We start from the raw sequence: 576,716 nt of genomic DNA on the forward strand, positions 1-576,716 counted from the left end.
AGTGAATTTTATTGTAAAAAGCACACTATGCAAGTTTGGGTTCCTCATTTTTCCTTCCTTCAGCACTGCAGCATGTTTAGCACTGCAAGTGCCAGAACATTTCCAAGGTATAAATTCAAGCATCTAATAAAGAGCAGTAAACAGTCAAAGTGAAGGAAAAAAAAAATGTTGGTATAACCAGTGGCAAGTACCCAGGAACTTGTGGTTTATAATGCACATTCATAATCTTTGTTGATTTTGCAGCAGTGGTAGAGATACAGGTGGTTTGGCCAAGTATCTGCTAGTTATTCAAATAGCTACAGGAATGAAAACAGAGCCAAGGGGCAAAACATTAAAAAAAATTATTTTCTTAATAATTGCATTTGTAAGGTTAACTCATGCTGAAGGGGGACTGTGGAAACAGGAGGAGAAAAGTTCTGACTTTGCATCTAGACTAACTGAAAGTCAGATTGGTCCTGATCCTCAGTCAGGGAGAGGGACAAAACTCTGAAGTCTTAACACCCTGAACTGCTGTCTGGAAGGACAGGCTTTTATTGCCTCTCTGATCTTGCTACCAATGTGTTTCTACCAATGACTGAAGTTAGTTCTATTGCAGGTCAGCTCTATGTATGCTTCAATGGAAAAAAACCAAACAGTAAAAATGCTTACTGTGGAGTTATTAATGATTCTGTAAATGAACAAACCACCTCTCTCTACCACTGCCTTCCCTCACTTTATCCCATTTTTAACTGTAAGTCTCATCTCTTTTCTCCTGCAAGTTAAATCCAGTCAAATGCACAGTTGTGGCACTTGGCAGAGATGATCACAGCCCCCTCACATGCCTTGTCTCTACCTGGTGCCTCCACAGCCTGAGACTGATGGGATTTTCCTCAGAACATCAGCTTTCCTTTTTCTTGCTGTAGGTAAGGCAGCAACACTAATTTCTGCTGCTTCCAGGCCTCAGGTCAGTGCAGGAGGAGAATGAATGTATTCTGCTAGCCCGACTTTTGTAACAGTCTGGATCACACTATTCTGCATAAACAGAAAAGCTTAGATGAATTTTATGTCAGATATACTTACTCAAGAAGCCTCACAGTCTACTGTAATTCATGAGCCAAAATGAAAAAAATGCAAGGAAGGAAAGGAATCTGTTTGGCTTGATTTGTTGCCCACGTGCAAGCATCTGGTGTGATACAAAATGCCCTCAGGTACCTCTCCAAGTATCCAGCAGCTGGTCCAGAATGTCTTTGATCTCCAGTAGGGTCTCACCCACATCTGGAAGCCCCATGTGTAGGTCTCAGAAACCCTGGGACTCATCCACCAGGAGACAAAAGGAGACAAGTGGGGGATGAGTTTCAAAATGTTCTTTCAAGTCAGATTTTTAACCTAAGAACACCTTAGGATATCTCAGACCACAACAGATGCCTGCGTGGGCAACTGAATCAAATTCAGTTGGTTTGGGGAAATTAAAAAAAATATCTGGTAATATTCTAATAGATGTCCTCAAAGAGCCATGAAAGGTGAAAGGACAGGAACTTTTGTAATGCAATAGCAAGTTAAAAGGATGGCATTAAAAAGAAAAAAAGGAAAAAAGTATTTATTTTCAGTTTGGAAGATTCCTTTGAGGGGGAAATAAAACGGATGTAGGACCATGTGTTTTCAAGACAGGCAGAAGTGGCAGTGATATAGTATGCAGCCACTAATATACTTGCAAAGAACTAAAAAGAGGTAGAACTGATCATAAATGTAAATAATATGATACACAATTGGTAATAATATCCAACTATATTTCAACAACAGCAGAGCCTTAAAAGTATGAAAGCAAACACCAGGCCCACATCTCTCTGAGGTAAAAAAAGGGGAAAATTTTAGTCCAGCTACATTTATCAGCTTAGTCCTCATAAATGTTGTGAATTATCTGTTTACCACCGTAAGATTAGAATCAAACCTTAAATTTTATTTTGTTGTGTAGGTCATATCAGAAGATCATAAAAATACTTTAAAATATTTAAGTGAGTTCAGTGCATACAGATCTACTGCAGGTATTTAGGAATGCTTCTGTGCTTGGTGGTTCAAGCTGGTATGATCACAGGAAGAATTATATTCAGCTTTCTTTATAAAGTTACTAGCAATTAGACTCATAGATACAGGGTTTCTTTTTAAATTTTAGCCTGAAATTACATTAGTAAATAAGGCAATATTCCTTAGGATATAATTGATTGTTTTTCCAGATTACAAGAGGAACATACCTCATCACAATAAAGGATAAGCTTTTCAAAACCAACTGAAAAACCTCAGAACTCTCCTAAAAGCTTACATGCTTCAGAAAAAAAAATGCTATTGTATCTAGCTTTAACATGGGTAAGAGGAAAGGGATCTCATCTCCTCATGCCAGAAAAATGCAATTCAGAAAATTGCAAAAACTGCATAGCAACCTATCTGGGAAATCCTACCAATGTGTCCAATCTGTGCTTTGTGTCCATTTCTCATGGCAATCTTTTATCTGGGAACAAAGCCACAATTGCTGAAAGAGCTCTGCTTGTATAAAGTAACAGCGTGTCCAATAGGCAACAAAGGCTGGCTCAGTTCTCAGAACAAATAACCTGGCTGGCTCCAGATGAGCTTGCTCAAGGAACAGCAACAACACTTCCCTCCCACACAGAGCTGGGTGCCAGCACAGCCCAGACACCACCTGGATACCCAAGGAAACCTGTCCAGAACCAGGGGATGTGCCCAGCTCTGGGATAAACAAATCAGAGGTTGTCATATGGGAGTTCACCTTTGAAGAGCTGACGTTCTAAGTTCTTCACACAGGACTGGCCAGAGCAGTGGTTTTGCTTACCTTGATGATGACATCCAGCATCCAATATTTCAACTACTACTTACTGTGATAAGATGATAAATAAGGGACAGTAAAGTTATAGTTATTATTATTTTTAGGTGGTCAGATACTGAAAAGGATGGTGTATCTTGTTGGTACCCAGAGAGAATATAGGCATCACATATGAAGAGAACAGAATATATGACAGAATATTAGTGGCAATTGCCACTAATAAGGAATTATGTCACTCTACCTTATTTTTAAAAACAGACTTAAGCACATCAACAATCAGACAATGAATTTATTTGCAGGATACATTTATCATACATAGAAAACAATACTTATTGTTTGGTTAATTAAATAGAGAAAAAAGCAAAACAAAACCACAATACATTATTCAGTGTTCCATATATTTGTTAGCTGACATTTTCAAAATGAAGCTTTCTTTTTTTCCTGTCTTTTAAAAAACCCATGATCATGAACAATGCATAGTGGGAACAAAGGGTCTAGAAATCTAACATTCCACAGCTGTGAGTCAGTGTGAAAAATAAGGCCATGTAGAAGGAAAAAAAAATCCCACAGTGAATTTCTAAACAATACATATTCCATTGACAGGCTTCAGATAAGATCAACTGAGTATATGAAATCTAAAAACAAAGCAATGTAAGGAAAAGATGAATTTAAAATATTAACAAACAACTTGGAAATAGATTTTCCAAATAGGCTTGGAAATAGCCTCCAAACCTTCAACCAGAATCAATGAAGATCAATTATACTATGATGCTACAAAAACCATCCCAGGATGAACATCCAGAGGTGAGAAATACCCAAGTCCATTTTACAAAATATGCTTCAACTACTCATGCTACTTATCAGCACATATTTATTGAAGGAATGACAAAGTGTTAAGAAAAAAAGTTTGACCACCAGTCACTGAATGATTCAGTGAAGGGCTGGAAAACCTATCTTCCTGCTCTGAAATGTTAATTACAAGTTCTTTTCAGGTTTCATGACAATGTAAATGGAATGAAAGGAATTGCAGTGTCATATCCTGCTCTTTGTTCCTGTCCTTTCACACCAGGTCAGCAGTGTGAAAGTTTCATACAGCTGCCATGAACTCAGTCCTTCACTGCCCTTAAACGCTGCCATCTGCTCTTCACATGATGGAGTGGATGAGCCCAAGGACCAGAAGTCACAGAGCTGCTGTTTTGGGGCAGTCCCCAGTGCAATGTTCCCAAATGCTGCATTGTGCAGGGTGTGTATCCCAGGTAACTCAGTCACATTAAATAACTAATTAGTAGAACACGTCACATGAAGTTCAGGATCAAGAGGGTATAAAATATTTGCCAATATTGGGTCTTACTTGTGTCAAGTTTCAAGATTCCTTCCTCACAAAATTACAAGAACAAAGCTGAGGCAAGACTGCTTGTGGAAATTGGTCTGAATGCAGGTGTACAGAAAGCATATTTTACAAGTAACTACTAATATCTAGAGTTTAACTCACATATTTTAAAAACAGTTAAATACAGACAAGGCTATATAAACCTTTATAAGCCTTCTTCATCTGTCATTAGTGATATCCAGATCTGTATGAAAGCTCTGAATTTGTAAGACAAACGTAATTTATTTAAAAAATATTCCTACAGGTCACCCTTTGACATCATGTAAAATGTATGGGAAGCTAGGGGAATGCTGGGATTGCTCATGTGCTAAACTGAACAAAACATATCCTTATTAAAAGAAAGCTGAAACATCCTGACTGCCATGGAGAGTTCTGTCCTGAAAACTTTATTTCTTCACTATGCTCTGCAGAGCCTTGTTCATCCCAGTTCTCCAGAACAGCACAAACAGCAGCAGTAAAGAGTGAAGGCTGACCTTTTTTAGTTGCCCTGAAAAAGCTGTGTTTACCATGCTTGTAGCTGAGGCTTCACAGAAATAAAAAACATGCTTTAAACATCAGCTGAACAAAACTCATGCAGCTGTGGTTACATCATGAACCCACCACTTGTCTTCTGTTAATAAAGAAGTTAAGAATTGCTTTTGGGAAAAAAACACAAGTTTCTCTTTTTAAATCCAGAGAAAACCATAGAGAGAATTCACAGAGAGGTGGAAAAAGAAAAACAAAAGCCTACATTGCAAGATATGGAGGATTGCTGTAAGCTATCCCTAAAAAAGCACTAATCCATCCTATGGCTATGTATGTATCTCTTATACAAATGTATGTATGTACACATATCCACAAATAGAATATATTTCTACATATCCACAAATGTAGAATTATCACATTAACTGTTAACATGGTTGTCACAAAAACTAATAACATGATCGTTTCATTCTAAATAAAAAGGATGAGTTAACACATTTTCCACTGTGGCTCATAATTTGGGATGACTAATCTGCAAGTTTGCCTATACTTTTTCTACTGAAGCCTCTTTCATTTAATTTGTACAGAAGCAAGCTGCTTTTAAATTCCCAAGTTAGCAAAGAGCATGTAACGTCCCCCATGCTAAGGAGTTTTCCATTTTCATGTCATATCATGCACTATCAGAAAATGCTATGTAAATATTTGCTGATATAAAAAACAACTTCATTTAAAAAAAGTAGAACAATGATTATAATTATGGAATTCTTCTGGAAATTTTCAAACAAAAGCTAAGTATAACATTTCTGAATATTAGACATTACTTTTTCCATCTGATACAGATTTAAAATGCATAGTATATACATAAATAATAGCAGCCATCCAATCTTTAAGAGTGCTGTTTTATAGTCCAGTCAATATGCCCTAAAATTATATTGCTGGATTCTGTATTAAAGATTCTGAGGGGCTAATCAGAATAAAATGTAGAAGGATTTAATTTAAAGACTTCCTATTTTTACAAAAACAAAACACACATCAGAAATGCTGATGTAAAAATCCAACACACAAAAATCACTCTGTACTTTTGTGTTTTCTCTTGCTAAATAAATGGCCAAAACCCAAGGAAAAATTGTCCCAGTAAGTGTAAATATGGCACATGCTTATCAGAATGTAATCCATATGTCAGGATTATAGAGAATGAAATGGACCCACTGAACAACTTCTTCTTAAGAGAGTAGTCCAACCTGACTATTACCTTTGTCTACACTAATCTAAGATGTGCTGGGTCACCATTCATACTCAAGTTTGCCTAAAGTCTTGATCTAAAGAACCTGTACATGCCTCATTCAACCCTTACTCAGTCAAATTTTAGCATGTGGAGAAATGGACTCATGAATTATTTTTAAGCACTTCTAGTCCTCTCTCTTCCATACAAGGTATCTAGGGTCTTTACAGTGCACTAGTGGGTCTGTTTTGCTAAAGCCATGTCTTCTCCACCCTCTTCTTCCTTATGAGGTCAGACACAGACTTAAGTTCTACTCAGTAGAACTGTGGCTTTCACTGACTGTGTAAAGTACACTGGCTTTAGCTTCATTTGATAAAACTTCATGTTTAGCTTCATTTGATAAAACTTCATACTAAACTTCATTTAGTAGCACACTAAATAACCAGGAACAGCCAGCAAGCCTCACTATAGCAGATGAAATTTGTGCATGTCAATTCCGAAGCTTTGGGTTTTCCCAAATCTGTTGCCTACATTTCCATGAGAGGCACTATACTAAAGGATTGTTCCAAGCCATTGTAGTCAACATGAATAAATAAATATCAAACTTGACATGTTTTGAAAGTAAATATCCTGTCTTACTAAACTACCTTAAAACTTCTAAATCCAAAATAATTTTTTGCACTGTAGATTGGATGATACAGAGGAAAGTGTTAAAGAGCCACTGAAAGGAAGAGCTCAGATCAGTAAACAGCCACTGAGGTGAGAGGGCAGTCTGGAACAGTCTCAGAGCCAGGCCTTGTGCAAGGACCAGGCTGCTCCTGTCCTCCTGCCCACTGAGGGATGGCAGAGTGGCCCATCTGCTACTCTGAAACCTCTCTGTGTTTCCAGGAGTGATGACAAGTTAGACTTACAGGGTGTAGTTTGCTTTTCCTTTCTTGCACTTTGTTTTACTTTTAGTGGTCCCCAAAGGGGCCAGCTCACATTGGACTGAAGGATTCACCCTCTCCTACCAGGATCAAACCCAATTTGCCTGGGTTGAAATGACTGAAAAGGAGAGGCACAGGCCAGCCACCCCACAGAGGTGAACTTCAAGGGTCCACCCAGCCTGTGGCAGCACTGGAAGGGGATGTAAACTAGCCAACAACAAATAAATAAACATGGTTTCTCATTACTGCTTGCATCATTGTAGGAAAGGAGTGCATCTGAAGTGTGAAAGCTACTGTGCAAAAGTACACATCAGTGGGCAAATGCAAACATAACAGAGCTATGAATTTGTGCAGCAACACCAGGAACTGGGCTCAGCCCCCCTTTGAAATTACCCAGGCTTTCACCTCAAGTGCCAGAAGAATCTATTTTACCTGGTCCTGGATGTTTCAGTGCTCCCTGCAAGCCAGGATCTGTGAGCTTAGGTTCCACTTCAGTTCCTGGTAGAAAGGTCATTTCTGTAAAGGAACTCTGAGCTGCAGCAGCTCCTATGGGGAACACTGTATGTATGAGGCAGAACTTGCAGGGTATTTTTCTAAAATTTTCTATTTCAAATATTTAGGCTCCCAAACCAGAGCATTTTTGTTTAGATATCAGCCTATATTGAGGCAAGGCTCTGACTGAACCTGGTTTAGATAAACTAGGCAATATATCACAGGAGGAAAAGACATGAAATATATAATCCTTTTGGGTACAAAACATTGTAAACCTAAAGAACTTCAAAGCACATCAGACATACTTCAGTCAGTAAAACACTGACTGTCCTTTCACTATTGATTTAAGAACAAGGATATGGTCTGTATTCATCTCAGAAAGCAAAGCCAAATGTTTAAATAGTTCAAGTCACGATCATATTCTTCCTCTAAATAATTCATATCTAAGACAAGCTAAATATCATTGTTAGCTATCTTTGAACAGAATGAATCCTAGCAAAGGAAAATTACACTTTGAAATATAGAAAACCATCAGTGAGTTACTGTACATATTGCATGCATAGCATTAGAAGATAGACACCATAAAAACAATAGGTTTCACTTTCAACTGTTAACAGGTAGAATACAGTATTATTTTCTGAGTAAAACACCACAAACATTACATATCACTTAGGAAAACTCTGCACAGCATACTTCAGCACTCAGGAACTAAATTTCGGTTATCTTGTAGCTATTGCTGACAAATATTGCCTTTAAAAAAACTTCAGCTGTGTCTGATAACATACAACTGAAAGTGTAAGCAACACAAACATGTGGGCTTTGTTATCCTCCCACATGCTTCATTTTTAGCAGACATTGGCACTCCTCATCTACATCCTGAGGACAACATTCCTCCAGTCATTTTGGCCAGGTGGAAAGGAAAGCCATTAACCCAAATGGCTGCTCTCTCCCCATTAATACATGGTAAGCATTTACCTAGCTTTTCCCCATTTTGAGACCAGACTTTAGGGCTTCTTAAAATCCAGTTTGGTAGAATACCAGACTAAAAAAAACCAAAACAAGTCACTGAAGACTATGCTGATTGAGAAATTATCAGAGCCCACACAGACAATTATTTAAATTATAAAATAAAACTGGTTTTTTATCCCACTTTACAAATGTTTGAGGCAAAATAATTCCCTTATTTTGAAATCTGAATTAATGAAGTCTGATTTTTTCCTATGAAATCTTAAATGAAATTTCTCCAGAATGAATACAGTGCTTAAAGAGTAAATAAAAAGGCCCCTACTTTTTCCTACTACATTTCCCATGACCACAGGCATGGTGCTATAAAGTTTTAAATTAAAACAGCAACCACAGTTGAAAGTTGTTCTTTCAGTGTCATATTAAGGGAATTATTTCAATCTCAGTACTGGACACATTTTAAAATGTAATGTATTCATTATTTCTGTGTACTTTGAGAACTGATGGAAAAATATCCGATGTTCTATCGCGCCGTCACCATCCAAAGTCCCAGTGCAACATTGGCAGCCAAAAGAGCACTCCCAGCAAGCAAAATCAAAAAGCCAACAAGCTCTCTGTTTTGTTTTTCTACAATTAGGGAGCTCAGTGTGGCTTCCAGGAAAGAATTTAATATCCACTGACCATCCAAAGCGAAGCAGGGTACAGCGTTGATAACTGCCAGTGCTCCTGATAGTGAGATGAGGTACCTGGTTGAATGTAGTTAAGGTTCATTGCAAGTATCTCAGAAAATGTTAAAAAAAAGTAATAGAAAATAAAGATATATGTATTGTATTTCTAGTATGCAGAGAGAGACATACAAAGATTATTTTTCTAGCTACCATTCTGTTTCACAGAAATCATGTGAGTAAAATCAGCTTTATGCCATAACATACCCACTCAGGGAACTGCCTTTACAGATTTTTATTTTTTAAGAGCTAAGTTTGGATACTTAAACCTGCACTCCTCACAATTTGAGTGAAAGCAGGAGACAGCAAAACCACCATCTTCTTTGCTTGCTTTGTGTGGTTTTGGAGGAAGGTTATAGCTCTGACACCATGTCTGATCTAAGAAGGTATTCTAGACCCAAGTATGAAATCATGATTAGGAATATTTTCCAAAACACACCCTAGTAAATGACTAGAATATCATCAGAAATCTGACCTATCTCTCCTACTTACCTGTTAGCCAGAAAAGCTGAGTGGATTTATGTACATGTGTATGCATGTGGGACTGAGGCACGGGCAGGTAAATTTGACTGCTGGTTAAAGGCTTGCTAACTGCAGTACCTACCTCCATCCTGAATGGCCTGGCAAGAACACACAGTCAGAAAGCAGCTGGGGCAGAGTGAACCTTGATGTGCTCTCAGAAAACAGGAGCTTATGTGGTACCTTTCCTCTGCTTCTATGGACTTGTTATTAAACTGAACTACACAGTTTAGTTATTCTATGGCCATGCGTAAACATTTCAGTTCCTATGGCCAAGGATTCCTAGATTACCCACATTCAAGTCTACTATCTATAAGTATGTGTATATATATAACCTTGTTCATTAATAAGCAAGAGCTGATTGAATTATCCTATTCAACAGCTATTCTATTTTCTTTTGAAGAAAAAAAAAAAAAAACAAAAACAAAACTGCCATATCCTCTTATTTAGTTCAGTATAATGACACAAAAATAATAAAACTCTGATATTGCAAAGCTAGCAAGCACACAGCTTTTTTCCTGACTTAAATTCAGGCTTACTTTGGCTTTCTTGTCACATCTGTTAAGGCTCACCCTCAAGAGTTAAAAAAAGCACTGACCAAAAATATGCTCTTAATCACAAGAAAGTGAGAGATTTCATTTTTAGCTTGGCACATGGACAATAATCAATGCAGAGATGGGATAAAGATGTCAAATCTCTACAGAAATATTTTAGGGCATCCTGTCTAAAATGACATCCAACTGAAGTTTTGTAGGTCACTAAATTCTGAACAGTTCCCTTCTTACCTTAAAAGAACAAACGTACTTCAAAGGATACTTGCAAAATGTCTCTATCACCACAGGCAGATCGATACTTAGAAAGTTTTGTCGTGGTACAAAACTGCTGAGACTTACTGAAATGAAAATACACAAAGCATGAAAAGTCATTCCAGGGTTATAACATTATGAATTTTAGATTACAATTTAGCAGAAAAATCACATGTAAAATGACCCTCTTCCAGGACAAATAATCAATCTCAATAAGGGTTTGATTGGGTTTTTTTGTTTTTACAGGAGTGCAGCTATTATATTTTTCTTAAACATGGCCACTGTCACAGTAAAGTCACTACACAAAGCACTATTAGCATTTCAGTAAAACTAGATCTAAAATACATATTTTCAGAGGCATCTTTAGTCATAAAGACTCCACTGTATGATTCCAGTATTTTTCAAAGAAAAGAGATTATAGTTACTAGACTTTTTCAACATATGCAGTCCACATGCATACAGTGGGTGCACACAGTGGGTGTATTTTTTGGCCAGAAAAAAATTTCTCTGGCAGTACCTGCAGAAGATCCCCCTAACCTGAAGCTGATCTCATGGTGTACAGGAGAGGGGGAGATGGGGAGCAGAATTCTGGAGTCCCTCTGAGAAAGCAAAGGCTACGAGAGGATTCACAGCTGCATCACAGTGTGCCAGTTAGCTGATGCCTCAGGTTTTAGCTTTTTTATTTTTCAGATTCTGTACTGCTTCAGTGTGTAGTTCTGAGCTTCACATTTGGGGATGGTAAGCTCTCTTCACAGAGCAGGCAGACAAAACAATTCCTTCTCTAGCTGGGGACCAAGGACAACAGACCCAAATCTCAGGCCCAAGAGCATAAACAGTGGAATGAAGAGAGAAAATCAAGCAGTATAGGACTTCATAATCTAAAGCTATAATTGGACAATTAACTCCAATATGCCAATGAACCAGAACTTACAAAAGTGGGAGACCTTGTGACCAGTCATCCATTTTGTGACCATTTTAGGTTCATCTTGGGTGTAGCCCTGGCTGGCCTCTTGTACTGCCTGAGGTGTATCCACTGAGGCCTTTTAATAAATCCCTACTTTATTCTTTAACTCTGTCTAGCCTCTGTTCTAGATCAGCCTTCACAGGGCATCATAGCCAGTACATAAATAGCTTCTCTTCTGTGTTCAGATGATAAGTGACTTCAAGATATAGCTTGGTGCAACTCAAAAACCTGGAGGTGGGACTTGGCATCCTTAAAAATAGTGACTGGAAAATTGCAGTGTCAAGGACCACATGATCTTGAATACTTTATTACGGTACAAACTGTTCTTTGAAGGTGTACATGAACCTTCGGTAGACTGCATGTCCAGTGTTTCTGAGAGATTCTTCAAGGCAAGTGCAGTAGTTTGAGACCTGCCAGAAGGCACTATGTTAGTACAGGGATGTTCCACCCATTCTGGGTCTGCCAGCACCAGGGACCATTTGAGAACCATTCTGTGATAGCTGCAAGAAAAATGCCTTTCCTACTAAAAGGAAGGCACAGCAGGCTCGTATCCCCAGAAGGAAGAGGCTAGAGTAAATTAGTGCAGAATTAGAAAACCACCTTGAGAATAAACTTGCAGAGAATCACCAATACTCTCTGTCTTTAAAGAATGACTTTAGATGTGAGTTGCTAGCCACAATGGCCTGAATTTTCCCTACCTATGTGGAGAATAGTTATAACCATAAGAAATACATACCTCACAGAGATATTGAAAGGCAAGAGTTCAAATCCCACTCAGTACAAACACCCCTTGGGAAAGGAACTTCCAAGGGCAGTTTAACCCACCCTTGGAGAAATTTTAACCATAGGCTAAGAGAACACTAGGAACATAACATACCAAAAGTAGTGCTAAGTATGTCTTCCTTAAGAGTGAGATCAGATTTCTTCAGGTTCACTAAAGAATTCAAGGACACAGTAACAAAGACAGGGGAAAGCAGTTCTAAAGTCACATAAGGCAGAGAATTATTGTCCATTCAGCCGTATAAAGACATTTTCTTCTGTTAATAGATGCTCTTCTGAGAAGTCCAGCCAACAAACACACCATGGGTTGGAAAGATATGGACAGCAAGGAGACCCAAAAAAAGAATGGGCTTGGTGTGGCAGCAAGCAGAGAGCTATTCAGTATCCAAACTGCCAGTGTGCTTGGAAGTCATGTTTTTGCTTAAAGTTTAAGACTGACCTTTGACTTAGGGGAACTGAGACAAAATAAGTCTGTTGGATGACAGAGTGAAGACCACAACAGACAGAAATCCTGGACACCACCCAGCTCAGAAAGTCAAGTCAATCACAGAATCATAGAATGGTTAGGGTAGGAAGGGACCTTAAACATCATTCTGTTCCAACCTCCCTGGCACCAGCAGGAACATCTACTAGACCAGGTTGCTCAAAACCCCATCCAGCCTTGCCTTGAACACTACCAGGGATGGGCCAGCCACCATTTCTATAGGCAACATGTTTCAGTGCCTCACCATGTTTAGCGAAGAATTTCTTCGTTGTATCTAATCTCTTTCTAGAGGAAAGCCTGTATGATAAGCCACTGATTATCAGAGATACAACTGGGAAGTTCTTCGAAACATTCTATGTGTTTTTCAAGCAGTTTTTAGTATCAAGGCATTACAGTAAAAAAATAGTTGAACCACAAAAAAGCCCCAAAGATACAATTTTTTTTCTCTTATACCTATTCTACATATAGAATTACTCAACTAAATGCAATATTTGATTAAAATACTCTTTTAGTCTTATTTTAAAAATTACATTGCTTAACTAAGCAGACACTACAGCCTTCTGCAGCTTGATACAGGGGATTGCCCCAGTGCAGGTGCAGGACCTTGAACTTGGTCTTATTGAACCCCATAAGGGTTCAAGTTTGTTCAGGTCCCATTGGATGGCTTCCCATCCTTCAGGTGTGCCAACTGCACCACTTAGCTTGGCATTGTCTGCAGACTTGTAGAAGGTATACTTGATCCTGCAGCGGGGAGGCCGTGTCCCAGCCCTTGGGTGGGGCTGCCCTATGGGATGTGCTCCCCTGCTTGGGAGGGCAGCTTCCCAGGAGCACCCTGAGTGCCATCCCCACACATGCCCACCCTGGCTGCCTGCTCATTCCAGGGCCATGAGGTCACACAGCCTCATGGTGCTCCACCAGCTCTCCATGAGCACCCTGAGTGCCATCCCCACACGGCCCTGCCCTGGTTGCATGAGACCATGAGGTCACAGAACTCCATGGCACTGCACTGGCCATAAGAACCAACTGCTCAGCCCCCATCCCCAACTGCAGCAGCAGCAGTGTGGTGGAAGAGGGACCATGGCCTTTGTCCAGCGTCTTTTCCTCTCCCTTCTCGTTCTCTTGATGGTCTTGCATTCTCTGGCTGCCAACTATGCTCCACAGAAATCACAGGAAGCAGGTAAGCTGCCAGCACTGGTCTAGCCTTTCATGGGCTAGGGGGGTCTTCTCGCCAGTGCTTTAGTGAAGGTTTCCTCTGTGTGAGCACTCTCCTGTTGAGAGAGTCCCAAGGGTTCATCTCTCCTCCAGGGGTGTTGCACATTGTGCTTGAAGAGTGTTGAACTGCCAGCTCAGAGGTCCCCAGGTCCTCTGCAGCTCTGGCAATCCACTGACATCTGGCTCCCACGTTGTTACCTGACCCCCATCCAGTGCTTCTGTACACAAGAGCAGAAGATCCCAACACACAATGGAAACACTTCTCTGTGCTTGCTTCTAGCTGATTCTCTAGCAGATTCTCTGGCAGCTTGGAAGAAAGATGGTTTGGAGCCCTTGGGCGAGCTTGGAGCATGTAAGTTCTCAATGTCCCTTCCTTTGAAAGAATAATTATCACTAATGTGTCAATAGCTTACTAATGAGCAATTTTCTTTAAGATGTTGAGGCTGATGGCTCACAGAAATCTCCAGCCACCAAGCATATGCATAATCCCACAGGTAAGTTACCTAAAAGAAAGTACATTTACCTTTTAATCTTCCTTCCATGTCAAATGCAACTCATTCATCCCAAGGCCAATGCCAGCCTCTGGCATGGCCAGGTAGTTGCAGTCCTATGGTCAGCACAGGATGGCTGTGTGGCAGCAGGCTCTTTCCCCAGTGCCTGCTCTTGGATGTAGACATCAGAAACTAAGGACATCAGAAACTAAGCTGAGAGTGTGTTAGGTTCAAGACATCTGGATCCCACTGCAGAGAAAATGCAAAACAGGACTCTTGCACAAATATAGCTTCCCCTGCAGCTCCATCCCAGAGCTTGCCCTGAGTACCTAGATGACCAAAGCTACCAAAGTAGCCCCAGACAGGATCCCCCTTATGAGCTGAGGTCCACATTAGTGTTCTGATTCATATATTGGGCAAGGAAGCTAGAGGGAGCCTCCCCATCCTCCTACATCCTCCATGCCTGTGCCATGCTGAGGCTTTACCTGTATCTGCTTTTTGGTAGTACTACCAAAGTCTGGAGAAAAAAAAGAGAATGTGAAAGCTGGTGAATCTCCTCAAGCAGACCAAAAGCATTCAGGTACTGAGCAGTCCTGCTGGGGTCCCTTTTGGGGAAACACATCCTGAAACCTGGGAGTGGCTGCAAGGGGTGCACATGCTGGGGAAAAGGCAGACAGGGAGAGCAAAGCTCAAGTGTTTCCTGTGAAGGCCTGACTCCATCCCCTTGGGGCGTGGGAGCTGGCCCAGAGAGGGAGAATTGCATGTGGAACTTCCTTATGAGTTTTTGCCGAAGAAGTGACTGGCCAAGCAGCAGTGCTCCCCACTCCTGATCATTTGAGCTCTGTTCAGAGGGACAACCATCCCCAAAGGGTGGGAGTATGCCTCCAGGACCAGCACTGGGGGGAAAAGAGAACATTCTGGTGATATCAAACATGCTGCAAGTTCACGAGTGGTAAACAGGCAGCAGACAGGCTAACACTTTGAATTGCTCTGCAGAAAAGGCTGGAGAAACAACCAAACAAGCTCCTAATGCCCACGAGCACATGGAAAGCATTTTCTGTCGTGGAATAGGCTGTATAGTAGGCATAGTGATAGTCGTGCTTGCTGTGACAGCTGGGGTACTGATGTGCTCTCTCGCACTCTGCTGGTGTGGGAGAAAACGGTGAGTCATCAATCCCCTCACAGCTCCTGCTTCCCTCAAAGGCAGCTCACAGCCACAAAGTGCTTCTAGTCAGGCTGCTGTGCAGGATCAAGTTAGTGGTTGGTTGAAAAACTCTGCTGAGGCTTTTGCAGCTGTCAGCAGCTTTAACTGGCCTCTTATTTTCTGGTCTTCTCTTGGGGAGCCTACTTGGACTGGAGCCAGTGTTTGCTCAAATTGAGCCTGCCTGGATAAGAGCAGCTCGCATGAGCGACAGGCAGAGGCAAAACAAAGTCAGGATGAGAAAGAGTGGGGGTAATATTGCTCTAGAAAGCAAGAGATGCATTGGCACCTCCTGCTAACCAGTGAACCTGCCTGGAGGAGCCCTCTGCTTGGTGATGCCTCTGCCAAGGTGTGCCAGCAGCTTCACTCACAGCAGTGAGCCCTGCTAGGTCTGGGCCCTGCTGTGGAGGAGAGTCCCTGTGTCTCACCCACAGCTTAGCCACCTCCTCTCTCCACAGGCAACTCTCTGCTGGAGACCAGCAGGAACGCGCCCACCTGATCACACACTCAGACAGCCAGACCAGTTCACCTGAACCTGCCCTGCCAATGCAGTAGCCCTGAGAAACTCACACATCTAATCCCGGAGCTGTCCCAGTTCCCCTGGCCTCCTTGGCTGCCCTCAAGCAGCTGTGGGAACTGCCCAGCGCTAGCCACAACAGAAACAGCCCCCTCCATCCCCAAACCTGCTGGCCCCGCCCTCTGGACAAAGCTGAAGGTGGGCCTGCCAGGGTAGGGGTTGGGCTGACAGAAACACAACCAACAGCTTCAGGGATTGGCTTTTTGTCTCAATAAAAGGGACAGTCTTCACACAAGTATTTGTATAGTATCAGAATATCCAGAGTTGGAAGGGACTCACAAAGATCATCAAGTCTAACTTCTGGCCCTGCACAAGACATCCCCAGGAGACACACCATGTGCCTGAGAGCATTGTCCAAATGCTGCTTGAACTCGACATGTCAAGCTTGGTGTTTTGACAGTCTCTGTCAAGACTGCTTCCCTGGGGAGCCTGTTCCACTGCCTGACCACCTTCTGGGTGAAGAACCTTCTCCTGATATCTGACCTAAACCTCCCCTGGCACAGTTTCAGGCCATTTCTTGGGGTCCTGTCACTGGTCACCAAGAGAAGAGATCAATGCCTGCCTCTCCACTTCCCCTCATGAATTGGTAGACCATGATGAAGTTTCCTCCAGGCTGAGGAAGTGATCTCAGCTGCTCCTCAAATAGTTTCCATTCTAGACTCTTCCCCTTTTCGTAGCCCTCCTCTGGATGCACTCTAATGCCTTTATATCTTTCTTACATTGTGGCGCCCAAAACTGCCCCCAGCACCTGAGGTGAGGCTGCCCCAGTGCAGAGCAGTGGGACAATCCCCTCCCTTGCCCAGCTGGCAATGCTGTCCCTGATGGCCCCAGGACACAGGTGGCCCTTCTGGCTGCCAGGACACTGCTGGCTCATGTTCAGCTTGCCACTCACCAAGACACCCAGATGTCTTCCTGCAGGGCTGCTCTCCAGCCTTGCATTACCCAGTTTGTCTGTATGCACAGGTCAAGTGATACCCAAAGCAAACAACTTGACAAGTTGAAGGCTGGTATCAGAACATCTGATCAAAACTCCTGTTCATGAGCCAAAATAGCAAAATGGCTGAGACAGCCAGTGTATTCAAAGGTTTCAAAAGACACACACTACAAAACACTGTAGTTTTAAAGCCTGACTGCCTCCTGACAAACACCTAATGACCACTACCATCCTGAACCTGAAATTATGCCTACATTGAGAATGGATCATTGCTCTATTTCCCTCTCTGTTACAATAAAGTGTTGTCACTGACAGCCACTAGAAATGGATCCAAGTTCCAAATCTTGCTGCTGAAGCAAGCTCCAAACACAGAGAAACTCTTCAGGAAGTTGCTGGACTGACCGTTAGAGACTGTAATATTAAGCAATGAATTTTGTGGCTGTAATGGATCAAACCTAATGATAGTGGGCAAATCTGTCCTCTGAAGAGTAACAAAAGAATTACAGAAATTATGTTCTACAGGCTTGTCTTCAAAGACACTGCTGAGAAGAGGTGAACAGTGTGAATGAGCCTGGGTGAGAGAAAACAGTCAATGTTTTCCCACTCTAATTAAACAATTCTTTGACCTGGAAATAACATTTCTTTTGTTGGCTCATGCTAGATGGTGTTGGCAAATATTGAGAAGAATTCACAACAGACACAATTTTAATTGGAAGTGACTTGGAGACTAGGTTGACCAAAGAGCTTTTCAAAACTTCTTCATTGGGGAAAGGGCATGTATGCCATGTAGGAGACAGACAGCATGGCGTGAGATACTTCCGTGTGGTCTCCTGAAGAACTGTATCTGTAATCCTTTAAACCTGGGTTAAAAGCAATGAAGGACCATCCTCAGATAGAAGGGTAAACAAGCATGGAAATACTGAGAGAGCAGGCTGTACCAGAAAGACCTTCACCATGGATTGTTGTTGCTCATAAACATGTCCAAAGCCAGGAAGTGCCTTTTTTATTTTAAAAGACTTGGATACAACAGAAGTAGGAGACTGGCCAAGCTTGAGGAAATGATCTCTAGGTAAGTTCCTTCTTCTTGTGAAGAAAATCTTACAGTTTTGGTCTGTGATGGATAAGAGTAACATTCAGGGATATGATGTTTCCTCACATAGTGTGAATTCCTAGTATAAATCTTAGTCACCAGATTCTTCCCAACCAACAAGGGCCAGAGAAGGAAGCAAAAATGTTGCACTATTAGAAATTACATGAGAGAATAAAACCCCTCATAAATAATAAAGAAGAAACACTGCAAATTTGCATGGCAGTACTGACAGGGCTCTCCATTTCAACCTTACATAGCAACAGTGCAACAGAGGAAGGGACTTTAGAGCATAACTGCCCTGCAATAGGAAGAGTTTAAAAGACTTAATACCATGTGTATTGAACTGGCAGTATGAATTTATATTGGATAACATTAGATACTTTTTACAGAAAGAATGCTAATTAAAAGCATTAATATGTCTGTCCCAAACAACATGCACTCCTAATCATCCTTCTGTTTTAGTTTTGGCCAAATCTCCATCCCTGTAAGTTCATTTAGGATTATAATTCTTTAAAATTTTGCTATTTTTGAATACTGGAAACAAGTGGTATCTATCGCCTCTATAACAACAAAAATATTTTTGCTAGGATATTTAAATTTGAGGCAACAGAAAAATTTAATAGAAATAAACTTAAGACTATTTCTTCTAAGTAGCTAATACAGATATAATTTTTAAAAAAATCTATGTCATCTGGAAGTTACCTTCAAATGAAAATATGAAATAATTACTGCTTTTCCATAAATCAGGACTACCATGACATCAATACAAGCCTAATCAGAAAATAATGCCTGCATAATTTTAGAATGTTATTCAAACATTGCTTCAGTGACATTTCTAGAGAAAGTATAGTCATAGTACACACTAGTACTACAACTCCCATATTATGTTGTATGTTAAATATAGCACCACTCTAAAAAGTAATGTTTCCTGCAGGCAGAAAGATCACACTACAGAATAAGGCATTTCATTAAAACATATACCTATTTCAAAGCTCACACAGTACAGGAAGAAATTATTTTCTTTTTTTTTTAACTGTAAAAAACAGTTACCACATTTTGATCAGTCACATTTGGGGAAAAAAGAAATCAAAAACCCACACCAAACCTGTTGGCCCCAGCCATCCCTGCACAGTGCAATGCTAAGCCTGAAATATTTAGAAGTTGTTTCACTGGAATGAAACTCTGCAATGGCACAGCAGACTGCTTGTTACCCAAGCCAGCATCCCATCATTTTGGTCTAGTGTTTTTCAAAAGGGAACATAAGAGCATAGATTACATTTGCAGCAAAGCTGGTAATAAAATTAAACTTCTAGCTTTCAAATTAATACATTAAGTACACAATTCCAAGGGTAAATCACTTTAAAATTCTACTCCTACATGTGTATGCAAACAGCATTTTTACAAATAACTTCTTAACGAAGAACTACCCCTTTAAATGCAATAACATTCTTTTCTGACTTCTGAAAGCCTGGCAGGTTCAATTCTTATGCAGAATTACTACAGTGGGAAACACCAATGAAAACTCCATTGCTCCAATGTATTGAAAAGGGAACAACATCAATTGATCTTCAGTACCAATAGTTTGTATTGTTAAAGACCAAGAAAAGGAATTCTGAATAATTATAAAACTCTATTCTTAAAATATGTTGCTGCATTTGAAATAAATATCATCAGATACAGTAGTGTGTGTTGGTAACACACAAGTGAAAAATTGTGTGTTTTTCTTCCTTTTCCTCTTAAATGGCATAAGGACAGAAGTAACAAATGAAGAGATTATATTTTGGGCTTAAATTAGAGTATATTATAAAAAAAAAAGTTGAAATAAGTAACTACTCACAGAGTAACAAATTACCAGTATGGAAAAATAAAGACTGATAGATTAATTAAAAATATGGTATCCAAGAATGTTATTGGATTTACCCCAGCAGATTTCATCACTGTTTCTAAAACTCTTTTGTACCTAATTCCATTGCTTATTCAGAAAAGTACAATGCCTTCCTAAGGAGATATTCCAAGGTAGTACTTCTAAACTCACCTCAAGAGTTTCAGCTGTCTGTGAGGAACAGATACCTTCCTCACAGGAAGGGACAGTAATTTAACACTTCAAATTTCTTAAAGCCCATCTGCAGCTAATTTTCACCATGCCACTCAAGCTATCAAGTCGGATGTTGATGAATTTGTTCATTCTTTCCATACTCACTTCAGGAGCAAAATAACTTTTTATTTATATAAGATGCTCAAAGGAGAGTCACAGTGAACTTCAAAGAAAGGAACTAAAATTTTATATGTTACTTAATTTAGGGCAGTCAAATGACAAAATAAATCAGGAAAAAACTATGTTGTGATAACACTTGTGGCTCAGTAGTCATGGGAATCTGTCACAGATACTTGGATATTAGGTGTGATTTAAGCAGTCATGCTAATATTCCAGGCAAGGTGTTGGAGCAAGGTGCCCTAGAGATTTTACAATAGCATTTTGAAACATTTATGTGCCAGGAAAATGAATGCACCTGGTTCCTATGACTAACCTGAATAAGATCTGTTCCAGAAATAGCCCTTTCATAGTTTTCTGAAAAAACAACCATCTCATATCACATATGGTTTCTATTACCTTCATAACTCATTGCACTGTGAACATTTTATTTTAGGTCTGAGTAGTCCATGTCTCTCCATTGGCTGTAACAAGAAATGGATTCTGCTTTAAACAAGTTAACTGAGAAGCACTCTTAAGACCTTGTTTAAGCAGGCAGGCAAAGGAAACTATATTAGAGATTGCTTTTGCTAAACTTCCAATAAATGATACCAACCTGTGTACTGAAGATGCAAAGGGTGTCCTACATAGAGCATGTCAATATGGGGTGGATGCTTTACCCTGATGAGCCTTGTTTGGTTCTCCAAAGAAGGAGTCACACAAAAGCTTGGGACAAAGTCCTTATGGCAGTCCATGTTGGTTCGACAAACTTTGCTGGCTTCAATAACTTTTCGTGCTGGCAGACAGGCATACTGCAAAGAGCATTCAAAATCATCATGGAAGGTAAAGGTAAGCTACTTTCCAGCACATCAAATTAAAAGGAACAAAAGATTCCTTTTTAAGCAAAGAAATGCCTCACTGATATAAGCCCCACTGATATAAGCCCACGAAGAGCTAAAATCTGATTTTTCCCCCTAGATTTTTGTTGTGAAATCCTGACAAATCTCTACCTGATGCATATTCAACCTGTAATTCCATATTTTGTAGTGTGGAAGACAGGGTATGTACATATGCCAAAATAAAAGCAAACTTTTTCTAGCAAAGTACACATATGCACAACAAAACATCACAGCATCTAAACATAGGTCAGTGATTTCTAATGGACAGAGCCTGTACCAACATCCTAGTGACTTACCTGTTCAAGATGAAGTTTTAGCAAATAAACCAACAAACCTATCTGGTGTGTGGTAGCTAAGAAATCATTCTCAACTAAGATGAACACAGGACTCAATGCACTGCTGTGCCCCAACCCCTGCCTGTAACACTCTTTCACTCTCTGACAGACCACATCTTTCTTGCTCCCCATGGGCCAAAGACAGTACAGCAGAAGGGAACAGGAAATTAGTTTTCCCCTTCATGTCTCTTGGAAAAATCTCAGTGACACTTTTCCTTTTGTTCTAAAAATAGAAGCAAGGAATCATAATCTACTTTTTGCCTTAGGAGGAAAAGCAAAAGTAATTTCTACCTTCTCAGCCTGATCACTGCACTCCCCATAACACATGAGTGTCAGACCCTCACCATTAACCTTGATACAAATTCCTTCTACTCTAATGAGGGAGAAGACACACTTTCAAAAACTGCTGCATAGCACTGCAAAGACCATTAAAAAAATGTTCAAAAATCAAAGCCACTCTAAAGACACCTGAAAGTCACAAGGTCTCAAGCTTCCTGATGCTTTTATTTCTTCCTTGTTCATAAGTAGCAACTACAAGCTTAAAAATGCCCAGGCTCAATGGGATAGTGATTTATCAAATCTTGCTGACAATGCCATATTTCGAATGAACCACTGGAACGTGTTCAGCTCTTAGTGGTTAAATACCCTGGAGTGGGAAATTTACCACTGCAGAAACTGTAAACACAGCAGATTTGGAAAAAATTTATTTTCATTTCTTCAGGTATTTATCACTAGAGTCAGAACAATAACAAACTGGTATGTGTAGAAAAGTTTACACAGTTGATTCGTGTGTTCTTCTGCTTGTAAAGAACCAACAGAAATATTCCATCACTGTCAGTATGGAAAACATATTTTAAAAAACATTGATGTATTTTCATAGAATCATAGAATGGCTTGGCTTGGAGGGGACCTTAAAGATATCCCATTCCAACCCCAGTCATGGGCAGGGACCTTCCCCTGGACCAGGTTACTCAGAGCTCCATCCAACCTGGCCCTGAACATTTCCAGGGATGGGGCATCCTCAGCTCCTCTGGGCAACCTGTGCCAGTGGCTCAGCACCCTCACAGTAAAGAATTTCTTCCTAATATCTAATCTAAACCTGCCCTCTTTCAGTTTAAAGCCATTCCCCCTTGTCTATCACTATATGCCCCTGTGAAAAATCTCTCCTCAGCTTTGTTGTAGGCACAACATTTTTAGGCACTGGAATGCTGCTAAACCCTTTTATAAGGGAGTAAGGCAAAATCCTACTGAGAAACTTTGTTTCTATGTGACAAGAAAATCAACATAGTGAAAAAAAATTAAAGTATGGGCCCTTATTTTAAGAAACTGGGCAATCTCTAGGACCTTCTCCTGCATGTTTTTATTTAAATTTAGGGAGCAGCACTGCTGGCTTCAGACAAAATAACTGAACAGACAGTCCAGGGCTTTGCTTTCCCTGTAGTGCTGATACTTTTAAAAGGCTGAAACACTAAAATAAGCAATTTCAACTTCTTCTCAAAAGTTGTTTTTTCTCACCAGTATGGTGCATCCAGAATACTGAAAATGACTGAGGTGTCTTTCTGCCTTAAGGAATGAGGTGTCTAAGATTTTTTATGATTCTTCCAGAGACTTCCTGTTTGATTATGGGAAAAATTGTAACTAGCATTTTGTAGTTTTTTGAGCTGTAATTGGGAAAATTGTATACATGCACACCTTTATTACAAACTGTAGATATTCTTAAACACTTGAGTATGCTGTATAGATGTGGGCAAATATTATTAAGTTAATATAAAAAAAAAATTAGATTTACCAAAGAGAATCAGCATTTTAAGTAACTTACCAGCTGGCTGTCCAACTTATTGCTGTATGAAAAGCAAATGTCTGTGAGGCTGTTGTTACTACAACATTCTACTGTGCCATCAAGTCTTCTGTAAACTAAAGAACAGAGGCATAGAGCAAATAATCAATATTATTTGCTGAAAAAATTAGTCTCTGAATGAAGTAAAACTATTATTCCTATTATTAATTGTCCTGCAGCCTTCAAGAATTACACTAATTCACAGTCTAGCTGAGGCTCAATCACAACTACAAATAAAGCTTCACCACCACATGTGAATGTCCCATGATTTCAGTCACGTGCCATACTGATTTTTTCACCTTTATAAATCTCCTTGAGATACTGGAGATCTACCACTGCATTATTTTGAGTATTACAAGTTGCCAAACACTTCTATATCCATTGCCCCTAACTTGCACCAATATTTGGCTTAGAAATTTGTTAGCTACTACTGTACTGATTTCACTGGCTGGCTATGGAAATGGCCAGGACTCAAAACATACTTTTTACATCACGAAAGCCTTCCAAGCCTTGAAGGCTGCAACAGTGAACAAATGATGTTTTAAACCTTGATTTAACTAGTCTGGTAAAAACCTTTGTATATATGCTCTTGAAATGAATTAGCCTAACTTGCTGTCCAACTTAAAAACACACACAGATGCAGAAGAATGGTCAGGGTAAGGATCTGTATCACAGCAAGTGCAGTCCCTTCCCAGGCAGATCGAGCCTGTGATACTGGCTGCTGATTTATCACTGCACAACCTGCAATCCACTGACATGGAGCTTTTTGCCTGGGGCTTACAGGTGCAAGCACTGTACCGTACAAACCTTTTTTCAAGTACCCTGAGGCTAAGAAACCACATATATTTTTGAATAGCAAATGACCATGAAATTAGTATTCTTATAAACTACATTGAAACCACGTTTTTTTTAATTTCAAAAAGTTCCTTAGGGCATTGTTTTCTCTCTAGCTTCAATACTCAGATAGTTCACTCTCCATTTGTTTTATAGTCAACTCGATGGAGTCCATTTGCTATATACATTTTTATCAATACTCTGTATTTATGTCAAGTTGTGAACTGTCAAGTTTTTGATAAATGACAGCTGCTCAAGACCAAACAGAGTTCATTTAATTTCAGAGGAATAGTTCTCACTGCTGGAGGCTTATGACTCTGAAAATGCAGACAGACTGGTCTGATTAGAAGGCAGAATGGGGACAATGGGCTGCTAACACAATACAGCAACCAGGCTTGGAAGCAATATTGAATCTCCAGCACTAAGCCTCTAGTGTTCCAATCTAAATAGGACCAGTTCATCTGCAAAATATGCAGTTTTATTACCCATGACTCCAAAACTGCACTTCAGAGAACAGCACAATCTGAGGATATATATACCTACAACATCTGAAAATTGGTTCTTGCCATCCCTGCCCAGCTGAAAGTGTGGGCCAAAGTTGCACTCCTCTTCAGAGGCATAATCCAAAGTGTCAGAGACCTCTAAAAGCAGGTTCTTACCCATACTCCACTAGTTTCCAGTTTAAATATTTATCTCAGTATCAGCTATATGATCACTTTCTTTGTATAATTAAAAAAAAACACCCAACTTTTTCAGTGTCACAGAAATTCTGTAGTGCATCAAGACTACAAGACCATGGACAGTCGAGTTGCCTGACCTCCTGTTTATTTCCAGGATGATGGAAAAATGCAGTGACAATTTTAAAGCTCTGACTAACATCCCACAGGCTTTGCTCAGCAGCAGCCCCTTACCTCTGGAATTCAGTTTCCATGAGTGCTTGCATGAAAGAAACTTTAGAGGGCTTCAGGGCATGTCACAAGATGCTCAGCTAATTTAACTTGACTGCTCTTTTTTGTTGTACTGAATTTTTGTTTATTGTTCTAGTTCAGTTCTTTTTTTCTTTTTTTTCAGTTTCTTGGGAATAAGCCTTAGAGTAACAAGCACTCTAAAGTATAAAAGGAAACAGAAGGAAGTAGACTGACTTCCAGAAGCAGTATGGGCAATCCAGACAAAACTGAGTTTCTGGGCAATGACACAAAACCCTATAGGGAGACACATCTGAAGAAATGGCCATAATAAAGAACATCATAGGGTTAAATCATATAATTTGCAATGTCATGCTGATCAAAGCTGTGAGGTAACGTGAAATTTACATCTGCAAAAGATCACTGAGTTGATCCATTTTACAGAACTTAAAATAGAGGAGATAATTGTACTACTGCTAAGAACCAAGTTCTGTAATATCCTGAAGAAGCAAATATTATTATTCAGATCATACAGGATATTTGTACAAGATGACTGAAAGAGAAGAGAAATTGCTATGTGTAGCCCTCTCTCACTTTCAGATTTCACAAAATAGCATGGCACATTGGTAATTGCTTAAGACAGGACAGCAGATTTGACTTACAAGAAATCTGACCCCAACAACAAATTCCAAATCCAAAAATCTTTAACACATGATTAAATTAAAATATTAATTAATTAACATACAAAACAATGAGGAGAGCACCTTAAGTCATACCTCTAGCTGGAAAGCTTAATTGCTGTAGGGTGGCTGCACTTACACAGTAGCCGACCTGTGACTTCTCTGAAATGTCTCCCAGACAGGAATTCCAGTCTTCCACATTATAGACTGGGCAGTCTTGTAGGTTAGTGACAAGGTCTCCCACAAAAAGACCTCTTGGTCCATTGGCAGGAGAATCCTGAGAACAGTGAAGTCAGTCATTTTACAATAGGAGGATAAACAAGGATTAGTTTACAGTTCACTGAATACTATGAAATCTTTAGGTTAAGACACTAAAAAAGGGGAGGGGAAGGAAAGGGAAGTCTTTAGGCGTCCTGGACACATCTTAAAATTTGAGTAATTATTTTCATGTAGGTCAAAATGGTAAGAAAACTCACAACATATTAAGTTCAAGTAACTTAATACCCTAAACTTTTCAAGAAAGCAGGTGTACCTATATTTTCAAAGGTAATAAAGCATTATAAATGTCACTTTCTCCTGAGTTTTATCAATTGACTTTTAGGTCCAAGAAAGATTGAATCCTTTCAGCTCTGCTGTTCAACTGTGCTGTATTTGATTAAATCAGAAAAAAATCATTCCTTTCCAGAATCCCAGAAATCTATCTCTACTTTGCTTCCAGCTGACCAAACAAGGAAATCAGCTCAAAATAATCTTTAACATTGAAAAAAGATAGCAGTAACTGAATGATAACACAATTTCCAGTAGATTTGCTTTGTGCCAACACAGAAAAACAGTTAAAACCAGAAATAAACCCGCAAACTCATCTCAAATGTCTCAGCAGTTTTATAGTATGCTAATTAGTCTATTATTATTCACACCATGTTCCTTTATTTACTAATACTAAGATACATGAGACTGAAAGGAAAACTTTAAGCAAGAAGTTCACTATATTAGATTCTGCAAAGAGCTGCACTGACCAATACTGATTGTGATAATCAGAGATACAGGTACATTTCAGATCACAAAGCATACAATATGGGAACAGCAAATATCCTTCTTACCTCTGCTACCTCAGTGACAAGTGCCCCAACACCCGTGTAATAGAAAGGGAAAAGAATGGCTGGCAGCAGAAACAACACCATGAAACTGGCAACACCAAGAACAAAATTATGCCATACCCCTAAAAAGAAGGCAAAAAAAGTTTCTAAATAAACACTAATAACAAAAAGCTGGTTTCTAAATGATCCTACAGCTGCCTTATAATTAACTGTCCAGAAATTATTACCTCAAGAATAAATGAAAAGTTAATTTGTGAACATAGGCATAAAAGAAGAGTACATAGATTACAAACTTTAGCTTCTATAAATGCCCCTTTGTAAGGGAGTTTTAGAGAAAACTCTTAAGCCCCTGAGAATTATACTATCAAAAAAGACAGGAGAGCAGTAAGTCCATTTCTAAGGTGTCATTCCACCAGATTAAGATTTCATGTGCCACTACTTTTTTAAGTATGAGAGGGTACTGTACCCAGAAGAGAAACTGGGCTTCTGAATCAATTATTAAAATACAGTTTCTATCTACAGAGTTGTCTTAAATCATAAATATTAAAAAGACAGTGGAACGAAATACATTACGTGTTACTTTCTACCACAATAAACTGTTGAAATTAAGGATTTCAATAAATAGGCTTATTTTTGAATAAATACTGTTTGTCCTAGAGAGCAAGATGTCTGAAATTTACTTGCAATTCAGTATTTATGATGGTAACCTACATTATTTCAATTAAAATTATTACATGCATATGTGCCAAATGAATTTAGGAAATTATTTGAAAAAAATAGCTTCTTCTACAAGAAAATATGGACCTAAAATCCCATCAAGAAACCAAATAGCAGCACTTCCTGACACGTTGTTTTGGGGAACATATTTGCAATTGCCATCTTTATAGTATGTGGTTCTCCATAAGAAGCAATAAGCCACTATTATAAGACACAGCTGGTGTTCATCATCAAAGCTTTGTGGCTTTCCACATTCAGCACTACACAAATTTTCTCATTAGTTTGTGTTCTCGGACAAACAGTTTTGTATGAACAATGCAGGAAAGCTTTTCAGTGTTGAAGAGTCTTTATTTCCTTCTTCCCTCATCCTCTTGTGAGGAGTTTGATTCAATTCTGTACTCACAGTGCAGTTACAGCACAGAAATTCAATTCAATATATTCACAAATGTATTAAACCTATCTTTCCTGCAGTGTATATTACACAGAAATCATAGCATATGGCAGACTTATGTTCCCTGTCTATCTCCACATCTCACCTCACCTTCTTTCACACTTACATTGCTGCAGAAATGAGAAACATTTTTGGAGTCCTTGAACTAAGGTGCCATTTCCACTGGTACATGCTTCTTAATTTTTTCTATCGTTTTAATTGTATCTCATGGAAAGGCACTCAGATAGAGGAAATATTTTTGTAATCCATTCTCCTTATCTCACATACACACATTTATTTGCAACAAATCCAGAAGTAGTGAGCAAATATTTTAACTTTATTGTTTTAACCTTTTTATCTTAAAAATATTTTTTCAGCTTAACAGCTTGACAAAAGACAAAAAATGTAAAATGGAAACAAAATTCTTTTCAACAGTGTGGTACCTACAAAGAGTAAACTGAAAATATCCCAACCCTTAAAATAATAATAAGAGGTGATGGAACTGCTAGAGAGTGACAAGGAATATTTTCAAACAGTTAGGAAAAAAGGGCCTTGCTACCAAAATTGACACCATTTGCTGTGTGCAATACAGAAAGGTTTATAAACTCATCCCAGGTGATCCACAGAAAAATAAACATGCTCTAAATCAGAATACCTGAAGAGGCACACTGCTCAGTCTACCTTCAACTTCATCTTGCTAAAACAGCCTCATCCTTGGACACCTAATTCCTTACATCTGAGAAAAGACACTTTACACAACCCTAAAACACCTTAAAATAATTTATTAACTATTATTTAATTAAAAAAAGAAAACCAAAAACATTTAAGTCCTGTTAAAGACAAGATGAAATGTATTAAAAATTATCTCAGAAACTAATACAAATATTTGAACTAATTACAAGAAGGTGCTGCGCAGAATCCCTTTTCATCTATCTAGTAGGCATGGAATTATGCTATAAATATCACAAGTCTTACAAGAACACTCATTTCCTATTCTTGAACATATGATGCCATCTGCTGTACAAAAAATATATCTTTAATCTCCAGACTATAGCTGGACTACAAAAAGAATATTTGGTATTGGCCTCTAGTCTAGCTCTGTTACTTAGCTGCTATACAAAAATATCAGCATATCTCCCTAAATTCAAATTTCTGAACACCAGGAATAGGTTCATTCAACTGTTCTGACAAATAAAAGAAATTGGTTGTTTACTGAATATTGTGTTTTATCATTATCAAACATCCTAGTTCTGAAGCATATCTACCATGGACTGTGAAAAAATGCATTTTTTTCTTATACCTAACTGAAAGCAAGCCATTCATGCTGACCAGTCTTGCAACATATTTGCTCCTGCCTTGTATTCCCCTATTTCAAGTTTCCTGAGAAACATGAGAAATTATTACAGGTGTTTACTTGTCATCAAAACATGCAAACAATTATTTTCTATTACAGCTTAGAATTCTATTTTTCTAGCTAATGTTTCAGGAATCCATGTAGGCAAACCATTTTGAAATTCAGTATGCCTTTTTTTTCAGTTCTGTTCCCAGTAGATGGAAATGGAAACAGATTAATTTGAGAAACAGGGCTTCCTAAAAGTTAGCCTATTGTACATGAATGATTTTTGTTCATTCAGGTATTTGGAATACAGATATATTTACTAACCCAATATTTGTAATTATTTACTTGATTCATGAAAGCCTGAAAACATGCATGCTAAAGGCTTCTGTATGTCCACCCTCTATATGATGTTTTAGATACAATATCAAGAAACAACGTTAATAACTAAACATTACAACAGGCTGGCTGTTAGCCTGCAACAGAAAAAACAGCAGTATCAAGAACTGAACCGAGATGGTAACTTTTCTATCTCTATTTCAGTTCTTTGGGAGCCACCTTGTCTCTAGAAATAATCACACAAGTGGTTCAGGCAGAATGACACAGTCTCAGTTTGACTTTTCACAGCAATGAGGCTCTACTTCCCAGTAGCCAAAGACTTCAGAAAACATCAATTCAAAAACATCTGGAGGTTATCTGGAGCCATAAGCTACGACCCTCTTTGGATGTTTGTGTTTTAACCTTTATTTCCTCCTGATTACAACATCAAAACACAGTGACCTGTACACAACTCACAGGTCAGTGAAAATTACAATACCTTTGAAAAATAGATTGTTCCTACTGCAGAAAACTGTAGTGAATTGTTCAAGGATGTTGACCTGTGTTGACAGGAAGTCATTTTTCTCATAGCACCATTCTGGCTCAGTATTTCCCAGCTTGTGTGCTCCAAAGTTTTGCTACTTAGGCCATACAATGTGCAGAAACATCCCAAACAAGAAACAAACAAAAAAGACAGAGGAAATTCTGCACCTAGTGCAAGAGCTCTTTCTAATGAGAGGAACATCAGAAACCACAGTTTTCCCCTAACCACACAACTGGAATTTCTTATGCACAACTATTCTGAATTGCATCTAGAATATAATTAAGTTCTTCAAGATGGGAATTTTGCACTCATTTAAGATCCTAGAAACTGACATCTCTAGCCCAGAAAGTAGCTCAATAAGGACAATGATCAAATGATTCTCTGAGATGCCAACACAGGTCCAGAACAGAAGGATCACTGTTAGGTAGAGAGAAGCTTTGGTACTTATTCATTCTAGACCTTAAATACTCAATCAAAGATTCACAATGAGGCCTTGGAATGGTGCTAAGCAAAGATTTAATAAAAAACCACAAACTATTACCTGCACAAAATATCCTTAACTGCTGAACAGGAGATATCAACTGCAAGTGAGTTGTGAAGAGGTCAACAAATGCTCCAGGATAGACAATGAAGATAAAAATTCCAAATCCATTAAATCGTACTTGTTCTCTTAAAAAGAAGAAAAGAAAAGTGAAGTGGTGTAACTGCAAACAAACAAATAGAAAACGGAGATTCTACAAAGCACACAGTTTTTGACATCAAGAATGACAAAATTTTAATTATAAAACTAATGTATTTTTTATACTATCAGTAATTCAAAGATAATTAAACTAAAGGGTCTTTTCTGCAGTAGTTGCCATTTCTAAGCAGTATACATTTTTAAGTTTGTTAAAAACATAAAGGGCAAATTCAACTTCTTTTCTGTCTCCTGTTAACAGTAACACATAAAATACTTCCTAAAAACCTGCCTAACTTCCATGTTAACATATATTTCAACATTTGGGGTAATTGTTCTGTTAAGTAAAAAATGGCAGCCCATAGGAAACAGTTTCAAACCTATCTACGGAAAAATATTTGCAAGAATCAATTGCTTTACTTTTAAAGACATACTTCCACAGTTCTGGAATTTTTAATTTTGTTTCTCCTAAACGGACCTTAGAGTACATCGTAAACCAACAAAATGAGTGAAATGTCATCTGAAAAAATGAAAACAAGTCAAGAGGTTAAAAGGACAAATGCTAATGCCCTTCCAAACCTTAACACTCCACGATTCCATTTAAATATATTAGTAGCTTACACTATTATATAGATAATATTTTTCCCAAGGGTTTTGCAATTACTTTTAAATGGAATTTTTGGAACAAACACATTAAGGTTTTTTGAAGTTAGAAATTGTACAAGAGACTTAAGAGAGGCATGGCAAAATCATGTTCCAAGACAAACCAGGCACAGATCAGCTAATCCCATATCTTTACTTAGACAATATACTGGGTCTAATCTTTTCCTTATTTTCATTTATCTATCTAATGTCTATATACACAAAAAGAAGACAATTATACAAAACTATTCAGAACTAAGTCTCAGACTAATACTGTGGAGTTAACTCATGCCATGCTACCAATTAATAATAGGCAGTTTAATGCTTGTTCAGAATTTCATGACTTGGGTAGAAGACACACAAGAAGGAAGAAAAAGACTTGTCTGGTACGAGCCTTGACTAAGCTAAGGCTCAAATATTTAAGCTCTTATAGTTCACAGCTAATGTCTTCTAGAACTGAAAAAAGTTCTAGAAAGCATTACATGAACTAAAAGGTGCTACACTGGCAAAAGTGTATTAGATTTCAGGAAGGCTAAGTGACTTGCCAGAATAGTAAAATTTGCCCACAGCGCAGCTTTTTAGTGAAGTTGAAACCCTGAGAATTTACAATAACAGCACTATAGACCCAACCTGTGCCAGAAGGAAAATGAAAAAGTCAAGCAGAAAACAGCAGTAGCAACATTGATTGCCAATGTACATTGGACCAACTAATTTCTCCTCTGGAAATAGCTGGAAAAAAATTTTTTGATGAAAATATAACACAAAATTGAATATTCAAAGCCTTTGCTTTAGACCTTGAATAAAGATATCACACGATTAAGATACAAGAATTATTCTTCCTTTCTGCTTGAAAAGATTCTGTGGTAACTCCTAGCTTCTCTGCAGTCTGCCAGCAACATGCACTAGAAAGAAAATTTTGTTGCTTCTTGCTGTGATGGGATAAGCAAAAGGTTCAACCTCCACAGAAAATTCCCTTTGAATATTTGAGGGAAGAAAGCTGACAGACAAGCAGAGCGTATGAAACAGAGGTTCTCAAACCACCCCTTTGAGTGAGAACCTTTGGGGTTATAAAAAAGGTAATATATGGATTAAAATGCAGTCATGACTCCCTACACTCAGGAAAATCAGAGAAACAACTTAGGGCTTTATGCTCAAAGAAGAGATAATGCTGCTGCCCAGGAGAAATGTGGAGGACACCTGATCATCAGCCCAGTAATCACTGCTTAACCTTCTTATGCTAAAGTGGCATTTAACAGTAATAACTAACCAGTCAAATAATTTTTGTGAAGTAATCATCATAGTTAAGGACATTAAAAATATAATTTTTGATCAAAGCTAATGAATCATTGAGGTTAACAGGGAAAAATCACATTTACATTTGACCAAGTTATTGCTTCAACCTGTTCATATCATATTTCATGAGCTATGTTTAAACAAATCAATTAAAAATCTATTTTAAAGTATCACTGTGCAATAGCACGAGTTCAAGTGCCACAAGCACAGAAATTAAATTGCTGTGTAAAAAACAGGGCCACTTTAAAAAAAACTGTTTTAAACCTGATGCTATATTTGCACAGCAGCAGTCCCATCTCATGATCTGTATAACAGACACTGTATTAAAACTCTATCCCTAATTTGTACACCCGAACTTCAAATCTAAGGAAGCTCTGAATTACAGACTAAACAGACTCTCTAGATAAAACAAAGCAGAGCTAACAACATTCACGGCTAGGTAACTGCTCTGCAATATTTGGCTTTGTTGTCAGAGTAGCAGAAAAGCAAAACAGAAATTACCGAATAGCTGCCACCCCATGGCCGACTTCATGTATCACACCGCTGATGAGGATTGCAGAGAAGAAATAGGTCAGCTGGCTGATGGGCAAATTGACACCAGGCACCTGTTGATGTGGGCATGACAACAAAACAAAACACAGGAGGAAAACAAGAGGTACAAAACCAAATTCATTCTGCTCCTAAATTTGCTGCTCTCACTCACTTCTTCACATCCATGGCAGACCAGGGGCTGTCCTCAATACAGAATGATCAGTTTGCACCTCTTTTACCAACTTATTCAGTGTATTTTAAAGTATATTAAATATATATTATTTTGTAGAACATTAAAAAGCTCTCCAGGCACAAAAGCCCTCTCCCTGCCCTATATATTCCCCACAGCTCTGACCAAACAAATCCTACTCTATATTAAGCTCGAGAAGTTTATAAAAATGTACAGAGACTTCCATTCAAATGAAACAGGCTTGGCACTGTGTGCATTAGTTTACAATTTACTGCCACCACTCACATAGCTATAGAAAAGATCCACCTTTCAAAAGGAAATAATAAAAATTGTAAGGCACTCCAAAAAGTATGAACATGAAAAATCCAAAAATGAGTTGACAACTGAACAGTCAGTCTCTTCCTTTTCTCTTCCTACAAAAATCACAAAATTATTTCAGTTTACAGCATCAAAAAAAAAAAAAAAGTAATTTTCATCTATTCTTCAGGTTTTGGTAGTCTACATGGCAATTTAACCTTAAAAAAAGCCCACCTTGAAATGAGTATACTATTTTAATTTACCTAAGACATAATATGCAGGCCCCTCATATTCTTCCCATTGCTGTGGATTCCCACCACTCCCAGGTCCTTCACTGTGCTTGCCATGAGATACCAGTTGTTTCCAGACAAGCTTCAAAGTGGTCACTAGTCAAAGCATGAGGAACCATCCCCTCCTTCCTCCTGATGGATCTTCATCCTGCTCAGTTCCATCACCCTCAGCTGCTGGGCTGCAGTGGGATTGCTCTGGGACATTTCTCCTGTCAGATCTACAGCTTTTTCTACTTAAGACAGGCTGCACTCCAGTATGCTCACTAACAACTGATGTGAACACAACATGAATTGCAATCCAGCCTCACAAAAGAGATGCTGTGGGCAAAAACTTCTGGCCTGTCTACAGAACTCTGTAAAACCCAGCATCACGGAAAACAAAATGCTGCACATCCAACTAGGTAGGTTGGATTCTACCTTTGTTCAGTCCTGCACTTGCTTCACTTATATGCATTTACCTACTCGTGTAGCAGAATTCTACAAGAGTTGGTTGAGACAATCTAGCTGAATTAAATCCTTCAAAAGGATTCATTAATGTTAATCACCTCACAAATTCTGTTCAGTGTGATGGTGACCAAGGAATTTACCTTAACTGGCTCAGCTGTGGTACTCACAGTATGAAAGACAGCCACACTTCATTTCTGAAACATCATTGCTTGCATTACAGCATCAGCTGGTGGCACTAATGCATCACTTCAGCGGTGTTGCCTTTGCAGTGGGAGGACAGATGGCAGCAGCAAGAGCTGCCATCTCAATTCCACCATGACTACAGCCTGCTAGAACACAGCACCAGATGCTTTCAGACTTTACGTCAAAGGAGCTATTTTAAGATTCACCTAAAACAGAAGTTACCTCTCATGAAGGGCTCTGCAATCAATAGCAGTATTTTGTTAAAAAGCATGCTGTCTTGTATTTTATGACCTTCTTGAAATGCTTTTAGTATAAGAAGATCTTTTGCTAGTAACTAATCTGCCTCTTTCCTACTTTTGTCAGTAGGTAACCAACACAGGAGGGGGCAGCTGAAGAGAAACAGCCCAGTTATCTATAGACAGGTATTTTAAATCAAGTACAAGACTGAACAAAACAGGAAATGTAAAAAAATCTTAATAAAATATAAGTAGAACTGTTTCTCCCTCTCTCCACACCCAGAGGGTAAAGGCTAAACAGCTTTAAGCCACAGGGTAAAATTAAGTTTACAAAGAAAAAGTGGGATTTTGTTGGGTTTTTTAAAACTAATTTGCTCTCTTCCAGGCAGCAAAATCCAAGTAAACGATTTTAATGGGAAGGTCCTCCTAAGTCATTCTTCACCTCTTTGCAACCACATAAAGCTCATTTTGGTGTCAATTTACACTAGCACATTCTCCTTAAAAAGAATACTGAAACTTGCTAAAGGCAGAATTATACAACCATGACCATCCAAAAATGAAAGAATGAGGTACGAAAGGAAGAGAAGAACTCAACTTAGGAGAAGTAACCTTATCCCCACATATGACATTACTTTATCCCTATCTATTAAACTGTTTTCAGAGCCAGTCAATCCTTGGTATGAATGCAATGATATTGCCAGGATGCAGTCACTGAGGAAACAAGTCCACATTGAAATTGTGAACATTATCCTACATTTCTACTTTCACTGTTCCAGTTCACACCAGATCAATTCCAAAGGCTCATCTTTACTTTGTTTGTGTCTGTGTTATTTTCTCCAAAGAGCAATATATTGTTAATGATCACTTTACTCTGGTGTCACAAAGGTGGACAGATCCATACAATGACCTCAGAAAATGAAGATGTAAAGGAACTCCAGAAATGTTAGGACAGATCCTGTTGGAATGTAAATTACAAAATTTTCTGTCTCATGTTCAGCTCATGCCCTCCCAGATGCACAGACTGCCCACTCCTGTCTGCCCCTGAAGGTAATTCAGGAGCAGGCTCTGGACAGGGGACAGCAGTGGCAGGGACAGTGGTTCCCCCTCAGGTCTCACTGCCTGCTTTTTCCAGCACACTGAACTCTGTATATTCACTCTGCCTGTGGGAAACAGACCCAGCATCCAAGGGCACTGTGTTTATGGCACAGGCTAAATCAGGCTTCATGCACTCATGCCAGCCTAGCTGCATGCAGTCAGTTTAGTGCTTACAGGAAGGTCTATTGTGTCTGCACACAATTCTCAACATGTGTCACTTGAAGAGCTGAGTACTTCAATAGAGTAACATGGCTGGACACCTCTGCTCTAAGCCATGTAGCAGAAGGCAGAGCAACCCCATAACACTTTCTGAATTTCTAGAAAATGACCATACATTTTGGCCACATTGCACTCCTGGTATAAAAAAGGTGACTAGGAATCCTTCCAGGTTAAAGCTGTTGCAAGGCAATGTCAGTTCTTCCATTACTACCTTGTGAAGAGATTAAAAAGACAGTATTTGTAATCTCCCCTAGCCTGTGAAATACATTCCATTCTAAAACCATACAATATATTGTCCAGCACCACAAATGCATAGAACAATTAAATATATCATTGGACTTTGATACTGCCAGAAACAGCCCTTGAAATGTCACATAGTAAATTAAGTCATAAGTCCTTGAAGAATCAAAAAATACCTCCTTGCTAACAATTTTTTGCTTCTACTATCACACCAAGTTTTTTGCCCTTCTTTCCTTTTCCACTGCTGTTTTCTATTGTATTAAAAGAAACAGAACTTGTCTCCTCTTGTCAATTATGTATGAGCTCTGCAAACTGTAAGGCCACCAGAGCCTACTGCACAGCTTACAGGAAACGAGTTCTTAACTCAGTTTTATATGCTTAGTACTATAATTTTATTCTTAGTACTATAATTTAGGGCTTTTCAAAATGATTATCCAATTCCCACTCCTGAGGTTTTTTAACATAAACTCTTCCACATGTTGGCCTTCATTTTCCCTTTTTCTATACCCACTCTCCCATTTTTAAGGCTGGTAAAAAACCAGCACATTTTCATGCAGATGAACATCAGGAGTTGGGTTATTCTTGCATAGGAATATTTTAGCATCCCATACCCCATTAAGAAGCTGCTTTAGATCTGTACACAGTTCTCAAACAAAGACCTGAGGAGGGAACACTCACCACAACTTGCAGCATTCGATCATTCTGGGCTTTTGGAGCCTCGGTGAGCATCTGGGTCAGTGTTTGCAGCAGGGTCTTTCCAAGCAGAATAACAGAGCCAAACATGGCAACTATTCCAAACACCATTCCTACACTGAACCTACACAGAGAAGCAAAGAGTTCAGCAGTGCACAGCCAAGAGAAAAAGGGTGTCATCTCTGGCTGTGTAAATCTCTGCTTTACAGCACAAGTTACTGCACAAAACACAGGGCAAAACTTACCTGATGCTACCACAATTCATCAACAATCCAGTACGAAAATGCTAAAGGAAACTAACAACGATAATATACACTAATAACACTTATAACTTATATTCTCCTTGTTTAATAAATGTTTTACATCCAAATTATATCCTGATCAATTTTCAAATACTTTTATTCAGTTACCCAATACAGGCAACTTGCCTGCAGCTATGAATATATAAGTTTGTAAGAATATAGAAACTTAACTAACAATGCATAATTGGCCATGTTGCACAACAGCATCACATATTTAGAGACCTGGATCAAATTATGGGGCAGCTTATGTACTTATTTATATATAAGCTTCTGCAGTATATTTTGCATCATTCTAACAAACAATAAAACAGGCTAAAGAACAATAAATGAGACTGAACCTTTTTTAAAGAACAATGAGACTGAACCTTTATTAAAGAGCAACTAAAAAGTACAACCGCAAGACCACATTAACATCAGTTTCTTAAGCTACATTGTTCTTCTCACCAATTTTTCATTAAAATCAATGTTGAAAATAATTTCAATTCATGTCACTCGACCTAGTGACAAATTTTTATTCAGCATTAATATTATTATTCTTATTTTACACTGTCCTATAGCTGAAGGATGTGATAACTCTTTTTTCTAACAAAAAACCACTTCCATGATGCAAATCCAGCACATACACCTCACTACCAATCCTTCCTCCTCTCATAACAGCTCAACTGTTCTCTTATCAGCCTTAATGAAGCTCACTGGGAATTAGTAGACTTATTTTAAGCAACATGTACTTGTAATGTTAATTAAAGAGACTAGTGGAAACATTATACTGTAATAAATTATACACATTAAAAATTGTAATTGATATAGAGCTATTTCAGACTGATTATTACAAAATCATTACATACTAGAGAAACCAATCTGAAGCAGACCTCTCTTCTATTACTATCTCACTGAGGGTAGCAATACAGGAAATGAAAAGAAATTCAAACCTTACTTATTTTATATTTTCAGAGCAGATACAAAGTAATGCTAGGAACTGCAACTGAAAATAGTTTTCTGAACCAATCCAAGAGCACCCATATTAGACCACCCTACTTATCTACCCATTCCCAGCACTCTGCAACCTTTGCATGGAAAGGTGTAGGCAGCTAAAAGACAGAACGTAAGTAAGGTGCTCCTGAGCAGGTATCATTGCAGAATGTCTGAGCAATGATTAACTACAGGTACAGAGCTGGCTCTGAATACTTTGTAAACTGTAGTGATTGGGAGAGCTAAGTCTACAGCATTGGGAATGATCTAGGATCTGAGCAGCTGCTTTCAGACCTACTTCTGTAGTGCAGTATTGCATGTAATAGCTGTACTCTTCAGAACTATGCATACTTCAAACCACACATAAAAATAGTTTAAGTGTTGTGGTGTGTTTTATGCTTGATCAGTTTTCCCCCCATTGCTCTCTCAGAAGGTCCTGCCCTGTTACCAGTTTGTGTCAATCCCCAAACCCCTCCCCAGTTGTCTTGGTTATCTTTCTTGTTCCCCACCCCTGGCAGCCTGCCTGTCACTCGACACCCCTGCCTCTTTTTCTAGAGAGTTCGGGCCAGGGTGTCGAGTGATTGGGTTAGGGGCCAGGGTCCCTCCCGCAACTGTGTTTGATGGGTTCTCCGATCATGCCAATCCTTAATGTATCCCTCTCTGATTTGCTATCTTTCACCCCTCCCACCCTCTGTAAAACCGAGGCTTTCCCTGCCTCGGGGCCCTCAGCTCCTTCTACCTGAACCTGCACGTTTCCCTACCAATAAAACCACCCTCCCTGAAGAAACTGAGGGTCGCCTCTTCATTTCATCCTGCGACTTCAGAGCTCTCTACTGCAGCCACACGTCCGCAAGGCTTGACATCGCCTTGGGCACAAGGCCCTGACTTCGGGTTGGGGAAGTGCCTTACTGGCTGGAGGTTGGCTGGACACTTATCTAGCCTGGGCGTTTCACTTTCCACTGGCCACTGCTCCATTTAAGGATTTCTAGTTTTATAGAATCTCAATATGCAACCTGTATTACATTTATGTGTATTTTAGCAGAGGATAAATACTTATACTGGCACAGTACAATTAGAGCAACCACTCCAATTGGTTTAATCATTAGCCTATTAAAATATCCATGTCCACCCACTGCCCTTCTAATGCTGAAAGGCACCAACATGGTTCAATTGTTGACTCTGACAGAAGAAAAAGGAGGCTGAATTGGTACCATAAGTAGAGAAATTTGGGTTTCCATCTCCCCCAGTTGTAGAACTGGCGGTTGAAGAGCGCGGTTTGCCAGCGCAGGTGGAAGGGAGAGACGCTCAGGCCGTACGTCAGCAGCCAGTCCTCGTAGGACGCCTTCAGAGAGTTGGAGGACTGCAAAACAACAGAAAACCAGTTTGACCAGAACATTCTAGGAAGATTTTGTAACGTGACCAAGCAGTAAATGTGATCTGTTTATATAAAAGCAGATACGCAATTTCAAGTAGATGTCCTACATCTTATTTACATTTTGACATATAGGTAGGTGTGACATATAATGTGAAACAGTTATGTCACATGTAATATCATAAAAGTTATGTCACTGTTTTGATGTTATTTCCAACAACTGTAGGTTTGTGAGAGAGGCTGGCTGGGTATCCAAAGTTATCTGACAAACAAGGTCTTGCATCATCACCTTTCCTAGTCTTAAATCCCTTTCAGTAGTTCTACTTTCTGGTTAGAAGGATAGAGACTGTTGATGGTATTCTTTTGACAACCAATTATATTCCAATAAACATTTTAGAAACTACAATAATGAAAAATGCTTCTTTTGTCTCCAGCTGAAAAAAACTTTCTAAAACAGATGAGATATGGCTTGGTATTGCAGATACCTGCTAGTAAGGATAAAAGTAAGGTCTGTTTTTCAAAGTCAAATACTAAAGAGGGTCTGGAATATCTGATCAGGCTAACAAAAAACCACAAGGAATTTTAAATTATCAACCTATATTGCAATAGCAGTTTCACTATGGTAACTTCCCACCATTTCAAGATACTTCTAATAGTTCCAAAGATTTCTCTTGATGAGAGATGTAACCTATAAATATGACCTATGAATACTTATCTGCAGCATTATCTTGAATTATAGACCAACAGACATGGTTTTTGCAATTGCTAACTTTACTTTATGGTGACTGCATTCTCAATAGGCTTTAGTCACCTGCTTCGTGGAAGCTTGTGTCAGAAACCCAGATGAAGGAAAGATTTCCTTGGAGGAACTCAGAGCTCAGGAAAAGCACAGGTGAGCTTTGAGCATTCTGACATTGGGCAACTCCCAAGGCAGGAGTGTCTGACACAACCCAGACAAGGCTTTGGAGCTGTCTGAACTGGAGCACTGTTCCCAAGGATCCCCACAAGCAGCAGCACCTACTGAAGACATCCAAGTGTGTAGCTCACAATAGGCTTCCTTCTCTTCCCTGACAAGGAACTCCACAAGTTTCTGGCTCTTGTCCATGGTCCTTTGAACAAATTTAGAACTTGTCAATTCCTTGCATTCCTCCTGCCCTGCACCACAGTGGTGCTGGGGGTTGAGGATCTCATACTGCACAATTGTATTAACAGCTTTTCTCATTTTGTCAAATTAATTAAATCTTGACCACTAAATGTTTATTTCAAATAACAAATTTCCTCAGCTGTGAGACCCATTTACTTGAGCCATTGTTCACATATCACCTATTACACCATTTATCCTTTCTGCCTATATATTTCTGAGTCATTTCATTCTTCTTCACCCTACTGATTTCAGACACATTTTTTGTTCTGTCAGCTGAGGACACCAACAGAAATTTTCACTGTAATGCACTCCCATCAACACCACTCACTCCTTATGGCACCATTAAGTTTAGTGTCCACAATCATATCAGCTTTTGCTAATTTTAACAGAAGAGATCACAAAGATGATTAGACTTGTACACAATTAGTGATACATAAGCCAAAGAAAGAAAGCAAAAGACCTCCTCACATAATCTACCAGATAATTAAGAACAAAAATACATACATCATTAAGAACCCCTGATATGAGAAACTGTCTTTTGTGAAATACAAAACAAAGTCCTATTCATTCACACAGTCAAAAAAAACTCAGAACGACCCAAATACATTTTTCTAATAAAGTTAATCAGATACATTGATTTGACGCTTGAAAATGTGTTCTTTCTATCTCATGCAAACCCCACTTTTTTCCCCAGAATTGCCACAAATTCATCCCTTAGAATTCATTCCAACAACATCACAGCTCCACTGTCCTAGCAAGACATAAATAAGTATGAAGTTTTCCATGAGGAATATGGAATCACTGACCATACAGATGTGAAATGTGGAAAAGAAAGGTACCAAAAATTTTTCCTTTTGTATTTTCCTCATATGTTGTGTAAAGGTTATTCATGATCACTAAATGGCTGCAAACTTTTGCAAAATATGTTAAAAATCTCTTTGCAAAGTTTTGCTCCTTCTGTCCTGATCTCAGTGGGATCACCACATTAAACACACACCCTCATGCCCTGGCATGCTTCATTTCAAGCTGCTTCCATACAGGCCTTGGCCCTGCTTCTTTGAGATCTAAGAGATCTTTGTTAGATTAGTTTTACTATAAAAGCAGCACTTATTTATTTATGCAGCCTTTAAAATGCTGGACACCTGCTAAACACTCCAGGAGCTCCACAGCAAGCAGCAGTCCTTAACATTCTTCTCTGCTGGCAAAATCTGTTCAAGAGCTCTGAATCATTTTAGCTTCCTGACCTTAAAAGCTGAGAGCCAACCTCGACTGAACGTGTCTAATGCATCCTTTATTTCCCACAGCAGAATGATCACTCATTCCTGATCCTTCAGGCAAAATGGAATGTGATGACTTAGGATGCTGGGGAGAAGGAATTCAGGGGTCTGAGTGATTCCCTCTTACAGAAGCCAGGCTTCAATGAAAACGTTGGTGGCAGTGGTACAATGTGGAGCAACAAGGGGGACTTAACATTCAAAATTCCAGCTTGATTTGGCATAGCTTTAAGTTTCCTGACACAAATGTACCTTTTAGTTCTAGCAATATTATAAAATGTGGATTTAGCTGTGCAAAAATACATTTATACACAGTTACACTTTCTATACTGTAGTCTAGGAGTGAAACTGCCAAAATTAAATATTTAAAATCTGAACAAAACCAGTAATGGAACAAACTGAGCAAAAAATATTGCACATTGAACAGGTTTACAGAATAAACATTAACTGCAAGTTACAGCACACATCCTTCTCTTGCCAAAAATATCAACAGGATCACACATGGAAAAGTGCTCCCACCTTGTTTTTCACTCATGCTCTGTACATCCTCTTGGTGTAATTACACTGAAAGCAATTTGAGATTTAAACAGTACAATTAATTAAACAGTACAATGTTGCTGTGATTGCTAGCAGCCTTGGGTTGTGACTGTGGTGGAGATTTACAGTACAAGCAGAAAAACAAGCAACCTGAGCTTCCTAATGATATAAATCTGGTTATTTAATCCAAATTCTATTTCAACTGTGGTACTCACAGTGAAACCTACAACAGAGATGTACAACAGGAAATCTACCAGTAAGTTCACTGAAACTCAATAGCTCCCACATAATTCCTGAGGATTAATAACCTTGGTCAACTTTTAGTTAAAAGATCAGAATTAAAATTTAACTCCTGGATTCTCAGGCTTGCTATAGAATTCTAGGCATCCCCCCCTTCTTTTTCAACATAAATCAGGCTTCAATATGCTTCAGTGCAGAGTTTCTTTTTTTCTTTCCCTTACTGCAGCAAGAAATGCAGTGGCTCTCTTTATTTACAGAAGTAATTTTATTGATTTTATGGTCTAATAAATGAATTTATGGTCTAATGCAGAAAGAGATCTTCAGAATCTCAGATGCAAATGCTCTCAACACCATGGCACACCAGGTCTACTACCTGAGGTCAGTTCTTGCTTCACAGCCCAGGAGCCTTCATCAGACACGAAGCTGCTGCCAAAAGAGAAGCAGCAGCCTCCTGGCTGACCTTCAGTCAGACCACGTTCTTCTGGTACCTGGCTAACCTCATGTTTTTCAAAACAATGCTGTTTTGTTTTTGGTTTTTTTTTTTTTTTTAATACTTAATATAGACTTGCTGCAAGAAAATTTGAGAAGTCTTCAGGTAAATGACTGCATTTGTTATTGTCATTATGTACAGACTATATTTTGCAATTACCAGCTTTCATCACTAACAGAGCTACATTTGCTCTCCAATTAGCTGCAGGGGGAGACACTTCTCCAAGTTTTCTAAGCACCTGAATTTTCTTGTATTTCTTCCTATATTTTACAGGAGTGACAAAATGCACATTTTGTACTTTCGTATCACTAAGCTTTATCCGCCTTGGCAGAACCAGATGCAGCTCCTGGACTGTAAAATTAAGAATTACAGATCAAACCTCTCATTTCATTTTCCCTCATATTTAACCAGCACACAGCCTACTTTGTATGCATTCTTTGCAATTTCGGTCATGTCTTAAAAATCATCTGAATCTGTCAAAAAAAATAACCCAAAACAATGCCACGCCACTTAATGAAACTTGAGCCATGCACAGATGCATCCCAGATTTAACAAATGATGTCTTGGTGTATTTTCTTCTTAAAACTTCCCCTCTAAATCAGAAGGAAAAGGATGAGTCTCCTAATACTCTCCAAGGAGCAAACTTTATTTCTTTAAAAAAGTATTTGTATAGAGTTCTGTCTCAAATTTCTCCAGTAAAACTAAAGACATTCAAAAGAAATAAATATGCATTGCTTTTTACATTTTTTAGGAAAATCATCATTATAAGGCACATAATCTACACCGCAAACTTACAAGGTTGTATGTTAGGTTTAGTTAATAATAAACTCGAGACACCACGTTAAACTGCCACGGAGCCGCTTAAGCAGTCTATTAAAAGCTGTTCTCCCTAACTTTTCGCGGTCCCGGTCCTTTAGCACAGACCGGAGCCCGTGCACTCTCCCGGGCGGCGTTTGGAGCGCAGCCCCGGGGGAACGGAGCTGGGGCTGCGCGGCCCGCGGGGCGGGAGGGGCTCCGGGGGCCGGAATCACCTCAGAGCCCGCGGGGCGCAGCGGGCCCGGCCCGGGCGCGGCCGCTCCGCCAGCCCGGGCTCGGCAGCGGGGCCCCGGGCGGCCCGGCGCGGGGGGAACGGGGCTGCCGCTGCCTCCTCCCGGCCCCGTCCGGCTCTGCGCCCTCGGCCCTCACCTTGAGCAGCGTGTCCGCCAGGTACACGGCGCACCAGCCGCCCAGCACGGTCACCACCACCGGCACCGGGATCATCGCGGGCCGCGCCGCGCCTCAGCGCGGCAGCCCCGGAACCCAACCGGCCCGGAACCTTTCTCCCATCGGCTCTGCTGCCCGGGCGGACACTTCCGGGAGGCGCGTAGAGCGAGGGCAGGTGGCGGCATGACGTCACGGGCCGGGGCGCGGGGCAGCGCTCGGGGCGTTAGGGCGGGGCGCGTGCGCAGTGGGGCGGGAGGACCAAGGGGCGGGGCGGGGCTGGGCTGAGGAGGGCGCCGCGGGGCTGAGGGCGGTTCCCTCTCCTCTGGCTAAATTTCCCTCCTCTGCCTCTTCAAGTGGTTCTTTGGAAGGGCTCCACTGGCAGCGGTCAGGAGGTTCCGCGGAAGAATAAAAGTCGTTCGTGGTGGCAAGATGAAAGCTCATTGTAGAAGCGCTTCAGTAACGAGAGAGTAACGGCGTTCGCTTTAAGCGTTGACGTTCTGTCAGAAATTAGCACCGACCTGGTTGCACAACAAAATCCTTCTGTGCGGCTGCCTGGGAGCACGACTTTTAAGCAGATGCTTCCTGGGCCCCGAGTTTCCTTCCCAGGCCGCGTTCAGCGCTAATTCTCGGGCCGTGTGCCTGTGTTGGGTCGGGCTGACACGGAGCTCGTTTTCCTTCACGGCTTTGCATCGGTGCCTGCGGAGGTGTTGGTGCCACTCTTGGGTGTGCACGGCATCAGCGCTGTCCCTGCGACATTCTCTCTGTCAGGGCAAGGTCCTGGGAGAGGATACTACTGGGACAGCTGACCCAAATTAACCAAAGGGATGTTCCATACTGTGTGGCATTAGATAAAAATACTAAGCAAAGGAGGAGGATGAGGAGGCATTTGTTATTTACAGTGTTTGACTTCCACAGCAAGTGAGAGAAAACAGCCCTGGGCAGCCTCTCAGCATTGGCATTTGTGGGCACAGAGCAGGAGCTGATGCCAGTAGTGCATGCTGGCTTTCACTTGTTCTGTTTGCTCAATTCCTTTGTCTTTCATCTCAGTTCAGGGCTTATCTGCCTCTTACATTTAGATTTTCCATCATTCTAACAACCCCACTTTCTGATGGAAGCCATCCATGTTGACTGATGCCTTTTAAGAAGGTTGGAAAGAACTTCATTTGGATGTAAAAGCTGAAGAATTACTGGAAGTGTATCCAGCCCTGCATGCAACCGAATTTGAGTTTAGGCACTCTCATCGATGACTTTGGGATGTCCCCAGCATCTAAAAGGACTTACAAACAGTAACAGCATATTGAGATCTGGTAATGATTTTCTTCTGCAGTGGTTCTCAGTCTAACAAATTTTATCAAATCATTGATAAATTATGCAAATATGGTTTATTCCACACCTTATTGGTTGAAAACTGAAGTTGTTCCATAGACCAACATGAATTTAATGTAAATATACAGACTATAAACCAGTGGTGGTCTTCAGAAGCAATGGAGTGGAGTTGTATTCAAACAGTTGTGAACACAAGTACTTTTTCCTAGTGTCATATCCTCACTGAAATAAAGCAAACTAAAATGGACACGTTTAAATAAACCAGTTGGTGACCAGGTTTTTGTAACATCATTGTATTTTTGCTTCTACATTCAGTTAGCATACCATAAAAATACAGACTTGAATTTTATTAAGTTTTCATAGAAATTGGAAGTGCAACTAAAAAATGAATGAAAATAAGATACACAGTCTATATTTTACTGCTGGGAAATTTTATCTCAAGAAAACAAACAAAAATAAGAATTTTCTAAAATGCAGAAGATGGATGAACAGTTCCATGAGTTCTGAGCGAACTGCCAGCCCCAGTTCTGACTTGGGTAAGTTGAGCAGGTGTTTTGCCCAAGGCAGAGAGGCAAAGTTTATCCTTGTTCCCATGGAGTTAAATTGTTGTGGACTGTGATGTGTTACACGGAGTGGTTGCATTTCAAAGCAAAGGTATTCAGGATTAAAGATTTCCACTTTAGAATGGTTCAGGAGGTAGCACAGATCCTGATACGCATTCTCCCCCTGCTTGGTGTTGTTTAGAGCTGGTATTCAGCTGAAGCAGTGGCCAGAGCAGAGTGCCCTGCAGTCACCATGCGAGTGCACGGTGTCCCCACGCTGTTCCAGAGCCCTTCAGCTGTCACAGTGTCAGGAGTCACAGCTGAGGAGTGCTCAGGGGAGGGCATGGCTGCACCTCAACAGGGCAAGTATCAAACAATGTTAGAAAAGGTTAAACATCAGTCATCATACAAGACTATCTAAGTTCATGCAAAAAGCTTAGACAGGAAAAAAATTTCTCTCATAAACAATACTACTGATTAAGTATAATTTATCAAATAAATACCTAATAGAATCTGTTAATAATACAGTAATTAAGATATTCAAGTTCAATTAGTGATTTAATATCATAGGCATCTTTTTCTGATATGGTAAATACATTTATCTCGAGATTAATTAACAATATGTCTAATAATTAATATCTTCAACTTTGATCTGTTATTGAAGTAGATATGTGATTATTCAGATATTACCATAGAAGACCTATTGCATAATAAAAAGTAAAACTAGCTTGAACAGCACTATCAAAAACTCTTAAGTTAGAGGGGTTTGCAGGGCTTCGGGGAAATTATACCCAATTGCAGTTCATCACAAGCTCAGACCTAAAATCAGCTAAAATGTTGATTTTGTCGAGGAGAGGTTGTGAATTTTACCAGTTTGAAGATCCTACAATCAGAACATGAATTGATTGGATAAGTGTTTGAGCCTCAGGGAAAGAAAAAGGAGTTTTAGATATATTCTGAATAGTCTTCATCTCTAGATTGTTGTGCATAGAGATGAGCTAAGGACAGGAAAGGACTGCTGGGATGAAATGTGGTTCTGCAAGTGTTTATGTGCCACTGTAACTTAAAGGGAAGGGGTGCTTTCACAGAGTACAGGAATGTTTCCAGGATGAGCCTCCAAACCTACCTGAGAATTTAAAGTACAGACTAGAATGCATGAAAGAAGAAATCTGAGGGAAAAGATGAAATAGATGGTCCATTTAGCACTTCTGCAGGTTAGGAGATTGCTTCTGGAGGAAATAAAGAGATCAGAATAAAGAAGAAATCTGAGACACAGGAGGGAGACATACAGAGACTGGCACATTACAGACACATGTATAGCCTTGGTTGTGAAAGTATGAAGGAAAAATATGTTTTCATTACCTTACTAATAATATTGTATTAAAAAAATCTCAAGATGGGGAGAAACTCAGATAGTGGGAATTATGGAGATAGGTTATATATGTGATATTTTAAACTGAAATCCAAACAAGAAAATAAAAAATACCCTTTCATCTTTGCTCTGTTTAAATCAGATAATATCAGAATGTTACACTATTTTATTGGTTTGGGTGTTTTTTATGTTCCAATTACAGTATAAAACAGTCTTGCTTTATTTAAATAGAAATGAGGTCAAAATACTCTGTTTAAGGTTCAAGATTTGTTTGCAGTATTTAACCTGGTTACCAAAAATACTTGCAGGAAAGGTGGGATTTTGATTCTTAAAACAAATGAAATTTGTTCTTAAATCACTATTCACATAAAACATAGGTAAAGCACAAGTGTTCCTAGAAATATGCCTTTACTAGATTATTTTTTGCATAATAATCTGGATAGTTGCACATGCTTTTTCACCAGTTGTTTCACAGTGTTGATCTATGGCAAAACAAATTATAGGTTTTTCTTACTTGCTGTCAGTTTGCAGCATTTACCCCTCTGTGTTAACTCTGTTAGGTAAATCTCAGCTCGAGTTCCATCTAAGAGAGGGTCCCCCAAAGCTGTTGCATTCCAAGGACAAATAAGCATCAATGAAAAGCAAAAGAAATGGAGGAACTTGAGAGATGTGGCTTGAATATTATTCTAGAATACAGTTCCATAAAAAAATTAGCTTCAGGCTTATGCTACCATTTTTAGATTATAGTCATGCTTGCATCCTCTTTAAAAATTTAGAAGTTATACATGAGGAAAATCTACTGGAGAGCAGCTATTCAGCATTAGCTCTTATGTTGGGAGCCCTTTACAACTTTAAAAATCTACCCATGAAAGTGAGTTTACCTAAATGATAGGAAATCAAGGGCTTAGTTGGTGAAGGAGGAGATCATAAAAGAGCATAATAGAAAAAAATTGTTTCAAGGTTTGAGAGATTTTTTTTTGCTTTAAATTACCTGCAAAGTCCCAATGGACACAATCCCCTATTTACTGCAGAATGTAAAATAAATTGAATCGTTTCAGTCTAACAGGTATTGTTTCATGCCTACTGTAACCTGGAATAAATGCACATGATAGCATTAGACCTATCAACTTTGAACTTCAAAACCTGCAGGGAAGCCTTAAACCCTAAGGAAGGGAAAAGGAAAGAAGTGCCCTTAGCATAAGGAAGTCAAAGTGTGTCGGGTTCGGCTGTCTTGTCTCTGCCCCGACACAGGTAGGGTGGTTCTTGGGTGGCACGCGTTTCAAAGGACGAGTCTGGACTCTTCAGCTTTTCGGTCTTCAGATTGTTTATTGTTTCTTATCTACAAAATTTTCTGTCTGCCCAACAGAGGTCTGATCTGCAAGGCAGCCACAGGCACTCTGACCACCCACGAGGCGGTCATGTCTTTTTATACTAAAATCTACGTACATGATATTTACCTTTATTTTCCAATACTTTTCACCCATGTTAGCAAGTGCACCTTCACCATAAACCAATCCCCAAGTGCCAACATCACCACAGGAGATGGAAGACAAGGAGAAGAAAGAAGGACGAGACACGCCCTGATCCCTCCATCTTGTCTCCATAACCCCCCTGTAGCAAAAACCTTAAAGTTTATATTTCACCCTCTAAATGTGTCCCTTTTACACCCTTCACTCTAAAGTGATTCTCATGTCCTCAAACTGCTGTCACTTCTGTGGATGGATCAAAATCAAGCCACCAAACACTCTTGGCAACATTCCAGGATTTCCGAGACCCCCAAGGGTTCTCCTGGCATCTCTGGACATCGGGAACGATGTGCTGAGTTCCCACAAAAGTGAGGTAACAGTTTGAGACAAAGTAGTCTGTAGTTCATAATTTCATAGACTGTTAAAGACTGAAACATTTCTCTTTATAGAAGCATAGATTGGGTTGGGCTGGGTTGGGAGGGGTCTTAAAACCATCTAGTTCCAGTCCACCACCATGGGCAGGCACACCTCCCCCTACACCAGGTTGCTCAGGGCCCCATTCAGTCTGGATTCATCTGTGCATATGTGATACTTGGCTGTTCTGAACAATAGGAATGTCTAGCACAGGATGAACCAGTGAGGATATCCCCAGAACTGTTCGCTTGGACTCACAGATGGCTGAAGCAGCTCCTGAATTGCTTCATCATGCAGCACAGCACTCAGTTAAACCAGCACTGGCTTTGTTCTGCCTCAAGGACAGAGGGGAGCAGCTTTGTGATTACATAGCACTGCACACAGTGGATAAACTAATTTTAACTGGTGTCCCAGTACTACAAATCCACTCTGCCCCTTGTCAGCCAGAGCACCTGTGAACCTATCCATGACAAAACTGTGGGTTTGCCTTACACAGACCACTTTGTGTTAGGAGCCTAAGCTAAGAGCATTTCCTTTCTTACTAATAAAAACAAATAGTTTGAGAGTTGGCTGCAATAAAACAGGGAACATCTTCATGGACACTCTAGTCAGAGTATAGTCAGTACCTTATCAGTAGCTGGTTGGCACAGGAAATAGAGCAGCCTGTGGTTCTCAAAAGTAATTTCCAAGACAAATGATTTTCAAGCATCACATTTAGCTCCAGATCTTGAGAACTGAGCTGTACTTTAAAGAGCTTGTGTTAGGCAGCCAGAGGAGATGGAGTGCAACAGCCTAACATAGTTTTTTTCCAGGCTTTTTTTAATCCTTGTATAGAAGATACTTCCTGTCCACAACTCTAATTCACATGGGTGTAAAGTAAGATGTGAAGATTTAAAAAACTACTTTGTGTAATTTCCTAAGAGAAACACTTTTTGATCCTAGAGGTCTGATACTGTGTTTGAAAACATCATTGCCCAGTGGAGCAGCTGGAGGACTTGTCTTTCTGTGCCAACACTGAATTCTTTTGGCAATTTCTCTCTGAACATTGCAATATTTGTATGGCAGGAGGCCACAGATAATTGAAAAATGTTTCTGTAGTAAATTTGAGTCAATAAAAATAAGGTTAAAGACAGATCATGTTTGACTACTTCATAGATAGGTATGACTAGTAGATTTATTAATATCTTCCCCATGGAAAGCAGTCATTCTTAATGGCTCTAGTTTTTCAGAACCTTGGAGGTGTGACAAGGTAAGGATTTTTTCCTTATGACTCTTGAGAACTAAGCTTAGTGTCCTGATATTGATTCAAACTTTAAAAATCTTCACACCCATGATTTAACTATTTTCATCTTTTATTTTCTGTCCAACAGGTACAAACCAAAGATAGCAACTGATAAATCACATATAATTCAGCAGGCTGGTGCAGTTGTACTTGAGTTTGGTAACTTTTTATCTAAAGGCATTAATTTATTTATACTGTCCTTGAAATTCTGTTTCCTCCAGCCCATTTCCTCATCTTGTTCTGGGTGCATCTTTCTACCAGACAGATTTTTAATGTCTCAAACATGTATTTCTTTCCTCTCAATATACCATTCAGATGAGAAATCAGAATTTAATCATTGTTCTCTTTGTTAGATTTCAGATGATTGCGCTCACAGAGGGACCATAGCCGCAATTTTTTGTCATGCTTTATCACGACAGATAAATAAGGTACTTTCTGTGGTGCAGAGTTCCCAAGTCCTCTGGTACATCTGTACCTAGTTCTCATATATATCTCTGTACTGAGTCAACAGCAAAATTCCCTGCTGCAGTCAGGTAAGGTCTTAATCTGACAAGATCTAATAGTGCACAACTGATATGATCAGCTGATGGGGATGGGCATCATCAAATACTTGTGTGATGGCATTGAAAAAGATAGTACATGCTTACTTGAATTATCCTGATTTGTGAAAACAATTAGTAGTCTCTCTGTTGAAAGTTTCAACAGTGATTTAGTCAGTTCCTGTTTTGTCAAAATCGCTTGCTGAGAACAGTATCTGATGGTGCAGTGTCATGTTTTTTGTTTCTTTTCCAAATAATTCTGAATCATTACAGTAGACAGGATGTTTACAAAAATCAGCATGTAATTTAAATTTCATATTCAAAATCTGACATTAGCCGTGCTCTTTCTTATGCTACCAGCTTTGCCAGATATACTGGTTAAAATTTAACCAGGAGAAAAGTGGGAAAAAAAATTGTTGCTTGTACATCATCATCATCATCATCATCATCATCATCATCATCATCATCATAATCATCATCTTTTGGTTACTGAAAACATTTGGATAACTAGAAATTTTACACAGTACCAAGCAACAGAGAATATGGCTTTTGGGTAATAGTGGTCAAAGCTACAATGTTCTAGAATTTGTATGGGTTGTATTCATAAGTCAGTTTTCAGAACTTAATACAAATTGGTAGATGATGCTAACAACACTATTAATGATGCTGTAACTCTGGAATTCAGAGCAAGGTCACTGCGAGCCTTTAATGAGACCATCTCCTTAATACAAGACTAATTATTTCTCTACAGAACAGTCTGTGATAATAATCATCATGCTTTTCTATGGAAAAGAAAGAGAGTATGCAGGAGTTGAATTAATATTTAGTTGCCCAGAAATGCCACAGAAACAAAATCAGCTAATTTAGGTATGTTTTGTATTGAATTCTTGCCTACTAGATAACAGCAAACATTTTTGCATGCTATTTTATGTCATTCATTATTTAAATAAATTGCTGTTATTGTTGTTGGCATAACTATACAAGTAGAAACTCAAGAGCAAGTGCTTGATTTTTTTTTCTTGATATTAAGAAATAGAGATTGGGCAAAATAGGAAGACATATACAACCAGTAGATGATACTTCCTCAAACAATATTTTTTCTGAGAAAATCACTGAGGTTTGATACTTTTTCTGCAATCAAGGATTCAAAGTTGCTTTCTGTTAAAATCAAGCATAGGAATTGTTTGTGATGCCTGGTAAAATTGATAGCTCCACATATTTTAAATTTCTGTAGTTCTGTCTGACTGCGTGTGACTGGGTACCATTGCTAAAAGTCTCTGCCTTCCATCAAGTCTATGTGCCAAGTCCTTATTACATGGATGCATCTTTACTAAGGAGAAAGAGCCCAAAAATACAAATAAAACCTGAGTGACTTACAAAAATGGATGGTGAATCTGGGTGTTTTTTTCAGGATCCTCTGCATAAGTCCTCTGATAAATCTGTCTCATAGCAGGTTTCTTATTTTTACCTCTTGACCAGTAATTTTGGTGTGTTGACTGAGGAGAATAGTTATACTAGTTACACTGCAACTTTAGTTTGTGTATTCTTCATAAAAAATTCAAATGAAGATAAAGATGGGAATTAATTAGCCAAATACATGATATCATGGGCCCACTATTCTTCCCTGATAATAAACTGTAATTTATGGAGCTAAAATTAAGACAGAGAAGCAAAGTTTTGCATTTCTAAAGATCTGTAATATTTTGTTACTATATGGTAAAACTCCCATAAGCAAAACTCCAGAAATGTATTTTTTAACTTTTTACTTTGAGGAAGTCTTATTTCAAGTGAGCTGAGGTTGGGACTTCTTATGTATGGACTTGCATTTTCAACTGTATTACACTGTTTGCATTACACTAAGACATTGTGGACTACAATAGAAAAATAAGTTCTTTTGGCATGCTCAGGAAGTTTATCTATGCTCATGAGGTTTCTCAAAAAGCAAAACATTTACGTAAATGTATTAAGTAGTGACAGCTTTAAAAAACAGTTCTGACATTATGCAGTGAAATATCTCAGTGGAGAAGTAAGACACATACACATTTCTGTTAACCATCAACTTCACTTTCAAAACTAGTAAGTTGTGCCAGGAAGCATATTAATTAGACAAGCTTCTAGCAATGCCACAAAAGTCTATTTTTAACTATATTGGGATTTTACACTTCAAATAAATGCATTTCTACTATATGTTTTGGATTTCTCTACACAAGACATAATAATTTTATGCCATGTGTGTCAATGTACAGGGCCCTAACTTGCCAGACACTGAATCCATCATGTGAAATGCACATATGCCTCCTTATTTACTTGCTAATTCATCTGCTGCATACATTTACCAGATGAATCTGCAAGTCACGGGGTCGTGCATCCCAGAGGGTATTCAAAGACAATGATATGCTGCAAAATAATGCTGACTATTTTTCCCTTCAAAATCTACTCAGATCTGCATTTCCTGATATTTAGTGATAAGATTTAAGTTTACTCCTTTTATCATCACAATTTAATACAGTTCAGGTGTAGTGATAGTTACTGGGTGTTGGGTAGGTGACAGACTCTTTTCTTGTTTACATGTCACTAAAACTACTGAATTACTTGTCACCGCTATGAAAATTTGTTGAGGGGAACAGTGTTGAGCTGATATTTCTTAGGCATATTTGCAAGATGAAGAGATTATAAAATTTAAACAATGGCCTACCTTTGCTTAATTAATGACACATGGAAGAAAGAACCATGTCTGCAAGACCTACTTTGTAATATTACTATTGTAATATAAATTGAAATAAGTTAATGTACAGGACCATGTTACAAAAATACATTGCCTCTTCCATTGCCTTCTGGTACTTTTGTTGTAAATATGAACCTTCAGAAGGGGGTATGTAAAGTCACTTACCTGAGTCTGGCTTTGTTTTAATGTGGTCTCAATCACCTGGAAGGCAGGGCCTTTGACTGACTGCAGACTGCTCTGTTCTAGCCAAGGAACAGCTTTGTGAGCCCTCTTGGGAACTCCTCCATGTTTCAAGTGCAGTAGTCCTCTCCTGCCTCAAAATCTTTGGCAACAGGCATAATCAGCCTATCTGAGGAATGGAGGTGTCCTTGGAACGAGCTGATGGCTGTGTGTACATCCATCAGTCCTGACCTACACAAATGCATGTCCTGGTTGTGTGCCTGTTTCTGTGTCATCCATCTTCTTGTGGCTGCTTGGGAAGGGGGTGGCTGTAGGTAGTCAGCAATCTCCCAGAGCAAGTCATCAGCTTTATCAGCTTCCAGATGACAACATTTTTGGGAAAGAGGGCAGTGGAGAGTGAGTCACAGGCTTAATGAAGCAGCCTGCTTGGTCACCTTCCTATTTCAGATACTTGAAATTAAAAGGGTCATTGGTCAAGTGAGTTAAACTCAAGGGAGATCCTTGACAGTTATTGCCCATAATGACACTGCTCTTGTCACCATTACTGTTGTGGGTCCAGTGGGGATCAGGTACAGCAGAGGAGTGAGGAAGAGGGAAATTCATTCTTGTGAAGATGCACAAATGACCAGGAATTTGCACTTCTGCAAGTGGAAACCTGAGGATATGCCCCACACATGACTTGTTGTGAGACCTCCATCAGTAGCCCTCACTAAGACAATACTCCAGCCAGCATGAGCATAGTTATGAAATGTTTTACTTCCTACATGAGCTATAACAACTCTCTCTTTCTCTCTCTCTCTCACACACACACTCCTCCTTTGGCTTTTCTTCATCCCCATGCCTGCAGGCTCAGCAGCTGGTCACTATGGCCTCGCAGGCTCAGGAGCCCTCCCTGGTGCCTCCCTGGTGAGCAGGGCTGTCCTGCACGGGGGGAAGGCTCTGCTGACACCCCAGGGCAGCTGCTGGATGAGTTTGCCCCCAAAGCAGCAGCAATATGGTCATGTTGGTGTGTCATTCATTCACCTCCCCTAGATAGCTCCTCTGAGGTGATTTCTTCATAATTACGTCTCCAGAATTATTTCCTTCTGTGTTGTGGCATAGGGAGGCACACACTGCCCCAAATGCCATGGGAGGAGTTCTGTGTTACCTGCTACCACTGTGTGCCTGGCACTTGGGAAAAGCCAGGAATGACAGGGAGAGGGAGGGCAGAAAAAGGACCTAAAGGTGTGTTCCTTCAACACCTCCTGCTTGACAGTTGAGCCCTGCTTTTACCATGGTCAAGTGTCACAGGGGACCAAGTTACAGGGTGAATCAAACTCTATATTTAGGAAGAACAACTGGAAGCTATGACAGGAATTCCCTTTTACACTTCGCTTCTCTGCTGAGTCCCACTCCAGCCTGGAGCAGCACTCAGTGCCGTCCAGGCTGAAAGCATCGGAGCTATTTCAGACACATTTAAAGGGTCACATTCAATACCTCAGCTGGTAGAAGAAGGTACCTCTTTCAGCATCAAAAGGAGGTGTGCCTACTCCCTTGACGGTTTGGAACTTTTTTTATATAAGTAAATAAGTTAGGTACTCTTGAAGGGGTCAATTAAAATCTTGAAAGACCCTCATGAAAACTCTTTAGGAATTGCTGTGAGTTTACTACAATAGTTGTGGTTTTCTGCCTATTTTAATGTCTCATGCAGTGTATCAGAGTATTCAGAGCAGATCGCTATTACTTCATAGTCTGTGGGGATCTAAAAATTTAAAATAAAAATCACTTCAATACCTCATGACTCATAAGAAGTGTGTATAAGTTTGAATATTGTAGTACATAGGCAGAAGGCTATTGTTTCCTGTATGTTTATTATAGTTAGTAAAATATTACATTATGGTTTTGATGTAAGAGAGGTTTCTTTCACTAAGTTTAACAGGCAGCTGTAACGAAGATTATTGTGTATGTATTACGGAAAATGTGACCACATTTGCCTAGAGCTTGTAGTAAGTTTTTGTGTAACAGGCTGAAAGCTGCAGAGTAGGGGTTTCTCTTCTTTCATTGTACTGCTTAGGTCTCACAGTTGTGTAGTTCCTGTCAAAGTCTTTTAATAAGATAATACACTGCAGTTCTGTCTCCGAAATGCCCGTTGTGCTTGATGCTGTGCATGCAGTGGGGGGAGAGGACAGCTTCCAGCTGGGGCACAGGGGAGGGCTCTTGCTGTTGTCTGTGTGCTACTGTACATCTCTTGTGTGCATTACAAAAGATGGCATTATGATATCTCATCGTATTTAAAGCAAATTGAATAAATCAGCTTATTATTTTGCTGCAGCTCTGTCAGAAATTATTTTTAGCCAAGAGACAGAAGATAGGTTCCTTTGTTTTGCAAAGTTTTGCTTCAGAACACTCATTTATTCCCCTGCAGTAGTCCTATATTTCACAAGTAGTCCTGCTCGTGAGTACTTTCACTGCAAATCAAGGGAATTTGCAAGGGAAGGTTGCCATAAACCAGCTCCAAATTGAACTAATGCTGCCACTGCTTTCTAAGTTTGGCTCAGCATGCAGCCCATAAAAGGTAAAAGGTAAGGTGTGGGGAGGCCAAAAAGACACCAGGGAATACAGGCTGCGTGTCTGCATTTCTCTGCCTGCCAGAGATGTGAAATCCTGCTGTGGAAATGAGGGTGAAGTGGGATTTTTTCAAGTTTGCAGAGCTGATTGGAATACCAGAAATAACTTAATACAATCAGTGCAGCACTCTTGACTCTCTCTCTGAGACACGTGGTGAAAGAACAAAGGAATTGATAAAAATTAACTTATCACTTCTGTAATGGATGCTTCTGTAATCTAAGGTTTATTTTCCTGTGATTGATGGTCAATATTGCTCTGTAAGGAAATTCAGGGAAGGGAGGGAAGGGGAAAGAGCCAGAGATCTATTTTTACTCAGTAGTGTGCTGTTGTCCTGATTTCTCTGGCGGTAATGAGGACAGCACGGTCTGCTAGGAAAATCACCTCCTCCAAAAGCAGTCCTACACAATTGTATCATGCATCCCTCTTTAGGAACCGGTGTCTGATTGCAGTAATTTCCAGCACTGACTGCTTGTGAACCCAGAGCACCTCGCTGAGGAGCACTAGTGCTGGGCTTGTTTCAGAGCCGAGGTTCAGGTTAAATCCTTGCCATTTATCTCTAAGTGGCCCAAGAGGTGTGTGTGGGTGTTTTTGCAATGCACAGGCATGCAAAATGAGGTACATCTTGGCAAGAATTTCTTTGTGACAGTGTTTGGGAAATAGATCCACTGTGCTTCAAAATGTTTAATGTTATTTAAACATTTTTAAATGTGCTTTTGTTTCCATTTTTCATTCTGATTAGAAAGATGAGAATTTGATTAAAAAATAATTAAACATTTTGTATTATGATTCCTATCTTCCCAGTCAGTTGGGGGATTGTTTTGTGTTTATTTTGGAATACAGTCACTAATCAATGGAACAGTTATTTATAGCCGTAATAAAGAGTTTCAAAAATAAAGGAGATAGAGTGTAGTAAATCCTTTTGTGTTTTTGAAATATGTTTGAATTTTGTCATGAATGTCAGTGGCTGAGATTGCATCCCCTCAAATAAATTCTGAAGTTTTAAAACTCCTTCTCATTTGAAGATTGTATATATAAAACCACAATATAAAACTCATTAAAAGAATGCTGGTTTTATTTTGCACAGTGGGATTTTTTCTGATTCATTAATTTAGTGGAAGCGATTTAAACCCAAACAATTTATGAACATGATTGACCTCTGACTGAATGCTGTGTTGGTTTGGACACCACTTTTTGCAGCTGAGAGTGTGACCAGAGGGAGACCTCTAATGGCAGGTCATTTGTATTTTTAATTCTGCTCAGCATCGTACACAGATTTAAAACTGATGTGAGAATATGCAGGAGGAAATCTTCTAGTCAGTCCCAGCAAAGCAATTTCAGGCTCATATTGCTGATAATCCAATTTGAAGCCAACCTACAACTCATCTGGTTTTTTTGGGGACTGCCTCATATGGCAGTTATACTCTGAGGTACCCAAGTCATCACAAACTTTTAATTTCTCAGTGTATTTCTGCTGTTCTCTCCTAAGTCATTTATTTCTGTTCTCATTACTTCCCTTCCTATCTAAGATTAAATACAGTATCAAAAATGTGCTGTAGTTCAGTGGTGATCAGTGACTTTTCTGGTGAATTAATTTCTCAGCCTTTAGAATTACTGCCTTACTTTATATTGTAAAAGTTAAATAACAAGACTGATGAAACTCTAGTCCAGTTAAAATGTAACTTCTCAGTGAACGAATGAAAGGCTGAGATGGTGTTTCAAATAATCTAATAAAATTTCTTCCTTTTTACTTTGGTGTATTTCCCTTTGCTATTGTATATTAATAGTGTATCAGTCTGTATTTCTCCACCTGCATAAAATTATATGGAAAAATATGTTCTTTTTGATCTTATTGCTAAAGAAAATTGATGAATCTATATGATCTAAAACTTTGAAGGGAGGCTACTTTGTGCTCTAGCAATTGTCAAGAAGAACTTTTCTGCTTGACCATCTTGATAACTTTCAGTCCACAGGCATTAAAGATTTGCAAGGATTGAGTCAGAAAATGGTTATGTCTGCATTTATCAATATTTTCTAACAAGTTATGTTTTATTTGAGAGAAGGCTTAAACTGAAAGTTCTAATGATTCCCACATACATACTGTGACTGGGCTAATCATACACTGTTTATCCTCAAAAGCTTCCTTTAATTCTTACTCATTTTACAGTGCTGTTAAGGTTTGAGAGATTCCTTATCTCTACTCATTATTGTTTTTAATGTGAAAGAGATAGCTTCATTTGTGGCTATGAAAGATTAATTGGTGAAGCTCAGGTGTTCTGTCTCCTCCTGATATCAGAAGGAATAACTAAGCAGCTTGGAAACTGAGATGGAAACAGGACCTGGGCAGATGAAATGGATGCCTGTCAAGAGGCAGCGTGGGTTAAGTTCTAGCTTATCTTCCACAGCTATCAGAATGTCAGAGCCTGTAACACTTTCCAATTTTGCTTGCAGGGATAAGCCTCTGTCGTAAAAATGTCAAAACAACCAGCATCACATGTCAAAGCCATTCAGGTAAGAGATAGCATTTATGTTTTTAATATAATAAAATAATAAATCTCATTCTCCATTGCTTGGCAGACTGCATTTTTACTCAGACAGAGCACCATAAGAATGCTAGCTGGGGTTATTCTGTTCAAGTGAAAAGTTTAGTAGATATGAAAGCACTGAAAAAGTGTGACCTGGAGATCATCTTTTGATCTGAGCTGATAGAAAAACTGGATCAGATAGGTCCATTAATCACTTGTTTGCATGGTCTTTGCAGTGTTAGATTATGCTTTTGGAGGATCATCTAAGCAAAATATGGTAATGCATCTGCATAACTGTTAAGTAAAAATAATTCCTGCAACCATTAGATTTTCCACAAACCCAATATAATGCTGGGAGAATTATAGGCTAAAAAGATAGCATGGGTGTTGTGAAATTTTTCATGTCTGCTTTCTTAAGGAGAAAAAGCCTCAAGTTCAAATAATTGTTTAAGAAGCATTTTATTTAGGAGCCAAAGGAAAATGAGAGAAACACAGATCTTTTAATTTGAAACATTCTTGTCTGCCACATAACCTCTTCAATGATATATTGAAGGATGATGGAGTTTGTTGTTGCATACTTGTTGCTTATAAGGATAGAGTTGATTGTTGCATACTTATAAAAGAAACAGCTGAAGAATTATCCCAACATCATCATGAAGTAGGGTCATGAAGAACATGTTTAGTTCATGTTATCAATGGTTCTTGATAACATGAGGCCAAAATATCTTCTGAACTGAAGAATCTTACAGAAATATCATGTATTTTGTAAAATGCACTTCCAATGAAATTTTGCTATGAGTTCAAGTTGCCTTACCTAAGAAAGACAAAATGGAATTTCTGAAGTCTTCTTTGTTCTCTGTTTTCTTGAGATAATACTAATGGATTGAAGCATCAAGATTAATTAGCCAGGGGCTAGGCAGGATCCTGAAGATGCAAGGCACTGTGAAAATGCAGATTCTCTTTATCATCATTGTCATCCTCAATTCTACTGAAATAGGCATGCAAAATACCGTACACTAATTCTGTTGAAATTAGAAAAAAAATTTGCCATTTTGCCAGACTTTTCATTTCACTGAGTTCAAATTTAAATCCCTCTTTTACAGTGACTATAGAAATGTTTGTAGGATTAATGGAAAAATATGGATCTTTAATAGCTGAAAAGTATTTACATTTTCCATTTAAACTCAATAGGTACACACAAACATTTCTAAGGAATTAATTGGTTTAAAATTTTTTCTTAGAGATGTAATGATAGGCTGCATTTTATTTCTAGGATGGCTTCCAACTCCTAAATATAAACAATGCTCCTCAGTTGTTCATTTAAAAAATGCATTAAATTTAACCACTAAGTGTAATATTTTAGGAAACTTTAATTTTTGCAAAGGTAATTTGAATAATGAGAAAAATTGCAGCAAAAATTTAAAATATATCTATTAAGCATTGGGTCAAAGGTGGTTCTAGTAGGGAGACTTGCACCTGAATTGATTCTTGTTACACTTTGAGCAGTCTAAGAACTATGACTCAAAGTGTCACATTACTTTTATACATTGTGATTCATATCTTATGATCCTTTGCTATTGTGTGCTGGTATAATAGGACTGACGTGCCCTGGGGAATGTACATCAAGCTGCAGCAATGGGAAAGTAATGGCACCTCACTAACTGAAGTGTTTCATGGTGTTCTGTCTCTGAAATGGCTTTTTTCTGACTGTACTAGGTACAGACAAAAATGTTCACTTCCCAATATCTGATAAATACAGATGTGTGAGAGTTAAAGGCAGCAACTGGTTCCCAAGAGTAGTTTGGGGCAATAGAGGACCAAAGGATGTTAATTTCTGGAAACAACTGCTGACCTCCACTTCTCACTGCGTTGAAGGCTGTGAACAGCTCTGACTAAAACTTATTCTCTCTTGAAACACTCTTGGCTTTGCCAAGAGGTAGGGGTGAGGAGGTTTCTAGGTTTTTTTTTCTTGTTTGTTTGTTTCTGCATTTCGTTCTGTTTTCTCTCCAGCCTTTCTTTCTTTCTTTCTTTCTTTTTCTTTCTTTCTTTCTTTCTTTCTTTCTTTCTTTCTTTCTTTCTTTCTTTCTTTCTTTCTTTCTTTCTTTCTTTCTTTCTTTCTTTCTTTCTTTCTTTCTTTCTTTCTTTCTTTCTTTCTTTCTTTCTTTCTTTCTTTCTTTCTTTCTTTCTTTCTTTCTTTCTTTCTTTCTTTCTTTCTTTCTTTCTTTCTTTCTTTCTTTCTTTCTTTCTCTCTTTCTTTCTCTCTTTCTTTCTCTCTTTTTTTCTCTCTTTCTTTCTTTCTCTCTTTCTCTCTTTCTTTCTCTCTTTCTTTCTTTCTTTCTTTCTTTCTCTCTTTCTCTCTTTCTCTCTTTCTCTCTTTCTCTCTCTTTCTTTCTCTCTTTCTTTCTTTTCTTTCTTTTCTTTCTTTCTTTCTTTCTTTCTCTTTCTTTCTTTTCCTTCTTTTCTTTCTTTTCTTTCTTTCTTTCTTTTCCTTCCTTCCTTCCTTCCTTCCTTCCTTCCTTCCTTCCTTCCTTCCTTCCTTCCTTCCTTCCTTCCTTCCTTCCTTCCTTCCTTCCTTCCTTCCTTCCTTTTTAAAATTAAATACATTCATACAAAAATTTCTTTCCAGATTACTCAGTCATCCATCTGGACAGCCAGGAATGGCTGTGATGTTGTGAAGGACTTATCCATAACAGTCCTCAACTCATGCACAGCTGCATCAGCTGTATCCTAACCTTAATACCTTCTCTCTAATAAACAGAAAGAAGAATACACACACAAAAAATCTCAAAGTACCAGTTCCATTGAGTCAAACCAGCAATATATTAGTATGTCATTTGTACAGGTGTTTTTCCTTTGGTCTGTTTAGAAGGAGCCTGGTAGAGTACATTGGTGCACACACCTACCCAGTCATTGCAAAAACTGCATGGCACTAAATCTGGTATGCCTTTCAAACAAAGGAGGAGGCAAACTCAGTTGTTTTCATAATTAGTATGGTTAAACATAACAATCACACCTAGAAAGTCTGTCTAAAGCAGTTAAAATTTAGGATTTCCAGAGTCTAGAACAGAAAATTTCCTATTTAGCATTTTACTGGATGGAGATACTCTAGGGTCATATCTCCATCTCAACTCACAGGTGACAAAAGTCTTGAAACATATTTTTAAAACAAAATTATCTTTTTCTTAAACAACAGAAGTGGTTAGGCAAGATAGCACAAGTCCTTGCAGAGCTATGCTGGTGTACAGAATTTGGCACACACATTACACAGCTGCTCATCTGCGAGACAGCACCAGCTCTGGATTAAGAGATTTACAGCTCAGGACTTTGGTACCTATGGTCAGGAATTATTTGGAAATGTCATATTTTCATTTCATACTGGAAATATTTAATTTACAGTATGTATTATCAGATCCAAACTGTTTTTAACTATGTCTTAAAGGATGTACATTTTACTAAGTTATTTTGTCATGACTGCGTACTTCTTGCTTGAGCTCTGACATGAATGTCCCTACTGCAGACAAAAAAGTACAAACTGCTTTAGTGTGACACAGATTACTGGGAAGGTGCTGAAGCAGACCAAAGAGTGTTTTATTGAATTTAATTAGCAACCTGGGACTTTTGCTTTCTGAACCACTTTTAGTCACAGTTGGTCTGTCAATCACAGTGGGAAATGCAAGGGCTGTAGTGTTCTGTGGGAGGCTGGCTTCTGCTTTGGCTGCCTCCAAGGGGAAGGAATGTCCAAGTTCAGTGCAGCACAAGGAGAGATATCCCTTAAAATTTCAACTCTTCAAACTTGTATGACCATGCTAGCTGTAGTTTGCAGAGAAGTTTCCCATTCTAAAAATCAAAGCTGTCTGTCTAAAAATCAAAGATACCAGAGCTTGGCAGGGAAATTACTTAAAACTAGAAATGGCAAAGCTGGGGTTTTTCCACCCATAAATAAAAAAGAGAGTTATGAACTGTGAGGCTGAAAATGCTCTGTCCCCTGGGAACTTAAAGAATGCAGGTGGAAAGTTTCACAATATCTAAACTAATGCCCAGTGGAAGACCTTTATGAAACAAATACCTGGTTGTCTGTGACCCTGCAGATATTTGGCAGCCCCACTGAATTGACAGTGTCATCTTGCATGAATAAGATAATGGGAAACAGGTATGAAGAATACAGGGAAAAGCATTCATTTCTTGGCAGATGGATTTTTAATTTGCTTGTGATTTGATTACAGCTGTCAGAACAGTTGTTGCTACTGAAAACCATGAGCTATTTTCCTGTGGTTGCCCCTGTGGGTCATGATGTGCAAGACCATAACTTGAGCAGAAGGATGGGATTATTTGTCTTCATTTAGTGCAGATCAGTCAGGTGGTAAAGGACAAGAACAGAGCTCTCTGTTGGAAGGTTCTCTGCTTCTGCTCCCTAACATTATTGATTCAACCCCTGGCTTTACCAGTGGGAGTCGTGGTATTTTGATGACATTTCCTAGGAGCAGCTTCTCTTCTGAGATCACGAGATAAGAATAAGTATAAATTGTGCATTTAGTTGATCATGCCATTTGACTTTTAAAACAATCTTGGCTGGGTCACATTGGGAAATGGATACTTTTCAGCTGCTCTTTCCTAAGCAGTGTTTTGTGCTATTCTATTCCCCAAAATCTTTACTTTTAAGATATCTATTATCAGCCCCAATTATGTTATGGCTACTGGCTTTCTGCCCCAGATAAAAGATGAGATTGATGCAGTTGTGTGGGTATCATTCTGGAGGGAGTTTGCAGAAGCCAGGGGCCAGTGGTCTTCCCAGTGTTGGAGCTGGTTCAGGTATTTGCAGTTCATAGCAACTGTGGGTAAATTTTGTTGGTAAAATCATATTTTAAATACTTATGGCTTAAGATGACTCAGGGCAGGCTTCCCTTCTAAGGTACCTGTGATTAAGTGAGGTGAAAACTGGTGTCATTAGAGAATGGAGAGTGGTCCAGTCATTGGGTATTATTGAAGGATTTGCATGATTTACACATTTAAACATTGCTTTTGGCACTCACTTTCTGTTTGACCTTGACCAAACTGAAGCAGACCTAGGTGCCTAAAGACACTTTAGTGTCCAGTACTCATTTGTTTTAAAGTCCAATGAAATCAGAAAGCATTAGTCTAAAATGCAGAAATTCAAAAGCTTTCTAGTTTGTTTTTTCACTTTCTCTCTTTCAAATGGAGATGAAAGCACTTCTCTTTCCACAGGAGTGGTGTGATGATGCATACATTGAAGGCATAAGTGCTTGGAAAGCATGATAATATCTATATGCTTGTCCCACTCCTTTCGACTTTTGCCATTTACCAACTGTATCTTCATTTATCAGTCACTTTTAAATGCATCAAATTTCCTTCTCACAGGCTAATATTAACATCCCAATGGGAGCATTTCGACCTGGTGCAGGCCACCCTCATATAAGAAAAGAAGTTACACCTGAAGAAGTGGAGGAGGTAAGCAAAAAAGTTTTTTTATTTGTTTTTTTCGGTGGAGAATCCCTGCCATAAAATGGAAAATGCCTTTAAAGTGATCTTATAGCTCCACATGCCAATCTTAGGTACCACAGCTGGACATGCACTGATCATTCATGGAAATAAATGGCCACTTACTAACACTTCATGTATAAATAGTGTTGCTTTTGGTGCCAAGGCATCTGTAGGAATATAAACAGTTTTAAAGGTGTGTAGCTCTGCTTCCCCAGCGGGATCATATCTGCTGTCAGGAGAGAGAGCCAGGATTTCACCAGCAGTATTTGTCTAGATGGGAGCTGATGAGATACAGCAGGAAAACTTATAGTAAGGCTTTGGAAGACTTTGCTGCTATCTGTCACCCTGTGGTGTGATTTATTGTTACAGCTTAACAATATTGGAACAGGTTTTCAAACACAATGCTTTTTCGAAGGTTTATCAACAAGAAGAAATTGAATGTGAAGACACTTGCAAGTTAAAACAGGAATTCCAAACCCATTTACCAGCCCAGGGCTGAAAATACTCCATTTTAGACTGAATTCTTTATTTTCATGCTTGTATTTTACAGGAAGTGTTTAACACTGAGTTTTGAATATACAATCCAATTTATACCTTAACTAACATTGATCACAAAGGTTACGATTAAACACAGATATCATATTTCTGATTCATATTAAATCATCTTAATTACCATTAACTTCAGTAATAAATGAGACCCTAACACCCACAGTGGAAGAAAAGGTAGTGGTAGATATTCCAAGCAGGATAAAAAAGATGGGTGCTCCTGGTTTCCTGGCCAGTTTCCTTAGTTTGGATTCCCAATCCCTACATGAGAACTCATCCTGCTGGGCCAGAGCTCCCACTGCTCCTCACAGCCAAGGGCAGGACAGGCTGTGTAAGAGCCAATTCTTCCTTTCCTGTCTCAGTCAGATTTTTTTTCTGAATTTTGCCATGTTTTTGATATAAACAATGCTCTGTTTACAGAGAACTTTCCTGAAATAATCAAACCTAGGCTGACTTGGCTCTTCAGAAGATTCAGAAAACAAACATACAAAATGACCTTGGATAGATATTGTGGCTTTCTTTCTTGGAAAGGAATCAAAGCATATTCTCTCTGCAGTAATTAAACTGGTGAAGGAGTGGATGTTATTAAGCAGGAACTAATATCGCATGTGTGAGTTCTAGTAGTGTTTGAGAAATAAAATAAATGACTGGTGCTGATAATTACATTTGTTTGGGTAATTGAATTTTGCTTTGTTTCTCAGCTGCATGAATGCTCTATAAGAGACAGACATTATGGAAGATCTTGGCCCAGGTTTTATGGGCAATACTCAACCAAACCAGTGGGATTAAACACTACAGAAAAAGATCTTGTTATAGGAATAGAATAAAAATGCTACCAGTGAACTTGTCATTTCAATTTTCTCATCTTGTTCAGTTTTGCCATACAGCTCATGATTTTTCAGAGCAGTTTTAGACAAATGCAACTTTTGTTAACAGTGCATAATCACTGCTAACAGTGCATTTTCCACTGTATTTTAAAGCCTTGACATAGGAGATGAGGGGAACATGGATCTTACTCAAAGGGGTGGTGGAGTCACATAGGAATGTATATTTTTGAAGGTCAGTGGAGCAGACATGTTAACGTGAAAAGAAATGGAGGGTGGGAATTACAGAAAATAACTCTTCTTCAGTCAGAGCATTGCCATGCTTGTATTTTTTAACCCTTAGTGTATAAGTGACTCTTCAGGCTTCCTTCCATTCAACTGAAGGCTTTAGTCTGATCTCAGCTGTGTGTTGCACATGGAGTGAGGGATACAGGGAGCAGTGAGGTCATAAACAGCAAACACCTGAGGCTGGAAGAGAAAGCTGACAACAATTTATGGAGCACAAAGTCTCCAAAATGTGGGCAAAGCTCGCACCACTTATTCTACAAGAGGAATGGTATTGCACATGACTTGAAATGGTATTTTTTACATAGTTTCTGCTATGTACTAATAAGTACTGCAGGGTTCAGGAAGTGCTTGTTTCTCCTGATTATTCAGATTATCTAGGAAAACTGTAAAAGGAAACAATACAAGCTCATGACATCTTTGACTACTGATACAATTTTCCTTCCAAACAGCTTTTGTAGCAATTTACTTATTCTCTTGCTGTGCTTTGCTACTGTTTCAGGATGTTAGATCATTAAACCAGATATCAGGCAGTACATACAGTTCCTGGGGATGAATTACTGGCTGGGATTTGAAGTCATCTAGCAAAAAATACTCAAATATTATTAGTATTATCTTGGATTAATTGTTAATGTATTGGCTAAAATGTGAGAAACGATAATACAAGTGTACCAAGCCAAGAAATGTAATTATCAATTCCATTTTCTTATATCTGGTGATCTTAGGAAAGTCCTTAAAGACCAGATAGGAAGAAAATGACAGTTTTCTACAATGCCTTGTTTGTTTGCTACTTGACATTGAAGTATTCTTCCTGATTAACATGTAGTCCGTTAGTCAACAGAGAAAAAAAAGAGGTTTACTGGCCAATAATATTTGACAAGTAATGTTGGAATTTAAAAATTAAGTTAAATACTAAGAATTGACTGTTCACAGTTAATGCACCTTTTCAAAAAGGGTGGCTAATAAATCTAAATAATGATTGAACTCTAAAAAGCCCATCACAAGAGGACATTCACAGAGTAATCAAAAATGAAAAAAAAAATCATAATGAAATTTTTTGTAGTAAAATATAAATTAATCTCTATGTGTACTTCATTCCTTCTTTATGCCAGCTTTATAAAATACCCAACAGGCTGGAACAACAGTAAACTCATGTCTGGAAATCTACTCCTTCAAAATATTACCCAGTCTAGAGTAGAAATGGTCTTAAATACCTGCTCTGCTCACCTAGAAGCAAGTGCAGCTGAGGAAGTACCAAGGGCTGAAATACTGTGGTCCATGGGAAATGAGCTGAGTTGCTCACTATTTTATAATTGCTGTGTTTTTACAGTGTCAGCAAAATAGCCATGCAGCACTACCCTAATTCAAATATAAAGTGATAAAAAACCCTTCTGGTCTTGCACCTGAGGTTATGAAAAGTTAAATTTCAGCTCATGTTGATCTTGCATGGAGCTTTTGGAGTCCATAACCTGCTATCATAGCACTTCTCCAGAGCTGCAGAAGTGCATGATGATCTTCCTCTCCAAGTGTCTGCCAACTGTGAAACTCTCAAAGGAATTAGATGATAAAAATGGTTCTTCTACTTTTTTGTCATCTAAAATATGAAGGATTTAGAGTTGCCTTTATTTCTACAGTCAGTTACTTTCCAGTAATTGACTGGCATTGTAAAGTCTTACCCATTCTAATCCTCATTCCTCTACACTGAGCATCTTCTATTCTTTTCAGAATGGTTTTAGACATTTTAGACAACAAACAACCAACAAAATAACTTATCTCTTCATGATCCCACCCCTTTTTCCACTGGGATTGCCTTTAGTATAAAAATATCATTTCCTGTTTTTCAAATAACTGATCTATGCTCATGTTCAAGAGATTCTATTGCAGCAGGAAGGTCACTGGTGTCCCTTTTGCAGAATGCTCCTGCTTCAACAGAGGAGGAGAAAGAGAAGAAACTGCTCCCAGGAGCTAAGAAACTTCCAGGTCCTGCTGTCAACTTGTCAGAGATTCAGAACATAAAGAGTGAGCTGAAATATGTCCCCAAAGTTGAACAGTAGCTGGAAGAAGCAGGTGAGTAGAAGAGAAGTTCTCTGCCTGGCTCTGGGAGAAGCAGGCTGATCCAGAAAGCTCTCTAAGTAAAAAGATGGCTTTTCAATTACTCAGTGGACCTGGAGTCGCACCCCATAAGTCAAAGAAAAAGTATTAGAACTCATAACTGGGATTTGCTGTTATTTCAAACATAGATCATGTTGGAGACTATATCCAATGGTATATGGCACCCACCAACCAGCCTGAAGTAGTCTGTTCAGCATACTAAGAATTCAGTGCATTTGGAATATCAAGGCCATTTTAAAAATAACATATTGCTTCATATGCATAAGTTCCAGTTTTGAACTTGTATTTTTACAATATAACTACAAATGAATGCTTTACAATGCAAATAAATTTACTGCAGTGATGGACAAGTAGGTCAGTATTTTTGAAAAGCTCCTTTGGAACATTAGATATTTGATATTAATTTATTTATGTAATTCAAAATTGACATACTAATGGTTCCATGGATTTGATCACACAAACATAGCCAATGCTATTTGTGGCACTCCAGGACTTGCTGTAGTCCAGCACAGGAAGGACATGGACCTGTTGGAGTGAATCCAGGGGAGGGGCACAAAGGTGAAGGGAGGGCAGGAGCATCTCTGTGAAAGACAGAGAGAGTGAGGTTGTTCTGCCTGGAGAAGAGGAGGCTCTGGGCAGATCTCACTGTGGCCTTTCAGTACTCAGAGAAGGTTTAGAGAAAAGAGGGGGACAGAATTTCTAGTAGGTCTTCTTGTCATAGGACAATGAGTAATGGTTTTAAACTTGAGGGCGTTGGATTCAGACTAGATATAAGGAAGAAGTTTTTTGCTATGAGGGTGATGAAACATTGGACCAGATTGCCCAGAGAGGTGGTAAATGCCCCATCCCCATAAACACTGAAGATCAGGCAGGATGAGGCTCTGAGCAACCTGGTCTAGTGAAGATGACTCTACTTATTGCAGAGGGGTTGGACTAGATAACCTTTAAAGATCCCTTCCAGCCCAAACCACTCTATGATTCTATGATCATTTTATTTAAAAGGAAATATTCAGTGCCAAGTGAATATTTCCAAAAGGAAATATTCAGCATTTCATGCCAACTTCAGAAAAATTTATATCTGATTTAAACAAGACCCATAGGCCTTGGTTGCTCCACATTCTGAACCTTATAGAAATTAATGATAACTTCTGTCCATGAAATTATCCTCTGATTTCTTTGAAAAGCCTGAGTCAGTAAAGATGTGTCAGGCACTTATAATGAAAACTCAGATGTACAGAGAAGTTTTAATTCCAAAAAATCCCCACTCTGGCTACAGTAAGAAAAAGATAGTTGTGTCACATAATACTCACCTGCATTGCTAGTTGTGCATACTGACTGATAAATCCTCTTTATCCTGAAGAGAGGCAGAGGAGTTGAGCAGGAGAAAATCATCTGGAATTTACTGCACAGAAACATAAATGAAAAACAGAGGAAAACAGAAAGCAATGCAAAGGGGTTCTGGGAATGCAGAACTGCTAAGAACCAGGAATCTTAAAAGAAATTGTGTATAATTTGAGTGCATTGCCCCAGTGCACTCTGCATCATTAACATCATTATTTTTATGTACAGCATAAATATGCCATTTGGAAGGAAAGAGTGTTGAGTTTTTTCTTGCTTTTACCCTGCTGTGTCATAATGTTCCTGATATTTTAAACATGCAACAGAGTCTTTCTCTTCAGGAAACTTGGGGGCGTGGGGGAAACATTTTGTAAAATGTAACATTTTAGTAATTTCAGTAAAGCACTGCCCAGAGAAATATGAATTTTTAATGTGAGGGTTTAAAGAGGTTTTTTCCTATAAGAGATATTCCAACATAAATTTAGCCCCATATTTATTCTCAGATGATTGCTATTTTTAACATTTAAAAGTTTTTTAGTAATTACCTTACTGAGAATCTGACAGAAACATTTAGGGCAGGCTCAGATGTTCATTCTAAAGTGTTCTACAGAAACATCAGCAAAGTAAAGGGCATCTTGAAAGCAGTGAGGTTATTAAGAAGTAATTTCTGTCTCTGTCCTTCTTTTGATGTATTGGTTATCAGGTTCTGACAGGGATGCAGATTTCTGGATTTTGGGTAGTGCAGTCACAGATCATATCTGAAAACTCAGTGTTCACAGGAGTTGCAGGTACAGGACTCACTGGATCCTGTGAGTTTTGATGTTGTGCAGAACTAAACATGTGCCTGAATTCCACATAAAATTGAGATGTAAATTAATCAGGTGCTGCCACAGCCAACAGCCTTGAGTGATTCTAAATGTAAGGACTGTCCCCTGTAAAAGGAAATTCATCAGATCCAGTGCTTAAGTTGTGGCCTGCAGCCTTGTATAAAATGTGGTATTGTCAGAGAGCTGTTTTATGATTGATTGTGCAAATCCAGAGAAGATTATCTTAGTCTGCAGGAAATTCACAGTCACATATACCTGATACTTTGCTCCATCTACAAGAAGGGGTTAGAGATCATCCTTTGGATGTGATGATCTCAAAAGAATGGTGAGCTGACTGGTCAATAGAATATGCCTGTGCAGAGTGTGTACTGATAGATGAGGGTGTTCTTTGGTTGTCACAGTTTGGAAATTAATTCTCTCTTACATCAGTACTATAATCTTCTCAGATATTCACTACTGAGGGATTTCCCTTTGATATTATTTTTTTCTTTCTTGTGGTAGTCTGTAGGAAACTCTGTTTCTACTTGAAACAGTTAGAATAACTCTAAATATTTGGGATAATTTCCATCATTCTGTGATCCTATAGTATGATACAATAAAAAAAATCACAAGTACACTTTAACATGCCACAGATATCAAAGATTTTAGAACCACAGGAAGTATTTCCAACTTTACCTCCTGTATTGTCATATTTCATGGTTAGTTTCAATAAATTGTAAGCTAACAATTAATTTTGTATTAATTTTGATCCATGTTTTCTTGCTCAGTTTAGCATGCAAACCCAGCAGCAAAAATAAGAAACCTACAAAGCATTAGGCTGGTTCATTATTTGCAAACCCATTCCTACATAATTTTCACTTTAGAGTAACTTCTGTTAAATGTCTTTGGTCTTGCTCTTCACCAAATTAGGAAACATGAATAGACTTGCTATGATCATAGTAGTGACTACAACAGTTTGTGGGAGGAATGTAATTAGGGAGATGTCATGAAGCTGGATCCACTGAAGGTCATCAAGTGCTCCTCAGTTAAGATATTACTGCAGTCATCCCTTATGGGGATCTGGTGTATCATCTATAATTAGCTAATTAGCATAATCTGTCATAAAGATTTTTTTTCTTCCATACCTGTAGATGATGTGTTACATGCAGCTAGTTTTAATATACAATGTGAGTTATGATTCATTTCCCTTTTATCCATCTACAGTTTTTTTTCTGCTCTCTTCACACCTGGACATTTCTACATGCACAGGAGTGAAGCATGTGCAAAATAAAATAGTAGCAAAATATTATACACTAAAAATACATGCCCTGTTGAATAAGTAATGGTAGGAAGCATTTAGTTTGTGACAAATGGAGCCTGCTGTGGCTGAGATTTATTGCCAATTGTTGTGATATCTCATGTGATAACTAGTATGGTGATTGTACTTGAAAATGGGACTGAGCACAAACTGGCATTTCCCCTGAGAATATAGATAATGGCAGCCAGTTAACTTCTGCAGTTCATGTTCATTCTTCATCCTGCATCCCTTCACCTTTTGTATCCTGAAGTGTGGAGGGCTGTGTAAGAAATCTTTTTATGGTGAAGGGCCATGGAGTCTAAATGCTGGACTTTGGTTTCAGAGGACCTACACCTTCAGCTAAAGGGGTCTAGTCCTTTCTTCTTGAAGGAAGCGTTCTTAGTGGAAGAACTTCTCAAAAGGCAAAAAGGGAAATTTACTATCTTAAAGTTACAAAACAGTCTGTCATGGGCATGGGGCAGCACTCCCAGCACTGTATTCTGGTTGTGTTTGGAGAAGGGGATTGTCAGGATCCCCAACACAATGTTGATGAGATGGTTTCTCACCATCTGATGCAGTACTTGCAGACAAATTGTCTTTACCTGGAGCTCTCCTGGGGAGGGTGGTTTGATTGCAGAAGGTAGTTCTGTTGTCAGGTTACAGAAGCAAGGGAGCTCTACTTTGAAGGCTGAAGAACTAGCAAAAGCTTCCTAGTGCACTTAGCCTTTGCACTATGCAGAGAATTTTGCCCCACATAAAATGAGAAATCTTGTCAGCAGAGCAGCCTCTGAGATTGGCATCACTTGGGGAAAAAAGAGAGGGGGAAAAACCCTAAGTCCCTCAGGGAATAAAGGTCTTATATCCATATACACAAGATGTTCCTTGGTGTTGCTATTAATTATTTACATAAAATAAATTGTCAATCACCCCAGGGTAAAAATGCACATTATAACTTTGCTCACTAAAGATTTAATTCGAGTTTCCTGCTATATATTTGTTCTAAAGCTGCCCCTCAGTTAGCAGCAGCCATTTACCTCTCCCGGTGTCCCTGCTCTTACACACAATTTAGTGTTTGCATCTTGTCCCTGTGCTCATGTGGATCAAAGGTGTACAGTTAAACTGCAGTACAGTTACAAGCAAGGTTTTTGCTTTTTTCTCCAGAAACACAACAGTGATTTGCTAGTAGAGGAACTCTGACCTGCTGTGAGCTCTTGAAAGAGCACTGCAGTTTTAGGAATATGTGTTCATTTAATTGAATCCCAGCAGCCAAAGCTTCTGTGAGAAAAGGGAATCCTGCATCCAGAGGATGCCAAGGTAGGTCAGGAGATAAGATCTCCTGGAGTGGGAACTATGGGATGAAGAAGGAAGATGTGCATCAAGAATTTCTGCAGGACCCTCCTGCCAAAGTGAGAGGGGTCATGGGGAGATCTCCTCGATGTGCACAAGTACCTAAAGGCAGGGTGCAAAGAGGACAGAGCCAGGCTCTTCTTGGTGGTGCTGAATTGCAGAAAGAAAAACACTCCAGAACTTTGTGAAAGTTGTAAAGCCGGTATGTTTAATACAGCGCTGGACGCATCTGGGGATCGCTCCCCTTAAAAGATGTGTAACCCTAAGAACTCCCGATCCTTTTTGATCTCCCTTACTAATCCATATGCATGGCATTTCACAATAGGTTCATACATATTCATTTTACTGATTCTTGCATTACCCTTGCAGCCAGTTATCCTTGCAGACAGTTACCCTTGCAGCTAGTGTTTTATCAGAAAGTACAGAACAAACTCCTGGGTCACCTGCCCTGCCTCCTGCAGCCTCTCTGTCTGTTTCAAAGTTCAAGGGGCCTCCCTCTTATCTCTGTCCTCTGGCTGAAGTAGTTTCTTTGAGCATAGGTTTTTTGTAAGAACAGGCAGTCAGACCAAACAGCTATGTTTGCAAACTACAGACTTAGTTCAAAGAGGTACATTTTACCTAAATCTGAAATGGATTTCTTCTCTGGAAAATTTCCACTCTGTCTCAGTGCCCAGTAACTGGGCATCCCCCAACATACTCACTGTGTGGCCTGTGTTAATTTCAAAGTGCTTCTTGTCTTCTTCTATCTATGGTTTTCCACCATCCTGCTGTTTTTGATTAAAACTCCCAGACCAGCAGCACTTGAGGGTTTCATGGCCAGCCATCAATTTTGTCAGGTCCCTTCTTCTTGTAAAATTGTCCTAAGCAACTAGGTAGCTGAAGGCTTGTAGGATTTTTTAATAGCATATTTAAAGTTCTTTTGGTTTGCCTTCCAGGTTTTTTGAGTGTACTTAAGATGTGCTTTCAGACTTTAATACAGAAGAGCTAGAAATTTCTTTTCAAAGAGAAAAATTGAATGTCCAGGACATCATTTAGTATCAGAGGAACCTCTGTAATCCTGTTACCTCCTTGAGCAAAAAAAAAAAAAAAAAACAACCCTGAACATTATTCATGTTTTTGTTTCCCAGAGTTTCTGTGATCAGAACAAAAAATTTGGTTGTCATGGTTCAACCCCAGCCAGCCACCAGGTACCACACAGGAACTCACTCACTCCCCCACCAATGCTGGGGGGAAGAGAATTGGAAGGGTAAAAGTGAGAAAACTTGTGGGTTGAGCTAAAAACAGATTAATAGGTAAAGCAAGAGTCATGCAAGCAAGCAAAGCAAAGCAAGGAATTCATTCACAGCTTCCCAAGGGCAGGCAGGAACTCAGCCATCTCCTGGAGAGCAGGGCCCCATTGCACACATCAGTGACTTGGGAAGACAAACACCAGCACTCCAAACATATCCTCCTCCTCCTTCTTTCCCCCACTATAGACTGATCATGATGCCATACTGGAATATCCCTTTGGACAATTGGGATCACCTGTCCCTGCTGTGTCTCCTCCCAACCTCCCACACACCCCCAGCCCCTCACCAGCATGGCAGTAGGAAAAGCAGAAAAGGCCTTGGCTCTGTGTAAGCCCTGCTCAGCAATAACAAAAACCATCTCTGTATTATCAGCCCTGTGTTCAGCATAAATCCAAAATTTAGCCTCATACCAGCCACTGTGAAGAGAATTAATTCCACCCCAGCCAAACCAGCCCAGTTTCCTCCAGTGTGGTTTGCAGCTGTCTGTCCTGGATTGAGTCTCTAGCCCAGCACACATCAGTCCTTTGCAAGTCAAGGAGAGATTTCCTTCTCATTCTCTAGCTGAACTGTGAAAGAGGAGGGGAGAACAGGCTGGAGAGAGTCTGCTTTTAGAGGCCTAAGAAAGCTTGAAGGTGTGTGTTAGGAGGTTAATTTTGCCAAGTAAAGAACAGGGCATATTCTTATATACCACAAATGCTTCTACATAAACTACTTAGGAAAAGATTCTGCTTTGTGGTTTTGGAAACTGACTAATAACTTCAAAACAAACACTGAAGAACCAGAAAACATTTTGCTTCAAAGCAAACTACAAGAATAGATGCTTGTGTTTTTTCAAAACAAAAAAATATGAAAAAAAATAGAGACTTTTATTTCCAAACTGTATATTCAAGCAGAGGTTTTTAAAATTATTATTACTGGAAGACACAAGCACAAAGCAATGACTTGAAGAAGTCTGTCCTAATTTTTAGAAGATGAGCATGTTATTTACTGCTCTATCCACACCATACACAAGAGAGTTTGCAGACATGGAGATGAACAGGCCTCTACACAGAGACAGGAGAAATGTCTTCATTGAGCCTCTCCCTTTGAAACATTAATGCACTTAAAGTAACAAAATACTTCCAATGCTAGCAATGTGGACCCACAAATCTCTGCTCTGTTCTCAAGTGAGAACCATTTCTGGAAGACAGGTCAAAGAGTTTTGTTTGAAAGCTGAAAATTTTCATAGGTCACTGCTATTTAATAACTGCTTCCCTGTAGTCATTCTGTTGATTACTTAGTCCTGAACACTTTTATGAAATAACCCCTCTCTTTCCATTGGTCCTGTTCATGAAAGATTTTCATAAAAAATAAACTTTACACTCAGTTGTCTGATTGAGATGCAGTTTCTGGGGTGACACCCCTCAAAGGAAGCTCAGAAAGGCAGGAGGTCTCATGAGATATTAGATATTGAGGGATCAGTGAAATGTGAAGAGGGAATACAGTAAAGAGTCTTTTTTTGGCTTATCTCTGCTAGATGTGTTAAGACTTAGCCCATGAACTACAGCATCTAACAACAGGTACTACTGGAATGTACTTCCCTTGGAAATCTCAGAACAGGATATCAGGGATCCCTAAAACTTCAGTTATTTGCTCTGTGAACACGTCCAAGTATTTAGATGAAGGTCCTGTGACTTGAAAGGCACCTATCCCAAGTCACATTCATATAAATCCATGCAGAACTAGTTGTAACCAGGGAACTGTGGACATTAGAAACTAGAGAGCAGGAACAAGATCCTACTGATCACTGCTAGAGAGGTATGAGTGAGATGAGAGCAATGCTGTTTGTCTCTGCCTGGGAACTGTCCTGCCAGTGTTAGGTATGCCTGGAGCAATCAGACACTAATGACAGAAATCATCTGAAACGCAAAATAATAAGCAATTCCAGTCATTCCCACCTTATACAGTTCAAAATGTGTTCAGCACAAGGTTTTCAAGTGCTACATCAGACTGAAAAGGCTAACTGCTTTGGAATACATGAAGTGTGACTTCCCACATTAGTAACAGCTCAGATAGTTTTATCAAATCTACATAAATTGTCGCCAATTAAGTTGACAGTATGATCTGAAATATCTCAGCTCTGATGTGATAATCAAACGAATTTTCTTCTAAATTTAGTGCCTCATCATTTTGTTTTATAGATTTTATTCATTTCATTTGATAGAAGACTACCTAATTATGTTCTCACAGCCTTGTGCTTAAAAACCACATAAATTACTGCATTACTGTACTTTGTCATCTCTTGCAGAACTGGTTCGATGTGGCATGAGCCTTGTCACCCCTGTCCAGGAGCAGGCCATCTACAAGTGTCCCAAGCCCTGCTTTGTACTCAGGACTATGCCTGCTTCAGCCACCAAATTGCTCCTGGTGTGCCTTCTTTTAAAAAAATGTAGCTTCTTTAGTGCCAAGGCTACCTCTGTTTCACACTTGTTTGCAAATTTCTTCAGAGAATAAAATTTTGTAGTGTTTGAGCTCACTGTGTGTAGGTAGAACATAGGATGTTCTACCTATGACACTGATCCCAAGATCCATTGCCCCACTGTCAACACTACAGAGGAAATGCTAGGCTTCCAGCGTAGTTGGGTTTTGCTGACCCTATCTGCTGCTGGTTTAATCTCCTAATTTCCCTTTGATTTGCCAAAGGAGTCTCAAATACACTGTATTTCCATGTGAAAAAAGGACACAGCATAAATGAGCATTTCCCTGCAGAAATATGTATTAGTTTGTATTAGTATCTCAGTGTTGGTCATAATTTATTTTTCAAATTTGATTTGCTATGGGTTTTAGCTAGCTGAAGGGCTGAAGGGAGACTCAGCTGAACTAATCTTTACTTCAACTTGGGAACAAGTATAATGCCTGGTTTTCTGTCCTGCTTTTTACAGTAGGTCATAACAGTAGGGCTGTATTTGCTTCTGACTGCAATTGACTGAGGTTCATGCACAGACATGGGTTCCATCAAAGCAGAATAAAACCCTCAGTCTTGCTCTTCAGAACTCACTCCCCCACCTTGGTAAAGTTGATGTAGCATTGCTTTTAATTTAATAATTCAGCTATTCAATGGATAAAAGAAATAAATTGAGTCCTTCAGCTTTTAGCTCTCCTGGTTCTTTGTTCTCATTTATTGCCTTGGAGCACACCTTGTCTTAAAATTGCTGTTCCTCCTACGTGAATGTGCAGAGCCTTTGAGGGCAGAGCAAAGCAATCTCAGAGCAGCGATGGCAGTGGCCGGGGATGCACTCGGGGAGGGAGGCACTGGCCGGGACTGCCCCGCTCCCAGCGATGAGCCCGGAGCGCCAGGAACGGGGCTGGGACAAAGGGACAGAACGGGGCTGGGGCAAAGGGACAGCAATGGCTTTTACTGAGGAAACATCAAAGAACAAAAAGCTGCCCCCAAAGCCAAACTGCTCCTGTTCTGAGAGAAGGATGATGACAATAACTGGATATTGCTGTTTCAAAGCTTTGAAACGTGCTGCCTTTGTATAGAAGATGAAACCAACATTAAGGATGTACTGAAATGGAAGAAAATGCATATGCAAAGACTTGAAACCAAATATTTGAGCTAAAATAGAGAAAAGAACACCTTCAGTTTTTCTGTGTTTACAAATCACACTGCTCTTTTGTGCAGTATCCTTCCCAAAGATCATTAGAGATGGGATACAGTATGTCCTCTGCTAAAATTAATGAAGGATCTCAGACCTCCATTAAATACTTAATGAAGGATCTCAAACCTTTTAATTTTGAATTTCTCAATTTCCTTGGTTTTGTGGTTTTGTGTGAAAATATTTGAATTGATCTGTCTCTACAGGCTTTGAATAGAAGCATTTATTTTTGAAAAATATGTAATATTTCTCTCTTTTAGTTCTCAAAAAAAGAAGAGCTCTCTCTGTGAAGACGAGGCATACTTTCAGTTTTTCAGTCCATTTTGCTGAAAGTAAAGTGAGTCCAGATGGGTATATCACACATGTACCCTTTTTTTAGTTTAAGCCCTTAATTAAAACAGTAATGGAGAGTGTAGTAGTGCATCTCTTTCTGCTTTTAATATGCTTCTAAATTTTTTATTCTGGAACCGAATCAATATGCTATCATATATGTGAATAATTACTCTAGGGCAAATTAATTCTGCAGCTAAGTGTTGTCTGTCTCCAGTTACTACAGTTTAACACATTAGCAGACAACACCTGAGCCACTGCTGAGCTTGTGAATGCTCCAAGGTCTGTCACAAACCATGTTTGTGTTCTGCCTTACATGTGTAGAGAACAATGGCCAAACCTGTGCTAATCCTGGCCACAGAACACCACAGCTCACTTGACAAGCAGTCATGGGCCATGTCCAAGTGTGAAGTTATCTGCAGTTGGGTTGAAATTAAGAACACCTAAGGCAGGATGACAAATAAGTGATCAGCTTCAATGCCTTGCTTTAACAGACACCATAGAGGTGAGTAGAGGCTGGCTCTCAGGGAAGCTTGTGCTGACCTGCAGCTAAAAGCCTCATTTTTGAGCTAAGATTGACCATCCTTCAGCAAAGTCAAGTCCTTGGGGCTCCATCTCCAGTGAGATTTTTGGCATCTTAACCATTTTCATCAAGGCAGGCCCATGGTATGAAAGTCATGTGCAATGGCAGAAGAATACTTTCAGCCAATGGAACATTTGTTCACATCCCTCAGCAGTGTCTGGAATTTTATGAGCAGCACAGGGACCAGATCCATGTTGGGCAGAATGAAGCAGGCAGCTCCAGATGGCACCCAGGATGGCAGAACACACCTTGCACTGCTGTTCTGACCTGCCTCAGGGAGGCACTTCATCTCTGTGTCCCCCAGTGCTCTCTTTGCCAGGGAGGTGATCCCCTGCAGGATCTACCAGGGGGAACAGCTGCCTCAGCTCCAGCTTCTGGAAACACCTACCTGCTCACTGGCTCCCTCACTAAAGAGGGGAGCTGAGTGGCTCAGACCCTGAAAGCAGGCAGGCAGGAGTGGAGAGCAGCTGGCCCACGTTGTGGCACCGCCTTCTGCCTCAGTTGCTGCATCCCAAGGGACGAATGAAGACAGAATTGTCTTCCCCTGCCAGGGTGCTCTCGCGTTGCTCAGGGATAAGTCCTGGCTCCTCCCAACAGGAAATTGGCTGTAAAGAGATGTACAAGGTTACAGAGAGAGGAAAATGGGGGCAGAGAGAGTCCTGTCTCACCCATAGTCCTCAGTGCCTCTGATCACACAGGTCCCTTCAGAAATGTTCTGCCCTGTAGAAACCCACACTTCTGCCATCTTGAGAAGATGGTTTTGCATGTGCTGTTATGAACCCTTAAGACACTTCTGCAAGCAGCATGGTGAAGCTTGTGTGGAAAGCTGTTTAGACATAGCTAACAGAGAAAAATGGAAAACAATTAGACTTTTTCCCCTGGAGATTCAGCAATGTTCTCAGTAAAGCCAGGAGACATTTCCCATCACCCTGAATAAACAGTGTGAACTGTCTCCTCCAGATATGCTCCAAATTTTTAAAAAAGCAAGTAGAAAAATTTGCAAACATGCAAAAGAAGAGATGTGCTGATGGCCCTTCTGCCTTGGCTCAGTGGTTATCACACATGCACAGCCAGGAAGCATGAATAAACCAGGTCAGGTCTTTCTTTGCCTCAAAAGGATTAAAACCCACAGTTCTTGCTTTCCTGGAGACTGCAGGCTAGCTTGGCAGGGAGCCCCTTCTAGACTTCAAGCTAAAGCTCACCTTCTGTGCAGAAATGAATTAATCTGTAGATAAGTCAGCCTGATGGCAGCTTAGCAATGAGGAGCTCAGCTGGCACTGAGGAAACTTGCTTCCATGTGCCTTAGCCTGTGGATTGCTGTGGACCATGTCTAAAGGCTAATCTGTGTAGCAACAGTCTCCTCAAGCTATGATTTGAAAGAAACCAGGGTGGCTGCTGCTGTGTTTTTGTACAGTCTGATGGAATTGTGTAGGTGCTGAGGAGGACAGCCTCTGTGGAAACCCACCAAGCTTCTGGGTGCTGCTCAGGTTTACATGTCTCCCTGGCACTCAGATGAGCAGGGTTATTTAAACTCAAGTCATTTTAGATGGACATGAGGACAGTTTGAGGTTATGGTGTAGCTGGTTCATGGTTTTGAGGACCACAATTTTGGATTTAAGTACCTGCATCCCATTTGCACCTGAGGCATTCAGATTGCTGGGACTGTCCTTTAGTGGTAAGGAGCTCAACCCCAAGGTCACTCAGAGGGAACTGTGCTCATAAATCACTTAAGTGCATGTCAAAATCACACTCCAAATTTGAATCTTCAAATTGCATATTGCTCACTGCAGAGAGTGAGTGGGGCTCTGTGTCTCTGCAGTCAGACCCAGCAGCTGTGCTGGTACAGCTGTGTGAGTGCTCCAGCAGGAGCTGCTGCTCACCTTCTGAGAGGAGCCTTTCTGCAGAGCTGAGCTAAAGAAATATTTTCCACAGAAACTGTAGATCATGGCCATGCAAATTCAAAACCAAAATATAATTGGTCTCTGGTGCCTGTGTTTTAACAGCAGGTGATTCCTCTCAGCTTTTTCTTCTATTTCTCTGTGGAAACATATTCTTTTCCTTTTCAATTTGTTTAGTCAAAAAATAATTTTCTATTTTGAAACATGGTGCTGTGAGAAAGTTTAGTTCTCCCATATGTCTTCCAGTCAATTCTAATAACTCATTTCTAAATGCTCACTTGTCACAAATTGTAAATCAAGTATTAACACGACAGGCAACATGTTGTAACACTTTCATTTATGTTTTGAAGAAACCTGTCTATTCCTTGGAAAAAGATGGGCTTACCTTTGAAACCCTAATAAATGACAAAATTCTATAAACACAACATATATATATATACTGGTTATACATATATATATACACTGGTTATTGATATGAAAACATGTACTGTAGATTTATGTATTAAAACTGCCCCACTACCTGCAGTAGCTTTGAAGAAGTGAGATAATGTGAAGAATTGAGCATATCCTGTACAGACCAGATGTCAGAATACACAGTTTTCTGATGCAGTCAGTAACATGCCAAGTTAAATTAACAGCCTGTATAAGATGTCTTGGCTTCATGCTTTTCCATCTCTGAGGCAATCCTCTGGGTTAGGTGCAAGACGGCTGTCAAATTTCCCAAGCTGATTAAGAACTCTCACTTTTCCATGGCAAAGGAGCCATAAAACCTAGAATGAGACTTAGATATGCAGAAGAGGCTGCAGAGAATGTGGGTTATGTAAAAACTAGGTTGGGTTTTGAGTTGGCAACCATTTTCTTACCGCCCTTTCCTTTTTCCTCCCATTTGCTATATTTTTCAATATATTTTGCTTCATACAAAGTGCTAAGAATTTCAGGAAAAGTATTTGCAAAGTGCCCAGAGACCACTAAGTCTCAATTTAAATATATTGAAAATGAAACCTGAGCCAACTTCTGTCTCATCTGTGAGTGTATTTGCAGGGATGTGACCATTGTCTCAGGCCCACTCTTTTCATTGCACGTGCCAGAGTTATGTTGAAAGAAAACAGGTGGATGATTAGTACCACAATTAATCATAGTTCAGTCATGCTGTGATATTATCTGTAGGCATATCAGACATATACTATATTTATATGGAACAACACTCACACATTATGAATTCTGTGAGAAGAAGCCATATGACCAGGAGAAAGTAGCATTTTTAGAAACTGTAACTAGCACAGAGAGTCAAATGTGGGTTATTTGCAGTACAGACTGGGTAAGGTGGCAGAAGAGGCAGAATTCATGATGAATAAATTGGGTATTGCTGCTCAAATAGAGATAGCTGAGATTTCTTTTGTCTTTCTTGGAGAGGAGCCTCTTCTCAGTGTCTTCAAGATCACAGAGTTTGCTGCTAATGCATTGAGAGCAAAGAGATCGGACTGAGAGAGCTTAGGGACAGGGATTGCCTCAGGTTTGGCAGCACTTGGCTGCCCCATGCTGCCCATCCCTGTTCCTGCAGTGCAGCTGTACTGAGGAGCCACCTGGCTCCACACCAGCCTCACAGTCCGGTAACTTCCCCTGCCTCCAGAGCCCAGCAGGGACCACTAAATGTCACTTCAGCTGACTGGGATCTCTGGGCACATCTTCTCTTTCAGCAGCAGAGCAGCACTCAACACTGGGTGTTACTCTCACAGAGCTTCAACCTGACCAAGTGCCCACAAGATCCCTGCAAAGTCCTGAAAGAGCTGAAGTTACAGCAGAGCTGTGTTCCTTTCCTGAGGCTTCCAAACAAATACATCCTGGCAAAGCCCTCACTAGTGCTCACCTCTAGGAAGCTTCTGAAGTGGATTCTCTTTGTAACTTTAATTGCAGTTTAGTTTTAAAGTGGGAGCACATCAGGCAGCAGCAGGGGAGCAGCTGCAGGATGATCCCTCCTCCCCAGGGTGGCAGGTCAAGGGGCAGCAGCCCTCTGTTCAAAAAGGGTCTGTAGAGGTTACACTGCTGCATTTTTTCCCTTTAACTGCAATAGCAGAAGCAGGTAGGTTGTGCTGCTGCTCTTCTGTGTTTCCCTGGCTACCACACAAATGTGGTTGTTTTACTTTCCCCAGCCTCTTCTCAGTGGTAATGTAAAGGAACAGTGTGTCCTTCAGCTGCTTCAGCAATCTGAAGTGCTAAGAATGCAAAAGACTCTTTTCTGACAGTCTTTTGTTCTTCTTGTGCTTCTGGGTTTGCCATTAATAAAGACTATTTTTTTCCCAAGCATTAATTTTCAAATGAATTGTGGTTTTGTCAACTCTACTGATATAATGATTTAGTACAGAACATTGCCCAAAGGGTTAATGGTGAATCTAGTTTATTTACACTGTTGATTGTTGGTAGGATGCGGTTTGGGAATTCTTTTTTGGTGGGGGAAAAAACCAGGGGAAATAACTGTTACAGTGAGATAAATCCCAGTCAAAACATACTGGTAAATACTGCATCGTGGCAGTAACTCTTCAGGGAAACTAGAGGGCAAGCTTCTAAAGTACTTAGAGCTCTGTAAACCTGCAATTAGGTATCTCCTCAGCTTCCCAAAGAAAAGCTAAGTGCCTCACTCGTAGGGGCTGGCATGTTTAATCAGCTAAATGCTTTCAAAATACTGCCCTGGGAGGGCTCAGGAAGTCTGCTGCATAAAAATAATAGTCATTGCTCTGTGTCAGCAGTCAAGCAGCTCCTATTGTAAGTCTGCTGATTATTACACCCAATATAACTAAGCTGTCTTTTGCCTATCCCTCCATTTGTCTCAAATTTCCGTGCCATGAATTGTGTCACATTGTGCACAAGAAATCACTGTGGGCCAAATAGAGTTTTATTATTATTGTTATCATTATTGTTGTATGTGTGAGTTCTGCTTAGCATCCACATGGGGCTTGGCCTCTGACCCATTCATAAAAATAATTTTTAATTTCCTATGGGTCAGTCTGGTGGAAACAGCATATACAGCTAATTTTTAGAGCTTGTAGCTGTCAAAATGAATCTTGAAGGGCAGCATTAAAGTGTTTGGCATCACACACCTGAATGAAGGTGCAGCTCAATGCAGCAGGAGGCTGAGATGAGGCAGAGGCAGTTTGGGAATGCCAAGTTTGTGTTATACTGCAGATTTAGGCCCTGCCCTCAGCTGAACCACAAGGGAGCAGGAATATCTGGGGTTAAACCATACTATTTACAGTTTAAAAAATTTCAATATTTCTCCTCTGATTTGGGAAGCTATGTCCAGCAGCTTCTGGATGTTAGGACTGTTGAGCAGGGATTGGGGTTTTGAGTCTCTCAGACCTGAAACTGCTGACCCTTGGAAGCCTCCAAAGTCAAAGAGCAGAACGAGCCTCCTGGGCAGCTGCTGGGATAAAAACCTGGCCAGAGCAGTCATGCTCAGTATTCCACGTTGCATCAGGAGAATTGCTGAAAGCAAAATCTTTCCATAAAAAGTTATATTTTCAAATCACAAAACTTTCCCAGTGGAGAAATGTTCCATCAGAAAAATGTTGGACCATTTTGACTCTTGGCATACTCTAAGGTACAAAATCTCATTGCATTTAAATAAATTTCAGCAGCCTCAGCCCATGCCAGCTCTCAAGCAACCTCGGCTTTTTCTCCAGTAATTATCCAACCTGATAATTCTCTTGTCATTTCACCCTTTTGCTTCACTGAAGGAAGAAAGGGCGTGTTTGAAGCACACCAAGATGCTGTTTGCTTCTATTTCCATTACCCTGGAACTTGAAATTCATAAAAAGTCATGATTTAAATATATATAATTTTAATCCCAAAGTAAGCATACACAGACAACTCCAAAAATCAATTACCTTCAGGATACACATGATTAGACTTTGTTTTATAAAACTTTTTTTTTAACATAGTCATTTCTAAAATCAACATAAAATGTGCCTATTTTTCAGGCATACACATAAGACAACAGTCTGCCTTGCCAAAGTTTGAGCACGTGGCTTTTGAAAGTCTAACCAGTCAACACCCAGTGCTTAGACCTTTCTTCTCAACCATTAAAGTTGTATGAAAATGGAAAGCATTTGCAATAAAAAATGAGTGGCAGAGCTAGGATCCTGGAGAATATGTGAATTCTTATGGATAATGAAATAAAAATCTTTGGACAATATTAAAGTCTGATAGGAAGTGAAAAATCAAGCAGTATGGAAGCTAAGTGTGTTTGTGTTTGTCATTGTACAGTATGTTAATTCACATGCAGTCTGCCTTATATTGTGTTGCCTGAATTTTATGATTCATAACAATTTTCCTCATACCATCTCATAGCTACAAAATTATGTGTGGTTGCAAAACAAGCACAGCAATGCTGAATCATCCTTTCTACATGCCAGTAAGCCTCTGAAGTAGCCTATCTCATTTTAAGTATAGGGGAAAAAAAGCTTGGTATTGATCTCTTAATATTTGTATATTAATAATCACTATTAGGCTTCATGTTTAGTCTTAACTGATTAACTGATGCTTATGTGAGTCATTTATCAACTCAATATTATTTTAATATGTGCCTTTTATTATTATTAAGTTCCTAAATTTTTCGTAAAGAAGAAAAAGCCACAAAAGTCAGCTGTCAACAAAGACCAATGGTACCTTTGAAATGCCATTAGTGAGGGACTCCATAGGAATCAGCAGCATGCCAAATATTTCACTTTCCACAGTCTTTGTCCCTGCAGCTCTAACATCTCCAGCACAAAAAAAAAAAAAAAAGAAAAATTCTTAACCTTTTGCTTACCATTTTTTAATTAAAAAAAATGCAAACAATATTTAAAGCCTTCTCTGTATATGAAAACCATGCAGACAAGAAGCAGTGCTGCTTAGCACTGGGTGCGTGTCTCTGGAGAAAATGCCAGCTTGTCAGGAGTTTGAAGTGGCAGCCAGCATGACAATAGCAAAAGACATGAGCATTCAGGTGTGAAATCATAGAACCTTTCCAGCAGCAGCATTTTGCTCTGTGATAGGTTGCATTTGGATTTGTTGAGAATGTTTCATACACAATTTTGGGTAAAGTTTTAATATTTGATTGGAGAGCCAGCACAAAATAAGTCCAAGGCCAATGCCTCCTCCAGAATATTTTTTGTGCAAAAGAACTTGAAAATCATTGTTCATAATTTAATTATGTAACACAGTTGCACCTTTTAGAGTTCATATGGCATAAGGCAGAACAATCTTGAGGGTGATAGCCCACCCCTAGAATGCTTTTATTGGACTCTCTGAGGGATTACAATAAAAATGCCAAAAGGATTCACATGAAGTCTTCACCCTACCATAAAAATATCAGTAAAAATAACATCATCTTTCTCCAAATTTCAGCCTCCCCAAATCAAATATTTTTCTAGCAAAACAAAACCCAGGTAGCCTGAATTTTCCAACAAAAGCGCAGAATATCTGGGTGTTGTCACCTCATTGCAAAAGTCTCCCATACCTTTTTGGTGATTTCTCACGAGCATCTCCTCACAGCACTGACTCCTTCTTCTCAGTACAGACAAAAACTTCAGCCCTCTTCACAACACAGCCAACAAACACCAACTCTCTCCTCACCCACCTAACCCACTCTTTTGTAGCACTCATCTTCTTACTGGACACAGCTGTGGTTTATTAAGGGCAGGCCTGTTCCTAATCTTTGGTGATTAGCACAGCTGCAACTCCTCAGGTGTGAGACTACCTTCTGCACTATCTTTATTTTCCTACAATCTATCCCTCCACATCTGGGGATTTTCCATTTCCTGAGAATGAATCCAAATTTTTAACCTAAATCAGGCCCTTTTGTCAAGAAGCTTTGATTTGTTAGCTTTCCAGCTCTCTGTCCACCCCAAGCCACATTTCTAAGAGCTTGCAACAGCTGTTCAGCAGCTCCAGCGCTGGGTGCTGTGGGTCTGGTGCAGACACAGGCATTAACATCATGATGAAGCTTTCCACTCCAGGCTGCTGGAGGGTTTACAAGGCTGGGAGGTTCCTGCCCAAGCGTGCCCGTGTGTGCCAGGCATGGCTGGGGCTGCTGGGTCTGAGCTGAGCCTGGCCTGGGCTCTGCTGGGCGAGGATCCTGCGGCACTGAGCGAGAGGGGCTGCCACGAGAGGGACAGCTAAGGCTGGGGAGCTGCAAAAGGGCTCTGGGCAGGGCTGGGGAGCTGCAAAATGGCTCTGGGCCAGGCCTTGGGAGCTGCAAAATGGCTCTGGGCCAGGGTTAGGAGCTGCAAAATGGTGTGAGAAACAACTGCTCACTTTGAAAACTTAAAAAGGTTTATTAAACCTTGACAAAAGTACAACAAAAGGACTCTATAAAGAAAAAAATTGCAGTGCTGGGAACTGCCCTTGTAGATACCACATGGCCAGTTCGCTTTCAAGATGGATGCTCAGTCTTTTATACCCCTGGGGGTTGCATCAGCCAGCCCTGGCCACTCCCAAAGTCTGTCAGTCTTTGCCATTTGTCTGTGGAAACTGCTTTCTTGTAACTGGATTGGAAATCAGGTGTTGCCATGCTGCACCCCCTAGGCACCAAGCTTTTCCATTCCCACCTGCCCCATGCAAGGGACACATGTGCAGGCCTTATTTTACCTGTCCTAGACAGCCCAGGCTGTCTGATGGCAACAATACAGGGAGGAAAGGGGACTATGGGGAGAACAGAGGGCATCTAAGCTACAATAACCTAACTGTACATCACTAAAGATTTTCTTAATATTCACACAATAGTTATCTTTTAATTGTGAGAGCCAATCATCTCATTATCCATCTATAACAATGGCTTTGGACAGGGCTTGGGAGCTGCAAAATGGCTTTGGTCCCCTGATCATGCTGTCCTACGTGGGATGGGAGAGGGTTTGGCTTTTGGGAGCTGTAGTGCTTCTGGTGGGTTCCCTCACCATCCAGCCCGAAGGCTGTGGCCCCACACTCACCAGGCACTTCTGAAGCAATGCAGTGTGAGAAATAGCTACTCACTTTTTGTAATTTTAGAAAGGTTTATTAAACCTTATCAAAAATACGACAGAAGACGGAATAGAGAAAATGTTACGGCACAGGGAGCAAAGGGTGTTCCCCACTATGTGATCTCCCTCCCACACAATGGAGGTTTTGCCTTTTAACCCTTTAACCTCTCCCAAAGTTCTGTCTATAGATCCCTTCTTCACTGTCCAGTGGTGGAGATCTCTTCCTCAGATCCTGGCTGGAGGTCAGATGTCACCACAGTGACAAGCCAGCCCTCCCAAGTGTCCCAACCCTGGCTGTCCCTTGATAACAATGCAAGGAGGTAAAACATAACTATAAACATATGAAACTTTTCTTAACCTATATACACGATATTTGTCTGTAAATTGTGAGAGTCAATCACGGCGTTACTCATCTCTCACAGCAGGAATCCCGTGGTGTAGCTGTGTAACAATCTGACAGCGCTTGATCTGGTTACAGAGCCCTGTACCAGTGATGTGTTCCTGCCCTTACTCCGGCTGCAGACACCTCTGAGGTATTTCCCCGCACCATCTCTGGGGTGGGCTGCCAAGTGCTGCCTGCAGGGAGCCTCTGCAGAAAGAGCACTCAGCACCATGGACATTTTCTCCTAGCTGGAAACTTTGTTTTCAGAGATATTCCCTGGCTGGAAAACCCCAGTCAGGCAATTAACTCTCAGAGGGTGCATTTCATATTGCATCACTGTTCTCAGTACAAGAAAGATGTCCCATTGTTTTAAATGTCACAGCTTTTCTTTTAATATTTTTATTGTTTATTTTGAGGGGGTTTTTTGTTTGATTGTTTTTCTGTACCAAATATTTTACTAGTCATTAATTTATTTTTATTAATACTTTGTCTGGTCCCTTCTGTATAGATCTTTGCCTTGTAGACATCACAATTACCATTGGCTCCTAGCAACCTCTTCTCTTTTTGATGCTACTCCACCACCCAGGTGCATTGCTACTGGCTATTTTCCACCCTGTGCCTGCAAGCAGCTGGGTGGTTTTGGTTATCATTGGAGAAATCAATAGGATTTGTTGCACCTCAAAGGAGGAAATAAACACTTTGCAGGATCAGCCATTTGGCTTCCTTACTGATGAATTTGTTACAATGATAATTACTGAAGTTTCACTGTCTGCTGTTATGGGGAATGAAAATGAAATACAATTAAACTGTCCAAGAAATCCCTCTCTAATCTCACTGACATAAACTTTTTGCTACTTAAGCTCTTTAAGTCATTTGGCTTTGTTAACAGACAACTTGGGTATACTTGCTAATATGGTCAGGATGACACTGACAACAGTGACCAAGCTGTTGAGTGGTACTTACACTGGAAATCAAATGCTTTTTAATGCAGAGATTGTATAGATGAATGAGAAGCACTTAACATAAACTCAGAGAACAGTTTCCCCTATATTGATAAATAATTGCAAAGAATAATAATTATAGGCACACACCTGCATGGACTTGGCAGAGCTTACTGAAGTGCTAGAAAGGAAAAGCTGGTTGGTTTTTTTCCTTCAGAAGACACTAATTTAAAAGGTAGAAAGTGCTGCTGCATAGTTCTCATTAACAGAGGTAAAAAAAGCCACTGCAGCTCCTTATCAACAACTTTAATCACAGCATATGCTATATACTGCTTAATCTTTGTTAGCCATTATGAATTACAAATCACCTCATACAGTCCCAAAGCAACTGAAGATGGGTCTGCAGAATCTTTTTATAGAGGTCACACTTTAAGTTGTGAGAATTTGTAGTAAAAATGTTAATGAAAAGCAGAAAATTGAATTAAAACTTGAATTTATCGTGAGGTAAGCATTTGTTACAGCCACTGTGCTTTAAACCTGTACAGGATAGAGAGAAAATGTAAAGGATAGCTCCAGAAAAAGTCATTGCAGAAGTAGTAATAATACCAATAACAGAGAGTATACTAGAATTTCTATAGGGTTTTCTTTGTAATAACATTTCAAACTGCTCTGCATAATCAGTCCTTTAAAATTCAATCTCTTATTTAATCACTCAGATATTATAAACTTCAAGATATGTTTTACCAGCTTTAAGAAACTGTTGGTTTTTTATCTTTCTAGACAATGTATTTGCATCAGCATTTGTAATGAATCCATTAGCTAAAAAAACCCCCTATGCTCATTAAGGTTCTGTTTCATGTAAATGAGAACTGGCAGCCCAGCATAATGTTTTAGGCAGCTTTCTGACCTCAGCCAAGAAATGCCCAAACAAAAGTAAAATTATGACTGGTAAGGCTAAAGAGATGTGGAGGTTCAGAACACATTTCCATGCTCTAGAGTCTGTAGTGTTTGTAGCCCATTACAAATCCCAAAACTCTTAGTACGAGTCAAGAGGTAGGGATATTTTTTTCTTTTTCTGTGATATGAAAATGCTGAGGGGTTTTTTTCACTTTTGGAACTGCTACTTATTGCAAGATCTTGGGCCACATACCTGTGGATCATTGGCATCTGGGTTCCACTTAGAAAAAAAAAAGGCAATATAATAAATGACAGGTATCATGTCTTTATGGACATTAGGTCTTTTGGAGAGCAAATATTTAGAATTCAAGTTGATCTGAAAGACTTCTATTTGACAGCTGTCATTTCAGAACCACTGAATGAAATTGTCTCTTTTGCGAGTTCCTTTGGTGCCAAAGCTTTGTGTCAGTGCAGGTAACAAGAAATTTTGATAACAGTATAACACAAGGAGTGTGCTATACTGACTTTCCCTGTGTAATAAAAGGGTTTATTGTGTCTGGCTGGACCTGCTGTTACACAGCACTTGGCTGCAGCTCCTTTGTGTGTGCACTACCGAGCTGCAAACAGTGGAAGGGTCAAAACTGTCCTTCACTCCCCAGGCCACTCTGTCTGAACTGAGATGTAAATTAGAGAAAGAACATATGCATGTCAAAAGGAGCATATGGCTTTCAATAGTCTTCATAGTGAAGATAGCAATGTTTGTTATTTAAAAGATTATTTTTGTGTTTTGGTAGAAAATAATTTTTGCCTAGTGTTCTTTGTCAGACAAATTGAAAGGATAAAAATTCTGACCTTTCTCTATTTTTGTTTTGAAGCCCTGCATGTATGTGTATGTGCAACCTACATTTCAATTTATTGACTGTAGGTAAAGGGCAAAAAAAAGAAAAAGGAGTTAAAAATAATTTTTTTAAGAGGCATAAATGTTTCTCTTTCCAGTATTTCACAGGGACAATGCCCAGAAAATATAAATGAGAGAAAATATATTTTAAAAGACATATGATATATGCTCAGCTACATGTGAGTTGCTCTCATTATCCTGACAGAAATATAACAAATGTGCTGAAATAATTTTTAAAAAAACCATTCAGGTAATTAAAATAGTTTAATTTAAAATAGGATCTTTCATTTAGTCAACCAGATATCGTTGGAAAGGAGTCAAGGGATGAACTCCCTCCCCTTTGCAACTTAAAACATCTCTCTGGCATCCCATCACAGTATTAATATGTTAACCTGGAGCACATTTGACTTCCTACTGCTTCCTCTGGCATCTGTGTGGACAGTGATCTTGATATGACATAAATATTAAAGGAGTTGCATGGGAGAAGCTGACTGCAGCAAGGGCTGCCCATCAAAGGGAAGTGAGGGGAGAGGAATTAAAGCAGATCCCCTGGCACTCCAGGTTACTGTCTCCAAAAGGTCAAGGCTTTTACCAGATGTGCAGGAGAATTAGAGAGTCTAAGGAGATAGTCTGGCTTTATTTCACCTTGACAATTCACTAGAGCAATGAAAAGAGACATGTCCCTGGATTTACCTTTTGCCCAGGTTTTTCCTTCTGTAGAGCAGTGTGTTTGTAATTCTAGGCTAATTCTGCTCCAGACTCACAGACGTTCACGACCTCTGTCCCCTTCTTACCTTACTGTAACTGATACCCTTTTCATTCCCAGTGTGCTGTCTGCTGGGAATGGCCAGATGTCTTTTAAATGACATAATGGGAACAAAACTCTTCCCTAGGACTCCTAATTCCATAAGAAGTCATTACCTTCATTTCCCACTTGCACTTTTGGAGGGGCATTTTTTAACCCTTTTTATCAATTTTTCCAAATAGTGCAGAATTTTCCCCAAGCAGCCATACCTGTTGTCTGTGTGCAATCCACATGGTATGTAATAAACACTTTCAGTAGTTTGGAATCTTTAGAGTGTGGATGACTTAAATCATGACCCACAGCCTGGCTAAACAGTATTGTGAAGACAAGGGCCAGTTCTCCAACTGTGAACTCTCTGTCTGCTCCCAAATAGAGCTCTCCTTGCTGCCTCTTTTTGAGGGTTGCACTTATGGCTGAGGTAGTGGTGAGTAAGAGATCTATAAATGGGTTCTGGTGAGGAGTAAACATCATGTGGTCGTTCACTTTGGAAGCTTGTTGAGTGGGAGGTATTTACTGAACCTTGGTGCACTTGCTGTAATCACTGATCTTCTTCGAAGTGCTAATGTCTCTTTCATCCTGTGGAAAGTTACTTCTTATAAAATAGGATGCCTTAACAGGATTTTGGGGTTAAATATATAGGGCTGGGAGCTATTGAAATAAAAAAAAATATTCAGTGCTCAAGTGATTCATGTATGGTCTTTAATTATATAATATTAGCACTAAATGTGGTCATTTAATTGCATATATGGAGATACAGCCAAAATCTGAATAGATTTCATATTTCTTGTTCTTTCAGCTAGCATGCTCTCTAAGAACAGAAAACACTGACAACTGGAACTACTAGCGATTTTTTAAGAGTAAATATTTTGTGTTCTTGCTGTTAACTCGTTGGGTGTTTTCAGATAATAAAAGCAAGATGCAGCATTAAAACTGTAATTTTGAGAAAGGAAAATGAAATAGTGAGATTTTTGCAATTAATTTCTTTATTTTTATTTATTTTTGAAGCTGCATCTGTATTGAACAGCACATACATTAAATAGTTTCTTATATAAAAATAGCTACTGCTTTTTTCTGTGGTCAGAAACCTCAGGGATCTAGTCTTTTTTATTCCAGAAAACAACATTGGCATCCAACCGACTGCAATCATAGCCTTGCAGATTCTCAGTAAGGGAATGGAGAAGGTCTTGAGGGCTGAAAACTCCTCTAATTCCATGATTCAAAGTGTTCCTGAGCATGTACTTATGTCCACCCTTAATCAGGACAACATTTAAGCATTTGCTCTCAAGTATATTCTTTTTTTAAATGGGTGAGGGTTGTTCAGGGTGAGGTTGATTGGAGCAGCGAGGGAGTCTGGTGATAACCTACAGCAGCTGAAAGAATCACCAGAGAACATAACTGTGAGCATTGCTAATGTACCATAAGCAACCTATTTTTGAGTTTACAGGCTCCCATGGATCTCTGGAGGAGTTTGTGCTCTAAAAATAACGTGCCTTTGGGAGCTGGGACAGGGAGAATTGCAGCTGGCCAGTGGGAGGTCTGAGTGGATTAGAGCATCACAGGGAGATAATAGAGAGTCCACTGACTGCAAAGGGAGCTCAGGCAGTAATTATAAGCAACCAGAGAGCAGAGAGTATACCTGAGAGAAAGATGATACAGTTACCAGGTGTTAAAATAGCACCACTTGCAAGCAGCATGCTTTAGACAAAATTTTAGAAAAGTGGGCTTGATTTTCCTCAACACCTGAGCCCTGTGGAAATATTTATCATCATGGCACTTTGGTTTTTGCTTCTTTTAGATGACAAGTGGCAGCATTCCTGGGATCTCTAGTTTTTGGGTTTTATTGCTCCTCCTGCTAACTAGCTACTCTTGTAGGCACATGGTCTCCTAGAAGGCTGGGTTTCCTTTGGTTGGAGCTGCTGTGTCCCAGTTGGGACTGGAAGAACTGGACTCAGCAGGTCTTTTGGGGGTCCACTGCCTAGTGAGAGACCTGTGCCATGGAAGGAGGGAAGCAGAGAGGTGCTTGCTTGGCTGGATGGGATACAGTGCCAGTTTGGACCTTTCAGTCCTGAAATCATGAAGGTGTTAAGGGATATTGATTTCAATGGGAGAAGAAGGTCAAAGGTGTGGGAGCTATGAGGAAACAAAGAAAGGACAAAGAAGTGTTTGAAAAAATGGAGCATGTGACCAAAAGTAATCCCATCAACTAGATTACTTGTTTTATCAGCAACACAGTAATACAGTTTATAGCACCTTGCTGTTTTAGTTTGTAAACCCACTCAGTGATGGCTCCACAGCCAGGCAGGGGAAAGAGGGACCTTGCACATGGCCCATGAATCCACCTTGGCCCTCCTGAGCAGAGGACAGCTTCCCCTGGGACAAGCAAAGCCTCTGACAGACTTACAGACTGCCTGACCCCCAAGACCCCCTCAGGAAAACATCCAGTCCAATGCCCTGCTCAGCCATTGCTCAGGGCCAGGTCCAGTCAGGGTTTGAGTATTTCCAAGAATGGAGATTCCACAACCTTCCTGGGCAACCTGGACTAGTGTTTGACCACCCTGATGGTAAAAGTTTTATTTCCTGTCTAGATGAAATTCCCTGTATTCCAATTTGTGCCTGTTGTCTCCTTTCCTGTCGCTCAGCACAGTGAGGAAAGTCTGTCTCCATCCTTTTTGTACCCAAAGGCTTTGTACCCACCTTCTTTGTATTACCATGATCCTTGGGGGCTTGATGTGCCCAGCACAGGGTGGCTGTCATTAGGAACTCAGGAAATAAGGACAGATTAAACTACTTAAAGAAGATAAGCATGTAGCTCCCATGCAAGGCAGAGGTATCCCTCAGGGTGACACCTGCAGAAAACACAGCCTAAAATCTAAAATGCTGAATATGCTAGAAAGGTACAAAAAAAATATGATGCAATCCTAAACCCCAGAATGCTAAATTACAGCTGTCCATCGTGCCAAAATCTGCCCACAATGTGTTTGGAGGCAGAACCTGTCACTGGCCTCTTTCAGCAGAAGGATCAGAAAACACTTGTGATGCTGAGGACCACACTGTGCTCAGATTTGCCTGCTGTGCCCTGCACACTCTTTCTCCTGATCCCAGGCCTGAGCCCTTGAGTTCAGTCATAGCCAGCAATATTTTATTCACATACCACTTGAAAACAGCCACTCTGTGATACTCAGGAACAGGCACAGAAGAGTTTGAAAGAGAAAGGAGGATAATCCTGAATGCTGAAGCACATGGAGAGTGTGTGTAGGCAGGAGGTAATTATATAGGACAGGATTACTTGTGTGTGTGTATCCCAGGGAGCCATCAAATACAGCCCTAAAGGTGGGTTTTGTTTTTGAGAGCAGAAAGAGAAATACCTTAAATTACCTGACTGGAAGGAAATTTCAGCTGAAACAGAGCAGTGCATTGCCCTGCTGAGCCCAGCTATGAGAAGGCCATGTCATTTGATTGCTAATGGCCACAGAGTGTTGGTAGCACTACATAACATCTGGTGTTATGGCCATTTCACTGAGGGCAATGACTCCCTCTCACTTTCTTTCTAGACAAGTTAATTAATATTTGACTTCTTTATTTAAAGGTTGCCATCACTTTCAAGCAGTCTGTGTAAGCCATGCAAGGTTTCTCTTAATAGCACCTCTCTTCTCCAGGGAAGAGTTTTTTCTGAAAGCAAAGAAATCCTAGCCTTGTCCCTCCACTGTTTGCTCAAATGTGCACAGCCTGTCCAGGGGCACAGCAAAAACTCCCTTCATGTAACTCATCATGAGATATAGAAGGTTGTCATTCTTTATTCTGTCCTGTGACTCTTTCTCTGTTTTCTAAGCATTTATTAAAGGGTCATGAGTTCAATAAAATTTACCAAAGGTAGACATATTCCTCCACCTCAAATACTTATATCTTAGCTGATTAAACATGTATGCTGAGAAAGTTAGTGTCTTGACCTTTTGAGGGTTTTCAATGCTGAGCCATCTAGAACCACTGATATCAATAGAAAGCATGGCATTTTTTAACTTCAAAGAGAGCAGAAATAGGCCCTATGCTGGGCTTCAAATTAGCTGTGCAGGAATGAGTCTGTAGATGGGTCAAGGGAAATTGCTCATCACTCCCCAGACAGAAGCTGAGCACCCCCTCAACCTTGCTTTAGATATATACATAAATAATTAAGTGGGATTTATGAAAAGAACACAGAAGATATTTTGCTACTATTTCTAGAATACTGTCCTTAGTGCTGGTCAGTCAGGAGAATTAAAGCAGAAATAGGGAGAAGTGGAGCTGTGACAAAAGTAGTTACAGGAAGATATACACGACCAAAAGAAGAGAGGCTGAAAACTGCCCAGGACTATTCAGTTTGGATGGAATCTCACCAGTGAAGACTCTAATGGGTAGAACAGAAAAGGCAAGAGAAGAGGGTAACCAAAGCAGTTAAAAAAATTAAAATGCACAGACATATATATGTATATATCAGTAAGTAGTATTTAATGGTAAAATTAAATACCATTGTTATTTTTATGAATTGATGCATCCCTACTCCCTGCAGCACAGCCACACTGCTGAGCCACATGGCAGGATTTGCCTCCTGTGCCTGCTGGAGCCAAGGCAGAGCTTTCCTGGGGCTGAGCCCCACTCAGGGTCTGTGCAGGGCTGGACCTGCCTGCCCCCAGGCTCTGCTGGATGGGATGGGATGGGATGGGATGGGATGGGATGGGATGGCATGGGATGGGATGGGATGGGATGGGATGGGATGGGATGGGATGGGATGGGATGGGATGGGATGGCATGGGATGGGATGGGATGGGATGGCATGGGATGGCAGTGGGGTGGGGCAGAGACCCAGCACCCTGTGCCAAGGGCAAAACTCAAGGCTTTAAAGGCCTGAAGTTTTGACACAATCATAAAGTTTCATCAGACAGAGATCTGGACTGTAGGTGGGAAAAGCTAGTGGATCACAAAGATCTGTATTCCCTGAGCTTGGCTGTAAACCAGTGCTGTCAGAGAAAGAAAAACTGCAGGTGTGGAGAGTGTCCTCCCCCTCACAGCTTTTCTGCATGATCTGAAAATACCTGTGAGTGCACTGATAATAATTAATTTCTGGTCTTGTATTTGTTGCACAGGTCTGACAAGTGAAACTGAATGGATTCCAATGAATGGAGAAAATTTCAAATATTTTATATATTTGTATGAAGACTATGAACTTCCCAACTCTTCAATACCCCACAAGAAGCATCTTCTTTGTACATTTATATCAATGCTTTCTCATTGTCCATTTTGTTTAACGTAGGAAAGTAGTGCTGAAATAAAACAGAACAAAGCAACCAGCAATGAAAATGTGTATGTAAAGCAATGATTTTGACCTGAGAATGGGGAGTAGTATAATTTGAAGTTTGAGCAAAAATAGAAAAAACTTAAAATAATTACATCATTATTTTCAATTAATTTGGTTTCTGTCTTTTTGAAAAATGTCAATGTGTACAAAAGAGTTTTTGAATTAATTCACAAAGTGCAGAATAAATGAGGGATATAACATCTTATGTTCTGCTGTGAGTTCCTAGTTATAGAGGAGGAATCATGTATCATGTGTAATAAAGGAAATTAAAATATTAAAAGCAATGGTCTTTCTGGTGAGTTGAGCTAAATTCTTCTTTTGTTGTAGAGACAAAGTATTTCTTTTCCTCCGGAATCCAGAATGCACTGCTGTTCTGATACTTATGCATCACCTTTATACAATGAATATACAAGATGTGAGGTAGCTGACAGAAGACCTGCAGCCTTTATTCAAATAAAGAGTCATCCAGCCTTGATGGAACATGTCCATGAATACAGCTTGAAGGATCATTATCTTCAAAAGCTCAAATCAAAAGGGGACACTGGAATATGGATGCTGGGCTAAAGTAATGTATGATCACAGCACCTCTTACATAGAGTGATTAATCCTTGATGCTTGCATTATATCAACTGTACATAAAGGAACACTGATGCATATTCCATTTTTGGAAATGAGATCTTATTGTAAGAGAAATTTAATACACTCTGTCTCCATGGTCTCTTTTATGTTACTTACTGTAAAGGGATATGAGGAGCTGTTTTTAATAATATTCTTGTAATGTTGATTGAAACTATTCTACATACTCTGAAACTCTCTGCCTGGCTCTTGTTTATTCAAATAAAATAAAGATAATTATTCTGGTTAGAAAACAGATTTCAAGTTGAATATTACTTACAACGACATCCATCTAATTCTTGTTTGCTCCATCAGATAATACCAGAGCTAACTGAAATGATTTTTGAATTTTAAGTTTCCATATATTTGCATTACTTTGTACAGGAAATTAGAAAGGAGCTGTGCTCTCTGCAGCTCAATTAAAATGACATTATTGTACTTTTTGCTTTGAATATGCAATATCAACATTGCTTACTGTCCTGCTTCATCCTTATATGCTCTGATTTGCCTTAATGCATTTCTTGGAGGTGAACATCCCTGAAGGACAGGTTGAAATGGAAATGTCAAGAGATGGAATGTATCAGGGGCAGCTTTCATTTACATCACAATGAGATTAACATGTCTGTTCAATCAAAAATGAACAGTTTTCCCCAACACTGCATTATCAGTCACTGATATTGGACTGCATTTTTCCTACCAGTCTGGAAATGATAAAAAGGAGAAAACACATTGATCCAAAAGCATGCTGAAGGTGAGATGAGTCAGGGCCTTGGCTTTTGTTTTCTTTACTCACTTAAAAATACTAATTTCAGAGAACTAGGGAAAGGTAAAGCCTCCTCCTTTATAGTTAGGAAACTTCACGGTGAAAATTCCAGGGGATGGAGGGAGTTGGGGCCACATCCCAGTCTTCATACCTGATTGTGTAGGTGAAAGAAAGAAAACCTATCCCTGACAGAGGAGTGTGGTTCTTTTGCCAGATTTCAAATCCTTGCTTCCAAATAGAGGGGTACCACCAGAGGCCACTGAAACATCTTCAGAGTGGGGAGGGACCAGTCAGAGGCAAAGAATACTTTTTCTGAGCTTTGTCTTTATTTTAAATGAAAACTTTTACACTCTCTTGAGACTGATAACTAGTGGGGAGTGGGGATCAGTGAGAACCCTGAGTTAAGTCTAAGGACTACAAGAAATCCTTAATAGAACATGAAATTAGTACTAGGAAAAAAGGAGGCTGTGAAGATTCTCTGTCTCAGCTAGCAACAGTTTACAGCTGGCCTGAACCATCTTGTGCTAGTGAGGTTATTTTTCACCTAAACCTTATTAAAATTCTGACTGTGGGGTGCACACAGGCCAGTGAAAGATGTCCCAGGCAGCTCTGCAGCCTAGTACTTCTGGCATGGGAAATTCCATCCCCCAGATGTTAGAATCTGGCACAAGGTTAGGGAAGGGCTGAGGTCTTACAATGAAGAATGAGCACACATAATAACAGATCATGCTAAAATCATGCCCTTTCCTGTGGTCACAAGGGAGTCTTTGTGGGTGTGAGCCAAACTCACTGGCAGTGTCAGTGTGTGAACACCTCCCTAATGACCACCCCAGAGAGTGGAGCCACAGGAATGGCTGCACCCAAGCAAACACTTAACAAGCTCCCCTCCATCCCTGTCCCTGACCCTTTCATCAGGGGACCCATGACACAAAGCAAAATACCTGGATTTCAGGGTCATCTCTGTGCCCTGGTGTCCTTGTGGTGCTGGTGTGAGAGTGAATCAAAGGGACAGTTCTGCCCTGTGTCACCAAGCACTGGGCATGAAAGGTGTGGGAGAGTTTCCTTTGTTGACTCCCTACCCAGAGCTCTGCCTTGAATTCTTTTTTCCTCCTAATGCCAAAAAGGAGATTTTGTTAATCTAAGAGAAATTGCTCAACGATGTTGTGGCAACATGTTCTGTTAGAAAAAACAGAAATAGGTGTCATGCAGTGCCCACAGCAAAGGGTTTAGTCTAATGAGACAGCAAGACCCCAACACATCTGGAAAGAGATCTTTAATCACTGGCTAGTGAACAAAACCACACTTTAATGATTTTTCTGGTTATCTGCACAGAAAAATCCAAACACATTTAGCTTAGAGGTAAAGATAGAGGTAAAATAATAATTACTGTTACTTGAAAATTTTGGGGAGTTTGAATGTATCTCCATTGGTTACTCTGGTTTAATCACTTTCAGTTAAAAGATTATATTGCTTCTGCATTTCTGAGGCAAATAGTTTTATTTGTCTTAAAACTCTGGATGCTTGGATTTATGCATTAATTTGAATTATAGAACTAAACTGGCAGTTTTATCTTTTCTGTGGTGGTGTAAGCTAGTAGTAAAAGCAAGCAGTTAAAAAAAACAAAAACAAACCAGTACCTCCCCACTGTACTGCTTTACATATTGTGTCAGTAAAACATCTGTAGTTACATGCAACTGTGTTTATGGATGTGAGTTCTCCAAATCAGATTCTGGAGGCACAGTTCACTGGGTTCAATGGCATCTCACCAGGACTGTGCTCAGTGTACTCACAAGGATGATGAAGAAGGTCCTTTTATTTATCCCTTGTTTTATGCAGTCTGTAAATTATTTATGTGAAGGCATTAAAAAATCTGGCACTTTGACCATTTTTTATTATAAAAAATTGATGTTGAGAGAAGAGAATCACGGAAGAGGATCCAAGAAAAACAGTTGGATCTTTTCTTTAGCTTCAGGGGCAAAATATTGAAACAATTTTCTTTTGCCCTTGTGACTAAGTCCCAGTTTCTCTAATGTGTGCATATTTAATTTGAGTGAGTTTTTGCAGATTAAGTAATGCACTTGGAAAAAAGATCCTAATTTTGGTATATGGGCTGCCTAGTACTACTGGTGCATAAATAATTACAAAGAAAACTTCCCCTAAAGCCAGTTTTTCAGTCCTCAAAAATACTGCAGCCCCAAGATAAAATATTCTGTAGAGACAAAAAAATGGAGGGTTGGATATAAGATCAGTTAAACCTGGTAAAATCCAGTTTTCCTGTGTCTTTGGAAGAAGTTAAAAGCCATTTATAAAATAAGCCCACCTATCCATATGTTCTATTTACTTCCCACTATATTACTTTGCAGTATTCTATGAGGTGGCTGCTTTCAAAGGCATCCTGCAGAACTGCAGAAGACTGGTGACTGACTGCAAGTGCAAGTGAAGTTAGAGTTGGGGGTTTCTTAAACACTGGTGGATGGTAAATCTTGTCTGGTAACTAATTAAATTTGATTCTCTGTCTGGATGTCATACTGTGAAATGGGATTTAATCCTTCACTGTCTCTTTAGTGAAACTGGAATTGAATTTGTCTTTCTTACAGATGCTGCATCCACAGTGAATGTTTTTTACAGGTACTGCAATAGTTTCTGTTGAGAATGATCTTCATCGGATACAGTGGTACTTAACTTCCATCTAATACTTTCCTAGCTGAGCAATTGCAGGGTTTTAGTGGTCCATAACACATCTCCCAACAGGAGACTGACAATCCAAGCCCTGGATCTTCTATCCTTCGCACATAGCTGTCGACCCTGTGAGGCAAGTTTGGGCACAAGGGGCAGGATTCACACATTTTTTGGGCATGAGGAGGATCCAAATGAGTAGATGTCATGGGTTGACACTGGCCAGCTGCCAGGCACCCACCAAAGCAACTCACTCACTCTGCTCTGCAGCTGGACAGAGGAGGGAAAATATAATGAAGGGTTCATGAGTTGAGGTAAGGGCTGGGAGAGATCACTCATCAAATACTACCAAGGGCAAAACAGGCTCAACTTAGAGATATGAAGAGAATTTATTGTTAACAAAATCAAGAGTGGGATAATGAGAAGTAAAGTAAAAGCACCTTCTCCCCACCCCTCCTTCCTTTCAGCTCCACCTCCTACTCCAGCTGGGCAGGGAGACAGGGAATGGGGGCTGTGATCTGTTCATCTCCTGTGGCTTCTCCCTCTGCTCAGGGAGAGGAGTCATTCCCCTGCTGCGCCCTGGGGTCCCTCCCATGGCAGACAGCTCTCCATGAACTTCTCCAGCATGAATCCATCTCATGGACACCAATCTGCCTCAAACTGCTGTGGTGTGGGTCACTCTTCCACGGGGTGCAGCCCTCCAAGGACAGGCTCCTCCAGCATGGGAGCAGGGTCCTTCTCTCCACAGGTCTCCCACAGGGTCACAGCTCCTCTCAGGCATCCTCCTGCTCTGGTGTGGGGCTCCCCCATGGGCTGCAGGTGGATCTCTGCATCCCCTTGGATCCCCACGGGCTGCAGGGGCACAGCTGCTTCACCATGGGCTGCACCATGGGCTGCAGGGGAATCTCTGCTCAGCACTCAGAGCCCCTCCTGCCCCTCCTTCTTCACTGACCTTGGTGTCTGCACAGTTGCTACTCTCACATGTTCTCACCCTGCTCTTCTCTGGCCAAAAATTGCAACTGTTCCACAGCTTTTGTTTTGATTTCTTAAATACGTTATCACAGAGATGTTACCACCATCTCTAATTGGCCCAGCCTTGGCCAGCAGCCCATCCATCTTTGGACTCACCAGGGATTGGCTCTGCCAGACAGAGTGGAAGCTTCCAGCAGCTTCTCACAGCCATTTCTGTGGCCTTCCTGCTACCAGGAAAGACAGGCTAATGCAAACCCAATACAGATTACTCACCGAGTGCAGGAGGATAGTGCAAGAGGCATGAACCCATAGAAAATGAGAAAATGAGATGGGGAAGGTGGGGCTAAGAGGCATAAGACAGCCTAGGTTAGGTTTCTGCTTTGGAAACGAGGCAGGGAGAAGATTTACTTCAGGTAAGGCAGATTAAATATCCTTATAAGGCAGATGAAATGTTCTTATAAACATCTGGGAGAAGTCTCATGATCACTGGCCTTTTTTCTCATGGGGGCCTTCAGCTTTCCAGTTGTCTGCTAGAAATACACTCCAGCAGAGAGGAAAGAGTCCAGGAGGTTCCTGGAGTGTGTGGAAGTTTGCCTGACACAGCTGGTGAGTGAGCTGCCCTGGGGAGGTGCCCTGGTGGACCTGTTGTTTGTGCACAGAGGACTCGTGGGGGATGTGATGGTCGGAGGGTGTCTCAGGCAAAGCCATCATGAGACAATACAAGTTTTTGACTCTTGGAGACATAAGGAGGTGGGTCAGCAGAACTGCCACCTTCGACTTTGAGAGGACAGCTGGTCACAACTGGTATTCCCTAGGGCTCAGCTATGGAGCCAGTCCTGTTCAGCAGAATTTGCTGATGACATCGAGCTGGGTGGGAGTGCTGATTTGCTGGAGGGCAGAAAGGCTCTGCAGAGAGATGTGGACTGGTTGGATTGATGGGCTGAGGCCAGTTGTATGAGGTTCAGTAAGGGGAACTGCCAGGTTCTTCACCTGGGTCACAAGAACCCAAAGCAACACTCCAGACTTGGAGAAAAATGGATGGAAAGCTGTGTGGTGTAACAGGGTCAGCCTGGGGGTGTTGGTCAACAGCGGCTGAAAATGAACCAGCATGCATCCAGGGGGCCAAGAAGGCCAAAGGCACCTGGCCTGTGTCAGCAATAGTGTGGCAGCAGGACCAGGGCAGGGATTGTCCCCCTGTGCTCGGCACTGGTGAGGCCACACCTCAAATCCTGTGTCCAGTTTTGGGCCCCTCACTACAGGAAGGGCATTGAGGGGTTGGAGTGAGTCCAGAGAAGGGCAGTGGACACTGTTTAGTGGTGAACTTAGCAGTACTGGGTTAAAGATTGCACTTAGTGATCCTGTCTTTTCCAAATTAAACAATTCTATGACTCTGATTCTGAAATCCCTGCTGCCATACCACTTCTTTCTTCCCAAATTTTTGAACAGATAGTGTGGCAGGCTCACCCGAGCAGGTCCATCAGGTTGGTGAAAGATATGTACTGGACTGAACCATGAGAGAAAAATGCTTAGAGGAGGCCAAAGACTTGAGGACAATTCTTAAGGCCCTTTGGATCATTATTGTTACTGAACTTAGGAAAACCATCTTTCTCCTTGCTTCCCCCCAAGAGGGCTTGTGTGTGCTGAGGTGCTGAGGTGGAGACAATGGAGGAAACATCAAGGTTTGAATGAATAGGGCTCTGTTCTCAGTGCTGCTGGTTGCTGACAAGCCTGGCCCTGACCTGATGAATTACAATGACCTCTAGAATTACAAGGGTCGGGGGAGTATCCAGATTTGTGCTTTCCTACAGAAACTACGTAACAAGCACAAATTCTTAAATGTGTTATTGCACAGACAGGTAGCAATGCACACAAACACAAAATCAAATAAAACAAATAAGCTCCTCTGCCCTGTGAAGCACAGAGTGTTCTCCTCCTCCCTCTTTCCATGACAGACACGTGTCCCTGGAGCTGGGGTATGGTTTACCAGCCCTCTGGCCTTCACAGCGTTCTCGGCACTTGTTGTACGCTCCCTGCATGCACATCCATATGCTCATCCTCTGTTTTTATTGCTGAAGGTTATCGAGGGCAAATGAAGGCCTCCAATGCCACTTTCTATGGCCAATTTAGAGCTCACAGATAATCTCCTGTGAGGTCACCCACCTCTTCTAAATGTCATGCACGCATGTGATCTGAAGGCCTTCACAGTCTGTCCTCATGCCTGAATGACATCCCAGTGACTCAGCCACTAACACCTCTGAATGAGGCCAACCCCTTAATTCCCTGCTATGGCTGTTTCTCCAATAAAATGTTACTGAGCATCCTCACACTAAGAGCAAACAGGTGGGGCAGTGTGAGGGGTAAGAGCTCTGCAGAGACTAGGAAAATGACACTGGACGGCACCACATACTTGAGAAAATTCATTTGACTTCAAATTCATATAGTCATGACTCAAATGGGGCATGTGGGCTCTTCCCTTGCCTTTGAGAGGAGAGGAACGTGCTCTGCCTATGCCACACATCCATCCAGGCAGCTGAAATCAGTTGTCCTGACCTAAACCCAAAGGCCAGGTCAGCTGCAGGGGTAGGTGAAGCTCTGCTGCTGTGCACCATGGATTTTCACCACCCTCCACCTGGAAAAGAGCCCCAGCAGATCAGGAGTTCTGGAGGAGCCTGATTCAGAAGGACATGAGGTGGGACCACAGCCTCCAAAACCCCTCCCTGCTGGGGTGGAGGCAGGCCAGGAAGGCTCCTCTCCTTCCCTCCTGTTCCCTTCAGCAAGACCCAGGCTCTGCTGGCTCTGCTAGCCTCTCCTGGGATTGCACCCATCTAACCTGCTTGGCTGAGGCTCCCTGCCCTGCTGTCCTTCAGGGAGCTCCTCACACCTGTGGGGGAAAAGCCCAGTGCCCAGGATTTCTAGTCCTTTCCCACAAAGCTGGGGCTCATCTCATCCTTCTGTGAGCTTCTTTAGTGTGGCTGTGATTCCCTCTGTGAGGTCATTCTGTCCTGCTGGAGCAGAGGTGAACCAGCACATGGGGAAGTGATTTTGCATTGCAGGATTTCAGGAAACACAATGTATGTCAATGTGGAGACACAATTCCTCCAGAATTTGTCTCGTTGTATCCCAGCAGTCCCACTGGTGTTGCACTGTCTGGCAAACCTTTACCAAGAGCAGCTGCCAGTTCTTCAAGGGGGTCTCTGTGCTGCACCTCTTTCAACTTGGAATGGTACAGCACGAATCAGAAGCACATGGATGTTGTAAGTCTTGCTTGTTAGTTTTTTTGGCTTAGTGATATTTTGCACACCTTGTTCCTTCTCAAGAAAAGAGAGAAGAAAGTGACATCCAGAAATGCAAATTACTAATATCCAGAACAAGAAATATTTCTTCTCGACCAATCTAAAAAGGAAAATTACCTGTTTTATTCATCTTTATGACATGTAGGAGAAATAACAAGAAAAAACTAGCTCTCAAACATCAGTGATGGTGGAGTTCATTTCCACACTACTGCATTCAGTTGTCAAAAATACATTTTTATGGATCTATCTCAGCAGAAGTTCTCAAGTCATGGCATGTCTGGGAAGCAGCTTTATAAGGAGCAGTGATGTTGGGCACTGGCCTTCCAATGGCTCTTCCTGTGAAGAGAGGCAGTGCTTTCAGGCAGACACTTTGCATGCCCTTTGTCCTGAACATTTTCAGCTTACTGACTTGCTTAGTAAATTTTGCAAACAGCGCTTATGATGTCTCCCAAGCATCACACACCAGCATGCATCCCAGGCTTTCTCCTATTTAAAGCTTTTGTTTTTCAGTAAAGCACCTCTATTTAGAAAATCACTTGTGTGAATCACCAAAGCCTGAGGACTTTGTGACTGAACACTTATTAGAAGCAGAAGATCCTTAAGTGCAGCCCTCAGAGGGGTTCAAAATGCCATCTAATCCATCTCCTTGCCTCCAGGCAGATTTGTAAGGAATATGTTTTTTACAGCACACGTTAGAGATGATGCCATGCACGATGGCAACCTCACAACCTCCCTAGGCAACTTGTCCTAGCCCTTTGTTATCTTTACTTTTAGAAATTCTTACCTGATTTAAAGCTGTTATTCTTGGCCTGCATATATATATATATATATATATATATATATATATCAGTGATATTGCATGTTATGCCTCTTATGTTGTATGCAGGAAACATACAACACTCAGTAGATCAATCAAATTGGAAAATGATGACAACCATATCAATTTCCCTCTCTCCCTCTCAGAGGTGAGAAAGCAAACCCTGTATTTCCCAAGACATGACTGAACTACATGCAAGGGGGGACCTTGGTCTCTTGTGATTTTTCTAGGTCAGGTGACAAAAATAATGAGTCTTAAAGGAAAGGGAGCTGGTTCTTGCTGAACCCAAGCAAGAAGGCTCTCACTCAGAAGAGCTAGTGCTTGCCAGTCCTGGGAGGCTCCCCCTTCTCTAATGCCACTAGAGAACAGACCAAAGCCAAAACAAAGAAAAAAAGAAAGAGGATAGATGACTAAAGTTTAAAAGTCAAACCCCAAACCACTTCACCATGCAGAAGGAGTAGCTCAGAAGACATTTTTTTATCTTCACAAGCAAGGAGCCCAAACGAGTGTGCAGTGATTGGTGTAATTAGAAATTATGCTGAAAAGAGTCAAGGCACAAAGTTGGATTATACCTTCCCCAGTGATTCTCCTGGTTTGAATTTTTGGTCATGATGAAATGAAAGGTAGGTATAAGAAATACTGATAGAGATAATTTCATGTCTGAATAGTCTTAGGAAGTTGAGCCCAGTAGCTGAGTTGAAGCTTTGCTGGAGCTACAGCTTCCCCTTACAGCTATAGTTGTGTAGGGGATGTAGAAGGACTAAAGTTGTTTTAGAAAACTGGAACCCCTTTTTATTCCTAATACAAATTTTCAACACTAATAACAATCACAAGAAAATCCTTTTCTCTTCCCTCCATCCACATTTTTTAAATGAGGAAGTAATTCTAATTTCCTGGCATACCATTAGCACCCAACACATCAAACCCACCCAAAAGGATAAGCAGAATGAAAATGTCTATTTTCATCACTGAACACATAAGCTTTTAAAAATAACATGCTGAGGTGGGCCAAGGGGAGAAGAACTTTACCCCCCATCCCTGCACATTCATCCCATAGTGATACCTGCTTTTATGGCAGTGCAGGCTGCCACAGGAAGCCAAGGTTAAATAGTTGAAGGTTGAATAGCCTGGCTCCCCTTGGAGATAGCATTTGTGACCTTTGGAAGACTGTCCAAACCAGAAGCTGGTAAATATTTGTTTCTAAGAGAAACCCAAACAATTAAGAGCAAAAGGATTTATTGACTGCAGTGCCTTACAGTAGTGGCCTCATGGGAGGGCAGCTTCCAGCACCTTCTGATTGTTTCAGTGCCCCTTGCACTGTCCTGAGCAAATCCAACAGTTTGGTGTCACCTTGATAACAGAATCACAGCATTCTAGTAAGTAGGAAGGACACTGTCATGAGGAGCAGTGCCCATTAGGATTGTTTAGCTGCCTGATGGGACCTTGGCTTCTAACTGCTCTTTGTGCCTTTGAAAGTGACCTGAATACTTTTGTTTCTGATACTTAGCTATGCCTATTTATCCTCTTGTTTGTCTTTTCAGTTGAGAATATCAGTACATGGGAAACCACAAATAGCCTATAGGAACTGAGGTTCTCTGCAATGCTTTTTTTTTTGTGGACTTATGGCAATGTGTTGCAATTCCAGAAGCTGTAGAAATGCAGTATTTTCTCCAATAACTCTTTTCTGAAAACAAGAGGAAGAACAGGAGAATGCCTGATCTGACTAGCATGGGGAAAAAAAGCAACCTTTTTTATTAATTATTTTTATTAATCATTTAATTAAACATTTCCAGAAGTTGAAGCAGTAGGAAACAATACTGCTTCTGGAGTAACCCAGGTGAGATCAGTGGGGACACCCACATAACACTGGTGCCTGAGGACTCTGCTCCCTAAAGCATCAGTGAAGGCTGCAGAATGGGAACATCCTAGCAGAGATTATTGCTGCCCTTCCCCACCCTTGCTCACTTCATACAAGCCACTGACAATCTCTACACTGTGAGAGTTAACCCATAAAAATAAAGTGCTTTGGTAGAAACTCACCAGACGCTCTTCTCTAGGAGAAAGGGGCTCAGTTGTAAAGGGTCTGATCTTTAAAATGATCTTTATTCTAACAGGACCATTGGGACTTGATTATACCCTGCATATCAGGTGAGGAAGACAGCATATAAGGTTGAAAAATTAAGCTGAGACAGCCTGCCAAGCTTCTGTGTGCTAAGAAAGTTATGTTTCTGCTTGTTCCAGAGTTGATGGCAAAATTTCTATTGGCTTTGAAGGAACCAAAACCAATCTCTATTTCCATATAACTCTGGAAACTTTGGACTGAAAAACACTTATTCAACCACAAGGTTCATTTGAAGAAAATTGCAAAATATAGCTCCCTGCAGAAGATCTGTTAGACTCTAAAAGCAATTTTATATCATCAAAGGCAAATAACCTGCTTGGGGAAAAAGAGACGTATGACTTGTATGGTGACTGCTTCCATATTCTGTTTATTCTTTCAACTTACAGCCTCTAAACCACGGGCAGGAGTAGCAGAAATATCAGGGTGTGCAATTTGTTTGCACAGGCTGTTTATTTTACATGTACAGCTGGTGTGTGTCAAAAGTGAGTGGATATGGCTATTTCAAGGTAGGTCCTGAATTTGAGTGTTTTCTTCTCAGAAAGTGCAATCTTCAAACCCTGGAAATTGTGTTGTGGTGCTGCTGTTGGGAAGTATGGGAGAATTTACAATCCATCTTTTTAAGAAGTTTTGACTTTGCTGCTGTAATGAAGTGCTATACCAGCAGTGCACAGTATCTGCCTGTATAATGATGGGCTGAAAGTCTGCATCCAGTCTAATTTGTGAAGATAATATTTTGACTTTTCTTTTGGTGCTTTTTGTTTTTGTTTCGTTTTGTTTTCGCTTGGTTATTCTGTCAGGGCTGTAGGCATATTCATATGTTACTATGAGCTAAATGAAGGTGCAGGCAGAGAGATTATCTACTGCTCTACAAATATAAACCTAATCACCTTTTGAAATCAGTTTTCTTCTGACCACATTTGTCATTTTCATGGTGCAAATTTGGGAAATTTTCTTTGTGGTAACCTGCTTGTTGGACCATGGTTCAGCAAAGAGGAAGACTGGCAGAGGATGAAGGTAGGGAAGCCAGAGTTACAGCCTTTCAATATGGTCAAGCTGGCCTAAATCACTGCATTGCTGTCCTTGAATGACCTCCAGAAAATACTAATTATGTCAGTACTTGTAATTTAAAAACAATTGAGGCATATACATTTATTTTTATTCTCTTCCTCCTTTCAATGCTATGATATGGAATGGACACGATTGTGTGGTAGTTCCATTTAACCACATTTCTCACTGAACCTCAGCTCTCATTAGCATCCTCCCCTTGGACGTGGCTCTGTTGGGATCAGAGGAGGTTCCTTGACACCACTGCTGCTTTCTTAAATGAAGGAGGAAGGTGCAACTGTACTGGATTTTTGTGTGTGAGGACTAAGAATTTTCTGGCATCCCGCTGAACTGTGTTCCCCACCCTCACCCCCAAGGCCACTCTCTCTTTACTGCAGGAGGGGTTTTGCCAGCCCACCCCAGCCCACACCTCTGGCTGACCCGCATTCCTGGGGCGGGTGTGTGCCTGCCCGGGGGCACTGCTGCAGTCCTGATTTACAGTGCCAGACATTCTGCTGAGATTCTGCCCAGAGATACCCCCGTGGTTCTGCTGAGAGATGCCCCCTGCCCTGAAGAGATGGGCCACCTGGTTTCCTTTCTTGGGTGTGACAGAGGAACTAACACAGAGCAATGATTTTCCCACTTCAGGCAAAATGCAAAGGTCCCCTGGAAACTCTGCTGTTGTACCAGGGAGATGCTGCTGCACTGGTGCACGCTGCTGGGGCTCAGGGCAGGAGTGGTCATTCCTTTCAAGAGTCACTTATGTCAATCCTTATCCTAGACAGATGAGACCAAAATAAACTTGCTGAATATAGAACAGCCTTTCAAGCTGTTTTGGGCATACTGTGTGTTTTTTCTGTGCAGGCAAGACATACTATGTGGGGGTTTTTTTGCACTTCCATGGTGGAGTCAGTATTTGCATTGTTCCTGTTGTAAGAACTCCAAATTAAAATTAATAAAAGTGAGCTCATAGTACATTAGTTCTTGGAGAGGGCCTTGGAGATGGGGGTTTTGGCTCACTGCTGTCCACAGTTTATGTGCATGCCCAGCTGGAATCCAGATCATACCAGGGAAAGAGGGGAGATGACTGAAATCCTGCATGGTCTGCAGGGACTCTGGCCTGGGGAAGAAAATTTGGCATACACAATTTCTGTAAGTACCCTTGGAATTTCTTTCAGGAGTGGAATTTAGAGATGATGTCTGGTGTGGAGGGAGTTGTCTCTCTCCCTTTTTGGTGAGCAGGGCCACCAGTACCTTATGGCACTACGGATTGGCTCTGAGATCAGCCTGACAGGTGAGCAGAGAGGCTTGCTAGTCACACATCAGTCAGTAACTCATGAAGATCAGGGGGTAAATGACACACATCCCATCAATGCCTTTGTCACACTCCAGTATGGCTTTATTCAGTCAGGAGTCATTGAGGAAAAAAAGTTCCCCAGACACCTGGGGGTTTATCATCCATCCTTCATCCTTTGGCATGTGCAATTAATTCTAGCTGCACTTCACCCATGGGTGCTCTCCCACTCTCAAACCTGAGAGCTTATGAATAAATGAAAAAGGATCAGCAAGTGCAGGTGCAATCCTTTCAGTCCCAAGGATAAGCCTTACATTCCAGGAGGTATCTATAAGACTGACAGGACATGGAGGGACCAAGTCCAGCTCTCTGAGTGATGTGGTGGTGCTGCTGACAGTGATCACAGCAGTGCTGACAATACTGTACTGACTCTAGGAACAATTTCAGTGATCAGCTGACATCAGGATCTCATTGTGCCATGCAGTAAGAGCAGCTGATTGCACTGTAACCTTTACTTAGCTCACCAACAGTCCATGTCTTGGAGAACATTTGCATGAATGTGAATTAGGAAATCAAAGAGGATGGTAGAGCTGAATCCTAACAGCTTATGTGAAAAGCACCTTGGTTTCAGAGACATGCAGGTTTTCTTCAACACTGCAGCTTTACTTCATCTCTGTGGTGTCCCAATACAGGGAAATGTCAGTTTTCTCCTCTGTGATCTCAGAGCACTGGTTGTGTGCTCTTAGATGTGCCTTACATCCCTATCCCTATAAAAATTCATCCTCCTTCTAATTACAAATAAGTGCATTCAAAGATGATTGAACTGTGGGAGGCCAGTCCCCATGTCCTTATGCTTTCCTCAGACCTGAGGTGTGTTTCCCAGTCGTAGGGGTTTGTGCTGGATGCATCTATCACCATGGAATCAGGCCAGGGTGGGCTGGGCAGTGTGCAGGGAGCTGCTGGCTCTGTCCAGCCAGGGCAAAGGGAGAGCCCAGCTCTCCTGCCAGGAGTGCTCACACAGCCCGAGCTGCAGCTGTTGTCATTGCATGTACCCAAGCAGATAAGGGCTGGGAACACAGTTCAACCAGCCCCAAGGTCTTTGGGGGGCAGGAATGCCACAAGGGGGTCAGAAATGTTCCTTTTATAGCAGGGGGGCTTCCATACGTGCAGAAAGGACCCACGAGCAGAGCAGCTTCAGCTAGGGCTGTGCATACCCATGCTGTGCAAGGTCAGCAGCCAGAGGTGTCTGTGAGCACCCTTGAGCTGGATGCAGAGGGAAGATGCCCCTGGGCAGGGGTTGCAGATCCCTCTCTGCCCCAACAACAGCCCAGGCAGCACTGCTTGCCCAGGGGTGAAAGCCAGGGCTCAATGCAGACATCTCTGGTGCCACCTGGCCATGACAGGAGCAGATGAACCCCAAGCAGCCCTCCACCCTCAGCTGTGAGATGCTGTGAGAGCTATTAGTGCATCTGCTCTGAAATGGGCTCATTAAAATACACATTCTCCTTCATTATCCTGTGTCTGCAGTGCCTGACTCATCCCACTGCAGTTGCTCTGGAATGGGAACCCAAGTTTAAAATTTTCCAACTTTTTTTTTATTCACCAGGGAAGCTCATGTCTAACCCACTGAGATGGCAGTGGAAACTGGAACAGCTTCTGTCTTCATGGGAGGCAAACAAAACCTGAAAAAATAGGGAGAGGAAATAAATGAGGCACTGTCTGATTGAAAGTCTGGTATTTTATGTTGCCTTTCACAATTTGACACAGGATGCTTTCTTGCACAGGTGTAGCTATGCTGGAGTGACCCAGCTGGGACAAGGCCACTCCCAGCCCAGGTGTGCCAGTGGTATTCCCTCCTTTCCTCCTCTTGTTCCAGAGCACAGAGCAGTGCCACACAGCCACGGCTCAGCAGCCATGGTCCTGCAGCAAGCTCTGCTGGGATCCCTGATTCCTGACCCTACCAAACCTCTCTTCTCCCCACGCGCAGGCAGAGCCTTGCACTCAAAGCTCTTGCTGTCCCCAGACACAGTCCCCTCTGGGGTGGCACAGGCATGGATACAGGGTGCTGAGGGCTTGCAGAACTTCCCTGCCAGGCTGGGGGAGGCACTGCCTTGTGCTGCTCCCCAGCTCACAGGGACAGTGTCCTGTGGGCACCTCTGGGACAGTGCTCAAAGCCACAGCAGCCCCAGCCTCCCCCTGCCCCAGTGCAAACCTCACAGCTAAGCCCACCTCATGCAAGCTGGGAACCTTCTCTTTTGCTTTTATACCAGACATGATCTCACCAGACATTGCTTTTAGCTGCAAGAAAATTCCTCCCTCTTACTGTTTTGCTCTTAAGAACTGCTTTCCTGGGCTAAACATCCTTTGCTTTAAATAGATGTGCTGACCCAAATACTACTGTGAATGATTATTCAAGGATGAAGAACAGACTGTAGTCCAAAGATTTTTACAAGACAACTTAAATCAATATGATCTTTCTGATTAGCACTTCTAGGAAACCTGTATGGCTATACTCATTACTTGGCTCATTTTTCTGTTATTTATCAAGCATCTGAGATATTTACTCTGTTGTCCTCTGGACTGCATTGATTTCTTTTGGAACAAAATGTAGCCTGGTAATCCTCTCCTGTGGAATTTTATAACAAATATTTTACAGCAAGCCACTTGTTAGTAATGAGCCTTGTATCACTTGTACAACTCCTTTTATAATCTTTACCCTTAAAAAATAATTGGCAACATTTAGAATAATAATTCAATAGTTTATTAACCAATGGCCTACTTGCAATATTAAACTGAACATGGCATTGCAACTTGGGCCATTTTTCAATTTTGTATAGCAAAAAACCTCTGCATGTGTGGAAGCCAGCATTTTTCACAGCACACATCTGAATATTTTTTTATTTCAGGCTGCCTACTGTAATAGAGCAATCACTTCAACAGAAAATATGCTGAAAGCCTGAAATCTAAATCTAATTTAGAGTCTAAATGATGCACATGATTAAAAATGTATTATCTATTCCCAACAAATCAGCATCATTGAAACACTAATATTTCCCTAATTTTAAGCACCATCTAGTGAGTCAAACATTAGATCTGATCTTCCAAATTATGCCCAAGGAAAATAAGATCCTGGTTTCACTGCATCCCACTTAGTGCTAGGTCTGGTGCTGAGATTTGTAAGTCAGCTGTTTAGTCACCATCTGTTCTCTCACTAATGGACATTAAATATTCTTCCAAAGGTGCTGCAGACCTGAGCTTCTGCAGAAGATAATTTGTTTGTTGACAAAGGAGGGTCTTGGCTGAGCAGACTCCCTAGTTAGACAAGGCTAACTGCCTGGAAGTGAAGCAGGGAAAAACCTCATTTTGATAATGATATTTTTTTTTATCACTCCAGAGCAAGGGACTGGAAAGGATGTGGTTTTATTTCAATTATAAGCCAAAGGAAAAAAAATCTCCAGGCAAATAAACAGCTTTATAAGGATCATGATTGTTACTACTTCCATTAGCTGGCTTGCCATGAAGATGAAGTAGGTCTGAGAGAGAATAGCACAGCAAGTCTGCATACAATTATGGGACCTGCTTACCTGGCACTGGTGTTAAATCAGCTCCAGCTGCTGACCTGTATAAACAGCCACCCAAGGATGGCATTCATTTGGAAAGGAAGTGATGCACCCCTGGTTGGGTTAGCATGGAGTCACTCTGGGCACAGGCAGGGATGTTCAGACTGAGCCTTGTTTGGCCTCTGCAATTACAGAGCTTGTGGCTGGAGCTGTGCTGGTACTTTACACATTCCAGCCAAAGTGCTGCAAGACCAGGCAGTGCCCTGCTGGGGGTGAGGAAAAGGCACTTGCCTTGGACTGGAGTGCATCACCTGGGAGGCAGGAGTGTCATATGGGGCTCAGAAATATTCCTTGGCTGCTGCTGGCAGTACCCTCAGTTGGCCAAGCCATACATTTAACCTATTTCTGGTCAAATCTGGATCTAGGGGAGGCGGATTGATTTATGTGTCCTCAGTCCCCAGGCACTCCATGGTACCAGCACATGTGGCACCTCAGCAGTGCCCTGGGGCTGGTGGCCTGGCCCCACAGCAGAGCAGCCCTGCTCTGTGCCCAGGATCCCTCTGGTGCTGCATCCCAGGCACCCAGCCAGCCATGCTCACCCCTGCTGGGCTACATCTGCCTGGGAGGGAGGCTGACAGCCTGGCCTGGGCCACAGAGGCCTCTCTGCTGTTCTGTTTCTGGGTTCTCCCCATTTCTGCCTGTGCATCACTTCTGGCTCTGTCAGAGCAGTTATGGCAGCACAGGCTAAGGGCTGGTGGAGGACAAGGACTGCTGCCTCTCACCTCAGGCTCCCAGGGAAATTGTGATGTGCAGTGCCCACCTGCTAGTTCAAAACAGGGGAGGTTTATCTGCACCTCATGTTAGAGAAATCTGATACCTGCTGGGGTTTAACAGGGGAAAGCAGCATCTCTAGGAGTTGGGAGCATTTAAGGCCTGGTCCCTCATCACCGACTCATGACTTCTGAGGGGTGACAGAGGTACCTGGCCTTTGTTCTCTACTTCTAAAACAGGAGGAGTATCAAAACTGAAGCTTGGAATCACCTGCACAGCCTCACTAACACCTGAAATACCTTAGAGTTGTCCCAACTTGGACATTGGCAAAACTGCTGGGAAAAAGAAGCAAACATCCCTTTTCTCCCTCATCCCTACTGCCCATACATGTTGTGTTGCTAGCAAAGGGCAAGGTCTTTTAGCAAGATCCTGATTTGTGGCCTATAATGTCATGATGGGAAGTGGATTCAAGTAGGAAACCAATTTTCAGAGCTATACAGCAACAACAACAAAAAAAGATTTTGGAGTTCTTCCCCACAAACAGAGCAGAGCATGTGTACATATCAGTCTGTTTAGCAAGACAGTTTAAGCTCACTGGAACAGTCACACAGCATGCACAGTCCATATCAGGATCCAGTCAGCTCCAAACACTGCCCAGCTACAGGGGTAAGCCAGAATTTAATGACATCACAAAATAAACATTTAAAAAATACAGTAAAAAGGCTTTACCTTGGGTTTAAGCAAAAAGTGAAATTTTCCAGTCCTGTGGGATCCTTCACTGCTTCCAAGTCTGCTGGCTCACAGTGCAGCAAAATGATCAGGCATTTATCAACCCTGGCAAGGTCTGCAAGTCCTGAGGGTGTTTGATTTGGAAAGAAAGGTGTCTGGAGGAAATTCCTTAACATCTTCACCCAGAGTTACGCAGGGAAAAAAAAGAAGAAATAAAAGCAAGCTTTAAGAGGTCAGAATGCGTAGCCTGCCCAGAGCTGCTATTCCTGGTAGAAATTAGACCCTGAAGTGCCCAGGTGAAAATCAGGGATAATCCCTGTATAAGTGCTTCTAATTGGGACAAACTGAGAGTGAGAAAGTTGAGCAAGACAGCACTGGCCCACCCCTGGGGGCTCCGGGTCTGTTCCCAGCTGGTAACTGAGAGCACAATTATGCAAATCCTCCTCCATAAACAGAATTGGGTTTATTATGGCCGAACTGGGGGAATCTATTTTTGTTACCACTCTGTGTGAATGTGTTACCCTTGTGATTTCCAGCCAGGTCATTCCAAGTCAGCTGCTTTGGCCGTGGCTGTCGCTGGAAGCTCCTCTGGCCCCATTTCTCACCCGCCCGGGGTGGCTCCCAGGCGAGGGGGACGAGGGGATGAGCCTGTGGCTATTCTGGTAGCTGTGAGCCACGGAGGTGTCACGTGAAGCAAAGAGCCAGAAATGCATGTCAAATCCAACCAGTGACTAATCACGGTATTTTGGTTGTCTTAGTGGCTGCCGGGGAAAGATTTATGGGCTCAGAAAATGTTCCCGTAATAATCCCTGGGTGCTGATTTGATCTTCAGCTGAGGCTTCCCAGGGCCGTGCGGAAAGGGGAGGAAAGGGGACGGAAAGGGGGCTGCTGTCCCGGGCTGGTGACGTCTAAACCGATCGGAGTTCAAAATACAAACAAGAGGAGCAAAGTCGGCGCTCTCTTCTCATCTGTGTGTGCTCAGAGCCACGCGCTGGCAGCCAGAGAGGATCCCTGGGATCTGCCCGTGGAGCAGGAAGGGTTGGGGGTGACAGCTGAGCAGACATGGAGGGCCATTGATTGGGACCGTCATCGAGCTCCCTCATCTGTCACCTGATGGCCAGCCAAGCAAGTGCTGGGCACAACTGCGGACCCTTCATCCTTGTGCAGCTTCTGGAGGCAAGAAAAGTAAGCATCCTACAGCTGATACACATTCAGCTATTTTCTCTATAAAGGAATGGATTGAATTCACTACAAATCTACTAACTGTCCCCCTATGCCAGGCAAGAGACTGACTTGGTTTTTCTTGGGTTGGATTGGGCTTTTCTCTAACAGCTGGAGGTCTGCTGGCATTCAAGCAATGGCTGTTGAGTGAGGCAGCTGTCTCAATATCTAATTGCATTTTAGCTCTAATAGCTCAAGGGAAAAGCATTGCATTGTCTGCCATGAGCTACTTCCTGTCCTACTGCAAAGCACACTGCACCGCCGTGCTCGCCCAATACCAGAGCCTGAGATCAGAGGGCTTTCTCTGTGACATTTTGCTGAAAGTGAAAGAAAATGAGTTTCCTGCACACAAGTCCTTGTTGGCATGCTCTAGCGACTACTTCCGAGCCATGTTCAAAAGTTATACCCAAGAGTCTAAAGCCAGTGTCATTCACCTACAAGTTGTCTCACCCACTGGGCTCCAGCACATCCTGGATTTCATTTACACATCCTTGCTGCCCCTTTCCTTTGAAAGCCTGGAGGATACCTTGGAAGCTGCAAGCTACTTGCAAGTGACTGATGCTATCGGCCTGTGCAATCAGTACTTAGTTAAAAATCTTGCCTTGGAAAACTGCTGCTACTCTGCCAACGTGGCCAGGAAGTTCTACCTGCCAGATGCCCTAGCAGCTGCAGAAAAATACATTATCCAAAATGTCTGGAAGCTGCTGGACTTGGATTTGTCAGGACTTCTCGAGCTGAACTTCAGGTCTTTGCTAGCAGTGATTCAATCACCAGATCTCCCCATGGTGGAAGAATGCCGCCTGTTGAATCTTGTCCTGCTGTGGTTGAAGCAGAATAAATCCAGGCTGGATCAGGCAAGCAGCCTTTTAGAGCACATAAGATATGGTCTCATCCCAGTGGAAGAGCTGAGAAAAACCTACACACAGTCAGAAGTGTTGCTCTCAGCAGGTATTAAGTGCATGATCATAAAAGCAATAAATTATCACACATCTGTATACAAACAGCCTGTCCTGCAGGATAAGTCCACCACGCTGAGGAACCAGAAAACTCGGATCATTCTACTGGGGGGAAGCACAGCAAGTGAGGGGCTCGTCAGCGATGTGGTGGCCTTTGATGTTTACAACCACAAATGGAGAACCCTCACACAGCTGCAGGACAGGGTGCAGAACCACAGCGTGTGCGTGGTGGGGAACTTCCTCTATGTCCTGGGTGGGGAAATACAAACTGGTACCCTGGGTGATGCTAAAATTGGAAAGACCTTATTGGTTACAAACAAGGTCCATCGGTACGATCCAAGATTTAACACATGGACCCAAATCACGGGCATGCTGGAAAAGAGATGCCAGTTTTCCTGCTGTGTCCTAGGAAAGAATATCTTTGCCATTGGTGGAAGGGGTGAGGACGGATCGCTGCATTCATCTGTGGAAGCCTATGACATCAGCAGGGATAGATGGACCAAGGCCAGGGAATTGCCATGCAGGATACATGGTCATGCCAGTGCTGTTTGCAAGGACACCATATACATCTCTGGGGGCAAGTACTCGGCCCCAGCCAGCACCAGCAATGACGTTTATTCTCTGAGCTCACTTGAAGGGCAGTGGGTGAAATGTGCCCCAATGAGCATTGCTCGGTTTGGGCATCAGATGGCAACAATCAGGGGATCCATATTCACCTTTCTGGGATTATATGAACCTTTCTCTGAAATAGAAAGGTATGACCCGGATCAAAACCAATGGACTCGGTTGAAACCCCTGGTCTACGATCGATTCTCCTACGGCCTGGCTGTGGTAGAGGAAACAGCTCTTCTCATTGGGGGAAAGAAGTGGCAAAACTCCCTGGAGGTCTCCACACAAGACGTGGTTGGCTATGACATTGACAACGATGGCTGGGAAGAGATCTGCAAGGCCCCTCTGCCCTGGTGTGGGCTGCAGTGTGCCGTGCTCCAGCTCTCCGAGGTGGCCGAGGAGCAGGACAGTGACAGCCACCAGAAGAAGCTGCCCAGCTGCTGAGCTCCCATGCTGAGGAATGGCCATCCCAGGAGATGAGCGAGCAGGGCGGTCCAGGAGAAGAAAACTGCAGTGGCTCTGAATGTGAGAGTGGAAGTTTTGCTTGGATAAGCCAAATGCTTGGTGGAAACAGGCAAGAAAATCTGGTGCCAGCACAGGAAACACATCTAGGATTTATAAAGAAGCTGGAAGCTGATCTCACTGAGCAAGGATGTAGCAAGTAGCTTGCTTAGAGGTGATGAGTGAGAATTGTAATCCTTGACTTTTGGATAATACCTAGATAGCAATTAATAGGTGTTGCAAGTGGGATTTTTCAAACATTAAAAAATATAATCCGTCTTTTCTGTTTTCTTAATCAAAGGTAATTTTCCCAGCTGGTAAGTGCTATTGGGTTTTTATGCTATGGCTAAGCAAAAAGAAAGAGAGCTGTATAAAGACTAGAAAATTGATGCCTACAAGGATTAGTAGCAAGTATTGCCAAGGAAAAGGTATTATTTGATATGCTACTTACTAGGCAAGAATGCCTTAGCTAACCAGCATGAAATTACTGGACAGAGGCATGGACTTTTCACTGCGTAGACTCAGCTACAGCTGAAAGTTAAAAGCTGTTTGTTTGATAGAAGCCATTTCTCTCTCAGTGGCCTTTGTTGTAGAACACCTTCCAGATGTTTATTTTGTGTTATTTTAAAGATGCACACTACTGCTGATGTACATTTCTTTTGTGTCCAAGCCCTGTGTTAGCTCAGATGGCCAGAGTGGGTATCCTTATCCTTAGCCTCCAAGAAGCTTCTTACAGGAGTAACAGGATGTCACTGATGCCTTGGCATTTACCTTGGTGCCATACACTGTTTTATCTCACCTGCTCATAAGGGTAAAATGCTTCCTTGCTGTTGAACTGCTGCATTACAGAACCCTGCAGTCAAAAAAGGTTTACTTTCATCAAAGAGTACAAAGGGGAGGGAGGTAACTGAAGGTTTTCACAAGTCTTTACTCAGTGTCTGTCTCTTAACAAATCAGCAATAGTGTCACTCCCTTTTGGCCACACTGGCAGTGTTTGAAGTCACACTGGGGCATTTTAAGATACACGGATATGTGAAATGCAGACAAAATGGTCAGATGCCACAGAATCAATCTGGTATGGAGTAAAGTGAATCTTGAGCCATAAATGTTCATTTAAAAGCTAAATTTATTGTACTTCATTTTACAGTGTTCCCTTTCTAGGCTGAGAGTTAATACAATAAAAATATATATATAGAAGAACATTTAATAGTCTTAAAAGAAGGCAGCACAATGGAGAGGACACATGTTCTTTGTCACCAGACTAGCTTAAAAAACTGTAATGTTTAATTTTCACCTTTAAAGCAATCAAGCTAACTTTACTAATGTAAAGTGCAGGCAGAATGGCTGTTGCATAGCAACAGATCTAAGTCTTCTGAACTGCCTTGGTTTTGACAAGGAATCAACTACACAATGTGCATATACATCCATCAGATATAAAGAGTTTTTCATATGAATATATTTACTTTTGGTCCAGTAAAACAATAGCAAGAGAATCTAAATGCTTGGAACAATAGCACAATCCATTTCAAGTCAAGCATTTTTTAAGAGAAATTTACAAAAACCTCACAAATTTAATATACAAGTCAGTACCCATGCAGTAAATAAATGTCCAGTTTATACAAACAATAGTCTTCTAATAGTACAAATCTTACACTGGATCCAGAATTCTATACAAATGTTAATACATGATTTGTCATCCAGACAACTTGAATATAGGATTACTGAAAATGGGCTACAGAAAGGCCACTCTTCTGTACAGTTGTGCAAAATCTGCAGAACATTTGCAATCCAAATGCAATAACAAGGTAGAAAATGAGGGGTAGAAAGAGGAAAAGAAAGAAAAAGGGGAGCAAGAGAGAAAAAGGGGAGAGAGAGAAAAGGAGAGAAAGAGAGAAGGAGAGAAAGAAAAAGAAAGAAAGAAAAAGAAAGAAAGAAAAGAAAGAAAAGAAAGAAAAGAAAGAAAGAAAGAAAGAAAGAAAGAAAGAAAGAAAGAAAGAAAGAAAGAAAGAAAGAAAGAAAGAAAGAAAGAAAGAAAGAAAGAAAGAAAGAAAGAAAGAAAGAAAGAAAGAAAATCTGTCCATTCTTTCCTTCATCCCTTCATGGATATAACTGCCAGGAGATATCAGAGTTCATAAAGTTTAAAGTACATTCACTGAGCTGTACAGGCAATAGTCTCAAGTTGGTTAAGAGTACAACTCATTAAAGTATAAAGGAGGCTTTTCCTTTCCACTTGAGCATTATTAAATCATGAGTCCTAACTTACGCAGCAAAATACTGAAGAGCAGCAGAAATATTTTGTCATGCTCTTAACATTTTTCAAAACCAAGTTCATAAAAAGTAAACATATGATTAAAGAGTTCCCTCCCACTTTTATTTCAGGCATGTGCCTAACTCTGAGGAGCTATTTCCCCTCATATTCACTGGGTTGTCTTCAGCAGATAACAAATCTCATGGAAGTTTAAAACATTTTAATTGGCTTGTGAACTCAGCAGAACCCAGAGACATCCCTTCCCCTTCAAAGCAAACCAGAGGCTTTTTTACTCCTTGGTTATTTTTCAGGTTCCATGCTCACTCAATTCTGCTCTCATCACACATTATCCCTGCATACAATACAGCCAAATTTCACAGCTCAGAAAACACATAGGAAACTACTTGAAAAATAAAAATCCTATTCACTCCTTTTCTATTGTGGGAATCTTCAAAGCATCTCAGATTTGAAGCATTTCATTGGAAACCTTTTCCACTGCTGCTGTTCTGGGCTAAAGAAATGCTGCTACCAATGATGTTGAAAGTCTGTATTTTCTCTTTTGCAAAATCTGCACATTATACTGATACTTTCAGTGCAAAAGCTTCATCAATCACAGTACCATGACTTTTTTTTTTTTTGTAAATTAACCTAATGTGATTAAGAGACAACACACAATTTGGTCTTAATTATAATACAAACCAGCATCCCTTTGCACTGGTGGTAAACCTAAGCAATAGGCTTTAATAAAAGCACAAGGAAATGAGACCTAACCTTTTGACACTTAAACTCACATTAGTAATTTTTTTGTCCGCTGATTTTCACCCTTTTATGTGTTTGACAAAACTGAAACACAACAGCTGCATTACACCTTTTCCCTGTTATTTAAGAAAACTCCTACAGTTTCTCATGAAATATAAAAATTGGTTTTCTCCCACCACCAAAACAGTACCTGCACTCCAAAAATGCAATGCAATACTGGAATTATATAATATAAAATATCATTGTAAAACTGACCTTTGATAACAAAAGCTTTATAGCATGTGGAACTTCCTGCATGAAGGCCACAGTCTTCCAAAAATGCTTTTAAATCCTTTTCTTCAATAGCTAAAGATCATGTTTTTTTAATTCACAGAAGATAAACACAAGCAGAGCATTGGTAGCATATAAAATATACAAATCCTCATTAAAGAAGTGGTATTGTTGACCATTGAAGGTTTCACACAGCTGAGTAACATTAAAATATAATTTACTAGAGCTCTCACATATTGATATAAAAACTACTTTATGCACTTGAGTAAAGGGCTGGGGTGTAGCAAATGGACAAAAAGAGAGCCTTTCATACATGTGTTTCTATGTAAGAGTGAGTGTGTGCTAAGGAGCCTATAAGTGCTTCAACCTCAGAGGAGCTATTAACAGAGTCCCTCCGGGGGCTGCTTTCATAGATGTTCATGAAGAGATCAAGGTACATTTGTTTCCATTCTTGAAAGTCTCTAGACGTCAAGGCTGGATTATCCAGAACTTTATCTATAATGGCTACTTCTCCTTCCCTGGCCTGTGAGAGAAAAGGAACAAGCAAAGAGTTAATGCAAGTGACTGACAAAATCAATCATGTGGGTGCAAGCAGAGGATGGAGGGTACAACTCGAGCCTCGGTGCCCCTGAAAGCACAGGGACTATCTGATCTCTGAGCACTCACACACAGGAGCCTTTCTACAGGGTGTCCCACATTCCCCTGTGGGACTTGGGCTTCCCTTGCCTTGTCCAGAACCCTCAGTACAAGTTCCTATTCCCCCACCTGCCCCCGTGTTCAGCCCCAGACAAAGCAAGCCCCCCCCCCGTTTGCTGGTAGCTGCTTGCATTTCTCAGGACGGGTTTCACACAGCAAAGTGCCATCTGTTTGCTCTTGATCAGATCAGAAATTCTGTGTGGGTGTGTGGGATGCAGACACAGGCACAGCACAGCTACATCTCCTTACAGGCTTGTCTTGGGGCACCTGAGCTCTGCACTGCAAAGGTTTGTGCAAGGAGTCCCAGGGAATGAGAGCTCATCTTCACTACAGATCTACTGCATGCCACGGGCTGCTGGCTGCAACCTCTTCTACCACTGATGTGGCAGAGAGAAGGCAGAAAAGGGGAAAATACAACATTGTTGCTGGTGCCTCATGATGCCCCATGGAGGCAGGGGAAGTGACTGTACCTTAAACCCTCTCTGGTGACTGTTCGTGGAGCTGAGTGTCACAGCAAGCCTCAGATGTACCCACAGCCACTCACAGTTGTTGCAAGTGGAGGAAGCTGGATACCACAGCCAGAATCCTTGGAAACACAGCTAACACACACCTGTGGTTTCCAGCACTGCTCCTCAGCACAGGAATGGCAGGGCCACCAGCAATCCTCCCTCCAACCTCCCTGCAAGATGGGTTTCACACTCCTCATGGCTAACTCACATCTTCCACATCCATACTATGAGTATGATAAATCCTTCTGGGCAGCATGGCAAGGGGAAATATCAAGCTGTGTATGATGGGACAGGTCAGAAGGGTCAGAGACAACTTCTATAAGCAGTGCTTTCATTGCTGTGCAAACAACAGCAAATTAACACTACCTGCTAGAATACTCATTTCCAGAAAGAGAGGGCAAGCTGAGAGCAAGCTGTGGAAAAGAAACCATGGGAACTCCTGATCACCAGCTTGAGCTGCCATAACTTATTTCTCATAGATTGTGGCTGGTCCCATACCTCTGCACTACCAGCCAGGCAGCCCATACTCTATGACAGGAGAATGATTTTGTGTTATCACAGGACAGAGAGCACAGGAGTCTTTCATTAATGACTTAGGACATCAGGAGCCAGAAGCAGTTTGGAGGACTGTCTCTGGATATTCAAGGACATCAGTGTCAACAGGCCAGTGCAATTGGCTGCATTCAGGAAGGAAAAATCAAAGGTACTGATAGAAAGAAAGAATAACTGATTGGGTAATAGCAGCAGCTACTGCTTGATACAATTGCCAAGAGTATGGCAGAGTTGGAGCTCTGGGATGTAATGCAGCCAGTCACAAGTTATCATGATGTCACTGCAAACCAAGCATGTGTCACTACTCTGCTGCTCTGTGCAGAAAACAACAATTACCTGTCTTTGCTCCTTGCTGCCATTGCATTTCCCATTATTGGTCTCACGTACGTAAGAATGATTTACACCAATCACAGTCCAAACAAGAGTGCTGACAGGCTTAGAAAATATGGCTCATGGACAGAGAATGAAAACATTGGGTTTGCTTGGTCCAAAGGAAAGAAGTTCCAGAGAAGCACAAACACAGGCACCGCTGGATCAAGAGGCTGTGCTGTGTTTCGGACTTCCCTGAAGGAAAGCAGTTTCATTTGCAGGAAGCCACTGGTATAAAGTATCTGAGGTATCAAAAACCACTAACAAAGAGACAATTCAGCATGGCAGCAGGCTGCTGATGCTGAACCACAGCTGTGGTGTGGGACCCCGCCGTGGGACAAACCCACAGCCACGGCATGAACCTCCTGCCACCCCGACGTGTGTGAGAGCACTGAGATTTTGTTTCAGTTTCTCATGCTTGGAGAAGTCATGGACAGCTGTGAATGTTGCCCTGTTTTGCCAGCCTTCAATTCTGCAAAGACTTGCATACCAAGATAATAATGCAAGTTGCCTTCAAGGAGATGATACAGTACAGAAAGTTAAGCACATGTAGGATTTCTTTTCAGGATGGGAGCCCCACAGCATGAAAATAATATTGTCTAAATGCTTCTCTAGGTGATAGAAAACTAAATTAATTAATGTTTATAAAGCCCTCTTTGATGAAAGCTGTTACAAAATGCACCGTACAATTATCTGGTGGCTTAAAATGTGGTAATTTAATATAGTTAACAGGGTCCCTGAGGAAATCCAGCATATTGTTTGCTGAAATTTCTATCAGGGCATAACTGAAACTGCTGTAACAAACAAAGGAAGCTGACAAGGAGGCTAAAAGAGCTGTAGTACATTTAAAATTACCAGATAAATTTTCAAATCTATCATTATCACTACTTATTTAATCAATCTTACTGATTAAATACAATGATCCCATCAGTTTACACAGAAAGCAAGCACACAATTTCCTCCTGGACAAGCTCATCAATTAGAAAACAGACAAGTGTTGCAAGAGATACTGTTCCCTTCTAAAGGCTGGCTTTGTCTAACTTTAGACTTTGGCAATTACAAAGTGAATGTGTTTTGGTAAATCAAAATGTTCAGGGACAAAAAAGGGATTAAGGTTTCCTCCAATAATTTGGTGTGTCAACTTCTGTTAAACTAGCTAGAGGAGGAGCAGCTGACTGAAATTAAATGCAAGAAAATAAAGAAATCAAAACTGATCCCCTCACTTTGACTGCTCTCCCAGGCACATTTTTCCTCTTCTTTTCAAGCAGTGCTTCCCCATGTCTCCCTTGTTTGCACACTGGGCTCAGCCTGGACTCCAGCTGCACACAATAATCTCTGATTACAATGCAGCCCAATCCAACCCTCGGGCAGGATTTTTCCTCCCTGCTTTATCTCACCTTTAAAGTGCTTTTCAGAATTCGCAGCTGGTGCAGTTTTTCATTGACTACTGGATCGCTACATCTCTTTATAAAAGATTTCTTATACTCCAGCTTAGTGGAAATCCGGTGCTCTCCTAAAGGAGACAGGCTGGCCTGCTCCAAGGCTCTGTACAAATCTTGCAAGGAGTCTGCTGTTTTTTCCTCTATAGTTTCAACTGTAATGAGACAAAGGGGAAAACAAAAAAAGGAGGAAAAAATAGAGAAAGCAACAATGTATCATTAATGTGATTACATGAAGACCTATCAAAAACCTTTGCCAAATGTTTAACAGGTTTAACTAGACCATAAAGAGAATATTTTACACCTCCTAAGATCCAGAAAAGAGCACTGCCACTGCTCCTTCTTGCTATTGCCTTCACAAGAAAGGGAGAAAAACTTTCAAGAATGTAAAAACTTGATATGCAGAGAAAGAGGGAAAAAAGAGAAATATAGTGCAAGTTGCAGTAATGTTAGAGTGACTTACTACCAGAAATTAGATTTCTGGTACTGCAGTTACTTAGTTCTGGTGACTTCCTTGTTACAAGCAGAGGAAGCCCCTGCTAAGAATCCCATCAGGGATCACATCTCAGACTGGAGTGCTGATAACAGCACTCAAGAATATGTGATGGTGGCCCTGGAAAGACATGCCCTAAGAAAGCCCACTTATTTTTGTCTCTTATGTTTGATACTCAGTGGTGTTGTTCAGTAGTCAGTAATGCTGCCACTTATGCTGATCTGTTACTTTACTATTACCTCGTGGTTCAGCAGCAAACTAGAGACTAAATATAAGAGCACAACCATGACCTAGCAGCAAGGCAAACCAAAACAGAACTGTTTGCATTATAGTTTGGTTTAAAAAACCCCCAATATTTATTATGTACTATAACAAAATACAGAAATATGAGAAGTATTTATTTATTACAGGTTTAAAATATTTGTTCTAATTAGTACTGAAAGCATTTAAAAAGAAAACAAAAAAGAAAAGAAAGGTTTTGTTCCTTTAAAAACAAAACCAAGCAAAAGCTGGGCATGAAGTGTTTCTCTGGTATGAGCATTTGAAATGCTTCATTTAGAAAACATCAAACCACTTCAACCTTTCACACAATGTTTCCCCCAGAGGAAACTCTTTGGTGACTCTGTACAAGCTTTGCAAGCACCAGTGCAGCCAGGATTAGCAGGGTGGGGATCAGGACTAGCCAGGGCAGCCCTTGGGACAGTGTTGGCTGTGTCCCTTAGCTCTGTCCCTGCTGCCCCTTGCACACTGACACAGGTTCATGCAGCACCCAGGATCGCCCCCAGGCACCCCAGGCTCTCACAGTGGTGGGTGCCTGTGGCCTCAAGAGGCTTTCCTAGAAGCTCTTGCAGGAAGGCTCTTGGTGCCAAGCATTAGCTTCACCCTGTGACTGACCCTGCTCCAAGACAGGGATTCCCAGAGGCTGGAAGTTTACCACATCCAGAAGCACCCTTCAGTAAAGAACCCCAGTGTCCTCAGGGGATTAGAGGGTTTGTTATCAGTCACCAAGAGAGAAGCAGTTTGTGTTTGGAAGTGACATTTTTAGTCCATCAAGAGCTACCAAAGGCCACAACCCATTTGAGCCCATACTATGCAGGAGGGCAACAACTCTCCTCAGGCTCAGGCAAGAACTCCAGAAACCCAAATCTCCTCACCCCATCACAAGAAGTGTTTGCATTTGTACAGATCTTTATACAATCCAAGAATTTTGCAATCAGCAACTAATCTTGCTTCATCTCTCATCAGTTTGGTCTTTTAGAGGGCAAATGTTTTTAAAGCACACATTTTAATATTTTTTTTTTAAGAGATACAGAAGTGAAGAAGGGTTGGAGACTTTTTATCAATGGAACTATATTGAGTGTGCACAGAGCTCCCTAAATCATCCCAGACTGTGCTACCCTGCTTGGTGAGCTGTGTTCATCACTGTCCATGGTGGCCAGAACTGAAATTAGACAGAAATGAGATGCTTTTCTCTTTCTTGTAATTTTCTTTCTTATTAAAACTAATTAAACTATATAAAACTTATTAAAACTAGATCCAATGGGCTAAAGGGCAAAACATTCAGTAGCTGAATAATTATAAAGTGGTTAAAATCTTTTGTGGTCTTGATTTTTATGCTTTCTTAAGAAGTCTATGCAGCAATGAGGTCAGAAGTTTGAGATCTCTCTCTATCAGTTCCTATTGCTGAATGCTGATGTTTACCAGTCTGACAGCTGTGGAAAGGGAGTGATTTGCTAAAGGGCAAAGGGAAAACTCCCTCCTGGTCTGACACAGGAGGATTTGACACCTGTTTCTCTCTCTCTCTCCTCATCTCTTGCTATGCAAAGCAAAAGAGATCTTTCCTCAGGTGTCTCTTCCCCAGCAGCACTGCCAAGGCTGTACCTCGAGGGGATTAGGACAGGGACAGCCAGCATTTTGATTCCACACCATCTAAATTCACTTTGCTAGAGTGATCTAGAGCCTGGATTGGCAACCAGCCACCACACCAGGCTTGCCATCAAAAACCCATGGCTTCCTAAAACAGAGCAACTCCCCACCACCAAGGCACAATACAGCATTTGAGTTCAGCCCTAAGGTTCAATACTGAATGCAAGAGCCTTTAATGAACCTGGATGGTAACATAAACACCCTGTGGTTATAAACCCTGTGCCAGGGAGGCTTGTCCTGCCCTCCCTCCCCACACTGCTGGCCTGGCATCTGCATGGCTGGTGCTCCTCAGGGTTCATCCCCTGGGACAGGCTCCATGTGGGCTCAGAGGGAGCATGGACACAGGATTTCTGCCTTCCCCTGAATGGGAACAGCTCTGAGACTGCTCAGGGAGGGCACAGGACTGTGGGGGCAGGACACAGGCTGGGCTGGGCAGCAGAACTCTGGCAGGAGGTCTCTGGAAGGCATCAGAGCATCACCTCCACAGGCTGGGGCTGCCTCCCCCACACTCTGTCACTGACTTGGTGATGTCACTGCGAGCAGCACGTCAAAAAGGGGACAGGATTTCCTAAAGAGGAAAGAGGAGGGGAGAAAAACAAGTCCCTTAAATGCCTTGCTGCTGCTGAGGCTGTGAGAGCTCTAAAGAGGGCAAGATGCCTTGTTCACCCATGGTGGGGGAGAGGGCAGTGGGTGGCATGAAAACACATCCCAAGCCCTTAATATTTTCCAGAGAAATGCTGAAGGTGGTGCTGCTGCTCTCAATGGCTCTCAGTAGGCGGGAATGAGATTACACACACAGCTCCCCTCCCTCAGCCTTCTGCTAGAGCCTTTGATTGATTTCCTGTAGGTGTTGGTGAAACCCTTGGCACCACAAAGCATCTGAGGTATTCTGTTAGATATAGAGCTGAGCTTAAAACATATTTTCTTTTTTAAAATTGGTGGATTTGCATGCAAGTCATGCTTTTACAGCATGGCTGTCTTGTTAAGGAAGAATAAGACCTCTGGTAATGTTTTGTTTGAGTAGAAAATGTGGTCTAATAGGATTTGCAGGTGACCTCAGACCAGCAGCCAACACAACAGTTGTTTTTCACACTCATTCAGCTGCTGAGTAGGGGGTTGCATCTTTCCTGTTTCTCTGAGTGCACTGCCAGGTCACAGTTTCCACATACTGCTGAAAAGCAGGGTGTCTTCTCTGAAGCTGTAATTTTGTCCCCTGCCCCACAGAAGCCTGAACAACTCTGTAACTCAGGAGCAGAAATAAAGAAGCAAAACTGCAGCACATGGGATCTAAATCTGGTAAGAACCCTGTCTTCCAAATGCAAGAATATACAGGTACTGAATTTTGTAACAAAGAAGCTCCTGCTGTCTTCAAGTGAATGCAAAGCTATTTGCTTCAGTTCTGGAGACAATGAATACATTTGTCTAGTAAACATCGTGTTTACCATTATTTTTCAGTATTATGCTTTCTACAGGAAAAGTTTCTGAAGTTTTTGTACTTTGCCCTCAGTCCTTAGAATGCAGTAAATATTTGTAACTACTTTTACATTTTCTCAGGAGAGAAAGATGAAGATTATAGCTGAGTAGGTAAAACTCCAGCAGGTGTTTGGCTTCTTGGCATTCAGGAAAGAACTGGTGGGATTTCTCATACTGTATTGCCACTTGCTGTTGAAAAGAGCATGCACCAAGCTCTGTGATGTACTAAAGTGTAATCACCTCCTGGCTCTGTTTGGCAATTCATCTTTCCATTATTTCCCTCTTATAAACCAAGATCATAAGGTACTTCTGTGAAAAGTGAGCAGAGAGAAAGTTACCATTGGTATTTACATGGATCAAGAGATGATTGGTCTGTGTAAACTGATGATTCAGGAAGATGGTACTGAATTAGAACCCTGCAGAAGGTCACTGCAGCCCAGCTGGCTAACACACTGCTCTCTGGACACAGAGAATCTCTAGGCACACATTTCTCATAAATCTGCTCTAAATATATGGAATTATCTCCAGCAGTTTTCAGTGGAGGTCCTTGCATTTCTGTGATTCACTTTTCTGCTAAAGCTCAAGCTGCCAAAATCTTGCATGGTTTTTGTCTTTCAGTGAGGTACCAGAGGAGCCCATGATTTCATGTGGGGCTGAGTGAACAGAAGTGCCTATGTAAGGACAGTTAATAAATTTTCTCACCTACCCTGCCAACAAGGTCATGTTTTTCAAGGATCAAAGCTCTTCATTGGGGCCCCTCTGGTCTTTGCCAGTGCCTCCAGACACCACCCAGGCACAACCCAATTGCCTTTAGACTTCTCATCCTGACTGGTGGACCCCACTGCCATCCTGATGGAATTCTCCATTTCCCACTCTCCTCTTTTCTGTTTGCTGCCTTTTCTGCTCAGTGACGCACTTTCCTTGGCTGTGCAACTCCTCTCACACACGCCCACTCCTCTCCTTGCAGTCAGCCCTGCATTTGAGCACAAGTGCCATCCTCTGCAAATCCCCAGAAAGCCAAGCTGCTGTGAAGTCTGTGACAGGGAGAGAACAAGGCACGGTCAGACTGAAATCTCCAGGCTCCACTGAAATTTAAACTCCCATTTTCACTCCTTTTGGTGAGCTCACTCCCTCTGGCAGAGGAACCAGCTAACCTCAGCTTTCTCAGGATATTAAGGAGGCAATTTTGTTAGAATACATCACTAACTACATTATTAAACAGCTGCCATGTTACTTTCTCCCTCCAAATCCCAAAGATTTGATTCCAATTTGAGAGCTACACCTTTTTCTTTATCTTTTGTGCAGGGGAGGCATTTACCTCAAGTGTCCCAGAGACTCTCTGCGAGTGACAGTAAATGCAGCAAATACTGCCCCAAAACAGGAAGCATCCCAGGTCTCTGGGAAATGGTCTCAAGTTAGATAAAACAGCCTTGGATGCACAAACCTCTGGGTGTTTTTTTTTTTTCCTTTTTTTTTCCTTTGGCTTCTTGACCCTGATGTGTCTATGTTGGGAACAGACACTCTGGTCTGCCACAAGCTAACTAATAACTGATACAATCCCATCAGCAAGAAAGCACTTGTAATCCTCCTGTGCCACAGCAGCTTCTCTGCCATGTCTAACAACAGGGACCATCAAACCTGCCTGGGCCTGCAATGGTTTCCCTGACAGGCAGGCAGAGCAGCACACAGAGCCCTGCAGAGCCCTTGGGAAGGGGCAGCTCCTGCAGCAGCTCTGCAGCCCCAGCTGTGCCAACAGGCAGACAAGGGCTGTGGCCACAGCGTGCAACAGCCTGGCTGGGCTTGTAAACCCCAGGGACACTTAGCCAAGAGACTGAAGGGATCTCCCTAGGTACTAGATACAAGGTGAAAAAGAAGAAGGATGAAAGCAGAGTGGATGTGGATTTTAGCAGTGTTGCAGCAGAGGGGAGAAATGAAATCTTCCAAAGAAGCAGTTGGTTCCTCAGTGCAAAGCCTAAACCCATCCTTGCTGCTGGTCAGGGTAATCATTAAGAATCCAAACTGCCCAAGAGTGAGACATACCCAAATGCTTCTAATACAAAGATTCAGTAATTAATAATTTTTAGCACTATTCAGATGGCTGGCTGGCAGACTAAGCTATGTATTTCCTCCCCCCACCTACAAGCTCCAAGGAACAGAGTGGTGAAATCAATGTAAGGCTTAAAGGACATGGTGTCTGCACAGCTGTGGCTGTGCATGATGTCACTCCTGCACAGGTATGGGGGGAGCCACAATGACAGGCAAAGTCAGCTCCTGCTAGGAAAATGTTACAGGTCACATCCCTAATTACTGAGAAAAGGAAGAAGCAACACAGTTTTTAAGCCTGGCATGGTACAGCAGGCAGGAGGTGCAACAAAATGCAGATCTGCATGGAAACAGCAGCTAGTCATCTGCTCTAGGTAAAATAGAGCAATTTCCCTGTTAAAGTACAAAGATACCTATGATCTGTCCTATGCTACTTTAAAATCAAGGCCTGACTGGATACGTGATTACACCTGTAAATACACACACATATATTTTTTTATATATATGTCTATACACACACACACACACACATGAGCATATTAATGTTTTCTACAACTGAAGAAAAGTTTAAGCAAGCTGAGTTAAAGCTAAATTAAAAGCAAAACAGGTTCTTCTTGAGCAGTACCCAGTCTTTGCAACCCTTCTCTCTGGTATTGCTTCCCCTTCCCTGCCTTCTTCTGATTCATGTAATCCTCTGTCCTTTCTGCCCCTGTGTTTGTAAAAATGCAGGATTTTTCCAGAAGTCTTGAATCAAGGAAGGGAGGAGCATTGTTTAGAAACAAGCTTTGATCCATGTGTTTGGTGAAATTTTAGTAGCTGGAGGATCATTAAATTTTTTATTTATTGTATTTATTATTTTGTATTTATTCAATACAGGTATTAAATCTGGATTTTATACCATCATTTCCTCTAAAGTGGAAGTATTTTTGGTTACAGGGATAGTTGTACACTGTTTCTATTCTCTCCTGTTACATAAACCTGCAGGCAATAGAAGACACTCCCTAGGGAGGGTGCTCACTGAAAGCACCAACACAACAGAGTCCTGCACTTGCTGGAGTTTTACACCCTATGGTACCAGTCTGCTTCTCCTCTCACATGCATGAGCATAAATTGGGTTTCTTGAAATACAGCGAGCTGTGCAAGCAAGTGGAAAACTCATCTCCCAAATGACAGATATCTGAAGGTATTTCAGGCATTTTCCACTACAGCCAAGTTCAATACCAGAATCAGGCAGGTACCACCTTTTAAAAGATCCAGCTCTAGCCTCTGTCAGGCCTGACAGATGCCTAGCCTCTGCTGTGGCACCAAAGGTCTAATTCTTATTGTGAACTACTAATGGCACTAGCAGTTTTCCTTTTGGGTCCGTAGATCCCTGAGAATCTCTTTTCCACTGGAGTCACCTTTCTGGGGACATCTGAAGGACAAGGCATGGCCCCCCAGGCCTCCTGTGCCCTGCTGGCTGCAGTGTGAGCTGGCAGGCTGGAGCACGTTCACATGTGCAGCCTCCACCTTCATAGGACACTTGGGCTGCTCTTGCTCTGAGTCCCACACCCACCACAGCCACATCTCTTCAGCCTTCCACACAACTGGAATTGCTTACTAAACACAGCTGGCATGAAACTGAGCATAAGGAAAAACCCCTGGTGTCTCTCCCTGCAGATCTGCATTGTGGAGCTGACAGTGACATTCAGCCATTTCTGACATGCACTGAGCAGTGAAGTACAGGTGCCAGCTAAGGGGTCACTGTGTTAGTGAGAAGGGGACACAGAGAGGGAATAATAAACTTTTTCTGCTCATGCTGCCTCTTGACAGCTCCTGCACACCTCAAATCAGCATCTGTAGCTCCCTCTTTGCTCACAGTCCTGCTGTTTCATGAAGTTTTATTGGTGGGCATAAGAATGAAGTCACTCCAAAGCTTCCCAAAGTAATGGAATTCTCATCAGTGGCAGAACTTTTCTGCAGTAGGGTTATAGCTGCCTCCTTTCTTGGTTTTGGATATGGTACTCATTAAGCTGCCTATGAAGTTTGGATATGGTACTTTACTCATTAAGCTGCCTATGAAGGCACCAGTTTAACCTTAATCTGCTGATTTCAGTGACTCTCTGGGAGAATTTTGCACAATGAAATAGGATATCCTGACATTTTTCTGTGCCACACACTGATATAAGTGCTGTTTAATTTTACCACAAGCTATCAATGCTGAAGTGCAATAAACGCACCAATCCCACTTCGATGGCACACTTCCCCTTGGGCCCTGCAGCTCAAAAACAATAGAAAATTTATATTTATGAGGAAAGCCAGGAGCTGGAGCAAACTGGGCAAAATTGCTAGACATTGAGGATTCTGTAGCTTTGGAACAGGATGAGGAGTTCCCTACAAATAATAATTCACAAGGAATATATAGAAGCAATTACTCCTTGAGGAAAATACTGGTATTACAAACCTAACCTAAGGTTGCAGCACTCAAAGTTGTGAAAGGTTAAGTGACAAACGATACGGACCCAGCAACATTACTCACCAGTCAGAATCAAGCCACAGTCACGCTCGTACAACAGCAGTGCCTGGCAAGGCTTATGGCATTGATACCTGAAAGCAAGCCTGAACAGATGGGGGACACGTTCCTGGTGAGCAACACCCACCCTGAACATGAACTCTGCTTCAGGCTACACCCCAAGTTGCTTCTTTGTATGGAAATGTAGCACCGAGATGGGAGTTTTCCAAAATGCATCACTAAGGAACTGCAATTCTACCTTCAACATGGGAGAAACATTAGTGTGGGTAGGGGCCAGGCTAATTGAATGTCTGCCTCAGTTACCTCTGTAACCCACTGTGGTCTGCTGGGGAAGCACCTCCTGAGGCATTTCTGAAAGGAACCTGAAATACTCCCCAAAATGTTATCCCAGAAGATGTCATATTTATTCAAATATTCAGATTTATTAATGGATTTATAACTGCACATTATGATAGCTGCACTGATTAGATTCCAACCTAATTAAGCTGCACCCTGAGTTACATCTTAATTATGCAGGGCACAACACTGCCAAATATCAGGCACCCCCCATCAGCTGCTGAATGCCCATCACACCCCCATGGTCTGTAAGCACCACACAGAGTTCAAGGTACCTTTCAGGACAAAAGCTATTGCTGTGACGAGAGAGATGCAGTAATTCCATGTGGCTCTTCTACACACCACTCATGTCACCAGATGTCAAAATGAACTTGTGAACATGCATGAACCTCGGCATAAAGTGCTCTCAAAACTGGCATGAGAGTGGTCACAGCAGAAAGGTCCATTTCCCACCCATTGGGCAGAATGTGTTTGCCACAAAAGGAACAAGAGAAAGGAACTGAACGTCAGCCCTGACAGACGATGGTTATGCAAAAGCAAGACAGAAAATTTGCTGGCTTATTTCCTTTATTAAGCCCAAAATAACACCTTTAAAAAATCCTGACTTCATGAATAAATCAAATGCCTTCATTAAAGAAACATTTACTGCCATTTTCTATACTTTATTTTAAGGCATACAGAAAAATATTTAACAAATGTGTATGCAATTAAATGCCAGGGACTGCTAATTACAGCCCTTCTGAATGCCTCTGCAAAACAAAGATACTCAATACAATATGTTAGAAAGGGTGGGGAAAAGAAAGAGAGGAAGCTGAAGACAATCTAATAGGCATTAGTGCAGATATATGCTGGCCTTTGGCTACAAGCAGCAAATAAGCCATCAGTGTTACCCCAAATTGCAGCCAAAGGACATTTTAGAGTCACATCCTTGCTTCCGCTTCTCTAATTCATTTCCAAAACATTTCACCTCTAACTAATTATGGAATTTAATGACAGAATGTAAAGGACTGGCTGAGGTTGCAGGCCATTCCAACAAGACTTTAATCACATATCCTTCAGGTTGCAGAATCTTTATGTACTTAGCAGTGATTTATCATTCCTGGCAGAGGCAGGTACTTCAAAGGCAACCTTATATAAAAAATAAATTCTGCCTTTGCCAAGCATTGGAAAGAGCACTAAATTAAATTTTAAAATCAATTCCTACAGACAAACTTAGAGAGTTTGTCTATCTGGCCAACAGGCAAAAATTTATGACAGTACAGTTTTGTAATCAATAATAGCAATACAGTGCATGTTTCTGATTAGAAAAAATTAAAGATGCCAAAACAACATTGCTAAATATTTAGGCTGTTTTGTGACAGTCCCATTGAGCAGAAATATAAAACATGCATTTTGATGAATTTCCAACTAATTGTCATACTATACTTTTTATTTTTCAAAAAAAGAATATTAAAACTATTATAAGCTTTGTCACCTGCTGTAAGGCAGAATGATGTCATTTTATTCACTGCACATTTCCTGTTTGTGAGGCAAAAAAGCATAATTTACTTCTTTATAAAAGGGAAATATATATATAACTATATATATATATCATTTTATTGGTATTAACATAATGCAATACCATACATTGAGCAAACAGAAAGAAAACATTTCAAAATACATTTTTTAAAAGTATCTCCCCGTAAGATAGTATGAAATATCAAGTAATTAGCATTAACATTATTACAATACACCCTTAGCCAAATATATCAAGGAAAATCCACATTCTAATCACAGAGATAGAGGCAAACATCAACCCATAGGGGACTCAGAACATAATGATAAATACAATATCTGAATCTACTTTGAGTGACATCCAGACAAATACTGGCCCCAAAACAGCCCTCCGGAGTCTGGGTGTTACACAGAGAATACTTTGTGCCTGCTTGGCCAGGCAGCATCACTCACATGTTTTAGTCCTAGAAGATAAAGAGGAACCAAAGATTTAACTGCAGAGTCTAATAAATCTCAGCGTGAGGTATCTTCTCCGTCACCGTCCGAACGAGTGCCAGTGTACCCTCTGGGAATTCAGTACAAACCACTGGATAAATGGAAGTCACTGAAAGGTCTGTACATACCTCCACTTGACAGAATACACTTAGTTTAGCATGACACAGTAAGGAAACTTCCTTCACTAATGTGAAGCACGCTTAAATGACACGACTCTGTCTGGTTGGCCTGAATGGGTTCACTGGAGTTCAGTACAAGCAATGGGAAATTACAGTTACCATGGCTGAATCCCTCTTTAATTCCTCGAGGTGTGCAGAACAAAACTGAGTGACATCAAAGCCCTTCCCCTGTCAAGACCCTCTTCCCCTTCCGTTCTCCCGTGCGGGGGGCAGTATTTTCTGCAAATGTGCTCCATGTAGACTGGATCTGACTTTGTGCCTAGTCCCACTGTGGAAAGGGTGCATTCTTCAAAAGACTGGCCATGCCCTTTGACACCTTCCTGGAGGCCTCATATTCAGGCATGTGGTTGTCTATGCTTTAACAGGTCTGTTCTCTGTTATAAACATCAAAGTTATTCAAGAAGAACTGACTTTCTGAACGGAGGCCATTAGGTTGCTTGCAAGAGGCTGAAGTTGAGTCTCCGTCGTGCCAATTCTCTAATGATAAGTTTATCAACCTTTGAGTCCAATCGGTTCAGTGCCAAGAGATGTGGTTCCCATTTGACATGGAGAGGTGCTATCAACTCTCGCAGTGTATTAGCCTAATATGATAAAGCAGTGATACAATATGTTGAAAGATCGGTGATGCGCCATTATTTCCATATCATATTAGTAAATTAGAAATACTATCATGCAAACAAGAGCAAATAGCAAATCTGGCATACAGTAGCAGCACTACAGAGCCTTTCTAATCTGCATGCAGCGATGCTCGTGAGGACAGAGACATGGCACTGTTCTGCTATTATGCCTCACTCCATTAAAATATCCATCCCTGATGCAAAAGAGGTATTTAGGGCAGAAAGTTATATATTCTCTTTTTGTAGATATGTTTTTTTAAAAAGAACAGAACAAAGACCAATTAAAAAAACCCCGAACAACCCACAAATAAAACAAGAGAACAATACACATCCTAACCAACTTAGTTGGTTTTTCTCCATGTTGAAGACACATTAGCTCATTTGGAAGCACTGGGAATGGGTCACATGAATGAGGAGAATGGAAGCAAAGAATGTGCCCCAAATCCACCAAACGTGCTACAAACACAGAAAAATATCCTGGTGGCAACTTATGCGAGAACTAGAAAAAGAGGTGGCACAACACAATCTGGCTCCTTTCGTTCTCCTAGCTGACAGTCCAGCGTTGTGCAATGTTGGGTGAAGGATAAGATACAGAGCTAGGAGATCGTGTGATTTTGCAACCACACTGACATTACACACTTCCATAAGCTAGGGCTTGAGAACTCGAGAATCTTTGTGGACCTGTGTTAGCAAAGAAAAGAGAAAGAGAGAGGTGGAATAAACAGCATACAGCTAAATTGTTTACTTAGAGTTTCTGTGTGGATATGCAGTCTCTGCACAGGCAGTTTCAAAAGCCTGGCTGCTCTCAGTGCATTCCCTGTTCTATTGCTTACTACACTAAATTCTAATAAAAAATGAAACTCCATGGATCTTAACATCCATTGTCATTTTGAATCCCAGATATGCAAAGCTGGGGGATGTTTTGTTAAAAAAAAACACTTTGGGAAAGAGTTCAACTGTGCATAATGTAAAGATGTACAAACTCATTCCAATTAACTGGTGGGATTTGTTTAACCCCTGTTAAAGAGATTATATTTTTTCCAAAAGACAGGATGGAAAGGAAGGAAAACATCAAGCACTGCCATTTTTATTCTTGAGCATATCACAAAAGGTCTGGAAAGCAGACAAGAAGTATTTTCTCAGGGACAGAAAACACAAGGTAGAAAGAATCCCAGATGGAAACATTGGTGACATTTACTCCACACATGGCAGCAATTGGAAAATGAGTTTCAGAGAGGCAGAGGGTGAGCAATGCTACACAGAACTCAAACCCAGTTCAGCCTCTTCTCTATTACTGAGATTTCCTGGGACTCTGTGCGTCAACAAGGAGAGGAGGAAGAAGAAGTGTGAGGAAAACAGTTTATATAACTAAATTCTAAGTATAGCAGTCAAGAGAAACTTTTACATAACCTATTGTTTAAAATAAAAACCCCATTAGATTCCACAACCAAAATGAAAAAAACCCCAACCCAACCCCCAAAACCAAACCCCAACCCCCTGACAAACAAAAGGCGAAACCAGCACATTTCAGGACTCATGGGGTTGAGGAAAGGGAGACTTTGTAGAGCACAAGAGGGAATGTTTTTCAGATTTCATCCTGTTCTATTCTATGAACAGTTGTAGCATTGAAAATAAGAATCTTGGATTTATTTGGAAAAAGGCACTAAGTGAAAGAGGATACTGCTGCCTCATAGGTATCACTTCTGCAGCTTCAGGAGATGCTGTCATCTTATGGCTGTTGTTCATACAACTTAATCACTAAGAATTCAGAAAGTTTGTTTCAAAGGTCAGGCTTTGGCAAAAGAAACTGCCCTTTTTGTGAGACAAGGTGGCTGTGAAATAAAGGAGGGTTACTGAAGTTAAGGCAAGGGCATTATGTAGCAGATGTCCATACCAGCTCTTGCTCATGCCCAGCTGAGCCTGGCTGGGACACATCCTCTATCTGTGGAAGAACTGTGCTACCTTCAACACATGGTGGGACAGGACTTGTGTTATGTACATAAAATTCAACTAAATTTTGCACTAGAAAACTATTTCTGAAAAAAACCTGCTAGTAAGACACATTTTTGTAAAGACTATTCCGTAATATTGCTAAGGTTTTATTATTAATAAACTATATAAATTTTCAAACACTGGTAATTTTTCTCTATTACTGAAAAATCCCAGTTTGGATTAGTCACTGTGCATGAACAGCCTTTCATTAACCTCTTAAGGTAAGTGGTAGCATATACTTTCCTGTTTATCTTAATGTGAATATAATTCTTAGGCACTAGGGGGCTTTTCTAAATAGATTTTCAATATCACTTATGGATAGGAACTAAGCATTTAGAAAATCTGCTTTTTAGTAGTAAAAATTATTTTTCCTTATCCTTACAAACCCCACATTTTTTTTCTGTATTGGTAACATTAGCAAAATTATTTATGTAAAAAATCTCCAGCATGTGGTTCTGTTTCTAGATAAGGGTTTTAAAATTTGTTTTAAAGGAGAACAAATACAAATAACAAAGAACGAGTAACGTGCTTTTGGACAGATACTTATTGACACTACAACTTATGAAACTCATGAGACTTGCAAACATTTTGAAAAATAAACCAATTGCCATTCACATACAAAAATGAATGTGACCCTGTGAATACAGCAAAGTGAACTTACTGCATTTATCAACAAATTATGTCTGCATTATGAGTTTTATGGCAAATGACTTTCCCAGAGTGGTTACAGACACAAAACTGTCTGCTGTAAATCTCTGTCCATTTATTCAGCTTTAGGTCATGTAGGATGTGAGGAATTTTATATCTGAGCAAACCTGCAGCAGTAAGGAGGTACTTTATCCATCTAAAGTGGTGAGACAGAACACACCTGGGCTGGGATCACCCCACCAAGCAGGAGCAAAGGGATGCTCTGCATGCCTTTCCAGGCCAAGTGTCAAAAGCCAATAAAAATGGCTCTCACACAAGAAGTCCTATGCAAGGAAAGGGGCACAGAAAGTGATACAACTCTTTCTCTTTGAGACTGATCTATAAATAAATGTTTAAGGAACACCAGCAGTCACTAATGAGAAAGTATAAAGTTAGGGTTTTTACTTTGATGTGTTTTTTCATAACAAAAAGCATAAGATTTTACCACTGCCACTTGAGAGTACACTTTTTTATCAATCTTCACATTATATATTTTGCCTAAACAGACTACAAGATACCTGGTTATTAAACGGTATTTTTATGACAACTTCTCTTTTCAAAGATAGGTTAGGTTGAAGAATAGCAGGTTAATTAACTTTTTAAATTCATACTGAAGTTTTAGAAAATTTCAGACTTCCCATCTATGGTGACCATCAGTAAACCTGTAGCTGCCTTTTGAAGATCTACCTTTTCCTTAGTTTTTATCCTATTTTGTGTACCTATTTCTACATCTGTCTACATATTCAGGAGAGAAGAACTTAGACTGGAAGCCATTATGCATTTTCCCCTAAAGATAAATCCTTTGCATGAGTGATCAGGCTCCCATCAAGAATGAATGTAAAGAACAGCAGGGAAGAGAAAACCTCTCCACGTGCCACAAACTGTGACCTGGTTGCCTCTGCTGGATGTGCAGTGGCAGACACATCTTCCTCCTTACTAGGGAAATGGCTCAAGGCCCTTTGACAGAGTCCTGGGGAAGAACCCTGGCAGATCTGCAAACTGCCTGCTGCTCACTGGTGGGAAGCTCCCACCACCTCCAGGTGTCAGACAGATGCCATGCAGAGATGAAAAGGAGCTGCTAGAGCCTGGCAGTGAGACTGCCTGAGGAAGGAGGGATTTGGTGACACACCTGGTGCAGATCCCCAACCCTGTACTCCAAAGCAGTGCCTGCCTACATCATCCTATGGGAATCCAGTTAGGTATGGAAGCAATAGAAGGAGTCACTCTGCAGTAAAGAGCACTAAATCAAACAATTCTAATACAGGAGTATGCTATCTGCAAAAAGCAAGTTTCAGCTTTTCCAACACCACAATATATGCTTTAGTGTGCCCCATGTCCTCACTGAGGAACACCAAGAGCACAAATGCTCCATGGGAAAGCACCACAGTGAGGGACAACAGCCCTCCAGTGCCTGCTCCTCTGCAGGTGCTGCACTGGGTCCCATGAGAACAAGGCAGTGGAAATTACAGGGCTCTGATCAGCAGGCATTTTTCCTCCCACTTAGCAAAGTATCTCTAAATTGCAAATGTAACCCAGCTCTCCTATGCACTTCAGGTACTACAGCTACTGCTAAATAACCTTCTGTCTCTCCAGTACTAAAGAACTAAATAAACTAAAATGTAGCACATTAAATTGCCAAATCACTAACTCTTACTATATTATTATAGTGTATTATATTATATTATTTCTAATTCTGCCCCTGTTTTGTCCCTCCATATTAGATATCTCATGGTTATTCCTATGCTGTTCAGATATCTCTCTAATATCTGCAAAACTCTCTCCTTCAGCTCATTACCAGGGTCTTACTGGAGTGACAGTGCACAGCTTCAAGACTGAGCAGTCTGAGTGTCATGTCAGAAAATAAGGTTATTTTTCCAGAGCAGTTCATTTTGTTACCATTGCAAAGCACTACAAAGAGCTGCTCCCAGGAAAGGAAGCCCTCTAATTTGGGACATAACCAGTGAGACACAGCTGAATAACCATTTTCAGGAAAAAAAAGAAAGACCAGCTGGCTGAAATTCTCAATGTTTTATATAGATTTAGAAGGTATAGGATGTAATCACAACTTTAGCATCCCACTGGGCAGTTTATGAATTCTGATAATGATATTAAAATTTCTGTATATTGGCACTCTAATTGCTGGATTACACAGAGTCTTAAGTTACATAAGCTTATAGGACAAGCCTCACCTAGGAGAAGTCTATGTTTCATCCCAAAGACAAGCACATAAGGCATATATCTAATGGTGAAATTCCTTTCAATACAATTCTTAGTACTATTGTAAGCTAAAATCAGCCAGGCTATGACTGCAATGGCATATAAAACTCAATTTAATCTACCAAACCTGCTGCATTGTTTATTCTGGGAACTACTTGAAAAGCCATGTCCTTGTTTCCTGATAATAAAGCAGGAACTGCAGTTCCAGTCTATCACCCCATGGAAGAGTTAATATACAACACAAAAATGGGAGCTCTGTTTCCCAAGTAGTGCATTGGACATCAACCCTGAAAAAAAAGCAATGCACTAATTTTTTGCATTGTTATCAATGATTTTTTTTTTAATAAGGAGTACTTAAGCAGAATTGGTCTTATTATTGTGACAAATTATTTTGTGTATTACTTTATTAATTACTTTTTCAAGAAGTGTATTTCTGGAATTTTTTTACATTAACTTACTCAGGGCTTTGAAAACGGACAGAAACATACTGAGTTAATTACCGCATAACAAATTTAAATTTACACAAATAAATTTTTAACTTCAACCAGTAGAAGCCCCTTTGGTTCAGAGAAGACTTTAACAGATAACAATTACGTTATCAAGTTACATGATTGCTTTTTCTGGTGGTGCTTTCCATACTGATAACAAAAACACCAAGACACAGACAAAATCCCTGGTGTGACTAAATAACACCCAGGCAGACTGTCATGTTCCCACTGCCAGGCTACACCCAGGGCAGGGCATGGAGATGCTGCCCATGCCACAGCTGCTGACAGCTCAAGCACCTTGCCATGCTGGCTGGGACCCCTTCTCTGACTGGTCAATGAAAGAGGCACAGAGCACCTGAACACTGTAAGCTACTGGCAGCATGCTGTGTGGTGAAGGTAAAACAGACTGAGAAAAAAGCATTATCTTCTTTGTGCCACATTCAGCTGAGGTCTTGCAGCAGCTTTTGCCAAAACCTCCAATGGGAATGGTGTCAAAACCTACTCTGGAAAAACTGGGGGAGCAGATTATCATTATTGTTATACCAACATTGATCAGGTTGAGATACTGTAATTTAATTTGGAGCTCACTGGAGGGGCACACACACAAAACATGGACTCTACTATTACTGTCCTGGCAAGGCCAACAAGTGAATTGTTGGCACCACTCCTGGCTGGTTGTGCTGTGTTTAACAAAGGTGCTCCCTTCTCCTCTCCTCATGTTCTAGCACGTGTTTCCTCTGTCAATCCAACCTGCCTTGACTGTTCCCAGGCAAGAATTATCGTTCTGCTCCAACTCTATTTTTGACTCAGTCAGGTGTCTTTCAGGTTTGAGGAGGACCATATTTAGTAACAAAAATGCTATCAGACCTGAAGCCCTCCCTCCTATCAACAACCTGAAATATACTGCATAAAATTAGCATATAAAGAAACTGCTTTTAGAAGTCTTGCTTTTAATTACTTTAGTTCCCATAAAATAAGACAGGAATCACCTTTCTTTTTCTAAACCAATGACTGAACTACTTTCTTGGCTATCTATGGTGTCTTGAAAGCCCATCAGACCAACACAGAAATGGCCTCCTTGTTTGCCTGGGGGAAATTCCTTACCTATTTGAAAGTATAAAATGAAGAATTACTGATTAAATGTTTCACACTTGCTGGATGCTGAAGGCTTGTACTTTCATCTGGTAAATTTAATTTATTTTTTATGAGAATAATTTTCTCTATATAGAAAGCTTGCACTGAAAGGTTTTATGCAAGGTACTCTTCTGATAAGCCAAACATTGCTATGTTATTTGTTAAGAATCACTTGCATATTTTTAATGTGTAAGAGCTGTTTTCAGAGGGGATACAAATTTTTCATGAAAAGTGTATCTTAAACCTTTCATATTCCAAACAATCCTATCACTAGTGTAATAAAAGAACATCAGGGTTGCACAGGGATTTTATACACTAAGGACTCCTGTTATAGGAGTCAAGTGCTGAAAACATCAGAATCTCCTGACTGTATTTTAACTTTAAAGATAGCAATAAATAGCAAATTTTAAATTATTTGAAATCCCTGAACATGCTAGACTGGATGAGGTATAGCATGGATAGTACCTCCTGAGGCCTGCTAAGACAATATTTCAGTATGTCCTTTAGGAGGGGAAAAACCAGCAAGCTGATCAAGGGAGTATTTTGTCATATCACCTAATGTATTCAAGCTCCTGGTTAAATACTCTTTCTGAAAACCACAAGGCTGCCATTCATGAAAATGGATGGCAAAAGGGATTTGTCAGACTGGCCAGGAACCCAGACAAAGCTGAAGGATGCCACGCCAGGGTTTCATGGCCATGATGCCCAGCCATGAAGGAGTCCCTAGCCCTCCTTCCCAGCCTTTTCTGAAATACAGAAAGGCTGTATTTCACCCACCAGAGACCCTCTTGGTGAGAGGACATGGTGCACCCAGTGGTTTTCAAAGAAAGATCCTGATAAAGTTCTTGGTGAACTGGTGATAACCAGTAAGAAGGTACATCTGCACTCCCATCAATTCCTACTCTTCCACCAACTCCTCCACCAACTCAGGAAGTTTTACCCTCAATGACCTCTGACAGAGGTATAAAGACACAGGTATGAAAATTGCTTCTCTTTGGCCTCTTCCTTCCTAATTCATCCCCAAGCATCTCCAAAACTGCCCATCAAACACTGTTTGGTGAGGTGTAGCTGCCACACTTCTGTATGATGGCACTGTTCCATAGAAAAGATTAATCCTGCACTGAACATATACAGCACCAATATATGACTCAGGCTCCAGTTCACCTGACTCCTTCCCAGTATGGAAGGGCAGAGCCTGGGGGAGACCTGCTGTCCCCCTGGAGGGATGGAGCAGTGCACAGGGCCCACCAGGTACCAATCTCCCCATTCCTAAGGTACATCAAGCTCCTCTACTGGCAAAAACACCAGAGCTGTATTGGAGCTGGGCACTTCTCAAAGCCTTCTGAGTTGTCAGAAGTGGTGTTCTTTTTCAGGAGAATGAAAACAGGATCTCTGCAGCTTTCAACTGAAAATGAGAGTGCCATCATCTCAGAATGTGCCCTATTACTTGCTAGCTTCTGATACCTCATCCAGGTCTTTTGATCACAACAAGGGAAAAATACTTGTAGTTTACTCAAAGTTAACAATATCCAGGGAAAGAGAAGTCTTATTAAAGTGAGGGCAGCTGTTCCCCAAAGGGCTGCCCCAGCTCTGGGAGCAGCTGGGCACAGGGGAATGGCTGGTGTGAGATGGCGGCTGATCAGGCTGAGGCAAGGAAGAGGAGTTGAAGAAAGGCAGGGGCTGGGTGGGAGGGAGCACCCACTACAGTGACACCACTGACACCTGACCCTGGCAGTGCTGTAGCAATCATCTGGGAGGTGGGGACACATTTCAAATACAACCAGTTTTACAAGAAACCTCTTGATCTGGGTAATGATGTATAGGGCCCAGCCTGCTCTCCTGGCAGCCTCCAGCAGTGCCAGTGCCCAGAGCTGCTGTGTGCTCAGCCCCTGGTCCTGCCAACAGCAGCAGAAAGGGCATCAAGAGACTCGAGGAGAAAATCCCTTACTGTCACCACAACTGGTGATTGCTGTATGCAAGGGAATCCAAACACACCAGAACACCCTGAGATGCTGGGGAAGGGTTACCTGTAAAAACAGCCACCTTTTGAAAATGGCAGGTAAGAGTGCCCTTCCCTCAGGGGATGGTAAGCCAAAGGATGCTTGTAAGGAGGCATTTCTGTTGTCCAGACCAGTCATATGCATGGGCAAGGGTCCCCTGGACAAGCTGTACCAAGACCCAGAGTGTTATGCAGGGATGTATTCCCAGCAATTTGCAACACACTCTGGCTTTGGTTTGCTTAAGTGCTTTTCACCAAAATATCACAACTAAACAAAGAAAATATTATCATCTCTACAGTCTGAAAAACACTGACTATCATGTAGCTGAGCTCTGTTCTTACCCCATAACAGCAACTTCCCTCCTATGCACTTCTCAAGCTGCTCAGCTATTGTCCTCTGCTATTCTCTTCAGAAGCTACATTGTCTTTTTTACTTTCTTCTCCTCTGCAGTCTTGTACATGAATAAGCACCACACATCTTTTTTCATGCATTACCAACATCAAAACCAAACTTTTTTCTTTTTTCCCTATCAGGCAGAAACATCTTATACCAAACAGCTTCCTTTAGTTCTCTTCTTGGATTGCACTTGTTAAAAATGTCAAATCAGCTTCTACAAAAGCAGAGAAGTAGGGAGGTTTGGCTTCTACCTACATATAAATACAGGAAGTAGTGTAGATAAAGCAGAAACAACAACAACAACAAAAAAAGAGACTAATTTGTGACACCTCACCTCAAAAAGCAGTACTGAAAAAGGCAGAGAAGGGCTGACAGGATTATTGTTCTGCAAAAGGATTTTCCTGCAAGGAATGCATGGTCTAGGGCTAATCAAGACTTCTCTCCTATAAACAAGGGGGATGGAACAGAAGCCTGTTATCTAAGGACATAAAGGCAGAAAAAAGGCTGGTAATTACCTCTTCAAGTAACAGAAACATCTGAAAGGTTGTGTGCTAGGTTTAAAACTAACTAGAAGAGATGCTTGTCTCTCTAGCCTGGAGTTAAAATGTGCAACTCCTTATTGCCACATAACAGAGCTCAAAGTACACCTGATTTCAAAATCAATAAAACTATTGTGTGGAAGAATGATCTATCAAGGGTTACAAGAAAGATATCTTTAACTCTCCCTAGAAATATGTTTTTAGGCATGGTTCAAGGCATGGGGAGCTCACCTCTCTTTGGTACAAGCACTTGTTCTTGCAGGTGATTTTTTAAAATTCAAATAACTCAGAGTCTGATATCTGATATAGAACTAGACAAACCAATGTTTCAGACAATTTTTGCTAAGCTCACATCTGCTGTGCAGAATGGATGTGTTAGATTGCAAGAATAAACAGTAAAAATAAAAGGCTCAGTGAATTTTTAATTTTGTAGGGATTTGTTTTTCAGAATAATGTAGACATCCCTCTTAAAGAACTTATGTATCTAGTGTCAGTAAATGCAATAATTTTCCACTGTAACGTCAGGACTTGCCATCAGTGCATCGGGCAACTCCAAGGAGTTACAGAGTAACCAAAAAAGTTCAGTGTATATTGTATGACAGATCTATTCAAAACCTCCATGGAAAAATAAGAATATTTAGGTTTCCTATGAAAAAGAGAAGATAGGAGCAGGCAAGAATTGCTCTGTTCTGGTTCTGTATCTGGTAACATAACAGCTGGTGATGAAAAATGTTGGTGACCCACAATTTACACACTTCTTTGTGAACTATAAAATACAGCAAGAGCGCACTCAGCTCAAGCTGAAGATGTTTAAAACAAGCCCTTAGAAGGTGTGTGCAGAAACCTTGGGGGGATTTCAGAACTGGAAATCCACAGTTAGAAGTCTAAGTGCAGAGAACAACCTCCCCTGCTCAACCTGGAACTGACACAACCATTGGCCTTGGAAGGAGCTAGAGATGTTAGTAAAACCCAGGAGGACCAGAGATGAAGATTTGGCTGTATACTTTTGGTCAACACTGCTAAAGATAAGCAACATCAGACTAGAGAAATGCAAAACATACAAGGACAAAATAAAGAAACAGCCTCATGAATTTGTCTTTTAAAAAATTTACTCTATTTCCATACAGCACAACTGAGAAAGTCATCTGAAGAAAAAGTCTCAGCTAGAATTTTCAGAAGACAAGAGCTAAGGGGCCAAAAATAATTGTTGTCCCAACTAATTATGGACATTAATATTACAGGGTTTTCAACTTAATAATGAGGTTATGCCAGAGGTTTTTTTATTTATTCAACTAAATAATGAGGTTACGTCCCCTTGGAAGACAACTTGCACTGAGAAGTATTTCAATGCATTGGCGTTATCAATGCACAGAACACGGCCCCAGCATAAAATCCATCCAGGTGGCTCACCTTGGCTCAAAATTCTAAGCTGCATAAATCTTTAAAAAAAAGGCTAAAGAAGCATAGGTGCATTTACAGTAGGTTATGCTGTAAGAAAAGTGTGACACTGTAGAAACAAAATACTTTTAAAACAGTTTTTTTTAACTAGGAAAAGATTTATAATACCATCATCCTCATTTGGGGCACAGAGAATTAGAGGCTGATGGGATTTTCATTTCAAAAACCAATCACAACTTAATTAAACTCATTACATAGCTTACCTCACCATTACAGATTTAAGCCCTATTTCTAGTCTACTTTTTGCTTCCATCTCACCCCACTCAATTCTGCAACCTCCTCCCCAGCTACACCCTGATGTTTCCAATTCCGAAGTACTACAGATCAGACTGCACAAACTGTTTCTTTTCTTTTTCAAGAAAAGGGGTAAATTAAGCCTCCACCACCTTGGGGGTGTGTGCTTTCCTTTGTTCTTTGGGTTACTCTCAGCAACCTCCTACTCCCCATCATTTCAAGGAGCAGTGGTACTGAAAAATGCACACAGCCTTCTGACAGCCTTTGCAGCAAAGCCAAATCCATGTAGGATATAAAATCTCACTCCTCCATGTCTGTTTTCCTCCAAGTAGAAACTACAGGTGCCATGGGTACTGGCTGCTCATGGCCATCCACCATGCCCTCATCCTTCCACATTCAACCTCCACTAAATTTCAGGAATAATGAAATCCATAAAGATCCAAGTTCTAGTCTCAAAACTGAAGAATCTAATTTTTACTTCAAGAGATTTTTATACTTCCCTATAAATCCCATAGTCTTATTTAGCCACAACATACACAAGCTTAGGAAAATTGTCTTTTGGGATGGGATAGGCCAAGAAGAAGGTGGCTGACATAGTTCTGAGTTGCATCAACTGTAAAAGCCATTTCCAAACTGTGAGTACTCAAGGCAATAATTTTTTAACTTTAAGAAAACACTCACACTTCCTTCCACCTTCTAACAATAGTTCAGAAATAATTGTACCAAAACTTTCAGCCAAGAGTAAACAAGTATTAAACAAATATTCCTAGGAAAGCTAACACACATCTTTTTTTTTCTCTTATTTTACTAATGAAGACATTTTACAGATATTTTACAAATTGTGCAAGGCTTTCATAAAATGAATTTTCTCAACTTCTTACAGTTTGCATAGATACAAGGATAACCTGTTTATGCTTAAGATTCATGATAGCCACTATAAGATATCCTTATCTGCTGGCACAATTTGTGAACTCAAGGTTAAAACACAAAGTGAGCAGAGAACTTGGAAACTATTGATTTATTAATCCATAATGCAGTAGTGTCTAAAGTGCACTTGTGTTTGTTGGGTCTTTTTTATTAATTTTATTTTTATTCCACAGTCTCAAAATTTCATAAATCCTGTTAAATTTTCAGTGTCTTGGTATAAAAAAATTTTTGTATGGTTAAATTAGTCTAGTCCATTAATAAGTATTTCTAGCCCCTAAAATAATCACATGAAACTGTTGAGGATACATTAAGAAACAGGACATTAAATACCTACATCATACAGTGACAATGGAGAAGGTAAGCAGAACAATGTAAAAAAATTAGTAATTCAGTCTTGGATAGTTTTACTTTGAAGTATAAAATTTAAATGGAATTTTCCCCAGGCTCTTTACACAGTCAGAAGTAAGTAACTAAAACTTCTCTCTTCTGTCTTCTAAAGAAACAGAAACCAGCAACTCCAGTTGTCTTTAAAGCCATTACAATAAAGTTAGAAATATAAATGTTTTGCTGTAAAATTATGTACATATACTTAGCTTAATGAAAAAAAACAAGAAGAAAATGTCTTGAGAATAATTTTTCTTTTTTAACTAGAAGTTTAAAATAAATGGCAGGACATATTCTAGCAGGGAGGAAAGAACAAGAACTCTCAGAATAATCAGTTTCAAGCCTTTTATAGATTTAGTATGATTTTTAGATTGGCTTTCAAGTGTGCACATTAGTACGGCAAAAAAATCTCACTTTAATGGCAAGTGTAGAAGCTATTGAAATACTGTTATGTGAATTCTAAACCAGATTTTACTACTTTTACTACAGGAAAACACTCTCTAATTGTGTCTCATAGTCACCATCTCTCAAGTATTCCTTGAAGACCACTTTGCACATGTAGGAAGCCCCTCTAGCAGGGGATTCTGGCATTGCCAAGCCCCTGGGTACCACGGCAGGAGCTGTTCCTGGAGCCTCCCCAAGCCATCCGTCCTCACTCAAAATCTGGAACTAAAAGCACAAGGATCCCCAGCTGAGTTTCCTTACTCTCATTAGCAGTGCTGGGTAAAGAGATGAGAGTAAACTTCCTGCCCTTGCCACTGCCTGATCTCTGTCCATTCCTGAATTTAAAACCAGGAGAAATCTTCTAAGTGAGGCTCCCTTAATTTTGCTTCCTCCTTGAGGCTTGTAAATCATCTCATGATTAAATGAACGTTTCAAAAACTGGTTGAAAGATGGTTTAAATTGAAGTTTTTTGGCAGCCTCTCTCCCCTCTCTCTGATGGTGATAACAACTCAAATACTTTTAAAGAAATCAGTGGTGATATTTTATATTCCAAAAGCCTGAAGTTTATCCCTCTGGAATCCAGAAGAGAAGAGATAATGAGCTGGTATTATTTTGTGCCAGCAGTACTCAAAAAGTGAAGCCAGAAAGCAAAAAATCTTGCTTAAAATGCAGTAATTTTCTTCATGTAAATACAGTAAGATCCTGCACAGCACTTTTTTCATGTTTTGTTCATAAAATCATGGTATCTAACAGTCCCACACTAGTACAAGGACGCTGGACTGTTAACTATCCAACAGATTTCAAAATTTGCAAATTTGAGGCACAAAAGGAGACAAAAAATATTTTTTGAACTTCTTGTTTTTGAACTACATGTTTTAAAAATAAAAATAAAGGTAGGAACCTATTTTAATAGTAATGAATAAAAACTGCAAAATTGCCTGATTACAGGGCTTTTGTTTTTTTTGGTTTGTTTGTTAATACTGTGTTATCACATTTGTTTCAAAAGAACTGGAAATATTGAATTAATTCTTAATTCTTAACAGAAGATCTTACAAATTGAACACACATGGCTACCATAAACTCTGAGCATTAAACACTTTTGAGGGATGGATGGAATCCCAAGTACAAGAAGGAGCCTTCTGCTCCCCACTCATCACCAGGTAATTTCTTCCTTGGCTATTTAGATGCAGAAGGTCAGTGACACAGGGAACCATATTTTCCTTCTAGAAGTTCAGCTCTCAGAAGTAAACAATATTAGCCACCCAATACCTAAACCTTCCCTATCCAAGGTGTCCTCTGGTAGCAAAGTCAAGCCCAGATGGAGGAGACACCAGAGGTTCACTGTTAAAGGGAGGAGCTGCCCTATGTGGGGTTCCCCTGAGGCTGCTCTGCGTCCAGAAACTGCCCCAGATGGCACTAAGAGCCTGAACAGTGCAAGAGAATAAACTTATTAAAATCCACAGGCACCAAAGTGTGAGGAAACATCTCCTAGACTGCTGGACAACAGTCTCAGAGCTGGTATGATCTGGAGGGATGAAATCCTTTGCCAAGTTTTATATAACAATATGCTAAATGCTGTGCTAACAGACACAGAGCCTGGCAAACACCAGGTTTTGTTTTTGGGTTTTTTTTTTGTGGCTTTTTTTTTTGTTTTGTTTTTGGTTTTGTTTTTTTTACCTAGTCAGACTATTAGTTTTACAAAATGTCATATATATTTGTTGGTTGGTTTTAGCCCAATTAATTTGACATTTTAATTCAGCTGAGGCTTTTATTAACATGAGCTAGTTAATGTGGATAGGTAAGAGGCCCAGAAAAAAATCAGAACAACTACAATTAGAAAAACAAGCATTAAGCAGAAAACCATCTGGGACACTGTACAGCCCCAAGTGAAATATGAAGTACAGTATGGTTGCCAAACAGATGCTTATTACAGTACAGAGCATAAAACAGCCAGGGCAGAGCAAGCTCCCTGGTCTCAGCCAGATGTGCTGCACCCAGCTTGGACACTGCCATGGCAGAAGGGATGGGAGTCAGCCTGGAAAACCCAGGGAAGCTCAGCAAGAGCAGTCAGAGGCCTAGCAAACACTAACTATGGGAAAAGCCAAACTAACCTTCACAACAACCTTTCAGCTTGGAAGAAGAGCTGCTGTAATGGAGCAGTCTGTTTTCTGTGCCATAAGGGAATGGAAATGCTGGGCTTAAATTGCAGAGGGAACAACTCAATACCCATTAGCAGGAAAAAATAAAATTATTCCTTCCCAAAACAGCAAAGAGGAAAAGCACTGTCTGGAGGGAATGAAGAATGCCCACCACCAGGGGTGTTTAAGATTTGGAAGGTATGGCAGCTCCAGCTCTAGATGGCAGAGCTACAATGGATAATCTTCCAAATAATTTCCAGCTCCCTGGCTCTGAGACACCCACATCACACTTACAGCTTCACCAGGGTCTATGCAGGGACCAAGATTTAAACCTGTATACACTGCCCTCCTGCACTGGAAAGGTTTGGGAAACCAGTAAGGAGATTAAGAGGCCAAAAAATAAGCATCTAGTGCCATTTTAGCTGTCCAGGGGTATCCAAGAAGTTGCATAGGGGTGGCAGGTTAGAGACAAGATCTGTGACCCTCTGGAGCAGCAGCTAGTGACTGCAAGGAAAGGCAGCCAGGAGGCCAAGCTAGCATGATAGGACAATTCACAAAAAATCACAATTCACAAAAAATCGTCCTACAACATTGATTGCATAGACCTCCATGAAAATATTCATCTTAAATCCAAAAATTCTGAGGACTTCTTTTTAAAAAATAACTTAAAATCAACTGCTTCATAACAAATGTGGCTTTTCTAAAGTCCTCTGTCCAACAAAAAAAATGTTGGCAGGATGCTGACTGTTTGCACTGAAGTCTTTAATAGCCTATCCCGCTTCCCATGATGAACATTAATTAAACAACAATGCATCTTTACATGGTGACCCTCCAGACATTCAGCATGGTAGTAGTTTAATAAAACCATGTCCCTCTCATGTCCTTCCAAGCACTACTGACTCAAGTTCATCCTTGTTTCAATGATTGCCTTGAAAGAACATGAGAGGCACACACAACAGATGGTACCACCTGGAGATGCAATGAATACATTCTGGTAAGATTTTAGTACTCCTCTGTTCCCCCTAGTCCCCCTATGCCATCATCTTCTGACTTAATTGCCATTTATTATAGAAAGGGTTTCATCTTTTTTTAGCTTTGAAAATTTAAAACTATATATTTCAAAAGAACATTCTTATGTAAATGATAGGTAGCTAACTTTTTTATTGTAGATTTCTGTTTCCTTTGCATTTAGAAACCTTCAGATTAGGCCAAATCCCTCCTGTATCTCAAAGAGGAACTATGCCAATTCTGCAAAAATCCCAGTGAGAAATGGCTTTGTCATGGAAAAATTGCAATTAAATTGCAGTAGTCAAATCTAAGAATGTCTTTATAACAATTTTCAGTAGGTTTCAGTGAGAAGTTTCATATAAATGATTTTAAAAATGCATGCTTTTCATGCTTGAAACCAAAAGGAATGTAAGTTTAAATCTTAGGACAGGAAAACCCTCTTTTCACTGGAAAATTATGGGTTAATGAAAAAATAAAGTTGGATTTTCCTTTTCATCCACAAAATAATTTCAAAAAAATCTAAGTATCTTCACTTAGAAAATTTGACTATAGCTTCAGAATTGAAAGATTGGAAGCACATTAACAATTGAGGGAGTGGAAGCAGCAAGCACAAAAAAGGCATTTTTAATACTGCTACCAAAACTTTTCAGGGCAACAAACTGGGATGAAACAGCATTGGGGTAAATAGAGAGCCCTAGAGGACTTGGACTGTCCTCCCTCTGCTGCTTGTGAAGTGTTTTACCATTTATGAGTTTTACCTTTCCCAAGGAGAGCATCTCTGCAGCCAGACCCAGAGAGGGCAGCAGCAGAGACAGAGATTGCTGACACCATGAAGTGGAAAAATTAAAGTAAAACAGACTGGTTACACAACATCTGGCAAGAGAATGAATGCAGAAGATAAAAAAGGCCCACCAGAAATATATTCTTTCATGTACAGATTCCTTGTTTCACCACCCAACCCAAAGGGGTCTCTGCTAGGGAGCAGCATAGCTCCATTGACAGTCTCTAACTTAGTAACTTAGAATTGAGGAAACCAAGCAGGAAAGCAATTTGGAAGAATGGCCATGTAAAAAATTCTCTTGTGAACTTCTTTTGCATATAAAAAGACAATTTAATCCATATATTCCAGGCAAAAGCAGATGACCTTTATTGACAATGACACCCAAAGCTATTAAAACCAAAAGAAAAGTAGGAATTCATCTCTCCTTTGTATTTTTAGCAGCATGGGCAATGGAAATCAAATAAAATTTTAAACGTGGCAACAAAATATTTGTGGGCAAAATGCATCTCTATGTATAAACACTAACAAGCATAACATTAAAACTATTATTATTTTTGTTGACAGCCCATATTGCTTTCTGAACTGCTACTCAGTAAATGATTCAATACTTGGCTTTCAAACACTGCAGGCAATTTTTTCCCCTTGAACTGAAATTTAAAATCAGAATATAGAGGTTTTGTATCCCATCATTTTTGTTTAGAATACAAACTCACTTCTGCAGTGGAGTTGCTTTTGCATATGAGAATTAAAAAAGCATTATTTTTTAAATTTTAAATTTTAATTAAAGAACATGCTCAGAAATTAACATATCTACTCCAAGTTGTTTATCTAGGGTAGTCATATTTTTGAACATAATTAAGCAGCACTTTAAGATAAGCTCAATCTCAGTTAACAGCAGAAACAGTGCCTTGGAGGCAATGGGACAAGTAGACAAGGCATAAAACACTGATGATCCTCAGCCCACAGGAGTGCAAATGCCCAGTCAGGTGCCACAGGAAGGCTCAAATGGGAATTAGGAATGAAAAATTAGATCACAAAAACAAAGCTCAGAAAAAGCAGACATTTCATTAACCTACCCCAGTGTCTGAGCATGCATGGGCTGTGTTGCCCAGGAGGATGTCAAGCAAAAAAACCCCCAACCTCCAGCTTGGCAAATGCTCTTGGTTGCACAGGACTGATAGTGGATACAGTAAGTTAGAGTAACACCCTCAGTGTCCCAGAAGGTGCTGCACTTTGTGCTATTCACAGTTTCATATGGAATACTTCTAATATGAAACATTACCTCAATTTCTCATAGCTCTGTTTATTTAAGACCCTCCTGGGCATTAATTCCAGAGGGGAAGATACAGTACTTTAATGCTTCCTCCCTTGCCTCTCAGTGAGGATAAAATTAGGTGGTCAGACAACAGGACACCACTAATGATGTCCTCTCTAAAATGGAAAGAGGCTGTCAGAAAAGCAAACTGCCCTATTAAATTCAGCCACACATCCTCATCAACTCCAGTGTGTGCAATCCAGGCTTCATGTGTTATTCATCTTGACTCCCACATTTCACTGTTGCCTAAAACCTGCCAAAGTGAAGACACTCTACCTAAAATGCAGAGAAGCAAAGCCTAGAAGTGTACACAGGGCACCATTTCATAACATAGTGTTTCATTAGCAAACATTGATCCTTCTGAGACATACCATTTGCACCATGCACTACAGCCTCCTCATTACAAAGAGGGAAGCCTCCCTAGACCTGTATTTTAGAATTTGAAATACCTGACCTTATTCAGAGTATATTTTTCACTGGCAATAACTCATTCTTGAAAGGAAATGCTGCCTAGGATGTCCCATGGATACACCTTCTTGGGCACAGTGCATGATACTTGCTGCCACTCATGGGAGTCCTTAGCTCCTCTGTCCTATTTTGTGAAAGCACTGCCACCTTGAATTTAATTTCTGCAACTGGGAAGTTGCAACATGGGAGAAATTGTTCTTAGTTTCCCTTATTCTCTGGCTGGTTTGTAGTTTTTTACTAGGAAAAAAAAAGAAGAAAACTCTCAGGCTTGGTACCTCAGCACAGTCATTTGGTACCTCTTTCAGTGAGCAGCCCTCCCTGACATAAAGGAGAGCTTTCCTGAAACCCTTCACAGGGACTGGACATCTCTCAGAGCTGCAAAATGGCAACATTAGCTCCTGCTCTGGCCTTTGACAGTGTTTTCAGAAGTTCAGGGTCAAAAGGCAGATTTCAGAGACTGGAGCATGAGGCTATTGTGTTCCACTGGGGCAGCATTCACAAGACTGTGCGGGACCAAGCATGGGATGCCAGGAGATGTTGCAAACCTGCACAAGAGCTTATGGCGATGAAGCAAAATGCCAGGGATCATCTGTGAGTTTCCCCAGCCTTCAGAAACACTGTGAAATCTTTCAAAAGTGACAGAAGTCACAGGAGGGAGATTGTAGCATCTTGTAAACACTCTGGAGGGTGAAACCAGTGCAGCAGCAAACAAGCAGCTCTCAGCCATTAATTGCCCCAGAAGGGCAGCCAGTAATTTGTCAGAATTTATGTAAGACTTTGTTACAGTTGCCCATGCTATACAGAAGGTATTATCTGAAATTACGATGATGGGGTAGCAGCAAAAAAGTCCTTAAACACATGTCAGGAAAAACAATAGCATTAAGAGTGCAGAAAAAGGACTGAAAACTTGCAGCACAAAGAGGCAAGAAACAACACAGAAGGAAATGGGGAAATTTAACACTGCAAAGACAATCTAAGTGATTTCTTCCTGCTACAAATCCCTTTTCAGACTCAAACACAGGCATCAGTGCTTTTCTGTCCATGTTCCCTGAATAAATTTGTATGGAGCCAGCACAGTGGAAAACTCCCTTGCACACTGCTGCAGGTCCCAGGTGTGAGCTCCCTGCAAAGTGTGCCAGTATTACCCCAGCCAGTCCTGCAGCACCTGGAGGCAGCAGCAGAGCCCCTGTCCCAGCACTCTCTGGGCAGATGACAGCACCTGAGACTCCCCCAGACACAGCTGTTCTCCAAAGACTTTTTCAGGGAGTATGCAAAAAAGATGCAGGTTTTTCTGCACCTAAGTTGACTTAGTTGGCTTGCAGGATCAACAGCTAGCTACACCCTGCAGAGAGCTAGTTATGTACTTCTTTTAGATGTGAAACCCTAGCAATGCACAAACCAGAAAAGTCTTTGAATATGAAGGAACCACCACCAAAGATAATTTAAAAAAATATAGAAAAAACTGAAACAAGCTTTCCTGGGACAAAACCTGGACGTAGTCTCTCTAGAAGTGTTCTTTGCATTAAGCAGCAGAATCTGTCAAAACACAGAGTGTAGACAGAGGTGGAGCCAGAGGGGAAGAGGGTGACAGTGTCATGATACACTGCTGTCTCCTTCTGTTACCTGCCACTAGCAGAAAACACACCTGAAAAGGCCCAACTTTTCCTTCACAACTGAATCACAGACATGCAAACACTGTGCCACAGCCTCCAACCTGCTCTCTGTGTTCAGGCTGCCTCTGAACAGCACAGCAAGGGGAATGCTTGGTGCTGCAGGTCTGAACGTGGTTTGCCACTTACATAATCAGGAGCAAACACATGGAAAAGCCCAAATATCCCACAAGAGAATCCTCTTTGATTACAAAGCAAGAGACCATTACAAGATGGTGTCAATATGGAACATCTAAATGATTTACACAAAAGTCATTTGGGAAATAAAACAATCCATTAAGGATTAGCAGTGCAATGTTAATGTGACGTAACAGAACAAAAATAAGCACCTGAACACACAACAAAGTTAGGTCCTGACAGATAAACACAGGAAAGGACAACCCATATTTTCAATTTGCCATATATATCTAGGCATTATAAAAGAGTTGATACAAAGAAATATTTGCAGGGTCAGTAAAGTCTTGAAGTATCTATTTAAGACATAAAGTGGCGACTGTCTGAGAGAAGGTGTTTAATTGTTGCAAATCAGTGTAACTTTAGTACAAAATCAACAGAAATATGTTAAATTATAGCAGCTAGGGACAGCATCTGAAAAAAGTGTGGAGCTCCTAGTTTGTGGTGCAGTTATTTGAAAACAATTCTGCAAGAGAAGTTGGAAGAAACAGGACTGCATTTTACTATTTAATATAAATTCAAGTGGTTCTAAAAGTGAGAATGTAACAACAGAAAGCTGAGAAAACAAACTTTTGGCAATGACATCTGACAACAGCAAAGGAGCTGCATTCTTGTCTAGCACAAAAAGCAATAGGAATGATTAAGCTTTAAAACACACACAAGTACACACAAGAACACACATCATCATCCAAGAGCCCAGAACTCTGTCAGGATCACAAACGTGTAAGGCAAATAAATATATTTAAAAGATTCTGATACCACATGAGGGAACATTCAACGTGAGGTCAAAACATTTCTGAAAGAGAGAGGAATTCCTTTCTCCAGCCAGTTGCAATGTTTCATTTTCCCAGAGCAATGGAAGTGAAGGAGGCAGTGAGGTAGCACACACAAGGTAGTGACTTAGCAGATGTAAGCAAACCTCTCAACTCAGAAACTGGATTTTGCACTTAGGAACACCACTTGCAGGAAATCCTCCTGCCTTTTACTGGTAAGGGCACTGGAAAAAGTCAGTGTTGCAAACAGAACACTGCAGTCATAGCAACAAGCAATTCAACACTTAAACTTTTCAACAGACAAGACAGTATTTTACTTCTGGTTTTATAATTTCAAGGTCAACAACTCATCATGAGCACTTTACCTGTCTAGCTGGTCATCAGTGTCTCAAATATAATCTCCTGTTAAAGCCTCAACCAAGGAAACCTCCTCAATCAAATAAAAAATATAAGCACGTGTATACAGGGAGACCACTTCAAAAATTACACCTTTGTTCTCCTTTTCTGGAAATTAGTGTAGAAGGATGGAGAAAAGCCCCAGTCCATTAAATCAAGCACTAGCCTTTTACTAGTAATTAGCATGTTATAAAATGCTACAACCAGGTACACAAAGGCATTGAAATTGAGATTTAAAACACCTAAAAAAGCCCTTAGACCTTGCAATGGTATCTGTAAGTAGTGCACAAACAGCACAGCAAAGCCAGTGGAAAGTCTCCTTGACCCTTTCCATTTTCAGTAAGGACTTTAAAAATCTTTTTTTATGTTTCTATCAGTAAAATCACATTTGAAAACCAAATCTGAAGGCTAAAAATAGGACAAAATGTGCTGAATGGTTGATGAAATTTAACCCTGTTAATTAGACAGTTTCATTTCACAGTCAGTAAAAATCTAATACTACCCTAATAAATGTATCAGTTTTTTGCAAAGTGGTCATGCATGAACACAATTGAAATAGTGCCTTTTTCAACTTTTAATGGCATCAAATTTAATATCTGCAAAAGAAACCATTGTTTTCTCAAAGCAGCAGAAGAAAGTAAAGAATTGGAGATGTTTAGAAGGTAATGCGTAAAGCATAAGCACCATGGAAAACTTTTGATCTCTCCCAAGTACACCAAATAACATCCACATGAATTTTAATGCTCAACAAAGGTGCTAACTTTAATGAATCAACTTAGGTAGATAGTTAATCATACAAAGCCTTCATTACCCTTTCCTCTCTCTTAACCATTTTTGTACTTCTTTACTGCAGTGAAAAAGCTGAATTTGAAGGAACAGTTAGCAGAGACCCTTGGAGAGCTTCAAGGACTATCCTGCCTTCTTTTCCTCTTCAGATAACTTAATTGCAGTGCAACCTCACAAATCATGAGTGTAGGCTTCAACAACTGACCCTACAAGCTGGGTGGGGACTCAACGTTGCTAGCAGCACATGCTGAGAAGCTCCACAAATGACAGTGAAGGACAGAGCATGAAACAGACACAAAAATGTGTTTACATGTTCAGGAGGGGCAGGGACCTGCTCTAATCCCTGGTTATTTGGATTATGTTTGATAAATAGCACTAATATCTATGGAGTTTATGTGCCAGGTGACTGGGACAGTTACTCAGCATTATGATTTTTTTTTTAAGCCTCGCTGGTCACAGTTGTTCTCTACTTTTTTTTTTGTTTGAAATGCTTTTTTAATTTCTTTCCTTATAAATTGCAATGAGAGGAACTGGGAAAAATACCTTCTCTTTTTAAACTTCTTACAGATTTTGGGATGTCTCGTGACCTGCCTGCCTGGATACTGCACAATCACAGCCTGACTCCGCACTCCCGGATTTACCAAGAGGTTTTTACAGCTCACATGGGGTTGGCTGGAAATCTTACCAAGTATATCCCTTAAACACATGTGTGTCATTGGAGGAGGATACTGTGCAAGTGTAAACATGAAGAAAAGCATGGAAGCAAAATCCATTTAAGCTAAGGATTACTAGAAGAAGGTGACTGGTGACCAGCCTACAGGGAAATGTCTGGTGTTTGAGAGGTCATGCAGCACTCTGGTTATTAGGCCTCATACATAAGGCAGACCAAAGAGGTGTGCAACAAGAGGGACCTGGTAAAACATGGGGGATGTTGAAAGACTGTTGGGGATATTTGATAGGAAAAAGGAAATACAACCTCTACATTACACAAACAGGACACTTGAAAAGCCACAGAAATGTCCCATACTTACTTTTATCTTCCTGGTTTTCTTCTGCTGCTTTGCCTTCCTCCTCCTCCTCCACCTCCTTCTGCTGTGCTTCTTCGTGCTGGTCGGCAGCACCGACCGAGAGGCTCTGGCAGCAGTGGTTGAAGCCGCTATCCCGAGGCAGGGTGAAGCTTCGGGGCTTTCCCCCGTTCCCGTTCAGTGCTTGCATCCGCTCACCCTCCACCAGGGGGAAGGGGCCGTAGTGATCTTGCAGGTGGCACTTCTGGGTGGGCAAGGTGGACTGCCGCCGGTGCTCGGGGGACACCACGGCCACCTCGGAGAACACCGAGTCCTCCAGGGGCAGCGTCTGCAGGTAGTGCAGTCCCGAGCTGGTGAGCGGCGTCTCGATGAGGTCCTGCCAGGAGCGCCGCTGGCTCGCCGTCTTGCGCACCGGGGACTCGGTGGCGCTGCCGGCCACCTCCGGGCGGAACTCCTCGTGCGACGACTGCGACTGGGACGTCTCCGTGGACGACAGGCGGCTGTGCTTGGGCTCCACGTAGGGGCTTGTGCAGCTCATCTGCAACATCAGCAAGGAGCAGCCTTCAGATCAATGCACTCCGAGAGCTGCTGCTAATAATAACCTGCTACTTCTCATTCTCAGCCATGGCACCCAGTTCATTAATAAGTCACAAATGTACCTAATTAATCTGTCCTGATCCTAATTTTAATGCATATCCGTGTCTGTATGTCATGCCTGTAGGTCAAATACTGATAGTTATTCATAGTAAGTATCTTTACTATGTCACTTAATCCATAAAATAAGCCATGAAAATTTGCAGAAAACTTTGCAAATTATGGCACTATGGAAGACATAGAAGAGCTGTACCTGATTAATTCAAAACCTTAAAAATGCTATCCAAATGCCTGTTATCCTATTTTGCCTTTCTTTGGAATCATGCTTGCAGTACTTCAGTACTGTCATTCAAAGGTCTATAATTTTGTAAGATAAAACTACTGCCTTCAAATTAAACATCATGAATGCTCTTTCCCCTGTATTTCCCCACTGTTCATTCCAAAAACCATATCCAAATAAGGTGCATTAGTTAACACTAAGTATGCAGAGATGAAAGTTAGAATTTTCAGTGGAGACTAAGTTATAAGTCTATAATATAGTTTTATGTCAACAACTGCTTCAAGAAAAAAAAAATCCCCCTTTTTTTTGATTTAAATTTCTCTATAAGAGAAACCTACTTTTTCACAATAAGAGAACACCTGGTATTGCTGTTTGCAATACAAGACAGAACATTTTTATGCTGGCATTTCTCTGGAAATTCAAGTGTAATTTGTTACTGTAATGCTTCACAGCACGACTGCTGGAGCCTTAGAGAAGAGTCTGTGTTGTTTCTGAGGTAATAACATTTTCTCAGAAAGTTGATAAGAGGGTGGTGAGGGATTGCATGGATGAGTAGCTGTCCATCATGAATGAAAAAGAAGAAAGACTTCTGTAACTTAATCTATTTAGTACAGCAAGTGGGATTATAAATCCCTGTTCTCTGCAAACCGGTGGAAACAGCAACAATGGCCATTGAAGTCTGCAATGCGTGTTGCTTAACCAATGCCTTCAGTCAAGCATTGACTAAAAAAGCCTCATGGTCGAGCTCCATCCTGGGGGCATGACTGTGCTCCTGGGCAGCAGGGCAGGCCGAGGTGGCCCTTTGGGCACACATTCTAGGGACAGCTGCAGGTGACTCACCGAGGGTGGCCGTGGGTAGGTGTCGTACGGGGGCGGGGGGCTGTCCTGCTTCGGCGTCGATGGAGTGTCAGCCTCCTCCTTGTCACTCTCGCTCCAGTAATCTGCAGGTCACACAGGAATCAGGTCAAAAACTGCCAGCACATTTTGATGCTTTTTCACAAAAGCAACATGAAATTCCTCCTTTGGTATTGTTGGCAGTGAAATATCAGAATGCTGATGTTGTCAGGTGTTAGCTTCTGCAACTTGGAATTGTCTTAATCTAAAGAGGGAAAATTCTAAACATTATGGGGTATAATAAACCTAATGTCCCATTACAGAGCTATTGGACAACAATGTGAAAATGAGCCACAAATTTAACTCTTGTGCACACCTTAGAAATGCAACAGGCATACAGAATACTCTTAATACATGTATCAGACAATCAAATATTTATACAGCCACAAAAATAATTACAATTGGACACTTATTGGCTGAAAAATACTGAAATATTTTTGAGCAGAAATTATTAAAAACATAGCTTTGCTAAAGTCTTGTTGACTGCAAATAACATCAACAAATGTATTTAACCAACTGGAAAATCAAACAGGTAGGAGTTATTGCACCCATGAATAATCAGTGCTATTTTTCTACCCATTTTCTCCATTATATTCTACCAGTTAGACACGTTTTTCAATTCAATTTCTAATAACAAACAGTGGTATTTAAGGCAAGACAGAATAACTTTATGTCATATATCTGCTTCATAAAACAGCTGCTGCCCTGTTGTCCATGCAAGAACATAAAGGTGATACAGTAAGGAAAAATATGACAATGACACTTAAGAACAGAATTCAAAAAGAAGGATGAGAAAGTATAAAGGACATAGATTTAGTGGGTTAAGTTTAAAGCTTAATTAAAATATTTCATTTTTTCAGGAAATCAAGTCTTGGACAAGCTTATTTCAAAGGGGAAGAATATACTACATGGGAATTTATTATGTTACAAATATTTTTTTGAAGTAGAACAGCATCTAACTAAAAGGACACTGAATCTTAATATTTCCTGCAAAAAAACCCTAGTTAACTGCTGACTCAGTTCAAGACAGACAACTCTTAACATTTTTGCACATTGTAAGACTTATGCAAACATTTTGGTTGTCACTTTGTTTCTGACTGTATCACCTTCCAGTATTTGGGTAAATCATTGTATGACAGGACACTATAGCTCAGACTGCTCACAGATTAACCACAGGCAATTTTCACTTCACCTCAAGTGTTCAACAAAGTGCATCATTACTACTCTCTCTTTGATAGATAAGGAGAAAAAGACTGATTGCTGCTTCACAAATTATCTAAACTAAAAATCCGAGCTGGCTCCACATGTAATTTTGTCTTTAATGATTTTTTCTTACGATTACTGTATTGTATGATCAGTGATCTACCATATTTAATCTTACTCAAGACTTAAAGCATAAACTTACCTTTAAATGACATCACCTTGAACAGGAGTCCCTATAGCTTTGTATTTTTTTAGATTTCAGTATTGGTGGGGACAGCCTTATTTATCTATTCAATTTTTCCACACAATAGCAATTCTGTTTTTACTCCAAGCCTTTTCATTTGCTTCCTGCAAGCTTACAGCTGAGACATTCTCTTTAAACAGTATAATAAATAAGTTGCATAAATAAAGCTTTTATGACTACAAAATAAAAAAAAAATCCTAACAGTTATGTCTCTAGACATCTGCAAATAATTATTTTCTGGTGAATGAAAGACTAAATCAGTGAAAACTCTTTTTCTAAATAAATCCTACTTTTAAGAAAACTTGTTTCCAGCAACTTAAAACAGCTGAAAATATTGGCAGGTAGGCATGTTTGTTCCTATTGCAGCAAAGCATAATGGTGTGCTGTGTGGTGAGAGACCTGTCAGAGCTGCATTGCTCTGTGACATTTCTGCAGACTTGGAGCTCAGCTGTTTATTCTGAAAGCAAAATTTAGCAGTCTCAGTGCAGGTTCCAATTTTGGCTAAAAATACGAAGGTGTTCTTGCTGTCAAATCCACATACAAGAGAACACTGCAGGATGACGCTTTTGCACACCTTATCTCAGACAGGGAATTCTGTTGGCAGCCTATAGCTTGTCTTGAAAATTTCTGCAGTAACAGGGGTCAATTTTCAGATAAAATGTACGAAAATGGCCTCCCACCAATTTTTATAAATGCTCTGCTTTTGGCAACTGACTCATTAGAGTCCATCTAAAACATGTATGATGCTATGAAACAGTTGCTGTATCTCTCTCTGTAGATTTGTCCAATTCAGTGATGGACAAGCTCTATGCATCAGGCATATCTTGAAAGTTTTCTCAATGACTAACAGACTGAATATATTATATATAAACCAACACTGATCTGCCATTTCCTGAATAAATATACTCTATTTATATAAACTAGGGATTTTTTCCCTCTGATTTATGTGACTGGAAAGCATATAACATCTCCAACCAAGGAAGTCCCTTGATGTATTGCTAATGTGCATTGTATTTCATATGAAAAGTTGAAGGTATTTTTATAAAACTGTTCTGTACAGAATGTAACATTTTATTCAGCAGTACACCCACAATTCGATGATTCGTGCATCTCTGAAGCTCTTGAAATATATTTATGAACTTTACATTCAGAACCATTCAACTCTTAATTGAGACAGATTTGACAACTCCTGTTGAATTGTTTCAGAGGCATTATAAAGCTTTGCTGCAAAGGGCTGAACGGCACAGAAAGAAAAGAGCTTTTGTCAAATCAAATATGCAGATGACAATTGGTACAGTCACTGAATATAGAAAATTCCAGCTTCACAGTTTCTATAATTGCAAAAATGCTTGAAGTGATAGAGAGGTTTTACTTTGCTAACTTTGCTAATTAGGGGCACTATTGAGGCTGTGTAACAGCCCTTGTGCTGGGAGCCAAGGAAAATCACCAGAGGCATTAGAACACTGTAGGGCAGCGAGGGGACAATGTGATACTGCCTCCCACACTAAACACAACTAAGCCACACAAAGAGGGTACAGTTCTACCTACCTGCCTGCAACAAATCAACATGAGTGAATAGTGTTAGAGTGGTAATAAAGAACTCTGTCAGTGCCTAGGATATAATTTGCATAGTCAGTGGGGATTCACTGATTATCTTCAATAGGGAGACATTTTAATAATAAGCTACATGAGGCCTGAATGCACATCATCTCATGTCTATCTGGATCATCTGCTATTTTATTACTCAGTGATTTCTTAGTAGCAAAAATATTTCTCCACGTCCATCTGGATTTTGAAAGGTGCATCATGTGTAATTGTGCACTTGGACAGCATTAGCATAACATACACCTTTTCACTTACTGTCCCACATGGCATTGTAATTCTAGTGCCAACCTGCTGTCAATAGAAATTGTAATTTGGCTTTGAATGCCAAAACAGAGGATTTCCTCAAAGACTCTGAGATTCAGAGTTTGTTCACAGCCTCTTCAAGCAGTGACAACAGATGGTACACAGGCTCTTTCTAACAGGTTACTGTAGTGCTGCTTAGGAAATATGGTTCCCAAACTGATTTCCAGGTCTGGTAAGGCACTGAGAACATGACTGAAGAACAGTGAGCATGGTGCTGCTACCCTGGGCTGTGGGAATACAGAGGGCCTGGTGGCAAAAATGACATGAGTTTTTTGGCTCAAAATCCAAAATCTTTCTGATGAAGGCTTAAGAACCACAGAATTAAAAACTGAGGTTTTGACTGAGTGGGAAGCAGGCAGACAGACATCTGGATAAACTCTGGATCATCACTACCACTGCAATTTTCTGGTGCTTGCTGCTGGGTACATATGTTAAAAAGAGCATGAATTCAAAAGCTATCTGCTTGCCAAAGCAGATACTTAGATAGGAACCCTTCTGTGGATCCATGTCACTGGCAATTCTAAGAAACAGCCTCCACAACACAATTGGACTGACTCTTTCTTTTTTCTGTCTGCAATTACAATTTCTACTGCAACAGTTCAAAGAAAGTCAACACATTATTTTATATATGCTGGTTTTTTGACCCAATAAATATTAGGCATAAAAAATAAACATGTAAAATGTTGTAAGCCAACAACTCCAAGTGAAATACCAACAGGGCTGTAGCAACACACTGCAATACAGTAAAACCAGTAGGAATCACAAAATTTAAGTGGCCTTAAAATTAAAGTGCTCAGAGTAAATCCAATTATCTCAACAGGCTTTAGAAAAATGGTTTTGTTCCCAAGACCAATTTCATGCACTCCTGCCCTCTGTGAATTCAAACACAAATGCAATGTTTCAAATACTTTTTTTAGCCTCCAGATTCTTAAGTTTCTTCTGATAAGGGAGACAGATTCCTTGGTACCATATAGTGGAGCTTACTGGCAGTATATCTGCTCTTTTAGCTATCTTTTGCAGCCTTCTCAGAAATAATCTCAGAAGTGTCTGCAGATCAGAGGCTGAAGGAATTAGTCAGAACTCCTGTCAGAGAAGGAATTCTCTAAAGCAATAACAGCAATACCCATATGTGATTTGCTTTCGGATGACGAGAATGAGGCTTGATACACAGCAGGGAAAAGAGAACAGATGAACTTGTGATAAGAGCTGACAGAAGAAAACAAAATAACAACATATTACCTTGCTCTTGTTTGATCCTCTCTCTTTCTGCATAGCCAGCAGCAAGCATGTTAATTCTGTTGAGCCATCTGAAATAATATTAAAAAAAACAGTGATACCCATCCAGCCTATTAATTTTTGCATGCATTTCTAGCAAAAACAAACCAAGAAGCATCTGAAGGAGATTAAGGACAATGTTATTTTTCATATCAGACAGCTGTTCTCTTTGATACTTTTACTCAGGGAGTCTCCAAAGATCTATGATTTTGCTGTTGAACAAACTGTTTTCACAGCAAGGATTTTATTTCAAATGGAAAACCATGTATGATGTCAAACATCTGTAAAATAAAGGATTTAGAGATAATCAAAGAGTTGTTAAGTCTGCAGCTCACAGATATGCCATCACACAAATACTCCTGCTGTTCTGATTTCTTAAGAACAAATACCACTTTTCAGAGATTTAAGCAATATTTTAAGGCCTGAATTGGCAACTTAGCAGAGGAACAGAGCAGAAAATTGCAGTAAAAAGAAAAGGGTCACTCCCAAACAGACATTGTGGTTTAATCATGCCATTATGTTTTAGAGCTTACCCACAGTGCCATGCACAAAGAGAAGGAGGCATATTAGAATTCACTTTTGTGTTTGTGTCAGAGAAATGCAGGGAGAAAGATAGTTGCTTCAATGCAATTCACATCTAAGGCTTTAATCCCAATTTAGCCTTGAAAAAGTGCTTCCATAAATTGCACAAATTAAAAAAGACAACCCCAAACAAAACTATACAAAAAAACCCAGCACCCAAACACACAAAAAAACAACCAAAAAACCCAATCAAAAAGCAAATGAGCTATTGCTGCTCTCTTCTAATAGGGCTGTCATTGCCAAGCATACACTGAACTGTCTGTAGCAGGGCAGTTTCAACCTGTGCTCTTCCCCCATGGGGCTCTCAGTGTATTCATCAGCCAAATGCTTACACTGAATCAGGTCCTTCATCAACGAGGCTTTAAACCACCATGGCAATCTCCTGTGTTGTCCAGTCCATGGTAAACCTGGAATTACTTGCTCCAGTCATCCCATAGTCAGAATTTGACAGGCCTGGTTTGCCAACCTACTGGCTTGCAATTTAACTGCTAGGGTATACAGAAAGACAACTCCAGTCAGGTTTGGGTTTTCTTCAGGAAAGGGAAACCCCCATGTCAGAAACCTGTGCCTGATGGGTTTTGTTTGCATACTGCATGCACAGAAACAGGATGTTTGTCTCAGCAGAGGACATACCTTCGTAATGTCTCCTGCATGCCTGCCTTCGAGACACTGCAGTGCAGAGCAAGCATCAAATCATTAAATACAGTTACTTTCCTAGAAATTAACTCCTGTCATCATGGAGTCAGAGAACTAGAGAATGCTTCAGGCTGGAAGGATCTTAACAATCTTCTAGTTACAAACCCCCCTGGCATGGGGGAAGGGACACTTTCCACTGACTGCCACTGTGTTTGGTCAAACAGTGACTACATTTTTGATCTGTAAACCATATTAATAATCCATAAATCATTGTACATTGGGAAGAAAGCTAGGGACTTGCTCCTAAAGTGATTGCAGAATATTTCATGTTACCACACAATCAAAATTTCTGCCAGAAGAATAGGGGAGCTGAAGAGGCACTTAGAATTTGAGTTGTAATTGTTAGGAAGTGCCATACAGTTGTAAAAACAAGCAGCATACAGGAAGAGAAATCCAACAAATCTCATCTCAGACAAAGATGTTACACCTTCAAAGCCAAAAAAAAAGCCATATTTTAGGCTCACATTTTTGATATGTGAAGACCTCCTTTGGGGAATAAAGCTCAGCTGCCAGCTGAGCCAGCTCTGACAGCTCAAATCAGAGGCACAGAGTCAGGGACCTCACCCAAAGCACTCCAGCCCCGTGCTGCAGAGGGAACACAAAGGCTGAGACTGTGCCCTAAGGATAAAGCAGCATAAGATGACAAGCATGTGCTCTGTCAAATGGCATGGCAGACAGTGGGGATGGTGCTTTGCTTGCCTCTCACCTCTTCAGGATTTCACATTCCCAGTTCAACCCCCGGTTTACCACCCTCACCTGTACTGCCAGCAGGGAACAGCCACCTATCATCCCCACTGGCTAGGGGTGCTGACCACAAAGCATTAGACAATAGAGCTATAAAGGTTCTCCTGTCCTTCATTCGGTCCTAAACATGAGATAGCATTTCCTGGTAAGTTTGCTTATTATTGAGGTAACCAATTAAATTAATGAACACTCAACTGTCAGTCAATTGATGCTGCTACAGAGATGACAGATGACTGTTTGCAGAAAAGCATTATTTCCTGAAAAATAAAATCTAATGAGAGCCCAGCAAATGTGTAGCATTCTCTCACTCTTGAGAGAGACACCAGACTGACTTCACCTTTAATGAATTTCTGCAGGTCATGATCTGTGTTGAGGTGTGCACTATGACCTGCAGTGCCTGTGGGGTGAACCAGAAGGTGGCTGTAACCCCTGATGTGGTTGTACACTGTGAACAACTACAGCTTTTGAGCAGTTTGCCAGTCTGGAAACTATAGGAATGGTATTGACTTCTTCTGCATAGTTTCTGATATGTAGCTGCTGAAGCTTCTTCAGATAGGGTTAGGGAATTAGTATTATTTTAATAAAGCATGGCCAGGGTTCTGGTTTGTTCAAGTCAGACTTGTATGAGAAATCCAACACACTGGACTTGTATCAAAGAGGAAACACACTGATCTCCTGTAGAATGGAAGAGGAGTAATGCATGCCTGGGTTACAATGCACTGGGGACAAAAGTTCCAATCATACAGCTACACAAATGTTTCTTTATATGCATATTAATAGGTACAAAGCCCTAGGCCCTGGAAGGATTTCTATCTTTCTTCCCTTCAGTGTGTGTGTCCTGGTAGGCACTGTAACCTTTGGAGGGCAAGAGGCCAAGAACATATTGCTTCTTTACAGCAAATGCAGCTTCAATTTTCTTGTGAGAATTCTAAGGTCTGTTTTCTAGGTATGACAATAAATACAGTGTCACTGGTAACTGCAGCAGTCATTCAGGTTTCCTTTTTTTTTTCTTTATAAGAACAGCACATTCATTTCTTGTCAGTATTTAATTAAAACAGTTTTATGACACATAGAACCGGATTAAAACCCCCTGACTCTCCGCAGACCTGCAATTTCTGTAAGGAAGGATGCATAGTACTCTCCCTCTCGCAGACTAGTAAGAAACAATTCTCTATCTTATCTCACATTCAGGTAGATGCAATACTTTTAGTCAAAGCAGGGTGCTGTATGGGAATTTGGATACCTTAGAGTATCTATGAATACCTGAATGCAGTTTAACCAGAGTGAAGAGAATAACAATGAATTTCCAAGCAACATGTTTCCATGACTATACATTTACACTAGAAAAAAGTACTATGCATCTATAAAGGATATTCTGTCCTCTTCTCACAGAGGAAAAAGCATGCTAACAGGTAAAAAGAACATTTTGCTGGTGTGACCATATGGACTAAAGGGACTTCAGATGCCACAGCAACAAAATTCAGTGATTATAGCTCTCCAGACTCCTTACCGGCACCATGGTGTGGCACAGTCATAAAAGTAGTAAGAAAATTGGAATAGTGACAGAAATACCTGAGATTAAAATACTCATTTTATGTGAGTAGATACACACAAACAAAAACTTCATAGCTTTTAGGCAAACATTTTTTTAATATAAACAACTGAATCATTTTATACAAGAGATGAAGGAATTGAACCATTTTGAACTTTCAGTAATTCTATATATTAGCAGTTTTCTACTGTCATTTCTTCTGCTTCAAGTATAAACAAAACTGAAATGACTGCCTGATACACAACTAGAATTTATGTCAGAAATTTGACAAAAAAAGAACATAAAATGATCAAAAGAGAACTAATTTAACTTCATAATTTCATTCCGTATTTTACTTCATCTAGGCTTCAAAATACTTTTAGACAGGAAGCATTTTATTATCCCTGCATCTGAAAGACTATTTTTCAGTAAATTTTTTCCCATCTATTGAGTTAACTGAATATTTGTGAAAGTGAAATAATTTTTCTTAAACATTAAACAAAGAGAAAAAATAAAATTCTTTGGTGAGACTCTGATGGCAACTCAAATGTAAGAATTTCAAGTAATTCCACAGACCCTGACAGAGTTTGAATTTACATGTTTATAACTCAGATTGAAACTTTGTCAAGCTCATTCTAAAGGAATTAATATGCACTAGTTTCAAAATATGGTAAAAAGACTATTTGTGGTGAGAAAATAAAAATATTTTAATTCCTGGGTTTTACACTGTGCAATATATTTTTAAAATACTGCTCCACATTTGCTGCTGTTTTCTGATTACTGAAAAAATATATAAATTTCTATCCTCAAAAAGAAGGTGCCTTGTCATACTGAGTGAAGACCTGCTGACAGAAATGATTCAGCTACTGCTGTGGTTCAGCATATGTTGAATACAGACCAAACCATTATTCTGTTTGCTGCACAACAAACTGCTTTTTGAGTGACTGGCTGGACAGAATTATCAAGGAAATGCAAGCTTAAAATTTCCCAAACCAATAAAAAGGTTTTACGTTTCCTAACTGTGAAGAGACTTTTGAAGTGAGCCTCAGTCATGCACAAACTTCTGAAAAAATGTTGACAGATATTTCTAAAGGAAAGCAGGCACAGGGTAGTATCAGCATGCCTTTCCACCCAAATATTATCAGCAATGAACTGGCAGTATCCTGAAGGTGCTCTGCCAGGTAGTTGAATCTAGTACACACAGAAGAGTGTGTACTAGATGATGATTATAGATGTGTACTAGAACCATGATTATAGAACTTGCTAAGTTTTACTGATTCAGTTTTATCTCCTTTTTCCTCTGTTTTGAAAACAGCTCTGGTCAGTGAGGATATCAACAGACATTATCTAAGATAGAACAATTCTCAGGTTGCAATAATAGATTTTTGTTTGTGTTGTCTGTCATTTGATGAAAATGGCATATTATTTTGAACTAATTTCAGTTGATATTGTGAAAATAAATGAAATAAACCCCCTAATATTTGAATAAACATGGGATTCACGTTCTAATTTACCATTCAAATGAATTAAGAGGAATTGTGTTTATTTTGTGCTGAAGTCTCAATCATTTTTCTGAAAAATTGCACAAGTGGCCAAGAAGATACAATACAATTTAGGAGTCAAAGAACTAAAGACTTAAGTCATTGTTCTTTTTGAAATGCTGAAATTTTCCCTATCAAATCCAAAACAACCAAAGTTTCACTTCAAAATTCATCAAAGTAGAGAGAATCTGCAAAATTCATTGTAACTTCCACTCCTTTTTCAAGACTGGCATAAAAAACCAGCAACTGCTTTAAATCTTTCTCCAACTTCTTACTCCCTTCAGGACAAGAAACAGAAGGACTCCCAGAGGAAGCCTCATGTGTTTGGGAGTATGAAAGGAAGCAAAGTTGGAGATACCTCACCTTTGCAGGTGCCACACAACCAAAACCAGAAACCTGGAATTCTGAAATTGTGTTTGGATGTTGTTTCACACACTGTATTTATTTCTTTTTAGAAACATAGAAGCATGTTTCTAAAGATTTCAAACCTTTGTGTCAAAAAAGAGGTAATATTTTTGAATCAAATAATTAACATATGAAGCCAGTCAGAAACAACATTTCCCTGCACCTATTTTCTCAGCAATTAAACTTATCTTTTTATACTAACAAGTAATTTATTATACCTGTGTTATTAGTAGCTTCAAGAAAATTCACATTTAAGGAGTGGGTCCTTGAACTTTGCTAGATTTCCTTACCTGTTCATATCATCTAGATGTTCAGCAGCAAAATAAAAACTTTTGATCTTAGGATGGCAGGCTTTGAATGCACTGTAGAGGAAAAACACAATTAAAGAAATGTAATGGCACAACTCTTTTTTTTTTTTTTTTTTCTGAAATGTAAGATCACATGGTCACCAAGGAATGAGATGAGTTCATATTTCTGCATGCCCCCAAACAGTATATGAACATACAACTTTTAGGATTGTGCCAGGTTTCACCAAGTGAAGTGCTCTTCAACTACCCTTCTAAATAATCCTTGATTCATATGTGCATAAATAATTGTTCAACCATCACCTGCAGTGTACTGTTAAGGATCATCAGTTAAGGATAGAATTTTATGTTTTGGGTAATTTTGCTGATATACATATAGCTGTCAATTTTTTCTGAACAGAAAACTGACTGAACAATTAATTCAATACAACAGTAAAATTCTCAGTCCTTGTGATTTCTCACATCCCAATGACTTTGACATTACCTTTAGCTCTAATGACTGCATTTCAAGCAGGAAATTGTGATGTGCTGATTGACTTCTGAAAAGCTGCCACAAATCAACAGTGTCTTCATGAGGTCATCCTAAGCAATGGGCAATTACATCTCATCTTTCCTTTCCACCAAAGTAATCAACATGACTGGGCTGAGAGAATTACTGCATTTCATACATAATATGAAATAAATTACTAGAAAGAGTCTTTTAACTATGCTGGATAAAGATTTATGGTGAAGAACCTGAAGACCCAGCAAATGCATTTGAAATAATGAATAATTTATAGTAGAGAAGAATCATTTTGAGAACAATCTGAAGGTGTCTCTTTAACAACAAAAAATGTAACAGTCCTAAAGAAAATAAGGAAAACTGCAAGCATGATACATGATGAGCATCATCACCATTTTTCTGAGACATAATGGATTTTATACATATACACATACACACATATATATAATGTAATATAATAATTATCACGCTCTAATCAATTGTGTCTCAGAAAACTGGTAATGACATTCTTTATGGTTATCATGCTTGCAATTTTCAGTATACATGTATGTGTGCACACAGATGCACACATATCTGTGTTTTAGAAATCAGGCAAATGAAATTGGTAACAGGAAAGTTACTGCTAGAGAAGGTAACATAACATTGAGACTAAACAGATTCCTCTAACACATGACAGCAAACAGTGTTATGCAAGTCAAAGCAGATGTACAGTGACATCTGCTCAGTTTAGAAAGACATCATCAAGTCACTGAGACCTAAAACTGGACTTCTTAAAACTGTTACAGCATCTGTCATCTGGATTCTTAGAGGGTTTTTCCCTTTATGTGCCACCCAAGCAAAGAATCTTAATAGCCACATTTTATGTGCTGCTATTCAACAGACATTAAATCAAGTAAAATCAAACCATAACAATTTTAGCAGGGTGCAATTCTGAAAAATGAGTTGACTTTATGCTGCTGCACCAACAAAAAAGAAACAATGAAGGACTTTAGCCACGTGGCCCAAGGACACAGGACAACAGACTTAAGCTAATGTATCTTTTTTTTTTCTTCACAGCTTTTATCTTCTGCCCTTTGAGACCACCTTGAAGTGTAGAGCTCATCCTAAAGAGAGATATAGATCAACTGATACAAGGTTGGCGCTTTCTGTAGAACTGCAGGTAGTACAAACCATACCATTTTGCATTTGAAAATTATGTTTTGGATGAATTTCAGCAATTCCAGTCTCGTTTAAAAATGTACAAATTATTAGAAGGCAAGGCAAAAAAATTTTGAACAATAATGACTCTAAAAATATCCCTGTGGGAGCATGCACCTGTCACATTGCTACACATGCTTGAACTTATCTAAATAATAAATGGATTTGTGCAATAGCACAAATCTGGACAGCAGCATAAACAGGTGAGAAGAAATTTTCTTTGAGACCTTTAGGTCCTATAAGAAAAATACAACAAATCACTGTCATCCTCTTTTTTTTACTCTGCCCCAGGACTGAAATAATGTCTCAGCAAACTTTGAGATGATGCTAATGGATTTGGAGTTACATTAAATATTGATGCCTGGCCATGAACTTGGGGATTTTCTTATTTGGATGGTCTCTGTATTATGCTTAAAGCTGTTTCTTGAGTATAAAGAACACAAAGACTCTCCAACCCTCAACAAATAAATAAAAAAAAAATAGCAACCCCAAACAGAAAGGGAAAAAAGGAAAGTAGAACTAGGAAAATACAGGGACAGAAGTGGCCAAGCAGCCTTCTTGCTCATAATTAATTTTGGTCTAGTCAAGCACTGTGGTTCACAATGAAGTGAAAAAATAACCTTCTTTGGGCAAGATGGCACTCCAAACAGAAAAAAATAATTTGCTTTTTTCATATGAGTTTATTATGTGATACAACCTCCTGACAATTGCAAAAAATTCCATTATCGCCCTGTTTTAAAGGAAAACCTTGTCTTTTGTTTGCACTTCATTTATTGTATAATTGCATTATTTTTAAGCATGCTTACTATTTCTTGCGGCATTCACTGGCTCTGTCAATTTTAAATTCAGGTAGACTGATGAATCCTTCTGCTTTTTCATCCTGCAAAGATAGTTCCAGATATTACTGTAGCTAAAGTAAAATGAAAAAAGAAACCCAGCCTGTTGAAAACTTGCAAATATTTTCACTTGCCTGCTTTTTCCAAAAGGAATACTAATGTCTGCTCTGCTCTGGCAAACCTCCCACAGAAGTCACTGAGAGTTCTGCTGAAGTACCAAGACAGACCCCTTCATGAAAAATACCATTTTAAATACCCAGTTTTGTGAACAATTTCACAGCTGAACCAACATTTGAAAATATACAAAATGACCAAATGTATTCAGTCAATTAGTTACTGTAATTAGTTAATTTTTGGAGAAAATGGACTAATTAGTAAGGAGAAATGCAGCCTAGAGAAGAAACAGAGAAAAAAACCAATTTCAATGGGTGCTGTTTATCATTTTTATGTATCACAGCTAAGAGGCATGATATCTCTTCAGCTACTTTTATCTCTCTACAACATTCAGCATATATCTGACCTTCCTCTCCTCTCCACTGAAGATTCTACAGAGTTTATTTTATCAGCTATGCAATCTCCCTTGACTTTTCACAGTTTGAAAGCATTATTTATATTAAGCTACTCTTACATCAATAATACAGACTTGGTTATTTAATTGCTCATAACTTTGCATGCAAAATTAACACAGAATCATAGAAATGAAGCTGGAAAGCACACAAATGTATGTGAAGCATATAAAACTGGAGCTGGAGTCATTAGGTGGAAGGTACAGGATTGTAACTGGTTCTGCACTAGCGGGTATTTTAAAATAAAAAAGACATGGTTTAGAATAATCTTGCTATTTCTTTTTTGAATGATTGCCTAGAGAAACAGAGATTTGGCAAGAGCAGTTTTGCTTGTCTGTCCACCTGTCACTGATGCAACCCCTACCAGCCTTTGACTCTACTGATGATGACAGACACTGTGCTGAGGGAGCTGAGGGCTCAAAAATAACCAAAACTCAGAAAACCTCAGGGAAACTTGGGATGGGGTGGGAGATGGAGGTGCTGGGAGCACTGCACTCCACATGGGAAGGATGGCACAGCTCAGAGCTGCTCCTTGGACCCAGTGCTGACCACTCACTGCACTTGTAGCCATCAATTACTGCCCTGATGAAAACCTTGTAGTAGCCAGTGGAGAGGAGGGAGTTAGGGTTACTGATCTGAAGCTGGGATCAAGGCACAAATGGACTGAGTCTGAGAAAACAGGCTTTGGAACAGCTTGCTCTCTCTTTACTCAGAGAGAAGTTGGGGATTACTTTGAAAAAGTTATGTACAAATGCTTGCTGTGATTAAAAGAACAAGTCCAGGACAGAGTGCATACAGATGTTAACAATGGTTTTATCTCAGCATATTTACTAATGAGTCTAATAGGATTAAAAATCAAGGTATCATAACACTGGCAAAAAGTTTTGCAGCTAAAGCTGATATAATAAATGTGTACCAATGCAGAAAATGTTGCATAATCAAAGCTGTACACAATTCAGCTGGGATGCTCCTGTGCTTTTAAGTTCAGCATTTATGAGCACTGAAATCATATCAAAAGCTACAAAGAAGAAACAACAGGAGAACAGAACTGAGAAAACAGAACTATCTTCCTTAATTGCCTAGCCGAGAAACAAGGAACACCAGGCAGCACAACATTAAAGTTTACACTTCCATGACTAAGCTTGAATGACAGGATTAAGTAATTACCTTTTTGCTTTCAAGGGTTTGAGGATAAATTTATTCTAAACTCGTGTCATGAGGACACAGAAAACTGTGTTATTTCTCCATGTAGTAAGAGGTGTATTGGAAGGAACAGCTATCTCAAAACCTTCATGGTAATTTTGTTAGACAGTTAATATTAATTTCAGTATGATTATTTGGGTGAATAAAGTTATTAACATATATAAGCACTGAAAGCATTGTTTTCACACTAAATCCTGACTACAGCACTATACAAAGTATTCATTGAGACCATGAGTATAGGTGTTTACCTCTTCATTGATATACCAATATAGAGATGTGTCCTTCAGGACAAACCAGTACTTTTTCCATTTCTGGGAGAAATAACTCTTGGCATCTTTCTTTTTCCAAAGCCAGCCTTCACAGTCCCCTCGACCAAGATCTTTACATGAGATCCGTCTTTTGCTTTTACCAGGAATGGGAGCTGAAAATGACAATAAGGTGATGTGAAAGCATTTGATTTGTCCACTAAATCAACAAGATACCTATGCAGAAAGCACTATATATCTGTTTAAGAAAATGATTAAAAATTTCAACCTTGAATTGCCATGAAAAATTATTACAAGCATTCCATTTTGACCACAAAGCTTATGCACACCACCATAATTTAAAGGCCAAAGCAAACCAAAACAAACCATGTTCAGCATCTCAGAGCTCATATCCTATGGATAAGACAAAAAAAAAAAAAAGAAAAAAAAGCAACACAGAAAGAGAAGACAGAAGACACTATAGAGAAAAGAAAGGCAAGATATTTAAAAATAGGAAAAATGCTTATTTGTAATTTTCAACATATTTCACATTAGAATAAAGCACACAACATATAAATTCATGTACTTCCCACTTGGTTACCAAATACAACTATTTAAGTACTTCACAGGTGTTCACAAACCTCTCTTTGCAGCTCTTTTTGAAACTCAACAGTTCCTAAGGCCTTTGTACTTCAAAATCAAAGGAGGAAAATTTACTATGATATAAATTACCTGAGAGCGTAGGTAATGAGCAAGTGCTGCAGTGAGGCATTACCTGAACACAGCTGGAAAAACCAACCCTGGCCCCAAAGAGGCTAGAGTCTAAGTATTCAAAAAAAAAAAAAGATAAAAGCAGATACATGAAGGTAGAGGAACATTAGGTAACTATGAGACATCAGAAATGGACTAATACATTCTCAACATGATCAACTGAACTGAACATTTTACTGGAGCTAACAAGTTAGAGTTCCTCAGATACTGCAATACCATACAATTAATCTTGGCAAATCCCTTCCTACCCATATATGAAAACAAATTTATTTTTTACCTTTGTTCTTCTTTTTACTTTTCTGCTGTAGAGAAGACTGCTGAAATGTCTACAAGAAAATCAAAATGGAAGAAGTGAAAATGCAATGTTTATATTCAACCACAGACTTACAATAAAAGAAATGTTACATTAAGTCATATCAGGTAACACCAACCAAGAGACTTCTAGGCCTAAGAAAAAAGGTGATTTTAGTTCACCTGCATAAGGTTGTAAAGCAAAAGCACACTGTCAAACATCTCAAAGCAGATCTCCAGTTAGGTTGCCAAACCAACTGTAGTTTCTGCCCAAAATGGTTCCTCTCCTCTTGTTCTGTTAATAAAGAAGGAATATCTCTCTTTGTTTAGTACAGTAATGAAACTACACAGCCCATGTATTTCTAATGTATACACTAAATAAAGTATTCTTGACATCTATATGTAAATATACAAAATAACACACTGCCTAATGCAGGTGTGGAAGTATTCATGCAATGGTCATTAGACCATCAGACAATTTTCTCAGAACCAGGGCTAGTATTCTGAAAGACATCAGTAAATTCTGCTTAATCACAACTGGGGAAAAGCCTCCCATATAAAAAGTCTGAACTAGAACTTTATTTTTTCCACCAGGTTTTTAAGTGGAAGTATTTCCCTCCAGCTGATCCACTTGCACAAACTAACCCACTCCCTTGACAATGAGACAGGATGGAAATTGCTCCTTTATTTAAGATCTTAGCTTATTAGTAAGATCAATAGGTATTAACACATTTTATAACCATTTCTGTTTAAATACTTTGACTCAGATAAACACAATCCCCAGTGAACTAAAAAACGAATAAATCTGTAATGAATCAGCAAAACTTTAAAGATGTGATTTGACTTGTTTTGAACTTCAGTTTTCTAGAAAGGCAGACAAATGTTATCAGTGTTAAAACTAAAAAAAGGTTACCATTAGAGTGTCTGCTTATTAAAACTTTCTATTTCAGCTTGCCAGGAATCAATACAGAAATCAATACTTCTGTGCCACTTGGTAAAAATAAATCTAAGCAAAAGCACTGACAGTTCTGCAATTCCAAATCCTGTTCCTAGTAGTAAGACAAACCCTCTCCCCTAGTTTACGAGACTAGGTTCAATTCAAAGAGCAGCTTTGGTTTTGCACCTGGCACTCAGTGCTGTGGCTTAATTGATGTGATATGGTTTGGTCAAATGTTTGTGATATTGGAGTTCTTTTCCAACCTTAATGACTCTATTCTAATAATGTCTCTCCTCCCTGCTTCCCACACCCCTGAGCTCACATGCAGCAGACTCAGCTTCAAAGGGATCTCTTTCCTCACAGCTGAAGATTTTCATGCAGCAAAAACTAACCTGCCCATGGGGAATAATTACTAGCAAGACAATAATTAAGTGTAATTAAAAAATTTAACTGACTTGCTAGATGTGCTGATCCCTCAGAGACCATATCTGACAGAACCTACTCCCCTATATTGCTACCTCCGTGGGTCAAAGTAGGCCTCCACTGGGAATTAAAAAGAGGATCCCACTTGTTCTCATTTCCTGGCTCTTGTCCTTTTTCTTCTGCTACTGGTACCAATTCAATCAGCACCAGCTCTCAACAAACCAAGACAGCAAAACCCATCCCACTTACATCACACAAAGTATTTCAACCTGCAAAGGACCAGAAGAGATCTTAATGACCCAGGAATAACAGAGTGGCTGAGCAGAAGTGTGTAAGTAACTCCCTCTGAAAATCTTACTTAATTCAAAGTGGATGAAAAAATTCACACACATCCAAATCCAAAACTTTAGCACTTCTCAGTTCACAACTCAGACAATTTCATTCTGCTGTTTGACTTTTCTGTACTATTATTTTCATAGTGTCAAAACAGAAAAGGAAAATCTCTGCTCCATTTTCTCACAAGTAATTCTGAGAGCAGGTGAGAACATATGAAAAGCCTTCTCTTTAGATGTTTTGTCTGTAAATTGAACCTGCAAACCTCAGTTCACACCTCTTAACTTCTGAGTCAGTTTTTGGGAAGAAAGGGTAATGAAGGAGTATCAGTTTTTGACAGGAAGAAAGCATGTAATTTACATGTCTAACCATTTTTCCATACATTATGTTATATTGCAAAATAGAAAGGTTTTATTAAATTCAGCTATTATTCTAAATTAGCTCATTGAATTAAATCATAATTAAGGGCAAATTCTACAACTGAAAGAAGTTCCTGGGAACTATTTCAACTGCAGTGATTTTAACTAACACTATATTATTTTACATAGACTTCAGACTTCAAGTTAGTTGACCCTTTACAAAAAACAGCACCATCTTTTTTCTTAATTCAGAAAATGTATATGTAATATAAAATATATAATTGGAGAACAACAACAACAGCAAAAAAGTGAGGCTGAAATATAAAAATGCTTCTTTTGGTGCTTTTTTTGGAACTCATTGAATGCAATCTACAGCCTCTTACCAGTTGTAAGACAATGCTTAGTGCTGTTTTCCCAGTGGTGTCAGGAGGTCATGTCCTTCCTCCTGACCAGAGCAAGGCTTGCTTTGAGGCCAACACTGGATCCTGTTCTGGGTCATCTCTAGCCTAGATAAACTATCTCCAAAGAGGTACATTCCACAGCTTCTTTAGCAACCTGTTCTAATGCTGGCCACCATAATGTTTCCCCTTTTACAGTTTAATTCTGTGATGTGGCAAATACAGATATAATGTAACTACTACTTCTAAATTCCATGAACCCTAAACACATGGATTTACACCAAGAAATTCAGCTGTACTAATGCAAACTTGCTGTAAGACACAGTTTAATCACTCGACCACAAAGCCAGATTCAATGTATGTTGACTGCATTTTGATTCTGATACACCTTGAGCTTTGATTAACTGCTTTCATAAACATTTTGTCCCAGTTTCCAAGAATCCATCTCTTCTACTAATTCTGAGAGCAAGCATGAAATGAAATAGAAAGCAGCATTCCATATTGAAGAAAGTCATTATTAACTCAAAATAATGAGTAAAATGGAAACAAGAGGGACACTGAAAAGATTAAATAGACGAATACCTTAAGACAAGTGGAAATTGGCACTCCTGAAGAAAATTTGAAACTCTTTAATAATATTCTGAATTATATGCTTTCAAGTCATCCAAAACACAACTAGAAAAGCTTTCCATTACCCAAAAGCAAGGTGTCCCTTGATGTTTAACATTCATCAAAACCCCTTTGAATACACTGAGACTCACTGACTTTTTTAGACACCATGATTTTCTCTCCTGTCATATGTGATCTTTGAGCTTGTTCTATTTAATAAAGCCCTTGGACAAGTGCATCTCTAAGGAGAATATCAAAGAAATATTTAATGTATATATAAGCCTCCTTTCCTATTAGCAGCCTCAAAGGACATGTATTTTAAGAGGAATAAAATATCATTTATAAAAGTGTTTTTTCTTTTTCTGGTTTAGTGTTTTGGTTTTTGTGGGGTTTTTGGGTGAGGAGTTTTGGTTGTTTTTTTGTCTGTTTGGTTTTTCTTACCAATGTTCTAGCATGCCTCTAGCCCTACCTTTCTGAGATCTTAGCTGCAAATTCCAAGAGCCAATGGAGATTTAATTCCGCAGGGAGGATCCATAACAGCCCCACTCTTCCTGCAACTGTTCATTACCAGACTTGCTGTGTGGGTTGTATTTACTCTAACAGACTTCAAAATGATTGACAGAGTTCCAAAAGGCCAGCAGACTGCACACCTGTAAAGAGCAACCTGCCCCAGGGCAAAGCCTTTCTGGATTACAGCACAGCAATGCAGCTGCACTGGAAAAAACTTGCAGGTGGAGGCTCATACCAACCAAAGAGATCACCACTGGCCTGTAACTGTAGTTGTTTTTTAGCAAGAAAATAATCCCATACAGGTGCTCTAATCAATACTCTTTGCATGCACACAATAACATATCAGCATCTTGGTACGTGTAACACATTTTCAAGAAATGAGACTATCATGTTTCTGTCTCATTCTCAGAGTTATTCAGGTTTCTCTTCTGGGAGAAAGTATTTATTATTGGTTAGTCCTGTGACTGCTCTGTATTTGCTCAGAAGGGAAACAAGATGGAAAGTTAGTCATCAATGTTCAGAAGCCTGAAAATGTAACTTATTTAGTAGTAATTTCATAGCTCTCTATTTGGAAAAATGTATTTAAATAAAAGTGTGAAATTATTTAAGTTTCAATGAATTTATTTGCTTCATGCCAAATAGGAAACTTAATAAAATGGTCTTTCAGTACTAATATTAAATTGGAATGAAACTGCTATCAGAAGAGGAGACTGTTTGATATAACTGTTATGATGAAAGTTAGAAAACTTATATTCCAGTTGATAGCTCAAATAAAAGCAGAAAACAGACTGGTTATCAAAATGATAAATTTGAGAAGATTAGTTATTTTGATAAACTTCAAGAGTCTGAGGAAGATGTCTGAAGATTTGAGGTTTAGGTGTTCCTTAGACTTCTCTAACACCTAACATAAATTACAAAGGTGTGACCAACAGAACATTACATCCCTGTCCAAAAAATAAATATATTATAATAGTTATATGAACTTCTTCATGGTTATAGAATGTGTAGGTCTACCAAAAAAAGAGCACAACTGATGATTCTCTGAATAGAGACTGACCATAGCAACTAGTACTATATTGGACAGCACCTACAATTCTCATTCAAGGGCTTTTTTGTTTCTCCACTATTCTTCTGAGATTTTTTACTCACTCATTTAAAAAAAGCTGGAAGAGAGAACCAGGTTATGGAAAAAATAATATCCAGTCCTTCTACCCAAATCTGGGCTCAGTCTGATTGAAAGGGAAAATAGCACATATCTATAGCTTTATTTAGAGCTCGGGTCAAATCCAATTTTTCTCAAGCTGCAAGTTTAGACACCAAGTAACAGTTTACAGGCAGGCACTTCCCCTCTGTCACTGTAAGATAGTTTTCTCTAGTTTCAGCAGGATAGCTTGCAACACATCTGATTACTGGAACTTTCTGCTACAGATGGAAAAGCCAGTATCTGGGAAAAAAATGAAAGCTGGTTCTGCCAATCATATCATTGATCTCTCACTTTGAGAGATCGTTCTCAATGCTTTGAGAACATTGGCAATGTTCTATTTTCACTGTTTTGATATACCACATACACATTTCTCTGCATTTGGTGTGTTGTGATCCAAAATTTCAGAGCTAAAAGAAGACTGAAAAGGGGGAAAATGCAAACCTATTTAGATACAACACCACGCTTTATATCAGTATTAACACCTCATGCTTAAGGGTACTCACAACCCAGGATTTTGCCAAAATCTTTTCTGTTTACCACCTTGTTTAGTCTCCATTAAGAGCCTATAGTACACAGTACTAATTATCTTAATGGATATTTGTGGAAAATAAAGTTTTCAAGGGCTTTTACAAAGATATGATGAGGGAAGACCTCTGTCAGATTAGAAAGTTTGAACCCTCCTGCCAATCAGCAGCAGATATTCCTTCTTGCATTTTGTTAATGACCACAAAAAGAAAGAAACAGCATATATGTGCCTCAAGAGTTTTTACTGCATAAAAAACATAGGCTGATATCTTTAAGCTGCCAACTTTTTATGTGCCTCTGAGGTGAGCAATGGCTATATGAGCTGTGCAGGATGGTCTCCTTATCACATAATCTACAAGGGTTGATAACATCAAAGATGTCTATTCTTTTCATACAACTGCTCCTATGTCTGCTTATCCAAGACAAATAGGCTAGCTAAGGGCAGAACTATGATTGCCTGAAATGTGATAGCAAGTACAGCTTTTCTTATTCATTCTCCCATTTCCAAATGTTTCCTTATCATTTTGGGGGGGGCAGGGGGTGCTCTGTGGCAAATACTACAGTAGCTGGATACAACTCAGCAGTTGCAGAAGATAGTGCAAGTATTTTGTCAGAAGTTGTTAGCATAATGAATGCAAAAATAAAATGATTTTTTAAATCTTCAGGCTATTTGGAAAAATAATATACAGTAGTGCTGCTTTCCACCACTAGGGAAAGACTCTCCTTCTTAGCCATTAAGCCACAGGACTCTTTAACTGAAATACCAAAGCAGTAAAACTCCTGGACAACATAAACTTTAAATGAGAGTTCTCATATTCCCCCAGTCTTTCTGACTGACATAACAAGGACTGCAGCAGTGTCACAGCTGCCTGAAGCAAATGAGAATAAACAGTTAAACTGGACAAGTGCTGCTCATTAGGATAATTTATTCTGTGATCATTCTTCTGCTCTACATCTACTTTGAAACATGCAATTTTGGTACCTCCCACACTACTTTTTATTGACAGTAAGAAATCTAGGAGGGAAAGGGAGGATTCAAAAACTCTATTTATCCTTTAATGGCAAAAGTCCAAGATGCATCAGTTGCTCCATCACTGTGTGTTTCAAGTGCATCCATTTAAGAAGGAAAATAGAAACTAAAATATCACCTGTCACAGAACAGTATTTAACCCTTTATTTGGATTTCTACTCCCATCAGTTCCCTGTTTAACCTCTTACTGAAGAGAATGGACCAGTCAGAAAAACCACAAAACAACTGAGGCAAGAAATCAGCCCTGGAAATCATTTTATCCAGCCTTGTTGCTCAAAGCAGACTCCAGCAGAGAAGGCTGTTCAGGGCTGTGGCCAGTTGTGTTTTTAGTATCTCCAAGATGAAGACTCCACAAACTCCATGGGCAACCTGCTACAGTTAAACCATTTTCACAGTAAAAGTAACTTTTTCTTATGTTTATATGGAATTTCCTGTATTTTAATTTTTATCTACTGCCTTTGGTACTTTCATGGTGCATCTGAGACAAATCACCCCAAAGACCCCATGGATACTTGTGCCTTGCTGCTACGCCCCTCCACTAGATACCAAACTTTGCAATTTCCTCCAGGAAAAATCTTGGTGTGCTTAGAAAATTTCTGTGTTATTCACAGGGAAGGCAGGTTTTCCTTGTATGCTTATCTAAACATTAAAACAGCAAGACGATCCAAACAGATTTAAGAAACTTATTCTTGATCTATTATTGGATTCGAGACGTGGTCTGTGGCACAACATGGACCTTTTCAGAAGAAAAAAAACTGCTGTAAAACAGAAGTCACCCCTGGGGCATTAACAACATCTTCCACCAAGCCCACGGTCTTTGCAGAGGAAAAATCATTAGCCTAGAATAAAAGTCTCATGCCCCTTACAACACCTTGGTGCTTGCTTATGGTGACAAGCACCTACACCTCTTTCTGCAGGAGGAGGGAGCAACACTTCTGATTGTACCCCTCAGCATGATCTCTTTCATGCTCTGTCTGACAGTGTGACAGAAAAAGTGCAGAGGATGTAGGTGGTCTGAGAAAACAGATTTCTGCTTTAAGGAAGATACACTATTGCAAGTTATTCTCTGTTAGCACTTGGACATAATATCCTTTGGGGAAAGAAACAGAAAACTCCTTCAAAAGAGGGGAAGTTTTCAGGGGGAAAAGAAGGAAAGAATTTCTGTACATCAGGAATTACATATTCTGTTAAAATTCATACCAAACACTCCCATTGCCCTTATGAATTAAGGCAGAAAAAGAACAGTTCATTGCAGGATAAAGGTCTCATTACTTGCTGGAATTCAGTAAGGTTTCCTCTAAGCATAAGATGAAGCAGAACTTTGCAGAAGGTGGGGAAAGATAACATTAGGTCTTCTTAATTCTGAGCTGGCCATGGTGATTTTATGGGTACAAACCAGCTGACAAGAAGTTTTACACATCACTCTAAAGCCAGAATTCTGTTGTGTTGGAAATGCTATCTACTTGGGTTTATCTGAAAGCAAAGGGATATACTTGAGAAGTGGACAAAAAGCAGTTATTGCTTTATGAAAAATACCAGGCTGCTTTTTCCTGCACAGCACAGTAGCAGAGATGGATTGGCTGACTCAGGGATCAGGCGCTAAGCAACAAGCACTTCTCTCCAGTAAAACAGAAACACCCAATAAAACAGCTTCAGCTCAGGAGCTGCAGTGCTGCAAAGAGCCATCTTCCTCCCAAGTGGAACCATACAATCTCCCATATTGTGTGTTAGCAGCGGGCTCAAGGGGCCACCACTGTGTAAGTGGGGCAGAGGAATGGGGCAGAGACTCCTGTGGAGTCAAAAGCACTACTTGAAAAAAATCCCTTCTTCAGAAACAATGGAGCTCTTTGTCAAAGCATTTTGATGCTTTGACATAAAATGGCACTTTGAAACAGGCACATGTGCTCCATTAATTCAAACAACATTTCCACCACTCAGTACAAGTTTTTTAGAATGCCAAATTTCTTGACACATGCCAGCCAGTGTCCTTGGTTAAATGCTTTCAGAGTCCTGCTATCTCCCTTTCCCTTGTGCAGAAAGGAAAACAGAGAAGAGCCAGTAGAGAAGTCAGGCCCTGGATCAAAGTTCTCCTGGATGTGACAATCCCCAGCATATTGCAGTGGTAACTCATGCTGAGTCCCCTCTGTGCAATACCTGACATAAACTTCTCTGCTACAATGTACCACACTTCATCTCTTCTTTATCAAAGGGGAATAACTGAGGGACTAAATCACTTATTCTACATTTATAAGAAATAAAACGGTGCTACTGTGATTGTTAGCTTACTCATGTTCAAACAATGCTAATACCTACAAAAGCAATGGTTCTCTATCAGGTAACAGAAGCAGGATAAAATCAGGAATGATTCTATGAAATAGGTAACAGAAAAAAAAACCAGAATGGGGATGTGAAAGGAAATTAGAAAATGCTTTGAGATGAGAGACTTATTAATATATGGATCTACATCTCTAGATCATATAAAATTACACTTTCAGACCATTATATTCTATGCAGTAAGGAATAAATCTAGACTGGCAGAGCTGGACTGATGACCTTTACAGTAACTCTCTCATTTTTAAAGATTTCCCCAGCTTCACCATGGAAAGAAATTATGACAGGCCATTTTTTTCCCCTCATGGTCACAATGCAAAAGAAGTTAATAGAGAAAGTTTAAACAAAAATTTCCCACAGAAGACTCCCACTGTGCTTCATGATGGCCCATAAACAAATCTTACCTCATCTCTAGAGGATTTTGCTTTGCTGCAATAAGTAACTCTGGATTTTAGTAATGATCAGAGAGTATATAGAATTAGATGTAAAATCTCCCATATTCAATACCTTCAAATTTCATTTGGGCAACCACTTCCCCAATAAGAGCAAATTAATGGTATTACCCATTTCTTTCAAAGAGAAACAATGCAGATGTGAAAATATTCTCTAATCTGTGACAGGAATAATATAACTCAAGAACAATGCAGATATTATTCCATATAATTAAAAGAACTTAGCACTCCCTCCCAAGGAGACTAAGTATTACTGTTTCACAAAATATATGCTTAAACAGAACTCAAATATAAAAGCCGCATATGCACATCTACTCTCTTCAGTCTTGAGTTCAAAGGACTGAGAGTCTGGAACTGGGAAAACAGATGTGAGATTACCAAGGCACATCCCCGAGATGATTTTAGCTAAGGAGCAATGAAAGAACAGAAACTATCCCTTAAATCTGAGCAAGCTGCTATCCTCTCAGCTATTGCCAAAACACCTGTTTTGCTGTTCATCTCCAACTTTCCTGCCATGGGGCAGACAAGCAGTGCTGCAGGTTGGCCAAGAGTTCATTCAGTCTCCATCTCAGGAGGTGTTTCACATCCAGCTGGGCAAAACCCTGAGAAGCCTCATCTGACCTCAGAGCTTGCCCTGCTTTGAGCCAAAGACCAAGCACAGAACCTCTTGAGGTTGCTCCCAGACTGAATTATCCTATTATCCTATGCAGTTTATGCTGGTTTCTGAGGCATCTGGGTTTTGTTTTTCTGTAGCAAATTCATTAGATGCCTTGCTCTTGCTGGCATCTTTCCTCCCTTCTGTCCAACATTTTACTTGGAATTATGACAACTGGCTACCCATTCACCCAGTTTATCACCTTTTACTGGTACCATCATTAGTAACAGCAATTCATACCCTATTTCAATGTGGAATTTAGTACAGATCTGAATAGGATTAAGTGAAAGAGATTAACTGTAATAGCAGAGGACTAGACCCAGAGGCCTCTCTATTACTCTCTGTTGATTGCACTAGACTAAAAATAATATAAGGCCAACTTCCATTAGCAAGGAATTGACATGCTGTTCCTCTCTTGCTTTTTCTCTCAGATATTGTAGATTTATTTTGAACCAAATTTTTACTAAACTCTGATGGAATAGCAAAAATTACCTTTGACCACAGCAATTTTATGCCTATGGCAGTCATTTTCTAACTGTCACAAGAAAGGCATAGTTTTCTTATTGATTAACTGTTTTAGTGTATTGTTTGTTTTATATGCTATACAGGTAATTTATGACCTAGATGAAGTTTCTACACAGATTTTAACAACATGAACACTATTTTTATCACTTATTTTGTGTCTGTTACATTTGTGAAGTGCTGCATTCAAATAAAAGGATACATACAGTATTGTTTAGATGGTTTCTTTTGTGGTCTAGAAGATGGCCAAGTCCTGGAACCACTATTCCAACTTTCAGAATGTGAGTGAGACATGCTGCTCTCCTGTCTGAATCAAACATACAAACCCACAAGTATCCAACAGAAAGAAACCCCACATGTGTAGGCATTCAAAGCTGCCCATGGCCAATGTGGCTGGAGGACATTATGGTGTTTCAGACTCATAAAGGCAATAGGTAAAAATTTCCTATTATGTTTCTTTTCCTTATCCTACTTTTCCCTTAATTTTTTCAGCATTGTTCTTTCTAAATGTCTCTCAGAGCAAAGGGCTGTCTATACCTGAGCCATAGACTAGGCAGATGAGAAATGGATAGAAGCTTATGATGTGTTCATAGCACAACTGCATTTGCTTCTCTGCCTTGCATTATATGAAACATTTTACTAACAATTTTGCCTCTGAATAGACTTTGAGGCTTTTAAAATAACTCCAAATCAGATTATTCTATAACTTCATAAGCCTCCTCAGCTCATTTTCTACTGCAATGCAGCAAGTTCCTTCCATTTCCACACACGTGGACCTAGCTACCACCACAGCCTTATTTCCTCTTTACATGCTCACTGATGGAAAAGGGAGCAAGGAGCTGAAGTCCTAGAACAAGGCAAACAACCCCCTAAGGCTACAAAAACTCAGCTGAGATGTGACCAGTATAACCTAGAGAAGAAAGATGTAAATGTCTTAAATGCTCCAGTCACCTGCAGAGAGGGACATCCAGGTGCTTAGCTCTTACCAGCCAAGCTCTGCTGGAGCTTCATGAACATCGAGTACTTGAGGAGAAACCCAGGCACCACAGCAGCTCAGAGTCTTGGACTTTGCCACTGAGACACCCAGGAGTCTCCTCCCCGTCCAGTCTGAGACAGCTGTCTTTGAACACTCTAGACATCAGGAGAAATTACAGTTTGTTCACTTGTGACATTTTAACAGCCTATGTGCTACTTTTAGTAAAGACTTGCATTTTTCTGCCTTTAGAGTAGAAGCACAGTAGAGTGTGCACAATTATATTTCAGCTGTAAAGGGCTAATTTGCAACAAAGTAGTGAAGAAATAATTTTTAAAATAATTTCTTACTGTGGTAATTAGACACTGAAATTTTTCAAGACTATTTCTAAAACTGTTCATTATGTTTCTTTCATTTCTGGACATTACTTGAAATCCAGTGGACTTTCTTAGCTGGGAATATAAAATGCCAATGGTTTTTAACTGGAACACAACTATAATTTTTTTACATTACATAATGCTTACATTTTCAAAAGAGAGTTTAAGATTTCCTTTGCAGATAATTAAAGCACATAAGTCTGTAATCTATCTGCAAGTTTCAGTATTATTTTAATACATATATTTAAATGGAGATGAAAGACCACAGCAAAGAAGTAACACTAATTCAAATATTAACAAAATTTATGGAGATTCTATTGGAAAATATTTTTTACTATGTACTTAGGTTAAATTGAACTTTGATACCAACTGCTATATTTTTATTCTATAACAACTACATGTCTAACTATAGACTACTGTGAAAACAGGGAGGAGAAAAAGAAAAAGGGAGGCTTGTTATTTAAATACTGCCATAGTTGGACTCCAGACATTTTTAAGAAGAAAATTTTTAAGAAAAAACCAACTCCATCTGTTGTAATGGTACAATGACATTCAAAATTTCAGACACCTACTTAAAATCTGTGCAACTGATTTTTAATTTGTTCTCTACAAATTTTTAGTTTATTTACAAATATCCATAACAAAAAAATTAACTGAACAGAAATTCTTTAAATACTGTGATGTTTACAATTGTAGGAAACTGCTAGTTTTTCAGTGGGGTAGTTTTGTTAGGGCTGCTTTTTTACTAAATCATTCTGCACTACTTAATGTTTTTTAGATAGCATTTTTATAAAGAAGATTCCTTTGCAATAGGTTGATGGGTAGCTTGCACATAAGTTTATTAGGAAACTATATGCACATGTTCTGCACTTTTTAAAATGCTAGTTATTGGGTACTGTGATTAAAGGTTTTATAAACACATGCATATTTTATTCAAGAATTTTCATCAAAAACAATGTAGTTTAAGTATTTTCCCTTTTTACTTCCTTTCAGCCTTTCTGCAGAAAGGAACAGAAGTAAGGGAAAATCAACCACTTCAGTTAGATCTGAAGTTTTCAAAATCATGAGATTTTGGCGAATTCTTCTCTGTACTGATAACACCTAGACACATACATTTTGAATTCAACTTTTAGAAAGCATTTTCCTGTATTTTTTCTGGAGGTGTTTGTAGGAGGCAAGAAACACCTGGAAATACACATGATTTAAGTAGAAGTTGTTTTGGCTAAAAGTTACTGTCTCCTTTCCAATTCATATTATTAGCTAAAAATTGACTTTTGCAATAGGTCCATAAACAAATCTTCTTCACTTGAAGTATTCTCAACAAGATCACTGTTGCAGCCAGCTGACCCAGGCTGATGCTGCCCCACAGCTCTGCTGAGAAAACCCAAGGAGCTGACCTGGCACAGCCACCTGGGGAGTTCTGGAGGGAGGAACAGCTCAAAATGAGCCCGGCTCACACCCTTGGTCCTTGCTGCCTCACTGGCAGAGTAGGAAGGAGAGAGCCTGGCTCTCCATGGGTGCTCACTGCAGCAAGTATTGCTGTTAATTATGTGATTAAGAGTTATCAGGCTGCATTTTAACCACAGGGATGGTTATATTATGCTAAAGAGGAAAAAAAAAAAGAAGTTTACCAAAGTTGGACCAACTTAATGCAATTTGCAGCACAACTCCAGCTGATAGCTTTTATTTCACTTCTCCCTTATTAAAAGTAGAACTGGAACATTAAAGTGCATGTGTACATATCTGCACATGTAAAGTTAACAAAATCCCAAAGGTACAAAACCTTGATTTATCTGCTCAACCCATTACTGAGTGACCTGTTTCAGATACATGAACTTCCAAGTGGCCAGTTTTGCTACTAAACTTACCTTCTTTTCAAATGCAAATAAAATAACTAAGAAAACTCCACTATTAATTAAACAAATTTAAATAGTCTGGTTATTACAGCATAGTGAGAAACTATTATTTTTCTGTCAATTTTCCCACAACTAGCGAGTCACTATGTATTGGTAAGAACACATGGAACAACTGAGCATACACTGGAAAATGCAGAGATAATGGGATGCAGGAAGGGAGAAGAAACAAGGTCAATAATATAAGTTTATCTGTGTAGGTTACAGCCTATTGTATACAGCAGGGAGTTATGCAAGAAAAAAGCAATCTCACTATCACAAACAATAGCCTGTAAGCTTTTCTTCACATTGCAATGCTGCTTCTAGGCTAAGGGAAAGTTGTATTGATCCAGTTAGCAGCAAATTATTATTAACCTGACACTGAACTTCTTTGACCTATGACTCTATCTCCCTCCTAAATAACAACATTATTTTCCTTCAACAAAAACAAAGCACAACACACCAAGAAAATTCCTTTACAGAAAACATAATGAACCTGAGAAACTACAATAATATATCAGAGTTTTCATCTCTTGTGCCCCAAAAGTTCAAGACAAAATGTGCTGTTCTCTACCTACAGAAATAGATCACATTGAACACCTGCTTGCACATCAGATTAGCAACAGCTCAAACAGTTTGCCTCAGCTTAATAAAAACATTAACACTCTGTGTTGGTTTCTTTTACAATACTGAGGAAGAAAAATAGAATGCAAGAACAACAACTTGTCTAGAAATCAACAAAACACCAAAAACAATTTCTAGGATGGGAAAAAAAACCAAAGCAGTGCAGAAAATATATATATGAGGATTCAGAAACACCAGAAGAGGATACAAGAGATGTTTAGTTCACAGACACAACACAAATTAGTTTTTGTTTTGCTATGGTATCAGCTATGACATTGGTTATGTTCAGTGGACACAAGCAAACCCTGTTCACTTTTCAAGGCTGCAACTGAAATGTACCCTTGACCAGGCAGTTTTGATTGCATTGACAGGTCAGTAATACAATAAAAACTTTTGAAACCAGTAATTTTATGCAAGTTTAGTATCCTGACAGTCAGAAAAATGCTAGGCTGTCACAATCTTGTGATCACTTTAGAATATAACAATTTGAATCTGCTGGCATTTTACAGAATAGCTTTTAGCAAATAACAACCAGGCACTTCTACATTACCATGGTAATTTTTTTAACACCATCTACTTTGTTTACAGCACAAAAAATAATACCATTTCTGCTGTGGTAATTTAATTCAGCAGTGTATTTTTTATCAAAGAAGAAGATTTTTCTTTTCTATAGAGCTATACATAAAAGCAGCAGAAGGAGCTGAAGTCAGCATAATTGTAAAAGCTGCTTTTCTGCAGGAAAGCTTTACAGTAAAAAGGTAATCAACCTGCTCACGTCAATGGCTGCAAAATTCAAAAGGAAAGAGGCCTGGAATTGTCAAAGAATTCATCATTAACCAGTGGGATGCATTTTGGTACAAAATTATTTAACATTTGTATCAATGGAGTCAAAAGAATGAAAACATCATTGAATAAAGGTAACACAGAATCAAAGACCAGAGAATGACACAAAATCTTACTGCTGAGTGAGCAGCATGGCTTTTGCTCCAGGGAATTCAGTAAAAGGGAAAATAGAAAAAAAAAGAAGAAGAAATGAAACATGCATGCTTTCTATTTCACAGAATACACATATTAAAAATATAATTTCAGAACAAGGAGACCCCACACCAGACCCCAGATTCCTGGAGCTTCAATACTCCTCTGTTATGGACTTGAGAATCATGGGGGCCCAGTTAGAGAGTCCAGAGTCCTTATTCTCACATATTTCATACTTAGGACTGCTTCAGAGACATGGATTATTCAGCAAGCATATCCAGGAAGTTACATGTTTCAACATGACCAACCATATACAATTTACTGTATTTAAGAACAAAGAATGCAAGATAAAAGCTTTTAGATTGGGAATATCCATCTTGTCTATAAGTGATTTGAAATAATAACATTACAGAAAAAATAAAACTAAAATGAAGTAACAAACATACTCTCATTCCAAGGCTATGGATAAAATCAGTAATCAGTGCTTTGAGCATTTAAATAGAGAAGTAGTGAACAGCAATGGTTATGTAACCTTTCCAAGCAGCTTCTGGAAATTTATGTGCTGTGCTGGCATACATACTTTAGGAAGGATGCTTAAGAAAGATAGTTTAGGATTAGAGATGAAGATTTGAAAGAATTTTGAGAATGAGGAAAGGATGTGAAAACAATTTTTGAAGAAAAACCTAAGAAGCTCATTATAACTCTTGCAAGCAAGAGGAGTCTACAAAATTATTTGATTATAACCTGTAAAATCCTATACTGAGAGATAAATTTGGTAACAAAAGATGTTTAAATACAGAGAATAATGGATAATGGTACATTTAAAACTATGGGTAAATACAGAGAATAATGGATAATGGTACATTTAAAACTATGGGTGGACATAGATGCCAGGTAAGCACAAGCTAACAGATGAATACTCTTAAAAACAAGAGCAATGAGGGATTTGAGCTACTTCACAAGCCTCGTGGAGTGTTCTTTAGCACTGGGACCTTATGCAAACAATTGAGGCACTAAAGGTTGAAATTTAACTAAAGCCACGTGGTAGAGGCTGCTCTTTACTTTAGGAAAATCTACTGGCTTGTGGTATACACAGCACAGAGTCATAGTATTCTCTCTTCCCCTGATATTCTAGCATGATGAAAACATTGACTTCTGAAAAAACCCAGACCAAACAGAAAAAACCCCTCCATCTCTTTCACTACTATCAGGGTAGCTCTTTTACACTCAATTCATGTGTATCCAGAGGCTTCCATTTACAAATAACCTGAAATCTTTGGGAACAACTAGGTAGCTGCTGATTGTAAAAAGAAAATTGCAATAGGACAGCCACTCTTTTAGTGATCTTTAGGATGCAATTTGAACATAAAGTATGTTTTCATTGTCTGATTCGGTATCTACAGCTTAATAAAATTTTACTGCAAACAGATAGGAGTTCCTTGTGTGTTATCTGTACTTCCCCCATTCTTTGTGTGCTCACTGCACTGTTTATTTAAGATGGAAGAAAAGTTCTGCCCAATTTATTACAAAACCTTTGACTCTGCTATGTGGCAAAAGAAATATGCACCAGAATACTTGGGTGTCATTACCACTAAATAGAACTCTGGAACTGCATGATAGCAGCCAGCTTCCAGAGGCAGCATCAACAATATTCAGCTGCAGAGCACTGTAAATGCTTTGTGAAGGGCTCCTTTCCATTTCCCATTTCTTGGACAAATCAATAGTCCAAGATTCCTTTTTTTGTTTGCTTCGAGCATTTTGCTCCATAACCAAATCAATAGTCTAAGATTCCTTTTTCTGTTTACTTCAAGCATTTTCCTCCATAACCAGTTAAAAGATCAATACTGATTTGTATTCCAAGAATGGATAACCTTTATTTATTTTTATAAAGGAATAAGCTCCAACTAAACTTTCAAACAGATGCTGAAGATTTAATGGCATTACAGAGAGAGATGGCAATGGCAATGAGGCAGAAGAAGGATTAGCTGATACTGGTGGAATTTGGGGTGGTAACATTTCAAGTATTTTGTGGATGGATATCCAAAGTAAATGAAAAATGCTTGTTGTCAATTCTATGCTTGCTGTTGCTCATTAACTTCCAAACCAGAGCTTTGAGAATCCACCAGTTCCTGTGTACATCATTTATTTTTGTACAGAATTTGGAAACTAGACTTACTATGTTATAGAGGGAACCAAAGGAAAAAAAAAAAGATGGTACCTTAAAATAAAAGATTTTGTTACTACATAGTGTCAGGAATTTAACATATACTGAGAAACAAATGTCACTGAGAGATGAGTATTCTCTCGATACATGGAAAGAGCTATGGGGTGAATGTCTTATCACATCTAAAATATGTTGTGATCTTCTAACTCCATTTTTTGGACACACTTAAAAATGAGCAAGTTACTGCAATTTTCCTTTTGCATCCTACCCAGCAGAACTGCTACCTTCACATTTATACCTGCATTCCTGAGGGCTGTATGTTAAAAACAGTTACATGCATTAGAGCTCCTCTTACCTCAAAGGAAAACAAAAACCTCCCACAAGTTTTCCTGCCATTATCAGGCCTTCCAAGTACCTGTAGTAAAGGGGTTGTCTGACAACACTTAGCATATTGCAGTGATGGAGATGCTGGGAAGAAGGTATCTAGCCAGTCAGGAAACTGCTGCTGCTTCCTTTTCCATCAGCAGCAGGTCAGTCAAGGCAGAGATACCACACTGCATTTCAAAAGTGCCATTTTCTAATACAGGAAATAAAATAATGCTGTCCATCCTTCATCTTAACAGCAAAATCAAGAATTCTAAAATATTTCTTTGAGACTTAGTTATTGTCTGAAGAACATAAATCAGTGCAACAGCAGCAGTCCAGAGAAGGTTTAAAGATTAAACCAAGAAGATTAAACCAAGACTGTCTCTTACCACAAGAACAGAGCAATGACTTTTGTTAATGTTATTTTTACTCACATGGTACAGAGCAGTTTCTGGTCCAGGTGTGCCCATGACTTCTTGCCTCAATGACTCCATTTGTAAACTAGGCAACAGCGAGTAATGACTTGGACTACTACTCTTGTCTCCCTTCTTTTTGGACTTCTTCCCAGTATCCTTTTTGCTATTCCTTTGAAACATGTAATCTTCTTGACCTATTTTCTCATTGCTCATATAGCGAAGCAATGAATTTTCTGTTGAAAGGAAAGTAATGCAAAACATCATTGTGAACTTTTACATGCATGTAAATCCTGCTTCCAGAACATGCAATATTCTTGCTAAGATCTACTGCCAATTTTAACTCTTTGGGACTATTTAATTAACACAACCCATATGCTTATTTGGTTCAGATATAATAAGAAAGCAAACTTCTGGTAGGGAAAATTCACGACTCCTAAAGTTTTCCGGTATGTTTTAAATAAAGGGAACAAAATTTAAAAGAAGATGCACGCCAATAAATTTTGTCTTGGAGTTTTAAAAAAATGAGCAATGACGGACCTATGATAATTTTTGGAGTTTTGCTACTTTTTAAATCAGGAGTCATAATTAATACAGAAGTCAGTGGCACCACACATTTTACAGTAATTTGCTCTGAATGTTCATTGGGGATCATTCACCATATCATACATACTTTCCCTGAATACTCTTCCAGCATGTACCAATTTGTAGCTGACCCAGAAGCAATGTCTGTCAATTTAGGAAACCTCATCCAATTTCTTTTTCACAAAATTGTCCGTCTTTCCCTGCACTAATGTGAACTTCTAGTACCCACAACCTCCTATGGCAAGATGTTTTCCAGCTTGAACATGAACTGCACCAGCTCATTTTCTTTTTATCCAGCATCTGACAGAGATATTTGAGCTCTTTGCTCTTGTTTCAGATTAAACACTGACAAAGCTATTTCCTTACTTCACTCCACACAAGCTTTCATAAACCTTTATTATGTCCTGCTCCCAAACTGATAATGGCTAGCCTGTGTAACTGGCCCCAGTTCAGAAGTCAATTCAGGCATCTGATTAATTTTTGTTGTCTCCTAAACTTTCTTGAATTCAATTGTATTTGTCTTAAGAGATTAAGAGACTGGAATTGCACATACATAGCATGACAACTGACACGGCAGCATAAGAATGCTACTAAATTTGGTCTTGTATTCTTTTCCTAATAATTCCTAAGTGCTTCCTTTTTTGATCCCTAGTGAATATTTAGTTAATATTTTTACAGAAATAGCTATCATTGCTGTAACATCTTGTTCCTGGCTGATAAGAGCAATCTCAGAGGTCATAATTTTGTACATGGAGTTATGTATCCAAGCCTCCCAACCCAGAAGAACTTATCCTCTTGATTTTCAGGTAAATCCCATTCTGCTCTAGAATGTTTTCCAGCCAACTTCCTCAATCCTAAAATACTCTGCAAAAAATTAAGCATATATAAAAAAGAAAATACCAAAACAGGTTCACAAACATATATAGCTAAGCAAGCAGCAAAATGATGTTGAAAATATATAGCTTAAAGCAAGATAAAACCTTGCCTTGTATAAGATGTGTGTTCAGATTACTTACCTCTCCTAGTATCTCTTTTTATTTTATTGGGGTCTTCATAATCTCCCACCCAGTTATATTCTACTGGCATAGAAATAGGCCTCAGCTTCCCTGGAAACAGAGGAAAAAATTGAGATCATGCACCATAAGGCAGCATTAAACCAACATTCTTTAGAAGAAAGAACAAATTATGTGCTAAGCTGCAATTCTACAGGGTTGCTTACGAAAGAGGATCCAGCGTTGCATCTGAACAAGAGGTTAAGACAGGAGTTCTGTTCTCTTTAACAGAAAAGAAGAGCTAAGTATTTAATGGATTTTTTTTTAAGTTTAGAAAATAAATCCAGTGCCCTACAAAGTCATCAGTGGAATGACGTCTGATACTGAAAACACATTCAAATTACTTCAGCTTTCACTAAGCAGTATCTATTTCTTATTCTGGAAGCCCCTGGCACACACATGGGAGAACTGTTTTAAAGCACATGGGAATTGTTGGTAACAGAAACTTGTGCATATCACTGAAGTACCTTCACAAATAGCATATTTGCTGGTGGGCTTACAAGATCCATCAGTGACTGAGAAAGGAAATAGAAAACCTCTATATGTCATGTCTTTTGTACCATTTCATCCACAGAAAGCAAAGTACATTATTATTGCTAAATTCACTTTGACTTCAGACAGTAATAAAAAGAATAGCTGAAGATTATTCTGTCTTTTAAATTTTGACTGGAAGCTGCTGAATTGATTTTCAAAAATGCTGTAAACTATGATTTCTGTTTAGGGATTTCACATATATAGCTGGAAATCAGTAAAGTAAGTGTGCTAAGGAACTTAGTGGGGCCACTTAGAATGATCTTAGAATGGTCTGAATTCTTTAGCAAGTTAAACGGTGTATTGAAACAAAGTGTATGTAAATAATATATTGAAACAAAACAGAGAAGCATAACACATGGCATATTATGTGACAGACTGAAAACAAAATGTTTTCAGTCAAGATCAGCCCTTGCTCTTTTAAAATCAATCTACCAGTCACAAATCCAAAAAGCAAGTAAACAGTTTGAATTTAAAAATAGCAAAGCTTAAAGTAAAAATTTCAAAAGTCCTGTAAATTATTTTAGTAGAAAATTCCTACATTAAAGTTTTAGTCCACATTTTGAGGTTAAATTCATGATACACTGAAAAAAAGATACATGTTTATAATGAAAACAAATATTCCCTGCTGAAGTACTGTGTCCATGGAAAACACACCAACACCATTCAGCCAGCATAATGATAAAAGTTTTTATCATCTTAAAAAAAAATATTGACAAAAAAAGTTGTACATTCTGTTCAGACCACAGGATCAGGTCACAAATACTTCACTACTCAGGAAAATTATCATTTTCTCTTATCATTAATTTTACTATTTAGGGACACATATTTAAGTCTGATTGAAGCTGGTGAGATTTAGTGCACAGAGCAATTTCCTGAGCGGGGATGCATTTGGCTCATGTTTACTTGATCAGAAACAGCTCTCAACAGTTTCTTTTTCTAGAAATAAAACCTTCTTTTCTTTGTGAGGCTAAACACATCGTATCTTATTAATATTAACAGCACACTTAATAAAATAGAAAAGCTACAAAGTTGATTGTTTAAATCTGACTGTTATCAAAAGTAACAACAAATTTTCTGCAAAACCTTCAACTGTTCAAAGTACCTGCTTTTGTATCTGGCATTAAAACTACAATGATCAAATTTGTTTCTTTCCTTAAACTCAAGTTTCATTTGTTTGTTTCCTCTCCTAACAACCTTGGTTTTACACCCCTATGGATTCCCGAATCTCTTTTCCATTGAAAGGACACTTAGGAAAATTTTCATCTTGCATGTGAACAAAAGCTTTCCAAGGCCAATTAGCAGCAACTATGGAAGACCTCAAAGCCAGTAAGAGCAAGAAAGAGAAATTTCTTTGTTAACATTGTCAAAAAATGTCAAAAGATTCCAGTAAAGAAATTACAAATGGCCTTATTAACCTCTCATGAAGGAGAACTGAGAAAATTTTTGTAAAAAAGTTGACACATCACAAAATTATGGTAAGTACATGTTGAAAATAATTATTTCTCTAGGCCTGGGAACTCTCTCTGACCTTCTTTAATGGGTGACCATAAACCAGAAAAGTCTTATTGTCATTTTCCAGATTTCTGTGAAACCCTAAGGCCATGCCTACCCACAAACCTCATGCTAACAAATGCATGTGGGAAACTTTAGAATTTAATGCTGAAATGGTAATATTTTTAGAAAATACACTTAAATGAAAATGGACTTCACAATTCATTAAAAATGGACTTGAATTCATTAAAAAAGTGAGATCAAAAGTGAAAGACTGTAAAACAAATGTGTTAAATAATGACTGATTTTCAGTGGAGTCTTTGATCCATGTCTTTATGACCCTTTCTGCTAACAGAAAAAAAAAGGCAGAAAAAGCTATCCTGTAACAAAATAATAGATTCAGCAGTCCTTGAAGAAGAAATGTGTTCTTCCCTCTCAACCACCAGTATTAAAATTTAATGTCTGGAACAGTGAGTACATCTCTGTTAATGAAACTGACTGCAACCACCAATTGTAATATTTGAAATACTGGAGTAATAAAATTGATATATCCATTTTCAAAACTTAGCAGTTATTTTGCACAGAATGGTCATGGTTAGAAAACACTTGAAAACACTTTGAAATCAAAAGGATACTGAAGATTTTTCAGCAGGATGGTGTACTTGTGTAGAAAGAGTGCATTTTGTGAAAATGCAACCTTTCATGTTGTGCAAGCATATAGCTCCAGGTCCTGAGGATACTTTACACTGCTCAAGTTCAATTTATATCAAGGTTCCCAGGTGATTCTGGGGCTTGCCTGCATGATGTACTAAATCTATGCTTCCTCATAATTTACATCTATTTTCTTCACAAAGGGATATGATGACACGATTGTTACAATAACTAACATACAGCTTGTGCTCACTTTTAAAGCTGAAGTAACACAGTGGGTAGGTTGAAAAAATGTTCAAGTGTGTGCTCAGCTAATACTATAGCAGTCAAAATAACTTTTTTAAACATGAGATATCCTATTCATTTTCTTCCACAGCCTACCAACTCTATGTCTGTACAATTTTATACTTGGCAACAGAAAACCAGAAAACCAGTCCAAAGCTAAACGAGTTACCACACTAGGTAGAGTTCCAACAGTTTCAAGGGTAAAATAAGCTGGAGTACATGGGTTTGAGCATCAGAACTCTCACCAGAAATTGTTCCTGAATTCTCATCCTAAATAAGCCAAAATACAAGATGTGGATGCAGCACAAATACACATGTGTGCTCACATGCAAAATTCCTTTTTTATCAACCTATGATCTCAAATAATGAGGAACTGCTATATGTAGAAAGCCATCACTTGCAATATAGGAAGTTACAGGAGGTTAATACAATATTACCAAAAAAAGACTACTGTCATCAGTCATACTTCAATTCTGGTACTAAAGAATTATAGTTTTGGAGAGCAGTGCAGCATGAAAGCAGCAAGTCACCTCTTGGTAAATCTGAAGGGGTTTGATTGTTGTTATACCTAAGAAAAATTTTCCAAAGCTGAATTCCAAACTTATTCAAATCTTGCCCTTCCAATGAGAGAAAATCCATTCTGAATTTTTAGTTAAAAAATATGAGCTTCTGGTATATGTTTTTTCAATAAAATCATACTGAAACATAGTCTGGAAAACTAAGCTGATAGCAAAAATATATATACAGAAATCCCATCAATTTTAAACTGGACTTACCTATCATAGTAAATATTTTTCTTTCCTAAAACAGAATAAGCTCTTTAGCTGAAATTAGACTAAAGTAGTATTTAATTCTCAGCAAAATCAATGGCCACCAGAAGTATTTTCATGGTTAAAAACAAAAGCAGATGCATGAAAATCCTAAAATCAACAAATGGTGATTATCTTTATGAGATCAATGCTGTACCATATGTTGGTGTGCTCTCTCTCCTTCCAGGACCACTTGTTCTTCCTTTCTCATACTCATAGCAGTACAAAACTGCATCTTCCTCAACCACGTTGAAGCGTTTCCGATATTCTTGGTCCAGAAATGAGTTTGGAGATTCAGATCCTGTATGAACCGGTTTGCCCACTATATGTCTGCCAACATCGTCACAGGGGAGATTTCCCTTTTCATCCCTTCAGTTAAAAAGAAAAGTTTTTAATATATTGAGATAAGACACTGATTTTTTTATACTGTGAATATTGCAATAAACATGGGCCTATGCCGATATTTTATATGCTGAAACAGATGAAATCCACCCCACATCAGGAGCACACAGCATATATGCATTTATATGCATTTATATGCCAGCTACCTCACACTTTTCTGCTTGTTCAGTTCTTTACTGATTTATCCATCTCATGGATTTCTCTTGAAAATTATTATAGAAATAAAATTGATGCGCAATTACTCTTTTCATTTTTCTTGTTTTTTTCTGGAATCTACCTAGCACTTTGTGATTTAGGCCAGAGGAGAAATGTTGGCCTTACATTTCTGGCCTTACATTGGATACTTTTAAGACATGTCTACGTACTAAGCATCAGCAAACTCAGTCTGGTTCCTCACACTTTATCCCAGATCAAGATGAAACAGGCACAGAGGATGTACAGACACCTGACATAGTTTTGCACAGTCATTTCAGGTCTAGAAGTTGTATAGGCACATCCATGCAGTTTCACATACAGTGTGCAGCACCTGCTTATCAGCTGCTACCCCAGGACAGCGCTCACTTTGCACTTTGTGTCAGATGCCCCCAATCTTTTTGCTTTCCTCACCTCTGCCCCACTCTTTGAAAATGGAAACTAGTCAAAGGCATCAAACAAGAGAGCAAGCAGTGCTGGGTTAGGAGTCCTTTCTTACACTAGATTAACCAGGACTTATCTAGTAAATGTGCTGCTACAACTGCCTGGAGATGGCTGCAAAAGACCTGATCAGACAGCCATTTCTGTGCAGCACAATAAAGGTGGTCAAGAGAGAAGTAGGTATTCAAGAGGTAATCAAGAGACAAGCTGGGCCGTATGCTCTTGTTGGAATCCTTCAGCCCCTGTGAACTTCCATGTGAGTTCCAAGCTGGCCAGCATGCTGACCCCTACTTCACCTGGCACCTTGAGACTCCATCTGACGACCAAGCAAAGCCTCCTGATGGCACCCAGGCAGCCATGAAGTATGAGAACAGGCCATCCTGCCTCAGTGTGACAGTGCAGCATCACAAACCCCCACTGATCACTACACTCACTTTGGCCAAGCTGCTTTCCCAGAGCAGGCATGGTGTTGGCTTAGGGAAGGAGGCTGGTGCAGCCCCAAAAGGGCTGTGGGCTCTCCTCCAGTCAAAAAGAGCCTTTCTGTGCTGACAGAGCTGGGCACCCCAGCAGGTAACAGGATGGACACTGACATAAACCAGCCAGATGCTAATAGATGCTGCAACCACCATCAGGGGCTGGCCCAAGGAAGGCAGTGCAGCCTGACCTAGAGGGATCTTTACTGTAAGCATGGAGTTAATACAGAGCCATCAGGCAAACACCCTTTGCCACAGCCCTCTAGAGGTGAGGGCTCCAGTTCCCATCCCCAAAGGTGCTTGATAAATATGAGCAGGCACTAACACACAACCAGCACTCCTAAGCAACCAGCACATGGCAAGTGTTGGTCCCTTTTTCTCATGCCATCCATGAGAGGATATGTCAGCAGCTGTACTGTCTGTGGGTACCATCACCAAGCCTTTGGGTTTTACAATTTACATCAAAACATCAAGTTTTTTCCTCTATTCCAGTAACAAAAGGAGGCTTGATTGTTTGCTTTTCTTCCTTGGGAATGGCAAAAACAAACTGAGAAACAGATGTTGAGCAGTTTGATAATACCCAAAATACACACGATTTAATATAGTTAATCATGGGCAAAAAACCTAATGAAATGTCCAAACAAATTATTCCAAAACACTGCAACCTATGAGACAGGTGAAATCAAGAATAGTCCATTTGGATTAAGCTGATGAAAAAATTCAAATGTACCAAGCCTAATCTCTCTACAAGATTACAGCTTGTACTAATACGTATTATAAGATTTAATCTGAATTGGTCCAAACTACTGCATTATCATCATGATTTAAGAGATGTTATTAAAAATAATCAAAATTCATTTAGAAGTTCTCAATTTCTACAGCAGCACTTTAAAACTGAAGAGTAGTGAATGTTTAGCAAAAAAAATTTAAAAATGAGGATGCACTTCTTATCAAATAAAAATATTGTGATGGTAAACATAATCAGTTTCAAGAGCACTAGGTTTTTACCATGACTACTGCATTCAAAGAGAAACACGCCTAACACTACTCTTTGGTTGAGTTTTTATTCCCCCCAGCTTTTTTATATTAATGGATTAGAATTAAATACTTGGTTCTTTTCTGAAAATTTTCTGAAAACCATGTCCTTAAAATATTTATGTGAGGATAACAAAGAATTGTTATCAGGGAGGTAAAATATGTATTCAACTACTGTGCACAATTCAAGTGTCATGACTAAGAATGTTCTCATTTAATTAAAAAAAAAAGTTATAACAAACTAGAAAATGTGTTAGTTCATCTGGTTATACATGTCACATTTGAAATATTTTTTTTTTCTCTGTGAAACAGAAACCAAGCCAGGTACAGATGAGGCAAGGATAAGGAAGGAACATGGGACACAGCTTAAGGCTTCACAAAAGGCTTCTGACATCCTCCTGAAGTCAAAATCACACTTGTGCCCTGCAAGGTTTTCCATATATCTGATGAGTAAGAATTTATCATAGAATCTCAACTTCTCCTCCCCAGTAGGCAATTAAACTTGCCATATACCTCACTCTTGGACAAGGCCCTGGAAGTCCTGTCAGTATCAGGTCATACATCTCATTAACTGGCTAGAGGAGTTGCTGGTAAGAAAGTGTAAGAAAAACTCAGCTACAAGACACTCAGGTGCAAGAAAGAAGATGCTGCCCTTATAACCTTTCCAAGAAAGGTAACTAAAAGAAAAGCAAGAATTAATTTAAAAACACATTAACTGGACATATGATAACCTATGTCTAAGATTATGGAAGCTTTAAGAATTCTGATTCCTCTTAAATACAATCCTAAAACTCTGGGCAGCTACTTTTTGCACTATTTGTAGGCCATAATTCTCTCAGAGTTTCAGGAATTCGGGAATCTGTGTACATTATGGATTTATACTGAATCATTTGTGGCTGTGTAAAGGTAGGCTAATGAATCTGCAAGGAGGATCTGCTGCTCTTTTGGCTCAGCAAGTCCAGAGACCTGGGAGAGATGAAAATGCCTGTTCCAGGTGGCAGGTCAGAGTATCAGCTGTACTGACAGGGAACAGCAAGGTCACTGCACAGTCTGGCTGAGTGGCCACACTAAAACACAAACCTGAAATTTCTCAAATATCGGAGAAAGAAAACGCTATGGCAGGATTGAACAATGCTGTTGCTGGAATTGAAAAGTTTCTTTCATTTAACTGACTCCCTTGCTGCATTATGATTATTGGGCAAGGGGTTACAGATTCAGGGTTACAGGTGACTTTTGCTCTTCTGAATGAGAATGAGACTGTTGCAGCCAATTGATGACCCCATATATGAGAAAATAGAGTACTGGACCTTCTTTTCTGAAGGCTACTTTTTGCAGACAAGATACTGATTCAACATATTCTGTGTCTTAATAACCAGTCTACCTGCAAAATACAGTATTAATACAGTATTAGCTACAGGGAAGACTAATAAATAGGTATGAACAGAATGGTCAGTTACTTCACAAACATTTTTTTACCAAATTGTACTGTAAAATGGTCTTTTTTACCTTGGAACATAAGGTTCTGTTGGAGGAGGAGGTATGTAGAGATCCTGAAGGGCAGAGCTGTCTCTTTTTGTAGGTGTGCTGATAGTGCTGGATGGAGTAGCAACACTGCTTGTAGGGCTTCTAGGAATAAGAGGCTGGTTCAAAAGAGAGAGAGAAATAATCAGGATTATCCTTATATATTACACATTTTTATTTGTAAAAGCCAAAACCAGATATAGTTCAGAAAGCTAAAGAAATAGCAGTTCTAACATTCTGTGTGATTCTCAACTGACTAAAAGCCCACTCATGCTAAGAGGACAGATCTACAATGGACATGTATTGTGCTTATAAAATTCACTCCTCTGATTGCATCTTTTTCCCTTTTGCACAGAAAGTTTATTACCAATGCCCATAAAATCATTGATCACATGAGCCACTGGTGAAGCCTTAACAAGTAAATAACAAACAGAATGCAGTTAATTCCTTAAATAAACTAACATTGTAAAGAAAAAGTCTAGTGTTTACAGCAAAAGGTGCATAAGTAGGCATTAAATTGAATGTCAAGTCCTTCCATCTGCTCTACAGCTTAAGAATTAACTGTAAAAGCTTCAGCTTATGCCTGCAGATGCTGTTAAATCAGGTGCTGCATCCTCAGAGCACACACGCTATGAGAGAATCAACTGGAGATTATTATTATTATTATTGTTATTATTCATTCCCCTGGGTACACTCCTCACAAAATAACACTTACTCACAGGTAAATAAACTGTACCCTCCTTGCAAAATAATAATGAATTCTAGCTATCATTCCAGTCCAGATAGGATCCTTCTCTTAATCACATTTTTTCACAAGATTTTCTAAGTCTCTAAACAGATGCAGAAAAATCAAATGAGACAAAAACTTTGTTTTAGTCTACTTAATAACACATCTGTCTATAAACAAAAGCCTTGTGTGGCTTGGTTTTTGTAATAGCTAAACTCAGGCAGAAGAAAAAGGAAGAGCAGAACAGCAAGTACAAGAGTATCTTCATACACCCGAAAAAGAATCCAATATTAAAACATACTGAGTTCCGCTTTGAAAGAGTTTTTTCTCCTCCATCTTTTTGGAAGTTTACTCCTTGAAGAAAGAAGTGCTGGGATTGAAGAGAGTTCACTATACCTAAAATTTCTGACCTTAGTAACTACTTAAAGACACAAACATTTCACATTGTATTGATGGCAGAGAAGCTCTAAATGTGGACTGAATGAGGGCATAGAAAGATCCTTCTCCCAGCACTGTTACCAATACAGAGCAAAAGGGTGCTCCTGTGCAGAATAATAAATTCTCCTTTTCTAGATATTAATCTTGACACTGTAGCAAAAAACCCAAAAAGTTTAAAGCAGGATCATTGCCAGAATGTTGGCCTTTCATCAGCTGGTGATAAGAGATACAAACCTATGCCTATCAAGCCAAGGCCCCACCACTGTGCCACTTTTTTACAATCTGTATGCAGGAACAACAAATATCACTTAGGAAACCTCATCCTTTAGCCAGTTTACTGCCTTGTTTTGGAACAGAGCTGTGTTAGGTGCTATGTAGCCCTAACAAAATAAAATATATGCTTAAAATTTGCTTGTTAAAACTTTGCAAGTCCACCTTTAGAGCAACAGCTATAAACTGACACAAGCTTTCTGGGTTTGAATGTTCAAAATTTGTCTCCTATAAACAGTGATACTGCTTAACTCTTCTGTTGCTTATTAGAGTTAATGTGAGTATCCTACAGCCAGGCCAAAGAAAGACTGCCAGTACTTACAGGAAGAAAGGGAGAAAGACACACACAAAAACCAGACAGGTAAAAGACTTTACAACCACTAAAAACAAGACAAATCTACAAAAATAAGAATAAAATTGGTGGCAAGAACAGGTCAAAAACCCCAAAACAAGCCAAAACATCCTAAACATCCAAACATCCTCCCTCTCTCTTTCAGAGAAACAAAAATCTTATCCTTTACATTTTCATCTGTGACACTGTAGCCATTGATGTTTTTGAACCACTAATACAACAGTGTTTGCTACCTTTCTGATACCCTGCACTTCTGTAACAAGAACACTTCGTGGCTTGCTGAGTGGCCTGCTGAATTATTTTTCATTGTAAGCCAAGAGGATTTTGTGACCTAGATCCTGTTTACACTTGTTAAGCCCAAGCTGTTTGCTCATGGCTCATACCAGCAGAAGCACTGAGAGGAAGACAAACTGTGCAGATGGGTTTGCTCTTCTCCATTTAGAGGAAGAAGTCAAAGCCTTTACTTTACCTGTGTGAAAAGGGAGGTAAGAGGAGAGGGGGACTTGGAGACCAGAATTGTGGCAGTCAACATGAGCTTATGGTTTATCTTACATAGGGAAAATAATGGTCAAGCATGAAAGCGTTCTGGACTTACAGGAGTGATGTGCCTCTGGTGATCCTGACAAGCTGCTGTAGGGCTGGAGGACACAGGGAAAGAATTTCCCTTGTGTTACAGCCTAGAAAACCTGTCTGCAACTACATAAATTCTAAATATATTGCCCTAACTTGTGGAAAAATAAAAAAAAAAAAAAAGCATAAGTCTGAGGAATCTGTTTGGTATAACAAACAGCCCTGACATACAAGTCAGTTTGTCCTCCAGGCAAATTGCTGGTTGATCCTGGAAATCAGCTTGGGTTTAGACATCTTTAACAAATGTGTATTTTGGTTTATCTTTTAGCACAGGAAGGTGGTTGAAACAGGGAGTGCAATAGGAAGAAATGGTATTCAGTCTAACCCAGAAAGCCACGAGCTATCCAACTTACTGAAGGCCAGTGGTTCCCTGTCAGAAGTGAAGACACAGTGTAACTGTGGACACTGAATGACTGTGGTACCTCACAGGACAGCAAAGGAAATTCACTGTTCAGGGCACCTAGAGCTTCCAAGGGGACAGAAATCATAATCCAATCCAATCCACGTGGAGGTAAAATCCTGTAGGATTGTCCCAAAACATACTAGGAAGTCTCACTTATTTTCCATATTGCTTTTGCATTGCCAAACTCAACTCTCTGCTGATTTCCAAAGAAACAAAACTTGTCCAACTAGAAAAAAAGGGAAATCCTAATTTAAAAATAGGTGACCTCTTTAAAAAAAAATTCCCAGTATTTATCATGACTACATCAGCAAATCAGTAGGTTAGTAAGAATTTTTACATGGTAAAAACATTTAAATGGTCTCTCCTGGTAGTAGCTCAACACACTGAGAGCCTTGCTGTAACTACCACCTTGTGCTGTAGAGGTTCAGCTTTCATTTTTATGTACAGAATGAAAAAGTCTTCAGACCCCTCTGGTTGAAAAGAAAGCCTTCAGAACATGGCCTAGATGTATGGTACATCTACATTTTGCATAGAAATTTAGAGACCTCAACTGTTCAAATCAATCTGGTCACATGCAAGCAACCAGCTCTTGCAGCTCTCTGCTTCAAGGGCAGCCACCCAGAGGGCCACATGCAGGCACCTTGGACACAAAACCACTCCAAGGCAACTTCAGTCAAGTATTTCTCAACTGGATGCCTTGGAGATCAGTGGCATGAATGATTTAATTCTCTTCCAAGGAGCAGAGATTCTCAGGCTGCAGTTCCTTCTGGCAGGCTGGCCAGGGCAAGTGGGATTGCTGAAACAGCAATAAAACTAAAACATTTTCAGGTCTAAAGAGTTGAATACTTTGCCCATGGGAAAAGCCTGACAGAGAAAGTTTGGAAGTTAAATATTAAAACTGGAACAACCTAGAAAACATCCCACACATGACCCTGCATCAATCTTAATCCACAATGACAGACACAAAATCTATAATTCAATATATTTTGGAGTACTATTTCTCAAACATTTTGAATGCACCACCCTCCCTCAGGTTCATTAGTCTTTACAGAGCCTTTCTTAAACTGTTGCTTGGCTGCAGAACAGGAAAGCAACCATCTTTACTCACAGCAGCAGGGAAAAAGGAAATCCCTGGCAGCACTGACTGGCAGCAAACAAGTCCCCTCCCTTCAGTAGCTGTTCTGTCCCTGCTTGGCTCTGCCCTGTGGTCCCCACCTCCCTCTTGATAACAGGAGCCATTGCTGCTTTTTGCACTCCCAGTTCTGAAGAAACTGAGAGGGTGTCCCAGTGAGTCAGCATATTCTTTGATTTTTCCATCTAAGCAATGAATGTAATCAATATTTAATATATACTATCTAAAATTATTTTAAATGTTTTTTAAAACTCTTTGAACATTTCATTAACACCCTTGGAAGCTGCAATATAAGTCTGAGAAACATTGCTCCAAAAAAAGACATACAATTTTTCAAAATATAAGCACAGCTAATACAAAATTTTAAGTATCTTTATACAGTATTTGCATCAATAAGCAGATTTTACTACCAATATGTTTTTCATATTGAATCAAAATTACAACAATATATTGAACAAAATGTTTCCAATAAAATAAACTTTTTATAATAACAATCATGACATGAAATAATGAGATACTGTAACTAATTCAGACAGAGTTCATTTTAACAGTGCTACAAAGAATGCCCAGTTCCCATGCAGTTAGAAGACAACTAAGTAATTTAAAAGCAAACAAGTGAGTGTTTTATTCAAATTTAATAATTAAAAAGGGTAGGATCATTAGTTCTAGTCAAAAATGATGAAAACAGTATAGCATTGTGTCTAGATGAATGAAGGAGGCAATATAATCAAATAAGAAAATATACTGAATAAAAATAATAAAAGCATCATTTTCTTTCAAACAAAGGACTTCTTATTGTTGCCTTTGCTTCTTAGGAAAATGAAAAGCTCAATGTGTAACAGTGGAAATATGATGCACATCTAATCCAAAACAAACTCTGTTAGAAAAACTACAGATACTGTAGTGCTGGTGCTTTTAAAACAGTACAATTTAATCAAATACAAAACAGTACAGCAAACTATAAAGATACACAAAAGGTGACATTTCAAAAGGCTGGGTGAAGGAGGGCTCGGAAGGTTTTCTTCCAAGTCAACACAGCAGATGTGGCTGGCAGCTGGACCTGCCCCATCCTCAGTGCCATGAGGAAGAGCCTTGTCCCTGACACCAGCAGGTGCATTCCAAATTAACAGAAGCGTGGCACAGGTTGCTCTAGCACTCCTTTTCTGTATTGAAAAAGAACTGGATGAACAGTTTTCCGCACTGTAATAAAGTCCATTTTCTTCTGAGTAATTAAAAAAGCAGAAGACAAAGGAGGGCTTTGCAGCTAGGTTCTTGCTAGTGTGCTGCCAGCGACTTACACCAAATTTCATATGCTCTGAGAATCTTCTCTATTGAGCTTTCCACCTTTATTTCAACAGCACTTGAAGGAGCCTTCCTTTGAAACCTCCCCAGAACAACACAAAGTGGAAAGGAGAAATAAAATAGACAATCTAGAGTAGAGGAAATTTATTTCAGTTAGGTTTTGAACCAGACAAAAATTTAGAGAGTTCAAAGATAAAATCACCTCTATGTCAAACAAGGAAAATAAAAAAAAAAGGGTTAAAGTTAATTGGTTTGTTCACCATATTTAGTAGCAGTCAGAAATACAAGTACTGCAAACCTGCAATATTGTTCTAGGTTCTCACACAATGGATCAGCCTATCAAAAAAAGTAACTGAAAGGCAAATTTAGTAAGGTTTGTCTTGCAGGCATAACACCTTAATATTTATGGTACAATACCATATTAATAAATACTTTCAATTTTGTGAAAGGCAACCACTAAATTCCCCAAGGCTACAGCTGTCTAATTCAACTGTTGAAAAAGCAGTAACAAAAAACACAGGCTGAGAAATCCCTTGACTTCACAAATTTGGACTTGATTCTAAAATGCATCATGGGAGAACCTTGATTATCAGTAAGAGGTTGGATACTGATGGATATTAAAACAGACAATCAACTCACTGAAAACACAAAAAAATAAACCTCAATCAACCAAACAGCACTTTCTTTAATCAGGACACAAGGGGGGGAAAAAAAGGAGTTTTTATATTTCTCTACTGATTGACCTTAGAGCTGGAATTAGTGTGCTTGTAAATACAAACTCATTATGTAATGGTGCATGGTATAGCCAAAGGCTAATTGTATTATTTTACTGCACATCAAACTATTCAGTTTCAGGATGGCTACACCAGATGCATAATTCTTCCTCTTCTTTCTTTCTCTCCCCTAACCTTTCATATTTATTCTAAGGATAAGAATATTTATAAAAAGAATAAATATAAGTGTTTCTGCTAAAAAGAAAAAAAACAACCTCACCAAGAATTAAGAATTAATCAATAATTATGTAGCCTGAATTTAACTCCTAGTTCATGGCAAGACTGCAATGCAAAGGCAGAGCTGTTCAAAGTAAACAGCTGAAAATTCTAAGAAGCATTTATGCCAATTAAAAAACAGTTAACATCTGAATGATCTAGAGGCATTTTCCACACTTGGATTCTGTGAATGTCTGGTTGGCATATGGCTAACCCAGATCGCTAACAGGGGGCAGAAAGCTCTTAAACATTTCATTATCAGTTTATAGTTTAATTCCTAGGACACCCTGTCACCCACACACAAACCAGCTCGATGCACTGGTGGTACCTGCACACTGCCTGAGCTGGGACACTCACTGAGCACTTTCCCAGCTCACAGGGATATTTATTATCTCTCCATTAAGTCTAGTTTGTCATACAGCTGCAAAAAGGCAGACTTCATGTTCTTAAACACAACTGCAGACTGAACAAGCTGAATGTCACTTACCAATAATGCCTCCATATTATTCACTTTAAGCTAAAATTAAGTTCTCGGAGGTTTTCAATTTAAACATCACAATGTAAATTTTAATGTAAATGAGTCTTCTAATTTAATACACTGAAGTATTTATCTTCTACACCTATGGCATCAGCTGTTAAACATTGATTGGTGGGATAAATACAAAAAACACAAGTCTGATTTTGTATCATCCTCCTTACATTAGGGCACACTTCCACCTTCCCACCTCATTCATCACAATATGATTAGGCTGTGACACTTTTCCTGTGTTCACTCTATTTGCAGAAACAGAAAGACCACAGCAGTTTTTTTTGCTGATCCTATTTCCCATTTTGTCAGAATTTCACTCTATAATCTATATCTCACTCTATAATCTTTTGAATATTTTACACTTCAACAGAATTATTACTAAGCCACAATTTCCTTAGCTTGTATCTGCTGAGTAATACATACAGTTCAATTAACTTAACTCTGGGATGACAGCACATTTGTAACATTCTCAAACATTTCAAGACATCCTGATATGGGAACACAAGTTAGCATAACCTCCCCTGCTTGCAAAGTTGATGTTAAGCAATGCTTTCCCTTGTGTTTTTCTGGTATTTGGTATCACTTTCCTTCCACTCCTCTCACATTACATTCCAAGCTTTATTAAAGAAAAGCCCCTTTATGTGAATCAGGAACATACGAAATTTCAGAACAACCACAGCATCAAATTGCAATTGTTACACCTAAGAGTTTTTCTGAAGATTTTTTTTTTCAGACAATTAGTTAAATAAATATAATTTCTTCATATTTTAACAGCTATAAAATGACACTGCAGTTGGACTTCTTTTGATGCTTGTTATTGATAAAATATACAGTACTGATTTCACATTTAGGCTACACTTAAACTTCAACATCAGCTGACTTTAACATCTGTTCAACTCTGATCTGAATAAATCCACAACAGAAATTTCCACATTATGCATCTTCTGAAGTCTGCACTTCACCCTGGGGCGTTGTCCACACTCCGCCTACTTAAGGAAACTGTTGTTTCTCACACTAAAATTATAAATTAAAACAGACACACATATGCCCACTGCACACATAAGTGCTGAATGAGGTTCCTGGTGTCATGTTTGATAAAATCAGAGTAATATCATCATGATACCAGAATTATATCTGCAATGTTTAACAGTATCTCTATTTGTGCTCATATTAGCCTTGAAAATATTCATATTTTTCATGCTAACAGCAAGAACTGACCCTCCCACCCCAATACTCCCATTGCCCCCCATTCCCCAAATCTGTAAGATTACAGAAAATCACTATCTAGGGTCAATGTCATCCAGTGAAGATAATCCACGTTCAAAGCAGCTATCCAGATTCCCTTTATCATCAAATGCAGAGAAAGAGGCATGTGCAGGGGCAAATTCACTGTATCCTAAAGGCAGATCAGTCAAAAACAGGCCAAGATGAATGGATCAGTAATTACTAATGCATGTCTGCTGGCCAAAGGGAGTTTAGAAGAGAAACCTGAATGACATGTAGATAGTTACATAGTCAATCTAAAGTTAGATCAGTTGAATAAGACCCAAGTACCTATCAGAAACTTTTGATGTGGAGTCTGCAGTGTAATTATTCTTGTAATAAAGTGAAGCAAAATGGAGTATTTAGGAGCCTGGCCCAATTTACCTGAAAAAATACCAAACTCACCCATGCTCAGCATTTAGACTGAAAGCATCTGACCCCATTTAAAGCAATGATGTGTATTTTAAATTTGTATTTATATTCTCACTAAAGGTATGGAAAAAGCCTTCAAGTATAGACATTCACACATTCATTTCATGCATCCAGATTTGCAATTTTATCTCCAGATGCTAATTTCTGGTTGAAAGTTTTTGTCACATGTGCATTCAGCTGTTTATATCTGAAAGGCCAAAACACCTCAATCATTTAAAATCTTAGTTTCAAAGACTCTAATGCATTTCACCATTATATAAATATTTATACACACACACACATATATATACACACACACATATGAAAGAAGTTCTTTATGGCATTAGTTTTTAATGTATCTCCTCATATTTCAAATGGCATAGGACCACAGATAATGGCAGTGGCATTTCTAGATCTCATTTTCCTTTTGTCCAAACTTCGCAGAAGTCTTTTCTCTTTCATATGTATTTAATTTTTAATTAGAACTTTTAGCGTGGTAATAAAAATGTCCCAAAGAATGCACTCTTTATGCAAACAAAATAAATTTCTAAAGAGTATTGTGTTTGAACTGAATGGAAAAATGGATTATTTGTTGGTTCCATCAGTTAGTTACATGCCTTCATCAGTCTGAACATAACTTTTATTTCCTAGAGTAATCCATCACAGTGACATTTTATCCTAGAGTTAAACATGAAAGCTTTAATGAAATTCTTCCACAGCTTTCAGCACGTTGCAGGTTTACTAAAATTATGTGCCCAGCCAGACATCCTGTGCTATGGCTCCTTATGTGCAAGCCTTCAGTCTCAAAAACAACTTTGACACAAATACAGCTTTGTTTACATGAGGAAATTTTGATTGTCAAGTGGTTTATTGAATACAATCACCTTATAAATTTTCCTGTAACTCCATCAGTGAGAATTCAAACATTTTTAATCCCTCATTTTTGAGGTTATACAGTACTGAGATCTTCACAAGAAATCAAACTAAAATTTATCATTTGTGAAGTATGTTTGTCTCTCCTTAGCTAGAAAAAATTATCTGAGGCTACTTTTCTGCCTTGTAGAACACTGGGATGGTTACTTTTTAACTTTGAAAAGTTCCAACAGGTTTAATTTCAATTAAGCCTATGAGAACAAATCACATAGAAATAATTTCAGAAACAATTTTTCAAAGTATACAAGAGTAAATCTATATGCTGCTGAGGATGAAGCACAATAAAGCATCATTGAGATAATCTGTAGTTAAAATGATGGTGTATGACTTATGATTAAGCTTCATTACCTGCAGAGCAAGGGGCTTCCATCTCATATTTTTCAGTAAAGCTGGTGCTGAGGTAAGCATGCTCTGAGGTCGCTTTTTCAAAGTTAAGATAACACCACTCGGATCCTCTCGTAGTGCATTCACCAAATTTTTCAACTGCCACCCCACCTGGTAACCAGTAAAATCATTACAATAAAATTGAGGTACATTATTCAATATGTAATGTTCCCTTTTTAAATAAGATTAGTAAATAACATAAAGGAGTGTATATATACCATAAAGGAGATTAAGTCTAGAAATGTCTAAACTTAATTACTGCATAAAAATCACATAAACTGAAATAATTACTATAATGCATTAAGATGTATATGCATCATTTCAGGTTTTAGAATTAATAACTTATTTCACTGCAAATGCACAATTAAATCTCAAGGCGTTTTCAAACTCAAATGTGAGCTCTGGTACACAGACTTTAGAGACTAGAAAGTTAAAAAGCCCTGGCTTTTGCATTGACAGTTCATTTCAAAACTGAGCATTTTGTACTTTGTGGTTACTATTCAAAGGTCACTAACCACATATAGTCATACACTACTACTCCTAGCAGCTTATGCAGGCACAAACCAGTTCAGGAAAACCTACTCTTCACACTGCTATAAAAATGAAGCCAGAATCACAAGGCCTTTTTTAAAACAGTGCTTCTTTCATGATGATTTCAGAAACAAATACAGTAAACCAATGAAAGAAATGTAGTCCAGTCACTACGCATTAGCCCAAAATAAAATTTTCCTAATTTAATTGCAGCATTTTGAAATATTTTAAAATTAAAACGTTGATTAAAATGGAAAGCAATAAGTTTCTATTTATAAATCCAAGGAGTCTGAATAATTTATACTGCATTTTTGGAAAAAGTACTTTAAATACTAAAACATTTTAATTTATGACAATGGTTTTAAGTCTGAATATGGCCTGATTACAAGGTACCCATTGCAAAATGCTTTAGGATAGTAAAAGCATGCTTTTTGAAGTTTGGCACCTAGACTGGCAATACATACAATCATACATCCCTTCAAAATCTTGGCCTGTAGACCCAGAAAGTGATTATTTCTGTGAATTTGACAGCTTTTCTACCTCTTTTTTCTCTGTCCCCCACCCCTGCCACGCTAAACAAACAAGTACATTTCCCTAATTTGTAAATGATCACAGTTATGGCTATTTTCCTTCTTTCACAATTTGTAAAAGAACACTGTCAAGAAGAAAATTATCCAGCTGAGAAGAGGAAAAACAAAGATCTAGAACTTTGAAGTGATAAGGTTATTTTACATTTGAATAATACATTTGAAAAATCCAATTAGCAGTGTGAACAACGAGCACAGATGCTCCTTATCACTGGTATAGTGCTACATGACACAAACATATATTACCTATGCTTAAGCAAAATAATCACATGTAGGTTGTTGCTACTTATTTTGTGCCTTATTTCATATTACACCAAGTAATACCTCACTTATTTTAAGAACTGCTTCTCCCAAACAAGCCACTTGAGCCAACAGTGATTTTACCAACAACCCTGAATCAGAGACATAGCTCAAATCCCATCACCCTTTCTTCAGCTCCTGTGAACCTACCTGTCCTGTTTCCACCACAAAGCCCAATATATCCAGGATGCACTTCTACAGTAAGATTATTGTATTCAAAGAAAAAGGGTATTGATAACATGCATCTTCACAGAATATTTTTCAGCTTTCTCAGAAAACTTGTAAGCATGCTGAAATCTTTATTTTTACTCCCATGTACTAGGCATATGGCTATTATACTTCAAACAAAATGAAACATTAAATTAACCAATTGCATCTCAATTCCCACATCCCACTGAAGTTTTGTCTTTCAACAACATTTAAACAAAATATCTTTGAGCCCAAGCTTTGTGTGTAAGGACATAGCAATCTTATAAAAAAAACCCCTTACTATTTACAATACTGTTTTCTTATTTTAGAGACTCCCACCACTGCTTAGAAGCAATATATTCCCTACAGTTACATCATGTCACTGTGGGCATATGTGAGCTTTCATTTGCTAACCAAAAGAAGGAATCATTGGCCTGCAGTTCATGTAAGCTATCTCTGTACCTAAGGTACTGCACACTGTAATTCTCTAATGCAACAACTGAAGAGGGATTAGAGGAGCAGAATCCTTCTGCTGAACAAAGCAGCACAGGGAGCCTTGAGGAGAACATGACTTGACCTCAGTTATGGAGTCAGGATGTAAAGTTCTTCCCAACTAAATTGGTAGGACACTGCATGTGAAAACTGTACTTTAAAGCCATCTGTTTCTCATTGAAATAGCCAGAGGAATATAAATAAAACTGGGGCTTTTTGGCTATCCTAGCATTTTAAAAATTATTTTAAATGCACTTTCATACTTTGCAGAGATAAACTGCCTTGTGTATTTGAAATATGCATTACATTGCAATAAATGGGAGATTATCTAGTCTCTTCATAGGAGTTTGGGGGATTAAAGCAAAAAATAGCTTCAAAGCACTAAATCTGATGTATGTAATTTAGAAGCTCATGAATAAAAACAATTTAACTTAATTTTTCACAGTGAAATTCTGAGTTTACTATAAATTTCAAATGAAGTTCATCCTCTGCTTTTATCTAGTTTCCTGACAAAAGTTTTCTGGCTGTTCAGACAGGCTTCTTATAATTTGAACAGAAAGAACTAAATTGGCCTAAGAGGAACAATTCACATAAAAGGTAGTCAACAATCAATTGAAGGAAATCAATGCCCTCATAGGAGGCCTGGTTTTCAGTTCCAGCATAGTTCAGATCCTCTCAAAATTCATTCTGACACTGACAAAACAATTTTTTTTGAGGAGGTCAGGCTGCAAAGCAGAAAAAGCAGGGACTACATCTGGAACTGAAAACTTTTTCAGAATTCCACTTCAGTTACACGTAAGCTACCCTTTAACTACAATTTGGTTTTATTCTCTGTAACATCTCCTTTCTCATTACCACAGTTAAAAATTTGCAACTTCAATTCATCAAATTTTTTGAGCAGAATTTTCTAAGTTCCTATCATATTATCCTTGCCCATTGTACTGCAAAAAGGACAGTAACAAGAAAGTTTCAACACTGGTTTGAAAATTCAATATATATGTAAGAGGACTGTATTAGCAGACAACTGTTCTTATACTAAAATAACCTGAGCAATTTATTTTGAAAATAGTGCACTATGCTGACCAGGTGGCCCATTTTTTATGGGGCAAGGAAGATACTGTTGCTTGTTTTAACATAAAATTACATTGTTAAACTAGTGCCACCTGGAAGCAGCAGCCAGGAGAGGTGTCTGATGGCAGCCTAAGCCCAGCATTGCGTTTCGCTGCCCAGGCCTGAATCCCTGTGCAGCTCATGGCCACCAGGACAGCCACTGGTGCCCTGAGGGTCTTGGTGAGATGGTTTTGCCAACATTACAGCAGCTCTGCTGGAGGAGTCTGCCAGGGCAGGGAGGGACACAAGGGGTGACCCACACCTATGGACTGGTGGCCCAAGGCCAGATCCACAGTGTTTCTGGGGTGACACAGGCAGGGGCACCACACTCCCAAAGCAGAGGGAACCCAGCAGAAAGACACAGCCTGCACACAGGGTGCCTACAGCACCAGCATCAGGCCACCTCCACATTTCTCATTCATTCCACCATTCATGCCCAGGGACTGTGGCCAGGCTGGGAAGCCTCACCAGGGTGCTCCAGAGTCACTCAGGACACCCAGGTTCCTTCAGCAGGGCAAGAGCGGCACACGGGAGGGACAGCCCTGACACATCCTCCTCCTGTCCTTGCCAAGCACCCACTAACCCAAACCACAGGAAGCTTTAGCAAAGGGTGCTGTTAGAAGTCCCCATCCACCACCTGGAAAAAAACATGCTTGTGAGCAAGCTGAGATACATTTAAAAGATCACTATGCTTCTTTGGCTTTCAGCAAGTCCATCAGGATGACACTTACAATAGCCTGAAATTAAACTTTTATTTTGAATTCCTATTCTAAGTTGTCAAGAATTTCACTTTTAAATAATTAAAAGTTTTTCTTAAATAGGTTTTCCCCCCCAAATTAACCTATTACCCCCTTGTGACAAGCTTAGAAGATTGGCAATAATCTTGCCTTTTCTGAAAGTAACCACAACCATTCATTGAATCTTTTTGTCACTCAGCTGCACTCATGACAGTATTCCCATAGTCCTGTGCTCATTCATGAGTACTGCTGTAGGTTATGATCCAGAAAGGAGATCTGTAAAGTATTTGAGCAGGCAGCTCAAATACAATTGGATGGCCCTGCACTAACTATTTTTAGGATGCTATGAAATAACCTACAGTCTGAAAAATCCATGACTTGTATCCCCAGAGAACAGCTACATCATTTAAAAGCAGTGTGCAAACCCAATACACAGTGCAACCACAGCATTGAGAGGGTGGGATAACAGACAAATGGTAAAGAGAACAGAGTTCTTATTTTTACAGGCATAATTCTATTCTAAGGGTGACCCATGAAAGTTACTGAAAGCTTCCTGCATCCATGAAAACAAAACCGTTATTTTTTTTTCCATTACTTCAATTATTTCCTGACTTGCAGATTTTTAAAAGGTAAAAGTAGTAATATCTTTACACTTTTGAAGGAAAAATAATACCTTGCTGCTAAATATAATCTGCTAAGCCATTTCCTATTTTCTAACTCTGGGAATATGCAAAATCCACTCTATTGTCTAATTTTAAAAAGTTGGTGGACTGGGAAGATAAACAAAATTATTTTTTTTTCAATGTTCCCTGTAATCAGTTGCATGCACCCAGAGTACTTTGACTGATCAACATTTCAGGCTTCAACTTTTCAGCTAAAAAACCTGAACAATTTCTAGGAGCAAAAATGCATTCACCTTAAAAAATAGATTTTTTCAAGACTTCCATATCAAACACTATCTTGCATTTAATGAAAAAAAAATAGTGCATAAGAAAAAAATCCCCAACACTGCACTTCAAATAACAAATATCAAACATAGCACATTGTTAAGCAACTCAGAATCTGACAAGAAATTCAACAGCGTCATGCTGTTAAATTAGCAAACTGATTTCCATGAACACTGGCCAGGAACAAGCTCAGTCAGCTACTAGCCCCATGAAACAAATGTAAGTAGCAAGTATCTTCTTCCCTTTCCTTTGCTGCAGATGCCTGAAAAGGTGAAAAATTAATGGAAAGCCATAGGTCTTCTGTCTCCAGAAAATATAACTAGTGAGGAAACCACAAAAGGATGTTTACAGCATGGACCACCACAGAGGTGAAAGCTGTGTCTGTATGCAGTAGGGGAGGCAATGTCAGGAGAGCAGGACATGTCTTTTCAGGGATTTATCCAGGTTCTTAAGCTAGCATGATAATAGCATCCCACTAGCATAATGGTTTTCTCCTAAAGAGGAAAGGTTAATAATACTGTGATTGCATAGGCTGCAATTCTAATTAAAGAGTATCTTGGCTACATTATTTAAATCAATGCAATTCTAATTCAATGTTAAAAGTCAGTTCTGTGCATCCTTAAAATGTCACTGATCATACTGCACTGTATCATTGCCCAAAGTCACAACAATACAGTTTGTATGTAAAGTACATTGAAAAAAACCACATCTCTTACTTGAATGATTCCTGATATTTCACTAAATCTTCTGCTTACAACCACCAAACCATGAAATAAGTGATTTTTAAATTCATTTTTGGCTATGTACACTAAAGATCACAATTAAGAGACTTTCCCAAGAATAAACTAAGTTAGGATCCAAATTGAGAGTTGAGTGCAGAAATCACCACCTCTCATTAAGCTGCCCTAAACACATTTCCTTGTCAGAACACGTATCTGACTCAGAGCTTAACTTCCACAAGTACAGCAAAGTACCACCATAATTCAACAAACTTGAAAATATTAGTAACATGACTACAGAGCACCTCAGTATAGGAGGCAACCATCTGTATTATCCATGAGGGAACTAAAATGTGATTTATCCAGAAACAGAGAATCAGTTTTGTACTGAAGCTTGGACACTGTTTAATAGCAATGCTTACCTTTCATTTTGTACTGATACAATCAACCTTCAGCTCAGAGCTACCCCATTGCTTTTGAGTCATTGCTAGTACAACATCCTAGAACAAATAAATGAGCATATTTGTTGGAAGAGCAGACTCCAACTTTATGGGTTTGGTTATATATTTTACAGACATAAAGGTCAGTTACTAGGTACAATTTCTAAGGAAGAAGGGTCTCATTTCCCCATTTTAGGGTATGGCTCTAAAAAATGGGGTCGGTTCCAGCTCAGATTTGGTGCACCTCTGAAATTCAAAGCATTTTCCTTCACTTGGGTACCTGCAGTGACTGGCTGTCTGCAGTGTGGCATTTATAAGGCATCTGTCTCTTCAACCAGGAGCACAGATATTCAGAAAAGACAGCTACTGGCAATTTGAAAGGTTTTTACTCAACTCTCCATCTAGTTTCAGAACATGGATCTCTGCACTTTCTATCCTCAGAAGGACTAAACTCAGTCAAATACTTTCAAATACTACAAAGGTGTTTCAAGCACCAAGATGTGCATAACTTCCATGGGGGCAAAGCATTGTGCTGATGGGACTATGGAAACACAAACCCCAATCATACAATAGGCAAGAAACCATTAGCTCCTTGCACTGGCATATGGGCAATGAGGGCTCTGGTCCCAATTCCCACACACCACTTCTTTTATGTAATATAAATGCAATACAAACTAACACACACTGCAGAGAACAGGGTCTGGGAGCCCTGTTGTGATGAGCAGGCCCTACCCATTTCTTCAGCAAGGACACAGAAATTAAACTCTTACGAACAAAGGTGCTGCCACCAGAGTCCCTGCTTGGCCTCATTTCCAAGGGCTTCCAGGGAATATATGGAGAGCCCGGGTGCCTATTCATTTCAGCAAGGCTTCTGCCAAAGGACAGTATCCCCCCAGCCTAGAAAGAGGCATTTCAGCATCCTTGGGTGGCCTCTGGTGAATGCTAAGAAATCTCAAGTGCTATCTAAACAGGCACAAAGAGCTGGTGGCAGGAGCTGGAGGCTGAGGCAGAATTTAGGCAGACTGGGTCACACCCTGCTTTCTCACAGATTAAGCTGCAGTATGGATGTGGATGGCTTCCCTCCTCCTCAGGGGAGAGGAAGAGCCAAGTTCTCCACATGTCATGTGGCATAAGTAATGTGCTCTTCAGAAGTGACCCTGCAGTATTAACCCCCAGCCACGTTTGCCATACAGGAACTCATTTTTGTGCCCCTGTGCTTCATCTCACCGTGGGAATTTGACTTGTGTGTGTGCATTGCACAGTCTCATCCCCAAATGCTTGTCCTGGAATTACAACAAACATATGGAAACATACATGCATACACATATGCATATTTCTTTCAGATTAGATTTACATTATCAAAACTTATTATTTTAGAATGATTCCAGTGAGTCAGTAATTCCAACAGTCTTTGACCTCCTGCAGATTTCCAGTGTATAAATTACTTGAGATCCCCAGCTAAAGTGCTGTTGCCCTTGAAGCAGATGTTTCTTGAGACTGAATTCATACAGTGAAAATAAATTAAGCCATTACATAGAAATTGTCAAAAAACCCCAGAATTAAGGACACTAATCACCAAGCAAACTGAAAAAAAAATCCAAATTGAAAATAAGCCTGTAAGCAAACTTATGCAGCATCACTTAGCTAAAGGGAGGACAGGGATATGGAGTTAAAAGAATTTGTCTTAAAAACGCAGGAATTATGTAGTCGTGATAGAGCTTTTCTTTTTTTTTCATTTTACTTCCATTAAAATAATCGACCATAGACTATGTACTCTGTTCAAGCCACTGAGTTGTTTGAATCCAGTACTAAGTTCTTTTAAATAAAAATTTACGTGCTCACAGTATATTTACTCAAATCATAGAATTTCCCTTGCTTTATTTTTTCCTCCCATGGGAGCATGGATTTGCTTTTCTTACTGTTTTGATCTATTTTTACAACAACTATCACTGTCTTACACTTCCTCACCTCACAGTTAGCTCCAAATTTCATCAGAATAAGACAACAGATTATGCAACAGAACATCAGGCTTGCACCTGAAGATCAGCTGTGTCATGTACACAGCTGTTACCTGCACAAAGCACAGAAGTATTCAAAATTATTCCATCTTAACTCATATATGGACCAGGCTGTGCACGACTGTAATGTCAGTTGTGTTAAATATGCACAACATTGAAGACATCTCTCCTTAAGCTTTCATCATCTTTTCTACAGAGTAGTTCAATTTTCAGCAACCTCAGTTAAAAGGAAATTATTAGCAGCAGAATAACACCTGCCTTCCTTTCCAAATACACACACCTGAACATACACTAACAGTAAGCCTTTTTAACCTCCTCTTATGAGACAAAAAGAGGTACATAATCTATATTCTGTTCTACAGGCATCAAAAATGTTAACAATAGAAAACTCTAATTCTACTTAATATCTGCTACCTGGCAAAAAAATACTCTAAGTATATATTCTGAAATAATAATTTCAACTGCAGAATTTACAGTATTCTTACTATAGACAACATACTGTTAAAATTTTAACTGCCTGCAAATACAAATTGTACCAAGATTTGTAGCCAGCAGCAACTACTGAGAATATGAAAATAATTTTTATCAGCAATATATGCAAAACATTTTGGCAGTATATTGTCTTTCAATATTTATGTTGAAAATATTAATACCATTTAGAGCACCACATAAAGGGTTTTTTTTTCCTATGGAAATGCTTCCATGTGGGGAAAAAAAAAAAAAACAACAAAACAGAAAAAACTCTCTAAAATAAAACCATTAAAATACATCATCTTCCAGTGTGTTCTGTGCAGAAAGATGAATTTATCAATTAGGTCACAAAAATACTCTACAGAACACTGCAGCAGTTTTTAGCAAACACATCCTCAGGAGTATAGTCCTAAGTATAGCTTGTATAAAAATACTAGACTCCGATATGGACTCAGAAACGTGGCTATTGTCAGTGGTGACACTATGAACGCCCACCAGTGACAGTGACACTCACAGAAAAAGTCAATTGGTGTCTGCAGAGGATTTTTTACCACAATTACACTGTTTTTAAAAGATATTTTGGTGCCCAAAAGTCAGCCCAGGTGTGTATTCCTAAACAACAGCTGTACAGAGCAACTTATGTCCTCAACTACTAAAGAATTTTTTCCCCCAAAGAAAAACAATTTAAGAACTCAGTTATGAATTTTGTCTGCTGAATGTTGTCCCTGTATGTTCATATAATCACACAAGTAAAGTACCAGGGCTCAATAGCAGTAGAGTTGTCCATTCTGGGGTACAGCCAGGACAGAATAAAAGAAATCTGGTTTTGATTGAGCTGTAGGACAGCAAATGGCATTTGGTGAGCAAGACCACAATCAGCTGGCAGGGAATACCTCTAGAAATACAATGTATGGGTACTGAAGCCATGTCCCAGTCCTATGTGATGAAGAGCATCTCTTCTTGCACCAACTTCTTCTTGAGAGAACTTCCTGAAAGGACTTGAACAGCAACATCAACCTTTCAGTGCTTGACTGTTCACAGCTCCGTCAGTTCCACACCAATCCCACAGATGAGGTTTACCATGCCCAGCACATATTCTAGAGCACCAAACTGCAGCAGAGGGTCAGGACCAGGTGCTCTGGAGCACAGAACCAAGAGCACACTGGATGTGAGATGTCAGTGCCCAGGCTACAGGACCAATTGTGCCAAAAAGTATGGACCCCTTATCCTGGCAAACTACAAAGAGTTTAGAACAGAGCACTACAGAACTAGGTTACTTCCATAAAGACTTCCATGAACATTTCTGGATAGCCCTATAAAAGTTATAAATGTAAATTCAACCTTTAAGACTAAATATTTTTGTTAACATTTACCAAACTTCTATAAACAGAGAAAGTCCAAGAATTCAGAAAGTATTAAAAGCATGATTTGGGAGCTGTTCCTCTATCTCCTCCTCCATAAAACCCCATGCCTGACAGCAACAGAAGGATATTCAACAAAAAGCTTATTTCCCTCAACTTTCATGAACTTGCTGCATTTTTTTTTTGTTCAAGTCAAGTCTCACAAGAAAATAAAAGTACTGTTTTAAATAAAGATGTTGCGAATGGAAGTTATATAAGGTGTCAAATACCTTATGTTAAAAGCTGGAATGACCTGGCTGTCCCCTCCCTTGTACAGTTGATGCCTTAAGTTTTAGCTTTTGTATTTTCCAGATTCTGTACTGCATTAGTACATAACTCTGAACTTCATATAAAGTGTCAGCAGGTTCTCTTCACAGTTTAGCTAAGCAAAACAATCCTTTTCCAGCCTGAGAACCAAGGACACCATTGCAGCTTCAGGCCCAAAAAGTTTAAACAGCACTGAATTGAGGAGAGCAGTCTGAGAGAACAGGATTTCATAACCTGAAGCTGTAATTGGACAATTAACTCCAGTATGTAAATGGACCAAAACTTACAAAAGTATAAAAACTCCTGACCCATCATCCGTCTTGGGTGGAGCCTTGGCCAGGCTCTTGTACTGCCCAAGGTGTGTACTTTGAAGGCCTTTTAATAAATACCTTCTTAAGTTATTCCTTGAACACTGTCTAGCCTCTGTTCCAGGTAGCTTCTCAGGGCATCACTGTTCCAACCCACTTCCCCACTAAGGCTCTTTAGAAATACAGACTCATTAAAAGCCAAGCTAACAAGGCCATAAATTAAATACCTGTGTTAACAAAAGCCTAGCTGGATCCGAAACAGTGAAGAAAAAACAAACAAATATTTGCAACACAATTTTTCTACTTAGAGGTGTTTTGTTTGGTTGTCCCCCCAGAATAATAAGCCATCTACTGCAAACTCCATTTTGGGTGCATACACTCTAGAGATTCACTTGGACCCCAAGTTCAGAATTTTTTATGAGCTGGAATTTACCATCTTCCAAAAAATCCTAAGACATTCCGTAGAAGTTGAACTTTCCTCACTAATTGTACAGTAAAACTTAAAAATCTGTTCTTTCATTTTCCTAAACAAAGACTTAATTTAGGATGAGTATCTTGAAAGGCATCATATCCTTAAATGCATATCCTTCCAACAAAGCAAGGTATGATCTTGTAAATGTATCTGTCATGCTTCAGAGTAATTTTAGCAAAATCTCCTCTAAGTTTTTGTACTGTAAATATCAAAAGAGTTCCTGTAAGTATATTATGTGGACTTGGTTTGGCACACTGGAGTTTCCACAGTAAGCAATCTGCTGTTTAAAAGCTAAGTGTTATCTACTACAAGTTGCCAAGATACCAATTCCAACTTATAGGTGCCAAGTACACTAAACCTACCAGCTTCTACATGCAACAGATTGATAATTGACCATAGTCACCTGATTTTTCCCCATCATCAATATTTACATAACTTCTGATGAGTTTTAGCCAACACACACAAATTTTGGGAATCCACAACTCTATCACATCATATCAAATGTGTATTCAATCCATAAGTCATATCATAATGGTATTCAAATTATATGCAATATGCCAAATATGCCTCCAAAATAAAAAAAAACTATTACACAAGAACAGACTGTTAATTAAAAATCCTATACCATCCTGAGTCTGTACATCCCCGTTCTCTGCTTGCAGTATTTTTTCTACTGTTTTATCACTGATAACAGCAACCAGAAAGAATACTGTGGAGAGTACTAATTCATTTAAGCAGTAATTCAGCACTTTTAGTTGCCTAAAGAAAGGACTATCCTGAGCCAAAATAAGCTCTTGAATTATATATGGGCAGAAACATGAGTATTGCAATGAATCAATTTGCAGTGCAAATTCTGAAATATCCAAATGAGGAAGGTGTTTTTCCTTGTTTGTTTACATTGGAAGTATTTTAGACATACAGGCTTTTAGACAAGATTAAGGATGGAATTTGCAGGGAAGTTTAGAAGACATTGTCTAAATCCTTTGAATCTTAATAGAAGAGTCACAGAATCACAGAATCTTTTGGGTTGGAACGGACCTTAAAGATTACCTAGTGTCAAACCCCCTGCCATGGGCACAGACATCCCCACAAAACCCAGTCCAATCTGGCCTTGAACATTTCCAGGGATGGGGCATCTACAGCTTCTCTGGGTAACTTTTTCCAGTCCTTTACAAGCCTCTCAGCAAAGAATTTCTTCCTAACACCTAATATTTACTTGTCCTCCTTTAGTTTAAAGCTATTCTTCTTGGCCTATCAATAAAGGCCCCTGGTAAAAAGTTCCTCTCCAGATCTCTTGCAGCCCCTTCAGTTACTGGAAGGTGCTACACAATCTCCCCAAAGCCTTTTCTCCTCTAGGCTGACAACCCCAACTCTTTCAGCCTGTTCTCATAGGAGAGGTGTTCCAGCCCTGGGATCATCTTCGTGATGTCCTCTAGACTTGATCTAACGGGTCCATGACTTTCTCATACTGGAGGGAGTTATAACCCTTAGTTACAGAGCTACTAAAGAACAGATCTGTCCTGTAAAGCAAAACTGACACAGAAGATCCACATAGCTATTTAACCTCAAGAAATCACTATTTACAGGACAATTTTCTGAACATTAACTTTTCACTGACTTTAGGCCTGATAATATTTTTTTTAATTTAGAAGATTCCAATAGTCCAAACATCCTGCCAGCAACAAGTGGAATAATCCTGTTATGCATGTTTTATATTGAATAGCAAACAATCAAAATAATCACTTTAAATACTTTGATTTCACTGCCAAATGAAATACTACAAAGATTAAGCATCACTACAAGCAGAGGATGTCAACAGATAACTTAAAATGATTTGACACCCAGTATTAGGACATGCATAATGATAAATCAGTATAAATCACTTAACCATTCTCCTACTTTGTCATGCTGCATACTTGAAAGCCAGTGGACTTTCTGAAAAAGCAGCCTTTTCATAGTTATTACAATATGACCCTTGTAAAAAGTATTATCTAACAAGTTGGAATTTTAAACCAATTGTATGGAACTTCTCTTCCTCATATTTGTATTTACTCTCTGAAATATAAAGTACAAAAGACAGAAATTAATTTCAATTTGACAGATAAATACACTGAAATAACTGAAGAAAATTTTTTAAAAGGGGGGTTTTAACTCTAAAAGACATTAAAGATAATTTTTTTTTCATTTTGAGTCCTCATTTACAAGACATGAGCTTAATAACAGCTACATGTGAATAACACTCCCTTATAGCTTTAGAATTAGATATTTTAAAAAATCAGATATTTAAACAATTTAATCAGTTATTTCTATGGTCAGTACTAGTGATATAAGTATTATGAGTTACATATGATATGTATGATATGTACATATGATTTATAAGTTACAGCAAGCAAGTTGTCCTGTATCTGCTGCTGGTGAGTAGTACATCAAGTGTGAAAAAAATCAATGAATAGGAAAAACAAAATGTAGTATCTTCAGAATTATTTATCTCCTGAGCAAGAGTCAGTGTAAGGAATAATACCTCTTCCCAGAAAAATAGATTTCTAGAACTGGACAGTAAATTCCTCATGACAGGGGCTGGAGTACAAAAGGATTTTCTTAGATTCTTATCAAATTCTGCAGAATCTAAAGAAAAAAAATACTTGGGCTTTATAAAATTGAAGAGTGAATGCAGTGTACTTTTGCAAAGGTAACATGGGAGGTACTATCAGATTTCTAAGAAAATCCTAGTTGACTTTCACTGTGGAAAATTAACATTAGAACACAAGAAAATTATTTGTATACATTGTGTACAATATCAATGATGACAACTATTTCAATTATATTGTTGATACAACAAAGAAAAGCAAAGTAAATGTGTGGTTTAGTCTATTACTATATATATTCACCATTTAAACTAAGTTTGTCTCAGCTCTCTATGGTCCCTTCTACCTAAAAATAAAATTATTTCTCTCTGTGCCTCTGAAAATACTTCACTTATGCAAAAGCCAAGACACTCAAATCCTACATTAAATATTCCATCCATGTAGGTAAGAAAGCTTATCTTAGGATAGTCAAAACATTACTGGTAGTGTTAGGGTTAAGAATCTGATCTTTCCATCAAATAAATGCAGTGTAGATGTGCTAAGAAAACTAGAATAAATACCTAGCCAACTGGAAAATTTCAAGTTAACTAGGCAACTTTACAGCACCATCAGAAATTTTTGGGAAAAATAGCTAGCTAGTACTAAATGTTTAATGATGTGCTTCTTCAGATGTGTATACATTTTAATAGCCAAAATAGTAATGCTCTAAAATGTTTTTCAAATTAAATTGATGTCATAAGCTCCCTTAGTGCAGAACACCAGAGAAATTAGTCACCAACTGTACATGAAAAGTAATCATAGGATACGATACTTAGAAAGAAGCTGTATGGCCAAAACAGAATTCACCCTGACCTGCTTGGATTTATCAAATTACATTGCATAGCTCCAAAGATAGCTTCTCATCTCTTAAGGTCCACATATGTACAGTTTATTTGATTTCAAACTTAACTGGAAGGTATAGTGAAATATTACCCTAATCTGTGCAGAGGAGCTGACATGATGTACAATGGCCTAAAGCTGGAAGTGGAGCCCCATGTGGAATGACAAAACACAACTTTTAACAAATGGCTGCTGCACTAATACCATATATTGACTTTCACTACTCTCGAGAAACTTCATACTGTGGGAAAAGAATAGCTGCTTTCTACATTGTAACTCCATCTTTTCTCTTAGAAAGCCTCACCTCAGAAAAGGTAAATTAATTTTAACAGTTCACTAATCCTAAATAAAATCACCAGGCACTAACAAGTATCTGTTCCCACAAAGGGCAATTTGCATAGTATTAGTTTTCTTGACTATCATATCTGAAAGGTTTGTTTAATTTTAAATTCCAAGTTTAAAACTTCTCTTTACATTAGGTCAACCACCCTATGTACCCCCATGGGAATTTCACATGCTTGTCTTCTTAAAAACCACATTCTACACTTTCCAGTGTGTTTGAAAAGTAGTAAGTTTTCCAGCCTCCAGGAAGCATTCTTGATGTGAAACCCATATGGGCACAGTATTTCCAACTCCTTGCATCCCTTCAACCCAAAATTTCCATTACACTTAAACCAACTTGTGCATGGGCAAGCAGAAAACAGCCTAACAGATCTCCCAAGCCATAGATATTTAGCCTAACTTGGTATCTCCTGTAATGCTCAGATGATCAGGGTTTAGCTAAAGACTTAAGAACTATGTGGTTTCAAAAGAGAAAAGGAAAATTTAGATGTTAGAAGAAATAATGATTTATAAAAAGACATTTTTCTACACAATTCTTCTCTCCACATGCTATGTGCCCCAACACCTCTAACTCCAATTGACACAGAACATAGTTATACATACCACAGTTTGGTGGTTAACTTGAATCACTTCATCCCCAGCATGGATTTTCTTGCACCGATCTGCAGGTGACTGAATTTAAAATAAAAGAGATGATCAAGAATACAGGTCTTACCAGTCATCATCTCTCTTTCAGCAGTATGATTGCTAAGCTATGTAAATCAGGTTAGATTGATGGACATTCTACTGTGAAATAAAGAATTAAAGAAATATTTAAAAAATCAGTTTGTTCTTGTGGGAAAAAATTGATATGCACTATTCTACACAATAAAATCACATGTTAAGAAAGGTATGAATATATACAGTAACTGAGTCCTAAGGATTTCTTCTGAATTTTATCCTTCCAAAAGGATGCTTTAATCTTCTGGACATATCTTAACCCTCAAAACTCAATCTCTGGCTGACTTTTGAACCTAACAAGACTAGCTGACAATGCTTCATAAATTTCATAAAATTGTCTTTTTATTCTACAACATTTCAATATGTTGCAGAGAGCTGTAGTAAATTACTGTTCTGCAAAGAGTGCACAAGATGAGAAGATTGGGTTAGGCACAATCAAGGAAGAGCAAGTAAGTTAATGGTAGCTGTGGTTTTGGAACACTGTCAGGGTGAAAGAAATGTAACCATCATCAGAATCCTACAGTGATCACACTTTCAAAAAAGCAAAGTTGTTTTGTACTTTGCTTTTGCCTCAAAAAAATTCTCAGTGAGAACAGCAACAAAAAACCAAATAAAAATAAAAACTGCCTCTTTCATTAAAATGAAAGCCCCACAAACATTCCCTTCTCTCTTTACAGTAGACCAATTGTTTTCTGAGGGGAATAGTTTTAAGTTCAAAGGAAAATAAATTCCTTCAGTTTTTCAGAGTCACACTTTAATTTTTCTCACAATACTGTGGCTGCCAGAAGGCACTTAATCGACTCCACAGTAGAAGGTGAGACTGACAGTTTGAAAAAAGAACCCAAAGGAAATATGTTGCTCAGGAGCAGATTTCAAAAAAAACCTGCTATTAATTTTATTTTCAGGGGTGAAAATAATTTAATATTCAGGTGAGATAAGAGGTCATCTAAAGAAAATGCTCCACACCTGAAATGTGGACTTTTTGTAATAACCTATGTAATACATCCCCATTCAAAACATATGTCCCACAGCTAAACCATGACTTTCTAGTTCACTTGCACACAATTGATGGCTTATGTTAAGGACAGTGCACAAATGAAAGATATCCAAGAGACATGAAAGCCTGCAAGAAGGGCCACTCATGACTCATTCCTAGCAGACATTGCACAGAACATCCTAAATCAAACTGGGCTGGTAATATCATTTTACTTTATATAAAGAACACCAGCCTTGATATTTTGGCACTATTTAAGCAATAAAGGTATTGGCTGAGTGACCTGGGGAAAAATTTAACACTGGTGATTATGTCCTAATAATCTGTCTTCTGTCTGCCATTTCACTACTCACACTCATTCATTCATACCTCTAAAATCTTTATAATCCTCCTATGTAATACAGCTATTTTAGCTCAGATGTAGTTACACCTAAGACTTTTAAAATGCAAATACAAGTGAATTCTGTGTCATTACCCTTGACCTCTTCAGGACTTAATTATGACACATCCTTTGCTTTACAGTGTCTTCAGCATTTCAGCTTAAATCTTGAAAAAACAGGTCAAGTTTGCCAAGACATTAAAACATGGTCTGAGAATCTTCAAACTGGAAAAGTCTATGTTAAAAAATGCCTCATTGCAATTATGCCTCAAATACAAAGTGAGGTAAAAAAAAAAAAAAAACAAACTTAGAAAGATATGTCAAGGCTGTGGTCTTATGAAGGGGTTGTAACTCCTGTTCCTTATTGCTTTTTCCTCTCCAGTAAAAAAGAGACATTGCTTGTAAAACAGTATCTTTTATCATGGCTATTTAAGGAAAACAGAGGAGAATCAATAAGGTCTTTCTTTTTTAGATGTATATGTTGATCATTAAGCACAGAATTCACTCATGAAGTCCTACTAGGAGGAACAAAGTGTGCCACACCACAACTGCATCCTCATTAGCTGGTAAATCAGTTCAACAGGGAGTTGAAGAGATGGAAGCACCTGCCACTGAGGCTCACGCATCAGTAACTAAAAGCTATCCAGAATCTGCTTAGATTTATGCTTTAGAATAGATTTAGTTTTGCCCTTTAGGCTAAATGTCTTTTTCCTATTCCCCTGGTATACCCACAATGTCTGAAAGTCCAGTTTAGAGGCCCTGGAGCACAACTGCTGCATGCCCACAGTGGAGATTTTGGTAGTATTTCTTCTGAAAATCTCTCTTCCCTGTGATCTAAGGGCACAGTGCAAAGCAAACCAGACCACATATAAGTACTGACACTGGGAGCTCCCGCTTCAAAGCCACATTCCTGCTGGAGATGCACTGCATGCTATTACTTTACAAAAATGCTCTTTTTTACTGGAAAACCAAAGGACAAAATGGTCTTATTTGAAGGACACATTCAGTTTGTGAATTGAAAGAATCTCTCCAATATGGTCTAGATGGGCTACTCAATAAGGAACCTAAAATCTTTCATTGGACCAAAACACCCTTTAGATTGTTATTTCCAAACAAAAGACAGAAGACAGGAGCTGGAAAGATAAGCTTGTTCTAAGGCTACAGGGCCACCAGAGAGAAGCCCTTACAGGGCAGTGACCTGTAAGGAACACTGCTCTCTCTCAGTCCAAGCTTCAGAGCTCAGTTGCTTTGATCTGCAGGGCTAATGGGTTAGAGAAGATGAGTTTTAACGCCAAACAGTAAGATCCAAACTCTAATGCACTTTGCAGCTGGACATCAAGCACCTCAAAGGCCAGACAGAAAAAGCAGAACTGTCATTACAAAACTACTCTTACATTATTGTGGAGAGCACTACCATGATATTGTGTTTAATACAGACACGTGTTCTTCTCCAGGATCATTCAGACAATTGGAAGAGAAGACTTGGAAATTAAAAGGACACAAATTTTTGTTGAAATGCAAGAGAATTCGGATTCAAACTGTACTGCAAGGAGTAAATGTGTTGAGGCCAGCAGGTCAGATCACATGTGCACCATTGTGATCTTATTCTGGACATGCTGCTTAGGTATTTCTCCTCCCATCTACCAAAATCAAAACTCTGTGTGCTTTTGTGTGTGTGTGTGCATGTGTGTTAAAGAAAGCAGCTAGAAACTCTGTTCTTAAAAGCAGGAGACACCCTTCTTTCTCTAAAGCACTGCTCATTTTCACAACTGCTTTAACACACAGCAGCTTTTTCCCTTGATAACAGTGCAGTGTCTTGGTCTGTGAGCACCTCCAGGGTGTCACAGTGAGTGAAAGAGTCAGTAACAAGAGCAGAAGAGTCATCATGACTGAAGCTTCCTGACATAGCTTTAAATTATATTCATGAATCACAAAAGATAAGGGTTTTGAGGGAATGCATTAGGATTTTATTTTTATCTTTGCCCCTGGGAAATTAAATCCATTAGCAAGTTATGGAAAGAAATTGTTCCTTCTTTAATTTGAGAGATTCAACTGTAAAAATCGTTCTTTATTTCATATATTTTCTAGATTAAGTTCAACTGTAGTTCTGTTTGGTTTGTTTAGTTTTGCTAATTTCACTAATCATGTCTATAGCTGTAGGCCTGACTCTCTAGAATTTTTATTTTCCTTGAAATTCCTTACTTTTTTTTTTAATTCCAAGACAGATCACATTCACACAAATTCTACATCAAGTATTATCTATTGGTTATGACCCATGGATATTCTGCCCACAGCAGAAAACAGAAAGGAAAAAGGCTATCAGACTGCAGCTCCTATGAAAGGATGAAAATAATATTCCTATTTTATTGAGATGTTAACAGAACCTCACTGCAGATCAGATGCAGCAGCTGTAAATGTCATGTAGGTATTTTGCACATCCCACAGGATGACACAGTAGCATGATAAAACAAACATTTCTGACAGCTTCATTTTAAGAAAATGCCATCAAAATCTTTCAAAGGAATTGACTAAACCACGATGGAACAGTTCAGTGTTGTTTAGTGATTGTTCCAGATTAATTGAAGACCAGGGGTAGAAGCCTTTTCCTCCAAAATTATAATTTTTCTCAACTCCTAACAGACAGCCAGTTCCCTAAATATAGTGTACAAGGGAAGGAGGTTGTATTTCAAAGGCTTTTGAAAAGTAGTCTGTTATGTTTTACTTGCTCTTTAATGCCTTCACTGAGAATTAGTACACGGGTAATAAGTGCTCCTTTCCATAGGCATTACTCAGAAGTTCATGCAGAAATACATGGTTATTTGTCAATCTGAAGGGATGTCCATTTCCATGCACTCATTTCTTAAAAAAATGAAGCTTGATAGATGGAAAATATAAAAGCTGTTTGTCTAATACTGCAGCAAACTTCAGCATAACAGTCTAAATATAATATAGACATTTATCTTTTATTCACAGAGCAAACTCCAAGACAGCTGCTTCCTGTCTGGATCAACTAGAGCATTTTAGGTGTCTTGCAAGAACACATCAAGACTGGTTCTCTTGGTCCTTAACTGGGAACAACTCTTTCAATTCTGAGGTAAACAAGCACAAGCATCTCTGCTGTCCAACATGCCATTGGTTCTTAACAGCCAACCAGCACAAGTTTGCAAGCAAAATGTAGTTTATGGCAAAGGGAAAGCATTAACCACAGGAAAGGTCAGAAAGGCTTCCAGGTCTGAACATACAGTATTAACAATACTTACATTTTCTGTTGTTCCAGTAATTACATGAAGACCATCATATGTTGACTTAATGTACATACCCTAAGAAAAAGACATTATGGGAAAGAATTTTTAAAGTGTTTCACAAACCATCACCATCCAAACAAAACTTGCATATCTCTTAAAGAATCGCTCTTTTCTTTTTGTTTTCTTTAAGACATGTGGACTTTACTGCATGCCATGAGGAATTTGTCTCTGCACAAGAAAGTGCTTTTTTATACACTTCAAGAACAGCCCAAATCATTTTGGCCCTAATTAGCAATAGAAAACTAAAATGTTTATCATAGTTATGTCCATAAATACTTCCCAGTATTTTTAAACACACTTCTTCAGCTACAAATAGAACAATGGCTTCCCAAAAGCCCCAGAATTACAAATTGCCTTAGTATGATCAATATGTCTATTTTGCTTTGAAAACTACATTGAGTTTTAAAACATCTGGAATCTTCAGTAGGCAACACTGCAAACACAACTTTCAAACCAGTGCTTGGAATTGTGCCTGTAAAGTGGCTGTAAGACCTTCTCAATAGCCTCACTCATCCCAATGAACTCTTCAGCTATAAAACTCAATGATGGAAAATTCAACATCAACTTCCTTAGCTACCCCACTTCTTTCAAAAAAATATAAAAAAGGAGGGATAGCTTGTCAACAGACAGAAGTTCCGGCATGGATAGTCCAAGACAGTGTCTCAAATATGCCTTTCCACCAAGCCTCAATTCAAGCATTTTAACAACATCTACTATGACACTGAGAGAAGGAAAAAGGACAGAAAATTGGCACATTCTGAGCATTCAATAATTTCTGAGGAATTTCCTTTCCCTCAACCACTTTACAGAAAGCAGGTAAACATCCTCTCCATAACCTACTCTTTCTCTTTTTAATCAGAGTGCCACAGAGAAGTCTGTCCCTAGCTGAGGAGCCCAGAGCACTCCCTGGTGAGCAGGGATGGTAAAGAGGCAAAGAAGACAAATCAAGTTGGACTAACCTACATTGGGACCAGAACTGGCACACATTTTGGTAGCAGATGTGAGGAAGTACACCCAAATTAACAAAGCGGATAATATCCCCAGTAAAACAAGCCAGGGACTTCCTGAGTTTCTCTGGATAGGGGCTCAAAAGTGAACTCCTATTTTGTTCTGCACAATTACATAGTGTTAGTCACATCAAACCCAGTTATCATGTTCAGCTGCCACAGCTAGAAGGTAAAATAATCCAGAACCTACTAATTAATACATGGTCAGAAACCCCCTGACATCCTTCAACTTCCAGCACCTCTATGAACCTTCAGCAATTTGTCCATTGATTGGCTCCATCACACAGCTTTGCTTAACTCAAATATAGAATGGCTTTTTCATACATTTATCCTCACAACACCCCTGTGAGGTAGGGAAACACTAATAATACACACACATCTTAACACTCATACACAGATATCTTACAGGAAGCATAATGAGCCACACAAGAGGCTGAAATATGTTGGTATCTGTTCCTTGGTACACACACCTACCCTCAAACCACCACTAATGGGGACCTCAATCCCTCTCAGGATCCCCCTCCAAGTCACTGGGCCACACACCCTGCAACATGGCAAGAGCTAAAACCACAGTGACCATGGTGCCAGGAACTTTGAGTCAGGTCCCCAAACACAGCAATTTCTGAAGAAAGCCACATTTTTATTTTTATGCACAGTGAGTTACTGCTTTCAACCTTAAACATCAGGGTGAAAGCCAAAGGATAAGTCTCACACTTCATGGTTACACAGTGTTTAGTTTTGTGCAAAGCATTGTTCCAAAGGATAGTAAATTCATCCAAGTGTCCTACCATTCCAGAGAACAATTTACATCCAATCTAGTCTTTTTAATAAATTTTAAAGACTTTGAAAATGCAAAAGAGGAGAAAGAACTTTGGCAAAATGTTCTTTAAAGACTAGGATCAAGATTTTGCACACATTAAAAAATAGAGGGAAGAAGGAAGCTGAAAAATATCCACCCTAGATTGTATTTATTCCACAAGTGCAAAATTAATAAATGTTATATTTGTACCATGTCACATTAATTTTACAAGAGCCAACATAATTCTTGATATAAGGCAGCTTTTAAATGAGGAGAGGTAACCTTTTGCAACATAAAAATAAGCCCCTTTCACCCATGTTTCTTCACTCCTTGTTTTAAGTGAACAATATATGGGAAATGGTACAGAGAAGAAAAAAGAACATTTCTGGCTTACAATTGTTTGATCTGGAATGGAAATAAGAATACCACAGACATCTGCAGGTTTTCTTTTCTCTGCCGCCTTGTGGCTGCACAATATCAACAGTACTTTTAGAAATCGAGAATACAGGGGAGATCAGTGTGTGCTCTGTCCATTTGCACTGAAATAAATTGGTGGATACAGTCTTAGATAATCAAAGATAAGTCCCTAAGAATTTACAAGAATCAGTTACACCAGATAAAAGAAAAGATAACTCCTTTTATTAAAATAACCATATGATAACCAATCTAGTAATCAGGAATAAATGTATGCCTAGATTAAAAAATGAGTAACTCATGCCTAATTACATGAGAGATTGTCCTGATCAGTTATGGGTAGAACTCTAATTTCAAACCAATCATTACACTTTATCTTGGTGATTAAGGGTTAGAAAAGAGACCTTTTGTGCTTTTTTTTCTTTTTTTCCCCCCCTTTCTTTCCTTTGGTTTATATTTTTTCAATAATGAAAACAGAATGTGATATATTTATAACATATTTCTCAATAGTTACGCAATGCTGGATGGAAAAAGAAAGAAGATATTAATTTCATTTTATCACACATGTAACTGAATTTTTTACTTTGACTCCACTTTCATGGAGCCCTCCAAAGTTGCACGTGCCTCTTTAACCCCAAACAACTCTCAGAACACTGTTAATAACTCTTTCCCAGCTCTTCCAGTATTTCAAACTAAAAAATTCAGGAGAAATATCAGAAATAGTAGTGCACTGGAATCCTGGAAAGAGAGTAGGCAGTACACTTAAATCAGCTGCCACACCCTGCTGTATCAATGACTTGTATTTTATGAGCAATTTTTACATTACAGCTTTCTTTTGTGTTTGCTTCAGCAGGCAAAAAAGGAACCCCATATTCTGAACCCTGAATTGTGTTTCTGAACCCTTGAGATCACATCACAGTCACTTACCTGGGATTAAAATGATTGTATGAACAGGAAACAACTGAAAGTCAAGATTAGCCTTTGCTACAGATCTCTGATATTCTGTTCTATATTAAAAATAAAAATAAAGTTGGAAGTGTTACAGAAAAACTGCCCAAGAAAAACCTGGTTTTCTGCTTTTTGTCTAAATAGATTCACTGTTTTCAGTCAAGCAGCAACATTTTTAAGTCTGTTTCATGGTAAAACATACTACCTAAGCTAGTCAGTTTGGTCTCTTTGTATATCAATAATGTAAAAACATACAAAACTAAATTCTGCTTACTGATAAAGATGAAACAACTTGCAAGTCCATAAAGAAAAAAATAGAAAAAAAGAAAGGATTACACATGGGAGCATGTTGGTGATTGCAAAGTTGACCACATTAATCCATTTTAAGGCTTTTTAAGTAAGTTCCTATCACGAACTCTTCACCCTTACTGCACAGCCACTGCAGGCTATATCTCTTCCCCCAGCAGCACTCACTGGAGAACATGAAATCAGCCAGTCACAAGACATAAGGCTAGAGGGGGAAAAAAAAATGAAAAAAACCCCTCAAAACAACAAAACCAATACCAAACCCCACCCATAACATTGCTTTACCCAGTACACAAAAGGTTCTCTACATCACACCCTAACAGCATTTTCTGCTTGCCAGGATTAGTTGCTTGAAAGGTTATTTAGTCAGAGATGTTAGCTAGTTTTAGTATCTATGAGACATGGTAACACATTTACTTGATCCTTCTTCATTCAGGTATTAGTCTGAAAATTTACATTTACCTCTGACAAATACTTACGTTTCCACACGAAAAGACCAAACACAGTGAAGGAACTATTTGTGCTGATTAAAATATCCTGATCATGCCAATCTTCTTTAAGTTGTAAAAGCTTCAAGCATTTTCTTAACTCCATCATATATTTACCATGAGTTTAGGGAAACAGCATTGTTTTCCAATTGTTTCAACACCAACAGCATTGTTTACAATGCTTTTAACTTCCTTCTCATGTCCTTTGCTTTTTCTCTCCCAGATTTACTTTAGCTTCTTAGCTATTGAATTTGAGATGGTAGATGTTCTGTTTATGATAGGTGACAAAAAAATCTTCCCAGTTAGCAGTCATCCTTGCCTTTTTTCGTCTGCCTGAAGTCCTTCTGTTTTTATACAACATTTTATTTGGTGATTGGTAAAGCCAGCACAGAACTGTAATGTGGATCAAAAATCTGGAAACAAAGTTGACAATAAACCATTTTTCCAGCTCCATCACTGCACAAATCCGGGAAGAAGGTCCAAAAATGATTGAGCTTCACATTTATCCCAGCATTTCTGATGTGCAAAGAATATTCACAACTCCAAGCTCCACCACCAGTTCTTAAACTGACACCCTCAGCACTCAGTGGGGCAGGCATTAATTTACAAAGCAAACAGAAGCCCAAGAACCCAAAAGCACATAAATCACCAGGAAGCAGATGACACAGGTGATCTGTTGGCCAGACTGGCGTGGCTCCGAAGGGAAGGGGACGATTTTCACTCTCCCGGTGCGATTCCACATCCTTGGTGCCTGCTCTGGAGAGCTTACAATCTACAGGAGAGGCACAAGGCCCAGGCAACACAATAGTGGCACACAGGCAAGGGTGAGGGGAAAAAAACATGACTGTGTCAAAATGGCATTGTATCCTTCTAAAGCTTGTATACTGCATGGTTGCTATTTTCCTTTCTTAAAAAAATACATATAATTATTTTTCTATGACAATGACATCAAGACCCTGCTAAATTGGTTCACAAATACATAAAAAGAAAAAACCCTGCCTTGAAGAACTTCCAGTTTAAACAGACAAGACAGACAAAGGGTGTAAAACAGAGGCACAGAGTGGGAAAGAGATTCTCTCATCAGCTACCCAGCAGGAACAGACCCATGAAACACACTCTTAGTTACAAAAATACCATTCAACATTTCTTGGTCCCTGGGAGTTCATACCAACCTACATGAAGACTTAAATGAAGGGGGAAAAAAAGAAAAAAAAAAAACAGCCACAAGACAAAGGAAAAAAAAAATCAAGTTCAGATAAAAATGGACAGCACTCATAAAAGGGTGACCAAGAGAAAGAGGAAGATTTTCTCATTACAATAGAAGAAAGTGTTTCAAAAGGCTGACTGCAGTGGTTCAAAAGGTTGACTACAGGGGAAAGGGAGGGAAAGAGAGGGAGCAGAGAATCCATGAGAAGCTAAAATCCTGAAGGACAAGTTTAAAATGGATTCAGAGATAAAGAAAGCCAGAAGTGGAAGGGAAAACAAACTGCAGACTAAAACAAAGAATGGGGCCATATTTACTCATCCAAGCTTTTGGGGTTTTTCTCATATTTTAATTGCAATTTTCCAAAAGAATGGAAAATTAATTTAGTGTACAATTGCTCAAAATAACTTGGCATACCAATTTTGCCAAGAAAAACAAATGAACCCAAAACCCAGCAATAACCAACCACCCAAAAACCAAAATATTCTCCAAAACTGCAGCAACCAGACAACTTGAAAAACCTGCTGCAAAGAGTATGGCAGTCCTCCTTCAAGACTATTCAAGAATATAGAACAAGAATAAGCTTGGGCAGAAGTTGCAAAAGCTATTTCTCTAAACAAAAAAAAATTTAACTGTATTCTGAACATCTTCTTTTCTACCTCCAAAAATTATGGGAACAGATATTATTAATGATGTAAAGTCATACATCTGGAATTGTTACCAGTGTTGGTTTTTTCCATGCAGCGGGTGTTGGATACTTGAGTAAATAAGAGATCAATGGTCAGCTCTTGAACAAAAAACACAGGATGGCTGCATTAAGAGCCTTCACAAGCACCTGATTAAGAATGCAGAATTCTTGCAGTAAAATTCAATGAGTTACTTATCAGCAGTGCTATGAAGCCCTGGAATAACTTATAAAATAGCTTTGTATCCCCGAGATACTATGAAGCATTTTCCAGAATCTGACAGGTTTTGTGCATAAGCCCACGCAAACTTCTTGGTTGAGTTGATCTCAGTAATTTAAGTCCCTTCTGACTTCAAGATCCTAGAACAATCTGAACCATTTTTCAGAAGCTGGTATAAATGGCAGGAATTTCTTACTCATTTCTCCCTGCTCACTAAACTCCGCATACTTCAGTCAGCTTTACAAAATCCCTTCCTGTTGGCCCAGCTGAGAAACCAAACTAGCAAAAGGAATCAAACTGTTTTCAAACTTAAAAATAGAAAAGGCTAAAATGTCCTATTTATTTTCATATATACAACTTATTTTAAAACCATCACTTTCTCATCCTGGATGATGGGTTTGATTAACTGCGTACTTCTTACCAGCCCTTCACTTGGCTTGATGTTTGTAAGCTGGATCACCTCGAGATGGGCAGACTGGGAAACCAGTGGATCAGAAGAGAGTGAGATAATGTGATCACAGACTCCAGAGAGAGTTTTACACTAGGAAAGAAAAAAGAAAAAGTCACAATAAGCAGACCACTGCTAACTATTTGAATGTCAATATACAGTTGAAATCACCATGTTTCTCAAGTTCATACAAGGCAGAGGGGGAAAGGCCTCAGGCAGCAACACAATATGAAATACATAATCTGTGATGACCCTGAACTAACAGCACCAGACCAGGGAAGAACAGGAGGCCAATGCTTTTGTATCTGAGCAGAGACAAAGAGGGGCTCCCACACACTCTCAGGGATAGATGCCCTGCTCAGGCACACAGGGAATGTGTAGTGAGCCCCAGCTCCCACCCTACCCACATCTTTTGCAAAGACAGTAAGTGTCTCAAAGCCCACTGATTTCCATTGAATGTGCAGCTGTTCAGCACAGATGAAAATCAGGCTCTCGATGATGACAGGTAACTCCCATGAACTCCAAAGTTCTATACTAATAAAACATGCTAATTGTCCTTGGACTGTGTTTCCCATGTTCCACAGCTGCCAAACATGATTTACTGTTGCAGACATGAAGATTACAATAAAGCACCACTTCACAATGGGATAACTCTTAAATCAGTTATAGTTGGCAGCATCTGCAGCAAGAGAGAAAAAAAAATTCTACAAAGGCTGAAACTGTGAAATTGGTACTGTTTTATCTCCTGATCTCTCACTCCCTGAACAACCTCTTCTAAGAAGCAGGAAAGCTGTGAGGCTTTCCTATCATTCTCTGTAAGAAAGTGATTTTTGAGAGTTTCAATGTTTTCTAGGAAGTCCCATTTCACCAACTTTAAATGATTTCCCTATTCAGATTTCCAATCCATCTTTTGTCAGCAAATTCAGGGATTAGGAGATTCTTCTGGTCCCAAAACTGTGGGCATCTCCAAAAGCAATTAAAAAACAGCTTAACTCCTCTGAAATTCCAAAGATGAAAGCTAACCAGTCTTCTCAAATGACTGAAACACAACTGCACACAACAGTTGTTCCAATCAATCTTCCAAGATCCCAAAGTACAGTTCTTACAGTAAAAACATCTGCAACAATGCTATGGAAACGTGATGTAAAACCAGATATAACCTCCTTCCAAATCACCATTTTAATTTCAAATTGTAAACTACAAATACCTTATGTAAAAAGGAAAATTTTAAAAAAGTGACTAAATCAAACAAACAAAACATCAAAAAAAAAAAAACCCAAAAAACCAACCAAACAAAACAAAAGGGAAAAAAAAAACAAAAAACCAAACCCCACAAAAAAAAAAAATCAAGCAAAAAACACCAAAAAAATCCCAACCAATGATAGTGACATCTTAATCCTATTACAGACCAGTACATTCTCCTCTTTAAAGTATTTAAAAACAGGTGAAAGTTTAGGCTTATGTAAAAATTGCTTATTTATTGAGCAATAATGTTTCAGGATGAATAAGTGAATCAGAATCAAATGGAAAAGGTAACAAAACTTATAATACCAACATGACCTTCTCTTCCAGAAAAAATACTACCTTCAACCACAGTCACATACACCACCCTTCTACTTTTTCATGATGGAGAATCATTACTGAACAGAAAACATCCACAAATATATAAAATGAGGTTAAGAATGGTTTGTGCCTCACCTGAACTACAAAAAAGTGAAAAAGAGAACTTTATTGAAATTTGGGCTTCTTTAATAGCTTTTGGACACACGAAAATTGCTTTGAGCAGACATTTTTAAAAGGTAAAATTATAATAAATTATATAATAAAAATGAAAGCTTAGATTTGTGTTAATTTGTGTTTTTAAATACAGTGTTGGCATGCTATTTCTACTTCCATCTTGGAACTGCACTGACAATTATTGAAAAATTGCTTAAAAAATTACAGAGCACTCAGCTATTTCTGCAAAGTGAAGAGACTCACATCATAAATTATTCTCTGCAGATGAAAATGGAGTTTTTCATATCTGTTTAGACTTGTATTCATCCACCTATTCTTCCTAATAATCTCCTCTAAACCCATTAAATGTATGGAGTTATTAGCAATTTCAGAAAAGCTTCTATTTGTAGTGAATTAATTTTTTTCTCCAATTTTCAACTGTTGCATTGCAGAGAGATGCCAAAATACACAGAAAAGGAGTGTTCCTACCACCTAACACAAGGTATGGCATTTCACAGATGTGGCTCCTTATTAAAGAACACGTTCCCAGCTGCTTTGACAGATGATGGGGAAAGGAGAGGAGTTGGGCGAGTCCAGGATGTGGCATGGAGCAGAAGCCTAAGCTGAGATGCATTAAATAGTCCTGTGGAACAGCTGCACCTCTGCCCCCCATGAGAGGGGTTCAGGCAGTCTACACAGCAATGCCTATGGGGATCAGCATTCCAGTACAGTTAATTGGTTGCAATCATAAAAAAAGATGGTGTGAATATTCCTCAAGAGGAGCTCTGGGAATATTAGGTGCCAAAATCACCGAGCTGCTAGGATAAAAAAATCTGCCATATGCTTCAATGCATTTCTAAAAGACTATTGCCTTTTGGGTCTCACAGCTTCCTTATATATTCCCACTGCGTTCAACATTAATTAATTATGGGGATAATGCAGCACATTATCCCTATAAACTACTATACATTTAAACATTTTCATTAAATATTCCTTGGTTGAAGAGCTGAACTATAAGCAGGATCAGGTATCTATTTGGCGTACGTTCCAGTCTCAAGCTGCTCCGAGTGAAATACAGGTTGGATATTAGGAAAAGGTTTTTTACAGAAAGAGTGATAAAGTACTGGAATGGTCTGCCTGGGGAGGTGGTGGAAGTGTTAAAGAAAAGAAAGACTGGATATGGCACTCAGTGCCATGGTTTGGTCGAGGTGTTAGGGCATGGGTTGGACTTGATGATCTTTCAGGTCTCTCCCAACCTAGTCATTCTGTGATTCTGTAAAGACAAATTTTCGTTAACTCTGAACTTGTCCAGAGAGAGCCAGGACAGCAAGCAGCACACACCTACACTGCAGATATTCTCTGCCCACTGCAAAGGCAGGGTATGTAGGCCCTCACTGGAAACATGTCCAAAGGCTGACACAGGCAAAATTATGCATGTTTTTCCTTGCCTTTACTCTCAGGAATCTCTCATTCACAGTTTGTGTTGACAGCATGCTAATCAATCAGTGTACAAACAAAACAGTCTGTTCGCCATGAAGGTGCTTCCTCCCCATTAGGCATCCATATGGAAAAAGACCTTGGACCCATTCACTGGATCAGGTCCTTCCAAGGCAAAGATGTTGCCACATGGCAAAGCACTCAAACGTTGCACTTCTTCCACTCATTTTGTTCCTATCGATTTTTGAGCACATTATTTCTCAGCAGAATTATTCAGGACAATCTGTATCATAGACATGTATTTTAGTTCCACTAAAATCAGATGGTAGTCACCTTTTCTCTCAAATTGTCATACCTTTGGAGGCTTTGTAAGACTACACCTCTGATTATGAAAACACTGTTAACAAGATCAGGATCCTTTATCCTTTGCAAGTGTTGACTGCCTGCTGCAATGCAGTATTAGTTACAGTAAGACACACAGGAAGCTGTGAATCCAATTGCTCCCACAAAAATCAGCAGACATTAAAAATCCCCAGCCTTTTTCAAGCTGCACTTAGCTCCCAGTGTGCAAGGTATCTGCACATAGAGAAAGAATTTGTCCAGACCAAAAAAAAAAAAGCAGGTTACAAAAGATTAACTGAGAGAAACCAACAGATAATTACATTTTCTCCTATTGGCACATGGTCCCTGTTCTCACTATGAGCCTTAAAGCAAGGATTTCAGTTCTCTTTTGCAGTAACTCATCAGTGCACTTCAGTAATAAATTCTCCTCTCTATTCAAGTGACACACCTATAATTGCAGATTGAAGCTACACCACAGTCTTTATGTGCAAAGCTAAATGACTCAAAAGAGAACAAAAAATACCACCACATAGCACCTCGTTGTTTGGTAGGAATTCAAAGGGAAACATTATTTTTCCCTCAGTAGGCAACTTCTTTATGCCTCAGAGCATGAAGAATGACAGATAATACTTAGTTTCTACCTGTATTTTTGGACTGTAAGGTACCAGTTTCTAACAGCTTTTCCACAATTGCTCCTTCTTTCAGCCAGGGGGATAGGGAGCTAAAGGTGACTGAATTAGATTTGCATCTGCTTTGATTCTCTGTGGCTATTTCAGTTTGTGCAGGGAAAATGTCTGTGTTCTGCATCAGATGATGAACCTATGGACCCAGCCTCAGTGGCCTCTCCTCAACCTGTCTATCCATTGTCTGCTCAGCTCAGGCAGCTCTAGGGTCACCAAGCATTTCTGGTCAAGCAAACAGACTCAGGTTTGTCCCTGTCCTTCCTTTTACCCAGGCTAGTGGCCAAGTTTAAATTCTATCTTGCCAAGTATTTGCAATACTGAAACATCCTGGCATAAACATGCTCCCAGGACTGAGGAGAAGAAGAGCACCAGCCTCCCTCATCAGCACCCCACCTATGGCATTAGAGTGAGGAACAGGATACCAGGAAGACATATGGACTTTCAAGACTAACAGTAAGAAAAAAATGTCTGGGTAATGTTAAGCTTAGTCTGCTAGTTTAGCTAGTAGCAGCTGTCCAAGATGAATGAAGTCTAATTAATTAACTTAAGCCAAACTAAATCATTATTAACCAATTAATTTTAGTCCAAAACAATTGCTATATTGTACAGAACACATCAGTAACTCCAGCAGTCTTAAAACCAAGTGGGCCTGAACATGCACTGATGCATACATAAAGTTTAAATAGTAAACCACATCTGCTTTTGGCTGCAAAAAGAGAAGTTTCTATTAAACTGAAGCTTGTTCAGTTCAATTTACAAGGTATAGGCTCTTGAAAGGCAGAAAGTGGTTACATTTTCTTTTTTTTAAGACTATAAAATGATACCTTTGACAATGTATTTTTAGTCCATTATACTTCTATAACAAATATTCAAATATAGTGGGCAGGAGCAAATTATCATCACTGTGGTTTCAATAAGGCTCTTGGAAAAAGAGAACATTCTGATCCATTGCTTGTTTCTCTTTTTTAAATCTTTAAATTTGCATAGCTCATTTGCTTTTGAAAAAACTTCTGAGTATTAGCTTCCCTCTGCAGATCGCTTTCTACAGTTTTTCAACTCAAAAAAATTGCATTTTCTGTTTGCAGGACATGCAGCCTAATTTTTGAAAAGGTAAATTCCTTAAGAAAAGTGTCTTTTTTTCTTATGGAATTAAACTAACAAAGTTAAAAGAAAAATTATTAAAAATTTTCAGTTAAAACTTACTGTTAATCTGACTGAAGCCAGGCCTCTACTTTCTATAATTAGTTCTTCTAGCTTTGCTCTTCTTTTAATACTCTACTGCTTCATGTGGATTAATCTGAACTGGGTATTTCCACCAAATACAGCCTTGAACAGCTGGATGGAATCAATGAATTATTTTTCAAGTATTTTAAAACTCCAGTCAGAATTTTGCAAGGATTAACATATAATTCCCCAAATAAGCAGATATAAACTGATAGCCTTTTAAGTTGAGCAATTTTCTAAATACTTTATCATCTCAAGTTAAATCAATATAAAGATTCTAAATATGAACTAGCAAGAGCATAGTATTTTTCAATTTTGAAGCCAGCTCCACAACTATGGCTTATCCTTCCCTATTTAGACCCTATGTAATACTAAACCTGTTCTTCTTTAAGATACTAAAAAAATTAATATTTTTACTGCCATCTACTTCTGTTAGTATTATTTTCTAATGCTATTTCATTTCTGTTTATATCAAGAAATTATGATTAGTATTATTTAACTATTTATTACATTGCTTACTTAGAGGAAGCTACCCTGGAAAAAACATACTGAGAAACGAGGCAGCAGAAATCCAAAGCATTTCTCCTTATTCATGAACATTTCAGAAATTTAATGAGCAGAACCCAACACGTTATTTCTGTGGGTTTTATGCTTCTTATTCCACAGAAACCAAGTGTTTCTGAGAAGGAAGTCACAGAAAAAAACCCCAAAAGTTTAAGAAATGTAGGTGTCCTTAAATAACTTTTTCAACACTAGGACAAAACATTATAGAAGAGACATTTTTTTCCCTAGACACACTTTGAAACTCCATTTAGAAGAAATAAACAAGTTCAAGTAGGTAATTGCATCTTACAACTTCATAATTATTCAATCAGACCTTTTTCATTCAGATACATTTTATATGTTTACTTGAATAACATAGATTGATTTCCTGCCTAACCTAATACCATAAGTGATAATCAAAATACTTTTTAAAAGCATTTGAAACTCATATTGCTTGGAGCAAACAAAAATATTTCTTCCCTGAATATAAGCTGAAGCTATAGAGTTCTGTGTCTCCAAAGCACCATTTCTTAAAAAGCAAGTCCTGAAAAGCTAACATATGAATACTTTAAGTGACACTGAAACATGCTGTCTGTGGACAAGACAATTCTGCCACCTCCACATGTCACACACTGTCACCTCTGAAGGAAAGAGGGCATTCATGTGCTTTTAAAAAAAATTAGTGCTGTTAGAATACGAGCACATTAACTGTTTTTTGGCCTCCCTAATTAAAGCAAACTAGTCAGTCATTTATTTGAGATTCTTGCCTACTTCACCATGCTTTGGAGGAAGCTGTTGTCATCTTATTGCAGGGGTGCCATACTGTTGTCTCCTTATCACAGAAGTTCCACACCCTCTCGGTGTTTCTCGTGGGCAGCTCCTCAGAGCACTCAAAGCAGCCAACTGACTCCAGTTCCTTCTCAGCCAGCCACCCCACTCTTTTATAGCTCTCTTCTTCTCATTGGTTACAGCTGTGGCCTGTTAAAGTCAGGCCTGTTCCTAATCTTTCACAATTGGCCCAGCTGCAACTCCTTAGGGGTGAGATTACTTTCTATACTACCTTTATGTTCTTATATTCTATCCCCCTAGAGGAAGTCATGAAGACTCAGTAATGGGTTAACTTTGGAGGTTTCCTTGTGTGTAATTCAATAGCTAAGGATGCTCTCACATCTCTGCTGTGCCCATACATTCTCTTGTTCCCCAGTTTGGCACAGGCTCACTACAAGGGAAACAGGGCAGCATCCCCACAGGACATCTGTGCTTACAAAGCTCCAGCCCTTGATCCACAGCATGAGTCAAAAAAAAAAAAAAAAACAAAAAACAACCCCCTTTTCATTCCATGGACAATGGAGATGTTCAACGCAGAACACAAAAATCTACTACTCTGATCAACAGTCTGCTCCTAAGGTGGTAAATATCTTGGTGTCCTAACAAGTAAGAGTACACAACTGTCTTTTAAGTCTTTTTTTTTTTTTTTTTATTTCTGTAGCTCTAGATCGATTTTACTTATGTAAGAAGGCTCTCTTAAAATTTGGCTTCAATCTTAAGTAAGAATACCAATGTTGTTGCAATAAGGATTTCCTTATGCTAATTGCATGAAATGCTAATTGATCGTTAGCAATATCCTTTCACTTTTTGAAAAAACTTGTTTCCTTGTGTCATGAAGAGAAAGTGGTACATGAAATTACATGGGATGAGCCCACAGCTTTGAATTCAACTTCTTGTCTAAGTCAGCTCAGCAAACACAGCTCTATGCTTGTATCTGATCATTCAAAGGCAGCTGGATGGGATGCTGGTCAAACATCACGTCAGATGGGAAATGGACTCTGAAAATGGACTTGGAATGGTGTGATCTTGGAATTTAAGAAAAGAGAATTTACTTTCTCTCCTACAATATCTGTGCACATGTCCTCTCTATCTTTCTTATTTCTCCCAGTATTTGTAACTCAAGGATCCTTCAGTGCCTTTCTCACAATTTACTGCTGTTCTTTTTGTATCAGAGAAACCCATTTTCACTGTTGGATTGCTCCCTTCAGATTGTCTAATGGGCTAAACCCCTGACACCTTTTTCTATCTTCCAAGGAAAAGGCTTAGAGGGAATTGTGACTGCTTTCAATTCCAATTCTTCCATCAACCTTTTCACCTGCACATGTAAAAAACTACCTTCAAACTGAAAATATGATGAGGATCTTCTATGTGCCTACTATGATTTCAAATGCCATAATTTATTTATTTAGTCACAGATTTACCTCTTTTACCAATTGCTTTTGGTCAGCCTTTCCCCCATCAAGTCCCACTGATCAGCTGATATGCACCATGGTCAGAAATGCTCCAAGTTACATGTAATCCATACAGTTGTGTTTAATCCTTACAGGGTCATTTTTAACCCACGGCTTCACTAAGGCATTCAAGGCTCTGTTTGTGCTCATATTTCCTTTCAAGCTTGAGCAGTGATCACAGAAGGTACCTTTATACCAATGTCCACCTGTGACCACAATGAAGCTACTGCAGACTAAAGAAATAAACCTACAAGAGTCTGAATGATGTAAATTAACTTTTGAAACCTGTCTCGATTTTGTATACTCATGTATCCTGAATTAACCCCTCTCAGTTTCTTCAAAACTGTCTGTTAATGACTGTATAAAGTGATGTTTCCTCAGTCCTGAATTCTGGCACTTCCTTTACAATCCTTTCTGCCAATTTGTAAAAGGTATATAGCGTATATAGAAGATTTCAGAATTCTCAGCTCTTACAGCAGACAGCAAGCATGCTTTGAAAACCAAGCTATTTATATAAATTTCAAACTCATAGCACTTCAATTTCTGCCAAGATTATGTAATAAAAGATTTTATTACTTAAATACTTGCAGAGGTTGACCTAGTGTAGATGATGATATCAGCCTCACGAAATTTGCTAATTCTTTATGTCTCACACCTGAAAAAATGTCAGTGAAACTTAAAAATACAAGGAGACTTTTTATTCCACATCATTGTGATACCAAAGCATCAAAAGCTTACAGGATTCAGCCTGCCAAGAATTTCATACAGGTACACTATGAATAAAATAAATAACAGAAAAAGAAGTATTTCAGCTGGGAAGATCACTTAAAGAAATTCAGTATTTTCTGGCTTAAGCTCTGAGACTAAGAACAGTAAGATATCAAAACCTACCTGAATGTGAAATAAATTAAACTAATTCATTACTCACCCTTAAAGAGATTATCTTCACTTCTGACTTTTAGAAACAAGCTGTGGGTTAATACTCACTAAAGCTCATTCACAACTTGAAAAACAATTTAATACCCAAAATTTGGGTGCAGCTCTCAGACAAGGTTTACTCAAGCTTTTCACACTCTATACACCAGCCTTTTAAACTCATCATGTTTTCTGATGCCCTGATAACTTTTATCTACTTTATTTACCGTAAATAGCACTAAAGATTCTCAGAAGAGACTATTGTATTTATGCTCAGAATTCAAAAGGAAACATTGCATTAATTTTCCTATAATTAGGCTATCTCCTGGCTCCTATGAGGAATAAAGCTGTTTAAATTAAGCTATATCACTAAAACAAACATAAATTATTTCATAGAAGCATAGCAACCATCTCTCTCTCAAAAAACTGCCTTTTTAAAACATCACTCTTCTAATCATGGCTTACAAATAACAGATGGGCCTGAGCCAGACAAAAACAAACTGTTTCAAAGCTCCTGAACTGCTCACAAGTAGTTCCATAAATTCACTCAGTCATGCTCAGTCTAGTTAGTTATCAAACTGGCACTGCATACAAAAAGTACAAAACACATAGCTCTAAAATTCTATGTGGTCTATACAAACTTGGTTATGAGAAATCCAAATGGTACTTACCACATGAAGAATTTTGTTCTCTGTTTCATATACTGTGCAATCCTGAAAAAGGAAAGCAGAAAAAGCAGGTTAAATTGGTCCAATCATTTTCCCTTCCTTTACTTACCCTTAAAGGAACTGAACCAAATTGAAAAGTCTTTAAGATTAAACAAAATATTTCAAAGACTTAGAATTCAAAGAAAGTGTGAAGTTACCACTTAAAGGAAACGAGATACTGGTAAATGCTTATATCTGTTCACTAGCTCTAGCTGTTTCCTTCCTTGAGACAGACAACACTGTCCCTACTTTACATGCTTTTGGCATGTACCAGTTAGTCACATGTCTACCACCCAAGTGCCTTGCAGCAGCCATCCCTGAGCATGGACAAAAATGACCTCCTTCAATGGTCCCACTGGAAAACAGAGATATCACCCAAGTGCATTCCACCAGCCATCCCTGAGCGTGGACAATAATGACCTGCTTCTAATGGTCCCACTGGAAAACAGAGATACCAGCAACAGTCCTAAGTGACCGAGATGAACAATTCTGGCTGAGCTGCACTGACATTTTTGCACACTGCGGAAGAAGGGAAGGAGAGCCTTGGTGGAGGGGGAAGAGGAGTTGATTGTTTATAACACACCCTGAAAAGAGGGAAGAGAAACACCTCACCCAAAGCTCACCCATTAAACCTGACGTACACCCAGCCTGCTGGGACCATGGGTACATTCTCATTAGCTCTTGCAGCACGTGAGGCAGCTTCCATAAGCAACACCAACAGATGGGGCTGGGACTGCAAAGGATTTTCTGACAGGCCAGAATCTCAGTGGATATAAGGAAATAGAATTCCCAAGGCAGAGAGCACACAGAATACAATCAATATTGGTAAAAGAACCACTCTTGAGTTCATTCAGGTGCTGTGACTTTGTGGTAATTTGTGCAAGCTCTGTTTGGAACAGATGCTTTATATCCTATCTAACAAACCACATGAAAGATGTGGTTGGATATGAAGGATAGGACTTTCAAGTCACACATGAAAGATGTGACTTCATGTTTAAAGTCTCATTTTAAAATCAGTTTGTCCTGCTAGAAAACCAACTTTTTTATATGCAACTGTTTCAAAAAAAAAAAATTAATTCTTTGAACACTTCCAGTGTTACTCAGGCAAGAAAAGCCAATGTGTCCTTAAGCTTCATATAAAGTCATGTATGCAGAAGTAGCAGGTTGATTGGGAAGCATTTTCCCAATAACAGCTGCTGGCATTCAGGAAACATTTGCCAGTAAGTTTAGCCGGAAAGAAAATCTAACACATTTAATTATATGCAGACATCAATGAAGTATTTGCAATCCTAGTAGCAAAACACACATTTCATTGTTTTATGTGGGAGGGCATGTAACATTTTCAATCTGGATACATCTATTTTCTGCATGGTTACTTATGAATCATTTTGTAAAAATAGCAGGAAGAGATTGCAACATTTATATTAAAGAAAAAAGTGCTTTTCAGCAGACATAATTTCATTGGTAATAAGGAGAGTTTACTATAAGTTTAAACACAGTTTAAAGAGGATACTGTTTGAGAAGTCTCACTATAAGGGAAGAAAAATTTAATTTCAAATGCTGTAGGGGTTTATTACAAACAAGAAAGCAGTGAATAACAGGCAAATATTGCTAAATCCTTGAACTGAAAACTCCCCCACAATCATGAAGGAAGCTAAAGAAATATGCTTTCTTCTGGCAAACCAAGACTATATATAAGAAAATTAAAATACTTCTGAATCCACAAAAGATAGTAAAACAAGTGAAAACTTCTCAGGCATCCAGTCTATGAATAGATTCACCCTAAATCTTCCCTCCTCAACACACCATTCCCTACAAATCCAGGGTTTGAGTAAAAGAATTGCTAAATAAGTTCATCACATAGCAACAGCAGATTGTTGATACTACATCTTCACAGGCAAGAGAAAAGTTCAAGAAACCATAAAAGATAGAAAAACTGGAGGACAGCAGATGCAATGCTTAGGTAAAAAAAACCAAAACATCCAAAATACATTTTTTCTATACATGAATGACACCCAACTAAACATATTTCAAGCATGAGCTCTGGGAAATGTGCAGGAATGGCAAGAACCATGATGGCAATCCAGAGCAGCCCTGAAGTCTAGGATTCAAAGAAACTTAGGAAAAGGTCACCAAGCTGATCCCTGAGGCTTGTTTCCACTTCCTGCAGCCATCCCTAGAGAGAAGGGCTGAGACTGCTTCTGAACAACCCCAGCAGCAAAAGCCACATGCCACCTTCTGTCACAGGGAACAGTTTATTTCCCCTTTGCTGCCTTGTGCTTTGTCTTTAAGCAAGAGCTGAAGAGAACTGTGCCCACCCTCCACAAACACCCCTTGGGTTTACTGCTTTTTACTGGGGGCTTCTACCATTTACAGTTATTGCTTTTTTATACCCATTTCATCTCACCTAAAAGAGCTTAAAGCACTTGAGAACTATAAAAAGTCTCTAACTATGCAATTAGAAATAAATTTTTATTCTTAGTAGCAATACCACCCACACCTGGATAATGTCTTTTTCTTCCATACAAGCCCATATCTTACTCCTTAAAGGTTTTCTTTAATATATGTTTAACTAGAGTACCAAAATATTGCAATTAAGGTAAGAAACAGATCATATGCAAGTTTAACATCAACTTCTTTCCTACTTTAGAAAAGCAAGAACACACACAAAATTCTGCAACCAAGCTTTACTCCTACACAAGCTAAAAATTTGCTATTCACTTAGTTAAACCAATACTGCGATTATCCCTGAACTGAAAGGCACAGTTAAAGCAAAGAGGAGATGTATTACTTCTACTTGTTTATTCTCTGAACTTTGCATATATATTCACTGCCATACTGTAAGTATACCTAGGCTATGTGATCTTCTAACCAACAAAACTAAACTTCAGAAAATAACCTTACAGAGTTTCAGCTAATTGTGGATTATTTTCTAAAACATTAATGACACACATTGTTAATAAAGCAAAAAAAGAAGTTGTGCTAATTTACATTTCCTTAAGATATAGTCAAATACTGGCATTAGCAGTTTAAGGGAGAAAAATGGCAGAGCATCATCCACAAGAAAAAGGGAAATATGATGGAACAATTTTATGACTAATATCAGATCTTCATGGTCACTCTTTCCAGCTCTGCCTCGTGCACAAAAACGGCAAAATGGAACTTTCTCATACAGCTGGAACTATCCTAAAAAAAGAGAAACAAGAGCTCCAATATGGAAGGGAAGAAAAAAAAGCAAGAAGGGAGGAAGATAAGAGCAGCAAGAACAAACCACACAAATCAAGGAGCAGGTTCTTCTCCATCTTCAATCCCAGTACAATTTGAAAACCTAATTTTAAGACTAGCAAGACCTACACCGCACTGTAACTGAGAGGAATTGCTTATTTCTTCCAGAAGTTCTGACCTTCACAACCTTCACATGGTCTCTACAAAAAAAAATTTTAAATTATATCTGCACAGATCCTACCATAATGTCATAAGGAATAATTGCTGAGGATGTTTATATTAAACCCACTGAATCAGACAGCACTGACTGGTGACAACACTGCAAAATGTACACATTTTACCCATCCCACCCCAGACACTGCTGGAACAAATCAGATGTGAGACAACATATATAAAATACAAATACCTGTGGACTTTTTTCTTTCAAAAGCAGTGTTTATGATGCTTTATTTTTCCTTTTTTTTCCTTCTATCCTCAGTATTAGCACCTTCTTTTTAAACATTTGTTTTAGTATCTCACTGAAGTGGGGAATAGGATCAGCTAATTACACTAATACTTTTCTTACTCTTTGTTTTCTAGTCACACACATTGATTAAGTCTTAACTCAAAATGTGAAGAACTGAGATAAAGACAACCTGCCAACTTACCCTACTGCTCCCATGTCCCAGAGATAAAAAATATTCATGCAGCTCTCCAGTACTATAACTGTGGGATAAATATTCTGCAGAAAATATTTCTATTTTTGCATCTATATGATTTGGTTTACAAGTTCAAGTTGGCAACCTGTCAAATTACCTATTGCAATTACCTGTCAAACACTTCTCTCAGGATACTTGCAGGCTATAATCTTAAAACTTTCCATCTACAACTATTATTACTACAACTATTATTATTATTCATGGTTTTGCCATGTATTCCAGGCAGCTGATGCACTGCACTCTTCTTGGCAGTCTTAAGTTCCTGTCAACTCCATAACTTTACTTCAGAATAAAATTATGCTAGTTCAGAAAAAGAAATATATACACAGAAATAGTTAATGGATTTTTAAAAAGGAGAAATGCAGAAATATATGCATTAAATCTTTCACCAACATTTCAGCATTTCTAGTAAACCTTACATCAGAGTACCCAGAGATGGAGTGGGCTCCTTTCATTATATTTGCTTGTTCAGCAGAATGCCTTAGTTGCTCATGTACATGTAGTCATCCTAATTTATTTTCTCCTATAAGGCAAGGCAAATTCCTAGGCAAAACTGATATAGAACCAGACTACGTGATTTTCAGGAACAAAATGTCAAAATTTTCAGGTAACATATTAATCCAAAAATGTCCTTTTTAAATGCATATGATAGTAGCATTGCCTAAAAAGGCAGGCTGTGGGATCGATTCAACTGGAGCAACTTGTGAAGAGCAAGAGCTTGCCATGAAATCATCAATTCTCTGGGTAGCTTTTATGATGCTTGTGGTGGAGCTTCTTCACTTATTTCTTCATTTCTTTTTCCCTACGGTCCAACTGAATTTACAGGAAGCTAATTATGATTAACAAAGTGATTAAGCTTTTTAATATATGTTTATGTTTATGCATGTGAATATTGCACTGTTTTTTCCAGTATGTGGCGGATGAAAACATAGGTAATTGCATTAGGAACACCATTTAAAAGTAGTAGTAAAATTACTGGGAAAATGCATGAGAAATCCCATTCATCTTCCATGTCTAGTTTCAAGAGGGCTAGATTTTACATACTGCTTAAAAACATGTCAAATAGAATTGTTGTCACCAATGTTTTTCAAGTTATGCAAAATATTCTAAGCTATGCAGCTCCAGTTTTCTATTTGTAACAAAAATAATGAATTACATGATTGCTTAAAAGGGGGTTCAGACTCTCATAAATCGCCAAACCTTTGCCACAAAACCCTCTTGAGCAATGTAGCCATTGGCTGGAATTAAGTCAAAGAATCCTTTACATCCCTTGCTTCTCAAATTGATTAACACTGTAACTGAATACTTTAATAGCAGTGTAAGTCAAATGGATGATCTGTTGGTCTTGCTACTTAGCAACAATAAAAAATAATTAACTTGAGAATGCCCAGATCATAACTTCCAGCGCCTTCAGTCTCACTAGTGCAAAATAAGTTGTTCTGGCTCCAAGGTGCCTGTTCGAGTGTCACTGGGTCTAGGGAATTCATGCCATTGGCTCTAGAATGGCTCATTTGGTTTGAATTCTGCCCAATTCAGCAAAAGCAAGAGAGCCACAAGACTGAGTTTTGCTAAAGTCATCGCTGAAGATCTTCACAAAAGTTCTCAACAATAATGATTACAAAGTCTAAAGCTTGGCCAACACATGAAGGTGGCAGAAGTTTTATAACCTTTAGTGTACTTTCATTCATTATTATCCTTATCGCTATTCTCAGACAAAGACACCGGTACATAGTTTCCAAACAGGTAAAAGGGTAAGACAGGTTGAGTTAATTTAGCCTTTTACTAATTAGAAAATACATTGGAAATATGTCTAATTCAGCTGATGGCAGGAATAAACAATGACAGTTTTGAAACAATAGACTTGAATGATATCCTGTAATGGTTTGGGCTGGAAGGGGACTTAAAGATCATCTAGTTCCTATACCACTGCCATGAGCAGGGAAGCCCCTCACTAGACCAGGTTGCTCAGGGCCCCATTCAGCTTGGCCTTGAACACTGCCAGGGGTGGAGCATCCACAACTCCTCTGGACAACCTGTTCCAGTGCCTCACCACCCTCACACTGAAGAATTTCTTCCCAATATCTAATCTAAAACTGGCCTCTTTCAGTTTAAAGCCATTCCCCCTTGTCCTGTCACTACACACCCCTGTGAAAAGTCCCTTCCAGCTCTTTTGTAGCCCCCTTTTGTAGGCACTGGAAGGCTGCTTATAAGGTGTCCCTGGAGCATTCTCTTTTCCAGGTTCAACAACTCACTTGGCCTGTCTTCGTAGCAGAGGGACTCCAGCCCTCTGATCATCTTTGTGATGTCCTCTGGAGTTGTTCCAACAGATCCACATCCTTCTTACATGGGGGCCTCAGAGCTGGATGCAGCACTGCAGGTGGAATCTCACCAGAATGCAGCAGAGTGGGGGAATCACCTCCCTCAATCCTCAATCTGCTTTTGAAGAAGCCCAGGCTATGGCTGCCTATGACAAAATGCTGTGTTCTGTAGAGCATGATGATTAGAAAACTGATGGATATTATGGAATCCTTCTTAGACTGTGATTTACAGGCATGTCTGGGTAATTACTGGAATAATAGAAAACAAACTGACAGATATACAGCTCTGTTCAACCCTCTCCTCCAACCCCCCTTCAAAAGTACAAGGAACAAAAAACTTTAAATGCCCCAAAAGCTACAGAAGCTAGTAAGCAGGTAACATTCTCCTCTGGCAACATGCTAAGAAATAAGAGCATGACGCAGTCAGCCATTTCCTGATGTGCTTTATCACATCTTATATTTTGAGGTCTGGCAGGCTGTTGATACAAAAGGTAGGGACTTTGGACACTGAAAATTACAAATATTTGGAACAGAGAGAGGGGGAAAGGAAATACTTTTCTTCTGTCTCTTACCTAAATAAAATGCAATAGCAAGCTCCTCCAAGCTATACAGCACTCAATGCTTACACAGGTAACCCTTGGCTGCTGCCACATGAAATGAATTTTTAAAATTACACAGACACTGTTAAAATATGTGCTGTATTTCTATGTAACCATCCCAAAATATGCTATTTCCATGACTTTCTTTCCACTGGGCTGCTCAAAAAGTCTCCCATTATGGCTGCTTCAACTGCAACAGTCCCAGGGAGCTCTATCCTCAACTCTCCCCTTTTCTGCAACCTCTTCCCTATTGCTCAGCAGCCTCCTAAAATCATGCTGCTTTAATTATCATCTCTGTGTGGATGAGTCACAGATCTCTCAGCCCTTCTGTTCACATTCACAGTTCAGAATCTCCTTCTGGATATTTGCCACCAGCCCTTACACAGGATGCTGATGAGCTGCAATCACGTTTCTTCCCAAACACTCCCTGTTCCCCCTTTCTTTCCCTATCTCTGTCAACAGCTCCACCACCTTATGTCCCACAAGCTCACAACCTGGGTGCCATTTTCAACTCCTCTTTGCTTCCCACACAAATCCTGTCGATTTTATTCCCACTGCCGTTCAGAAATATTTGCTTTCTTTCTCATTTATGCTACAGTTATTCAATTCCTGCAGTTTCTTAACCACTGGGTCTATAACATCCTCATTCTATTATAATGAATTCCCTTCCCCTCCACACTTAAGCCAGTAAACTCATTTGAACCTGCAGGACCCACTCTGTCCTTGCCCACTGGAAATGTGCATAAGAACTGAGAGAGGTGGGAGAAAGCAGAGTGGTGAGCAGGCATCACAGTAAGAGGAGAAGGAAAAAATCTCTATTGGGAAAATACAATGCAAGCTAATAAATAAATGCTATAAAAAAAGGACATTTCTTATGCAACCTACACACATGCTTCTTGAAGTCTAGAGCCTTTCCCTGAAAATGCAATAAACCTGCAGAACTCTAAGTTCATAACCCCTGTGTACAAACTAATAGCAATTACTCAGCTTACTGAGTACAAAGAATTGCTTTAATTTTATTTAAACAATCTGTGTGGAGTGGCACCTATCACCATAGTAACAGAATACTTCATGTAGAAATTTAATACAACTTACATAAATCACCCACAGACCAAGCAACTATTGGGAAAAATTGCTTGCTGGATTAAGAGAGATGCAATAGGTACACTAAGCTCTTTTATTCTATCTTTCAGAAGTAATTTTCCATTTCCAATTATTTCTCCTTTCTGTAAAAGACATCATGTTGCTTTCCTTAGGGATATGGTCACATATTAATTCTTACTTTGCATGGAGGGAGTTACACCTCTTCCTTTTTTCTAAAATGAACCAGCACACCATTCAGTCAGAAACCACAGCCAGCATTTCAGCACCAACTAAAATCACTGATACTTGCTCATATATCCTTCAGAATCCAAGTGCTTACATAGTCTAAGTCAAATTTCAGCTGTTCAGATGATTTCTCTACTTGGTGACATTCTCATAGGCAAAAAAAATCCACTGAAATTATCAACAGATGAGAGATAGGAACTGAGGAAAAAATCGTACATCCAAAAGAAAAAAAACAAACTCAAAACACTTCCCACACCTCTAAATAAGCCTCATGCATCCAAACTGTTTTATTACTGGCATGCAAAATAGAGCTTGCAGCACGATGTATTGTGCAGTTCTTAAGTTTTCAATGTCACTTCCACGACAATTTAGAGGCAAATAACTTCTTAATTTTTCAGTTCTGCTTTTCCTCTAGTAGTGTCATGGTAAATAATCCTGGTTTGAAAATACAACTGCAGCAAAATATTGCATGTTTTATATTTTTATAGGTGGTTATTTTGCCAATAGAAAAAATTAAATTGTTTGAATGGAAAAAAGTACTGATATTCAGGTAGATGGCATTCCAGGCTTAGCTACAACTTCAATGTTTCATATTGGATCATCTCAAATGTATGTATATGTAATGGATTTAAGCAAACAAACACATACATAGTCCTGAAATAAAGAAAGACACTACACTCATTTATGCTTAAGGCTCTTACTGGTTCCTTGGCAGCACATGGTTTCTGTAACTCACCGTACTGAACTGGAATTTGCTTCACTGTACCTGGTAACAGAGACTGCTCTGCCCCTGGGAAAGGAGATCAGTGTCTGAAGTAATAGAAATGCAGAGTCTCACGCTTCACATCTACTGATATGACCAACACACACATCCTCATTAATCATGGAAGTTACCATGTCTAAAGAATTACACAGTAAGAGTGGCATATCCTGTGTGCCTCACACAGATGGAGACTGTGATGCCACTCAGTGTGCACAGACACAGTGCCCACATCAGCCTTGTAAAGAAAGCTTTTGTTTAAAGGAAACATGAGATACAAAACCACATTTTCTCTCCTATCTACACTTTATCTCAGTTTTCACCAACTTTCTGCATGTGGTTCCATGAGTGGGTTCCATAGTCCCTGACTCCTTCACTGTCACCTTGAGTTCACTCAAGCTCCATTTCTTAGAAAAATTTAACAGCTGCATTGGTTTACTAACATATGCCCTGTCAAAAAGTCTTCTGCTTTGTGTTTCACTTTTCCCCCATGCTCAGATATTGTCAATCATTAATCTGGAAGAAAAGCAAGCAAAAAAATAAAAAAAAGCCTAAAAATAACAAAACAAGCCAATACCAATTTTTGCTTTCTGGTCACTAAGGTTTTTACCTACTAAGCAACCTAGAGTATTTTGGTGGTCTTTGGTTTTGGTTTTTGTTTTTTGTTTTTCCTTCTATCCCTTATGAAAAGAAATTACTTTCTCTGAGAATGGAAAAGAAAACAAATTCACTTTTACAGGGCGGCAGCTTCACAAGCTGCTTTGAAAATGTCACATCACAGACATATACAGGAGTACACAACTTTAGGAAGAAAATCCCATACCTCTTTACAGCACCTATCTCAATGACAGCTAATGAGTCACCATATTAGTTCTAGTAGAGGTTCATCCCAATAGACTATTATTGAATTTTTATTCTTTCAGTTATTCCATGCCTAATTCCATTTCAAAAAGTACTTCAAAATTTACATCAAAAGAGAATATATATACAAGTAAGCCATTTCAAGGGAAAAAAAACCTGTATAATCAAATAGCAGAAACAAACTACCAGAATCAGAAAAAGGCATCAATGCTAAGTACCTCAGGTACTTTTTACATTACATTAAATTACATCTGAAATTTTCCATAAAAGTGTGCATTAAAAGAAATAAGCTACTTTACTATGAAAAAGAGAAAAACATTGCTAAAGAGCATACATGAGCATACATTTAAACTACTTTGATATAGCTTCTTGTAAACAAACAACAGTTTCATGTTTCCCACAATCCTTTAGTTTCTATTTTTGACTATATATATACATTATAAGCATTACACATTAACTTTCAAAAGTGAAGAGAATAACTGCACAGATCAGTATGTATCCTGAAACACCACTACTGAGAGCTGCTTTGAAACCTATAGAACAGAAAATCTTGCATAAGACCAGCACTTGAAGGATACAAGGTAAGTGAATTCCTGTCAGCATTACTGACAATGAGTTATAATACTCTCATATTTTGATTTCATATAGATAGGCAGATATTGCCTGTGAATTTTTTTCAAGGGGAGATATTTATTTAACTTTCCCCCACATCTATCTAGCTAGCTATTTGTACACTTACTCCTTACTTAAACACTTATCAAATATGGGGCCTTTTGTATAAACAGTGTGCTATGCATATAAATAAAAAACTTCAAGAATGTGGCCTCCTCATCATGCAGTATTTTTATCTAAAAAAGGTGGGAAGGAAATTATTATTACCACAGCAGGCTAACAAAGTTTTTTCTGCAAACATTTGGTAATAAAGTTGGGGTGGAATGAATAATGCTAAAAATGTAAATAAAAAACTTTAAAATTTAATATGCAAATTTAATATGTCTCCAGCAAACACATGTTGCTTTGAAAATCCCTACAATCTGGAGGCCCAAAGCAGCTTTAATGATGATCCAATCACAGCTTCACACCACTAAACTATTAAAACCATTTTATTAGCTAAAGATGCCTGAGATAATTAGCAATTTGGTATGACCTGAAATTTTAAAATTTTAAGCTATATTTAGTGAGTCCTTAAAGTCCTTAATAATTAGGACTTAAAAACAAAAGTGAGGAATTGTGATGGAAAAGATGAGAGATAATTTGTAAGACTGGTACTCAGGAGATTAATTATTCTTCTTCATTCATGATTTTGATACTGTCCTTAGCAAATGAATAGAACCACTTTATATCACTGCATTTCAATTCTGAGTCAGTGCAGGGGAGCTAGGAAGGTAAATTTCCATTTTATCCTTTTAACTGGAAAACAAGCCTCTACCGACATTTCTCAGTGAAACTTAACATTTGAAACATTTCTCTTTTGATTTTACAGCTGTGTGATTACAAAACCCACAATGACATAAAAAATAGTGCATTTCCCAAGAAATAATTTGTGATCCTTTTCAACATCTTTTATCTGAGACACAGCCATGGCTAAAAGCCCAACAGAAATATCCCCTGGGATGGGAAGTGCATCCATTGGGCAAGGAATATATGGATACTTTCTCTTTTATATCTCAAATGCCTTTAAATGGGAAAAAAGTTCCAAACCTCTCAGCGAAAGCAGTGCACAGAGCACTTCTGTGTGCTCTACAGCACAGCTTTTAGCTCAAAATCACAGCTGCCCATAAAGTCCAGACAGTGCATTTGTGTTAGATTATCTTGGTCTCTCTTTGCTATCTTCCATCCTGGCTGCCACCTCCTAAATTGCATCACTCAGGTTCTCACCCTGTGTCATCCAAAACCTGAGGTGACCTCCAGAAGTTGGAGTGACAGCTGATGTCAGAAGCGTGCTCTGTGCAGCAATGCAAGGCAGATCCATGTCAGCCAAGTGACTGCTCTCCAGCTCTGCCCTGGTTACACAGCATTGCTTCCACCACAGCTCTTCAAAGAGGTCTTTAGGCAGAGAATTAAATGCACCAAAGCTTTTCTAAAGGAGTATTTACAGACCTACAGCTATGCTTCTACTGCAGCATACTCCTGAGTAAATCCCACAAGACACTAAAGCTGCAAGATAAACATCAGTGGTTTGAAAACAAAATAAACACCGCAAATCATTGTGAAAGCTGATTAAGGAAAGCAAAAAACATGTGATGAGGGCTACTAATGATCACTATAAAAGAGCAGCAAAAGAAATAGTGTGTTCAGCAGCAAAGTTTTCTTTAGCGTCTGGTAACTTACAAAGTCAATATAAAATTAGACTTTTCAGATATTCCCAAGATTTCCAGGGCTTCAATTTTAAAGAAGAAAGCTTCTTTAGTAAAACCTTAATGAATTCCTGAGGAATAAGAGCATTGAGAATAAAAATAAAAGGTGTCCACAGATTGCCTAAGAAAGCAAGAAATCTTCTGTTCCCTAAAGTTAAAAGAGTAGCTATTGCTACCTTTCTAAACTACAATGAGCACACTCAAAAGGACCAACCAGTTCTTGGCACCTTCTGAAGATGAATAACCCAACTATGTAAGTCAACAGCAAGACTCCCATGAACACCATCAAGAACAGGCTCTCATGTTCTTCCTGATACACATTTGTGACTGGAGTAATTCTGTCAACACAAATCTAAATTCATGAATGAACCAAATGTAAACAAAGTGCAACCCAAAGCAATCTCTCACACACACAAACATAGCCCTTTAACATCTATCCTGTACCATCAAGAAAGGCCTTTTTTATCAATACCAAGTACAGATAATGCTGAGCCTTCAATTCCTACTGAGAGACAGATATGTGTAGGAGAGAGAATGCAAGGAAATGGTAGCAAAAAAAAAAAAATAACAGTCTCATGGATTTGCTTTTTAAATTCTTTTTTTTTCCCTCCAGTTTTTCTGCAAGGAAGGAGTTTCTTATAAAAATGAACAAGGATGCAAGCCCTGAATTAGAGAAGCCATCAGCAAGGTGGACAGTATTACAAGTCAAAATCTGCAGGAAGAAGCTGTGAAACAATATCCTAAAATCCTAAGGGGGAGGAAAAAATACCTCAGCCAAAATAAAGCAGCTGCATAGAAGCAGATGATTAGGGCAGGCTACAGTGATAACTTGCAGTGGCCTGATAGTTAAAACAAAGCATCTCTCTTCCCACATTTTATACCAAAATCTGTCTCTAACTCCAGCTTTTTCAATTATTTATAAGTTAAAACATAGACACTCATTAGGTTTTCTTAGACTTTATCCTTATAAGAGTGATGCAATACTGTCATTTTAATTCATTATCCACTTAGCTGTGATAATGAGGGAGACACACAATATTATTTAATTCTATGAAGAAACAGTATTACAATTGCCTTCAAAATGTGCAAAATAATTCAAGCAAGCCACTTTAAGTTTAGTGGTTTTTATTCTTCATCTTGACTACAGAACTGGTTTATTGGTTTTGGTTAATAAATCTAAACATTGACTATAAATTAATCAAGACCAAAAGTTCCTAATGGAACCTAGCTACTGAAGTTCTGTTTTGGAATTTTACAGAAGTCTTAAAAAAGTTCAAAGTTATTAAAAATGTACAGACTGTATACCTTTTATAAACCTTTAAGCATTATAAGAAACTGTTCTCTGCTGTTAAAAAGAAAAACTGCAACATTGCCTTCTGTAGATTTTTTATAAAAAAACCCCTAAGCTAGTAAGGTACTATAAAATACTTTGCATATAAAAGAAAACAAGATTCTGAGACAGAAAAACCACATGATATTGAAAGATTTAATTTACAGCCAAAAGAAAGCACAATGAAGAATCTCAGTGTGTTCAGTGAGCATATTAAAAAAAAGAAGCTAGGACATTTTGAAATGCACCACTGGAATGCATTTAAGTTGAGCACAAAACACATGTTTGAGACCACTAATGGAATTTTTCATTACCGTTCTTCTGAATACAGCCCAACTGAATTTCAGTACATGCTTAAATTTAGGCACATAAATGCTTCTTTTGACTTCAAAAGGAGTCAATTCTGCTTTCTGATTGCAGAATTATGCCATTTTTGGAGAAGGTAAAAATGCTGTTCTCCAAAGGTATTAAACAGTAACATTTATTCTCATTCACACTGAAAAATATATCTAGAGAAATAACAACCTACACCATGGTGAATTAGCAGTATGATGGATAGGGATGAATTTTTCAGAAGAATTGATAATGACCTAATTCCTGGGAAATACTGCTGTGGTTGCTACATTACCCACTTTCTCGTTAATAGGGGACACATGAAAATTGATCAGGTGCCTCCTTCCCTCATGTAAAAACTATCTAAAGACAGTGATGCACAGTGGAAAATGACCAGTCTGGACAGCTGAGTCAGAAGTTTAGTTTTTCTTAGTTTGGTATGATGCTTGTAAAAACCAGAAAGTCTCCTCAGGGCTCCTATTACCTAGCCCACTCTCTCCCTTTTTCTCCACTCTAATTTCTCAAGTGCAAACCATCCCTCAGACTTCTGCCTGGCAGCAGAGACTTCACAGTTCAGCAGAACAACAGACAGCAGAACAAGAGACAGACCTAACCCACAGACAGAAGGGCAGGGAAGGTTCCCAGGTTTGCACTCCCCAGTGAAGCCCATTAACTAAGTTACTTCTCAGTAACTACTTCTGGATTTCTTGGAGATAGGATGTACAAAAATATAATCAAAACATTCTAACCATCCCATGGCAGCATGCTTCAACAGGTGTCTAAATGATACAAACTTTAGGAAAGAAAGGATTACTTAAGTTCAATATATATATAGATCATTTGAACCAGACATGTAATTAAAATTAAAAGACAAATAAATAATATAAAAATATAATTAAAGATGCAAATTATCAAGTAGTTACCTCATTTTATAGTGATTATATTATACTAGAGAACCCAAGATAAATATTACTGCTGAGATATGCAGAGCCATGTACACAAAACAACACAAACTAGTACTATAAAACCAGAAAATAGAATTTTTCAAAAACATTTACTAAATACTAGTATTCCCTTATTTTGGTTGGACAATGATATAGCCTGTGTTAACAAAATTGTGGGGAAGAAGGTAATAGCCATTTACAGTTCAGAAAAAAATAAACTGCTAAGCAGACTGTCTCATACCTGTTGTACTATTGTTGTTAGTTCCAGACAGAGTTGTATGACATTATTTCTTGTTACTGAGTAATCTGTGACAGCAGCAAAAGGTGATCTAAAAAGAAAAGAAAAAAAAAGAAGTAAGTTGAATAGCACTAGCAGATATCCACTTGCAGTTTTAAGTTCCTCTTTCAGAAATTCCATTTAGAAAAGCATTATTTCTAACAGTTTACTTCTGGACTACCTTCACTCCCCCAGAAGAAGCCCAGCTGGCCTTCTGCATTGGTTTGGGAATACCCTTATAAAGACAGTCAGAGGCACTACTTCCTCCTGTGATAGGAATGGTGTCCAGATGTGAATGAGATCAGAGAAGCTTTTGGCTGATTCACTGGGATTCTTGGGATTTGATCTAATATCTGGGGGAAGTAATAGAGTGACTTGGAATAGGTAGAATCTAGAGGGGGAAACAGCATTTAAACCCAGAGATGCATCGAAGAATGCTGAGAAGTGGCTACAAAGCCTAAACTGGAAGCACAACTTGACATTCTCACACACTGTGCTACAGTCAGAACTGCTTAGTGAAATGCACAGTGTAATCCAACATTGACAGACCTTACCTACATGTGTCCCAGCCTTTAAAAACTTTATATTAGGATGTTTAAAATGCTTGCCTACCTGGAAGCTTGCTTGCCTTCTAGAGGCACTGCTAAAATGTATTTGGTTATCTAATTTGTGTTCTACAAGCCTCACAAACTGTAAGCTCATATACGTGACCTATATTCTTTATTCAAGAAGTAGCCAAACACTAGGCAGGACTGTTATTTTCTCTAAGAGGAGTCAAAGCTTGACTTTATTAGGACTTTATGGGCATTATTAGCATCACAAAGATAGCATTTGTCTCTACCTGCTTCAAACATTTAAAACACACAAAAAAACAGGTGGTAGTGAGGTTGTCTTTATATCAGGATGGGTCACTAATCCCTTCCCCAACTGGCTTCTTTCATCACTTTGCATACAGTTGAATATACCTTGAAGAGTTTTACAGCACTGCTTGGTATTCTGCCTTCCTTATTTAAGCCTGAAGACATTTCCAGTACAAAGAACTTTGCTATAAGCAAGTCCCAGTGATAGCTGTAAATACTCTGTTTCTACTGGCACTAACAGGTTTCTAAATTACAGTAATTCTAAACACAGAATTACTGAAATTTTAGTGTGGGCAGATTTGGAATTGTCCATTAATAACCCCATGTGAACTCCACTATCTCTGATGGTTTCTTCTCATGCTCTCTTTCTTCTCTAGGGCTCTCAATCCAGCTCTGATGGTTCATAAGACAGAATTAACTCTGAGGTGCTTAGTTAAGTCTACCAGCTTTAATTTTATATAATACATCACACAATGACATCCACTTTCTGCCTTTATTTTCTAGAGAGGAAACCAGTACATTCTTTTAAAATGAAAGTACAGACACTGGAAGCTAAGGTAAATTCCAAAAGGTGCCTTATGAAAGTCACTGGACATAGACATACAATTCAGAGGCCAAGTCTTCTGCAGCATATGACAACCATACAGTAGGTACACACTAGAGCAGGCCAACCCATAGGCACACCCAGAGATTATTACTGAAGTTTAGGAGATATATGAGCATATTAAAGGATGAAAGGTAACAAGGTAACTGAACTGAACTGAACTAACATAACTCAGTTATGAACCATAACTGAGTTCAAGAAGTATTTGGACAATGCTTTCAGGCACTTGGTGTCATTGTTGGTGTGTCCTGTGCAGAGTCAGGAGATGGACTCAATGATCATGATGGTCCATTCTAACTCCGGGGATTCTGTGATAATTGTGTTTGAAGAAGTACACTAGTCAAGATGTATAAAACCACTGATTTTTCCTTCCATAATTGTAACTATTGAGGTTCTGAAATCTACCTGAAACCTTGATTTAAAAAGGTCATGTTCATTTAGGAACTTACTTTTATTGAAGATGAATGGAATCAAACTAGCAAATGGTATTATTTTACTTTAAGTATGGGTGTTAATACAATTTGATCCTGAAATTACACAACTGGAATCTATTTGACATTTCACAGCCTCCAGCATTTCTCTAAACAAAATCACACAGTAGGCTTTGGCTTCTAATACCACATCATACTCCCTCATACTTTTGTAATTTAGTTTGGTTTCACGGTTCATGAGAAAAGTACGAGTATTTTTTACCATCATTACTCTCAGTGAAAATCATTAAAAATGCCCCAAATAAACTTTGTTGACTTTAAAGAGCAGGCAAAGGGACTGAGACATTACTCATTTTAGTTAGATTTAAGTTATCCCAGTGAAGACTTACTGGCAACAGCACGTCAAGCAGGCAGCAAGGGTGTCAGCAGGAGGAAGAAGACTACTATAAATCAACAACTAAGATGTAAGATTTTGAGAAGTGCTTCACAACTTAAAAAGATAAGGAGGCAGGTTCATGGTTTAAATAAACTCTGCTTCTGCAGAAAACCAAAGGGATCCTCCAACTGCCTCCTCTGGAAGTCTCTGTAGCTTTTAAACCAACTCCCTTGCATCAATTTCTGCAGATGCCTCTCAGGGGTATTGCTGGAAACTGGACCAGTAAAACTGCAACTCCCTTTTCTCCCCATCTCCAGTTCAGACTCCATCCCTGGAGGCCATGTGCATGCACAATTACACAGCCACTTCTACATAAGCAGCTAGATAAATGGTAAGGGCCTCTCTAAATGTTTGCCTCCAAAGGAAATGTATTTTGGGATTCCATCCCAAGCCTCAAATTCAGTAGACAAAGTCCTGCAAGATTCAGTGTAACAACATGCCAGCAGTTTCAATCAAAATAGCAACAGAAACTTCACTGTAGGATCCCCAACTGGATTTCACATGAGACACAGTGTAAAATACCAATCTGACAAAAAAATCTCTTCATTGATAATACACCCATTGCTTATAATTTTAATACAGCCCAATATTAATGAATGTGAATAGATGAATCAACTTGTATAAATGCAAATAATGCCTACATATACTATAACTTCAGGTGGCTGCTAAAACCCTTTCTTCCTTAAGACCTGCACCAGGTATAAGAAATTCCCTGTTTAATTAGACAACTTCTCTCTACTTTAAAAAAAAAAAAATCCTCGGCTTGGCAGAGCCATTTCTATCACCTTGCAATTTCTATGCTTTTCTTTCAAAGCCACATTTTTCACAGACCCTAGGACCTTCAGGTTTGAGGAACATCATACAACTCCAGTGAAGAAAATTCCCTGAGAAAAACTTGCAATTTTCAACACCTGTACTGTCCAATTTGGTGCTTTTAAATTTAAACAGGAACTAAAGAAGTGCCTTGGTCTGGGGTCACGTGTTGTCCCACTTCCTGCTGCAACACTGATCTCAGTGTCTCACCTCTCACAGTCATTTCCAAGATATTTCCAATACACATTGCCCTCTTTGGGGAAGACTTTTTACTGTTTCTCACGTAATTCGTTTGTTCTTCCTTCAGAATTGTGATTTCCTTGCAACACCCACATGGAAACACCTTTGTAGCCCCACAGCACATCTACCACATGCCCTTTCCGCTCATTTCCTCTTCCAAACCTCTGCTGGTTTCCCATTTTCATTATTTGTCTAACCTTCTACACCTGATATCTTAAGGAAAATAAATTTACACAATCACATGAATGCTTTTGCAAACACATACAGGGTAGTTTTTGCCTTTAGTCTCGCATTTTCTCCTTCCTTCTCCTTTCCACCACTTGAAGCCATTAGTCATTTTCAAACCACATTCACAAATGAGTGGGTAATAGGTTTCAAGGATAATTACATTAATAGACATTTTGTGATCATGAATACAGCTGGAAAAGTGGGAACCACGATATTTTTCCACTATGCAAACCCACATTGTGAACCTTTACCTTATGAGACACGAGGGCAAGATGAAGAGCTTTGAAACACCTCATCCACAGGGAAAAAACACTGGTGCTTACTTTTTTTTTTTTTTTAAATACTAAAGTCAATCAACTTCAATGCCCTCATCTATATAGGATGTAAAGTTTTCCTAAGACAAGGCATGAAAAGGCTACTGGTTCTTTTCACTTTTTTAAACCAGTGTCTGACATAAATAATCTAACACCTCTGAAATGTGACTTTGTTTATACACATGTAATGTAGGCTGCAACACACATGTATGTGTGTACACTTTTATGAATTGAGACCTAATTAGCATTTTTAACAGCATCAGCATCTTTCAGAATGAAAAAATAAGTTCTATTATTAAACATTCATTCATGAAACCACCCTGAAGGACTCTTAGAAAAACCGGTCACATTAACATAGCACAGCTAATTCCATCACAGAATTAAAAAATAATACAATTCAACAGCTATTAATAGTTACAACTATTGATTCCACATGAAAAAAATCCTTCAAAAACAATTAAAATTTTGCAAAGGAGATGCATACCCTCACTATTTCTACATTATCAACTATTTTTTCCTCATACGCTTTAGCCTCCTCATCAGTCTTCTTCATATAACATTAAGGGGAAATAATACATAGAAATAACAATTTCACTTTAAAAAGTTGCAATTTGGACAAATTCAGAATGCTGTTAGTAAAAGCATAACCCAAATCAAAAATTCATCCTATTTCACCATTAGTTGTAGTACTGAGATATTTTATAACAATAAACACTGTGAGCAGTTTAAAAACAGTATCATGCTTATTTTAGCATCCTAACAAGGGAAAACATCCTCAGAGCCTTTTGATTAAACATAATAGTCCAAAATCTTTCAAAGAGAGAGGCAACCAAAGCTGCAATATAACGCAGTCTTTAAAGGCAACATACTGAGGTCAAATAAAAATCTGAATGCACAATACTGTTGTATATACACTGCCTAAGCCATCTAAGGTTCATAGTTCTAGGCTTTCATGAAACAAACATTTTATTTGTATTTCTAATGGAACTGCTTTATGTAGATGCAGGGAAGAATGTAGTAAAATTCACACTGGACAAAGGAATTCTTTAAATGAGTGCTCTATTAAACATCTACAGCTGTTCCAGGAGCACAATACAGTTAAGTACCATAGCATTCTGAGGCAGCACTTACTGACAGGTTTGGTGTACCACTCATACCAGCAAAAAGGGAAATGCATAAAGGAAATAAGATTCAAAGGTTTAAGGCTGAAACCCAGCTGATAAATAGTGCAATACCAGTGTGGTGAGTAAAGAAACGCTAACGGTCTTTTATCTCTTTTTGCTTGGGTTTCATTTGTTTACTCCCACCACCTCGTCTATAAAGCAGATTTACCCTGTCAGGACAAGTAATAACCAAGCACAGCTAGCAGGACTGTATGAAGTCTCTAATAAAGGAGACTCTAAACCAGTAACATTTTCTTTGTAAGAAAGAAGTTATGGGCTTTCAAACAACACGCCTCTTTACTAAAACTACAAAACGGTCATGCCATAAACATCACCAGGGCTCATTCACCAAAAACAATGAGGCAAAGAAACACAGCTGAATACATTCTACCTACAATGGAAGGAAATATATGCACTGAGTGAAAAGAAGGACATCCATTTTGGTGTGGGGAGTGTTCTCCTACTACAATGCACACTTAAAGGGTGTGCTAAACCCGAACACCCAGATTTGCTCTGTCAAAAACCAAGACCATTTACATCATTGCAGGCTGCACTTCTCTGATGCATCAAAGCATCACCAAAAAAATTTCATGGTGTAAGCCTTGGAGATCCTGCTGATGCTGTCAGCCACTGAGGCATTCAAATGTCCTTAACTTCAGGAACAGATTTTGTTCTTATTTAATAGGATTTCTGAATGGATACGACTGCTTCACAGAATTGCAGCAATTCATGCCCGTACCAAAATAATTTGCCCACCTGAGGTTTAGAAGTTATAGGATTACACCCCAGTATTCTGTGAACGACCCTAAAAGCAGACCTAGACTTGCCAAAAAGGCCTTTTACTGTGAAAGTTTACATATTTTTTTATTTCTATCAGCAATTTTACCATATAGTTTATATAACCAACAATTTCTAGCTACAGTTAGGTTTTTTGTTCACCTTCTTTTTCCATTTTATTCATGTACCATGTGTCCAGACAGCAGTGGTAAGTTAATCAGACTGATGCATATTTGTCAGCCTGCTAGCTTTTCTCTGGCCACAGCACTGAAAGTCTTGAATACAAAAATCTATGTCCACAAAATCTCTTTGTTTCTCCTACTTAGACTGCAGTGTAATCTGCAGCAGCAGTTCAAGTTTTTTATTCCCAAAAAGGGGATAGTGCTAGTATGAAAAACAAGAGCTACAGAAGAGTTGCTGTGAAAGACATATTGAATCTCTGCCCACACAGATGGCTGAGTCAAACAGTACACTAAAAAAATCCAGTGGTGCTTGACAAATCCTAATTCACGACCATTGAAACCTGTGACACAACAACAGACGCAAAATGTTGTAGTAGTTATCTCATGGGAAGTTGACTGTATTTTCTTAAATTCTTAAAAGAAAAAAACCCTACCACATTATCTTACTGTCTCTTTAATGAGGACTCATATAGCCCTAAAAACAACCAATCCTTCCTCACTACTATTCTCTAAGTCTGCATTTATACTTCATACAGGTATTAGTCCTATTCTTAAGATCCAAAATGTTCTCCTGATGCTGCATAAGATATATGGTATAAGGAGTCCTTGCTCCAGATAACATAGTCCAAACACTAGACTAGACAGGAAGAAGCCCAGAAGCACAACTAAGAACTCTATTCTTGCTTCGTGCAATCTGCAGGAAATACAGATTTCCAGGGATTTTGGTTGGCAAAGACAAGTGAATGTGGTGAAGGTGAATGAAGAGAACATATCAAACCAGAAACAACGTGGAAGATGGCATCACCAGAAGTGTGTGCTGGCAGAGCAAGGAGAGAAATGGGAAGAGACAGAGCTCATGAAGCTGCCTTCAAATGTGACCTCAGTCCAGGTTTGCTAAAGATCCTTCCTCTTCCACAAAGAACAATACAGCTCTTCCCAGTCAAGACTGCAGTAATGAGGTGTACCTGTTAAATCCAGCTGTCCCATGAAAGAAAAACATATGATGTCCAGTGGAAGAGGAACAATGAGGTGCTTAAAGGATTTGTAAAAGCATTCTGCTCCCAAGGCTGTCTTCATTTTGCAGCAGCTTCTGACTCATTAGGAGACAAATTCAAGGCTCAGAGTTGTGCCAGCTTCTGAAGAAGATACAATTTTCTGTCTGCCTGTCAGGTGGTCTTCTAAGATCTGGGAGAAAATCTATTGGACGAATCTGAGCACTCAGAAATTCAGGACTCATCGTGATTTCAGTACTGCAACTGAAAGGTATCAGCAAATCAGTAGAAAAGAAATGAGCTGGGAGTACAGTACAAGACCTGGCTGTGTTCTAACCAGAGAGAAAGCTACTTATAAGCATTGGTAAATGCTCTAAACTTGGGGCTCAGAAGAATTTTCTGAGATGCCTATGGTATCATTGCTTTCCAGTTTATGCTTGCCTCTAGACAACTGGGAAGTTTTCACTGGAGTCATTGAAGATGCAAGTAACATAGCAAAATCCTAACAGAATTTTGTTAAAGATGGAAAAAAGTAACTTCAGCTCTCAAAATCCTTGAGGCGTTCATGTTGCTTTTAGATCATGAAAGCCATGGATGGATAATGTATACATAATACAGAAATTGCAGAGACAGTGAATACCAACACAGCCACACACAAAGCAACATAGCAACATTTTATAAAGTGTTTTTCAGGTGGATTGTAAATGTGTGGTCTAAGAATGAAGCCTTAACCAGGATTAACAGAAATAAATATGCCTAATTTCAATTCCAATTAAATGTGCAGATACTATTGGACATACTAGTGCATAGAAAAAAAATATTTTCATGAGGTTAGAACTAGCTTTATGCCAAAAAATTGAACACATGCATAGTGCAAATCCACAATAGTGAATTTTAATGAGAAATCCTAATTTAATTACACATTTTTAAATATTCCTCACCAGGATGGAGTGAATCAGCCCTATAGAAGGCAGAATTTCCAGGAATCTGACACATCAGAGAAGAAGGAAGATAAAGAAAGGTGACATATATTACTATTCCAAAGAATACAACTTTCATGAATTACAGGAGTAAAGACTGAACAGAACTCCAGCAATTTACCTGGAAGTCTAGAAGACCTGATTGACTGTAATTCCTGAGAAGTATCACAGGAGATGTTTCAATGCCAAGTTGCTTTGATCAGGTAAGGAGTTTTTTTGCTATAGCCTGAAGTGTGGGTTTCCATCTGTCTAAATTACATTCAGAGTCACGTAGAAATGCATCACCCTTTCACAAAAGACTCATGGGTTTTCAAGGCACTGATCTTGTCAGGAAATTTGCTTGAAAGAATTTTAAGATAAGGGAGAAGGTATAAAACAAAAGGTTTTAAAGCTATGAAGTCTCCTGAAAGAGGATACATTTTGTGGGCTGAGAAAGTAACAGGAAGTTAAAATTAGATTCAAACGTATCAGTGCGATGACAGTTTCCTTACAGCATGTTATAGGAGAGTTATTCCATGCTCCTCAAAATCCTCAGACAACTTTTTTTGAAAATAGAATTCTCTTTTAACATTTCCAGTTCATAAATGAAACTAAACCAAAACACTTTTAAAGCCTGGCAATAAAAGCTACTCTAATTTTCAGTAAAACTCAATTTCTTACATACATCTGGAAGTAGGACTGCTCCAGGCAAAGACCTGGAACAAAGAGTGTCCTTGGATTGGCCCTGCACAGTAGCACTGCAAGACTACAGTGAAAGTAACTCAGCTAATCACAACTCTTACACTCCTTTAAATAATTGTGCCGGGCCTAACAAAGTCCTTAAAGATCTTAAGTGTCCCACAGAAACATCACAAACAGAGCACTCACTACAGCAACAAGTGAAGCACAACCTGTATGGCGCTGTCACCACTCCCTATGTATAAAACCCCATCACTGCATGTCTATGCAAGTTGGAGCTGCTGCTAGCTGCTCTTCCCAGACATCACCTCAAAATCCACTGCACAGGGACAGCCTAGAAGGGCAATGGGGTGGACAACCCTAACAGCCACTTCATTCATCCTAATGGTTTGCTCTCCCCTCTCAGAACCTAAGATGGAACTGGTACTAGAAAACAACCAAAAAACTAAGATTTGGGGTCTAGATTTGATAGCGACAGGTGTGCAGAATAAAATTAAATCCATGTTCCTAACTTTTACTAATCAATTTTTAAAATCTTTCTATCTCCCCCTAGTGGCCCCAATACTTTCTTAGAAGGTATACAAGAAGCAGAATCATATTGATCTCCAGATGTTCCCACTTCCTGAGAAAAATGTGGTTATTGGCCTACCTTCATCCTTCACCCCTTTGGGGTCTTCACAAATGAAGAAGAACAAACTTTACCAAAATACCCAGACGCTCATAAATCAGAAAGTTCTTAAAATGTTTTAGAAAACATTTCTTAGAAGCAGGTGTTTAGATCTTCAAAAGAACTTTCCTGGAAATCTGAAGCTTTCTTTGGACACTCAAGACAGCATTGCTGAAAGCATATCACCATAATTTCCCTCATTTTTGACTTCTTGGAATTCTTGGGTCTGATCAGCTGTCATTTCATTTCAGCTAAATGCAAAAAGTACATGCAGTGCACAGTACTACAGTGACACACCAGTCCTCAGAAATAGATGTCTTCTAGCATCAATAACTACCTTCTTCCTGAACTTCCATTATTAAATTTATATTTAGTTGCAAAAAACCCATTGCTCTTCAATGTGCTAAATGCATGTACATATATACAAAATTCACTTTTGAATAACGGACTATTAAAAAAAAAGAACTCAAAACCCCATCAAACAAACAACCAAAACCCAAAACGAACTTTGAGTTCTTACTAACCAACAGTCTTTAATCATGACCACAGTTTCAATGAGAAACCAAACAAGATTATTTCTCAATAGAAATCTGTGGCAAAAACTGACTCATCTATGCAAAAGAACATGTTTTTCTACTGCTCTTTCTGTTTCAAAACCCAGTATGATATGTTGTTTTCTGCCAATAACAATTTTGCAGGGAGAAAAAGTAAAGCCTATAGATATTCCAAGCACTAACAGGTTAGAACAGAGCTAAAAATATACTCCCAAATTTTCAAGTCTCAATACTAAACTCTTTCCATGAGATTGCACTAATTCTCTACACACTGATGTTAAATACCTAAAGAAAAATTTAGGAGCCAACTTTAGGTACTCTGGGTTTCAAACTTGGGGAAGGGCTATAGAGGGAGTAGAGAAGAAGAAGCAATGGTAGCTGCAATCTCCTGAACAAAACAAAGAGCTTACAGCCCGGCTTAAGAAGTGGAAAAGATTCAGGCCTCACCTAAGCCATTTATATGGAAATCTTTTATGGGAGAGAAGTTGGTTTTCCTCAGAAAAATGAAACAAAAAACACACTGCAGTAAAACAAAATAATTCTGTTGGATTAAAAAAGTTACACAAAGATCATACTCTGAACAAAACTTCATCTGCTAGAAACAAAATAAGATACACCTTTAAATCAAGATAAGCATTTTATTTTCTCTGATGAAAATCCACTGTGATGCATTATATAAAGACTTACACATAGACTACTTTTAAACACTTTAGGAATTTCAACTATCATCTTAAATACCTGCATATTATTCTTGTTATAATTAGAAAAAATCACTACAAATGTAGCAAAAGCACTTCAGTCCTGGTCCCACATATGACCTAGGTAACAGAGGTTAAAGTGTAGAGCACTACCACAAATCAGAAGTATTTTATTGCTATTTAAAAAAACCTAAAACATAACATGCATGTTTGTACACACACACACTCTGGAATTATATGTTGACATCCATAAAATGAAAAGTATGATCAGTTTTGTGAACTTGATAGTATCAAAGCAATTGATCTGATTTATGCAGGTTAAATTGCTGCTTTGTATTAGTAAAAAATGCATATAAAACCTAATGATGTCGTCCTCTCGCTTACATACATTGAGTATATGCGTGTAGGGTGACAGTGCATATGAAGCTACTGTATTGAAAAGCTAATCTGAATTGCATGCCGACCTAAAAAAAAAAAAGAACTGGTGCAAATATCCCCTCAGAACATATGAATGAATTGTAATTCTGCTTCCATTCAGTTTCTATGTTACATTTTGTAAAGAAGTTGGAGCTTGTTCATGTACGTGATCTGGTTACCTGTGAGACATTTGGGAGATTTTACCTGTCCAACCAAGCCAGAAGACTTTTTGCTGCTCCAATCAGATCCACTACTGATGTCAGAAAATCATTCGGCAATTTGCGACTGGTCCTTCCATCATAGTGACCACTCCTCCTCCTTCCAGTAATGAAGTTCTGCAAATTTTTGGCAGATGCATTCAGTTTGTGAGAAAGGGTTTTTAGATTTTCTGTTTCCAAACCATAGTTCTGCATTGGGAAAAAAAAAAAAAAAGCAAAGCAAAGAAAAGAAAATTAGCTTTACAGATGAACAGAAGAACCAAGAACAGCAAAACTGATCTTCTACTTCATTCCTAGTAATTAAGGCAGAAATACACCCACTCAGTAGTTTTTAAATGTATAGAATGTTCTGTTTCTGGAGTGCATAAAAAGAGAACAAAAGAAGAGCAAAATTATGAGTGATCCTTTAACTTGTTCTAAGTGTACTGAGAAAAACATCTCAAAGAAAAAACCTAGTCTGGAAAACTGTTTTTCAAAGCAGTGCATCACTGTCAGTAGAGCACCAGAATCACAGAATGGTGTGGGTTGGAAGGGACCTTCAAGACCATCTCGTTCTAACACCCCTGTGTTAGAACGTGCACAGACGTGCACAGACACCTTTCACTAGAGCAGAGCCCCATCCAACCTGGCCTTGATCAGAGAGTTCTCTCTGTAGACCTGATGATAAGAGATTGGTACCCCATGTCCATATTCAGAACTCCTCAGACACACCTGGCACCAGGCCTTGCAACCTGCAGAAGTATGCAGCATGGACATGCTGTGGCACTAAATTGGTTTTGTTGGCCTCAGAGATCTAAGTAAGTTAATTAGCATACTGAAATTATTTTTTAGCAGTTAAGGACCACCACAATCACATACCAGAGAACACAGTGCTGCCCTGCACGACCTCTATCTTCTATTACTCACTCATTTAAAGTCAAGTTTAAAACTTTGTTTCCATTTAAGAGTCACTCGCTTAAATTACATTCCTTAGCTGTGCTGATGAGATATAAATAATTATGCAGAAATATTAACAAAAAGTAGTAACAAACAATATTAACAAACAGTAGCTGGAAATCCTTCAAAAGTACAAGTGTTACCAAAACAGCCCTCAAGAATGCCCTGATTTAACGTTCAATTACAATATAATAAAGTACCATCAGCGATTTGTCATTTCTATAAAAGATTTGTTTTCCTCACATACACAAAGAGTGATAGAGTTATTACAAAAACGGCTTATTTGCCTTTGCAAAGGAATTAGCAGTTGCACAGACTTGAGTTTAGTGCTCCTCTAAGAGAATTATGGAATTTTGAAGGTTCTCACTTTAGCCACATCACAGGGTGATAGCATGGGGTGTTGAGAACTCGCTCAGTTGGCAATGAAATGGGCTACTCATTACAGAACATGGACCATTTTCTACCACAAACTATGAAGTAGAATGCACAAAGCCCCTCAGAAGCACACAGAAAAATCTACTTCCTAATGACACTCCATGACAGCCCCAGCTCTCCTCCCATGCCCCTGGTTTGCTTCTCATGCTGATCTGTCCACAAGGAGAGAAGGGAGAAGAGATACACTCATCAATGCTATTTTGAGATTGCTGAAGCTTATTCGCCTTAGTCTTTTTCTATTGGAATTGAGGGGGCACGATGTGAGGTGGTGATTATTTACAGCAGTTGTCTTGCTCCCAATCCAAACCATGTACTAAATGAATTTAATCCCCTTTTACTACACAGGGACTGCAGGAACACTATACTGAAGCCATTCCCAGTGAGCCCCCAGCCCTTCCACAACATCCACTCCCATACCAAGGGGGCTCATGATGGAAAGGAGACACTACAGCACACAGCTCATCTGCCACCTCCCAGCCAGCTCTGTGTGCCTGTAAACTGAGCACACTTTGTGAGGCAGCTGCTCAACCAACAACCATCCTTCTGCAGCAGAAAATGCACTTTGGAACTCAGCTGAAGGGGCCACTGACCACATACTAAGGTTGCACTTCATAAACTGGAACTTTTGTGAACATCCCTATCTTGGGCAAGGAAGGCTTTGCAGGCGTGTTTCTCAACTAAACAGATGCTGTCCCCTGCCACTACAATCAATCCCAATAAGACAAATTGTATATTTGGGCAGTAACTTTTCCACCATGTACATATTTAAGAGCAATTATAAAACAGATAGCATTAGGTTATAAATAAAAAATTACAAGATGAAAACAATTAATTTGGATTGAAAAGAAAAATGTACATTATTATGCAGCTAAATGGCTCATAACTAATAACTTATTAAATCAGTCCAAAATAAGAAGATAAACATCAGATAAAAATATATCTGTTTTTTCCTGCAGCTTTCTGTGGTTGGTCTGCTGAGGAAGCACAATTAAGGAGTGAGGGGGAGTAGGCTGGAAAAAGATAACAGGTTTGTTCTTACTTCATTCTGCTTCTTGAGCATCTAGCTCATCTTGGCAAAATTAATGGGGGAAGAAATAAATGAAAGATATTCTGGATGAATGATACATCACCAAAAATGTCTTAAAGACCAGCCACAAGCAAGCCCCAACAACATGGCACTCATGCCCCCACACGTGGGGGTACAACCACAGGCTGCAGGCCAGCCACAGGCCTTCTCACAGGGCTGCCTTCTTTCTGACACACTGAAACGCTGAATTTCTTAATTCAGCAGGCTGTTCCCAAGGAGCTGAGTCTGATAATCCAAAAATAAAACTAAGGTGGGTGAGGAGGGGGTGTGTGGGGAGAGTGCCAAACAAGGCCAGGCACCTTCTTGTCACCCCAGCCGTGCCCCGCACAGGGCCCACAGCCAGGGGAGACCACACTGAGGCCGAGGCAGGATCCCAAAGGTCTTCAACAACCCCAGATTATTTCAGCTCCCCCTCTTTTGCCATCTCCTCTTTGTCACCTTGTCTGTCCCTCACCTGCGTGGACAGGCAGGTGCTGGTTCCCAGCCTGTGCAGGCCGCCATGCCCACCCCAGAGGGAGCCTTGGCAGGCAGCGTACAGACCTGTAGTACCAGCAGAAAGTAAAGCACCAGAATAAAAGAAAACCTGCAATATTGAACACTGCAGACCAAGCAAAACACTCAGGTTTTTTTGTACAACAGGAAAATAGGCTACATTTATGTATACACTTCTTTAGAAAATCAGCTACAAAACCTTAGTGGCTCTCTCTTAATATTTAAGTGATGGCCACCTACAGTCAGAGTCTTTTTCACAGGCTGTTTTTCACCATCAGATATGAGGGAAGGAAGAGGCAGCGTTAAGAGATTCAAAGCCTGTTTTAACACATATTCATCAAATGTGTGTGTGTGTATGTTAACATAAAACACTGTGCCTAGGCCACATGTGAATTCTGTCTTACATGAGGATTGCACTGATTTTGGTAAAGCCTCCACCTGTAATATCATACAGATAAAGCCAGAGATGGAAAATACAGAGATAAATTTCAGGCAAAATATATTTTGGGGCAGCTGTATTTATTGAAGCCTTTAAGTAGAAGGATCCTAAAGCAGCAGCCAAGCCAACAAAATCCTCACTTTGTTTATCACTAATATTTCTGGCCCATGTTAAAAGCAACCAGAGCTGTGTGTTCTAATACTAGGAAAAAGCATGCTTAAATAAAAAGTGCCAAGTTGAATCATACTTTATATTCAATAGTACACTATTAACAACACGGTTTTGTTAGAAAAGCACTGTGTTTATTTTCAAGCACTGTAAGAAGATAATTGCAGGCAAAGGAGACAGTTCTTTGTTTTCCCCTAGTCTACATTTAGCCAGCACTAACACGAGTTGTGCTTTCATTAGCCAAAATATATTCACAGTCACTGAAAGAGCCACAAAGAAATCTCTGCATGCCTGTAGAGATTACGAGAAGTGACACAAGCCTAGGCATCCACTCCCCCAATGGGAGGCCACAGAGTGTCTTCAGATACCCCACCCCAACAGAAAAAGCTCTAATGGAGTCCCTTCCGGCAATCATAAAACAAGAACTTGATGAAGCTGAACTACACAGAGTAATAGCTTGTCAGCAGGTGTTTGAACTAAAGGTGGTGGGAGCTATTAATAGACATCTTACCTGCTAATTACTTTTCTGTGCCTTAACATGACAGGGTGAGTGAGGAATTGTAGCTCTTTTTTGCACATGCTGACAAGCAGCAGCTCTAATCACCATTGAGGAGTTTTGCTGGGTATTTTTGTTAGAAGAGCCAGCCTGGTCCCTCTGCAAGCCCATCCTTGCACCAGCACTCATAGGAAGAGAGTTCACAAACCAAATGTGAAAATAAAGCAATATTTTCTTTAAATAGTTTGATCAATGTTCAGTAGTTATGATCCCTGCTTCCCTCAATCAAAAAAAAAAAAAAAAAAAGTTAAAATTTAGACCTCATCTCTTTCCTGTGTTAAATTCACTTGATTCTTGATGGTAGGAAATACATCTGACACTTTTAGCACAGCTGAAAAGTAAAGTGTTCCAAACTCGAACAGCGCTAACTAATCTCTGCTGGCTTAGACAGACTGTCTAGAGGATGCCAGGACTTTAGTTTTGGGTATTTTTATACTGCCCATTCCAAGTGCAAGGCCATCTCAGCTACCTAAATAAGCCAAGCTCAGATCTAAACCCAGTACAATGTGCAACACAGACATAACCACAGTCCCATTAACAAATCCAGAAATCCCTTAGAACAGCTGTCTCGATCACAACTTTTATGCAACCATGAATATCTCTACGTCTCCAAGCACAAATGCTGTATCAAGTTCAGTGACACTGTTTGACTCTTACAAACACTCCAAGACAGGGAAATGAACATATGGCCTCTCTGCCTACCTTTCTAAATCACTGTGTCTTTTCTTCAGCCCAGAAGACTGAAAACCTTGTGAAACAAAAGGCATGAAAGAATACTGCTGAAAACCATGTGAAGCAAAAGGCATGCAGAGACCAGTGTTCAGTTCTGCTGAAGAGACACAAGATGGGAACTGAAGATGCTACTGTAATACTGGTGCTTGTGGGCAAGAAGAAAATAAAAGCAGTATCTTCACCAGACAATGGAGCAGATAGCAGTGCTTACATTGATTAATTTCTGCTGCTCCTCTGCAGAAGGCAACCACGACTGTATAAACTGAAGAAGGTGAAGGTTTATTCTAATTTGGTAACTATTTTTTGTAACACACACAAACAATATAATTTAAAGCAGAAAGAAAATGGCAACCATTTGAAAAGACAAATTTTATAGTCTAGATAGCTGTAGTGAGCAATCAATTACATGTAAAGAAGTGCAACTTCTCCACTGCATCTGATATATCTCAGTAATAAGGATAACTATCACAAGAATGAAATAGTAAGTTTTCTCTCCAATGCAATAAAAAGTCATTTTTCACTTATTCACAGGAGTTTTAGGCAAGAATAGCATATGGCTGCTAAGAAATGGACTTAAAATCACCTCAGGTGAGTTTAATTCTTCTCCTCACTATCTTTCAATGCTTTCACCTTCCACACTTAACTCTTGAGTATCCTTTCTGTTTGTATTATTTATTTGCTTTCAAACAAACAACCTGGAAACAGTAAAGTTCATAGGGTCCTCATTTCTTGAAAAACCTGAGGAAGATTTTAAATGAATAATCAAAACAGCATCACACAGATATCACAGCACATGCAGTCATTTCACAACCACACCTGAAAATTAGTGCTGGGCAAAAATTCACCAAGAAAAGTTCCACCCTTCGCCTCTGAAGTTGATTTTAAAAATGAACAAAATGGATCTGAAACTCATTCTCCAAAACATTTGGCTGAACACATCCCACAAAGTATGAGGCACATAGCTTACCAGCCTAAAGCTGCTAGCAACTGATATCACAGCTTGTCATATGGAAGGTGCCTTATGTAACTTTATACCTCATCAGATCTGCCTACAACATATATTTCTAACGGCCCTTCCTCCAGCGTCTCGAAATGTTAACACTAAGGTTATCTCTCCTTCAAATAGCACTGGCATATGGGGTAATTTAGAAGTGCACAATACATGATCCTAACACATCTGTTTCTTAAACACAGAATAAGTAGATAAGGACAGAAACCCAGATAGCTCAAATGACACTTATAATTTACTGCAATTATTAAACACACACTGATTAAAAGGCAAACTGTTTCAAAGAGTATAAATATTTGTCCTAAATGTTTATAGTCAGAAAAACACTCAGGTGCGTGATACTTCTAGCCTTGCAGAACCCAGGAAAGATGACTATGAAGTCATCATCATTATCTCCTTGAAAAATGCCCTTCTTTTTCTACACCACAATCAAGGAACATGTCAAAAAGCCAAGCCAAGGCCATGCTTTGTAGCACTAATAGAGCAATTATATAAACTATTCTTCTCTTATTCAATCAACAGCCTCTGAAAGACCAAATGCTCATTACTTCTTTGGTTTTTTTTTTTACTTTCTCATGTAATTTAGTCCCTAGACTGCCAAATGCTCTTATTTCTCCATAATTTGAACTACCAGTTCCATATCCAGTTACACGTATTTCCAAAAGTCTTAAACAGCTAATCAGCAGTTCAAAACAATTGTTTGAAAAAGGAAATAAGTATTGTTATGAACACACTACCTTTTAAAAACATTTTACATTGTAACAGCTCTTTTTATCCAGTCTGCTTTTAACTGGGGGTTTACAACTTTATGAATGTCCCTCCCAACCCACTATGACTCTATGAACCAGGGTATGTATTTCATACTTGCCCAAACCTCCAGGCAGTCCAAAGGGGAAAAAAAAATAAAAACAAGAAAAGAAAAGAAAAATACCTACAACAACAAAATCCACAATTAAAAAGTATCTAGAAGGATGTTCACCGTTTGCATGCAGATGTATTTACTGCCTTTGGCACAAGATGGGGTTTACTGCAGTTCTGTGTAAAAGATTTGCTAACACATTTTCAATGTGATCTATATGAGCTATCAGAAAATCTTTAGCTCTTAGCTTTATTGATCTGGTGATGGACTTCAGGATTTCCTGCACTGCAGTTACATTAGCTCAGGCTGAGGACAGGGAGCTATATGATATACGATATATAAGCAGAACTTTAACTTGCAATGGGCAATAGTGGAAATGGTAAGTAATTTTTCTGCTATGAGTATTCAGAATACTAACACTAAATTCCACCTTCAGTACATATAAATCTCCATTCTGAAATGAAGCCTACTTCATTTAGCACCAGAATGATTAAGTCTAATATTCACTGTTACTGACAAAACAGTTTTAAGATCTGACTAGTGATAAGTGCAAAAAAAGTATTTCTGTGTGAGAAATGGCAGGAAGATGAAATTAAGATAAAAGGCATAATTCTTAAGAGGAATCAAATTATTCATGGGTAAAGTAGGTCTATTTTTTACATTCATTTGCATATCAATGTTTTGTGTTAGTGGTAAATGATAAGTAATTTCATGCTGTTAGTGCACACCAATGTTTTCTCTGCCAAATAATAATGCTATTTCATCTGCTGCAATCTTCTAGCCTTACAGATTGAAATATAGTGTGCAATAAGAGATCTTCCTGTACAGCCACAGCAGATTTAACTAACTAGCATGAAACTAGTACTGAAACTAGTATGCTCTATAAAGCAAAATCTGTTTTATTTTTTAACCAAACTTTATTCCACACAAATTAAGAATTAACTCCCTGAAGAATTATTTTGCGAATTCACAGGGACTTCATAAAGTTCTTTGTTAATGAAAAACTTCAAAGCATCCAAAAATTATTTTTGAAGCTTTTCAAATATTCTTATAACAACACATCTACTTTAGGATCTCTGTTTAAAAATATTTGAAAAATCAAATTAAACTAATTTGATCTTCATGCAAACACAATGAACATGATATTTAGGAAAGCAAAAAAAAAATCCTCCATCTGGCATCTCATTCATCAAGGCATTGTGGTAAACTAGATCATTTTCTTAAAGATGGAAGAAGTCATGTTTGGCTGTGAAGTCTTCAGTTTTTGTGTTTTCCAGGCAGTGTGTAGTGTTTTTTGGGAAAAAACAGTCATACCCAGTTTCGTAAATGAAACTCCATCTCCTGACAAACAGATGATAGAAAAAGAATTATGTAATTTCTTTGCTTTTTTCAGGCCAGTTACATATACCAGGAGCTACAAGATCCCCCAATGCATTCTAAACTTGATGACTGGTACAGTGATCTGACAGCATTATCTAAGGAATTTGTTCTTTATTATCACTTCTCTTCTCCCAATGCATCATCTCCTTTTCTTCTCAATTTATTTTCTACTGATATTGTTCATTCACATTCAGTTTTTAAAGCAACCACCAAAGAAACAAGGCTCATCACATTTTGTGATGATGAAGTCTGCTACACTGTTGATTGTTTAATGAGTAAATGAAAAGCAGTGTTAGGCTAGCTTCACCCTCACACACATACTGAAAGGATCATGTTGAGGCTAAGATCTTAATGGCAACTGTTAGAAGAGTGTGAGCAACTGTGTATTTTATTACCTGTGAATAGTGGAAAAACATGGCACTCAACTCAGTAGTTTTTCCTGTATCTCTAGAGCTGGACATGTAGTTCCTCAGTCTATCATTTTCCACCAGTTTTGAGACATCAATTTTTTGGGGTGATTTTGTTAATATGAATAAAGATGCCCATCCACATCAAGTAAAAATCTACCTGCTGACACCGCCAGTCTGATTGCATGTCCCAATTTAAACAGAAAGACAAGAATAGGAGATTTGTCTTGCTAGAAATCAAGTAATGCTGCCAGCATATATCCATCATGGTGGCTTCTCAAGCTTTCTCGCCTTGAACAACATGTGACAAACTCTTAGCAGCAACAAAATACCATCACAGAGATCACTACTTATTTCTTCTAAGCACAGAGAACATTTCCTTTATTGTGCCCTTTCTGACATATGGATTTTGTAAAACAGAAAGCTGCACCAAGGCATGATAATCTATTGAACATGCTCCCACCTTCCCAGTCTGAAGGAGAGAGGGAAGGCCTTTGTTAGACTGCCTGCCCAGTCCCAGAGCACGTTCAGCTCCAGCGAAGGTATGCAGGATGTACACCCCCACCATGAGCAGCAAGCATGACCTATAACAGCACTAGCAGCTGGGCAAAAACTTTATTCCTCCTTCCCCGAAACACCACAGGAAAAGAAAACCTGTGAATATCACCCCCTGAATGCTTGTTCTGCTGTCAAGAGCACAGTATGGCAGGCTGGCAGCCAAGAGAGACTCTACTAAAGATGGATAGCACAGGCCACCATTTGTCCTCTGATCAGCTCACAAACACTGGAGGATCCATTTGTTGCAAGTGCTGATGACAGGAGGCAAATAATGTGAGAGACCACAGCCAGCCACCCACCCACCTTCTGTCAGAAACCCATACAGAACATCCTTTAAATAGGATGTGTTATCAATCATAACTGGCTCCCAACTCTTACTGTGGCAGTTTGTGTGTTTAGCACAGTCCAACAGCCCCCACTGGCGTGTCCCCTGCACTCTCCATACCAGCCAGATATGCTTGTTCAGGCTCCCCACCTTCCCCTGGTAAGAAAATGCAGCTCTGTGAATTATAGGCATGCAACACAAGCAGCTGGTTTGCTGTTTGCCCTATCCACAGCTGCCAGGGAACTGCAAGCAGAAGTTTACCCCCAAAAAATATTGGGAAGGGGTGGCAGGAATAAAGCACATCAGCAGTCACCATTGCAGAAACTTTCCTAAGTGACAGCAACTCTGCGTTGGAAAACTCTCTCCTGCAGAGTGGAACAAAAATGAACAATGGGAGAGGTTCTGTCCCCTCAGTTGTTCTCAATGCCAAAAACTGTTTAGGTGGTCACTCACTAACCCAGAGAGAAAGGGGGAAGAAGTAGAAGTAACAATCCTTTAATTTTTTAATATTTACTTTTAAATCAATCTGGGGTTAGCTTGCAAGGCATAATTAACTTTACTATTGATAGCCCATCATACCATCCATATTCTCCAGCATCCAAAGAGATGTTAACTCATTTGGATCATGTATTTGCAACTCATGCTAAGTTCTGCCATGAAATCTCTGTCAAACTCCTATCAAACAAACAAAGAAAAAAATCAGATAATTTAAAAAAAATGCATAGCAACTATCTGAATTAGCAGTTATCCTCTATTGGTGAGCTGAATGTTCTTCTAAACAATACAGCTAAAATTAAAGTCAAATCAGAAGAAAAGACAAGCCCTCTCCAGGATAGACACGCACAGATGCAATAAGAAAAGAAAAGCCTGTAAGTATAGGACCAGTCTAGCCAAATGGATTGCCTCTGAATTAAATTTTCTAAGAGGTTTATCTGATTGGTAAACAATAAATTCAAATTAAGTCCACTAAAATCAATACAACAATAACATTTTGTATCCCTGAGGAGCCATCAGGAGCCAATTGTGAGACTGCAAAAACCTCATCTTAAATTAGAAGCTGTGATCTGAACTCATGCCACTATGTCTTAGCAATTTTCTCCAAGACAAACTCAGAAAAGCAGACAATACTGTATGTGCAACAAGAACCAGGAACAGAGAGTCTTTTTGCATGCATTTAAGATGAAGTATTAGCCTTTCCTAGAAATTCCTTATTTTATATTCAACTTAGTTCCATATACTTTTGCCTAAGATAAAGGAGCTACAAAGACAAGTTGTGTTTGTTTGTCTGAAGATTATATCTGTAATTACATACCAAAGAAAAAAGAAATTTCATCTAATAAACCAGGGTTTTTTTCCCCTAACAGTAATTTATTTTTCAAAGAGCCACAATCTGTTTCCCTGTGTGACTGGGAAAAACAGTCATTGGTGCTCCCCCTAACTTAGACTTTATCTTTCTGAGTTAACTGAAGTATTTACTTTCTTGTTTTCTTTTGCACTCTCCGATAAGAAAAGTACTTTGTGAATAACTCTTTATGTCCACTGCTATATCAGTAGCATTTTTTTAAGATTGCAACTTCCTTATTTAAAAAACAAATTGATGAGTTAACTTATTGCACTGACTCACACTGCAATACTACTAGAAACTGTATTCTACAGAAGATAACCAGTGTTTAAAACCAAATGTTTTCCTTTATGAAAAAGCTTTCTCCTTTTTTTAACTTTTTTTGGGTATGTTTTATTTTTTTTCACTCTTTCCTTTTCATTACACTTCACAATACCCCAAAAATGTAACAACAGGGTATTCAGAAAAGCTGCTGCATATGGAGAACCAACAAACCCTTCTGAAGAGCCTTTCAGCCTACCGTCTTTGATTGCCTCTCCCAGGATTCAGCTTTCTTAAAAGCTCCTTCTGAGGCTTGAAGAATAGCATGTACTAAAAACCCACAAAACAGCACCTTAGGCAGTGAAGTACATCTTAACGGAGCTATTCACAATCCTTTCTACAATGGAGAATGCTGTGTGCCCAATCTACCACTAATCTTTACAGACACACACTAGAAGTTCATAAGGAGGGTGAAGTCAGCACCACACCCCTCACTGAGCAGATAATCCTAGTTATGCACGACACGACCTGACTGAAAAGACCATTACCAAAATCCTTCCCTATGCCCCATCAAAAATTTATATACTATTTATACATAAGATAATTACTTCAGTATTTAATCCTTTCAACTGTGAAATACAAGCAGCTCTGTTTCATCAGGCTCAAAAAATCATCTAAAACATAATTTGCAAGAAAGGACCAGTGAAGAATGACATGGTTAAATATCAGAACATTTTGTTTGTAAAGGGCAACCAACACTCAATTACTCCGTTCACATATATAACTATTTTGCATTCCAAACCAAACAGAGTCTAGTTTCTCTGTGATTTCAGATAAACTTTTATTCTATAAAGACAGACATGCAAGCCCTAAATCTCTGATATGAGTTTATTTAACAAACAACACTCTATCAATAGGTTTTTCCCTTTATCCTGCCCCTAGTTTAAAATGCTAAACTGTTCACACATTACAAATCAGGAGTTTTTTGAGCTGCTTAGATAAGTCTTTAGGATTAACAGTTTGAGTACAGGAAGTGTGAATATGTGAACACTGTTGACCCCTCCCCATTTGCCCCAAGACGTTTACCAGTGCACAGAGCAAGTCTACTGCTTCCAAGATAAGCTCCTGATGGCCAATTCGTGTGACTCCAAGATCTTCCAGTTCCTGATGAGTAATTCGTAATAGCTGGTCACCACTAATCTTCTCTCTCTCAAAGTTCTTTATATATTGCTGCAGGCAATCATCAAGACCTGCAGCAAAAGGACAGAAGGAGAGAAGACAAAAGTTAGCAACATTTTGTACCCTAGTAGGAAATAAAACTGGCCAAAAATTGAGGCAGAAGAGGATTCTTGCCCTATCTTTAAGAGAAGTATTTTAACATTAAAAAAAACTTTATGTTACCCAAGAACCTTAAGATCTGAAGAGCTACAGCAGCTATGGGTTATATACCTGTGGACAATACCAACTGCTCCTGAACCCTGAACAAAGCCCTGAAGTCTCGTAGTTTACTGTGCTATGAATGTCAATCCGGCAGCCCCTCATAACAGGTATGCTAGGCATGCCTCCATCACATCTGGAAGGGGAGAGGAGAAAAGGGAACAATGGAACACACAGTCAAACACAAAGTGGCAGTGCCACACCAAAGTGTCTCTCCCTCTCCAAGGTCCCTCATGTATTGCTGAGTCACCTGAAAGTTCACAGATCATGCCAGCCTCGAAAACAAGCTGCAAAGAGCTCTAGAGAACAAGAAAGGCAGTAGCAGTGCAAATGCAAAAACTGGGCCCCAACTCAGCAGCAGACCCAGCTCAATGTACCACAAAAAGACCTGCAAGGAATGACAGTACACAACTGAGCATGAAAAACCACTCAAATCAAGACCTAGCCGCACTTTTCAGAACAAAGTAATCAGGGAGCAGAAACAGGCCCATTGTGCCAAAAAACTTGGCTGAAAGTCATGCACCACATTTGCTCAGGACATAGCAGCATTGTACAGGTCCTGCTTTGGGGGGCATCCATATTCTGCCTTTTCAGTTTGATTATGAGTCAATCACATGCAGCTGGCCACACATTCATCTGGAGCAAAGAGCTCTGCAGATTGTGAGAGAATCCATCATGAATCTCTGGCCCATCAATCTTTCCCATTAGAGCTAGGCAGTATGGGGAAGCACTGCAGCACGTGCACTCATGTACCAAGGGGATAAGTAAGACTCTCGGGTATTTGGCGGTCCATTTAACATTCCTGTCTGAACATTTCCAATGGATCAACATGACTGCTAAAAGCAACAGAACTTGACAAAGCTCTAAATGCATTAATTTCTTGAGAGATACAACCTTTCTGAAAAATGTCTTCAAACAATCCCTAACAGTGAAAAGACATCTGCTCATTAGACTGGAAGAAATCAAGAACGTTCTTACTTGCTAATCAAAATGTCTGAAAAATCTGAAGATAAAAGATTGATCTGACTGCTGAGCCCCAGTTATATTGTAAGAGCCCCAGTATACAACATAAAGCTTCTGTGAAACCGGTTCTGTTGCATTTTTGGTTCTCATTCGTGCCTTTCAGGGTGTAGCCACACCTCAGAAGAGACTCACATGAGGAACATGTTGGTACTGCAGGCAGGGATGCCCCAGTAGCAGGCCAGCCTCTGGTTCCTGGCTCAGCCCATGGGCAGGAGTCACCCACACTCTGTCCATGCTACACCAACACAACATTCATAGGACTTTAACCACTAGAATTCACACACTGAAACTAAACCACACACTGTAAAAGAAGTGCTCCAGTCTCAAGATACAGGAGAAAGTCCCCAGTTCCAGCAGACTTCAACCATGTCCTTCCAGAGCCTGCTGCCTGATTTTCTGCCTCCAAAACATAGCTACTTCAAGGTCGAGGTTAATCAAGCACTTGAAGCTATTGCCTTCATTTCACTGCCCTTTCCAATCAAAAAGTTGCTCAAGCCATTCTATAGGAAAGAAATCTTAAGAGGGAAGGAGAGGCTCCCTCCATACATGGTGCTAACATGCACCAAAGCTGGGGGGGGGGGGTTGATCCTTGTACAGACCATTCTCTCAAGAGCTGGACTCAATAATCCTTGTGGGTCCCTTCCAACCCAGAATATTCTGTGATTCTGTGACAGGGTGAAAATTGAGCTGTCAGGAAAGACGACCAGCCTGGCCGAACAGAGAGCTTTGACTGGAACTCAGGAAAAAAAAGAGAGTTTATAACTTTTGCAGAAGAGGCAGGAAACTCAGGAGGACTACAGGGATATCATGAGGTTATACAGGGAGAAAATCAGAAATACCAAAGCCCAACTAGAACTTAATTGGGCCAGTGCCATAAAAGAAAAAATAAGTGTTTCTGTAAATACATTAACAACCAAAGGAGAGCCACAAAGAATCTTCCACTTTACTAGATGTGGGGGAAACACAGTAGGGAAGAATGAAGCAAAGACTAAGGTACTTTTTCTTCTCTGCCTCAGCCTTGAGTAACAAGACCAGTTGTTCTCCAGGGGCCCAGCCCCCTGAGCTAGAAGACAGGGATGGGGAGCAGAATGAAGCCTCCATAACCCAAGAGAAAATGGTCAGTGACCTATTACTTAAACACAAAAAAGTCTGTGGGGTTGGATGGGATCCACCCAAGGGTACTGAGGGAGCTGGTGCAAGTGTTCACTGAGCCACTTTGCACCAAATACCAGCAGTCCTGGCTAACTGGAGAGGTTCCAGCTGACGGCAGGTCAGCAAATGTGATGTCCAACTCTAGGAAGTGCTGGAAGGAGGATCTGGGCAACCATAATTCTTTCAGTCTGAACTCATGCCAGGAAAGGTCATGGAGCAGCTCTTCCTGAGTGCCATCACACAGCACATACAGGACAACTGTGAGATCAGGCCCAACCAGCATGGATTTAGAAAAGACATGTTCTGTTTGACCAATCTGAGCTCCTTCTGTGACAGGGTGACCCCCCTAGTAAATGAGGAAAAAGCTGTGGTATTTGCCTATATAGACTTCAGAAGAGTCTCTGACATCATCTCCCACAGCATTTTCCTGGAAAAACTGGCAATTCATGGCTTGGATGGGTGTACTCTTGGCTGGGTATAAAACTGGCTGGATGACTGGGCTCTGGGAGTGGTGGTGAATGGACTTAATCCAGCTGGTGGCTGGTCACAAGTGATGCTCCTCAGGGTTCTCTGTTGAGGCCAGTCCATTTTAAAATACTGATGATCTGGATGAGGGACTCAGTGTACTTCTGCTCTTCCTGAACTTAAAACCTACATAGACTGCTGAATGAGAATAACATTAAATAATTAACGTCATCAGGTATCAAAAAATGAATTACCAGTTAAGGCACTAGCAACACAAATCCAGAATAAGACATGACAGATGCACTTAATAAACAGTTACTGACAGAAAATTCTACGTAAAGGCATTACTCTTCCTCCTCCTGCTACCTAAGTATTTTTGTCATTCAGATGTAATCTAGATGGATGCATGTAGTGCCTACAGGGTGAGAAAAAAGTTTAAGAGAACAAAAATATTACTGACAATTGTTTGACTCACCAATTTCATAAAAATTACAGCCAGGAAACAACAAAATAATTTAACCATATACTGGATGACGTTTTCAGAAAAGCTTGCCACAAATACGGCTCCTTATTCCCTAAACATCCTTTTAAAGTAATTTATTTCTGTCATTTTATTTCTAAATTAAAGAACAACTCTTCTTTTTGTAAACAAAACCGTGCACAGATGATGATGATGATGACAATGATGATGATGATAATAATAATACAAAAAGGCCAGCATTCCCCTCCCACACCTTTTGCCCCCAAAGCCACAACACATCCAGACAGCCACTGCTGCCTTCAAATCAACAGGAGGGGAGCTGCAGGGAATGAACATTCCCAGCTGATGATACCATTAACTTGGGACAGGACAAGATGTACCAAAAAACACCAGGTGCTTGGAGAGGAAGCTAAATGAAAATAATATCTAAAGAGTACTGTCTTCTCCTAATTTTCTGCAAGTCCAAACTCCACCCAACCTCAATGTAGCCAGCAATTTTTCTAGCTGTCAAGGGCTGCTCTGCTTCTTCCCCTCTGTCATATGAGAGGATGTCACCCAACCCTCATACCACAGCAATTCCAGCAAATAATTCTGTTTGATGCACTGCTCCCTGTTCCCGGCCATGGGTGAGATTAAGATTGCAGTGCATCCAGCACTCCTGGATATTTCAAGAAGTGGCCTCAGTCCAAAAGCCAGGTTCATGATTATGTTCTGGATGTGTAAGGCCCCAGAGTATATAAAAATCAGGTTTTGTGGTGTCAGTACACAAGTAATAGTCTTATATTCAACAACTCTGTTCCTCACCCAAAATAACTGCAAGTTTTTTTTGAGTATATGTAAAGGCACAGGGGTTTCAGTAGAAAGAGAGGTAAAGCACGACACTCATCCTCCTAAACTGTATGATGATAGTCCTCTTCCTTTTAAACCTACTCTTTAAAGGAAACTATACACTATAACCTTTTCTTCCTTGAAAGATCCCTGGTCTTGAGGGGGTCTAGCAATAACACAGTCCTCCAATGATTTTAACTACCCTGCACCACAAGCTTTTCACCTGAGCTTATCAACCATGGAGTCTGAATGCTGTCCAGGCCCCATAATCACTCAGTACCTGGCCCGTTCGATTCATGCCTACCAGCACAATGAAGATGTTAAAACACTGCCCATCTTTGTTAGCTGGTGTATACCTGACGTGTGGTGTGCACAGATGGACCATTCTGGGCATTGACAGAAAAGGAACCACTTTGCATTTAATCTCAAGCTAGCTCTGCCTCTCTTGTGGGATTAAATACAGAAATACCAGCAAGAAAGTAAAAAATGCTCCTCCAAAAGAAACTGTACAGAAGACTCAATGTTTTAAATACAAAAAAAAAAAAAAAAAACTTATCTGGAAAAGTTTCTCTTGCAAGTGGAACATACTGGAGCTGGCTTTTTTTTCCCCAACTCTGTCATTGAGCTCTACCTTGCATGGGCTTATTCAGAGTTCATCAAACTATTAACAATTTTTAACAGTTCACAGATGCAAATCAGACAGATTTCTATGTAATTAATTCCTTTTATTACAAGAGCATTATAGAAAGTGATCAAGAAAGGTTTAATTTTATTTTCTTATTCATATGATTTTCTGGAATAAGACTGCAAGATCCAGTACAACCCTCCAGAGAAATCCTCCATGGTTACAGTCTCCTAACTAATAACTTCATGATCATTCTGAGGAATTGTCTTATTTTGATGTGTGTAACAGGTCATCGTTTGAAAAAAGCTAACCAACAAACTGCCCTGTAATTCAGTGCCACAGCACATTATGCACATCTCTGGTAACTGAAACTCAAAAGAGCCTCTCCATGAAATATATTTGAGGTTCTGATCTCAGTCTGCTCCTCCTCTGCAAGCAGTCCAGTGTTTTCTCCTGCCTCTCAGAGACTAAAAAATATTAAAATAGTCTCTTTCTATGGCTGAATAAAATCAGCTGCTCAGATATAGTTCTAAAAACAGAGGCAACTAGGTAGAATATTCTTCCCCAAACTGGCAGTAAAATAATTTTTTCTTCAAGATTGGGAAACTACAGTGAAAATAACAGACCTTCTGTCCTTATCAGCCACCTTTTCACTTTGAGTTAAGGAAAAGATCATGAACATTACAGGTTTAATTATCATACATGAAACATTGACAAGGGAGTACATTTTTCTACTCTCCTGGTATATCAGAGGGAGGACACAAACTGACAATCTCCCTGAGCAAGTCCTTGTTCTTTAAACACAGCACTTACTGAAAAGCAGTAACATACAAATAATACGTGAAATAATTTTGCATGGGAAGGAATGGCACACAGCTTTACTAAAAAAACCCAAACAAACCAGAAACAAAATGAAATGTCTAGGGCTTTTCTTTTTTCTTTAAATATAAGGCAAACAAATTTATCTTTCAATCTGAACAGAAGGAGTACCTGAACTCCAACAGCTTTTATACCTTAACAAATACAAATTCAAGCAATGGACTGCAACACAGAATTTACCAAGCTGTGAAAAAGAAAAGTAAGCTAGAATTTAATATAAACTGGGTGTACATATATGCAGCACTATCCCAATGCCTTTTCATATTGCAAATCATTATTTGCAATGCTTTTACCTAAATTAGAATGATAGAAGTGACCTCTCAAAAGTTACAGTTGTTTTATCCCTGCTCACCATTAAATTTAAGCCAAGTATTCTTAAGGACTGTCAATCTTTGAGACTGCACATCCGTCTACATATGTTTCAAACTTCAATATTCAGCCAAGTTCCTGGTAAGTTAAAAAATTTTCTATGACATATGCATTTGCACCTAGGCTTTACTAAACCAGGGCTGAAAGGCTATTAGTCTATTCACTTTATTTGTACAAAAGTAGAAGCTTTAGTTATGCCAAAGAGCAAGGCAACCAAGCAGAAAACTACTCTGTCTTCCCCTTGCACCAAGAGAGCTGTTCCTGCGCACAGACACTGCTGGCAGGCCACAGCAAGCAATTATCCCCACTCACATTTTCTCCCCAAAACCAAAAGATGAGAGGCAAGACCAGGAAATGCCAGTTTTCCCCACAATCTGTACATGGGAGATGGGCATTTGGAAACTCTCCGTGCCCCTCAGTCCTAATGTCAGCACAGAAAGCAGGGGCAAGCCAAGCCAGCCGCCTCCCACCTGAGAGGCAAAGATAATTTTCCTCTGCCCACGGAAGGGATGCTCACTGCTTCAGGGTCTTCAGCACCTCCTGGGCTTCATATGTGACAAGCAGATGTCACAGTTATTAGTGCCAGAAGACAGTGCAAAGAACAGAACGTTTTAAGTGCCGTGGATGGCAAATGCCTACTGTGAACACGATAGCTGCAAAAAAGTAATGCCCCATCCCAGAGGAGCACTGAGGAAGGATGTTCCATGAACCACCAGAAGCAGCTTTCAGTACAGACTGAAAAACCATTATGATGCATTTGAAACTGGAAAAAAAAAACCCAGCACATTAATTGCAGGCAGATTAAGGAATGGGTACTGAATTAATGAAAAACAGAATTGCCAAATGCCTGGATTACAGCAGTACTTGCAAAAGAGCTGGACAATCAGTTTGTGCACTGTTTATCTGTAATTTCAGGTGAAAGCCCTCTAACTGCAGAATATATCTGTTCTTCACTCTGTAAAATTATTCTGTTTCTCACCCCCTTCTGTCCCTATGACACAGCAGAGTAAAATAAAATTCCAAAAGCATTAAAGAGAAACATTAAAAATTACCAAGAAGATCCAAATAATTATTCCTTCAAGCATAACGTGTATTCATAGAATATAGTATAAGATTACATGTTTTCTATGTGCAGTTTAGTTTAAATGTATTTTTACTAAGAATTTTCAAATGTTCAGTCAAAACAGTAGCTGAAAGGTAGTGCTAACTAAAAACTACTATTTTAGATAATGAAAGAGAAACACAATTAAAAAACCCACTTTATATCCACTGGGTATATACTACTATGTCTAGAAAAGCATGTTAAATTTGTAAAATGAAGAATGCAAAAGAGAGATGTGAACATGAAAAGCAGCAACATAATTAAAATTCAGCCTCTCTTGACTTGTTCTTAAGGTCCTTGTCAGGAGAAAGACCTGTGGTTGGTAAATGGAAAGCTACATGCAAACAAGGAGATGGCATTACACTGGGCAAGAACCTGGGAGTCAAAGAGTGTCTGTGACAACAATGGATCAAAGCAGAAGCCTGAGATGAAAGATGTACTATCTCAAGTCACTATGAATTCTGCAATTAGAAATTAAATCCTGCTCAAGGAATCCAGCTGTGAAGGATCTGCTATTTCTATGCCTACAGGTGCATTCTCTTTTTGGGATTGCCCTCTTATAAGACCTGGATATATTAATTGTATGACCATGTTTGCAATATACGGCAATTTTGTTCATCAGAAAGTTAGAGAAATATCAAGACTTTGTGGATCACACATGGCTCATCAAAAGCTCTACTATACAAAGAACTTCACACTGGTCAATTTAAAAGTGTTCTATTGAAAAAAGAAAACAAAAGGAGACAAGAGAAACCAAAAATGTACATGTGGAACTAATTATAAGCATGACTTAAAGACACACAAGACCAAACTGGGTGATGTGTACAACAGGGCTTATTTTAATAAAATCAGTTTAGACTACTTATAATCAGAGCTTATTATGGCAAGCTGGACTCATTAATTACAAGAATAATATCCACAGCATTCTGTTTAGCTGTCCATAAATGTAATCATTTGTATTTCTCTGGGTACATTTTGCTTCCATTATGCCTATCTGTATAGCTAAGCCAAATCTTTACACAACCACACACTAGTTTTGCAAAGTCTTTTAAACCTTAAAACATGGATAACACTACAACAACCAGTGTCGAGCTTCATTTCTATGAAATTCAAGGATTAGTATCCCTGATTATCAATATTGTTCTCAATGTAAGGGGTTATAATTATTGTTATATTTAGGACTTTTATTAATGGATTACAATGAACACATTGTTCAACTACAGCTGTGGCCTTTACACATGAGAATTGCTGAAGTGTGCTGAAAAGTTTGTGTAGCTGATAATGGCAGCAGAAATCTCTGACAGTGGAAAGGAGAGGAGCCAAACAACCCACAGCATCATAAAATATCAGGAATCCCTCAAATGAAGCAAAATGAAAGGAACACATTCACTTACTCTTGATAATCACAACACCCAACTGCAGGGGCCGAGGAGACAGCCCCATTGAGGCTGGGATGAGAAAGTGTGCATTCACTTTTATAGTAAAATGTATAAAATGACAGCTTTTTAAGTTCAGGGTTAGAAGTTCAGCCCAATAGGAGAAGCATTTCAGAAATATCTGATCCAAAACCAGAAGTTCTCCAAAAAGTTATCCAAGCATTAAGATTATAAGACTATAAAGACTGAATGAAATAGTCTCCTAAAATTTCAAAGAGGAAATTATTTTTTCTTAGTTAAGTCTATGCCCTTATGATTTTTGGAGCAGAACTGACAACAGGTATGTACCATCAAAGCTTTGCAAAATTAAGAGGCAAAAGTGACATTGGCACTTTACATGTAATAATATATTGTTATGATCCAGGCTTATGATTTTTAAGAATCCAGTCAGTCTAGCCTTATTCAGGGTCCCACAATGCTAGAGACTGAACAAAGTAACATACAAGGAGACATGGCCCTGACCCAAGAAGCTCAATGTACTTCTCTTTTCCCAAGAAATTCACGCTGGCTAGCTAATAAAGGCAAATCCCTCAACAGCTACTTTCATTTCTACTCTGTTTCACACTGCAGTTTTCATATTCTCACAATCATTTTCCCCCTTTTTCACATGTACTCTAGTGTGCAGAGTACCTCAGGAAAGGGAAATCTCCTTGGATACAATCAATAACTTCTTCCTCAAAGTACCATGTTTCTGCTCCAATTATCACAAATAAACTAGAATACACTGCACCTATCTTAGCATATAGGGATTTTTCAACCACCACTATAAAATTAGGGATCTAAATACCATTAACTAACACCTATTAGATTTCTGTTTCATTAAATGTTAAAATTTCAAATGTTACTATTTTTCTTCTCTAAAATGATTCCTTGTACAACAGCTGTCTGCATCACTACCACTGTAGGGATTTGATGCTTCCTACAAATTTGCTATTACACATCCAACTATAAGGAGTACCTTTATTACTAATTGGATCCTCATACAGTACAAAGCAATATATGAATGAGCACAATAAAAAATTTCTCTCAGCAGTGTCCTTCTGACTTCAGAATTTCTGGGGGCTAGAACAAAGCAACTTCTTAAGATTAAAACACAGCTTATGCCCAAACACACAATATTCTGGTACCAGCACACAAAGAGGCTAAACCACTGGTTTACACAGGAAAAACAACTGTCCATCTAATAACAGCACGTGTTTTTGTTACTTCTCCAACACATCTTTCTGGCAAGCAATGAGCACTGATGGCATTAAAATAGGCTGAAGGGAGTACCACCAGGCTCAAGCACACCACCAACATAGATAGCAGTGCAGGAGCAGGAAAGCACCAAAGCAAACCAGCCCTCCATCTGTCCCAGCCCTGGGCTACAACTGCACATCTCTGAGCACAACTGCACTCGTGCAGCACCTGCCCCCAAACAATTTTGCGCCAAGTAGCAAAGACAAACTATCAAATTATCCAATACTGTAAGCATTGAAATGTAACCACCATATTCCCTGAGGATGGCAGGCTTTGTCTAAATAGGTGTGGTATTGGCTTCTTCAACAGTTTAGAAGGGGCTAAGTCTGAAACACACCCTCAGGACTTAAGATATGAAAGCCTTAATTTTCCATAGCTTTTCACTGTCTCCCATGATTATTTGCAGCTGTGCCTCACACCATACAACTATAGAAAGTGCAAAGCCATTAAATGTGCAAGCGTGCACCAGGCAGGACAGGAGAGAAAGTTTCTTCAAACTCTGAGTGAACTCCCTCCCATTCCTTTTTTCTTCTCACAACGCCCATGCATTTCCCAGGCTCAAAACTCTTTAGAATGAGTTCGCACAACTCAGCACAGTGTGAGACTTGGGATGGTTTTAGAGTTGTGGGCAGAAAAAGCTGAGCATCCCCCTGCACATGACAAAGAAACATCTGTAACTTAAAACAACTGGTCAAATACTTCGATATGTGTAGGAGTGTCTTGAACAAGAAAGGGAAAGCTATAATTCTAATATTCATCACTTCATATACAATGTCTCAGTAACCATCCCACACCTCTGGAAAATAAAAATGAATCATATATTAAAGAGAATAAACAACAATAATATGTTAGACAGTCAAAAGATGCTTCTGTAAGCCAAGCACACCCCTGACATTAGCCAAGTAAGTAAATAAGTACTGGTTGTTCTTTCAAATGCTTTCCCATGTTTGCATTTTTACAGCGTGCTCTGGAGCAGCCACCTGAAACACACTGTTGTTGTACACGAAGGGGCCTCCTCTTCCTCCTCCCTCACATGGGCTAATGTATGCTATTATGCAAAATAGTCAGATAACCCCTCCACAGTCTTTATTAGAGTTTTTCACCATGAAAACCAGCTTTGCTGCCAATAATTCATTATACCAGAAGGCATCCTTTTGGCACAAGCTGGAACACTGTGTCCCCGAAGAAATAATACAACAGTTGTTAAAGCTTTCCTCTACCTCTGTACTTTACAGTCTCCCACCCACTGGAGAAATCTGCTAATGGTTCAAATAAGGCTTCAAGATTTATTTGGTCATGTCTTCACAGAGGGTCTGTGGTCTTGATACAGCCCAGCAGCATGGTTAAAAGCAAACCAATTTCTTTTGCAACGGGAGCAATTCCATAGTTTTGCTACACTTACATTGAACCTCTCTCTAGAACAACAGGGGACAAGATGCTAAGTTTGGTTGGGAGTGCTTATACAATTACTTCATCCATGCTTCAAATTACTCTTCCTCCCCTTACATTTGATTTTCCTTCTATGATCAGCAAAATTATCCAGCATTCATTGGCTCTATCTGCCTCCTCTCAGGAAGGATTTCAGAATTAAGAGAGAACCCTAATGACATCAACCATAATTGGACAGAATATGTTCAAATTACTTTAAAAACCAGCCCTGTAAGTACAGCTTTATTACATATGCACAGATATGTTAAGAAGTAAAAACATTTTAGTTTTAAGCTTCTAGGCTAACACAATCTGCCTCAAACTATATCCAAAGCAGAGAGCTTTACATAAGAGAATAGGCAAGGATAACTTTACATGTGTGCTCTTCCCCACTCTTCCTCTCGCTCATTAGAAGTGAAGAATACATTCCATCATGTAAAATCTACAACATGGACTGCAAGCTTGTAAAGTGGAAATGCAAACCACAAAACTGGATCATGGCAAAATATATCTGTTGGGTTTTGTTTTGCTTTAGCAATATACTTTCCAAAATAATATTGTCAGTTTTGCTGAGGTTGTAAATGCATAAAAATAAAAAAAAAGATCTGTTGAAGTGACAAGTAAACTACACTTTAGTTAGTTTCTCATTTTACATAATCACTTGCTTGTACCACTTATCCATATGAGCAAAAAGCTGTAACTAGGAATTAGACCCTTCAAAGACTGAATTAATCTACAGCGACATATTAGTCTCTTTCAAGTCCTGTCAATGTTACATTCCCAGGAAAGTGAAATGAACATTCACATGGAAAGTAACATGTGCACACACAAAAACAATAACAATTTATTTTTAACTATTAACTGCATAGCACTCAATTAATGGTACGAATCCCTAAACTTCCTTCCCAAAGACAGGATTAGGTAATTCAATAAATAATAGTCTTACACACTAAATACATTTGTGCAAAATGATGTCATTTAGTGCTATTAACATTTTATAATGCAGATATATACACAAACATTTACTAAACCCATCCAGAGGCCTAATGCTGGGAAATCCTAACTTGAAATTCCCACACTTTCCACTCTTTCAGGCAACACTGACAACTGTCTGTGGGGAGGTGGAAGATGCACACCACACTCACCCTCCCAAGCAATTCATACAGAAAGAGGTCAGGAACATCACAGAAAACATGCTGCCACTGGGAGCTCTACTGGTACAGAGCCCTCCAGAAGGCAGTACAAGGTACAGTGATGCTCTCCTGCCTTTCCCTTGGCTGCACTGACAAACAGTCCTGCCCCAAGGCACGTGGAAGGCACGGGAAACAAACAATGTTGAGCTTCAACTGCAGCTCTAGTCTATTGTGGCCTCAGCTTATTAGATAAAAGGAGAAAAAAAAAAAGAAAGTAAAACAAAACAAAAACAAAACAGGTGAAATTTTACCACTGACATAATTCTGAGGTTGCCTTTTCTTTCTGTGATCTTCATCCTTTATTCTGCAATAACCCTGGCTGGTAGAACTAAATGCTTGTATTAGTCAGCATAGGATAAAGTGCACTGATTATGGATATTCCTGCCCATTTCCACAAGTCATCAGCAGGAGGTTTATGCTAAGTGCTGTTTAGCATTTCCTGTGCTAGCTGGATTTAGCCAACTGTAGTATACTTCCTGGTGTTGCTCCATTATCTCCTACCTATTTAAGCATTATTTGTATTGAAAAGTGATAAGAGAACAGTATAAAAATCCTATGTATTTTGTTAGCACTTCATCCATACCTAATCAAAAGCCAGGAAAATAAGAAATCAAAGAAAGACAAAAACAAAAATAAGGTGAAGAAAACCCCTGAATTTTTGCTCTGCTGAATTTAATAGGACTTTTTATATGTATTGATTTTTCTACTGTATAAGACTTCCCTTATTCCATATTTAACCTTTAAAACATACCTGAAACAGAAGGTTGGACAGATATAATTTCAAGTACTTGTAAAACACGAATGAGTCAATAATTACTATTTTGATATTACTTCTGGCTGACTTTGCATGTCTTCCTACTTGTTGCTAACAACTGACAGAAGTGACTGTCCCTGTTACCTGCCACAAACTCCTCTGGGTTCACTGAAAAATAACATTCTGAGTGAGACTTAGAGTGCTTTTTTGTTTATTTTTTTAAAGAGAAAAATGTCTAAGTATGAAACACATAATTTGTGTTTCTCTAAGGTATGAAAGACAAAATTTCACCACCATTTCCAATCCCAGCCATGTATCTAACAGCTGTATTCTGATCTTGCATTGCATCAAGTGCATGTTAGTGTTTGAGTTTTACTTCATCCCCCATTAAGAAACAGTAATACCTTAAAAGTTTCAGTTCCTTTAGAATGTCTTTCCTAACTTGAACTATTTCAGAAATAACAGGGCTTTTAATAATAAAGCATGCATGAAGTTAAGCTCTGGTAGAGAGGAAATGACAATTCTAATGCCTAAGATAAGGTGCAATTCTCCTCATGACAGGCTCTGCTCTGATGAAGTTCCCTTCAGAGGTGGTTCTCTGCATAACAGCCAGTTTCAGAACTGTAATAGGTAGAGAAGTAGAAAATTGAAAGAATATCTGACACTTGATAATAATAGCTTACTATCAAAATTTCAACAAGTTATTGGTAGAGTTTAGAAAAGAGAAATATAGGACATGCAGATTTTTGGGACAGTACCTTTTAACAAGCAAATGAACCCCCACTGTTAGGGTGAAAATTATGGGCAGAAGGACACTCTGGAGACTTTTGACTGGAGTGGTTTTGCAACGCACTGCTCCATCACCTCAGGCAGCCCTTCCTGCAGCCAATTAATAGGATCCATCCCTGAAGACCACTGCCTTCTAGCCAGTTGTCATCTTTTCAGCTGAAACTGCAGCATTTTCAGCTGCAGTCCACTGCCACGAGAAAAAGTACTATGGTGTCGCAGACATCTTTCATGAAAAATCCTTTCTTAGGATTTTTCCTTGTGAGAAGCTTCAGTTTCAGCAACCAAAAGTAAACAATGGTTATCTGCTGCTGTGGAATGCAACAGGTGGACCCGTGATTGGTCTCCGGTGGATGTTTGGATTTACTGACCACTCATGGCAGAGCTGGCTCTTGCTCTCTGTCTGAGACATAGATCTTTGTTATTCATTCTTTTCTATTCTTAGCTTAGCTAGCTGCTGAAGAAACCTTTTCCTTTCTATTTCTTTTTAGTATAGTCTTAATGTAACATGTATCATAAAATAATGAATCAAGCCTTCTGATCATGGAGTCAACATTCTCATCTCTTCTTCATCCTGAAAACCCTTGTGACCATGGTGACTCTATGGTTTCTGCACAGCAATAAGAAATTCCTGCTCAGGCAACACCTGAGCACCTGTGACACAATGCTCAATAAATAAAAAACTGTAACACTCCTTTAACTATCTTGCCCCGATATTGTGCTCATAAGACTATGTGCCCAACTTGTGGTTACCATCAGATTAGAAAATCTTAACCACACACGTAATTTCTGCAAGAACCCTAAGCGCCACCTTCAGCAGAGGTGTACAGAGATCCTCTTCAGATTCCTGCTTGGAGAACCCATCTTGCCACCAAGCTAGAGATTGCATAAAGACCAGGTAAGCTCCACCTACATCAGCATCACTCTCATTTACTCCTTTCCCAGCACCATCACCAGGAAAAATTCTTCTCAGCACATCTCTTACTCTCCCAGGTCAACCCACACCCTGTCCTCTCTTCTTTAGCTCCACCCTGTAATCTTTCCATCTAAACAGGAATGGAAAAAACATTTTATCCAAGCATCCGATTTTCATCCTTCTTTCTCCCTGCACAGCTCCAAGGTCAGCATCTCCTGCAGCATGCAGCTTTCCTAAGCAGCAGGAGCTGTACAGCAGACTGACAAGAGGCTCAAGATTTAACTGCTGCATGAGAACTGCTGCTGACATTAGCAAAGCCATCCAGAAGGGCATTACTAGTTTCACCTCATTGATGTCACTTGGAAAATCCATTACTAGAAACAGAGGTATCAAAGACATCTTCTAAATTCCAAGCTGGCAATGTTCTGGTGCGCTAGAACCAGAGAGAAAATTGTGTTTGTTCTACATAAAAATTCAAACTGTGAGCAGCCTGTAGGGATCCTCCCTCCTTGACAGCAGAACTACATCTCCACCATTTGCAGACAGAATTATGTAAGTCAGTCTTTGGCAGGCAGAGCACTGCTTTGACCTCCAAGCATTCAACAGGAGATGCTGTTAATGAAATAATTTTAACCCACATCGTTGAGGTAGGGAGTGATTTGCTAACATGTGTCTCACAAAGTCTGAGCACCACATTACTGCTGGGACCATCTTCTCTGATACCACTTGACACTTCAGTCATATGTTAAGCTCTAAGCATCTGTTTCATAATAAACTGTTATATGCTTGCCAAGAACTGAAGCACTGTGTTTTTGGATGAGTACTACTAAGTTGCAAGCCATAATTTAATACTCATCTGACATTGATGGTGACCCAACATTTAATGGAGCTTAATGCTCTTCTGATGCCACTGATTAAATTATTGCTCAGTAGTCCAGTTTCATAATCTACAATTTGCAAGGAAGCAAGACAGATATACAGGCACTGTCTCCTCTCACATCAGTGAATCAGTTTACTGGCAGGGAAAGGTTCCCTAATTGAAGTTAAAGGTAAGTATACTACAGTGCATCACTCATCAGTCAGTGCAGAATTTTGTTCAGATGCTTTAAGCCAATTATATTATTATGAAAAAGCAAAGCATGAAGTCTTCCCAAGCACAAGGGGAAAATATGGGTAAAAGCCTTGACCCAGCATGTGCAATGACTTCATAACGTCCTGAGCACTGTCCAGGAAACTCATTCCTCTGGCCAACAGGCGTTTCTATTCATTTTCTCCCCCCTAGGTTGTTTAACAGTTTGGTCACCGCTTAGGCACAGCTGTGCAAACAATCTTTCAGTGTTTGGCCTGATGCTATTGAATTCCATCCCAAAACGTCTCCCTTCTTTCTGTGCACAGGATGAGGAAGGCTAGTTTGGACACAGAGGATTAGAGGCTTTCACAGCCCAACTTAAATCATTAGATCCTAAAGTTCCTGAGTTTTGAAAGAATTTTACCAAGTAAATTAGCAAGCTTAAATGTGTATCTAAGACAGCTGGCAGCAATTGTACTTTCTAAATCCTCTCCAAGTCTATTCCCATCTTGAGGGAAAAAAAAAACACTCTGTGAATGCCTAAAAACTTTAAAACAATTAAAAGCAATTAAACAAAACCAATGAGAAAGCAATGTTTTCAAAATGCCTTGGAGGAGAACAACTAGAAAACTAGAAAAAGTTTATGAGGGTACAGGCATAAAAAACCACAAATGCTTTTTTTAGCTTCCCAGAAAGTAAACCTTTCATCCGAGATAAAACAGAGGTCCTTGCCAGTACAAAAGTAGTTTTACAGGACTATTCATTACTACATTATTTTCACAGCTACTGGCAACCCAGAAACATACCACCCTCAATAAAGTAACTAAGGAACAACTACATGCAAACTGAATGGTAGATGCTAGCACAAATGCAGTATTAAAGCTGCAGAAATAAAAATGTCAAAATGAGAAAATCCCCAGAGTAAGCTTTTTAAGGTATACGTACCACAGCTACTGCAGTTCTCAAATATGGGCCTCATTTCTGAGAGCATCCATGATTTTAACTTTGAGACAGTGAGTACTCCTACTGAAACTAATGCAGATCACACTAACATTTCATGTAAGTGTGACCTTGCACATCTTCTTAGGTGATGAAGCTTTAGTCCTAGCAGAAAGTTGTGGAGCTACTCATGTCCTAATAATTTAATTTATATTACTGAAGGAATACATATATATCAGACTAACTATGTCCTGCACAGTCTCTCTCGGAAAATAATGTCATTACCTTAGAATATTGTGAAAATCTCAAAGGCATCAGCATTTGGAAATATTTTTAAAAAGCCCTCCAACTAAACATACTTTACTAGATAGTGTTAAATTACAGACTATATTCCAAAATTAATTCAGATACAGTTTTATACAACCATAAGGCCTATTGACATGTTCCTTCATTTTAGCTTTAATACTTTAATACATTTTAGCAAAATAATTGAATTCTAACTTTGTATGAATTTGGTCTTCAAGAATTTTCCATGTTATAGAATGGAAAAACAGAATGTGTTAGAATAGATATTAAAATAGAATACATATAAAATGTATTACCAAAAAAATATGCAAGTGTTTTGAACATTAACATCCGATAATCAAACTTTAAGGATTTCATCTCATCTCTTCAGAGAATCTCAAATCCTACCACACTGTCTACAGGAAAAAGCTCTCCAGCCTAAAGCTACACTGAAATCTCGAGAATCAGGGTCCCAGATGTCTTCTTGTGAGGTACTTGTAATGTCTTATGGTTCCTGACACCTTCAGATGCTTTGTCAAGGATAAATGCATTTTTAGGATTCTACAAGCTGTGCATTATATACAGTCCTTCTTCCCTTTTGTAAAGAAATATTTTCTGTATTGTCAAGCCCACAAAAGTATTTTTATTTCTACTAATAACTGACCTTTTCCTGTTTGCATCTTACTCTCCAATTTCACCATCCCCACTTCTTACCAAGGTTGCACTTCAGCCAGACCTGCAAAGAGGTCGTTTTTCCTATCTCTGTATGAGGGAAGCCAAGCTCCAGAGAGAAGGAGATGACTTTCTTCTGTAAACCCAGTCCTCATGATTCAGCATCCTCTAAATGCCAGCAGAAAAATATACCCCATTGGCATGCAGGAAAAGCATAACAAGGGGTTATTTTGCATTGTTAGGTTTCACAGAAAACTTTACCATTCAGCATTTATAGGAAAAAAAATGTCTATTTTTCCTGCATCTGAGCTCTTCCCAAGACCTTTGACTGCAGCAGTGATCACCTGCAGTCCACTCACTCTTTCTCCATGGCTGGCTGAGGCAAAGAGAAAAAAGGATGTCTCAGCCCAGTTCCAACTCTTCAGTGCAAGCAGGAACACCCATAAGACTCATGTCCCTCTCATCCCCAAATTCCCTGTACAAACGCACTGCTCTCCCTGCCCTGTCCATGCCTTGCACTGTGGATACCTTGAGCCCCTCACTGCATCCATTCCATCTGGGGAAGACTTCAGTGTGACCATGCCCTGTCCCTGCCCAAACTCCCCAATCTCTGCTCAGAGCTCCCCATGCTGAACAGCCACCCACCCCCCTCAGAACCAGGGGGGGAGCTGCAGGAAGCCACAGCCCCATCTTCTCACTTTCACTCAGCTTTGCAGCTGCCTCCTCCCAGTGCCCTTGCCATGGGATGCCACAGGATGCCATAGGATGCCACACATCACTAGGTACAGAGCTGGCTGCATGCTCCTGAAAAGCAAGCTGGCAGAAGTCACCACAGTCATCACATTCATGGTGAAGATGTCTCCTGACGTGGTTTGGGAAAGATCTGGGCTGTTTAGAAGAGTAGAGGGAAGGACAGGGGTTGATTAGCAAAGTTTCACTGGTATTTTCCACAGCATTCCCTTCAGAGTTTGCTGGAACATACCATTAAAAATGGGTGCTTGTTTTCATCTTTCACATATTCTGTACTTCTAGAGCACAAATAGTTATATGAAAATTATTTTGATTAAATGCTGATTCTGTGAAAAGAAACAGATCTCAATTTAAGAAATAGGTCCTATAATTACAGACCCCTGAAAGAACTAGCTGTTTTATTTTACTGAAACCTTTTAAATATCAAGCTGAAAACATTATAAAAGACTGTGCTTCAGTATTTAAAGGATTTCTGAGGCTTATAAATTTTCCTTTAATCTATAATTAAGAGAGCTCCTTCTTAAACTTTTTCAGAAGTCTATTCCAAATAGCTTTTTTAAGAGCTAACTAGTATTAGGGAAGAGAAGAGCAATTCAATGAATGTGTCACTGCTACAGAAAATTGCTGTATCATGCTTATATTTCATTAAATAGCAGACTTTGGAAGATGAGAAATCAGCAGTTTCAATCGTGACTAAAAGTTCCACCTTTGCACCATACACTAGAAATGCCCAAACATATAGAGGCAGTAAAAGGGAATCTTCTCAGCTTCAAAATGACATGTAGAATTATTATGCTACTATTTCAAGAGTTAAAAAACATTATTTAAGGGAGAAGAAAACGTAGTTTCCTGAGGGCAGAAATCTCAATGACTGAAATTGCTGCATCCCAAGTAAAATTGCTAAAGTACAATTTTTTCACTTAATTACAATTTTTTAAAAGCATTCTGCTAGTGAGAAAAGACATGGTGATGAAACATTTCATGTCCTTTAATAGCTAATCTGAACTGCTAATGAGTGCTCAGAACATAACAGTCAATTGTTACAGAGCTTCTTACTACACAGTGGAGGAATGAATAAACCTGACTCCTTTGCTTGGCTCGAGTCAGAATCAGAACATCCCAGACCTGCTGGCTTAAGCACTGGTGACACAGAGTGACTCCCTTTAGGACTGTCTCCCACCTGTCTTACCAGGTGCCTTGGCTCACACCCACCTCCTGGGAAGGCTCTCACTTCCCCCTGCTCCACACAGCCCAAGGGTAGTCACCAATTTCAGAACCTATCTCAAATGAAATCACAATATTACCACTACCACTCTCCCCCTGCCTTCTACACATCAACCAACCCGAAAGAATTCTCCTTGTTAACTCTGAGACTTTCTTGCTCCCTTTCCTTGGATGCAGGCCCATCTCACATGCCTGGCAACCTCCCCCTGCTGTGCACATCAATAACCCAGGAACCATGCAGGGAGGCTCAGGGCTGTGGCAAGAGATGCCCCCTGGCCAGCACCAGGGCCACATCCAGCAGTGACCCTGCCACCCTCACCTTCTCCCACATCAGCAGCTCAGTGTCCACACCAATAATGCCAAAGACAGACCTAGAAGGACTTTCTTTTAGTCCCTCTTCCAAGAGTATGAAAGCATCTCCACCTGCCCTTCCCTGTAATCCACCTGTGGTCTATGGTAAATGCCATAAGCATTTGTCATAATATTTTACCATTAGGAAACAAAACAAGAATATTGGTGTATCCTTTATACATGGTATGTTGCACTGGTAACTTTTTGTTTTCTGTAATTTCTATGTCACGATGCTTTTCCTACCAGTGTTGGTATCTTAGCATCATAATTTCTTTTATGCAAACTCAGAAACAGAAATAGTTTAGTCTCAAACTCTAAAATAATGTAATTTCAAATTTTCCTTGAGAAAGTCCATAAACACCCATTAAAATGTTCCTTTAAAAAACATCTCAAATACTGGTGCAAATAACAGCTAGAGCTTACCAGAATGTCAGCATTTACTATCATTACTAATAGTGAGTATTCTTGAGGACCTCAACTGATATTTTGAGCTTCTTTTAACACATGAACATACTGTACAGACTCACCAAATTATCTGGTACACTGACTTCTCTTCAGAGCACTTCTAAAAATCCTCTTACAGTCACAATTGGTGACTTACTGGGCAGTGTGTACAGAAGTCCCACCTGCCCTTGGAATAAACAGGATGCAGGGTCGGCATATAGCCACTGCAACACCATGTACCAGTATTTTATCACAGCTCTGGTACTTCTCATAAAGCTTCAAGGAACTTCTGAACTAGATTTTGGTGTATCTGCTTATTTTCCATCTACCCAAATTTGTCCTCCAGTGTCTCACTTATCAGTGTAACAGTAATACGTGCTGTGCAAGATCAAACCAAAGTTATGCCAGGCAGGAATTTTATACTGAAGGCTTTTCTTTTGCTTAAACTAATCAGATAACAAATATAACACAAAAAGTTTCAGTACCTTTTTTTCTGTCTGTTCATATATTGCCTTTCTCTTTTTACATGTGACAAACTAAGTTATACAGGGCCTACATCTTACAGAGCCCAAGACAAGAGGCACCCATTCAGTTGGTGCATCTTGTCAGGCCTCTTCCAACATAGTAGGTTATGAATTACAAACATCTCATCTCTCTCTCATCTCTGACATTCAGTCAGAATAATGGTGAACCAGACAGCAAAATGTGATGGCTTCTACTGCTCAGGCAGAAGTATGAGCAATTACCACTGGGTGACCAAATCTCTTCCTCCAAATAGCCCACACAATTAGCCCACACATTATTTACTTCACCTTGTCTGGCACCATTCAGGCTGCAACATCCTCTTCACTGAGGGATGAAGAGAGGTGCTTACTTAAGCCCACCCCATCCCTTACTTTTGGGAAGGTGGGGATGGTTGGTCTTAATTTTTAAGAGTCCTGTACTTACAGAAAGAATCCAACCTCATGTGTGAAATTTTAAGCCACTAATAATGACTTTTTTACTTTTCAGTGTGCTAAGAATCTGCATCATCATGACCACCAAAAACCTTTTCAAGGGACTGCTTGACAGCAGGGACAAAAGTAATGAGGTTGTTAATCCTCAATCCACCCCACAGCTTTTGGCAAAAGACAGGAGGAAAAGCATGGTTGCATGGTTTGTTTAGGAGGTGGCTCAGTCTTCCCAGGTGGGTGAAGCTCCTCAGACCTCCACTCTCAAATCAGGAGTGACAGGCAGCACAGCAGTCTCCAAGTCCCACCTGTGCAAGCTCAGATTGGTGTGGAAGAAATGAGAGCTCTGCAATGAGGATACCACAGGACAAACATACAATGCCTCAAGTAATTTGAAAGACATCAGCCACCACTGAGTGCCTAAGAGTGAACAGACAATCCTGCCTCTTCACTAAAAAAGAGCATTTTTCATTTTTAAAAGGTTAATAGAAAAGGATTATGGCATCGTAACCATTTATTTATTTAAAACACATTCCCAAGCTTCATGTATCACACTAAAGGTCACTCAGCTTAGTCTCCACATAAGGCAGAGGCACTCAAACAGGCAGAACAAACTGAAAATGTTTTCTGTGTTAATGATTAACAAAACTTTTTTTATTTGCCAGTATTTAAAACACCTTATTATTTCTAAGTTATATAAGTCTGAGCCAGCAGCATCCTACAAAACTAATATCAACAAGAAATTAATCTGCCAAAGTGCAAACAATTTCTGCCTAACAAAGAGGATACATGGCAAGTAATATAACAGTGGTTTTAATTAGCTGGGCATATAAAGCTGTTACAAGACAAATTTCTTTCATTAAAAAAAGCAGACAGTCAGTTAGAAATGCTTCAGTGCACCAAAACTGAGGATGACATAAGACAATAAACTTTCTCCCTCCCCTATAACACGGAGGCACCAGAGCAGTATCCCCAAGTAGCAGGTGATGAGCAGCCCCTTCTCCTGCTACTGCAATACTAGTAACTTCCCAGAAATGTCAGCAATAAAGGGGATCCAGCAGCACAGAGAAAAAAAACCTCAGCAGTAAAAATGACCATTTTCTATAATTTTTCAGACACTTGGGCTAATAGTTTCATGCAAAATTAACTGTAGGATATTCTAAGTCCCTCCAGGATTGAGTACCAGTGTTTTGTGCGTTGGCAAAAATGGTAGCATGGTACCTACAGCATATTGGGTATACACTATTTTATAATTAAAAAAAAAAAGTGACTAAGAATATGTGTGTATACATAATAGACCCTTTTTTGTCCACTCCACTTAAGGGACTCTGCTTTCTACATCATGCAATTGCATTCCAACATAAGGTCCCCATCTTCCCCTCTGCTTTGGGCTGAGGTGCAACCCAAAGAAGGGCTGTGCCAGCTGCTCCTTTTCCCAAAAGCACCAGGGGCAACATCAAAAACATCAGTGGAAAGCCCACTGCACAAATTATTAGCAGAAGACTTAGTCTGCCCAGGCCCAAGGAGAGAGACTCAGGCAGTTGAAGACAGAAGTTAGATGCCTGATTTTCAGATCACAGGGCACGATTGCAGGCAGTTTTGTCTGATCAAATTAGGATGCAGACAGGCACATCCTTGCCTCCAGATCCTGTTGTTGCCAATGCCACCCTGGGCACACCAGCCAGGATGCTCAAGGCATTTAAGAGCACAGGGAACCTTAAGCTCCCAGCTCTTGCACCCACGATTATTACAAGATTCTGAGTAAAATGAAGAACAAAATATAGACAGTCCTGGAAGCAAAGCTGGGAATCCAAGACACATCCTTGCAGCTAAATGGAGATTCACTGGACAGCAGTTTCTTATTTCCTAAAGTGGTTTTGTGAACAGAGATTACAAGATATTGCATGAATGCTGGATTGTTCCCCTTCAATTCAAAACAATCCATTGTTCTGGGATGGGAAACTGGTTTCTAAAAAGACAAATATCCCTTCTTGCTTGTTTCATTAAACTGGTAAAAGAAAATTTAATTCAAATTAAGAAAACTCATATTCAAACGGCTCCACTGGAGAAAAACAATTGATATTTATGTGCTGTTGCCACTTTGCACTCATTACAGGGGCTAATGTTTTGCAAGACACATCTTTTAAACCTTCCTAAGCTTATTATTTACTATCTCCTGACAAGCATGACTTCATTTCATGAGCTGGCACACATCCCATTGTGAGAATCTAATCTTTAATAACATATCCTAATTAAATATGCACATTTCATGCAGAAACCAATAGCTAAAATTCGGAACAAAACAAAAAACATTCATTTGACTAAACAAAGGAATTGGATTAGAGTGCACAGAGCAAACTCAAATATTAAGTCACATATGTCACAGCAAAAAGTCATTAAGGGAAGGGGGGGGGGGAAAAGGGTAAAAAAATCCCCAAAAAACCAATCAGGCAGACAATTCTTTATACCTGACCGTATCCGACCTCTCCAAATTCCCAGCTAGCTTACTCCCCATCTGCCATATGATAATAACTTTGAAAGAAGCACATTTAAGAACTTATCAAAAGTTCAAGCCAATTGTTCTTAGTCTTTGATTCCAGTTAAGAAGGGTGTGCTCTTCAACAGAAACTACAAGGATTTATTCTTCTCAACAATCATGGCATAATTTCACCAATAAACTATTTATTATTTTGAGTGGTTCCACGGGGACAAAAAAATCCTAAAATAGTGAGCATCAAACAAAAACAAAACAAAACAAGAGCAAACAAACAAAAATTTTAAAAAATATTTCTTGAGATTTAAACACCAAAATCACACCACCAAAACTCTCCTTCCATGCCCATTTTTGAATTATTGTAAACTGGAAGCCACTTTCCTTCTAGTGAGTACAGGCCTAACATTTGACATTACTGAGATACTTTGAACTCAAAAACTTTGAGTTACAAGTTTGTGACCTGCTATAACACTTTCAAAGACTCTAGCAAAAGAAAATTAGATACATTTGTCATTTTATAAAAAAATTTACCATTGATTGAGACTACATCCCAACACACATCAATCTTTGCCTTCAGAGGTCTCACTGTAATTTTTGAAGTTTGATTCAGTAAGATTTATCAAAACAGTATTTTGCAGGAAACTCCTCATAGTATTTGAGAGCATGAAACAACAGGGGAAAGGCTTAGGGTTTACAATTTTAATTCTTAGGATTTACAATTTTAATTCTTAGGATAAATACAAGTCAATTACCTACACCACACTGCTGAACACAGTTAGAAAATCAAATTAAATGACAATATTACAGGTTCTAGGTCTTATTTCATTCTGCCTGACTTTGTACATGCACAAATGAAGAGTTATAAGATGTTAATTTTCCCTTTGAATCTAAAATGTCACCATTCCCACCACAGACTACAATATACTGTCAACTAAAAAACAAATGTTTTGTAAAAAAGGTCTTATAATTTTATTTTTTTTTTTTTTAGTAACAGAGTGGGCAGCGAGGTTTGTATTCAGCTTTATCTTCTCTTGAAAACAAACTTTAATTAATTTTGGGTTTTTGAAGGGACCTGTCGCATATTGAAGTTCTATTTTCAGTTATTCTATTAAACGGAGCACTCATTCCTCTAAGGAGGAATTTGCTCAGATCTGCAGAGGTGAAAAACATTCAGGACATGCTGTTGTGCAGACTCAAGCCTCTGTCCCCCAGTCACAGCAGCTGGATACCCAGGCAGCAAGAACAACATCACTGCACCCAACTTTGAAAGGCAACCATGTGGGGAATACCCATGAAACTCCTGGTAACTCAGGCAGGCATTAATTGCCCAGTCTGTTTAGGTTTATTCATTCATAGCTCATTAGCATTAGTTACCTCCAGTTCGTAATTGGATAGTTCAGCACAGCTCACAGTGAGCTCAACAACAATAGATAAGATGCAAGAAAGAAACGAGATGATGCCCAAATAAGTAACAGGAAAGGGTTTTACTGTCCAAGACAGATCAACCAAAATACTGGTGTGCTCCTTGTAAACTAACTTTGTAGAACTTTAGTAACTGAAAAGAAACTACCTTTAGACCTCTGCAGCAGATTTAATCTTTTGCTCATCCAGCAAATACTACCCAGTACATGGGATTTCCACAGAAAAGTAATTTTTGTTTTGCTGTTTCTCAAGACCTTGGACTGGTAAACGGTCAAGACCATTTTCAGATATTGACATTTCCATAAGGGAAATGGGGGCCAAGAAAATGGTGCCAGACTGCTTTCAATAGTGCCCAGCAATAGGACAAGAAGCAATGCCCATAAACTAAAATACAGGAAGTTTCATCTTAACATGAGGAAAAACTTCTTTACATTGAGGGTGGCAGAGCACTGGAACAGGCTGCCCAGGGAAGTTGTGGAGTTTCCCCTCTCTGGAGGCATCCAAAACCCATCTGGACACATTCCCATGTCACCTGCTCCAGGTGACCCTTCCTTGGCAGGGGGGTTGGACAGGATTATCTCCAGAGCTCCCTGCCAACCCCAACAGTTCTGTGATTCTGTGAGATGGCTACCACCTCTTCATTGCCACTACTCTTCAGCTGTCTTCTTCAAGCCAAGGTACATCAGCAATGCCAACACCAAATTATGAAAAAAGCCCCACAAGAACAACAAAAAACACATCCAAAAAAAATCCTATCAAACCAACAAGAAAACATGGTAATCATAGGAAAGACAGAAACTTCATGATTATATATACATTATACTTTCTATACTTGCAAACAGTAGCTTCACCATAATTCATTAAACATCCAAATGCTCTCTCAGTAATGAAGTTTGCTAAAGCACTCATAATTAATACAGTACTTTGAAGGCTATGAACTATCCAGTTCTTTTAAAAAATGAGTTTACTTGCTCTCAAGGAGTCCTGTCATAGACCTGTCTTATTTTTCTATTGATAATCTGTCCTGTGTCCCTCAAAAGTTCAGATTGACACTTATATGGAATTTTATGTGCAATGATTACACTTCCAGACTGAAACTCTGTTAAATCCACATGCAGAGCATGACAAATTATTCACACTACACTGTGCTCTTGGACTCAGTTATCAGAACTCCTGAAACAGGCTTTTGACCCCAGACTGCATTAAACAGATCCAGGCAGTTTAAAACATACAATGAAATAATGACTGAAGCAACAAAAACTACATCTGCTTTTGAAGTCCAGTATCCAACAGTGAACTTACAGACTGCTGGTGTTTTCAAGAGGACTTGTGGGGCACAATACTCAACACTACATCAAAAAATATTAAAAGGAATTTAAGAAACATTAAGCCTCCACATTCCAGGTTTAACTATCATATACTTTTATTTGAAAAAAATTTGAAGACCACAGCATTTGAAATAATTAACACCTCTAGAAAAGCAGTAAGGACCACTTTGTCATCCTGCACTTACAGAAAATTTTGGAAACAAGGAGAAGTGGACTACCAAAATAAAAACAGACTAATATATTTGGTTTGGGTTCTTTTCATATTAGCTCTAATAAAATAAAGTCTACCAAAGGCAGCCATTCTTGATCTCTGAAGAGAAACGGAGACAAAAGGCACATGGTTCTATCCATAATGATAAAGCAACAATAAACAAGACAGCCAGAGGTCAGTCAGTGCTGAACACTCAAGAAGGTACTTCTTGGATATCTCACAAAAAAGTCTCCAGTCACACTTCACTCAAACTAAGCAAGAAGAAAATTGTTACTTTTTTGGTATTTAAAAAGTGCACACCAAGGTGGACAAGTGCAGGCTCACAACTGGTCAGTGTACACAACCAAGGATGCTTTTTTCAGAGAGTAATTTCTACTTTGTGTTCAACTGATCCCTCTACCAATATTTCTTCAAACACAAAAATCTGAAGCAAAACAAGGACAAGAACACCACTGCACCTTGCGAATCAAACTATCAACTACACAAAAGTAACCAACAGAACTACAAAGCAGTTAAAGAAGTAAGGCAGGCACATGTCAGTAATGGATATCGATGAGGGGAATCCAGTTACAAAGATTTTAATTATTAATGTGGAATTTAATTAGCGTGCTGCAGCTACCTCTCCCACTATAATGAAGCAAGCCTTCAGCAACCACACCTGGTCAAGATTTCAGGTTGGCATCTCACTAAAATGACTAAGTTCTCTTGTCATTCCCATGAAGGGTTTCAGTGTTGACTCAGAGGGAAGAATGCCACCTAGCGAATTACTCAGACAACACTGGCACATCTCACCTATATTTACCTGGCCTCAATACACAGAGGAAGGACTTCTTCACCTTCTTATTGATGTGAAGATTACCAGGAGAGAAAGGAGATAAAGAGGGAGGAGAAAACAGGGGAAAAAATACATATTTAAAAATAGGTCATTTATAGCTGTAGCTACTGGCAACTGGTGTATCTGGCCAAACTAAAAATAAATTCTACATTTTAACAAAACCAGTAATGCTATCAACTTCTTTACAGCTGACAATCATTGCCTGTGGGAGGAAGAGCCCTTTAGAGGTGAGCCTGCCAGCTGCTCAGCTCTATACACGGGTATGCTCATCTTTCCAAACACAAGAGGCCAGGAGAGGTCCCAGCATTACCCACGCTCGTGGACAACCTCAGCTGCTACCCCAACACTCCTCCAGACTATTCTGGCCAGCTCACACAGGAATGGATCATTCCACCAGTGCTAGTAGACCCCATGGCACAGGCACAGCCCCATCAGCAATATCTGAAGCTCTGTGAAAATGGCTTGTGCAGCTCTGCTGGACACCCTCTGACCATCCACACCAGTAAAACCCTAGCAGAGGAGCCACCAAAACATTCACAAAGCACAACTCAACATCACCAAATATAGACCCTTAAATTGATGGATGCTTGAGACTGATGCAAGTCCTAAAGCATTTATTTTAAAAGCTACTTGAACGTTCAATTTAAAGGTTCAAATAATTCTCATCAACATTTCTCCTTCTTCTTCACACAACAGAAAAAGGTATCAATACAAAAGTACAGCACTTTGTAACTGACTATATTAAAATAATACACTTAAGCTGAATATAGTTTAATTAAGGCTTACTCTGGTGCACTCCAATATTAATTAATAGTTTACTTGGAAATTCCCACCATATGGCACTGCAGCAGATGTTAATCATGTAAAGCCAAACACTTTGAAATTACTGTTCTAACCACTTCATCTGAGCTACCAAGTGCCCTAAATTTCTACTTAAAGGATAAGCTGGAAATGCCAAACATCCTACAAGATGACATCCAAGCTATTTTCTTCAAGATAATATTATCTGGCAGATAAGTATTACAAAATGGGGTAGATTTTTAAGCCTCCAGTACTATAAAATCACTGGCTATAGACAGTGCTGGATTCCCTTTGCATAAGAAAAATGCTTGCATTGAAAACCTCAAGGAAAAATTTATTTTGTCTCCCAGATATCTGCTAAACCCCATACACAGGGAGGGCAAAAATGTGCATACGAGAGGACGTGCATTAAGCATTCCAGATCTTGGCTGCCCCAGACCCATGGATCTGTGTCTTCCAGCCCTTCATCCTTCAAGTGCAAGAAAGGAACATCATGAGGGGCAGCAGATGCTTGCTCTTGGACAGTCAGCTATTTTAAATTGAAGAGGAACTGCCCTGCCAGGCCTGTCTCATAACAGGAAATTGACAATGCTCTGAGCAGATTCATGTGGATTTCTTATAACACGAGCCTAATATTGGGCCCCCAAAATTTTTCTTCTGAAAAATTCGGCTTTTAGAGATTAATTTCATCACTCACTTCATCTTTTAGAGAAAGTTAATGCATTTGAAAAGCTGGAAGAAATCAATGAAGAAAATCTGACCTTTCAGAATTTCCTAACACAGTGTTTCCAGACAAGATTTTTTAACAAGGTATTTGGGAACTTATTCTTCAGCATTTGTCTTGGTAACTATTCAGCTTCTAAACTGAAGGTTTAAAGTATTCATTAAGAAAATAATTTAAGCAGTAAATGTGAAAGCACAGTTTTGCTTTATTTGGATCTAAAAACCTAAAGTTGTTATCCTGATGAAAGTAAGTCCTTGCTACAGGTGATCCACCATGCAGTTATGATTTAATGAGGATATTGTAACTTCTTGGAAAAAAAAAAAAGCAGTTAAACAGAATGGAAGCCTTGAAGAATTAGTTCTTCCTCCTGATTGCACACCTTTGAATACAAGCTTATACAGGGAGAAATTTGTCAGGAAACAGTTTCTCCTTATTCCTCTGGAAAATGGTAACAAATATTACTATTTGACTCTGGGAAATACAGTACAATCACAAGCTACAGCAACTTAACTGAGATTAAATGGTTATCTACACTTCTGCAGATCAGACAGAAAGGCTAGACCATTTGTCAATTTGGGGTTTAGAAGATAAAACCGCCTGGGTTATTATTGTTAAAGTGCTTAAAGACAACTACTTGCAAAGATTCTAAAAATACATCTGTAAATATATTTCAATCTCTCATCTGAAAAGTGATCTGGTTTATATTGCTGCCTTGCAAAATTCTTGACATCCATTAACCAGAAAAGGCATTTGTAAATTGCTTGGTTTAATACTGCATTGTGCAAATAAATTTGAAAAAGATCAAAATACAGAGCTGTACCGAACTGTTGCAAAAAACCACTTGAGAAAACATATTGTGAGGCCATATTTAAACTAACAGATGTTCAGAAATAGAACAATATGTTCAAACAAAATAAAGGTGTAAATGGGCAGTGCTAAAAGAGCTTCACAACTAAGCACATCAATTTTAGTAGCGACTAAAATGACCTCATCTAGGAAAGCTCCCTCCTAAAAAGATCATAAATTTAGAAATTAATTCTGATGTTATGCTTAAAATTTGGCTGCATGAATTATTTGCAGAGTGGCTGCTTATGTAACATCGCCTTTGCTATGGCAACACCCGGCTGTTAGGCTTTGACACATCCCAGTTGCAATTGCAGTTTCATTTTCTGCTGATAAACAATGGCAGGAGAGGTTTTCTAATCACAAACAAAGATGCTCTAAAACATTTCATCGGGATTGATGTGGCAGCCATTGATACTGCTAAAACTCCTCATGTCAGAAGGGCAAAGCAAAAAGTGAGAGATCCACAGGAAAAATAAACAAACTAAGAGAGAGAGAGATCTTCCAGCACTGCTTTCAATCCAGTTTTAAAGCTGGAGTCCTTCAAACTAAAGTTTGGAATAGTGCAGTTTGACTCTTGACTACCTGTCTTTGTATAAACTCCCCTCTCCAAAAAGTCCCCCCACTTTGTCCGACTAAAATTCTTGTTACTTTCTTACAGAGTAACTACCCATAAATTAAAGAGGTTGTGTGCTCATCAAAATTAAACTCCAGCTATGCCATTATTTCATATTTTTCTACAGCTTTTTTTGCTAGGCATTACAATAAAAGCCATAAATCCATTTAATAGCATCACTTCAAAGCTAATGGAGTACTACATGTACCCTCTGATACTGTAAAATTTTAGTTTGCTTCACATTGGAGAAAGAAAATAGTGTTTTAATGCTGACAAATTGTAAAATGCCTGATCTATTCCACATATGGCACTTAGCAATGACTATTAAGTTGATGACTATTCTGACGCTCATCAGTCACCTACACACACTTGACAAGGAATTGAAGTTTCAGAATCCAAGTGTTTTTCATACTCTCATCCAGCTTTTTTTTTTTTCCCTGAGACAACTCAGCCTTTTCCATATTATTTCCAATAGTCACAATTTTTAAGGGCCCTGACAAAATCAATGTGAAGGGAAGTAGCATAAGAAAGAAGCTTTAACTTCACAGACCACTAGAAGAAAAACTAGATGGACAAAATTGAAAGCCCTAAATAAGGCACATACATTTGTGGAAGCACACCTCCTCTTTACCATAAAGTAGGTGCTCACATGCCTTTGTAACACTGTAGTCCATCCTATCCTCCAGAAAAAGCTCCCTCCATGTCAGCCTTTAGAGAAAGCCATGACCAAGAATGAGGTTGGTCTGACAGTGACCCTGAATGCAGGATTCACCCTTACTTTTTTTAAGGCCTAAACTGATTTGTTAGATCCCAGTGCTGTGAGAGAATTTGTGACCTCACTGATGAGCTTCCCTGTTGCTAACTGATGGTTCAGGAACTGCAGCAGAACCCAGGTGCTGCCAAAATACTCCTAGGGCTCTGCATATGCACGAACAGGAGTAGGAGGATCCCCATGGCAATACTTTTTTTAAATCATCATTAAGTACTAGAGTATTTAGTGTCAGAGTATTCCCACAAACTGTTGCATTTTCTTGATGAATAACCTATAATTCCCACGACACCAAGTGGAACACAGTTGTTGGCAGCCTGTGATGACTCTGCAAACACACGTGCCACTGAAAATGGACATGAACTTCAGCACACAAACAGCAGACAGAAACATTTCCCAAACCCATGCAATATTCAATCAAACAGATGGGGAACTTTTGCACTCTGCTTTCACTTTGCTAGCGCATTCATATTTCTGCTTCTCTCCCCCTAGTCCTTCTAAATATTTGCATCCTTCTAAACCCTGGTAGGGTAGACTTCACAGAGGTTAAAAGCCCCTACTCCTTAGCATTAGAAGCCTTTAAGGCAACCACATGCCTCAGATGTCAGCTTCTTGGTTATGACTACCATTACAACACTTTAAGCTGTACAAGTTTCATATAAGCCCCATGAGCTATCATTCAGAAAGCAAAAAATAAATATTAAAGCTTTGTTAGATAAAGTAATATCATTTTTTTCAGGTGGACTGCCTTTTGGAACAGATTCTGCCATTGAGAGATTGGTACTGAATTAAAATTCGAATACTGTTAAAAGCAGCAAGCCCTTATCAAAATATAGCAATCACCAATAACCTCAGACCAAAGAAGTTAGATTCGAAGACTCAGTTAAAAACATCCTAATGTTTGGTAAGTAACTGAGTATCTTTAAGTGTTCTCAGAGCCACAGAAATCTAAAATACATCTGGCATGTTCCCCTCCCGAGTGAGTGAAAGCCATGACGTTTGATGACACTTGCCTTGTAACATGTCAATGGCCTGAGACCTGGCAGCGGAATCCACACGTGTCCTCCAGAGGGGAGGCAGAGGAGGTGGCTGACACACTTTCATCTCACTGATCCATACAGGACCCTTAAAATTAGTACTAAATATACGAAAAGCGCAATAATACATTGTTTGAATCAATTTAAATACTCATTTTATCCTCCTTGTACAATATGCCATCCTGTGGGAGAGATGAGCTAATCCATCTACGCTTTTTCCAGCTCTATGACAGCTACTCTTCTGGGTTCACTTTAAACCCTGGAAAACTCATAGGCTGACTTAGGCTCTCCTCACTTTGTCCCTTTCACTTAAAATTTTAACTAGTACTTTGGTCCACAACTTCTTGTTATACACATTTTCATAGTAAAAATCTAGGTAGGTACTTATTTGTATAACCAGTTCCAGGTACAACTCTGTAACTCAGCAGCAGTGGCATTAGGCCATTACGGGGGTCCACAGACAATGTGTCTGTCAAGGAATTAAAAATTGACAAGATACACGAGAAACTGCATTTATTCCATGAATACCCAGTCTTGAGTCTGTTTCCTATACAAACATCCAGCCTAGGGATTGGCACTTTCATCTAACCCCTTTGAGTTGAAATACTTTCCCCATGTTCATTTCTCACATCTTATAATTTCAGGCCCAATGCTTTATCACTACTCTGAGCAAAATGCCACTGAGGTAATGATTCTTTTGCCTAAATAAGGAATTCCAGATGAGGCCTTTTACTGCAAATGTTCAGGTCATACCAACAAGACCATCACAAAAATACTGAGAACAATAAAATCTAAAGTGTTTCATTTCCCCTTCCTTTCAGATAACTGTAAACAATGTTGAACAGTAGGATTTTCCTTTTTCAGGAAAGATTTCGCTTTGAATATCAAAATCTATTTAGAAGAATTTTCTTTACAGAGCTGCTCTGAGCAGGCATTTGACATAGCAGGGCACTTACTTCAAGAAAGAGGTTAAAACCAAGTTCAACATTTATAATTCTGTAAAATAACGCCCAGTAAGTCAGCAAAATATTCTCACATCTTGAAGTTTAATGTAATTTATGCAAGCCAGACTTGACTGCCACTAATGCAAAGACCACTACTGCACTCCTTCCAAACTTCTCATGACAGACAATTGCTGTTTTACTCATCCAACTTGTCTTGGGTACCTCTTAAAACACAAAAAAAGCTATTTTGGAGACTTTCAGAAATAGAATTTGCTGGAAACAAAGCACTTAAAGCATTAGAAGAATATTTTTTCATATGGATTTCAATACCAACGTTTGCAACACAAAAAATTATGAGTAAGGAACACAAAGTTGTTGCAGCAAAGACCGCTTGCCCTGATCCACTACCACCCTTCCTACAAACTCAGCAAGGTGTGACCCATCAGGCAGGAGCAAACCTGCCCCCAGCTACTGGTCATACTCGTTTCCAGGCTCAGCTTTTGAAACTGGAGTGGCTCCCTAGGTGCTTTTTCTCCAGGCGTGCTAATCACAGGCAGGTGCTTTCAGCTCCCTGCACCACCTAAGTGAAAGTTCCCGTGCTACACAGAATACAAAATGAAGAAATGGAAGCATGAAGCAACATATATGCATTCACTCCGTAAAAATGAAAGTCCTCCAGAGAAACAATGAAACATTCAGGCCAGAAAAAAGAGGTTAAACACTACAGAGCAGGCTTTGTAGTCCAGAAAGACGGCACAACAGTATTAACTGCCTTTTTTTTTTTGGTAAAGTTTACATGATTATTTCTAAAAGATCTGCATCTCAGAGTGTTAGTCACAGGCTTCTAACTACAAACCCTTATCCAGCAGCACAATTTCTAATGCTACCATTTAGCCTGTTCTTTTCAAACGACTGATTTTATAACAATGTAATTCAGAAGAATACCTGTCATTTATGAGAAGTAGTTGATGTATTACATTGTTTAGGTGTTTTAAAAATGCATTATCTGCAAATTCATTGTTTTTATACATTTCCCAAATCATGGTGAAGGTATCTCAGACGCTGATTAGAAAAAAAGTCCTACACAATCTTTTCATTTTGAAGTAAAAACGTTGGAAGCTAAATTGCTGTAAAAAACACTTTGACGTTGAAAATGGTTTGCTCTTAATACTGATCATCTGTAGCTTCTTCAAGTTTTTTATTAATATTTATTAATTTCTCAGGATACAAAGTATTACATCATTCTTTTCAATTATTATTCTATAGAGTGAGAATGCTTCCGAAAGTGCAAAACTATATATGTTACTAAATCCAATTATAACTCACCAACTATAAATGCCAGGATTGAATAACTGAAAACACATGCTATATGCCTGAAATTTTAAGGATGATGAAACTGTCACATTGGTAGCACACAGCACGTTATAAAGAACTCCCACAATGTAGCAGTTGTTCAAAACTTGTACCCATCCGGTCATTCTATCTTTATAAAAAGATATATAACACTAGATGGTGATTTATTCAAAACACAGCTGCAGCCTAACTTAAAGGTAATACGAAAAAAAAGAAAAACCCACACACAAAAACTACACAACAAAATACCTTTTCACATTACAGCATTAAAGCCATGTCAGAACGGCATACACAGAGAATAAAAGAAAAGCGTTTCCAAAAGGTCCAAATTTTATTCCCATGATAGTTTATTTGAGGGAAGGACAGGTGAGGGAGCGGGAGAAGCGGAGCAGCGGAACAAGCACACTCAGCGCAGAGCCCAGACTGTTCGCGCTCCCTTCAATCACGGATCTTGAAGTGCAGCCCCCGGGGCAGGGGACGGGGCCGCCCGACGCGCGGAGCCCCCGGCCCGGCCGGAGGAGGCCCCCGCGGGCACGGCGGCTTCCCGGCAGCGGGGGCAGCCCCGGCACCTCCGGGGGCACGGACCGACCCCGGCCCCGCCGCCCGCGGAGCCCCCCGGCGCCTCCTCGAAGGGGAGGTCGCAGCCGAGTCTCCCCCGGCCATCTCCAGCACCGGCGGTGCCGCACGTTCGGCTGAACTTTCATTTCCGAGGCGTTTCGCGCCGCACCCGCCGCGGGCAGCCGGACACGCTCCCGCGTCCCTCGGCGGCTGGGGAGCGGCTCCATCGCCCGGGATCGCCACACCGCGGTCGCCGCCCGGGAGCACCCCGGGCACCCCCGGGCTCAGCCTCGCCCCCGCCCCCGCCCCCGGCCCCCTCCCCAGCTCTGTGGACAGCCGCGCACCGCCAGCCGCCGTCCCCGCTCTGAGCCCGGGGCAGGGGGGCAGCGCGGCCCCCGGCCCCAGCGACGCGGCCCCGACGGCCTCCCGCCTCCCTGCCCAACCCAGGCAAAGCGTGGGGGCAGCCGGCGCTGCCAGGAGGCGGGATCCCGGCGCGGGGGAAGCCGCGGAGCTCCCCGCACCTGCGGGGCGGGGTGGGGGGTGATGGGAGAGGGCATCGCGCGGCCCCGGCGCCGCTCCTCACCTTTCATCCAGTCGACGACCTGGCTCGGCGACCACTTACTGACGGGCTCCATGATGAGGGCCATGGGCGGCTCGGGGGCGCAGGGCTCGGGCGGCCGCCGCTCTCCGGGCGAGAGGCGAGGCTGTGCGGGGCGGAGGGACCGCGTTGCCCGGAATCCCGCCGGCGGGAGGAGAGAGCGGCTATATCCCCGCTTGCCTTCGCTCCGCTCGCTCGCTCGCCGCCTCTGTGCCTCTCTGGGGATTTCAGTTCATGTTGCCGGCTCGGCGGGGAGGGGGAGGAGGAGGAGGAGGAGGAAGGGGGAGAAGGGGGCGGCACGCTCCGACGCCTCCCGCCTCCGCGAACCCGCGGGCAGCGGCGGCGGCTCCCGGCCCCGCCGAGAGGTCGGTCCTTAGCGGCGGCGAGCGGGGCGCTGGCGTGGCTCTGCCCGCTTCGTGCCCAGCGGCTCCCGCGGCTCTCCGCGGCCGCGGCTGCCGCGCCGGTGTCTTTTTCTCCTGGCGGAAATGACGAGGCGGCTCCTGCCACCCGAAAATATCTCCAAGTGAAATGGGAAGCGACACCCGACGGCCGCCCGGGGCGGGGGGAGGGGAGGGAGCCGGGATGACTCGCAAGGTGCCGCCGCCGGCGGGAGGGGGGTCTGGGGCGGCGGCAGCGCCGAGCACCTGCTCCCGACGGGCCGGGCAGCGGGGGAGCGCAGCCAGCGGCACCGAGCTGGCGCTTGGAGTGTGGGTTTGTTGGATTTTATTTTCCCTGAATTAAGCATCGCTGCGTGGGCGGGAAAAGTAATTTTTTTTTCTCTTTTTTTTTTCTTTTTTTTTTTGAGAGAGCGAAGCCCGGCTGTAAAACGGCAGTGATGGACGGTGTCGCCGGGCGCCCCGAGGGAGCCGTGCCAGCAGCACCGGTGCGGTGGCGGCATTTGGCCGCGGTGTGCGGGCAGCGGGGGCAGCCCCGGCAGGGGAGGGAGAGGAGGGGACAGGAGCTGCACCTTGTGGTTTGCCCGCCTCACGCCGAGGGTGCGGTAATGGGGCAATAGGGAGCGAAGTCAGCCCGCAGAATGGGGCTCGGACCCCTACGACCACTGCACGGAGAGAGCGCCGCGGGTGCTCCTCTGCCCTCCCTGTCCTGCGGGTTGCACCGCGAACGTACGGAGGCTGCAGGTGTGAAAATCCATCATCCCTGCAGCGGGTCATCATTGTTGGAGCTGTTCATTTTCTCCTCATTCTATCTCCCCAGGCTGCATCATCCTGGAAGTTACCCCAAAAAAGGCAATTCCCATGGGCCCTGTGGCACAGTGTTTTGGTAGGAGCCCCTCCCTAGTGCACAACGATTCCTCCTAGGATGGCTGTGGCACCCTTTTCCAGCACCCTTCATAGGAGCCTCTGCTCTGAGTAGGTGGCATCCCCTCTGGAGCTCCAGGCAGAGGATAGTGCTAAAGGTTATTTTCCTGCTGGTAAGTTGGCCAATACACGACTTTGCCTGCATTTGCATTCACCCTGCTTCTCCTGCCAAGGCTGAAGCAATGACCACCGAGATGTTCCCTCTGACAGTGTTGGCTGCTGAGTACCAGCTGCTGATACTGACATTTATTATCTGTATGTGAGGAAAAAAGAGGATTCCCTCAGCCCTGAAATGGAATAGGAAACGAATCAATTCCTTTGTGTTGTATAGCCAGTGCCAGGAGCTTTCCCACTTCGTTATGTGAGGCTGAAGTAGTAGTGATGAGGGGCAGTAAAGCAGCCATAGGGTTGGGAACGCCTCTCCCTGGAGACCCAGGAAGGGTTTCCCCGCCAGTGTTAGGTAGACTTGGCTCTCACTTTAAAGGTTGTACTTATTTATCTTTGAGAAGAATCTTTTTACTGAAAACTGGGGCTTGCACACTGTAATTTTCCTCGAATTTAGCTCTAGACTCGTGTCTCCTGTGTCACATTCCTGCCAGCACGATGACGAAGCCGTCTGCTTCTAAAGAGGTTGTGTTACTTAAAGCCACAGAAACAATAAACTCACTTGCAAACTAAGGCTGACTTCAGGATCCTTATATACTGAGTTATTGTTGTTGAAAGAGAATGTCATAATTTGAATTAGAAACCAGTAATTTGAAAGGTTTAAAAGCCTAAATATGCAAGATCAGACTGAAGCCAGGCATGTAATTTATGACGTCATTGTGTAGTTCTCATTGGGCTGAAATGTTCTTTGTAGGAGAGGACAGGGGAAGTAGGTTCTCAGTACATACAAATGTATGTGGTCCTATAGTACATAATTATGCATGCCCTGGGTTTCCTATAGCTTTCCACTGTAATTTGTAGCTGCAGCAAGTTTTTCACTAAAGCATCTGTGACCCAAGACTGCCCCCATGGTCAGTGTCTATTACTTTTAAAACCTCTTTATGGAGGTTTTATCAAATTATGGGGTGGTAACAGGGAGTTCACTCTTCCACTTCAGTAAACAGATGAAGTGCTGAGCATGGATTCTAATTACCTTTATTGTTCTTCTCACAGAGTATAACCATGTCATAAATACTGGGGTAAATCCCACTGTTTTACTTAGATCCTGTTTCAGTTTCACTGAAGATTGTTGGCTTGGCTATGGTAGGGAGGACTTGGCTCAGGAGTAATGATAAAATTATCCATCCATGCTATTTAACTTGGTGACCTATTACAGCAATGAATTCTATAGTCAGGACATGTGCTACATAAAAGTATTTTTTTTTAATTTGCTCTAAATTTATTTCTGCCTGATTTTATTATTGTTCTCTCTTTCTAGGGTAAGAAGGAGAGCTGAATGACTTTTTCTGCTGACCTTCTAAAACTAAAGTGTTTCAGCCAAAATGCCTTAACCAATGTCTTTTAGATGTTTTCATCTTTCAGTTTAGTGGCCTTCATCTTGCTATCACACTTGTATGAGTCAGGCCTTTTACGTAAAGCACATGGGATAGTCTCCTGCAGAGATACTGAACTACAGAATTATGTCTTAACTCATATTTTAGAATTACTTTGAGCCATATAGTGCATAAAAATTAATATGTTTAAAAATATGTCTAAATATACATGTTCCTGTTAAGAAAGCATTTATTAGGTAGTAAATGTTAAAGAAGGTACACAATAAAACTCAATATTGCAAAAAAAAATAAAAATAAAAGAACAGGAATAAGTTTAAAATTGAACTGTCAGTCTGAACTCAGAAATATAAAACTACATATAGGCTTAGATATCTACTCTCTGAGCAGCCACAGATACTGATGGACAGCTTCAGCAGCTAAGTTTGAGCACACATGCCTCATGGATCAGCACCTCAGACTGCAAGCTCACAGAAGATACTGCTTTTCTGGCATGGTACATTATCAAAAAAACAACCTCCCTAGAGCTCAGCTGGCAAACATAGCTACTACAGCAATACAGATTTGAAAATAATACCAGTAAATAGTCCAAGTCTGCCCAATAATGTACATTTTGTTCATATTTAATCAATAGGACAATTGAAGTAGAGCACTGTTCATCTTGAATAATGGTGGCAGCTAGATCCAGGTTTTAACAATAGTACAATGAATAGTCATTTGTTATATGTATATAAAGCCAGACTCTACAGTGGGTATCAGTGGTGAGTTCTCAGTGGGTATCAGTAGTGATGAGTTCTGAGGTGCCTCAGAAACTTCATGGACTTTTTGCTAGAGTGTCTAGAAAACATGCAAGATGCTCAGAAATGAAATTTTGCCCTGAAGTTAGAGAAACAAATTAAGCTCTCAAAAGATGTTGTTTCTGGTGCTGGATATTAAAGCTGTTTCTTAGGTGGGTAATGAAAACAAGTGGAGACAAATTAACAGTAACTAAAGCTCAGGTCTAATAAAAACACTTGGAGTGAAATTAAAAAAAGCAAAAGCAAGCAAAGTGGAAAAGAAGCTAATACTTTCTCCATATTAATAAAGTTTGTGTTTTGATAGCAAATAAATTCCCGATTTTTACAAATGAGGCTTTATTTTATAAGAATCAAGCTTTTCCACTGGTACTAGCTCATGCTACAAATACCTGGTGTGGATGCCATATCTGCATTTTAGAGAATATTTTATTCCACAGCTTGCAGCAAGGTGTAAAGCAAGTTGCTCTTCTCCTTAAGGGGAGGGCTGCTGCCTGTCCTCTGTTCCCCAGAGCCTTTTTCCCTTCAGAGTGCTGCCTGAACTGGTGCCTCAGCAGGGTGAGGATTGCTGCCCCTGCCAGGACTGGCATCTTCCAAGGTTTAGGGGGAGGGAAATAACAAATAGCCTTGGTTGCAGGGGCCATGGGCAAGCAAAGGAGGGAGAGAAAGGTTCATGATCAGAGGCACAGTAAGGTAGTAAGCCTCTGAGAAGGGTAGATCTTGATAAGAGAGAGAAAGTTTAGAGGCGCAAAGGGGCTTAGATGCACTTTAAGACCCAAGCTGAATTAGAGTGGGGTGTAAATCTGAGCAGCTGTCCCTGGCAGTGGAGCATGGCGATGGGGATGGGAAGGAGACCCATTCCAGCTGAGAAAGCAGGTGGCTCTCTTGCCTCTGCCTCGGGGCCTGCATGACCCACTGCTCTCAGGTAGGTGGCCACTGCTTGCTCTGTGGCCATGGGCAGCCTCTACCTGTACAGCAAAGGTGACAAAAAGACAATGAGCCTCCAATGATTTGGGACCTACATTGGGATCTCCCTCATTTCTTACCATTCATCTTCTTCCACCTGCTTGAAAGCACAAGTTTTTTAAGCTGTTTCCAATGCAAATATCCTGGCCTTGAAGTATATTCCTTACATCCCTGGTAGTTTAATTTGACATAAATGGTGGTGGTGGGGGGATGTTGTTGGGCAATTGATACTATTTTGTATAATCAGAAATAGAAATCATAATCCCCCAAAGATGTTTAATAATTTAAAGTATTCAGAACTCAATTAAGGCTATTAAGAGATTAAAAATTAGATTAAAGGTGGCTAAAGGGTAAAAATTCAAGGACTTCAAACACCTTTTGTAATACAAAGGCTCTTAAAAAATGAAAAGGCTGAGAATTTCCCCAGGAAATTCTTATAATTTTAATTAGGTTTCTTCATTTAAAATAAAAAAAGAAACCACACAATCTGAGTCCCACTTCCTCTCTCAATCAGTGGACTCAATTAATTGCCTGCTGAGACCTCTTCCTTTCCCAGGTTTGGGGGCATGTGCAAAGGTTTAATAGGTTTTGACTACCAGGAGGGACCACCCCAACCATCTGACATGTTCTCCTGTATTGATTCCTGCCAAAGAAATTCTCCCAACCTTACCTATGGTGGTGGGAATTATCTTTCCTCTGATCATGTTTTCTATGGCCCAAACTGTATCCATGTCTCATTTCCTTCCATGTGGAGTCAAGTTGCTGATTCCTTTTGTCACTGAGAAGAAGAGGAATCTCTGGAAATGTGGAAGGCTCTTGTCTTTCTGCAGCTCATGGTTTCTCCCAGCTGGTGCTGCTTCACAACAAAGATGGGAAAGAGCGATGCTGACATGAGGAAGGTGCAAGCCAGCGGCAGAGGGGCAACAGGTAGGTCCCTGCAGATGCAGAGGGTTTATCAGGAGCACTGAGTTGGAGCTGTGTGGGCAGCTGCCATCTCAAAGAACAGCTTTCTGTTCCTTTGTGAAAATAAATACACATAGGTTGTGCTACATGGGCCTTCTCATTTTCTGTTTTTCAGGCGCGAGCTCATGGACCCTGTTTGTTCATCAGCTTGGCTAAGGCTCCGCCTCTACTACTGCCACACAAATGCCCTGCCCCAAACAATGAGAAACCCAAGGGAAGTGTGCTTCTGTGCTAAAATCATACAGAAAAAGATTATAAAATAAAACAGCAACTAATTATTAACATCAGGTTCCTACTCAGGTCCCTACATTATTAGCATCACAAATGTAAAATGGCTGCCAACAAGATTCAGCTTGGAAACCTCATTAGAAGGAAATGTCAGAGTTTATTCCTGGTGATAAATGCTATTTTATTGCCGTTGGAATGGTTGGCTGGTTTGGCTAAATGCAATGGGTGGGTCCCCTTGAGGAATATATTTCTACTGATGAATTCATACTGAAGAATAATAAATATCTGATAATTTTCTAAGCAATCCTGAAAATATTTAATGTTGCCAAAGAATGCAGTCATCTAAATTGCACACTGGAGTACAGAAGAAAAAGAATAATGATATGGTAATACAAAAAGGGCAAAATCATAATGAGGAGGGACATTTGTCAGTATACTCAGAAAAGCACAATCTGTCTCCCTGGTAATTTGGTGAAGTACAGAAAGTATTACATGCCATATTACAAGTATTACATTTTATTTCTGACTTCAAGAATCGTTACCATATGTTCAAAGTCAGACATGACCTCTTAAATATAGCATGTTCTTTGTTCGTGCTGTGCGGGCTTCATCTTGCTTGGAGAGCATTTATTCTGAAAAAATTAAAGAGAATATAAATCTTCCAGTGCCAGAAGACTTCATATCAGCCAGCTTTTGTGGATGAACTGGACAGCAATAATTTGGCTCCTACTGACAAGGGAAACTTGACAGGTCTGCTTTATTTCTCATACCTTACAACTTTCTCTAAAAACTATTTCTATGGAAATTGTCCTGAATTTCAAGAAGCATTTGTTGCTTTCAAATGCATTTTACAGGAAAAGGAAAAACCCATATATTTTCAAATATTTCTGGTGTGCAGCAGCTTATTGTTACAATTAAATATGCTCTGATTTGCCTTGATAAAGCTATGATTAAAAGTTATTTGAGATTTAATGCATGCAACTTCATGTTTACAGATAAATTTATGACCTAAGATCCTCTACTATGAGTTGTCCTTTACAGACTCCAAATTCTTCCTGGAGGTCTGTTTGGACTGTACATAGACCTAAAGGTTCATCCATATGGTGTCACATTGAAATCAATGGGAATTTTGGGAGTCTAATGGCCAAATCAAGAGAATGCCTGCAGATGGATTTTCACCAGAGTACATGCTAGACCTAAATACCACACAGCATTCATATATCACATCATTACTATGGTTTGGGCTTTTTTATACCGTCATCTTCTTATGGTTCTTTTCTGTTTACAGCCAGACCTGGTTAAAGCATAAGAAACAATGATAAGGAAAAGGACTATTGTTATTATCAAAGGGAAGGACAAGGAATATTTCTGCAAACTTTTCTAGTATTAAATAACTGTAATAATGAAGGAAATGTATCAGTATGGAAAGGAATGAGGGGTCAAGATGAAAAGGTGGCATTATGAAAGGAGTGACAGGAAAGCAATATGATACACAGGAAGCAATACACTACAGGAAGCAATACCATAATCAGAAGAAGATATTACAAGAAACTGGGAAAACCAAGAAGCATAAGAAGAAATGAAAATATATATTAGTATGGATCAATCAGTAGGTACAGGTAGAATTAAGGCTAGGCAGGGTTAGAAAGAGTGAGAAAGAGTGAACTCAGAAGATATGGCAGAGTATTAAAAATGGGAGGAAATAAATGAGAAAATGTGAATATCGTCAATGCTAAGAACTCCAAAACATGGACAGATTTTAGAAAAAAAGCTCTTTTTAAAAGGCAGGTAGATTGGACAGGGTATATTTGAAATACCTAAAGTGACTCAGTAGGAATTCAGCCAAGGATAAGTAGTTAAAACTAATTATTCAAAGAAAGCAAGCTCCTCCCAAAACAGGCCCAAGTGCTCAACAAAGACTTTTTGTTGTTATTTTTCTTGTTCCTTGTTGTACTAGAGCTAATGAATTGAGCTCTGCTGGATTAATAGTGCCTGGCTCATTCTCAAGCATGGGTCTCAGCCACCACAGAGTGGCCTTTGTCCATAGCATTAAATAGCCTTTACCTGCAATACCAAGTGGCTGCATGTAATCAGCATTTTTTGAATGGTTCCTGGCCATGTCAACACCCTAACAGAGCTTGGGACTTGGCTGTGCTGGGCAACATTTGAGCATTCAAATGTTGCCTGGAAGTATTCCACGATCTAGATAGATTTTCTCCTAGGGAATTAAAGATGGAACCTTCATTCATACCACAGGCTCTGGCATTGCTTTCCATATCTCGGTTCATGGTCTGCTCTACTATGTCTTGAAAGCAGCTTCCAGTAGGAGAAGCCTGGGCTGGACAGTCTCCATCTGGTCTCCCAATCCCTGTACTTTGGCAACCAAAGATCAAGGATCCCCTGGAGGTGTTGTAAATCCCAAAGGAGAACCCTGGGGTGCTCTGGAGGTGACCTGGGAAGGTAATCTAAGCTCTGTCTCAAAAGAGTTTAGAATCAACTGGAAGTATCACAACAGCTTCCTTTCCCTACCCCTCCATACCTGTGCTTGAAAAAGCAGTAGGATGAGGATAAATAGTCAACACCACAAATGAAAGCATTTAGTCTCATTTCTTAGTCCCTCTACCTTCAGAGCCTCAAAGTCCCAACAGAAAGTTGGCCATCCTCCAACCCAGACAGTCTGATGTTAATCATGGTGCTGCCCCAGTCCTGAGGTCTCCAGAAGCTTTTGTTTCTGTAATTGTCCAAGGATGAGCAGTGGGAAGTCAGGACATAGGAGTCACAGATTGAAAACTTTGGCAGAGCTCTCAACTGCAGTTTTAATAACTGCTCAGAGAAAATGCACACCATGATCTCATTTCAGATTCCTTTAACCACCCCAATTTTAAAAAAACTCCATTATATCCCAGTGACACCCAGGTATCACACCTATCTAATCTCATCTTCCAAGGCATTTCCATTGTGCTCCTCTCCGTAGTATTCTGAGCATTCCAGAGAATTAAATGAGCCTACCATATAACTTAATTAATATAAATTTTTGGTTCTCTTCTTGCTTAACCTGGGAAGGAAAAAAAGGCACACAATTCATGCAGCTTTATTACTATTATTAAAGTTATTAAAGTGGGAAAGCAATGGCAGGACTCCTGCATTTTAGCCAGAGAGCATAGATAACTGAGTCTTTCAGTCTCTCAAAGGAGTCAATCCCAGAGAACACTGGTAAAACATCCTCTTGTGATGTTGAACAACATGGAGAACACTGCACTAGCATATCCAGATTTGTTCAATTAGTCTTTCAGCAGCAGATACATAGCAGAGGTGCATATTAACATTTGCATTGCTGCAACATCCTATATGGTTTCATACCCAAAATTAAGCTGCATCCAATTTAAGACCTGCCCTGCATCTGTGCACAGGGTTTGTATCCGAGTTTGCATAGTGCATTGTGCTGATGTGAATTCCTACTGTGCAAATGTGGCCATATGGCTTTTTAGAAATAAGTCATCTTGCAAATAATCTGGAATGAGTCTGTTGGGACTGATGAAGGTCAGGTCAGAGTCTGCAGACATCATAATGATTTATTTGCCCACTTTCATTCTCATTGCAGGTCAGCTGCTGTCTCTTGAACCAGCCTGAATTTTACATTTTCCACTCCAGAGCTGAGGTTGTTTCTCAGCTGACTGGATTACATCTGTCCACTCTGGAAGTCAACAATGTTCAGAACCACGTCAGCATATGGCAGCCATGGACTGGGTCTCCTACCATTACCAGATGAAAAATACTGTTTTATCAGTCTTGACTAATGGAAAACCAATAGAAATAGAAAAGCCAGAAAGGCCCATGGTGATTCCACAGCTAAAAACCCTCCCTGAAGCCCTTACGTGAAGTCAACATTTTAGTTTCAGTCTACCTCCATGGCCACCTGACCAGATCTGGTCATTTGGCATGGGTGACATGCTATGCCAACTGGTGACACGGGGAGGGACAAAAGCTTTTGCAGTCCTTGCTTGCCCACTAAACCCTCTTGGTTTATATCTGCAGGTACTTGAGACAGCCTGCAGCTGTAGCAGGGTAGCAGTCACACTCAGGTGTCAAACAGAAGAGAAAAGCTGTTTGTGTAATTTCACAAGGCAAGGTCTATAGAGAAGAAGTGCAACTGCATCTCCAGCCTTCAGAGATAATTTTAGGATGGCTCAAATGGCCATTATGGCCTAAATGACCATGATGTGTCTTTGTTTTCATGAGAGACTTTTGGCAGCCAGCATCAGTTATTTGCCAAGCAAGAACGTGCACAACCAAAAGTGTGTTCTTTGTTCATAGTTCATATTAAAAGGAAAGGTATTCCCTGCTGGCAATGCTAGCAATGAATCTAACATGAACTCAGTGTGGTGTATTTGAAAAATTACCAAGTGCCCATTTTTTCCTTTCAGTCCAGGAGAGACAAAGTAACGGCCCTACAGGGGAAAATGTTGAGCAGGTTTTACATCTGACACTTCCTCCTGCACTCTACAGAAAATTGCCATCACCATCTTCAGTAATTACAGATTAAATTCTCTACAAATGTATAAAGCAACATGAATGTATCCAAATTTACATGGCACCTGTCTTGTTGTTAGTGCATAGTCATGGAGAAAGTCAATGGGTTACACAGTGATCATTTGCTGAAGAAGGAAATGAGTCAGTATGGGAAAGATAAAACCTTGCTGGTTAATATGCATTTATTTGAAGGATATAAAAGTCTTAGGAATTAATTTTATTTGGGGCACTTTATGTGGGCTTGCAGACTGTACTGTAAATGCAATTACTATGCAAATGCACTCAGTAACCATGGAAGAAATTTAGGGTATAGCTGGTGGCACCACTCTTGGTTTGAGATCACAGAAACTATTTTGACCAACTGATCCAGTGTTACCATGAGAAGCTAGAAGTGATGTTGCCTTTTAATTTGGGAACAGATTTTCAAACAACATGCGATAAAATGTATTTTCTGGATCTATTTTTTTCAGCACAGTTGCGTGCATAATTTCAAGACATTAGATATGATTAACTAATTCTGATCCCTGTAAGCATTATCCCATTATCCCAGACCTGTGCTAACCACTTTGACAGTTCTCTTTTGTTCATCCTACATTATACACATACTTTTGTGGTGAAGAACCGAGGAGAAAATTGATTTGAACTGGTGGAGAGTGGTGCTGAGTGCCTCCCCACTACAGTATGTGATACAGCTGCCAATTCAAAAGAGTGGGCAAGTTTCCTCTGCATCAGCCTCCTGTCTTTCTTGTTTTCTGAGAGGTCCTTTTCTGCTGCACTGTTAATCTCTGACCAGCAATGCAGGCTGGCTTCCAAAGCCTTTTGTATTACTGCTCATTCTAGTGGGTCCAATTTTCCTCTGAGTTAAACCCAATTAACTTCAGAATAACTCCATTAACTTCAAAGCACCAAGCAAGTGAGTGTTGAGTGTATGGAAGAGAATTCAATGTATTGACTTAGGTAGGGTAGCGCTGCTTTGCCCTGAACACCCTGGCACATAAGGAGGGAGCAGGAACCTTGTTGTTCATCATTGCCTGTTAATATTGAGTATCTGGAGGTTTGTTTTAGTCTCACCTTTGTGACAAGCTTGTCAAAGAGAAGAGCAATGGGTTTTTTCATGTTTTCGAAAGTTGTATCATATTTCAATTTTGTTATTTTTTCATCATGGCATTTCTGCCCACAAAAAGATATATAGTTCTAGGATAAATTGTTCTGCTCTGTCAGTCATATTAGCTCTTTCTAAAGTAACAACTGCAACAGAAAAACATATCAAAACCTGTGGAAATACAGTCATATAACCACAAGATTTTATATTATTCTCTTCTTTTATTTTCAGAAAAAATAAAAGAAAAAGAACACTTAGGGTGAGAAAACACTAGAGTTTTTTGAAAGTTAGTTCTCCACTTATATTAATCCAGCGTGTGCACTGCTCACACTTTGAATAAAGCTTAAAAATATCTCAAGTTATCCTTTAGATATGAAAAGTCAAGTGTGTTATAATTTGCAGTCAAGTGACTACTTAGAGGAGCTCAAAGCATCAGAGAAAACTATGTCAGATTTAAAAACAGGATTGTGTACTTTTGCAGTCAATGTAAGTCACTCATACACAAGAGTTAAAAATTGCATAAAATTAGCATTTTTCAATCATATATTCAATAGGAAATGGTACCAAAGGGAAGTTAATCTTTTAACATGCTACATTGGGGAAGGATTGACCAGTAGATTAATATTCCTGTACTCCAGAAGCATTTTTTCACAACTACATATCCAAATTTATGCACCTAATCTTTTGATGTGACATTTGAATGCAAACAGCATGTAGTTTATGTTTCTGCCACAGAATAGAGTAGGCAGACTCATTTAATTGTTTCCAGTCTATATTGCTTCATGATATTCATACAGGAAATTCCATTTATTTACATTAACTTCCAAGAAGTGCATGGATGTCTTGAGCAAGCTGAGGTTTTCTTTTCCTGCATGCACTCATGTGTGCATACTTGGGATTGGCCTTTTAAGCTTTTCCACTCTATTTGTCCTGGTGCTTGACAAAGCCACTTGTCGCTGCTTTCATATTTATATGGCATCTCTCACTCAGGGGTCTCAAGCAGTAGGAGTATTAAAACAAGGAAATGTGTAATATTTCCATCTGAAATATTTATATTCCTCTTCTTGTGGAGGCCAAAAATTTGGCACAGAAAGGCTAAGCAAGCTATAGGGCTTGCACAGCTGGCAATCTAAGAGTCCTGGCTCAGCCCCATAGCCTCAAGGCTCTTTTTCCCTTTTGGACATTTCCAAAATAAAGCCCACAACTCCCAAAAGACTGTCACACAGCACCCTGAGATTTTTATCTCACAAGGTTTGGTACAGCAAGAAGTCAACAAAATGCTGGTGTCCACAGGAGGATGCCCTGACAGAGTGGTGGACAGAGAGGGAGGGGGAGAGGCTGCTGCCCCTGGCATGCCCAATATATCAGTTACAATATGCAGCAAGGATACATTAATTAGCTAGTAAGTGTGCTTTTCAAATAATATTAAGTTTTTAAGTTTTTCAGATCATCAGAAGTGTAAAAAAATCTAAAAATACCAGAGTAAGATAGGCAACACTTCTGAACTCTCTTTTTTTAAATATTTAGTATCAGCTAAATATTTTTAACTTGATGCTTTGTCTCAGCTGCCTCCTCTTTTTTACATATTTTCCTTTTCTCATAGACTCTTGGTTATAGATTGTTCTAAAAGTGTGTGCATGTTTTCTTGCATAAGTTCCCTATATACTTGCTTCTCCTTAGAAGTTGAATTTGAGGTCAACCACAAAATTTTGGCATGGTTTAAGAAGTTTCATATGGTCATATTAAATAATCTATACTTACTAGAAGATGCAAAGTTTAGTATTAAAATTTAGGGTATCATTTAGCAAAAGATAAATCACTTTGGGATTTTATTGACGTAATTCTTGTATTCTATAATTCTTGATGTAAGTCTAATATTCTACATTTTTCTTGATATAGTTTCTAGTATTTCCAAAAAAATCAGATTTTCTCATCCAAGACCTATTTTCATAGGGAACCTAGAGTCCAGTTACAGAGTTATGAAGAGGTATATAGCAACAGTATCCATGAAGCTTAGACATTTTTCATTCAAAGGAGGTAGGTTTGGACTTTTCTCATCTAGATTACACAGAAAATGTAAAACTTCCTTTAAAAACAATGAAAATAAGGATCTGTCTATTAACCAGAGTCACAGAGAGTTATTGATTTTATCATTCATTTCTAAAGTATTTTCTAAGCTGTTGCTCATAGACACACTGAAATCATTGCTGTACAACTGGGCTGCTCACATCCAAAACAGACTGACATCATTGGTGGTGACCCTGAATATTGTCTCTACCCCTGCTGTTCACATCTTCTCCAACCACATACTCTGACACTGGGGCACCAGCTTCACAGCCCACCCCTCCCACTGCCTTCATCTCTCAAGCCCACTTGTCTGCAGATAGTCAGCAGTGCTGCTGCCCAGGGCCAGCCAGGGCAGGAGGCAGTGATGGTCTGAGCCGAGGCACCAGCTGGTGCTGGATGCCTGCATAAACAGCTGCTGGTTATGGCCTGTGAACAGGCTGTTTCTGGGCAATTCAAATTAGCATCCATACAGGAAGAGGGAGGTGCCTTGGCTGTGGCCTTGGAAGTGGTTTGTGTGATGCCAGGGGCACTCCTGCTACAGGTGGGGAGCCACATCTGATGTCAGTCTCTACCAAAATAGATCAAGGCAGTATTGCCTTCATGCTCCAGAGAATAAGACCTGCAATGATTGAATTATTTAGTGGTGATGCACATCTTCTGAATATTCTTGCCCTATTTAGGAGCACACTAATGAAATAGTTGTGAGAAGTCATCCTGTACATCAAACACATGCCAGACAGTTTGGGCAAAACTCTGGTACCTCAGCCATGAATTAGCTTGTATTATTGTTGATCTGGTTTTCTTTATTAGTTTTTTTCTTTTTACTACTTCTCATAATTTTAAATGGTAAAAAATACAATGCAATGCTAAACATTAAAGTTAAATCAGCAACAGTACATCGAGAAGTACTGGAATGGTGACGGACATTTTGCAGGTAAAGTGCAAAAGAACAACTTGTAGCTTGTCTACCTGAGGAATTTGGTAGAAGGTGAGGACCAGAAAGCAGCATTCTTACTAAGGCTTGACAGCAACTTTATTCTGCCATAGTCTTCTTGGATGTGCATTGCCATTCTGGCATCTTTTTCATAGAAGAGAAAGAAGTGGGTCCAGTGCCCCTGGGACAAATTCAGAAAAAGTGCATAGAAAGGGGGGCAGATTTCTTCAAAGATTTCCAATTAGTTCTCTTTCTGCCTCCCTTTGAGAGTTTAACTGCTTTGAACACTTGCAAACGTGGGCAAAAGCACGCACTGGAAGGGCCCCACATGACTGAAGTGCAGCTGGTGTGGAGCACGTTGCTATGCCTGCTTAAACACTTTGTATGGAAGTAGGAACAATAACTTGTTTTAACAGCAAGTTTGGGTGGGGAGACTTGGGAAAGTTATGGATAATCAAGTGGTGAAGTTAACAGGCATAAGTTCAAGCACGTTAAACTCCTGGGACATGTGTTTTCACTCAGAATAAAGAGGCTGGAGTTTGCAGCAATTTAAACAGAATTAAGCTACAAAAAATGAAAGCAATTTTATTCCTCTGTAAGAGCACCCATATGGCGTTTATCAACCTGCAGGTTAGGCAAACTTACATTCCACATTTATTTGATTAACTTTCCTGCATGCCTTCATAATAGGCTTGGTCTACAATTTTTGTTAGTTCAGGAAGCCTAAACTATGCTATTTTACAAATACCATTCCTTGTTTGTGAGCTAATATGGAACCCATTTCTAACTGAAATTGCTGTAATTGTTGCTTAATAAATACACAAGATTAAATACTTCTACCTTGAAAGTAAACAAAAAAAAAAGACATACTATACTAGGAATTGCTCTCCAGTAGAAATTAGCTTTTGTTTGTTGTTGAATAAGTAACTTCTTTTTTCCACTGAAGAGTAATGGCTCCATTAGGTACATCTATCCTCTCAAATAACAATTCCCCACTTCATTTCCAAGTTCTGTCCTCTAATCCTCCACATTAGTCCAGTCCCAGTCTAATTTGGCATGAACCTTCTAGATTTCCCCAAAACAAGACGTGTGCACACTTCTGAGAATGCTTGGATCCAGAGCACCCTCCAGGACAGCATTGGATCCAAGGGACAGATTTGGCTGCCTCTGCCTCAGACAGCATCTGCCAGCAAGCCGTGTGAGGTGTTGGTAGGGGTAGGTCCAACACATTATACACAGTTATATTATATACAGTTTATATTTTCTTTGGACCAAATCTAACATCAGGAATGCATAAAATGTGCTCCTATATGCCTAATGCCATGCTCTCTATACCTCTCTCTCTGTGTCTTTTTAAAATTAGAGATTGATTTCTGGTTTAATTTCTTCTGATTGAAGGTATATCTGCAGTCATCTTTCTGTCACAGTTGAAGTGAGTTTATCAATTGTCCCAATTTACTGTGCTTTGCCTCATATGGAAGTTGGATCCTTGACCAAAAAAAAAAAAAAAAAGAAAAGGATTCTTCTACATCAGATACACCAGAAGACTCCAGTGGCACAACAAATACCCTCCAGCTGCAGGTGAATTTACAGCCCAGGGACCAGACCAGAGATGCTTTGAGCTAATAAAACTCACAAATGCCTGTGTACACTTCCAGAAACTTTGGACTTGGTACTAGATCCTGTACTTTTTGAAATCCTTGGCTCCCCACTACTGTCAAGTCATTCTGTAGTTATGACTGGATACCAAAAGAAGCTGTGTGGCCCAAGGTGCACATGGCACTTGGATTTACAGTGTCTCAGATTGGTCACACTGAAGTCCAAGGGCTACCCCTGATTACATTGGTTGGAAGGGCAGCAGCAGCAAGGAAAGAAACAAAATGCACTTCTGGGAAAGGCAAATGCAGCATTAAAAATGCAATCTATGTGTTTGTCTGTGTTTATATGGGTATGTGTGAGAGCTGTCTAGTGGAAGGTGTCTCTGCCTGTGGCAGGGGGTTGGAACGAGATGATCCTCAAGGTCTCTTCCAACCCAACCATTCCATGATTCTGTGATGTATCCATGTGCCTGCTGGGATCACCTGCTCCACCTGGGAGCCTCAGCAGCCTGGCCCCTGTCAGTCTGCTGCCTGCCCCTGCGCACAAACACAGCCTGGAGGTTTTCCCTCCATCTCCCCCTGCATCAGCCTTTCCTCTGGAGGGAGGATGGGAGCCGTAGCCTCCTCCAAGGCCGATGCAGTTGGTGTGGAGTGGGTAGGCTGTCAAAGGGGCTGCATCCTTCCCCTCAGGAGCAAATGTGTCATCCCTGAGATTTTCCATCTGGCAGGGAAGCAGTAGTCCTGAGATCACTCCAGAGCTCAGCTCCCCTTTCCTGAATTACTTCATGAACTTCATTACTTCATGAAAAATGAACTTCCCAATCAGAGATTATGTTTTCCCACCATGTTAAGCTTAGTGTTGCATTTAAAGATATTTTTGTGGCATTTAGCTTAGTGATGGATATCATCCTGTGTCTGATGCAAGCGACTTCATAGTAAATTTGTCAAAAATTAATGTTTTGCTAATAAAATGTTATTAGAACAACTGTTTGCGAAGGTTTGAGTGCTTACTTTAATGCAGTTAATTGGAGGGGGGTGTTAGAGTATGAAAGCATTCATATGTTCATTTAAAAACAAAAGGGCAATTAAAATAGTAATTAAAATAATGTTTTAAAATTCTAAGTGATCATAGGGATCTGTTTTTGTGGAATGGCTGAGATGCTTGAGTGTTTTTTATATATTGTGTGAAATGGTTCTAACATAATATATTCCTTATTTAGAATTTATTTTCCTTATAATTATCCCTGAAAAATGTTTTAAAAATTTGAAAAATTTCAACAAAAATTGGAAATTTGTGATGAAAAAATCATTCAGACCATAAATCCTCTGCGGAAAAAAAAATAATTTCTGAGGTCATTATCTGACTTCAGTCTATAAAATTTAAAACTTAACAGATACAAAATACAAAATGTTCCAATTGACAACAATCATCACTCTTGAGTCACACATAGCAGTTGATATTGTTTTATGGCCCTCCAGTCAGGTACAGGCAAGAACTGATGAACATTGTGTGCCTCACTACAGTCTCTGGGAGGGATGCATCTTGCTTAACCTTAAGTAAGCAAACTTTAGACATCTCAGTCTGAGCTGGTCACCCTCAAAGCCCAGTTAAGAGAAGCTGGCATTTCTAGAGGATGATTTGTCTTAAAGATCTTACAGGAAGAGGAATTGCCTTCTGGAAATAACTTTGCCTCTCAACCGACTATAAAATGATCCAATAGTGAATAATTCAGACCCAGACATTTAATTTCTCAGAAAATCTAAGTTTGAGTAAATGCAGCCCATACTCTATGTGCACAAACCCAGAGGCTAATGTGATAAAGGAATAAAAGCAATGTGGGGCATGTGTGTGCTTGAGCAGGAGTCAGGAGATCACTGCATGAAGCCATGTTCTGACATGAGGCCATCTCAAACCACTGCTTATCCCAGGGACAACAGGAGAACTTTCCTTGTGTGTGTGAAGTGTACCCAGGTTGCAGAGGTCATCCATACTCCCTTTAGTCTTGGTTTTCAGACTTGCATCTTTACATGATGTACTTTGACTGAAATAGGCCAGCAACCCTCCTGATACATTTCATTTGGGAGCTAAAATATTATGTTTATGGTCAACATTATAAGGTGTCCTAATATACGTGTACTCAAATATACACATATTAACATGAAACCTTATTAAAAGTTACTCAACCTGAAGGAAATTAGTAAGATGTATATATATGGTACACATCAATACCTAATTGATTTTTTTCTGTTGTGGTAAATCTCTTCCAGGCATTCCAGTTAGTCATAACGCTAATAATGTTGAATTTTCTTAATAACAGGTGCATTTAATGATATGTCTCTTGTTGGCTTTTTTTTCCCTTGTTTTTTTTTTTTGGTTGTTTTTGTTTTGTTTTTGTTGTTTGTTGTTTGTGGGGTTATTTTTTTTCTTGTTTTTGTGGGTTGGGGATTTTGTTTTTTTGGGATAAGTTTAATTTTGTTGGGTTTTGTTTCTTTTATATTTATATTTACAACAAGCATCAGCTGATCTGATGCACCCACTTATGTTTCTGAACCATAGCTGGATAATCCCACAGACAGCAGGTCCAGATTACTGTGTGTTATCATAATATTTTCATGGGATGTGTCCATGCTTTCACTTCAGCTGTGCACAAGGCAAGGTAGTGATGTCCTAACAGTGGACTCAAGCTCGGCTGTGGTCTATTCTGATCTCCTTCCTCCTGGACTTCTTTGGGTGAAGAGTTTGCTTTTGGGTGAAATTCCTTGGGATGAAACCTCAAGTACAAATGTGTGAGTGGCAAAATTCCCACTGATTCAGATGGAGCACAATTTTACCCTCAGAGTAACTCTTACTGCAGTGCCAGACCTCAGGTTTTCAAGGAAGCCATGTGCCTCAGAAACAGAGCCTGAAATGAGGGCTCTGCTTTTCTCACAACCAAAGAACTAAACCAGCTTATGCCACCTGAAAATCGACCTCATGATATCCTTTCATTTTGGCAAATGCCAATGAATCTTCAGTTGATGCTGTGTTGAGTCAAAAGTTTTGAGATTGTTTAGTCTGTCATATTAAACCCCTGAGGAAGAGATTCTGTTTCAGTACAAGTAATATTCTTATGACTTGGATCTAGTGAAGCTACTTATTATGCTCAATATCTTGTTTTATGGGCAAAGCAGAAGCAGCTTACATATAAAGGAAGAAATTTATTGTTAGTATAATTGAAACCTTAGGAGTCTAATCCAAAAGTCATTACTACTCCATGTACAACTATTACAGAAAGAAAAGACTGTGTCTATGCAGAAAGGGTTACAACTGAAGTAGTAATAATAATACAGCTAGAACTGTGACTCCTTAGTTTCTACCCCTTCTCCTGGTGAAATGCTCCCTCTTCCCCAGCCCTTTCAGGCCTGTGGGTGGCTGGTTTTGCTCAGGTATTGAGTTGGCAGGATTATGGATTATTGTTGTAGTTCTTCACCAGGAGGATTTTGGTGTTCATGTTGATAGCTTCTTTTTTCTCACTCTAGGATCTATTTGGGTGCATTTTTGCATGTCAGCTAACATGCATTTACATCTTTGCTCTTTCTAAAATGGTCTTATCTTTACATCAGATCCGAATTTGCTAAGGACAGAGCAGAGCCATATACATATGCTAGGTGCTGTTTCTTTGTTCTACTTGCTGCCCTAGAATCAGTTTTGTCCAGCCTCAGGTCTGCATTTCTTTATCTGACACTGCCGAGTCATTTGTAGCTCTGGGGTCTCCAGAGCCAAACCTGTGCCCCATCTCCTGTCACCCAGTGCTGTACTCCCCTACACCACACATGGGATCTGCCATCCCAGAACCACTGCTGCCTTACCAAGGTGAAATTTCTCCTTCTGAACCACTCCTGTGCAGTCCCAAAACCTCAGCGGTACCATACAGCAATGAGCAAAACAAATCAAAATAGCCACAGGCACTTGGTCAGAAGGAAAACTGCAATTACAGCTAAAGCAAATTAAAGTGAAGCTGAGGGCAGCTCGGGCAGAGCAAGCTGGACAGGCTTCAGTGCTGAGGCTTGGCAAAACCAACACAAACCTCGTGGGCAGACACTGGCCACAGCAATGCTGTGCTGCAGGTCTCTGTGGGCACACAGCTTGAGTCCTGCTGTGGAAGCAGGTTGCTAACTCCCCATACTGAATGAAGTGCATGGAAACAAAATCTATGGAGGAAATCAATTCCCAGCACATCTTGGGAAGTAAAGGTTTTAGCACTACAGAGGCAAGGAGAAAGTTCTTCAAGGTCCTCATAAGTCTCAAGAGGGTGCGATGTTTGTATCAAATTAATGGAAAGGTGTTAAGGATATTTGTTGGAAGGATTTAATTTATTTAAAAATAGGAGTTAAGACTGAAATATCCTCTCTAATATCTGTTTACTAATCTTTGAAAGTTCTCATGCAGAAAGCTTCTTCAAAGTACCTTTCTGCCTGATGCACCACAGATATATATATTTCTATATTCTAAATACTGTAAATACAGGTGGCGTTACAAAGACAAATTCTGGTTTTGTGTGCCTTTTCTTTTCTCAGGCTTCTTTTGCTTGCATCTTCACACTTCTCCCTGAAGAATAACTTTGGTTATTTATGCTGCTCTGTTCACCAAGAATAAAGCTTTATTTTTACACTGATCTAAACCTGACTGAGCTCATAAAATACTTCACACTGACTTGTGTTTGTGGTGGAGGCAGTTCTTCATGCTTTTTAATGTATGTCTAACAGAGGCCTTTTATATTATTAAAAATATTATTTAAGGAGTGGGGGCAGAGTCCATTTCTTTCTCTGCTGAGGATGCTCACCTGGAGCACTCAGAGTTCATTGGGTTAGTGGGGGCTGGCTCTATTAATTGGTGTTTGGGTTTGAGCCTTTTGCTTCCTCTGAAGCTGAGGCAAGAGAAGAGGAAGGGCTTTCCAGCATAAATCCTCCAGCACTCACTTGGGGACGTGACCCTGCTCGAGGCCAGACTAAAACCCAACCCCAAATCACTTTGGGTTTTGGGCTTTGGGTTCTGACCAGAAGCACAGGGTGGCATGGAGGTGCCCTCAGGCAGGAGCCATGGGCTTGATGAACCTGAAGGGGTTTGAGGCTCGCAGCCCTCGCCGTGGAGCTGCTCCGCAGGGACAGACACAGGGACACCATCCCCTACAGACACAGGGACACCATCCCCTGCCTCAGCCAGGGGCTGCTCTGCAGGGACAGACACAGGGACACCATCCCCTACAGACACAGGGACACCATCCCCTACAGACACAGGGACACCATCCCCTGCCTCACCCAGGGGCTGCTCTGCAGGGACAGACACAGGGACACCATCCCCTACAGACACAGGGACACCATCCCCTACAGACACAGGGACATCATCCCCTGCCTCACCCAGGGGCTGCTCTGCAGGGACAGACACAGGGACACCATCCCCTGCCTCGCCTAGGGGCTGCTCCGCAGGGACAGACACAGGGACTCCATCCCCTACAGACACAGGGACACCATCCCCTGCCTCACCCAGGGGCTGCTCTGCAGGGACAGACACAGGGACACCATCCCCTGCCTCACCCAGGGGCTGCTCCGCAGGGACAGACACAGGGACACCATCCCCTGCCTCACCCAGGGGCTGCTCCGCAGGGACAGACACAGGGACACCATCCCCTGCCTCACCCAGGGGCTGCTCAGGGTGTTAGTGTTCAGGAACACATAACCATGGAATGATTATATTATAGGTGCTTGATTATGATTATATTATAGGTGCTTTTATTGAGAGCTCTGGGTGTCAGGGGTACAGACCCAAATCTGACTCCAACATGGGTTTGGGATGAACATTTTTAAATTCTATCCTTATATAACTTACATATTAATTATTAAACTTGCATTGTTCTATTGCATGCATTGATTTCATCCAAGCATGGGTTTCTCGTGACCCCCCCTCAAACTCTTAACATAGTTTTTCATGATTCTTTAAAAAATAATTATATCTAAACACATCTAACAATTATATCATTTATCATATACTGACTTCACAGGTGCAGTTTCACATGATCTAGCAAATACAAGGTCTAACATTTCCCAGGGCCTACTAAGCCTAACTTTCTTTCTAGCTCCCCAAATTTTGTGATTTAAAATCTTTTACTATCAAGGGAACAGCCCAGGGTGGGAACAGCCCAGGGTGGGAACCCTCCATGGGCAGTGGCTGCCCAGGAGCTGCAGGACCACAGCACTGCTCCCAAGTGTTTAACTTGAGCCTTCATCTCATCCTGGAGCCTCCTGAGGGTGCAGCCATGAAGGGTGGCAATTCAGTGAGGGTTATGTATGTGTGAGAGCTAAAATTGTTTAAGGTGTAAGCTGAAAGGTCTGACCTCTTCAATAAGTATATTTCAAAAAGATTACATTACCAGCATTCTGTGGGGAAGTACCACTTCTAAAAAGAATCAGGAGGATATTTTTATAATGCTTGACATGTTTATGTCAAAATAATGGCAAATCCTTATCTTCCATTATTCTCCCCACCTCACCACACCAGATGAAAATGGGAGTGAAAATTAGGACTCTTTGAATAAATAAAAACAACATTTTAAATCTTCAAATATTTTCTTATTCTATCACTAACAATATACTAAAAACCAAAAATAGCAGCCAACTTCTCTTCTGGTGAGAAGTTAACTTTTTTTCCAGTGAGAAGTAAGGAAAAGTCTTCCTCCTCCTCCACTTTTAATTTTGATCTTTTCACTTACTCCGGTGACAGAGAGGACAAGAAGTGTGAGAAAAAGAAAAAAAAAAGAAAGATATTTGTAGACTGAAACACTGACTTTTTGCATTTTTGTTAATTTTGAAATTTTGCTTAAATATGCTATATAGTATTCAAAATATTTTATTTCTTCGAACTCTCAAAAGAGTATAACTTCTTAGTATAACTTCTGCAAAACAAACTGCTTAAAGTTTTTGTATTGAAGTGTTCATGCCATAAAATTTACTTTTCTGAAAATGGCCAAATTTTAGAGTACCCACATTTCCCAATATTTCCAGATGAAACAGTGCACATTGTTGCCACTTTTTGAATACTGACCTTTTTGAAAACTATCCTAAACTAAACACCAGCAAATTTGAATGTATTTTTGAATGTCATATTGACTAAACATGAGAGGAAGCATTTCAATAAGAGAATGACTATCTGAGCCTATCTCATGAGGGCAAAGCAGATAACACATTTTTTGTAGAAAGCAGAAAAACACCCTTTTAGCAATTAAATAATGTTACTGTAGTGTGATGGCATTCACAGGGGTCTTAGGATGAGGGAAGAGACGAGGATCTGACTCCACGTCTCAGAAGGCTTGATCCATTATTTCATGATATACATTACACCAAAACTATACTAAAAGAGTAGTAGAAAGGATCTCATCAGAAGGCTAGCTAAGAATAGAAATAGCAAAGAATGATACCAAAGGTTTGTGGCTCGGCTCTCTGTCTGAGCCAGCTGGGCTGTGATTGGCCATTAATTACAAACATTCAACATGGGCCAATCACAGATCCACCTGTTGCATTCCACAGCAGCAGATAACCATTGTTTACATTTTGTTCCTGAGGCCTCTCAGCTTCTCAGGAGGAAAAATCCTAAGGAAAGGATTTTTCATAAAAGATATCTGCGACACTGTAAGAACAGCCTTAAATTTTAAAATGTGGGAAACATTTTCTTAGGTTGACATCACAAGAGTAAACTCATGTACATACTAAGCCTCATTAAGTTTAGATGTTTGTCATATCTCCCACAGCTTTATTTTGTCTTTACCTGTCTCCCTTCCATCCCTGGCCCCTTCCCATCAGATTTCAGACTCTCACAGATACTTTCTGGGAACATTCAGTTGCTGCTGGTTGCTACAAGGCACACTGCCACCTTGCCTATCCATGGAATGGTGAGGTTTATCCACATGGACAAAACATAAACTGATCTATGCATAGCAGATCTGGGAAGTTTGTGGTTAGCAGTGTTGTTTGTGTGCTTGTGGAAGGGAAACATACTCAAAGTAATAGAGTCTGAGCTTTTTTCTTTAATGTTCTTTTGCTTCTTGCGCTGCCTAATTTTCCACATGCATTATTTACTTTACTTTGGTGTATTTTGAGAGAAATCAGCTCTCATAAAACTTTTAGATTAGCATTTTTAACCTGTTGTGTTGAGCATTATTCTTCTTGGTTTCTTAAAAATAATTGTCATTATTCATGTTAATACTGACAAACCACGTAGGCTTTGTTTGCCCTTTTCATCTTTTACAAGTTAACTGAATGATTAAGGAGGTCACTGAAGTGAGTATTGGATAAAAGGAAGGCCAAAAAGCCACATCAGAGCCGCTCAGGTCACTTGGTTTAATGATTAACAAAGAATATATTCTGAAAAAATATTTTATTCAACAAAGTAATTTGATTCTCATGCAAATGTGTAATTACAGAAATGACCCAGATTGTTTATCCCAGAGAACATCTGTTCTAGTTTTCTGGAGGTGTTCAGTTTGGCATCTTGCTATCAAAAGTAATTTGTAGCTGGTATATTGGCCTGAACAGTCTGATAATTAGGCTGGGCGCTCTAAGTGAAGTATTTTAATACTTTATTAAAAAGTTTCTACCACATGTGCCTTGCATATTCCACCTTAAATATTCATACAGCTAGATTTTTGAAAGAGACTAAGGAATTAATTTATATTTTTTAATTAATTATCCCTTCTATTATGTATATTTCAACTCCATGCACAATATCATCATATATAAATATAATAATGGAGCTCCATTAATAAATATATATTTACCCTATGGCCAAACTGGATTGCTCCTTCTGCACTTTGAGTATTTTTCCTCTGTTTTAGACTTCCTGTCATCAAGCTCCCTCTTACTGATTATTTCGCTTTGGATTTTATTTATTCAGTCACTTGGATTAGGAAAACCTAGGAAACTGGAGAAAGATGTTAATAATATTTTGACATATTATTGGTACTTCTCCCTCAAACAAGGTAACTTTCTATTCTCTGTGGGCTATAGAAAACAATAAAAAAAACCCGTTTACCAAAGATGCTGGCACTTGACACAGTCTTTGCCTTAAAAACACTGAAATATGATTGACTCTTGCTAAAATAAGATCACTTTTATTTATCCTACATTAAACAGCATGACCTTTTCAGTACCACTTTATATACCACAGATTTGCTAAAAAAGACTCCATGGTGATGAACCATTCCACTCATGGCAATGAAATCTCCAAAGACAGTATCTGTCCCTCCCCAGATGCCCCTGAAGCGCCAGATTTACCTTGTGGCTGGCAAATCTTGGGATAATGTAATCCAGGGTTTCCATTTCCTTAGCCTGGTGTGGTCCCTTCTGCAGAGCCCCCACAAGCAGTTTGCTTTAATGCATTTCCTGGGAGAAGACAGAGGAAACAGAAATCCCAGAAGCAAACCACAGGTTGCTGCTTTGGGTGCAGCACACCCAGGAGACCCTCAATTATGCACCTCCCAAAGGGACAAAAGACATTTAGGGCAGTCTCACCCAGGATGGGCTCTCCTAAATGGGTGATGGTGCAATCCCAATTGCCTGGGTCTTCTCCCATCTCCTGCAGACACAGGGGCTGCTGCACACCTGTGGCTACAGTCCTACAAATGTAACATCAGATCCTAGGAGGGATTTGGGCCCAGAGGAAGGCAATGCTGAAACACCTGTTTTCACTAGAAGCTGGATTTCACCCCAAGCTTCTATCTTTCCAAAGATGGAATGCTATTCCATGAACTTGTATTAAACTGTCCTGTCATGGAGTGAGTCCAATTCTGTGATGTCCAATTTTCATCAGTTAAATGTACAAAGAACTTCAGGATTATTTGTGGTGAAAGGTTATGAATTTATGCTACAGTTCAGTACATGCCTGTCTAGATAGTTTTACCCTTTCCAAATCAATTCTCAATTCACACATCACAGAGGGGTTTCATTGCCAGGGTTTTCATGCAACACACCTGTGTTCTTCCCTCATTGCTCCTATTTAGACTTGCATTTAATTTCCAAATTGCAGCTGCACTTTCTGTCAGCTTCAAATAACAATTTTCTCTAATTCCTCTCTGATTTAATTTGGACAATTTAATTTTGGTTAACCTGCCATTTTCAGAACTTGAAAGACGTGAATGTGCAACACCTGGAACAAGGCCTGTGTGGAAGCACAGGACAGGGAATGGTAGCAGCTCTCCTGCAATGGGAATGGGCAGAAGTTATGGCCCCAGTCTGGAAAAACACACATCCACTTGTTGTTCAGCATAAGAAATATTCACATATAGGACTTTGAGCACACATACCTGTACTACTGGACTGCTGCCTCTGTTTCTTAAAATGGACTGTTTACTTTACATTCTGATACTTGTCCATCATGTAATACACTGACACTTCATCCTAGAGTATATTTTTTTATGTAACCCAAGAAGCCATTCAGAGCTTATAGAATCAGAGAAAGGTTTGTGCTGGAAGGGACCTTAAAGAGCATCCAGTTCCAGCTGCCCAGCCATGGGCAGGGACACCTTCCATGAGACCATGTTACCCAAAGCCACATCCACCTGGTGGCGAACACTTCCAGGGAGAGGGCATCCACAACTATCTTCAGAGTCAATAATTTTTTCCTCATATGTAATTTAGACATCTTTCAGTAAGACATTCCCCCTTGTCTTATCCTTTCATTTCCTTGTGAAAAGTCCCTCTCCAGCTTTCCTGTAAACCATTAGGTACTGGAAGGTGCTGTAGACTTTGTTCATCCTGGAGCCTTTTCCTCTCCAGGATGGACAACTCCAAGCCTTGCAGCTTCCTTTATAGGAGAGATGCTCCAGCTCTCTGATCATCTTTGTGGCTTTCTCCAGACTTGTTCCAGCAGGTCCATGTCCTTCTGATTTTGGGGGCCCTGGAGATGTACTCTACTGTGGGGTGGAGTCTCAGGAGAGTAGAGGGGCAGAATCCCCCCCTTGATGTGCTGCTCATGCTGCTTTTTGATGCAGCCCAAGACATATTTGGCTTTCTGGGCTGAAAGTGCCCTCAATCCCACTGTCCATGTCACTGACAAAGATGTTAAACAAGTTCCAATATCTGGAACTCATAACTGGTCTCCACTTGGATGTTGAACCATTGATCACAACACTCTGAGTGTGACCATCCAGCCAGTTCCTTAAGCACTGAATGGACAATCTGTCATATCCATGTCTCTCCAGATTAGAAACAAGGAAGTCATGCTGGGCAGTGTCAAGTGTTGTGCACAAATCCAGGTAAATGATGGCAGCTGCTCTTCCCTCATCCACCATCTCTGTAGCTCCATCCTAAAAGGCCATCAAATTTGTCAGGCACAGTTTGCCCTTAGTGAAGCCATGTTGGCTTTCACCAAGCACCTCCTCATTTTTTGTGTGCCTTAGCACAACTGCCAGGAGGATGCCAGCTTTATGAACTTACCAGGCACAAAGGTAAGACTGACTAGCCTGTAGTTACCTAGGTCTTCCTTTCTCCTCTTTTTAAAATGGGGGTTATATTTCTCCTTTTCCAATCAGTGGGAGTTTCACTGAACTGCCATGATTTCTCCAATATGATGGAAAGTGCCTTAGCAGCTTCATACACCAGCTTTCTACCCACAGATGTGTCTCATCACATCCACTGGACTTGTGCATCTTCAGCTTCCTGTGATGGTCTCAAACTTGATCTCCTCTTATGGTGGGCAGTTTTTCATTCTCCCAGTCCCTGATTTTGCTTTCTGTGGCTTGGGTGATGTGACTGGAGAGCTTACTGGTGAGGAATGAGGCAAAGAAGTCATTGAGCACCTCAGCCTTCTCCACATCCCAGGTAACCAGGTCTCCTGTTTCCTTCCAGAGAGGGCCCACATTCCCTAGTCTTCTTTCATCACTGATGTACCTATAGAATCTTCTCTTCTTGCCCTTGACATCCCTGGCCAATTTAATTCTATCAGGGCTTGATCCCTGGCTGATCCCTGGCTGCTTGGAAAATTTCTCTGTATCCCTCCCATGCTACCTGTCCTTGCTTCCACCCTCTGTAGGCTTCATTTCTGTGTTTGAGTTTGTCCTGGTGTTCCTTGTTCATCCTCACAGGCCTCCTGGCATTTTTGCCTGTGTTCCCCTGTTGGGATGCATTGCTCCTGAGCTTGGAAGAGGTGATCTTTGAACATTAGCCAGCTTCCTAGGGCTCCTCTTCCCTTCAGGGCTGGTACTTCACCAAGCAGATCCCTGAGGAGGCCAAAATCTGCTCTCCTGAAGTCCAGGGCACTGAGCTGGCTGTGCACCCTCCTCACTGCCCTAAGGCTCTCAAACTCCACCATTCCCTGGTCACTGAGCCCAGGCTTCCCCTGAGCCTCACGTTCCTCACCAGCCCCTCACTGTGAGAGCAAGGTCCAGCAGAGCACAGCACCTCTCCTCAGTGACCTCTGTCACCTGGAGAAGGAATTTATCATCAGTGCATTCCAGGAACCTCCTGGATTGCCTGTGCCCTGCTGTGCTGTGTTTCCAACAGACAGGATTTGTGAATGTGAGGCTGCTTCTACCTGTCTGTTGCTGCAATTTGCTTTCCTGTCAATGAAAGCTATGAAGAAAGAATTCATTCTCTCAAATATCACACAGAGATTGTTTTCTGTTTCTCAAAAATTCATAGGTATAGTGTCTCATAAACAGAAAATAATACCAGATTTCTTTAAAGAAAAAGGAATAGTGCTTTCAAGTTTAATGTCCTAGAAGTTTTTAGATGTGACCATGTATTATTTTTGTATTATTCGTGTGGTTGTATTATTTTGTATTGTACATGTATTATTTTTACAAAGAAAAAAAGATTGAGACTAGTTTGAAACAACAGTTTGATAATCTGTATCCTTATCTCAGGAAATGTGGAAAACAAACACCTTAATAAACATTTTTATTCTTTGCTAAAGCAGCAAGGAAATCTTTGCAGCCTATGGCTTCTGCTGGTACATGCTGGTACAGAACATTCTATTCACCCACTCTTGAAAGAAAAATAAAGCTCTGTGTGAAATAGTGGAAAATAATTTTCCTGAAAAACATGCAGGCATTTCTTTGAAGTATAAAGGGGGAGCTGTGATGACCAGATGGAATTACATTTCCTTGATCAAATAGTTAACAGAAGAATCCAAAGGAGAGTATTCAAAAACAGTGGGAAGAAGATTAGTGGTGATTTGCAAAAGATTAACAGGACACATTTTTAGTAGTCCATTTTCTAATCTGGACAAAGGGAGCATGTTTGAATTTTCAGATATGCATGTGCAAATGTGTGTGTCACAGCCTGCTCAGGGAGTCTCTGGAGGAGGTATAGTCTCTTGTTAGGATGTCCTTTTTGAAACATTAAATGTGGAAAACAGAGAAAAGCACAATTGAAGTGTTACAGTCAGTAACACGCCTCTTTAGTGTTCCAGTCATCAAAACTGCACTGTGCATGCATTTGTTATTTATTTATTCAGACAAAAATAGTATATCCTCATGATTCTCTGTAAATAAAATGAGTATGATTTAGTTCATTGCAGAATATGGTATGCATCTAATGGGGCATGTTATCTGTGTAATGTCTTCAATGTACCAGGAAAACAAAGGACATGAACAAAACTACAAACATCACCAGTTCCACACAGGTAGATTTATATCTCTCAGCAGCTCTAAGTTACAAAAAGATCCATTCATGTAATTACATGGCATATAGAAAATTAGGCTGCCAGGCTATGCCAACGTTTCTACAGTATCTAACACTGCCTAATACTGTCTAATGATAACACTTTTCCAATACAAAATGTAATCTTTCAGTTCCTTTCTCTTGCAATCTTACTGTATTTCAACCAAGGATCCAAAAGCTGTGGGCTATATATAGGCTCTGGCTTCATATGTGAATTAAGTTCATAAGAGCTTGGCTGGATTTGAAGAAATTTAGTAATTTTCTTTAGCAACAGACCTTTCTATGGTTGCTTGCAGGTTTTTTTAGTACTTCTGAGGGCACAGAATGTGGATGGATGGCCTCTTAGGCTTCTCCTGTAGTCAGCGAGTAAAGAAACAGTTCTTTGGGAAATTACTCATTTTCTGCTTGAGACAGATGAAATAAATTGCCCTCTGAATGTCTCTCCTTCTTTATTGACTGCAGAGAGACAGGTTTGTGCTTGGTACCTGGCTGAGACAGCCAGCCAGTGTTGGATGAGGTGGGTCCCATCTCCCAGGGAAGTCTTTAAGGTGCTCTGCAGCCAGAAGGTGCCAGGGCATCCCCAGGTGAATTCTCTCCACAGCCTTGTGGCTGGCCCTGATGCCCTGTCCTCTGCAACCAGAGACAGAGGGGTTCCAGGTGTTTAGCCCTTGGAGCAACAGCTCATGTGTTTATGTAACAGAGGCACTGATTAAATGCTATATAACTCTGAGTAATTAAGAACTACAGTAATAATTTAGGAATTGCTAAAAATGTAGCATTGGATTTCTAGCTAGCTCTGATCAGCACGAATTTCAAGACATTTTAAGTAGTCAGGTATTTGAAATGCCATGCATTAATGGTAAGTGCAATTAGGCTGAGTTCTCTGGCCCAGTTTCAGTGTAAGTAATTGCTTTCACCTAACCAAGTTTCCCTAGCAGGGTGTCGAGTTTTCTGCCGTGTGCCTCACCTTGCTGCAATGCACAGCTGACAGCACTAAGTTGCCCCTGGACCTTTGTGCTACCCAGACCAGGCTCCCTTGCCCCCCAGGCCACAAGCACAGCCAAACCAGTCTGGCTGGGGTACCTGGAGAGATCAGAGCAAGGACAGAGTACAAAGGTCTGATGTAGTCTCAGGAAGGATTTCCCCTATTAAAGTCTCTTTGCAATAATGCATTTTTTTATGGTTCTGTTCGTTTATCCCAAGCACAAATACAAGCTGGGCAGCTTGGAAAAAGAGATGGGCTTTAGAGGAAATGTTACATGGAGTAAGATGTTACATGGAATAAGCTTTACCTACATGTTCATATGCTTTCACAGAAGTGCCCTGTATACCCTTCATCCATGGGTCTCAGATGCCTGCCTGGATTGTCTTACTCAGCTCTGATATGTACAGGCATTAGAAAATGGTCCTGAGAGCATTTCTGTGTTTTAAATACCTTGAGTACCTGGGCCGCTGTGTTTATCTGAACAGCACTGTATTAAATGAAGCTATTCTGGAATCTCATCAATATTTCATATAGATTGTGGTGCACAGCATTTGCATTCCTCTATTTATGTATCCTTTTTGTGATGTTGACCTTCTTTCTTTAACTTTCTCTATTGTCTTATTAAGATCCTTCCTAGTCAATGGTAAAAATCAGTTTATAGGGTTAGGGACTCTGTGTGCTCCAAATTTGAAATTTATCTCCTTGCACAGCACATGTCATTTATAATCTGAAATAGATCTACAGTCTATTAATGAGTACATTGTGGATATGTGGATGCTTGTTTTGGTGTTCTTCAGCTTTAGAGTAGAATGACATATGGTCACTGTGAAAGCAAGGAGCCCAACATCTTGGTAAGAAACTTCTCTAAAAGTGGTCAGATAAAATAGATTAATCCAAAATCCATGTGTGCAAAAATCCATGCTTTGTGCTCAGTTCCATCTCCATTTCCAAGCTGGAGATCAAAAGGGAGCAGTGAGACAGAAGATTTGCCCTGCAGAAGGTGGGGCAGGAGGAAGTCCCCAGTGCCTGCATGTTGCCACAGGCTGATGCAAAGCCAGTGTGTGCAGCCCTCATGACCTGACTTGTGTTCTCAAAGCAGGGAAAGGAAAAATTGCTCCTACTGAGGGGCCTCAGAAGGATAACAAGCACAGGCAGGACTGTATGGATATATGTGTTCTCTGTAGTAAATTGGTTTCTAACCAACCAAACCATAATCAGACACTTGAATAATTCAGTGTCCAACAGACATAGATATGTGAAGGAGTAAGTGGATGCCAGATGCAAAACATGGTGGAAAAATCATCCTTTGGCTTCAAAGAGGCTTGTGCAGGAGACTGCAAAAGGATCTAACTCCTACAGAGAGACTATGGTGTATAATCTTAGAATCTGGCATTTTGATTTGAAGTGTAGTCAAATAGCACTGGAGAAATGTCGACTCTGTTTTGACACAAGTACTGGTTTAGCTGCTATTTCCTTCTGAGGTGAGCTGTGGGTGTTGGGCATCTTTGAGTGTTGGTCATTGACTCTCTATTAGACTTGCTGGGTTTTTACATCTGTGACTAGAAGAAATTCTAGTCACACATACTGAAGCTTCTATTCTCAGATATTTTGCTCTTAACCCAAGATAGAAAATAACATTAGTTGAAGATAAAAATAGTTGAAAATAAAGTCAACTGAAGGCATACACTTGCTAAAACCCAAGCATATTCCTATAGCATGAGGTGGTAAAATCCAGTTGCTTTGATTTCCCAAATTTCTTGAGAAAAGCACTCAAGTTCTTGCTGAGAAGTTGGTGATAATTCCCATATACCATAAAGGACTAGAAATGGATACTTTTATAATATTTTGCATAATTTAAAATTGAAATAGAGTTGTTCAACACAGAAAAATAATAGACTGCTGCCATTTGAAAGCAAAAAATAACTGATAGCATAAATATAATTTCTATCACCAAAATTCTTGCTTACAGTTTAGTGAGGTACCACATCCCTTAGTAGAAATCCTGTAAAAGTTATTTGTCTGAATTAGTACACAATATTATTTGCAGCTGAAGACTACTGGGTGCTGGACTGTTCTTACCTTCTTTTCCTCTGGCTGCATGGGCTGGATAAGGACTCTTCTTGGGGAAGCTCTGTTGTGAGAGACACAGTAGGGCAGGGAGTTTCTCATTTTTGCTATGCTTTCACAGAAGTCTGGACATTTTTCACAGAATAAATCTTCATACATCACACATTTGGGAGAAAAATGTGGTTGGGACACAACCTTTCACTACTGCTGTCTGTGATGTCTTCTTCTATGGTGGGGATGACCCTTGTCCTCACTGAAGCACTACTGCTCCCTTTTTGTTGGCTGATGACAATTGTTCCCTACTCCTAAAGAATATTTTAAAACAAGAACCTTTCCAAGAAAATATCAGTCCATGCAAGCTCATTGATGAATTATTGTTAAATATTAACATAAGAGAAAAAAAATGAGGAGGAAAAATCCCTGATTCAGTTTTATCCTGTGCCACACAGACTCTGTCTGATATTGCTCCTATCACCCCTGTAAGGCTCAGAGAAAAACATTTGAGCTATACCCTCTGGTACAGATCCTTTGAGGCAAAAAAGCCAGTGAAAAAATGCCATATTCAAAGTCCTAAAAATATTCATGGTATCCTGTCTCCTCATCAAAAACGACAGGAACCCCTTAGGAAATGACAACATGCAGTAGCACTTAGAGATGATGGGGAGGATATAGATGTGTGTGTGTGTGAGTATGTATAGTCTTTAAAAATCTGGTGATTATATAAATACAGAGACTTAGGAGCATAGAGAGATAGGTATAGAAATATAGAGATGTAGAGAGATCATCCAATGCCACTAAATCTATGAAAACGAAACAAAAAGAGCATTTGGCTCTGAAGCTGAGCCCAGACAAGCTTCAGGTGATGCTGGTCAGAAAGAGGTGTCTTTGTAGACCAAAGGTCTTTTACAAGATTCTGCCAAGGACATCAAGCCCTCATTAGGACAGCAGGTGCAATCCCATGGGTTCCTGTCTGGTTCTGCTCAGTGAATGGGTGATGAGGTTGAGCAACTTTAAAGTAAAGTGCCTTTTTGAATCTCCTGGTAGCCTTGACAAGCATGTGGCCATGGCATTTGTCTACTCCATGCTGACACAGAGTAATTCCTGAAGCCAAAGCTGCCCCAGAGGCTGCTTCAAGCTAGGGCCTGGCTGGACACTCTCCTGTGGCTGCTCCCCAGCCTGGCTCCAGTCCTGGCCAACACCCAGAAACGTGCCTTGGCTTCAGTTTTCAAATCAGTTAATGAATGTATCAATCCCCAGCTACGCCAAAATTTGTGATGACAGCTCTGACCCTGGGGGATGGCAGAGGTGACAGGACAAGAGTGGCCATGTGGGAAAGGCCCCAGCCTTGTGGAAGAACATTTACCAGTGGAGCAGCACCTGGGAGCTGAGCCTGTTAGGAACCTGTCATCCAAGGGAAAGACTCTGCTCCAGGTGTGGTGCTAATTAACAAAAGTCCCATTTTGTCCTCATATCATTTCACTTCTCTCAGAATGAAACAGAACAAAATCACCAGAGTAGCTCTCTCAGGCAGAGATTTGATTTTATAACACTCATGAGACTACCCAAAGTCCACCAGGGAATTTGCTATTGATTCTGCATGGACAACTTTCATATTTTATAGCAGTGACAGAAGAAAGCTCTAAGAGAGGAGAAATTCATGGCTGCCTTTAAAGGACAGTAAAGTGAAAAGGCCCAGTTTACAGAGAGTTGAGTAAACATAAGCTGAATAGGACCAGATTTCCTTGGACCTGCCAGAAGCACAGTTTGTTTTCAACAGCCACAGTCCTGAGTGTTAGCAACAGCTTCTTGGGGGACAACCCTCTACACACACAGATCCACTCCACACTCCTCCTATGTGTATTAGGGATATTATAGGGGATATTAGGGAACACCAGATCATGCTACCTGCAGCATTTCATGAAATTCATTCAGAAAACCTGTTGAGAAACCCACACTCTTTCCTAGGAAATTTTCAGGCTGGAAATAGAAGACAATCCTAAAGGAGCAACTCAGGGTGGTGGCCAGCCTGTCTGCTGTCTCCACCACTGACACAGCACTGACATCTGGAACGATCCCAGAGCCAAGACTGAGATAAATATTCAGTGTTTTTTCCCTTCACTCCACATTTCTTGTTCTGCTTTTACCAGGCTGATTGTTTCATAGTTGACCCATCTGACATTCCTGCTAAATCAGACAGCTGTCCTTGGAAGGACAAGAGAAAGAAAAACACACAGAAGTGTGAGGCTGAAGCTGTGATACAGAATTTAGTGGACCAAGAATTGCCAAAATAAACCCTGCACTCAGCAAAAGCCTTATCCCATAGTACTGCCAGTCACATATTTCAAGACCTGATTTCTCTGCATCAGGACAGGTATTTTAGCATTTCCCTTCAAAAGTGGATTCTCAGCCTCAAATTAATTTAGAGTGGAATCATCCCACTGTAGATTAATCAGGATGCCTTGAGAATTCGGGCAGTATAGACACAATAGATAAAATAAAAAGGTTTCTTCACCAAATTCTGACATGGCAAGCCAGAGCCCCAGCAACCTTCCCTTGATGGCAAACCCCAGGGAACCAGAGACAGCTAATAGAAGAGCAGTGTTAAGTCTGACATCTCACTGAGGACTGAAATTAGTGGTAAATTCAGGGCTAAGTCAGGGCAACCTGGACTTGCCAGTGCTTTTGCAGGGATCTGCAGTACTGTTCTTGCCAGCAGCTCTGGGTTTGTCTGTATCACAGCCACTTTGGGCTGTTTTCACACTGTGACCAGGGAAGGAACAGGGACCTCTCAGCTGCCAGCAAGGTGGCCATGGCTCAGGTGCTGGTGCTCTCATGGGCATAAGAACCAAGGCTGTCAGGCAATGCCATATTGCATGAGGTAAATAAGCTTCTTCTGCTCAATAACCACCTGCCAAGACCACAAAATACCTTGTCTTGGGTGTCATTTGTTTCCTAACCAAGTCCAGGGAGATGGGATAAAATGCTGTCTTGCTCCCACTAGTGCCACAATCCCACATTTTCACCCATTTGGATTCATCTGCCCTCATGCCAATAGATTTTTGGTTTCCATTAGTTTTGACTGGAAATAACAAAGCCCTGCCTGTACAGATGGCTTCATTTGTATAACACTGAGAATTTGGGGATTAAAGCACTCCCAATTCAGACATGACAAAAAGTAAGCTAAAGATACTGACTACAACAAGGTGTTAAATGGAAAAATGTCCCTTCAGTCCCTGTGTGAGCCCAACCCTTCCCATATCCTTTAGCCTGGGCCTGTGCTCCACTCAGCTCTCCTGGGGAGCTGATGAATGATTCAGGAGCCACTGAGCTGTCCTGCCATGCACCACCAGGACAATTGTCTCTGCTCATCTAAGCTGCTGACAGAGTTGGCAGCCCGTACTAAATCCCCTAGAAGAGCACTTGAAGGTGGTCTGACAGAGAAATGTGGATACTTATGTCTCTCCTAATGGTGTTCTTAGAGAAAATACAACTCTTCTTATGCAGCAGAAGACATCAAAACATTTAAAATCTACATATTTTTGAAAGAATACACAGAATCCCACCTATCAGCTGGAGGGGTCTGAAAAAAGTATTTTTTTCTTTGTGTTGTTCACAATAAGTGATAACATTTCCTGTGTTGTTATGTCTTCTTAGTAAATAAATGCTGGGTTCAGTTGCTTGCTAGATTTAATTCATCCTACCTGTCATGTTGCTGCAGCTTTTTGCTGGTGGTTACTCCTGTGGTAGTACCTGCAGCATTACCTGATTTGTGCATCCAAGGTTAATGTTCCCATTGCAGCTCAATTTGTATTGCTGAGGTTTATTCAAGGAACATGATTCCCATGTCTTGATAGAGGAAATTAATGGTAAAAATGATAAAAAAATTGTCAAACTACGGTTCTGAATATTAAGAATCAAAAGCAAGAGATGCATAAGAAGCAATGCTGTGGTAATTTCAATGAGCAGTGCTACTTCCCAAAGTGCAGAGCTCACATAACAGCAAAAGGATTTGTGTGGGTGCATTCTAGCTCCATAGTGTGCCCAAGGTACAGCAATAATTTTATTATCTAACTATCCTGGACTGACTAGCATGGCTTTTTAAAACATACTTCAAATAGGGAGGGTTTCATTAACCCTTCAGAAGATATGAAATGTAGATTCATAAAAGTCTATTTAAAACATAAGGAACAAGTATGACTCATTGGAAACTTGTTTTATGTTTCTGAATGAAATACACAGCCAATGGTTCTGTTATTTACAGATGGTGTCACAATATAATTTTCTCATTTTCATGAAAGAAGAAGCAGCATGATTTTTCCTCTTTTTTTTTCTTCAGCAATACTGGATGTTGTCACAGGAAGGATGAGTTACATCATTAGGCTTTCTGTGGTAATTAATTCACTGAGTTTTAGTGTTGCTCTACACAGTGAAGACAGGCATGGTTGCACCAAATAGGCAAAATAAAAACATAAAGTAAATCCTAAATTCTACTTTGGTGTGAATATAAATGTATTGAGTGTATGTGTTAAATTCTACAGCTCAACTCATTGCTGCCTCCCTGTTTCTGGGTTTTTGCATCTATTACATAACAGACCAAAGATATTGTTTCTCATCCTCTCCCTTGCACATGGAACCATGGTAAGCATCACATAAATGCCTGCATTTCACAATGGTGACATAACTTGTCCTTATACTCCCCATATGGATGTCAGAAAACACCATGCACATAAATGACTACCATGTTTCCATAGAAACTAATGTACTTGAGGCAGAAAAATGAAATGAGATTTATAAAATTCATTTTAAAAAGCACAAAAGTTAAAAAAACAAAACCAGAGATCAAATCGTCTTATGTTTTTTTTCAAAATGCTCAGATAGTGTTCAATCCAGTTGTTTATAAATTATCTTTTAGAAATCATTATTAATGACACTGTCCTGGACTGTTAAGCTAAACTGTTAGCTTAAATATTTTGCTTTGTTATCTCTGCCTCCAGTAATGTAATCCTGACAGTGTTTTGTTTCCTGGCATCTTTGCAGATGAGCACAGAGCAGAGGTGCCTGTGAGATTCCCGTGTGCCCCACGTGTCCTTTGAGGGCCTGACATATTTTCTTCCAGAGGGCTAAACTTCACGCTTCAGCTTATGGGTGACTGGTTGCTAAACAGAAAAGCAGAATCAGCTGTGGTGGAGGCACTGCTACAGCCTTTCCTTCATGAACTTTATGGGAAAAATCTGAGAGGCAGAGCAGGCACCACTTCTCCACTCTCCCAGAGCTCTCAGTGCCTGGAGCTGCAACAACTGAAGCGAACAGGGACATTTTCTAACTGAGCTCTGAGACCCTGGGGCTGGGATGGCAGCAACCCTGCAGCCACATGGCTCCTGGCACTGACAGTATATCCCATCTATTCCCATGCTCACCAGCCCCTGTTTCAGCATGGGCTCACACTGGGTCAGAAATATCCCAGTGACAGAAGAGCAGCGTCCCCCTTTCCAGGCTGCAGCTCCTTGGTAACTACAGCCTGAGCACTGCTGCTGGGGCTGGTGCTGCCTCCTCTGAGTTTGTAAGACCTACAGAAGTAGATAGGTGGCTCTGAATGGGTTAATGTGGTAGAAGGAGAAATAATTTGTGGCATTTTTCTGTGTTCATTTTCTTTGAGGGACAGGAAACAGTTCTGTTTCACCTGGCATGTCATCAAAACAGGTTCTCCCGCTTTGCTTCGAGTCCAATACAGACATAAGACAGATGTTGCTATACATTTTTCAGTAATTTTCCTATCCAATTCTCTTGGTGTTCACTCTATGACTCCTGCATAATTCAGGTTGCTTACAGTGGTTTGATGTTCTCTTTGAATTTCTTCTTGTTTGCTTGCCCTCGCCTTTGCCAGTGACTAACATCACAATACTTTGCCACCACTCTGGGGACTGCTACACCCACGCATCAGCAGCCCATTCATTCCCAGGGCTTCTCTGCAGTCCCAGCCCTGGCAAGAAGCCCTAAATCCTCTGGGTTTTCAGTGAGGCATGCTGGAATCTCCAAAGAGCAGCATTCCAAACAAAACCTAAAGGAAGGTCTCAGTGTACTGTTATCAGTAAGGCTGTTTTTTTCCAGACATGACACATTAAGGATGAGGGGTTTGCATCATTTAATAAGTGATACCACAGCTCAGAAGTGTGTGTCTGAGCTGGTTTTGGAAGGAAAAGTAACTAACTGCATAGTTGTGAGATGACAAAGTGTCTAAGAGGCTGGGCTAGTGGTCAATAGAAACTTTCATGAATTAATCATCTCTTTAAACTCTCTCAGGTTCACCACAAGCAAAAACAGCTTTACCTGTCAGCTGTTTACAAGTGCAGCTCACTTTCTAACACAAAAATCACAGCTGTCACCCTCTCTTGATGGGCTCAGCAGTGAGATGCTTGACAGAGCAGAATTATTGCCTTGTTTTGTCAGTGGTCACTCTAGTTGAGGACTGAAACACACATGAATTCACAGCAAAAAGCCAACAGCCAGTTCCATGAGAGCTGGGTCCATCCATATAGGATGTAGGCTTCCTATATGAAAGTGTGTAATCTCAGAAGCTCTGGTGTCTCCAGTGTCTCCTGAGCCCTGATTTAGGTGCCAGGATTCCCAGCACCCCAGTGCAAGCCCTCTGGATGCACTGACCCTGGCCTGCCCCATGAAGGCAGCTGAGGTGCCTCAGAGGGATTCCTGCTTTCAGGCTAAGGGCAGCATTGCAGTGCCAGACCTGATGTATCCCATCCCTCCCCTGGAGCCAATCTAAGGCACAAATAACAATTCAAAAATTTCATCCTCCAAGTCAAACTGCACATTGATACAAATCATTTGTTGTCTTAACTTTACATCCTTAATCTCTAACCATGCTAGAAAGGACTCAAATAAGAGTTTCTGTCTCCTTTATTAGCTGCTTTTGACAGGTGTCCTCTTGTAGATATACAAAAAGGCTTCAGAATGCACTGGGTGTTGATTCACAGAATCATAGAATTGTTGAGTTTGGAAGGGACTTTAAAGATCATCTACTTAGGGATTAGAACTATGCAATCTCTGAGACCCCTTTCAACCTAAACCATTCTGTGATTCTGTGTTTCTGTAACCTACACTAAAAGCTGTCCTCACATTCACTGCTGCAAAATCCCCATAGGCAAATGAACGTACACATATTAGAAACAAACAAAAAACAGAGGAGAAGGGGCAGGATTAACAGCTAGGACAGAACAGAGATCTTCCAAGAAGAGCATCTGTGCTCAATGAATGTCAGACCTGTCAGCTGAGCTGACAAGATAAAATGCTTGCCCTGCATTTAATTAAATTTCACAGCTCCTAATAAACACATAAATGCATACAAAGGTGTGTTTCAGTAGCAGAACTTACCATTTTATTACAATGTACTATTACTGCAGCAGGAGAGCAGCTTATATTATCCTTAAACAGCATCCAACTGGAAAACAGGCAGATTGGGCATTACCTGCTGGCAAACAGACTAATCCTGCCATTTTATTTGCTGTGCATAGTTAGAAGCCCTCGACAATATTCTGTTGTACTGCAGAGCTGAGCTTTTGGAAATTACAAATTTCATGCATTTTTCTGCTGGTTTAGAGAATGATTCTGATGGCTCTGCTCATGCTGAGTAGCAGCACAGAGCTGCACATGGTCTCAGCAAGGATAATATGCCAGCTTCAGCCTCATCTCGTGACAAGACACAGTGTTGCCTGCAAAGGATAATGAACCTGCTTTCATAAACAACAGTAGTTGTCTGCTGGTGATTCATACTGTAAAACCTGCTTTGCTGTTGCTGAGGCCTTAATCCCAGTTCCTTGCTAGTGTACAGTCATATTATAATTATGTCTCCCCACTGCATTCAACAAACTTGTTAGCAGCTGTCTACATCCTTCAGTTGGGATGAGCTCCCTTTATGTGATTTCCCTGTAAGCATCCCTTTTTCTCCGCTCTCTTGGCTGCCTTACTCATGTCCATCTGCTAACATGGCAGGATGCTGATTCCAGATCCTTGTTCCAGCAGAGGTCCTGGGAGAAGCATGGGTCATGCAAGTAGCCTGTTAACACTGTCTCATAAGTGGAAAGGTCTTTCCCTGTGTCATCTCCAAGGAATTTTCAACCTGTCCCTCTTTATGCTTTGCTCATACTGCAAAACCATTGTGCTGTTCCTACAACAGACAGTGTTGTCTGCACCAGATGGGTTTTGTTGCTCAGCTGGAAAAGGTCTGAGGTGACTCACATCTAAACAGCCTGGAGATCCCTCATCAGGGGCCTAAGGATGTAGGAGTTCAAGTGTTTCCTCTGCCCAATATATACAAAGCCCTTGCTTTCATATTCCTGTGCTTGCTGAAAAGTCAGAAGAGTAGCTTTGAAGTGGTTCCTGTTTTGCAAACTTATGTCCAAGTCAATACACCATTAATTTGTCTTTATTTCCAAGGAATCAAGCTGAAAGTGAATTACATTTGGCAGATTTTTCCAGGAAGCTGACTTTTTCTGAGTAAAGAGTAGGCAGTTCATAACCAGAATAATACACTTATTAGCAGAAAAGAAGGTAAAAATAAATGAGATCAAAAGATTTCTGGTGACTAATATCTTGTTACTCATTGGACCATAAAAATCACTTGAGCTGGACAAGAGCTTGCATTCCTTCTATGTAAATATCATGCTGGGGAAGGTTGGTAATACTTTTTGACCAAACTCAACAGCAGAATCAGAAGTGTCTGTTTACTCTAAGAAAGCAAACACCTTCGGTTGTACAACCTGCCTTGAAACTATCAATATGTTACAGTGCTTGCTGTCATGAAAGCAAAGAAAAACATTCACACATTTGAAGCTTCATTAAAGTGGTTCTTCAAAGTACAAAGCATAGGCTAAAAAAGAAAGGTTTGTGCACAGGAAGGTCATAATATACTAGTACATTCAGTTAAATGTGCAAGATCTAGAAAATGAAACCACTATTTTTCACCAAAAAGGGAATATTTCAAAAGAAGAAAAGCTACAATTCAGTTGCCAAAAGTCGACCAGTTCATGCTGAAAGTCTTTGACACAGCCTGCAATAAATGGGGCTGTTTGCTCCATGAACAGCTAATTGGGGTGTTTGAAGATGTTACAAGGAAGCAAAACCCAAAAAATCCACATAGGAAAGAAACCAGAGCCTTGCAGTCTGTGTTTCTTTGGTAGAGCTCACATGCATGGCTGCATAGAAATTCCCTCTCATTTTAGTTCAGAATGTGAAGAACTATCTGAAATCCCTCCCCACTTCCCCATGCCATGCAGGAGAGGTGTATTCAGAGCCCCTGAAGTTGATCAATACAGTGCAGAGTGGCACAGAACAACCAGCTCAGTGGTTAAGATTTATTCCTTGTGAGCAGAGCTAGGCTGGCAGTGCTCTGCTGCTTCTGGAGCTTGTTCGGTTGGTATTAGCAGGTGTTACCTCTGTTATCTGTGGCACAGCTGTGGCTCAAGAGGGAGCACACCTGGAGCACTGCATGCAGCTCTGGAGCCCTCAGCACAGGAAGGACAGGGACCTGCTGGGGCAGCTCCAGAGGGACACAGAGGTGCTCAGGGGGCTGGAGCACCTCTCCTGTGAGAGTTGTGCTTGTTCATCCTGGAAAAGGGAAGGCTCTGGGGAGACTTTCTAGCAGCCTCCAGTACTTGACAGAGCTTATAAGAAAGATGGGGATAGAGTTTTTAGCCAGGCCTGTTGTGATAGGACAAGGGGTATGTGGTTTTAAAGTAAAAGAGGACAGATTCAACCTAGATATTAGGGAGAAATTTTTGCTATAAGGATGGGCAGGTACTGGAACACATTGCACAGAGAAGAAGGGGTACCCTATCACTGGAGGTGTTCAAAGCCACATTAGATGGGGCTTTGGGGAATCTGATCTAATTTAAGATGTTCCTGCTCATTACAGGGAGCTTGAGCTAGATGACTTTTAAAGGTCCCTTCCAACCCAAACTATTCCATGATTTTATTAAATAAATCAATCCCAATGAAAAACCCCAAACACTGCTGTCTCTATTATGACACTTTCTCACCGCTGCTGAGTCTCAGAGTAGCCATGTTCAGGAAAGTATATTGAAAAGAAAGCAGAATCAGTGCCCTGTCAAAGGAGAGAAGAAAATGCAGTGAAATGTGTTATCATCATATTTCAAAAGCCCCATACCTTCTCAGTGATTTCTCATGGGCATCTCCTCACAGCACTGACTCCTTCTTCCTCACAGCACAACCAACAAACTCCAGCCCTCTCCTCACCCACCTAACCCACTCTTTTGTAGCACTCTTCTTCTTATTGGACACAGCTGTGGCCTGTTAAGGGCAGGCCTGTTCCTAATCTTTGGTGATTAGTACAGCTGCAACTCCTCAGGTGTGAGACTACCTTCTGCACTATCTTTATTTTCTTACATTCTATCCCTCCACAGAAATGGAGCTGAAAAGAGAAGAGGTGGGTATAGATGAGGGTTAGTGGGAAGAGGGGAACATGTCAGTTTAAATGTGCCTGGGAATGCCTGGAATCTTGATTGCTGGTGAATAAATCTCAACAGAGCTGACAGCTGCAGGGAAGTTTGGAGAGTTGGTCTAAGGTATGAAATGAGACATAAAAAAGGAGAGTTTTTCAAATTGTCATCTCTATGCTGCTGTCTTATCACCAGTTCTGACACAAATATCATCAAGGAAAGATTTATAGTGTGTACCCATTTTAGTTATTTTTATAATTGGATGCTAAATATATATAGAGCTCATCTTTCAGATATTTGAAGTCCTTCCAAATCAGGTGGTAGCTCTTTGGAACTTAAGGTTTCAGTAGCCTGCCCAAACATGCATCCCTCCCCTCTTAATGCCAGACTTCAAATACTTCAGCCTTGGTCCACAGCTGAACTGGTCCTGAGAAAACTGCAGGTGTTCACTTCATTTCCTGGGGGTAGGTTATTAGGTTCTTCACATTCAGGTTTCAGATGAAGATCAAAGGTGTATCCACATCATGAAACTTATTAGCATCTGTTACAGGCAGAAGATTGGTTTGGCCTGGCCCCGATTGCAATCAGCCATGAAATCAGCTGCCCTCACTGTCCAGATCAGCATCCTATTGGACTGGGTGGAGCCCTGAACTGTGCTGAGCATTCTGTCACTCAGGAATCCAAATGCCTGTCCCCAGGAAGCCAGAGCCCATCCACATCAGGGGGTGCTGCCCTGCATGGAGAGAAATAATGTCATGGCAAACTGTGAAATGCACAGACTGAAGCAAGCCTTGTGATTAATAGAAGAAGACAGCAAAAGAGAAGGAGAAAAGATAAAGAGCAAGGCCTTGTTAGTGAGACCAATAAATGAGATCACACTGTGTTGTCCTGGGGGAGAAGCAAGGGGAATGGCACAGAGAGCCAGTACAGATGAGACAGTGGATCTGAGAGGAAATAAAGAGCCATGCCACTGGTGAGCATCTGAAAAGGTCAGCAGAAAGGCTTGGCCTTGCTGTGCCTTTGAAAGAACTTGAGTTTAAAGGCTCAGTCCAAAAAGGTGCCTATTCTGGAGCCAACCTTTCATGGCACTCTTCCCTGGGTCTTCCCCCTTGCAATAAACTGCAGAGGGCTTTTTACTAACTCAGCTTTGTTTGACCAGCAAGGGAGAGCTGGAGCTCAGCAGTGCCTTTTGTCCTGCAATGCCTGTGTAGGTACACCTGCTCCAAGGGGAGGTTTTAGAAATTCAGCAGATAATGAACAGCCCCATACAATCACCCAATCAGCACTAAGATGAGCAAGGATTCCAGGGCTGAGGGGTTGCTGCTGCAAGCAGATGTTTCACCTGCTCCTTGGATCAGATGGTCATATTGTCTCCATAGGAAAATCATGACTGCTTTGACAAAATGTGGATTAAGAGAGGAGATGGAAAATAATCACCTTTCTCCCATTATCTGTGATATTTCTTCCATCTTTTTCCCTATTAGCTTACTGAATCATTTCAAATATGTTCTTATTCCTTTGCCCCTGGCCCTTCATTTTCTATCTCCAAATCATCTTTCAGGAATTTAAAAGCTTTCCCTCCTCCTCCCTTATTTTATCGTCAATTAGATTTTTTTTCCCTGAGAAATCTGAGTCCTAGAGACCCAGCAGGAGTCATCTGGCACAGCTTTATTGGTGGGAATGGAGCTCTGCCGATTTCTTCCAGACAAGGAACTGGCTCAAAGGTTTTAGAAGTGCTTGCCTAGCTGATGCTGCCCCTTTACAGGGCTCATACTGTGCAAACTGATGTCTTCAGATGCTGGTTTATACAGGAGGTACTGACAAACCAAAGAGGCAAGGCAAGAGGGTGATAAAGCTGTAGGTGTCTGCATGCAGGTTTCTGGTCAAGTAGAAACAGGAGATAGAACTTTGTAGATCTCACCCTACTGATTTTTAATCTGCCCCAAAATGCCCTCTGGTGCCTGAGAGGGGTCTGCTTTCTGCCTTCAGCTGCAAGCTGGGGTTCAATCCCCCTCATTGCTGTGCAGCAGTGAAAACTCTTGACCCACATATTAATCATCAGAACCAATGCATGAAGTCATTGTCAGAAACAAGTTATCTACAAGGAGCAATGCAAATTTATGGAATAAATTCTGCCTATTTTTCTGTTTGCTCTTTGTGCTCCACTATCTCCTTGCAGTCCTCTAGAAGATGGGAGTTTTCTCAAATGTATTAATTTTGGAGATTTCTTTCCTTGGAGATCAGCTAAAGAAATATCTTTGGGAATATGCACAATTTGTTATTCATAAGTCACGCTCTGTTGCTTAGTCATATCCCTGCTCCTCTGTTCCCGGATGGAAGCGTTATGTAACATCTGTGCTCCACATAAGGGCAGTAGAGGGACAGGCTCCTCATGTACATGTACATCTATGCATATATTGGTATGTTTCTGTGTCTATTACCAAATACTTATAGACATCAACCAGCCTAAATCATATAATTTCTGCTTTTAGCAGTACATTGTGTCCAGAACCGTGTCCAGTTCAGGCCCCTCAGTTTGGGAAGGACGTAGAGAGCTTGAGCGCATCCAGAGGAGGCAACGAGGCTGCAGAGGGGCTTGGAACACAAACCCTGTGAGGAGCGACTGAGGGAGCTGGGGGTGTTTAGCCTGGAGAAAAGGAGACCCAGGGGTGACCTTATCACTCTCTACAGCTCCCTGAAGGGTGGCTGTAGTCAGGTGGGGTTGGTCTCTTTCTCCAGGCAGCAACTGACAGAATCAGAGGACACAGTCTCAAGCTGCACCAAGGGAAATATAGGTTGGGTTTAGGAAAAGGTTTTTTACAGCAAGGATGATAATGTGCAGGCCATTGGAATGGCCTGCCCGGGGAGGTGGTAGAGTCACCATCCCTGGATGTGTTTAAAAACAGACTGGCTGTGGCACTCAGTGCCAGGGTTTAGTTGGGGTGTTAGGGCTGGGTTGGACTTGATGATCTTGAAGGTCTCTTCCAACCTAGTCATTCTGTGATTCTCAGATCTGTGGGGAAACTATTGCAGACCGAAAGGTCTGGAAATATGAGCCTGCACAAGGCAGTCCAAACCACTATGGAATTTTTATTTTGTTGGCAGAGTAAGGAAACATAATGGATCTGTTGAGTCCAGTGTTGAGAATCAGTATGTGGTACAAGAAACAACAAACTTCTGCCTTGAAAGAGCTTTGTGGCCTCCTGTTCAATCCACAGCTCCAGCCAGGGCAACCCAAGGACTTCTTCCACCCATATCAGCAGGCTGGAGTCAAATGAGACTCAAAGTGTATCTAGAAGATAGACACTGAAATTTTAAGGGAGCCATGGCAGCTACTTGGACAGAACAGATAGAGAGACAGAAAATACACAGTACCTGGCCACAGCTCACAGGACAAATTGTGGAATTGCTTTACTTTTTGAAATAAAATAATCATTACTGCCCACATGTCCTTATATATCAGCCATGTCCAGGGCCTGCTGCTTATCCAGGCCACATTGCTTACTCAGATAATTAAGTCAGAACATAGTTGATTAATAAAGCAGAATTCTTTTACTTTCCTGTGGCTGAGTGCATACACCCTGGTAAGAACACCAGTTTCCCATGCACAAGGGACAAAATAGATACAAATGAAAAAAGAAACTAAGAATAGAAATAAATAAGCTAGAAAATAAGGCTTCTGTCTTGTAAATCTGATCCAATGACTTTTCCTACACCTGCCTATATACGTGCAATAACACAGTGCCCCCTACACCTCAGCACATATTTATTTCAGAATTAACTGTGTACAAGTGACACCAAAGCAACACCAGAATTTGCCAGAACACCTGGTTTCCCCCACAAAGGTTTCAAATCCAAAAGCTGAGATCTGACAGGTTTTTCATGGTGTGATTGCAGACATGTAAATTGGAGGCAGCCAATTTCATTTTGCTCATAAGCTTTAAGAAATGTAAATCTGGGTCTCTGAAATATTCTAATTACTTCTCCCCTGATGGATCTTTGTGGCTTGAATAACACTAAAATTGCATGACACTCCACCCCCAGAAAATACATAATTCATATCTGCAATCCAGCATCTGTATAAGCCCTGTTCAACTTCAGGGAGAGCATTAATTTCAGAATGAGGGAATCCCTTGTTTCTTTATCGGGGTAAAAATGTAAATTTCCCAAAATGTAAATTTACATCAACTGCAATTTCCATGTTATTCATCCACAAGGAAGCAAAGACTGTGCTGGTGGTGTGTGCTGCACCAAGCTGGTGGTTCATGCATCAAAATATGTTCTGCTTGATCAGTGTCATGTTGGCACCTCAGACTGACTGCGTCACCTTCGCTGTCACCAAAACTGACACGGTGGCACTGAGACAGGTGACTGCAGCAGGGAGGCAGCTCATTAGGCATTTGCTGGGTGGGTGATTTGGGCACCAGTGGGGGTGGAGAGCAGAGATGGCATTTTACAGTGGTTAAGTAAGGAGACATTCCCCTTGGCATATTTTGATCAGTACCAATGAAAAGCTCTCTCTCAATTGCTTTGGTTTCATAAACAGTCAGCTCCCAGGTTAGAAGCAGAGATAATTCTGGGGCCTGCAACACAGACTGCATTTTCTGGCAGACAAAAATCTGGAGTTTTCCATAAATGCACAAAAGGAACTGGGGAATTAGGCAGAATGCTCTAATAATGGGTGTGAAGTGTGCATGAGATGCAGACGTGATAAAAGTATATTTGTTCATATCACCTCGGTGCAGCACCCTCACTTCAACTTTGTATTTATTGTATTCCTTTGAAATGTAGCTGCTTTGTAAGTATAATTAAGAGCGTGTGCCCTGCACTTTGCAAACATGGGGATGCTGCCATGGCAACAGCAGGGGAACGCAGGGAAGCAGCTCTCTCTGATGGATGTAATTACATAGCAAGCATGTATAATGCCTTTAAATACAGTTTACTTTTGCATGGAGGAGGCATAGAATGGATATTATAAATTCTGTGTGTGTATTCCAGAAATGCTCTTTGCATGTGCTGCAAGTTCACTTTTTGCAGACTGCGCAGGTCAGGAGGGAGCCACCCCTGCATGCACGGAGGCTGGGAGTGAGGGATCAGGGCTCACAGTGAGGTTGTCCTCTGCTTGGTTTATTTCTGTGATAGTTCAGGGCTGTATTTCAAAGCCAGGTTTTGTAAATACAGTTGATTTTACTGCTTTAGGGTTAGAAGATTCAAGTTCTTATGCGTGTGTCCAACTTTATTGAAGTTTGGAGCCCTTCTCGGGTTAAAAGAGAATTTTCAGGTAAGTAAAATTCCCCGTTGTGTCAAGCCTCAGGAAAACTGGTGTGCACAGGCAGCTCCACTGAGTAACTAATTGCCATGAGCATTAATCCCGGCCCTGCATTCCTCAAACATTAACCCTCTATGCCCTCTTCTTTCCAGGGAAGCATTTTCCACATGGAAGGAACAAAGGGCTGAAACCTGAGCTCCCAGGGATGCAGCTCGGTAAGGCAGGTGGTGACCAGCCACCTGCATCCCTGTGTTTAAATGCTTGTTCAGTACCATTTCAGACAGCTCAGCCAGAAGCCTTCAGTAAGGGAATGGAAAGGGAGTTTTATGGGAAAGGAAAGCATAATTTTTCCTTCCAGGGCATTCCTTGGAAGAGAAAATATATGTGACAAGGCAGGGATTATAGGAAGCTAAGCAATATAGACCCAACACGAGAGGATAAATGGGAGGAATCTTTAGGTCCAAGGATCCTTTCATGAGGCCAAGAGGCAGGAAAGCTTGGCACAGCTCTTGCCAGTTGTCAGACTATCTCACAAGAGATATGAGCCCCTTTTGGAGCCTGAGACCATCAGGGTAAAGCCTCTGGCACTTGTATATACTGTGAGATTTTTGGAAACTGAACAGCAGCTTACAAGTCATAAGCAGTATTTTCACAGATAAAAAGAGAGAAACTCTCTAGAAATGGAAATCTTGGGATTCACAGAACAGTCTTCTGAGGAATGAGAAATTACATCAGGTAGAGGTGCAGTAGCCAGGAAGGGGCTCCCCCATGGGCTGTGTGATGTATCACAAAAGAGCTGTGCATTTGCAATAACACAGTTTTCTCTGGTAGCACCAAGACATTGAAAATCACTCTTTTTGGTTACCACATGTTTTTGTTTTAAATGTTATCATGTAAAAGCCTGTCAATACAAGCTATTTTTTAGTACATTATTAGACTACTAAAACTAAAGAGCCAGATCCTTTGCAGGCACGGTTTGAAAGAAATCAATGTATTTGTGGTGACTTCCACCAGCTGAAGACTTGAGGCCCAAAGCACATAGGGAAATGCTGGAAAAATCACTTTTATCATCCCCCTCACATTTTCCTGTCTCAGAGCTCTTAGCACAGAAATTCCTATGTCCTGTTCTCCTTTTAAATTGTGATGAAATTCTCTTACACTAATTTTTTCTTACTTTGTGTCACACTGGACAAAGAAAGAATAAAAGTAAAAAAGAGTCCACTTACAGTCCAGTTATTTCAATGAAATGAGAAATAGAAAATTAAATATTAAAAATGCTTCTGAAGCTTTAAGTTGTAATTTAAAAAAAATATAAACATTTTAAGTGAAACTTGTTTGCTTAACAGGCTTGCCTCTTATTAATGCTTTCATTTACCTGCACTTTTTTATATTTGTTCATTACTGACATTCTTAAATGGACAGTTCAGTGCAGACTCCCATTCAGAACTCTTCTGCATTTACAAATCTGTCAGCAAAACCCAAGAAAAAAACAGGAATCTGTGTGCTGCATTTACAAATCTGTCAGCAAAACCCAAGAAAAAACCAGGAAGCTTTCTGTGAAAGCTCATCAGTGTTCTTGATTGCTAAATACAGGAGCATCTAATGTCTGGAAACAGGAGGACTTTCCTCAAACCTGGAGAGAAGACTGACTTGTGAGGTTGCATCCCTCACAATGACTCAGAGCCAGACTCCTGACTAAGAGAATTTCATTGTTCATTCCACAGAATATTTCTAAATTGCAAATTAGTAAAAGCACTATTCTGTACTCTCAGGCTAACATACGAATGTGCATTTTTTTATTGCATTCTCATTATTTCCTTTTCCTTTATAAGCCAGGAAATGAAAGATTAAAGAATTCAGTGTGAGGGGAGCTGAAACTATTGCTACAATCAATTCTAGCCATATGTTCATTTTTATGTATTTAACCCCCATTTTCCCCTTTCCATTCTCCCTCTTCCATTCTGTATTATCATCTGCTCCATCTATGTTTACAGCCTGAAACTGCACAAACACACCCTCTGGAGCACAGAATATCTTTTGCTAACTTGTTTTTCACTGGAAGGTTTAGAGCAATGGAAGACTAAAATCTTACTGCAGTCTCTAGTTATTACAATAATATAATTATGAAGAACACCTGAATCCATTTTATCAAGAATTGCCATCACCTTCATTCACTTGTAAATCCCATTTTAACTTAGAGATAACATTATGTCTTTTTCTTTTCTTTTCTTTTCTTTTCTTTTCTTTTCTTTTCTTTTCTTTTCTTTTCTTTTCTTTTCTTTTCTTTTCTTTTCTTTTCTTTTCTTTTCTTTTCTTTTCTTTTTTCTCTTTTCTTTTCTCTTTTTCTCTTCTCTTTTCTTCTTTTTTCTTTTCAGTGGCCATTTACAAGGTTTATATTTCGGTTTTCTCATTTTTAGCACTTGCATGCACATGAACAATAATCCAGTGGATGTCTCCCCCTTTTGCTGCTCCTGGTAAAGGAGTTCTCCAGTTATTAATCCAGTGCATCACAGGAACTATAGAGATTTCCATTTTGATTCTCATAGTAACTGGATAGTGAGACAAGTGTAAGGCAAGTACAAGACATTAGATTTTGAAACAAGTTTTTAAAGTGATACTTTCTCACCGTTAAAAGCCCTAAAGGAATGAGTATGCAACAAATACCTACCATTTACCTGGCAGTTCAGGGCAGGGAATTGGGATCAGGGCCACATGACAGCATGTATTTTGCTTTGAAGGCTATGCACACAGTTACACTTCTTCATGGCTCACTGGGGAAAGCATTTGACCTGCAAACTCCAAGTCAATGAAAATTTAAAAAAACTTACTGTTTTTGCTCTTTGGATATCATTTTTAATCGGGTTTGTTTGCATATGGAGCTTAAAACTACACAGTAAAATTATAAATTCTCTCTCCAAGGGTTGTTTTTATGATTCAATCTGCAGCTCTGAAAATGAAAAGTTCAACTTATGATAAACCTCTCAGGGCCTGAATTTAAAGACCCCCACATAATGAAACAAGACCAAAATAGGCACCATGTTTTGGTGATTGGCTCCCACACACTGGAGCTGGTTAAAAAAAGCAGGTTTGACTTGCAAACAAGTTTTCTCTACTAGCCAAAAAGCCAGGGGTAGATCATGTTTAAATTGCTGGGCTTCAGTGCCAGAGTGCTCTCTCCACACATGGTCCCTATGGGCATTGTCACTCCCAGGGGACACCAGTGTGGGAGGGGCAGGCTGGGCTGCACAAACACCTTTACACCTTTCAGCTTGGCAGAAAACCAGGAAAAAATCGGGATAAAATCAGCACACACACCAAAACCCACAAGTATGAGAAGAGACTGAGAGAATTTTTAGCATAGGAGGGGATCTTGCCCATGAAAAGGAAACTCGAGGTCATGAGATGGCCTTGGCTGAAAAGCAGCATCCTACAGATTGTTCATGCTTTCTGAGCATCTGCAAAATTCTGAGGCTGATGCATTGAAACCAACAGCAACCTCACCCCTGATTTCAGGGGGGAAAGTTGAACTTCAGACTTTCACCCTCTTTTCTTACTACTTTTTTGAATATTTCCCCCCACGAAATCTAAAATTTCAAGGATGTGTTGTACACATAAAATATCAGTATAATTCAATCTACTGGATCAGTGGATGTTATTACACAAATAGGATAAGAAACTTCAATTTATTTAACATATCAATAAATATATATTAATTTTGCCATGGGTACTTTCAGTGCAAAGGAACACATGCTCCCATTCTGAGATTTCTTTGCTGGTCCTTTATCCTCTATTTTCCAATTGTTTGTGTGCTAGAAATTACTTTGCCTGTGCTTTGTTGACACAGACTTACCAGACAAAAGCCCAATATTTCAGGGTACAAGGAGAGCTTTCCAGCACGCTCCACTGGGCAGAATAAACATCAGCCCTTCTTGAAACCCATCTGCATCCTGTGTCCAACAGCTTCAGCATGTTCTTAACCAGAAAATAGCAATCAGGAGGAGGGCAACTCTCCTCCATGAAGCAAATGAACTGTTGATTAAAGAGGTTGATGTTGGTGAGTATGCTGCTGCTAGAACTGTCTGATTTATTAATCTGAAACAAATGACCTCATGAACATGTCACTGAAAAGGTGTGTTCATGTGAAGACTTAGATTTGCATGAATTTATTTTCCATGTGGAATTGATTAGCCAAAGTGAATTAGTTTGAGGCTTCTTGTTTGCATCGGTTTACTTTAAATATTTATTTATTTTCTAATAAAGAGAAGGAAATCCTTTCATCAGTATTTTTATAAACAACAAGGTATCTTTTCTTTTTCATACATTTCCTCTCCATAATTTTGAATTTTATGTCAGTGGCACAGATGAGGCTGGGGAAGGATGGGTCCCAGGAGACTATTTTTCTTGTGAACTTTCTCAGCTTTCCCTTGGCCCAGCCCCTGATGCTTGACAGTGCTCTGTAGTTAAGGATGGGGAATCAGGGTAATGTTAAATTGAAGAATGTCATGTCATGTGGAGCCACCCAAGCTAACACCATGGGAATATTTAGGGTTCAGGCTAACACCCCCCTACAGAGGCAGAAGGGCATATTCTGTGGACAAAGCCTGGAGGCACAGCTAGATATAAACATATTTAGGAGAAATCTAGGTATTTGCTAAAAAGAAGACCTAACAAGATACATCTTTTTCCTTGGCATCATCAAAGCAGGGTAAAGGAACAATTACATTGGTAAGCTAGTTCGTGCTGGGGTAGAGGTAATTTTCTTCACAGTAGCTGGTAAGGGACTGTGGTTTTGATTTGTGATGGAAAGAGTGTAATAACACCCAAATATTTTAGCTATTGCTAAGCAGTGCTTGCACAGCCTCAAGGCCTTTCCTGCTTCTCACCCCACCCCACAGTGAGCAGGCTGGGGGTGCACAAGGTGTTGGGAGGGGGCACAGTCAGGGCAGCTCACCCCAACTGACCACAGGGGTATCTCACACCTTAAATGCCATGTTCAGCACGTGGGCTGGGAGAAGAAGGAAGAGGGACATTGGGAGTTATGGCACTTCACAAGCAGCTGTCACACAGGGTGGAGGCCATTTCTTGGGAATGGCTGAACACCTGCCTTCTGATGGCAACTGCTGCATGGCTTTCCTGTTTCAGTTTGCTGGTGCGAGCAGCTTTTGTTTTACCCATTATACAAAAGCTCTATCTCAGCCCATGAGTTTTCTCAGTTTTACCCTCTGGATTCCCTCCCTGTCTCACTGGAAAGGGCAAATGAGCGACTGTGAGTTAACTGCAGTGGCTTAGATGCCAGCTGGGGTAAAACCACAAGAATTTTTAAACCTATTTGTACTGTAGCTTCCAAGGAGCAGGGTGTTTTGGAAGTACTGTCAGGTAAATGTGAGGCCTGGCTGTTCAAAGCAAGGACAGGGTTGTACAATGGGCACAGACAGATTTGGTCATCAGGATGCTGTCTCTCTGTGCTCCACCCTTTGTGCTCAGCTTCACTTCTGTAAAACACAAAAAGCACCAGGTCACTTATGGTAAAGTTCTGCATCTCATTGGAGCTATGTGCACTTGTGGGGTTTTGTGGGTTTTTTTCACTTTTCCTCTTAATGCTCCCATTCTGTTTGGAATGACAAAGATAGTTGTTGGAGTGGATTTGTCTAACTTCCTTTCAAATCAGTGTTTAGTCTCAGAAATGTCTTTTGTTGGCAAGTCACAGAAAGATACATAGCACAGGAGATTTAGTTAATCTGATTTAGCATGAAGTGCTTGCCAAATTTGCAAGCCATTGGACCTCTTGTTAGACAGTGGGTTCCAAGCCCTTGCTTTACTTTTGGGGGGCTTAGACTCTTAACAGGATAGGGAGTTTGTCTTCTGCATTCTGCCTGTTGCCTACCATGGAAAAAAAATGGAAGGAGCTTAATCTCTGTTTATTCAGAAACATCCAAAGCTAAAATTAATTTAGGAAATGGATTTCAGGGATGATATGGATGACAGTTCCCAGAACTTAACTCTGATGTCACCAAACACATGCTAATGAGGTCAGCCTACTTCCTTTGTTCAAAAAATATAAACAGAAAATCAATAAAATAGTCTTCCTATTTTTTCACTAGAGAAAAAAAGAAGTTAAATTAGGGGGAGCAGTGTGAAGAAAGGGGATTCCCTGTCTTGACTTGACACTTATTTATTAATTTTGTTGAGTGATAGATGTGAGACAAATAGAAGAAGGGAGCTGCATACCAAAATAAATAAAAGGTATTAGAGTAACATATTTATGCATGTGCACTAAGCTTTGACCCTTTGTTCTGACAATCAGCATTTAGCAAAACCCCCAGTGCGTATTTAAGTGGAAATATAAAATAAGTGGTTTTATAACAAAATCTTTGAGGTTGGCATCTTTTATAATAGGTAGAAACTGGAGATATCTGACTGATATCTGATATCTGCATGCAGATTTCCCCAGTTATAACTTCTACTGCACTTCCCCTAACTTAATGAGAAATTATTAATCACTTTTGTACAGAGCCCTTATTAGGTTCTTCTGCATGGATGTGTAAGAAAGCTGGAGCCTGGCATGTGAGAACCTTTTAATGCATAACTAAGATGCTTTTATTCAGCAAAGAGTGTTGCAGCTTACTGCACTGCTTAAACTGAAAGTGTTTATCTCATGAATTATTTGTTTCACAGAGGCAGTTAAAGGATTACATGACCAAGTCATGCTTGTGGGACAGGAATGGAGCAGAGACTTAAAGGAAGGTTGTTCATGTCTTCAAGAGCTGTTACAATAAAATCAGAGGATAGGGCCCAGATCGTGTCCATATCAAAAGATAGGGCCCAGAAAGAGGGAGAAATAGGATTCCAGCAATTTGACATGTGTCAGTCTCCCTAAGGGCTCCTCAGCACCTGATCCAGAGGAGCACCACACCATCCCACCATCCCTGGCCCTTTGTCTGGAATTCTGTGTGCCAAGATTAAACCTTTCCCACAAAACACCCTCATGTGACACCTGCCTGCTGATGAGAGGACTGGAGAAACCCCTGGTGCACAAAAGCAGCTGCTCAAAACCTGTAATTCCTTTTTACAGACATGCAGTCCTTAGTCTAGTCTACAATTGTTTGAACAGTTTTCTCTAAAAGTTCCAATGAATAATTACTGGATATGGAAAAGCCATCTGGTCACAGCATAGATTTCATTAGAGCACAAAAGTGGGCTTAGCAGTGATTACACACTTTACTTTTAATTTCAGTATCCAAGTGTGTCTCATGCTTCTTAAATTGATTTTTTCAACTACTTATGCTGTTTCGTATATTTAACTTTGTAGCTACTTTGGTCATTTGCTCTGTCAAACTTCATTCTCCTGTTTTTGCCCACTCTGTTTCAGCATAGAGGGATTTCTCATCATCTTTGGAAGAATCTCAGCTCCAGGTACCCTTATGGGACTCTGTGTCAGTGGAAATTTTCCAGGAAGGTATAGAAGAGCTGGGCCTTCAAATTTTGTGCTGATCTGGTTTGACTGTATTTGCTTGTTATTAGGATCATATGATGTGATTGACTTTAAGGGACACTGCACCAAGCATCTTTTGGGAGAACTATTTTGTCTGTTCTCCCAAAAAAGAGAGTTCTCTTTTTTGGGAGAACAGACAACTCTCTTTTAACCATCTGTGTTTCTCTCTAGACAAAAATTTTTAATGAGTTAACTTATTTTTCTGTCACAGTAACACCCAAAAGAAATTTAATCTTTCTATTCTTCTGGTTGCTTTCTAACTTACATGGGAGGAGAAAGAGAACATCTATCTCTCCCTTCTCTTAATGTCAAGAGGGCTTTTGAGAAAAGGAAATAGAAAAAGAAAAAAAATCAAAGAACAAATAAAAACATGGACTCAGGAATGGAGAAACATTGGAGAAAAACTCAGTAGAAGAGGAAAATGTGAATTGCTGTATTGATATGGCTGTAAAATATGCAGTCCTAGAAACTAAAAAATCTTCTCATGTGCAAAGGTTGATAAAATGAAAATAAATTATCCTTGCACCAAAACATTTCTTTCAATCTTTTTATTTCCTTGCTCTTGCCTTTGATGTTTTCTGTATTTTAATAGTAATTTGCCTAGGTTTTGATTTATTTCCTGGGTTCAATTCAAATCCTGTTGGGCACGCTTAAAGAATATCACCATTCTGCAGCCAGTTGTATCTGATCCAGAGCCTTAAATGGTTATTCATGCTTTTGTTACCTCAAGATTACACTATTCAAACTCCTTGCTGGTTGGTTTCCCTGATAATACCTTCTATGAACTCCTGCTGTTACAAAATGTGTTTGCTGAAGTGATCCACTGACTGCAGTCAGTGCAGTAACTATTAACTGCTTCATTAATTAAATTTAAATTATTCCATGAATCTGCAGAAAGCATGAATAGCCTCAGCATACCATGTGCCTAAAAATTTGATTTTGTCACTACAGGTACAGACTAGGTTTTGCCTGCTTCAGCAATACTTTCATTTAAGAATTGTCTCTGTCATCTTCAGTGGACACTGTGGGCCAAGGTCAGTAACAAGAGGTGCAGCAGAGCTGGCCTATAACCAGGTAAATCTGTTACATCTCACACAGGTAGCTTTCATGAATTATATAGAGCATTAATTTTAATAGTGTTTCATACTCACTCCAGCTGTTGTAAGCCCACAGGTGGTCTTAAACTACTTGCTACAGAACAGCAGAATGAATTCTTCTTTTCGGCATTCAGTGTAGGTTTCATTAATGCTTTTACTAGCACAAAATGGAATAAACCAGCATGAATTTTAACACAGATGGTTTTTTAATTTAATAACAACAAACATAAGAATCTGTAGAGAAAAACCCTTGAATTCAGAGCTTCTAGCTTTTCATCTGTGTGCGTGTGTGTGCTTACGAGAAACAGGGAGGCAGGGGAAGAAAAAAGTGCAAGGGAGGCAAGTGCTGAACCATAGACTCAAAGTTGCAGACTGGAAACTTAAATGTCATCAAGGCCTAAGCCAGTTAGAAATGCAAGTCTACATTCTGACCTGATCAAATACCTAGTGAATTGGATGTTGTAGATATGATTATTAATTAAAAAAAATAAATCCACTTTTATTTAACACCCTGTGTAATGGTTGCAGGACATTCTGACACTGCCTCACTTCTGACCATTGACCCTGCACCACACCACAGCACCCCTGCTCCCCCTGTCCCCAGGGCCATGAAGCAGCTGACAGTGTTTACTCATACTGCTCAGGCAGCTCCACCTTTCAGGGGCAGAAATCTGCCCTCTATCACTGCATGAGGAGCTGGAAGCTGCCCCTTGGTTTGTTACCCAAGCATGAAGAGCTGCATGAGTAACTGGTTTTTAAGGTATAAGAAACAAAAGGAGCATAAAACTTTCAGACAGGTCTTTTGCACATTGCCTGTAGTGCTATGCTCTCCCAGACTACCATACAATCAGAGAGAGCCTCTCAATACAGAAAGAATAGGGGGAAAGCATCCCTTGCAGTAAAAACTAGCAATGCCACCTTTTATGCTAATTAAGTGTTTTAAAATTGTGTACCCAGCTGTGTTGCATTGAATTGTGCAAGTGGGGGTAAAATAAAACCCATTTTCAACTTTTACTTCTTCAGCATTTGTTTGTATGGCATTGCCAGGGTATAAATGCTTTCACATGATGTGCTTTCTGCACATGTATGAAATATTAAAGGGGGCTGAATCATTTCATTGGAACCACACAGAGTCCACTACTCTTTCCACAGTGGACGCTTCAGAGCAGAAGTCTGAATGAGTAACAGAGATTTATAATGTGCCCCAGAGGTCAAAACACTCCAGCTTTGGCAGAACAATGAAGGGATCAAATTCCAATGGAAAGTGGCCTCCCCTGAGCTCTCCTGGCCTCTGGTGACCCTGGCCATACAATGCAAGGGATTATTCACAAAAATACCTCAGTCATTCTCAAGGGGTTTTTGTGGTTTACAGAGAAAAAAGCCCAGACCCCAACCATGTGGGAGTACACTTGTTAAATCAACACTTCTATTTTCACTCAGAACCAGGTGGATAGCAAAACAATCTCTATTCTTCACATTACTGGGGCCACTTAAAAAAAAAATTAAAATAAAAGAAAAATAAATATGAGACCAAACAGACAGCTGGACTTTGTGTAAAGTGTGCATTTAAATGACAGAGATGACTCTAAGGAGAAGTGCTGAATTAGGATGTCATAAATGACTGTGCTGAGAAAATACTGCTGGAGATGGGATATGGCTCTGGTGAAAGCAACTTCCAGCACTGTCAGTACCAAGTGGGACTTGTGACAGGTGGAAGGTCTGGAGACCCAAAACCAGACCCAGACCGGGCAACTTTTTGGACAAAAATATTCATTATTCCACTTCCTCTCGATGCTTTACTTTTGTCATGACTGAAATGTACCTCAGCACATGTGACTTGCCATGTACTGTCCTCCAGCCAAGGCCTAATGTTACAATAAATAAAACAGAAAAAATAATTTTACCAGAAATTACAGGAAATTTTCACTTGAGATCTGACCTTAACTAGGGAAAGAGGTAACAGAAAGATTATCTCTGTGAATCAGTAAAATAGGGTACTAGTACCAGCAACTTTATTATAGTTTGGATCAAACTTCTTTTTTCTCTTTCTTTAAGAAAGGCCTTAAATTACTCTGGCAAAGACTAATGGCTGAGTGACCTTATCCACTCCAGCTGGGACAATAAAATCTCATTTTGTATTCAGCAAAGTCGAAAGGCTGCTGGAAAAGAATATTAGTGTTTCATACTGACTCGTTCCCATCATCTGTAAGGGTTGTGTTCAGTTATCCAAGCTAACAGAAGCCAGCTAAAGTTCAAATTGTTTTGCTAGTAATCCAGTGCTAAAGGTGGAAAGATTAATTTAGTCATAAAAAAGGCAACTGATGCAGTCCAAATCCTGGGCTGAATGTAAACACAAGAAGTGACCTCAATAGGCAAAAAATTAGTGTGTGGTAAGCAAGGTTTTATCAGCAAACAAAGTCAGGAGACAAGAATCTTGTCCAAATACTGATCCTGTGATTTGTCAGAAAAAAAAAAAATAAATAAAGTGCTAACTAAACCTTAATGTTTAGTAACATCTGATCCTCTAGAAGTATGTGCACCATTTGAACAGCAGCATCATGACCATCCATGCGGATTTGATATTTAATCCTTGGTGAGCTCCATCACATTTGTGTAAATTAACAGAGAGATTACATTCTAAAGGTACTGGCAGTTAAGCTGATTAATTTTGTCTTGCTCAGAAACCAGAGCAGGATGCCTTATTTTGTGTGTAGTAAATCAGCAGAGAGGACTCTGTCATCAACACATCCTGAATTCCTAAGAAAAACAGCCACGCTCAAGCCAATGTCTTCTGCAAATGCAGCCTTCCTCCTTAGCCATCAACCAGAAAGGATAGTGTTGAAAAATTGGTAATGAGGTGCAGTGTGGTTGCAGAAACAAGAGGAAACCATGCTGTGAGCCCTCCTTCAACTCCCATAAAACTTCCTGTCCCATTGAAGAGTTTTCTGGCAATACCAGCCTCCCTGGGATCCTGGCAGTCACCAGAGGCAGGCAGAGCTTGGCGACTGCACTGCATGAAAGGACTGATGGAAGACAATGCAGAGTATTGTGCACAGCTTATTAAACCTTGCCAGCCTCCTCAAATAAAAGTTAGCTCAAGGCAAGGTCTGGCTGACAGCTGAACAAGAGTCAGAAGTCCCACTAGGAATCTTGGTCTTTGTAATGGAGAGTGTTACAAATTCACTGAGAGAAACTTGCTCTTCTTTAGCAAAATCTTTGGGATTTTTGTACATAGTACAACTTCCCTCATGCTTGCTTAAAATCTGGTGTCTGGCTATAGATTGAGATTCACTAAATGTGTCTGAACTTTAAGATATTATCTCTCCTATGTAATTACTGTGTATATACAGATTTTGGAAGTATGAGTATTTCTAGATTTTAATTTGACCTGTACTTGTAGGCACAAATCTAATGTGATAAAATGGAGTTTTCAAGTTGCATTTACAGCACAACATTCATTTTAGGGCTGTTTAGGGTACCTTGAAAGTATTATTTTGACTGTCCTGTAGTCCACATGCAATGACACTAAGAATAAACAAAGCAGAGAGAAGAGTCAGCTACTGCTTTCAAACTACTGAGGGGGAAAAAACCCCCAAAACTAAGGAGTCTATAAAATAAAATAAACAGTACATAGATCAAGGAGGGGATTTAAAATCATTCAGGTATTGACTAAAAGAACTGCAATATTGAGTTTAGAAAGAGAGAAGGTTTTTAAGATGAGCACAGGCCCTTTCTGAACCACCATCTTGAGTTGCCAACAGAGTCAGGACACATACATTAGAAATGAAGTCAGTGAAATCATGCTGAAAATAAGTAAATGTAACGAGTAAGTGAGAGCTAAATTCACTTAATGAATAAGTGAAAATGGGTAAGTGTAAATGAGACCCACAATGGAGTTGCTGAGGTAGGTTACTGGGTTAGTGATCTCGAGTTAAGGCTGTTACATAACAGTGCCCTTAATTCTCTCTGACAATGTGCACTGGCTAGGGCAGAAGGTAAATATGTTAGAAAATGCTTTCAGCTTTGCAGAAAGCAGAATATGCTGCTGTTGAACCATGCCCCATTTTAACATAGAGGAGTGTTCTGCTGCTCTGTGTGCTATCTTTAAAGGAGATTTAAACACAGATTTTTCTTCTCCCACCATTCCCTACTATTATCCTTTACTATTCTCAATAATGAAATAAAATGCTTCATGCAGGGTTCTTTTTTTCTTTTTAAAAGTGATTTGAGGACTGCAGACATTTTAAAAGAGGTAGAGAAAACAGTGGGATCTTCTCTTAGTCCAGAATTTTAACATTTGGCAAAGATGAGTCTGATTTTCTTGGCAGCATTAGATTGAGGAAACTGGAAGCAATTTAAGAGAACACTATGGAAACCTCTTATTAAACTTCATGGTAATGTAAAAGGGAAGTCAAACTGACTTTTATAAACTTCCTGGTAAGGCTATTTTTTTAATACCTAGGCACTTTAAATATGTTCAGGCACATGTGCAAGACAGCATTTAAAGGAGACAGAAGCCCTAAAAAAAAGCCAAAACATGGAATCATTGAGGTTGGAAAAGACCTCTCAGATAACTGAGTTTAACCATTAACCCAGAACTTCCAAGTCCACCAAAAAACCATGTTCATAAGTTTCACATCTACATGTCATTTAAATACCTTCAGGGATGGAGACTCAACCACTTTCCTGAGCACAGTTACTATGCTTGACAACCCCTTTTGTGATGGAATTTTTTCCTAACGTCCAATCTAAACCTTCTCTGGTGCAACTTCAGGCTATTTCTCCTCATCCTGTCTCTTGTTATTTGGGAGAAGAGACTGACCCCCACCTTGCAACAGCCTCCTTTCAGGGAGTTGCAGAGAGTGAAAAGGTCTCCCCTGATCCCCCTTTCATCCAGCCTAAACACGCCAGCTCCCTCAGCTGCTCCTCACCAAACCTGTGCTCGGGCCTTTCCCCAGCTCTGTCTTTCTCTGGACTTGCCCCAGCACCTCAATGTCTTTCTTGTAGTGAGGTGCCCAAAACTGGACACAGGATCTGAGCTGTGGCCTCATCAGTGCTGAGTACAGGGGGACAATCCCTGCCCTGGTCCTGCTGCCACACTATTGCTGACACAGGCCAGGTGCCATTGGCCTTCTTGGCCACCTGGGCACAGCTGGCTCATGTCCAGCTGGCAGCTGACCAGCACCCCCAGGTCCTTTTCTGCAGGGCAGCTTTGCAGCCACTCTTCCCCCTGCCTTGACAGCTCCATGGGGCTGTTGTTACCCAAGTGCAGGACCTGGCACTTGACCTTGTTTGACCTCACACAATTGGCCTCAGTCCATTGATCCAGCCTGTCCAGATCCTTCTGTAAAGCCTTCCTACCCTTCAGCAGATTGACATTCTCATCCAAGGTGGGGTTCTCTGCAAACTGGCTGAGGGAGCCCTTGATCCCCTCACCCAGATTGTTGATAACGATATGAAATGGGGCTCACCTCAGCACTGATCCTGGGGAACATCGCCAGTGATCAGTGCCAGCTCAGTTTTAGTCCATTCCTCACCAATCTCTGCACCCAGCCATCCAGCCAGTTTTTCACCCAGCCAAGAGCACACTCATCCAAGCCAAGAACAGCCAATTTCTCCAGGAGAATGCTGTCCCACACTTTGAAATGGTACCAAAGGCTTTTATGAAGTCTAGGTAAAAAACACCTTCAGTACCAGAGTATCCTAAGGTGATTTCCATGGTAATATGCAGAGTCATCACTGTGGAGATCATCTCTCTTGATCACCAACATGTTTTATGTACAGTCAAAGGTCTCTGTTATATGAGGGGTGCTATTTACTAAGGGCTTGAAAGAACTGGGATTGCAACAGCAGTACATTGGGACAGCAACACACTTGGGGTTGCAGATGGAAACCTGTGTCAAACACCAAAACTTGGGATTGCAGAGGGAAACTTGTGTCAAACATCAAGACTTGGGGTTGCAGATGGAAACTTGTGTCAAACTTCATTGACTGCAACAGCAATGGTCGAGTACAGAAGTCTTGTTACATGTGTGCCTTGTCTCCCTAGCAGAAAAATAAAACTTTTGGTGAAGTTTCGTTTAGAATATAAACCACATAGATATATCAAAGACTTTTTCTGACAAGTCATTAGTTTTTTCTTTTTTAAGGCATGACAGATAACCCTGACTCAGACCATTGCACTAAATGTCATGGCTTTAATGCCTAGGACCTCAGGAAAAGGAATTTTTTTCAATATATTGCTGCAGGTTTTGTATCCATAAATCCACCATCTACAATCAGCTCCAGTGCTGAAGTTTTTTGACTCATGCTGCCTGCTGAGCAGTACAGAAAAACAGAGTCCCAAGGAGAATCAGTTGTCACTGAGAAGAATGTAATGCAAAAAAAGGTGGGTTATTGGCTTCTATTGTCGTGCTTTTTGCTGGGAGAACATGGCCATAGCAGAGAGTACAAAAGAAGTTTCAAGCATTCAATAGTCAAGCACTTGTGATTAATCTATAGACTCTACTGTGTTGGAAGAATTTCCCTTTGTGCTGTTTAATTTTTAAGTTTAATTTCAATAAGGCTGTAGGGGATATAATTGAGTTTACATCAATATAGTAGCAGCATTGGCATCAGCCTTGGCATTGGCACAAAACAAGCATTTTGTTTTAGTAAAGAAACAGCTTGCTTTGCTTCATTTTCTGCATTAATTTACTGCTCAGTGCTGCTGCCTTTGGAGCCAAAGGGAAAATCACACGCTGGCTTCTGTGGGAAAAAGATTGTATCTTCTATTTCTAGCATCCTAACCACATCAAGGTGTTCCTGACACTACACAGGAATGAAATACTTCTGGAAGTTTTATTGGTTTGTATGAAAATTAAATCTGCTTTGTCCCCACCCAGCCTTCTAATTACAGTCATTAAAATGCCCATACTTAAAGGCAAATAAGTATGCATGAAACTCTCCTAATATGCATGAAACTCTTCTAAGAATCTCTTCTAATATGTTTTTTGATTTTAACCTTGCTCTTAAATTTTGAAAATAATTTATTTAATTTATTTATGTCAAAATATTAGGTTTTTGCCAAGCTGCACATTACTATTTTTATTATGAAAGAAGAAGGATAAGAGCTCAATGCCATATTAAAAATAATTTAAGAAATAACGACAACCACTCTAAGGAGTCAACTTTACACCATCTCATTTCTCAGTTCCAAAAATGAGGACAGCCTCATGGTTGCAGTCCTGGGCCAAGACTTAAAATCTTTTTTGAACTTTTCTAGACAGTTCTTATGAAGGTTTGATCATTCCATAAAACGTCTCAATTTTTTCTGCATTAGGAAGTTAAAAAATAAGTCCTTTTTTTAATCCTACCAGACTCTTTCAAATTTTTACTTGCCAATTATCTGTTCATAACACAGCAAGGGCTCTATTTTTGTTGGAAATTAGTAAACATTTTGAGTCTGAAACAAAACTAATTTTGGTGGTTTTATTGTTCTGTGTCTTACATAATTCTCTCTTTCCTAGAAAGCATTAAAGGCCTCATACAGCATTTCCAGCTGTTGACTGAATAGGGCAATAATTTGCTCTTTATCCAACAGCTATGAACCATACTTTCCAGGGTACCTAAAGGAATATCCATTTGTTATCTGATCTTGACAATCAGAGAAAATGGCAGAAGCACCAGGGCTTGATGAGAAATCACTGAAGCACAATCAAAGGCTAAAGTAATGTGATGTCTTTTTTGGTGGATTCATTGGCATCATCAAAGATTTTCATATACCATTTTGGTTTAATGATTCATAGCATCATTTGCAGTAATACCTGGGTAGCTTTACTCTCTCTGTACATTTTTCTTCCTTTAAATGCCCAAAACTACCTGCCAGGGAGTTCAAATGCTGTGTGGTCTAAAGGGCACTCTCCAGATCCAGCCCACCAGCTCCATCCAGAAAAGCAGTGAAGGTACATATAGGTGAAATGCCTGTTATTAAGTTCAAGTAGGTAAGGTTCAAATATTTTCCTTGCATTTAGTCCATTCTCACTGAAGCTACAGGACCAGAAAAAGACTTTCAACATGCAAGCTGTCTTGCAGAGTACCAGATACAGAGAACCAACTTGTAATATATATATTTTATGGTCCTCTATGCTTATTATGATGACAGTTTATATCACCAATCTGCACACCTAATATCTATAATCACTATCACAAAGCAAACATTAATTGTATATTCACCCAACCCACCTTGCCTTGCCTGCTGTACCCTCTTCTCTTTTTCCTTCTCTCTAGAAAGCTGATGTGGGTCAGAACTGCCAAATATGTGATCCAGGATTCCTCACACACAGGAATAAATGATCCAACCAGTGCTACTGATTGGTAATCACAAGCATCATTTTGATTCAGTTTTAACAAAAGGAGGGACAAGAGTTACTGTGAGGTCATTACAAAATCCATAAAAAGCAATAGGAGTTTTCACCTACACCAAGCTTTGGATCAAAATCCATGTGCTTTAGTCACTATGGAACACAAAATCTAGAAATCAAACTATTCTTTGTCAGATGCTGTTAGTTGTGCAGTTCTCTGTTGATGGTATGATAATCAAAAGAACTCCTGGAAATGCTTTTTAATGCCTATAAAACATAAGGCACAATTTGAAAATTAATTATTGTAAATTTACATTTAAGTGGTGAGGAATTTTAGCTAATATTTGAGTTTAAACTCCCCAATCTCCTACTTACAGTATTTATCATTACATGTTCAAATTTTTTCCGTAAGATTTTAACCAAAAAAGCCTAGATGATTCCCTGTTTGGCTCATTGGAGTTTCAAGATGTTGCTTGCTCCAGAAGTCATTCTATGACTCCTTATAATGTCAATCTATAGCTTATTAATTAATGACCATAGAGCTGACAAAGATCCAATTATATTGAAAATGTTTCTATCTTTTTTATTCCTTTCAAGCATGAGGATATTGTCAAATAGATTTTCTTAACAGGATTTATTATTTTAATTAGTATTAAATAAACTCAACTCTTCTGGACAAAACATTCCTAGATTTAGAGCCCCCTAGCCAAAAATTTGCACTTCATAGTTGAATACATTTACTAGTGGGCTATGTTTTCTGTTGTGCTTGGCACAATTGATGCTATTTGTATGTACAAACAGCTCTTTTTGTGATATTGCTCAGCTCAGATTTTAGTTTGATACTTCAGAGCACCAAGCTGATTTGTTTAAATAAAGATAAGGACAACATGAAGTGTGTCTGGCATACCAATCCTCTTAAGAGCTGCTCTGCAGAGAAAATGCCTTTGAATATTTAAGATGCAGTTAAAAGAAAAATGATTCCTTGAAAGTTATGCATTAAGTCCTACTTTTAAAATGGCTGCACTCCCTACTGCATGCTCTACTTCTTATTTAGGAATTCTGAAAGGGTTTTCAGAGCTAGATACTAAGTTTGGAGAATCATCCCCATCCCATCTGATTTGCATTATGTACCCATCACTCCATTCAGTGCTCTGACTATTTACACATAAATTTTGTTCTTAAAAAATTGATACCTGACAGTATTTTCATAAAAGGAAAGACCTGTTGTTTTAATTATCTTCCCACAAATTACTTACATGGAGGCTTTTCTTGCCATCTCTGAAGTACAAATTCTTTGAAGGCACAGAGTGAATAAGACATTTCATACCTCTGTGGCCACTGGAGGGTTATATTAGAGCGTTTGTCATGCACAAACACTCCATATGATAAATCTGAGGGTGAATGAAGACTCTTGCTTTGTCAAACGCTGCAAATCTTGACAACTGAGCTGATTACATTGAAAAATACTACTTTCTTAAACTATTTTTTTAAGTTCTTGATTGTTTCCAGTTTGAGCAGGAAAAAAATATACAATTCTAACAAGTTTGTTTCCTTTGGAAAAAAGTCCCACCATCAACTTCTTCTCCAATGCAAAGAATTTGAATGAGATTATTAGTGTCCTGTGGTAATGAGTTATTGATAGAAACCCAAAATCTTTCATATACCCTCTAAGGAAAGGAGGAAAGGAAGATTCTATAACAAGGAGATACTCAAGTTCTCTACCATGGGACAAGCACTCTGTGGAGATGAGCAATTTGGGATGCCAGTGGACATCAGCAAGATACAGAGTCACAAAATACATGTTCTTGGCAAGGTCTGTGCAAAAAAACATCATTCAAAACAATTTAGTTTAGATTCTTCAGGATGGATCAAAAGCCTTGGTAATGATAACAAACTAATTTCACATGTTCCAATTTCCAAGGAGCAAGCAGTTCTGGAAACAACCTTTTGGTTTCTCACATGGTACTCTGGTGGCCAGACTGTGGCAGGCTGTATACGCACAGGTATTACACCTATTATGCATATGGTTATATATGTATATACAGACATGTATGTCCATATGTCTGTCCCTCTGGCCAGAACACTCCTTTGTGTACAGGAATCCTGTGATGCAGCATGGCAGAGAGTCACCAATGTAGTTACAAAATTCCCACAATTTGTCTGATGACCTTCTCAGACCCGTGGAGATAAAGGTGGGCTGCTCTCCAGACAGTCTTCATCTCCTTTTCCATCTCACGTGGCTGTTACTGTTTTATTTTATGTTTATTGTCGTTGTTCTTACTTCTTTGTATCTCAACAGCATTTGGCTATTCACAAGGGCAAGGATCTCCTTGATCAGCAAGATTATTCTTTTTATGTTTGCCTTATCCCTCCCTTTTCTGCCCTTTGTATGGAAATTTTCAAAGATTTTAATTGAAAGTCTCAACAATTTGCTTGTATTACAGACATAAATTCTTCAAGAGGACCTCTGGTATCCCAGAAATGTTGCAGAGCCTTTGATCAACTGATAGCAGTGTACACCACAGATCACCATCCCAACAATGTCAGCTATGTCCAACATGCCTTGTCTTGCATAACTCTGCCGTGAAATCTCAACAATTCTTTTTTTATTTAGAGAAAGGAAGAAAGATCTTGGGCAAGTCATGAAAATTTGAAATGGAATATCTTTCTTTCTGACAGAATTGATACTTTGCCCTCTGAAATAGCCAACAACTTCCATAAGACTCATACATTATGTTTTTTGAGGAAATGAGGAGTTACAGTGGTGATTTGCTAATGCTACCATGTATTCTAGCAGCAACTAAAAGTTATTTGACAGTTTTGAATAATTGCAGGGTATACTTATCTTTGAGAAATAATTCTAAATTTAATTATTTTAAAAATTATTATTATTTAGTACCACATATAACAGTTCTGTATAGATAAACATGAGACTTCATATAGACTGGACATATTATCACAGATCATAGACTTCCAATGTCCATTAGCTTCTGCAATAATGGTTATCTCTGAGCATATAACGTAAAATCTGCAGAATTGTAATTCCCACACAGAATTTATTTACTCTTCTCCCTCATGGATCCACAAATAGCATGCACATTCCCTCTCATCCTCATCTTGCTAAATGCACACAAACCTTACACACCTTCTTACAGAATGGCCTTTCCAAAGAAGAGACATGTTTTCTCTGTGATAACTTCATTCCAAAGTAGAGTGTTTACTGTTTGACACAAGATTCTCTCTATTTATTTACAAATAATTTTTTGTAACTTTTATATGTAAAAATGTGAAAGATGGATATCTATTCATGACATGCATTGCTTCGCTGATTTTTCTGGTAAGTTTTCCCATTTGTTTATAGGAGGGCAAGAGTCTCTTCTATCATACTCCACATGGTGTGTTCTGTGTGTAACCTCCTGTGTGCCTTAAACCTTCCTGTGCACAGCTAGTGAGAAACAACACAGCCTTTATTAAAAGCATGAGAACATGTCCAAACAATGTAAATGAACCAGAAGATCTTATGTCCTGAAGTCCTATAATAAAGTCCCAAGGTAGAGGAAACTGACCTCTGAAATTTTTCTTGACGTTACAGCTTTTCCTTCCAATCCAGTGGATACTTGACCTTCTAAATTGGACCTGATAAATCTAAATCCTTTTTCTTCTCAAAGGGAAAGAAAAGCAAACCAACACAATGGCTTTTTTTCCCTCCTTTTTATGCACAAATACAGTGAATTCCTACCTGTATGACTAGCAGAAATCCTTGATTCTTTTTATACTAGAAGCCCAAGGACAAGAAGACCATTAATGGTGTTTTTTCCATATTTGAGTATGCTCACAGCTGTTTTCAGCTACAGGATATTTCTACTATCAAAGAGAGGAGTAAATCAAATTGAGTTCACATTTATAACACACTTTCTCCTATGGGGTTCTGTGCATATTTCCTTTGAAGTATTCTCCAGTCTTCTGATAGATTTTTTAGTACATTTTGGTATGATGAGGGATCTGGCAGGATACTGAGGGCTTCAGGATTTAAAATCTGACCCAAAGCCCACAGAATTCTGCAAGAATCTTTCTTCTGCATTCTGTGGGGTCTAAATCTGCTCCTTAAAAAACTTTCCTGAAGAAACCTGGGATTTGTACACTCTCTGCTTGTGGGTATATTTGGTTCTTTTTCCTTTCATTTCTCTCTTGCTTCCACCTCTGCCAATTACTTTCTGCACAACTTGAGAAATGCTTTAAAATCCATGGCTGAAAAATACTACTTGTGCTGTACTCATTGTTTGTACTTGTACAGTGTATCTAACAGCTGTCCTGGGAAAATCAGTAGGTTCTGCAATAAAGGAGAGGGTTAGAGAAAGCATGGAAAAATTGTTCTCTATGGCAGACAAGCCTGTAAGGCTTTGAGAAGGGAAGTCATGCTGCACAAGCTTGTCAAATCTCTTTGGAGGAATCAGTGACTGTTATAGAGGTATCATATTGTTAAATACATTCTGGTATTTTTAAAGAGCTTTGGGCGAGGTTCCTCAACAAAGGTTCTTAAGAAGCTAACTTGACATTTATTAATAGCTGATTAGAGTTTAGAGAAAGAAGAATAGGGGTAGTGGTCAGCTTTACAGTGGGCAAAGTCACAGGTGCCATGCTACAGTGATGTGCAGTAGGATCAGCACTTTGCATCTCACCCTGAGACATCTGAAAGCACAGGCAGCTGGTCAATAGACAAATGTTTGCTGGTGTTTTAAAAATAGGCAGGATAATAAAAACTAAAGCTAGTTGGGAAGAATTAAAGCAAGACTGCATTGGTGAGAAATAAAGTGGTCAGTAAAATCCTTTGTTGATGAATGTGATGTACCTGAGAAAAATATGAACTCTAAATGATTACTAACAGGCCCAGAGGGAGAAGAGGGAATTATCACAGTCAGCTTGATGAAAAAATCTGTTTGATAGGCAGCAGAGGTCAAAATAAAAAGAGAAGGTTAGGGGGAAAGGAATTGAAGGAAAAAGCTAGAAATTATGTCCCTGTGTGCCTTTAGTGGGACCCACATCTTAAAAGATGTGTGTGTGTGTAGTTTGCATCCTCCTGTCTGTAACTGGGTGTAGAAGGAGTGGTATTCACATTTCACAAGGGCTGGATAACACTCCTTCCTGAGCAGGATGTCATTCTGTGGCTTTACTACAATGAGAATTTTTCCCCAGGCAGTCAGAGGTGATGACAGGCAACAAACAAACAAAAAAACTACACAACAAAAGACCCTTCCATTGGAAAGAGAGAAGATTTCTATGGAGGAAGAGGCTGTAATAACTGTATGCATATCTCTGTGAATGAAATGGTGAAAAGTAAACAATTATGAAGTATTTCTCACAGAACAAGCATTGAAATTATCAGGCCATCACTTTAAAACAGATCAAAATATTTTTCTCATGCACACACTCCCCAAACTGCATAATTAAACTTAAAAAACTCATTCTGTCTCTCACAATATCCACATAGGGAAACTCAGGAAGTGTGGACTGGATGAGTGGACAGTGAGGTGGATCGAGAACTGCCTGAATGGCTGAGCCCAGAGGATCATAAACAGGGGCACAGTAAAGGCCTGTCACAGGTATCCACCAGGGCTCAATGCTGGGCCCAGTGTTATTTAACTCATTCATCAGTGACTTGGGGCAGAGGCCTCCTCAGTGATGTCACTGCAGACCCAGAGCTGGGAGGAGTGGCCAACACCCCCGAGAGCTGGGCAGCCCTTCAGAAGGGCCCTGACAGGCTGGAGGGATGGGCACAGGAATGGTCTGGAATTCAGAAAAGGCAAATGCAGGCTCCTGCACTGGGGAAGGACCAGCCCAGGCACCAGCACAGGCTGGGGGTGCCCTGCTGGAAAGCAGCTCTGCAGAGAAGGGCCTGGGGGTCCATGGACAATGAGCTGTCCATGAGCCAGCAGGGCCCTGGGGCCGAGAGGGCCAATGGGATCCTGGGCTGCATTAGGGACAGCAGTGCCAGCAGGGCAGGGAGGTGATCCTGCCCCTCCACCCAGCCCCAGTGAGGCGTGTCTGGAGGGCTGTGTCCAGTTCTGGGCTCCTCTGGACAAGAGAGACATGTAGCAAGTCCAGTGCAGGGCATCAAGGATGATTAGAGGGCTGGAGCATCACTCTTACAATGAAAGGCTGAGAGAGCTGGGTCTGCTCAGCCTTGAAAAAAAACAGCTGAGAAGGGATCTTATCACTGTCTACAAGTATCTGAAGGGGGGGTGTCAAGAAGATGGATCCAGGCTCTTCTCAGTGGTGCTGAGCAATAGGACCAGAGGCAGAAACTGATGCACAGGAAGTTCCACCTGACCATGGGGAAGAACTTCCCTGTGCAGTGACTGAGCACTGGAACAGATTGCCCAGAGAGGGTGTGGAGTGTCCCTCACTGGAGATGTTTCAGAACTGTCTGGACACAGTCCTGTGCCATGTGCTCTGGGATGACCCTGCTCAAGCAGGGAGATTGGACCAGAGGATTCACTGTGTTCCCTTCCCACCTGACCCATTCTGGGATTCCCACAGGGTCATGGAGGGGTCAAAACAGAGAATATCCATCACTGAATATTAAGAGCACTGGCTTGAATACATTCTGTAGTATTAAAATCCTGAAGACACTAATTGCAAGAATCACTCTCTATTTCCCATTCTTATGCATTTCTCCCTCATAACAGATAATAGTCTCAGTCAGTGGGAAAACCTTATGCCAAAGCTTTAAAAACTTGTATTTTTGTACAAAACCTTGATAGTCCTTAGGTGTGCTTTTCTATATAGACAACCAGACCCTGCACCCAGGTTGGCTATGAGGCTGTTTCCAAGACCTTGTACATATGAGCTTTTTATATAGAAAAAATGTTTTCTGAATCCTGGACGAACATGAACTCCATGCTCTCAGCTATCAAAAAGAACCTTGCCATCATGTTCAGGCAACTGAATCAATCTGAAAAACACCAAAGCTGTATCACAGAACAAAGGAATTCCACTGTGGTGTTGTTTTAGCAAAAGAAAACAACCTGCCTTAGGGAGCACTGTTGAGCGAGTCCAAGGGCTTCACAGGCTTCCAAAACTGGACTCTGTTCAGGACTCATGCCCCCAGGCAGATTTATTTTTCACTACTTGGTTTGAGGAAAGCAGACATATTGTGTTTTAGGAGAAATTTTGCTTAACAACTTTAAAGATAAGTGGAGTATTATTCCTGTTTCAAAACTAATCCTGCTACGTCAAGCATCATGAGAATGGAAAATACCTAGAGCAACTGCAGTAAACCCAGAAACTAAGCAGAGGAATTGCTCTTTTTAATGTGTCTAGGTGTACAAATTGCCTGCACACTAGCCAAATCATTGAGAAATAAGCTATGCACTAGTTGCATTCATGGGTGAATTTGGTCAGGAATCTAACATTCCCAAAGAAAAATTTTTCACTTTTATCCAATCTACTGAGTGAAGAAACAATATGCAGTTAACAGAATACTTAGATAATTTCACTATTCTGCTTCCTCACCTCCCAGATTCGGACTATCAGTAGTTTCTGGTGAATTGAATTATGCAGAAGGCTTGTAGACTACTCTTAGTTTCACAATTGTTAATGGGTTATGCCCACTACTATATCAGATTTTTTCATTATGATTGAATATCCTGGCCAGATCAAACTCCCAGTGTGTGACCAGAGACACAGAGAAAGAGCAAAGTGGAGTTGTTGGTGCATGAATTGTCTTGAAGACAGGGAGCTTGCTTAGACCCCATCCAACCTGGCCCTGAGCACTTCTGGGACTGGGGCATCCACAGATTCTCTGGGCAGCCTGTTCCAGTGCCTCACCACCCTCACAGTCAAGAATTTCTTCCTTATATCCAACCTAAACCTGCCCTCTTCCAGTCTGTTTCAGGGACTGTTGTCTTGTGAACTTTATTATTTACTATGAAAAAACCCCGATTTGTAACCTGAGAAAATAAGCCTTGTGAAAAATGTCAATATAGCCTGGTCTGACAGGAAGGAAGTGGCGGAAGTGGCAGAAGGAAGTGGCGGAAGGGAGGAAGGAAGGAAGGGAGAAAGAAAGAAAGAAAGAAAGAAAGAAAGAAAGAAAGAAAGAAAGAAAGAAAGAAAGAAAGAAAGAAAGAAAGAAAGAAAGAAAGAAAGAAAGAAAGAAAGAAAGAAAGAAAGAAAGAAAGAAAGAAAGAAAGAAAGAAAGAAAGAAAGAAAGAAAGAAAGAAAGAAAGAAAGAAAGAAAGAAAGAAAGAAAGAAAGAAAGAAAGAAAGAAAGAAAGAAAGAAAGAAAGAAAGAAAGAAAGAAAGAAAGAAAGAAAGAAAGAAAGAAAAAGAAAGAAAGAAAGAAAGAAAGAAAGAGAAAGAAAGAAAGAAAGAAAGAAAGAAAGAAAGAAAGAAAGAAAGAAAGAAAGAAAGAAAGAAAGAAAGAAAGAAAGAAAGAAAGAAAGAAAGAAAGAAAGAAAGAAAGAAAGAAAGAAAGAAAGAAAGAAAGAAAGAAAGAAAGAGAAAGAAAGAGAAAGAAAGTAAGTTCCATATTAGTGGAGGCCTTTCTACATAAATCTAAAAGAAATCAAAAGAGGCTAAATTGTTGTACTGCGCTGGATTCCGCCTCTTAACCTTTTCATTTGTATATGAAAGAGGCAAAATTTTACAGCTATTCTTTACATTTAAATGCATTTAGTAAGTTTCAGATCCTGCAAAATACTGATAGGCAATACATCATGTTTTGATATTTTCTTAGAAATTTTATCTTTATTAAAAGTAAATAAATTATGGTCCTAGTTCTTATAGTAGAAAAACAGAACTTCTGAACAAAGTAAAGTGCAATGCTCTTTCCCTGTATCCCAGAAAAAAGTCAGGTGAAGTATAAGCTTGAAGATGTAAATTCACCATGTATTTACTCTAAAACACAGTACTGTAAATTACCTTTTGGAGTATTTCACAACTCCTAATTTTGGCAATTTCTTTTAGCCCAGGTTGGACTTTGGTGGTAAACCAGGAACTTTCTCTACTCAATATTGATTGCAACCAGAAATGAAAGCGAAATGCAATAACAAAACAATTTATGTGCCTTTCTTTCCATTTTCTCTGTCAGTTTGTGATAATTTCTATTTCTATAACCAATATATAACTTGGTGTCACTAGGGTAGTGTTTTCCCACCTGTGGTCCAGTGGCTGATAATACTCCATGTAACAGGGAAAAACCCAAACCAACACACATGCAGATGTGCCTAAGATTTGTCTATCCTTCACCAGCAGCACATGAAAAATGACCTTATTTTTTACTATGAAATTTTTCCAGTCTATGAGTGAATATATAACATTTTGGCACCCTTCCCATGTCCTATTAAATGACAAGGGTTTCTCCTAGCAAGGAATCCCCTCAGACAGAACAAGCTGAAAAATACCTGCCAAGAGGCAAATCAGATTATAAACTCCTGGGTGGCAGATGACTTACAAATGCAATAATAAATGATAGGCCTAAGTATAAAAAGTTTATCATCCAAATTTAAACACTTGTTTTCCTCACCATTTAATATCTTCCAAGATGATGGAGTGTCCATGGTTCCTCTTTTCTCACAGATACATCAATAAGTTGTTCTACTGTTCTGCCTTTTCTAGAGCCTATTAAAGAAACCAAAGCAAAAGCTTCTCCGTTCATCAAACCCTTAAACTGCAGCAGTTACAGGGGAAGGGATGGGCATGAGGATCAATATGCTTTTCACTCGTGTAAGCATTTCAACCTCTGGTGAAAATTAGCTTTTTTGGAGATTTTATGTAGCCATTTTCATCAATATGTTGCAACTTCAGAATTAAAGTCAAGAACTGGCCAAGCTGAAGCTTGTAGAGTGTGGCATCATTAATCTACTACTTAGCTATGTGACACCTTGCCTTTATGCAAACCCTGAGTTGAGTCACAATAAAATTGAATGAAGTTTGACTACTCTGGTAGTGATGTCTAACGCTGCCTACTTGCCTCTGCTGATTTAAAAAAAATAGTGACTTATTTAATGAAACCATGGAAAAGCCTCACGTGTTGTCAAACATGTTTCCTCCAAAAGTCAAGTATCTACAGAGCATCCAATTAAGGAAATTTGTACTTTATGTTGAAAAGCAGTTTTACTTGCTTTGGTTCTTCATTCTGTCACTCCTGTGCCTGTGAAGACACAAAAATGTATATTAAAATGAGAATACTAAAACATGCTGTACCGTCTCCCTTGGTTGAAGAAATCTTCTGATTCCCATTTCAGCCAAGAATTTGCAATGTGATCTCTTCAAGGGAAACTCAGGAGCCACTCAGCCGTTCATTAGCAGAGATGGTCCATAGCCCTGGGACAGGTGCCTTTACTCACAAACACTTTGCCAGATGATTTTGTGAACTCTGTTCTCTGAACTACAAGGGATAATTAACAGTTCATTGAGATGTGAAAGAAATATGGCATAAAAGACTGCCTCTGTCACAAGCCATGCATCAGTGTCTGGTGGCCATGGTGACACCGATGCCTCAGTCTTGTTTTCTGGTGGGATGTAGACATGTATGTACCTGAACCTCTTTGGAGGTCAGAAAGCAAGCCCCAACTTCAGACTGGAAAGGAGAAAAGCCGTGAAGCCTGAATCTGGGATGTCTGGAAGATTTTACCTAATGCTCCAAAGAGCCTTAGAGAAGTGCTGTAAATAGAAAACCAACCTGTCTGGTGCAGTGACTGATGCACACAGAGACTCCTCTGGGCAGGTGCAGTGGGGCATGTGGATTAACCAGCTTTTGCAGGGCAGCTTAGAGCAGTGTGGTCTTCTTTGCTCTTCTTCCACTCCAGACCATGCTGCTGTCAGTCAGTGACCAGAGATGTCTTAACATACAAGAATATCTGCAGTCCTCAGCCCTGCTGTAGAAAGGTTATTTATTGATCACTGTCAACTGATAGAAGAGTGTGGAGAAAATGAAGTCTAAAAGGGACATTTCATTTTAACAATTTATTTATGAGGTAGTTCTTGCTGTTGCAATAAGGTAAACATTAAATGAACCAACGGAATTAAATTCTCAGATCCTGGAATGTTCTCCAAGTTCTTCTGTGTCTATGAGAAGATGGATTCTTATGTTCTCAGTCACTTGGACAGTATGTTTTCACAGGCACAGGAAGTGTGTGGATACAAGATAAGGGAAATGGAGTAACTATTCCCAGATCTGGTACTCGAAACTTCATTTATTTAGTTTGGATGCTGTGGCATGTAATTACTTGTTTTTAAAATGGGACACAATGTCCACTATGAAAGCACCAGAGAGAAGTTAAAGATGCTTCTGTTGGTTAAACAGTTTAAAAATGCACTTGAGGATATTTTAATGAAGTCAGAACACTCCAATATTTGCAAAAGAAATTTTTTTTGCCTTGTTTATCTTTTGTAAAGGCAGCAAAAGCACACTCTGATCACAAATTAACTTGAACCTGTCCAAGATTTAAGTGAAATAATTTGCTTGTACCAAGTCCACTCTCATCTGCAAATGTTGGACTAATGAACGGCTTTTTTTATAGTGCAGTGAAATAATTGAATGGGTTAATCATGCACTTCCATTTCAAGGCAGACTGAGCTGTACTGGCTCAATACTGAAATTGATGAAATACATACTGAAACAATGTGTAAGGCTTGAGGAGCTGTTGCAGAAACCTATTAGTCCAAGGAAGTTATAAACTAGGAACTGGAAAGTTTTAAGTCTTGGCAATTCAGTAGCAACCCCCTCTTGAAGGCTTGAGCCTCAGAGGGGTCACAGCTCTGAGGCTGGCAGACTATGGGAACTGCGTGGAGTCTGGATACAGAAAAGCACATATTGACAGGAAACACTAAGTACTGCTTCAAAATGTCTTTTGTTGTTGTTTTTGGAGTTGGTTTGCTTGTTTGTTTTGTTTTTAGAGGAGGGCCTATTTAACTTTAAACACCTCTTAATAGAAATTACAATACAAAGAAATAAGATGTTATTGGGGGAGTAAAGAGGAGAGACTTCTCGGGCTTTTAAAGTCAGTGCTGGGATTTCTGGGTGGTTACTTTTCTGGCACAGACATAAATCAACTGGCAGAAAATGGTCACCCTGGTGACAGCCAGAACAGCTTTGGTTCTCTTAACTAAAGTCCTCCAGAAAAATACACAGCTCAGAAAGGCTGGATCTACATCAGCCAGCGGCTGTGTTTTGTTAATAATAATTATATACAATAATACCATTCAGCTGTGTGCGATATGCCAGGTGGTTTCCACTTCTGTACACTCTGCTTGGAAGGCTGTTAAAGTTTTGGGTATTTTTGCTGACAGAGGTCTATGGCCCACTCATAGCTGCCCACTTCAATGATTACTCACTATTGGCATATATACTCAATATCCTTTTATCCCTCACTATCCCTCATATATACTCACTATCCCTTTCTGTAGTCTACCAGGCACTGAGAACAACTTCACTGTTTTCTCATAGAGCTACTTTCTGCTCTTCAGATATTTTACTAGAAAAGATAATATTTTTAAAGGTATTTGTAGTGTACATATGTTTCTTAAAGAGAATATTCCCTCAGTGAACTTTAATTACATATTTTATCTTCTGTTTAGTAGCTTTAGTAAGTCACTGTATTATCTGAGTATTCCTTGGCACTTTTAATCCACAGTCAAATTCTGTGAGCAGTTAAGTTTAACTTATTACTAGTGACTAAAAAGCATCATTTTCAATATCACTGGACTATAAATGACATGATATACACATTGATTTAATTCATATGATTATCACTTTGAAGTCCCACTTTGTGCAGAGTTTCTGCAGCACAGACCTACAGTCAGACACCTGGATAGCCACTTGCCCTTCCAGTCTCTTTCCTGGCCCAGATTCAAAGGTATGAAATTCACCATGGGGATGAGGAGAGGGATATTGTGACTGCCAAGGATGTTGCAGTGAATTTCTCCATCTCCTGCCACAATGTTGTATTTGATTAAAATTAATGAAAAAACCCTACCTGAAAAATCATTAAATACCAAAACTAAACAAGACCAACACCCAAAGGAAAACAGTTTTTACTGTGAAAACCCACTAAGAATTAAGATCAATATATTATGATACAGTTTACAGTTTATCTAGATGAGGAAGGATTTACCACACAATGAAATCTGTGATGGAAGAAGTGTTCTTCTTTCCTGAGTCCCCACCAACAATGGTAGAATAAATGAGGATTTTCTTTTAATCTAGAAGTGTTCTGGGCAAAGCAGGCTTGGGGAACATGCAACTTGTAATTTGCAGCTTTAAGCAAGTGATAATTTATACTATTAGCCAAACTGTAATTGCTATGAGAGAAAACACTAAAAAAAGGTCAGAGAATAGTGGCTTTTCAGAGTCAGCAGTTATGAAATTAAAATAGGGTTGGTCTCACATTGCACACTTCTGTCATTAAAGGCAGCTGAAATGACAGTGCTGACAGCTTTGGTATGAAAGAGTTTCCTTTTAACACAGATTTAATGCTCTGACAAATGCACTATGTCAGTGGGGTAAAAGCCTCTGCTGAATATCAAAGATATGTTTTGGGATAGACCAGGGATCTGTAACTTCCTGGGCTTTGGGTGGCTGATCTGTGCAGGACATGTCCAAGGGCTCTGTAACTGCTGTAAATCCACTTTTTCCTTTGATTGTGGGAATGCACTGATTCCAATAAGCAGGAGCAGAAAATGGGGGCCACAGCACTGAGGGGTGGAAAAGTCTTGTCTAAACAATGAGAACCCTGGAAGTCCATCTCCTAGAGCAGGCAAGATGAACAATTCCACATTGCTTTCCTGGTCTCCTCCCTGATCTTTGCAGACAAGATTTCATCTATCCACTTTGTTCAATGTGCTCCATTTGATCCAGGAATGATGCTATGCAGCTGTTGTTTAAGCTGGCAGAGAAATCAAGATAAAGTTTTGAAGGTCTGGCAGAAAACTTCAGGAAGCATTACAACCACACTGGATGCAGAGAAATTACCTTCTATAGTCACACTTTTGATAATTTCCTTGTTTCCAGCACTGGCACATAAACACTTATTAAACTACATGGCTTAAATGTTCTAAAAAACCCATGTCAGAAATGCAACTGGTAGAATTACTGTGGACAATACATTTTTTCAAAACAATCCATATTTAAATATTTCATAATTGCAGTGCTGTTTGAAATCTATCGTGTCTGAACTTACTTTATTATTTTTAGCCACAAAATTTAATTCATCTCTTTCAGTGAATTTTTTCCATTAATGGCATAAACCATGAAAAAAGAAATGTTTTGTGCAGGTTTATATAAACTTCTGCCAGGTATGATGAATTCAGCAACAACAAATATTTTTCCCTGTAAAAATAAAGAGAAGGTTTTAAGGGAAGTGGTTGCCAAAATACCTCAGATCTTTTCCACATGAAAGTTTAAAATACAGTTTCCCTCACTGAACTGCAGGAATGTCATTTAAAGCCTCCACTGTGAAAATAAGAAGACCAGCTTGCCTGCACTTAATCATAAACTATACCAATCTCAAAAAATTTGTGTAAATGTGCCTGCTTCTTTCCATGCCTGGGAACTCTTCTGCAGAAACACATTTTCTCCACCAAAACTGGAGAAAGGCTTTTCCCTTTGGAATTTGCAGCTTGGGTAAAAAAAATATCTGAGCCAAGCAGTTCTGCATTTTTTAATTATTATTCATCGCTCTTTAGAATAAACCAAAAAAAAAAAAAAAAGAAAAGAAGAAAAAAAGAAAAAAAAGAAAAAAAAAGGCACAACAGCAGCATGCCATCAGGATTAACAGCCAGAACCACCACATCATTACCCTTACTCCTCCCTTTCTCTCCTGCCCTCACCCATGCCCTCCATTCTCCCCAGCACTAACAGCTCTCCCCTTGCTGAGCTCTCAGAGACCCAGGTGCCATCTGCCAGGATGCTCACTCTGTGTTAAACGTTTTCTAGGAAATAGCAACTTTTTCCTCTTCCTCTTCCTCCCTGCCCACCCATAAATCCTGACTTTGGCAATGGGCAGGCTGTGCTGTTAAGAACTACAACATATCCTGAAACTCTACCCAGAGTGCTGTTCCTATCCTCCAAGACATGTCTCTGAGGAAAGCTGGAATTGCTGCTGGAATTACCAAGAGTCTGTGTGGGCAAAGGAGCACTGCATGTCAGTTCAGCTCAGCCTTGTTGCTGATTCCCATTTCATTAGCTGCCCATTAACTTCTCCTTTGGCATTACTTCTGCAAAGCATGTCTCCCCTTGCACTGACTGTCCTTGTTTGTGAATACATTTGCTCAGACACATTAGCATTCCTGTTGCAAAAACAAATTTCATTTTGTAACATTCTGGAAGTGCCATTTAATCTCTGATCTCATCACTGCCGCATTTTGAGGCCATGGCAGAACTCTGCAGCAGTGTTTGACTTACTACCTTCTCAGAATTTAATTATCACACTTTACCACTACACTTGCTTGAGATGACTGGAATAATCAAAATATTAATAACTAGAGTATTTTTTTTTTACCTGTCTCACTGCCCATGAGGATTTCATGAGACCTGGATGTACCTCCAGTAATGGCAATTACACAACAGGGAATGATCTTGGTGCGTTGTGGGGGAAAAATGTCACAGTGATTGGAATTGAGACCCACCCACTTTCTTGCACTGGGGCTGCAAAACCTCTTTGGAAAAAGAAAAACTGGAAGAATTGTAAGGTGGCTTGCTTATTTTCAGGTCAAGTTGCCTTTCTCCTCATCCATGTTATCTCAGCTTGCATCACTAAAACATGTGTGCTCAACCCTGTAAAACAGCTATCACATTTATCAATAAAACATCAATAACATGACATGGGCAAGGGTTATCTGGCCCTTGAGTAAATGTTCAACATAAATAATGGGAACAATATTTTATTTGCATTATTTGCAGAAGGGGATATTGCAAGGCAAGGCCTTGGTATTTTCTGTTTCTCTCTGATGGACACATACTGTATACACATCCTGCAATAGTCGATGCACCAGTGCTCAGAAAATAAAAGCTCACATTAAGGAGAAGTTTGGCAATGAAGCTTTTGAAAGAGCAATGTGTTTTTGTACTGAAACACAAAATAAATAGAAGAAGAGCAGGGCTTCAAGGCAAAAGAGAGATAGAGTGTTTATGACCTAGTTACTATGAGGTACCTTTCCCTTCTGCTAAGTGTATTGATTTCTTGGTCACACTCTTGTTGTGTAAATAGGGCAGCTGAAGATAGACTTTGCCTCTTCTCAGGTGCAAGCAGGTTTTCACAAAATCAAGAAGAAAGAAAATGCAATTCACATCTAGGCAGTCTATGAGCTTGCCTGTTTGTTTGGATTTTCCCTGCCCTCCTTAAAAGAAGCTCTTGTCTGCCTCTAAGTTTACTAGGATATGGGGACACAAAATTTAGGGCAGTAATTTCCATGGATTTCAGCTTTCTTTTATGCATTTATATCGGCTTTTTTAAAAGCATATAAATGTGGAAGTCCTATTTTTATGTCTGGAATGCAAAAGATTCTTAGCTACTGTTGACACTTTCATCTACAGTGCAGCAACCTGGAGAAAGATGGGTCCTTTATGAAATTCAGCTTTATCAAAGCAGACAGCTGTCAGATTCTTACCCACAGCACACATGAGGAGCCATGACCCAGCCCCCTCACCCTGCACCAGGGATTATCCCAGTGCTGCTGTCTGCCCTTGATCCTTCCCTCCCATGAAGCAGAAATGTGAGGGGCAGCTGGCAAAGACCCCTCTGCTGTTTCGTGAGGCACAGGCAGCCTTTCCAGGGTGGGGAATGTGCCCCATCCTTGCCTTGTGGATCCCTTGGCAACCTCAGCCCCCCTGCTCAGAGGCTCTTGCACTTTAGAGAGGTGCAGAGGTCCAGCAGCACCCTCAGGATGGGGCTCAGCCTCCTGCCCACCCTGGGAATTGCCACAGGCAAGTGCACATTCTCTGTGGTTCTTTGGCTTCAGTTCAAGAGAAAAGTGGCCAAGGCAGTGGTGGCTGTGCCAGAACCCCAGGAGCTGTCCTGGTCCCCTGTCCTCCCAAGCACAGTGCAGACTCTTGGGCCCAAATCCCAGCTGGAGAGCTGCTGGCTCCTCACCCCAGCAGAGGCAGAGCCTCGAGGTTTCTTGCTGAGTCAAGTGTGGCCATCAAGGACTGGGCTGGCTCATGGAAATGCACTGGCATCACAATGGCTCATGGTAAAAAAGTGGGCACGACAAATTGCAAAGGGGGAACCTCAGACTGCACCCCCTGAATGGAAGTCAGGCAGGAAGTCATGGACATCACTTACCCCAATATCCCTATGTTTGTCTCTCCTGTCTGGACTGAAGGAATCTGAGTTTTGGAATCAAAAAAGCAAAAAGGGGAGCACTGTTGCTCTTTTTTTTTCTGGCTTTTTTTTGTGTTTTTTGTTTGTTTGTTTGTTTGTTTGGGGGGGTTTTGTTTCTTCTGTTTGTGGGGGTTTGTTTTTGGTTTTGTTTTGTTGTTGTTGGTTTTTGGGTGGCTTTTTTTGTTGGTATGGTTGTTGTTGTTGTTTGGTTTTTTCCCCCACCTTCCTTTTTCTATCTACAATCTTCCTATCACTCAGAGATCCCACCATGGTGAGACTGAAATAAATAGCTTTCCAAAATGCTGTCTGAAAGTGGCCACACTACTGACAAACCAGACTTCCCCCAGAACTGACTGGAGCCCATTTGTCTTTCCCATGAGTACCAAGGATCAGCAGGCACAATTCAAACACCAAAAATGCAATGTGCACTGGGCACTGGCTTGGTAAAACAAGAGAGCCATGAGACAGCAGTTTCACTTCCCCTGTGCTTTGCTGCTCCTGCTCATGATATTTAAAGAGCATTATGGGATTCTGTGCACTTAATAACTGCTGCCTCAGAAGGATTTGGTTGCTGAATACAAATAAGAAGTTATGTGATTAGGCTCGGTGCATTCTGATACATTTTATTACATTTTACTTTTATTTTTTCAAGATAAAGGAGAATTCAAGCAGAGAGGAAATGCTTTCTCTGCAAACACTCTTATTGCCAAGCTTGTATCTTAAAAACTCTCAGTATAATGCTTGTCCCTCAAGATATGGGGCTGATTTTTAAATGTAAAGAGTTAAATTTCGTAAGTGTAGTAATATTTGAGGAAGCCTGCCACAATCATCTCCAGTTATCTCAGATTGAAAAGGCAGATGCCTGGGCAGATTCTGGCTACTCAGACATTTGAAACATTTAATTTCTGTTTACAGCTGGGAGGAGAAAGCTGTCACTCTTTAGCTCCTTAGTCTGTTCCATTACCTCTGTCACTCTTTAGCTCCTTAGTCTGTTCCATTACCTGATAGCCTCCTTCCCCTCTGTTTCTCCTCCACCTTAATCATGCCTCTCATCACATGCCACCTTTTCTCTAACACTTGCATGGAGGCTTTTCTTACCTTGCCCACATCATCTCCTTTCCATCCTGCTGAGCTCCAAGTAGACTCCATCTCATGTCCCACTTTTTTGACTTTCTCCATCTCTGCTCTGCACCCTCAGGACCTGTTATCACTCTCCCATCCTTTTCCACCATTCTGACTTATCCCTACCCTTATGCACATCTTCCCTCCTGCCCAGCTGCCTCTCTGCTGCTGCCCCCACTCTCTCATTGCCTCACTGCCTTCCACTTCTCTTCTGGCTGCTGCATGGTTTGAGGTAAGCATTTTTATGGCAGTGTAATGGGTGAAAAGGCAAGCATAGGTTTCTGCTGCAGAGGATCTGCCTGTGTAGCACATATAATACATCTCAGGCGTGGGTGCTTCATATCCATCAGTACATCTGCAGTCTGAAATTAGAAATCTGAAATCTTAATTGTATACTCAGTAATGGGACCAAAATGTTGCCATGGTGAAATAACAGGAGGAAGGATCAATGATAAGACATTGAAAAATGAGATTTCACCACGGTATAATGTCCCACATGAAAAAAGCTGTCTACCCCTGTACTGTAGTGTCTCTCATTTTGACCAGAATAAAGGACATTTTGTTCCCAAGTCATCAAATTTGCTTCAGTTGTTGGGTCTGAGGTCATTCAGAATAGGAGCTTCTGCAGTGCTTTTCACCAATCTGCAGAGCTTTGTGCCCTGTGATGATGTGCTCCATCCCCACTCCACGCTCAGCACTGCTCCTGACACAGCCACCACAGGGGCTGGCAGCTCTGTCCAGCCCAAACTGCTCTTCTTGTCTGCTGGGACTGGGGCTGAAAGTAGTGGGCTGAAATTACAGAAAGGAAAGGGGGGGTTGTTCCTCAAGAAAGACTCCACAACATTTGAGTTGGTGAGGCTGAGCAGTTCTTGGCTGGCAGATCCCAAAGAGACCCCAGCACAGGAGGGTTTTGGGAAGAGGTCAGGCTAACATCTCTCAGAACAGGTTTTGAAGGAGACCCTGCCCTGAGGCAGGGGATGCTCTGGGTGACCTACCAGGCCCTGACAGGTCTATTTTCTGTGAATCTGTTTGAGGGTTTTCTTTTGGCTATTTCTGTGGCTCCACAACATGCCAAGGAGTTTCCTTCTACCAATCTTTACTTGACTCTTCATCCCCCTTTAAGAGCTGATGAATTGTAATGTGACTATATATAGTTTCAGAATTGCTTAGTTTTAATGACAAAATATTTATTTATAAATCTTAAAGCTCACTTAGTTTAATGGTGGATTATTTCTATTTTACATCTAACTAAGAAGCTGGACATTTTCTGTTATCCTTTTCACAAAGCTGGATTTTGCATGGAATCTCAGAAATGCATTAATTTCACTATAACTTCTTTAAATTTTTAGTGCTCTTGTCAGCTTATCTGTCTGATAGCTTAATTATTCTTTCAATCTTCCCAACAGGCTGCAACAGAATATAGCTTCTGATTATTTCTTGACCTTTCCTCCTTATTTTTTTTTTCCATTCTAGTTAAATTGGGAAGTTTTGGGTTTTTTCTGAAACTTTGCTTCACATGCAAATGGTATTCCCAGTTATTTTTTTCCTTGACCATCTCAGGCAATATTTTCATAGGAATATTGGAAAATATGGTCAAGGAAATAGTGGTTTAAAATGACTAATTGAAAACCCCTTCTGAAGGGGTGGATGTTTCACTGTCAGTATGGGAGGGCATTTCCAGTGGGGTCAGATCTAAATTTGAGTCTATGAAATACTTTCAGTGATGATCTGGATGATAAAAGACACTGTATGCTTATAAAAGCTGAGCATCCTACCAAGCTAGCAGGGGTTATGGGCACCTCAAAGGAAGGGATGAGAATTCAAAATGATCTTGATAAATTGAAGGACCTGAAATCAATAAGATGAAATTCAATAAAGACAAGTGCAAAGTGATACACTTAGCAAGGAGAAATCAAACGCACAAATACGAAATGAGGAATAACTGGTGAAGCAGCAACTCTGCCAGAAAAGGTCCTGGGGGCATTGTATATCATGAGCTGAATATAAACTAGCAACATGATCCTGCCTTGAAAATGGCTAATGACATTCCCAGATGTATTAATATATAAGTTATTACAGGAAGTAGTTGTTTCCATTTACTTATTTACTTGATACTGATTAGGTCAGTAACGAACCACTGAGTTCTGCTCTGAGCAGCAAGTTTAGTAAAGGAGCAAAATAGCAGAGAAGAAAGAAACAATAAAGACTAGAGAACTGCAGAATGGAACCTATAAAGCAAGACTGAAAAAAAATCTATTGTTTCTAGTGAGATAAAGATAATTTTTAAATATATAAAAAATTCTCTGCAGAAACCACAATAAAATGAATTGTTTTGCCAATTGAAGGAGACAGGGAAAGTTGCTGTTGGCTTAATTTTGCAGAAACAGAGAAGCAAACTTGATATTAATGGAAATGAAGGGACAATAGTTCAGCACTGTATTGTAAAATATCCTCATTTGAGGATTAACTTCTAGTGCTGGCCTAGGTGTACCTATCTTACTTCACAGGAGGAAAATTAATTGAATAACAGGTCTTTTGTTCTTTAACACAATATGAGGCAGCACTACAGAACTCCACTCTCAATTCTTGCTTTAGTAGTTGTCTCTCTCAGCTATTAATTTCAACAAAAACCCTGAAGATGGGGGATGGAGGGAAAGTGCCCTTTTTGGAATTGCATTGATAAAATGCTGACACAAGGGTCAATTACTTTCTGAGCACACATTGCAGTACCAGACAAACACAGAATAAAGCCCTAATTCCTAACCCACTGGATCTACAATTTGAGACCAAATGAATGCAGGTCCATAGAGGTGCAGAAGGACTTCAGGAGATATTAATCAGCATTGCAGGGGTACAACCACAGGAGCAGTGTACTTCCGAATTTCTGTTGGTTTTGCAGCCAAGGAAGATGTTGAAGTAGGATCTGAAGAGAAAGAACAAAGTACTTTTGCAGGGTAAACTTTTCCAAGCACTAGAATAGCATTAAAAAAAATTAAAATAATTGTTTTATAAAATGTGAAAGCTGGTGAGAGGTTGGTATTCAGGCCAAAGAAGAGTGCTCACTCGTATAGAAGATGGGAAGTGATAGATCACAGAAGGAAACCTCGAGAAGAAAGTAGATGTTGGTACTCTGGAGGGTTAATGAGGATTTGCAAAGACAAGGATGCTACTGTAAATGTGGCACTTTGGGAAAATTGGATGTAAAAATTGATTCTGAACTGATAAGAGTTAGAAAGGCTGCTTTAGCTTGAGATTTGAGGTGACAGCATAGACCCTGGACGAGAATTTGTTGCATGGATGGATAAGAAAGGCTGTATCTTTGACAAACTGTGTGGAAGAGTCTTGCATAGTCTCAATGTGAGAACTGAGAGAGACTTCAGGTAACACCCAAGTAACAAGAATAATTGACAGGCAGGATAATGAAATTGTTCAAAGCAAGGGAAAGAGCAGGAATTGAGCGGAGTTAGGAAGAGAGATAAGAAATTTTCTCACAAATCATATTCTGCTTGGATTACCAGTGTAAAATCCCAAACTGGATGCCAGGAAGACATCTGGGACAGAGAGTCACACTCCTGGGTCATATGCCCTAACCTCTCTTTCTGCCCATTCATACAACCAAGGCAATTCTTCATCTGCAAGAACACTTCTGGAGAGTATGATGCAGACAAAAGTGCAGAGGGATGCCTACATGGGACCTGGAGGGAACATTAAACGATTCCCTGGGGAGTAGAGATAAATTGTGGCAGGCATGGGAGAGGACAGATGAAATCAAGAAGGATGACACAAGGTGTACGACACATTAAGTTTGCAACAACTCAGTACTGTGTTCTAGTAGGTACAAGCAGGTGACAGCCCTCTTCCCAGAAACTGAAGCCCTAGCCTGCTGGGACCATGAATTTTTGCCATCCACACAGAGTAAGTGCATTTCAAGTTCTCTTCTCAAGGCTGGGGGAGGTTTTATAAATCTTTCAAGTGGCCATCTGTTACCAAATGCTTTCATTTTTGCACATCTTACTCAGGTCTGTACGTAGCCTCTTTCATATTTAACCAGGCCATAAACTCTGTAATGCATTTCTGGTACTCCTCAACTCATGAGAAATGATGTTTGCCTGGAGATGTCAGCTCCTGTGCTCTCCAGGACTGCCTCAGCAGAGAAAACCCCTGCCCAGCACCGAGCCCACTGCCCTGCTGCAGCTGCTGGGTGGGCTCAGCACAGGCACAGCCCCTGGGCTGGAGTCTCTGCAGGGCTTTCTGCTGGCACCTGAGCAATGCCCACCCTGCCCAGGGGTCAGGGCACCTTGGCTCTATGCAGTCTCATGTCACCAGGTGGGAATGACAGGAAGACACCCAAAATCTCCTTATCTAAGCAGGAAAGGTGCTGGTAAGACACCTCCAGTGACAAGATGATGAAGTTAAGCAGAGGTTGCTTATGCTATGTGGCTTTCTTTTAACTGCCTTTATTATTTTCAGATTGCTACTTACCCTTTCCTCAGGAAAAGACTAATATTTATTGTCTGAAGTGTTATTAAATTAGTCTGATTTTATGGCTGGGGCAATAAAGATATACAGTGAGTAACATTTACTCTGTCAGAAAGATCTCGAATTCTTCTCTAAAATATCATTAGTTTTCCACATTATTAATAGACTGCTGTTACTCCTAACATTTTTTTAAGTTTCATATGGTTTTTTAATTTGAAAATCTCCTTTGTTTTAAATTTCTCTTGGCAATCTCAGATGTCTCTTGTTATGAGTAATGAAAAATTAAGCAGTGTGACTGTAGCAAGAGGACATTTAGAGCAGGAAGATGAGCTGAGTCATGGGGAGTGCTTGGCCTTTTCCCTCTGTCGTGCTTTCCACAAGGCCTCCCAGCATCACCAGCCCTGGCTCCACTCCATGGAGGAGAACTCAGCATAGTGACAGCTCCATGCAGACACACTCTCACAAAGTCTCTCCTTTTTTTCTTGGGAAAGTGCTTCTACTTTTACAGTTTCCTATACGCTTTAATTTTTTTAAATGATCTTACGATCTATACTAAAATGCTGCTATGAAATTTATAAATTGATGTCCAAGTCATGAAATCAGATGGCTGCTGGAAAGAAAAAGACCTGCCTGTTCCAGCTTGAGAGTCTCTTTTCTAGGTGTAATTTTCTGTATTTCATTACATATCATTTGAAGATTATAAAATATCTTTTCTTGACCCTCTTTAGAGTCCTCTGTTACACTGAATTTAAGAACTGAGATTACAAATACCAAATAAGGAGAAAGAAAAAGACTCAATTTCAGCTCCAGTGGACAGGTTTTATTTCCTCTCCCTGCTTGCTGCTTTTATACTCCCGTCTAGCTCCGATGATAGTGGAGATTTATATCTGCAGCCATGGCAGAAGAATTGGCTTAGGCACTGAAGGAGATGAATACTTCAGAAACAATAGACAAATAGTTCAAAACCTCACCACTGTTTTTTCTCCATAGCTAATCCATAGAGGATTTGCACTCCCTTCAAGAACAAATGGCATGGAAATAAACCCAATGTATATTCAAGAAATATCAGCCAATATTTGCAACTTCCCAGAAGTTTCTGAGTAAACTGAAAAAACACCGAAAAAGCTTCATGTTCTCAACCCTGGAAAAATATCATCAGAGCTTTAAGCACAGAATTAGGCTCACCTCTTCCTTATGTTTTGGGCTAGAACTAATTTAATGGCTTTCTATCAGTGTATGTCTCTGGGGGAAATGTGCACAAGCCTGTCCTTTTTCTATGTCCCTTGCATCTCTGGGAAGCAAACAAAGGCAGACCCACTCTGTATCACCAAATGCTCCTTGTCATATGGGGACTGCCACCTCTAAAACATTTAAGTTTGCTGAGGTGCTGTTCTTGCTGCACTTTTCCCATTTCTCACCCTGTGGATGCATTTTAAACCTCAGGCGTAAACAGGATTAAACTATGTTTAAAACAAGGCTGAAAAGCAGAAGGAGCCAAAGCCATCACTGTAGGGCCAGAACCTCATTAAAAATATCTGGCCTTTGAGTCATTCTACATCTGAGGCCAGAATATATATTTATACTGGTTCTGGAGTTTGTAAAAAAGATGTTGAGGTGAAGTTATACTTTCTTATCCTATTAGTCAAATTTTCAGGACTTACAGTTACAATCTACATAGCCCGTTTTTACCATGATACAAAATTCTCAAGACCATTAAAAAAACTTTAGTTTATATAGACAAGAATTTATAAGACTTTTAATGTTATTCATTTTCAAGTAAATATGTGATTCTATATGACAAGCATTATTGGAAAAAACATGAGTAAGATGGTAAGTGCTAAGTCAATGCTTGCTCTGCAAAGAAAGATAAAATACTAAAAATAAAAATGAGAAAAAGAAAAATTCATCGCTGAAAATCAGAATGCTGCTGTGGAGGATGTTGCATGTATAAACACATAGCTGTGTGTTTTTCATATAAAAGGGAGATGGAGCTTGCAGTGAGACATGTAGATGTACTCTAGATAATACCAACAGTATTTTCCAATGCACTGTTTATCTTACTATAATGTCTAAATATCATCAAACTGCATAAACATCAAAAAGTCACATAAAAAGTAGAATTTGGGATCTTTCTTACTATTAGTAAAGGAGATTGCCATCATCTTTTTCATTAGATGGAGCACAGATTTTACATGTATATTTTTAGCACTTTTTTCTCTCTTCATAAATGCACAATTCTTAATGCATTAAGATGCAGCCAGAATCTATTCCTGAGCCCAATAAGCAAGAAAACAATCACAGAAAGAGAAATCAGAGAACCTAGGTGGTTCCCTGGCACATTTCTAGCCTGCTCCCAGCCTCCTGTTTCCATGGCTATTTGAAGCTGCAAGAGCTACTGCAGTGTGTTCCATCTCCTGAGTGTGCTCAGCTAGACAGAAATGAAGTAATAATCTTTCCCTATTTAAAACAGGTAAAAGATGTGGTTAGAACTTGAAGAGAGTGGATAAGTCTGTTTCATAAATAGACACTTTCTTGGCCTTAACCCCAGCAACAGGGAAGTAAACCACAAGGGCAGCTTTTCTGGTTCAGATCCAGGGGAAAACATAGATATAGCTTGCAGGATTCTATTCAGTGACAGATCCAATATATAAACCCTTAATTTACTAAATGGACTTACTGTTACTTTTAACCAAAATCTAGTCCTGATGGATGTGTACCTAGCCTCTTCATCGGTAGGGCTACAGCCTCAAAATGTGAAAGGAGATTAATGGACACAAAAGAAAAAACCCCAAATTCCCCCAGGAAATAGAGACACTTCAACCATTTGGACAGAAAGGAAAACAACCTTTGGTTTGGTGGGGCAGCAAGGAGAGAATAGCAGATTAACTTTCCCACTGGGAGCAACACATTTCTGAATGTTGTTCTGAATTTCTGACTCCTCACCTCAGGGACTTGATCTCCATGCTCAAATGTCACCAGGGGGCTCGCAGGGACAGCTCTCTCTTCCTGCCACTGTTGGCTCTGGCCTTGCTGCCTCTGGGCTGACTCCTGGCACAGGAAGGGCCACAGCCACTTTACCCTCCCACGCCTCCCCGTGCCAGGACTCAGGGAGCACTTGTGGCAGTACAACAACAAGAAAAGCACCTTGTGCAGTCTGGGGGAGCTGAGCTGTCTCAAACAGACCATCATGCTTCATGTGAACTGACCAGGGAAAGCTCCAAGCAAGGAAACGTAAGTGAAACACAAAAGAAGCCACCTTTTTAGCAGTATGATTTACTTTGGGCATTCTAGAGCTTGGCACCTACTCCAGATGCTTTTTCAGAAATATTTCCTTCTTGTTTCCTAAGCAGTCAGAAGATAATTGTCAGACTTATGGAAGTGTTTGTTCTTCTTAACAGAAATATGTGCCCAGTGAGCATTTACCTCTGAGCCAGCTGGCTGCGCTTCTTATGGTCTCTGTGACAGGCATGCTGCAGGTCTCATCCCCCTCATCCAAAGGCAGGGGATCTGAAATGCATTGGCTGGACCCTGCAGTAGAATTGCCCATTTTTTCCCACTGACTCTAATGGGAGACACACACAGTGAGGTCAGGTTGGTGGCCCATGATGTAGACAGCTCTGTTTGTACAGATCAATCCTCCATCAAGAAAAACGCTGACTTTCTCTGTTATAACAAACTTGATTCCTCTATCCCATCTCTCTCTTGACAAACAAAACACCTTGTCAAAGGGAAGGTTAAGCTAGAAGCTAAAAACACAGGTGGAAATTACTTTGGTGTAAGGATTTATTTGACTGTAAGATAGTGGCATAAAATTACTACTTGCAACATAGCACTAAACATGGTATTTTTCCTACATTTCTGAAATATGCTACTGATTTTACCATAGATTTTGGCTAGCTTTTCCATTTCATAGTTGTGACTCCTTGACTTTTTTACATTCTACCATTGCTCAGATATTAATGCAACATTAGTGGCAAGTGTTCAGTAGCCCAGATGAGATGCCAAAGGTTAGTAATGACTTTTGAACAAACACTGCTGAAGTGGCAGTGTGTACTTGAAAAGGCACAATTTCACTCAGCAGTTCAATATTGTATTTTAACTTTGTATGCAGAGAACCTGTGGGTGTCTTTTTATTCTTCAACAGCATGCAACAGAGCAGTGCCATTTTGCATGCTCGTGGGAAAGTGTTATTTCAAGCTAATTGACTCTTTTTGCTGCATGGAAGTTATTTACCCAGAAATACTAGAGTGGAGAGTCAAATTGCTCTTGATAAAGGAATCCAATTACTTGAGGTCTTTTACAGGATGAAGACATTGCATTGTGGCAGTAGCTCCCCTCTATTGTTAAGGCTAAAATGATGCTGCACTGAACAAAATATCCTTAGCTCTTACTTTCTTTTTTTGGTTGTTGAGTTTGTAGGGCAAGAGGAGAGGGCTGCTCACCAAAGGAGTAGGAGAAGGAAAGTTATTCAAAATCGGTCTATTTAGTTGTATATGGATTATGTTCCAATCACATGAACTGAGGAATGAAAACTACACAAGGACTGAATTTCTTTTGAAAGAATTGAGTTATATTGAGTTTTGTCTTGACATTTAAAAGCTAAGCCGGAAGGTTGAGTCTGTGATACCCTTACTTTAATTCATTCTGCTTGTAGAAATCCATAGGAGAGCAGATCAGGTATTAAATGTCCACAGAAAAGAAAAAATTAGGATTTAGTTCTAAACCAAGAAAAAAAAAAAAACAGGAGTGAAAAGTTTCACAGACAAATCAAAATAATGTCAATTCCAGATATATGGTGACAATTCATCAATCAATTTGCTTGTAAACAGGGAGGAAATAACAAGGAGATAAACAATAATCAACAAGGGTTTGTGAGGAACAGATTACAAACCAACTTCTCTTCCATGGTAGCAGGACAGGGTTTGGGGTTGGAAGAAAAAAAGCCAGGATTTACATTTTGATTTGCACTGCCCTTTTGACTCCTTCCAATGATACTTTGGTAACCTTGGGAAACTTCTTTACAATGGAATCACAACAAGCATCAAAACTGATTGGAAAACAATAATGTAGAAATAGCTGTGGGCAGTCATCTCAAAGCAGAGGGTGTTCAGAGAGGGGCTGGATCCTGCCTGGAGGGGGCACAGAATTTGTGCGCAGGAAGAGGGACTAAAACCCCCTGGCTGGGCACCATGGAGTCAAGGGGGAGCTCTGGGGAGCTGAGAAACAGAAACAGAGACCTGGGTGTGGGATGGTGCAGCACAGGAGCATCAGGAATAGGGTACAACAATAAACACAACTTTCACCAGCTCCCCTGAGGCTTCAACACTTCTGTTAGCAGTGGCCACGATCTGTGTCTCTCCAAGCTGTCTTGCTCAGAAGTATGACTAACTCTACAGGTTCATTTGTGTCTTCTGAAAGGAAAACCCTGAAAACCACCAGCAGTTTTATTGTTACAACAGGGTACTTGTACCCCCTTCCTCATTTCCTACACAAGATCTGAAGACACTTGGGTTTTTAATTCATACCTACAATGTAGACTACTCATGTTGTGGATAGTTTTCTCTCCCTAAACCATTTCCATAATTTATTTCATACCCCAATAAAAGTTAGAAATGGCTAACAAGTGAAGATCAAGCACTTTCAGTCCTAATCTGAAATTTATGAGTATTTGGAAGACATTGTTAAGTACAGTGGAAAAAGATGTGTCCTTCCTGGAAATCATTTCTAACTGAGGCAACAGTGAAGTTTCCTTTGTTGTTATCAGCAGTTATGCTGCAAACCACCAGAACTGTTTGCAGCAATCACATCTTTCTTAAAATTTTCTGGTGCTTTTTAATTAGGAAGGGACATCCAGCTATTAATTGCCTCTTCTTCTGTGTTGTTCATGCTTTGCAAGTAACAAATTAATGTCGCTTCCAAGTATTTTGTGTAGAAATACAAAAATTCCGTATTTTGTGAAAATTACAGGGTATCAGAATTATTTTTCCTCATAAATATGAAAAGTAGAATTTTCATTAACAGCAGTGGAAAAAGAAATGAAATTTCAATGCAAGAGTGGAAGATTGGATGTAGGTCTCTGATAAACCTGCTTGAAACATCCATGGGATATTATCAGGATATCATCTGTTTTCAGAGGAAATTCTATTCTCAAACTATAAAAATTTTTTCATCCCAGATACATATTTGTAAAGGTTTTAATTTCAACAAACCAGAACATTTTTGCATACGTCAAAAAGTAATGGTGACAAACCTAAACACAAGAAGTTCCACATCAACACGAGGCAGAACTTCTCTACACTGAGGGTGGCAGAGCACTGGAACAGCTGCCCAGGAGGTCATGGAGTCTCTCTGGAGACATTCAAAGCCCACCTGACCCACCTGTGTCACCTGCTCCAAGTGACCCTGCCTTGGCAGGGCCTGGACTGGATGATCTCCAGAGGTCCATTTCAGTCTGAACTATTCTGTGATTCTTAAGAGAAGAAATTGAACAGCATTCCTAAGCCTTTCTAAGTTTGGGACACCTACACTTAACAGTTGTTAATTTATAGCACGTTCTGTTTTGAAAATAGTCTGCAGAATGCACGTTGCATGTCCCTGTTTTATGTGTTTATGTCAATTATAATTCACATTACAATAATGTAGATTAGATTATCTTTGGTCCTCAATTACAATTCCTTCCTAATTATAACTTCATTATAAATCCACATAGTGCATGTCCTTTTTTTCCCCATAAATGCCATTATTCTAAGTTCATTTGAGGACCATACACTTTTTGATCATCAAATGGTAATATTCAGGGCTAAACTGACTCCTGATCTAACTCCATTGACCCCTTTGTGTTACTCAAGAAGGGTCCAAGAGGCCTCTTGTTTTATCAGCTATTTGCATGATTGTAGAAATTATGAACATAAATACAATTAGACTTTTCCCTATAGTAATGCAGGCTTCTCTTTCAGCTTTCTATTGCATGAATTCCCATGGGCCAATCCCTCTGTGTTAACAATCCAAACTATGAGCCAGGAATCCTCCAGCTGCTCCTCCCATGAGCTGATGATGACATGAGCAGATGTGTGTCTTTTTTTGGGCTCTTTGTAACCTGATGAGTTTCCTTCCTCTCATTCCATAAGGAGCAGACAGAACATTTTAATTGCTTTAAACCTTTCAGAATTTGTGCTCCCAGGGTGTGTGAAGGTCAGTGCAGAAGACAGCCTGCACTAATACTGCAGAGTGCACCATCTTTGTGAGGGGAATTCCTCTGGGCACAGCGCTGGTCCCATCAGAAGGGCAGCAGGGTTTTGCACATCTCCCTAGCTCACAGTGCACTGGATCTTAATGAACATCTCACACTGTAGTGGTTGTGCCCTGTGTCTGCTTGGGTCAAGGACAATCCTCAACCCTACAAGTGTGAACACAGCTCACATGGCAGGTAGATGGGAGAGCTGTTTATTCATTATCACTGCCTTGGTTCATGCCCAGCTCTTTGCTTTTTCATGGGCACAATGCCACACTCCAGATGAACTGAGTCCTTTGGTAAAGCACTCAGGAATCTACACAGAGCTGTCCAAAATGGGTTTAGTGGTTTTTGAGGAATCCTTTTTATATTCAAAACAAGCCAAGTTCACCAAAATTAAAGTGTTTTGTGGGAGTGCTATAAATTCTAAAAAATGCCCACTGCTTTTTGGGTATAAATGTAAACATGTGGTGACTATGCCAGTACTTGGAGCTAGAGAATAGCTGTTTGAGAGACACAGTAAATAAGTCACAATTTTAAATTCGCTGCTTTATTTTAAATAAGGTCAAATTCAGTTGCACATCTAGGCATATACCTACAGTATCATAAAAGTGTAGGATCATAGAGAACATTTTGTGCATTTTCATATGTGTCTTTTTAATTGAAAGATGAATACAAGTGAAACCAATAAAGAATGAAAGTGATATTTAATTTCAGTTAGCATTTGATATTGAATAAGCTAATGTCATCACCTCTCTTTCAATATTAATATGGTGTCTGAACTCACAGTCTGTTACCAGGAGTGTGCTTGGAAGGTGTTGTAAAACAGGATGTTCTTTTCTTACTTTCTTGAGATTGTAAACACTTCTTGTAAAACAGATTAGCATTGCACAGCCTTTATTTTTGTTGACTAATCTGAAAAGGATCGGACCCATTCCAGAAATATAAAATGCATTTGTTTTGATCAAAATATGATGGTCTATTGTATTCTTCAACAAGGAAAGGACTCCCTTGTTGAAGGAGTCCTGCCATGTGCAGGTGAAATGAAACTTCAGTTTTACACAAGCTCTTTGTAAGGGGCAGGCCAGGACTTTGGTGCTTTAAGGACTTAGGTAACGCCCCCAGGCTGTTTGTAACATAGAAAACAGACACACAAGTGTATTTCCATATTCTTTAATATAATTTTCTATACTCCACTGTTGAGTACTCATAAATCAGCTCGTTTAACCTGGAGCTCCTTTTCTCAGACTTGAATCAACACGTCAGCCTGCCTCCAAAAATCTCTGAATGGCTGTGAAACCAATCTCTGTTTTTCCACCTATCAGTGTCCTGTAGACAACCTTTCCACTGTGATGACACTATCACCTCATTCCTGGCTACATAATTCTTTCATTCTGCCATAAACACATCAATTTCCTAACCTTGTTATTTTCCTTTCCTGATGAAGTTCTGCCTGTCTTCCACCATATCAAAACAAAAATGCTCAGGGCCCTCTCAATCAGCTCCCATTTCAATTACTGCATTGGCCCTTCTGCAGTTCCTAGACACTCACCTCCCCATCCCATACAGACTGCTTCCATCTCACACATCTCTGTCCTTAAGTTTCAAGAACATCTTCACGCCAAATTTTAACTGTTTTCCCTTGTGTCTACACATCTTTGCCTAACTATGGCTGAAGTAAAAATTCAGCCCTCCTATAAGCAGCCATCTCTAGGTAATTGACCACAGCTAGGCTGGGATTCTGCTTAGGTTAAAAGCATACCATTTCCCATTTATTTATAAGTATCACCCTGGTAATACAACTTAGAGAGTTCAAAAGGGGTTGTGTTCATAAGGGGCTGCATCTGTTCCTATGTTCATGTAGTTTTACATTACTTCTGCCTTTCTCAGCCGGGTATGTCTTGACAGAGCCATTTATTCATCTGAGTGACTCAAGCAGATATGGGCCAAGAAAGAACTTTAAGTACTCCCATTATAGTGCAGGATGAGTAATAGAACATAGTTTGTACTTCATTTGTCAGTCATATTTATTGAAATTCAGTATGTTCCAGAAAGTTAGACATGAATCCAGCTGCAGCAGGTGGAGCTTCATTTTCCGTGCCAGCAATAAGCGTAACAAGAAGGATTTGGGAGGTGTAAATGCCATCATAGAGAAGTGTCACAGAAGTTCTTCTGCACTGCTAACAAATGTTCACCTTTTGCTCAAAGTGATTTCATTGAATTGCCATGAGTGAGGAACCTAAAGCAAACTTTCCCCCAAGGAATAATGATTCAATGTGCTTCATAAAACAAAGTGTAAAGCCTGAAATAAAAATATTAGACAATATACTGGCTTCCTGTGAAATACATAAAATACTCCTCAAAGGAATACTATCTCATCTATGCATATATTTATTTCCTCTGGAGAAGGTTTTCCTCTTTTATGCTCGGTTATGCAGATTTGCTGTGTAATCGAGCCAGCTTTCTCCCAAGTCCTTTAATAAATGGAGCATTTTCTGTAGCATTTTTTTGGCCAGCCATGCACTCGTAGGGTTGCAAGAATATCTTCCACATTTTTGTAAAGAAAATTAGAATAATATTACATTTATGATTAAAGAGAGAAAGAAGGAAAGAACAGAAAGATAAAAAGACACTTGAGGCATTAGACTGACAGCAAAAATAGATGCTAATTGTTAAATGAAAACACTTCTTTTTACAAGACAACCAAGCCAAGGGCCAACACCTCCCTGAAGACTACAGGCCTTCTATCAAGCAAGAATTTAGTTTTCAGTAGCTTGTGACACCCACCACCCAGGAAATATCATGCATATATACCTTTTGACATTTTCCAATCCCTGCCTTCCTTTGTACTTAAGCCTCATCTTCACATAAAACACATGCAAAGTTTGTGGATGGTTACAGAAATATGAAGAGCAAAAGCCGATGAACAAAGTGATACATGGAAAAACTCTACAACTGGTAAAAGTTGTAGAGTAGGTATGTATTTATTCAGCTCTGAGTAGGACAGCTCTTCCAAAGACACGCGCCTCCCAAAGAACTTAACCCTCTATTTATGTTCCATTCTCTCACCCTGTCTTCACAAGCACAGCAAATGTTAAACAATATATCCATCTAAACAGGTACTCTTAATCAAGCACCTTTTAACTTGTAACCTCCCTGCCTCAAAAGACCTCTTTCTATGCAAATGTCCCATCTAATTAGAAGCAGAGCCTGAGATATACATATTTGTATGAAAAGTACTCATATAATTAGTTTTTAAATATTCTATCTTCCAAACAAATTTATGAGACATCAGTAGGTCCTAAATAGCTCTCTCCTGTTGTCATCTTATTGCAAAAGTTCCATACCTTCTTGGTGATTTCTCATGGGCAGCTCCTCACAGCACTGACTCCTCCTTCTTCCTCACAGCACAAACACCAAGTCTCTCCTCACCCAGCTAACCCACTCTTTTATAGCACTCATCTCATTGGACACAGCTGTGGCCTGTTAAGGGCAGGCCTGTTCCTAATCTTTGGTAATTAGTACAGCTGCAGCTCCTCAGAGATGAGATCACCTTCTGCACTATTTTTATTTTCTTACATTCTATCCCCCCACACTCTCCAATGTCTGGGCTGGCATATTCTTGCTATGAATGACAGTCACTGGTCATCACTTTTGGTGTAGCTTGAGTGCTAGTTTAAAATTCTGCAACACTTGGAATTTGGAGAGAGACAAGCTTTTGAACATTTTTTTAAAATAAGGTATGGTAGCTAAAAGCCACTGTGGTGTTATGATGTAGAAGCATTCTTGCCTCCTATAGAACTTTGTTTTCATGCAGAAGAACAGCCTGGCAGAGGTATTGCAATAAGAGGGGCCCACAGCATTTGCATGCCAACTCCACTACTAGACAGCTGAGAAAGTAATTCCTGCTGTTCATGTGGTATTTTCATTTAGCTATCTTCTAAAATGATCTGAAGTAATTAAAGGCCTCCCTTTATTTTTTTCCCCTTAGACATAATTGAACTTCTTATATACATGACGGATGTCTGTCAAAACTCTGAATATCACAATACAGTCTAGATTTTGATTAATATGTTATAAACAAACAATCATCAGTAATTCAAGCACTCTAACAAAGTGCTGCAAATATCTTTTCCTAAGAGAAGTTGGCAGTTGCCAGTACCTGGGATGGAAGAGTGGAAAAGGGGGGATCTCCATCATCAACACTGCAAGAGGAGGACCAGCAGATTTTTTTCCTGGTTGCACACATTTTCACAACAGCAGAATTTCACTGGTTACTGGATTTCAGCTTTTCCAATTCAATTCCCAAACCACAGCTTATTCAGGATGTGCTTGCAGCAATTCTTTTGGTTTGCATAAACTTGTGACTATTGTTATCCAAGTTTTAGAATTTCTCTGCTATTCTCTTACTTGAGGGTAATTTTAGCTACAGTTGTGTACTAGAGTAGTTTAGCCAAATTAAAACAGAGCAAGTTTCTAACTGATATCTACAATTTCTCTCTACTCAGGTTCTCAAATCCCTTGCATTGCATTTCTTCTGTATCAACAGCTGCACTTAGTAGAGAGTTATGCTTTTCTCATCAGTCAGCTATGGACATGCAAATTTGTCACTTACATGTTCCCCTTAGGAGTCTAATTTATAAACATGAAATAATATTCCCATAATCTGTAACTGCTTCCAAAAGGTATCTGTTTCCACATACAGCTAATAGCACAGCTTTCAAGTGCCTATCAGAATATGAAAACAAAGCAACTCCCTCTCCATCTTCTTGCTACCTATCCAAGTACCCAAATAGGGAAATTCAATATATGACTTAAACAGATTTTAAATTGAAAATAATTTCTATGAGGAAGGGAACATGCTGTATTTCTTAGCATAAGCCAGGCACAGAAAGTTTGGATTGGAATACTTGATGCAATATCTCTATAGATGTTCCCACAAAAAATTTACTGCATAAGGACAACAACTTTTAGTGTCCTTCCTTCAAATACTTATCTTTAGTTGTACATGCAATTTTTTTAAGAAGGTATTCCATGTAACCCAAATTTGATTACTATATTCCCTTCAAAGAAGAGGGTGGTTTTGCATAAAAACTGTATCATAAAACCACAGAATCATAGAATCACAAAATCAGCAGGGTGGTTGATGTTGTAAGGAGGCACTGAAGATCATCTCATCCAATCCCTGTGCTCAAGCAGGACCATCTCCAGCCAGTTTCCCAACACCATGGCCAGATGACTTTTGATATCTGCAAGGATGGAGACCCCACACCCTCCCTGGACAGCCTGTGCTTCCCAATGCCAGGGCTCGGTCCTGGTCACAGTGGCAGTGTTTTCTGATGGCAGACAGAGCCTCCTGTGCTTCAGTGTGTGCCCATTGGCTCTGTCCTGCCTAGGGACACCACAGAAAAGAGCCTGGCTCCATCTTCTTTGCACCATCCCTCCAGGCACTTACCCCTATAGATGAGACCTGAACCTCCCTGAACCTCCTCTGGGCCAAGCTCACTCTCAGCCTTTTGCTGCAGAAGAGATGCACCATCATCATCTGTGTGTCCCATCACAAGATGCTGTCCAGTACATCCATTTCTCTTTTCCCTGGGAAGCCCAGTGCTGGCACTCTGCACTCCAGTTCTGGCCTCATCAGTGCTGAGCAGAGCAGAAGAAACCCCTCCCTCAACCTGCAGGCAGCACTTTGTTAACACAGCACAATTCACTGCTGCTGGCCAGAAATCTTCAAAGACATTTTTGGTAAGTGACATCTTTTTGAGCTTCATCAAATCTGATACCACAGTTTTCTAATCATACACTCTTTTCCCCTTGAGTGCTGTTGACTGATTTTGCACACAGAAGACTTAGCAATCATTTATGAGTTTTGTGAGCAAAAAACATACACACAGGTGAATGAAACACAGAGCAAGATTAACGAGAAACAAAAATCACATAAAATTTACATTAAATAATGTAAAAATACTTCTTCTAGACAAATGAATAAATTCCAATTTTTCTGTTATTCATTTTTCCATTTCCAAAGTATGGGAAAGCAGAGTTTCCAATAATGAGGTTTATAGATGTTAAACTAGTTGGCTTTTTCCCCCTTTTGTGCAGCTCTTAGTGCAAGATGACTCCTCATTCACTGCCAGAAATCTTATTTGTACAGCTTACTGGACTCTCAAATGGGAAATAACAGGCTCCTGGATGTACCACATGGTCACCAATAATTATGATTCACTAAGGTAATCAACCAAAAAATAGTGGAAACCAACCTTGGGCTATAATACGTGTGTTGTTTCCAGTGGAAACAGGAAAACAAGGCTGCTCTAAAAGGTAGAGCTTTCCTCTAGAAGTCCTTATCAAATTCTGTCCAGTTGAGCCCCAGAAAAAGTTGCAGATATCTAACACTGCTAGTATGTTCAGGAGTATGGAAAATCATAATAATATGACAGAAAGACTTCATTTATTTATGGTAGAAAAATGTAATTGGTAATTTATGAGTAAGTATGGTAGAGGAAACAGGGGCCCTGCAGGAATAAAAAAATCCTCTAAAACAAACACACACAAAATAATAGAAAATAACTTTTGAGGATTGGCACAAGAACAAATCACTGGAAATCAGCAATAGGATTCTAATGCCAAAAGTACTGGAAAAACATTCCAGTGATAGGAGAACTACTTCTCTTTCTACATCTAACTTCTAAAGTGCATGAAAGGGTCAAAATAGTTCTCCATGAGAGCAAATGATCCAGGAAGTCTCTTGCAGGTCAGTAACACCTCAGTTCCAGAACTGCCCTGGATGAGGAACCACATACAGGCTGAAATAGCTGAGAAGTGCTAGATGAGATATATCTGTGGCAATACAGTTTCCTCCTAAGCTGGTTGCATTCCGTTCTTAGCATGAACAGATTTTTTTATTTCTGGGCTGCAAGTGTTTCAACTAGCTGGATAGCTGCTAACTATCTCTAAGTGCCAGCAGCAGCTCAGCTTAACCACAGTGAGCAAATGGGTGGCAGTGCTAGCAGCCAGTAATTCCAGCCAATTCCCACCACCTTGCCTTGGAGACGAGCAGCTGCCAGCAGAAAGGGCGAACAGGCACGAGCCAAAAGTGGGTTACACTTCCAAAGTGTTTGAGAAGTGCCACTCTGGGAAGATGAATTGAAACAAGATGCTGCCTTATTCTCACCACTTCAATGCTCAGTGACACAAATCCCATACCTGACTCCCTGAGCAAACTGGAGGGAGAAATTGGATTTCCTCCCCCCTCAGCAGTGTGTTTGTGTTTCAACACTGCTCCTGACACTGCTTAAATCAAGGTGAGCAAGAAATGAAGAACTTCTTTTCTGTGCTCAGTTCCCTTACAAGCTACAGTTACATTTCCAAGCACTCCATTCAAAGATACAGCAATAAATGGTGACCTATGTGACAGATATGCTGTGCCCATACTTTTTCTCCTCTTATTTGTAAAGGTAGTAATTTTTTGCACCTTGTAAAGGTAGTAATTTTTTGGATATTTTTTTATGTTCTTCACATCCCGCACAATGGCTGATTTCACTGTTAAGCTACATCTAGACTGGCATATATCTGTGTATGATTTATCATAGGTTTTTTGAAGCTATCATTGTCATTATCACTTATTTTCCTTGAATGTGTATCATCTCACACAGAGCTCTTCTATTACCCCTGATATGAGCATATCTGAGAGCGGTCACTTTAAAGACTAATTCAGAATATCACATAATATTTCACCTGATGGCACAAAACTGATTTACAATTTTGCAGAAAATTATTTTTCCTGTTCTATAGCATGGTTAATAGCTGAGATCCATAAAGAGTGCAATCAGGGCATGAAGTTTTATATCTGGCTGCCTTTTATTGATGGGTTTCTTCTCTACTACATGTGCCCTTTTACTGAATTATCTCTTCATTTCTAGTGAGTTAATTCACCCCATCTCTGCTGTTACAGTTACTACTGGATCTTTCATGTATTTAATAAAGGGTGGTGTAATTTTTCCAAATACTAAATTTCCCTTATTTCCATAAATGTGAAAATCTTAGATATATATTTTCTGTACATTAAAGTGAAGTAAATAAACGAGATTTGACAAGATGGAGATGACAATCTTAAGCCATGCCATCTGGGAACAGTGGGATTTGTTTGCAGTTTCATTTCTCACTCCAAATCCTACCGTGTCCCAGCATGTAAAGATCTGTTAAGGAGCAGAGCCATCAGCTAAAACATGTTGGATACCCTTGAGTGGCCAGCAGAACAGGACAGAGGACTATGGCAGGGTTGAAAAAACTACAGTTAGTTTACAAGCCCTCAGAGAGCCCAGAGCTGTAATTGCCATGAATTGCATTGATTCTGTGTCCTTTTAAAGTGACATTTAATACCAAATGTACAGTGACATAATTTTTGTTTCAAAATTCAAATCTTCAGAAAAACTCAAAACTACTTGCAGTCCTGCAGTGAAAAAGGGCTCAGGTCTGACTTCTGTTTAGAGTCTTCTTTGGGAGGAGAGGTTATGCATAGGAAGGACAAGCACATGGAAGTAAAAGCAGGCACAATGACACATGAGGAAGAGGGCAAGCCCTGGTGATTCCTATTGCTGGACAAATAATTCAATTTCTCTGTGTACAGCAGAGGTGATAAGGTCTCCTAGAGTGGAGACAGCTTTTTAAAGGAGTTGTTCCCTTTTTCTTCTCATATACACGAAGCTTAGCAACAAAGCACAGTGACCTTGGTGAAGGCACCTACACACTTCTAGAGGGAGGTAGTATTTGCATGGAATTTGCTTTGAAAGGAAATCATATCCTAATAGTTTTATACCTGTCATTCTGCTTTTTTTCTGAGCAATACTAAAGCCCTGAATTTTCTTTGAGTCCTTGAAAAGCCTCTCATTTAGGTATTTAATTTATATAATGCTTATGGTCTTGGCAGTTGGATGCTTTGCAGGAAAGAAAGAATTTAACATTACATAAGCCACCCACAACAGGTAACAGAAGCTAAATTACTGCTGTTGATGCTATTGAAAACCTTGACAGTCAAATTAACAAAACAAAAAACAAATCCATCAAAAGCTAAACACAGCACATCAAATTTGCTTTACACACTCCAAACCACAAAACTTGGTTGGATCCAAGTGACAAACTGGAAAATACTACTGGAAAAAGCCCCACACTTATCTTCCTTGCTCCTAGGACCAGGCTGCCTGGTGAAGATCCCTCATGGCCAGGCAGCAGAGCTAACAGATACAGACCTGTCTCAGGGTTTTCTTGGCTATTTGCTGTTAAACAGTGTAAGCATTCTCCTTCTCTGTAATGTAATGTTGGCACCACTCACTCACTGAAGAAGGGGGTAGGGGTCAGTGCCCCCAGGAAATTGGACACAAGTCACAGGGAGTCATGAGCCTGCACTAAGTCAGGCTGCTGTTTCCCTTATCACTGGCAAGATGTGTGCCCTCTCTAATCAGTTTTGTATGGACCATGTGGCTCTCTAATTCCTGAATGCTGGTTTTATGTAATTAGAAAAGAATAAGGATGTTCAGCTCTCTTGTGTGTGCAGAGAACAGTATGCTAACTGATTTAACTAGGGTTCATTCAGAACTCTAGGAAAATAAAATCTTGCTTTGAGAGGAAATGTGATCCTACAAATTAACTCTGGGATGAGAAGCAATACTTTCAAGAGACTGTTACTGAAATGTCATGGGTACCTGGCCCACATTGGGAAAATCATGAGCCTCAGCAAGATGCAACCTACCACCCCACCTCAAATACCCCACCTCCCCCTCCCAATTAGTCAGCCATGAGGACTGCCTTGATCTTCAGAGGTGTTGAGCACCTGCAGTGCATTCTGACTTCTGCATCTAAAAAACAAATTCTGTGGGAGGTGTGAATGACTATTATCTCTGAAAACCAAGCTATTTGGGTAAAAATTTCATGCTTTTTTTTTTTTTTTTTTTAAGGTTCTGGCTGTATTATGCCTTGGTTCTCCCCTTCCAGAGATAATAACAGTTTTACCAGCTCCATGCGAGCGCAGCGTTTGTTACTTGGGAGAACGCTAAATAGATGTTGGATGTGATTATGTTCCCACTGCTTCTGCAATGAACATGTTTCTGACAGCTGCTGGTTCCAGAAGGCACTGGGTGAGTTTGGCTTCACAGTCTGCTCTGAGGGCAGAGATTCCCAGCCTGAAACCAGGTGCCACCGTCAGCTGGCAGAGCCACACTGTGGCCTGAGGACTGTGGAGCACTACCCCAGGCAAAGACCTGCCTATGAAACATTTAAATTTCTATGCACGCTGAACCCAAATAACACATGCAGGGATCACAGAAGCACAGAAATCCAGCAGTAATTCCATAAATAATTCAGTTTAGGAGTCCAGTCTGCACGACAGCCATGGATCTGAAATGTAAGAATATTATGGATACAGAGATATAACAATATTTTTGTGTGTGAGTATTGCAGAAGTAGTATAGCCATGATGGTCTAAGAGCAGAACTATATCAAAGTTGGTGGGGAAAAGGGAAATGTTTCATTAGACTAGTGTGTTAAAGCTGGAATCAACTAAGAAGTGGTTGGACACACTAGTCACACTAGTGGTTGGACAGCCCCCCTTTTGGTCTGAAATAGAAACAGCAGCAGTGGAAGATGAAATTAACCCATCAGGCTGTCTGGAAAAAAAAAATGTGGTTAGTACCTACGGAGACAAAAAGCTTATTCAATACTCTGGACAACAGTGAAAAATATATTTTTTCCTTCTTCAAGATTAAAGTGATTGTGTTGGAGTGGAATGTGTTAAATGAAAACAGGTTTCAAAAGAGACTTAAATTTCTTAGTACTAGTAAGAGAGATGATTTCTAGTACCTGTTTTCCTGTTTCGGTGTTTCATTGTGTCTCTGTGGATAACACCAAAAATCTCAGGGATGGTGTGTCTGCACTGAGAGCAATATCCCCCACTGGAAGATGGAAGTTTCCATCCTTCCTTGACTCCATGAGCTCATCCTGGTGCCTCATGGTTGTTTAGTCCTGGCTATTGTGTCTGGAATGGAATGTGGCACAGTGCAGTGGGTGGGCTGCAGAAATGCCCTGTAAGGGATCCAAGGATGATTGTGGTTGTGAGATGTCTTGTCAAACTCAGTGTTTGCTCTTCAAATACAGCCATACCTGCTGAGTATTTGTTCCTGAGGCTGAAGTTAGTGAGGCTGCAGCTATGTGAAAGAAGGAGTTCTGCTTCTGACATTTATTTTGACTTAGGACCTTGTAAATTGTTCATTATTGACTACATAGGTCCCAAATTATACTGGTAACAATAGTGCTTGACACTGTTTTCAGTTCTTTTATCTCACAGATGCCAACCACCTGCCCAAGGAGTATTCCTGTCCAGGAAGACTTCTAAATAATTAAGGTGATCTCCATGAGTGATTTTTTTTGCAGCAAATGAGGTAAGGTTTGAAAAGCTGAGCAGTGGCTTATTTTCTTCAGACAAGCATATTTATCCATGAGTGTCTTACCACAACTGGTAAATTGCAGTTTGGTGCTGATCATTATCTAAGGTGATTTCAGTGGAGTTATATTCAAGGGAGTTTGATGGAGGGACAATTGTTATTGAATTAAATAAAAATCAATTATGAGATCCATGTTTACAGTGCACATAATAAAGCTTTCATATATGAGATAAAGCACAACCTTAGTGATAAAAAGATTTGGATTTTTAAATTTTCCTTTACATTTTCCTTTTTTTTTTTTTAGGTAGATCATGATAAAGTCAAAATGTAATAAAGTTATTTTTATGCTTATACTGTGCCCAGTTTTTGAAGAAAATTGACAGAAATGAAGCTGCATGGGTGAGGATGGACTAGATGACATTTGTTTCACATGGGCTGGAGCACTCAAAGTTAGATATCTATCTTGGGGCCATACTGAGGACAAAGCAGGATGCTGTCAAGGAGTGGAACACGGTGGGCAGGCTGGGAACATTCCTGGTGGACATGATAGCACTATGGAGCGTTGGAAGTTATGGTCATTAACTGGTCCACTGGAGAGAAAATGTTATTTTCTGCACAGTCTCCTTGACTTCATTAGTCATAGTGTTATCTAATTGCATGTTTGCACTACTTGTGATTTAGGACAGACTTTCTTTCTGAGACAGGAAAAAATTATAATGATAGCTGGCTTGTTATTTCTCTTCTGGCTTTTTTCCATATGTAGTTGATAGAGCAGTCAGGGATGGGATTTTGTCTTGAGACTCAGACTCAATATGTTTCCTGGTCTTCTTCTTGAAATTGGCGTATGAGGATGGGTACTAGACTTAAGTTCTGTCTTGTTACAAAAACATGAGGAAAAAAGTCAACAAAGTAATTCTAATTCCCCATAAATCAGCATTTTATGTGGTTGTTCCTCTAAAGAGACATTTTGGCTTTCAGAGCACACAGTTCACTTTTGGTTAGCAGATTTTTCATTGACTGAAGATGTTTGAATGGCTCTTTATCAGGTAGAGACTGGGGCAGTTGCTGTTGTGCTGGTTCTTGTGATCAGTACCTGTCATCACTACTTTTATAACATTTTGGAGTCTTGCAAAATGGCTAGGGAAACTTCAGAAGCACTTCATTTTAGTCTGCTTCTTGTTTTACTTCATAATTTTGGAGTGGTTAGATAATGGAAATCGTTTTCCAGGTTTTTCTAGCATTCTGAGACATAAGTCCTACAGTGTAGTTGGCATGGTGATTCTTAGTCAAATGTTTACTGATGGTCATGACCTCTATAAGGCTACTGTGCTCCTGGAATAACCTCATGAAATAGATGAAAATTTTTGAGCTAACAATTTATCACCCTTCCCTCTGCTAAGACACTGTCTCCATTTCACAGCCACCAGCTGCCTTTAATTTCTGGTAATCTAACTTGTTAACATAAAGAAATTAAGTTGGGAGTAATTGCTCTCTATATGCATTTATTCTTGAAGGTTGCAGTTTTCATTTCAGACCTGCACAAGGCTTTGCAATCCTGCAAGGTAACTATTTTCTCCATCCACAGTAGTTGGGCCAATAAAAAAATTACTTCTTTCTACAAACTGCTTTGCCCTAAGCCACCACTCCTGCTTGAAGTGCAATGGCACAATTCCAGGATCTCAGCTGAGACAGAAGGTCAAAGTGATTATAAACAATTAAAAACATCTTAATCCCCATTAAATGGTGCTGAATGTCTTACAAATGTCCAGGGCAGATCAAAAGCTGCAGCAAGGAGACAAGCTGGTAGAGGGAGGCCCTGCAGGAACACACAGAAGATGCTGGTCTTTCCAAAGTCCCCATGAGAGGGGACAGAGGGTGGACAGGCACCTTAAAAAGGTGAGTGATATATTTTGGTTTTAAACAGGTATTTTTTACCAGTAGTGATTTTTCCCTGAACCAAAAAAAAAAAAAAAAAACCACAAAAAAACAAACCTAAAAAAACAAAAACCAACAAACAACTTTAAACAGACTGCCTACTCATTGCATTATTCACTACCCCTCCCTAGAGGCACTGACACTTTGGAATGGGACCAGCAGTCAGGCATGCAGAGGACCCCACAGTTAACAGGTAAAAACTACAAACTAGGAACAAGAGCCTCATGTGGTCATGTCCCAGGTCATGCCAGCACGTGGGAATGCACACAGCTGGAGTCTGAGTCAGAAAAGACCTAAGGCCTGGGGAGAAGGGATGGAGAAAACTATTTACAAGGCTGGATTGCCCAGGGATACTTTTCATATGTCAGCTATGACAACACCTAAGAAGAAGGCATTTAGAATGTTTCAAGAGTATTAGTATAGTATTTTAAAGAGAAATTGATGTGCTTATTCATCATGGAAACATCCAGAACTCTTACTAAGGAGGGAACAACACTACTGCTTTGGCAGTACTGCTGCCTTGATGTGCCATCCCACAAGGCAGGGAAAAATCTTCTGAAACCCTCAAGGGTGAATTATTTATCAATTGCACAATCCCCTTTTTAACTTTCCTTGGAGTACTTGATAACTAGACACTGCCAGACAAAAGATTTCAAGAGTATCTGGCCTGTTGCTTTAGTAGGAGAACAAATTTTCCATCCCCAAAATCTATGATTGCCTGAAAGAAATGAGAATGTAATGCCTTTGAAATGGTTAGCAAATGAAGTGAGGAAAACCATTCTTTCAAACTGATCTTTAGCCTGTAGTTCTGCCATGAGTAGGTATAAAAAAAAAAATCTTTTTTCTTCCTATGGCTATCATAAAATTGTTTTTTGTGTTGTCCAAGCTTTGTTTCAAATAAAGTAATAAAGGAAGAATTGATGGGGCTGAGGAAGAATTTGCGCATCTTTTCTTTTCCAAGCTCCCAGATGAATCATAATCACACATGTCTGAGTAATCAATTTCACTAGTACATTTCTCAAACTCCCCAGCTGTATCTACGACAATGCAGTTAGAGATTGATGTCTTTAAAAAAAGAAAATAACTTAATTCACCCCTCTCCTTTACACCCTGTTAAGAGTAATTAAGTGCCTTTGAATCAAGGTAGCAGTAGATAACTTTCTAGTACTGGAGTGACCCCTGCAAAGTAGACAGGAGGCCACAGGGATAAGTAGTTTTCTGTGTCCACCATATGGATTTGTAATAATTCTATAATTAGGGAATTCTGTCAAAAATTTTGTTACATTGTAATTGAAGACAGAACTACAGCATAAATATAAGCATACAGATGTGTGAATAGATTTCTGGATAGATGGGTGGGTAGCACACCTATGTGCACATAAGATATCTAATTCTGCTGGCAAAGGCCACCTTAGTTGTGGCATTTCATCACTTTGGAGTCTTTGGCTTTGCCACTGCCACAGTTTTGCTTTTATTTTATTTATTTAGTGCAAGGAACACTGCCAGGTTGCAGGTCTGGATGACCTGAGCAATCGGTGATGCGAGAGGACAGCACAGAGATGACAGCCAGGAAATTTCACTCTGCTGCTGACTCCAGCACCACTTTCTACTGTGACCTTGGGTCACATCATCACTCTCCTGGCTAATCCACCTCTAAAATAGGGGTGGCAGATACTGGGTCTGTTTGAGCTTGTACCAACCAGCTGTGCCACTTTGACTGTGGAGGGAGCCACTCTTCTTCCAGCATGTTCCATGTCCTCCGATGATCTGGGGAGAGATGTCCAGGCATGACTGGTGAATTATGCAATCTGAAATTAGGAAACAGAAAGTGAGGCAGTAAGACACACATTTCTGATTTAGAATTTAGAGAGAACTTACTTTGTTTCCATAAATGAATAAGTCTAGAAAATATGAGAAAGTTCTACATTAGACTGAACATATCAAAGTATACTACTTGTGTTTATGGGTTTCTGTGGTTTGCTGGAAGTTATCCATAGCGGCTGAGGATAGTTAATGGCTTTACTTAACACCTTCTGCAAGACAGAGAATTATTCATGGGAGCTGAGGTAATGTGGGCACTAAACAGACCTGATTCTTTGTGACCTGCACTCATGCTCTCCTGAATTCATCATCAGTCACTTCACCAGGTGATGTGTTACTTTCTCAAGTAAAACACTGAAGTCATATTAAATGTATCAAGCAGAAAGCTGATTAAATGCTTACTAGTACCAAACTGACATTTACTATAGCAACAAATGATTTTACACATCGCTATCTTAGGGTCAGGAGAATTTCAAAGGGATACGGTTATTAACCAATTTCTTTTTTCCCCATGTATAAATTTTCTTGTGTGTAAATTTACTATTATGACATCTAACAACCACTGATGTTTTCTATTTTATGCTGCAAGAATTTTGCTATAGCAATCCTTATTTGAAAAAGAAAGATAAACCCTTCCCTAAACAGCTTTAACTTCTTCCCTTTTGTTCTGTAAGTAACAGGTAAAATAAAAACACCTCTCTATGTCCACGCTTTTTTATTGTGTTATTAACTAGTCAAAATCTCTTCTGAGATGATAATCTGTCAAACCAGAAGGATTTTAATGCCCCCAGGAATTCTTTTGGAGAATGTAATCTTGCTTTGGGAAAGAAAAAAAAAAAAACCTTATTTCACTGGTGACCAGTTAAGCCAAAAGACATAACTAAATAACCAGTGGTATTTGAACCAATTTCTTTTTTTAACAGCAGTTATGTGTTCCTTTTACTCCTCAACAGGTCTGGAGAGATATTACCAGCTTGGCACATGAAGAGGAAGGGGAAGAGGAAAGAATGCAATGCATGTTTGCATTTGGGCATCTACAGTCCTGTCTTTGTCTTTCTCTGGCTAAACTGCCTGTACCAGAACAGTCTAGAGTAGACTGAAATACATGATAGGTAGCAGAATTCATTTCTGATATTGTCTTCCACTACTATTTTTGTCAGGTATTCACTTTCATAGACAAAATAGGGTTTTCAGAAGAGAAAGGAACCTATTTTATCAGTTAGGAAGTCCTCTTATTTACTACTCCAGCACAAAGACATTTTGCACAATGTTTTTTCCATTCAATTTTTAAATGGGGAAAAAAACATTTTGTAATAGAATTCTATACTGCATGTGTTCCAAGCCCATAAAAACAGGGGTAAGTTTTCAACTGCTTAAGATGGTTTTGCATCAGGATTATTTTTATAATATTTATATATATATATATATATATATATATATATATATATATATATATATATATTTATTTATTTATTTATTTATAATATTTTTATATATTATTTTTATATTTTACTGCATTTTATCCAAAATTTTGTCTTCTGTACACCTTTTCTATAACAGATACACAAAGGATTTTGTGATTGTATGCCCCACAAAAATAAAGAGAAGACAAAAAAATTATAAAGCACAATGACAAACTATTTCAGAAATAGAGATTTCATGTTAGATACACAATATACCATTCTCATTATCACCATTATTCATCAGGATGACTCACACCAACAACTGATGTCTGTTTACTTGAAATCTTTTTTTCATTTATTGTTCTCTACAGAATCAGAGGTGATAAGGTGACAGAATGTCTGCTTTCTTTTATATATTGATTAAAAAAGGAAAACAGAATCTCCCTCATTTCCATGAGTAAGTAAGCATAAAATGTTTGTCTGTGTTTCTTTGTTTCTCATGCATTAAAGAATGTGCACAGCGTTGTGAGCAGTCAGCATTTACCCAAGCACACTGACACATGGGTGTTTCCAGAACTTGCATTAAGTTTATGGTAAATTATAGACATATATTTCTGGGTATGCTCAATAGAAGGTTAGGAACCTATTATCAAAGAGGAAATTTGACAGACCATACCAGGGGTAGATTTTGCTTGGTTGTACTTTACAGTTTACTTCCTTCCATACATTGGGATGGTCTGTACTTGTTTGTTCTTCACTTCATATTACAACAATTCAAGATTAATTTAGCTAATAGCATTGTCTCAACAGAGAAAAATGAGCTATGGTTAGTTTGTCCTTTTAGTCATATGTGCTCTGTGATTCTGTTTAAATTTGAACAGTCACTTTATGCATCTGAATCCTTGTCATAGATCAGGAATTTTCATATAAAACTGGAATCTTGCATGTGCACCCACTCTGTTAAAGGAGGTCTTCACTTGAGGTGGTAAGCCTGATAAAGGTGCAAGAGATTATTTTTCTGCTATTTCCCCTAGACAGAAGCTCAAAGGTTAAGGTCCCAGCTTCCTACATACATTTTGAACATTTTACCTAGAAATTACATCTGTTCTCTGCATGTGATGGGTTTGATTTTTATTTTACTAATGCACTATCAATCTGGTGATCGAATTCATCTTGTAAGAAGCTGGCATTGTATTATGACTTTTCCATGGTAATGAGATAGAAGTAAAGCATCCAAGATGCTTTTGTTTGGTTAGTATCTGAATGACTATTACAAGGAAACAGAAGTGCCAGTCTAGCACAGACTGTTCCATCTTCAACACAGCTGCTTTTCAGAAGTTCAGTAGAAGTAGTTGACTTCCCTCATGAACTGCAGAGAGAACAAAAATTTAAGTCTCTGGACACTACCTGTGAGCTGAACATTAAAAAAAAATCTCTACTAGCATGCATTGGCTAAATACTTTATGGGATCTAGCTCTTGGAGTGTTGATTTACATTCAGATTTTAAAAGAACCTGGTAGAGAGAAATGTGGTGACAAAAGACGGTGAAATTGATTTTGTGGCATTTTTGATTCCTGTTGACCAAAAGTGTAAACAGGGCATTCATGATGCAGGGCAGCCTGTTATGCTGAACTAAACCATCCATCTGAGCCCTAAGTGAGGATTAAAATAGACAGGTATCAAAATCAGTGAGTTACTCCTGAGTTAGTCATTGCTTAGTCCAGTCATCAGACAGACATGATAGAAAAAGTCCTAAAGTAAGATTGAAAACTTATGGCTCACTAGTTAACTAAAAGTATTTGGTGCTTATTTTCAGAACCAGTTTGAAAGCTCTCTGTGGGGCAGGGTAATTATCTATTTCATCAGAATATTCTACCTTTGAAATCAAATTGTTCCACTCTTGCCATAGCCTGAAAGGCATTAACATCCCATCATTCAGACAGCTGTTTTCTGTGGTTGCCAGTCTCCCCTCTTCATCCCTATCTCCCACCCTAAGTATAGATAAAACCTCAAGAGAAGCATTCAAATGAGGCACAGCTCTTGGGTGGTGGCTCATCCTCTCAGGAGTCTTTCAGAACCAACAATTCAGTAGTTTTGGAGGACAGAGTTTAGGCTCAGTTTAGGCTCAATCAGCTTTGGGGCTCTATTCTCCTGATAGTACTACAAGTTTTCATATACTACTGCATACACACACACACACACACACACACTTTTTTTCTTGCACATTCTACAGTAATAAAAATCTGTTAGTCTTCTGTGGGAATGCAAAGAAAAAATATGAAAGAGAAGATTGTTTGAAGGATTTGAATTCTTTAAAACATTTAGTTTTTGGTTTTGTAGGAGTTAGAGATGAACCTCTGCAATCAGATGATAAATTCACAGCAATACTGAGTGTTTCAAGACAACAGGTATATTTAAATGCAGTAAAACTGCAAATGTTGGTATGAATTGCATTTATATTGTAAATTTTGTTGTCAGAGGGAGTCAGTTGCTGTATCTTGGGTGCTCACACTTTATGAGATAGTTTGCTGAGTTTAAAGGCAAGACCCATATCCTTCACTTCATTTCCAGTGATGTAATTTGAGCCTACTCCACCTGGGAGGAGCTCTCTTTCTGGTTATTATTACCTACCAACTCAGTATATGAATTCTCCCTGTCAGTACCTTCAGTATAACATTAATTTAGGAAATCTGTGCCTGAAATTCTAGCGTTTTCTTAAATAACAGCTATTATGTCTTCTGAACACACACCACTGAAAATTTAAAGTGATTGTGGATTTTTAGAGAATGATAACCTTGCATTCATCAGCATCTTAAACCATGTTCCACATGTGGTATAAAAACAAATGTTACATTTCTATCTTTTCAAACTGAGGTGAACAATATGGTACAACCTGAGCAGAAGATCATAGGTTTATCCTTTCAGTAAAGTACAACACAGAGGTGCTTGCTAACTTTATAGTGGAATTAAGTCTGTCAAAAAACCCAAGTCTATCCTAGGCCTGTATTTTCACATAAACTTTTTCATTCAGTCAGCTTGAAGTCACACACCTTTAAAACATCAGTTTTACCAAAACTGCTTTCCCCAACATATGAAGACTTCATTTATTCAGAGAGTGATTTCAGTAGGAACCTGAGCAATTCATAGTGATTTATATTTTTGAGTAACTATGCAAGTGTTCATAATACAGAAGTTCAGAAAATTAGTTCAGAAAATTCTGTTGATGGTAAACCAGCAAGAATTTAGCCCTTTACAGGCATCTGTTTTTTATTTGTTGACTGTAATGAGCTACAGTCACCTTGGACCACTACCTACAACAATACCATGTCGAAATTTAGTTATTTGATCTAATGGTTATTTATCTATCCCTATAACAGGAGTAATATATTTTGGATGTTTTCTGAGGCCAATTTCCTTTAAGATCTATAGCTGGTGGTGCTGTTTTGGGAGAGTCCAACATGAGAAAGCAACAATAGAATCAGGTGTAATATATTTGAGAATTGATCTAATTATATGTTTTCTCAAGTCAAGAGAGGATGAAGGAGTAAGTCATTGCTGGTTAAGATGTAAGTGTGGCACATCAGTTACCTTCTTTATGGGCAACTTTGTCAGGGAAACAGAAGACACATTCTCTCTTTCATTCCTCCACTTCTATCCTCCTTGCTCTGAGTTAGTTACAACTACCAGAATGGATATTTTTTCCCTCCATCGGGCATGGCATTACAAATACGTGACTGCATCCACAAACATGCAGATAAAAAGGAATGTGCGCGCTTTCATGAAAAGCCTCTCCATGTAAACTGCTTCCTTGTCTTTCACTTGCTGCTGAGTGCCTCCAGCACTGATTAATCTGATTACTCATAGCAGTTTGACATTACATTTTCAGTGGAACACTTTGGTCATCATTGAGAGCAAGACTTGCCCCTGTGTAACAAGGAGACCTGAATAGCACAACCTCGTATTTGTGAGGATGGACTGAGCCCATTCTGATACTCTGCTTGAATTTTTGGAGCTGCCAACCAGAACTTAAAGGAAAAAGAGGCAAAAATAGGCATCCTTTCTACTAAAAAAGAAAAATATCACGCTTTTTTCCTACTCATATCAACATCAGAGCAAAGCATCTTCCAGTAGGATTAGAATAAAAAATGCATCCCTGCAACATGTTGTTCCATTTTCCTTTCAAGGTAGACAATAAAATTCAAATTACATTTCATCAGTTTTTTATTTACTTCCCAAGGAAGCTACTTCAGCCATTTCTGTGAAGGAAACTTGGGGAAAATACACTGTGTTGCTGTGCTGGGATATTATGGTGATTTTTTTTTTTTGTTGACATTTGCCCCACACTTCTAAAGGAGACACCTCAGCTTTGGAAAAGGAGTGCAGCTAACAACAGTCAACTAATTGTTTCCCTAGATGACATCTCTTCTTCCTCCAGACCTCTGTATGCAATTAGATCCCATCTCCTGAGATACTGGACTAGTTTGAATTTTGCCTTTTAGCCACTGGCACATTTTATGGTTCATGTACCTCTGCCATGCAGCAGGACTATGACCCATGCTCAAGCTGAACCTCTCAGCCTGACTCATTGGCAGGTTGAGACTGATGCCAATTTACTATTAGCTGCATGTGTCTGAATTAAAACCATTATCTGCAAAGTGCTGCTTTCCTGAGCAGCTCTTTCACATTTGTTACAACTGTTTATCACCACACTGCATTGCTGCAGAGAACTTCTGGATCTCGATCTTTCCCCAGCTGACATCTATCATTGCTAGAGATGATTTGAAACTACAGCATGGATGGAAAAAGCTTAATAGAAGTGAAGCCTCACAGTGAAGTGACAAATTTCAATAAAACAGTATCTGTAGCAGTTTTCCATAATTACAAAATTGCTTTATCATGCCAATTTTATTTTTACTTGCAGTCTATATTTTGTAAATATGGGATATATTAACACTTCATATGTGTGTTGAACTTAATTCAAATACTGAAACACACAGCTCCTTATCTGGCAAATTACCAAGTATAATGGACAATGCTTCCAAAATTTTCTCAGAGATTCAAGTTTTTAATAATATCATGTTGACAAGAATAACCTAAAATAGATCCTTTCCCAATTTTAACTGTAGTGTGAGAACTGAAGAAAAAATTCACATCTATATGTCAATGTTAGTAAACGTTCCTCTCAGCTAATACTTCAAGCTTTCTTGTGTTGAAGTTCAAATACAGTTCTGATTGCCTTCAAAAAGTCTGGACCCACCAGAAATAAGATATGTATCCAGCCTTGATCTTCTCAGTTCGTAATGGGAATACATTAAATAATGCCCAGCATGATTTCTGTCTGTACCTTTCTCTATGTACTGTCAAATAAAGTCTGAATGTTATTAACAACTAAACATGTTCTTAGAGGTTGAAAGCTTGGCTTGTCATCTTCCTTTCAAATGCACCATTAGCTACACAACATAATTAGAGAAACAAATAGAAAAAAACCCATCTTTTTTATTAAACACAGTGTGGGGACGACCTACTTGTTATTTGCAAACCTGAAAATTCCCCTTTCACATGGCTTCCCTTTATAACATGATGATGGACATAAGAACTTGTACTGAAAAAAATCTGGATTATTAGGTGTGAATTTTTTTTTTGCATAGCAATCCTGATTAATCTTCTGCCTTTCACTTCCTCAGATTGTCTCTTCTGCGTAACTGATATTTTTCAGAGCCTTTATTATCATGGCTGCAGGGGAATCACCATTATATTTATTTGCAATATGAGATAAAGAATGATTCTGGGTTTCAGACATACTATTCCAAAACAAAATTGGAATTTCGTCTTTTTTTCAGTCAGTGTCTTTCAACAGCATGCAAGTGAGGTGATCTGCTCTGTTATGATGAAGCACTGTCCTTACCTGCTCCTGCTTCTCTGTCCTCATCCTCTGTATTTGAGAGGCATTTCAGCCTCTGTAACTTCCAGAATCACCTTAAATCACCCAAATTTTTCATTCTGTTTCTAAGAAACATGCAGGCCATCAGTTAATCTGTTGTTTAAACATTTAAAACCACAAGACTTTTCAACAGTGGAACAGCTTCACCTGAGGGCAAAGTTTCAAGCTTAAGGTATTTCCCTTTCAGATAGTGACATGTCTTTTTTACAGAGGCACAGGGAAAAAAATAAAAAAGAAAAGAAGGCAAGAAGAAAAATAAAGATCTTGTTTGGCTACAGTCCCAGAAAAAAGATTTTGAGATACATGACTCATTCCCATTGCAACAGAAGCTCTGAATGCTGTAAGTGCTGAAAGTACAAATACTTGAATTATGAGCAACCTGAAGAACCACTCAAAATGGAAGCAGGGAGATTTTGGCTGCTTGGGAAAGTGAATGGAGATAAAAATTAGTGTTTCGTTGATTATGACAAATATGATCTTGAAAAGCTACATCAGCAAAAGAGGAGCTGTGGTAAGTCTTTAGAGTGTATGACTGATCCTGCAACATCAGACTGAATGGGCTGTAGCTTCACCTGAAATACAGTAATGTGACCAGTGCACCAGGTGCCATCAGAAACTGCTGAGGGGCAGCGGATTTTACTTTTGAGATATTTCAAAAACATTTAGGCAAAACAGGTTGACAAATTCATGCTCTAGAGATACGCTTCCCAGAGAATATGATTTAACCTTTAAACTTCTTTAAATTCCAAAGACCATTTGTTACTTCTAAAGGAAAATAAGTCTGAAAAACCCCAGTCTTCCTCTTTTACAAAAACACTGTTAATCATTTAACAGCTGAAACACTGAAGGTGAATTGGTTACTTCTGTTTTTTTCAGAATGGAAATAAGAGTGGGGGTGAAGCATTTAAGATGCTTCAGTCCTTTGTAGATTACTTTTTAGCTGTTAGTTTGAAAAATACTGCCCTAAAGGCTGAGACAGGTGCCAGAACCCTACACAGGCTGGCATGAAAACCTGTCTTGTACATTTTGTAGCTCATTTTCTGCTCTTAGCAGCAGTGGTGGCTGTGAGCAGGTATGGTCACCCTGCAGGAACCTTTCAGGGCTGGACTGACTCATCTCTCTGCTCAGCACGACTGCTGGTGCTCGATATGTTGGAGCAACTCACCTCCAGGTGCTAACAAGAGCCCCCAGCAAATAAAGAAAGAAAAAAATGGTGAGAACGTTTCTGACAAAACTGCTGTCCATATTTGTGCTGCATTATTAGACAATTAATGCTGTTGTGTGCAGCAGAAATGAATGGAAAATATTTGTACATGTGCATTTTGCCACCTAGCAGTGTTAGTAGAGAAATTAAGAAAAACTTCTGTCCATAGGCTTGTTGAAGGTCATAAATTGATCAGATTTTTGCCTTCTGTAAAAAAAACAAATTAAAAAACCAAACCCTGCTGTCAAAGAGTCTATAGGCAAAGCCAAAAAGCTTACCCTGTTTTGAGCTGAAGAAGAGTTTGGCAACTGAACAAAATGCAAAATATTTTGTTCAAATTCCCACCCAAAATAAGAATTCCATGGTTATCTATGCAATACGTATTTAACTCCTTGACAAGAAGGTGATGTACATTTAGCTGAATGCACAGTGATTCAACTCTGTACCCCCATTCAGCATTTTAATCTTAATGACCTCCATGGGTTCAAACATGCATCCAGCTCCATAGATTGCAGAAGATTCCAAATTACTTCAGGTCAAGATTCATGTCAATAAGGCCTAAATATACAAGGCTTCTTCAGAGTAATTTAAAAGAATGTATAGGAGTTAGAATGTGACAAATCTGAATCTTTCAGCAAAGATTAAGCCTTCTTATAGAAAAGGTGAGGAATGGGAGGCTTTGGATAAGCAGCCCTGAATCTCTGTTATATGTGTTACTGAATGCTGTTTGAGGGTGATTTAGTGTAGTCCTGTTCAAACACTTCAGAGTGTTTGCATTTTTATTGACTACTTTGTTTTAATGTACAGTACTTTCCACCACGTTCTAATCTCTCAATATATTTGCATCATATATTTGCAAGCACTCTGCTCAAGTGGCTCCATTATGGAGCTGAAGTTTTGTTGTCAGGCCCTTGAAATCCTTTTAATTATCAAATTCCCATCAAACATCCCTAACATTCACAACAGTTAATATAACTAACACATTGAACCTAATTTTCCTCCAATTCCATGTAGAAATAAAAATCTACTTGTGCAAATGGCACAGATCTTCCTGCTTCAGAACATGACACTACCTCATTTTGCTGCAAAAGAAAAAAATTAAGTGTGACTGTGGCATGCAGCATGTTCAGAGCTAGGCAGGCATGTTTAGTAGTGGGCATCAGAGTAGGGCAAAAATCAGTTTTAAACACAAGAGCAAGAGCTCCTACAATTTTCATGATATTTAACATGGCTCAAAGTCCAGCCTTACGGGCAGCATTGGCAGCATTGCATCCCACTGCCCACTTGAGCAGTCAGCTCTCCAGACAGTCCAGTAAGAGGGAGCCCATTCACCACTCCATGATCTTCCCCCACCAGAAGAAAGCTAAGTAAGCAGTGGCAAGCAGATGAGAGGAACAGGAGAGAAGAAACTGGTCACTTCCCAGCTCTCCCCACAGGCAGCGGTGCTGGTTATTTCAGCTACACTGGCACAGGCAGCCAGCAAAGCTCCCAGGGTAAGAGAGATCTTCACTGTGTGTGCTCTGAACCTCTGTCTCACCACTGACTTTTCTCCTGGCCCCACACCCCTCCGCCATCACACAAGCAGCACATGCTGCAACAGAGGTGAGATAAAGTGGCACAGGCTTGTGTCTGGGCTGGCATCCAGCAGAGGGATGGCACAGAGCCCCAGGATGTGTGTTCCCAGTGATGGGAAAGCCTGGACAGAGCTTGTGCCATTGCTAGTGCTGCTCCTGTTAGCTCCATTCACTCTGCAGAGCCAGCTTGGCCTGCGCTGACGTTCTATGTACAAATGCTGGATGGATGCACCTTGAAAACAATCCCTGGATATTTATGATGTGGCCATCACTATGAGTGAGTAGTCATAAAATTGCACAGAATTTGAAGAACTGCTCAGGCAAAAGTGAGAAATAGCTTGATTTTTCCTGATTTTTCAATAAGGTATTCTTATTCCAGGGAACAACAATGTGCACAATAGGAATTCCATTGCAGTAATTTTTAACAGAGAAAGGAGACCATAATCTGTCAATGGAAGACATTATAAAGGATTGTATGGCATTTTTCACACTCAAAATCTTCAACCTATTAGAATACACCTTTTTGAAAAGTATGCTTTAGCTTAACTTTGTTAAACTGACAAAGGACTGCATGGGTGTGCTCTGCAGCTTGTGCTATTTGAGAGTTCAGAAAGCTGAATGACTGGTTATTACTGTCCCTTTCCCAAAAATTATTAATCTACTCTCAATACTTCATAACACATAAATTGCTTGAGTTCAGAAAGAGAATTCTATTATTTCACTGGAGTTTAATGTGATAAAGTTAAAAAAACTATAGTGCAAAAAGCTTTTATTCAGCACACTGTCCTGGATAAAAAGCTAATGTAACTCTCATCCTTTGAATATTGGGCAAAAAATGTTAATTTTGGTTATGTTTTTAATGTGACAAATTGGAAATGCCAAGAGGAGGTGCCACTTATTCTGGAGAATAGTTTCTGGGAAGTAAAGGAATTCAAATGGAAAAAGCTTGGGGGACTTGCAAACAGCCATGCCATGTGGCTCTGTCTCTCAAGCTCTTACACCCACACACACTTTCGATGCACATAATTGCATTTTCCAAAAGACTAGTGATTTTCAGCACTCAATTTCATACGCATGCCAATGGGGTTTCGCCTTTAGGTATAAGTGGATTTTTTTGTTTTGAGGCAGAGAAGTCATGGAGTTTTATGTTCCTGCATGTAACACCCATACAGTTTTAGATTTTGTCATAAGGCCAAATATTTAGCAAATGTGGGGGTTTAATAATCTGGAAGAAAAGTCTGTTGGTCTTTAACTCTGCAGATATATCTAGTGGGGCTCCTGATGGACCACTGTCACTGTAATATCTCAGTGCACCTAATAAGAAATAACTTAATATTTCTCATGGCCTAATTCTTCCTGTCCTGTTACAGAGAAGAATATATATTCTGTTATAGGAAGGTGGGTTCTTAAAATTTCTAATGAGTGTCAGTAAGAAAGAAGAATATTACAAAAACGTCCTTTGTTTAATCACTTCTATTTTCAATGACATTTTCTATGAGAATTTGTAGGTTAGATCTATATACTCAATAAGAATCTATAGAAAAGAGCAGCCCCAGGACAAATCATTTTCCATACACATGCTTCCTTCCTGCTGATCCACAAAACATTTGCCAATAGCTTTAAAGTCAGAGAAATCAGATACCAAGAAAATTATTGTAGAACATATGTAGTTAAAAGCCTCTTCTTTTTAAAAATTATTTCAGTATGTATGAGCCTCCATTAAGTTTTTTCTAAATTATTTTCATTCAGGACCTTCAAGGTTATAGGACCACCTAGATTTTACTTTTAGTTGAAGCTCCAAAAAGACATTTCTGCTTTGGTGCAGATGTAGTTTTTGCCATTCAATCGGGATAAAAAGCTGAGATAGATATGGTACACCAAACCACAGAGAAGCCTAAAGAATAGCCTGGAAGGTCTGCAGCACACTTATGATACCCCCACCAGGTACCCATGAACACCCAGTGGAAAACCTGGCTTTTTACCATGTCCCCAAGGTGTATACAGCACATTTAAAACATGCATCTTTTTATAAGTTATGTATGGCATACTAGTCTCAATTCTATGCCAGACTGAATCTTAGAATGAGAAAGGCTTTACCTCACCTTTCCCCTACCAAAAAATGTATAGCCCCTCATTAGGAAATATATTAGGAAGTGTATTTATGGAAACTGTGAGTTTGCCAGACAATTCCACATTATCTTCAATAGTCTCATAAGTTCAGGTTCCATACTTCCCTTCACATGAAGTACAATTAGTTCCACTGAGATAAAGACCTGTTAATATCAAATAGATTCTGTTCATTACACCCTATAAGTGTAAATACACAGACTAGAGTTAAATTTCATTCTGACTTATTTAATTCCAAATCCTAAATACCTACATGCAAACAATATTCAAAATATATTACAGTTATACAGATACTACAGATATTTAGCTGCTGAAAATCACTACAATAGTCAAATTATCAGATTAGGAGCAAGAAATTGCCATGGCAACAGGACACTTTAGGTAAGTTAATGCTGGCTGCCTCTCAGCAGAACTCATTAGCCTTGATGGACTTCTTGGCTAACAGAGTTACACAGCAGCTGGTACCCAAGATAATTTGTTTAGAGCTGGTTTGGGTAAGTGCACCATACATACTCTTTCAATGTAAACTTATCATACAAGGAACATTTCAATTCAATTTATAAGGAAAACTCCATGGTTTGTGCATCCAAAATGTCATATTATCCCATTAGAAGAGATAATTTCTCTTTCACCAATAAAGGTTTAAAGTTCTTCAAAGACAAAGGAAATATTTTAAAATCAGATTGTACTATAAGTTTTGGAGAGGTTTTGGATGATGCCATCACTGGACTTTTTATTTTCCATTGCTATACATCTTTTATAGTAAATTATTGAAAGTGGATGTAATATGTTACAACTCTTACATGGAAAAATTTGATTTTGCTTGCTGAAGATGACTGGCAGGGAGGCAGGGAGAAAAATACAGGGATATGTAAACCTCTCAGTGGTCTAAATTATACTTGGGATGACATTCAGAAATCTTAGAGACTGAGAATATTAGCTAGAGCTGGGCAGAACACATTTCTCATGTTGCTCTACTGGCTCTGCTCCCATAAATCCATGTCATGTCAGCATTAAGCATTTCTGCAGGAGATGAATATTTGTTCTGGTTATATATTTAGGAGAAAAAGGCACACTTAGGATGATAGCAGGTAGTCACAGTTGTGTTGATTGCATATACAGTAGGATCAAGATATCTGAAACCAAGCCATTAGTGGCTTAATATTATTCCCTGCATTTACTACCAGACAGGATGGTTTTGCAAAGTTCAGCCAAATAAAAGGCTGTAGAAAGGCAATGTTGTGTGTAAGAACTAACATCAGGGTCTTGGTCCTCCAGCTCAGATGAGACCCGTAGGAACTGAGTGATCCCAGTTATATCTTTAGTACTGGGCTGGGCTAGACTGGCCCTTACTCTAAAATATAGTATGTTAAAGCTTCTCCTGATTTATGCCTGCCTATGCTGATCTCCAAGGATCCTGGAGGTAGCATTCCTCCAGATAGGAAGGAATTCCTCCTCCCTTTTTCAAGACCAGGTCAAAAAAGGGAGAGATAAGGCAAGGACCAAATGGAAATATTGAGCAATGTCTAGCATATAACAAACACAATGCAATAGAGAATAAAATTTTCATGTTCAATTTCTATATGGCAGATGCTTTTTTTTCTCTCATGCCTTTTCCCTTCTTTAGTCTTTCTTGTTAGTGTGAAGTTTATAGGCAAGTACAAAAAGCAATACAGACATAAACACAGGACAGAGTAGCATTAAGTCTACAGATGATGGCCTGTATTGAGCAATGCTAGTTACATCCCAAGGGACAATAATGAATCCAATCCTACTTACCACCTTCATTAAGGATCTGGATGGCAAAGCAGCGTGGGGAATGAGGGCACTCAGCAAGTCAGCTGATTGCCCAAAACTCAGAGGGGTGGCTGATCCAGTAGAGGGTTGTGCTGCCATGCAGGGGAACCTCAACCTCCAAGAGAAAAGGGCTGACAGGAATCTCAGGAAGTTCAACCAGGGGAAGAGCAAATTCCTGCCCCTGGGCAGGAACAACCCTCATGCTGGGCATGGCCCACCTGCAAAGCAACTTGGCAGAAAAGGACCTGGAATATCCTGGTAGAGACCAAGAAGAACATGAGCAATGAGCCTTGTTGCCACAAAGGCTAATGGTGCCCTGGGCATCATTAGGCAAAATTAAGGGATGTTGTCTTGGCAATCCAGGACAGATGTGACTCTTCCTCTCTACTCATCACAGGTGAGGCCACACCTGGAGTGCCCTGAAGAATCCAAAACATGAGGAGCAGAAAGTCTTTGAAAGGAGAGAAAACAAATATTCACTAAGTTTAGATTAGTAGGATTACCTCGAATCTTCCTACCCATTAAGCTCCCTTCTCAAAACTATCCCTTTCTGCAAAAGCTATGAGGATTAAAAAAACTTCATTCCCTTTTAGAGCCTGCAAACAAGGCACTGAAATAAGAATTAAGAGAGCTGTTTCTTTTCCACATACTGCTGTATTGCATGACCTTGAAAGACTAGATTGGTGTACATGTACTTCCCTGTTTCTTTGTTCAACTAAATTATAGGGATAACACTCCTGACTCTCTTGTAGTGGGGATTTACTGATAAAAATACTGTGTGGTCTCTGTCCTTACATATATTCCAAAACAAGACACTTCACTGGCACAATGCACATATGTCATGTCTAATAGTCTTACTGCTTGAACCAACCATGTCTTCGTTTTTAGTCACCCCACACAACTGGATGTGAAAACATCTGAAGTACATGTGGACATAATTTTGGGGCTCTTTCCTGCCCCTCTAGAGTGGAGGCAGACAGTGAAGAGTAGTGATGAACATGGTCTTGGAGACTTATTTTGCTACTACAAATTTGGGGAAGAGAATGAGTTTGACTGCAGTGATCTGTGTGACATGCCTTTTAGACCTCTGAAACAGAATTTTGACCTGACTCATTACTGGAGTATGTAATTGTAGTGTCCTGCAATTGCTGCTGGTGTCCTGTATCACAGCTACTTGGCTACAAACAGCTCTCTGTTTAGACTTAGTCAGGCAATAATCTGTCTGCTGTAGCTGCAAGAGACACATTTCTGGTCATTTAATAGGGAAGTTGCTGTGAGGTTGCTAGATCTCCCTTTCTCTTCTTCCCTGGAAACACCTTGGCTGTCTCCAGCATCTTTTATCAGACTTTTTCCATGAGCCTCGTTCATAATTTCAGAGCAAAGCAGATTTTTTTAAACATTTGTTAGATATCTGTCTTTGCAACTGCTACATTGTGCCTTTTTACCATATAAGAAATTAGTTCTTTTCCTTGAGTGGAGCATATAGAACTTTCCCTCTTACAGCACCTTCTGTCTCTCATACATGCTAACTTTCCAGCCTGACAATAGCAAAACAGAAAAAAATCATGATTCAGCATCTCCCAGTCTCTAGATGTAAGAAGAGCACTCCTGTGAACTTGGTGCACTGTATGGATGAATCTGACCCATGCTTCTTAAACCATAAGCCATCTGTTCCTGAGCCATCTGGATTTGCTTTGATTCCTGATGGGCAGATAGCATTGCTGAAAGGAAGCATGTGTTAAAACAGAGAAAAATAAATGTCACCAGTGTGGAACTTTAAACAGAGAGATTAAATCTAAGACATTGGAGACTGCAAAGTGTCTCACTTTTCTGGACAATGAAGAATTTCTATAATTTTTCAGAGACAGGTATTTTCACAATTAAAAAAACTGAAGCACCTTACACAAAATGTTCCTCTTAACAATTTCCATTAACAGCCATTTTTCAGCACAACAGTATGGCCATCCATCTTTATTACAGCAAAAACTGACAAGGCAAACATACATCAGTGCCCCTCTGACCTTTTACCATGTCACTAATAAGGAAGTGAATTGATGTTGGTCTTTCTGTGAATATAATGTTTTTTCACTACCATTCATTCAGTAAAAACAGGTTTGATTTTTATCCTACAGGAATCTACACATTAGTTAATCCAGTCCCAAACAGCACCCCAAACCTAAAAACCTCTGAGATTTGTGACTTTTTTAATGTGAACATGGTGTCTGTAAGACAAGGCCATCTTTAAACAGTGTATGGTTATTTTAGAGGCTGTAAGACCCAAATTGTGCTTTGCCACCAGCAAATTTCAAGAGATGTTCAGGGTCACTTCACAGTAGTCTTTGATTCAATAACAAAACAGAATTTACCTAGCATTGTCTGTAAAAAAAAATAATTTTGTATTTGCATCTGGATATACCCAATAAATTATATTATGCAGACAACATCCCAAGCAATGGAAGAAAAAGGGCTGTAAACTTCACACCTTTAATCTGCACATAGCCAGATATTTGTCCCTCACATCCAGACACTGCAGCTCAGTGCTTCTTTGAAATATCTCAGTGTCCCTTTGACAAGGAGTGCCTCATGAGCCATGTGTCATAAACAACAAACTGGGTGCAAAGAGAAGCTGGTACAGCTTTAAAGTGGGAACCTAGTGTTTTTCAAACAGACACTTCTGTTTCATAAATCCTACATCTGGAATTACAGAAATAGTTAAAAGGTAGGATCTGGACTGTAAACCAAGGATCTACCAAGTTGCAGTGTCCTGGTTTGGCTTTCCCAGAATCTGTCCTTGTCCTCATGCCATGTAATGTTTTTATTGATGACTCAGTATGAAAGTGTTGCTGATAAAGCTTGTGGGTGTACAGATACCAGAGGAATTTCAAATGAAGCAGGGAATACATCATGTACAAGAAGCTGGTAAAAAAAAGGTGAAGGCAAAATCTGTGCAATTTAAAACGGTTTCATGCCAAAACAGGACAAGAAGCCAGATGTCATCCTTACAGAAGAGCAAACTTAGTCTTAGAAAATGATAATTCTGAAATCAATTTGCAAACCATACTGGATAATCTGTTGAATATGAGCTACAGCAAAATGTTGTAGCCAAAAGGGATAACAGACTGGGGAAATTCTATCATCTGCAAAACTGGCACTAGGGTACAGTCCAGTGACAGTAACCACATTTTGACAAGGAATCAGACTAGAACCATGAGAAATATAAAGGCATTGGAAAAAAAAATCATAAAATGAATGACTCAAAGACCTGAATTGATTAAGCTTATCAATAAAGGGTTAAGACATGAGCTGAATTAATTCAAAGTATCTATAAGGGAAATCAAGTCAATGATGAAGGGATATCCAACCAGCAGACAAAGATCTGGAAAGATACTACAGCTGAAAGCTGAGACTCTAGTCATTCAGGCAAAAATACCAGATCCCTATTATTCACACCTTTACTCCAGTTGGGGTAGCTTTTTTTAAAAGATGCAGTCTAGTACTCAAATACTCAAACAAATTCACCCAGTAAAGTCCCACATTCTTCCTCTAAGGGAGGTCAAAGCTGATCATGGTGCTCCTCTCTGACAATAGATTACAACCAGTACAGGAAAAATAAGCATCTTATGAAAAATATGCAGTCAAAGTTCTGGCCTGTTCCACTGAAAGAGCAAACTGCCAATGAGCAGATGGAATATGATTGGTACAGTGGGGTTATCATATGGAATATGATTACAGTGGGGTTTATCTTTTCTATCTTAATTGGCAGAATCCTTCCCTGTCCTCATGCCATGTAATGTAATGGCATGAGGACAACATAGTTGGCCAACATAGTTGGCTCCTCCAGTTTTCTCTATTATCACTGGAAAAAAAGATGTGTCCTCAGAAGACTACTCAACCGCTCTATCTCTTTCCTTGATTATAGAGTAAGCATAGACAACCAGATAACTACTTTTAAACAGATTAATTCAAGGGGAAAAATAGTCCCACCATAAAGGCAAATGAACAATCAGTCATATGTGAATGACTGTTATTTCCTGGTAAATTTAACTTTACAAAACTGCATTACATGAAATCATTCATAAAGGTCAAATCATTCATTAACCACAAATTTACAAATCATTCATAAAAGCCTAGTAACTGAATAAATTTAAAAATATTTTAATGGACCAAGAATCTGGGGGCTGGACTAAATGGTCTCCCAACATCCCTTCCAACCCTAACAATTCAATGACTCTGTGACCATTTGCCATTAAATGTGCAATTTTTAAATATATTATTTACTGTAGCTTAATGTTATCAAACCCTGCTGAAGAAAAATAAATGTTTAAAGATGCCATTAGACCAGTTCAATCACAAGAAGAATAGCAATACTTATTGTTACAGCAACAATCTTTCCTCATGTCCTGTAACTTCATCTACACAAATAGCTTTACAATCTTTCAGCCTGTGGTCAAGCCTTTGAGTAAAATGAAGTGGCAAAGTTTTGCTGAAATCACTGCTTTTTCATGCAAGAGGATGAATACAGTTATAAGACAACTAATAAATAGTTTCAAGTGCATATTCATTTTAAGTGCTTATAAAATTATATTTTAAACAAAAATGCTTTCTCAAATCAAAAATCCATTAAATACGGTTAATTCAGTATATATTTTCAGTAGGGTATTTCCATGTATTTTCATTTTCAGAAGTGCTGAGTCAAGGCCAAAGCCCCAAATCTGAAGAAATTTTGACTCAGACCTAAATACTGAATTACATTTATAGAACATGAATTAAATGTTCATGGGCTGGAAGCCAGACTTGCAGGAGTTTCAGCTGCAAAGCTGAGGCTAATAGGAGTTATCAGCTATAATACATGTCATTAATAGTGCAGGAGCTATTTTGAGCCATATACAAGCTGACACAGAGCCAGACAGATCTGCCCTTTTCTTTACTGATACTGCTGTTCCCAGTAGCTGCTGCCCCTATGGAATCCTATAAAAATAGTTTTTAAATCTCTGCTTTAAACTACTTAGGCTGTATTTGTTACAAGCAGACTGAGTGTGGTAACTAGATGCTCTCCTTCATGGACAAGTAAGCCTAGTCCAGAAGTGGCCATTGATCAGGGATACCCCAACTGCACTGGAATGCTCCCTGATGCTCAGAGCCCCAAAAGGCCACTAAAACAAATGAGGATTGCTGAAGCTCCCCACAAGACATTTCCATGCTCCACAGGTTTCCTTCCGCAGGAAAGGTCATCAGGGAGCTCCATCTGATGATTTTCCTTCTGACTTGCACCAGCAGAGCAATTCAAATCAGCCATAAGGTAGCATTTGGCACCAGAGCCAATCAGTCAGCCCTTTGACAGAGGTCAAATCTGAATCCCAGTTACATTGCCCAGGCTCATTTCTACCTTTAAAATCATGCTCTAGTCAAATGAGCCCTTTCTACAAACTTGAGAAGGGAAGTGTAATTTAGAAGAGTGGAAAGTATTATTTTAAGGTTGATTAATTGAGTAGGCACCATGCTGAACACCACTTCCAGAGGCAAGGGATTCACTGTGTTACCAAATGATTATTTAATGACTCATAATCCCTGTGCATGAGATGTCACTCCTGAGGAATTAGTTTTAAATGGGGTAGTGGTGTCTACTCAAGATGTGGAGCTAGATGTCAAATCACTGTAATAGCTACATTTTTGCATCAGCCAACATCAAATTTCAGCAGCTTGTGGCTGGAATCACTAATGCATATACCCACTGTTGGAATGATTCATGACTGCAGAGTAAGAAAAATGATTTACAAAAAGCTTTTAGTGCCAAATGGTATACTTCAATATCTTAAACTTTGAACCAAAATATTTATACTCCTGCTTTTGAATATCCAATTCAATTTGGCACTTGCCAATTGGTTGGCGAGCTGCCCTCCTGTAATTGTTATCCAGCTGCTACCTACATGCAAAACACATGCAGCATCTCACAGCAGAATATTGTTCACAGATTTAGAAAAAACAGGAACAAATGAAAGAGATCCAGAGACAGAAAATTTTGTTTGCCTGATTTGCAGGCATTTCAGTTCATCTGTCTTTTCTGTAAAAGACCACTTCATGCAAATTTTTATAGAAATAAAAGAAATTACCAAAAAAATGAATAGACGTATTTTTTTCTAAGAGAAGCAGCTATTGAATTCTTGTCTTGGTATTTAACACAAAAGAATTGTGGGACATTAATAATGGTTCCATATGATCTTTATAAAATACAGTGCATTTTCCTGATTTAGAAACATACTTGAGAATAAATAAATGGATGTTCTGGGTCAGGTCAAAAGTCCAGGTAGACCCAGCAACATATTTCTGATGTTCTCAACAAATGTGTTTAACTGAACTTACCCATGGGTTTAAAGTAAACACTGCTAGACAGAGATGTTGTGAGTGACTGAATTAGAGCCTGTTTCTGAGATTATAAATGTTCAGTGTATCATTACACTGCCATGGAAAGACAAAATAATAATGGATTAATACAGAGAAGTTTCAGTATCTGCACAGTATAGATTTAGTAATCTTGATCTGAAGTGGCAGTCAATAGACAAAGAAAAGAGCCTCAAAAATACACTCATTGGTCTCCTAATTTCATCCTACAGTTTCCTTAAGTAAAATATTGTACATGCCTCTTTCATATGGAACATTGCCATGGCAAGGGGCTTTCGCTGTCTCCTTTTTAATTGGATTTATCATTTGTACTGTGAATGTTAATGGCTGTGTTATTGCATTATCATTCATTCAGGCAGGTGGAGAGCTGCCCAAAGCCATAAACAATCCAAAAACAGGAGCTTCCTGAGCACTGGGGATTCTGCCTTACTCCTGGTGGTGTATGCTGCAGTGGCTCTCAGGGCTTTCATCCCAGAATTTGGGTCAAACATGGATGTGTGCCACATCTGAGCACCTAGAAAAGTAGCAGGATCTTTCAAAATGCTGAGCCGCCTTAATTCCTGCTGACTTTACCAATGACTGAAGAAACTGGTTGAAACAGAACTAACAAGACATGAGACCACAGGCACAAGCTGCAGTACATTTAGATAAATGGAGGAGATCAGACAGCTCTTTTACAGCTGCTAATTAGGGAGGTCATTTTGAAGAAATGTGTGATGTGCTCATCACTCAGCATTTAATGAACTATGTGTGAGGCAGATTTTAATCGGTTTGTAACAAAGTGCTTTAAAGACACATTCTCAGTCGTTCAGATTAAAGAACCAAATACAAAGGAGGTATTTAGGCAGAATGATGTGCAGTGTCTTCACTCATTCTTTCAGGATATCAAATCCAGGAGAAGTGCATCATGAAGAAACAAACTGGACATCTAAGTATATTCCAGTGAGTGGAAAAAAATAGCTAAAAATTAAAATTAAACCATGATTCAGACCCAAATCCAAACAGGAATTCTATAAAAAGCTGTCCATCTCTTGGTGGAGGATAGATGTTTGTATATAGATATGGCATACTCATGTGAGAGTCTGACAACAGCTGAACACAATGGTGTGAGCTGAAGTGCTTTAGATACCTATTTTAGGAGACTTCCAAAAGTGATGGGGACTCCCTTCTTGCTGGGTAGTGACCTACTGGTTGAACCTCTCACCTGGTATACATGAGACAGAGTCCACTTGGTCTTTGGTTAAGGGCATTCAAATTCACAGCTCCTGCAAAGTAATTCCAGACAGAAAGTAACCTTGAAAGTTTCTTTGAAATGTGCATCCAAGAATGCAAGATTCATCAAACCAGGAGAACAAGAGTGAGTCTAACTCCTTAGCTGAATGTATAATGAGCAGCAAGGACCATAACCCACACCTCCCACTTCCTGGGTGGTCATGCTCTGAAATTAGAAGGCCTAAATTCCACCTTAATTGTTCAGAAATTTTTTTCCCCTAACCTCACCCTCTGTTCCCATATATCCAGCCAGAAATCAGGAGTACAAATGGTGATGTTTGGGAAAGTAGGGATAAATAAAAATGAAAGAAAAGCAGAAGGACTCCATTAAGCAGTGTTTAACCCGCTTTTAGTGGTTTTGCTATACAAATTTGTTAAAAGAAAATAGCAATCCTCAGTATACTGAAACCTTTTCTTAGTGAATCAACTCTCCTGTATGAGTAGCATTCTGAATTCTTCAGTGCAGTTCAATGTCTGACACTGACATGAAAGAGGATCACCTTTTTCTTGATAAATGTTAGTCAGTTGGAGTCTGCATCCTGGTCATTCATGTAGGATACAGCTCCCTATCTCATTGAATTGGAAAGAGACAACCCACCACTCACCAGTAAAGAATCCAGTTGGCACCATTATCCCAAATATCCAGTATGTGTTTTGTTGTTTCCTAACCACTCACAAAAAGGATTCTCAGAATAAAAGCTTAGCTGACCAACAAGCAGGTTTCACAGCAGACACCTGAATATCAACTAAATCTCATAAAAGCAAGATATATCACAAATGTAGCCCTTCTTTTAACCCTTTAGATTTGTATTGTGAAAGATGAGCCTCATAATAACAAGCTGCTCTTTATTGGTAAACTTGCATGTACTTTCAGGATGTTGATATAAACATTAATTTAACTGGAAGGAGCTAAAGGGAAAAATTAGACTGCAGAAGAAATAATAACAATAATAATAATAATAATAATAATAATAATAATAATAATAATAATAAATCGACAGCAACAGCAGTAATTTACAACTGGATTGTGCATAGTGTTCTCTATCCATAAATCACAAAGGCATTAGATATTATTAAAGCCATTTTCAAGATGAAACAAAGAAGAGAGATTACTTGCCTGAGGTGACCAAACAAGTTACAGCATTCAGTCACTTTTGCTGACATCTTACACCAGCATCTGTCATCTGTGCCTTGCATAGCAGCATGTGAGTCACTAAATGATCTCTATTCAGTCTCTGAACATTCTGTGGGCATGAAATCCTGGAAAGAAGCAACAGGTACACAGGGAAAGGATTTCTGTGTGAGAGAAAATGAAGACAGAAAACAAACAGGGATATTTTTTATTCAGCAGCAGGCACTACAACATGGAGGAAGATAAGAGCAGCTGAGAATCTAAGCATAAATTTTCCAGGATGAAAAAAGAGGAAAAAGGAGAAAAAAAGCTAGAAAAGAACATAAGCCCCCAGCGATTTCAGAAGAAATGGAAAGACAAAGAGCAACAGTGGGAAAGATGACAGAACTTTGTGAGAAAAAACAGAACTATTAACATCAGCAGGAGTAGAGCCATTCACAGGCACAAAGATGAAAGGAACCTGATGGAAAATCTTTGTCAGCTACAGCTTCGAGAAGTCACCTGGGAGCCATCCCAGAGCTGTTCTAACCCACTGACAAGCCCTGTCCTGCTCCACAGCACAGCCCCTCAGGGTTCAGCAGTGCCTGGGTTTGCTCTGACATGGCAAAGGCACCCAGTGGGATTCCCAGCCCAAAGATGGCCGGGAGAACTTCTCAGAAGGTAGGTGGTGCTGGAAACAGATTCCTTCAGGGGGAAATGGAAGTATTCAGCTTACATTTTACTTGCCATTTAAAGGGCTGAGAAAGTAAGTGGCATGTGGCACACAGACCTGGGAATGCACCTCTCAAACTGACAAAGGATTCAAAAACTACAGACAAGGTTAAAATCTCTCCCAAGCAGGAAGAAGTAGTAATTTCCAAGGAGGATGCTTGTGGATGAGTAGAATGAAACCGACTTCCCTTGGCTGACTTGTCTTTTGAGTGATAAACTGATAGAAAGTTTCACCTGTGAATGTCTGGCAGAGGTCAGCAGCAACAGCAACACTCATTACTCTGATTAAGATAGCAGTACATTGTTCAAATTTCAGTAACTCCAAAATGGCTGAAGTTTGAAAAACTAAAACTTCCCCATACTCATGCATGTCCAATAGAAACTTTTTCCGAGCTTCTTCAGAATAGTAAATAAACCAACCTGAGCTATAGATAAGAGTAAAATACTATTTGGTGAATATCAAGCATGACATTTTTGTGAAGTGACAGTGCTATTTGTGTGGCTCTAAGAGCACAGAAGAGAATAAAGCTACTGACAGAAATTTTCACAGTGGTTTTGTCAAATGGCTTCATAACAAAATTCTACGCACATACATGCACTTCAAACAGTGTGACACTTCTAATACTCCTTTTTTGTTTCTGTGTACTTTTCCTCCTTACAATTTTTTCTTAAATAACATGAAAATTCAATGTCAAAATTTTCTGAAGTTCAAGAGTGAGACTGTTCTAAATATTCAAAAGTTAGAGCATTTGACTCATCCCCATAAGCATATGTGCACATGAATCCAAAAAACTCAAAAGCCTTTGAGAAGGTTTCATTTTACATCTAATGAGTCACTGGGAGTTTAAGATTTTAATCCACATGAATGTGATTCTGAAGCTGAGTTTTACTAAAAATGCAGAATTTCATTGCTCCCATAGAAGTCAATGAAAGCTTTATCAGTAATAAATAATAATATATAAGTACATGTTAAAACATGGGAAAAAAATTATGGTTGGAAGTACCTGCCAGGTACTTTCATGAAACTGTCAATCACAAAGGAATGATAATCTAAGTACTTCTTGGAACAGATAAAATGAAGGGTCATAAATAATTCATCCTTAGCATCCTACATACTATTTTGAGTACTTGAGAGAGCATTTCACCATAAATGTATACCAGGGCATGAACTAAATGCTTTGCAAGCCTAATAGAAAAAATTAAATAGAACTGTCCTTATTGCAATTTGGGCCATTCTATTTATAATAATTCCTCTCTGTGAAGAAGCTCAAAATGACAGTCTTGTCTGATTTTGGATCAGTCTGGAAAAATCTTTTCTTCATGGTAATCACCTTCTTTCAAAGTTGGATCTGTTCCAGACAGTTCTCAACAGACAAATCAGGGAGCCTGTGTTCATCCCAAAAGTGAGGATCCAGAGACTGTCCCCAGACATTGCCAGCATTCTAAAGGCAACTTCTGTTGCTTCATTCAGTCCTGTTCATTCAGTAGATTATTTAGGACAGAGATCCCAATTTCATGTATTTCTCATATATTCATTGCCCTCTTCTTGTTTCTGGGACTGGATACAAGAATCACATAATCCTTAAAGACAAAAATTACTTATTGATGTGCACTGTCCTTGGTGGCAGGTAAGAAATCTTAGAATTACACAAGAAAGTTAAGCAGAGGATATTTTTCTTGTTTTCAGTCTTCCAAGGAGGTCTGATCCACCCTCTGATTTTAATTTGGCTCAAAATGTGTTTTGAAATTTCCTGAAGTCACTTATAGCAGAGGCAGTGGAAGCACAAAGTCTTATCTCAACAGATGGATTGGTATAGAAGTGATCTCTGTAGTCTTGTGATGTTGACTGTCAAATCAACAGATAGGAACTTCTCTTATTGCCTGCACTGTGAATTCCTCACATTGAAAGGAGGTACTTTAGCAGAATTTGTCTACAATTTGCTTAACTAAGAAGAGATTTCTCCAGATTGGTTGACACTCACCAACTACCTTGCCATGGACAGTAACTGTTTCCTTAGGGTCTCTCCTGCCAGATCACATGGGAGATCTGAGTAATTGACACACAAATCTCCTGAGGGCTGCTTACATTCTGTGTGTACTTAATTTGAGGATTCATTGCTATCTGCCATTATTTTTAAACCCCTAGCTTATTTAGTGCCACCATTTTTCAAGGAAACATTAGCATAATAAAATATTACTTCACACATTGAGGATAATTGTCCTCTATCTATTAGCTCATTCTTCAACTTGTTCTGGTGTTGTTTCTTCAGGTTGTTTTGCTGTAATGCTCACTAGAATCAACCAAACAGCAGTCATCTGCAAAACTTCTCACAGTCCCTGAAATGATTTAGAACCACTCAGTTACTCACAATAGCATCCTTTACATGTGTTGCTCTGTCATCCCTTTCTTGTCATCCTCACCACTCACAGCTTCTGCTAATTAGAATGCAAGTCTGTTATTTCTTTATGTGCCTGTACCTCACCCAGCATCACAAGATATCAAACTTCATGGTGCTTTGCCACACAAGTGGATTGTTGACAAGACAAGCCAGGGTTGAAAATAAACCTGCCCTATATACATTTATAAACACCGGTCATTTCGTGTCAATGCACTCTAATCTATCCCAAGGGATCTACTAACAAGAACCTCAGTCACCTTTGCCTTCAGGGGTGGGTTGTAGCATTAAATTGGAGGATTACTCTGAAAAGTGCTGAGCAGATTTTTCCACAGGGACAACAGCCAGAGCCCTGGACAAAGGAGAACTGATTTCCAGTCAAAGCTGGAATCTCTGGCTGAAGATCATGGCAACTCAGGATATCTCATCTCAACTGCTCCCCACTACTAAATTTTTCTCTTTTCTGTATGACCTGGACACATCAGACCTGTTTAAAGGTTTTGTGGTAATCCAGACCTGCTGTAAGATTTTCTCCATGAGAAAGTCAAGCTGATTGAGAGAAGGTAAATGGGGAGAAAAGTCAAGCTGGTTGGAGAAGGTAAATGGGGAGAAAAACATCAACCCTTTCTGGGTTAATGACCAGTTTGTTATTGAACCTCCTGAGAATTTTCTATTTCTCACATGCACTGCCCAGAGTAAATCAAACTATCTTCCCCTAAACGCATCAAACAGGCTGGGGCATTACAGGATCCCTTGGATATGAAGGAATGATTGGTATGGTCCAAAGCTGTTGCTGAGTCTTCTGGCATGACCTGGATCTGTTGCAGGATTTCCTCTGGGAGAAGTCAAGCCAGCCCTGAGAGGGTACTGGGGGGAAAGACACTGACCCCAGAGGGTGACTGAAGGGTATTACTGCTGAGGGAGAGTTGGTGGGGGCTCTCCCCTCATGAAGAAATCATAATGCTAATTCTTCTCCTCCCACTATGGCCTTCCCTCATAACAATTGGCATGATCCATAAGCAGAGGTGGATGAAATTACAATTCTGACAAGAGAATGTAAGCTGAAATCTGGCAAAGAAAAGGCAGTTTGTCCCATTTTGGCTGCTGCCCTTGAAGGACTGCAAAAAGAGCCACTGGCTACTCAGAAATCTGAGATTTAATACACATATAAACACTGATCATTCACTTTTGTCTGCCCCAGAGGATCTCTTAACAGGAACCTGAGGTACCCTTATCTACAGGACCAGGGTGTAATACATTATTTGTGGTAAATTTACATGGAGAAAGGCTGATGTATGACAAAGACTCAAGGCCACAGCCCTGGAAAGAACAAGCACACACAAATTATTTGTTTCATAAAAGTATGCAATATAAATATGGTAGAAATGCCTTATGTGTGTTTCTCTGTGTGCATGTGTGTATGTAACTTTTAGCTATCTCCCTAATCTGACAGTAAGTGAATTTATGTGTTTATGATAGTAAATGAGTGTATATGTTCTGCCACTGAAGACATTCTCTACATGTGCCTTGCTCTCTCCCCTAAGTCTGATTTAGAAAGTCTTCATATCCTTTTTCAGCTGAAATGGTCATCACAGGACAGTGTACAGATGGACTTGAACAAGTGTAAAATGGCATCAACTGGTTTCTTGAACAGATATATTGGATGGCACCCACACTGTAGTTCCAGAAGAAACACAAACTAAAAGAAACTACTTTTTACCCTCAAATGTCTCTGAAAAATAATATTTTGATGTTTAGTAAGAAAGCTACACTGATAATACACAAGATATTTGCACCAGCCTCTAAATAAAGACAAAATGCTTTTCCCTTGCTTGTTTAATAAAAAATAAAAAAAAACACCTCAAGTAAAACTAAAGTTTCCAAATAACTCCACATTAATTCATATCACTGGAAATCTGGAAATAAGTTCCAAGCCAAAAATGTGGGAGAAATAGCATCTAAATCCCAGAGTATACTGCAAGCTTAGACACAGAAGTAGAACAACTCATCTTTTTTTTTTTTTTCACAAAGTGTGATCTTCAGCTGTTTTAGGAACTAAGGACTATGACTAAGCCCATGAAGCTCACAGCCAACCCGTTCACCACTATTTTACTTGTAAATAATTTTTCATCAAAGAAAATTGGATCTCTCTACACTTAATCAACTTACTTAATTTCATTAATATTGCTTGTCTAATAATTTATAATAAAGTAAGTAACAGGGCATTGAGGAATGTGTAAGTAATAGATAAAAAAGATGCAAATAATTGTAGATCACCTGACTGTCAAATTAAGGTATTCTCATCACTGGAACATATAAAAGGTACACCAAGTTAAAGGATGTTCTAGTTTTATCTCTTACCCATGTAATGTAGATAAATCCTTCGACTGTTTTCTTTATATCATTCTAATAACTTCCCTTTACATCTGATATTATACTATTTGTTTAGACTATTGAGAAATATCCCATTTTAGATTATCTATTTGAATAAGCTTCCTTTTAACTACAAATTCCCCATGTTGGAATTTTAGTTGACAAGCATCAACACCCATTAAAGGAGACAAAGCAAAAGTGCTTCCTTCATGGATGTTCCAATTCAACCATTCATGACTGAATCCTTAAATCTGATTAAAATTTAAAAGAAAATATGTATGTATTTTAATCCTGTTTTCCCCACCTTGGTTATATATCCTTTTTTGATTGTTTGGGATGAGTGATAAGTGAAATCTTGAATGTCCTCAATTAACTAGAAATTTTGCTAATGATACAGTGGATCCAACCCAGTATCTTTTCATTAATGTGGATAGCATCAAAAATGTTGTAAGCAAAATGAACACATTTTTATATTGGATTACATCAAAACTTTTTTTTATTTTAGCATTTAATGGATATGAACGCCTAGTTGTTGTTGTTATAGCTAAAAATGATCTGCATTTGCTGTGTTAGTAATAGCACTTATATTTTAGACCCTGTTGACAAAAAATAGAACAAAGTGAGTTTTAAAAGGCAGATAATTAAAAACCAATTCTCTTTCAAGACAGAAAGAGAGATAAAGAGAAAAGGGGTGGCATCATGGCAGGGAAATGAGAAGAAGGCCTCATTCACATAAGCTGTCATATGAACAGAACAGAATAAAACTGTGGAGGCAAGTTCTCTTAAAATGAAAGTTGAGTAGAATGTAACTATCTTAAGAAACTAAGATATACCACAGTTGCTTTAGTACAGACACAGGAAAGCATCTGGCTTCTTACTAGAACTGCAGGTGGCCTTCAGAAACTCCTTCAGACACACAGGCTTTGCATATGCTGTGTAATGCCTCCCAAAGTACCTCGGTGGCTAAGCCCTTTTATTTCCTCTGCTGTCCCCTGCCCCAGAAGTCACCCAGGTATGTCCAAGAGCAGTAGAAGGAGCTTCAGAATCATTATAGAGGCTTTTTTTTTGGCCCTCTAACAACCCACTGTGCACCTGAGCTTCCTGCTCTTTGAGCAGCTGCTGTTTACCACCATGGCCCTCAAGTACAGGTGGTGGGTCACAGTCATGCCTCCACTTTGCCCTCCCAAGTAACACAGCTTGTCTCTTTGAAAACCTCATGCAGGAATACAGCTCTTTCATTAATAGAATCATAGAAGGGTAAGGCTAGAAGGGACCTTAAAGACCATCTCATCTCAAGCCCCTGTGATGGGCAGGGACACCTCTCACTAGATCAGGTTGCTTGAGGCCTTATATAACATGGCCTGAAAACACTGCCAGGTTTGGGGCATCCGCAACATCCCTGGGCAACCTGTTCCAGTATCTCACCATCTTTATAGTAAAGAATCTCTTCCTAATACCTAACCTAAATTTCTCCTCTTCCAGTTTGTACCCTTTACTCCCTGTCCCATCACTACAGCTCTTGATGGAAGGTCCCTTCAGCTTCCCTGTAGGCCCCCTTCAGATACTGGAAGGTTGCTTTGGGGTCTCCACATAACCCTCTCTTCTCCAGGATGAGCAGCCCAAAATTTCTCAGCCTGTCTTCATAGGAAAGGTGCTCTACTCCCCTTATCAACTTTGTGGCCCTTCTCTGTGCTTGCTCCAGAAGTTCCATGTCCTTCTTATGTTAGGGGCACCTGAACTGTACAAAATGCTCCAGGTGGGGTTTCACAAGAGCAGAGTAGAGAGGAAAAAATTGCCTTCTCCACCCTGCTTCCCACATTCCTTTTGATGTAGCCCAGGATTTGTTTGCTTTTTGGGCTGAGAACACACACTGCCGGCTCATGTTGAGTTTTTCATCAACCATCAGCCCTGAATCTTTCTCTGCAGGGCTGCTGTCAATCGCTTCCTCACTTGGCCCTCTAGGTGTACCTGGGATTGCTACAACCCAGGTGTAGGACCTTGCAGCTGACTTCACTGAACATCATGAGGTTTGCATGGGCCCACCCGTCCACCTGCCCAGGTCCCTCTGGATAGCATCCCTTCCCTCCAGAGTGCTGGCTTCACCACACAGCTTGGTGTCGTCAGCCAACTTGCTGAGGGTGCACTCAATCCCACTGTCCATGTCACCAACAAAAACAGTATCAGCCCCAGTGAGACCCCTAAGGGGCACCACTCATCACTGGCTCTATCACACATCCACTGAAGCTCATCCTGTTATCAGGGTGAAATCATGCACCATTCTTACACAGATCCATGAAAGCCCTATTGCAGAACCATAATTTTGGAAATGTCAACCTCAATAGCCATATCTGGGCAAAGAAGAGCAGAGGGCCAACAGAAGAACCCTGAGAGCCAATGCAAGGACTGAAAAACTAAAGAATATTTGCAGCAGGAGCAAACACCTCAGGTACTTCTCTTGACAGATATTTGATGTGAAGGGTTATTGATGCTGAACAGTGCTTTGAGTCCCTAAAGTCCCTAAAGATTAAGAGGCTAAAAGCCTCATGCAAATGAGAAATGTCTTTGTCAAGGAAGCAGACATCCTTCCTTAACTAGGTAAAATTGAGCCGATTTGGTGATCAAAGGGAAGCAGTTCAATACTTGCTGTCATACTTTTAAAATATGCAGTTTACATAATACACAGTTACACCTGAGACACTGTGCAGGTATAACCCCTGGGTGCACTGAAAATGCAAAGAGATCCAATACCTTCTCTTCATTTGTGTTTATCTTAATATACTTTAGAAGCATTCAAAATTTTCTCCTGCAGCTGAAAACATTCGTAAAAGATCATGTCTTTTATCTATTTTTAAGATCATTTCTAGCCAGCCAAAATTCTCAGAAAGGAAGTATCCTTAAATTTCAGGTTTGCAACAACCTCTGACTCAGTCTCTTAACACATCCACAATATGGGTAAGAAAGCATTGCTAGCTTTTTGGTGCTGCTGATTTCTGTTCTATATTCTATCTTAAAAGCACACACAAGTATGAACTTGGTCTGAAGGTTCTTCTAGCAAACATTTCCTTTAAAACACAGCTGTCCCAGGTAGATCTTTCTGTTCTGATTTCTAAATAGCTCTTTGATAACAACCTTGGCCTTATTCAATACAGGGACATTGCTTGTTAGTTGGTTTAGTTGGTTGATTTTCATTACTTTGTACTACAGAATTGTGGTGGCAAAAACTGTTTTACCATTTGAGACCTATTTCCTTTGACTCACAGTTTGAACAAAAACATTCAAAAACAAGTTCGGTTTTTAATAGTGTCTTGGTTACTTACATCTATCTCATCATTCACCATAATCCAGAAGAAATGGTTAGTGACCTCTATGTCAATTAGACACCTATAAATCTATGGGCCCAGAGGTGATGCACCTGAAAGTAAGGGAGCTGGCAAGAGAACTTGTCAAGCCACTTTCAATCATTTACAAGCAGTCCTGGTTAACCAGAGAACTCCCAGGTGACTGGAAACTAGGAGATGTGATGCCTGCCTACAAGAAGGGTTGGAAGGATGATCCCAGTAATTACAGGTCTGTCATCATCACCTCAGTAATGGGGAAGGTCACAGAGCAGATCATCCTGAGTGTCATCACCTGGCATGTGCAGGACAACCAGAGGATCAGGCCCAGCCAACATAGATTTACAAGAGGCAGGTCCTGCTTGACCAACTTGACCAACTTCTATGAGAAAGTGATTCTATGAGAAAGATCCCAGTTAGTGGATGAGGGAAAATCTGTGAATCTTGTCTACATAGACTTCAGTAAAGCCTTTGACACTGTCTCTCACAGCTTTCTCCTTGAGCAACTGGCTGTTCATGTCTGGGATGGGTGCACTCTCACGGTGCAAAAGCCTGGCTGGATGGCTGAACCCAGGGAGTAGTGGTGAATTGAGCTTCATCCAGCTGGTGGCTGGTCCTGAGTGGCGTTCCCCAGAGTTTGCTGTTTAATATTTGTATAATTGATTTGGATTGAGGTGATGAAGGGCACCCTCAGTAAGTTCACAACACCAAGCTGGGTGAGAGTGTTGATCTGCTGGAGGGTAGGAAGGTTCTACAGTGGGATCTAGACAGACTGGCCTGATAGGCTGAGGACAACTGCATGAGGTTCAATAATGTGAAGTGCAGGATCCTGCCTTTGTGTCACAACAACCCCATGCAGTGCTACAGAATGGGGGAAGAGGGGCTTGAGAGTTTCTGTCAGAGACTGAACAGATTAATATGGTTTGAGACATCTTGGGCTGTTTGGAATATGTGGTAGGGAGTGGGTCAGACCTTTGTCTGGTGAGGTAGTGCCCTGCTCCCCATACCCCCCAGTCCCACAGTGTCTGTCAGTCATGACACACCAGAAGCAGCCCTTCACTGTCACCTAACCCAGCCCCTGAGTGGCCAAGCAACTGAAGTCCTCCCTGGGAGGAAGGCCCAGAAGGGGCCAAGGGTTCAAGAAGCCTGACCACAAGACAAGCACGTCGTCCTTTAATTCTACCTTCATCTTAGAGTTTTACACCACTGGAACCCAGGAGTTATTATCTATGTGTCTGATTTTCTATATCTTTCCCATCCTTCTCTTTTTCTTCCTTTCTTCTTCTTCCAATTCTCTTTTCAAGGAACATTATATCAAATGGGTTTAAAGGTTTTCTATGATCATGCTGTGATAAGTGCTGTTATGTTTAACTGAATCATATGACAAAGATCCCTGACTTCCCATAGTTTGCCAGTAAACTTTTGTGTGAATTTTACTTTTTGAGGACATCTGGTTGGTATTCCACCTTTGTGTCTACCTAGAGCAAGAGAACTGTTAGGTTTAGCCCTTTAAGTGACTTTAGCCCAGCTTGGGGGTACTGGTCAACAGACAGAGGAACATGAGGCAGGTGGTCAAGATGGCCAGTGGAAACCTGGCCTGTATCAAGAACAGTGTGACCAGCAGGACCAGGGCAGTTCTTGTCCCTTTGTACTCGGTGCTGGTGAGGCCACACCTTGAATCCCCTGCCCATTTCTGGGCCCCTCACTTCAAGAAGGGCGTTGAGGTGCTGGAGAGGGTCCAGAGAAGGGCAACCGAGCTGGTGGAGGGTCTGGAGCGCAAGCCTTGAGAGTGGCTGAGGGAGCTAGGGGTGTTTAGTATGGAGAAAAGAAATTTCAGGGGAACCTCATTGGTCTCTACAATCACCTGAAAGGAGGTTGTAGCCAGGTGGGGGTTGGTCATCTCATTAAGGAAATGGCCTTAAGTTGCACATGGGAAGTTTTAAATTAGATATTGGGAAAGAATTTTCCAGGGAGGTTGGTGCACACAGCATCTCTGGAAGTGTTCAAGAGGCATTTGGATGTGGCACTTGGGGATATGGTTTAGAGGTCATTATGGTGGTGCTGGGTTGATGGTAGTACTAGGTGATCCTGAAGGTCTCTTCCAAACTTGATCATCCTGTGAACCTGTGTGTTGCTGTGGGATAATATTCTCATAAAGTTCAGTTATGGGGTCTTTTTGGTGCACTCTTAGACTAATGCAACTGCAACACAAAACAAATGAGGCTTGCCAGGTTTCATGCTGAAACTAAAATGAAAGTATTGAGAAGTCAAGATGAAACTTAACAGCTATTCACAAGCAGAGCTTCCAGAGAAGTTAGACAAACCTAGTCTTACCATCAGCAAGCTTGCTCATAATCTTTATACTGGAATATTTTTAAGGATACAACAAATGGTATCTAAAGAATTACACTTTGCCAGTATTTAACCCCTACCTACAAAGGAAAAACAAATGCCTGAGTCAAACAGGGATGGAAACTCTAACCAGCCCCCATAGTGAGTGGCTGTGAGTCTGCAGCTCAAAGATCCTTGAGGGTTTAGGAATTTTATCTAAAAGACTAGTGAGGAGTTATTTAAAGTTAGTTCCCATTTGTAATGAAACAACCCACAAATGTTCCTGTTCCCAGGAATTTATAATTGCCTGTTATTGTCTGGAAATTGCTCAGATAATATGATGAATGGTGGCAACATGAAACCATGAGCAAATTTAGCAGAGCCAAAACACCAAGCTGCAAATAGAAGCATAAATCCCATCATTAAAGGAGGAGTTTGCTCTTTGCAAATGTACCTTACCCACAGGTACATTTGATAAGTATTTTAGAAGTAAGTTGATCAGTCTGCATTTGTCATTAGCTTTTGGAGGAATTGCCTGTCTTTTGTCTATTGTTTCAAAAGTAATCCACAACCCAGCAAACAACCCATATGTATATGGTTGCTGTTTGGATCACTAATATAGCTGTGAACTGTTATAACTACTCTCTCCATGGATAATGAAGAATAAATTTAGTCTTTGGATTCCTCAGATGAAAATAAAAAACAGTGCAGCTGTACTAATATTTACATCCACCTGGGTATGTGTTAAGGACATAAAATCTGCACTGCCACCACAGCATGGAAAACATCTGCTATTATGGTAATTTAAATAATAAATTAAAATACGCTTTAATGTTAAATCTATACTAAATTTACATCATCTAATAATAACTTTTAAAATGCAAAAGGATGTTTTAGAAAGCAATGGAAATTCTAAGATGTTGCAGTAAAATATTAGGTGCCATTTCCTGGGCACCTTAAATCTTCATGCCTCAATGAAAATGTCTCATTCTCATGTCACAAAAGTGCACAGGATTCTCACCCCACCAAGGTTTAGATAATAGCTGAGGATCTGTCTTCCTTACCCTCCTTTAAAATAGTACACAATGGAGTCAGTTCTGTTTAAACTGCCTGTGATGATGATTAAGGAGGAGAAACACTGGCCTCAGATAAGCAGCCAGTCTGACATTACCTTCAGACATCTCTGAAGTCCAGACATTGAAACTGCCATTTGCTCCAACTCCAGTGGCACCTCCATGCAATGCTCCCACTTAAACTGAGGTTCCTAGAAGAGAAGGCCCTGCAGCCTCATCACATTGTATTAATGAAGTCCATGACTTTAGGGAAAGCAAAAAATACTACTGCTTTCTTTTTCCTAACCTCACTTTACCTTCAGCTGGTGCAAACTCACCTTGTTCAAATTCACTTGCCCAGTACTCACTGAGGAGACACAGCACTGGGACAGTGCCCCATGTCCACACATTTTTATATACATGTGGAGGAGACAAATCTATCCTGCACAGAGATTTTGAGGAAGTCAACATACAACAGAATGTCCCTAAGGTTTAGCATCTCAGACCCACTGCAACTGGAATCTTTGCCTAACATAGAGAACTAGGTATTAAAAAAAGACTGATGATTACTTTGATTTAGATTCTACTTGACACTTAACGACAACTCCCTGTACATAACATCATATAAGCAAATTCTTCTCTCAGCAAAGTCCAGCAGGGAAGTATGTAATTAGATCTCAGCTGAAATTAAGATAAGTAAGCCAGTCTGACACCGTTGATACACCATGACATCATGATTTACCCAATTCCATTTACAAATAGAAAAAACCCACAAAATCAAAACCAATAAACAAATAAAACCCAACACCAACAAAAAAGTCCCACCATGTTATTTTGCAGTAAAATACACTTGAAAATAAACACATGAAAACATCATCTTGTACTACACACATGAGCATAATATTTTCTAGCTTATCTTTGACATAGACTTCATTTTCTACACTCAGGTGTTTTTATGTTTTAAATTATATCTCCCACTGGTGGAATTCTAAATAATCCTGGAAGGAGATATTTTCCAACAGTAGATATCAAGATTTTATCTTCATATTTTTAGAATCCTCAACACCTCCATTCAGTATACCCTGTGCTATGTACCCAGGACCAAGCATACTCTGTTTTTGGTAATTTCTGCTGTAAGACAGCAGCCACCTTGCTATCCTTTACAACTGGAAGAGTCTATGTGCCATCAGATACCCTATGGCACAGTATTTGGCCTTGATGGTGACTGGGCCAGGCTTATAGGTCTCTCATGTGACAAGCAGACCATGCACTGCTGTCAGGAGATGCAGGATCAGTCCTGCCTCACCCCAGCATCAAAGACCATTACATCACACTGTTCATTTTGGCTTAGCTTGCTATCCTCAGAAAGCTGCATGGGTTTGTATGTAGGAGAAAAGGAGAGAATGTACAGAAAATCTTGACGAATTTCCCTGCTATTTCTGGAAGGCAGCACTGTGAAACTGTGATCTTTCCCACGCAGAAATAGGTCCTGGCTCCCTACTGGCAGCTTGAACATGTTTCAGCTGAAGCCCCATGAAGAGTGGTTGCTATGAAGAGCCACTAAATAATATCTAGCTGGTAGTTTATAATTATATTTATCAGAAATGTAAGAAAAAGGGTATTTCATACCACAGTATCTAACAAGATGGCTTGTGCAATATCAGCATGCTGGGTCCAGGCTCCCTGTCAAAGCTTTATTCAGATGTTACACTGTCTTGACTAATCATTCCTAATTCTATCATCAGCTACCATTGTGTCAAGATATATCAGCCTTAAAAATTAAGAGATATGTTAAGGAAATGATGTCTTGCAAGGAGTAATGCTGAATTTGGATTTAGTAGGAAGATAATGATTTATTCTGTGTTGAAGAACCATCTTACGCAACTGGTTCCAGTTCCCAAACACATTATTATTTCTTACAGCTGCTCTCACAACAAGTTCTTTCCTTTTTAAGGTGTTTTACCTGAGATGCTTCACCAAAATTGTACTTCAAGATAAAAAAAAAAACACCCAACAAACATGAGGTCTGGGAACTGATTGTAAATGAAAAACAAGATTGCATGTGAAACTGAACTCTTCTGGACTTATAATATATTGTATCAGAAAAAGCTTAGCTCAACTTGGCCTACAACTGACTTGCAGTGCAAGGACTGGCATGCTAGATTGATTGCTTTGGTGCAGATTGTCATGGTACTCACAGATTCAACTACATCAGTTCTTAAAAGAGGGATGCTTTCAAATAATTGGTGCAAGCTGATTGTCATTTGTAAAAACAGATCTCCCAGGAAACTGTGAGCAGTTTGTTTCCATTCTGCTTTGGACAGTTATTGCTGAAAACTACTAATTTGAAAGTATAGCTAAATAACTACTAACAAAAGAATCCAGAAGGTGAAATTATGGAGCAAACCCTTCCAACCTTGCCAGAACTTGCATTACAATCACACCAAAGAGAAAAGACTTTTCTATAAAAAAATCTATCACATGAAGATGAAGAACTAGAATAGTCATGTTGAATTTGCTTGAAGATCTTGAATCTACAGATACTGAGAATGATCAAACACCTATGCCAACCATACTGTCATGTTCCCATTACCACAGAGAACCAGGGACACCTGGGTTAACAATTAGTCTCATAATATTTTCTCTGCTTTTTAATGAAACACTCCAAACCATCTTTTACTCCATTTCCACGTTTCACTTATCAAAGCAGTTTAAAATTAGTCCAGTTCTTCTATGAGCCCTACACCCCATTGAAGAAAAAATGTTATGTGATATTTTGCCTTTCTTTCATTGCCTTTTTATCCATCAAGTGTTTTACGCATTGGGTAATTAATTCCACCAGTCTAAAGAAAAGCATTGTCCAAGAAATCCTCTAAACTTCTGAGTATCTCTGTGCAAAGAGAAGCAGATGGTTATGTCCTAGCTGCCAGCTCTCCAGGACTGCAATAGGTGAATCACCTTCAATCCCAGAGTTGCTTAGGCACATTAATACGTGATAGTTTGTGCTACTAAATCTTGTCTCTTGTGTTAGTCAGCATAGTGGTCTGACATCTCCAAACTGCAAGGATCCCAGCAGAAAATAACCTCTCATCAGATGCTTCATAATTCACAGGGTCATGTATGAATATAAAAGGAAATGAAGAAAAGGTTTAGCCAGTTTTTTCTTTGGCATTGTTATTTTCTTATTCAAAACCAAAAGAGGATGACAAAACTGCAAAACCTTTCAATTTCAACCCCCTGTTTTTAATTTCAGAAAGAAACTTAGGCTCAGTCCTAGTTTTCACTGAACTAGTTTACATAAAGCTGGGACTGAGTAAACACATAAATTTCATTATGTAGGTATAGAGTATTTTAATCTAGAGGTGGATGATAGCATAATGGATCTCAGGTAGTTAGAAAACATCAGAGTGGTTATTTAGAAACACTTATATTGAAAAGGAGGATGAAGAGAAGGAAGACATTTATACCATATAAATGTATGAAAAATTGAAAAGAAACCACAGCTGTTTTTTTTTTTTTCCCTAATAGTAGGTCATCATTACTTAAATTCCCTTAATATGGCTTTCCTGACAGATTTAAGATGTTCTCTGACTTGAATTTTAGAAGTTCACACAACTGTCTGGTGACATTCAGAGCTGCAAGAAAAACTTGGGCATATTTTCTAAACTATGCCCCTCTATATATTCTCTCAGCTGCTTTATGTCTGAAAATTAATCACCAGCTTTAATTGTTATCAAGCCCAGAACACACTACAAGATTGATGGAAGCCATGGTAGAAAATTCAGTTAGATATCCTATAATTTTTTCAAAGACAATTTTCTTACTGTAACTTACTTGGACTCATGGAGTACTTTGGTTAAGATCTTAAATGCTACAGACTTTTTCTGCATGCATCACAATTCTGATTATCTCCTTCTCTGCCCTTTGTACAGACATAGTCTCTCTTGCCAGTCCCAAGCATATGGAAATCATGAGTCAGCCCTAAGCCATTGAATTATAAGTTTGGGCAGAAGAAAGAAACTGCAGCATTTTAAAAGAGCAAGTAGAGATTCTTATCTTTTTTCTGAGAAGATCTCTTTTATAATGTCTTATCTGGTTAACAACTAGATAAAACAAATGTTTTCCTTACTGTTTTGTGTCAGAATGATTTGGGGGAAAAAAAAAATAAAGAAGTTATATAATGTAATCAAAGCTGTGAAGAAGTAAGGATACTGAGACCTGCAAGACCATAGGCTCACACCAACAGCTGTCAGACGGGGGAAGTACAAAAGGAAAATTTATACTGTATCCCTGTCATTATATTGTTGAGCCTAAACGTTATCAAAAGGAACCTCCTTAATCACCCTGAAATGGGCTGCAGCACAGCTAAACACAGAGAGGAATAAATAACAATAATAACAGCAACAACAAAGCTAACCAGGCTGTAAAGCCCTGTAATTGGATTCATCAATCTGAATCTGTTAGAAGGTGAGCACTCGGGCTAATGCGGCTTGACCCGCAGTGATTGTTGATGCTGCAGCAGCTGTAAGACTCCTGCGGGCGAGCAGTGAGGGGGAAAATAAATAAATAAATCAACGAGGCTCTCGGGAGCACTTTAGGAATCCCCCTTTCTGCCTGCCATAGTTATCATTCAGCCTGCAGCATCTCAGCACTAGAGACAGCAATCTAATCTTTACACTGCAGCAAGCGGGAAAACAGCACCCCGGCTGCTGGAACAGGGAAAATACTTCACAGACAGCAGTGAGCTGATAATTGCTGATGTCAAACAAGCTCATTAAATGGGAAGATTTCATCCACTCACTCCACCCTCCCAGCAGCCTGTACAGCAACGTGACAGCAGTCCCCAGCAGAGATCTGAGACACTGCAGTTCAGTGCCAGCCCGAGGCTCCAACCTGAGGAGCACCAGCAAGACTGCCCCCTCAGCAGCCTCTGCTGCCATCCTGCTCCCCAAGAGACATCACCACCAGTAATGAAGTTTGCCTTTGGAAGGGCTGGCATTGTGTGAGCCCTTGTTCTGCAGAGCACTTTCTACAGAGCAATTATATCCTGCTCTATTTGCCTTTATGTTGTTCTTACCTGAATTAATTTTAGAGGATATAATAAACCTCATTTCTGTTAAATGAACCATCAGGGCGTAACCTTTCTGCAAGTTATACTGCTCTTTAATAGCACCACCTGACACAAATTAGCACATCAATCTCTAGAAATAAAAACAAAAAATAAATAATAAACATAGCATTTTGATGGCTTTATTAACATATAGTTATCTAGCAGCTTGTACAATATGCTGCATTTTTGACACTGTGGCTCAACAGTGCAAATTCTCCTTTTGGCTGGCCAACAGCCTGTGAGTTTGGGTGATCATTGAAACATGACACTGAAACATTATCTCTGTGAAATTACAGGGAGGTAAAAATTAGTCTGGCTCTCAACATTTCTCACTTTAGACCTGTTTCTTCATGTTAGGCTCAAGTATCTTTCAAAGGTCTAGGCTTGAAGCACTCCTGAGAGCATCTGTGTGCAGGTCTCTGAGCACCTCTCGATGGTTTTGCTCACTTTCTTACAGCCAAAATACTGGAAAACAAACCCCAGTTTCTGTCCAGTTGAGGACAGTGTGGTCTAAACAGTGTATGTCCCATGCCTTCAGAAAATTCCTTAAATTTTCAATAAAACTTCTGTGATATGTACATTATTGTGAATGGTGTACCCATTATTGCCCCTAGCTTGTGAAGAGAGTTTTCAATCTAGTACAAGATCAGAAAAAGGTAAAATCCCATTTTCCTCCTCATCCCTCAATAGACTATTGAAATCTATTTAATATTTCTTTTAAATCTGATCAGAATATGTTTTACAGATCAGAATAAACTTTCCAAGCCTTGGGATGAATCAATTTTACTCATATTTCCATGGCAAAATCACCACAAATGCTTAAGAATTTTGCAACAGTTCATTGCAGAAGCTTCTCCAGAGAACATAATCGACACTTTTTCACCCATTTCATGTCTCAACACCAAATGCAAAGTCAGTTTTTAGTATTTACTAAGAGTACAAAAATTGCATTTCCAAATACTGATAGCATTCATAGTGAGTTCCACAATACTTTGGTTGGGTATGTTTGTTTTCTACGCTCAGATTTTGATCTATCACCCTCATATATTTCTATATCCATATCCTACACAATCCTCATAAATTTACTTCCAGAGTCACCTTTATTTTTTTCTTAATGCAACTTTCCATCACCTCATTAAAATACTGTACTAATTTACATTAATTCGTACACCAAAATCGAGTTTAGGGATTTTTAAACTCTCACTTGGAAAGCTCTTAAATTTTAGTGCATTGAAATTCTCAGTTCCCCTCAGGATAGTGTTTTTGTTAAAAAAAACCCAGCTCCAGCTACTCAGTTTTTCTTTTGCCTTTTTTTATATTTGGAAATTCTTAATACATCAAACTTTAGCCCAAGTATCTTAAACTACAGAGACAGAGACAATACAAAATGTAAATCATTCATGACTTTGGGAATCACACAAAAAATGCATCTGATGAGTACAAGAAAAAGAGAGAAGATAGGAAGTATAAGGCATGTTCTGAAAGTAGCCTTCTTCTCACTACCAGGGTACCAAATATTCACCTTGCTCTCAGAGAAGAATAATTTTAAAGTATCAGAGACAAAGGCTACACACTATTTTTATGTTATATCTTATATACATCATTTATAATAAAGGTATTGTTTAAAAACAGAGACAGAAAATGCCAAACCACTCAACCATTACCATTGCCAACTCAACCTATGACATAATTGTAAGAGGCCTCAGACTCAAAATTTTCTCAAACTTAGGTCTTTAATCTCACTGAAAAACTCCTGCAGAACTAGTATCTGTTGCTGAATCAAGCAACACTGCAGAAAACAGGATGACAAACACCACTCTAGGTCATCAGTGTCAACCTTCAGAAAGTTCTTAGGAAATATTTTACTTTAACACTAAGCTACAGTTTCTGACTTGGTTTGTATTCATCTCAGGCACACTGATATGCTAGATAGTCTCAGCAAAAAAGAAGTACCTGTAGATGTTTCTCCACAGATATAACTCAGATGAAAATTCTGCCTGCAGTAGTAAAAGAATCTTTAGACCAAATTGACTGGAAATATGATGTGCCTTTATACAAGAGCAGTCTGCCAGTATGCCAAGGGTGATGTGATCACAAACTGTTGTAAGTAACAGTGGAGGTCATTTTGACACATAGGGAGAAAACCCATTCTTAGGCTCCATGGAGATATTTTGACATACAAATAACTTTAAAAGGAGAGTATTTTGTACACTGAAAGTTGGTCTATTTGCTTTTATAAGTGAACTTTCAGAGGGCCTGATTTTAGGAATGCTCATCAGTACCAAGAGCTTTACTCAAAAACTAAAAGCAGATGGCATGCAGTCAGTTTTGTTCTGTAACACTTCTGTGTATACATAAAAAGTTGTTTATTTTCTAAACATCTTTATGAGTTTCACAGGCAGAGATTTCTGACCTCTTGGTCTACAACAAGTATAACAATATCTCATCATTATCCTAACTCTATCCCACAACTCTGGGTTTCAGTACATGAAGAGGCAAAGCAGAAAACAGGAGACTTTTTCTCTGCAGACATTCATAGGTCTCTATGAATGAGGTCTCTGTGGTAAGGAGATCCTCAGAGCAAGTATTTCCAAAAAAAAGGAGATTCCTAAGATCATGGTTTCCTACAAAAATTGGTGACTAACAGGCTCTGAAACACTGCCTTTGTTTTGTGCAGACCCAATTCTTCCAAGCAATCCTAGATCCTGCAATGCCACATCACTCAAAATGATGGATTGCAACTGGATCATAAGTTTGCATGTCTCCTTTCTAGGTGCAACTGTCAGACCTGTGTGTTAAGTGTGAAATGTATTTGGCAGTGGCAACTAGTACATGCAAAGATGAGTTTGTAAAGGATCACCAAGTCAGATAGAGGTCTGAGCAGGAGCTGTGTAGATCATCTCCTTAAAGTGAGCTCCCCAAACAGATTTTTAACCATTATCAACCCAAAACCACTGTCTCAGAGTGCAAATGAAGGTTTACAATCCAGTCTCTCCCTCCATGTGGTATCTCTGCTGATAGGATTGGTTCCAGCAAATCCAGTGACTCTCTGAAGTGCCCAAGTACTGCACAGTCCCTCAGTCCCCAGCAAACTGAATTTCTGTTCTTTCTGAGATCTGACTATTCATTATATCTCTCCACTGTGCTGGTCTCCCTACAGATGCCCAGCTCTGGGCTCTGGCCCCCGTGGCTGCCAGCCCTGTTCCCAGCCCCTATATCCCTCTCACTGCTTTCCAGGTGGTTCTGTAGAAAGCTAATTATTTTTAATCACTAAAAATTAGCATGAAAAAGTAAGAAGAAATAAATCCAGTGCAGTGTGTATCAAAAATCCATATTCCACAGGGAATCACACACAGAGAATATTTTCCCTTCAAAGGAATCCAGGAATCATAAGGAAAACATGTCTGGTTTCAATCAGACATTCACTTTCAATTTAGAGTCCACAGATCCACCAGAAAACAGTTGGGGGTAGCAGATCAAAAAGAGAAAGCTACTTGCCAAAGATTACTAATGCCTGATGACAAGATGATGTTATCATGGTTTTCTCCATCCCAGAATGCCTTATAAACTGGCTCTGTTCTTCTGTGAGCAACAGTCAAGCTCAGTGTCCTTATCTCACCACACAGAGCAGTTAGAAAAAACACATTCCTGTATTAAAGCCATCACTTGGGGTTGGTATAAGATACAGTAAGTAATAGAAATCAGTTAGATTTTTCTACCAATAATAAAAATCAGTCAAATATTTCCATCAAATTACCCTGTCTTACTTAGGAAGCCTTTTGTTAAACATGTAACAACTGTAATTGCTCAGGAGGTATGAGAAGACTCACCTTTTTTTCCTTCTCCTTTTTTTCCTTTTCCTTTTTTTCATTTTCCTATTTTCCCCCCCAATTTTTTGTCATAATACCCTCAAACTCATTTAAAGGATTAGGAAAATTAAATTATGAGTATTATTTTGAGCAATAAGAACTTGACACTGAGCTATTCATCACCAAAAAAAAAATAAATTGGATGTTTGAATTTATTTGTCTGACATTTACATGTGCCATGTTTCCCCTGCTAACCACTGTCAATCTATTATTTATGGAAACAAGAGACCAGAAATAGGTGTACATGGTTTCAGACAAATCTACTGGCCTGTGCAAACACTCATTTCCTCCTTCATTCTGTTTAAAGCCTCTCTACTCTTGAAAAATAGATGATTATTGCATTGAATAGCACCTAATGATGTAAAATTATGATATTCCAAAGGCTAGGAAATTAATACTTCGGCTCTAATACAGACAGAGTGCTAATGTTGATATCAAACAACTATATTTCATGCAAAGCATCAGTATTTCCTCTTGGAGTTGTCAGCCTTTCTAAGAATATCATAATACTTAAGGGACACCAATTTTCAATTAACCTTTTTTTTAATTTATATATTTATTTTTGCAACCTAGAAATTGCTTCAGAGGGCTTCTGAATTTCCTTGGCTCTCAAAAGAGTTGAGAGACTAGTTTTCAACAGGCAGCTCTTCCATGCATTCCCACTTTAATTGCAGATATACCTGTATGTGAAGTGTGTGATTCTTCCCACATATGTGGTTAACATGAGCTATTGATTAGGCAACAATGCTTCTACAAATCATATCTACCTGATGGGAGCTGTCTGTGAGATTACTCCAGTTTGGGCCACAAATGAAGTAAGGTTGGGTTCACCATCCCCTGTGTGATACACAACTTCATAGCCTGGAGCTCAGCTTAGGTAAGATCCATCCTGTTCCCAAGCAGGATTGTGCAGATCTGTTCTGTCCCCCTCAGGCATGAAGCAAGCAGGGCAGAGAGTCTGAGATATGAAGTCAGAGCTTTGAGACCTGACTCCTAAGACCAACCAATTCTGACTCAAAATGTGTTATCTTATGCTTAACTGTGTCAGGGCCATGAGAGGAAATATGGAAGTATTGAGCCTTATGTTTAGACAAGGATGTGAGAGCACCTTGCAAGCTCTTCTCCCTTCTGGTAACAGATGAAACAACCAAGATGAGGAAAAAGAATTCTATGAAAAACTTTTTAGGCCCTCTATTAGCACTGGCCTAGAATTAATTTCTGAGCCTTCAGCTATCTCTTAAAAAAAGAAAAAGTCTGGCTTTCCTTCTCTGCAGCCAGGAAGCTAAACCCAACAGAAACAAACCAACAAACTAATACAAGCTGTAAGAACACAAGCAAGCTGAACCAGACCCCATTCACCCTGCCCCTGATAAGAGCCTGTGCAAAATGCTTCAGCAAGAAATAGAACAGACAAGTTTCCTCCTTGTCCTTCTCCCAGCTCAGGGTGCAGGTACAAGGCAGATCGAGCCAATACAAACATGAACACCACCCCAACAATATGGTCCTGCTCACCCCTTCATCAAGGCACTAAAAGGAGACGACAGAACAGAAACCCTACAAGAAAGAGACTAATTGTGCTTTATTTCAGAGACCTGAAACAGCCTCAGGTGTACACCAATGCCAGTACAAGAGAGTCATGGGCCAGGAGCAAAAGGACATCTGGCTTGGATGGGGCAGGACCACAGCAGTGCCAGTTAATGAAGTGACACTGCTGTGGCACTGTGGCCACAACTTTCAGCTGACATATCTCCATGTACTGGTTTTGCAATCATTATTCGGACCCACATACATTTTTAGCCCCCCTAATAACAGTAAAGCCCAAAACTAATTCTGCTCTGAATGAAAAGGCACATGTCTGAAATCTACTGCCCAATGACAGCTGTCCTCTCAACCCTCTCCCTTGCTACCTGAAGCATATCAGGGATCTCTCCTTGTATAGGATCTGCTCTATACAGCAACTATCCTTACCACATTATAGAAATAACACATAGTGTATATATATGTCAAAGGAGAGATCTATAGTGTTTTTATAATAACTTTTCTTAGAAATGCCAGGAATGATGCTCAGACCTCCACAAATGTACTCATGATGCAGATGAACTGTGCTTATTCACATTACCATAAAAGGCAAAATAGTAAACACCACCCTTTTTTTTCCCCTAATATCTTTTTTAATGTTCTGTCTGCTTTTTTTGAGCAGTGCTGAGCACTGAATCAATGTTTTTAGAGAACAATCCCCAGTGAGTCTGGACTCTCTCTCTTGCATGGTAATGTGCTGCTGATCTCACTGTGGGTGTATAGACACAATAGGTTTTCCTCGGTGCTTTACTTCTATTTGTAGACACAGAATAGGAACTTCATGCTATGTTGTCATCTGTATATTCAAATACAGATATAAGTATACATATATGTATATTATACAGGCACACACATTTCAATTATACCATGCATAACTATTTATTAGTAGATTTAGCAGTGAATACCTCAGCAGAGATGCCTAAGGAATTCCATTACCTTCCTCCCTTATGAAATAAAACTCTTTATCCCTACTTTACATTTCCTACTTTTTAAACAGTTATTAACATGCAGAGGACCTTCTCCCCATTCTACCTCAACTAAATTTCTCTCAGAAAATTCAGCAAAGGACCTTGTAATAAAGTTTTTTTGGCAGAATATCAACTGGATCACTTTTTTCAGTGTATTCAGTGATGATCAAAAAATCCAAATAGATTTGAAAAATACTGATCCCCTCACAAAAGCTGTGTCAGTTCTATTGTTATAACTGTTATACTGTTATAACTGTCCTCCTTATACTGTTCTCATTGTTTTGCCTATTACTCCTAGGATGGCTTCTAACAGCTCACACAACACCAGATGTATAGATTGTCTGAATTCCCTATCCTACTTTAATCCTTTCTAAAAGTTACATTTATATTTGCCATTTCATTCTCATCTAGTACCACTTGATTTAATCAATAGAGTCCATAGAATAGCTGAAGGTTTTCATTTTCATATTTATATTCCCTCAGGGATCCCAAATAAATAGCACCTGGTTCTGGTAATTTGTCTGCATTCACTCTATCTATGTCTTCTAATCCTTATTCTTTTGACATTTCTGTTTGAGAAAGTTCTGTTTAAAACTCTGATCCCCGTAATACAAAGCCCTCTGGTTTCAATGCCTTCTTGCTGGTGACGTTCAGTGAAAAGAATTGGTTTAATTTTTCTGCATTTTTACCCTGTGAGAATTGCTATTAAACAATGATCATCTATCGGCCCCACAGTCTTTCTGGCAGGCTTTCTAATATGCTTGACAAATAACTATATTTTTAATTTTTATGTCTTTAGAAAATTGTTGCCCAAAGTATTCTTTTTCCTACCTTATTAATTTTGCATTTAACTTATGTTCTTTTTCCATTTGAATGTGGTGTTCATTTTAGCCTCTTAACTCCTAGTAATCCCCCTTCCTCTGATGTCTAACTTTGAAGACTTGTTTGGAGTTCTCTTCCAAGTTTTCTTTTTCCATAAATAGAATACATTTATTCTGACATTCCAGTGTATAATATTTATGCAATCACCATGTTATGCCACTTTTTTTTTTTCTTTTGCCAGCTCCTTTTCATTTCTTTAAAATAGTTTCTTGATTTTTATGTAGTTCTGCATTATTGCAGGGAAAGAACTAAATCTAAGCCTATTGTGATAATTATTGAGTTGCAGCTATTTATTCAGTAATGTTCAGACTCAGACCCAGATCAGGACTTGGTTCTCCTGACATTGTTCCAATGACTACTTCAAGAAGCAGGCATTTTCAGGGCCTAAAAGCTATTCTCTGCAGAACACATCTCATCCTGACATTCACCCTTCCCTCCTGGAGCTACACAAGTGAATCTTTTCTGTCAGTGTGATCTCTGCTGTCTCCATGAAGATGTCTTTGTTGCTGTCAAAAAATCAAGTAACATTCAGAGGATAATTTCAAACTGTAAAGACTTTAGCTTAATTCTCAATGGAAGTAACTTGTTTACTTTATTTGATTATAAATAGTCTAGAGCCAGGACTAAAACCTGCATCTTCCAACCTTGTTCCTTTAATCAGCATGTTTCTGCTCACATTCATTTCTGTGCCTAACAATTTTACTTTTAAGGTCACTACACAGATGAATAATCAGCAGTAGGAATTTCATGTTCAGCTGAAGGGATCCTCTGCCAGGAAGTGAGATTCCAGGAGAGAGCTTTACCAGTCTTGTGGCTACTCCCCCCCAGCAATGCCCCTGAAGCATTCTGTATCAATAGAATCCTTGCAAAACAATGAAGCAGGCCAATCTTTAACAGTATGAACTTCAGTTGCAGTGCTGGTTTGAGGTCCTGGTCCTCCAGGGTGACAGACCATTGTGGTCAGGCATCTGACATGGTGCTTTACAGAGTAAAGCTTAATGTTTTCTTTTGTCCATAGCGGAAAAAGGAAGTGTCTGATCTCACCCTGTGCTTCTTTTCTGCCTCACCCTCTCTCCTGTGTCAGCCATGGGCTCCTGGACAGAAGAGAGGGAGGGAGGAAGGGAGGGAGGGAGGAAGGCAGGAAGGAAGGAAGGCAGGAAGGCAGGAAGGAAGGCAGGAAGGAAGGAAGGAAGGAAGGAAGGAAGGAAGGAAGGAAGGAAGGAAGGAAGGAAGGAAGGAAGGAAGGAAGGAAGGAAGGAAGGAAGGAAGGAAGGAAGGAAGGAAGGAAGGAAGGAAGGAAGGAAGGAAGGAAGGAAGGAAGGAAGGAAGGAAGGAAGGAAGGAAGGAAGGAAGGAAGGAAGGAAGGAAGGAAGGAAGGAAGGAAGGAAGGAAGGAAGGAAGGAAGGAAGGAAGGAAGGAAGGAAGGAAGGAAGGAAGGAAGGAAGGAAGGAAGGAAGGAAGGAAGGGAATTTGCATTTTTCAGACATTAGAAAGCAGAAAGTGGAGAGTCTGTCTTCACTGCAAGAGTTAGCTTGTAAATTTGTCACTGCAGGACAGCACACAGAGAGCTGGGCCCATGAAAGGCACTACCACTGGCTGCATCTGGCACAAAGATTCCTAAAGGGGATTGCTCACAACTTTATCTGCTGCAATGAGCTGAGCTACAATTTTTTATTTTCCAAGAAGGAATCAGGAAAGAAATTGACTGTCTGTCTTATTGTATTGTGAAGAAGGAAATTACAGCAAACCAACACATGACTTGCTGCACCAACAGAGATACAGTCCACATCCACACAATCTAATCAGCTACACTAACTCCAGACAAGATCAGTTGGGGTGATTCAGATTAATAGTGCCATCCAGAAGTACTAGCACGTATTAAAGTAAGGCATTTTCCTTTTGTATGGAATTTGATTCATAAATGGAGCTAACACCACAGAGAAAATAAGCCCTAGGCCATTTTCCTATGGAACAATGAAAAATGTGAAAAACAACTTCAAATAATAGTTATTTTATTTTAAAACTTCAAATAATAGTTATTTTATTCTAGCACCTGCATAGCCATGCTATGCAGCAAATGTTGCTGATTAATTAATGAAGTCCATCTGATGATGCCTCCCTGTGAAGAGTGTTCAATCTATATTTCAAATTACTTTTGAAAATTTAATCATCAGAAAGTAGAATTTGCTCATTAGTTAGTAATAATATATTAAGTTCCTCTGTCTGTCCCCAAATCAAACAGATAAAGCCTAATTAATAAAAGGCATGCCACAGAATATGTGTAGTCCCACTGGTGCCATAAAATGTAGCAAGGGAAGCTATAAATCTGGATGTTAAATGTGCAGCAATGTGTCAATGGAGCACTGGAATAGACTGCCCAGTGAGGCTATGGAATTCCTCACTGGAGATGATTAAGAGCTGTCTGGACACACAATCCTGTGCCATGTGCTCTGGGATAACACTGCTTGAGCAGGGAGGCTGGACCACATGACCTTCCAACCTTCCTCTTTCTGTGATTCTATGAGAGCTCTTCAGTAACACAGATACCTTATAAAAAAATCAGAAATTATTTCAAAATACACAGTCTAAATACAGATCTTCCTCATCCTGGCTCCAACATGAAATTTCTCTGTGATGGGTTTTTTAAAGCACTCAAGCCATTAAAAGCTTTTAAAGAGATATTTCTGTTCTCACCCTACAACCAGTTAGGGGGATTTTTATTGATAATAGAGAAATCTCATGAAAAGTACAATATATTTACTGGAATTGTCACTCTAACATAGCAGTCACCATCTACCTGGCAAATGTGCATTCTCACATAGGTTGTGGTATCTAACCACGACTGCAATAAGCATCAAAGTCACAGTGTCCTGCAGGAGGGAACAGAGGAGCTCCTCTCTCTCACCTGGAGGTGATGCCTGTGTCCTTGGCTTTCAATGGAGAAGGGAATCAAGCCTGCCCTATACAAATGGCCATGTGCAAACAGGGCACTGCCTCCTCAGTGACTGCTCCTAGGAGGCACAGCCTTTGCAGCCCTGAATTAAGGACTGTCCATCACAGAATGTAGGAGACTCTGCTCTGCTCTAGAAGGCTGAAGCCTAATCAGGATTCAGGTTAATGGTGGTGAATTATCTATAAAGGTGCTTCATCAATGTCATAAAAGACATTTTTATATATTTGCTCAAAATTCCTCAACATAATTCCAGTGAGTAGCACAAAAAGAACATTATTCTGATATTTCTACTTTTGTATTACATATACTTATATATTTGAAAGGAACCCAATTTAATTTCACTTTGCAGCAATTCACATTTGGCAACCTTTCAGGGCAGCATAATAAATTCCAATCCCCATAGGAATTATATTCAAATTTTAATAGGAACCAATAGCATTTATCAAAGTACTTACACGTACATAAACCAGAAAATTGAAAGACAATTTTTCTTCAGTGTTTTATTTTGTTATTTGAATACTGATTTCTATAGAATGTAAGGAGGCTACAGGTACATGTGCTAAGCTTATTTACTTCACAGACCAATATCATATGTTAGTGTAAAGACAACAATTCTTACATTTTCCTTTTTGCATTCATTCCATGTCTCATTCCTCTTTACAAAATACAGCATACACATTTCTTCATTTGCACTCTTTACACATTTCTGTCAGCCATACCTCTCACTGACAGTGGAATACCTTTCCTTCTCAGCCACAGTATGGGATTTTTAATCATAACAGATTCTCATTTTCATTCTTCTCCCCTGACACTAAACACATTTGCCTTAATTTGCATATTAAAATCAATGTCACAGTCAATCATTAGGAGTTTATGGAACTCATAATAGTTGACATGGGTATTTTTTTGTCTCTTGGCTGCTGTGTAACATGAATGATCTTATAAACTTCCCCTTTGCTCCTCATACTGTATCCCCTTCCTGCAGAGCAATTTAAGACACTGCATTCCAAGAAAACAGGCTCCCAAAAGATTGATTTCTAAAGGAAGACAGAATGTGCATCTCAAACACATCTACAGGAGTAGGTGGATGTCAGTCAAGCCATGACAGAGTTCTCCCTGACTCCCACACATTCCTCTGTCTTTGCATTGCAAGGTCAAAGCCAGCTGCTTGCTGACTAGTCTCCCAGAGTTCAGTAATGAGTACTCATTTCTGATTCTCCATAATGATAATTTTTAACAAACAGGTTTCTCCCCCACCACTTGGCTCTGAATGTCAAAATAAATTCAGTGAACCCAGCAGGAATATGATCAAGTCCAGAAGAATTTTTAAATTCGGAGGTCTGAAAAATCTTCAGCCACATGCTCACTTCACTAGTGCTCCTTCATTAAAATCTCTCCTTTTGGAAATGCATGTTGATTTTGAAACACCTCTATTTTGGCCAGTTCTGTTAGCATTATCTCCCATTTTCTTGTGAAAATTCATGTCTGATGTTTTTTATTCTTCATCATCAAATATTTGTCATTTTTCAATTTGCATGAACTTCTGTACTTACATCAAAATTTTTTTCTAAAATCTTTTAAAATAAAAATGTTAATACTCAAAATTATGAGAGAGTCAACAATTTTGACCTCTTTTAGTGACTGGCCTTATATACTGTCAGATAAGGAGCACACAGCTTCAATCTCACTCTCAGAACTGCCTACATAAAAATATCTTCAAGATTCACAAGCATTTTCTACTAAGGTGAATTGATTTAAAATATAGGATAGAGATGAGATCTGCAGGTGTTAATTGGCCAACACTTCCATCTCTTTGGAACTGCTACTTCCAATTCCTACATTTCTTAATGAACTGCTGCTTACTAACCAAGTACCTTTTCCCTTGATACCCAGTGTTCAAAATAATTAATCCTCTGTTTTGTGATTTTGCTGTTTAGATCTCAAAAGCTGTCTCTTTTTCACTTCCTAGTTGATTAACAGGGCTGATTCCAAGTAACGCTACCTATCTCCTATCAAGTCTTTTGTTGTCCCTTCTTTTGGTGATTCTCTGGGCTGGCAAATCTGTTCTTTTTAAGCTGCCCTAATAACAAGACTGCTGCATACTCCTCCCTGGCTCCTTTCTGAATTTATCACTGTTAGAGGGCCAAATATAGAATGCATCAGTGTGCAATATCCAAATGCAAAGACTTTTTACTCACAAGACTGGGTTGCGTGAGAGCAAGTTCTGCTTGCCAGGATGAGTTCTGAGGCATGACTTGATCCCCTGTAACTACTGCTTCCAGCAAGTGAGATTTCCTCTGCTCACTTTTGTGTACCACAGTCTACTCCCCCTCTCTTGCCTGCCCATTAAAAACACAAAGGGAAAAAAAAATAAGGGCTTTTCTAAAACAAAAACAGAAACAAAAAAATAAAATAAACCAAATCAAATAAGCCACCTAACAGAAAAAATAAGATCCATGTCTTTTAATAAAACTGCTTTCAAAAGCACTTAGCACAATCACGTCATCTTATCTAGCATGGCCTATTGTCAGTGTTAATACTGTTACTGGTCTAATTTATAGTAAATTTTACAGAGAAGAAATTTTTCTTCTTATTACCTATGTCTGCTATCCTGTGGGCTAGTTTGTGCTTGGCTTCTACTAACACCTTAAGAGAAAAAGCCTGTTCTGCTATCATGTATCTCCAAATTCTGCATGAAGTGCTTTGTTTTGGGGTTTTCTTGGCATAGTACAAGCTCCCAAGTAAAAGGAGACACCTGGCCAGTTACCATATGTCTGTGGGGAATACTTGATGTCATGAAATGGGATATATACATTTTGAGACTTTTTTCATGTAACCAGATAATTTTGTGAGGCATAGTGATGCCACCACAAGAGCTGACAGAGGGAGTGCTCAGCCCCACAAAGACTAAACTTTTTTTCAGCATTTTTAAATTGTCAGTGATCACAGAGATATTACATTTATACAATGCTTTTGTAAAAATAAGAACTGAATTAAAAATACAGCTGAGATTTAAAATAACAAAGCAAAACAGCAGAGAAACTGTTTTACCTCACATGCAGCAAAGGCCACATGCTCACCAGTGGGAGTTACCTAATTTCCTCCACTGTAACAGTGCTGACTGTTGTGCTGGGGATTTGCTGTGAGCAGGCAGGCTCATAAGGGTTTTATCAAGCAGCTATGGGATCCTGCTTGACTGCACAGAGGACACAGATATTGAAGATTCCAAAAAATTCTTAAATCCCAGTTTCCCCAACCTGACTGCAAGAATCACCTCGCCTATCTCAGAGGTCACAGCTCCATCTCCCCATGGCATGCTGCAGAGCTTGGCTTGACATCATTCCTGCTGGCCTCATCATTTTGATGTGCACCTGACTATGAGCCTGGAAGGTAAGAAATACAGGAAAACAGCTTTATACAACTTCCCTTTCAATTCTATGTGAAGGTGTCAAGAATCTGTCTTACAATGAAAACTTCTGCAAATAGCATGGGGGAGAAGATTAGGTTTACTTTTTTCTTTTCTTTTTTTTTAATCCTTCTGGTTATTTCCAAGGTAAATAATAAATCAATACTTCTCTTGGTACTGAAAATACTTTCTCAGTCAGTTCTATTTTTAAATTCTTAGATAACTTCAAAGATGGGGGTTTACCTCCTTAGGGCAGTAATTTGCTTATGAAAACTACCTGAAATCAAGAGAATCCATCCAACCAGCCACTTCTCTGACCCTGGCAAATTAATGTATGAGAACACATGAAAGTAGAAAACACAGCAGAGCAATACTTTTTTCCTCCTAGCTCTGTGCTTGATAAAGCACTTGAAGTAAAACATCTATTAATCTTTAAAACATTGAATTTAATTACCCTGACTAATGTTAGCTTGTATCAAATGTTACAGATATGTTTTCCTTCATAAATTACAAAATGTTCTTCTAATTTTAAATTTGTGTAACTAAATTCCAGTCCTCTGAGCAATTTTCTACCTAATTTTGACTGTCAATTGGCAGAAAAGCAGCTGCTCTACAGTGATCCAATCATCTAGTTCACTTCTTCACCCAAACAAATTTATGAAATGCAGTAGTTTGACTTTTTTTTTTCAAAGTCCATCAGAGTAAGTTGTAGGGTTTCCATGAGATCACAACACTTTTTATTGGAAACTCTACAAATAGTCTCTCTTGCACTAACAGTCTGGGATCTGACTTGCTTTATGTTGTCAGGTGATCCAGATTTGCTGGGGAAGGGCTGCAGAACACAATACTTGTACTCTGACAAGGTGTTGCAGGGTTGGGCTATAGGCAACTTCAGCTCTCAGGAAGGATAACAGGTTGTAAAAGCTGAAAATAAATCATCATTGGTCCTGCATTGCCTGCAGCAGATCTCCAGAAAGCCAGACTGGCTGCTGGTTCTGCCAGTAAGGATTCAGTGGTAAATACTGAGTGAAAACTAGTCCTGAATAGGTACTTTTTGCAAAGACATAATCATTCAGAAAGAACAGTTCCCATTCTGACCCTTCCTATTCTCCTGTTAGCCGTGGCAAAATGGAGCCAGTCTCACTGGAATTCTCCTCCTCCCTCAGGTCCCCTTTGCACACAGGTGCAAATTAGGCTGGACTGCAAGCAAAAATAACAGCTCTTTCCTGCCAGAAGAAGAACAAAATGTTTTCTACTGTTTAAGCTCTCGACCAAAAAGAAAAAACAAGCATACACATACACCTGTAACATTTTAATATTATTGTTATAAGAATGTAAGGAAAAGAAAATTCAAACACAGCAGTTACAAAGTACAGGGGGAAAAAGGATAAAATAAAATATAAATGTTTGCTCAGCTAAGCACAAATATGTGAATCATTAAACTTTTTTGAAGCAGAGATATAGGCACAGTGGAAGGGATGAAGATTATTTCTGTTTTGTATAATCTTGGCCCTATGGTACCAAGTCCAGCTGGGATTCCAAGGCTGTCCTATAGAGGGCCGACACATTTTCTCCTCAAAGAACATGAAAGTCCTTTTAATCCAGTCATGAGATATGGAATGCAAAATGTTAATGAAGTCCCTGGTTTATTAAACTTATCTTTGATCCAGTCTGAGTTATGATTATCCTGTAAAAACAAACCAAAAAACCAAAACAAAGTCAAATATTGCTGTTAACTTACTCTCAGTACTGAGAAGTGATCCCTACAACTCATTACAAAGAAAATCTACATTGCCAAGGGCATTGGTTTGGCACAGCCTGGCTTTAGGTATTGGGGGCCACAGAGATGGCTCCTGTGAGGAGCTGCAGGGAGCTTCCACCATGACCAGCAGAGCCAAACCCTGATGGCTCTAAAGATGGACATGCTGCTGGGCAAAGCTGGGCCAGTGAGAGAGGCTGGTAACACCTCTGTGATGGCATATTTAAGAACAAAATCAAAACCAAGTCAGAAGTTTTTCCTTCTAATCAGAGAAGGGGAGGAGGTGAGGACATATGAGGGAAACAACATGGAGACACCAAGGTCAGGGGAGAAGGAGGCAGAGGAGCTGCTCAAGGCACCTGAACTGAGATTCCTCTGCAGGCCATGGTCAGGCCATGGTGAGACCATGGTGAAGCAGCTGTACCCCTGCAGCCCCCGAGGATCCATTGGGAATGCAGAGATCCACCGACAGCCCCTGGGGATCCACGGGGGATGCAGAGATCCACCCACAGCCCATGGGGATCAATGGGGAATGCAGAGATCCGCCCACAGCCCATGGGGATGTGCCCAGGCCGGAGCGGGTGGCTTCCTGGAGGAGGCTGTGCTTCAGTGGGAGATCCAGGGGAGAGGGGCCCCGCTCCCCGGCTGCAGCAGCCCGGCCTCGGGCCCCGCTCCCCGGCTGCAGCAGCCCGGCCTCGGGCCCCGCTCCCCGGCTGCAGCAGCCCGGCCTCGGGCCCCGCTCCCCGGCTGCAGCAGCCCGGCCTCGGGCCCCGCTCCCCGGCTGCAGCAGCCCGGCCTCGGGCCCCGCTCCCCTGTCCTTGGAGGGCAGCACCCGAGGGCAGAGCCCCAGGTCAGAGCAGTTGAGGGAGCGCTGCCGGCCCTGGGGGAGCTCACGCTGCAGCAGGATTCCTGAGGGCGGACCCAGGCCGGGGCAGGCCATGCAGAGCTGCCTGCTGTGGGAGGGACCCACGGCCTCACAGGGGATGGGCTCCTCTCCCGGAGCAGCTGGAGAAAAGCTCTCTGACCAAACCCCCATGCCCCGTATCCCTGCACTGTCGGTGGGAAGGAGGGAAGGGCTGGGGGGCGAAGGTGTTTCAAGGGCTTATTTTACTTCTCATTATCCTCTTCTGATTCTGTTAGTAATAAATTTCATTTTTCAACAAAAGTTGAGTCTGTTTTGGCCTTGAAATATTTCTTCCGGTCCTTACCTCACTCATGAAGCCTTTGTTAATTTTTTTTCCTTTTCTTTTGCCCAGCTGTGGCAGGAGAGAGTGAGCAAGGAGCTCTCGTGGGAGCCTGGCATTGGGCCAGCATCAAACCACAACACCAAGAAAAGTCCAAAATTCTTTATTTAGTATCTCCTGGGCACTTGCCTGTTTGCTAATCTATTAGCTTTACTTTTCTTTTTTTCAGGAATAACCTTATTTGCCTGCATAATTAAGTAAAGTAATTTTATAGTATTTCTATCTTGCATTTCACATTTGTTCCTTGCTAATGGATTCAATGGACCATTCTTAACTGCAGCCTAAAATTGTTGATTATGGTTCACATACACCCAAAGTAATACTAAACTCTGGATCAGCACTTGTAAATTCAGACATATAAACTGCTTGAACAAGAGCCACAGAAAAGGGAGAAAATTCGCTTTTTCAGAAATGCATGGTAATCTGCCAATCTGCCAAGAGCTATTATAGGTACAAATGAACGTGAGAGAAAATAAAAACAGTTATAAATGGCATAAAATCCTAAGATTCAAACTTGTAAATGCATGACAGCCAAGAGAGATGGAAATTAGAATGGAGAGGAATCACTTCATATACGATTGAGAATTCTTTGTTCAAGGAGCAATCCCTCATCACATCAATATGCTTCTAGGATGTTTCCATGAAATACAGAAGAACAAGGTACAGAGAAGGATGCTGAAAACAGCAACACCACTCAAGGCAAAAAAGGCATCTGGACAAGAAAACAGTATATAGGCCTGAAGCCTGGAAGAACAAAATCAAAAAAGGATGAAATAAAGGTATACAAAATCATAATTTAGAAACTAGGAGCATCAAATGTTCAGAGATTAAAGAAAAAGGAGGTAGCTTTCTGAATGATATGTGTTTCATCTTCAGAACTCACTGTGCCTCGGTATTGTGTACAGGAAAGTTTACATAAATTAAAGAAAATTTTAGACATGTTTTCTGATGAAAAAATGCACAAAAGATTACTAGGCATGAAAAGACACTCTATCTCAAGAGGTGCCTAAGCCATGGGTGTCTGGAAGTTCAGCAGACATACCTAGGGGAAAACATGTTGGGATTTTTTCTTTCTCTGTTTTTTATTGGTTGCTGTTAAAGCATACTTGCCTAGGTGAACCTCATGACTGAATCCCTCAAATTACTTCACACACTTCATGCTTCAAAAAACTTAACACTTAGCTTCCTGCCTGTTACCTTCCTGACCTTATTTTCTCATCTCTTATTTTCTGCAAGCTTTATCACTGTATAACTGTCAAAATACTAGATTAACATCAAAATACTGGATTTCCACATTATATTGATAAAAAATGCATAGTCAGTACAGTGTTTTATGAAAAGGAGGACCTAGTAGTAGAACTCAATAACTAGCTTTTAAAAATTTAAATCCACTGGTGGAACAAGTAAAATCCCAGGATTTCTAAAAATACCCTTAGCTTTTTTGATGGATTAGCAACTGAAGGATTTTTACACAGAGAGACAAATTTCAGGGAGTAATTATCTAGTGTACAGGAAAGAGAGAAGATCTAAGCCCCAGCCACAGCTAAGTGACATGCAGACAAGAGTCAGAAATGCTATATCATTACCACAGCCACGGAAAGGATTTTGGGGGGAAAAGCAAATTGCCCCAGCATACAGCTAGAAACTGCATCCAAAAAATGACTTCACATCCCTTGCTCAGTGAGCAAGCCCTGTCAGATAATTGGCAGCGCCACAGAAAAACACTGCACACAGCAAGTCATTGCATGGGTATGATAACATGTAATTAGTGTATTTTTGCAACACCCAGGGTCCCTGAGCAGCTCGGTATTCAAGCAGATGACCAAAGTTGGGCTTGGAGGAAAAAATGTGATGTTATATATGGTTTTCATGTAGGAAAATAACATACATCAGTCATACTTCATAAGATATATGGCAATGCTTTCACTGGCTTCTACTGGGGGTCCTTTCAAACTGGAGGATGGAACCCCTGCCTAACATGTAGTTTTGTAGAGCCACATCTGTACACACATGAGCACAATGTTCCCTCAGTACAATGTCTCTGGCAAGATACTGCCAAGAGACTGTGATGGAAGGTGTGATTGCAGCCTGATCAAATAACAGAGGGAGAAAATAATGTTAAACAAAACTTCTGACCCTACACAGAGACTTGTTAGCTCATGACAGTCCAGTTATCTTCTGGAAGTATTAGAGAGAGGAAAAAAAAGGATAAAAAGTTAAACTAACTAGAAGACTGAAATAATGGCAGAATTAGAGAAAAGCTGAAATCTAGCACTTACTAAAGGTAGAAGACTGAATAATAACAACATAAATATGGGGAAATATTAAAAATTAAGAGAAAATTGGGCATTAAAAATATTCAACAGAAGAGAAGAATGAAGATGATCTATCACTCTTTCCTGACCCAAAAGACAGTGCAAAATTAATATACTGGACATCTTAAAATATTTAGATTCTCACTGTTACAGCTTCACTTTTTTTTTACATTTATATGGAAATATAAGTATATTTCAGTATAAGGATATGGTTAAATAACAACACTAACTTGCTTCCCATTAGCATTTCTCACTGTTGCCATCAATCAGTTGCATATGATCCATTACCAGCTTCTGAGATGAAACGTATTCTCAGTACTGCCAGGCACACACCATGCTATGGGATACTGATTAGACCTTAAAATGTACATTAGAAAAGCCCAGCATAATTTTCAGAAGAAACAATCAGTCTCTAATGCATGAAAGGACCCATTCAGTAACTTCAGAGTTACATTTTGATGTAAGCATTTTCTGCCTCTATGGGAAGTTCCCTTTTATTTTGATAATTTTGCTAAGAGCCTTTTGCAAGCTGCCTAAACCTTGCTGAGATTTTACTTCCTATTAGCTGCCACAAGCTAACCAAAACTTTTTTTCCTTCTGGTGAAAATGAGGTTGGGGAGTCCCATTTTTTTTATCAAGACCCTGCTGGTAAGCAAATGTGCCATAAGGGGTCCCTGGGTTTCACATCATGGCTTTTCCTACACCTCTGGCATTCCTAGGCTGCCACCAGGCTGCAGGACCAGAGGGAGCCTTGCCTGAGCTCACTCGTGCCCTTCCTCCTGTGTGAGGAGGAGGATGCTCCTGGTGCTGTGTTCAGGGATCCCTGGGGTGTGTGCATGCACAGCCACACACATCTCACACACACAGGCAGTGTAGAGCCAACAGAGCACACACCCAGCTTGCAATGAATATGTGGGCACTGTGTGGAATGGCCTTTGCAGACAGGAGCAAAAGCTGAACACAACTGACAACCAGTTTATTTAATTATTGAATTAACTAAATAAAAGCTAACCTACTTTGTGATATGGATTACCCCAGAGACAATGAACCTAAAAACACTAAAGACACCTTGTTGTTAGCCAGCCCACCTGACCTCTCTCCACCTTTGTGTAAAAATTTGTTTTGTCCTCTAGTATAGGCTTCAAAATACAGGCTTCATCACAAAAATGTGTTTCTTATTTTTCAAACAAAGCACTGGAAACTGAAAGAAAAACCCAAGAAAGCTTTTAAAGAATTCAGAAGCATTCTATAGTGCTGTCTTTATTTTTAAAGTGGCTACACTGAAAAAAAATAATATGCTTTAAATTACTGCATGAATTAAAGAAGTGTCTCACAAAAATAAATAGCAGCTGCAATACTTTTGGCTTTTAATGTTGGGGAAATCAGAAGCTTTGGATTTCAAAAGAAATCAACCTCTCTGTTCCTTATTGGGCACAATACAAAATTATGCCCTCAAATTATGTCCAAAATTATGTTACAGGACAAATTTAAAATGAGAGCTCACTGTAATTTATTAATACAATCTGTCAAGAAGTTTAAGCAGTTACACAGTATTCCAAACAAAGAGAAGCTGGTTATAGTATGACCACATTCCTTTTCTCACAGGAACATCCCATGACATGTAAGATGGCAGCAGGGCCTTGTAAAACTACTCAGTTTAGTCACCACCAAGAGACAATTCTTTGGAAGAGGAGTTGCTGGTGGTCAGTTGAAGTGGTCATGAAGGTGCTTTGCATCCTTGGGCTGGTCCTTGTAGAGGGAGTATTAAGCAAACCCAGCCCCCAGGCCCCCTTTGGGCCCCAGCCCCAAAGGCTAACAGGGTTTTTAATTGCTACAAGACATTAACCTGCTGTGGGAAAACTGTGACCCTGTCCTGTCCAGGTGTGACTTCACCAGATGAGCTGAGAGGGCTCTGGCCCCCTCCCTACAGCACTGTTTGGAGAGCAGGATGCAAAGGCTGCATTGCCCATAGCTGCCACCCTTCCTCCCCTCTGCAGCTGGCCACACCCACCCTTGTCCCCTACTCCAGCTGCCATTAATGCAATTTCAATTATTGCTACCAGTTGCTATTTAAGTCTAAAATCCAAGGGTGAAGTCTAATGAAGGCAAGAATGAATCTTACAACCTCCTGTAAGCAAATAATGAATCCCTGAACCAATTTTTCTACTTTGTGTGATAAGGGGGGTGTTGTTTAACATACCAAAGTATCTATGTTCCCATTTCTTCTGTAGGAAAGAATTTGAGTAGCATGCCATGGAACAGGCAGGGAACTTGAGGTATGTCATGCAAATTTATGCAGAGCTGACTTAAAAGAATAGAAGCAGATTTTCTATATATATGCATGCCAATTACACCATATGATTCCATTTTTATTTCCTTTTCTGTGTCACCCTCCCTTCAGTTTCCTGCTTATCATTTCACACAAGCACATATGGGGGACCACACCTTCCACTTGCACAAACCAAACAAAACAAACCAGCTATTTTTAAGAATCCATCGGCAGCTATTCATTCAAAGCTGTTCAAAGCACTCATCTGGGGTTGCTAGGTGACAAACTATGGTGACACCTCTCTCCTTATTAGCAAAAGAATTTAGCAAGAAGAGTAAGAGATGTAACTGATTTAAGCACTGTCCACCCAAACTGTGTCAAGCCTGCAGGAACTTGGGCTGTCAACTTGCTCATACTTCTGTGAAACTTTATCCTCCCCAGCTGCAGGGAAGTACAAGTGTCAATTAGACAGAAGCTCCATCACACTCCTGAAAATGTTTTTTCATTATCCTGATTCAGAGTCTAAATATTTGGTTGTAAGTGACACTGCTTAAATGAGACATGTCAGTTTATAACTTGCTGTTGCAAATGCTTTTTCTTTTTTTTTTCTTTTGTCAAATTCATTGTTGTTGCCAATACTCTGATCATGAAAATATGAATGGATGTGAATGACTTTAAGACTGGTAACTTGCAGGAAGGCAGCAGTGCTGTTTGCCATAGATCTCTATGTAAAACTGTCCTACCATTGCTAGAGATACCTCTTAAAAGAGTGCACTGCTACACAACAGATATTACTGGACATTCAGCCACCTTAAACTTTGTGATAAAGTTCTGCATATTCCCCAGCCTCATGGTATCCACACAGCTTGGTGTTTAATGTCCTCAAATATCTTGATAGCTAGAAAATGGTCACAGATGTTTTACCAGGCTTTTATGAGGTTTACTTCCAAGGCTGCAAGGTGCTACTACAAAAACACAGATGGTCTGAGGATGGCTCACTTAATAAGTAAAAACAACAGGCAAGATCATGAGCACAGGGTAATGGAATTGTACAGCAGAGCAGTCATCATTCATCCAAAACTCCCATTGCACTCAGTGCAGAGTGAAATCACACAGTGAAGTCCTCAGCAATGACGTGGTCACCTGAGCCTGTCACCTTTCTGTCACTGTCATATTTTCTGGAAAAATCCCCTTGCCCAGGATTCTTCTCCTGGGAAGCTGAGAAGCCTCAGAGAAAAAGGAAAACAATATCATCTCATTTGCTTCTCCTGTGTTTTGCTGCTTTGGAATGTGGTTTGGACATTGTTTACCAACAGGTGCATGTTTCATTGGTTTCATGTGAATTGTTTTTACTTAATGACCAATCATTGTCCAGCTGTGTTGGGGCTCTGGCGAGAGTCACAAGTTTTTCATTATTATCTTTTAGCCTTCTGTAAGTAACCTTTCTGTATAGTTTAGGTTTAGTATAGTATTCTTTTATATAATATAGATCATAAAATAATAAATTAGCCTTCTAAGAACATAGAGTCAGATTCATTATTTCCTTCTTTCAGCAGGGGTCTCAGAAAATACCACACCTTTCTTTTTTCACAGTGACATGTGCACCAAGATGTGCAGTGCTGTATTCATGTACCTTTCTTCTAGGCCTGTGTGGTGCTAAATCCTTACTGAAAAACCAAAGAACGTGATGTGCAGTTCATGGTTCTGTATGCAGACAAACTGGGTTCACTCACACCACAGATATTTGTTGCTTGAATAAAAAGAGCTTGAAAAAGGACCTGCCACATACTGCCCAAGCCATTGCTTTGCATGTAAGGACAGATTTGGTGTGTTTGTTTCCAAATGACTGCAGGATAGATGTTGTAGGTGCACCAGGCAGGAGGGGAGAAAGGGACAACAGCTGGTTTTGCTCTCTCTGGACTGCAAGCAATAGTTGCCTCGACTTTTAATGTAAAGTGGCATCTTAAGGAGAGTAGGAGGGGAGGGGAGGGGGGGAGAGGGGATTTTGGCCTCCATCCCATTCACTAAGGAGGAATAACTGTATCAACACGAGCTTGTAAGTGTGTGCTTCCATGCACCCGCGGGGTACATTTAGAAGCATTCTTCAAGTGTGGGTATTGGAAAGTGACTCATCAGAAACAACATAAATAATTAAAATCTGAATACTGATAACCCTTTTCTCTCACCTCACTGCCTTCCTAAAAGTAGGTTTTTAAAACCTTGTATATATAGTTATTCTAAGGATCGTGCTTCCAGTCCTTCCACCCACTCCATGCAGATTTACTTGAGGTCTTTTGCAAGCTCTGGTTTAATAAATATATGCATAAAATTATTCACCTTCTTCCCTGCTCTGTTCCTCTTATCTGCAGATTTCTCTGACAGCACTCCTTCATTTCTTTGTTGAAGCCATGTCATCCTGCATTCCAAATCATTGATTGTTTGAGTCTTCTAAAACTGTGTTAGGTTAGGTTTGTCTTGGTTTGATTTGGTTTGGTTTTCTTTTCAGAAACCTCCCAGATTCCATGTCTCCTAATAGAGAATATTACTGATCTCATTCCACAGCCTGGCTGAATCAGAAAATTCAGCACAGAAAACCAAGCAAGCAAGATGTCAAAATTCTCAGCCTGAAAGAAAAACAGGAGCACCAACCATTGATTTTCAGGTGCCACATCTTCCTGCTCACTGACATATTCTGATTAAAGGCTTTCAAGTATAAACCCAGAATGACTTCATTGACTCTGACAGAATAACTTCAAATTTACACAGCTGAAATCAAGATCTCAATCCAACTCTCATTTTGTAGAAGATAGCTCGATCTATAGCTTTGCCTAGATAGGATTAGAACGTATGAGCACAAAACTAAAAAACAAACAAGAATAACCCCAGGAAGTAAAACACTTTGGAGCCTGTATCCACTCTTGTGCAGTTCTATTTCACAGCATCAGGGATGAATTTGTCCCTTTTTGTTGGCTGCAGTAACTCCTGGTGTTATTTTACATTGCTATATTTCTTTTTTTGTTTTCGCTCATGCCAACAAGACCATGAGTAGGCGTCATATAAGATAAATCTCACTAATTTTAAAAAAGAAAAGCTAGTGAACAGGAGGTGATGAATGCTGTGCTGCCTACTCAGGTTCTGTCACATAAGATGTCACTTCTTTATTTTAATTATATTTTCTGCCAACTCACAAAAGCCAGCAATTTCTACTGCATGTGCTACCTTTTGCTATGAAATTGTTCTGCATAGCCAATTGCAAAAAAAAAAAATCTACTTGCTTCTGTCCCAATTTTTTTCCATATTCATTTTATGGCTACCTCCTGATGTTCTATAGAAATTGTCTCTTCAGGAAATGTTAAAACATAAATAACAGCTTGTTCATTGCAAAATGACTCAGACTGCACACAGAATTAATTCTTTTTTCAAGTGTTAGTAAAACACATAGGGAGCCTAAAAGATCATCTGCATTTTAGATGCAGTTTTGCTACGGATGCTCACAGCTAGCTAGTTCTGATAAAAGATTCTACTTGATGAAAAAAATTGAAAGCCAAAGAGCCATGGTATCTAGAAAGTACTAACAGTAAATCCTTATCTGTTTGCATGGCAAGTAAGAATTCTTGTCATCCTAGAAGGTGAATTAAATTCAGCTTCAAGCAACACCAGCTGTTTGATTGACTGCTGACATCGTCAGATGCTTTGAGCATAAGGGCCACCCCTCACAGACCTGGGCTGAGCAATGCCTGCAGCTGAAACAGCAGCATGTGTACATGGGCCACAGACACAGGATGAAATCCCACATTTCACCAAAATAAAATTCACTTTGCAAATGGGAATAGTTAAAAACAAACAAACAAACCAAAACCCACTTGTTAAACTAGATGAAACCAAAGCCTAGGGAGAGTGAACCAAGACTCAAGTGTAAGGATTAAGTCCTGGAGGAGTTGTTAACACAAGGTTCACACCAGATTTAGTGCTTCTGTGAGTGAAGGAGGTGGAACTGTGGCTTTGACTAATTTTATTTAAAGTAACACATCTAAAGGATTATTTTCAGTAACAGAGTGAGAAGCAATGAAGGAAATTGTTTATTATTATTATTATTATTATACTGAACTAGAAATCAAAAGCTGGAATGAGAGAATGGATTTTAGGACAGAACCTTATCTAGTCAGGAGTAGAAAAAGAAAGAACAGCACAGAAAGGTCAGGTAGCTTAATCACACACTTGGGGGGCCATCAGATAGCTGAATTATGCTGCAGACAACTTCAGATCCAAGCTTGGGTAGTTCAACTAAATCAAAACTGGTCAGATCACAGCCTGAGTGCAAAACTACATTTCTGAAGTAATCAGTGTTGTGATTTTTGTACTATAACTGTCCAGCCAGATTGGTAGTATTTCTGGTCATGTATCAACCTTTAACAAAGGAAGAACATAACTGCCTTTTCATTTGATCATTTATATTTCATTAATCACAGTGTCCTTATTATGCAGAAAATTAGATTGAATTAGAAATGAACATAAAATTGAATTACATCTCAAGTAAAAGTATAGATTCCCTAATAGTTTATCCTTGTCAAACCAGCAATTCAATGATCTCTTCTCTGTGATAGGCCTTCTAGGGACTCTTTGCTCAAGGATAAATGAAGTTCTCCACCCTTTAAGTGCCTGGAGCACTTCTTTGTAGGAATACTGATCAATCAAACTCCAGCTCTGCATAGTAAGGAATCTGAGGATCTTCAAAACCATAACCTGATTTGGTTTTCTGGATCCATCTCTACTGCCAGATCTAGCAGAGCACTACTTGTGCACTTGCACAGGCAAGTATAACTTAGGCAAAAATTGCTAAGAAACGTCAGCATTTTTTTTTTGACACATCAAGTCTCTGTATGGGCAATGGTGGGGAAGCATCTGCTTTACTTGAGTATAAAGCCAGTCCTTTCTCCTTCCTTTAGGAAAAAAATGTAATGGAACATCACTTACCTCACAGGATTCTTTAATTAATGTTTGATTAAATTTAGAACAGACATTTTTATGTCTGTCTTTACATTTGTTCATTTTGAATTTATCAGTAAATCACCCATATTATCTATGTGAAATCCATATTTGTTTACACTACAGCATGTAAGCCTTAGGCAGTATTTTTCACAAATCATTTGCGTTTCTCTGAAGAAAACTTCCTTTTACTATGTATTTATGCAAAGTTTTTCTAATATAAATAAATCTTCCTGGCCTGTAAGTTCTCTGTTTGTGTGAGACAAACACTGGGCCTATGCATAACTGTGAGCCATTTTGCAGATATATCTCCTCACCAGAGGGGATCTGGTTTCTTTGTGTCCCAAGTATCTTGCATTTGGGAACATACAAAGCCCTTATTTTCCCCATCTCTGTTTGGATTTGGAGGCTCTTTCTCCCCTCTTTGGCTCATTGTGTGGCAAGCAGGACCATGCTGGGGGAATTTTCCTGACTTTACACTCAGGAGTCTTGGGCTCACAGTTCTACACTACAGTGAACAAGATGGTGATGGGTAATGTTTGGAGATTATGACCTTAGAGGCCTTTTTCTACCCTAATGGATGCTATGATTCTATTATTCTTCACTATAAATGGCCTTCATGCAGTTCACAGTGCCACAATATTGTGCACTCTCTGTGTATCACAGGGAATACTCTGTATGCACATCTTATCCAGCACACAAACCCTCACTTCTGGTTCTCTGTAGGGGTTCCTCCTGAAGCAAAACCAGGGATGACAGGTTTGCTATCAGGGAGCTTTGAGTACCCTTCATCACTTTAAGAGGTTTATACACACTTTAAGTGTACATAACTCTCATCTGCAGTAAGTGCTCGTTGAATGAACATGTCAGCATTGCGTGCAGTGTGAATATAATATTTATTTGGGGATCTATAAGAGCATCAGGAAGTCACTGTGAAGTTGAATCATATTTACTTTTATGTCCTAGGAAATCAGCACAATGCTTGGAACAAACCAAGAGTTCCAAGGTGTGGGAGACTGCACTCAATTGTGAAACTCCCCTCTCCCTGCAGGGAAGGTCTGATGAGGCACTATTGCCTTAACTGTGCTGATGTGAGAGGCAGCTGAGGAGGCACCATGAACCATCAGGGACCCCTGAAGCACCCCCAGACCCATTTCTGAAGCCTTCCACCAGAGGACTCCATGCGATTCAAAGGTGTTGCAGCAGATCCAGGGCCTTTTGCAAAAGACAGTGTAAAATTTCCCCCACCCACAGGGGAGGTACCTGGATGTTCTTCCCACCCAGCCTGAGTCTATTTTAACCCATCAGACTTTGTGTTTTGGGGGCTTCTTGGGGGTGGGTCAAGATAGATCAAGACCATCACTTCAACCAGCAACAACAATCAAATCTCATTGTAAATCCATGGGTGGTGATTATGCATCTTTTTACTCTTATCCTTTCTTATTCTTTCTTTTCTTTATATATTTTCTCAAGTAATATTTTGATGCTTTCATATTGATATATTACTATAGATAATAATAACCAAAATGGCCACATGCCTGCTTTAGAACAAAACTGTACTAAAATAGACCCTACACAAATATATATTTTTATATACACTTTTTTTTTTATAATATCTATCTATCTAGCTAGCTATCTATTTATCTATCTATCTTTAAGTCTTCATGGGAGAAAATCCTTTTATACAGAAGCATTAATTTCTTTTCACCTTGGAAAGCCTGACTCTAGGAAACAGCTCTTCTGCAAGTCAGATCCTGGTTGCATTGCTGCTCTCAGGAGTCCAGCTTGGCAGCTCAGGCACTTCCTGCCTTATTTAATGCACAAGAATTACAGCCCAGTAGGCTACAGAGAACCAAAATGGCTCCTCTTACCTTAGTATCTCAAGCAGTTTAGCAAATGAGTAATGAGCAGCTCAGTTACTTCACCAGGGACCTCTGGGGACAAGGTGACAAAGGAGAGCAGACACCTAGCTGCTACGTTAGGTGCTGTTGCTGCTCTCTAGAGGGAAACCTGTTCTACTCATTAATTGAAGCCTTGGGCTCCTTGTCTGCATGGCATCACACAGGATTTGAACAGTTCCACTCTTGGGTTGATGTTACTTTCTCCCTTTATTTTTTTTCTGTAAGTTTGCAATCAAATGAAATAACCACAATCATAGAATATGTTCAAAGGAAGGGTTGGTCAGAAAAGGGGAAAATACTGAAAGTTTAAATCTTGAAACAACCACACCCTTTCTCTCCAATGACAAAACCACCAAACTTGACAGAGGCAAAGGAAAGATCTGACCCAGCACCCAAAATAAAAAGTCATTGCTGCCAGGTATGTAACTATATACATCCTATAACCAGATCTGGTCCCAAGCAGAGCTGTGATGACACTGATGATGTCATGATTCACTTTTTGCAAAATCCATCTAGCATAGACAAAGCCTAGTGGTACAGAGTATAAGAAGTTCATTTCTGGCTCACCAGTAGTCAGGAGGACGACTACAAGCTATAAAATGAGCGCCTTGGTAAATGAGACTTGGAGCCTGGTGTATTATCCTAGCTCCTTCTGTTCAACAGTCCTACGTGTTAATGAGGATTCTAATTGGACAAGTGAAAAAAATTCTCACATCAAATATTCCTCTGCCTTTGAATAGCAGGACTGTTGTCCCTTGTCAGTGCTACCTGCCTATTTTGTTTATCTGAACTAAAATTAGAGGAGCCAATGGAAGCAGGGTTCTGCTGAACTGTTACATTTTCAGGGCAGAACAGAAGACAGTAAAGTGCCTAGCACAAGAACTGCTCTGAAGCCAGCACTGCCATATGGTAGAAAATTGTGTTGGGGGGATTTTTTTTTCTTGCATCCTGAATAAGAAAAATCAAATCAAAATGTTAACATTGCATGAGAAAGATGTAAATTTGTAATCAGCCCATTTAATTTCAAAGAAATTTACCCATTTTTTGAGATACAGAAATATTTTTGTGATTTCATTTGCTCTGTTCTGTAGAATAAATGTTTTTACCACACAACTCTTTAAATGAGTTTGCAATAATGTAGCAATATTGAGAGCGAACAAGAATATTGAATAAGAACGTTGAATATGTTGATATTCTAATTGGAATTCATTACAGAAATGAGTCATTCTCAGTGATGTGGCAACTGCTGCTTGGTTTACTTATTAACAGGTGGTACAGCAGCCAGTGGAATACAAGTCTGAAACTCATAATTCATGACTGGCAATTTTCTATTAACGTTTCTTGTATTTTTATTGGTAAAAAATACAAATATAATTCCAAAAAATGCAGCAGGTAAGGTGTTTTAATTTTAGTTGAAATTACCAAGGCAATCAACACACGCCAGTGAACACTCTGAGTCTACAAGAGTCTTTTTTTCAACAGAAATTATGTACAATTTATTACATGTTGTATCTATCTTAGATAATGTCAAATTTCATGTTTAAAACATAAGGAATAATGGATTTACTCGTATGCCACAGAATTTCTCTAGAATTTAGTGTTATAAAACTAACCCCTCTGTCTGTACCAGGATAGCTCAAAAAGATACTACCTGCAAATGAGTCAAATACTGACCCTTTTTGAAGATAATGAGCAGGGCTTGAACTGTTTCTTGGGCAGATTTCCCAGCTGTTCTGAAAGACCTAGTTAGGGGAAAAAAACCCATATGACTAGGAAAGCATATAGGTATTTGGACATATATTCCTACCAAATGTGGGTATGAATACTAACATCAATAAAGTCAATAAAGCCTTACTTGAGCATCCTTCACATTGTTCACCACTCCACTGCTCTCATCCCCCTGTCTGTTCTTTCTACTTTCTTGTCTATTTAACATCATAATAAACTGTGGACTTGTAGCACATACTTGTAAGTTTTTTCCAAGACTGCTTCTTGTGTTTCTTTCTACTTCTGATTTATCTATCTGCTTATAAATTCTTATGTTGAGAATTTATAGAGAAAAGTTAAACAGATTCAAATTTACTATATGTGGTCAGATTCTCTTTGGTTATTATATTTCCCAGCCCAACTGAAAATATTATTTTTAATAAAAATACGGATAGAATGTTGTTTAAAAGAAGTTATTGTGAGTGCAATTTTTTTCTGTACCATTTTTATGAACCAACTACCAGTGTAGAGCTTTGGGGTTTGTTTGTTTGTGAACCAACTACCAGTTTGGGTTTGGGGTTTGTTAAGTTATCTAAATGTAAGGAAACAACAGGAAACTTCCACTGAATTTGCTGGTAGCTAGGAGAATAACACTAAAAGTGGTCCAAGTCTTATTTCAAATCTTTTTCAAGATGATTTAGACCTAATTCTTCCTCAAATGATTCATCTAGGATTTCTCAATTTATTTTCTGACTGCTGTTTCTAAAGATTCTTTAGCAAGAAAATTTTCAAAAATAACATTTTCTTTTTATGATGAGAGTCTTCCTTTAAAAAGAAACATCTGTCTAGTTTTGCAGTGCAACTGGGACTTGGAAACAATGGTCCCATGGCTGCTCCTTCCTGCTGCTCACTGAGTGACTTTACCCAAGTCTCAGCATGGCTCTGTTACCTTAGCTACCCCTTTTTGTCCTCCCCTGCTAAACTGTGCTGTCATTGTGGCAAGGACTGTGACATACAATCCATTTCTATGGTCCCTCACACAATGAGAACTTGATCACAGCTGGAGTTTAGAGACACAGTGTGGCAACACAAATAACAATAGAGACCTTGAGTACAGGGGAGGAGCAGCAGGGCAAACTGCCCTCTCATTCTTGGACAACTTATTATCATTTCCTACAAGAAATACAATAGAAATTGACTTAAGGAAGTGTCAGAATGTCTTTATCTCAATTCCAACTAGTACTTTCTAAGCACAGGTCTCTGCCTTATGTACTAAGAAATTTCTGGCTTCACCTGCAATGAGTTCACTTAGAGGAAATTAGGGAAGAGCAAGCTCTGAATTTGCACGAAAAAAAGCATTTCCTCCAGATCCCTATTCCACCTATGACAAGGAGGAATATCTGAAAACCAGCCCTTAGGGATGTTCTTTGGACATCTTAATGGTTGAGCTCAATTACCTCTGAGGTCTTTCAAACCATAGCAATTCTAAGATTATACATTAATATTTCACCCACCTTGCCAAAGTCATTTGACAGTGTTAATGCAAGCTGGAACAGAGCTATTGACAAATGTTACTGGGGCCCCTTGCATGGGATTTCAGCTGTCCAAGTGATCTCAAGAAGAGTAGGACAATGTACAAAAATATGCATGCATTGGGTTGGCAGCAAGGCAGAAGGAACCTGAAGTCATGATGACATCATCAGTAGCAGCAAGGGAGAAACTTCCCATGGTTACTGCTTTTTTAGGAAATATAAGATCATATTATGTACCTATAGATCAGGTACAAGATACAGATCTCTTTTGTATATCTGTATATCTGAACAAACACCTCTAGCTCACAGCATGCCTGAAATATCATGAATGCAGAGCTTTTTCCTTCTAATTTTATTTAAATTATTGTTCAAGCTCACTGGAAGATGTTCAGTTTACACAGATTTCAAGATCAATTTCAACTGAAGTGAGAGGACTGATGTGACCAGTAGAACCCACAGCTATAACACCACTGATAATATGCCCTTCTATATTATTTCAGTTGTCTTTTGACACATTTAGCTAATTTATGCACTGAATTTCACATATATGAAGCAGTGAAGCCTCTGTTACAATTACTGTGCTCCAGTACATTTAAAAAAAAAGTTTAAGAGCTTTGTACTGAAACAGATTTGGAAATAATTGTTTTCCCTTGTCACTCTTTCCATTATTAGAAATGCTCCAAGTCCCTTTTTTTTCTGTGAGTCACCTAAGCCATTTCTAAGTGCTGTAAAGTATAAGGAGAACAGCACCACCACAACAGACGTGCAACAGAAAACAGTTAACCAGCTTTTCTGATGTGAACCCAGGATTCATGTGCAGTGAAGTACATGTGCTTCAACGTTTCTATTTCTGCACCAAACTATAGCAGTTTTGCACCCACAAGTATTTTAGCTTCATGAATCACAGGAGGCTTACTTTTACAATTATAGATTCACATGTGAATGCATTTTCCTCCAAAACCAGAATCTATTTTGTTATAATTTGACTGCATAAACCACAATAATATTTTTCTGAGCTAAAAGTAAAGGCTTTTCTCAGAAATCCACAATTATCTTTCAAACTTTTCTGCATTATAGACAGGTATATGGTATAAAGTAAGAGCATGGAACAGTGCATCAGTGTTTCACATATCAGTGTTTCTCTGCAACTATAAAGAGATAAGTATTCACTTAAGAAATTCATACTATAGCTTTCCTAGCTGAAAGAATCATCTAAACCTAAAAAATATAAATGAGTTTGCCTAGAGATAAGGCTTCTAATTTTATTGGTCATATATATGGAAAAACAGCCCAGCAGCCCTGATAGGCACTAAATTTCAGGCCTTGCTTGTGACACAGTGAACACAAGCAACTTCATTTCACACCTTTAGGTAATTGCGCTGCACTTAAAATATTTTTAAAACACTTCCATATGTGTAACTGTTGGTAAACATATTTTTATTGAGAGGTCCCCCTTAAATTGAAAAGTAACAGCAACTTGTTTTCCTTTAATTGACAGTAAGATATCAGTGGCTTTAGATACACAATGGAAGCTCTCCAATAATAAGACCTTTTAAAATAAGCTTTAGCAATCTGGAAAGAACAAGCTGAATCTGTCAGCGTGCAAGCCTGTAGTGCTCCAACTGTATGCTGTTCTATCTTAATATTCAGCTAGAATTCAGATTGCAAAGAAGGGATGTACATCCCATCTGTGAAAGAAAAAGCCTCCCAGGGACCTGGCCTTTCTTCTTTTCCCCATGGTGGAAGGGAAAAGACTCCTCTCTGTGTCCTGGGCCTTGTATGCAGCCCAGCAGAGGTATTGCTGCCTGCATTCCTCCTTGAGAAGGTGTGGGGTTGGAAGACCATTTCCTCCTGAAGGCATGCACACCATGTCCTCCCCACAAGGATGCTTCTCTGCACATGGTCACATATGCTCTCTCCAGTGTAATTCTCTCTCTCTCTGAACATGGTGCTTAAATAAGCAAAGCTAACCTTGAGAGCTCCCTTTAAAGAAAACAAATATACACTTTTGTGATGAAGCACATAATTTTAATGGTTTTTCAGATAGGAGAATGTAATTATCAACACCAAAGAACAGAGCTTCCACCTATTGCACATTTCTCTCCCTCACTGCCAAAATAAAATGCACACCCATTACCACAAAGAAGGGAAGAGGTACATGAGAGACAGAGACCAAACAGTACCTGCTCCTCCCACAGATGGCTCTGACTCTTTGTCAGCCAAGGAATCCTTTTCTCCCACAAGGCTTGGAGATGTTACCTGCTCACAATACTATTGCACCTTGGAGCAAAGCCATCAAGGACATCAGATTCTCCTTCTCTAGCCACCTCCTCCCCACAACCCTCCTGCCCAGGTTTCCAGGAGGAACAAGGACCCAACTCACCCAGTCAGGCTGCTGATCTGGACAGGATAAGCCCCAGCACTGCTCATATCATGCCAGCACTGACTCCATTGACCCAGCACTGCCTGCTGTTCTCCTCTGAGCCATACTGGGCTCCCTTGCTGGCCAGTGAATCCAAACTGTATAAACTACAAATCAGTTAGAACATCTGGCTTGACTCCCAGGGACTAGCTACAAGGAATGACAATTACACAGTTTTATGCACAACATATAAAACCACAAGAATTATACCTTACAACGTAAAAAGAAGTACTGGAAGGAACATAGATTTGGGGAACATTTGTTCCCCAAATCTCAAGGGAACAGATTTATCCATAGGTAGCCATCACAGAATATTCTAATTGTGCATTTTTGACAGTTTAAAAAAGTTTGGAAGTTCCTTGCTGAAATCAGAATCAACTAATTCAAATGTAATGGGAACAATGACAGGAAGTTGATATATTGGATTCTCTGGTTTGAAATGCAATCTTTGAGTGTGTCACCTAAAATATCTCTCATGAATTTGAGTAACTATGCAACAAACAGCTAAAAAACAAAGCCTAACTTAGTCACCAAGCCACATCTTTTCAGCAGCCAGAAAAAGGCTTCTCTAAATTAGTCTTTTGTGTATATTTCAATGAAAGTTAGACAACCACTTGCCAGTATGTGTTTAAGAGGAGGTGACAGCAGCAAAGGTAACATTAAATCAGCAATATTGTGAACTTTCATAAACCTTATGAGTTCTGTCGTATTAATACCAGGTGGAATAGGACTAATCCAGCTCTAGCTGAATAGTCCTGGGAGTCCTGCAGGTAACAGGATGAAGAACTACCAGGTACACGGATTTTAGCTGACTCAAAGACATCCACTCAGGCAGCCCCTAAAATTATTCTGTTTTCTTCTTTCTTTGAAAATGGGAAGACTTATAGGACATATTTTCACAATAATGTTCAATCTTAAGCTGGTGATGAATTGACTTTACTCAGGTACAATACCCTAATGTGATTCCTTCCTAAAATGCTAACATCAGAAGGAGGGGTTAGAAAGCAGACTCAGCAACATGATTTCAGGTGAGCACACATACATGCAGCTTTAAAAAAACTTAGGACAATTTAAAAAACAGCTTTATCACCCTAGAGCAATATTGCACATACACAAGCATTGCTTTTAACTCCATCTGTCACTACTTACTGTCTCACACACTGCTAGTGCTGTCCAATACCTTGTATCTGAAATAAACTGGTATTTTTCCACTTCAAGAAAGATGCTAAGAAAGGGAACTCCATTTTTACACCGTGTTGTTATAGAAACAAACTTTTCTAACAGTGCTCTTTCCACACTCCAGATCCCCCTATTGTTTGCTGTTTCAAACAATAGAATAAAAATTATAATAAAACCCCCAGAAGTTTACTGTTCAACAGCCACCTCATTATCAAGTGTTTTGTTTAATCATTTCCCTCAGACTGTGAGGAGAAAGCGCTAAGCACTGAAGTTGTAAAATATCCCTGAATTGTTTCTCTACCAGTAACAAAAGGTTTGCTATTGATCCAATGTTTTTATGGATTGCTAATTTACAGGCTAGTTTAATAGAAAGAACAGAGTGTAACACACAGTGGTGACAGGAGCTTGTTTATCCATGATTGCACGGCTGCAATCTTGAGTGGTGTATTATGGTGTTATTTAGGTTCTCTTAAGTGACAATTACTCTGCCTAGAAATACCGAACAGACACACCAGCACATTAACAATCCTTTGTCTCAGAGGTGATAAAAGTAATCTACAATCTGATGAGAGCTCTGTACTAAAGCTTGTGATGGTCAAATCTGGGAAGGCTGCTTAGTAACTTCAAATGCCAGCAAGGAAAGGAAAGAGCCTGGCAACAAAGCAAGATGGGGAAATGCCTCGTGGCATGTGGAGAGTAAAGATGGGAGAACAGGAACTGTAGTCTGAACAGATCTTTAGCAACAATATCAAGGAAACAGTCTCAGGGTCACACAAAACAAAAATGAAGAAATGAGATTGAAGACAGCAGAAACAGCACAGCATGGAATACCATTTAATTGCAATACCTTCTAGACAAAGTCCTCTTCTCCTTCAAAGAAAAGTTAAGTTTTTTTCTGTTGCTCTGAACTTCTATATGTTAGAATAGTGATTATTCCAATTCAAATCTCATTTCACCCACTCCCTAATTCTGCTGATGCAGGATGAATCTATCAGATACAGAGAAAATGTGCTCAGTGAGGAAGCAGAACCAGGTCACCTCCTCTTACCAAGATGTCACACACAGATTCCTAATAATCAGTATTTTCCTGAACTGATATTTTGTCTGAAGAACATATTCTTGCCATTATCTATGCAAGTGCTCATTGGCCTGGGAATAATAATGCAGATACAAAAAGAGTACATGTATTCCCACTAATTCATGACTTCACATTGCAGTATTTATTCTGCTTTTAGTAAAGGGGAAGCTCCTGAATCCTGAGCCTGAAAGGGAGGAATCTCATGTAAGGTAAATAGTTATTTGCGGGAAACTCACATTTACTTACCAATATCATATAAATGTGCTTTCTTTCACTATCCTATATTGTTCTTTTCCATTAGAATCAAGGAAACACATAAGTAGAACATTTATTATACTCAAGGATCAGTAGTCAGTTGGTATCTTTATCTAAGCTTAAAGAAAAAAAGTGTTTCATAGCATCTGGACAAAAAAAAATTGAAATGCTTCTAAAAAGCCAAGATCTGCTGCTGTTCTACTACTGAATGTATTCATGCTCCTTAAAATAGGTATGACACCCAGTTTTGGTTGGTGTCCACATCTCCCAGTCACTAGATACTGCTGTGAGAAATCTGCATTTGTAGACATAGGGAGTATTAAATGCCTTTCCTAAAAAAAGGTGTAATTTTGCTACAATTTTGATTCAAATCTCAAGACTGTCAAGATCCAGGCATGCACAAGATCATGAAAATAGCTTGAAAATAATTATCAAGACTGGTGTACATTGTGATAAGTAATGAGTTGTGTGTTTTAAGAAAAAAGAATAGTTGCAAGAAGAATTGTATATCAGAAGAGAGAAAGAATCAAAGTAGAGAACATGAGTCTTCTCACTGATTTCAATTCACTTTGTATCAAGGTTTGAGGTTCAGTTTTAATGGTCATCTTTACCTCCATTGAAGCCTACCTTCCTCCAACAATAGTTTTACTGGATTTGGTGGAATTACCAGAAATGTATTTCATATTCTAAAAATTGGCTGTTGTTTGTCTCCCAGAAATCCTGTCCTTTCTTCATCTTAATAGCTCTCTTCTTAAGTTTGAAGGTGAACTCAAAAAGCCACCTTGCAGCTTATCATATCAGTAAGAAGAAGGACCACATGCTATGCCAGAATCCAAGTTATATTGGTTTTGAACTTTAATTGTATACCTATCATGAATTTTATCAGATAGCTATCTAGTAATCAATTCCCTTTGCTTAATTTAATTTTAACTGTCTTTCCTTATTGCCAGTGTATTTATTTAAGATGGTCCTAGAAAGAGTTGCCTTTATAGTGCAAATGAAAAATTTACTCTGTCTTGGGTTCTGGATATTATCATATACTTTGGTCACTGTACTGATTAGAGCTTAATTTTTTAGGGATTTAAATGCAACAGACTCACAGTTTATTGGATGAAAGCAGTTTTTCATTGATCAAGCAAATAGAGAATTAATTTCTAATATTTTATATAGAAATAAAAGAGAATGGAAAAATGTTCATCTGTGTCATAGGTGCAATATATTGAAGGCTTGACATCAGAGCATGCTAGCACAAAACATTTGGCATAGCCAATAAAACTGAGTGTAGGACTCTCACTATATTAAAATGTCAAATTTCATATTTTTATTGAGTTATTTTTTAAAAAATAAAATCAACTTATGGACCTAGACCAAAACTTTATAGTCACAGCTTACAGAACGTCCTCTTTACTGATCAATATCTGCCAGAGCAGAATTACCTTGAGCTATGCACAAAGCACACAGCCACAGTATGTCCATCTGCCATTCCAATACATCTGGGGGCTGATTAATCTCACCAAATACAAAAAGGCTGTGATTTAGTATCCACATTTCTCTAGTTGCTGCCAGGGCCTTCATCCCAGCAGTTTTCTGGGACCGCAGCATGGCTTCCCAACCAATCAAACAAGAGGAGCAGACACAGATCTTCTGGATTTTGGTATTAACATACAAAGACAATGGGACTTCATTATCACAGATGGTTTGTTTGCTGTTTGTACAGATGTTTGTACAGATGCTGAACTGAATAGCAGTTTTGTTATCATCTTGAGAAGAAGCAAGTACACAATAAAGAAGAAACAGGCCAGTATGATCATTTGCTGGTTCTGTTGGTTGTTAGGAAAAGGAAAAAGATTTTGTAGATGAGAAGGCATCAAAAGATGCAAAATATTCTGCTTGTTTATTCTGCATTGTATCTTTAGAGTTAGCTATTATGGCTGCTTGACTCTATTATCAACAATTAGTTTTTTAGAACTTAGCAAAACCCTAACAAAAAAAAAAAAATTAATCAAACAACATGCTTTGTCTAATGATAGGAAGCCAGATGGAAAAGAGCTATGATAACAAGCATCTCATAATCTCCTTATAAAGAACAAACCCTCTGTTGAATGCTTGTGCTCCTTAGTCAAATGGTCTCTCATGAGTCAAACAGGCTCAGGAGCAGAAATTGAATGTCATCAAACTTTTCTGTCCCAATTCTTGTAGACAGATCATTTTTCCAAGTGTCTTAAAATAAATCTCTTATTCCTCAAGGAAGTTCTTGGCAGTAACTTGGGCTGATGATAAGCAAGTCTCCACTCACTGTATTTAAAGACAGAAGAAAGATGTTCACATACTGACTTAGTTATGCCTAAGCAGGATGAAGGAACAAAGCAATAAAAACACAACTACACTATTTCTTTCTTACAAATGAGTTCCAAACAGTTTCTTTAAATGAAGAAGCTTATTGATCTTTTATATAGAAACTTCTAGGTGAGTTAAATTTTAATTTTTTATGAAAGCCTCATCAACAATTTTGTTTCATTCCAGAAGAAGCTATTCTTGAACTGAATACATCCAACTTGAGAAGAAACACCACAAATCTATTTTTTCCTTGACACCTCATTACATTCACACCCAGAATGGCAATAATCAGGAGTCTGCCTTCTCATTCCCCCTGGAAAGAATTAATTTATCTGCTGCTCTGAGAAGTTATTAGTGGCAAAAGTAACACAAATAACTAAACAGCCTTTAAGAGACCTTAACTACACAAGAACCACCTGCAGTAGAAGAAAAAAAGTAATGGACCATATGAATAAATTCAATTTAACTACAGGGTTGTTTGAAATCTCACCAGTGTCAAGTATTCATAGTCATAAACAGATTTATACTAAAATATTTGACTATGAACTTGCTAAATCTCTTTTAAAAAGGGAAGCTGACACTACATATGGCAAATGAAACCTTAAGTGCAAAATAACCTTGTAATAGCTAAAGAAAAATAAACACTATTTTTTTTTCACCTGAGTAAACAACGAGAACAAGACAGGGAAGTTTTATGATGAGGTAAATCAACAAAGGGTATCCCCAAGGTGAAGACAAATTGTGAGTCCTATTTTCTGCAGTCCACAGGAATTTGGAAAAGTTGAAGGAACAGTCAGATGAGATTCAATGAGCACACTATTGCCCCTTTCAGACCAATAGCATATATAGTTCATAATATATAATTTATATATAATTTATACCATGTTTTATTATAGTCTCACTTGTCATGATCAAGAAACTTACAAAGTTTAGTCAATTTGGCTTCCAGCCTATCACAATAAAGTCTAGCTGAGATCTTGTGTTGTTGCAGGAACCATGATAATACAGCTTAGCTTACAGTCTATCCACAGACATTGGCAAAATCTTAATGGAAAGGGAAGAATTTGCACTAACTTCCACTTCACAGTTACATGAAGTCCATCTGTATTTTACAACCTGACTGCTTAAAATATTGTAGGAGTTTCATTCCCAGATTAATCTGGGACAGGCAAGCAAGGCCTTTGATTATTTACCAAATGGCCCAGCTTTGATAAAAATGTATAACTAGAAAGAGGAAACATTTTCTGCAGAATTCAGAGGATGATACTCAGTTGATAAATAGATAAGGACCTCTTCTACCTATCACCACAGCTATCAGTTTGAACACAAATGAAACAAAAAATGACCAAGAGCATCAGAGAAGCCTCATGGTGTAAAAGAAGTCATGCTCATCTCTTTGCCAGCACTTTTTTTTACTGATGGCCTGTTCTGCAGTAACTACCCTGCACTTCCACCTTTGCTCTGGGATCTGAGGTGGTGCAAAGCAGAAAGCTCACTGACACTTCTTTTGTATCTCTGAATACAATACCTTACATTTTGTATTCTTAGAAACAAGATTCAGGGAGGTTTCATGATTTATAGATATACAAAATTCAAGTCACAATCTGGCTTTCAAATACCATTAAATAGTCTCTGAAGAAGAGCTCTTTTATATAAGACATTTAAAATTGAATGAGACTTATCACCGGAGTCTGTATTGTAGAACAAACTTGTGTCCTGATCAGGTTGGGAGGGAGGAAAAAAAAAAGAATGCCCCAGTTAGCAAGAATATACAATGTTTTGCAGTGGCAAGTAAATTTGGCATTTCATGAACAAAAGTAAGAAATTCACAAGGGAATAGCAGAGAGGCAAAATTTCCAACAGCAGAGAGAAGGCAGTGGCTGTCACACAAATTGCATGAAGGGTACATAATACTCCAGTGAATTACAGTGTAATGTGTTTTGTTTCTGCTCTGCACATTTCTCGTGCCCTTCCTGAAAACAAAAAAAAGCACTCCTCAGTCAACCATTGGAAACCAATGAAAACAGGCAAGAGTTGAATCCTGTCATCTGTGTAGAGATGCATTACAACATGACAAGCATCCACAAGCAATGAATTTGTAATGCAAAACCAAATCATAATTCAAGGCCTGCCCCAGCATATTTCAGGTTAAAACATGAAACTGCCAGAAAGACAGTGGTTTAAAGTTTTTCAGTGCAGAAAAATACCCCAGTTTTGAAATAGGGTCATAGGGATAGACAAGGCTGAGATGATGTGCTGCTCAGCTCTAAGAAGCCCCTTTCACCTTAGTTTCAGAGATTTAATAGGCGTCAAGGACAAAGAGCAAATGCAAGAAAAGGGATCTGTGAATGAAAAGAGAAAATTAATTAAGATTAGTTGGGATGTTTCTCTCAGGTTAAGGCCTTATTCAAAAACAAAGTAGTGTAGTGTTGAACAATACATTCTGAGCTGAAAGACAGGCAAAATATTGTCTGTGATTTGCTGTGCAAGCATCATGCACATCCCTGAAGTTTCTTTTGATCAAGTGAAATAACGTGCAAAAGAAAATTACAAAACATAAAAACCAGTTCCATAATTGCCCTTCTTATCCATATGAGAACACTATTGTAAGGAAAGGCATAAAGCACAAAATAAAAAGTTCTTCAGCATTTTGTAAAATCATTAGCATTTGTTCTGAACAAAAATTAGTACAAGAAAAAATACATGTATAATGGAAACATACAAAAGAAGACTAGAAACATCCTTCCAATCTCCAACTAAACAGCATGGTTACTGTGGTATCTCAAATTGAAAGTGAAAACTCATAACATGTGTATTCTCTGGAGTGATTACTGGTTTTTAAAGTATCCCATATTTAGTTCAGATGATATTTCATAATACTCATTACGTATTATTACATATAACTATATATATCCATAACAATTCTGCAAAGAATTCTTGAAGTGAGATACCAGGAAATGTCCATTGCTTACAGATAAACACATAGAGCTACCATGAAGCTCTGATCCCTCAACTTCATTCTTCTCTGAAGAAAACCTTCTAAGAATATTGTGTGTTTCTGTTGTGAATCCTGATTCAAGATCTGACTATGCCAGTTTGCTGCAAATAGGCAATTCATACCACTTAAAGAACTAGTGTCAACGATATCAGCAAAGCTGGTTTCATTGAAATGTGATGTTATAAAACTGCAACTTACCATTTGATGGCACGGTTCACTCTGTTATGGTACTGCACAAAGGATACAACAATGATTCAAAAGTACTGAGGCAGAGCCAAACTTACCAAAATAAAGATCAAAGTTACCAAGACAAAATCTTAGTGCACTTTAGTATGAAGCTATGCAAGATGGCAGTCACCTACCAAAGTGTCTCGGTCAGAAGGAGCAGCCTTGAGAGGCTTCTCAGCTCAAGGGGAGCTCACTGCCATGCAGCCAGGTTGCTTAGCAGGGAGAGCTCAAAGATGGCTCCCTTAGGCTGTCAGAGTAACGGGGATAAAGTGTTGACTCACTTATTTAATTAACAAAATTAAATGCCATGGGAAAGGTATGCATGAGTCTCCTTGTCCCACGACTTTCTTTGCCCCTTGATAAATGAGTCTTGGAAAGCCCACACTCTGTTCATGTGTAAATCACATGGTTGGTGTTCCAGCCTCATGTGCACTGATGCTAACTGGGCTGTTCTGCCTCTTTGTGGTTTTTGAGAGGACAGATGGGGAAAAAAAAGGAATTGCTGGCCCATTTAGGGCCCAGGCATTTACCTCCTTCACAGAACGAACAAAATCACCACTAGTTTGGTTTAGGAGTTGAGTGCATCCATCACAATTTCCAGGCTTGGTCTTCCAATAAATTCCACACCAGGTACAAACCTTTCCCAGCTGAAGTCAGTAATAGTTCTATTATTAAATTCAGTCATGCAAGGACTTGAATAAAATTATATGGGGAAGAACATTTACTACTTTTTTTTTGTTTTATTTCTTGACTATTCAACCTGCTGTCTGAAGTAAGTTATTCTTAAAATTCAATAAAAAGGAAGATTCTTTAAGACTTATTTCACCGTTCTGCTGACAATGGAAGAAGTAATAAAGAGAGCAGTTAACTCTCACAGAAACTGGAGTGCCACAGAGTGTAAACCTGGGAGTACTTGTATTTGGGAAGGCAAGAGTGGGTTATGCTAAGAAGGTTCAATGTTGAATGCCCATAAAACTAATCCATTGTGTAAAAAAGCAGTTGATTTTTCACAAACACTTTTTCTAGTAGATTATGAAAATGTCCTTTTCTCTATAACTAAGTAAAAAAAGTAAAGTATAGCTGCATTTGAGCATGGGGAATTATACAATATATGTTGAAAACAATTATCTTACCTACATTCAGAAAGAATAATGCTCTTGTCAACTACTGTAAGAAGATGCTCTGATGGCTCCAGAGTTATTGGCAAACGTAACTATTGAACCAGTGTATATTTTAATATATATTTTAATAACTTCCTACTACAAACCTTTTTATCCACAGCAAAATGTTGGTAAGGTAAGACCACCTTACCTTCCCTTTCACTCAACCCTCTGTTTCATTATCTGTAGAGAACAATGACAGAGGGTCACACCTGCTCTACTGATGCAAGAATACTCTCCCTTCTTCTCTGATTTTCCTTTCACCATCCTCCTTCTCCCTAATGCCTCTCTCCTTTGTCTTGTTTTCACAGATCTTAAGGAAGATCTGAAAGAGTAAATGGTGATACTCTGTTGTATTAAACAGTGTCCCTTCCTTGATCCCAGAGAGCTTGCAGTACTGCAGAGCTATGAAGGACTCACCTCAAGGAGGACCATCTGTCACAAAGCAGTGAGTCTGCTGCCTCCTGCCTAGAGCAGAAGGTTGAAACCAAGCAGGAAACATCCTGGAAAAGCCACAAACCTGAGGGGATGAGGAACCATGAAGGTGCTCCTACATCATATGCCTGGTCAAGAGAACTGCAGCCCTCTCAGTGGCCCTGGTAAAACTCTGCTCACAGGGGGACAGGAATAGCAGCATGCACAGTTGTTCAGCAAATGGTACCAAGAAACCAAAATAGCAATGCAAGGCAGCTGGGGAGGTTGTCTCCTTCAAAAAAAAAAAGACTCTTTTTGAAGGGTATTTTTGGGTGGTAAAGAATGTTTTCGCCAACAGATTTCTGGCAGCCTTCAAAGCAAGACTGTGTAAGTAGGGCATGGGCTGAAGCATTCTTGTGTCCCAGTAACTCTCAATAGCTATAAGAGGCCCCTGGGCAATGGGCAGCTGGATCTAACATACAACAGATTGAGCCTTCAGAGGAGCCTCTCTAAACTACCATTATCTGTTCATCCATTAGCCTATTATTATCCCCACAGAGGCACATCCTTTTTTTTTTTTTGAAAATTCAAAACTTTATCAAGTCAGTACTACTTCAAAAATATTGACAAAACTTCCCTGAAAGATGTCATTTAAGCATAACCATTAAGTATACCACCATTGGAAATTGGAACGCTGAAGAGTCAAGAAGCTAGGGAACCACTATTAAAAAAACTGTCAGGGTTTCCAAAAGTGATTAGGCCTCATTGTCTTTTCCATACCTACTTTTTTCACTTCTCCAGTTCCTGATTGCAAAGTTACACTATTGAGGACAACAGATTTCCTGTTATAGTCTTTTTTGTAAGCATAAAAGTAACACAGCTACCTAAGGAAACCCAAAACCACTGTAATGACCCTAATGTAGAACTGCTTCACCCTTCCACTGGCAGTGACTGAAAGGGAAGAGCAGAAAGAAACACTTGAAACACACCTTTATGTTTTTAGCATGTATTTTCCCTATCTATGTGCAATAACCTCTTGTTGTCTTCCATCTTGTACTTTGATTGTAAGTTCTCCATGACAGGAATCATTTTCATTCCATGCCTAGCAAAATAGGGTTCTCTCTATGATGGTTCTAGTTCAGGAGATATAGGGTAGGATTCTTAGGATTTAGGTCATTATAATCACAATCATGCTCAGAACTGTTTATTATTTACTAGCAGATGCTTCTTCCTCCATGTTATTTGATATAAAGCCTTCCCTGCAGCATCATGCAGTTGCTGGAATTGCATAACAGAGCATCTCTTCTGGGTAAGAGGCATGAGAAAGATGAAGGATAAAGGAGATTATTAATTTTCTAGTAGGTAGATGTTAACCCACAGAGATTCTATTCCCACTTATAAGACTGCACATGGCTGCCTGGAAATGTTAAAGAGTTTCAAGTCTCAGCCTAGTCTTGGGCTCAGAGTTGGCATTTCCAAAGGGAAATCAGGACATGGACAGATGGGACGAGAGGTAAGACAGAGCCAAGAGTCCAGAGAGAGGGGAGCTGCCAGTCAGAAAACAAAACCTTGGTTTAACTATATAAAAAGAATTCTGTAATGTTTCCATCTGTCTTCCTCTCTATTTTGTAATTTTTCCACATTAATCATTTCACCCAATATGGGGCAACAGTGTACTTCAGAGCTGAAGTCTGGTTTTTCAGTGCTCCACTGAAGAACCAAAGTAAAGAGCCAAAGATATTGGTGACTTGGGCATTGCTTAGCAACAGTGGAAAGATCACAGCTTAATTCAGTTGCTTTTCCCTGAAAAACAAACAAACAAACAAACAAAGAACCAGAAAAAAATGAACACCCACACTACAGAAGGTCCACTTCTGGTGTTTACCTCTTTACTCTGTTGTTCTGTTCCTTCTAATTCCATGTATTGTGTTTTGCTCCCAGGCTTGTTCTGAAGTGAGCTTACTAGATGTCTCCCAATTTCCAATCTGGTTTATTCCAGCTAGGGACCACTGTCTGGAGAGTATGCATAATATTTTGTAGCACAGCCTATCAGAGTATTTAAGGCAATTTGAATTAGAGGAAGAAATTCACATATCTTAAGACCATCTAGCCATTGTATGCTGGCCAGAAGAAATCCAGACATGCTCAGTGCTATGGAAAGGGACCTAGCTGGACCTAGAACAAAATCTGCCAAAAGAATGTGGGTGCAATCTTTTCTACCCCCTCCTTTTTACCAGTACAGATACAGCTACTGACACATTTGTTAAGCTCCTGCTGTCAGTTGTCATCTGGAGGAACGTCCCACTCCACTGACAGAGGGAGCTTAAGGAGCCCAGTCTCCTAAGCTAATCATCTGAAAGAATTGCCTCAAGAGGAACATTGTGAATACTTCCTCTGTGTGACTAAACTCATGGCATTTATTCCAGTTAAAATGAACATGAAAAATCCAGACAGGATTTTGCACTGGGATGTAACCAGGACATTATCCAAAAGAACAGTTGCAAAAAGCTTGAGGAAGATTTACAGTATCTTTTCTTTATGTTGATCATCATTAACTGCAAACTTCATGCAGCATTTTCCACTGTAGGATCTAAAAGTGTTTACACAATAAACCTTTGGGCAATTGGTGTCTGAAGAGAATGTTATTGTTGTAACTAGTGCATGGCAAGCCAAAGATCCCAAAGCATGTTTCAGGCTACACAGAGAGTGAGCCCTCCTGATTTCCAAAGCATACTGTTTTGGTATAAAAACTGTTTTATCTCTGATGAGAAAGACAAACTTGAAATGTGAAACATAATACATGATTTTCTCTCCATTCACAGGTAAACAAGAGCTTCACAGGTAAGCAAGAGCCTTTAACACACAGTCTTTAGAAGGAAAAGCAAGCTTCCTGGTAAATTCAAATATTTTAAGCATCATGCCTTGGCTTAACCAAGGCTATGTTAGGAGAATATGTCTAGCAAATGTCAATAGTAATTTTGGCAGTTCTGAAAATATTTGTGAGGAAGAGATTTTTTTTTTTTAATTTTTTTTCCAAAAAGCCTCTGCGCCATATGGAATGGCACTAATTCATTTAGTAGTAGTAATTACACAAAGATGTGTTTAATGTAAGATGGAGGTAGGAAAAAGAAACAAAACAACACTTAGTTCACTGAATGTAACAGCATATATCATTTATATTTTACCATAGGAAAATCTGTTAACACAGTGACTTCACAAGTGTCACTGTTAAACCAAATCATTACAGTCACTTATCTCAAGAGTTTCTGGGAACAGAGGAAGAAAGGCGAAGCAGAGGCAGGACACTGAAAGAAAATTAAGGCACAACGGAGTCATGAGAACATGACATGATGGAAAGATCCAAATCTTATAGACAGTTATTGGAACCAGAAGAAGGTAGAGTTTTATACAGCTTGATGGAAAGACAGGAATAAAACTATGAGACAAAAAAGCAAAAGGAAAAGGGACATTTCAGAAGAGTGCAAGTACTCTGAAACAGATGGTCCTTTCAAAGAGAAACAAGTCTAGGAAGAAAGAGGGTGAGCAGATGTTATTGATGTTTCATCTGAATGATCGCTATTACTAAATTCTTCACCAAAACTAGGGTTGATGGGGAAAATTACATCATCATCAAGGGAAGGAATGCGTCATTACCAGAGCACACTCACATGTCTAGACAGGCACTTGGGTAGGCAGAGCCAAATACAAATTTGGAACTCAGATGGAATTCAGAGGAGTCAAAATAAGTGAAGCGGAACCAGCCATATGAAAGCAGATAACTCAAAATGCTGCTGGACAGAACTGACTCCTGCGTCAATGTCATTGCAAGAGTGGAGCTGTGGGGATGCAGAAAGGGACAAATAGAACACTTCTCTGCAAGTAGAATTTTTATGTTTCTGATGCTTTACTTCCAGTGAGAACAGTAAGTCTTAAGCATATAGCTGGGATTCACTGTAAGGAGTTTTCAAGAAAATGAGACATTTTAGTTTGCTTCATTTCAAACTGTGAAACACATAGGGAAATTTTTATTCTGGCAGGGCCTAGACACTGAGAATTCCCTCCTCCTTCATTTCATTTTTCAGGATTCTTCTCTCCTCAGATTCTTCTTTTCCAAATGCACAACTACTCCGAAGGCTTTAAGAGACTGATTCAGCACTGAATTAGCCGCTATTGAAAGTTCAACATGAAGTGTTCTTGAAGTGACAAACACAAGTGGGACTGTCAGAAACTGTCGTGCCTGGAACTCCCCTTCTCTTTTTAAGCTTAGTGAGTTTCACTATCCCAGTGGAATTACTGACTGAACTCCCTGACGTACATCCCTTTCTCTACTTCTGGCCATGAAGAGCAGCATGTGAAGCATATGCAGACTTTTGGTTCATTCAATTCCTAAAAAGACCATATTAATAGAATCAGCTCCCTTTTTCTGGTTTGACTTTAGTCACAACTATGAGCACAGCAAAGCACATGCTGTAATTCCAGTTCTCTGCAACAAGCTTCTTACCTCTTTAGTGAGGATTCAGTTGTTTAAAGCAGAAAGCATATTGTATTCTTCCAGAATATTAATTAGTTGGTCCCTGAAACCAACACACTTCTCATATTATTCTTCTGTTAATTACGGAAAAATTTCAATATAACTCCAAAAGGTACACAATAGTTTCCACCCACACTAGAATTTTTTCACTAGCTGCGTTCACTTTTTTTAAATTTGAATCCTGCTCATAGAGGGCAAGTATTGCTAAGGCCCGTGGGAAATAACAACTACAGACACTGGCTGGATTTTTTTTAGGCTACAACAGGATTCAGTTTTTTATTCTTAGAGCCTGATCTCCAGAATGTGCCACCCACAGCAGCTCTCTTTACTTGCCAAACATCTTTGTTGCAGGACCAGGACATCATCTTGTGACTAAGCATTATTGAGACCTTCCCTCCAAACCCCCACTAGTCTCTAGCAGAAGGATCTGCAAAGAACAACAAGGCAGTAGCCCCATTAAGAAAGATCCCTCCACTGAAACTCAGGTCACATCACATGACTGGTCCTAATCTTGTGGCAGAGGAAACCAGACTCCCATGCCCCATAAGAGTAGGTGAGTTTAGCAGAGGACCACACACCCTTGAGCTTGTTGTTAGCAGTCATATCACTGTATCAATTGAACTCATATTTTTAAAGAGACAAATTAGTATTTTTACAGCTATTGCTCACAACAGGCTGCAAAGCAGAATAAACGTGGGTTAAAAAGCCCTCTCCGACTCTGCTTCTGGTAGGGCTGGGTCATCAACACTTGCCACTCTAGGATCAATTTGCTCCCAGAAATTTCCCAGTCTTGTGGGATGTTTATAAGGACTGTAACATTCTCTTGCTTGAAAACATCATAAATGGAGTAAATGATTAAAAATACTTCCAGAAGCATCTTAACCCATATAAAGGGGAGGGGAAGGGAAGGGAAGGGAAGGGAAGGGAAGGGAAGGGAAGGGAAGGGAAGGGAAGGGAAGGGAAGGGAAGGGAAGGGAAGGGAAGGGAAGGGAAGGGAAGGGAAGGGAAGGGAAGGGAAGGGAAGGGAAGGGAAGGGAAGGGAAGGGAATACTGCATGCTGGGCTTCTCAGAAGATGTTAAAAAGAATGATGGTGTCAGTTCACACTGATTTTCAGTGAGAGGTGGCTCCCTATCTTTCTTAAACTCTACTGGAAGTCCAATCTGAAAAATAGAAATTCCCAAACATTACTTAATGGTATCTATTTTTATCTAAGTCTAAGAAGATGTCTTTAATTCTATAAGGCCAGGGTAAGGACTCTTCACTCCTCTTCATCTCTCCCCAGTTGTGTCATGCTGAGACTTTGCATATTAATGTACACAAGACTGTTTAACTCATATTTTGAGAGGGCAGCATGAAAAACAACAGTATAGCTATTTCAAAACATTTTCTTAATGTTCAAATATAAAGGTTTTTAAAGTTTTTTTATGTCTGGGAAGACCTTTTTCTGTTCTGTTAACCTGAGACAGCCTTCCTCTGTTTTCTGTTGTAGAATAGCAGCACTGCCTAAGAGCAAACTAAAGAGCTCTTCCAAAAAAACATTAGTTTTTAAGTTTCTTAATATGACTGTAAATTAAATTCTTCAGATATGTCTAAGCTTCTCAGAATTCAGAGCCACAGTAAGGGTATTAATCCTAATAGCAGACCAGTCAGCTACAGGGACCCTTGAAAACAAATGGGCATGCTAGACAACAAATAAAATGCAGTTTTTCTCTGATGTGTACAACCCTCCCATCTCTGTTCTTATATGGGAAGTATTAACATTTTTTTTGGCTTGAGGACCAGACCTACAGATTTGACATAGCTAGAGCTCTGGAAACTCTGCCTGGAAAGTCACAAAGGGATGAAAGGTAAAATCAAGTTTTAAACTGGATGAGAAAAGTCTGGGTAAGGGCAGACATCTAGAGATTTATAAAAAAATACTCTATGGCACACTGCCTGAACAACAAACTGATTTACCATAATGCTGACAGAAGTACACACATTAAGGCAGTTTGACTTTATAAAATAATTGGTATTAAGATGACCTGGCTTATACTATGAAATGGCATAAATTGAAAAGAAAATGTTTAATCTTCCCACATAGATCACTTATACTTCATGCATAAAAAAGGTGGGGACAGACAAATCTAATAGATACGTTATCAGTTGAGAAATCTGGTGACTCATGCAGGAGCTAGCTACGTAGATCTTCATGAGGAAAGAGGAAGAAGATTCCTTTTTTGTTGTTGTTGGTTTGTGTTTGGTTTTTGGTGGGGTTTTTTTTGGCTTATTAAAAAATTATTTAAATTAGAGGAAAAAGTCATGCAAGGACAGGACTTTGCTTATGAGTTTCAGCTTGATAATATGTACTGGGAAAGCTTTCAAGGATGAAGCAGAAATAGTCCCAAGTGTCAGAATACTGAGTAGGAGGTAAGTGGCAATTTAGAGCTAAAATAACCATTTTTTAGACACAGTAGGCATCTTTCATTGGGGTTCCGAAAAAGAGCTATTGTTAAGTACTGACTTTTAGTGAGTTGATAGGAGTCTTGCTCTTTATCTGAAATACAATATTTGAAGGCCATACTGCATGCCACTAAGTCCCCCTGACTTACACAAAGTTGATTTAAATGATTGGGACTTCTAGTTTTCTGAAAAGAGACAAAGAATACAGGCATGTTTTAGTTCTACAACTGAAAAATAAGTATTTCAGAAAGTCAAAACTATATGAAATCATGGCCAAAACTGCTGTGGTTTTCCTCCTGAATTTTTACAGGTGCTGTTAACATCCCATCTTAAGTATAGTAATATTTACTTGAGTCTCCAGAGTGGCCAGAACCAGATAATTTTGCATTTCTACAAGATCTGAAGGGCAGTTTCAGAATGTCACATTTTATCACACTTAATGTCAGACACAAGCCACTTTTTTGGTCAGTTAAACCTGTTCATCCTGCCTCTCAGGAAGGCTGGGTAAGCAGACAGAAAGGAAGTGGTGCTGTCCCAACATTTATTAAACAACAGAATCGACCATCATGATTCAGGGTCAGACAGTAAAATGGGCTGATTAAGGTATCTTGGCATTCTGGTATTACACCATTGGATGTCTAAAACCAAGGCTCCTGCACAATTTTTGCCTTGTTAAAAATTAAAATGTACTGATCATTATTTTCAATCCTGACTAGGAAGAGGTCAGAGTCAAAAAAAACCCAAAAAAACCCAAAAAAAACCAACCAAAAAAAAAAAAAAAAACCAAAAAAAAAAACCAGCAAACTAGTAAGAACATGAGAGACAGCGTGGGACTTGAGCCCCCCACCTCAGAATTCTGTCCCTTCAAACCAGGTTGTTAATACCCACTGGTATCCATCCAACAGCAGCAACACCCCTCTCAGAACCAGTGACATCCACTTCCTCACTTGCTCCAGAACCTTACATCACCGTCAGAACCTTTTCCAATATCAATTTATTCAGGGCCACTTTTGCCAAACCATCCTCTAGATTAAATCTTCTATTATCTTTGGCACTATGACATTGCCAGCTGCAGCCACAAGTAGAACCATCCTGCAGGAAATTTCAGTTGCCATCCCATAACTCACCAACCTCAGCAAGAGAGCAGTAGGTACCACTCCAGCATCTGCAGTGGGCTTCCTATTTCCTTCTGCATTTGGTGGTGCCTCCCCTGAGCATCACTAGGGCAATAAAATTTTTCCAAGCTGTGCAAATTTTGGTGTCCTCACTTCAAACACTAAGGACTTTGGGGTTGGTTTGCTTACATCCTTTTTCAGTAGGTACAGAAATAGGATGCTCTCATGCCCTTGGATTCATCACCTCCTCCAATTCCCATATATTTTGTGCTATCTCCTTCTCCAAATTGACATTCCATCCTGCACATCAGAAGACAGAGAAATATAGTCAAAGTAGGAACTTTGGCACAAAATAGTATGGGATTTATTACACTGAAATTATGCAGCATAGGTTTCTCAGTTTAAGGCATAACAACTTTAATTAATTATGAAGTGATAGAATAGTTTGCACAGTACACAAAAAGTTTTACATATGAACTAAAAAGTGATTCAAATAGTAATAAGTTGTATTTATTTTACAAAAACAACAGTGCTTTCCCAGGATTAGGAGCCGACAAGCAAGTTTACAGGGATGGGCCAGCTGTCTTCAAGCATGTAATAGCAGCAAAGAGCTTAAAAAGTGGGAAATGAAGCTTATATGAAGAGGTAGATGCTCTGCTAACATCCTGTGCCCTGCAGAATCTCTTCCTGTCCCTCATCCTTCCTATCATCCGTCCGTGGTCATGTCTACCCCTCCAGCTAAGACTGTGAACACAGTATTGCTGGTCATCCATGACTTTGTCATTGCCAGCATCTTGAAAAAATGCTTCCTCAAGACCTTCCATTCCAGACTTTTAGCTAATAAGATTGTGCAGAGGAAACCCACTGAATCTCTCTCAAAGAATATGCAGGGGGGAAAAAAGAAGGCAAAAGAGAAGAGAAAAAAAAAACCTCATACATGTGGTTTTACAAGGCCGGCCCAGATCCTCCACACTGCCATGAGGCTCTGCAGCACCTTTCTAACAGGTCCTTCCTACTCCCGGTATATCAGGGAGAGAATGGAAAGCCTGAACACAGTCAGGGCAGGGACTGTTTGCCAGGTGTATGAAACATGAACTGCATTAACCTAATTTTAACATCATAAAGGATACATGGCACTTAGTGGGTGCTCAAATACTCTGATTTGGACTAATACTCTGATTTGGACTTTCTTATCAACTGTATGGTGAGTGGCTTTGTTGTGTGCTAAATGTAAGCAGAAATCATTAAGCCTACCACTATTTCTGTGCTCTAACTTCCTCATAACCTCTATCTAAAGATGTAGACAATAACATAACAACAATAACTTCAGACTGGCTGTGTTATTAATGGCATGGATAGGGATGACGGGGAAATTTTTCATACATTTGAATTTGAGCAATAAAAAATAAATTATATTTTCCTTAAAAGCTGCTGTTATTATAGTACCTGGAAGCCCCAAGCACGGGCCAAGATTGTTTTGTGCAGGCCACCATAAAGTTTCATTAAAATGTTACTCTGTAAAAAGTCTTGTTCCTTCCTTTCTACTCTACCTTTCTGCTACTTGTCACAGACAGTATCAGGATACTACAGACAATGACAAAATAGCCTAATCCACCACAAAAAGTCTTATATTTTAGTCTCAAAGAGTTGATTACTTTACATTTAGAGGAAAAGTTCTCCGCCTTTAAAAGTTTGTAATGGATAAGCAACAAATAGAAATTTACTGTTTTAAAATTAAAAGCACTAAGCTGCTTAGACTGCTTATACTTCTTCAGGATCTGCACAAGTGTGCCCAAATATCACCGTGTTCTGGGTTTAATGTGGGACATATTTTGCAACTAGCAGCAGTAACCCACACGATACAGCACCAGAAGACATATTCAGATTAAGGCCAAGTGAGAAGGTGCAAAGAGAGAGCAATGAAGCAAAAAGCTTTGCAAGTAATCTACTCAACAGGGAAATTTCCGTAATTCTGTCAATGAACCTGGAAGCTAGGTCTTTCTTTTTCATGGGAGCAACCTTTGCACTGGCAATACTGTAAACCTGCTTCACTTTTCTCTTAACAGATGACTAATCACAGGGAAAAATCTAAAAAATACCTGAGGGAGGTAAATAAGGTTAGTTTAGTTTACTAGATGAGCAAGGGGAAACAGACAAGCAGAAAAAGCCAAAGGAGAATTAATGGCAGGAGAAATGCGAGCCATTCAGAAAAGCCTGCTGTTTTACTGAGAGCAGTGCCAGAGCCTTGGGGATTCCTGGTATTCAGCAGAGATGATGCAATCTGTAAATGTAAGTCAACTTTGCTTCCCCACTAATCACACACCCCATTAAAAAATAGCTACGGGGAAAAGCCCTGGAAGCAAATTAAACTGAGGCAAGCAGCAATTTTCTGTGGTCCTTTCTGAACTACTGGCATACATCCTACTCTCCTTCAAAGGAAAGGCCACCCTTCCACCAAATCAGAAGTTCCCGAAATGATAGTTCAATGCCGCAGGAGGTGACGGCTCAGTGGAGAATGATAAGAGAACTAAGGACAGCCAGAAATGGCTCACAAAGTGTTGTTGTTCCTGCTCTGAGCTGCCACTCTGCATTTATATTTGTATGGTCCTTAACACAAAAATAGAACCTCTGAAAAGTTTTTCAAGTAGTGCCTTTCCATGTTATAAACTGTGGAAAGAGTTATTTTCCACTAGGCAGTCATTGCTCCTCTCTCACAGCTAGGCTTCAAAATATATTTTCCTTCTGGGGGGATATATGATACAAACCATTTACAACAGAACAGCATGGAGTTGAACAGTTTCTCAGCCTCCTTTTACCTGAGAAATCTTTGCCCATTTTGTGCCACCACAATTCACTGCATTGTTGCAATTGTTCCTTGATAAGTAAGCAAAAAATAGAGCAAAATATGAGTGTTCATTCATTCCTTTTATTTTTTATCATTGCTTTGAAAAGAAATGAACTTTTATGTGAAGAAAATAAAGCAACTCCAGTCATTTCATGGACATAGTCTATGTCTCAAGGAGCATCTTTGGATCATGGGGTAGGAAGCATTGCTGGAGCAAAGCCTTACAGCTATTTCTAAACCAGCAAGACAGCCTGGTGAAAGCACTATTCCCACAAAGGCATGGTGTTTCTTTATGACCACAGCTAGACTGCTGCTGCTACTCTATCTTAATTACAGCTATCTTGGCTGTCTCTCCAGTGCAAACACACTGACAGAGACCATTAACAGTGTTTCTTCCCACTAACACCAGTGGGAGATGCACAGTCATAAAGTCAGATCAGGTAAAGGTCAGAGCACGCAAGCTCCAGCATTCTAGACAAAAGGAAAATGTTATGCTTGAGTTGGAACTGCTGCCTGTAAAAGCAACCATCCATTAGCTCAGAGACTGTCTCTGCCCATCTTCTTCAACTACACACAGACATTTACATATTTATTGAGAGGGAACTTTCCTCATCAATACACCTGCTCAGCCTGGCATCAATAACTCTGTCTGAAGTCCTAAGTAACAGTTTGTCATCTCTATTAACACACATGCTCAGTTTGGATGACATACCCTCTTTAATCATGTCCTAAGCACAACTCTATTGGTTTATTTGAAAACTAAATCTATTTGGCACAGTCTTCACTCATTCCTACATAAAACCTGGACAAGGAATGAAAACCCATTGTAAGTAAGGATAAAGCAACGTTTGTTAAAGTTTGCTCTATGATGCTTAATACTTTAGAGCTTTGGATTATCTTTGGATGAAAGGAACCTGGTTCATTCATATTTTTGTTTCACAAACAGTGGAGACACAAAGTGTACTCTCCCTGAGGAATTTTCTCAACCAAAACAAAAAAAAAAAAAGAAAGAAATTTAACAATTCAGTTAAATATTTCCATTTGTAATTTAGCGGCAAAATGTCCAACTCCTAGACGAGAAGGGATTCTCCACCAGAATGGAAAACCACTAACAAGTAGCTGTTGTTGTCTTCTCTACCACAGTCACCTACCTCCTCCCCATCCTTGGCTCTTGACATTTTCTCCAGCCACTTATAGCCCCTATTACCAACATCCATCAGCTAGAGGAGCAGCTCATGACTCTAAGAAACTAGAAGAGAACCAGAAAGGCCAAAAAGAAAGACACTGCCTTCACTAAGTATTAAAGTCTGTAGAGAGACAGGGGAGAAGAGGAGTGAGGCAAAGCAGAACAGAAGACAGAGGTATATCCCCATCATCCTAGTCTCTCACTGCACTTCTGGAAGCAAATACTTAAATCCAGCAATATGAAATAGCAAATAGTTTTGGCAGTCAGTTTCATCACCACCTGCAACACACATTGCTGTAAGTGTATGGGATCTTCATGTGGCATTCTCCTGTCACATGAACAGCCCCCAGAGCTACAGGGCTGGGAAACTCCAGTTATCCAGTTCTTCAAGATCCAGGCAGATTCAACAAGAACCTTGGAGCTATCCAGAATTCCCCTCCAAATTCACCAGAAGGTCATTGAACTGGAGTTGCTCTGAAACACATTCTTCTTTGCAAAGGAAGAATTTTTATTCTTGACCAACTTCTCCAGCTTTAGGAATTTTCCTACATGTCGACTCTCAGACAAATATCAGGAGCAGTGAGCAACACATGCTGTATTTCATGCTAATTTCAATTCTGTTCCACCTTTCTGATAAGGTTTTCTTCAAGAATTACTTTCAAACAGGTAAAGCAGATGACAGGTCCTGAAGTTGCCTGAATGACCTTATCCATTGTGTTATCTTAAATAGGCTAGAACAAATTAGCAAAAAAGCAGCTGTCCATCTTTTTGCTCCCTTTAGTGTGGATCAGCTGGGGGTATTGCTTTCTGTATTGTAACTTCAGCTTTAAAGACTATTTAGCTATATGAAAATTTTTGTTGGCAGTAGTTTTTCTGACAATTTTTATTTTAGACATTATTAAAGATTAAGGCAATACAATTACTATTCAATTATTATGTTTAGTACTAGTAGCACATCTGTTTGGTTTGAAAAGGTTGGCTCTGCTGCAGAAAGGCTAGACATCTATTTTATAAACATCTTTGACACCACATAAAACATCAGGTTACTAAAAAAGGAACCATAAAGTTGTGTGATCACAGTTTAGCAGTCTCCCAGTTCATTCTTCATGGCTACTAGGGAGAATATATGAAAACTGAACCAAACATGCAGGGTGTAAAACACTTAAACAATAAGAAACCTAGGCAATATTTCTTATCTACAATTGCTTTGATTTTTCCAGTTCATCAAAGACACTAGTGAAGGGGAAGTTTCCCACTTTAGTGATTTTCCTACCGTGAATGCAATAAGGACTTTCTGGTATTAAGGCATTGGTGAGACAGTTTAGGAATTCTCTGGGGTTTTGATGCCAGATCTTCCTCTGACATAAAGAGGAACTAATGGCTGCAATCACCTTGCCTGCAGCAACATCGATGTTTTTAAAATACAAGCCTCTGGATATTTTAAGGATCACTGAGTTTCTATTTGCAAGGAAGCAACTTATTAACAAGGATAGGGGCCTCGGGAGTGGATTGATCTTTCCCAGAACTGAAACATTCTTTGCAGTATACATTTCATTTCAAATTCATATTAGGAAAAACAATTACTGACACTCACATGCTAGAATTGATTAATTTCCTGTCCCCTCTGGCTGAAACCTTACATCACAAAAGATTGCATAGCATCACACCACTAGCAAGGTAGAAGAGTGTTTATTTAGTCACTAGAAAATAGAATTTACATGCAATTTCAGTGAGGACTGCATCTGTTTCCCTTTCTCCCTTCTGTTCAAAAAACAAGGAGTGAACAACTCTTCCTAATATTTAAGTATGATGGGATCTTTCCCAGAATCTAGACTTTGTGCATCACTTTGAGTCCTCAGATTCCTGAAACACTCAAAGGACAGAGCCCTTGCTCAGGCCCTACTGAAGGACTCTCTGGCCTCAGATCATTCTATCAGACTTTGGTAACTACAGTGAGAGTTCAGCTGCCCAAACTCCTTTTATACTCATTGAAAGAGACAGGCAGCTCCAAAAGGGTATTCACAGGAGCTCCTCAAACCTGCCTGTTTCTCATCACATCAGTGACAAAGGAAACCAAAGGAATCTATTGCTATGTCCTGTACCACTAAGATAGTCTGTATTACTAGACAAAGGTCTGCTTCCAGTTTTTAAGGGCCGCTCATACACCTTGGTTGTCTCATGGTGGGAGTAGGGCTGATTGCACATTGGCCCAGTTCTGTTCTTTATCTCATGCTTTGTTTTCCATGCAAAGGAAGGCCAGGCAAAAAAGTGGGAAGGAGTGTGGCACCATGCTACATTCCAAGATGTTCCCAGCAAAATCTTTGCAGAGAACTTGGCTCACTAAAAGAAATGCCTCTGGTGCCATCCAAGAAACAGATGCAGTTTCATGCAGCTTCTTTCTTTCTTTCCATTTTTCTGTTGTGACATAATGTATTCCTCTTACAAACAGTTTACTTTTGTACTGAAAAGAGAGATTGGACTGGCTTTATTCACCTCTTTGAAGGTAAAAGCACTGCAGGTTTCATCAAGGGTAGAAGAGAGCTCTGGATCTACATCCTGAAACTCCATTTAAACCCACAACACAAACTGTGAATGGAATCTTGCATGGTCACAACTGAGACATCTCCAGGGGAGATGTCCAAGCCCCTCTCCAGAGCTTGGTGAGGTGTGGTCACTGTCATAGGGGTCAGCACAGTATTATCTCACAGCCTCCCCTTCCCTGTCATTCCAGCAGAACCAGGGCTTGCTCAGGTCAGTGTGAGCTCAGGTATGCTCATGAACTGTGTACACAGTGAAGGCTACAGTGCACACAGTTCCTAGGCAGAACAACCTTTATTCTCTCTCTTTGTTTAAAGAGAATCCAAAACCAGCTGGCTCCTGGAAGCAGACTGTGTTTTAACTCTGTTCCAGTTTGAGGCAAACAAACCAGAGTATTACTCATACTCATTATGAGTGCTGGGATGCTCTTAACAAAATGAGCTCCTTAAAAATGTATTAAAAGTAATGGGGAAAATGCCCTGGAAAATTAGTAAAGATCATGTTAACTTCCCACAAGCAGAAGTTTAGGAACACTGAACTGATTTTTTTCAAGGATGGAATTCTTTCCAAGATACTCTGAGGACTGTTCTGCAAAATGGTTTTCAAGACAACATATTTAAGTTTAAATGGAGCTCAATTAAACTAAATGGGACATACATAGATAATGATCTGCAGACGCTATTCCAGGGACTTCAAAGTTAATTTCTAGACTTCACCCATAAGGAAAGAAAGAATGTATATTGACAGGAACTAAGAAGCATGTCTCCAAATGACACAGAGGGGAAAAAAGATAGCCACTTAGTAGAAATTTTTTTATCCCAAATTCAAAAATTTGTTTTTCAGTTAACAGGGCTGGGCCAAGGAAAGCAGCACAGAGCATGCAGACCATGCAGACTGGTCAGGGGCAAGGGTATGCAATGACCCTACACTCTATCTGGCATTTTCATCAAACATCAGTTTTTTGTGGTCTTTGCACCTTTTTATCATCCATTCTCAGTTTAAATCCTTGTTCTCTTGCAATACTAGATTTTATTGGCATGAAAAGCTGTATAATTAATAAATCCTATGGTGGACAAAAGTACAAACATTACTCTATTTTGAAATACATCCACATAAAACACTTCTCAAGGAAAAAGCCCAAACTGTACATCAAATAAATGAATCAATATTCTGCTGCAGAACATTTATAATTACTTTTTTTTTCTGTGCTGTAATAAGGCCTTTATGGTCATCATTAATTATTAAAATAGTTTTCTGCACTAGTGTGCATCCATACATAGCACCTGCTATATGGGTCTTTTCAGGTCAGTTTTTCCCAGTGACTTGTGTCTGTCTGGTGGCTCTCTGTCTAAGCCCTCCAGGATTCCCCTGGGATTGCCAGCACATGCTTTACAGTGTTTTCCTGGCTCATTGTTCAGTCTCTCTGCAAAGTCTTTGAGTCTTTCACAATCAAAACCAACCTGGCTACACTTTATTAAAAAATGCCAGGGAGTTTCAGCCATATTTATGAATTAAAACGGCTGTGCTTTCCTCCAGTTATACAAGCACAGCTACTAAGAATTTTAATACAAGACTTCAAGATACACACACACACCTTTCACCAGTGGGACCCCACTCAAACCAGTTTGTGGCAGTGGCTACTCTACACACAGGTGTTTGTAAGCATGTTTTAGCTGGCTATCAAGAGTATTGCTGAGCAGTCTGAGGCCCATTTCTTGATAATTTCTTGAGCTCTCAGCATCCAAGACACACAAAAATCAAAGTTGTAAACTCTCCCAAGATGAGCAGCCCTTCATTTTCAGGGCTACCAAAATATAAACTCACTTTTCAAATTATAGTGAAAGTAAGTTGGTGTGTGATTTTGTTCAAGAAATTTTATAATATTTTTTTAATATAAACTCACATCTTTTCATCTCAGTTTTTTGTAATTTATAGAAATTACCTTTCTATTTGATTTTTTCCTTTTAAGTGCTTTTCTTTTCAGCTGCTGTCTGGCCTCCTCTTGTCTACAGTGAGAAGAACAGCATCCATTTTTTAAGATCTGGGGGAGTTTTCATATCTAGCTGGCTGTTTCTTATTCCTATTGACTTGGCCATGATTCCTCATAACACAAGTCCAAGAGACCGTCAGCATTTTGGTAGGGCTAATAACATCAAGATCCTGGTTTGTATATAGAAATTGTAGACATACATATGAAGCATTTTAATTTGTATTTATTATTTTCTCAGTGCTCAGTGATACCTATCTTTAAGAACTACAGTCATGTAAAAAAGAAATTCTGAAGATTCTGCAATAATTTAAAAAATAGACATTTTTATAAGGTAATAATTTTGTTATTTCACATTACTAATGTCAGGGGCATTTGTCCATAATTGATCCTAGGTGCACAATTTTTGCATTTGTGCATCTCACTCCAGCTAAAGAAAAAAGACAGGCACAGCATGCTGATAAACCATGAATTAGAGAGGGAGTTAGTTCTTTGGTAGGTAATATCCCTTGAACACACTAATTTAGTATCTAGACTTGTATCACTTTTCCTTATCCCTTTCTGACTCAACAGATTTTTATCCCAAAGGAAGAATTCCTGAAAAAATAATAAGCTTGAAAAAGCAGGGCTCATTTTAGAACTATGGTTTTATTAGCCACCTCCACTGTTCTGCAATTATCACGTCCCTGTTGCAGTGTGATGCCATTTCCTGTTTCACCTATCCCAACCCCTCAGGTGTGCCAACCTCTCCTTTCCCCTTTGCCCTCCTGCTAAGAGCTGTCCATCAATCTTAACATTCCAGCAAGGGTGTTGTGTGGTTGGCAGAAGTTCAAAAGATGCCACTCAGGTCCGGGCTCATTGGCCTGTCCAAGTGTCTTTATCCCTTGAGCCTTCCCCTCCTCCCACCTGGTTGATCCTCACCTGTCCCTCCCCTCCCCCTGTCCCCGGGGCTTAAAAGGAGACGGGACCCTGCAGTCAGGATTCTGTTGGAGCTGTTACAAGATTCAGAGGTCTGTCATCCTGGAATAAACTCTGGATTAAACCTCTATGATAGAATCCTCTCCTTTTCTCTTCACCATTGCCTGAACCTTTTCCACCAGAGGTAAACTGAGTTTCCACTATGCCTGGATTTGTTCCGAGTGCCTGGCTGCAGCATCCAGCTGGCCAAAGGTATCTCTGAGGTGAAAAATGCCACAGCAGCCGCCTTTGGTCCTGCAGCAAGGGTCAGACAAGGCCAGGCACGTCCCACCCGGAAATATTAAGATTAATATTCCATACGTCCCCAATTCCCCACAGGGGTGAAACATAAAAAGCACTTAAGAGTACCTAGTAACAGTGCAGAACAGCTCAGGACAGAGAGTGGGGAGCAACTACTCCAAGAGAAACTAAAGCAGTTGCTAAATAATTGTTTATGTGTAGGTCACAATACTGGGTTTACCATTTCCAACCCTATGCAAAGCTCCACAAAGTCTTTAAGCACCCTAAAAGGCCAGTCACTACCTTTTACACCTCCCAGCTCTGACTGTCACATTGCTCAGGATGAACCCACAGATCCCCTCAAGGCTGACAGGTTTGCTTGAGGTCTGCCATGATGAAGCTGGTAGGAGTGATTCTGCTTCACAAAATTCCATGGGAAAGATCACAATCACCTTTCATTGCAATATTGTTGAAAAAAATTGCATTAATTCCTTCACTAGATCAGCCTAAAAAGAAAACTCAAAGAATCAAAGCTTCTTTTTCAGTCTAAAACCCAGACATGTTTAAAGCCCAGTTGCACTGTAGAACACAGCCTGATTCTTGAGTGTGTTGGCCCTCGCACAGAGTAGCCCACAGCTGTGCAGAAGTGAGTGCAGAACATCTGTACAGATTGCTCAGTATGCTTTGGGCACATCTTGTACTCTGTAATGGGCATCCTGATCACTGAGACATTGAGAGATCTGAAACCACTGCAAACAAGGACTAAGATGACACAACAACATATTTGCTCCCTGTTTCTCTTGCCTTGTTTTTGTTTGGTTGGTTGGTTTTGGTTTTTTGTTTTTGTTGTTTTTTGGGGGTTTTTTTAGTGGTAGTTTTAACTTAATTAGACTTTGGATTGCTGGGTTTCTACTCAGGTTACAACAGCTCCAGCAATTCTAAGCTCCCAGACCCCCAGCAAATAGGCTGGCTGCCTGAAATGGTTATGGGAAAGACCTCCTAAATATAATAATAATAATAAAATAAATATTTTCCTTTCCCTCTGTGTATGCTAGAGGCCTGGATGTGACTACATGGAGGAAATTCCTATATATAACCAGGTACATTAAAGAGAGAATATTGAAAAGGATGAACTACTCATGTAACAATTTAAATAAGATCATAGTAAGAACTACAACCTGAAGCAAGCACAATACTGCTTTCATGCACTGTTTTGCAAGACACCTTACCTTGACTTTCTTATTCTCTAACTGGCACTGAGAAAAATAAAATCTAGTTCATCACAATTGTCAGAGATTTTTTTAACTCACCATTCTTATTAGACTGTTGATACTAATCCATTCAGGCTTTCCAGCAATATTATCAAATTTCTAGTAAAATTACATAAAGTTGCATAAAAAACTATGCAGACTATAAATTTTAAGTATTTTTCCTGTCCCTGTTCAGGAGAAGTCATGACCTGAAAATGCAGCCTACGTCTTACATTTTTACTGCTTAGGAGTGTGTATATTTCAAAAGCTCAGAAGAGCCAGAGTCTATGAAAATTAGAGCTGTAATATAAAACTGATGAGCTCAAATCCCATGAGGCTGCAATCAAAGACAGAAAGTATTCTAAGGGTCAAATCTTTTTAAAAAAACCCGTTAATATGATTTGCTTGCTTATCTTATATCAGTTGCCACTCACTCTGAGTAACAAACTCAACATGTCAGTTCACAGCTACAAGAGATTCAGGAAAGTTTCTTCTATTCTGAAATCTGCTACAGTTAGCAAAATACTGCCCAAACTGAAAATAGGGAATATAAAATTCTTGATCAGAACCACTTATTTTTGCATATGAGTATATTGTGACATTAATTTCTGTTTCAAACCAGCAGTTGCTACTGTCTCAGCACGTGAAAGGATATGAAAATGGTTGGGTTTTTTACCTGCAAACTTACTGGTCATATTATCAGAGAGATGATACTCTGAGAATGTTCCTATTTGTGCTCCATCATTACTGGGTGAGTGGGATAGTGAGAGCAAAAAAAGCCAGAGCTTTTGATTTCTCTGGCTACAGAAACTGCAGTACCGTAGGTGCCTGAAGCTGATCTATGCACAGACTCTGTACTTTGATGAATACTTTGCACTGGGAAACAGTACAGTTTAAAAAAATCTTAAAATTCTTCTTTTTCAAAAGACAGGCTTCTGATAAAATCTGCAAATTTCTTCTAGTAATTCCTAGAGAATTAGAGTGTATGACACCAGTACAGAATGATCACAAAGCTAAAACATTAACTTTAGTTATACTAATCTAGGCCACATTCCCATTGTATCCCCAGGGCCCTCATAATCTTCAGTGTTCTCATCATGGCACTGTCTCTGGAAAAAGGGAAGAATGAGTAACCCTTCTGCACACATATACAACTTCAACCCAACAAGTCAAGGTCACACTTTTTCTTAAACTGATTATCAGTTTAAGGTTTTTTGTTTACCCACTTGAGAGAAACAAAAAATATTCCAGATTTGAGAGTGGTAAGCACCATTCCCTTGCAAGCTGGTATAGCCCAGCTCATGACTGGTCTAAGTGAAATTGTCCACAACAAAAGCAGTCTCCTTCAGCTCAGGCAAGACACTTACCTCCCATATTCTCATTGCCTTCCATCTTTCTTTGTGATTTCCTTGGAGTGGCTACAGTGTCTAGAATGGAAGAATACACTTCAATTTACAGGTAAATGAAAGCATGGATTCTGGAGATATTTACAGTGTATGTATCAGTAAATCACTTGGACATAGTTTCCACAGTCCTACTTCTTGCCCATCCTTTCAATCATTTTTACTACCATTTTACTAGCACAAGACAAGTCAAGGTCACATTGAAATTATGGCTGGTTGCCTTGGATTTTCTCTGTGTATAATCCATATAAATTCCAAATATACCAACCTACAGGAGCATGACAGGAATTTATTAATAAATAAAATTACTCATAGAAAGCTACTCATACTTGTTTTCTTTCTTATAAAATGCCATCAGCTGTATATGCTAACCCCTCAGTATAAAATAATTTCTTCAGACAATTGAAGGCCATGTATTACTTTACAAAGTCAATATACTGCCCTTGGACATTTAGATATTTGCATATTTGCCTTGCATATCTTTTTAGCAAGAAGTTAAGGAAAAAAACAATCTTTTTTTCAGTTGGTATTATTCTTTTTTTTAAGATGCTTAAGTTTGCTATGGGTTTTCTGTTCTTCATATCAAATTAATATTTATGAGCTATACAAGAGGAGCCAAAAGCCAGGCAGCTTTATTCAAAGTGCAGCTTTTTGGAGATGAACTATCACTTAGACTGCGTATTGAGGAACTTGAAACTTTTAGAAAATTATATTTAGAAATTCAGGGTTCCCTTCTGATCCATGTGTCATTCATGAAACCAATTTAATGTAATCTCCAGAAACTGACAATGGGAAACACCATTCTCACCTAAAAGCCATACCACATAACTATGGGGAAATGTGCATCTGTAACAATTTGAGTTAAAATGAAAAAAAATTACAAACATAATTTCTCTGACTTGTCATATCACCGATTCAATGCTGATGCTTTGAATTAAGTCAAACATGCTTTTCAGGGTCTTCTTTTGGGTGAAAAATCACAAAGACAGAAGTTCCAACAATCACCATCTAACCTCTGCTGGTACAAAGTGTGTTTTCAAAGAGTTTGGCTAAAAACTTCAGGTATTTTTCAAATAAAGATATTTTGCTTTGGCTTTGCTAACACCACCTTCACCATATTATTTCCTTCTATAGGTGTAACTAGGGCGGCAACAAGGCAATCTGTGCTAACAGTCTCTACTCTCTGAAACCACCTTCAGACAGATTTCTCAAAGGTCACAGATAACTACTGTGAAATTATCTGCCTCTCTCTGGCTGCCACAAACAGCTGTGCCAAATAATCTCAGCTGTAAATGAACCAAGCTCCATCTTAAAACAGGGCAAGACACTGCTCCCCTTGCCATCAGTGGCACTTGTTTCTCCACTCTTTAAAAGAACTTGGAGAGCACAGGATTGTAAATGTGCAGCTGTGTAGCCCATTTATGCTGGACTAAGATACCTGTTGCATTACTGAGAGAGAGACATTTGGACTGTGAAGGCTAGAGATGAAAATATGGATGTCTGGTGTGGGAGATTGTTAAAATATGTCTGGTTTCCCATTGAGGTTTTTCTCCTTTTCATTTTTTAGTGCTATCGTAGAAGGAATTTATCTCATTCTCCCTGTTCTGCATCACCCTGGAGACATTGGTCTGATCCAAACTTAGTAGGAGAGCTCAAAGGTAAGGGACTATTTGCATCAGCCTGGCTTCTCTAAGAAAGATTCTTTGAAGAAAGGTTATTGAAAAGATGTTTGATATGTTTGCTATCAAAGGTGAACACTTAAACACAGAGAGAAGTATAACATTCTCCTTTCTTTCCCTGCAGTTTTCCATATCTCTAGCTTGTCAATTGCACTCACATTACCAATTTAATTAATCAATATAGTTCACTGTGTGAGCAGCTTTTTTACAGTAGGAGATCAATCTGTTAATGAAAAAAGTTAAGGCATTTTAAGAGGTATTATGCTTTCAGAGAAGAATAGGATGGCTTTCCAAGACATAAAAGGAGGTTTCTGAAAAACAGCTTGTAAGAAAGTACTTGTGGCTGACTATAAAAGGTATGTTTGCAGCTCTCACATAAGGCCAGCAACTTTGGACTGTGGTGGTTGATGTTCAATAGCAAAAAAATTATTTTTAACACAAATGACCTCATAGTATGACCTCACAGACAAAATAAACGTTTTAAAATAGGGTAAAACAAATTGTTTTCAAAATGTAGAAGAGTGGAATACATTTCCCCCATGATTCTCCATCTTACTTCAAAACTTGTGACTATCTAAAGTTTATTCAGGTCTTCAGAAAAGAGTTGTGACCTGATTAGATAAAAAGTCTTAAAGTCTTCTTCATAAAACTACAAGATACTTGAAAGACAGTCCTCTTTTTTTTTTTTTTTTGCAAGACAAATAACCTCACTCTCTTCCCTCCCTTCCCTATCCAGTATTGTTAAAATGAAAAATGCACTTGACTAAATGACTTCAGATGTCATATGAAGGGAAAACTGACTATGTCTTCGTGCTTCTACAGAAGTCAGATCGTTTTTATTTAAATATAACTCCACTTGCAAAAATAAAAACTATGCTTCTCTAAATCATGACATTTAAACTATGGACACTGAAAACTTATTAGAGAAAATATTTGCCTTTTCAAAAATGTATTTTTGAAGCTGAAAATATTCTTTGAAATTCATCAAATGTAAATGCAGTATGATGTTAAGAATTACCTAGCAAAGACTCCTACCATTTTAATCTGGCAATCACAATGTTACATAATTTCTATAAATGTTGGTACAAACTGACAAGTATAAATCTAAAAGTTAACACTGAAATGGAATTAAATACTATCATGTTTGAAAAGGAACCTCAAATTAATAAACTTGATCATGTATGGAGAAGAAAATTGATTCAGCAGTAATAAATACAGGAGGCTCGAACAAATACTCACCACTGGACACCACCACTTCACTTACCCCACTAGAAGTCCACTCTCATCACTCCATCTAACACAACTTCTTAGTTCAGAAAAGTTAAATAGTTTCAACTTCACTTTTTAAACTTCATTTGAGAGACCATGGTCTATTAGGACACTAGTGGAAAGCAGCTCAGATCTCAGGATATTAAATGAATTTTCATTACAGAAGAGGAATATTTTTTAGAAATGTTTTTGCCATTAGGACAATCACTCACTCTTCTCCAGCCTTTTACTGCATATTCAAGCTGATTTTTAGGACTTCATCTACCCATGGCAAACAAAATTTTGCTGCTGGACACTGCCTGTCAGTCCCAAATGATGAACTGTGGAGATCTGAGGAAAGACCAGGTGTCTTTGTTGTTCAAGTAAATGAGTATGTGCTTTGTAGTTCACAGGCTACATATTTATCAGTGATCATAGTAATTATTGAGCTACAGCTTAAAAAATGTTTAAATAGAACATGAGAGTATTAACAAGTCTTGTCCAGGTCTTTTTTTAGATGAGAAACTGATGAAACCAAGGGTCACCATTGAGCAAGGCCTCCAGTGACCTCCATGGCTCCTAATTTCAACTGTCAGTTCTACGAAACGAAAACCACCAAGTGTCACAAATGGAAGAATACAGGACAGTGAGCAGTGCTGAGACTTTTCACTGAAATGAAAGCTGGATGATTTCTCCTAAGAGGCAGAGCAGGATATGAGGTGGGAAGTTTACGGCTTTCAAAGGAAAGTGGAAGGACAAGGTGAGAGTCTACCCTTCTTTCCTGCAAAGCCCCATAGTAAGCTCCTTTGCAACAAAAAGGTGTGGTTAATAACTACTCACCTTTTACTGGCTGTGTGCTGAAACCACCCTACAGCAGTCAGCTCTGATTCCTAAAAATGCAAAGTAAAATTCCCTTTGTTCTTTCTCCTATCTGTTGGATTTTGTTTTGTGGTTTGGTTGGTTGGTTTTATATTTTTGCAGTAGGTATTTTTTTCTATTTGTTTTCCTGGGCTTTGGCTGAATTTATTGTATTCTTAATTTTAAAGCTATTGCTTGTTTCATTACAGCATGCACACTAATAGATTTATTTTTGCTTTTTACACACCAACTAAGCACATCAGTTGTATAATACCACATTCCACATGCACAACACTTAAAGTATGATGGTTTTGTTCTATCTTGATATCTGCCAGGTATTCTTACACATATTCTTAGACTGTGGACAGCATCAACATGGATGGAATGAAAGTCAATGCATATTGGTTTATGTGGAAAAGTTTTGGTAGCGGGTGCAGCTACAGAAGTGGCTTCTGTGAGGAGAAACCAGAAGCTGCTCTGATGTCAAACAGAATCATTTCCAGCTGGCTCCAAGACAAACCAAAGCAGAGACAATCAGAGCAACTGGTAGCATCTCTGTACTAACATATTTAAGAAAAGGTAGGAAAGCTGAAAAATTACAGCTGAGAAAGGGAACTGAGAATATGTGAGAGAAAAAGCTCTGCAGACCCCAAGGTCACTGAAGAAGGAGGGACAGGAGATGCTCCAGGTACCAGTGCAGAGATTCTCCCGCAGCCCATGATGAACACCATGGTGTAGTAGGCAGTTCACTCTACAGAAGGGAGCCCATGGAGGTCCATAGAAGAGCAGATATCCACCTGCAGCCCTGGAGGATCCACACCAGAGCAGGTGGATACACCTGAAGCAGGCTGTGACCCCATGGAGAGCTCATCCTAGAGCAGGTTTTCCTGTGATCCATGGAGCAGGACTTGTGATCCATGTTGGAGCAGTCTGTTCCTGAAGGACTGCACCCCATGGAAAAGATCCACATAGGAGAAGTTCGTGAAGAACAATGTACCATGGAAGGGATTCCATAGTGAAGCAAGGGAAGGAGGAAAGCAGAGAAAAAGTGTTATCATCTGACTGAAAACCCCATTCCCTGTTTCCCTGAGCTGGTCAGTGGGGAGGAGGTAGAGAAGTCAGAAATAAAGTTGAGCCTGGAAGGAAGGAAGAAGTGGGGGGAAAGCGTGTTGAGGGGTTTTTTAATTCATTATCCCACTCTTTTATCATTTGTCAGTAAAATATAAAATTCACTTACCTGAGTTGAGGTTTTTATTCCCATCATGGTAATTGTTGAGTGAGCTCCCTAACCTTACCTTGTAATAGCTTTTTGTATTTTCTGCCCTGTCCTACTGAGAATGATGCTTTTTTCTATCTCTCTATCTGGTAGATATTCTTACAGGCATTTTCCTATAGACTGTGGACAGCATCAACATGAATGGAATGAAAGTTAACAAATATTGGTTTACATGGCAAAGTTTTGGTAGCAGGGGGAGCTACAGAAGTGAGTGATTGCTAGAGCAACTTGGTGCATAGCAACCCACCACACAGGATTTACTACAAGAATAAAAAATATCATTGTCTAGAGTGTTCCTGGGTTGTTCAGGTAGATGCCTGGCACAGACATATGACTGAGTGGCAGATATACAAGATAACAGCCAGAGCTGATTAATGGCTCTTTGAACACTAATTTCTTCTTTACTAGTTGCTCTGTTCCTCAGGTCAGTTGAAGAAAACCACAGGTGTGATGTGTGGATCCTATTTCTTGTTAAGTAAAATGAAGGATAAGAAAAACTTTATGTTCAGTGCTACCTGGAGCAGTTCAAGAACATTTCAACCCATTGAAAAAAAATAAAGGAAATGCAGCATGAAGTTTTCCATTTTGCTGAAACAAATATACTTGACATGAAATCTCAAATAATCTCCCAACCCCCTTCAAATGTACTCCATGCGAAGGAGTTTATTTTTTTCTCTGAATGACACTTTAGGGAAAGGCTGCCAAGCCTATTTGTCCCTCCATTTGCAGTTAACTTGTGTTTGCATGAGGTTTCAACATGCTGTTCAGTTTTCTGGTAGAGAACAGTTTGTTTCCTTTCTTCAGTGAGTTTCCTTTCTGAGAACAAGCTGCACTCCCACAATTAGAGGAGCTGAAACCCTCACACAAAATTATGGGTGATCAATATTTCTTAAAAATACCAAAAGGAATACTCATTACAACTTAAAAACTTATATCTAGAATAATTCAACAGGGCCCCTTACAACAGAAGCATAAAAAGTCAGAGGGCAGTTTTGGGCTATACATTTGTAGAGTTTTGTCAACTGCCTAATTAATCCCATCACTACATTTGCAAGCAACAGTTCCACTACATATTATCTGAAAAAAATACCTCAAGCCCTAAAAGCTATTTAAAAGATAACGCCACTTCACTTCTGATGACACTGTCAAAAAGAAGAAGAGGAGGCCTCAACCCTCCAAATACTCTCTTGATTCATACTACTGCAAAATTTTAGTTTTTAAAACTTTGCCTTTAAAATCTTCTACTATAAAAAATTAAATTTTTTTTTAATGGGGAAAAAAGAAGCAGACTAATTTTGTGTGTTTCCACTATCACAAGATCTGAGCTATAGCTTTCTAAGGAAAAGAGAGCAGCAATAAAATCAGGCATTATCATATTCAAAAGACATTCTAATTCACACAGAAGAAAGGAAATAGCAACAGGTGAAATATGTCCTTTAGAATAACAACTAGAATTAATCTTTGCCATAAGACTTTGTAATATATCCTCATTGTCTTCAGTGAAATATGCTGTTATCTTCGTATATGAAATACCTAATAATTGTAAATTACTAGATTTTCACAATGCATTTACTTGGAGCAGATTTATTAATAATTTATTCTGTATATGGGACAACTCACTGACAGTATATCAGAAAATTATCCAGATCTATTATTTTCTGTCCTAACCATTTTCTTCTTTTATTTTTCCTTTCATTTCCCCTTCCCCCCACCCCACCCCCATTATCTATTGGCTGTTATACAAAAATAGACAAGGCAGAGTTTTATTTTATGAAGATTGTATATGTCAGGTTTCAACTCAGAAGGAATTCCTATAGGCAAACTATCTGCATATTCAAGCTTTTCATTTCCAGAATGCAAAAAGAGACATGGTGTTCTTCACTATTGAGTGGAGTTCAGGATGGCCTCTTTCTGGAACTGGAAAACTGTTTACCCAAATACATCTTTCAAAGTGCAATAAGAAGACAAATAAAATGAGGAAACAGTTCTAGATAAAATGTTCCAAACCAGAACTTGTCTGCATTGCCATTTACACTTTGGGTTGGAAGAGGTATGAATTAAGGATGACTAATAAATTCAGATTGATACTCTTTATAAATAAAGAGTTATTTACATTTAACTTAATTTGAAGAGGAACTGCATATCTTCAGGTCCTTCAAGCTTCAACTGAAGATGAAAGATTTACTGTTCTGTGTATCCATAAAGAGCAGCTGCACCAATCTTCTAGCAAATTTACTGAAAATAAAACAATTCTAATAAAATTCTCTTTCCTTATAATACCACCTTTTTCAATGAAAAGTGGATGAGACTAAAAATCACAGACACTGAGGAACAAGTAATCTACAGCTCATGTGATCAGAATTTTAATGAAAAAATTAAAATACTAAATATCATTAATTGTGTTTTCCAAACCAAAAAAGCAAACATGAAAAAAAAATAAACGCACTAACACTGCACAGTATTTCAGGTAACCCTAAAGTTTTTCTAGCTCAGAAATAGTTTCATTTAGTCATCTTTCCTCCTTCAGTGTCTGGAGTTTAAATTTAGAGATTATATTTTCTATCTCCAAATGAAAACTATCATCCTTCAGTAAACATAAGCTGACACTTCATTCTGATGAGGATCATTGAGATGTGTTAGCTCTTCCTTGACAGATTCTTTTGAGAAATAATTTTGTTTACCTTTATTTTGTTTTTAAAGACATCATTGAAATTGATCACTATTTAATGACAAAGACGCACATTAAAAATCTGCTCCAGTTTCAGGATAAAATCTCTCTGTTAATCCTTCAAGACTTGGCTTCTTGGAGGGAAGGAGCAGAGCCAACAAAAACAACAGTGCAATTCCTCACAGAGTGTCCCCGTGGTGTGGAGGAGAGGCAATACACTCTGTACAGCAGTGTGATGGGAAATTAATCAGTTTTTAGCTATGAAGCTCACAGATATTGTCAAATGGTTTGTCTGTGAGCTGTATGTATGCTGTACAGCACATGAAGTTCAAGGTACCCTTCCTGGGTACAAATTACATCCATGGAAATGTTTCCTCCTTTTGAAAGCACATAAACTTCAGCTCAATAAATGTGAGAAACCTCAAGTGGATTTCTGTTCTACTTTGTGAGGTGAACTGATATCTTGTGCAGTGTAACTGCACCCAGTTAACCAAATGCTTTCAACCCATAACATGGACACAAGTCCAGTATCAGACATACAACTACCTATAGGCACACTAGTACATGTACTAGGCATCCTAAGGTGTGAGTTCACAGACACAGCACTGTGATGTGACCAGGATTAGATGTTTGTATCTGAAGGAATAATCTAATCTTCTTTGGTCCTATGGAGAGAGGAATTTCTGAAACACAATTCACTTCAGCCCAAAATGGATATGTAATACACTACATTAACCCTGCTCTCAAACTGCCTGCTCATTGGCACTGGCTGCAGACAGCTCAGAGTGATCTAGCTCAAGGCAAAGTTTAATGTTAGAGATGTCTAATGTTAAGTAAAATGGATCCACAACACTCGATGTCTGAAAGATAATCTGAGACATGAACTTTGTTTATTTTTAAAAATACAAAGTCAAAGAAGAAATTCAAGCACAGAACTCAGGAGAATTTTATCCACCTTAGTGAACTCCATTTTTAGTAGTAGTTAGGATATTAATTAAGCATAATTTAGTAGAAAATATGTGCATGGGTCACACTGGCACTTTTTGTGGCAACATCACAGAATTCCAGAATCCCAGAAAATGCTGAGTTGGAAGGGACTCATAAGGATCATACAGTCCAACTCTTAGCCCTGAACAAGACATCCCTGATTATCACACCATGTGCCTGACAGCATTGTCCAAACCCTTGTTGAACTCTGTCAGACTTGGTGCTGTGACCATTTTGCTGGAGGGCCTGTTGCAGTGCCCAACCACCCTCTGGGTGAAGAACCTCTTAGTAATGTCCAAACTAAACCTCCCCTGACATAACTTCAGGCTATTCCCTCAGTCCTGTCACCAGCCACCACAGAAGGCTGATGTCAGTAGAGAAGATCTGTTCCAGTACTATTTGAAAAGATACTATTCCACAAAAAAAATTTAAAAAGCTTTCTGACACACATCTTAGCCTAACCTGAGGACTGCACCCCAGAAGATCCTGTTCTCAGAGAAATTGCAAACTACTGCAGACTGCGTGAAAGTCTGTGTCATCCTTGATCACTCTGAGTGCCAGCAATGTCAATAGACACTTCTGTTGAATCAAGGATAGTACATATGGTTCTAACTAACAGAGCTACCATTTCAACTTTTTACCTTTAGCAATACCGTGATACTGTTCATTTTTTTTATTCCCAGTAAGGAACACAGCACAGAAAAGACCTCCTGTGTGAGCTAGGGACCTTCAACCAAGCTCCCTTCTTACCATGATTTCTAATGCACAAGCCCTTCAGGGAACATCTGACTATACCTGCTGATTCATTCTGACAGATGCTATCAATTCACTGCACTTTTTCAAGGGAAGTGTTGCAGGAGTAGCTTTAGGCAAGCAGGGGTCATAAAGAGTCCTATGTTCAGTGGAGCCAGGATAAGTTGCTCTCTCTCAAGTGATTCATTCTTGAATACTCCCCTCACATAGATCTCTATGTTGCCTATGGATGTATATATACATCCACCTCACCAGACCATCTTAACAGGTATTACTCTGCTCTTGGTGTGACCCAGGCACCTCATCCCAGCATGTGCTGCATTCAGACAATCATCATCTTTGATAATAGGTCAAGTGTTAAGTAAACACAACAATATCACTTCTGACCAAAGGCTGCAGTACAGGCAGTGTCTCTCCAGAGACAGAAAAGACTGTAAGGAAAGCCAAGGGGAACTTTTAACTTTAAGAAGAAAGCTGGGATATAGCTATTAGATTTTAGAAAAAAAGCTGCAGCATTATTGAATACTAAGAATAGAAAGCCTTTCTATTAAGAGCAACACAGAAAGAGAATGCAAGTCCTCTGTCAACGGTAGTCACAGTTTAATTACTGCATCCTATACCTTGTGGATTAAGCACCACATGTAAATTGCTTCGCATTTCCTCATGGCACTCATTTCCTCCTTCTTTCCTTGACTGTGAAAGAGAAATGTCTTTACCCATAGTCAGGACTGACCCAGAGGTCCTGCTCAATCCCCTGATTTGCAGACAATAACACTGCAAAAAAGAAAACCTTACCACAGTTTCTCATGTACCTGAAAAATTCACCGAATTCCCAATAGCTGGGCACAGTGTGGATAAAACTGGTGTGCTCAACAGATTACAACATACAGAGGAAGGCTAAATTGAATTCTTCAAGCTAGGTTAGCCAAAGGTTACTCCAAAACATCAGTTCCTAAACTACAGAAACAGGCTGTAATCCCTGTTGTGACAATCAAGAAGTGCAGACAGTCCCAGATAGGGACCTCTTGCCCTTAGCTCTGCAACAGCTCTACAGCAGCATTCCAGCTGTGGATTCCTGTGGCAGCACAAGGCACAGCAGCATTCCAGCTGTGGATTCCTGTGGCAGCACAAGGCACAGCAGCATTCCAGCTGTGGATTCCTGTGGCAGCACAAGGCAGAGCAGCATTCCAGCTGTGGATTCCTGTGGCAGCACAAGGAACAACCTAGCTCCCCTGGCACTTACCCCCTTCTAAGCTATAGTCAGACAGCTACCAGTGCCTGAGCCATCTTGTTCAAAACTAGCACAACTCTGTTTTTACTAGATTTCCACTCACAGCTCTGCCTGTAGGATTAATGCTTTGTCACACCAAAGGAGTGGGGAAATCCTGTGACATTTAAACAATGAGCAAAACCGAGAAGAATACCTAGTAAGTAATAATCCTGTACCAGCTGGAGAGATGCTCTCAGGTACATATTAGGATGTAATAAATATTTTTATGCCTGATTCAACAAATAATTCTGTGACACAACTATATTACCATTACATGAGTACTCTGTGAAATATGGAAACATATTTTAATTTTTTTTATACTTATAAAACTACCAAAACAGTGTTGTTTCCAATCCAAATATATTATTCTGTAACACAGCCCTGGATTTGCACAGCAGAATGTCAAAGCTTTTTCATTGCTAATCTGAGAGGTAATATATTTTAACTAAATGATCTACCTATACATATTACAAATTATTAGTTGCCAATTAGATACACTAGTAATACAGAAAATTATATGTTTCAAGTAACAAACCTGTACTTTGACTTGCATTTACAGATTAATTAGCACTTCTGGAAAGTTTCTAGAAATTGAGCATTCAAAGTAGCAGTAACAAAGTAGTTTTGATCCAGTTCTTTCTCACCCTTCCTGTAACTTTTATTCTCCACACATATTCCACCTTAATGGGGAGTATTTATTCTCTCAGAAACACATCTATTTTTCATTATGGAAAGTTCTGCAAATAACTTCTGCATCTTAAAAATACAGCAAAATGATCCAAAAATCTTCTCATCTCCATGAACTTATTTTTTCAAGACAACAATTCATCCTGTTCCAAGGGCCTGGATTGTAAAGAGCAGAAATATTTGGTGGCCTTGTTGAAAATGGTTTGCTTTACAGGCATATGAAAATGTCATTAGGAAAGGGGCTTGAACCCAGGGTGAACCAAGAGAGAGCAACTACTCAAATGTAAGAAACATTCCTCCATTAAATGGAGGAATTCCTCCATTAAATGGTCCTAGCTTCAAATCAAAATGCAAAATCAGAATTCTGTTCCTACACAGCACTTTGAGGGCTTTAGTTATGCACTAATTACAACATGCATTGAAATGAAAACAAAACACAAACCCTTGAAAGTCATTCAGATTGAATTCTTGCCCTCTGGACAGCTCTATGGCAAAGATCAGCTCTTTTTCTGGGAGGCCAGTGACAAAAGGACAGAATTTTTACCCATGACTGAGCACATACAAGAATGGTTTTTGGTCTTTTTTCATAAATTCTAGAAAAAGGCTTTTAGAGGTGTCTCTGTGGAGATGAGCAGAAGGAATGCTGTTCTATGAAATCCTAAATGAAAGAGTTTTTAATGATTTCTGCAGATGAAAATCCTAACACTCAGTTATGTCTCAGTACCTACAGCAACACAGATAAAATAGGAACTGTGAGTCTTATGATACACAGGAATTAATGGGTGCCTGTGATGTCTAATTTTTTTTCCTATGTAAGGGTGTGGGACCAACTGCAATTTTAAAAAGCAAGAAAACCGTTACTAAGGAAGCAGATCTTACAAATTGCATCCTTCATACCAATAGTGCGGGCTTCACCAACAGATTTTGGTTTTTAAGTTTATGAATGGAGTTATCTTAATACATGATAAGGTTTCCATATTTAATTTGGCATGACCTATTTACTTAAGGGACTATTCAACCAGTATTGGAATGAAACATAAACCTATCCATAGCTTATCAGCAGACCCTCCTTCATCCATTAGCCATGAAAGCCATGCAACTATTTAATGTTCTATTCTCTTTATTAAAACCAGAGATAGAGAGTTAGAGAGTCACATTGTGAGATACAAGATAAATAATATATATACACCTCAGTCACATATAAGAGGGGGTTTTACCTTCAGAACACTTTTCTAGCTGGGAAATATAGAAATCCAACAAATTAATTTGTTTTGTGCTACTTTCTACAACGAATGCCCTTCTGCTCTGAAATGCTTTTCAGAAGGGTAGTACAAGCCAAACTGATTTGCACAATTTGAATTAAATAAGATGCTTTTAAAAAAATTGTGTCTCCTGTACAGTAAGGGCAGCCCTAGCATAGGTTTGCACAGAGAAAGAAATTATTTCTCATCTTTCACTCTTATTTTACTGTGTTTATTCAATATTCCATGGAGGCAAGCCAATGATTTTCCAAAACAGAAACTGCGAAGGAAATCATAGCACTTCTGAAGGAAATCATGTGCAATTCAAACTTTCTGTTAAAATATCAGTGTTGTTAAGTGTTTGTGCAGCTTTTGACATGCCTTCTAGAGGGCTGATAGAGGAGTAAACTGAAAAAAAAAAAGATAAGCTGGAATCCACTATGCTTCATATATAACTCCTTTAGGAATGTAGCTGACTGTTCAAGAACACACAATGACAGAAAGAGTGAGCACAAATTCCAGTTTCAATTCACTCTTGGGCTTTTGCTGTCATGAGCAGCAGCATCACCATTTGCTTGCTGTGCTGTGCACCATATCAATACAGGGGAAGGAAAAGAGCCCCACAAAGCTTCCACTTCTAGCTTAAAAGTGTCCTTTTCATGTCATTTCCCAGAGGACATTTTCTCCTCTGTTTTCAGAGAGGGATTGTGGAACACTCCTGATTTACAGCATGTCCTGCATAATAAATATACATGCAGATGGAGTTCCACAAGATTACAGACAAGCACTATCTAACACTACTCAAAAATCAGGATATGCCAGAGCACTCAGGAGAACACCCCTCTCCTTTCCTTCATCACTCACTGACACCCAGCACTCCAGACTCTGAGGAGGAGAAAGAAATACAAGTCCTTAGCCCAAAGAATACTAAGCTTTAAAACACAGTCAACACAGCAAAATTTTTATGTCAAAAGCTACCATACATTTGACACAATGTTAGATTACCTTACATGATATTAAACAGGGAATTTGTGATCCCTTATCTAATATAACCAAATTTCCATTTAAGGCCATGCCAGAACAAACTACGTCTCCCTATGTCTCCTTGCTACATTTGTCAACACAATTCAGTTCTCAATTACTCTTCCTTTACACTCTAAACCTCTAACTAGAAAGCCCTTAGATGGGCAACCAGCACAACAGATAAGTGGATTTTTATAAAATTATTTATTTTTTCCTTCACTTTAATTCACAAACTTGTTAATAACCTGTCACTAGTCAGCACAGAAGTGCCTACACCACTAGGTAAAAACAGGAAAACTGCATTCCTTTGCAAGCTCATCACTTTGTATTACCTTTGTACCATATCTTTGTGTCCTGTATTCTCATTTGAGAATTTGTCTGCCCTTTGTGACCACAGCATATACAAAGCAATTTTTAACAGTAGTTTTTTTGCAATGTACTGTAAATATTTATGTTCCAGGAACCTTAAAGTTGTTAAACTGAAAAAAAAAAGGCATGTAATTTTAAACAATTAAATAACAACTGCTCTCCCATGAGTCTGCCCTTTTTTGATGCACTGTTTGATACAACATAAATACAGCATTTCCTGCCTACTGCTAGAATTTGCTTGAAATTTAGGGGTTTTGGGTTTAACACCTTTGTGGTGTTTGTAGTATAGCATTTCTGCTGCAATATTCTATTATTTTCTCTAGCTACAAATATTTTCTGAAAGAAGCAAGAAATAATAAGTTTTAAAACAGAAAATCTCTCTGATTATCATCAGAGATGAGCTATAAACTGACAGCTTTGAGACTTCTTAAATAAAACATTGCTTTTATAGTGGAAAGTACAAGCTGACTTAAATACAAGGGAAACCATAAAGTTTTCCTCTAATTCATATGGATAAGTCAGAGTCATTAATGCATGCTTATGAGAGAATTTTGAAAATCTTGCATAAATACTCCTGAGAAGAAATAACCATATGTTTTCAGCCATAGGCCCTTGCTTTCACGCTCTGCTATGATTCACAACTGTGCATACCAGCTGAGAATGCTGGTCAGACCTTTGGTTACAAACTTTAAGATTGGTCTTGATGATCTTAAAAACCTATTTTGACCTGATGATTCTATGAATTTTTTTAAATGACAGTCACAAAAATGGCAATATGTCCATTCCAAGTCTTGGGGTGCTCTTAACAGCAGGCTGGATCTTAAAAACGTAGCCAAGCACCAAGATACTAACTTTGACATATACAACTAATTGAATGGTTAGGAAAATTCAAGTGACAAAAGTATAGTAATACCACACTTACAGCTCCTCCAACCAACAGCAGGAGCAGTCTGCTTCTATTCCAATCCTGTTTATTTCAGGAAATATTCAGTTGGGTCAAAAAAGAGCAAAGTTTTGCAAAATCAGGCCGTGACACATTTTATAATTTTGAATGAAATCCTGACATTGTGTAAATTTGTGTTTGCTGAGAAGTGCTGGCAGTATGACTTCCCATGGGAAATGGGAAAGCTGGGACTCCAGAGTCTGGAGAGAAAAGGAGGTTTATTACTTATGGAAAGGACAAGTTGAGGATTCACAGAATAAGAATTGACAGGCATACCCTTAACTTCAGTAAAGGATCTTGAATTACTCTACCTTTGCTACTTTAATCATTTACTTAAAATTTCCCCTGGCACCTGCCCTGGTCTCTAATCATCTCACATCATGAAATTTACATTTAAAATCTTCAATAATTCAGCTGTTCAATTAGTCAGCCAATCAATTATTTAGCTATTGATCTGCCCCACAAGAAAAATAAAACTTAAATGGATGGACAGTTAAATTTTCACAAACAGAGGAATCTGTGTTGCTGATTACAACTTAGATTTGATCTCTGCCCAGGCACAATACCAAGCAAAGGTGGGGGTAAGTCTTTTTGTTTTTTCCCCTTTGCAGTTCTTAGATTAGCTCTGCTACAGTTCCAGAAAATTAGAAATATCTGAAAGTTTCTGTCTTTGTCAGCACGAGTAACATTACAGGTGATGCTTATCAACCTCACTGGCTTCTTGCTTAGGAAATTATTATGATTGAAATGATGCTTTGGTCTGGAGACAACTAAACACAGCTCTAAAAGGTATCATGGAAATTTTAAACCTCAGTTGCATTGTTTTGCTCCTTGCTTTTCCTATTCTAGATGTAATTTCTTCATAAGGGGGCCTTCCAAATGTTTTCTCTTTCCTCTTATAAACTACTTATTTCTGATCTACACCATTCTTTTTAACCTCCTTATTTCTGATCTACATCTTTCTTTTTAAGCCTGCTCCCAAGCAGTTCCTCCTCCTCCCTTCCTCAGTGACCACTATGCTGAAAGTCCATCTCTTTCAATCTCCTTTCACAAGAACAATGCTGTAGGTTTGTACAAGGACTGTGCTTGCTTGGAAACCATCCCTACAGTTCCTACAGTGAGTCACTGGCATCCCAAAGCACTAATACAATATTAAATGACTTGGCCAACTAAGTTCATCCCAGGACACTGAATTCTTCCCACAGATACTCCAAATTCTGTGCTGCTTAAACCCTGCCACCACCAGTTTCATACCCTCTTGTCAGCTCAAAAAGGGGAAAGGGCCACCAGTCAGTTACTGACACACCAGCACAGCATTTCAAAATCAAACCTTTTTGCTACTGTCACAGCCTCTAGATTTTCATTTTATTCCATTTCAGGAAGGAAGGAAGGAAGGTGGCAGGAAGGAAGGGAATAAAGGAGAATACTTTACACACTTTCTGGAAATGAAGACAGCTATTTTCAAAACATTTTATGATGAAAAGGTATCACCAGATTTGGTATTTTTATGAGAATAAGAATGGCAAAGAAAAGTGAGTCACCACCTGGTCTCAACCAGCAGTATCCCTGCACTAGCCACCCCAGTACAGGTGATAAAATAATCCAAAAGGAGCAAGATGCCTGGATTTCCTCTGAGAGCTCTTAGCAGACTTATATGGTTCTTACCACATTTACAAGTGCCCTTCAGCCAAGCCCACACATTTTGACTATTACTGGTTCTGTCCCAGGCTGATAAAAGTTCCAAGACCTACTTTAGGGAAGGGAGAGGAGAGAGTTCATGCAAAACATGTGATGTGTAGTACACAAGCACATACACCTGTAAGCAATTTTAGCTCGCCCATAAAGGGGTTTTCCCAATTCTGGTTATAGGAAACACAGCAGCCATTGCTTTGCAAGAGTGTAGCAAAGTGTTGCTTATCCAGCAATATCCAGATGCTACCAAATGTATCCATTTTGAGACTAAGCTTTCAGTGCAGTGAAACATTTCTAATCAGTGATTTATAGCTTGTGATCATTAAATTGCAGTACTGTGCCTGCCCCTACCTCAAGAATACAAACAATGGCACTCAAGCCAAAAGAAAAAAGCACAACTTGTCTAATTTTCAGTTTAATGTGTACCAAATTTATGTAAGGTTTTGTAGATATTTTTTCTAGTAAAGCACAAGCATACAAATAATAAATTAACTTCATCAAATTATTGGGAAATAGTCATTGAAGAGGAAAAAATCGGTGACTTTAATGCCAATAGAACTCAAATCATAAAATTGACAATGAATGGCTTTTTAGTTACTTTTAAAAGGCATTGAATAATTGACATGCCCTGAGGAATAATTACAGGCTATGTTAAGATGACAGGAGTTAAAATTCAAAAAGCTTAGAGTGCATGCCATAAAGTGCCAAAGACACATTGAATGAGCCCCAATTTCCTTTGCAGCTATTCTCATCCCACATTTATCCTCCCTGTTATCTATCTACAAAGAACAACAAAGTATCTTCAATCTAAATCAACCTGAATGTTTTGGCCTATGGAAAACTTTGACAGTAAAATGCACCAACAAAGGATCCAAAGAATAGGACAATGGCAGTGTTTTCCAGAGCAATGTGACTGCAGTTTCTTTGATTTATTTGACTTGAAAGAAGGTGGTACATCTTCTCAGTTATGGGGGGGTTTTTTTCTCTGCCATTCTTTATTTTATTCTGACCAAAGATCCATGTTTTAGCTTATGCTGGAAGCTGTGGCCTCAGTCTAATAATTGGTTGCTTTATTGGGTTTTCTCGGCCATGTTTTGATACCAGTGGGACTGCAGGGGTGGCTTCTGTGAAAATCTGCTGGAAGCTTTCTCCATGTCCCACAGACCCAATCCAACCTGGTTCCAAAATGGACCCACTGCTGGCCAAGGTTGAGCCCATCAGCAACCATGGCAGCACCTCTGGGATAACTGAGTGAAGAAGGGAAGAAAATCACTGCACAGGAGCAACTGCAGCCTCAAAAGAGAGGAGTGACAACACGTGAGAGTGACAGCTCTGCAGACACCAAGGTCAGTGCAGAAGGAGGGCAGGAGGGGCTCCAGGTGCCAAAAATGAGATTACCCCACACTCTGTGGTGAAGACCATGGTGAAGAAGGCTGTGCCCCTGCAGCCCATGGAGGTCCACACTGCAGCTAATATGAACCTGCTTTGTGTTCATATTCTCCACCACATATTCATGTTCTCCACCCCATGCTGGAGAAAAGTGGATGTCCAAAGGAGACTGTGACTTCATAGGTATTCATGCTGGAGCAGGGTCCTGGCAGAATCTATGGCCCCATGGAGAGAAAAGCCCACACGGGAGCAGGTTTGTTGGCAGGACCTGTTACCCCTGCCCTCATGGAAGGGACCTGTGCTGGAGCAGTTTGTGAAGAACTGCAGCCCATGGGAAGGACTCACTTTGGATAGTTGATGGAGGACTGTCTCCTATTGAAGAGACTCCATGATGGAGCAGGGGAAGAGTGAGGAGCTCCTCCTCTGGGGAGGAAGGAACAGCAGAGAAATGTGATGAAGTGACCAAGCCCCAGTTCCCCAGCCCCCTAAGTCACTGCAGAGGACGAGGTAGAGAAATCACGAAGAAAGTTGAGCACAAGAAAAGGCGAGGGGTGGAGGGAAGGTTTTAAGATTTGGTTTTTAAGATTTGGTTTTATTTTCTCATTAACTTACTCTGATTTTATTGGTAATAAATTCAACTAATTAATTTTCCCAAGTTGAATCTGTTTTGTTTGTGACTGTAACAGGTGAGTGATCTCTCTCCATCCTTATCTCAACTCACAAGTATTTCATTATATTTCTTCTTCTCTGTCCAGTTGAGGAGGAGAGTGACAGGACAGCTTTGGTGGCTACCTGGTATCCAGACAGTTGTATTAATCAGTTCAATAATTAACTCTCCCTGAAGTGAAACTTCTTGTTTACATGCTACTTTCCTTTTGAGATAGAAAATACAAAGCCTAACTACAGACCTATTGAAGTAATTACTGGAAAAACAAATTATCTGATGCAAAATTTGCTTCACTTTTTTTTCTCTTTGCTTTTCTCAGCTTTTTCTTCTTTTCTTATCTTTTAGGTTTGCATTTAAAATTAAATACTCCAGACAAAATAGCCACCAGCTCTAAGTACTGTAGTGTACTTCTGTACTCAGAGTACACAATATAACTCAGGACCTGCCTGAAATACTAGACAATTTTAGCTCTTTAATTTCCAAGTGGGGCTTGGAAATAACACATAACTTTAAACATAACATTATTTATTGGCCTTACACTTTAGAGATCTATTTAGCCTTGAAATATATCAATCTGCAAATAAAGCAAGGCTTTTTCCACAGAAATTCAACAGATGAATCTATGATAACCAGACTCTGACTGTACTACTACTAATAATAATTTTTCATACTATGAGATATAAGTGCAGTTTGCAAATACTGTTAACTAGTTTCAGGGTAGAAAATCATTCAATCAAAGGTCAGTATGATTAGATTATTTTTCCCAACACCAATAAATTTTTTTTTCTATACAGACTTCTATATCCAGAGTTTTCTACAAATGGTGATTTCTGTATTTTTATATCACTGTTAAAAGAGGGGGAATCCCTGAGCAACTTTGATTAATATGCATCATAAAACAGGCTGGATGGAGAGTGCTTTGGGTCAAAAAAGTCCTCCTTAATTCATGTCTGTTTCTGTGAAGTTTGAAACAAGAAATTTCTTTCCTCAAGCCTCCAAGTGAACCAGACATCAGAGAGATGATTCCCTCCTGGGAAGCTGCTACTAAACCCAGGCGTTAAGAGTACATCTGTATCTGTGGAATTCAAAAAGCAATGTTCCATATGTTATCTTTGAAGTTTATCTAAAGGCCCAATGGATATAAACATAAGCAATCCTTATAACATCTCTCCCCAAAATTCCACTATACCTACCCCAGGCAACACTTTTCACACAGGGACTCTCAAAGTATTTTATTCATAGACATGCAAACTGTAAGAACTATACACTGACAAGCAAAGAAACAGATTGACCCCACAGACCTTGAGGGGAATAAAAAAGCTGTTTTCTTTGGAAGAAGACTTAAGCCACTGCTTCCTCATGGAGTTTAATATCTTCCTCCCACACTAGGTTTATTTTTTGTTCTTTCAGGCACAGTCTGAAGTGCCTTCTACTGTGTGCTTGGCAGCCATTTTTTCACTGTCCAGCTGCTTTCTCTTGCCATTAACACTGGGATGCCTTTGCTACCAATGGATAAAATTTAAAAGCACATTTCAAGCAAAATTACAGGCAGTCTTCCTGCTCAAAAAGAACAGTATGGAATTATGATTTCCAAAGGAATATCTCCCACAAACAATGTATTCTGTTTCTCATTTCCTCTTGGCAAGAATGGTATATCCAATTTCTGTGAATTGCTTCCTGTAGACACACTTCTAAACAATAATTTGCTCAAAAAAATATATATTAGGATGCTGATTATTTTAGGCAAATCCTGCTCAGTTTAAACTATCCATTGGGAAATAATCTGACACACAGCATAGCATCACTTGATTCATCACTATATGAGGCCAGACAGAGGAAAAACAATTGGAACAGAAAAACTTGCTGTTACACCAACTTTGAAAATTATACCTAGAGCTGCCCTTCAAACATAGTTCACTTCTTAACCTAGAAGTGAGTACATTAAATGTGCTGACAAGACTCAGAGCTGTCCAATGTCCACAATACAAATATAGAGAGACCTTTCTCAAGTACTTACGTCAGCAATATCCAGCTCGGTCTGAAGCTGAAAAATTCAAACTCAGAATAAACATGAGTAAATGTGTCAGACACAAAAGGACAACAGAATAAGCTGATAAATCAGTCCATATTAAATGTGTCAAGACTACCTCATTAAATACTTATTATTAATATTATTACTTATTAAATAAGTGGCATCTAGTGGATTAGGCACCTGAAAAAAAGTCAGGATATTTAAGACCTATTACTCTGGCTATAAACTGTTAAACGATTCCTGAAATCATGCTTCCTCACCCTCTACCTTTATTCTCCAAACTTTGTAGAGTGCTTTCAGTGCAAGGTTGTGTTTAAAACCGTCACATTTTCACAAGCATCTCCTACATGCTACCTGTGAAAAAGTAAAAATTTACAGCATGGATCGCAAGTGTGTGTAATTGATATAAAGGTTACCCAAGAGACCAGTCTTCCTCCTATCTTCCCACTCCTAATCCCCACAGCCTTATTCCTCTTCCCAAGACAGATTCCCTCTGACTCCCATCCCCACCCAAGGGATGCATTTCCAAGCACTACTTCTTTGTAAAGGTGCAAACTGCACACCTGGAAATCAGTGTGATTAACCAAACACTTGTCTGCTGCAATCATGTTTCTCTTTCTCATGAAGACGTAAAACATGTAACATGTGGAGCCAACAGGGTTGTATTCCATATTAAGCTCAGGATATATGAAATGTGAGCTGAGTGATTAATGCTTCTTCACACAAGGGGAGACAGATTATCCAGTGGATGCTGCATTCCTGCACAGGGACTGTGCACTGCTACATGCTTGCCAGGGCTGCTCCAGCCAAAAACAATGGTGACACCTCACTGACTTCCAGCTGGTTTATAAATGATACATATATCTATCTCCCCTACTTGCCACCTAATTCCTTGAACACAAAGACAGGAATAAATTCAGTACAGCCTCTTCTAAATACGGATCTGAACACAAATGTTCAGATCTGAACTGATCTGAACCTGGGCAATGCATGAGCTGGGGTATTTTTCCCTATGCAAATGTACACAGGGTACAAGCTAAACATTAAATTAAGATTATATTGGTTGGATAGCTAGAAATGGATGACTTTTTATTTAGCAGGGAAAAAAGAGAGGTTTGAGACCTCTTTTTTGACAGACAGGTCTTTTTTTAAGACTACTATTCATGAGGAGGTGGGTTGCTACATACCAATTACTTACTTTTATGAAAATAAACTGTGCTTGCTTTTTATAAAAGGAAAAAAAATGCAGCTCATTTAATACTTAGAAATCCAATAAATTGATGCATATTTATTAATTCCTAGAGCAGTCTATTTTCAAAACACTTTGTCCTCCAAACTCTGGCAAATGTTTGCTAAGCCCCTAAGACATAGGGCTTACACAACACAGGGCTTTAAAATATACTTTCTACAATAATAGTAGAAAAATTCACAGAATTAAAAATGGCAAAAGCCCAAATCTCCTAATTCCTTAGCAATAAATTTTTATATTGATTAACAGTGACTGACGACAATAAGGGTCTGATCTAAATCCCATTAGACACTAGAGGAACCTTGGCAGTTACGATTGTGAAATTACAAGCAAGCCTTTAATTATTTCTATATTTAGATTCTTACGTTGTAAGCCAGTGGATATAATGAAATGCCACTTTTAGTGACTTCAGCTCCATTTGACATCCATATACTTGGAAAGCACCTGCATCTGGCTTTTTTTTTCCTTTATGGCCTCATTCAAATGCAGCAATCACTAAGAATCTGAAGGTACAAACCAAACACTACACATTAAACAAAATTATGTAAACAGAAACAACCTTCAATCTAAAAGATCTATGGTTTATACCATCTAAAGCACTCCAAACACTCATTTTATGAATTCATTTAATAAAAGTGTCACTGCAATACAGAGTGGGCTACCTCTGATTCATTGTAATCATATGAAAGTCACGCACTTTGTTCTCACATATGGTTAGCAGCCTACAGTAATTGTTCCAATCCTCAGTGACTACTTTATTTTATACTTTATTTGGCATTCAAATACATAAATCTATTAGGCCAATTGCAGACCACCAATTTTGGAATGTTTCAAACCACATGGCTGATGACTTGAGGCAGGATGTGACCAAACCAGGGCTACAAACATTAAAAACCTGAGAATTAAGGAAACAGTCACCTGGAAGAGGATCATTTTGTCTTGCCTTCTCCTGATTTACATTCCCATTAGTGTACAATTATCTTTAAACACCTGCATAACAAGAAGAACCCATCCTGCACAGTATTACCAGAAAAAGAATTTGTGCTGTTTCATGTTTTTTCACTGCCTGGCACAACTGGCATCTTTTATTGTTTTTTATGTACACAATGAAAATAATTTTTGCTAAAAATAGTAATTATTCAGATTATTGGAGAAAAAAGCTAAATGTGAGCTAGCAATATAAAAATGATAGACAATAACCTGGTTAACTGCATATCAATTAGTATACTATCATCATAGGGAAAGCAGTAAAGAGAATGATTCAGAAGACAGCCACAATTTAATGATAATCACTGTTTTATGGAAAATAGGTCCTAAATGTTGATGAGACTGCGTATTTGGTTAATTTGTGTTTCAGTTAATGGCAAGAATGTTAATAAAACTTCTTGATAAAAACATTGTGATAAACAATTTAGTTTTGTCACATAATAAAGGAATAAACTAAACAGATTGAGGATTGATTGATAGATGGTTTCAACAATAACTATAAATGTCAGACCGCTCTGCTGTGACCATTTTTTTGCCAAGACTGGCAGGGTCTAAACTGACCATGAGTCCTCATGCAAACCCATCTCTTCATGAATACCCAGGAGTCCAACATTTGCAGATGACAAAAGGGCAACAGAGTGCAAATTAATTGTGGCAACAGATCAGATTGAATGGTGAAACTATTTGGTGATATAGTTTCATTTACATAACATCAATTTGAATACAGCCAGACACAAATCTAATGAAAAAGAACATATGCTGAAGCACATAATGAATGGAGGACTCTAATCTCAAATTTAGAAGGATGCTGGGGTTCATGGCTAAATTACTGACTGAACTGAAGATCCAAATGCAAGGCTGTGACAAATATAGGTGTCCACATTGCAAGTGAAGAATTGGAAGTGCCTTAGGAAAAACTGCAAGAACTACACATGTTCATAAAATATGTGACTATGACTAAGTGACTTAATCTATCCAAGAGAATGTTTAATTAGCCCCCTTGATCAGAGTATAGGAACACCACCATTAGAAAGATACTTTTCATAGATATCTCAGCAAAATGAATATTAGAGAAATCTGGATTAAAAACAAAGCACACCACTGCAATTATAAGGGCAAATAACTTCTGAGGAGAGGTTACTAGAGATGCCTGGCACTTTCCACTTTATGTAAATTAAGACAGTTTCTATACAGTATATCATGAAGTAAAAACCCACAGCCTTGATGCTGGACTTGCATGAGGTTTTGTATCCTGGATCATAGAAGAGGCAAAGCTACATGATCCCTTCTGCTCCTAAACTCCTGTGAATCTAAACTGGCACTTCAGGTCTTTGGAAAAATACAGTTTACCACTGTCCAAAAATTTATAGGCAGATCGATCTTTCTCCTGAGTCAAGAAATTATGTGATATCTTCTGTTCACAGGAGGTGAACCATTTTGACAGAAGTCATGCTTTTACATTTCTTTTCTTCTGTTTAAAGTTTAGCCAACACTGAAACATCTGAGAGCAGGTTTAGCAGAGCCACTGACCTTCATGCACCCTGATCCCGCCCAGCAGCTACAAGCAGTTCACAGCAGTCACACTCAGGTGTGACTCTGGCATTCATATAATTGCCTTTATTCTCAGAACTTGATACTATACTTATCTCAGCTCTCAGGCTATTTTACTTTTTTCTGAAGTGATTCCCAGGTATGAAACATAAACAGCCCACTGAGTTTTAAGTGGTCAATGACATTTATAGTTCTCTCTCTCTCTTTAGTCTTACTAATGAAAACAGATTCTAATACAGCATGTTCTGGGCCAATACTCCAGCCTACTTCTTGCTTATAATTGGCAATGCCAACAATAATGTTGGCAATAACAACAATGCCAATAACAACAAATTCTGCTGGTACTGATACAAATCGCTTGCTATATATTCTTTCAGAAAGCAAATCTGTGTCATTATTTGCCTTTTGCATCCATAAGAAGCATGAATATCATGATAAGACAGGCAGTCTTGTCTCATGTACTCTGTGAAAGTTGTGGAATTTTGCAGTTCCCCAATGCATGAACATTATTATTTTATAAAAGTAACAGCTCCTTGGTATTCCTGGTGAATGTTTTCTGTATGAAGACCAAGTTGCATGGCCATCAATTTGAAAGGATTTTTTTCATGACAAGTGTAGCCCCCATCTTCTTTCTTTATAGTCTATCCATCCACTGGTAGATAAGGACAGCTGAGACTGACCAGCAACCAATACCATTATTCACTTGTAAAATTACTGCCAGTAAATTGGCATAGCTTGGGGAGCTGGCAAATACTGACCATCCAGCAGAGCTGAACATTGGAGCTGTTTGTCTAGTGAGCATTTTTTTTCCTACTGCATGCAGGCAATTTTTGTTCAAATAGTTTAAAAAAAATTACGGGACATTGTGAATTGAAATCACTGGGCTGAATCCTTCTACTTTATCCTGATGTTTTTCTCCTGTCCCAATTCACATGTACTCTATTAAGTATATTACCTTAACAGCCTAACATTATGTACAAGTATTCATGTTTTCCCAGTGTTCTGCACCAAATGTTGGAACTGGAACCAATCTTGAAGCTGCCTGTAACAGCATTAAGTTCTTTGAATACAGAGAAGTCAAAAAATTATTTTCCAGTAGACTTTGCATCAAGAAAGTGATCTTGAGTCTTGTTTATCACCATGATAAACGGACTTTCAGCCACAGGGCTGAGTTTCATCTTTTCCTGTTTGTTTCAGTGACTTACTAGGGGATAGAGTGTTTTATAGCTGATTGTTCAACTAGAAATCAAGACAATATACACTTCATGTGGCATGTGACTAGTCATTTAGGATCCTAATCTATGCTCAGTTCTGTACAATGGAGGACAAACCCTTGTCTCTAATATAACTGTAAGAATTTGTCAGCAGTTTGGGAACAAGGTAATTCTGGGCATAAGAATTATGCCTAGAGTTCTTAAACTCTGAATGTGGGTAGTTCCAGACAGATAACTGGAGAGCGGTATGATGAATACGTCATCTCATGTTAAACTTCTGAGTGCTGTCAGTGTCAAAATTATCATCCAAAACTCACTTCTCACACCAAGCTTATTTTAGGTAGCTCTATGAAAAGTCAGCTGCTGCCAAAATCCTTCCCAGTAAGCCCAGTTTCAATGCAACCAGGGCAAACTTTGAGCAATCAGATTTGCTTCCTTAGCAGAAATTCTATATATCCATGGCATGAGTCAGTGCAAACCTCTATCAAAATGCATTCCCATCATCCACAATTATGTCCTTGACTCAGAGAACTGCATGTACAGTACATTCTGTCGTTTCTCTTACTGCATCCATGCTGTTTATTCTCCCACCACAAAAGTTTTCAAGAGCACCAAGCTGTTGTTATGACTCATAGTAAACACCAACGCAAAGCAAGCAGCCCAATTTTCTTCTTCCCTGATTTCACTAACACACATTCAGTTAGAAGAGAGCAGGAAAAAAAAAGGGGGGAGAAAGGAGAAAATAACAAAGGTTCAGTTCTTATAAGCTTGTAAATCCATGTTGAGAAAAGAGAAGGCTGGAGAGGACTAGACAAGAGACGAACAAAAATACCATAGCAATTCAACACATGGTGAGGGGGTGGAGTAGGATAGCACTACAGAAATGAATGCTTATGACTCTCACATCATCACCTCCAAAATAATCAGCCAAGAGAGATAATTACTGGGGTTAGCTTAAGTATATATATGTGTGTGTGTAGATGCAGAAAGGAACAGAACAAAAGGAACTGATCAAAACCTCCATCTCAAATGAGAGACAGGTTATTACTTAGCAGCCAAACAGAAGCCCTAGGTGAGATCAAACTCTAAATCTGAGTCAGAAGATTTCTGACAGCAGTGTCCATCTTAACAAAATGAAGTGACAGGGTATGGTACAGATACAAGCTAAATCACACAACCCTAAAACGGTTTATAAAAATCCTCAAATAGGACTTTTGAAGGTAAAAGGTAAAGAAGTTCATTGCAACCCAAGCTTCAGCCAATTCCTGAGCCATAGCTGGAGTACTGATGGGTTCTACCTGAGACCTGAAGACAAAGACCCAGACCTCTCCACAAGACCTGCTACTGCAGGTCCTCCTTCATGGAGTATCTAAATAATATGGATGACAAAATCTGTGGCTATAACTGATGCTCATCACCTTTGACAGTCGGACTATCTTTTTTTTTCTGAATCAGTGCTTAGGAAAATAATTTGAGGTGCTTGTATTTGGTGTTAACTTTGAACCATTTTGTGACACTGAACACTTCTGCATTTTCAGCATGTAAGCAAGTGAAAAATAAAATGCAAAATAAACTAAATTACAAATAAAAACTATTTTTGTTCTCTGATTTAATATCATAAACCGTTAAAAAAATGAAGATGTTCTAAAGGAAGGCTGCAAATGTAGTCTGTAAACAAAACAAAAACTATAAATTCCCTCAAAAGGCTTGTCTATTTCAGAGTGATCATTGCTAATTTTAAACAAATCAATGAAAGGATGCAGCTATGTGAAACAGTATACTTTGTTAAATTTGAAACAAGTTCTAAGTCATTGTTCTCTATTTTCAGTAAGAGAATAAGGTTTAGGTAATGCATATTCATCATCACATTTTTTCTCAAGCTAATAAACTTTGAGATTATTTTTAACATGAAAGTTCCCCTAAGAAATGAAAGAATATGTGGGTAACTCTGGGGGGTTTAAATAAATACAGAAACCCTATCATGGTCTGGTTTTATAGTTAGTTTTTGTCTGTATATTTTTTTAAGATTACTGTTACTCACATTAAAATTTGGCCAAGTTGGCATGATGATTTATTCCTTGAGTGGGCCAACATCTTTTACAAAGTCAACAAGATCCCCAATTGGGTACCAATTCCAGGGTGATTTTTATACTGGCCAACCATCTCCTCTATAAGGAACAGGAAAATGAGAAGTTATCTTGCTTGTACTGCCACAGAAATGCTGAAGTCCTGAACGAAGAATTCATAGAATTCACAGAAGCACATAATGGGTAATGTTGGGAGGCACCACTGGAAATCATCTGGTCCAACCTCCCTGCTCAAGCAGGGCTCCCTAGAGTAAGTGCTGGGCTTGTGTCCAGGCAACTTTTGAATACCTGTACCTGCAAATCCAGTCCAGTGGTTACTGATCAGCTGGTAAATTTCTGTTCTAGCTTTCTATTGCTCAAATTCAACCTCAATGCTCAATTTCAATAATAGAAATTTTCATCTGGGAAAATTTGGAAACCACATTTGGCAATGCAAATTATTTTTCCCAAAGACAAGACAGAAGATTGAGTTCACTGCCCCAGAAACATATTTGAAAACTTCTGTGTTCAAAATATCAAGATTAAATTATATTTTATTGTGTTTACAAGTCCCTGTTTGAAATGCATACGCTTTCTGAAAAGAATTTTGGTTTTACCATTTTCTTCCCAGTAAAAAACACATTTTAAAAAAAGCCCCATTGTAAGTGTTCCCATCAGCAATAAATTTCTTCTTAGTATTGTTCCAATCAATACCAAGACTTTTCTGCAACAGATTTAGGGACTCAAAACAGCAGTAGGTGGGCCACATGCAACCACTAAAAATGTCACTCTTAGTTACCATTTCATAGCAAGCATTGAGCTACGCAGCAGGAGTAACTATAACCACAGAGGAGAATGGAAAAATGATGGGCAACTTCCTCTAGCTTAAGGAAAGCATCAGGAGAAGTTTTAAAAGGAGAGGAAATGAAAATCAAATAATCATAAAAATTACTCATAAATAGTCCTACACAGAAAGAGTAAGGTTAAAAAAATCTTGTCATGGGACTTATGGGGGCCATCTACCACAGATTTTGGGATCCTGACCTGGAAGAATGCTAAGAGTTCCTGTGTAAGATGAAGAAGATTTAATGTAGCCATGGGAGCTATCACCAGTCAGGAGTGACCTCATTTCATTTCAGAGTGGGTGTTCTTGCAAAATTCGGATAATTTTTATCCAGAATTAATCAATTTTAACATATTTCCACTTATTACCATGTCTGTCCTTCTACCTTGTCACCAAACTGTAAGCATGAGGAAACTCTAGAGTCTACAAGGTGCTACAAGAAGAGAAGGGGTTCAGCAAAGAATTGAGTGTCTGCAGCACAAGAAAAGAGACTGTTGGGAAAGAAGGGGAGCTGATGCTCCAAGCACTGAAGTAATGGAAGAGAAACTTTCAATGGATCAGAGTGGACTTCACAGAGTTGCTGCAACCCAGGATGCTATTGGGCTGTCTGAAACATGAAGGAAAAAAGAATCTAACTGCAGTGACAGTGACAGAAGGAGATGCAAGTACGGGCCTTTATTCCATCTCTAGTACCTTCAGCATTCATTATTTAAGGAAAAAATATGCTAAGTATTCTAAGGTATACTCTTACAAAATCTCATGTCTCTTTAATTTAAAATCTTGTGGAACCTTGAGAGTTCAATGTTAGAAAGGGTTTTAAGCAAATCCACCTCAAAGTTCTGGAGAACTGGTCACCTACTCCAGTTACATCAGACATGGCACTGCCAAAAGACTAGGAGAATTTCAGTTCCTTCAATAGCACTGCCTGTGGTGCTGCACAACCACATGGGCATCTCACGTGCTCTACCAGCCATTCAGATCAGGACAGAGCCTCATTAAACACCAGTCAGGAAATACAAGTGGGAGGACACAACCTGCAGTAACTGTACAGAATTTTTATCAGGGCAGTATGTCCTAGGCAGATATTATTTACTGTCATATTGCTCCAACTAACAAAAAAACCCCACTGTTTCTGCCACTTTCACAGTCAGCAATGCTATGAGTAGCTGTAGCAGCATCTTCTGGAAGGAAGAAAATTAGATAAAAGGGAGCCAGCAAGAAGATAAGTTTAGAATAATACAGTAGCTAACTTGATTTAATCAATTGCCTTAAGAAGCTAAGAAAGAGATCTGGCATGTGGCCTGTGCTGCAGAGACTGCAGTGGCATGCATCCAGTTATATAAATCTGGCATCTAAGTTCTTCTCCTCTCTGCTCCTCATCCCACAGCTAAATCTGTAATAGAGGATGATCCCTCTCTTTCTCTTCTCATATACAAGCACAAGTGAGAGATGGGGTCTACTGCACTATTAAATGAGCTGGCACTGCTTTGAGAGTGCAGAAAGGCATGCCTTTTGAAAATATTTAGCTCTTACTCAAAGGTTAACACCTTTCTGCAGCTAATGTCATTACAAGGCAGGGGTATTTCAGAGAAAAAACATAAACATCTCCAAATACTTTTCTAACAAATAAATTATGAGCCAAGAGTAAGAAAATTTTAAAAACACACAAACCAATAACAGAAGCAACAAAAAGAAAAGAAAAACAAACAAACAAAAAACTCCAACCAAACCCAGAAGTGAAGATGCTGGAAAGAAAACAGATACAACTGATGCCAACTATGAAAATTAACTCCAGTGCCTGTAAAATAGGTAGAAACCAATCACACTGATGATCTCAATACCTTATTTTGTTGCTATTTTGGCAGATTTTGACAAACATACATATTAGCTCCACATCTAAATGAAGCAATGGAAGAGGTTATTCTCTAATTGCTGACTCCATTAAAAGGCTGTGTCATCTGCACTTCTGTCCTGAGATGACTGTATGATGCTGAATTGTACCCCCATTTGTCTGTATGGCCCAGAAATAAGTTTCGTGCCTTTAAAACTAGATCTGAGAGTGAAGTGGGGGAGAAGGAAAAGCGGTGGAATTTTTCATGGCTGTATTCACCAACAGAGATAAGAGCTTCACCTCTCTCTCCGTGTGTTGTCTGGAGCACAGACAGCAGGAGAGAGCTCTCCTTTGTCTTTAGTTAGACTTTTTTAGTTAGCTGAGGCCAGAAGATTTTAGGAACTGTTCAGCTGTTGTTCCATCAGGGAACACCAGGACTATCGTCCGGGGCTCCCCAGGCTGCGCTGTGGCCGGGACACCGGAGCCGAGCCCGGAGAGACGGAGAGAAAGCCGAGGAAACAGCCACGGAAAGGACCCTGGACTACAGAGGGCTTTCTGAATCTGCCATCTCTTCAGAACTATGAGAGGCTCCATTGCTTAATATTATTCATTTTCTCATGTTTGTGAATACTTTGCTTGTTAAATAAACAGTTTTTTCCCACTTTTCTTGAAGGAGATTTATGTCTCCTGAACTGGCAGGGGGAGGGACTGCTTGAATTTGCTTTCTACAGGGACCCCCAGAGGTTTCCTCCCAAATTTGCCCTAAACCAGAAAAACTTCACCCAAGAGGTTTGACAAGGACTTGCACACAGTAGTCCCACATACTTGTCTCTACTCGGTGTCACAAGTGTGCAGGCCTTGCATCAGCACTGGCTTCTGGCAGTGCCTACACAAAACACATGAATGCTATTAAAAGACACATGTATTATTCAGTGGGACACTGCCCAGATTTCACCCACTAAACTGAGCAAAAGAAGCACAGAAAATGCACAGGTCAAACCAGAGCACTCTTATGAGTGCTTATATACAGAGAGAATCAGGCAGTGCAGTTTATTGTTTGAATAACCTTGTATATAAAGTGAGAAAGAAACCCAGGTAATATCCCATGCACTTATGGCATTTCTGTAATCCAGTGGCTGACTTTAAAAGGGTCTTACGAACTTTCTGATCTTGTACTCTTATGTTTTTCCTCCCAGTTATTTTTTACTTTCTTTTTCTGAGCCTTAGATTCAGACACCAATAAGAAAAACAGAAGAGGAAATTCAAAAAAATTAGCCAGCTGAGATCTGATGGGAAGCTAAAAGGTCTGGATACCAATTTTCAGTAAATGACTCTACTAATACCAGCTGGGAGGCTTCAGGATCCTCTTACAGCCCAGTATATAACAGTGGCAAGAGAAAAAACAATACCTGAGCAGACTCTCACCATGCTTTGCAGTGTAGAACTGAGCAGACCTGAGCATCTTTGCACAGACTGTCCTCTACCCCAGCAGCTGTGCAGGCCACAACATGGAGCCACAACATACTCTGGGAACATCCAGCTGTACTCTCCTCCTTAGCCTCAGTTTCAGTATTTGTGGGAAAATAATGGAAGATTGGTGAGGAGGATTCTAAATACACTCAAGAACTTGCAGCTTGGGTGCCAAAACCACATATATCATACTAATTGTTCTTTGGTCTTGTGTGTTGGACAAGAAGAATACCTGTGTTTGGACAACACAGACCTGTGATAGACCTAAAGGCACCCAATCAAACATGCTTGAGATTCCAGGTGTGGGAAAGACCAAAGCACAGTGGTAAATTCCACCTTCAGCAATCCAGAAGGGCAGGTTTGGCCATCTTCCAGCATGGACAGTGCTCCCTGGTGTATCCTTGCCTGTCTGCCTCTGGCCAGGTGCTGATTTGGGAATCCCCTGTTTGGGGAGGCAACAAAAATTGATTTACTCTTTGCATTTCACACATGGTTTTGTGTTTCTTCCTGTGGCCTGCCTGTGCCAGCTCACACAGTATTTCAATTTGCTGTGGGTCTAAGCTGCTTTGTAAGTTTTGAAGCTAACACATGCCTCACAAGACTGCTACTCTACAGGGCCTCTCTCTCAAAGGAGAGGAAAAGGACATAGAAACTAGACAGTCCTGTGTCTGAAGAAGGAATCACAAACTATTCTTGGCACTCCACTCAACAAATAATTAACCCATACTGCTCTCCAGGAAAATCAGTGCTTGTGCATAAGCAGTCACTTCCAAAAATTTTTTGCATATATAGCATACAGTTTTTAAACTACCAAAATATAGGCAAAGTGATTTATTCCATCTTTTTACTGAAAGCCAGACTACTACAAAATATATTTTTTTACAAGTGGTTTGCAAGATAATTTTCAAAGCACAGGTTTGTGCAGCTCTGTGTAGTCCTTTGATCTATGTCTTCTTCAGTCTCAATGTCTTGAACTCAGCATAAACATTTTTCTCTATTTATTTATTTTCATCATCTGTTTGCTTTCTTTGACACTGCTGAGTGTTGGCTATCAGCCATCTATTACAATCTTACTGTGTTCAGAACAAAATTGGTTACAGGGTTTCATTATTGCGGTTCCTGAAGAAGTTGCTTTTGCTTCTGGTCTCCTACAAACTTAGTTATATTAACACTGCGTTATGAAAGACACCAGATGGACAGTACTGGAAAAACCACATCCTTGTTTTCAACAATACATGCCTTAGGTCATCACATCTCTTCCTCCCTATATGAGGAAACATTATTACATTTCTCAGAAAAGGTCTACAGGGTGTAGCATGTAGAATTTTTCCCAGATTCTATAAGCAGACAGTTACATCAAACCACAAAATGGTTTCCAAAATAAAGGTGTTTCATACTGCAAGCTAATACCAGTGGGATGGAGTAGTCTGCTGTAAATATATCCAAACTCGGTTTCTTCAGACTTTTACTCAGCAACTCTCATTCTGTTTAGACAGACATTTCTTGTGCCTGTTGTTTGTCATAAGTTAAATGTTATTGTTTTTTTCCATAGGAAAGACACAAGTTTTTTCTAGAGGAAACTTTGAAAGCCTCTTGGTAATTTTCTCTGGATCTTGAAATGAAGGATAAGAAACAGGACTGAAGAAAGACATCAGTAACATTCACAAATAAAACGAAAGAGCCATCCTCATATTCACAGAGGAAATTCCCTTTACCCAGCACTCTCTTTACTCCATGTCTTTTGGCACAACCACTGTTATTTCAGCCTGACATACATAGTTTAAATGCATGAAACAGTGAGGGAAATAGTGAAACAGGTCTGATACTTGGCTGACATGATTCCAGTGGGTTTTTCCCAGTGGAGAAGAGTAAGGATAGTAAAGTGACAGTTCAGGCAGGGGGAAAAAAAAAAAAAAAAAACCCAACCAAAAAAAAAACCAAACCAAAAACATGAGAAGTTGAGTTAAAATCAGTTGCTGAAAACTGAATTTCTCTTCGAGTTTCTGGCATTTGGGAACAGGCAATCTCTCATCCTCATCGGACTGCTCGAGTGCAGCATTTTCTGTT

At 39.5% G+C, this 576,716-nt stretch overlaps 5 protein-coding genes and 4 long non-coding RNA genes across 25 annotated transcripts; 6 read left to right on the top strand and 3 right to left on the bottom strand.

The window, feature by feature from the left end:
- Window positions 1-3,083: 3,083 nt before the first annotated feature.
- MBTPS2 (membrane bound transcription factor peptidase, site 2) lies at window positions 3,084-44,857 on the bottom strand. 3 transcript variants are annotated; one of them, XM_054654802.2, is made up of 11 exons: window positions 44,719-44,857; window positions 39,688-39,836; window positions 37,191-37,329; window positions 33,286-33,389; window positions 30,715-30,842; window positions 26,832-26,950; window positions 25,828-26,008; window positions 23,295-23,389; window positions 20,858-21,053; window positions 10,328-10,403; window positions 3,084-9,013 (listed from the first exon to the last, which is right to left on the bottom strand). In XM_054654802.2, the coding sequence occupies exons 1-11, from the start codon at window positions 44,791-44,793 to the stop codon at window positions 8,791-8,793; spliced, it is 1,485 nt and encodes a 494-aa protein (XP_054510777.1). In that variant the 5' UTR covers window positions 44,794-44,857; the 3' UTR covers window positions 3,084-8,790. The 3 variants fall into 3 exon arrangements, with proteins under 3 accessions (XP_054510777.1, XP_077028523.1, XP_054510779.1); XM_077172408.1 differs by having other exon boundaries at window positions 8,797-9,047; window positions 10,297-10,403; XM_054654804.2 differs by lacking the exons at window positions 3,084-9,013; window positions 10,328-10,403 and adding an exon at window positions 20,346-20,726.
- Window positions 44,775-46,337, top strand: LOC129134984 (uncharacterized). Its single transcript, XR_008536251.2, has 2 exons — window positions 44,775-44,911; window positions 45,813-46,337. It is a non-coding gene; the product is annotated as an uncharacterized LOC129134984 (long non-coding RNA).
- A 10,662-nt stretch (window positions 46,338-56,999) lies between these two features.
- SMPX (small muscle protein X-linked) lies at window positions 57,000-98,616 on the top strand. 2 transcript variants are annotated; one of them, XM_077174690.1, is made up of 5 exons: window positions 57,000-57,136; window positions 59,638-59,697; window positions 65,088-65,177; window positions 68,779-68,932; window positions 97,536-98,616. In XM_077174690.1, exons 2-4 carry the CDS (start codon window positions 59,659-59,661, stop codon window positions 68,917-68,919), a joined length of 270 nt encoding a protein of 89 aa, XP_077030805.1. In that variant the 5' UTR covers window positions 57,000-57,136; window positions 59,638-59,658; the 3' UTR covers window positions 68,920-68,932; window positions 97,536-98,616. The 2 variants fall into 2 exon arrangements, with proteins under 2 accessions (XP_077030805.1, XP_054484307.1); XM_054628332.2 differs by having other exon boundaries at window positions 57,014-57,143.
- A 12,909-nt stretch (window positions 98,617-111,525) lies between these two features.
- On the bottom strand, window positions 111,526-117,042 carry LOC143693448 (uncharacterized). The gene is made up of 3 exons (XR_013181143.1): window positions 116,925-117,042; window positions 116,404-116,579; window positions 111,526-113,025 (listed from the first exon to the last, which is right to left on the bottom strand). It is a non-coding gene; the product is annotated as an uncharacterized LOC143693448 (long non-coding RNA).
- A 236-nt stretch (window positions 117,043-117,278) lies between these two features.
- Window positions 117,279-120,920, top strand: KLHL34 (kelch like family member 34). The gene has a single exon (XM_054628366.2). It carries the CDS (start codon window positions 117,846-117,848, stop codon window positions 119,631-119,633), a length of 1,788 nt encoding a protein of 595 aa, XP_054484341.1. The 5' UTR covers window positions 117,279-117,845; the 3' UTR covers window positions 119,634-120,920.
- Window positions 120,799-328,304, bottom strand: CNKSR2 (connector enhancer of kinase suppressor of Ras 2). 7 transcript variants are annotated; one of them, XM_054655123.2, is made up of 22 exons: window positions 327,795-328,304; window positions 291,566-291,729; window positions 279,480-279,682; window positions 268,206-268,293; window positions 253,175-253,216; window positions 243,338-243,457; window positions 236,801-236,860; window positions 232,051-232,119; window positions 216,618-216,764; window positions 206,876-207,009; window positions 202,984-203,195; window positions 199,021-199,110; window positions 197,441-197,655; window positions 179,334-179,382; window positions 178,289-178,461; window positions 176,242-176,315; window positions 173,722-173,793; window positions 167,897-167,964; window positions 163,249-163,349; window positions 161,541-162,072; window positions 126,491-126,687; window positions 120,799-123,490 (listed from the first exon to the last, which is right to left on the bottom strand). In XM_054655123.2, the coding sequence occupies exons 1-22, from the start codon at window positions 327,856-327,858 to the stop codon at window positions 123,275-123,277; spliced, it is 3,090 nt and encodes a 1,029-aa protein (XP_054511098.2). In that variant the 5' UTR covers window positions 327,859-328,304; the 3' UTR covers window positions 120,799-123,274. The 7 variants fall into 7 exon arrangements, with proteins under 7 accessions (XP_054511098.2, XP_077028553.1, XP_077028561.1 ...); XM_077172438.1 differs by lacking the exon at window positions 232,051-232,119; XM_077172446.1 differs by lacking the exon at window positions 216,618-216,764 and having other exon boundaries at window positions 327,795-328,303.
- A 33-nt stretch (window positions 328,305-328,337) lies between these two features.
- LOC143692318 (uncharacterized) lies at window positions 328,338-339,823 on the top strand. 8 transcript variants are annotated; one of them, XR_013180212.1, is made up of 4 exons: window positions 328,338-328,520; window positions 328,615-329,241; window positions 330,552-333,311; window positions 333,463-333,879. XR_013180212.1 is itself a non-coding variant. In XM_077172502.1 (2 exons), the coding sequence occupies exons 1-2, from the start codon at window positions 328,338-328,340 to the stop codon at window positions 328,822-328,824; spliced, it is 393 nt and encodes a 130-aa protein (XP_077028617.1). In that variant the 3' UTR covers window positions 328,825-329,806. The 8 variants fall into 8 exon arrangements, 1 of the variants encoding a protein (XP_077028617.1); XR_013180213.1 differs by having other exon boundaries at window positions 333,139-333,311; XR_013180214.1 differs by having other exon boundaries at window positions 333,144-333,311.
- Window positions 339,824-376,007: 36,184 nt separating this feature from the next.
- On the top strand, window positions 376,008-376,766 carry LOC143693449 (uncharacterized). Its single transcript, XR_013181144.1, has 3 exons — window positions 376,008-376,126; window positions 376,216-376,297; window positions 376,438-376,766. It is a non-coding gene; the product is annotated as an uncharacterized LOC143693449 (long non-coding RNA).
- A 62,765-nt stretch (window positions 376,767-439,531) lies between these two features.
- Window positions 439,532-445,373, top strand: LOC143693450 (uncharacterized). Its single transcript, XR_013181145.1, has 4 exons — window positions 439,532-439,675; window positions 440,338-440,423; window positions 442,307-442,374; window positions 443,853-445,373. It is a non-coding gene; the product is annotated as an uncharacterized LOC143693450 (long non-coding RNA).
- The last annotated feature ends 131,343 nt before the right edge of the window (window positions 445,374-576,716 follow it).

The sequence above is a fragment of the Agelaius phoeniceus genome, chromosome 2 (genome assembly GCF_051311805.1).
Source record: "Agelaius phoeniceus isolate bAgePho1 chromosome 2, bAgePho1.hap1, whole genome shotgun sequence".
NCBI lineage: Eukaryota > Metazoa > Chordata > Aves > Passeriformes > Icteridae > Agelaius > Agelaius phoeniceus.

What these genes read in the sequence shown, in the direction of transcription:
- MBTPS2 (XM_054654802.2), bottom strand. Translation starts at nt 44,793, where the DNA reads ATGATCCCGGTGCCGGTGGTGGTGACCGTGCTGGGCGGCTGGTGCGCC. An exon ending in TGGCGGACACGCTGCTCAAG is followed by an intron (nt 39,837 to 44,718) that starts GTGAGGGCCGAG and finishes GTTGTTTTGCAG; the next exon opens with TCCTCCAACTCTCTGAAGGC. An exon ending in CATGGGGTGGCAGCTATTCG is followed by an intron (nt 30,843 to 33,285) that starts GTAATTTCTGTT and finishes CTTCTTTTTAAG; the next exon opens with AGAACAAGTACGATTTAATG.
- SMPX (XM_077174690.1), top strand. Translation starts at nt 59,659, where the DNA reads ATGTCAAAACAACCAGCATCACATGTCAAAGCCATTCAG. An exon ending in CACATGTCAAAGCCATTCAG is followed by an intron (nt 59,698 to 65,087) that starts GTAAGAGATAGC and finishes TCCTTCTCACAG; the next exon opens with GCTAATATTAACATCCCAAT. An exon ending in CACCTGAAGAAGTGGAGGAG is followed by an intron (nt 65,178 to 68,778) that starts GTAAGCAAAAAA and finishes TCCCTTTTGCAG; the next exon opens with AATGCTCCTGCTTCAACAGA.
- KLHL34 (XM_054628366.2), top strand. Translation starts at nt 117,846, where the DNA reads ATGAGCTACTTCCTGTCCTACTGCAAAGCACACTGCACCGCCGTGCTC.
- CNKSR2 (XM_054655123.2), bottom strand. Translation starts at nt 327,858, where the DNA reads ATGGCCCTCATCATGGAGCCCGTCAGTAAGTGGTCGCCGAGCCAGGTC. An exon ending in TAACAACAATAGTACAACAG is followed by an intron (nt 253,217 to 268,205) that starts GTATGAGACAGT and finishes TTCCTTTTTCAG; the next exon opens with GATTGCACAGTATATGAAAC. An exon ending in AGAGAGCACACCAACATATG is followed by an intron (nt 199,111 to 202,983) that starts GTACAGCATTGA and finishes CTCTGTTTCCAG; the next exon opens with GGAAGCTGAGGCCTATTTCT.
- LOC143692318 (XM_077172502.1), top strand. Translation starts at nt 328,338, where the DNA reads ATGGGAAGCGACACCCGACGGCCGCCCGGGGCGGGGGGAGGGGAGGGA. An exon ending in AGCTGGCGCTTGGAGTGTGG is followed by an intron (nt 328,521 to 328,614) that starts GTTTGTTGGATT and finishes TTTTTTTTTGAG; the next exon opens with AGAGCGAAGCCCGGCTGTAA.